This window comes from Pan troglodytes, chromosome 2 (assembly GCF_028858775.2).
Source record: "Pan troglodytes isolate AG18354 chromosome 2, NHGRI_mPanTro3-v2.0_pri, whole genome shotgun sequence".
NCBI classification, from domain to species: Eukaryota; Metazoa; Chordata; class Mammalia; order Primates; family Hominidae; genus Pan; species Pan troglodytes.
The window spans coordinates 16,871,410-17,444,571 of NC_086015.1; the positions used below are offsets into that span (position 1 = coordinate 16,871,410).

The 573,162-nt window shown below is 52.6% G+C and overlaps 4 protein-coding genes and 2 long non-coding RNA genes across 30 annotated transcripts; 2 read left to right on the plus strand and 4 right to left on the minus strand.

The window, feature by feature from the left end:
• Positions 1–4,324: 4,324 nt before the first annotated feature.
• LOC134809538 (uncharacterized) lies at positions 4,325–6,908 on the plus strand. Its single transcript, XR_010155499.1, has 2 exons — positions 4,325–6,284; positions 6,725–6,908. It is a non-coding gene; the product is annotated as an uncharacterized LOC134809538 (long non-coding RNA).
• A 262-nt stretch (positions 6,909–7,170) lies between these two features.
• LOC107970568 (uncharacterized) lies at positions 7,171–8,573 on the minus strand. Its single transcript, XM_016940500.3, is given in 4 exon segments — positions 7,171–7,315; positions 7,318–7,486; positions 7,518–7,582; positions 8,386–8,573. Coding segments are annotated over 4 exon segments (384 nt in total). The 5' UTR covers positions 8,489–8,573; the 3' UTR covers positions 7,171–7,268.
• Positions 8,574–11,339: 2,766 nt separating this feature from the next.
• On the plus strand, positions 11,340–32,186 carry LOC107970571 (uncharacterized). The gene is made up of 6 exons (XR_010155498.1): positions 11,340–12,185; positions 12,548–12,914; positions 14,132–14,370; positions 17,056–19,015; positions 29,405–31,537; positions 31,824–32,186. It is a non-coding gene; the product is annotated as an uncharacterized LOC107970571 (long non-coding RNA).
• Positions 32,187–32,366: 180 nt separating this feature from the next.
• On the minus strand, positions 32,367–415,101 carry IQSEC1 (IQ motif and Sec7 domain ArfGEF 1). 23 transcript variants are annotated; one of them, XM_054681511.1, is made up of 16 exons: positions 414,555–415,101; positions 295,598–295,627; positions 182,125–182,169; positions 76,562–76,856; positions 70,450–71,699; positions 59,632–59,793; positions 57,170–57,292; positions 55,481–55,647; positions 50,636–50,775; positions 50,140–50,169; positions 48,461–48,586; positions 46,830–46,929; positions 44,411–44,572; positions 43,487–43,663; positions 37,910–37,959; positions 32,367–36,668 (listed from the first exon to the last, which is right to left on the minus strand). In XM_054681511.1, the coding sequence occupies exons 1-16, from the start codon at positions 414,824–414,826 to the stop codon at positions 36,129–36,131; spliced, it is 3,669 nt and encodes a 1,222-aa protein (XP_054537486.1). In that variant the 5' UTR covers positions 414,827–415,101; the 3' UTR covers positions 32,367–36,128. The 23 variants fall into 23 exon arrangements, with proteins under 23 accessions (XP_054537486.1, XP_024211109.2, XP_054537490.1 ...); XM_024355341.2 differs by having other exon boundaries at positions 32,367–34,574; positions 414,555–414,841; XM_054681515.1 differs by lacking the exon at positions 37,910–37,959 and having other exon boundaries at positions 414,555–414,841.
• Positions 187,522–188,001, minus strand: LOC107970570 (large ribosomal subunit protein eL39-like). Its single transcript, XM_063806627.1, has one exon. The coding sequence runs from the start codon at positions 187,911–187,913 to the stop codon at positions 187,620–187,622; it is 294 nt and encodes a 97-aa protein (XP_063662697.1). The 5' UTR covers positions 187,914–188,001; the 3' UTR covers positions 187,522–187,619.
• Positions 415,102–448,093: 32,992 nt separating the features above from the next.
• On the minus strand, positions 448,094–551,937 carry NUP210 (nucleoporin 210). 3 transcript variants are annotated; one of them, XR_010155497.1, is made up of 40 exons: positions 551,699–551,937; positions 531,404–531,540; positions 529,026–529,157; positions 522,885–522,981; positions 519,978–520,128; positions 517,950–518,082; positions 511,241–511,399; positions 510,589–510,657; positions 509,344–509,450; positions 508,179–508,319; positions 507,393–507,530; positions 505,597–505,752; positions 503,713–503,911; positions 497,832–497,977; positions 492,137–492,358; positions 490,090–490,263; positions 485,786–485,978; positions 485,425–485,531; positions 483,957–484,061; positions 483,756–483,857; positions 475,057–475,185; positions 473,878–474,005; positions 473,630–473,765; positions 472,118–472,180; positions 471,736–471,915; positions 469,718–469,798; positions 468,669–468,800; positions 467,338–467,496; positions 464,177–464,268; positions 462,347–462,521; positions 460,658–460,833; positions 459,104–459,324; positions 457,680–457,816; positions 455,197–455,467; positions 454,081–454,227; positions 453,473–453,723; positions 451,628–451,844; positions 451,092–451,187; positions 450,934–451,017; positions 448,094–449,641 (listed from the first exon to the last, which is right to left on the minus strand). XR_010155497.1 is itself a non-coding variant. In XM_003309631.7 (40 exons), the coding sequence occupies exons 1-40, from the start codon at positions 551,863–551,865 to the stop codon at positions 449,541–449,543; spliced, it is 5,664 nt and encodes a 1,887-aa protein (XP_003309679.4). In that variant the 5' UTR covers positions 551,866–551,936; the 3' UTR covers positions 448,094–449,540. The 3 variants fall into 3 exon arrangements, 2 of the variants coding, with proteins under 2 accessions (XP_003309679.4, XP_016796005.3); XM_003309631.7 differs by having other exon boundaries at positions 455,197–455,320; positions 551,699–551,936; XM_016940516.4 differs by lacking the exon at positions 467,338–467,496 and having other exon boundaries at positions 455,197–455,320; positions 551,699–551,936.
• Between the last annotated feature and the right edge of the window lie 21,225 nt (positions 551,938–573,162).

Consider the following 573,162-nt stretch of genomic DNA (forward strand, 5'->3'; position numbering starts at 1 on the left):
GCCCATGGGGGAGTGGTACAGAGATAGGGATAGGGACTGCTTTAAGGATAAAACCCCCTGGTCTCCTTTGTTCTGTGTGCACTTGCGATCTTGATTGACAGGAGTGACACCCTTCTGCAGAAGTAAATTGCCTTGCTGAGAGGATTAAACTTTTGCTTGAGTGCTGTTTTTACTCGCGGCACCAAGCATTTATTCCTGGAGTATTTTATATCCAACATGTGGAATTGGTGAGATGGGATTCAAGCCCGAGTTGTGTCTGCAGAGCATTGGAAGTGCAGCTCTGGGTCCCTGAGGCTGCCCAGCAGAGCAGGCTTGGGGACCCACAGGGGGAGTGGACGCCTACTGTGACTCTCAGCAAGGCTGGTGGGACTGTCACTCACTAAGCTTATTTGCTCATCCAATCTTGGGGATCCTGAGCTCTCTACGGGACAAGGCTGGTGGGTTCACAGCTGCCCCTGAGGGTTTCCTCGGCAACCTCAAAGAAGACTCTGCTCCTTACTTGCCAGCACCTATTACTAAAGAACGGGGGGCAGAGAGAATGGGGTAGTTATGGTGACAGGGGTAAGGAGAAGGCAAAGAGTTTTCCATTTTCAGTGATGGTAGCGGTGGTGGCCACATGGCCCAGAGCACCATCTCTTCCTCCTGTCTGTCCCCTGCTTCCTCTGCCCTGCCACCTCTCCCTTCCTCGCCACCCAGCTCGCTGCAGTCCTCTCCTCCACCTTTCCAAGGTAGATGCAGCTTGCTGCTCTCCTGATGCCCCGACTAAGGCTGTGGCTTCTGGTCCCCGCTGACTTCTTGGACTGTATTTCCCTGGCCCCCTCCCCCACCTCCTTTCTGTTTGTCCCAGCCCCACCCCCAACTCCCTCTCCCCCAGTTCTTCCTTTGCCATTCCTAATCCCCCCATCCTGATTCCTCTTCTAGGTTTTCTCAAAGTTATCTTTTTATACACTTGCTAGTATCTGCTCCGTTTTCCCCCAGACCTCCTCCTGTGCAACACGGAATGATGAACATCTAGATACAGGAATCTCACTCCCAGCCTAGCCAGGACCCAGGTTTTGTGAAGGGGTGTTGGGCAGTAGAAAAAAGCAAACCCCCGGCTGGGCGCGGTGGCTCACGCCTGTAATCCCAGCACTTTGGGAGGCTGAGGCGGGTGGATCACGAGGTCAGGAGATCGAGACCATCTTGGCTAACACGGTGAAACCCCGTTTCTACTAAAAATACAAAAAATTAGCCGGCGTGTTGGTGGGCGCCTGTAGTCCCTGCTACTCGGGAGGCTGAGGCAGGAGAATGGCCTGAACCCGGGAGGCGGAGCTTGCAGTGAGCTGAGATTGCGCCACTGCCCTCCAACCTGGTGGACACAGCGAGACTCCGTCTCAAAAAAAAAAAGAAAAAGCAAAAGCAAACCCCACCAAACCAACACCCAGTCTAGAGCTTGATCTAAGTGCCACTCAAAACACGTTTCCTCCCTTTACTTTCCTATATCCCAAGAATTCTTCCTGAAAAAGGTGGCCCCTGAGAGCCATCTAGAAGCATCACGGGGTGGAGGGGCAAGGGTCCTGAGAGCGGGTCTTGATGTCCCTTATCCCCAGTTTTCTTGAAGAAGCAGAGCTCCAGAGAAGAGGTAGGGCCCGTGGGGCGTTTGAGTTACACTCCAAGCCTAATTCTCAGTCCAGCAGTCCTGCCCCCAGAGGCTCCCTTCATCTGTCCACTTGGCCAAGGAAGGGGCAGGTCGCCCCACACCCCCCGTCTGGCTGCAGAAGACAACCACCAGAAGGGTGTCCATGTAGCCGGGGCCCCAGAACCATGTCTGCATAGAAAGGGCCCAAGGAGCTAGAGCCCTTTAGCCTCAAGAAAAGTGTGAGGGACCCAGCATCCTTCTGAAACCTAAACTGAACTCTGGCCTGAGCCATTTTCACCGTCTGTGCCCTAGAAGGTTGTGAAGGCCTGGAAATGGGTCTTCCTGCTTTCTCATCTTCTGAGGCTCAAGCCTTTCTCAGACTCTGTGGGTCCCACCCCACTGGGCACTGCTGTTCCCTCCCTTAGAAGACTTTCACAGGCCCTGACCATCCCTTTTGCCAATCAAGTGAATGTCACCTCCTCAGGGAAGCCCTCCCTGAGCACCCCATCTGCAGTAGGGTCACCTCCATCTCCCACCCTCACTTTTCCTGGTGTTTCCTTCCTAGCCCCTATCTCTATGGAGAGTTTTCTGCACTGATAGACTAGTCTCTCTCACCCACCCGGGGGCCAGCGTGTCTGTCTTCTCTGTCCCTGCACATGGGAGATGGTCAATGTTCACTTGTTGGCATCAGTGTTCACTTGTTGGCATCAATGAAACAGGAAGGCCCCTGAGGTGCTGGGATTGGGAGCCCTTCACCCCAGTTGAGGAAGGAGCCTTGAGGAAGGGGAGAGGACCCGAGTTAGTGCCCTCTCCCTACCCCGAGGGTCAGCCCCGGGCAGGGCTGGTCACTACACCTTGGGACGTTGTGGGCAGCAAACCACCCAGGTGCCAAGGCAAGAGACCAAGGGCACAAGCTGTTCCAGTATAATAAAATATATAGAATAAGAATAGTTATACTAGAAATAGATTATAGATATGATTATATATGAATATCATTAATCATTAGTTTGTAACATTACTCTTTATCCCAATATTATAATCTTTGTTCTACAATTACAACCTAGGAAAACCCAGGCCACACAGAGATAGGAGCTGAAGGGACACAGTGAGAAGTGACCAGAAGACAAATGTGAGCCCTCTGTTACGCCCGGCCAGGACCACTAGAGGGCTCCCTGGTCTAGCGGTAACGCCAACGCTTGTGGAAGCGCTGACTTCCACAATTCTGCAGGAGGACTTCCACTCCTTGTGGAAGGCCTGACATCAGTCAGTCCCGCCCGCAGCCATCTGGAGGCCTAACCATCTCCCTGTGATGCTGTGCTTCAGCGGTCACGCTCCTGGTCCGCTTTCATGTTCCACTCTGTACACCTGGCTCCGCCTTTTAGATAGCAGTAGCAGAATTAGTGAAAGTACTAAAAGTCTTTGAAATGCATAGAAGAAATAATGGCATAAGCTGTCCCCCCTCTCTCTCTCCGCCTCCGCTGCCAAACAGGGAAGGGCCCCCTGTCCAGTGGACACGCGGCTTACATGACCTTATCAATCATTGGAGATGACTCACACTCCTTACCCTGCCCCTTTTGCCTTGTATCCAATAAGTAACAGTGCAGCCAGGCATTCGGGGCCACTACCGGTCTCCGCATCTAGGTGGTAGTTGTCCGCCGGGCCCAGCTGTTTTTTTCTGTCTCTTTTTCCTGTGTCTTTATTTCTACAATCTCTCGTCCCCGCAAACGAGGAGAAAAACCCACAGACCCAGTAGGGCTGGACCCTACACGACGCCTCTCCCCCTGTGCCCTTGATGGGTGGCCCGCAGGGGACGCGGCCGCACTCGGTCCGCTGTGGTCCTGGAGCAGCCGCGTCCTGGCTGGCGGCACTTAGGAAGGACAAACTCCAGAACCCAGGGCTCCAAAGGACCAATGCATGGGAAGGTCGGGAGGCTCAGGGGAGTGACCCCGCGTCTGGGCCAGCGCTTTGAGGCCCCTGTGGACCCAGTGGAGAGGGCCCGGGTGAGGCCTCTGGAGGCGCTGGACGGGGCCAGGAGCCGCGGGACGCACAGAGGGCGCCGGTCCCTGTGGGCGCAGCAGCCCCTGGAGGGAGGTGGCCCCGACCGCCCTCAGAAATCAGGCTCAGCCCGGGGGTCCCTGGCTCCGCCTCCCAGGCCGGGCTCTCTTTGCCCAGGCTGGGCGGGGCTGATGGCCGTTGGAAGCCCCGCCCCCCGCCGCTCACCGCCTCCTGGCCCCGCTTCCGTCTCCATGGAGACCCTACGCCGCCGGACCACCTGTTAGCTGCTGCTCTGGAGCCTGGGGGCTTGACCAGGCTGTCCCCCGACTCGAGACACCGGGTTGCCTGTCCACGCCTCCACTCCCGGGCCACTTCCCCGCGGAGCGGGCAGTAGGGCAGTGAGGGATGGGAATCTTGTAACCAGAGAAGGGAACTGCCCCCAGGCCGAGAGAGTTTGGAGCCTGGGGTACTGTCACCAACAGACCAGGACTCCCGCAGCTGGGCCCTCCCCTAGAGTGTTCCTGCAGCAGGGCTCTCCTCCCAAGGGGCTGTGAATGTTTCCCCGGGGTGGGGCTGAAGCCAGAACCCAGAGGTTTGCCCCTGGGGCACGGATTCCCCAGGTCATTCGCCTCCCACGGGCTGCAGTGAAGGAGGCTCTGAGGGGAGGATGGCCAGCTTTTCCCCTGCAAGGATATGAGCCCCAGAGAAGGCATTTCTGCTCTGGGGACTGCCTCCCTCCCCTACATCAGAGCCAGCCCTCAAAAGCTTGGCCAAGCTGACCACTCTGTCTGTGATCTCTGCCAGAGAGGCTGAAAGAACATCCAGCCCCACCTGTGGCCCCTTCCCACCTCAGGCTATATGACAGTATGACACCCCACCTATTTTTTTTCGTTTCCACTGGAAACACTAGTAAAACAATTTTTCACCCTCTACCCCAGGGAGCGACCCCCACTAAACCAGCTGACTTGTGACCCCTGGGTCAATTTTGGCCAGAAGATGCTGCTGACACCATACAGAGAGCCTGAGCACCTGGGCCCCCTACAAGCCTGGTCATGGTGCCCCTGGGATTTCAGGCCCCATGCATTTCCGAATCAGTATTTCCCCCACAAAAAAATATGCATGTGGCCGGGCGCGGTGGCTCACGCCTGTAATCCCAGCACTTTGGGAGGCCGAGGCGGGTGGATCACGAGGTCAGGAGATCGAGACCATCCTGGCTAACACGGTGAAACCCCGTCTCTATTAAAAATACAAAAAATTAGCCGGGCGTGGTAGCGGGCGCCTGTAGTCCCAGCTACTCGGGAGGCTGAGGCAGGAGAATGGCGTGAACCCGGGAGGCGGAGCTTGCAGTGAGCCGAGATCGCGCCACTGCACTCCAGCCTGGGCGACAGAGCGAGACTCCGTCTCAAAAAAAAAAAAAAAAAAAAAAAAAATATATATATATATATATATGCATGTAATTATCCAATGGCCACGTACCTAATCCTGGGGTACAGGAAAAGTGCAGAGGAAGAAGGGCTCCATCACTGGAGCACAGTCCCTTCCTCCTGGGGGTCCCACCTGTTCTTCCCCATCTGACAAAGTCCACCTTCCCCATGGAACCAAAGAGGGCTCAAAGGGAGCCAGCTGTTCACACTTTTTAATTTTCAGCTGCCTGAGGAGGGCCAGAAGTCAGGGCAGAAGACCACCATTCCTGCCCCAGAACTCTTCCTGGGCCTGGGGGTGCCAGTGCCCCACCATGGACATATGGAGCTTCCATGTCATTCTCTATTCCATGGTGGCTGGGCCCTGCCCTTCTACTCAGGGAGCCCTACAGACCTCAATAATAAAACTATCACAAGAAAATACCATGCCCCACCATTTTTTCCCTTCAACTTGAAAGACTGATTAAAAAGTTATTAACACTAGACCCCAGGGAGCAGCCCCCCACTGGAATAACTGATGAGGGACCCATGGGAGAACAGTGGTCGGGAGATGCCAGTGATACCATATGAAGTGCCACTCCTGGACCACCCGAGCCACAAACAACTCAGCTCATGATGGTCATGGGATTCCAGGCTGAGAACATCTCCGTGTCAATAGTAGAAAGAAAATTCAACTATCCCATGGCCCCATACCTCATTTTAGAGCATCCAAAACAAAAGAGGAAGCACTCTACCCTCAGAGAACTGTCCCTTCCTCCTGGGGTTCCCACCTGTCTTTCCCTATCCACCGAAGTTTCCACCTTCCTGCTCCCACTGAAATGGACTCACAGCAAGCCAGCTTGTCACACTTTTAAAATTCAGCTGCCCAAGGACAGCCAGAAGTCAGGGCAGAAGACCACCATTCCTGCCAGTGCACCTGCTGGCCTGCAGAGGAAGCCAGACAGTTTTAGTGAAGCCCCCAGCATGACCCTGTGGCCTCCCCCTCCACTCAGAGCACCAGAAGCAGTGACAGAGACCCAGAAACGTCCCTGGCCCAGCGAGAACCATCGCAGGAAGCCAGCTTCCTCCAAGCTGGGCAGCCAGAGGCTGTGACGTCAGCCTCACCAAGAAACCAGGGCTGCCGCAGGGCTGCCAGAAGATGACTTTCATTTCTGCTAAGATTCGGTCACTTGAGCCCAGCGCAGAACATTCCAACCAATAAAATCACCCCAAAGAAGTAGTTGGACGGCAGTAGTGAAGACAAAAACCAAGTAGGTGGGGTAGTGAAACCACACTTACTGCATTTTATGGTATTTATTATGTCTTTATTAGTATTATTTTAATTGGCAAATCATGCTTGTACACTTATGGGGTACAATGTGAGGATTCGATAGATGTGTGCACCATGGAATGAGGAAATCCCGCTACTCAGCATCTCCGCCATCTCAGAGAGACCAATTCCACATGAGGTCCCGGAAGTGTTGATCTGAAAAAGTTGACCCCATAGAAGTAGCAAGTAGATCGATGTTGAACTGGGGCTGGGGAGTGACAGAGGGAGGGAATGGGGGGTTGTCGGTTAAAGGACCAAAGTCTGGACCAGAGGAAGAGGTTTTGACATCTAGTGCACAGCAGGGTGACCAGATCAATGAGAATGTGTTGCGTTTTGCAAAACACCTGAGAGAGTCCGTGTCAAATGTCTCCCTGCATTTAGATTGGAGAGGACGAAGGCCCTGAGGTCCAAGAACATTGAAACCTGACAGTGGATGCCAACAGCTGCGGGGAGGAGCCTGGTGAGACGCCCACGCTGCCACGTGCCCAGCAACGTTGGAGCCTGCAGCGCTTTTCCTCTGCCCTGCTCTATTTTATCTTTTTTAATAAAGATGGTTCCTGATAAATGACCGTTTCCTGCAAATCTTGTAGTAGCATTGGAAAAGTGGCAGGTGGGTCACAGACACTCTGCTGCTTTGCGCCCTCCCTGCACAGAAAGGGGGCTGTGCAAACCCTAGTTTAGGCGGCAGGCAGTCATATGATCCTCTCAGTTACTCAGAAAAATTGAAAGGAAAAGAGACCTCAGGGAAGTATCAGGATGACCCCACCCACAGCAAATCATTATTAGTGGCTCTGAAGGGCTGAGGCTCTGAGTGGGTGCAGGGCAGAGTCCCACACATTGCCCATGGCCTCTCCACACTCACACTGCCTGGTGAACATTTTCAGAAGGACCAGCGGCCCCTTCAGGTCCCGTCTGCCTGTGTTAATCATGCTGAGAGGTTCCCAGGAGGATCCCGAAGGCCTGGGAACCAGTTGTGCTGGGGTCAGAGTGACGGGGGTGTGGTCCCCAAAGTGCCTTAGGGGGCCACTTGTGCTGCTGGGCTCCTGGCTGTCTAGTGTGGCATTGGCCTTTCTGCTGCGATGGTTTCCCCTTTTGCTAAAAGTGGCATGGAGCCATCCCCCTCAGAGGCCTGACGGAGGAGTGAGCCTTCATCCAGGCCCAGGTTGAAGGGGTGCTTCTGGGTGAGGCAGGTGTCCTGGGGGTCTGGGGAGGGTTGATGGCAAGACACAGCAGCAGCCCCGAGGGATGGAGGGGGTGATGGGAATGGGGGCTTTCATAAGGCAGGTTCCAGTTTCCCAGGAACCCAGTGTTTCCATTTCAGGCAGTGAATCTATGGGTGCAGATGCCCATCAGCACCTATCAGGGAGCTTCTTCATGGGTTCCTAAGGGGCCTGATGAAGGTCCAGAAGGCCCCGCCCATGTGCATGGCCAGTGGCTCGGTGTGCACAGCCTTGAACATACGGTGACCCTGCCCACTACTGATGGTGGTCAGGGACTATCCTGGAGTTCAACCAGTCATATAAGATTCTCCTTCCCCAACAAAGAGCAGGAACGGGAAGCAAGAAGCGGGCTGGGGCAAGCATGGGGTGTTGTGGAGCCCCTTGTCTCCCCAATGTGCCACTGTCCTTTAAATCCACTTTGGGGTTGAGGGTCCCCCAGGTGTCAATACTGAATCTCCCTCCACCCAATGCCAGTTCGCAACCCCAGAGAGAGGATCCCTGTGGGTCCTGTTTGAGCTCCCCACCAAGGGCCCCTCAGAGTCTGTGCCTCCAACTTGCTGCCGTGCCGTGCCCCCTCTGGGAGTGCCAGCCCTGTGAGAAGAGGAGCCTTCCCCAGGCCTGGCTTTCACTGGCATCGGACAAGTTGTTTCTGGCCTGTGCCCTGTGGTAGAGCTTGACATCTCTTCTCTAGAAGCCTGGACTCCAGGCTCAGCGAGCTGGGCTGAGTCAAGACACCATAGGGAAGGGGCTCCAGGCAACAGGGCAAAACCCACAGACAAAGCTCCTCCCAGTGTCCACCCAGGCCGGGCCTAAGGAGCCATGTGGCCCCAAGTGCAGGCCAGGCTACCTTGGCTTGTTCATCTCCCTTTGTGGCCAGCGGCCTCCTTTTAGAGGGACATTCTTCTTGGGAGGAATTGAGAGCCATAGAGGGTGGGGAGCAGGCCTGAGAAGGGCAGACTCCCTAGAGACAGCCCAGAGAGCAGGGTCAGGCAGTGGGGAAGCTCAAACTCCACCATCCAGCTGAGGACACTGAGGTGCAAGAGAGATCGGGTAGTATTTTCCATGATATCCGGACAGGAACAGATGGCAAAGATTTGCTGTTTACCCCATCCCAGGCTGCACCGCACCCGACCAGCCACTTCCCAGTTCTCTGCTTTGTCCCCCTTCTCAGGTTCTGAAATCATCCTGGTTTACACCTGTCACTCCCACTGAAGCAGGGACCTTGCCTCCCCCACAGCCACACAGGTCTCGCACCTAGTAGGCCCTCAGTCAATATTTGTGGAATCAGTGAGATGGGATTCAAGCCCGAGATGTGTCTGCAGAGCATTGGAAGTGCAGCCCTGGGTCCGAGAGGCCACCCAGTAGAGCAGGCCTGGGGACCCACAGGGGCAGTGGACGCCTACTGTGACTCTGGGGAAGGCTGGTGGAACTGTCACTCACTAAGCTTATTTCCTCATCCAATCTTGGGGATCCTGAGCTCCCTACTTGGCAAGCCTCATGGGTTCACAGCTACCTCCAAGGGTTTCCTTCGCAAACTCAAATCAGACTGCTCCTTACTTGCCAGCACCTATTACTAAAGAAGGGGGAGCAGAAAGAATTGGGGTGTCATAGTGACAGTGGTAAGGAGAAGGCAAAGAGTTTTCCACTTCTGGCGATGGTAGCGGTGGCAGCCACCTGGCCCAGGGCACCATCTCTTTTCTCCTGTCTGTCCCCTGCTTCCTCTGCCCTGCCACTTCCCCCTTCCTCCCCACTCCGCTCACTGCAGTCTTCTCTCCATCTTTCCAAGGTAGATGCAGCTTGCTGCTCTCCTGATGCCCCAACTAAGGCTATGGCTTCTGGTGCCTGCTGACCTCTTGGACTTTATTTCCCTGGCCCCTCCCCCACCTCCTTTCTGTTTGTCCCAGCCCCACCCCCAACTCCCTCTCCCCCAGCTCGTCCTTTGCCATTCATAATCCCCCCATCTTCATTCCTCTTCTAGGTTTTCTCTGGCTAAATTATCTTTTATACACTTGCTAATATCTGTCTCCTTTCCCCTGGACTTCCTGTGCAACACGGAATGATGAAAATCTAGACACAGGAATCTCACTCCCAGCCTAGCCAGGACCCAGGTTTTGTGAAGGGGTGTGGGGCGGGAGAAAAAGCAAACCCCACCAAACCAACACCCAGTCTAGAGCCTGATCTAAGTGCCACTCAAAACACGTTTCCTCCCTTTACTTTCCTATATCCTGATAATTCTTCCTGAAAAAGGTGGCCCCTGAGAACTGTCTAAAAGCATCATGGGGTGGAAGGGCAAGGGTCCTGAGAGTTGGTCTTGCCATCCCTTTGTCTCCAGTTTTCTTGAAGAAGTCGAGCTCCAGAGAAGAGGTGGGGCCTGTGGGGCATTTTGATTACACTCCAAGTCTAATTCCCAGTCCAGCAATCCTGCCCCCAGAGGCTCCCTTCATCTGTCCACTTGGCCAAGGAAGGGGCGGGTTGGCCCATGACCCCTGCCTGGCTGCAGACAACATCAGAAGGGTGTCCATGTAGTGGGGGCCCCAGAACAATGTCTGCATGGAAAGGGCCCAAGGAGCTGGAGCCCTTTAGCCTCAAGAAGAGCATGAGGCACCCAGCACCCTTCTGAAACCTAAACCAAATTCTGGCCTGAGCCATTTTCACCATCTGTGCCCTAGAAGGTTGTGAGGCCTCGAAGTGGGTCTTCCTGTTTCCCTGTCTTCTGAGGCCCAGGCCTTTCTCAGAGCCTCCATGGGTCCCACCCCTGTACCCATCACATGGTGTCTGGGCCCTGCCTGCCTGGCTCACACCCCTCACCCTGCTGCCCTATTTCCATCCCTGAAACAGTCCACTGGACACTGCCATTCCCTCTCTTAAAAGACTTTCACAGGCCCTGACCGTCCCTTGGTCAATCTAGTGAATGTCACCCCCTCACCAAAGAAACCCTCCCTGAGCACCCCATCTGCAGTAGGGTCACCCCCATCTTCCACCTTCACTTTTCCTGGTGTCTCCTTCCTAGCCCCTATCTCTATGGGAGTTTTCTTCAGATAGACTAGACTCCCTCGCCCACCCGGGAGGAACAGCGTGTCTGTCTTCTCTGTCCCTGCACACCAGAGATGATCAATGATCAGTTGCTGACATCAATGAAACAGGAAGGCCCCAGAGGTGCTGGGAGCCGTTCACTGCAGGTGAGAAGGAACCTTGAGGAAGTGGAGAGGACCCGAGTTAGTGTCCTCTCCCCACCCGAAGGGTCAGCTCCTGGCAGCTCTGAGACTCTGTGGCTTGGGGCGCCTCTCCCCTGTGCCCTTGACGGGTGGCCTGCAGGGGACGCGGCCGCACTCGGTCTGCTGTGGTCCTGCAGCAGCCGCGTCCGCGTCCGGGCGGGCGGCACTTAGGAAGGACAAACTCCAAAACCCAGGGCTCCAAAGGACCCATGGGAAGGTCGGGAGGCTCAGGAGAGTGACCCCGCGTCTGGGCCAGCGCTTTGAGGCCCCTGTGGACCCAGTGGAGAGGGCCCGGGTGAGGGCTCTGGAGGCACTGAGCAGGGCCGGGAGCCACGGGACTCGCAGAGGGCGCCCGTCCGCGTGGGGGCAGCAGCGTCTGGAGGGAGGTGGCCCCGGCCGCCCTCAGAAATCAGGCTCAGCCCGGGGGTCCCTGGCTCCACCTCCCAGGCCGGGCTCTCTTTGCCCAGGCTGGGCGGGGCTGATGGCCGTTGGAAGCCCCGCCCCCCGCCGCTCACCACCTTGTGGCCCCGCTTCCGTCTCCATGGAGACCCGACGCAGCTGGACAGCCTGTCAGCGGCTGCTCTGGAGCCTGGGGCCTGCTCCGTGCGCCCTGTCTGCCCTCCGCGGGCCGTGCTGTCCAGGCTGGCCCGACAGCCTGACTCGAGACACCGGGATGCCTGTCCACGCCTCCACTCCCGGGCCACTTCCCCGTGGGGCGGGCAGTGGGGCAGGGCGGGGTGGGAATCTGCTGCAACCAGGGAAGGGAATTGCCCCCAGGCACAGAGAGTTTGGAGCCTGGGGTACTGTCACCAACAGCCCAGGACCCCGCAGCTGGGCCCTCCCCTAGAGTCTTCCTGCAGCAGGGCTCTCCTCCCAAAGGGCTGTGAATGTTTCTCCGAGGTGGGGCTAAGCTAGAGCCCAGAGGTTTGCCCTGGGCACGGATCCCCCAGGTCACTCGCCTCCCACGGGCTGCAGTGAAGGAGGCTTTGAAGGGAGGATGGCCGCCCCCTCCCCTGCAAGGATATGAGCCCCAGGGAAGGCATTCCTGCTCTGGGGATTGCCTCCCTCCCAGACATCACAGCCAGCCCTTGCAGAAGCTTGGCCAAGCTGACCACTCTGTCAGTGATCTCTGCAAGGGAGGCTGAAAGAACATCCAGCCCCAATTGTGTTCCCTTTCTGCCTCAGGCTAGGCCATATCTAGGCCTATCAGGGAAGTTGGTCTCTTCATGAGCCCCCCTGCACAGACGTCTAAATGTCCAGAGTCCCAACAGAATAACAAAGGGTTAAAAACCATCTCTATACTGAAGCAGGCCGAGCTGAAGGCTGACTTCTAGGGTGCCCTAGAATGGTGGAAGCTGCACACACCTGACACCACCTAGCAGAGTTGGCTTCCAGAGGAACCTTTCGGTGGGTCCCCACTGACCACAGGATGCAGGCCTTCAAGATGTGCCTTCAAGACCTCTGTTCCTGATGTGCTGTCAGGACCTGCGCCATGGGCACCTGCTGGCCTCCCCATTGCTGGAATCCATTTGTGCAGCCCCTGTGGTGATGTGCACACTGGGACTGGTGTTCCCAACTTGCCTGATCATAAAACCACTGGGGACCCGTTCCGTGGAACCAATACTCTCCACACCTCAGGGGCCTTTCTTGTCCGTGTATCTGTACCTCTGTCTGGGATGCTTTTCCACTCAAATTTTGTCCCAAGAAAACCCCTTCTGCAACAAGAAAAGCAAATCAAAAGCCAACGGCATTTATTATATCTTTCCCAGGGGCCATAGGCTTGCAGGCCTACCTGGCCAGGCAGATGATCCAAATCTGCCTGAGAGGCATGAGGTGAGGAGCTGGTGCTGGAGGGTATGGTGGCCCTGCCAGGGAGCATCTGTGGTTCCAGCGGCTGCAGCAAGCAGAATGGAGGCCTGGGGCTGCAAGACATTTTGAAGAGACACAGGAATCAGCATTTTTGTACATGATCTTGGGTGTGTGTGTGTGTGTGTGTGTGTTAAACACTGGAGTCATAAAACTTCAGATTAAAAGAAAAACTGCAGAACATAAAACAAAACCCACCTGCAGCTCAGGGCTGGCCTGCAGGCCGCCTGTGACCGGTGCAATTTCCCACCTGTGCTGCCCGTGACCATGGTAAGTCTCCACTGCACACCCCATGGACACAGTCTCAGTCTGTGGCTGCAGCCCCGAGTGTCACAGAGGTCCCTCCCCATTGCCAGGGCTGTCTGACCCTGAGTCTGTGAGCTCCTGTGGGACAGGAGTCAGCTTCTTGACCTGGTTTTCCTTCATAACTGCTCTCTGAGGGTAGTGGCTGGCCAGAGATCCTTTGCCGAATGGATCCTGGAATCCAGCCCTGGTCCCTAGGCCTCCCCCCACTAGAGCTACTTGTCATTGGCAGGCTGGCCACCAGGTCATGCTCTTCCTCCCTTGACTTTCTGTCCCAGGCCTGGAAGGAAGCATCCAGAAGACTCCTCCTAGCACCACAGGACCCAGAGAGCAAGACAACAGAGCAGCAGGGTCACACCCTGGCTTGCAGGGCCAGCTTCTGGCAACTGCCACAGGCCTGCCACACTCAGCCATAGGTTCCCAAACGCAGCCCAGAACAGCTGCAACTCCTTCTTGGGCCTCCTCTGACTGGTCTATGTGCTAACTAGCAACCTGCCTCTGTCCACAACCCAGCACCCCATGTAGACACAGCAGCTCAGAGGTCTCACTGTTCCTGGGAGCCGCTGCCTCCTCCAGACCTCAGCCCTGCCTGCCTCCAGAGGGGACAGTAGAATTACAACTTCCTCCAGGAAACATATTCACAAACATACTAGAAGGGCCAGGTGGAAGAGCAGTTCTGCTGGCTTTGGGCCTTGATGTGTTGTGGGATTTTTAAGGAATCAGAGAGACCAATGGGGCTCAGGAGGATATTTATTAATTACTTAGGTGCACCGGCCCAGTCGGATTAACATCCAAAGGACTGAGCCCCAAATGAAGAGTCAAGTTAACTTTTAAGCATTTTGTGGGTTGGGGGAGATTTGTGCAGGGGAAATACTACAGAAGTGAGAAACAAAGACAGTTATTCAATTGAAGCATGCATTACATGATTTCTTACTTTTCTAGGAAAACGTGTTTTGCAACTTGAGTTTATCTGTCTAGTGACCTTGCAGCTGCACAGCTAGGGAAACTGGGTCTTCACAATGCCTGGGAAAGGAGGAGAGATAAGTCTCAACAGCCACAGAAAAACAGGCAGTTAATTTTAAAGGACTCCAGCTCCTTCTCTTTCTCAGAGGGAATTGGGTTTTCTTACATACAACTGAGTTTCTGCTTACACATTCTTTAATTTCTTTTAATTCCTGTTCCAGATGAAGAAAGAAGGGATTTCTTTTCCCACACAGAAACACCCCAAGCAGGAACAGAAACAGATCTTTTGTGCCCACCAATATGTGTCTGTCTTGCCCAGCCTGTCATTGTCCAGGGCTGTGGGTAGTGGAGGAGCCACTGGTTCTTGACTAGTTCTGCAGAAGCCCTGGGTCAAAGGCCTCCGCTGACAGCATCCAGAAGTGTGTGCTTCTCCATCCTGGCCACACACTCAAATCACTGGGTAAGCCTTCAACACACCAGTGGTTCTCTCAGTCCAAGGAAATCCATGGTGCTGAAGATGGGGCCTAGGCATGAAGTTTTCTTAAAGCTCCAGCTCTCTAGTGAGTTTCCTGCCTTGGCACTCCCGGAGGCATTGCCTGGGCAACTCAGGAGCCTGCAGCCCTACCCAAGGCAGAGCTCCAGGGACTTGCGGGGTCAAAGGTGCCTGGGCAAGCTTCCCAGCATCCCAGTTTCCACACTGGCCACAGGGGTGAGAGTGACTGAGGTTGTGAAGAAAGGAAGGCCACTGACTTTCCAGGCCCTGCTCCACTGGGGAGGGAGGGTGCCTGGGGGGCTTCTCTGCACTCTTTGTCTACAGCTTCCTTCAGCAGCAAAGCTGGCTGGAGTTGCCAGGGGATGCTTGCACAGCCTTATGGACCAAGAAATGAGTCCTAACTCACGTGTCCTCCCATACTGAGTAAAAATCTCTGGCCCCCACCATGATTCAGAGCCTGAAGTTCCAGAAACTCAGGAGGCTCAGCACCAGAACTCAGGAGCTCTCAGCCTGGGTGGACCCCTGGGTTTCTTTTCTTTTTTTTTTTTTTCTTTTGAGACAGAGTCTTGCTTTGTCACCCACCCAAGCTGGACTGCAGTGGCGTGATCTCAGCTCACTGCAACCTCTGTCTCCCGGGTTCAAGTGATTCTCCTGCCTCAGCCTCCTAAGTAGGTGGGATTGCAGGTGTGTGCCACCACACCTGGGTAATATTTGTATTTTTAGTAGAGACAGGGTTTTGTCATGCTGGCCAGGCTGGTCTCGAACTCCTGACCTCAGGTGATCCACCCGCCTCAGCCTCCCAAAGTGCTGAGATTAAAGGCGTGAGCCACCGCACCCGGCATGGAGCCCTGGGTTTCTATCCTTTTGCCCCCTATGCTGGGTGAGCCCCCAAGGCCAGTGCAGCCACTGGGAGGGCTGACAGCAAAAGGGCCACCAGTTTGGGGCTCAGAGACACATGGGAAGGGTGCAGATGCAGAGGCAGCTGGGGTTTTTGTGAGGCAAAGCCTCATTTTCAAGTTCATGGGCTTTAGGCACTCATTGATTTTTTACTTTTTTTCCCTCAGCAGTTTCCTATTTTTTATTAATTAAAAAAGTATCAAACATACATAAAATTTACCATTTTATGTGTCCATCTCAGCATCATTAAATATATTCATAATGTTGTGCAAACATCACCACTGTTTATTTCCAGAGCTTTTCCATCATCCCAAACAGAAATTGTGTGCCCCTTGAAGAGTAATTCTCCATTCCCCCTGACCCCACTCTGTTCTATTTTTGTCTCTATGAATTTTCCTATTCTAGGTACTTCCTAAGAGTGGAGTGATACAATATTTGTCCTGTGTTAGGCTTATTTCCCAAAGAATAACGTTTTCTTTTTTCTTTTGAGATAGATTCTCTCTTTGTTGCCCAGGCTGGAGTGTAGTGGCGTGATCACAGCTCACTGCAGCCTCTAACTCCTGGACTCACAGGATCCTCCCAAGTAGCTGGGACTATAGGCTCATGCCACCAAGCTCAGCTAATTTTTAACTTTGCATAGAGACAGGGCCTTTCTATGTTGCCCAAGCTGGTCTCGAACTCCTGGCTTCAAGTGATCCTCCTGCCTCAGCCTCCTAAAGTGCTGCAATTTTAGGCATCAGCCACTGCACCCAGCCTGGACATTTCATTGAAATGGAATCATAAAACATGCAGTCTTTTGCAACTGGCCTCCTTCACCTAGCACCTATGTTGCAGCATGTGTCACTAATTTATTCCTTCTTATAGCTGAATAATATCCTAATACATGGATAAATTACATTTTGTTTATTCACTTATCAGTGGATGGACATTTGAGTTGTTCCTGCTTTTTAGCTGATATAAATAGCAATGTTTTACATTCCCACCAGTACCTAGGAATATGTTTAATATGAAAGGCAAAGGATTCTATATAAATCAATTATAGCCTGGGTGTGCCTGTAGTCCCAGTTACTTAAGAGGCTATCGTGGTAAAATCGCTTGAGCCCGGAAGTTCGAGGCTGCAGTGAGTGATGACTGCACCACTGCATATCAGCCTCAATGACAGAGCAAGACCCTGTCTCTAAAAAATAAACCAATTAATCTTACTGAAGGAACTGTAACAAGACCTAAAATAGTATCATCGGCGGAATGTTTATGTTCCTCCAAAATTCCTGTGCTGAAGCCCTAACCTTTGGGTGGCTGTGTTTGGAATAAGGAAGGCAGGAAGGTTAAATGATGTTACAAGGTGGGGCCCTGATCTGAGATAATTTGTGTCCTTATAAGAAGAGGGCCTTATAAGAAGAGGTGACACCAGGGCGGGTGCGGTGGTTCACGCCTGTAATCCCAACACTTTGGGAGGCCAAGGCGGGTGGATCACCTGAGGTCAAGAATTCGAGACCAGCCTGGCCAACATGGCGAAACCCCGTCTCTCCTACAAATACAAAAATAGCCGGGCGTGGTGGTGGGTGCCTGTAATCCCAGCTACTCGGGAGGCTGAGGTAGGAGAATTGTTAGAACCCTGGGGGCGGAGGTTGCAGTGAGCCAAGATGGCGCCACTGCACTCCCGCCTGGGCGACAGAGTGAGACTCCATCTCAAAAAAAAAAGAAGAAGTGACACCAGAGACACCTTGTTCATGTGTCTTCTCTCTGTGCACACAGCGGAAAGGGCATGGGAGAACACAGTGAGAAGACAGCAGTCTGAGAGCCCGGAAGAGCGCCCTCACCAGAAACCAAATGTGTCAGCACCTTGCTCAGGGACTTCCAGCCTCCGGAACTGTGAGGAAACAAAATGTCTGTTTTGGAGCCGCCCAGGCTGTGGGGTTTTGGTAAGGCAGCCTGAGCAGACTAATGCAACAGCCTCAACAAAACTGCAATCAATGAGAAAATAACAGTGGGCTTGAAGAAAAAAATGAATTCCAGTCAAAATCTCAACAGTTTTATTTGGGAGGTGAGATGAGAGAGGAAACAGGTGGGAAAAGAGAGGTAAAAGGCTCGGTTAGTCTTGGGGCTGGAGAAGGTCAAGGTGGTGGACAGAGGCCCCCAGCTGCCGCCGCGGGTTCCGCGACGCTGACCGTGTATGTGACCCAAGAGACTTCTTCACCAAGGCCAGCACGGCCGGGGACCCGGATTTCACCTGGGAGAGACATTAGAGCTGGGGGTGCACATTCTGCAGAGTAGAGGGACCACTGAGTGGCCCATCTCTGGAAGCACCCCCGCTTCAGCCTTACATGCTGGGCTTTCCTCCTGGGGCCTAAGGAGTACGGGTGGGGACCCCTGCCCAGGTCACACTGAGAGGGTGACAGCATACTGGCAGCCCTTGCAGCCCTCGCTCACTCTCGGCGCCTCCTCGGCCTTGGCGCCCACTCTGGCCGCGCTTGAGGAGCCCTTCAGCCCACCGCTGCACTGTGGGAGCGCCTTTCTGGGCTGGCCAAGGCCGGAGCCGGCTCCTTCGGCTTGCGGGGAGGTGTGGAGGGAGAGGCACGGGGCGGGAACCCGGGCTGCCCGTGCGCTTGGGGGCCAGCTAGAGTTCCGGGTGGGCGTGGGCTTGGCGGGCCCCGCACTCGGAGCTGCTGGCCGGCCCGCAAGCCCCGGACAGTGAGGGGCTTAGCACCTGGGCCAGCAGGTGCTGTGCTCGATTTCTCGCGGAGCCTTAGCTGCCTCCCAGCGGGGCAGGGCTTGGGACCTGCAGCCCTCCATGCCTGAGCCTCCCCGCCCCCCGCTGTGGGCTGCTGCGCGGCCCGAGCCTCCCGGACGAGCGCCGCTCCCTGCTCCACCGCGCCCAGTCCCATCGACCACCCAAGGGCTGAGAAGTGCGGGCGCACAGGCGCCGGACTGGCAGGCAGCTCCACCTGTGGCCCCGGTGTGGGATCCACTGGGTGAAGCCAGCTGGGCTCCTGAGTCTGGTGGGGACTTGGAGAATCTTTATGTCTAGCTAAGGGATTGTAAATACCCCAATCCGCACTCTGTATCTAGCTCAAGGTTTGTAAACACACCAATCAGCACCCTGTGTCTAGCTCAGGGTTTGTGAATGCGCCAATAGGCACTCTGTAGCTAGTTAATCTGGTGGGGACTTGGAGAATCTTTATGTCCAGCTAAGGGATTGTGAATGCACCAATCGGCACTCTGTATCTAGCTCAAGGTTTGTAAATGCACCAATCAGCACCCTATCAAAATGGACCAATGAGCTCTCTGTAAAACAGACCAATCGGCTCTCTGTAAAATGGACCAATCAGCAGGATGTGGGTGGGGCCAGATAAGAGAATAAAAGCAGGCTTCCCGAGCCAGCAGCGGTAACTCGCTTAAGGTTTCTCTACTGGGTTGTGTAATGTTTGTTCTTTCACTTTTTGCACTTAAATCATGCTACTGCTTGATGTTGGGGTCCGCACTGCCTTTGCTGAGCTGTAAGACTCACCACGAAGGTCTGCAGCTTCGCTCCTCAGCCTGTGAGACCAGGAACCTACCAGAATAAAGAAACTCCAAACGCATCTGAAGGTCAGAAGGAGCAAACTCTGGACACGCTGCTTTTAAGAACTGTAACACCATGAGGGTCTGCGGCTTCATTCTTGAAACCAGTGAGATCAAGAACCCACCAATTACAAACACAACACCTCGTGAGCAGGTAAGGACACCTGGGCGCTGCTCAGGGACGGCATGTAGTCTGCAGAGTTGGGAAGCTCTGTCTATACTTAGGGTGTTTTTTGAGGGAAGGGCAAATTGATATGAATGTCGGAATCAAATTCAAGCTCCTTCAATTCTAATCGAGTGCTGCTTTAAAAACAGCTGGACCAACATGAAGTATCACCAAGCACTAGCTCTGTAAGGCAGCAGCCCGAGCTCTGCTCATGGCTGGTCTCCAGCAGCTGCCAGCGGGCTGGCCCTCCTCCCTCATCAGCCATGCTGAGCATTCCCTGCCTTTTCGGGAGAACACGCGGTCACGCTGGCTGCAGTAAGGCAGGAAGAAGGAGCAGGCGGAAATGCTGAGGAACTCCTTGGTTCTCTCACCCCAGAACTCTTCCCAGCCTGCCAGGCTCTGGGCCTGAGGGATCATTCACCCACCAATCCCACCCCGTGATTTAGTCATGGAGGAAGTGAGGCCTGGAGAAGAGGGGACTTGTCCTAGCAGGGATTACGGCTTTCCTCCTTGCTCTGTGGCAGATGCTCCTGCACTGAATTCTGCCATGCCACGCACCACATGCTCACTGGCACCTTTTCTGGGGTTCTCACTGCTGCCCCCACAAGCTTAACTTGTAGCTGCGGAAGACCAGCAGAGGTCGGAACAATTAATACAATCACGCAGCCTGAGAGAGAGCAGCAGTGCTACGGAAAAAGAAAAGAGTACTTCAATTTAAAAATTCTAATTGTAAAAATAAATTTTAAAGAGAACTGGCCCAGGACATCCACGCCACATTCCCTCTTCCTCCAGGCCCTTCCTGACGCCCTTGACTCCGGCCTGTCCTGAGGCATGCAGATGCCACTCACCTCCAAGTTCTCCAGAACCTCCGGGGCACCAAAGACCCTGACCTCGGAGGTGGTGTAGTGGTTGCTCAGAAAGATTTCAGACTGCTTGGCATAGAGATCTGGGCTGAAGGGCACTGGCCAGCTGGCAAATGACACGGAGTTCAGCCTTGTCCTCACACAGCGAGGGAAGGACGGGGAGGTTTGGAGCTGACAGGCAACAAATGGGTAATGGGCGGCCATTAGTGAAGTGGCAGGAAGTGGGGCAGCACACACAGCGCGAGTTGTTTTGTGTATGAACGGCCAGGCGACGATGTCTGAACATCTTCCCTTAATTTTGCGAACGGAAACGGCACGATGAACCTGGGAACTCACAAAAATGATGAGCATAGAGCTCTGCGGGGTGTGGTAAGAAGGGGGGAGGGGATGAAAATATCTTGGCATGGGGTTTTGACTTTTGAGCCATGCAAGTATTTCACATGTTCAAAAGCTACAATTAAGCCCCCAAGGAGGAACAAAAACCCAAACTGTAACTTGTCTTCCTATCCATCCACCATCACCAGACAGCAGCAGCTTAATGTAGAGGTGGAATGGGCACTGCAGCCACAGCACACAGCCACCTGGGGACATGGCCTTAGAAGGCCAGGGCTCTGCCTTACAGGGAGCGGTGCATACTGTGAGCCAGAGACCACCACGTGGTGCTGTCTCCTCCCCAGCAGGGGTCTGCAGCTGGGGGTGCAGGTGACAGGGGCTCCTCTCATGCTCTTACCTAGTAACCCTTGCACGGAATGTTTGCTTTCTGCCCCAGAAACTTTGAGTTCTGCTTGTTTGGAGGTCTTAGTTTCTACGAGGGAATGCTTCCCCAGAGGAAATCTGGCATGGTTCCAGTGCATTGGAAGATGAGACTTTCCCCTGGCCATGTGGGGCTCCCCAGGCCACTGAAGCAATGGGAGGCAAAAGGGTTTCTCTGCTAGCTGGAGAGAGTGATCCCAGTCACCAAGGCTTTGCTACACAATGGGGACAAGAACCTGGGGGCTTCTCTGGTATATCCATACCCAATGGTAATGGCTCGTGGGAAGTTCTAGCAGTCAAAAAAGGACAGTTGAAGAATCAGAGTCCTTAGGAATGATGGTTTGAGTCACACCCCAGATAGGAGAAACTTGAGGCCAGGTGCAGTGGATTCATGCCCGTAATCCCAGCACTTTAGGAGGCCAAGGTGGGCAGATCATTTGAGCCCAGGAGTTCAAGGTTACAGTGAGCCATGATTTTGCCACTGCGCTTCAGCCTGGGTGACAGTTCGTCTCTATAAAACCAATTTTAAAGAAACTTGACCAGCTTAGGTCTGTATGAGGGCAGGGGACAATGGAATGGGTTTGGGAAGAAGGAAGCCACAGACATTACCCACAGCTGTGCCTTCCATTAGCAAAGGGAGGGCTGCAGTGGCTTTACTCACTTTCACTTTCCCGGTTACACACGTGTTAGTTGGTTTGTGCTATTTCCTTCTTTCCATTTTTCACTTTCTATACAGGTGTCGATAGGTAACGTTACAATTTAGTCTTCAGGGAACAGAATATTCAGCAGCGCTGTGATGGAATCTGAGGAGTCACTCAGAACCCCGCCCCCCCACCACCCCATACACAGTGACTGAGGGACTGTGCCTCATTGTGGGCAAGGGGTGAGAAAACCCCTTCGTGATCTGAAGTGTGGCTGTATCTTGGGAGGTGGAAACACAAGGCTGCTTGCTTGTTCTGAATTTCACATGTGCGTGGAAGGTGCATGTGGAAGCTGAGTGTCATATGGAGCTGGGTTAGAGCCTTTTTGTCTCTGAGCTCCAAAGCCTCTGTTCACCGCCTTGCTCTGTGATCATGGCATTGGACTTTGTCAATGTTCTCCTCTGCCAGTTAGCAGAGGTGACACTGGGGGTGCTGCGGGAAGAAGGGGCATCCCTGCTGGTTGCACTGGGCAGCGCTCTCTTCCCATCTGCAGCTGCCGTGGGCAGGCAGGGTTCCATGGGGGTGACTTCCCACATGCAATGCCCTGTCTGCCAGCACCCGAGGGACGTCCTGCTTGCCAGTCCTGTTTCACATTCCCATGCCTGCCAGCCCCAGCCTGTTGGCTGCAGCAACTGCCATCTGGGGCATCTGACACGTTCTCCGCCGTTCCAAGGGCTGCTTCCACTCCTCCAGTGAGAGCGAGCCTCGGGACCAGAGGAACGGCCCAAACAACCCTGAGTGTGATGAGAAACAATTGTTACCGTGGCTCTAAGCTAGGAAGTTTTGCGGTGTTTGGCTTTGTAGCAAAAGGTAACTGACACCCCTTTTATTTAGGGGTCTGTCCTTTCTCCAGTGATTTGTCACGCCATCTTCACTGTATCCTAAGTTTCCATTTTATGGAGTCTGTTTCTGGACTTTCCATTCTGTTCAGCTCGTCTGATTCCGCACATACCAATACTGCAGGTTTAATGACAGAAGCTTTCTAGTGTGCTGCAGTGATGTCTGGATGTACCACTGACTCTAAAAACAAACACACAAAAAAGAATGATTAACCTGGAGAGTCTTACCTTGTCAAAACTGGAATTGAAAATAATCTTGACTAGCTCCATTTTTAAAAAAAACTGAGAAGTATTGACATTTGTATGTTAAATTGTGTTATCTTAAAACTCGGTATATTTCTCAGTGTTTTAATCTTTTCCTCACTTGTCATTATTTTTTGAAGTTATTCCTAGTTATATTTTTCCTTTTTTTGAGACATGGTCTCTCTGTCACCCAGGCTGGAGTGCAGTGGTGCAATCATGGTTCACTGCAGTCTTAACCTCCTGGCCTCGAGCTATTCTCTTGCCTCAGCCCCCCAGGTAGTTGGGACTACAGCCGTGAGCCACCATGTCCAGCTAATGTTTTTTATTTTTAGGAGAGATGAGGTCTCCCTATGTTGCCCAGGCTGGCCCCAAATTCCTAGACTCAAGTGATGCTCCTGCCTCAGCCTCCCAAAGTGCTAGGATTATGGTGTGTCGCCATGCCCAGCTCCTATATATCTTTTGTAAAAATTTTATCTTGTACATGCATTCTTTTTTCCTTTTATTATTCTTTTAAACTTATTAATGTCTATTGATTCATATACATTAATTTGCTTTTCAGTCGTCTTGCTGAGTTTCCTCGTTGTGCCTTAACTTTTTCATTGATTTCTTGGGATTTCCAGAAATGCTGTTGTATCATCTGCAAATAGAAATAATTTGCCTCTTTGGTGGGGCACAGTAGCTTATGCCTGTAATCCTAGCACTTTGGGAGGCTGAGGTGGGAGGATCGCTTGAGCTCAGGAGTTTGAGGACCAGCCTGGGCAACATAGCGAGACCTCATCTGTACTAAAAATAAAAAAAATTAGCCGGGGGTGGTGGTGCACACCTGTAGTCCCAGCTACTGGGCTGAATGAGGCGGGAGAAACACTTGAGCCCAGGAGGTTGAAGCTGCCGTGAGCTGTGACTGCACCACTGAACTCCAGCCTGGGTGAGAGGGCAAGACTCTTGTCTCAAAAAAAAAAAGAAAAAAAAATTCACCTCTTCCTTTCTGATTCAGATGCCTCTAACTGCATCTGATTGCATTGGCTGAACCCTTCAACACAGTGTCACAGAGAAGTGAAGATGCTTACTATGTCTTTTCCCTGATTTGCACAGAATGCATTCACTGTTTCTCCATTCAATTAAATTCTGGCTTTTGAACTCAGGTATACTCTATCATTCCTAAAAAAGTATCCACTTATTTAAGTGTTTTATATACCAGGAATTCATTCTGGATTTTGTTGAAGCCCTTTTGTCAGCCAGGGAAATGATCACGTGGTTTTTCTTATCTTAGTTAAGATGATGGATTTCCTAATATTGAACAGTTCTTGCATTACTGATGTAAAATGCTATTTGGTCATGAGGTATATTAGTTTATATGGAATATGCTACTAGATGTTTGATATTATTTGATTCACAATTTTCTATTGGTGACATGCAGCTTTGTATTTATGTAACTTTTATCAGGTCTAGAAAACAGTGCCAAAATCACTGCATAAAAAGCATTGGGAGGCAGGTGCAGTGGCTCACCTTTGTAATCCCAGCACTTTGGGAGGCGGAGGTGGGCAGATCACCTGAGGTCGCGAGTTTGAGATCAGCCCGACCAACATGGAGAAAACCTGTCTCTACTAAAAATACAAAATTAGCTGGGCATGGTGGCGCATGCCTGTAATCCCAGCTACTGGGGAGGCTGAGGCAGGAGGATCACTTGAACTGGGGAGGTGGAGGTTGCGGTGAGCTGAGATGGCACCATTGCACTCCAGCCTGGGTGACGAGTGAATCTCCGTCTCAGAAAAGACAAGAAAAAGCATTGGGAAGTTTTCCTTCCTTTGCTGTGATCAGAAACAGTTTATGTAACAGTGAGATTATCTGGTTGTGAAGGTCAGAAGAATTCCCTGTGAAACAAAATGGGCCAGTTAAGCCGTTAATTACATTTTCTATTTCTTTCATGGGAATTTAAGATTTCTTTTTCTCCTGAGTCACTTTTGGCTAATTATTCATTTCAAATTTATTTGCATAAAGTCATTCAAAGTATCATCAGTCTAAACATTTTTTCCACTTCAATATTCAGTCCTGTGTTGGTTTCTCATTTTTGGTGTTTCGTTTTCTTGTCACCTTGATTTGGTTAGCTAGAGGTTTGTCTACTTTCTTTTTTCTTTTCCAAGACCAGCTTTTTGTTCATAAGCTTTACTATTTCTTTGTTCTGATTTTTTTTTTCTTTTTTTGAGGAGGAGTCTCACTCTGTCTCCCAGGCTGAAGTGCAGTGGTGCTATCTCAGCTCACTGCAACCTCCACCTCCCAGGTTCAATCGATTCTCCTGCCTCAGCTTCCCAAGTAGCTGGGGTCACAGGTGTGAGCCACCACGCCCGGCTAATTTTTGTAGTTTAGCAGAGATGGGGTTTCACCATGTTGGCCAAGCTGGTCTCGAACTCCTGGTCTCAAAGCAGTGTGCCTGCCTCAGCCTCTCAAAGTGCTGAGATTACAGGCATTAGCTGCCACACCCAGCCTTGCTTGTTATTTTGCAACTGTTTCTCCTTTGTTTACTTTAATCTTTTCCTAATTTTGCATTTGATGTTTCTTTTTCATTTTGGATGTAATTTTCTTTGCCTCATTGCTTTAATTGCATCATGGATTCTGATACAAGGTGTTACCATTTTGAACAAATTCTATGGTTGTGGTTTGTATTTGTCCTCTGACCCAAGAGTAATTTAATAGAGTTAATAACATTTCCAGTAGGGAATTTTTGAGTCTTTAATTAATTTCTAGTTTTACTGTACTGTGATTAGAGAATATGTTTAGATTCTCTCTGCCTTGTGGAATTACTGAAGTTTCCTTTGTGCCTTAATATGTGGCAAGTTTCCATAAACGTTTCAAGGGAGCTTGGAAAGGTGTTTTCTCTGTTATTGAAGCACAATGCTTGGTATCATATCCGTAAGAAACTGAAGGCTTCTAGATAATTTCATTTTGGCCTCTTAACCTGTCTTGAATTCAGAGTGGCAATGTTAACCTTTACGAATGTGTTTTTTTTATTCCTACCTATCCTGCAGTTTCGGTTTTTTGAAGACTGCTGTTTTATGTGGTGCATAGATACTCCTGTCATGTCTACATTGGGAATTGCAGCTTCTAGCATTATCAAGTCACTTTGTCATGCACATTGTTTTTAAGGCTGATTTCTACCCTGTCACACATCAAGACTGTAACTTGCTTCCACATTGTTTTTAAGGCTGATTTCTACCCTGTCACACATCAAGACTGTAACTTGCTTCCTCGTCTAATTGGGCTTCATAGCTTGTACCCCTCTGTGCACGTCTTTATGGGTAGCCTTTAGCCTTTCTGAATTTTTGTCTTAGGTGTCCCTCTAGAGTATTGGCAGAGAGTTGGTGGGTTTTGCTTTGTGGTCTGGGGTAGATGGAATGTATTTGTAGTCTATACCCTAGCTATGACTCCCTTTATGGCAGGGAACACTTCTCCACCCTCTGACGCTGGGCTGGGCATGGAGCAAAGTGGTCAATGGGGTTGTGGTGCACCTGGCGTGAGCAAAGGTGTGCTATGTGCTTGGGGCCAGGCTCATGCTCCTGCACTCCAGCCTATTGCCATGACCAGGACAGGCCTCGACCGGTGGGGTCAGGAGAATGAGGGATATGTGGAGCAGTCCTAGACCCCCTATGGCTCAGACTGACCCAGTTCTAGACCAGGGGAACCCCGTGCATCTGCAGATGGGGGCTGAGAAATCAGTGGTTGTTTCCTGCACACTTTGGAGTTGCCAGAGAACTAGGGTGGCGGTAGCTTATGGATACAAGGTCTTCAAAGACCTTTCTCTTAGCAGGGGAGCTAGGCATACTTGCATTTTGATGTAGCTGGTGTCTTTGGTTTGTTCTGGAAGGTTTGCCGTTGTGAATTCACTATGTGGAGTATGGCGTCCTCGTGTGGCTTTCATTCTGAAGACTGTGGTCTGTTCCACTCTCCCTTTTTGGCTTGGTTATTTTTTTTTTCTGTATTTAGGAAGGCTTTATTTTTGTTCTGGAGCTGTATTAGTCAGTGTTCTCCAGAGAAAACTGAATAGGACAAACACACACACTCACACACTCATGAGGGGATTTATTGTGGGAATTGATTGGTTCATGCCCTTCAGGAGGCCAGGAAGCCCCAGGATATGCCAGTGGCAAGCTGGAAAACCGGAAAGCCCATGGTGCAATTCAGTTCGAGTCCAAAGGCCTAAGAACCAGAACAGCTGGTGGTGTCCCTCTCAGTCCCAGGCCACAGGCCTGAGAACCTGGGGGCTTCTGGTTTAAGACATGGGGTCCAGAGGCCCAAGAACCTGGAGTTCTCATACACGCAAGGGCAGGAGAAGGTGGATGTCCCAGGTCAAGCATAGAACAAATTTCCCCTCCTTCCTCCTGTTGGTTGTATCTGGGCCTCAGCAGATTGAAGCAGGCCTGCTCACACTGGCGCGGGTGGCCCTCAGTCAGTCCACTGGGTCAAGTGCTCATCTCTTCCAGAACCCCCCCACAGAAACACGAGAAATCACGTTCTCCCTGCTCCCTGGACATCCCTTAGCCTAGTCAAGCTGACTGCTAAAATGAGCCATCACAAGGGCTGCCTTGGTAATAGTGACTTCTGCTAATGCTCACGGTGCCCGCTTTTCCTAACTGGCCTTGTGCTATTATTGAGCACTGTCAGCTGCAATAAAATCACCCGACTCTCACCTGCTAACAGTGCAGCAGCGGATAGGCTGACTGCCTTTCCCTTTCTCTTCCTTCTCTTCCAGTTTTTTAAATGCGTGGGTGCTTTTCTGGGTTTGGTAGTGCAATCATGCCCTCTTGCGCTGCTAAGGTGAATTGCAGTTCCCGTAATAAAAGATACTTTTAGGTGGCCTTGGTGAATCTTTGGCAGCATCTCTGTGATGAGGCCCCCCTCTTAGCTGCTTCCTTCTTGCCCTTCATCACCAAAGCTCCCAGACACCCTTCCGAGGTGCTTCTGACCCGATGGCCTGTCCAGGTGCTTCCTGTAGCTCTTGCTTAGCAGGTTGCCTTTCTCCTCTCAGGACGGCTCCCTCCTGCTCTGTGCATTGCACCTCCACAGGGACCACCCCATTTCCTCTGGCTGTGCATCCCCCCCTGGCTGCCCCTGGCACCCACCCAGGACCTCCACGGGGACCCCCTCATTCCTTTCCGCTGTGTACCCCCCACCCCTGCACCCCCCCAGGACCTCCACAGGGACCTTCTATCCCCTCCAGCTGTGCACCCCCCCACCCCACTCAGGACCTCCAAGGGGACCCTCACCTCCTCCAGCTGCACATGCCCCCCTGCCCCTGCATCCCACCCAGGACCTCCATGGGGACTCCCCATCCCGTCCGTCTGTGCAGCCCCCTGCCCTTGCACCCTACCCAGAACGTCCATGAGGACTCCCTCAATCCCCTCCCATTGTGCATCCTCCCCTGCCCCTGCACCCCCCCACAACTTCCACAGGGACTCCCCACCCTCTCCCGCTGTGCAACCCCCACCCCTGTACCCCCCCAACAACCTCCACAGGGACCCTCCACCCTCTCCCATTGTGCACCCCCCCACCCCTTCACCCCACCCACAACCTCCACAGGGACCCCCCACCCTCTCCCACTGTGTACCCCTGTACCCCACCCACAACCTCCACAGGGACTCTCCACCCTCTCCCATTGTGCACCCCCCCCACAACCTCCACAGGGACTCCCCACCCTCTCCCACTGTGCCCCCTGCCCCACAACCTCCACAGGGACTCTCCACCCTCTCCCATTGTGCACCCCCCCACCCCTGCACCCCCCCCCCACAACCTCCACAGGGACTCCCCACCCTCTCCCGCTGTGCACCCCCCTGCCCCTCACTGGCAAGTGATTCTACATCAACTCTGCTGCTCTAAGATGTTTATTTTCCCACTGACCTTTAAGTGAATTTTGTGGTTCTTGCTCTTTCCCAAACACAGTGTAGGTCTGACAGCTATAGGTGACTGTTTCTTTGCTTTGGAGACTTGGTCTTGCTCTGTGGCCCAGGCTGGAGTGCAGTGGGGTGATCATGGCTCATGTAGCCTTGACCTCACTGGTTAAAGCAATCCTCCTACCTCAGCCTCCAGAGTAGCTGGGAACACAGGCAGGCACCACCGTGCCTGGTTAATGTTTTGATGTTGTAGAGATGGAGGTCTCACTATGTTGCTCAGGCTGGGATTACAGGGGTGAGTCACAGCATGTGGCCCCTCCTTGTTCTTTGAAAAGTTCTCAGAGGGTGTGAGAAGAGATTCCAATTCAGGTATTATCCTCTGGTATTTTCATTTTAGAATGTGTTCTTCCCTATTAACTACATAGAAAATGACAAAGTGCTTCAGGTCCTACGTATCAGATTTAATTGGAACACTTTACTGTGGAGGTGGGGGTGGGGTGTGGTTAGGAATAATAGACAAGAAAAGCTTTCCCTGAGGGCCTTGAAAGTCCTGAAGCTCCACGTTAGAAATGAGGGTGGGTGATCTTCACCCCATGCCTGCAAGCAGCAGCCGCCAGGTCTTTATCACAGGCCTGCCCTGGGCTGAGCGGTGAGATGGGGTCTCTTGAAAAGTGGGCACTGAACTGAATGCACTGAGCTAAGAGGCATCTCAGGGGATACCTGGCCTCCAGCAGCACCAAAATGGGGTCCATGGTCATCCCAGGGACTCAGCATTGTGGTAGAACCATGGTGTCCCCCTCTCCAGGCTCCAGTCCGCGCCAGAATCACCAACTCTGTCAGAAACTCGATTATTTCTTTCCGTTTGTTCCTTGTTCGCCAACACAACACTATCTGCATGGCAACACGTTATGGGACATCCGTAAGGTGGAATGTTATGCAGACATTATAAATTGCTGAGTCTTCCACTGCCTCATCACAGTGGATTAAGGGAAAAAGAATAGCATTTACACACACACTGTTACTAAACTGTATTCTGTAGAGTGCACAGGTTATTGTTCAGAGATTTATTCATATATGCACACCATCTTTTCCAAAGGCTCTAAAAGGTCCAGCAGAAAGAAACGCATTGAATTGCGTGCAATGCATCGTTCCCTAGAGGTGTGTGACTGATGACACTTTCCACGTGGGGCACCAAGCAACACTGACAGTACCGTTTGGGAAGCACTGCAGAGATGTAAACTAGGTGACTGAGAAATATGTATGGAGGGACGGTGGAAGAACAGTTGGCCACATACTCAATTATACGTGATTTGAGGTAGGGAGCTTATGGGGACTTTTTTTTCCTGTTTTTCATCAATCTGTTCTCACTAGATTTACTACATGTTAAAAGACACTTGACATAAGTTAAAACACAATGTCTAAAAGCCTCTGACCACTGCCCCAATTTTTACTTAGCAAGGCATGCCAGCGGGGCCCAGGGCCTTGCCAGCACGGTCCCCACCTCATGTTCTGGGCCCTGATCTCATGTTGCCGCCACATGGTGTCATGCGTTGTAGCACATTTCCTGCTGTGCTCCCAAAGCATTCACTTAGGAAATCCACTTTGTGCTCCATGTTGAGATTACAGTATGTACAAAGACAGACACTGTCTTGACTTTTTGACCTTTACTGTCAAAGGACATGCATGAACAGTAACAAAACAATCAAGGCTGGTATGGCTGGAATGTGAGGGGAATGTGACTGTTGAGGGGCAGGCAGGGGCCATGTGAAGGATGGGATTTCTTTCCTCCTAAGGGCAACAGGAAATCACCGACAGGGCTTTAAGCAGGAGCACCGTAAAAAAATGACTCCATGTCTAGGCAGCTGGGTGTAGTGGCTCACGGCTGTAAAGTCAGCACTCTGGGAGGCCAAGGTGGGAGGATCGCTTGAGCCCAGGAGTTCGAGATCAGCCTGGGCAACATAGACCCCGTCTCTACAACAAAAAACACTATAGTCAGGTATGGTGGTACGCCCCTGTAGTCACAGCTACTCAGGAGGCTGAGGTGGGAGGATCACAGGTGGTCAGGGCTGCAGTGAGCCGTGATTGCACCACCACACTCCAGCTTTGCCAACAGAGCAAGACCCGTGTGGGGAATAGACAGGGGTTCCCCCAGGAAGGCCAGTGCCAAGGCAGGGAGCTCTAGTCCAGGAGACAGACATGAGGGCCTGCAGTGGGGTGAGACGTGAAGAGACGCAGATGGATTCCAGAAGCAGCAGGAGGCACAAATCAAGAGAGTTCGGGGAAAGATGGACAGGACACCAGGGAGAAAGTCACGAGCAACCCCAGGTCCTGGTTTAAATAGGTCAATGGTGATGTCATTCACCAGGACAGGGAACAGAGGAGAGGACCAGGTTTCTGCTGCATGGGGCTATACGGTGAAGAACATGGTCATGGAGGGCCTGCAGGGCTGGGCTGTCAGAAACACCAAGGGGACATGGGTGCCCAGAGTAGAGGTCTGGGCTGGAGATGACATGTGGAAGCCAGGGGCATGGAGAAGGTGGACTGAAACCGTGGGCTTGTGTGAGGGTGCCTCAGGAGAGGGGAAAGGGAGGAAGAGGGCTTGGACTTGACCTAAGCCACACACGAGCTCCGTGGAGGAGGACTGGCCTGCACAGGAGACTGTGAAGGAGTCTCCAGAGAGCAGAAAGGGCACATGGCCCAGAGGTGCCCGGGAACCAGCATTTCAAGGAGGTAGGCACGAACAGAGTCACAGCTGCCGAGGGGTCAGGGAAGCTAAACATGTTCCTGGGATTCGGTGGCACAGAAGTCACGTGCAGCCAGGGAGGAGGAAGAACCATGATCTCAAGGTCTGAGTCAGGTGTCTCCCAGCCAGACTTCAGTGTTAAGGGAAGTGGGGGTGGGGGGATGAGCAAACCGGTTTCCATACCTTTAATTATGTCAGTGATCGGTATTCTCAAAGACCAGCTGCTGCTGGTGGTGTGACCTGAACCCCTGCCTCTTCCAGCCATCCATTCATTTTCAGATAGATGCATGCCGACAAGCCCAGTCCCAGGGCTGTCACTGGACACACACAGGCGGATCATGCAGCTCACAATCTCAGGGCGGGGGGAGACAAACACAATCCCCAGAAGATCAGCACCTCGGAGCCCTGGCCTAGCTCACCTACCTCCACAGCAGCTCCTGGGCTGTAGATCTGCGTAGTAAAAATCAAACCCTGAGGCAGAACCGGGTATTTCAGGGAATTTTTGTACCCAGCTTCTCTTGAAGGGCCCCTGAATAGTCTGTAAAAGGGTTGGATGCCCAGTTGCAGAAACAGGCATTGTGCAAGGCACTTGTGTGTGTGCACTGAAATGGCTGGTTTCCTGGTTTCAGTCTAGATGAGCCAGTAGTGGCTATGAATGAGACTGGAAGAGGGGGCCCCTGTGAGAACATCTTTCAATCAGAATGTGCTGTACGGAGGGAGGGCCAGAGTTCATTTTGGTCACCAAAATTAACTTTTTTTTTTTCCCCACTAGTTAGATATGCCAGTTCATTTTATCCCATGCACTGAAAGTTTAAAGTGGTGTTCTCAGGAAGTATGTTTGGCCAGGAAAGGAGAAATCGTAGAAGCCAATTACATCCTCACAGGCCCCTTCCTTCCAGGAGAATGACTTTACCATCTTGGCTTTTGTACATGATATGAGCCAACATGGAAACGCAGGCTGCTCTGAACTCCTGTCATCATCCATCTTTACTGGGGACTGGGCCACTGGGTATTTTTTTCCCTAAGTCATAATCAGTGTACCTCAATGCTTAATAGAATTCATCCCCTCTAACTCCATGAAAGGACCATCACTTGTTGAAAGTTGCTAGAAATTATAAATACCTTTGAAACCTTCTATTGGTTGTGATGTGTCCCTTTATTTTAAATTTTGTGTCAGTGTCCTCAGTCAGTCCAATGTCTTCAAGGAAAGTGAGTGCCCAGAGTCACAACAAGTAATGGGGAAACTCATCAGCTGGAGATCTGGGTCTGGCCAACAGGGCAACTTCTGGACTTTTCAGAAAAAGTGAGAATCCGAGAGTTTCAAAGGATTTATTTGATTTCCCCACATGATCACAACCATGGTTTTACATTGATAGAGTCTGTTGCCACTGACAAACAGAATGCAGATGAAAACAAACGCACTCCTTTCCTCTCAAAGGTACACAGTGGGGGTGCCAGGCTTCTTGTGAGGGAGGTGTCCCTTGAAGTCTCTGAACAGTCTGGGGAATTCAGGACCTGATTCTAATTGCTTAAAACAACTCGGAGGCAAAAGATATTTTCCAAGAGGAGATGCATGCTGTGTGCAGTCTCGATGTGACTGCACACAGAAGGGCGACACAGATGCATCTGAATGGAGGGCAGGCCTCCTCCCTCTTGTCCTGTGCTCAGCACCCCCACCTCACCCTGCTCAGTGTTGCAATGCTGCCTTGACTATTGTTGTTACATAAAATACAAATGTACTGGTTTCTCAGGCAGGAAGGGTGATATTTTACAAGGAGAACTGTAAGACTGCGTGCTTACCTGCGGGCACAGAGCTTCCCGTGGCGCTGAGTCAACACCCAGCATCAGCTGTGAACATCTGTCTTTTCAGCTCATTAAAAAAAACAAGAGGCTCCTGCCGCATGCAGTGTGTGAGGGAAAGATCACTGCACTGGGTGCTGAAGACATTTTTAAGCAAGATGTGCACAGCATATTAGGATGAACTTTATTTTTACATTGTTGTACAATTCATTGGTAAACTTAAAAAAATACAAATACATGATTTGATTGTTGTCCCAGAAAAGACTTTTGTCACATTGCCAGCTGTTTCCCTCAGTGTCTCCTGCTCCTGTCAGCAATTCTGTATGTAACTGCAATAATTTGTGACTTGAGAAAGGTGTGCCAAAGGCGTCCTCACAGTGAGAAGGGACCAGGCAGACATCCTGGGGCCCTCGGCCGCCTCCTGCCTCCCCTCCCAGGGGATGTGATGACAGGACCCCGAAGCTGTGGCTCTGACAGGTGGGGATCTCTAAAGGGGACAGTCCCATGAAAGACACATGGGGACACCAGCTCACTGGGAGCTTTTGCTTTCCCAAACAAGATGTGGGCAGCATGACTCCAGCCTCTGGAACCCAACAATGTATCTTCCACAAACTTTTGATAAGCTTGCAAATAAAACAGGATGAAACCTCACTAGCCTGAAGGAACACACTGAGTGCGGCGGGAAACCCCGGGAAGGGCTCAGTGGGTTCCAGCAGTTCCTTACGCAAGGCCCTGCTGCCCAGCACAGCTCCAGGACACACCGAGGACAGTGCCACAGGCTGGCAGCCCGAGGCTGTGGAGCTTGCAGGATGGCGATGGAGAGGGAGAGTTTCCTGAAAGCCCCTCCTGGGGTTTTCTGTCTGTTCCTATTCATTACTGCTACCCTTCAGAAAGAGCAATTCTGTGCCAAACGGCCTGAATCTTTTCTGGAACAACCTAAAGGTTACAGTTAGACTCTCCTCCCGGCACAGAAGAGGGTGAGAAAAGCTGACATACTCAATATGTAATCGCTTTACTTCAACGATGTGTTTACAGTCACACCAATACATTTTGCAAACGCACAATACGCAGAGCGCAGCCTCACAGCTGACGCCAGATGACATGCAGCAGTTTCACGCTTCCAGGTCGGAACCACCTTCTCAAAATTGCGAGACAGAGAGTGCTTTGGGGAGCCTGGCTTTTAAAAAAGACCCAAGAATTGATGAGTCGGGGACACCAGGGCGCTTCCCTGACAGTCCAGACTGGACCCAATCACACGGTCCCATGCTGTTTCTTTCTGAGCAGACACCAAAGAAATGCCACGCCAATGGGAGGACACAGGTGGGCGGGTTAAAGTCACATTTTTAAAAAGGCTAAACTCTAGATTGCTGTATTTGCTCTCTGTGGAGATTAACAAAGTGCTTGGTTTGCAGATTTGCTGGTACGGTGATCTCAATGATATGACCGAGGCGGGGAGGGATGTGAGGAGGGAAATCGGCAAAACCCTGGCCAGCCGGCCAGCCAAGGTGACACACGGCCAGAGGGGGCTCCCCTCTCCTCCTGCCGTCCGGCCACGGCTCACCACGCTGTCCACTGAGCACGCGGCCCCGCGGCCCGCAGAGTCAGGCGTGAGCTTCGCCCTTTCTGAAAGGGCCTCCGCCTGGGCAGGCGCCGGGGGGCAGTCCTCGGGTCCCATGGCTTAGGAGCACAGCACTGACGGCTGCAGTGGCTCGAAAGGCTGAAACTACAAAGTATGGCCCGTGGGTGACTCGGGCACAGACCCGCCGCGTGCAGGTCTGGCCCCGGGGAGCGCATGGTGTCACCACAACACAGAAGCGACAAGAGCACAGCTGAGAGTCATGTGATGCCCTGGCAGCTCACTGGACCATGGGAAGGCAGCGGGGGCTCCGCCGGGCACTCGTCGGCTGGGGTCACACGGGCCACGGTGATGACACAGGGGTTCTGCTAGCACATGGCTACATGGAATTACGATGATCACTGCTACCACTCAGAAAACAAAACAGGAAACACACACACCGCCCTGGGTTGCTAAACGCTAAAGTCAACCTTCAGGTTCGAGAGTGGTTCCTGATGAAAACACTCTCTGAGGGCTTCGGCCTGGTGTGGGTTGGAGGCGGGATGAGGACGTTATGGTGTTGGGGAGACGAGGATGAGAGCTGGTCACTTTCATGTTGGAGATGAACACTTCTGCCGTGTATGGGTGCCCCTCTCGGAGGACTCTGAATGAGTGTGCGTCAAATCATATGCGCATAAAAGAAACATGGATCATGGAGAGTCACAGTTATCGCAGCCATTAAAGTGTCTAAGAATCCGTGTAACCAATGTCCTAAGACAACCAGCTTGTAACCAGCTGTCCTGAGTTGCTACTGTAGAGTGTACTGCAATTTAGCTATTTGCTTACCTGAAATAACAGCATTATAATACTATTTATGATAGTATTCTGTTAATAAAATAAGGATTTATACAAAGCAATACTGGACTTTTTAAACAGTTAGATGCTATGTTACTTGGCACAGTTAGTAATGATTGTGTAAAGATTTTAGCCAGTCCTAGAGGGACTTCTTTGTATGAAAATATGAAGTATCTGAATTTGTTCCTAGCATTTAGGGTTTGGTCTATTGTCTCACACACCCAGCTAAGGTACTGTCTTCCTATTAGGTAAGTGGAGCTCCTTGTAAGGTGGGTATTGCTAATGTGGACTGAAACGCCTGCCTTTCACACACAAGTACTACCTATACAGTATATATATATATATATTTATATATTTATATATTTATATTATATAAAGTTTACTTACGTATTTTCATCAACCATATCAGGTCTACTTATTTTTTTGCCCATTGTCAATAAAAGAGCAATAATGCAGCAAGTTTTGGGGTTTGTTTTGTCTGTTTTTGTATCTCATTTCTTCGTTTTCTAGGTTGGGTTTTCATATGCATGTACATTAGGGCACAGGGAGCTGAGAGCTGGAGTGGGGGAGGCAGTTCAACACTACTTGGCTGGCGGCACCGTTTCAAGGCTGATGGTGTCTGAGGCCCACCCATCCCTTAGACTGAGGTGAGCAGAGCCCAGGGTGCCAACAAGAAATGAAATCTGGGCCTTTGTTCCACACAACACCAGCCCTGTGGGCTCCTGGGGCTCCGGTTGGGCCGTGAGGGGCAGAGGGGAGAGATGGCAACAGAAGTGCCCCGGGTTTGGTGTGCGGCTGGCGACCCCCGGGCGTGCCCTGTGTGGTGTGCAGCTGTTTCAGGGAGCCTGGGACCCCTGCCCAGGCTGTCTACACAATTGTGCTGATGCCGCTGGGTTTGGCCTTGCTGCTGGTGGGGGGCGGCGGGGCAGGGGGCTGCCCATGGTGGTGCGCTGTGTGCCCCACGTGGGCCGAGGGCAGCGGCGGGTGGCCGTGGGTGTGGGCCCCGTAGGCTGGGTGGCCCCCATGGGGGCCGTGGTGGTACTGGTGTGCGTGCTGGATGTGCTGGGGTGGGTGGTGGTGGTGGTGATGATGGTACGGGGGAGGGTTCTGCATGTGGCAGTACTGGGTGTGATGCCCGTGCACGGGGGCCTGCGGCAGCCCCTCTGGGGGCCCCAGGTGGTGGCCAGCCGCAGAGTGCTGCAAGTGAGGCAGGACCACCGGTGGGTGGGGGGGTGGCAGGGCTGCGGCTGAGGGCAGGTGGGCCTGGGGAGGGGGCTTCCCTCTCTTGCTCCCGAATAAGGAGCCCAGGAGGGAAGATGAGTTGGGCATAGTCTGGTGTGGGCGAGATGGACACTCTCGTGTTGATGTAGCTCTCCGGCGCATGTGAGGACTGCTAATGATGGACCCCTAAAAAGGAAATTCATAGAAATCAAAATTAAAAGATCTTCAAGCACTTAGGTCAGAATGATTTTTTTTTTTTCAAATGTAAAAATTCACCCACTGACTGCTAAGCTTTTAGTTCAACTCACTGTCCAGAGGGTGGGGCTCAGTGAGGCTGGACTGGGCCCCGCCTCCTCTCACTACAGTGCAGGGCAGCTGGGGGTTACTGGCCTTGACCAAAGTGGGGAGTGAGGGCAGGGGAGGGGCCCATCTCTCTGACCACCACGGCAGAAGTAGGACTTCTGGTCTCATTCTGACAAGCACTTTGGTCCTGGCAGCAGCCTGAGGTTTCAAATTGGAACCCCTAGGTTGGGGTGTCTCTGCGCTGTGTGTGGCGAGTGCAGAGGAGCTGATGTGCCTGGAGGAGGAGCCCTGCTCCTGCTGAAAACAGGGCCCTCAGCTCTCCTGGGACCGCTCAACTGGGCTGAGGGCATGTGATCCGCCCATGTGGGTCCTGAGGTCTCAGGGGAGGTGGTTACAGGGACAGGTGGGGCTCAGAAACCTTGTCCTCTGGGAGAGTGGGCTGCCTAGGCATTTCACTACAGCTGCCTACTGCAAACCAAACAAGGAAAAAGAAGGTAACAGAAAAAGATCTGCAAGCTGAGGTAGAGATGTGAACAGTAATACAGAGATGGCCGGAGGATGAGTGAAATATCATGAAATCCACACTGAATCTCTCTCTCTCAAGACACTCCTCCTCCCACAAGCTAAGCAATTCCATGGTGTCCTGCCGCAGACACACAGCAATCAAACTCCAAGAAGAAAGCGATGAGGATGGGCGGGCGTGGAAGTCAAGGGTTCAGCAAAAACATCCAACAGCAAGTGTGGAGGGTGAGTGGGAGCCGGGTGGCCCGGGCGGGGGTGCCGGAAGCTGGGGATGGTCAACCATGCTCAGGGACCACAGGTGATGGGGTTAAGCAGAAACCAAAACACAAAATCCAGAACCACCTCCACTGTTGAGTCCAAAACAAGCGGTGAGAGGCATGGATATTTCTAGGCACAGAGAAGCTGACATGCACAGGGTTCCAGGCAGGCAGGGGCGGGGAGTGGGTGTCTGCATCTCTGTGCAGTAAGGGAAGGAAAAGCAAAAAAAAAAAAAAAAAAAAAAAAAAAACCAAAAAAAAAAAACAAAAAAAACCAGGACAACAGATATGGACTGGGGAAGGCGACACAGGACAGCCAGCTGGACAGAGGCGCTTCCTACTTACTTCCACATTGCTCTCTAGCGATCCCGCACTGCTGCGACGCCCTCGCTTCCCTGCCCAGAACATGCAATACCAGAAGTTAGACGCGGACATGAGGCTGGGGGTGCTGCCTGCCTGGTGCCACGCTGCTGCCACAGAGCCTGCACCCCTGCTGGGAGCAGGCACAGGTGCCGGGCCCACCTGCCCGCAGGAGCCAGGTGTGAGGGGTGGGAGGAGGGGCTCAGTGGGGAAGCCAGCAGCAGTGCAAGAATGAATTTTAAAAATAAAGTTTTCGAAAAGCAAAATTTTTTTTTTAAACCAGCCCCAATTTTGTACTCCTCCTGGACCAGGAGTCTGTTGAGAGGGACCCTGGGGCTGAGGCATGTGTACAGGTGGGCCTGACGCCCCCAACTTGTGTGTTCACCCCTGACTCGGGTGAATGGGGAGGGGTGAGGGCAGCTTCCACATAGCTGCAAACAGCATGGCAGGTACTGCATGCCTACCTTCAGTGATTGCCATATATATGTGTATATCCGCACACACACATATATGCTCCCACCTCCTTGGCAGGACGAGCACTGAGGGTGAAGAGGAAACAACTTCACATCCCCGCTTCCTCCCGGCTGCCCGCAGGAGCTCAGTTTTGGTTTGTGCAGTGCCCTGGCCAGGGGCAGGAGACAGGGTTGGGGACTGCCGAAAACCGCCTTCCAGCTTGGGATTCCTCTGCTTGGCACCACCCCCCAAAGGAGCCACAAAGCCTTCCCTAAGCCAGGAGGTCTCTGCCAGCATCTTCGTCACGCCCTAGCGCAGAGCACACAGTAGGCACTCGGCATGCGGGGTCCGTCAGAGCAAGGCCAGGTCTTCCTCTTGGCTCTGGGTGCATAGGGCCCAGGCCCAGCCTGGCCCCGCCCAGCCTCCACAGTCCCTCCTGAGGACTTCTCCGTGGATTTTTTGAGGAACACCAAGCCTGGAGCATGACAGGGGCCCAGCTCTCTGGGAGTGGGGATGGGAAGAGGGAGGGAGAAACAGTCCTCCCCACTTGACACTCTAGAAGCTTCCATCTGGGCAGCATCACCATGTATTGAGCACTACGCTGGACATGGCAACCCTATAGGCGCCACTGTGTCCATATCAGAGAGAAGAACACTGAGGCCCAATTCTCACAGGCAGCAGGGTTCACACCCAGACCTGCTCACCCGACCGCCTCTAAGGCTGGATAACTTGGCCATGCTGCCTTCAGAGCTGGACCCTAGGCCGGGCTGGGCCCAGGAGCCTGGAAGAAGGAAGCAACTGCTGGGCCTCCCCACTGTGCCCCGTCCCCAGCCTCTGGGAAAGCTACTGCACCTCCCAGCTAGCCCAAGGCCACCAGCCAGTGACAGGTGGAGGAAGTGCTGTGGGCTTCGAGCCTCCCCGTGCCATCTGAGTGTGCTGGGCTGTGCCTTGGCATGGCTTCGGCCTGGGCATCACAGCACAGACTCAGGGGAGTCCAGTTCCTCTGCCTTGTCTGCTGACCCCAAACCAGAGGTCCAGGTGGGAGTTGGGGTCAGCAAAGGGCTTTGGGTGGCTCTGGCTTGTGTGACGTGGCCCTCAGAGACCACTACTGGGAAAGGGCCACACGGCACATCAGGGCAAGAGGGCTCAACACCAGTTGCTGAAGACTAGGACAGCCAAGTAGAACCTTGGCCCTAATTCTCAGCCAGAAGTAAGAGGAGGCTCACATTTCCTTATTTTTCAGCCAGTGTGGGAAGAAGGGCTGACCTTCCTTCCCTTCCTGCCCAACACAGTGGTCCAGGGACATGGAGCAAAGTAGAGTCCAGCCTCCCAGGACATGGCCTCTCTCCTCCACCCCGCTCTTGGGTGGCCACGGCCATCAGACACTCAGGACATTGTGGTGCCATGTGGAAATGTGGAGGGACAGAGTGCCAATGTCTCTAGGTTTTCAAATCAGCTCTCTAGCCTACCCCTAACGCCTGGGACTCCTCTGGCTGACTAAAAACCAGGGCCAGAGGGGAGATGGCCTCCCCGTCTGTAACCGGCAACTCCTTCTGGCTGGCCTATAGCTTCCGACAGGACCTGGGCCAGCCCTGAAGGCTGGGGTTGGGGGTCCACATAGTGTCCCCACCTGGAGTTGAACATGGCCCTCCTTACCCCTGCCCAACTTGGGTGAACACTTAGGAGTTCCTTACTTGGCTGTTTTGGAGTGACGCTGAGTGTCTTACAATCTACTTTCTCAATGTCTCAGGTCAGCAAGAGATGCAGGGTGACCCCAGGGCTCCCTCTGTGCTGAGTCCTAGAGCCCTGTGCTCACAGGTACACCCACAACCATAACCGCCCACAGCCAGCCGTGCAGATATCCCATGCGTACGCAGCCTCCCACACCTGCCCTGGTTCACCGGCTGATGAAGTCAGGCAGGCCAGAATAGTGGCTCACACCACACACGTGCTGATCAGGCCAAGCCAGCCCTGGGCAGAGCCTGGAGGGACTTGGAACCATTTTTCTTGAAGGGCTCCCAGGATGATTCTTCACAACCTTTTCAGCTTCCTCAGAGTCAGGGCAGGGCGTCACGTGGCAGTGCTCTCCTGCCCACCCAGGATCCTCGTCCTGTGACCCTCAATGATGCTGTGGTTGGGCTGGTGGCCTTGCTCGCTGTCAGTGACCATAACAGAAATGATAGCTATGCACACTCGGCCGGCACTGCCTGAGCCAGGCATGCCTGAAAGGCTTTCCATGCATCGACTCCTTCGCTGCAGCTGGGGAAACGGGCCCACAGGGTCTGACCGCTAGAGAGGGCAGGCGGAGGTGGGGGATGAGCTCAGGCTGTCTGATTTTGGCATCTGCGTGCTGCACCATGTTCTCTGCTGGGCCTGACATGGTGGGGAGGGATGTGGCCAGGGCAAGAGGAAGCACCACCTTCTCTGGGCCCTGGCCTGCTTCACACGTGGCAGGGGCGCTTCTCTGTCCACCCACCACTGGTGCCTGTCACTGCTCCCCTGTAACGGGACATGAAGACTGCTGCAGGCAGGTCCTCTCCATAAGGACTCAGAGCTGGGCAACTTGGCCAGGGAGGGGCAGGAGGGCCGCTGGAGGCCACTGGTCAGTGTCCATCACCACTTGGCTGAACCCTGTTTCCATAGTCCTTGCTGGGTCCTTGGTCTTGGGTCAGCAGGGCTCTTGTGCCACTGGAATGAGCACCGGGTGGGGAGTCTTAGCCCAAGGGAGACCAGGGCTGAGACACCAGGCAATGCACTGCAGTGGGGCCGGTGCCAGCCCCCTTCCCTCTAACTCTTGGCACAACAGAGGCTTCTGCAGTCTCCTGAGGATGGGTTCCTTCAGGCACCATCTACGGCCACTTCATCAGTCCCCTGGCTTCATGTCTGTGGTATGTCCTCCCTTGGATGGATGTCGAGTGCAGACCTGGGACAGCTGCTCTCAGGGTCTCCTGCTCCAGGAGCAGTGACGTGTCAAACATGGAGGGGACACTGTCCCGCAGGCTCACCTCTTCCACAAGCTCATCGTGGTGTTTCAGGCTCAGTGCTGTGAGGGCCGTGGTGAGTGAGGTGGGGCCATGCTGCCGCTGGGGAGCTTGCAGCCCCCATCTGGTCCAGAGCACATCTGACCTTTCCTGCTGCCAGCCCTGCCCCTCCCCAGGAAGGCTGCCAGCACCTGCCTGTCCCGATGGGAGATCACAGGTGGCCTCTCCCCAGCCTGGGGTCTCGGCAGCTGCCTGGACTCAAACCCCACCTCGCTTCACCCCCAAACCTTTCTGGGTACAGGGGGGTCCCTGAGATCTGTTCCTCCTTTTGTTTCAATGGCAGGCCCAGGGTGGGGTCTCAGTCCCTATTGTCCGTCTGAGCTCAGAATTCCCAAATGACAACAGCAATCGTCACCCTACATGAAAGCAGCTGGCCGTGGGCCCACCCCTCACACGAACGTGGGGCCGGCACGTGGCTGTCCAACCCCCAAGCTCTGGCAGAGGGTGGACAGCTGAGGTCCTGACTGCTGGGCCCTGGGGTGGATGGCGCTCAAGGGCCTCGGTTCTGGCAGAACTGCTGCTGCCTGAGAGGGGCTAAGGGAAGGGAGAGGGCAGGGCCTGTCACACTGCACAAACTCAAACGGAGGCTCTAGCCCACAGCCTGCAGAGGCCCAAAGCAGTCCAGTGACATTTAGCTGTGTTTCACAAGGCCACTGGGAAAACCAGTGGTTCTCAACCAGGGATGATTCTGTCCCCCAGGGGATACCTGGCAATTTCTGGAGACATCAGTGACTGTCATGACAGGGAAGATATTACTGGCAACCAGTAGTAGAGGCCAGGAATGCGAGTAAACATCTTGCCAAGCCCGGGACGGTCCCCCAGCAAGGAGTCACTTGGCCCAAAATGTCAATCAAGCCGAGGTTGAGAAGCCCTGGGTTCAACCCTCATGCTGGCAACTGGCAATGAATTTCTGATTTTTTTACCATGGCAAATAATAATAATAATGACAAAACGAAAACAAAGGAAAAAATCCAACTTAAAAAAAGGGCAGACTCCAAAGGGCCTGAGAGGGACTAAGCTGAGGGGAGGCAAGGCTGCTGACGGGCAGGTGCGGGAGGGAGTCCTAAGGTGGGGCAGGTGGGACAGGCAACCCCAGGAGGGGGGGTTTTCCCAAAACAGGCACACCAGGCTCCTGGGGCAGACCTGCGTGGGACAAGCTGGGCCACTGCAGCCCCAGGCAGTCCCCGGGGCCCCTCCCAGGAGAAGCTCGCTGACTGGTGGACAGACTGTTCGGCGGAGGGCGGCTATGATACCCTCCCGTACACTCCTTGAGCAGCAACACAGGCTGCAGCGGCACGAGCCGGCACCCACCGGTCGGCCAGTGCCTCTTTTCTCTTCTGCCCCACAAGGGAGAGCCTGGGCCACAGCTGCTGGCAAAAGCCCCTGAGCCTTGCTGCTCCCGGTGCCCCACTCCCAGGAATGTAGGCAGTTTCAGGGGTGCTGCTTGCTTGGAGGTTAAACAGCTGGCAGCAAATTAAACACACACAGAAACAAAGAAACAACCACAACATCACAGTTCCCACCAGGGCTTTCCCGGACCCCGGAGCCAGCCCTGGCTGCTGCTCAATGGCCTCTGGGCTGGACGAGGCCCGGGTTTCCCAGGAGAGGAGGCCCCGCAGGGAAAGCAAGACCGGGGACAGTGGGCAAGGGGGCGCCAGACAGATTAGCGGGTTCCGCGCAAGTTCATTCATCAGCATGAAGCACAGGGACGCGGCCGCACAGAGAGCACGGGACACAGCCGCCGGCTCACTCGGGCTAGAGCGACTTCCCAGATCAATAAACAAGTAAATAAAACCCCTGGAAGAAGAAAGGGAAAATGGGGGTGACTTCCCCAGCTAATTCATGTGCAATGCCTTTCTTTTTGACGTTTGGGTCCTGTTTCCCTGTGTCTTTTTGGGGCGCCCTTTCTGTATGTCACACGCTGCTCTGCTTTGCGGAAGGTCAGGGGAAATGCCGCACTGGCCTCGCCGCAGGCCCTGCCCCGCGTGATGCATGCCCTGAATGCAGACGCCCTGCCTCGGTCTTGCATGCGCTGGGCTAGCAAGGTGGTTCTAGGTCAAGCTCTTACCGGCTTCCGAGAGGTCCCGCAGGGAGCTGCTGAGGGCACTGCGCTTGAGGCCCTCACCGCTGGCATAGCTGTCGTCCAGGCAGGCCCGGCTCAGTGTTCCGTTGCCCGACTCCTTTTTGAGGCTGGAGCACTGGGACATGCTGGGCCGCACGACGCCTTTCTGCTTCTCGAGCTCCGCTGGAACAGAGAGGGTGAGGGTCCTGGTGAGAGGAGCACAGCCTAGAGTGGGCAGGAGACGGGGCCTTCTGCTTGGAGCTAGCACTGTCCTGAGCCACCATCTGCTTGGAATGGGGAAGGGTTGTTTCTGGGAAAGAGGGTGTGATGGCCACCCTGGACAAAAGAGCAGAAAGGAGATCCCAGGAGGGAGGCTAGAGAGACCAGAGGGCCTTGTGACCTGCAGGAAGGATAGTCACCTTCCAGGCTCGGGAGTGGACAGGGAGGCACAGACTTGCCTGGGTCTGAGAGATGAGCAAAGATTAGCCAGGGTCTTCCACAGAGAGGGCAGTGGTAGGGAGTCCCATGTGCCTCCAAGGAGTAGACCTGGAGCCAGGGAGTAGACCTGGAGCCAGTGATGGCCTTGGCTGTGTGACCCATCAGTCGGTTGAGCCTGATGCAGAAGATGACGAGGTGCAGAGAGGCCAGCTGGGAACTCTGCGGGCTCTTGCGCACGGGATGACCAGAGAGCCAGGGTATTTTGATGGACATACGACAGGCAACAGGTAGGGCGGGTCATGGATTGGACTCCCTCTGTGCCTCCTGCAGCCTGGGAACACAGACTGCCCCATCATGTGGCCATAGGGAAGGCCAGAAAAGACTGGGGGACATCTTGTCTCTGTGAGCTCAGAAGTCACTGCCCTGACATGGGGAGGCAAGTGCCAGAGTCTGGCAAGTCTCGGCCTTCTGTCCATGAGGCCTGGTACTCACACTCTATCCTGTGCTTCTCCATCTCTTGGACTTCCGCAATGGACTCCCGCAGGTCATCGGTGAATTTCTTCCGGTCTTGAGGGTTGGGGGCGTTGAAGTTTATTAACACTTTGATATCTGCTCCAGGGACAGACGAGGTGAGCCGGATGCCATTGGGGTAGTCTGCAAAAGGGAAGGAGAGGGGAGGAGGCCCACGGGTCTCAGTGTGTTCTCTGCAATCTCCTCTCTGGTCAGGAAACAATGGTAGGGCTGAGTTGTGCGTGAGCCTGGGATAAGTGCCGGGAGTCCAGCCTCCGCAGTGGCAGGCTGCAGGGGTGCAGAGCAACCTCATCTCCCGACTTGGGAAAGATGGTCTGTGTCGCTCCACATGTGACTCAGGGACAAAAGTGGTCGAGCTCAGGGGAGGCTGCTGGGGCCACCATTCTTCCCTAACTTTAAGGTTGTGGAGACCCAGCCCCTGACTTCCAGGTCCTTGGGCACTCTGCCAGGTGCCGAGTCCTGGAGGAGGACAGAGGTTGCGTCCTGAGAAAGGTGGGAGTCTTCTCTAGTCATCTCAGTTCTGGACAGCAGTGAGCGCCATATTCTCCCGAATGGCCTGTGGCCCACAGCTCCCATGGGGTGCACTATGGGCACTCCACAGCCAAGGAACCCTGTGCCCAGACCTGCCTGGTGCCACCTCCAGGCTCTCAGGGTCCCTGGGGCTTTGGTCTCCTGGCAGTGCTGCTCCGGCAGCGGGAGTCACTGGCAGAGCATCAGCCACTGGATGTTTGAAGGTTCTTGGACCAAGTACCAATCCCACCTTGGCTCAGACCAGGTGGGCCTGTGAGCAGCTGCAGAGTGCTCCTGTGTGCACATGTATGTATATGCAGCCCATTACTGCCACGTGGGAACATGTGCCTAGTGACACCAAACCTTCTGATTTTCAGAGAGGCCCAAAATATCTACATTGTGATGTAGAGACTGGCTCAGCAAACTTTTTAAAAATATGCAAACCATATAAAAGATAACTGAGCTGGGCCTGCCTCCCAGGCTGCCAGTTTGAGACCCCTGGAATGACGGCATGTCCTATAGAAGCTGCAGGCTTGGCTCTTGCCAGCACCCGGCACCCACGATCTAAGGCCAAGCCCTGGGACCATAGACATGATCCAGGTGCAGCCTCTGCCCTGATGGTCCACAGTGGTCCTGGCCCCCTGCTGGGAGCTTTGCTGCCAGGATCTCACTAAGTTCCCACCCTAGCCCTGGGCAGCAGGGGTCAATGCCACCATCTCAGAGAGCAGGCTACTGCTGGTCAGGACAATGTGGGGATGGCACTGGCCTCCCCTGGGACCAAGGCAAGGCATGACTTGCAGCCTGCGATGGGACAGGAATGGCAGGAGGTGGGGAGGCGGCCAGGGCAGGCATGCCGTGCCCCTTGTTGGGCACGTGGGGAGCAGGGCATACAGGGAGTGCAGGGTCTCCTACCGGGCTGTCCCTGGTCCCACTGAAGACTGAAGGGGACAGAGAGCCCCAGATCCAGGCGCAAGGCCTGTGGTTTTGGATGGTCCAGCTGCAGGTCCCTGACACTGTTCTAATCCGCAGATAGAAGGCTGATTAGACAGACAGTGACACCTAGTTCTGAGAGGATAAGGGACCCCTACTGCTCAAGCATGGACACTCAGCTTCTTTCCCTAGGACACTCCAGGTGGCCCCCTGCTCCCCAGCCCAGGAGGACTGGCTCAGCCTCCAACAGGGAAGGGACAAAGGAGGGGGAAGAGAAGCCGTGGAGAGTGAAAGGAGCAAGGTAAAATGGAAGCCAGTGGGGTGCTGCAGGTGTGAGCCTCCCAAACTCCCAGGCCTCACCCAGGGCCTTCCAGCAGGGCATCAAAATTAACCCTTGCAAAGCACTGTGTTCCGGCAGCTATGATGGGGGCCCTGTGGCAGGCACTACCTTACAACCCAGGCAACAGAGGCCAGAGGGGTTGCAGAGCCAGGCCACACAGCAGTTGAGCCAGAGCTGGGATCTGAACCAGGCTGAGGGGCTCAGTTCTTCACTTCCGCGGACACTCATGGGTTGCTGTCGCTTGTGTTCTGGGCCATGTTTGCATATCACCTATGACTTAATGTTTTTCTATCAACATTTTATTTAAATAAATGTATTTCTGCCATAAATTTAAAAATCTTATCACCTGCAAGAAACGAAGTACCAGTAAAAGCGAACTGAGTGTCTGTCCAGTGTTATTACATGAGGCTCAGCTGACTGATGGGCCTCTTGAGGGTCTGTGCCTACAGCTCACCGGAGCTCCTAGCTGCAATCTGCTCTCTGGGGATAAAACAGGGGTGAGCGTCGAAGCCCCCCGCGGTTCTGTCCTCAAAGCAGCCAGGAGAAAGAGCGTAAGCTGGGACATGTGCTCTTCCAGGCAGGCCCTGGGGGCAGACTTACACTGGTTCTCGAAGAGCAGGACCTGCATGCCGTACAAGGAGAAGGACTGTCGGAAGCTGTACGTCACCGAGTTCTTCTTCTTCTGGAAGATCTTGGTGACCTGGAGGCAGCCAGAGACAGAGCTGAGCTACAGTGTCTCGGGGGGCACTGACTATGTGGGACCTCTGGTCAGAGGACCCTCCTGGAGTTCAAAGTCAGGAGGACAGGGACAAGCCCACGTGAGTGGAGGGCATGGGCTTCCACTCCAAGACTCGGACAACGGTTCCTGTCCCCGCAACCCCGATGCCATCTTGGCTGGCAACAAAGCCCCACAACCTGGCACAGAGGCGGTAGGCACTTCACAGCATGGAGCCCCCTCAAGTGCCTTCTCACAGCCAGGTGAGGTGTACACACCTGGGGCTTGGCACCTTGAGGGGCAGGAATGGACAGGTGGTGCTCACTAGCGCTGATCTTGGTAAGAAGCCATGGCTTCCTTTCTCGGGAACAACCAGAGTGTGAAGCTATGCCTGGTGATGGCCTGCAGGGAGACTGGCCCCTGGGCTAGCGACGTGATCCCTGAATCCCAGCTGGCCTGCCACGGTCCTTGGCTGCTATTCTGGTCTACAGTAGGAAAGGAACTTTCCAGTGTGGCAGCCAAAGGCTGGGCTGGGAGGGGAGAGGGGAGCTCACATCTCCCCGGTCTCCAGGGCATGCCAGGCACCATGTAAGGTCTTACGTCCAGGACCTCACTGGACCCCTGCCACCTTCTGAGAGATTCATCTTACAGAGGAGGAAACTGAGGCTCAGAGATGTGAAGGGATTCGCTCAAGGTCAGGAGTTCTTCATAAAGGATTTGAACTTACACGTCTGATTTCAACATCAGTGGTCAGAGAGGGGTAGCCAGTCCTCATACCCAATCAAGAACATGGGCATCTTTGGCGAGAAAGCCCGTGGCATGCAGGGGTACAGAAATCCAAAGGACAAGCTCTCCCTTCTCTCTGCAGTGGGCACTTCTGCCCCCGTCTGGCTAGCATCCATGCCACCTTTTTTTCTGGCAAGAGCTCCCCAGTTTCCTTTTGGGGAAACCTCCAGCCCTTGTTTCCTTCAGTCCATAGGTCTTGCAGGGACCAGCTCAGGGCTCCAGGAGGTGGGGCTTGGGACCTAGGCCTAACCAATCAGAAAGCACTGCACCTGCCTGGCCTGGAGAGGCTTAGGGAGGGATGTGCAGCGACAAGCGCTAACTCTGCAACCTCTGCTCAGTCTAGGAAGAGGATTCTACAGTTGCTCAGCAGACAGGATCAGGTCTGGAGCTGCTGGGGCCACCTTCCCCTTCCTGGACAGAGCCTGTCTGAGGAAGGGGCCTGCCCGAGGAAGCATCACACAAGGTACAGGTGCAGACAGCACACAGGAGTGCTGCTGACGTTGGCAGAGGCTCTGGAAACAGCTGGTACTAAAGCCAAAGATCCCCCTCTGGACCTGTGCATGAGCCAATGAAGTCTGTCTTCATATGCATCAGTGTGAAAGACACCAGGAAAACCCTCCCTTTTGCACCCCCACATGCATGCACATCTTCCCCATGCAGACAGCCAGACGTGGACCCCTGGCTCAGGCTTGAGGTCCCTGCTACAATGCCTTGTGGGTGAGCCACATACCACCAGGAGGTCGTTGAACAGGAAGATTTCTCGCTGGTGTAGTCCGAGTTTCTGGGGCTTGTTTGGGTCTGGAACCTCAAAGAGCCGGCAGTAGCAGACCAACCGACGGTGGGGCAGAGAGAGCACCTGTGTGGGAAGAGGCTGTCCTGCCACGGCCGCCCAGCTCTCCTCTAGGAGCCCTGGGGGCCGCAGTGGAGAAGTCTAGCCCTTCAAGCTAGAAACCCGGCACGTGGGCCTTGAGTTAAAAAATGCCTTCCCTCACAGACATTGAAGAGCAGATATGTCTTTTGGCTCATGGCAGTTTCCCGTACTCTGTTCTCAGGAGCCACTATTTAAAATCCCGTTATCTCTGCTCTCCTGAAGGACTAGGGACGTGCCCCAGCTTCTGCTGAGACCTCCTTTCCATTCTTTTGGGCAGGTACCAGGCTTCTTAAACTATCACGTTCACCTGGGAGCCTCTGGCCAGACAGCGAGTCACATTTTGAGCCCCCACAAGTGCCGGTCATAAACATGAGGCCACTGAGCCCTGCAAAAGTCTTTACAGAGAGAATCTGCTCTAGATGAGGAAAAACTGAGGCACAGAAGTAATGACAAAACTAGGAAGTGGCAGAGCCAGGATCCAATTCCAGGCCCCAGGACTTTTCCCACCCAACCAAGCCTCCCCATAAAAGATTCCTATGGTCCTGATGCCTGAAAGACTCTCCAAAATCCTGAGCCAGCAGCCAACACTCTGTGGCACTTGCCCTGGACCCGTCCTCTCTCTGCTCCCCACATCTACCCTGAACATGCCCCTGACAGCTCACGCAAGCTCCCAACATGGTCATAGCTCCAGCTGCCCTTGAGGCCCAATGCCTCAGGGCGAGGGATGAGCCATCAGGGCCTGGCTCTGGGAGTGCCCAGGTTCATGCAGGATGGGGGAGACGGTCAAACGGGTGGGATCCCCGGGATCACCGTCCTGAGGCCAGGGGCTTGACTCTGCCAGGGGCGCTCTAGGCCAGGGCTGCCTGAGTTTGGCACATCTGGGGGTTAAGATGAGGGGGAAAATGTGGCCCAGCCTGGGGTGCTTAGGTTGCAAAGGTGTGAAGGAGAGAGGATGGGAGGGTTCGAGGAGCAATGGCTGGAGGTGGGAGGGGCCTGCTCTTGCAGGGGAAGCTGGGGAGGGTGAGGGCATGCAGAGCGGCTTTCAGGACTGAGGGACAAAGTCAGTCCACAAGGAGGGTCATGGTGAGCAGCCCAGTCACCCTGTGTGCATGTGTCCTGGGGCGTGTGGGCACACCACAAAGCTATGGCAGAGGACGGATCCTGGGGGTGAGGAGGCAGGCACTGGGAGAGCCTGGGGCATGGGATGTGGGGGACAGAGCACAGAGCAGGGCCAGGTAGCGGACAGGGCAGGGCCTCAGAGGACACACCCGGGTCTGTTTCAGGCGCAGGGTCTGGGGGCTGGGCTCAACAGGGCGTCAACAAGAGGGAGCAGGAGTCTCCCCTGACAGCACAGCCTCAGGGCCTGCAGAGATCTGAGGCTGGGGTAATTACGAACATCTGATTCTCAGCACCCCAGCAATGAACTCAAGCAGCCAGCACTTGGGCTCTGGGAGCCTGGGGAGCCGGCAGACTGGCTGATGCTGGGCCTCCCCAGGGCGGCGGGCTACCCACAAAGGTAAAACCAGAGAAATACTCACACAGCCGAGCCCGGGATGCAGGGATCCGATCTGCAGGAGAATGTGAAACCAACAAAAGGGTGTTCATGTTTCAAAGCCATGCCCAGGCCAATGCTGCAAGTGCCCCCTCCCTACACCTACCCTTGGGATCCACCCAGCCAGTATGTGGGGTACCCACTCTCTCTGGCAGAGCTCTCTGAGGGGTCCCAGGGGACTCCTGGACCACCCAGGAAAGCCTGCCAGTGTCAGGTGCCCAGAACTCAGCCACTGCACAACCCTGGCCTGCTAGATTATTAAGAGCCTCAGCTCTCTTCAGATTGTAACGCAGAGCCAATAGCTGTTATTCCCAAATATGACAGGAGACACTTGAAAAAACCCCCAAGCCCTGGCAGAATTCACCAGCCCTGCTGGAAGGGACCACACGGAGTGGGGTGGGTGGGTGGGAGTGAGAAGGCCTGGCAGGCAGCCCCGCCCGGGTGGTGCTGGGGCCCACCACGTACCAGGGCCCATCACATACCGGCTTTTTCCCCACAATGAGCTTCTCCACCTTCTGCACCTGGGACACATGGTCCTCATTGGTCTTTAGCTCTCGCTTACGGATCCGTTCATAGATCCCGATCAGCATCTCACGGGGAATGTCCTCACCATCGTCCACACCTGGGTAGGGGATGCAGCTGGATATCAGGGTGGGCCCCAGGCTCACTCGATTTACCAGTTTCTAAAGCAAATCAGAGGAGCGAACCTTCCACTAGACCCAACAGAACCAAAGAACTCCCAGGCAGGCCCACAGCAACAGGACATTTTCAGTCAACACAAATTTCCTCAGTCCTCCTACCAGAACGGGCCCAATACTTCCGACCCGGTCTAGTAGGCGATGGGTGTCAGGGGCTGAGCCACCTCTAAGCCATTTTCAGAGGGCTTTATAAATGCTACCCTGCTCCATGCTAACCACAGCCCTTCGAAGTGGGTATAATCATCTCCATTCCACAGATGGGAAGACTGAGGCTGAGGTGTGGGGAGGCTGGAGTATAGGGAGGCTGGGGTTTGTTTGGGCTCCGATGGACCTGGGGCCACGTCCTACTTTCACCCTTACTAGCTGTGTGACTACGGGCGAGTGACTGCCTCAACCATGCTTGGTGTCCTCCTCTAAAACACGCTGCCCACAGCACAGGCTTGTCGTGAGGAAACGAGGGGCGCCTGGGGCGTGCCCAGCTCTGCATCTGAGCGGTGAGAGTGCTGCAGTGGTTGCTGTTGCTGGCCCACATCACACGGGCAGAGGCTGGAGGCTGGGCTCTGACCCAGGGCTGCCCTAACCACAAGCACACACTGCTTCTTTCTTCCACCCCACTCTGAAAACCGCTGTGAGCAGAGAAACAGCCTTATACATATGGGAAATGCAAACTCATTTTGCAGTGAGCTCTACCCTCACCCATCCGCCAGGCTGCAGTCCAAAAGGCTGCAGGGCTTGGGGAACATGGACCTCCCACAGATGGCTGGCAGGACAGGAGATGCTCCAAGCCGGGGTAGGCAACCTGGCAATGCCTGTCCAAATGACAAGTTCTAGCACCCTCTGGTCCACTGACTGCATTTGGGGAACTTATCCCATGGGAAATGAGACACATACAACGTTATCGCAGCACTGTTTCCAAATGGCAAAAGGCTGGAAGTAACCTGTGTACCCATTAACAGGGGAGTGCTCACCAATCATCCCACATCAGCACGACAGACTACTTACTACGCACCTGCCAAGAACAGTGAAGAAGGCCACAGTAAAGCACATGGGCCGTTTCTCTTAGATTTAGTAAGTGGGAAAAGCAAGGTGCAAAGTAGCAGGGGATAAAACCATTCCTGCATATGTGCACTTGCATGAGCGGAGCACAACTAGGGGGCACAGCCAGGAGAAGCCAAAATCGAGGAACTTCAGGGGCAGAGGCTATGCCCTGAGCAGGCGGGGCAGGGTGGGAAGGAAACTGCTAGGCACCTTCCAGTATTTTTTATTTATTTTTTCCTAAATAGACATTATTTTTAGAGCAGTTGTAGGTTCTCAGCAAAATTGAGCAGAAGGCAGACTTCCCATGTATGCCCTGCCCCCCGACACTCACAGCCTTCCACGCTGTCGCCATCCTCACCAGAGTGCTCCATTGGCACAATGATGAGCCTACACGGACGCGTCAGCGTCACCCGAGGTCCATGTTTTAGATTGGGGTCCACTCCAGATGCTGTGATTCTGTGGGTTTGGGCAAACGTAGAACGACCCTCATCCACCATTATAGCACCACGCAGAACAGTGTCACCGCCCTAAAAATCCTCTGAGCTCCGCATACCCATCCTCCCCTTCCCCAGCTCCTGGCAGCCACTCATCCTTTTCCTGTCTCCATAGTTTTGCCTTTTCCAGAATGTCATAGAGTTGGAATCACATAGCACGCAGCCTGTTCAGACTGGCCTCTTTCACTCAGTGCTACACACTTAAGTTTCCTCCACATCTCTTCATGGTCGATAGCTCACTTCTCTTTCGTGCTGAGCACTATTCCACTGTCTGGAGGCACGCAGTTTATTTATCCCTTCACCTGCTCAAGGACGTCTGGTGGTTGCCACGTTTTGACAGTTTTGAATGGAGCTGCTATAAGTATCCGTGTGCAGGTTTTTCTGTGGGCCTAAGTTTTCAGTTCTTTTGGGTAAATATCAAGGAGCACAACTGCTGGATCATATTACTTTCTGGCTTTCAAACTATGTGAATATCCATTCAAAAAATAAATTAAAAAATTTAAAAACAAACTTTAATAACAAGGAAAGACTCCTGGACTGGCTTCCGTGGTGAGCTACTCCGCCTTCACAGTCCTCCAGCCCCCAGGGCTCTCCCTCTGCGGGACCCACTGGACAAACTGCGCTGACCCACTCCAGAGAGGATGTGTGTTGGGGAGGGGGTGAGGATTTCCCTACAAAAAGGACAAGCTGTCCATGCACTCGGCACAGAGCACCAGGCTGGCTCCAGGAGTCCAGGGACCTGCCTGGCTTCAGCCATTTCTTGGTTGATGTGACCCTGGGCAGGTCCCTTCCTTCTCTGAGCCCTGATCACCCATTCTGAAGCATGAGGAAGATGAGAAAGAATGTCCCTGAGCTCCGGGCTGAAAAGGGGTGACTTGGTGGGGACAGCCCAGGCTTGGGAGACAGAACCTGCAGCTCCCTTCTTGGGAATGGGGTGCACAGCCCCTTCCATGGGAAGTGGGGAGGCTCCTGCCACCCTGTCATCCAGAGAGCTGGCAGTACTGGGTACAACCATGGACAGGACCCACAGAGCCACTGCCACTAAGGTACAGACTGGCCGCCACCTGACTCAGCAGCCCTGCCCTGCCAAGCCTTCTCTACTCTAGGCCAGTCATTTCTGGTTCCTCCTGCTATGTCTCATCCAGCATATCCCAGATGACGTGCAGGAGGTTCTAAAGTAAGAAAAAAAAAACGTGGCCAGGCACGGTGGCTCAAGCCTTTAATCCCAGCACTTTGGGAGGCCAGGGTGGGAGGATCACTTGAGGCCAAGGAGTTCAAGACCAGCCTGGGCAACATAGTGAGACCCTACCTCTAGAAAAAATAAAAACTAAAAATTAGCCGGGCATGGCAGTTCGCGCCTGTGGTCTCAGCTACCTGGCAGGCTGAGGCAGGAGGATCTCTTGAGCCTGGGAGGTCAAGGCTGAAGTGAGATATGATTGCACCACTGCACTCCAGCCTGTGCGACAGAGGAAGACCGTGTCTAAATAAATAAATAAATAAATGTAAACAAATTATAGAGACCCTCAAACTGTCCCTGGGCTGCCAAAGGGACCTCTAAATATAAGTAAATACATAAAGTAATTAATTAAAACAAATCAGAGACCCTCAAACTCCCGCTGGGCTGCCAATAGCATGCAGCACACAGCTGGCTTTCCTGGAGGCGATGGCCAGCCTGCATCAGGGGTCATGCGGAGGTCTGTGAATCCTAGAAACAGGCTTGGCCCCATGAGAAGGGAGGCTCAGGATGAGAGGCCCCGGGTGGATGTAGAGGAGGCCCCGGCCTCCTGGCTGCTGCTTGGACACCTGGGCCTGGGAGTACATGTTGTACCATCAAAGTATCCACTGGTGGCTCTCGGGAGCTCTCAAGCTGCCTTGGTTCCCAGGAACTACAGACTTGATGGACTTGGGGCCTGCGATGCCCCTCAGACCTTGCAGGAGGCCACATACAGTAACTGCTGGGTGCAGGGAATGGCTGTCCATGAGCTCTAAGCCATGCCCCAGCCTGCTCAGCGCCCCTTCCTGCCTCCCAAGGGAGGTGGCAGAACCACTCAGGTCTTGGAGCCTAGCTCAGGTGCCATCTCCCTGAGGCCTCTGCTACCTGGGTTTCCTGCCGCAGCGGCACCCGCCACCAGGGGAAGGGGAGGGCACCTGAAGACCCCGGAGTAGAGCTGGAGCTGCTCCCTGGAGAGTGACACTGTTCAAGGAGAAGGGACGGCAGAACCACTGTTGAATAAACTAAGAATGAACAGCTTTGTCAGCTCCGCACGCTCTTAGAGCCAGGCTGTATTCACACTGGCTCTTCTTTGCTTTTACAAATAGTGACAACCTTTCCAAGGAACCCTCAGCCCCTGTTTTCAACCCACCCTCAGCTCTTGCAGCCAGGGTTCCCACAGGGACTGAGGGATGCAGTGCCTTCCTCCTTCCTTCCGGGGACCCTGGGGCACACAAGGGACACACTGGGCTGGCACAGAGCCACTTGGGAGAAGGTCACGGCCTTTTAGTTCCTTTCCTGTTTCTGATCACACAAGGATGCCTCGCTTCCTGTAGACTCCACACCAACACCTCCCAGCACATGCCCACCTCCCTGAGGGCAGGGAGCCGGGTCTGCACTCCAGTGCCAGCAGCCGGAAGCCGCACTGGGCTAGAACTCAGCAGCACTGCTTTCTTTTCGTTGCAAAGAAAAGAAAGAATGTATAATTACTTTCTACATGTGGCAAATGCTACTCATTCTCCATTTACAGTAGCGATATCAAGTCCCCTTTTAAAATATATACTTTTAGGTAAAGACACAAAGAAAAAGGCCAGTTTCATCCTTCAAGGACAAGCTAACAGTGTCACCTTCTCTGTGAAGAAGGTTTCCCAACACCTCGAGACCCCGGCCTGTGTCATGCAGCCTGTGTCCCACGGGGGCTCCTCTAAGGCAATGCTCTTTCCAGTCATCTGTGCTCCCCAAAGGCCCCTCCATGCCAGACCTTGGAGTGCCAGAGCACAGCTCCCCAACTGGAGGTTGCCTCACGCCCCTTACATCTGGGGAGGGCCTGGCTGGGGCAGGTGCTGGAGCAAATCTGTGGGTGGCCGACCGCCTGAGACAGCTCACCTCGGAGGTTCTTGATGAAGTCCTCTAGCTTCATTTTCCGCTCGGGCTTGACATTGGGGCTGTACATGTCAGTGTTCAGCAGGATGATGGCGAAGGCCAGGATGAAAATGGTGTCTGGGTTCCGGAACTGCCGCACCACCCCAGGGTTGCAGATGCAGTAGCGCTGGCTGCAGGCCGGGAGGGAGGGGGTCAGGGCCATGGCGCAGCAAGTGACACGGCCCCTCTCTCACCCGCTGAGGCTGTCATGTGCCGCTGAGCCTCAGCTCCTGCTTCTGGTGAGCGAGGATCACACCTGCCTGTCGGAGTTGGCCCTGACTACTCACTCGCCCTCCTCACTCTACTGTAGTCCCTCCTACCTGGATTTTAGCCGGGCACATGGCCGTCCTGGGGAGGACTACATTTCCCAGCTCCCGGGAGCTCAGAGTAGCCACACCACCACATTCAGCCCATGGGATGTGAACACATGTGATGTGAGTGCCTGTAAGGCTGGGCCCCTCTCCCCGCTGCCTGCAATGGGGACATCACAGTGGGTGTCAGGCCTGCCCTCCGGGACCTTGAGGTGAAAGCAGCCAGGGGCACCTCCACACCAGCTCAGAGAGAGAAGCACTCTGCCTTGTCTCAGCCATGGCTACTGAGGGGCCTCAGGTTCAACAGCTGTGGACCGACTGCTGCAAGAACACCCCCCTGCCTTGGAGTCAGCCCGCTTGCCACTCCCGCTGCCACCCCAGGGGCCCCTCCACTGGTGACCTCGTGGAGGGGCAGGTGACAAGAGGCAGGGACAGAGTAGAGGAGCCAGGCAAAGTACCGGGACTGAGGCTCAGGAGCCCAGCTTAGTGCCCTCCCCTCCAGGAAGCCGTCCTGGAAGGAGGTGGGTGCACCTTGCCTCCCGCCAGGGCCTGGGGTTGTCCTCCCTCTGTGTCCTCGATCCTCCTGGCCCCATCACCAGTGTGGAGCCCAGAGGGCTGGGTCAGCAGCTGACCTGTGCCACCCACACCCAGCACCAAACATGCAGGCTTCTACACAGCCAGTCTGCACATGATCCCAGAATAGATGACTGCGTAGTGACCGCGAGCTCACTGTTGTGTCAGGAACTGGGCTAAGTGTGCCCACATGTCCTGTGTCATTTCATCCTTGCACCTCTTTCTAGGGTATGTGCTACTGTTATTCAATTTCACAGGTGAAGAAATGAGGCACAGAGAAGTTAAGTAACCAGCACAGGGCCACACAGCTGGTAAGTGGTGGAGTCGGTGACTGAACCAGGCATCTGGCTGTCTGGCTTGTGCTCTGAGTCACTGTGAATGAGCAAATGAATGACTAGATAGATGGACTTGTGGATGAATGCAGAGCTTGGGGGGAATTAGAGGAAGAGCATTCAGAATCCTGATGTGAACAGCCAGAATCCTAGCAGTCGCAATCATAACTTCTTTCAACTTCAGTTTCCTCATCTTCACAATTAAAATAATCAGTACAGTCTTCTCCACCCCCACCACCTCACAATGGCTGAAAGGAGCCCGACACAGTGCCTGGAACGTAGGAGGAGCCAGTACGATCACCCCCAAAGCAACATTCAGGGACACCTGGCCCTGTCTAGGGATGGTGGGGATGCAGTCTTTGGTCCATCCTCGGGCCCTGAAGCTGGGGGACACCATTCTCCCCTGATGCAGCAGCCCCAGCCAGCCCGGGCCCCACCTGAACGCCTCTATGAGCCGCTCCACTTTCTGAGCCTCCCCTTGGACACGGATGTGCGCCTGGAATTTCCTGAGGGCCTCATCCAGCTCCATGGTAGAGAAGTCCATCTCGTCCACGACGCAGCTGGAATAGAGACAGACAGCCCCGCATAAGCACCCCTTGCAGGTGTGACACGCCCAGCCCACCCCCAGGTAGTGGTGCCTGAAGCCCCGGGAATGGACTGCCTCCTGGCAGGGAGAGCCCCTGCCTGACTCTGACCAATCAGCCAAGAGCCCTCAGAATGCAGCAAAAAGACCTCCAGGCTTCTGGGGAGCCCACGAAGCCCCTGGAACTGTAGGGAAGCGCGTGTGCCTATATTTATGCGGGCAGTTTTCCCAGTGGGGCAGAGCATATGGTTATCTGGATCAAAGCCCTTCCCAAGAGACAAGCATTTTTAAGCACAGCCCTCACCAGGCACACAGTGGACGCCACTGTGAGTCTCCTCTCCTTCTGCACGGGGTTGGGGAGTTTGCTGCCATTTTCACAGTGAAGAAAGGGGCACCCAGGGTGTTGACTTTCAGAATAAGCCTGTTCTCTTGTGGGGAGAGTATCGGGGTGGTGGGCTGGGTTTTGCAGATGCTTTTCCAGGGACTTGAAAGGGCCATGCACCCTCATCTGTGGGGCAGGGCCTGGAGGGGCGGCTGAAGAATGGTCTCCACATTCTTCCCATGGCCCTGCCCCTGGCACACCCTTCCAGTCCCTCCTATGGTGACCCCTGAACAGAGAAGATGGAGTCTGCACCAGGAGCCCTGAGGCAGGCTCCAGCTTCTGGCCAAGCTCCCTAATGATGCTGCGGTCACTCCCATGGGGCAGAGAGAGGCCTGGCCACACAGGGCCTGACCCCTCTCCCAGGGCCATCTCCACATGGGGGCGATGCAGCTGCTCCCACCCTCCTCTGAGCGCTCAAGGCCTCCTGGGGCAACAGCCTTAGAGGTGACTTCGGAGCAGTGGGGAGAGGGCAAGCAGGGAGCAGGCAGAGGATTTGCTGAGCAGCAGGAGCAGCGGCCCTGCAGATGCCTGGTGTGGTGGCCCGGGGGAGCCAGCCACTTCCTGAGGCCACTGCTATTTTCTGACCTGAGGAAAACAATGTGCGGATTTCCTAAGGACCAGGGACCGGCTTGGAGTGGGGAGTCGGGGCAGCATAGGAATGGCTGCAGAGGATGGGGGCGGGAGCTGGGCATTTACCAAGGAGCTCATGGGCTTTCCCCTGGACCTTTCCTCACGCCTGCTTCAAAGGGGGGAGGGGGCAGTAGCCACCCTAATGATACAGCAGGCTTCTCCAGGTGCTGAGCAGGGAGAAAGATGCCCAGCCTGTGCATGCTTGGCAGACCAAGGGCACAGATATTCTGCTGGTGCCTGCCATGTGCTGGCCACACTTAGCCTCCTGGGTGTGGGACGGGGACTACATGAGTGCCGTGTATGTGAGTCCGCGTGTGTGGGGATGTGTGCCCAGGCCAGCCCCTCCCACTCTGAGCCTTGGTTTCCCCACGCATGAGACAAAAAGGGCGACGGCACCCTCTGCCTCCTAGGGAGAAGCAGCAGAGATGGCAGGCACACTGGCCAGCCCCAGGGAACGTGAGGCCTCGTGCTCCAGGGGCTGCTGCTCCCGGGCACCTTCTCCCCAGCCCTCGTTGGTCCCCTCGGCTGCACATGGGCAGGGCTGGGCGGCTAGAAGGGACTGCCCCTGGATGGCCAGCACTTCACCCTGCTCTGAATGCTCTTCCTGGCCCACCCTTCTGGCTCAGGGAGTTGGGAACCCATTTTTCTGCAGGCTTTCAAGTAGCCGGGAGTGCTATGCTCACCAGCTCTCTGAGCTGAGAAGAGCTGTGGAATCAGGAGGTGGGGGCAGGACGCACAGCCCCAATATCCCAGCCGGGAGAATGAGGCAGGGGCAGAGCGTGGCACGGGCCGCCCACGGGGAGGCAGGTCACTTGATCTGACTCCCCACCACTCTCCCCAGGGGCGAGTCAGGAGCAAACAGGGCATGCAGTCCATGCAGGAGGACAACAGCCAGGCCAGGGGAAGAGGCCCTGACGTCCAGCTGCCTGCTCCTGCCAGCCCTGCCATGAGAAGCTGCAGGAACATGGGTCACTGAGGGCTGTGATGCTTGGTGCTGGGTTGGATCAACCGTGCTTAGGGATGGAGGGAAGGGAGGGGCCAAGGGTGCATGCCAGAGGGTGGGCGGACAGGCAGTGGGGTTCGCATGTGGGATGGTGCATTGGAGGGCAGGTGCCCACCTGCGTGCTGGGCAGATGTGGGGCATCTGCATGTGTGTGTCTAGGACTTAGGAAGAGAGAAAGGGGGGCCCACCACATGTCCCAGCAAGTAGGGTGGGCCTGGCCCTGTGTGTGCCCATGGGTAACACAGGGTGCGTGAGGGCGTGTGTGGAATCAGGTCCCCCACCACCCCCATGCAGAACTCACTCGAGCACGTCACGGTTGAACTGCTTCTGCCGGTTGCCCAGGAACTCGCCGATCATCTGCCGGCTGAGGCCCTTGCGCTGCAGCAGGAAGTGGGCCACCCCGACGGGTGTGTCGGGCACAAAGCCACGCTCGATGAGGTACTGGACTCCCTTCTCAGGCTTCCTGGGGTAGGACGAGAGGCACACTCAGTCCCAGCTGCCTGGCCACCAGCCAGGCACCTGGAGGGGATCTCCGCTCAGTGGACGGTCGACATTCTCCCTCCCTGCCCACCTGCACCGGCCTTCATCCCTGTAGGCATTCAGGGGTCTCTAGTTCCATCTCCAGCCTGGGTGGGAACTCAAGAACCCAGGCTGGCACTGGAAGACCCTGGGCTCCAGGCATCCTGCCCTGTCCCAAAACCCAAATGTGGGGGACCTGGTACAAACACCTTCACCTAGACTCACCCAGACCTTGTACAAAGAATGGGCTGGGCTGGCTGCAGGGGTGCTTCTGTGGGAGCTGGAGCTGGACCGTCACTCCCCTGCCCTGCCTGCAGCCCCTTCTCGGCTGCCCGGCACTGGCCCCAAACTCCCGCACACACATTCAGAACTGGGTTCCCTGTCCGGCCCAACTCCCTGCTCCCCTCAGTGTGAAAGCCACCATGCCAGGCTGCACTTCTGAGCAGACTGGAACCCTCCGCCTGCCAACGGGTAATAACAGCAACCACAGCACCGGCGGGGAGAAATCGCTCTGTGCCGCCGCTGTTGAGGCACCCTGTGCACACTAATTCACTCAATTCCCACTCCAGGAGGTCAGCACTCTGGTTACCTGCGGTGCTCAGGAGCCCAGACTCGGGAGCCCAAAAGCCATATAACCTTCCAGGGGTCCTGGCTTCCCCTGCTGTAAACACTGAGGAAGTAGTCAGATGCCTGCAACGACGCACTCAGTAAGCACCATAAGAGGTTTCTATGCCAAGTCCTAATTCATGGGAGGGTGATGAAGGTGCAGGAAGGCAGCATTTCTAGCTGGAGGTCACAGCACCAGTGGCAGGGCTGGCCGTGCAGAGCTGAGTGTGTCCACTGGAGACCAGACCCCCAGAGCATGGGTCATTCCACTGGCTCCAGCTTCTTGGTGCCCAAGGTGTGTGCAGAACCAGGCCTGGGCAGGGATGTGCATAGGGCACGGCACGTGTGTCGTGGGCTGATGGGGCCTAGCGCCAGGCCAGAGCACACCAGGTCTGCACCTGGCCAGGTGTCTGTAGGGTCAGGCAGGCTGCAGGGACATGGCACTGACCTTGCTGCTCACACCAGCCCTGGGAGCAGGCCCTGCCCCCCTGTGGCACTCCGGCCGTGTGAGCCCTGGCAGGCCCCTTCTCCCTTGGGGCCTCGGACGTCCTGCCCATCTTGTGGTAGGTCTCTTGCTTGGCTGACCTGGCAGGGTGGTCCTGGTGGTCAAAGGGAGAGATTGGGCCAGGAGTGGTGGCTCACACCTGTAATTCCAGTACTTCAGGAAGCTGAGGCAGGTGGATCACGTGAGGTCAGGAGTTCCAGACCAGCCTGGACAACATGGTGAAACCCCATCTCTACTAAAAATCCAAAATTGGCTGGGCGTGGTATCTCACACCTATAATCCCAGCTACTCAGGAGGCTGAGGCAGGAGAATCATTTGAACTCGGGAGGCGCAGGTTACGGTGAGCCGAGATTGTACCACTGCACTCCAGCCTGGGTGACAGAGCAAGACTCCATGTCAAAAAAAAAAAAAAAAAAAAAAAAAAGGAGACAGGCTGGTGTGAGAGGGCTTTGAAGATGGCCACATGTGACCCTGGAGGATGGGTGTCCTCTGTGGAGTTTGCCAGGCCACTCAGGGAGCTGTATGGAGCCATCAGGCCAGACTGGCTCCATGTCCCCTTGGACTGAGTCCTCAGAGTCACCGAGGGCTGTCAAGTGGTTGGGGACACCCTCCAGGGACACGTGCTTCCTCAAGAGTCCATGAGGAGCCCAGTGTGGCTTGGGCCCCCTTGCCTCATGGCACACCTAGAACCTGTGCTGGGGTGTAATCGGCCGGGTCATCCACTAATTAGGGGGCCGGGCCTGACCCCTTGCCCCAGCAGGTAGAAGTCAGCATTCTTCTGTCCCCGGGGTGGGGGGGATGGAGATGAAACCGGTGTCCACCTGCCCCATAACCTGCACAGTTCCCGGCTGACAGCAGTGCCCTGCAGACACCGCATTTCCATGTGCAAGTGAAAGGAAGCCTCCTGGCTGCAAGGTGACCCTGCTATTTTTATCCCAGGATGGCCACACCCGTAAGCTTGTCCCCAGGAGTGTGGCAGGGAGCAGACACCAGCCAGCTTGGTCCTGGCACAGAAGTGGTAATGGAGTGGCCCCGGTCCCTACCTGTCCCAGGGACCCAGGATGGAAGGACCAGGGTTTCACTGTTCACAAGATCACATGCCTCGCTATGATTCGGGGGTCTCCAAACAAGAACTGCTCCAATGCCCCAGGCCTCTACAGCCAAGGCCAGAGCAGATTCTGGGTCCTCACCATCCTGCTCCATGCCAGCACCAGCCCACACCCTTCTCTCCCTCCCTCAGCTTCCAGGTGAGGGGTCGCCATGGCTCACCTACAGTTGGGTTTTCTTTGGCCCACACACTGTTAACAAAAAGAATTCTAGTTCGTTGCCAGTATTTAAAAACTGGAAGAGTGCACAAAAAATCTGGATTTCTGGCTTCTGAAAAATCAGACCTTCTGGCATCCCTGGGCCTATGCTCCCTGGCCTCCACGGTAGTGCGTGGGGGAGCCAGGCTGGGCTCCCCCACCCCTGTTGCCTGGTCCCTTCCCCACACAGGTGCATGCTCTAACTCCACCCAGGCTGTCTGGTCCCTCCAGGCCACCGCTGCAGTGACCAGGTCCAGGCCCAGCCGGGTCCCGCCTTCTGTCGCTGCTCTTTTTTTGCCCCCATCCACCCTCTGATGTGGATGTGCCACATCCAGGGACTTCCAGGACAAGGCTCCTCGGCCCTGGAGGTGCTCAGAGCACAGAGGGAAGAGGGGAAGGCGCTGTGGGAAGCGGGCATGTGGGCTCTTCAGGATTAGGTGAGCACCATGTGTCTGCTGGGCCAGGCACCTCTTGGTGAACACTGGCTAGGAGTAGGCCGTGGGCCCTTGTGGGTGCAGCTGAGAGGCCTAGTCTGTGCAGGGGGCAAGGGACAGAGACTGAGGTATCAGGCAATTTTCTGGGAAGAGGTGACAGTGAGGACAAAGGTGCTGAGGTGGGTGGGGAGACCTGAGAGGCTATTCCAGGGTTGAGCACAGGGACCCTGGGGGAAGGCAAAGGGGGTAGTGGGGCGGTGGGCAGACTGCACTGTACAGCAGGCCATGGAGAGGGGTCTGGCTTTCTGCCGAGTGGGCTGAGAAGCCCCAGTGTGAGGTCAAGAGGGTGGTGATGGGGTCCAAGTCCACAAGAGCGATGCCATGCTGGGGAGATCGTGGGCCAGGGCCCAGCTGGCAGCTGAGTGAGGGGCTCCTGTGGGCACCTGGCCATGCTGCAGCAGAGGTGGGAGGGGGCCGGGTTGAGGACACAGTCTGAGGGCAGAGGTGTCAATATTTGCTGATGGATCTGGGTGGGGGTGGCCAAGGTGGGGGCAGTGGAGGTAGGAGCAAGAAGGACAAGGAGCAGTGAGTCCAGGATGGCGTCAGCTTTTAGCCTGAACCTAGTGCGGGCGATGGATTCCACCCGGCAGGCCTCAAGGGCCATACCGCAGAAGTGAGGATGCTCAGTGAGGGGGCCTAGGCTGGTGATGAGGAGCTCGCTGCTGACCTGAGGGGAACTAGGGAGGAGCTGCAGCTGTACAGCCAGGGCCGGCTCCAGGGTAGGGCTGGGAGTCTCCGCAAAGCTCCCTGCAGGAGTGACAGGCCCTCAACAGCCTCCCTGACAGCAGACGGCCAGGGCACTGGGCATTTACTGGTGGGAATCCCCTGCCATTGGGACCTTGCTACCCTCCCCTACTCCTAGCCCGTGTAATGAAGCCCTTCCTTCCCCAATCAGTCCTTGGTGGCCCTGCTGGGTGGTGAGCTCTCCATCCACCTGTGCCCTGCCTCACAGAGTTCCACAAGGTCTGCCAAGCATCACACAGGTCGAAGGTGGGCCTTTGGTGTGGCCTTGGACCCCCACCACCTCCTCTCCTGGCAGGGCTTTACTTTCCCGCCTGCCCTGGGGAGAGGGCTGCAGGACATGCTTCAGCCACTGAACTGTGAGCTGAGGGGTCTGTGTCACTTCAAGGGGGAAGCTGTGCGGTCCCCTATGGACACCCACCTCCTTCATTCATTCCACAAACATTTATTGGGCACCTACCCTGGCTAGGTGCTATGCTAGCACAGTTATGGTCCCCATCCTCAAAAAACACGCTTTCTAGTTAGAGAGGGATACAGACGGAGATAAAGTCCAAGAATACAGAAATATGCTACAGTACAAGCATCAGGGGCATGGCTGGGAGAGTCAGAAGCCCACACTTCTGTCTCAGCTCCACTTCTGGCTGGGCGACCCAGGGTGAGTAACTTAGCCTTTCTGTGTCTCTGTATAATGGGGATGACAGCAGTTCACACAATGGTTACTGTGAAGAATCCATGAGTTCGTACTCATAACGTACCATGCCTCAGGCCTCAGAAACCATTTGAGGCTTCACAGCTGGAAGGAGAGGCCTGGGCTAGAAGAACTCACCCGGGGTGATGCCATAGAAAGCTGGGACGGCATCGACTTCAGCTGGAAGGGGCAGGAGGACGGGCAGGAAAGCCCACCCTGACGAGATGGCATTGAGCCTGGGCAGAGAGCCAGGAAGAGGGTCCCTGGTGGAGGGAACGGCCAATGCAAAAGCCTTGATAGGTAACAAAATGGGGGCACAGAAGGGTCAAAAAACTGGCTCCAGGTTGCCCAGCAAGATGATGGGTGCCAGGACTTATAATCCACGCTTCTGCCCCAGAAATCCCTAAAAATTCCCTCTACCCTCCGGATGCCCTTCCTGCTGCTGAAAATCCACTCCGTCCAACTCTGCAGTCACCCCATCCCCACAGTCCCTCTGTGTATACCCGTTACTCTTTCTTTAGCTCTTCTTGGTTCCACCCTGTAAGGACCCAGCATTAACAGGTGCTGCCTGCAACATTCTCACCATCTATACCTGACCCACCTCTGTACCCCCGGCCCTGCTGCCCTCTAAAATGCCCCAGCAGGCAGTGTAGTCGGAGCCTCCTGGCTCCATCCCTGCTGTGTGCTCCCAGGTCTGGCCTTAGCTGCCTCCTGTAAAGCTGGCTGAGCCAGCTTTTCCTCACATCAGATGACGATTCAGATTCAAGTGTGACAGGTAAGCACAGACTGCACCAGTCACCGACTGCACCAGTCACCTCCTGCACACGCATCTCTCATCGTCTTTCAGCGGCAAGCTGAGCTGCTGGTGGGAAGAGTGAGCTGTGTGAGGCTCTGAGGAAGAGCCGCTGCAAGGCTGTGGATTGCACGTGGGGAACACCTACCTGCTGGAGCAAAGCACTGAGTGCTTACCCTGGTATTTTCCCAGCAGGGGTGTGCGGGATCCAGAAAAGGGTTCTCTCTCTCTAAGACCCAGGTCTCACTATGTTGTCTAGACTGGCCTCAAACTCCTAGTTTCAAGTGATCCTCCCGCCTCAGCCTCCCAAGCAGCTGGGACCACAGGCATGTGCCATTGTGCTTGGCTCCAGTCCTTTTTAACTGTTCAGGATGCCTAAGAGATGTGGAAGTGGATGGATGCCCAAGCACCTAGCTTCAGCCCCCAGGTTTCCCAGCCTACCCTCCAGCTCAGGCCCTAAGACCTAGTGGGCAGATTCTACTCTCTGCTCCAGGCCAGTCAGAGCCCTGCATCCTGCTTGCCCAAGTGGTTCAGGGAGAGGCACAAGAGCCAGAAGGAGCCGATGAGGGGAGGAGAATCTCTCTTCCTCCTACTGGGGTTGCCTTGAGGTCAGACTACAGGCCTGGGGTTCTCTGATGGCCCTCCTGCCCTGGGTCAGGGAGGATCTGGCAAGGGGCAGGGCCAACCCTAAGCCAGATGGAGCCAAGAAATACCCGGGACTTTTCAGGTCCATGAACCAGTAAAGCCTCTTTGCTTAACCCAGTTTGATAGAGTTCCTGTCACATGCAACAGAGAAGGCCATGATTAATGCAGAGACCAACACAGGGTTTGGAGTGCCCGAGGATCTCCGTGGTCAGAGGTCTGAGCCCTGGTAACTGTTAACTGCTTGTGGGGGTGAGGATAGACTCACTAACTTCAGCATTCGGAGAGTCCCTGCACACCTGAAAATGCCCTTCCAATGCAGCAACCTAGGGTCCTGCAGAGAGGTGCCAGTTCCAGCCTTTCCCACACTGCCAGGGCCAGCAAGCTCGCCACCTCCGGAGGCTGCCTGCTCCACCAGCTCTGACTTTTACACGCACTTTCTGGTAGCGTGAACCCAAGTGGCTTCCCTGGTATTGATCCCAGAGAGAAGGCAGGAGAATCACCCTCTGAAGTGTGGCAAGCACCACCTGCAGGGCTTCCCTTGGCACTGTCTTCTTCTCCAAGGCTCAGCACCAGCCACCTCAGACCCAGGCCAGGGCTCGGGATCCTGGGCTGCAGGTAGCATCAAGGGCCACAGGCCACAGGGGAGAGGGGTCCCAACCTCCAAAGACCCAGCTCAAAGTGCTCCTAAGAGAGCCCATCCTTTCCATCATCAGCACCACAGGCTACGGGAGCAGCACTGCACATCCTCTGGGCCCAGCACTTCTGGTGTGTGGCCTTGAGCTTGGGCCTGGGCTCTCAGCCTCGCTGCCTGCACCTATGCTTCCCAGGATGGCTGTGGCGAATCAGTGAGACAATAGGCGGAAGGTGTTCGGCATGGGGCCTGGCGCTTGGTCCAGGCTCTGCACAGGCCGGCTCTGCTCACTGCTATTTTTATCAATGACAGCAGACACGTTAAACACAAGGAGCACGGAGCTGGAGCATGCAGATCAGGGGTACTCTCTGAGCCCTGTTCCCACAGGTGGAGGGGAATGGCCCCCTGGGGGCGCTGGAAGGGTGAAACAGCCACGCTCCCTGCAGGATCCCAGTGACAGCATCCCCTGCCTCCCTTCTGCAGTAGCTCCAGCAGGTGGATGGGACCCGAGGCTGCTGGGCCCCAGGGGCTGGGCGCCGAGTGTAGGGGAGGCCAGGTCCACAGAAGGGGGCTGCCTCCAGGTACAGGGCCCTGTGCTGGAAGGGCCTCAGAGGCCCCTGTGAAAAGCTCTTAGCCAAGTAGTCCAACCACACTGTCACACCAGGTGGCCACCCAAGCCCTGCGTACATGTTTCTCAGAGACAAGCTTCTCACTCCTTTTTGAGGGTGCCCGTGTCATCATGAAGCAGCTCTGGGGCCAAGGATGCTCTTGCAGAGGTGGGAGAGGTCTGGTGTGGCTCACCTGTGACATGGTCACCTGGGCTCATTCCAGGGAGGAATGTGACAGACAGAAAGTGGACATAGCCAGGCACGTACCCCCGACGGCGTGTACCAGGTACAGGAGCAGGAGACGCTGGGGGTTCCGATGCGGAGGTGACAGACTCAGTGAGGTCCCTGCTGGGCATCTGCCCCAGCTCCACGTGCTGCAGGGCTGCATGGCGTCCCACAAATGGTGTGGCTCTGCCTCCTGGACTCAGTTTACAGATCTGTCACCCAGTGAGGAGGTAGGGAGCCCAGGGATACCTGTGGTAGCAGTTCCTACATCATGGATTTTAAGAGGATGTGTTCAGGAGCCAAGTGGCCAGGGTGTGACGTCCCTAGTCGTCTACCAACTATGTGAGACTCAGCTCACCCACTGCACAGGGTAACGTGCGTTAGCGCGTGACAGGCCCTGGGAACCATGCCTGGCGCACCGTCAGCACATGGAAGGATTAGCTATTCTCGTTATTTCTGACTGCTTGGCCCATCACAATGCCTGTTTGGGTCTTCCTAAAGCCCAGCCCTGGAAGCTCCCTTCCCTTGGCACTCACTCTGGACACAGAAGCCCTCGCTGACCACAACAGCTGCCATCCACTGCACAAACATGTTCCAGGTGCAGGCAGTGAGGCTCAGAGAGTTCAGGGAGTTGCCCCAGGTCCCACAGCTGATAGGTGGCAGAGCCAGGACTGAAACCCTCCTGCCTCTGGCTCCTGCACCCCTGCCCTCCCACAGCACCGCCAGCCAGATCAGCTGTGTGGCTGTCAGCTGGGCCAGCTGGGAGTAAGCGGCAGATGCCCAGAGGAACATCTGGAGGCCTGGTAGACCTCGGCAGCCCCTGGGATGCCCTCCCCACCAACCTACACCACTTTCTCAGGCTTCGTTTCTGTTCTTTCTCCCCGCTTGCTGCTGGCTCTCCCACTTTGGTACATGATTCCCTTAAAGGGGGCGTCCCCCCAGACAGAGGCCTGTGCCAGGAACGCTCACTGCTTCGTTGCTAGGAAGGGGTGGGAACTGAGAGCTGTGCTGGAGGCCGGGCAAAGGCCGGGACATACCACCCCGCAGGGAGAGAAGTGGAGGTGGTACACAGGCGCAGGGCCAAAGAAAGGGAAGGGAAAGGGCAGTTCCTCCTTCAACTAAAAACCTGCCTAGCTAAGACCCAGCAATTCCACTTCCAGCCATATGATCTAGAGGCCTGCCAGGTGTGTGTGTAAGGATCACAACCACTGTCACACTAGTGCTAGTTATGAAAAGCTAGAAGCAACTGGCCAAATAACCTATAGCCACGGCGGGGACTACCACTCAGCAGCACACAGGAGCAAGACAGCCTGTGTGTAGAGCCCAGCGATACCCTCATAAGACAATGTCACAGTCCCGCGCCCTGAGTGATGTCAGCAAGGATCCAACAGTAGCAGCTAATACATAGTAAGGCCCTATCCTGTGCCACGTCCTGCTCTCAGCACTTCACACAGACCAACGCTTTACCCTCACCGCCCTGGGAGGAGGGTGCCCCTGGCATCAGCCCATTTCACAGATGCGGCCACTGTGGGACGGGGGGTTATGCTGCCCAAGGACATAGAGATACGATGGGGGACAGCCAGGATTTAAAGCCAGGCAAGCAAGCCCCGAGCTGTGTTCTTAACCATGGCTGTCTAGAGTTCCTAGAAGTGCACACAAATGCACAGGAAAAAAATCTGGAAGGAGAGACTGCAACATGCTGAGTCCAAGAGGATGTTATCCTGAGCTGCAAGGCATGCATTTTCTGTGAAGAATGTATTCACGTGCTACACAGATAATTAAAAGTTAACTGAATAAGAAAGAATCTACACAGACCAAAGCTGGCTGGTTGAGGGAGGTGGTTTTTCCTGGTTTCCTGTCTCCCCACTGCTGGCCTCCACCTGTCCACTCTGCAGGGACCCCTGGTTATCCCAGCCTCCCCTCTAGGGCACATGGGCCTGGGTCGAGAGATGATCCTGGAGCTGGGCTGTGCCCAGGAGCAGTGGGGACAGACTTCAGGGACTGTGTCAGGTGGGCCAGCAGGATGCAACCCTCCCCTGTCCAGTGCATTGCTCCGGCCGTGGCCTGTGCAGCAGTGAGAGCAGCCGTACTCTGCAGCAAGCCACAGGCAGATCACAGGCTCAGGAGAGAGCATCCTGGTAGATGTGAGATGTCCAAGACTCTTTGTTCTTAGCTGAGCAAACCAGTAAGCCATTGCCCCTTACTGGCCCCAAGTGAATGCACCATTCCCCAGAGGCTCTTCCTGAGACAGGCCTCTCTGACATCCCAAGACAGTGCTTCCATGTGTCCCAGGAATGGCTCAAAAGCACCATCTCCCCCAGTCTAGAAGAAGAGAGAACAGGGGGCAGACGGAGCAGGGAGCCAGCTCAGGCACTGGCTTTGAGGTGGCCAGGTCCCACTGCGCCATTCATCACCCTAGTTTGACCTCCTGGGAAAACTGTCGTCTGCCCCTGGCTCCCCGGATGTGTGTCAGGAACCACCAGCCCAGGGGAGTTGGTGCCAGGCCAGCATCTGATGAGGCCAAATCCCAGTGGCCCAGGGAGTGGAAATAACGAGAAATCTCAGGTTGGACAGGAGCCTGCACGTTCCCCAGGCCAAGTGCTCAGCCCTCCTCCCCTTCCTCTTGCTATTTTTGGCTGTGCTAAGAATAGTCTGCTTTAAATACCCATCGCTCCTTGGATCTGCTCTCAGGATGGTCAATGGCACCTTTCCAGGACCCCCTTGGGGAGCAGCTACTCCATGAACCCAACTCATGCATCTCCCCAAGACCCCCAGACACAGCCCTGGGTCTGGCCTGCATCTGTCTGAGTTCCTTCCATCCAGGACACAGTTCTGGGTCTGGCCAGCAACTGCCCCTGAGCACTCCTACCCCCAGACATGGCCTCAGGTCTGGCCTGCATCCCCCACAAGACACAGCCCTGGGTCTCGCCTGTCTGCCCCTGCCCCCCACTGACACAACCGGTCATACCCCTGCTCAAAGGCCTTTGTGTCCCACATCACCCCTAGGCCTGACATCCAAAGTTGCGCAAGGCATGGCCCAACATACCCCACTTGCTATGGCGGACTTGCGGGGGATGGGACGGAAGGGCCCGGGACTCAAGTTGCTTCAGCACAGAAAGCTCCCATTCTGCCCCTGCTCAGCCTGTGTGTGTTGCCATCCCCACCAGCAGTCCCAGGAGGGGCTAGGCCTCAGCGCACAGGCTGGCACCGTCCTAGCCACTGACCTTGTGTGGCAGCTTCCTATGCTCATAGGCCACGTTGGACCTCAAGCTCCGTGCTTGGAAGGATGCAGCCACGCCCACCCGCCAAGGCCCAGCAAGCCACAGCTGCCCACACTGAGGGGTCACCCATGGTACTCACTTGTTGAAGAGGTTCAGGCCGATGCGGTAGTGCCTCTTGCGGATGACATCGTTGCTAAAGGCAGGCGAGTCCCAGCTGTTGCGGGCCTCCTTGTGGTAGGTCTGCTTGCTGAGCGTCTGCTCCCGCAGGCTGTCACGGGACGATGACTCGGAGCTGCAGTTGATGGTATCGTTGGAGTTGGACGTGCTGTTGATGCTGTCATTGTCACCGTCTGAGTAGTCCGACTCAGACTTGCTCTGCCGGTTGGCTGAGCCATTGATGGCCAAGTGGCTGTCCAGGGGCCTGGGGGGCCGGGGCCGCAACTCAGGCTCCTCCCGGGGGAGGCTCTTGGGGGCGCCGCTGTGGGGACCATGCTTGGGACTGCCCTGCTGCCCGCCAAGGCTGCGCTCGTAAGCACTCTGCCTCTTGAGTGACCCCCGCTCCGAGCGGTCACTAAGGTCCACAGAGCTGTCGCTGGGTGGCTCGATGGTGAGCAGCGGCAGATGCTCCACCCGCAGCCGCTGCTCCTGCCGCTCCAGCGACGGCGTGCTCCGGCAGCTCGTGTCCGTGTCAGCCTTGTCCTCTTTGTGGGCCAGGGCCCAGTAGTCTGGGGCTGCGCCCCCAGCCCGTAGCCGCAGGTCCGACTCGGTGCTGGACGGCCGGTCCCCTGCCTGCGAGAGGGGCAGAGGGGGCGACAGCTCCTCCTCATCGATGTACAGGGTGACATCACTGTACGAGGCCGTCATCTCGTCCAGTTTGCGGTGGTCCATGCCGTGCAGGGCTGTCTGGGGTTCGGTGTCCCGGGCCCGCGCCGCATCCAGGGCCGGTGCCTCCTCAGTGTGCAGGCTGCGGCAGTTGAGGGCATCGTCGATGGACTCGGCCAGTGATTTCACTTGCCTAGAGAAGGCGTCCTCCAGCTCGGTGATGGCGTCCGCAAAGTCACTGGAGGGGGCCGGAGACTTGAGGGTGGTCGGCTCGCTGAGGTCACCACACTCAGGGGGCACCAGGGCTCCCAGCTGGGAGCCGTCGTTAGTCACTGAGACCTGCTTCCCCTCGAAGTAGGAGCTGTGCACTTTCTCAGGCCCCTCAAAGGAGAACTGCATCCTCATGTTGGACAGCACAATCCGGCGTGACATGCGGTTCTCTGACATGGAGCTGCGCAAGCGCTCGAAGTTCTTGTTCATCTGGTACTGGCGAAACGCCGTCTGGATGGTGCGGGCCGCATGGCGGGTTACCAGGCGCCCCCCATACTTTCGTTCTAGCATCTCCACCTGCGGGTGGGAGAGGAGAATGAGAACAGCACTGCATGTAGGCACAGTGCGACATCTACCAAACTCCTTCCCACTTCCTAGCCACGTGGCTGTGCGACCTGGGAAGGTCCCAAAGTTGGTCAAAGCAACTGCTGAGGGATGCTGGTGGGCTTATGCAAAATATGAGTCCCGAGGTCAAACTGGACAGAGAAGCACCAAGTTAAAATGAGTGCAACCATGTTTTTCCTCTCTCAGATCTCTTTTTTTTTTTTTTTTTTTTTTGAGACAGAGTCTCGCTCTGTCACCTAGGCTGGAGTGCAATGGCACAATCTCGGTTCACTGCAACCTCCGCCTCCTGGGTTCAGACGATCCTCCTGCCTCAACCTCCCGAGTAGCTGGGATTACAGACACCCACCACCACGCCCAGCTAATTTTTGTATTTTTAGTAGAGATGGGGTTTCACCATGTTGGCCAGGCTGGTCTTGAACTCCTGACCTCAGGTGATCCACCCACCTCGGCCTCCCAAAGTGCTGGGATTACAGGCGTGAGCCACCATGCAGGGCCTCAGAAACTTTAAAAGGCAGTGAGATACACTATGTTGAGTGTCCCCAGTGTCTTGGGTCACAGAAGCCCCTGGCCCTGGTGCATCTTGAGGTATGCCATCTAACGAAACCCATTTGGAGACCCTGGAAGAAGTATGCACAGTTCAACAGATAGGCTAAAGATCCCAGCAAGGCCCACAGGCTTCTGGACTCATTTCCTTTCCACAGCATCAACCAGGCAGCTCTTGTGGCCAGAGGGGTCACTGAGCTTCAGGGAGACCTGTGGGGTTTGCCGCACTGAGAAGCAGGCTTTGAGGCCAGGTGCCTGAGTTCTAATCCAGGCTATGCCCCTTGGTAGCTGGGTGACCCAGAGTAAGCACTGAGCCCATGCAGTTCCTCGGTTTCCTCATCTATTAAATGCGGTAGTGCTGGGACTTGCCTCCTATGACTGTGGTGAGCCTGGGAGACAGAGGCCAAGGGCTGGCACATGCCAAGCACGGGGGCAGCTGGGCTGGAAAGACCCTCAGCTGCATTCTGGGAAGGGATTTACAGTTCGTAAAGCCCCCAAGCTCCCTTGCTCTACAGATGGGCAAATTGTGGCCCAGAGAAGAGACTCAACACATACTCAAGAGGCCTTCAGGCTCCGGAGCTGGCTTTCCCTCATGAGCACCGCCATTCCTGATGGCTCGTCTGGCCTACACAGCTCGTTCCTGTGAGGGGTGAGCTACATGCAGGGAGAGGGCGGGGTGAACCCTGGGTGCTTCAGTGGGACACACAGACCTCCTGAATTCCTGAGGCACCCATGACCAAGGACGGCCCTGAGGGCCGCTCCCTGCACCTTGCTCCTGAGTGGACAAAGAACACACTCCTGCGGCCAAGATAAGGAATTGGCTTCTCCGCCAAGCCAGGCCTCTTGGGGTGCTGGGGTGGCGTGGGCATGTGATGTGGGGCTAGGAGCCAGGCAAAGCGTTGCACCTGCCTGTATGGTCCCAGATGCCACTACATGCTGGGCATCACATCACACCTGGAGGTGGAATGGGAGGCATGGAGGTCCTTGCCCTCGAGGAGCGAGGGGTCTGTCAAGGAGAGCAGGCAGCTGCAGGCGCAGAACTGAAATAATGCCAAACAGACGTCCAGCAAATCGAAGGCTGTGGCCTGCACCAGGGAGGCTGGCTCAGGGCCACGCAGGGCCTTGCATGCCCATGCGTGCTGCCTGGCTCTGGGTGGTCCCAGCAGGCTGGGTGGAGGAGAAGAGCTGGGGGGGCTTGAGGGGAGCAGATCAAAATGACTTTTCCAATCCCAGGCCACAGTCTGTTTTCTCTCTCGCCCTGTTACTGAACGCCATCCAAGAAATGACCTCACTTCCACAACTGTAAGCAGAAAGTTTCTATTTTTTGGGTTGTGAGTGGAGCTTAGAAAGCCCCCGGGGCCGATAAGAGGCCCAAGGCTGGGATCTAGGAAGCCTTTCTTCCCTCACTGTACTTTGTGGGCGGCACAAGCACAAGGACCTCCAGCTCAGGCCTAGAGCTCCCCGCAGGGCCTTCTCACCTGCTGGCTCCGGACCTCGCAGACCACGCAGCCACCCTGTTTTCCTGAGACCTCCTGCCCAAACCTGTGTGTGTTGGGGGCGAAGGGACTTCAGGAAGGCAGCAATGGGCTCTGCATTTGTTCACCAGAGCCCCTGGCAGTTCCTCCCCCAGGGGGACACACATGGACCTGGGGCTACTCTTCCTCGTCCCCAAACTTACCGTGGGTCATTCTTCTTTCTGGGATGGAACTATTGCCAGGCCCGGTCGAAAAGTTTCCCGGGACTCAGTGGATGAGATTCTACTAACATGTGCTCATCTACTATGTGTGCTGGGGACCCCCATACCCTCATGCCACCTCACAGCAGCTTCTGCTCTCCCGAGGGGTTTCACTACCCCACTTCTCAGCAAGGACAAGACACTCAGCGGAGGGAAGCCGCTGCCCCAGGGCACATGGTTCCTGGATAGAGGAGTCAACCCCATGGCCAGGGCTCCCCCATCCGGCCCTCACTTGTCCCTTCAAGGGAAACTTCTGAGCAGTACAGAAGAGGAACCGGGAAGAATGCCCTTCAGCAAAGCAGAACTGTCACTTCTTGATGACACAGGGACAGTACCTGAAACCCACTCAAGTTTCCTGCTTCAGGGACAGAAAGCCACTGGAGGGCACAGTGGGTCAGGGGCCAGAAGAGCACAGGAGACTAGCCCTTGGGCTCCTTTCACTAAAATGGACTCTGTGTTATCCAGACTTAAAACTCCTCGTGGAATCGGGCACCCTACTTTTTCATCTGGTGATTCCCATGCAATCTGTCCCATTCCCACTTTTGCTGAGCTTTCCAGGAAGCTCAGTGGACCATCAAATGCTCAGTGGCCCTTGATGTCGCCTCCTCCCTCTTACCTCTTTGGTACCTCTTCCAGGCCTTCCTTTCCATTTCACACACTCGGCAGCCTTTACATCAGCTGTTGCCTCTTCCTGGGACAGCCAGCTCTAACGCCTCCTTAGAGAGGTCTTCCCAACTAGCCTTACCCAATGCTATTGCCTCCCGTAGCTGCCCTATTTCTTTCCCCAATGTTTAGAATCCCTAGAGTTTGCATTACTTTCTGGAAGTCAACTGCCTCTGCATTGCTAACTTGCTCCTGTCCAGCTCCTGTGCCGCAGTGGAGCTCAAGAGCAGGGGCCTCGCCTTGGTCATGGGCACCCAACACAGTGTCTGGTGCATAGTGGGCGTTCAGATAATATGCATGGAATGAAAATGAATAGCTGCAGTCCTATTAGGCCCACAGTAAGCATATAATTCTCTTCAAAGGCCTCTATTAAGTCCCAACCTTCCTCCTTTCTGTTTAAATGGCTCTGTTGCAGACATCTCTTACTATAAATCGTGGTCCACTTTGGATCTGGGCATCACGGATAAAGGAACCGAAGTTGCTCTGCCCTGTGTCGGTCCGACCTAAGTTGCAAGGCAGCACTGACAGCCAGGTGAGGAAGGGGCTGATGGGGGCTTCCCTGTCAAGACAGTGGACGACCCCCAACCCCAGGCAGTATCTGCACCACTCCCTTAGGAAGTTGGGGCACACCAGGCCCAGAACTCTACTCCTTAAAGGACAAAAAGGGGACCAACTTGAATCTATACTCCCAGCAAACACAAACAAACAAAAAAAACCCAAAAATTGTTTTTAAAGAAAAAGGATAACCAGGAAGATCTGGGAGCAAGCAGAGGGCGGGCGGGGACACAGGATGGGTGTGGGTGGGAGTGAAGGCCAGGGGCTTCTGCAGCATGGAGTCTGGGAAGACGGGAAAGGGCCCTGGGGCCAGCAGGGGCAGAGGCAGCTGCCTGGGCATCTGGAGGAGCTGTCTAGAGCTCAGTGCCCAGGAGCTGGGGAGAGTCTGACAGCCCTCCCCAGCCTGCCCCTGCAAGCTTGCAGAACTGCTGCCTGGGAGCCCGGGTTCTCTTGAAGCCTCAAACTGCTAAGCGGCTTGTCCATGCACTGGCCCACTCACCCCCTCACTCATCCATCTGTTCAGTCACTCAGATCCTCATTCAAACACCTACTGTGCACCTGCACTTGGAGGGACTTGGAAGCGAGAGCTCTTGGCCTCCCCAGGGACCGCTCAGGGCCTCGCTCTTTCCTCTGCACCCCAGGATTCTCCTCTCCTGGCTCAACCCTGAGAGGCTACCTCTTGTCCTCCCTCAAGCCCAGCCCTAGGCACACTGTGGGTCTGGGCCACCTCTAAGGGCCAAGGCCCCTGGGGGAGGAGTGCAGTCTTCAGTGGGGGGATTTCCCACAGGAGCAGGGAGGTGTGAGCCAGGAGGAATAGAGCAAGCAGCCTCCCCTGGCTGGCTGCCGATGGGGTTCTTTCCAGAGCTTGTGATATTTATGCTGTCAATGGACCTCCCTCCCTCAGCCCTCTCCTGGGTCTTTAGAACCTCAGTGGCCGGCCACGTACCCAGTGTGTCCCGATGACACTGGGCCTCATGCTCAGACACCTATCATGGCCCCCCAGATCTGGGCCATGCGGGTCATGGAACCCGGGCCATGGCAAAGGCCTCATGTGAAGACAACTCTCTGGAAGTCCCCAGAAGGAACGCCAGACAACCCAGGTCCTTCATACACGCCAGCCAGAGCCAGCTGGGGCAAGAGGCTCCTGAGAGCAGCTACAGGTGGAGCTGGAACTGGGGCAGAGCCCTCAGCCTTAGCCCACATGCACCCCAACTCAAGTCTATGGGAGAGATCTGCCACCATGCCTGGTGGGGGCACACATGGTGGGCAGAGCTGCCCTGCGCTTGCATGTGTGGCCTGAGGGGCTGTGCTCTCCTACCTGCTTGTCCTGCAGGTCCGAGGAGAGCTCATAGCTCTCGGAGAGTGAGCGTGAGCGCTTGATGGCCTCCTCCTCGGCCTGCTTGCGCAGGATGGAGGTCGAGTGCTGCAGCTTGGGCCTCCGCGTGCGCTGCTGTTGCCCCGGCGGCCCCGAGTACAGCCCATAGGCTCCCACTGACGTGTGCTCGTAGTGATCCGGGCTCAGGCTGGAACCGGGCACCAAGGGGCCCTGGGGGTAGGCTGAGGGGCTGTCCAGGGATGTGCCAGTCTCACTGCTGGGGGCCTCGCCCTCGACGCTGCAGAGGAGAGAGAGGTGAGAAGCTTCTGGTAAGCGGGAAATCTGAACACGACACCGGGCCGTGGGGCGTGACCCCATACTCCTGGAGGAGCCCCCATGCCCGTTCTTCTCACACCCCATGGTTGAGTCCACATGTGCAGCTGGCAGGACCCTGCAAAACCCCTCCACTCAGCACCCCACCCACTCGGGTTCAGTTTCTCTGTGAAGTGCACCATCCTCTGACATCCCATATACCTTCCTCATTGATTTTGCTCACTGTCCATCATCCACATGCAAATGCCAGCTCCCTGAGGACAGCAGTTTTGGCCACTGGGTCGCTGATCACCCCCAGAGCCCAGAGCAGTGCCTGGCACACAGCAGGTGCTCAGCAATTACTGACTCAGCGAGTTCTGTCGCCTTTTCTCCTACCACCTGCATTAAATACACCACTAATTTTAAACTTAAAAAAAAGGCCGGGCGCGGTGGCTCACACCTGTAATCCCAGCACTTTGGGAGGCCGAGGAGGGCAGATCACGAGGTCAGGAAATCGAGACCATCCTGGCTAACACGGCAAAACCCCGTCTCTACTAAAAAATACAAAAAATTAGCCAGGCGTGGTGGTGGTTGCCTGTAGTCCCAGCTACTCAGGAGGCTGAGGCAGGAGAATAGCATGAACCCGGGAAGCAGAGCTTGCAGTGAGCCAAGATTGCGCCACTGCACTCCAGCCTGGGCTACAGAGCAAGACTCCGTCTCTAAAAAAAAAAAAAAGAAAAGCCCCAATAATTAACAAAAGCGATTCTGTACTGTATGCCTACATGGGGCCAGCCCTTGTGCTGGTGTTTGCTGTGAGTGAACTATACCCTCCACATTTGTGTGTTGAAGCCCTGGCCCCCACCTCAGCACGGGACTGTGTTTTGGAAACAGGGTCTTTGTGGACACTGGGGTGTCCTGATCCAGCCTGACTGGTGTCTTTGTAGGCAGAGATGAGGCCACGGACACGCACAGAGGGAGCAGCATGCAAGGACCCGAGGAGGAGAAGACCACCTGCAGGCCAAGGAGAGGGGCCATGGGGGAACCCACCCTGCCTACGCCCTGATCCCCGACTTCCAGCCTCCAGAATTGTGTGACAATAAATGTCTGTTGTCGAAGGCCCCTGTGTGTGGTGTGTGTCACGGCAAATTTGGAAACTCATACATTGCTGTATATACATTTTCTCTAAATCTTAAAAGCAGTCTACAAAGAGGAATCATCAACTCCCCTTTTTCAGGTGAGGAGACTGAGGCCTACAGGGGGTGCCAGGATGACCCAGGTAGGAAGTAGGTGAGTCAGAGTTCAAGCCCAAGTGGTGGGATCCTGAGACCCGGTGGTCCCCTCCGCCTCACCACCTCCTGTCCCTGCAATGTGCACACATTTCTCTGATGTCTCCAAGCACCATGGGGGAGCAGTGCCCCTGGTGGGGCCATGCGGGGCGGGCTGACGAGCTCATCCCGACTCGGAACTCGCAAGCCTTTTCACTGTGTGCAGATGCTGGTTTCCGCTGCAGGTGGCTTCTCAGTGTAGGACGAGCAGGGAAGGGAGCGAGTTATGTCACAGTTTCCAACACAACATCCATTCACCCTGCCAGGTGCCCTGTCCCTGTCAGATCACTCAACCCTGGGCTAGAAGGACCCTGAAAGACCCTCTGCTCCCACGGGCCGGGGTGGAGGTCCCACTAGATGGGCACAGCAGAGAGATGGGCACACAGACCCCACTCAGCTGCAGTCCCCCCTCCTGGTGCCTCCTTCAGACCTCCTTCAGACCCAGGGCAGTGGGCCCACCCCTGTTCTGCTCTGCTTCTGTCTCTGCTGCTCCTCACGAGGCCTGCAGGACCCCAGTGCCCAGTGCAGAATGTGACTGTGTCTGGCTCCAGTGAAGCCTGGAGTGGGGGCCCCAGCAGGCGGCCTGGAGCAGAGGGCACAACCAGTGGCCCAGGTGATAGGGAGTGACGGCCGTTTGCTGCCAATTCTGCCCTGAGCCAGGGCTGGGCTGCAGATCTTGGCACCTGCTTTCCAGCCTGCAGATTAGGACATGACTTCTGGCTCTGGCCTCCGGGGTCAGGCAGGGGATGCCCACCCTACTCCCCAGGAGCTGGGCCATGACAGAGGCGTCTTCCTGAGGAAAAGCCTGAATGAGGAGGGGGTCCCAGGGCCCTCTGTGGCTCTGCCCTCGTCAGATTGAGAATCAGGGCAGGCTGCCCCTCCCTTCAAGGTCCCAGTTTCCCTATCAGTAACACGGTGGGCTGGACTCAATGCCTGCAAGCCGTCTGAGGAACACCACCCTTCGAGATTCTCCACATCATGAGAGTCTCCCAACCCCCTCCCCTACAGCCCCCACCCACAGCAGCCTCCTTTGGACCTGGTGTGTGTGCCTTGGTAGGGGGCGAGGGGGAGAACAGGCAGATCTGAAAATCCTCCCATTCTATTGCTAAAGCTTTGAGCAGGGACTCGCAATAAACACTCACCAACCTAATCAACTGTACAAAGGAGCAAATGAGTCCCCGTCTCAGACTTCAGGCCCCAGAGCCTCAGGTCGCAGGGGAGCGTTGGCCTCGCCGGGAAGCCCATCCCACACTGTCTGACCCCAGAGCTCACGCCTCTGCTCCAGGTCTGTGCACCTCCCTCCTGTCTGACCCCAGAGCCCACACCTCTGCTCCAGGCCTGTGCACCTCCCTCCTGTCTGACCCCAGAGCCCACACCTCTGCTCCAGGCCTGTGCACCTCCCTCCGGCTCGCCTCGTCTTTGCAGCCCGAGGGCACATCACACACGCCCCGGACTGGAAGCACTTCAGTCAGGCGCCAAATCTGTGCTTCCAGGCACAGATCACAGGGAACAACGGCTGGTCCTTAAAGAGATGCAGCCAGGCCTCCGCTCCTAAGAGGAGGATTCAAAACAATCTTATCACCCTAAGTTCACAGAAGCACAGAGACAGACAAGCAGTTTCCCTGCAGGTCCCTGGAGCTGAAGCAGGAAGCCCCTTGGTGGCCCACAGGCTGCTGCTGAGCTGCTGGGAGGCACCGTCAGGGAGGGGAGTGTGGGACCCTCACTGTGCTGCCCCCGACCCAGGATGGAGAAGCAATGTTCACCTCAAGTCTGAAGGAATTCCACCCTTCACCAAGCCCTTTCTAACCTGGCCTGAAACCACTGTGAGCAGGCAGAGCAGGGCATCCTTCCCTGATGGTTGGGGGTGAGTGAGGGCCCAGGCCTGCCTAAGAACTTGAGAGGGGCCTTTGTTCCCAGTTGGCTGCGGTGTGGGGCAGAGGGGGTTGGGGAAAGAGATCAGGCGGCAGCCACTGAACTCAGAATGGGCAGGAGATGGGAGTGCCTGGCGCTGGTGGTTCAGGGTGGCTTTGGGCCCCGGGGCAGGGTATCTTTGGGGATAGGATTGCAATGGTGGTGGCCTGGGGCAGACTTTCTGGGCCTGTGGCAGCCCAGGATTCCGCTCTGGGCACTCCTGGGTTCCTGGCTGCCCTGGGTCAGCAGGTCCAGAACATGCTTGGGAGTGGCCAGGCCTCCCTCTCCAGGAAGGGAAGGTCTGACAGTCACCCACAGTCTTCCCTTCCATCCTGGAGCCAGGGTCCTGGGGGTCATCAGTTTAGTCCCTCCCCCGACTCAAACGCCCCCATTCAATCTGTCACCGGGTCCTGTCCAGTCTATTGAATAGCATCAGCTTGTGCAATGTGGCAGCCCTTCCACACTCCAAAAAAAAAAAAAATCAAACCCAACTTCAAACCACCCCAAAAGAAAGAAATGGCTGGGCCATCCTACTGCAACCAGTGTGGCACCACAGGATTCTTCAGCAAACGTGGACAAAAGTGAGCACAGTGTGGAATTTTCCACATAGCTATGAACCCATTTGAGCCAGAGGACATCACCTCTTGATGGCCCCAATCAGCAACTACGCAGTGCAGTATTAGACCCTAAAAAAGTGGCTTTTCTGAGTTTATCTGAACCGATAAATAAAAATATAATTTAAGTGAAAATACCCAGTATTGACAAGTACATGCAGCCATGGGCACTCTAGGACTCTGCGGCTAGGAGTATAAATCAGGACAGGAAGTTATCGAACTTAAATGATGTGGACGCTTGACTATTTTCTGGCTGAACTCGTAAAGATGTTTTGCTCTACAGCAACACTCTGGGCTCTCAGCCCCACCTTCCTGATTAGGACTCAGCTCTACCCAGTTTCTTCCTGGGGCAGGAAGAACTATCCTATGTCAACCTTTCCCTTTCTAGGGCAGAAACACAGATACCCTAGTGACAGAGCTTGGCTATAAAGTGATGGTCACATTTTACCAGCATACATGAGTCTCTAGGTGGGACTTTTGGGTTAGAGAACAGCCAGACTGGCTCCTATATCCCTGCCCCGACCTCTTGAGCTCAGCTACTCGACATCTCACCACCCACTGTAGCTGCCTTGGGGATGCTTCTCCCAAAAACCCAGCCCATTGAACAGGACTGGTGAACACACCAGTGTGAGTCCTTAACTGCGCCTCTGAATTTATTATCTCTCTCAGACACCTGGGCTACATGCAGACCAAGGAATGGGCCGAGGCACCTGTTCCAAGTCCCTGAATATTCCTGGCAGTTCAGAGTCTCTGGAACATTCTATGAGCATTAGGTGGCTGCCGCCCAGCCCCTTTCCATAGATTTGTGCAAAGGAAATAAGACCAATGTGTGCAGCAGTACATACGAGGATATCCACAGCAGTGTTGTTTCTGATTATAAACATCTGGAAATAACCTAAATGAGCATCGACAAGGGGATGATTGAAATTAATTCTGTATCCACACACTGGAAATAACATCAAAATGGGGTAAAGATCTAGTTTGATGGCTGTTCTTATGAAAAAGCCTTGGGGATTTTTTGTGGACTATAAGATGAATGTGAGCTGATGTCATGATGTGGCTGAGAAGCCAGTCACTAACATGAATAAAAAGCCAGGAGCAAAAATAGCCCTGCTGCCCGCCACAGTTCTCAGACACAGCAGAAGACAGTGTCTGGGGGCTGCACAGACAGTCCAGAGCCTGAGGGCAGGGACAGCAGACCTGGGACACCTACATGCCCTACCCACTCCTCCCTGGCAGACATTGCTAATTGATCACAGACTCCCTCCTAAAGAGCTTGGATGAAGCCTCAGCCTCCTTCCAACACAGCACTCCATACAACTGATCCCAGCTAGCATGTGAGATGGACTCTATTTGCCAAGGCCAAATAACAGTATGCCAGGAAGCAGTATAACAGTATGCTCCTATCAAGAGCTGTGGCTGTGCAGCCGGGAGGAAAGCAGCCTCGGGGAGATGATGTGATCCCCATCATCAAGCCTCTGACAGGCTGACAAGCCGAGGCTAGAGATTTCTCCTGCAGGCAGAACTATGACTGCCAATACCCGACCTGATGAAGTACACTCTCATGTGGTTAGGGCTGCTTAGGAGGTGGTGAGTTCTCTGTCACTGGAGGTGTGCAAGCTGCGGCAGGTCAGACACCCGTCAGAGAGGTGGTACAAGGGACTCCAATCCTGGCTGGAAGCCTCTATCCCAGGGCCATATGACCTGTCTGAGTCTGCCATCTTTACACCGAGGTCTCAGCTTAACCCCACTTCCTCCACAAGGCCACCCTCACCCCACACACTCTTCCCCACCCCGGGGATCACCTGATCTCGTGTGCAGTCCATCTGCACCATGGGGGAGTCTTGCTCTGTGAGGGTGGGAGACAACTGCCCAAGCGTCCCCCAAAGCCCGGGCCTCCAGCAAAGATGGGAATGGCCATGAGCAGGAGGCCTGCTCCTTCCCATGAGATGAGTTCTGTATGTCCAGGATGGGCCCCTGGTGGTGGGACAGGCCAAGGACAGGGCCAGAGAGCACGTAAGGGCCTGGAGCTGCATGTGGATGCATCCACACTCTGCCCCAGAGCCCATCACGTGCTAAGGCACAGTGAGCCCTCCTTTCCCAGACTGGGGACTCCAAGCTTTGGTCACTGAAAGGTCGCCAAGCTCTTCCCCCTTCTCCAGTTTTCCAAACATGTTTTCCTGTGATGGAAGTGGTATGTGGTGTTTTATGTGGGGACATGGCTGGGTGAAGCGCTAGATCCCTATAGGACAGTGTTGCAATGGACACCTCGCAGGAATAGAGATCACAACTTGAAGAGTTTCCTCCTGCTGCCCCGCCCCACCCAGCCTTTCTGCCAAGCAAGGGGCCAAGCAGGCTCCTGGGTGGAATTCTAGCTCTACTGCTTACCAGCTGTGTGACCACAGGAGGAATTAATGCTGTGCCTCAGGTTCCTTCCTCTAAAATGGGGGTAATTAGTGTATCTACTTCACAGGACTGTGAAGACTTAGTGGAGCTAATTAGTACAGTGAGGTCCTTAAGAAAGTGCTTGGCTCTTAAAAAGCACTTTTCAATGGCTGTCTTGGGTTATTCTCTGATCTACAAGCCCCAGCAGCTGGAGGCAGGAAGGGCAGACAAGCCTAGTGCCCCAAGCCAGGGTCACCTGCCCTGCACCCTGCCTGCTGTTGGGACCCTCTCTGCGAGACACCCACCTCCAGGCTGGAGAGCCTGACCCCAGGGTGGAGGGAGACCTGGACCCAGACACCTTCCACTGGCCTGTTCCCTGGACTGGGGAGCTCATGGGGATGGGTGAGAAAGGCAGACAGTCCAACCCCAGCCCCTCAGCCCAGACCTGTTGGATGCCACGTCCCGACTCGCCAGGGAATGAGTCAGGGCTGGGGGGCTGTGGCCTCTCAGCCACGGATGTCTCTAATTATGGCCTATGAAGTAATGAATGACTTTTCTCAAGAAAAATGTTAGCCAGGGGAGGTTCTGGGCACCAGTGAGGGTACAAGATGAAAGCAGTGACCCACTGTTCACCCCCAATATCGACAACGACAATGGTAGTAACAGCGAATGTCTATATGGCTAGTGATGTTCTAAGCTGTATATGGAACGCATTCAGTGCTCTCAATACCCTGCAGGCACGGAAAGGTGGCACCCATCCCCAAGGGCATATGGGCAGCTTGGCCAGGGAGCCCGAACACTTGCCCATTGTGTTCATGCAACTTCTTACGGAGGGGGCAAACACACATGTATGTACACACATATACATACGCAAACACAAGTATACACGGGTCTGAATTATACAGCAGCAACTTCTCCACAAACCTGCCAGGTACAAGATGCCGTGGTGGGTGTGTTTAAAATACATGACCTGTAACTCAATCACCATCGCTGGGAGGTAGCTAGGACTGCTCCCTTCTGCAGATGACAAACTCAGGGATGGAAGAGTTGAGTCACCAAGTCAAGGTTGTGAGTATAAGACAGAGTTGTGTGGGACCTGACCCCACACCATGCCTCTCCTGCCCAGCTGCTCAGGGGAAAAGCATGCTGCTGGCAGCTTGGACAGGGCTGGGTCCAGAGCCTAGGGGTCCTGGGGTTGTGCACAGTTATGAGATAAATCAGAGAAATAAGCCTAGCCACTTGTGGCCAGAGGGTGGCCACATCACATGGCAAAGCCACCCTCTTCAGAGTGGGCCGGGCCCCATGCTAGAGGAAGCAGGCAATCTTGAAAGCCTGTCTGTGGTTAAATGTCCATGCCAGCAGCCTCAGGCCAGACTCCTGGCAGTCTGCACAGGCCAGAGCAAAACAGCCTCCTGAAGTACGTATGCCCATCACGCCTCCAGGCCTCATGGCTTCCCCTATACTCTGCTTTCAGGGTTTCTGATTTCCAGAAAGGGAGCCTAGACTGGGCAGGCACAATTCATTTCCAGCCCTCACAAGCTCCCTCTTGGGGCTTTCTGTGGCTCTTCTCTGCCTAGGCCACATTAACCAAGGTTAGTCACCCAGAGGAAGGAAGGGGATGGTCTTGTTCTGCACCGGGCTATCTTCACCTCTATGCCCCCGTCTCGGGGAGGGATGGGACACAGCCAGGCAGGGTCTGGGGGGCGGGTGGGGGCACATCCTCTGAGCAAGAGCAGGGACGGCACAGCTGGAGAGAGGTGGCCGCCACCCCTGCCAGGTCTCTGCAGGGTGGTCCTGGTGCAGAGAGAACAGGCAGGTTTGTGAGGCCAGGGGCAGGAGCTTCAGACAGCTAGCAGTTTTGAACAGTTCAGCAATTTAAGAAGGGGCTGCTTTAAGGGCTAGTGCAGGTGTTCAAGCAGGGTCTGGAAAAATCAGTCTTTCTGGGCTGATGTGGCTGGGGGTGGGTCACCCACACGTATGCTCACCCACTATGCCACTATGCGACGGGGGAGCCCAGCACAAGCTAAGTACACAGATTTCACCCCTGCAACAAGCCTGTCAAGAAAGCACTGCTCTTCCCATTCTCCAGATGAGAAAATGGAGGCTCAAGAAGGGCCCACTGTGATCCTTGCCCAGGACTGCAGACCACAGAGCAGAGTCAAGATTCAAATCCATGTCATTCTTCTAGTCCTTCCCATTCTGGAATGTTCTCGGGACTGCAGTCCCCAAGAGCTAGCCTGGCCCCAAGGAGCAGAATGCAAGGATACAAAGAAATGGACCTCAAAGGAAAACCGAGTGTGCAAAGAAGGGACATAAAGTTGGCCAGCTGTGGTGGCTCACGCCTGCAATCCTAGCACTTTGGGAGGCCGAGGTGGGACACTGCTTGAGGCCAGGAGTTTGCGATCAGTTTGAGAAACGTAGCAAGACCCTGTCTCCACAAAACATTTTTTTAAAATATTAGCTGGGCATGATGGCAAGTGTCTATAGTCCCGGTGCTTTGGGAGGCCAGGGCAGGAGGATCACTTGAGGCCAGGAGTTGAAGACCAGCCTGGATAACATAATGAGACTCCATCTCTACAAATTTTTTTTTTTTTTTTTGATACGGAGTCTCACTCTGTTGCCCAGGCTGGAGTGCAATGGCGTGATCTCGGCTCACCGCAAGCTTCACCCCTGCGGTTCATGCCATTCTCCTGCCTCAGCCTCCCAAGTAGCTGGGACTACAGGCACCCACCACCATGCCTGGCTAATTTTTTTTTTTTTGTATTTTTAGTAGAGACGGGGTTTCATAGTGTTCACCAGGATGGTCTCGATCTCCTGACCTCGTGATCCACCTGTCTTGGCCTCCCAAAATGCTGAGATTACAGGTGTGAGCCACTGCGCCCGGCCAAAAAAATTTTTTAAATAGCTGGGAGCAGTGTCTCGTGCCTGTAGTCCTGGCTACTCAGGAGGCTGGGACAGGAGGATCCCTTGACCACAAGGAGTTCAAGGCTGCAGTTAGCTATGATGACATGATTGTACTCCAGCCTGGGCCACAGAACAAGACCCTGCCTCTAAAAAACTTTCAAAAAAATTATAATAAAAGGGCTGGGCATGGCGGCTAACGCCTGTAATCCCAGTACTTTAGGAGGCCGAGGAGGATGGATCACTTGAGCCCAGGTGTTCGAGACTGGCCTGGCCAACATGGTTAAACTCTGTCTCTACTAAAAATACAAAAAATAGCTGGGTGTGGTGGCGCAAGCATGTAATCCCAGCTACTCGGGAGGCTAAGGCGTGAGAACTGCTTAAACCCGGGAGGCGGAGGTTGCAGTGAGTTGAGATTGCACCACTGGGCAACAGAGTGAAACTCGGAGTGTACTCCAGCTGGGCAACAAAGTGAACCTCTATCTCAAAAAAAAAAAAATTAGAATAAAAGAAGAGACATAGAGCTGGTATAGCCAGCAAGACAGGAACAGTGAGGGCTTTCCCAGGGGAGGCTGTTCTAGTGCCGGTCAGCCATACCCACTTCTCTGGTCTTGAGCGGAGGCAGCATCCCCACTGATGCCTAAAGCCTTACAGCCTGGCACGCAGTTCTAGGAGAATGATGCCTGGCTGTTGACCAAAAGGACTTATGGACTCCTGAGGTCCTTCCTAGGGAGCAGTAGGGTGAGGACCTCCTAGATGAGGCCCAGCAATGCTGGTCGCCTCCCCTGGCAGGCAGGGTTTGGATGAACATGACCGGGTGGTGAGGAGGAGGGGTGAGGTCGCAGCACCCCCAGTGGAAACCTAGGGAGGGTGGACAGAAAGGGAACGAGTGAGCCCTGGAGGAGCACACGTAATGGGCACAGATGTTGAGTCCCGTGCTCAGAGCCTCCAGACGCTGCCAAGGTCTGGGACGGAGGGGCTGGTGGAGATGGAGCCCTCACATGGAAAGATTTAGAGCGAGAGTCTGCAGGAAGCACTGGCACAAAGTGACGGCCACCTAAACATCCCATGTGACTTCCGCTGGCTAACCAGGAGCACCATATCTAAAACGGGACAATACAGAAGTCACCCCTACAGGGCGTGGCGGGAGAAGGTGGGGGTCAGGAGGGTTTCTGCGTTTACCCAGTTCCCAGGTTTGGAGAAATGAGGATATCCAGGAATTGCAGAGGAACCCAAGAAACCGGACATCCCGCTGTCCAGGCACTGCCCCTTTGAGGCCTAGTAGACAGCCCAACCTCAGGCTCCAAACTGAGCTTCCTACACCAGGCCAGCTCCCCACAGCCTTCCCATCTCAGCGGGGTGCAGTTGGGGTCCTTGGAGCTGCTCACTGAGCATCACTCTTGGCAACTCTTTCTCAGACCCTCCTCCCCATCAGTCAGCACATCGGGCTGCTCCGCCTTCAACACAGAGCCCGCATCTGCCAGCCTGTGTGGCCCTCATCTTTTCCCTGTGTGACTGCCATGGCCTCTCCAGGCTCTTCTAGCCTCACATGCCACCCCACCCCGCCCCTCTCCACCCAGCAACTGAGGTCCTGTGAAAACAGAACCCTGACCACATTCTCCTCTCACTTGGCGGGACCCAGGAGACTCTGCAGGACCCAGCCATTCCTCCTGCCACCCTCCTCTGAACCCCCTGGCCACTCCAGCCCAGCCCCCTGGCCTCCTGGCTGTTCCTCTCCACTCTGGCACGCTCTCACCCCAAGACCTGTGCAGGTGCTGTTCCCACTGCTCAGAGTGGACTTCCCCCAGGCTGCCTGGCTCCCTCCCTCACTCCATCCAGGTCTCTGAAGATAACTGGAGGGATGTGGCTGAGAAGGAAGAGGAGAAGATGGGGAGGTGGCAGAAGAGGGATGAGGGCTCCAAGAAGGCATGTGGTTTGAGCTGGAAGAGACCTGAGCATATCTGAATGGTGACAGGCAGCGACCCTGGCCGGAGGAAGAGGTCGGGCTCGTGGGTGGGCACACCACCGGAGGCAAAAATCCTCCTCTGAGGCCTCACTGTTCTCTGAGGGGCAGGAAGATAGGGCCTGATCCTTCATCCCCTCAGTAAGGTGGGGCTCAGCCAGGGACAGTTTCAGGAAGCTAGGTCTGAACTGAGCAAGCCAGGGGGAAACAGAGAATGTCTCCCACCCTGTGCCTGGCTGCAGGGAGCACACCCACAGCGCTGTCTCCATGCCTCTTGGTCTCCGTGCGCCGTAGACAGACCTGTCCAATGGCCCATGAGAGCCTGGAACTGCCGGGGCAGCCCGACCCGATCCGCGAGGGACACTGAGGCTGATTGTCCGGTTGCCTCCAGAGAAGAGGAGCCTGGGCGGAGACCGGCCTCACTGACATGCCCCCGCCCTGGCCTCAGGCCTGCCCTGCTGAGGCCCGATAAGGCCCGGCCCAGGTCCGCCTCAGGCTGCAGCATTATCTTTAACGACTGTCACCCAGACCTCCAGAAGTGGCTTTTATATATGTAGAAAAATATAGGACTCGAACAATGAACTTTTCAAAGCGGGAGGCTATTTTTAGAGCTTTGCTGACTGATCCAACATTGAGCATCTCCCTATGTGTCAGCAGCTGCTGGCGAGATGGGCAGACGGCACGAGGAGTCGGGCAGCAGTCAGCGTACAGGGGGCTTCTCAGGCCACCCAACCATATGAAGGAAGATGCAGTTTTTCGCACTGCCCCTGCCCTCTGGTCCCGAATGCTCTGTACAGCTCCGTCAGGCATCTACCACCCTAATGTTGTCATGACAGGAGTGACAGTAACATTACGGGATAGAGTCCAACACTTGAGTTGGAACCCCAACTTCTCTGAGCCTTGGTTTCCTACCTGCACAGTGGGGGCAAGGCCGCCCCTTCACAGCATCACAGTGGAGTCAGTGAGAGTGTTCCAGGAAGCCCCACCAACAGCTAATGCCATGCCTAATTAGAGGGTAATTATTTCAGGAGAGATCTCTGGTCCTCAGACATGGCTTGTTCTCATCAGCGCGTAGTCGGGTGGGGGACAGAAAGAAAGGTCTCCGTGTCCTGTGAACCCAGGGCCACACAGCCAAGGCAGCCCTTGTCCTGTCAAAGGCAGTCTTTCCGGCCCCAGGGAGGTGATGGCTCCAGCCTCCCCAGCCCAGGCCTTGCTCCCAAACATAAAGAGTACCGTCAGCCTGCAGGGGCCAGGCCACCCTCCATGGCTGCTGTGAGACCCTCTCACTCAAAGAGCCCAGGAACCTGAATGGGTTTTGGAGATGAGAATGCAGGTTCCAGGAGACAGGCTGGGGATGAGAGGGCAGCCCCTAGAACCTGGAATCAGATCTCCCTGCCCCCTCACAGCTTCAGGGGCTCGCATGGGAAAGAGCCCGAGGGCCTTGGTGGCTGTGGATCAATGGCAGTGTGGAGCCCAGGGCTGGGAGAGGCCCTGGGGCACGTGGATGGCAGCACAGGGCATCTGATGGGGGCTGCGTGGCAAACATGGGGGAGAGGGGTTCCCCTCAGCAGGAGGGAAGGAAAAGAGGGATTTGCAGGGACCATCTCCCCAGATCTCTGCTGTCTATCACACCAAGTTAGGTTTCCTCACAGCATGGCTCCATATCTGACTCCATCTTTTATCCTGCTTTTTTATTTCTGTCTCTCCCCTTGAGGAGGTCAGCTCGGGAAGGGCAGTGTCTGTCTGTTTTCCTCACTGAAGTTTCCACAGTGCCTAAATAGGGCTGGGCACATGGCAGGCGCTCAGTCTGAATCTGCTCAATGAATGAATGATGCTGCTAGTGACTTGGGGACCTGCACAACCCTGGGAGTAGATGCCAGCACTCCTAACACAAAGGGGTCAGGACAGGATGCCCCGCAGTCAGGATGGAAAGCCACAGAGCGGGGCAGAACGGGTCCCCAGTGCCAAAGCACAGCTGGCTGGCTGTCTTCTTCTCCCGCAACCCCACAGGCCAACGGCAGGGCTGCTGCTCTCTCATTTACAGGTGGGGGCACCGAAGCCTGGAGAGAACAGGGGCTCAACAGTCACATAGCTGATGCGCAGCCCAGCCTGGGAGAGCCCCGTGACTCTGGAGCTGTGTCCACAGCCCTCCTCTGCTCTGCAGCTGGGTTGTGGAGACACCAAACCACTATGGAAACTGTGAGTTTCTCCACCGTACAGACACATGCTCACTGCACTGAAAACACTGTCCTGCAGGCCTCAAGTCACCAAGGAACTTGAACTACCAAGATCAGCCCCACCCCTTGAGAATGCCCTGGGCTCAGCTCTCTGTGTGTTGCTTCTGCCCTGTGCCTACCCCACCCTCCCACAGTCCCAGGAGGCCCGCCGGGCTGGGCCGGGCATTGGCGGGGCCTCAGAAAGGAAGCAGGGGGCAGACTGGCTCCACAGGCTGGCAACCTGCACTTTCACTTGGGCCGAGAGCCAGCTGGCAAGGGGGGCTGTGAGGCTCTGGATGGGGGGCCGATGCCAACACCCTGCAATCAACCCCAGCCAGGGCCTCTGCCTGGTGAGGTGTCACTACAACAGGCATCACTATCAGTGCCACAGAGGGGCCCCAATCTGCCCGAGGATCTCACCCCACATGCTGGGGACCAGAGCACCAAACCAGGGTAACAGGCTTAAAACAGGAAAAGTCAACCCCTAACGCCAATCCTGCAGCCAACCCCAGGACAGGCAGCCTTTACAGAGAGGGGCTGGGCAAAGCCCTTTATTCTCCTGAGGCCACCGGGCCAGGGCCAAGGTGAGGATGAGGCCCATCCCTCAGGGACCCTCGGCCTTGCCCCTGGGAGAGTTGGTCAGGAGACCTGGCACCTGCCCAGCTGCTCCCCATAAGGAGACCTCGGACTGCACGGAGCTCTCTGGAAGACAGATTCTGTGTGGGGGGTTCACGAGGTCTCCAATAGACTGGCAGCCCCTGGCCCAACTTGGTCCACAAAACATGCTCTCTGTGGCCCAAACAGTGTTTCAAAAACTAGAACGAATCACTAACACTTCAGCAACTTAAGATTTTATATGAAAATCTAAGTTTCGGACTCATCTTGGGGACCTGACCACCCTGGGTCCATATTCCCACTTGATAACAGTCAGACAAAGCGAGGTGGCAGCCGCATCCATCAGACAGCACATGTTCTGTCACCACCAAAGTCCCCACCACTGCCACAGTCCCCACCACTCCTTATCGCCCACCCACACCTGGGCCACCCCTTCTCTTCCTGCCTATTGATGGCATCCATGTTGGCCTATGATGCTTACACAGGACCAAAATTCAAGGCCCAATGCAAAGAACAGAACTAGGATCTACAGTTTGGGACCAGTTGTTCCCAAGAAACCTAATTTAGAACACCAATTCCCGAGAGGCAGGGTTCAAGAACTCCCACAGCTCTGCATGGCTGGTGGGAACACCAAGGCCTTCTGCTCCACTGGGTCCTGTGAGTGTGTGGTTTTTACAAGGCTCTAGCAAATTAATACCGTCACAGTGACCACAATCCACAATCCCATGGTCGTCATAACCACCAAGCCTCAATTCACCAGACGCCCTCGTTCCTAAGTTTCCTAGGGTTAGAATATAATTTTCAAAGCCATCTGATACCTGGTGTTTATTCCAAAACTGGATTCTAAGAGGATGTTCTTGGGTTCAAATTCAAGCTGTTCCCACCCTCGGCAGCCCCCTCCGTCCACCTGTGAGAATGCCAACCTGAGTTTGGAGGAATGCCCAATGGCTCCAGAAGCGTCCCTGGGGAGTGTGGGGGGAGCTCTACGTGCAATCGGGAGACCAGGTCTCTCTACAGCATCCCTACTTCCAGGCTGAGTGGCCCCAGGCAAGTGCCCTCCACTCTCTGGGCTTCTGTTGTCTCATCTTCACAACGGGTGTCACTCCTGCTCCGCTTGCCCAACGGGAGCGTGGGAATCGAGGGAAGACACACTTTACCAACTGTAAATCCCACGTGGAGCTGTTTCTGCTCTGCGCCATCAGCCAGAGAGGAAAGGCTCAACCCCCTCAGCTCCTCAAGTCTTGGCTGGGCTTGTCCAGGTCAGAAAGAGGGACATCAGGAGAAGTGTTCCCCAGCCCAGCGCCAAATTAAGCCCTGAGGGATCAGGAAACGAGATACGTCCATCTCTGTGCCTGCATAGAGGGCTTTATGCTTCCAAAGGCCTCCTTCCTTCCACTCTGCCACAGCTTACCTGGTCTCAAGATGCAAAGTTTACAAGACTGCTTCCCTTGCCATGACCTCATCTGCATGGCCTCACCTTCTCCCCTTGTTCCTTTACTTTCTTCATTAACCACTCCTATAGCCTGCCCTCTGCCAGACGCTTGTCCCTGGCTAAGAAGGGTGGTTCTTGTTGGTTCTGAGTGTACGGAGATGACCAGAAGCTTCCAACCCCTGGGCTCACTCGGAAAGATTTTTCAGAATATACACACGCACAGAGCCAAAAATCTTCCCGGCTGAGCCAAATTAAATACAGAGGCCTCTAGTTATTTCCATACGCACCAAATGGACTTAAATAAAGCAGTTCTCTGTGGCAGGCTCCAGCAGAGAGAGCTAGGCTGGGCCCCAGGGACACCCCAGGAGAGCCAGGCTGGAGGCACAGGCTGGGGAGGCTGGCTCTGGACAGGGTGTGGACAGAGAGGAGGAGACAGATGCCCATCGTGCAGAAGGCCTTCCTCATGGCCCGCCCTGCCAGCCAGGGCCTGTGGTGGGGCCATCTTGGCCCAGACAATCTTGATCTTTTTTAGGTGCATAGCAAAACTGAAAGGAAAGTATGGCATTCCCATGTACCCACTGCCCCAACACAGGCACAGCCACTATCAACATCCACACTAGAGTGGCACGTTTTTACAGTCCATGAACTACGGTGACACATCATCATCACCAGGGTCCACAGTCTACATTCGGCTCCACACTTGTTGTTGTAAACAGCAACCTTTTGAAGCAGGTACTATATCATCTTCCCATTTTGTGGATGAAGAAACTAAGGCACAGAGAGTTGATGTAATTTACCCAAGGCTGCGTGACTCACAAAGAAAGTGAGGAGGGGTGAGGCTGGCTGAGGCCCCGGGACACCTCCCTGCCTGTCATGTTCTTCCCTCTGTGGGACCAGCCCACCACCCTATCTACCCATCGAGCTCCCCCTGCCCTTGCAGGACCTGGTGCAGGTGCTGTCCAGACCTGCAGCACAGCAGCTGCCAGGCCCCACAGCAAGTCAGCAATCTGCCCACAGCACCAGCACAGGGGCACAGAAAGGGTCTTGGGGACAAATGAAGGCTGAGGGTAGGAAACACTATCCCCCTCAACCTCCCCCACCTACAACATTGGCACACAGAGCTCTTCCCCGGCAACTGTCTGGTACCCAGCAGGCAGGAGCTGTGTGGCCCTGGGCAAATGACTTGGCCTCTCTGTGTCTGTTTCTCAGTCATAAAATGGGAGTATTGTCCACCCAGCAGGGTTGCTGTGAGGGCCATATAATAACACACACAAAATCCTCAGCCTGGGGCCTGTCACCCAGGAAAAGCAGAGAGTAGCTGCTGCCACTGTCACGATTTAAGACTGTTATCACGTCGCTGCACTGCATGGTGCCATGGGTGCTAGAGGGAGGTGAGCTGGCCAAAGAGGAAGAGGTCTGAAGGAACACAGACCATCTGATTCCACACTAGCACCCATACCTGGGGAGCACGAGGGGTGCCTGGCTGGGATGTGGCCATGCCTAGGGTGTGACTTTGGCTTGTTTTGGCTTCTTTTTAACTAAGCTGGGTTGGGGGCGCTCTATGTACCAAGCACTGTGCTAGGAGCTAGGGTGGCAAACACACTCATACTGAGGACAGTGGCTGAAATGTGTTAGCACTTGCTACATGCCAGGCTCTAAGCCCAGCACTGTGGGGTGGCACAGCACCGGGTGATGATGACAAAGGTGAGTAAAGGTGACGGGAGCTGTCTAGGATGACTTTGGTATTCTGAGTGAAGCCCAAGAGGATCATATGATGTCATGGAAGAGAAGCCAATTTGGGGAGAGGGAGATAATATGTGTCCTTTGGAACTTACAGATGTGCAGGTGCCCATGAGACCCCTAGAGAGGGTTGCTGGGTGGGCGGCAGGATGTCAGGGCCTGGGCAGGAGCCAGATCAGAAACCCCAGGAAGGAAAAGACTGTGTGAAGTAGAGAAGGAAAGAGGGCTGGGCAGAGGCCCAGGGACCCCCAGTGCTGAATGGCCACCCAGGGGCCCAGCAAGACGAGGGGCTGACAGGCCTGGGAGGGTGGCAGGGGCGCAGCCTGGCTACACCCCCTGGCAAGGGGAAAGCCAGGGCAACAGGGAGACCCTGCGGAGCTTGAAGCTGAGAGCCACAATACCATCCAGGGGACCCCCAATCCGATGAGAGAGGCTGACAGCCCATTCCACACCCCGCCCTCCAGAGGTCCTAGGGATATGGAAGAGAAGCGAGTTCTCCTACCCTGACCCAGGAAGGCCCTGTCTGATGGAGGAGTCACGGGCCTAGCCTCTCCCAGTCACTTCCAGACACAGGGCATCCCAAATGGGTCAGACACCACTTGGTCACCAGGCTGGGAAACTGGCTCAAGCTCAGAGTTCCCGAGTTGGGCCAACACAGCTAAGGGCTGTTCAAGGGACACTGTGGCCTGCCCCAAGCACCCGCCCCAGTGACATGACTTTTCCAAGGCTAGAAATGAGGCCAACCATGAGACAGGTCCTTGATATAAAATCAACAAAACGTCTGGGATTAAAACTAATCTCGAGCAATGAAATAAAACTGCACATAGGGATCATTATACCATTCTACTTTTGTACGTTGCATATTTTACATAACAAAAAGCTAAAAATAACGCTAAGACTCTGCTATCACATCAAGGCCCATTATCTTCTTGGGCCATTTTGCCATTTTTACAAAGCACAAACAAAAAATCTCAAACCCTGCTCATTTAAATGACGGCTCTGAGAACAGTCAATGGCCCAGAGGGAACAGAGAATTCACGTTCCTGCGACCGCACCTCCCCCTCCCCCAGCAGCAGAGGAAAGAGCTGCTTCCCCAAACACTTCCTCTCCACCCTACCCTCACCCCATGGGAATAGCGGCACTGCAATGGTATAACGATGACAGCTGGAGAGAATAGCAGTGCAGTGGGTAGGGGTCATCACAGCAGCTGCCATTTACTGAACACCTACTCGGTGCCGGGCACTACTCCAGCCTCTCTTTCCCATCATCTCGGGTGGACAGTCGTCCTGATCCTGTCAGGAATCTGAGGATCGTTCTTAGCCCAGATGACTTCCTGGGGATGGCGAACATGTTTTTGAGATTGTAGGCACTGGGTAGAGCTTCCAAGGATTCTCCTTCCACTCTGCTGATGGTAGTGCACCTCTGTAGCCATCCACGGTGGCTGTACAGGGAACCCAATGCTGCCACTGGAGTGCGCACAGCTGGGGCCTGCAGGTTTTGTCTCTCCGGCTCCTCCTTGGCCCCCTGCTCCTCCCTGCCTCTGCCTCAGGCTGCATTCTAACAAGCTGCTCCCCAGCAATGCCAGGGAGGGGAAAGAAGGCCCATGCATTTACCAGAGGACCAGGTCTATATTCTGCAGAGCTTGAATTCGTCATTTTCATTTTCTAGCCATTCTTTCCTCATCTGTCAAATGAGAATAATGCCAGTGATTTCACAAGGTTCTTGGTTCCAATCAGACAGGTATGTGTGAAGTTCAAAGGCCATCCAAATGCCAATATCATCATTTTCATTCTGTAGCCTGTTCGAGCCCCAGTCTCAATCTTGTGCCAACTTAAGACCCACCAAAAACAGTTGAGGCTTTGCCCAAACCCAGCTGACTCCCCTTCCCCTTCCTGTCGGCAGGCATAGTCACCTGTTTTGTGTCTACCCACACTGCCTCTCCCTCCATTGTTCCCATTTGACAGGCAAGGAGGCAGCAGCTTGCAGTGGGGACCACCTTGCCCTGGCCACACATCCAGGAAGGGGCAGAAACAGGATCCAAGTTTCTCCAGCTCCAGATGGCACCTCTGCCCACTGCAGCAAGCTGCCTCCCCTCCCAGGCAGACAGACCAGCTGAAGAGGACAGAGCAGCAGAACCAGGGACTGAAGGCCACTGCCCCTGAGGCCAGGCTCTGCAGCTTTGGGCCTTATTAGGCTCCAGAAGCAGCCCCAGGTACCACCAGGAAGCCAGACCTGCCCAAAGCCTCAGAAGCTTAGCACAGGCCACCAGCTGAGGGCTCCAGACGCACCACAGCTCTGCTCCATCTGACACAGGGCTGGGGGCCTCTACCTTGATGTCCTAACACCTCAGGGTGTCTCACACATGGTGCAGGCCATTTGCCCATTCCTATCTAAAGAAATCTTCATCCCAGCCCAACTGCAAGCTGCCTTACTTTGCAATTTCCCCAGTCCACAGGCAAAGCGATTTTCTTAACACCCTTAACCATCCACTTCTTTGTGGGCTGTTTGGACAGCACGCTACAAGCACAAGCTAAAGTCCATGGGCTTAGTCACTTCTTACTGTGTCTGCCATCTGTCATACCACCAACAGCCTGCAGCCCTTTAGCCCTTTAACTTCTTCCCCTCACCACTATCTCTCTGCACCCCTCTCTTTTAACCCTGGTCCTGTCTGTGTGCCAAAAAGATAAACAATCCACTCCCATCTAGGAACACATCTCCCCAAACAAGTAATACGGTCCAGTTCCACACAGTCAAACTTCTCGGGCCTAAAACATCAGCTAAAGGATGCCATGTTTCTGGTGCTGACTATGCACTGTTGAAGCACTCACATGGATTCATTCATTTAATCCTCACAACAACTCCATGGCCTCCTCCTGTCATGGGGAAACTGAGGCACAGAAAGGCTAAGGAAGGTGCCCAAGATCATAGGGACAATGAGGAGCAGAGCTGGCTTTAGAGTTGGGGTTAGAGTTACAGGTAGTCTGACTACAGAATCTGCCTCCCTAACCATTGGGCTAAACATCCTGCATCTGCAAATGACTACAAGGATCAAGAGGCTCATTCTTCTTCTCACAGATGTGGAAACTGAGGCCCAGGGAGGGATGGGATGAGATGGGTGACTGACGCCGGGGCTCTAGGGAGGCAGATGACCAACGGCCAATCAGGGCCAGTTCTGGACAGGCCTTTCTGAAAGGTTTCCTCTCTCAAAGGGAGACCTTTGAGCTTAAGGGCAGCCAGAATAAGGACAACAATGATCACAACTAACATCTACCGGGCCCTTGCTATGTTACTATGAGACACCGTTTAATTGCTTTACATGTATTCATGCATCTCATCATTATACCACCTACCCTCCCAGCCAGAAATAGAAAAGCAAACACCACTGGCTTCTGTAAATGGCATCAGGGAGAAAGTATTCATGTTGGCAGGCAGACTCTGATCCGGTCTGGGCAGCCGGGGATTTCGGGAGAACCCTTCCAGTTTGTGTGAATGAGGAGGACTCCTCCCAGCTGGGGACTCGTTCCAATTCTTCCAGTTTATTAATGATCCCTCTCCCCTCCCATGGGATCCAGTTCAGCACCCACACACTTGTGTGTCCTCTAGTGATTCAAAAGCCCTAGCCTTGGGTTTCCTCACCATGCAGAAGCCTGTCATGTTCGCATGGGTCCCTCAGTGAGTTAGGGGACAGTCAGTTTTAGTCCTCAGGACCCTGCTCCAAGCAGAGTCTTGGCCTGGGGCTGCGCACAGCACACAAGCATGCTACCCTGAAGAGCCTGCAAGTGCAAAGGACACTGTCCCAGAATCCTGCCGGAGAGTCTGGGGATGCAGCTCTTGGGTTCTGTGGGGAAAGAGACAAGATGCCAGGAAGGCCCGGTGAGTGGTCATCAACCAGCTTGTGGGCTGAGACTTCTGAGAACATGTTGGGAATCCTGATACCTGGGGATACCAGACATCTGTTGTGGCAGTATAGGGAAGAAGCAAAAGGTTCCATTCATGGTGGTGACATATTTTGCCAAAGATTATTTAATCCCAGAGGAAGCAGAGCCTGGCCATGAAGTACACAGACCCTGAAGCCAGGCAGGCGGAGTTCAAACGCTAACTCTAGCACTCTAGCAACTTTAGCACTAAATGGCAACTGTTGCTATTACTATTACTACTGAGCTTTGAACAAAGAGGAAAAAACAAATGCAGTCACAGTGTCTCATCTTTAGAAACAGGGAGAGGACGCTCGCTATGGTTCTCCATCGGGACCTTAAGTTCAAATCAAACTGTCACCATGTCAGGAAACTGCAAACCGAGGAGATAAAACGGAAAGAATGGGCATTTCCTCCAAGGAGCAGTGAAGCTGCAGGTACCTATGAACAAGGCAAAAAAGAAATTCAAGTCAGAGCAGCTGGGACCCCAAGAAGGAAGATTTCACAAAAAGCCACACAGGCTCTAGAAATCAGTCTTCAACCTCACAAACGAGCAAAAAAGGAAACTGTGAGGAATCATTTTAACTCAGCAACAATTTCACAAACGGGAAAAGGTGGTAATAATGATGATGGTGATAACAGCTACCATTTGTTGGGGATCTTTCTGTATGCTTTGGTCACCAGGCAAAGCTGCACATCCCCCGCCCCCTCCCCAGGGGTTTCTTTTGGCTCCATTTCATGGATGAGAAAATCAAGACTCAGAGATGGGAGGCAACATATCTGAGGCCACACAGCCAGGAAGAGGTGGAGTCAGGGTTTTGTGTGATCCCCAAGTCCTGTGCTCTGTGATGTACCATTTCTCACTACTAACCTCAGTGCTTCTACATCTAGCCCAGGGCCTGGTACAAAGTTGGTGCTCAGTAAATGTTTGTTGTGTGCATAAAGGAACACAGGAAAGTGAAAAGCTGCATGTCCCCTGGGTCATACACATCTCTCCAGAGAACAACGCACTCCTCCAAGCCCAAGACAGCATGTGTGCACTTGTTAACACCTGCATTTATGGATGCTTTCATTCACTGACAACTGGCTATGTCCGCCATGAGGCCAGGCGCTATGCTAGGCAGGCATCGGGGTACTAGCCACAGGGTCAGGACTTGGAGGGACACTTGCCCAATTCAGGGTACAGCCATGGCAGCCAGGATAGTGGCAGGTCCAGGTGGCACCATGCCATACTTCAACCATAAATGCCATCAATTTCCTCTCTGCAGCAGCTCATGCAGTGGGAGCAGCCAGATTCTCTAAGGCCATGCCAATTAATTCTTCAAGAGCCTTAATGGCCTCTAAACTCATTACAATTTGCTTTTGAGGACAAACAATAAATCACATTCAACAGCATTTGAGCATACTCCCCCTACACACACACACACACACACACACGCTTCCATGGGAGATCTCTCCCAAGGCCTCCGGTGGTGTTTGAGCCCATCTGGGCTGTGCATCATCTTGCCCCTGTGCTTACTGGGCGGATATTCCACATGTCATCATAATTCAAAGGAAATTTACAAAACAGGAAGCAAGAAAATCCAGCGGGTCATTGGTGCCTGGGAAGAGCAGAGTGCTGACCTGGACAAACATGGCATTTGACTGGAGTCCCGAGGATGGCCAGCTGTGCAGTGGCCTTCAGACATCCACATTCTCAGAGCACTCCACGAAGCAGTGTTATCATTCCCTTTCACAGAAGGGGAAACAGGCTTGGAGGGGTGTGGTAACTTGCATATACTCACGAAACTGAGCTGGGACTTGAAACAAAATCTGTTTGCCTCCCCAGGCCCTTCTTTCCTTAAGTCTCAAGCTGCCCTGGATTCCAGATTATCCTGGTAAACCAAGATTCCACAGTCTGCAGAGTCCAGACAGATAAAACCGTATGCACACACAGATGCACACACACGCACACACACATATACTGAGCTCCTGCAGCCCTGGGTACGCTGTCCAATACTGTCCAGAAACATCTATTTGCCCAGTTGTCACACTGTTTGACTATGCAGCTGTCAGTCCTGTCCATGTTTTTGAACTGAAGCTGTGTAAATATTAGCGCAACCAGTTCATAGTCCGACTTCCTTGAGTGAAAGCCTGAAAATCCTAGCAGGGCTAGCCAGGGCCTCCAGAGGCCTCCATCACAACATTGGGGTTCTCCTGTAGGCTCCCCATGTGATATTCTGGCCCAGTCTCTGGGTTCTCTTAGTGTGTGTACCCTTAAAAAAAACAAGGGTAAGAAGAGTCCTGTGTTTCACAAGGCTCAAATAGCAAAGCATCAAAGTGCCACACACGCTCTTGGAAAGAAGCCTGTTATTTGTAGAGTGGTGCATGATGGCATGGCTGGACTTGGGAGTGGTTATCTTGGGCCCGTTACAGACTAAGGGGGGGTCCCCTGAGGTTTCTGGACCGTGCTGCATCCCATCCGGGTTTAGAGAGGGGGAGACGGCCAGCTTAAAGGGCTCTGGCCCCTGGGAGCCAGCCCAAGGAGCATCTAGCTCTGCCTCCACAGGCCAGGGACTGGGTTGATTTCCTCTACCCCTCCCCCAAGCTTCCCATGGAACCACATACCAGGTGCTCCAGAGCAAATGGGATCCACCTGCTCTGAGGCTGATGCGTGAACTATGGGCTACACCTGAGCGAGGCTTCGCAACCTCCAAGACCTCTGCCTCATGTTCTGAGACTGGGGGAGCAGCTGTTCATCACCAACCCAGACCACAGAAGGATCCAAGCAGGCTTCCCTGAAGCTGGAAGATTGAGATGAGATGCCCGGAGGGACTTCTAATGAGAAGGGATGTGGGACTGAGAAGTATGCAAGAGAGGTGGCCTGGACATGCCAACTGGAATGGTCCTAATGGAGGGGCAGAAACCCCTCCCCAGTTACTTTCAGCTCAGAGGGAGGCGGGAGGTGCAGCCAGGAGAGCACGCTAATGGTTTCTTGTTCCCCACTAGACTGCTGGTTCCATGAGGACAAAGACTCCATGTTTTGTTCACTGCTGTGTCTCTGGTGCCTAGAGCAGGGACTGGTACATAGCAGGCACTCAATAAACCACAGAGCTTTAGTACTGACAAGACTGAATGCTCAGCCTCGATTTGCTCTCCTGCAATATGAGGATGCTGGTACCACAAGGGTAAGAAGCAATTGTAATACCAGGTGGGACAGCTGATGGACTATGAGGGCCGCGGGTGTGTGTGGGATATGAATAACATGACCCCCATGTCCAGACTGCTGCCACTGATTCCAGACAGATGGTCTTGCAGCTGCAGCATGCCTGGCCTCCACCCCAGATGCAAGGAGCAATGGGGTCCTTGAGAAGCCCCCCAACCCCACTTGGAGGCTCAGGCTCAGCGCTCCAGGCCTCTGGGGTGAGGAAGGGGCAGAGGGAGACATATGCATGTTCTTAGTGCAACTGCTGGACATGCGCTGCACAATTTTTGAACTGAAAGATCAAACAGCTCCAGGTGGGCTTCCTCCAGAGGGGGCCTGACATAAGCCAAGTCAGCTTGTCAACAAATCCCCTTAGCCCCACCCCCCTGCTCCTCAGAAGGGCCTGCAGATAGCTCAGGGGGCAGCTGTGCTGGCCATCGGAGAGAGGAAATCAATATTCCCAGCACATACACACACACTCTCTTTCTCCCTTTCTCTCCATAAACACGGGCCCTTGGAAGCTCAGACAGCCGCCCACAGGCCTCTAAGTAGAAAAGGGTTGGCCCCTCTGACACACCAGACTCCATCCCTGACCACACCAGGTGCACACGCATCACCACACAAACAAAGCCCCTCACATCCACACTCTGCCACAAACAGCAGCCACACACCCCAGTGCACCCCCAAGTGGCCCTGCCAGGGGCAGAGTACCCGACAGAAGCTGCTGGCACACCTGGGACGCCTGTTTGTTCAGGGTCATCCACCCTCACATACACTCGGGGTCTCGCAAACAGGACAGACACATCAATCCAGACATAGGCCCAATGTCTGGAATAGACAGGCCTGCAAGAGGCCTCCCTGGCAGCTCGGGCCCTGCCTGCAGTTGGAAACAGGCACAGACCCGCTGGGCACCCTCCCACCAACTCTCCGCTCTCCCTCCTGCCCCTCACCTCACACCCACACCGAGTCCCACTGTTTCCCTCTCAAGCCCCCAAACTCAAACTCACCCCCACACCAACTTGCACTCCAACAGGCCCTCGATCACACACACACTCCCATCCTGAGACCCTCCCAGGGCACACACAGCGCTCCTGTCCCAAGGGCGCGTCTCTCTCTCCCACGCACAAACTCGGGTCCTGTTTGCTCTTCTCCCACCCAAACCCACAGTCTGGCGGACGCACCCCGCCCCGCAGGCAGCTTTCTCTCGCACGCCGGGCGCCCGGTCCCGACGGTCACCCGCACTCCCGCACACGCATCCCCACAGCCTGCGCCAGCCCACCGCTCAGCACCCGGGAAGGCCGCTCGCCCCGCGTCGCGCCCTCACCCGCTGTCAAGCTCTAGCTCCAGAAGGGACTGGGTCCTCTCCGAGTTGCAGTGCAGGCACCACATGGCGGCCGCAGTGGGAGCGGGCCGGGCCGGGAGCCGGGACCCAGGCCCAGCAGAGGCCGCCGACTCCCGCCAGCGAGCCGCCGGATCCCGGGGCCGACACCCGGCCACCCGGAGACCCGACCACCCGCCACGCGATCACGTCGGGGCTCCTGGTCCAGCGTCCGCCGGCTCCCGCGGCTCCGGCCCCAAGTCCGAGCCCCAGGCCAGCCAAGCCCGCCCCTCCGCCGCCGCCCGCTTGGCGCAGCGCGAGGCCGGGCCGGAGGAATGTGGCCCTGAAGTGGGCGGGGCAGGGCGGGGGCGGGGCCGGAGGGCGAGCTGGGGGCGCGGCTGCGCGCGGGGGCGAGACTGCACAGAGCGTGTGGGGGACAGAGAGCACAGGAGGCGTGGCCACACGGCGCCGCGGAAGAAGCACAGGGGGCGGGGGGTCAGGGGCGGGGCGTCGGGGGCGGGGCTACGCGCAGGGGCGGGGCCGAGCCGAGGCGCGGGGTGCAGAGCGCAAGGGCGGAGTCCCAGACACTGCATCCAGGTCCCAGCGCGCGAAGCCTCTGTTCTGGAAGGAGGACTTTGCGCAGCCCCTCCAACACTGGCGCCTCCCGGGAGCCATGTCTCCCTCTCCAGCGTGTAACCACAACAAATGCAAAGCGCCAAACCCCCAACCAGAGCCTACTCCGCTGATGCCTACTCAACCTCTGCCTATCCCGATTTTGCCTTCAGTTTATAAAACCTGGCCTTCGCCTGCCTGGACCGAACCGTGTGGTTCTGGGGCTCTGATGCGCCCCAGAGAAGGGAATGGGCCCTATCCTGAGGTTGGTACCACCCTTTTGGCGGCTTTTTGGGGGAAGATCTAATGGAAAGTTGCTTCTTTCTCCCTAAGCCCACCCAGCCCCCTACCCTTTCTCCACCCAGAGACACCCTTCAAGCACCTATGACAAGCTTAAAGTAATACTAATTAGCACTTTAGAGTTCTTTAGTGATAGTTGGCCTTCAAGGCAACATTGTGAAGTAGGTGGAGTTACCCCTGGCCTCATTTTACCAATGAGTAAACTGAGGCTCAGCTTAACTGGGCCAACTAAGAGACGGCTTCCCTCACTCTTTCCTCCTCTCCCAGGCTCTTCCTACTATGAGCGCTCGTGGCTTGCAGTCCTCCATTTGTATGTTTACTTGTTTATTATCTGTCCCTGGGCTCCATGAAGGCAGATACAGTGCCCAGTGCCCATACCTGTGGAATGCCTAGACGTGGTTGGGAGACAGCAAGCAGATATGGAACAATCAAAACCCCACCTGTCCTGGGCCACCCACCTACAAGTCCATCTCCTGGAGGGCCAGGCAGCTGGCAGGCCTGCGGGAGTCAGGAAGCTGCAAGAAGCCATCAAGGCAGGGGCATTGTCTTGTGCCCTTCTGAATCTTTCATTTGGAGGGGGACAGTGAAGGAAGGGGGCTGAGGTGGCCCAGCTTGCAGCAGAGGAGGGCAGCCCCTAAAGCCAGTTTAGAGCACCTGGGTTCCCAGGCAAGAGGCTGAGCAGGAGCCCAGTGCCCCTTATGCCAGTTTAGAGCACCTGGGTTCCAAGGCAAGAGGCTGAGCAGGAACCCAGTGCCCCTTCACTGCCCATCTCCACATTCCTCTTCTCAGCTTCCCATGTTTTCTTTGCTCTGTTAAATGAAGACACAGAATGGGGGGAAATATTTGCAAATCATGTATCTAGTAAGGGTCTAGTGTCTATAGTACATAAAGAACGCTCACAATTCAAAAATAATAAGGCAAATAACCCAATTTAAAAACAGGCAAGGTATCTGAGTAGATTTTTCTCCAAAGACAATCTACAAGTGGCCAATAAGCCCATGAAAAGATGCTCTCAACCTCACTAATCTTTAGGGAACTGTAAATCAAGACCGCAATACCACCTCACACTCACAAGGAAGGCCATAATAAAAAAGATGGACAAAAGTAACTATACGTAGGGGGTTCTGGAAGGAGAAGAACACTAGGCTGCACTGCTCAAAGACCACAGCCACATCTGGCATCTGTCGTGGTTAGGGTAGGGGTAGGAAGCTGGGAGAGGATAGGGTACAAATGACCCAGTTGATGGCAGAGGCAGCAGAAAACTCCCACCCCTGTCTGAAGTGCTCTCTAAAAATAGACTGCAATAAATGGAGCCAAAAGAATTCCCCCAGCCCAGCTGCTGGAGCACTCTGGACACGGTCTTTGACAGCCTCACCATCCGGATTGTCCAAGAATTTCAGGCACTTCTCCAGGCCCAGGGCCCTGCCGCCCAGCAGGATGGTCTTGGCGACATTGTCTCGGCTGGGATTTAGAAGGGGATTGAATTTCGCTGTTAGCATTCGGAATACCAGATGATGGACACTCTGGAAACCAAATGCATCTTGATTCTCTTGTTTTATCTTTCTGCAAAGTGTGCCTCTTGCTCCTGCCCCGCTAACTGCCTTGCAGATTAATAATTTAGGGAACTGTGAGCAGAAGCAAGAAAAGTTCCAGCCTAGAGAGGCAGAGAAGGCCAATTTTTCTGCAGAAATGACCAGACTGGTCAGAATCCTTGCATGCACCATTCAGGCAAATTGCTTAGTTTTCTGAGTCTCAGTTTCTGCAACTGTAAAGAGTGGCTCAGCAGCCACCTCTACCCCAGCTAATTCACCTTGCTGTTTAATTTAATTTAGCAAGCATTAATTAGTACTTACTCTGAGGCCTCAGTGGGGAAACACTGCTGTGACAAGTATTCCCCAGTATGGTGTCGTGACAGTGGAGGAAAGAGCTTGTAATTCTGCCCCAGGAGAGGCTCTAATGGGGGGACATTTTGGGTTGGACCTTGAGGGATGAGGAGGGCCCCATGTATGGGGTCACAGGATGTAAAAAGTCATGGAGATGTTTAGTTCCACTGTATCACCCCATGTTTTAGTCCTGAGCTGCTTGCCTTGGCCCATTTCACATGCTACAACCCGACTTTATCTCTATCCTCCCCAGCTTCTGATAGCCTCCAGTCTTTCCACAGCCTCCCTGCTTTCCTCCAGCCAGATGTGTGGCACTCTCCCAAAGCCCAGCCTTTGCAGCCCCTCTCTCCAAGCTGTCAGGATCAAGCCCAGCCTCTCTGCACAGCCAGCCTCGTGGCCTGGTTCATCTCTCCATCCCTTACCTCTCCTCCTGCCCACTCTATGCCTGCCACACCTCCAGCAACACTAAGCTTCTTTCAGTTCCCCACGCTCCCCACTGTGCCTGGCTCACAGCTAGGACCTTGGTTTTCAGCTTCCTATGTCACTGCTCCCAGAAAGACACCCATGACCAGCGCCTAGTCCAAGTCAGAAACTCCTTTTACATGGCATCAGGTTACTCTGCACCTGCTTGCTTATACCAGTGAGCTGTATTCCAACTGCCGGGGCTGGTTCTATGTCCTTCCCTGCAGCAGCCCCTGTGCGGACAGTGGAGCCTGGTGCACAGAAGGTCTTCAACAGCTGAATACGCCAAAGGTTGGTAAACTATGGCCTGAGAGCCAAGTCCAGCCTGCTGCCTGTTTTTTTAAAATAAAGGTTTATTGGAACAGAGCCACGCTCATCCACTTATGTATTGTCAATGGCTTCTTCCATGCTATGATGATGAAGTTAAACAGTTACAACAGACACATGACCTGCAAAACATACAATATTAATGCGCACATGCAGCCCTTCTCTGAAATAAATGAAGCTCTCCTGAGGCAGTCTTACATTGGCTCCAACTACCCTGGCAAACCCCCTGCGTGTTCAGCCAGACACCCCATGCAAGAGCAGAATCCAAACATGGGGGAAGACAGTGACTGAAATGATAGGGCTGGGCCAGATGATCCTCAGATGAGATGGCCACAAGATGGGATGCACTGTTGGGAATGAATCCTACAGCGCCGCCTGCCCATGTGCACATAGAGGCATGCCCAAGGATATTAATTATTTGAAAAAGCAGAACTCAGGGGAGGAAACGTGCAATGCCTCTCAATGCGGACTGGTTAAGTAAATTGTATTACACCCATCAATGGAGTCCCATGTTAAAAAGATGGCAGCAGCATCCTGCATACTTATAGGAAAAGATCTGAGACACAACATTGTGATAGAAAGTCCAGAAAAATGTGAAGTGTATTTATAAAAGAATCTACAGAACACTAGTATGCTTATATAAGATTGTATAATCATAGATTACTTCTTAAAAGAGACCCAAGAGTGCCATTGCACTCCAGCCTGGGAGACAGAGCGAGACTCTGTACCCTCCTCCAACACCAAAAAAAAATTTTTAAACAAGTGTTTGTTACTTTTTAAAAAGCCAGTTATGGGCCAGGTGTGGTGGCTCACCCAAAGTCAGGAGTTCGAGACCAGACTGGCCAACATGGCGAAACCCCATCTCTACTAAAAATACAAAAATTAGCTGGGCATGGTGGTGGGTGCCTGTAATCCCAGCTACTCAGGAGGCTGAGGCAGGAGAATCACTTGAACGCAGGAGGCGGAGGTTGCAGTGAGCCGAGATCGTGCCACTGCACTCCAGCCCTGGCAACAGGGTGAGACTCCATCTCAAAACAAACAAACAAACAAACAAAAAACAAAAGGCCAGTTATGGATTGGACTGGAACCAATGCAATTTTTTTTTTTTTTTAAATGTGCCAGTGAAGCCTGGGCAACATGTCAAAATCCCATCTCTACAAAAAAACAGAAAAAGTAGCTAGGCATGGTGGCATGTGCCTGTAGTCGCAGCTACTCAGGAGGCTGAGGTGGGAGGATCACCCGAGTGTAGGAAGGTCAAGGCTGTGGTGAGCCGTGATTGTGCCACTGCACTCCTGCCTGGATGACAGACTGAGATCCTGTCACAAAAAAAAAAAGCCAGTGAAATGAAGAAATCAAGGGACTGAAGGTCTTCTGACATCTTCTAGGAGGCTCTGAAGCCCACCAGAACTAGTCCACAAAGACCCCAAATGCTTGATGGTACTTAAGCCACCTCTTGGGCCACTCCAGGTTCCTCGTCTTTCAAGCAGGTTGTGTCTTACTGACAACCATAAAAATCGATAAGACTGGTGGTGTAGCACATTTTGAGCTTCTGCTCAGTGTCTGTTAACCACCACTATGTTACCATTCATCTTACGAAATGAGCATTCCCCCATCACAGCCAGAATGCTGGGTCTGCAAGGGAGCTCTGCGGCTGCCACTTAGCCCCAAATCCTCATTTTACAGACAGGGAAACTGAGGCCCAGAGAGGTGGAGGAATGTGCCCCAGGAACTATAAACACTGACACTGACCCGGGGCTTCATGCCACACTGGCCACCACAATACAGCACCCAGCCTGGACAATACAGCATCCAGCCTGGGCGGGTGAGTTTTAAGACCATCATTCTCATCCAAATATGGAATAGAACCTATTCCTAAGACTGTTAGATGCAGTAAAAAGCCAGAGACAGCTGCATGGAACACAGCACTCTGTAGAGTGGCACCTCAGGGAAGCCAGTCCATCCCCCAGAACAGAAATGTTTCCAGATAAATAAAGCTGTTCTTACCAAGTGCCAAATTATCTTTAAAATTCCAACCATTTTCCACAGAAACCACTTGTGAATTTGGGACGTGCCATATCTTACTAAACGAAGTAAACGGAATGAACTAGGGATTGCTGGAGGTGGTATAGGGTTGTCCACCCTGACCTAGGCTTCTGGCCCGGGTTTCCTACGTGACACTGAACTGCTCAGGCACCACACCTGCATTGTAATCCAGCTCCTGCCTGTCTTTTCAGCCTCATTCCCCGCTATGATCCCTACAACGCAGCCACTCCCAGAATGCACCCTGCACTTCCTGGCCCCAGTGCCTTTGCTTATCCTGTTTCCACGTCCTGGGTTGTTGCTTCATTTGATTGGCAATCTCTTATTCAACCTTTAAAGCCCAGCTCAAATGTCCCCTTCTCTTTGAGGCCTCCCCTAATCCCTCTACCCCCAGGCAGAGCAAGAACCCCTTACTTAAGACTGTGGGCACCTCGACGGTAGGGACCATTGCACTCCATGCACCTTCCCGGTGGTGGGGCCCAGACGCTGCCATTGTCCTGTGTAACTGGCCTGGTTCCAGACAGCTACCACAGCCCTAGGGAAATTCATCCCAACCACAATGGTACTTGGGTTGGCCAAGACCCAACCATGACAGTAAGATTAAAGCAGCCTTACCCCATTTACCCTGATGTGATTATTAGGCATTGCATGCCTATATCAAAATATCTCATGTGACCCATAAATATATACACCTACTGTGTACCCACAAAAATTAAAAATTAAATAAACAAAGTGGCTTTAATGTTAAAGTCTGATGGAGCCACCAAGACCCAGTGCTGCCCACCCATTGTTCAGATGAGGCAGCTGAGGCTCACAGAAGCAGGGAGCACTTCCCCAGATCATGTGGGGACACATCCAAGAACTGGTTATCTGGCTTCCTTTCCCCAGCTCCTTCTGCACTGCTAAAACCTAAGACCCGTCGTGGTTTGAGGTGTCAGGAGGCTCTGTTTTCTTGTGGTCTTTAGATGAATAAAAATTAGACGCAGCTGTTATGGTGCCATTAGTTGACAAATGGACTCACATGCTGAGGATGCATGGGAAAGACCCTGAGGGAGGGGCTGCAATAAAGAACCACTGCAGCTAGGCCACAGTGTCCCCCGCAAGGAGAAATGAAACCCAGCACAGGTACAGGTGGCTCTGCCAGGGCTCTGAGGAGCCTGGCACATGATGGGTGCTCAGTGGTTGGTGAGGGTTTTCTTTAGCACACAAAACAGCCAGGAATGGTCACCTCCTCCAAGAAGCCCTCCAAGCCCGGATCCCCAGAGCACTCCATGATTCTAGGTCCTCAGTGACCAATGAAACCCCTGCCACACAGGGAATGCTGGTCTGTTGTAAACGTGAAAGAAGGTGGTGAGAATATGCTTGCCGCATCCCTCATCAGTCTGGCTGCTCCTGTGGACACACCCCATCCCTCCTGGTCCCCCTGCAGAGCCTAGTTGGGTGAGCTGGACTGCCTGTCCCAAATCCAGGGGCAGGGCCTGTGGAGAACAGTCCTGTGGTGTCTTAAGGGCAGCTACTTGAGTTATGGGTCTCTATTCAAGTGGAAGGGAAATGGCCATTTGCCAGCCTTCCTGCAGGATTCAAGGGGCAAGACAACTTCAGGAGGAAATTCCACTGAGCTGCTGCCTCTATCGGTAGAGGACTGTTCCCTAAACTCCCCCCAACACACTGCTATCACCCTTCCCATTTAGGTGCCTGCCAGCCCCAGCCGACGATCAAAAATGCCCCCACTTCAGCCCTTCATACTCATCCCTCCTTCCCTGGTAGGTGGCGCAGGGAGCCACAGCAGCACCCTCAGGGAGGGAGGACACTTATGCTGGGTGGGCTTGGCCCCCTGGGGCACAGCTCCTGGAACAGGGCTCCAGGCCCTTGCAGCTGTCGCCCCTGAGCTCTGTCCCCCGTGTCCACTCTCCGTGCCCCAGACAGAAGAGGCAGGCCTGTGGGCAGCAGGCCCAGCAGATATCCCAGCTCCGCTATGTGACCTCACACAGTTACTCTGCTTCCCAGGGCCTCAGCATCTTCAGCCTCAAAGTGGGGACAGTGCCACCTTCCTTGCAGGCTCAGTGTGAGGCTTGGCAATGACACCCATGACTGCCTAGCCAGGGCCAGGCACACGGCAGCCCTTCAGAGCCTGCAAGTTCCTCCCCTTGCTTCACTGTGGCTCTGGCACCTTGTACGGGGGCTAAAGTGCAAGAGGAGCCAAGGTGTGTTGAGTGAGTAAGCACCTTTTCCAGCCATTGGCTGCGTCCCATAGTGGGGATGCTCATGGCTTACGGAGGCTCCATGTTCTGGAGCATGATCTTGAATCTTGGGCAAGTGGTTTGGTCTTCCTAAGCCTCCTTTCCCAACTCTCTGCCTCTTCTTGCCTCTTCCTGCAGCCTCCTCTCACAGGGCACACAGTCTGGACCAGGCACTTTACAGAAGTGCCCACACTTAATCCTCAACAACCTTCCATTTTACAGATACACTGAGACTCAGAGAGGTTGAATAACTTATGTAAGGCCACACAGCTAGTGCCTGGCTGGATCAGGGATTTGAGCCCAGGTCCATTTGGTCCCCAAACCATGAACTTAACCATGAAGCTCCACAGTCCCTCTTTCCCCATATCCAAGGTGCTTATTGAATGCAGGTTCTGTGCTAAATGCATGACAGGTTGTCTCATTTAAGCTTCACAATGGAACTCTAAGGTAGGGACTATTCTATCTTCTCATCCAGAAAAAGAAACCAAGGCTCAGAAAGATTAAAGAATTTGTTTAAGGGCAAACAGCTAGTGAGGGATGAGAACCCAGGACTGAGTCCCAAGTTCATTCTTACAACACTATTCCATCTGACCTTCAAGGCCCAGGAGGAAGACCTCTGCGGGAAGAAAGTCTCTGCCTTGGCTGATGTGTGAGTAACCAAAGCAACCTTGGCATCTGCCCCCCAACGGCTGCAGAGGCAGACTCCTGGCTCGGCTCCCTTCTTGGCTGTATAGCCTTGGGCGTCACTTCTCTGAGCCTCAGTTTCCTCCTCTGTGAAATGGAACTGAATAATCTATGTCTCTTAGGTTGCCGAAAAGAATTCAGTGAGCCATCTGGTGCTGGGCCTCAGCGGTGCTCTGCTTACACCCAGCCTGGCTCCCTGAACCCCACTCCCAGAGTGTACACCACTCCCCGCTCCCTTTGCTGTACTCTCCTCCTGGGGTCTGCCCCTGGCCCTCTGGAAGGGAGTGACACTGGGGAAAAGCAGGAGGGGGGCAGCAGTGGCCACCCCAGGAGGGACTCTGCCAGCCCTGCTGAGCGCACCCCACAAGCCCAGGTGGGGTCACAGTGGGGGAGCAGTCCTTGCCTTTTCCCCACCTCTTCCCCAGCTGCCTGCGCCTCACCATTCCTCACTCAAGGAAGCACATCCTCCGGTGGAGCCAACACTCATAGGGCCCCTTACAGATCCCCCTGGGAGCCTGGGACCAGAGCAGAATTGGGTTCTGCAGCTTCCAAGCCCCGCCCTCAGGCCTAGAGTCTGGGAGACAGACCTCATACATGAAGGGCTCTACGACAATACATGTATGTTCTGTCACTTCTTCCTCGGGACCTTCCTGAACCCTCGTCCACATTCTCTCTGTCTCATCGATTCCCTTTAAAGCCCATCTCACAGTCCATCATTATCTGGCTTAATCACTTGTGTACTCACTGTCACTTCCACCAGAAAGTAGCTCTGCAACTTTGTTCATTTGCCACTGTATCCCCTGCCGTCTATAGTAGGTGCTCAATGAATGTCTGCTGGACAGGTGAATCATGTTGATCCGATTCACTCTAGTTCAGGGACCACCCACAGGGCTAAGGTAGGTCTCCTTCCCTCTCCCCATGCTTATCCTTGTCTCAATCTCAGCAATTCCCTGCACCCCACCCCTCTTTATACCATAGAGAGATTCTGGAAGGGCTGGAAAATGGTTTTTCAAAATCACTGATTCTCATCTCTAGTGTGCTAGGAGAGCTCAGTATTTAAAGGAACCCATCAGCTAAGGATTTTATTTAAAAAGGAGGCGTCAGGCTGGGCACAGCGGCTCATACCTGTAATCCCAGCTGAGGGATTACAGGTGGGAGGCTGAGGCAGGCAGATTGCTTGAGCTCAGGAGTTAGAGACTAGCCTGGGCAACATGGCGAAACCTCATCTCTACTAAAAATATAAAAAATTAGCCGGGTGTGGTGGCACATGCCTGTGGTTCCAGCTGCTAGGGAGGTTGAGGTGGGAGGATCACCTGAGCCCAAGAGTTCAAGGCTGCAGTGAGCCATGATTGCACCACTGCACTCCAGCCTGGGCAACAGTATAAAATCCTGTCTCAAGGGAAAAAAAAAAAGCGCTATCCCGTTGGCAAAACGAATGGCCATCCTTGATATACTTCGGTTTCTTTCCTGGTAGCTTTACCAAAACTGGGGCTTATCTGCATATGAAAATGGGTGGAGAAACTGAGGGAATCTAGAAAAAATACAGAGAAAGCTGCAAGTGCTTGCCCTCCTTCAGAACATCTCACCTGGATGTCACTAGCTTAGACACCGTGGCAGGGCCGGGGCTGCATTCCTGGTAGCTGTTGGGGAGACAGCCTGCTGCCTTTTATGTAGTGAGTTCACACCAAAGAACAGCTACCAAGGGAATGCAGGGCCTCTGCTGTAATGAATAGATACGTTCATTTATAATAAGTGCTGGGTTCACCTGTTTTGTAAATGGATGCCATTAAGTGCTCCTAAATCAACAGCGTCTCCTAAGTGAGTTAAACATCCCCTTTTGCAGTCGTCTTTATGTTATTGATTTAAACAACACCTTCTTTTGTCCCAGTGGAAGGAAGACCTGACCCAACTCCACTGATTGAGAATTAATGGAGGCAGGACATGTGTGACGTGTGATTCACTGTTTGAATAAATCTGTCATTGAGAATGTGTGCATTCCTGAATGTGCTCAACAACTTCCCAGCATACCTTCCCACCTACTATGTGTTAGGCACTAGGCATCTCAGAGGCTGCAGATGTGGGCCCTGCCCTCAGGAAACTCGGTTGGGTAAGGGGAGTGAAAGTAATTCACAATTGGCGTCAACTACATTCCTGCATGAGTTCACATAATCCTGACAGAAATTCTACAAGGTGCGGATTGTTTTCTGATTTATCACAGAGGCCTTGAAGCCTACAGAAGGTAAGTAATTTGCACTAAGACACACAGCCCATATGTGATGAAGCTAGGATTAGAGCCCAGTAGGCTGACACTCAGCCTGTGTTCCTTGCACTCCAACAGTTGTCCTCAAAGTGGGGTCCTAGAAACAGCAGCAGCAGCAGCCTCAGCTGGGAATCATTTGAAATGCAAATTCCCACCCCCCAGATGATTGTAATACCTGCAGCAGTTTAAGAATCTTTGCACAGGGCCGGGCACGGTGGCTCACGCCTGTAATCCCACCACTTTGGGAGACTGAGGCAGGCGGATCACATGGTCAGGAGTTCGACACCAGCCTGGCCAATACAGTGAAACCCCGTCTCTACTAAAATAAAAAAAACTACAAAAATTAGCCGGGCGTGGGGCAGGCACCTGTACTCCCAGCTACTTGGGAGGCTGAGGCAGGAGAATCACTTGAACCCTGGAGGTGGAGGTTGCAGTAAGCAGAGATTGCACCAGTGCACTCCAACCTGGGCAATAGAGCGAGGCTCAGTCTCAAAAATAAATAAATAAATAAAAAAGAATCTTTGCACGACAGTAAGCCACTAAAGCCACTAAATGCAGTAATAGGAGCAACCTGGTAGACAGGCAGGAATGATTGCTAGCTGGTGGCGTAGTCATTCAGGGAAGGCTTCCTGTAGGAGGTGATGCCTGTCTTGGGATTTGTGGCATGAATGGGAATTCACCGGGTGGCCCGGCAGGATAAAGGCATTGCAGGTACATGAAGTGGCAAGGGCAAAGGCTTGGTTAACTTGGAAAATATTCCTGTAGTTCTGCATCTACATGGGGCATGAAGTGTGGGGACGGGTGCGCTGTGAGGCATGAGGCCAGTGGACCGAGCAGGAGCTTCATCCTGTGAGGGTATAAGCAGGAGTGGGAGTGACCTGGGTTTAGTTTTCCCAACAACCACATCGCACCTGTATACATTCCAATTACTTAACACTCTTCATTCTATCAAGAAAACTTTATATCTGCTCCACAAGTGAAAAGTCAGCCTCACTAAGCATAAATTGAATTTTCCCATGAAAATAAATCAACAAAAACAAAATGCTGTTATAAACTCCTGCTTTGATCCTGTTATCAGCCCCATCCCTGAGGCCTGCTGTGTTTTGTTTAGAACAGAGATTAGCAAGCACAGAGAATCCACATGACAGGACGCCGCCAATAAAACAGAAGCATGCTTTTTATATCCTGATAGGGACTGAGATACAAGACATAGTGCTACATGAAAAAGGTAAGCTGAAGAATGCTGGATTTGGGTTACAAAAAAGGCGGACACATGCACGCATGCACGCGCACACACACACTCTAAGATGTCCCCGGACAGCGGTTGTCTCTGGGGAGGGGAATGGGACGTGGAAGGGCGTGGCGCATAGCTCACTGTGTACCCTTCTGTATGTTTAACTGTTGAACCATGACTGTATTACTCCCTATATAATCAATACATTGCATTAAGCCTTTGTGGGTGATAAAGAGACATTAAAGGTCTGTCAGCATGCCGACCCTCCTGTCTGATGTCATCAGAAGGGCGGAAAGAGCACTGGAAGGAGAACTCTCTCTTATGTTCCAGGTGGTATGCTCCGTGTCACCAAGAGCTGAGCCTGTGCCTCACCCAGAATCGTTTCGTGGCCTGGATCTCATACTTCCTGAAACCCTGCTTGGTGGGTAACAAGGATCTAAGAATCCATTTTGCGCAACAAGAAACAGCATACTCAAGCGAGAAATGATTTCCCGACTACCTGAGGTGGGGGAAGGCAGCCTGGTGCCAGGGGCATGCAGCTGGAGGCCTCCACGTCCTGTTCCACTCTTCCTGGGAACAAGACTTGGCTGCTGCCCCACTGTGTGCCTCCTGAGCTGCGCAGAGAGAAGGAGAGGCGCTTGGGCCCAGGAGCACCTTCTGCACAGGGCAGGTGTAAGGGGCTGCACCTCTGTTATCTCCTGTAATGCTCCCACCACCCCTTCAAGTGGGCCCTCTTAGTCCATAGGAAACAGAGGCACAGAGGGGTTAAATGACTCACCTCCAGGCCACTCAGCTGGTGGTGGCAGAGCTGGGAATCCAACCTGTTTGCCCATGCACTGGTGACAAACTCTAGGAGCCCCTGAGCCAAGTCAGCCTTTGGCTGGTACAAGAACCTGACCCCACGAACTAAAAGTCTTCAGCCTTGAGACCCAGACAGACCACTTCAGACTCCTGGAGTTGATCCACGATGAGCATCCCTCATGCAACACAATCCACAGACAATTGTTTCTCTAGCAATTTCCATAAATAACTGTAATTTATGTGTTAATAGCAAAGATATCAAGGTTTGGAACCCCCTGGAGTGTTAGGAACATGATTTGTAACTACAAACACACAACAATTTGTTCAACATGCCAGCTACATCTTCAGTAATTACTACCCTGGTTAAGGATAATTCCACATTCAATGCCCTGCCATGCACGGGGAGGGGAGATCAGGAGGGAGGGGCTGGGATGGGACCTCGCCTGTGTTCCTCACTTCCTCGAGGCCCTTTCCTCTTCCTAAGAGCCCTTCTGTTCTCTCCTGTTTTGGGCCTCGTCTGGTCCTCCAGGCATTTGGACCTGGTGAACCTCTCACTGTCCAGCCCTGCCTGCAGGGACCCAAGTAGGGCTGCGTGGATGCTCCTTCCTGGGAGGGGCACTGTGAGCAGCGTGACAACTATGGCTGTCTTAGCCGATCCTGCCTCTTGACCTCAGGAGGGACCCCGCTCCATTATACTCCTTCCCTCTGCACTTTGGTGAGAGGAGCCAATCAATTCTCCCTTCCTCTAAGCAGTGTTCAGGTGAGCTTCTGTCAACTGCAACCCAAGTGTCCTGAGAGATCAATGCAGGATGGAAGCTCGCCTCATCTGATGGATGAACGAGGCCCCACAGCAGCCACTCCAAGGGCAGCAGAGGGGTGAGGCTTGGCGGGGTCGTGCTTAGGGGGAGCGGGAGCCAGCCAGACCTGGGTTTGAATCCTGGCTCTGCCACTTCCTAGCTGTGTTGCTTTGGGCAAATCACAGAAACTCTGAACTTCAAATTCCTTCCCTATAGATGAGGATAGTAATATCTACCTTGTAGGGCTAAGTCATTGATAAAGTTAGCTATACAAGGTGTCAGACTGTGTGTATGGCATTGCCACATTTGTGTTTAAAAATGGGGGGATAACATTTGTTTCTAGGCATTTGCTTATGTATATGTGAAACTCTGGAATCGGACACAAGAAACTAATAACACGAGACATCTCTGCGGGGGAGAACCGGCTGCTGGGGGACTAGTGTTGTTTCGTCACAATTTCCCCGTTCCCTTTCACTCCCCAAGTAGAAACAACAGGGGGAACTTTTCACCATATACCCTTTTGTATCTTTTGAATTGTAAACCATGTAAATAAACATGTTAGAAACATAGACAAAGCTAGATAAAAAATTACCATTAAAATTATTCTTTATCATAAAGAATTGTGAAGTATGATTGTAGAATTAGCTGTGAAATCTCTCTCTCATATATACATGCTAATGCCAGGCTGACAAAGGACACCCGGAAGAGCTAGCTGTGGAGGACCCGCCTCCTGCTGCCTGTCCCCTCTGCAGCAGCTTGGTGAGCCTCGAGTCCGCCATGGGGTCAGGAGCCGGGTGAGACCAGCCCGCATCCTCTTCCCCATCTGCACCCTGAGCACTTGCCTCCTGGCATCCCACAAGGGGCCACTGCTGCCTGTTCCATAGATGGGGACACTAAGACCCCAGGTGACAGGCTGCAACTGGAGATCCCCAGACAGCTCTGGCCCCAGATGGTTTCTGTGTGACCCGAGCTGGATTTGGGGCTTCCTGTGAAAGCTGGATGCACTGCCACATGGGGCCCACATGAGTTCCTGCCTGCCCACCTGGGACTGGTGCTGAGTCACCGTGGTGCCCTGTTAGCAGGTTAAGCACTGTTCTGCCAAAATCCCCCCCATTCTCTTTTGCCCCCCATATTGGAACCCACCATCAGTTGTCCTTTAGCATTTTATCAAACACGCTTAAAAAAAGTATAGGCCAGTGGTTCTCAAGCTTTTTGGTGTCAGGCTCCCTGTACACTCTCAACTGAGGATCCCAAAATTGTTTATGGGTGTGATATCTATCGTCATTTACCATATTAAAAAATTAAAATTAAGACATCATCAACCTTGAGACATCTTTATAGCAAAAGCCTCAGTCTATCCACCAACATGTCAGGTGGCCTCTAGAATATTCTACAGCACACTTGTGCAAGAATGATGGTGATAAGGCAAACAACAGCTGCTTGTTGTTATTTAAATGGTTTGAACTCCCTGGACCACACTTTGAGAAACATTGCCATTAAAGAAAAAAATGTTCTTAGCCACAACCAACGCCAGCACCCATGCCATTTGCCTGGCCCCCGTGGGTGTTTAAGTCTAAGCCCTGTTCTAGAAAGAGAGGAACATGCTCTGGGTCCTATAGGCAGAACTGACTGGGGGGTCCCCTTTCTAGTCCTGGTGGCTGAGGCTGCATGACCCTGCTCAGCACCACAGCTTGCAGCCCCTAGTACTGACAGGAAAGAGCTGCCTGCCTGTGGTGGGGCCGTTGTTGGTCACTTCAGGAAACAAAACAGCATCGGCCCCCATCTGCTGTGTGCCTGCCATGCACCAGGCACTGGAGGAAACGGAGGCTGTTTGAGAAATCACTAGTCCAAACGTTCCCAGCTTGCAAGAGACAGTGGCAAGGTGCTGTGCCAGGTAACCCTGTCCTGAGGCTGCAGAGGGAGGCCCTGGCCGTGGTAATCAACCTTCAGCAAGGTACAGCTGTCTGCCCTCTCTGGGTGCTTGTGCGTGGGATGGAGGGTGAGGAGTGCTATTGCTCACTGGGGGCTCCTGAGGGCCTTCCCCACTGTAACTCACTTGCACCTGCCCCTCCTATGAGACAGGGACTTTATGGCCAGCATTCCGCTGGCCCCAGCTGCATAATCCAGATCTGAACTGGGTGCTCCAGCTCCAGCACCTAAGCCCCATCCTCTGCAAACGGGGGTTTCACCCAACCTTCCCCAGGTTGGGCATGGTGGCAAATTTAGATCAGATTAAAAAGACAGCTCAGGGCACAGCTGGTAGAGCAGTCCTCGGAGGGGATGAAAGGTGGCGTGGTGACAACTGCAGTCTGGGTGCTGGCTTGGGGGTGGGTGAGGAGCAGGAGGAAGCATGGCTCACTCCTGGCCTGACCAAAGCAATCCCCAGCCCCACCTCTCACTGGGTTGGTCTCGGCAGGTCCAGCCCACCCACCACCTGTCACCCTGCTGGAGAACTGCAGCCTGGCCTTCCCAGCCCCGAGACAGAGTGGCCAGGATGAAGTGATGCCCCAGCCTTGAGCAGGGTGCCCAGAGGGGGTGCTGAGCCAGCCCCTGGAGCCCACTCAGACCCGATTCCACCTTCTTGGCTCAGCTCCTTCAGGGACGCCTGGGCTGACCTCACAGGCCACACTGGGCAATTCCTCCCAGCACCTGGGCGATGCCCTTCAGGGGACAATTTCCCTTTCCCTCTCCCCTCTGGACAGCTCCGTGAGGATAAGAATAAGGTGCCCGACATACCCCACTTATGCCCAGCCCCAGCATGGCGCCTGGCACAACTAGCTGCTGGATAAATATTTGTGGATGAAATGAATATGGCCAGCTCATGTGTGTCCCTGTCCCCAAATCCACATGCCTTTAAAAATAAAGCACCTACCTTCAAGGGGGCAGGCAGAGAGGTAAGGGCGTTTCATACGTGGGTTCTGGGGGATAGTAACATGGTAAACAGATGGTCTGCACAGAGCTGTCCTGACCCAAGGTATAGAGTGCCAGAAACAGCTGGAACTGAGATAGGGACCCAGGCCTTCTCTAAGTCAGGCCATCCTCCAGCCCCCAAGGTCAGGTCCATGGTCCAGTTCTCTCTGAAATTCACCAGGCTGAGTCTAACTCAAGCCGCTCCCATGGATCGGGGAAGGTGTTTGGAGTTTCCTTTCCCCTGGGGTTACCAGCAGAGTCCCTGGAGGGAGATTCTAGACAACTGAGCACAGGAGGACCACGGGGAGATAGGGAGGAGACCCCATGCCTTTGCTAGCGAGCATACTCAAGTCTAGTTTCACCATCCACATGTAGGGCCCCTGTGTAAATTTGTAAAAGGCGCCCTCTTCTGGTGGATACAGCCCCACAGGCCCGGGGCTGAGCTAACAAGAATGCCATTAGAGTGCAGTCGTTCCTCTGCCAACTGCCCTCGTGCAGCGCACAACCTGAGTATCTGTACATTTGGGAGTGCCTGGAGTTCTGCCCCACAGGGTGACAGTGACTCTGGGTACCTGCCACCCTCCCAAGACCAACAGTGAATGCTGCTCCTCCTTTCAGGGGGCTGGGAGGCCTAAGGGCCATGCATGCACGACCTGTAGCCACATGGAACCACCTGCTGCCTTCCTGGGGAAAGATAAAGCCCCACCCCTCAGCCCCCTAGGAGATTTACATGGACAAAGATAAGTCGCTTACAGGTCCAGAAGTCACAAGATCAAGAGAAAACATGTTAGCCAGACTTAGCACTGCCTTCAGCTTCCTCCCAGTGCACTATTAACACTTTTAAAGCAATTACATTTTTAAGTAGTCAAATTTTTAAGGCAATCAAGACCGCATCCCTACATCACAGGCTTTAGCCCAAGTGGGCTGGGTGAGGTATGGCTTGCTTGGGTCTTGAAGGGGGCAACACCCTCAGCCCTCTCACTGAGGCTGCCATACACGCTGGGCTCCCACACTGAGTCAGGAGCCCAGAGAAGGCCAGGGCTGGCTCAAGGTCACCCAATGGCCAGCTGGCAGTCAGGCTGGGCCCGAGTCAGGTCCCCAGGCCCCGCCCTTGCTCTAGACCCAGATCTGCTGGAGCCTGGGGGTGGGAGAGCTGGTCTCCAACTTGGGCCTTCACTGGGCACAGAGACACCGTTCTTTACTGCTTAACAATCCCCCCCCCCCCCCGCCAACCGTTTGCCCTGTGCCAGGCTGCAGCCTTCCTTAAGTCCTGCTGACAAGGAAAATCTGGTGCCAGCACCCACAAATATGTGTGACTTCTGGAGGGAGGCAGCAGCCTGGGTTCCCCAGCCCAGAGTGGGTGGATTTAAAGGATGGGTGGCGGGGGGCGGTCACTGAATAGGGGAGGACCAAACTGCCCAAGTATGTCTGGGATGGAGGGTGATAAACGTTTATATGTTTTTGACCAGATACCTGAAAAATACTTTCTATGTTTCTAGGGGGGCACATACATAGTCTTCACTGCATATTCTTTTATAATGTTTAAGATTTTCATCATGGGCCTGTATTTCCTAAGCAAATATTAAATTCATAGATCTAAACCCATACATAAATGGCCCAAGCAGAAAAGAAAGAGACAGGAGCTCAGAATTTCAGAAGATGAAGGGACCCCAGATACTGACCTTCTCTGTAAAAATGAAAGCTAGGGTTGACTGAGTGCCCATGGGCCTTGCCTGTTGGGCCATGTTTTGAAAGCCCTTCTTTACCATCTCATTTCAGCCTGAGCGACCTGAGGAGGGAGATGCTATTACTGACATCTTCCATGCTACAAACGAGGAAATGGAGCAAGGTCACCGCAGGCTGGACCCCTGCGCCCAAGTCACACCCACTGGCCAAGGCTGACGGCATGCTACAGGGAAGGCTACGTCACAGGCTGGGCTGGGAGCTGGGCTGGGACCTGAGGCTCTGGCTCCTGCTCTTTGTCCCGACTTTTTCCCCAGAGGCCTAGAGTTCCCTGGAGCCCCAGGTAACAGCAGCCCTGCGCCAGAGGCAATGTGCCTTGTCAGACAACTGAGAGTTCCCCGGGGGCCAGGAGCAGAGCCTGCAGCTTCCTTGGGGTCACATAGGCAGACTACTGAGATGCAGGTGGCCATCCTCAGCCCCTCTGTGAGCCTCAGTTTCCTCATCTATGAAACAGGTGAATCTTTCCTACCTTGGAAGGCAGGAGTAACGATGGCCCAAGATGAGGTATCTGACACACAGAGGTGCTCAGCACGCACTCATTCCCTTCCCCTCTCCCCTGCCTGGTGAACCCGAGAGTGGGAGGTCGGTCCTCTACTGGCTGCGTCCTGCCAGGCCAGGCATGGGGCACCGCCTGGGGAAAGGCACCAGGGTCTAGGGGGCAGGCTAATGGCTGGCAGTGACCCTCCCGCCCAGAGGCACATACTAGGCACTGAAGAGGACGAGGAGCTAGGACGAGAACCGGGCTGGCAGGGTGCCTGTGCGCATATGTGAGCTCATGTGTGCTCCCCACAGGGGACCGAGACGCGGCAGGGGCTTGCTGTGGGCTGTGGCATCTCCCAGATCTCAGCTGCCCCAACAGACCAAGATAGAAGGAGCTTGGGAGGTGACATTTTATCTTCCAGCTAGAGATACTAATAGTGGGGCTGGCCCATCCCACCCTTCCCTTACCTTGGTCCAGTGCTGTGGGTGGGGGCCTCCTGCCACAAACAGCCGCAGCCTGGCTGGCTTCTCAGGCCTCCTCTGCTGCCCACACAGATGAGCTCCCTCAGCCGTCCCCCAGCTGGTGCTGCGGCCAGTGCGGGTCATAAACCCTGAGCCCCTGCTTAATCCGCCAGCTCCCGAGTCAGCGCCAGCCAGACACGTGACACTGCAGCCCCACAGACCTGTTTGGCAGGAGCAGCAGCTGGTCCTGCTGGGGGCAGGGAGGGCTGTCCGCCTTGCCCTCGCCCTGTCCCTACCACCTCCCAGCCCACAGCCTGCAGTTGGGCCACTGCCTGCCTTGTAGCGAGAGGTATGGTACGTGCTGGGGGCAGTGCAGGTAGGGAAAAGAACACGGTTCTCACCAAATGGTGCCGGGCCACCTGGGAATGGGTATATGTGTGCACATGGGGCCGTGCATGTGCACACATATGCGTGTGTCAGAAAGAGAGAGACCATAGATGAAAATCTATTCCAGGTGGATTAAAGACCTAATGTGAAAGGTGAATAATGAGAATCTTCATGACTACAGGGTAGGAATGAGTTTCTCAAAACACGAAAAATGTTAATAAAGTGAGAAAGTTGACTACTTGAATTAAGAACTCTGAAATTGAGAAGTTTATCCCAACACCCTGTAAAGAGTGAAAAAGGCAGGCAGGAGGGAGGGAGAAGAGGTCTACAACGTGGATAACTGATGAAGGATTAGAATCTGTAGCACCCAAAGAAGCCTCCAAATCGTAAAGAAATAAAAAGACAGCCCAAGATGGGTGAAAGGTGTGAACAGGCACTCCACCAATGATGAAATCCAAACAGCCAACGGACAAACAAAAGATCCCCAACCTCATCGGGGAGATGCAAATTCAAACCACAGCAAGAAACCATTACCCACCCACCAGGTGAGTGAAAACAACAAAGACCAACAATGCCCAGTGTGGGGTTGGGGCAAGGCTGTATACTTGCTTTACAGTCAGTATGTGCCCCAGAGACAGCTCATGCCATGTGTGCTGGGACACAGGTTCAAGAGCAACAGCCCCAAACTGAAAACAACCCATGTGGTCCATCACAGTAGACTGCATACATAAGCTGTGGCCTGTTGATACAATGAAATACTATTTATTTAAAAGGACAGCTGGGTGCGGTGGCTCACGCCTGTAATCCCAGCAGTTTGGGAGGCCGAGGCAGGTGGATCACTTGAGGTCAGGAGTTTGAGACTAGCTTGGCCAACATGGCAAAACCCCATCTCTACTAAAAATACAAAAAATTAGCCAGGCGTGGTGGTAGGAGCCTGTAATCCCAGCTACTGGGGAGGCTGCGGCAGGAGAATTGCTTGAACCCGGGAAGTGGAGGTTGCTGTGAGCTGAGATTGCGTCACTGCACTCCAGCCTGGACGACAGAGCGAGGCTCTATCTCAAAAAAATAAAAATAAAAATAAAAATAAATACAATAAAAATAAAAGAATGAACAGCAACTTATTGCATAGGTGAATCTCGCAGATGCAACTTTGAGCAAAAGGAGCCAGACCTGAACAAATATCCACAGCCTGTTTATATTCAGCTCAAAAATAATAAAAGCAAAATTATATTGTAAAAAGCTGTTCCATAGGTGGTACGACAGGAAGGGCAAGAGGGACATTATTAGCACAAAGTCAGGATGACGACAATCTCTGAGGAGCAGGCTGGGGAGGGGCACACGGGGGCTTTGGGCAATGCTCAGTCTCTTGACCCAAGCAGTGGTCACACGCATGTTCTTATTTTTCTTTAAGCTGTGCATGTTTGTCCTTGCACCCTTCTCTATGACAGGTGACCACATTTAAAACAGAAAGGTACATGTGATAAGGGTGGGGAAAGGCATGGACCCCAAGCTGTGACTGCAGAGCCACCAGGCAGCAGCATCCGAGCTAGAAGGGCTCATCTTGCTCTCTTATGTCACAGACAAGAACTGAGGATCAGAGACAGGAAGGAACTTGCCCAATGATGCAAAGCAAGTTAGAAGCCAGCAGGGCCAAGACTAGAATCTAGGTTAGGCAAAGCCCAAACCAAGGCTCTCCTCTCTGGTCTCTTTGGAAGAGTTCTTCCATTGCAAACCACATTTAACACCAACTGGAGCAGATAGGTTGATTTTAGCATTTAGCACTCCAAAATTATTTTGTTTGCTTATGTATTGTGGGTCTCTTGCCACTAGAATAAAAGCTCCTGGAGGGCATGGCTTTCGGTCTCTTTTGCTCCAGTGGTAACCCCAGCACCAAATTGAAAATCTGGCACATAGTAGGTGCTCCATAAATATTTGCTGAATGAGTAAGTGAATGGAGCTGATGCTTCTATTTGCACTTTCAGATCCTAGGAATCCCTGGTGGCTTCTGTGATATCCCAAAGGAGAAAACAAAAAAAACAACTGTATGATACTGACACACTTTCACAGAATTATCTTCATAACTGCCTTAGGAGGTGGGTACCATCATCACCCCATTTTAACGAGGAGAAAACAGGGAGGCCTAGTGACTTGTCCAAGGTCATGCACAAAGCTAGGAAGCTGACAGCTGGAATTCGAACCCAGCCCAGCTGCCTTCAAGCACCCCTAGGATCACTGAACTGGAAGCACAGAAAGGCTGAACCCCATCCATGACTCTGAAGCCCCCAAAAGGCTGGCTGGCCCTGGGCCACTCCACACACCTGAGCTTACCACGATCTGTGGGATTCAGTCCCTCTTGTCCTCACCTGCCCTCAACCCTCCTGAGCGCTGGTTCTGACTTCTAAAGTGTTTTTCCGGTCTCTTCCAAACTCGCAGCCCTCAGTAAGGAAGCCTGGGTAGGGATTAGGTCCCCCATGATAAAGATGGGGAAGCTTTGGTTCAGGGAGGGGAAGGGACTTGTCCAGAGCAACAAAGAGTCCGGCTCTCTGACCTAAAGGCCTCCTAAGTTAGAGTGACAGACAGAGACCCCAGCTGCTGCTCAAGGATTAGCCATAAGATGCTCAATTTTCTTCCTGGTTCCTTTTATACCAAACCCTCAGTCCACTTGGATAAGCCCCAAACCTGGTCCTAGTTCAGCATCTGGCTGAGCTAAATAATGAAATGTTCCCATAATACCCCTCAGCACTTGGCTTTATTAAAACACGTTGGCACTTTTAGCATTGTTACAAACCTGTGTTACTATCCTGATAGCTTTCCACCAAGTCCTTGGATCACTGAAAAAATAAAAAATAAATCATTGGCTCTGGAAGTCTTGGAGCTAAAATGGTCCTGCAGGGCATCTCAGCTAACTGAAATTTGTGAATCCTCCACCTGGCCTCACTCCACACACCTTCGATGAGGGCAACTCACTGCCTTCTAAGGCAGCCTGTTCCTTGTTTGGATTCAGCTCAGTCTCAGTCAGGCACAACAAGAACTTATATCCTCCCCTGGCACTAGGGATGAAGTAATGCCTCAGGCCCCACTCTGCCCTCAGGGAGTTCACAGTCTGGAAGAAGAAATTGTGTAAGCACAACCGGATAAGGAATGACGCAGGCCAGGGTTACCTTCTAAAAAGACAGCAGGTAAGGCCCAAGCTGTGTGTACAGAGGTCATTAGCTCCCACAGCTGGCTTTCTATGCTGTCACACACGGCACGCAGGGATTTATTTGGGTCAGTCTGGACTCTGCGCACTTGAGTCTGAAGCCCTTCCCAGAGGAATGCCACCCTGAGGGTGTCTGGGTACACAGACTGGTAAACTGCTGGGGCTCTGGGGCAACCAAGCAACGCTGAAAGGACAATCAATGGTGCAGCATCCTACATCATTCCAGCTGGCCTGTGGGATTGACACTGTTTTAATATTATGCTTCGAGAACCATCATACAAGGGAATGATAGGTTTGTGGTTTTGCAGACGAAATGGGAAATACATGTGAAAGCCCCTGTGATCAGGTCTGGCATGGAGTAGATGCTTAGAAAAAAATGCTCGCTGGGTTTGCACTGCAATCCTGCTGGATTAGAAAGCCACATACACAGTTCTCTGAGTCACAGTTCTCTAAGTCACTGAGAATTTAGCAGCCTGCTTCCTGCTTTTCCAAACTGACGCTTGCTATGATGGCCCCACTGAATAGCCCCGAGGCAGGGGGTGAGAGGGAGTCTGGAAGACTGGTATATTACCAGGGGTCTAAAGTCAGTCCCTACCTGTGCCCTGCTTTGCATCGCCCTTCTGTTCAGTGATAATGGTATCCCCGCGGGGAAGATTCAGGGACTCAGGGCAGGATTTGCCAAAGAGGTATCATGGATGAGGGTGATGAAGGATGAACGGAGTTTGCCAGGTGGCAGGGGTGGGGTGTTCCTTCCCGCAGGAGCCAAAGCAGGGCGAGGCGGGGGCCCAGTGGAAAGGCAGGGGGCTCCAGAAAATGCTGCTCCCACAAGCAGATTTGCATCTCACTGCATGGTGGTAACGAATGCTGATCTGAGCTGCGGCAGTGCGTGGGACCCCAGTCTACACGGACCTCACCAACAGAATGGGCTTTTGCCAGCCTCTTGCACGTGAGAAACACCTCATGATAGGAATGAGCAGCCCCCCACTCCCCACCTGCCTAATTATGAGGGGCAGGGGGAGTGATGAGGGCTCTGGTCAACTCTCCTACCAGAGGCCAGATTCAGACTCCCTGTCCAGCACAAAGGCAGCTCCAGCTTGCACAGCCCAGTGATGGGCAGCTTCCTACAAGAACAAAGGATGGCTGTATTCTTGGCTGGGGACACTTAGGTGCTTAGGTCCACCCCTTATACCAATGGCTGAAACTGTGTGCAGGAAAGCTGAGGACACAAATGGTCGCAGTTCTTCTGGTGTGGCCTCAGCACTCCCCTCTGGACAATGGGGGAAGGGAGCATGACTAAAACCAAGGGTGGTGGTGTGGGGACAGCAGGCATGGGACAGGCAGGGCAGGGCAGGTTGGTCAGAGCAGCGGCTGGAAGGGCGGGCTGCCATGGGCCCTTTAAGCAGCCTTGAAAGAGAGTGGCAACTCCAGTCATGAGACCCAAGATTACCTAATGTTTGCAAACCGTGCAGGAGACAGTCCCCTGCAGAGGTGAGCACAGGCCCCCTCCCTTGTCCCTCCACTGCAGAGACCTCTGAGGGGACACCGAGTCCTCCGAGCATTCCCCAGGAAGCAGCTCTCTCAGGATGACTGGGTTGCTGGAGAGCTGGGGACAGGGCCCCTCGGCTCTGAATACGCTGTGTGACCTTGGACATGTCCCTGCCTCTCTCTGGCCTCAGTTCTCCATCTCTAACACAGTGGGGTGGCTCCAGGATGCTCCCTCCGGCACTGATGCTTAATGGCTGGGCTGTGGGCATTGTGGCCACCCCAAGTCACCTCTCAGTTTATCTTTTCCTGTGGGGGGTGGGGGGTGGGAGGAGATGGCACCGCTAAGGCAATTTCTCTTCTTTCCCCTTAAATCTGGTTTCTGGGCTCTAATTGCACATGGCTTCAGCAGCCTGGCCATCTTGCCAACTGTAATGAGGAGCTGGGCATCATACTGGGGGCAGGGGAGGGTGACGAGAAAGGTATTCCTGTGTCACCTTAATTCAGAATTGTTCAGAGGGGGCTGCACAGGCCAATGTGTCCACTGCCTGGTGGAGCCTGACCACAAAATGAAACAGTGGCTCATCAAAGTGCAAAACCAGACCCCTGCTCCCAGTCTAGGACAGGTCCCTCACCACCACAGATCACTGGGCATGCTCAGAGCAACACTCACAAAGCTGACCAGGCAGAGCCGACTGCTGTCCTTGTGAGCCTCATCTCCTGGACAAGGCCAGGGGGAGGGGACACCCACTGTCACCTTTCTGCTCCCTTTGCTCCAGGAACAGATCAGCTGTGACAGTTGAGAGCTTGGCAATTTAAAGTGACAACTGCCTGGCAGAAACATGGGAGGGGAAGTTCCCCAGGACTATTAGGGGTGGGGAGAAGCTTGACTCACCTCTGCCAACCCACCCTGCCTGCTTAGAGCCCAAGGGCAGGTGGTTTTGTAGCGGGAGGTTGCGGTGGGGGCGGGGGTCCCACACTCTAAGACCCTGGCCCAGGAGTGTCTCATCCTCAGGCTGGCAGGTGGGACAGGTTTCCAACAACAGCCCCCATTACACCTCATCCCCCTGCTGCCACCTGCCCCCTATGGGTCAGGGTCCAGAGGTCGCCAAGGCTGTTCTGGTCCCCAAGACTGCTCCCTAAGCCAACTCTCCTGGGGGTCTACCGGGAGAGCTCCCTCCACCCCAAGACTGAGAACCAGTCTCTTCCCCACGTGGTAATGGCAGGAGGGGCTGCCCAAGGTCACACGGGGTTGGGAGGCAGGGACTGGGCCAGGTTGGACCCAGCCCTCCAGCCCTGCCAAAGCTTCTCCCTCCCTCCCAAGGCGCGTCCGTGTGGCTCCCAGCGAATTCCTGAGATGCCTCAACCTCCCGCTCGCAGGCTCGGGACCCTGGACGCGGTGGCGGGATTTCTCCGCCCGGAGGCAGCAGCGGTGGTGGAGGCGGGGTGGGGGTGGGGAAGAGAAGCAGGGTAGTGCGGAGTCGGGGGGTGGGGAATGTTTTGCATGGCGACCCTCGGGGTCTGGATTCACGTACCCCCGCTTCGGGGAGGCAACCAACTGCACTGATGAAGAGATGGAGCACCCCGCCCCTCCCCGACCCCCAATATCGCGCCTTTAGCATTCGCAAGGCTTCGGGATAAGCCGTCTGCATAGCCGCGGAGGTTGGGGCTTCTGCGTCCTCACCGCTCCAGTCCCAGAGAGCGACACCGCAGAGCCCAGCTCAGAAAGACTGGCGCTGGCGCGCCCCGCCCCCCATTCCCGTGAGCTTGGCGGCCGCTGATCCCCAACCCCACAACCCTGCGGCCGGTGCGGGCTTAGCAACTGCGGCCTCGCAACCTCCTTCCGAGACCCGCTCCGCGAAGCCCGCCGCGATCCCTGGGCGCCCCAGGTTCCCGAGAGCCAACTGCGCGTCGGTGCAACCGCGGCCCCGGGGGCGGAGCTGCCGCCCAGGCCGCCCCGCGGAGGGCATTCCCGGCTGCAGCCCCAGCGACCCCCGCCCGGGGCCCCGCACCGCACCGGTCGCCGCGCGCGTCCCCCGCCGGCCCGCCTCCTACCTCGCGGGTCCGCCCGCAGCCGCCGAGAGCGCGCCGTCCCCGCGGCCGGCGCGGCCCCAGAGCGTCCGGTGGCCGGGCGCGGGGGGGCGGGGGCGGGCGCTCGGGAGCCGGAGCCGGAGCCCGATACCAGCGCCACCGGCGGGGCGGCCTCCCCGCGCGCCGCCCTCCTGCCCGCCCCACCGCCCGTGCGCCGTGACCTTGGCGGGTGGCCTCGCCGCGCCTGGCCTCAGTTTCCCCCCTCGGAAGGTGTGTGTGCGTGCGCGGCTGTGCTGGGGGGCGGGGAGGACGGTGCCGCCCCGGCCGCCGACGTCACCCGAGCCTGGACGAGTGGAGGGCGCTCAGGTCGGTGCAGCCGCTGCAGCGGATGGGTCCGGAGAGCGGGGTACGCGGGGTCCAGGCGCGGAGCCGGGGGCACTGCGACCCCCGGCATTTCCCTCAGACTACCCCAGACCCCCAATAAACAGCGAGCAAACGCACCTCAGGCCAAGTCCCCCGGCTCCTCCCAGGGAAAGCTGCAGCCCCGGCCGAAACGCCCCACCCCCGCCGCCGTCCCCAGTTCGCAGATGGGAACACCGAGGCCCACAGCAGGAAAGCCACTGGCCCAGAGGCGCACAGCTGCACCACGCTCCTCCGCGTCCCCTCCAGGACACACCCTCCTGACTGTTTGGGGACGGGGTGGGGACCTGGGCCTGCCGGTGCCGCCCCCATCCCTCAGCCGACCTCGATTTAGATGCTGGGACGGGCCCTGGTGGCCTGGCGACTGTTACAGAGAATGGGGTGCGCACAATCGGAAGGGAGCCCAAAGACGGGGAAGAAGTGGCGCAGATAGCAGAGGCTGGGCCTGGAAGGGATATGGGCGGGAGCGCGCCCGCAGGGGTGCACCTAAGGAGAAAGCGAGGACGCGCGAGTGCCCTGCCTGGTGGGTCGCAGAGCAGACCTGCCCCGGAAGCCCTGAACGCCGGGCCGGGAGCGGCGGCCTCTCTCCCGCAGCCGGAACCCCGCGGGTCTGGAGCGAGGGCGTCAGGTGGCGGGCTGCGATTGGGACGAGGCGCCCCCTGGTGCCCGGAGGCGGCGAGACCGGAGACCGGAGGGACGGGGCCGCCAGGGCCCAGCCAGAGAAGCTGAGCGAGTGATGTCATGAGTCAGGAGACCCGGCTCTGTGGGGCCTGCCACGAGGGGCTGTGTGACCTTGGGCAAGACGTTTCCCCCTCTGGACTTCTGGGAGGAAAGGACAGAAGGAGGGACCCTGATTTTTACCTCTGACATCTCATGACCCTGGACATCTGGGTCAGGTGAGAATGGGCAAATGGATCCAGAAAGGCACAGACGGATCAGAAGTGAGATGTAGGCACTGTTCAGCACTGGAGGAGGATTATTCATTTACTTGAGGCAGAAACTAGTATCCCAATTTTACAGACAAGGACACCGAGGCAGAGAAGTAAAGTCATCTGCCCACATTCACACAGCAGCTAAGGGGTGAGCTGGGATTTGAACACCCACCTGCGAAGCTGTAGAGTCTAAGCAGTGTGCCTGACTGCCCCACTCGCCACTCTTGCAGAATTTGTTGAGCATCTAAGTTGTCCCTAGAATACCCAAGGCACTGGTGACAGAGACGAATAAGGAACGGCCCAGCTCCTGGTGGGTCTTCCTGCCTCGTGGCAAGAGTTAGCCCATGGCTTCTTATCAATGCTCACAGCCAACTGTACAGTGGATCCCCTGGGGATGGGCTTGTGGGCTGAAATGTGAGTCCCATCCCCACTGCATATTCTACCCTTCCATATTATTGGAGGTTTAAAAAATATTTTTAAGGGCTAGGTGTGGTGGCTCATGCCTGTAATCCCAGTGCTTTGGGAGGCTGAGGTGGAAGGATCACTTGAAGCCAAGAGTTTGAGGCCAGCCTGGGCAACACAGCGAGACTCCATCTCAAAAATAAATTAACCAGGCATGGTAGTGCTCCAGCTACTCGGGAGGCTGAGGCAAGAGGATTGCTTAAGCCCAGGAGTTCAAGGTTATTGCGAGCTATCATTGCACCACTGCACTCCAGCCTGGGCGACAGAGCAACTTTGTCTCTTAAAAACACTTTTTTTTTTAAAGAGCAGTTAAGGGAAGATAAGATGCTTGTAGTTTTAATATTTAAAAATGCAGTCCCTGAGAAGCCATATACTTTTGTTGTCAGTGCCAGGAGTAGGTCACCTGGCTGGTTGGAAGGCAGGTGAGGAAGTGAGAATGACAGAGGTTTTAGAATCTGTTGGACCTGGGCAAGTCCCACGACTTTTCTGAGACTCATTTGAACTCATCCTTAAAATGGAACTGAAGCTAAAAATTCCCACCCTGCCTCGCTTCAAAGGCTGCTGTGAGAATTAACTATGATAATGTGTGGAAAGCCTGCACAAAATGCACTGTGTAAATATTTTCATTCCCAGGAGCCGTGAAGGAAGATGTCGAACATTTAACTGCATAAAAATTAAAACTATGTAAATGGAATCAAAATACCATAAACAAAGTAAAAAAGACAAATGGTAAAATGAAAAAAAATGTCTGCTGCAGCACATATGACAGAATTTAATTGAGGAAAATGCAATGAAAGTTAATTTCCCTAATACATAAACAGGTCTTTCAAATCGATAGGAAAAAGATGACTAACCCATTAGAAAAAAGAGCAAAGGATATGAACAAGCAGCTCATGGAAAGATCTTCAATCTCACTTGTAATTAAATGTATATTAAAGAAATACAAATCAAAACACAACATGGTTGCCATTTTTTAATCTACCAAGTTGGCAAAAACGAATAAGTTTGCTAATACTTTTGCTGCTAAAGGTGGGAAGAAATGAGCACTCTCAAAAATGCTGTAGAGTGAGGTGCCAGATGGTGCAACCAATCGGGAAGGGTATGGCGAAGCTACTACAGCACGCTAATATAAAAATACAAGGACAGACAACACAGCACTGTGTGTACCAGTAAACAGCGAAAGAAAAGAGCCATCTTCAGGGTCCAGCAGTAGGAGAGGGAGTAACTTCATTAAGATACCCATTGCTGGGACTTTGTCCTAGGATGGACAGATCTCCAGGTCATATTTCTACTGAAAAATTCAAGGAACAGAAGACTGTATATCACGATCCTTTTGTGTACAACTTAAAAGGCTCTATGTAGATGTGTGTGGGAATTTCCTAATTTTCCCAAAGGACACAAATATGCCAAAACAAAAAAACTCTTATTGATGGATACCTTTTGGGAGGACTGAGGGGTGCATGGAATGGATATGTGAGGCGCTTTTACTTTTCATTTTATACTTTTTTGTAATAATTGATTTTTAAAAGGTCAACAGGGGTTATCTGGGCACAAGCTGATGGGCCAATTGAAGTCTCTTCTTGACATGTCTTTATATTTAAACAATCAGGTTTGCAGTGCTTAATGATGGGGATACATTCTGAGAAATGTGTCCTTAGGTGATTTCATCATTGTGAAACCTCATAGAGTGTTCTTACACAACCTAGATGGCACAGCCTACTACACAACCAGGCTATATGGTATGGCCTAGTCCTCCTAGGCTACAAACCTGTTCAGCATGTGACTGTAGTGAACACTGCAGGCACTTAATCACAATTATTCCCTTGGTTTCCTCCATATACAATTATTCCAAATCAATAAAAAAAAACATGAACAACTCAAAATAAAAATGTCCAATTAATTTGACCAGGTAGTAGATATTTGTGTATCTAAACATAACATAGAAAAGGTACGGTAAAAATATGGTATTATCATCTTATGGGACCACCATCATATATGTGGTGTATCATTGACCGAAATGTCATAATGCACATTACTATAAATGTTTTTAAAGTGAATAAAAATTATTGAAGTATTCTTGTTCCTTAAAGTCCACCAGTGAGGGATTTGTTAAACAGATTATAATTAAGACACATCCATATGATGGAAGCCTATGCAGCCATCAAAAAGAATGTGGCAGCTCTACGGCCAGGCACAGTAGCTCATACCTGTAATTCCAGCACTTTGGGAGGCCAAGGCAGGTGGATCACTTGAGGCTAGGAGTTCAAGATCAGCCTAGGCAACATGGCAAAATACCGTCTCTACTAAAAATACAAAAATTAGCTGGGTGTGGTGGCATGTGCCTGTAATCCTAGCTACTTAGGAGGCTGAAGTGGGAGGATCACCTGAACCAGGGGAGACTGAGGCTGCACTAAGCTGTGATCACTCCACTGCACTCCAGCCTGGGTGACAGAGTGAGACCCTGTCTCAAAAAAAACAAACAACAAAACAAGACAAAAACAACAACAAAAAAGTGGCATCTCTACATGGACTGATATGATAAGGAACAATCCCCAAGATATTTTGGTAGGTGCAATAAAGGATGTAGGGTATGTTACTTTTTATGTAAGAAAGAGGGAGTAAGCCAGGTGTGGCAACTCTTACCTGTAATCCCAGCTGCTCAGGACGATGAAGTGGGAGGATCACTTGAGGCCAAGAGTTCAAGAGCAGCCTGGGTTAATGTAGCAAGGGTCCCTCTTAAAAAAAATTTTTTTAAATAAAAATAAAAATCTGGAATTAAAAAAAAAGAGGGGGTATAGAATATCTGCTGGTACCTGCATATGTTGTCTCTGACAAAGATGCTCAAGAAACTGGTACATGGTTTTGCCATGTTGCCATGCCCTGGGGAAGGTTCTGGGTGATGACCGAGGGTGAACTGTGGAGACAGTGGGGATGGAGAGCTGCCTGCTACACTTCCTGCTTTGTGGGCAGCTATAAAGTGGGGGGTTGGGGGGCAGGATCAAGGCCAAGGCTGATCTCTGGGTAGGTTGAGTGGTTTTGTTTCCCAACACGAAGCTTTGCCCCCCTAGACGTCTTCGTGCCCTGGGGGATGGAGTGGAAAGGAGACTGGCTTTTCACTGAAATGTTTCATTTAAGTATTTTTTGCATGTATTACTACATGCATGTATTACTGTTTGTAAAATATTATGTTTAAAACTAATTTCTGAGTGGGGAGCTGAGAAGCCTGATTTCTAAGAGCCTGCTGTGGCACTCAGGATGACTCCCCGTGTGACTTCAGGAAGGCAGGTGTCCCTTCTGAGCCTCAAGGTCCCCTCTATCAAGAAGCATAAGACAAGTACTAAGACTCCTTACAACTCTGATGCCATACCAGCTCCAGAACCTTCTCCCTGGAAGAGCCACTTAGATATGGAATGGCTGCTGGGGAGGTAGGGACTCCCTGTCCTTGGGCTCATGGGAGCAGGGCTGAGGGTAAACTGCCTTGCATGACTTCTAAAATCCCTCCCAGCTCGGCAGTGTGCTGTTCCTTCTTCATTCTCCCATTCCCAGTGCCCTGCCTGGAAACTCTTAGTTCATATTTCCTCTCTAGGTTACCCCTGGCAATGGTCTCGTCTGTCTGGGTTGGAGGTCAGTCCTGTGGTGTGGGGACAGATGACACAGCACTGGGCGCCCACGTGGGGCGGGGACATCTAGGGGAACAAAGCGTCATGTTGGGAAACAAAACCGCTCACCCCACCCAGAGATTAGCCTTGGCCTCCATCCCGCCCCCTGCACTTTATAGCTGTCCACAAAGCAGGAAGTATAGCAGGCAACTCTCAGTTCCCATTGTCTCTGCAGTTCACCATCGGTCATTACCTAGAACCTTCTGTGACTCCCTACTGCCCACCAAACCAGGTAGACACTCTTCAGGGGACATTCAAGCTCCTGTACTTTCTGGCCTCAATTTGTCCCTTCTAGCTCTTCACTCTGTCCATTATTGTCCCTTATCAAAGCAATTTTCAACAATACACATTTGATCACATCCCTTCCCTGCTCTAAACGCTTCTGTAGCTCCTATGACCTGTGTAATAAAGTCCAAGCTCCTTAGGAACTAGCATTTGTCTCCCTGCTCAGCTCTATCTTCAACTATGTCTCTCAAAATTAGGCTAAACCTAATGCTTTTCAAGCACACTGTACTATTTCATATCATTGTGTATTAGCACATACTATTCCCTTGGTTTCCTCCATATATAAAGAGTTATTCCAAATCAATCAAAAACAAAAAAACACAAACAACTCAAAATAAAAATGTCCAATCAATTTGACCAGGTAGTTCAGTGAAAAAGAAATACAAATGGCCTGTAAACATTCAAAAAGATGTACAACCTTACACAGAAACACAAATCAAATGATAATCTCATTTTCATCCATCAAATGGGCAAAAATTCATAGAAAGCTCATGTCTCTTTGTATATTAGCTGAAGTCCAAACCCATCCTTTAAATCTAGCTCTAAAAATGTCACCTCCTCTAGACGTCATCTTCTTGGCTCCCACAGTGTCCTGTACATCTTGAGACAGTGGGGCCAGGTACAGAGCAGAAATTCTATAGATGTTAGCTATTATTAATAAAAATAACAGCTACCATGCTGTTCTGTGGTCATCAGCTAATGGTTCTGTCCACCTGCCCAGAAGGTCCCTGAAAGCAGGAATAGAGTCTGCTTCATCACTGCTTTACTAGGACGAGCACAGGGCCTGCTACAGAGCCATGCCCTGTAAGCAGACAGGTGAGGTATATGCAGCAGAGGGAAGGCTGAAGCCAGGAGCCAGCCCTCAAGGGCTGCCCTGCTGGGGAGAGTAGGCACTGTGGAGGGGAGGGCTGAAGGAGGGCCAGTTGGTGGGCACAGCCCCAGGCTTGCAATAAACACAACTTCCATGAACTGGTACCCACTTTGTGTCAGAGAGCACTGTGCCAGATACTTTATCCAAACTATCTCTATTCCTGCAGATTCTTTGAGATGGGTAGTGTGCCCTCCATTTTACAGGTGAGAAAACAGAGGCTCAGGAAGGGGGAGTGACTTACCCAAGTGAGTCTTTTTTTTTTTTTTGAGACAGAGGCGTGTGTTGTCGCCCAGGCTGGAGTACAGTGGCTCGACTTTGGCTCCCTGCAACCTCTACCTCCTGGGTTCAAGCAATTCTCCTGCCTCAGGCCTCCCAAGTAGCTGGGATTACAGGTGCTTGCCACAATGCCCAGCTTTTTTTTATTTTTTTTTATTTTTAGTAGAGATGGGGTTTCACCATGTTGGCCAGGCTGGTCTCGAACTGCTGGCCTCAAGTGATCCGCCCACCTCAGTCTCCCAAAGTGTTGGGATTACAGGCATGAGCCACCATGCCCGATCCTAAGTGAGTTCTTATCATTACCCCACACTGCCTGTGCTGGCTTGTGGGCACTTGATAGATGCATGAGGTTGGACATTTCACGTTCCCTATCTGGAACTCTGCTCTCCCGTCTGAGAAATGGCTCCATATTAGGGGTTTCTCAAACTTAAGAACTGATGGACCTCTAAGAATACAGTTCCCAAGCTCCATCAGGCCCCACCTTTTAGAAACACTGCATCCAATGGTAAATGCTGCTACACTGGAAGGTCCTGTGATGACCACATGTTCATAAAGAAAAGGCAGCCACGAACATCAGGGAGCAGAGCTCAGTTGGTAGAGGGTCGTCCAGATGACCTGCAGCATGCTTTTGTTAAAATGGGGGAGGAGTTTTCGTCTTCACGAAAATGATGTTTAAAAATGTATTGTCTTGGCCTTAGCTGGAGTGGTCAAAAATAATAATAAATATTGTCAAATGATTTTTGACAAGGTGCCAAGACAATTCATTGGAAACAATCATTTCTTTAACAAGTAGTGCTGGCTGAGCGCGATGGCTCACGCCTGTAATCCCAGCACTTTGGGAGGCTGAGGCGGGCGGATCATCTGAGGTCAGGAGTTCCAGACCAGTCTGGCCAACAAGGTGAAAACCCATCTCTACTAAAAATACAAAAATCAGCCAGGCATGGTGGTGTGCACCTGTAATCTCAGCTACTCGGGGGGCTGAGGCAGGAGAATCACTTGAACCCGGGGGCAGGGTGGGGGGTGGCAGAGGTTGCAGTGAGCTGAGATCTAGGCACTGTGCTCTAGCCTGGGTGACAGAACAAGACTCCATCTGGAAACAAACAAACAAACAACAACAAAACAAACAAGTAGTGCTGAGACAACTGGCTATTTATACACAAAAGGATACATTTGGGCCCATGCTTCCCACCATACACAAAAATTAACTCAAATTAATCAAAGACCTAAATGAAAGAGTTAAAACTATAAAAATCTTAGACAAAAACATAAGAAGAAATCTTTGTGACCTTGGGTTATACAATGATTTCTTAGATACAACACCAAAAGCATAAGCAAGAGAATTACGAATTCATAAATTGGACTTCATGAAAATTAAAAACTTTTGCACTTCAAAAGACACCATCAAGAAAGTAAAAAGATAAGGCCCTGCATAGGCTCATGCCTGTAATCCCAGCACTTTGGGAGGCAGAGGCAGAAGGATTGCCTGAGCCCAGGAGTTCGAGGCTGTAGGGAGCCATGATCATGCCATTGTATTCCAGCCTGGGTGAGTGAGTGAGACCTGATCTCCAAAAAAAAAAAAGGAACTGAGAAACTGAGAAAATTATATAACTGATACTGGAACCTGTATGTAGAGTATGCAAATAACTCATGACTCAATAACAAGGAGACAATACAATTTTTAAATGGGCAAAAGGTTTGAATACACATTTCATCAAAGGAGACATATGAATGGCCAATAAGCACATGAAAAGATGTTCCACATCAAAGAAATGCAAATCAAAACCACAATGAGATATGACTTCCCACCCACTAGGACAGCTAGAAGCAAAAAGCCAGACAATAACAAATGTGGGACAGGATGTGGAGAAATGGAAACCCTCACACACCACTGGTGGGAATACAAAAAGATGCAGCCACTTTGGAAAACAGTTTGGCCATTTCTAAAAAGTTAAACAGAGAGTTACTATGTGACCCAGCAATTCCACTTCTAGGTATCTACTAAAGAGAAATGAAAACATATGTCCACATCAAATCTTGTATGCAAATATCCATAGTAGTAGTATTTACAATAGCCAAAAAGTGGAAATGACCCACATGTCCATCAACCAGGGAATGGATAAACTAACTACAGTGTATCCATACAATGGAATGTTATTATTCAGCAGTAAAAAGGAATGAAAGACCAGGCGCAGTGGCTCATGCCCAACATTTTGGGAGGCTGAGGCGGGAGTGTCACATGAGGCCAGGAGTTCAAGAACAGCCTGGGCAACAAAGTGAGACCCCTGTCTCTACCAAAAAAAAAAAAAGGAATGAAGTACTGATACATTCTATTCTATAACATGGATGAACCTTGAAAAACTTCACGCTAAGTGAACAAAGCTAGACACAAAAGGACACGTGTTGTATGATTCCAAAAGGATATGAAATGCTCAGAAAGACATATCTACAGAGACAAAAAGTGGTTGTTGAGGACTTGGGATGGCACAAGGGACTGAGGGAAAATGGGTATGTGGTTTATTTTCAGGGCCATGGAAACGATTAAAAATAAAATTGTGATGGTTACAGGATTCTGTAAATATAGTAATAATAACCGAATTGTACACTTAAAATGAGTGAATTTCATAGAGTAAAGTATCCCTCAATAAAGCTTTAAGAAAACACGTGATGACTAAATGAAACATAAGATCCTAGGTTGGGAGGAAAGCTTGGTAAAAAGGACATTACTGGGATAACAGGCGAAATGTGACTTTTAAGTTAGTTGTATATTAGATCCTAGTATCATGTCCATGTTAAACTTCCTGAATTTGACTAATGGACCATGGTTATGTAAGAGAATGTCCTTGTTCTTAGTAATTATGTGCTGGAGCAGTATTTAGGTGTGAAAGTTACATATGGCATGTTTGCAGTGACATCTCAAATGCTTCTAAGGGAAAAAAATGGTTTTTAAGAGAAAGCAAAATTTGGTGGAATGTTATTAGTGATGAGTTTGGGTGAATGGTACATGGGAGAATTTTGTTTTGTATTATTGTTGTAACTCTTCTTTAAGATTGAAATCACTTCAAAATAACTTACAACTCTTAAAGGATCCACACATTTAAAAAATTATTGTTTGGACCTTGAATAAATCTATAGACCCTGAATGGAGAAAAAGCCCTGAGCTAGTTGTGAACAGAGTTCCTAGAGAGGGTGCCCCTGCTCATCATGTCTGTTGCACCCCAAAGAGAAGACAAAGACACAGCCAGAGGGCAGGGTGAGAACATGTGTCTGTATATGCCATAGCTTGCATTCATTCAGTCATTTACCCAACAAATATTTCCTGGGTGCCATCATGTGCAAGGGTAATCGGCTGTGAAGCAGAGATAATCAAATCCCTGCCCTCAGGTGTTGAGATGCAGCTGGGGGCCGGGGGAGCGCTCTGCAGGAGGGGGAAGCCGATGTGGAAACCCCTCAGCTACACCCAGGCCCCAGCCTCCCACCAGATCTGGAGCCTTGGAGGGCAGGGATTTGTGTCTGAATCACCTCTGTGCACTCTCCCCGCCTCTCTCCTCCCTCTCCTTGGATTATAAGGAAGTCAAACTGTCTCCACACAGCAAAGAGCTTTTGACCGCTGGGGCCCACAGGCTTCGAAAGGCCAAGAGCAGGGACAGGGCATCTATGCAGGGTCACTTTCCACCAGCAAAGCTCAGAACGGAATCAGCAAGTGTGGGTGGGAGGGAGGGTGGCTGGGGGCTGTCCAGGTGAGGGGCTGCAGGGATGGAGGGAAGCATTATCAAGGGGGGAGGCTAATTCACCTCCCACCAAAAACCCAGCATCGGGCCAGCCACAGTGCTGGCCACACAAATATCCACGAGGTAGCCTCCACCTCCACCAGTAAGCCCTTGACTCCTGGGAGCTGCTCAGGGGCTCCAGCTCCTGGAGGTTACATGGATTCCCAAGCTGGGAACCCCTGAATTATTTTAGGGGATCTCTCATCCCGTATGTGCAGCCAACACTGTTGGTAGACCAAACAAATACTATGTTTCACACATGAACATCTTTCAAACCAAAATAGAAGCTGCTTTGATAAATAAAATTCACAGACTCCAAAGTCATCTAAAAATTGGTTCTTAACAGCTTCCTGTCATCCTGTAGTTTTTCAATCTTGGATATTAACCCTATTGTGTGGGGTTAATATGGCATGGGGGCAGGGGGTGTCTCATAATTTCTGATGATAAACAGGTCTCTTCCCTTTACTTGAAAAGCCCGGGAGTGCAAATGGAGTTCCCATACTTCACGGTGTGGGGGAAGGATCAGAGGATGAGGCCTGTACTGCTGGACCTCGGGTGGAGACCGAAGCCCAGGGCTCCCTGCTCTGCAGGGCTCTGGAAGATGAGGGGATCTGGGGGCCCAGAGCCAGGCACCCAGTGTTACTGGCCTGCCTGCCCCCAGCAGACCAGCAGTCCTCCAGGGCAGCAGCTGGGCCAAGGCTGAGTCTCTCAGGAGTCCTGGGCAGTCAGCACCTAGCTGGGTGACCACGGAGGCAGGCAGGCAGGAGGCGCCTGGACAAGGGGGCTGACATTCACAGCAGGCTGGGCTGGCCGAGGGCTTTGAGCCCAGCTCTCCACCTGCTAGCTGTGTGGCCACTGAGCACTCAGGATGTGGCTGGGGTGATGGAGACTGAGTTTTTCATTTTGTGAATTTTAATCAGTGAACATTTAAATAGCCACCTATAGCTGGTGGCTACTGCTGTGGGCAGCCTGGCTCTGGAGGCTTCGTAGGGACGGGGAATGGAAATGGCCCTGAAGGTGAGCCAGCCAGCTTAGCTCCCCCTCCCTTCTCAGCAAGGATTTGAGGGTCCCCCTTGCAGAGCAAAGGCTGCAGTGTCTGGACAAGCCTCAGCTCCCTCCCTGGTCCGGTCCAGGCATTTGCACACATCACAGCACACAGAGAGCCACTGCCCAGAGCAGTGCACACAAAACCAGGTACTCTGTCCGATATGAGCAACTTAAGGGCTCTTCAAGGGGAATTTTATGACAGTAATTTTTTGACTTTGTATATAATGACTTTAGAGCTTACTCCCCTCACCCCAACCTGTGTGAAATAACAGCCCAGCAAAATCCTAATGATACATATCTTGTGATTGCCAAATATGACCACAAATTCCTCCCATCCTGGTACCCAGGCCTCTCCTGGGTAGCCCCCTCCTCCCACCTGAGCTGGGGGCTACTTCCCCTCCCCTTGGGCATACGACTTTCCTTTCAGGAGAAGGTGGCAGAGGTGATGGCTGTGCCTCAAGAGGCCTCGCGGCTTCTGGTTCATTCTAGGAGTGCAGCCTCAGATGCCATGTGGAAGGTGTGATTGGGGCACGTGGAGGGAACTGAAGGGACCCTGGTGTGAGAGGCTTGTCTGCCATTGTGGGGGCCATGTGGAGGGAACTAAGGGGACCCCCATGTGAGGAGGCTGGTCTACCATTGTGGTGGGGGCACATGGAGGGGCCTGAGCTGCCTGGCCACCAGCCAGCATCCACTGGCAGACATGGGAGTGGGGCCTTCTTGGAACTTCCAGCCCAGCTGAGCATAGCCAAGGGCAACCAGCACAACCGCCCAGATCTTCCAAACACACAATCACGTGTTTTAAGACACTATGTTCTGTGTAGTTTGTTACAAAGCAAAATCTAACTGAAACACACATGCACACAGCCCCCACTCTAGAGACTGCCAGCTGGTGTTGCAGTTCAGGGCCCACCCACGGCCCCAGGAGGCAGCAGCACACCCCGAAGCCTGCCTGGGCCCAGGGGCAGGGGCATGAGCAGTGTCCATGGGCCGCTGGGGAACTCTACCTTTTAAACAGAGCAGAAACCCACCTGGAGCCCAGAGACAGGCCGTCTTTGGGAGATGCCTGGGGTCTGTGCTCTGGGCGGGGCTCTGACTGGCGGAGCCCCTGCAGCCTGGCCTCTCCTGACACGTTTGCAGTCAAAATCATAAAGCTCTGCTACCGGCGGGTATCTCTCTCCCCATTTTATAGATGAGGAAACAGATTCAGGAGCAGGAGACACTTGTCCAAAGTCAGTTTTGCTAGGCTTTGTCCTCCTCCAGGTCTTTTTGGCCCCCATCCTTTGCAGTGGTAGGGGTGCCCCTAATTCACAAGGGTGGAGTGCAGGAGAGGAAGCTGGCAGGGGCTGCATGAGACTGTGGGGAGGGAATCACGTGTCTTCATGCAAACAGAGCCCAAGGCAGTTAGGGTGGGGGGACAGAACCCCTAGGAGGAGGGTCAGGGGAGCTGCAGCAAGGACTCTGTCTCCAGCTGGTATGCGGGATCCAGACAGAGCAGGTGGGGCCGGCTCTGTAACTGGCCTGTCGGCTGTTCTAAACATCCAGAGAACTGAGTAGTGGGGACGCCAGCTGTGGGCCCAGCTGCCCCTGGGAGGAGGGCAGAGGCCAGCCTGGCTCTCTACCTGCCCCACCCACTGCACCGGTCCACCCTCCGTGTCTCTAAGGAAAGCTAGGTTCTAGGTCTCAATTCTGATGCTGCCACTTTCTGGCTGGCAAGGAACTTGCGCGAGTCACTTGGCTTGCCTCAGTTTCCCCCCCTGCAAGATAGGGCAGATATTCCTGTTGGACAGGATTTATTGTGAGAATGGAATGAGATCATAGTTGGGACCATACTCATACACACATTAGAGCTTATCACCCATTTTGTACTTGAAAAACATCCCGTTTTCTTTGCTGCTGCTTGAAAGCCTCCGCAGGCCACCCACTCCTCACTTCTGGGTCTGCCTATCTCTGCGGTTTCTGTGCTTGCAGATGAAATGTAATTCTTGTCTGTTGGAAGTTTGGGGCTGAGCCCAGCCATCCCTCCCTGTCTCTGGGGCCCCACCCGTACCCCGCCCCAGAGTCCAGAGCCCCCAGCATGTCCAGCTTGCCAATGGAGCCCACCCTTCCCCGGAGCAAGGTCACAGAATCCCCTGTCCTGTGGGAGGAGAGCTTGGTGATTTCTCAAAGTCCTTGCAGCTCTGACCTTCTAAACCTGCATTCCTCTAGGAAGCCAGGTGAGAGAGCAGAGGAACTACCCTTCCATAAGCCCACCCCAGGAACCCCAGGGAGGGGCCAGGTGCCTGGTCTTCTGAGTGTCTGTACCTGAAGATGAAACGGGGTTACTTAGGTACTTCTTGGCGGTTCTGAAGTTCAGGACTGAACCTAGCTGCCTCTCCTGGCTATGTCCGTCCATTACCATCACCACCTTGTCACCCTCCGTCTGGGGTCTGAGGCCAAGCTGGACACCTCTCCTTCCCGCGTCAAAGCTCAGAGGTGAGCTTCAGCTGACCCTCCCTCCAGCAAATATTTAGAGAATGAGGTAAGCATCCTCCACCAGTGACCGTCAGGCTGTCCACTGTCCAACCCAGACGTCCTCTCTGAGAGTGCTGCCATTAGTCCTTTGTCCTGACCCTCTGTCCTTTGAGCCTAAATCCCCAGGGGGCTGTTCATACTCCTCTTCCCTCTGCCACCTGGCTGGCCGCCATCTTTGCTAGCCACCTCCTTCTTGCTCTCAGTTCCCCTCCTCAGGGAGGCCCTCACTGACCACCGCCAAGTCGTTCCCCACTGCAGCCTCCTGCTTCATTTTCCTGACTGTGATGTTGGAAATGCTTGTTTGTGTGTTTGTTTACTTGTCACCTGTCTGCCTCCCCCAACCCCCAAATGCCAGCTCTGTGAGGGAGGGGGTCTCACGCTGGTGTCCTCACTGCTTTGAGCGGTGCTGGGCACACAGTCGATATTAGTTGGTTGAATTATTGATAGAACAATGCTCTTGATCCGGCTCCAGGGCAGGAAGGGGAGCTCACAGAGGAGGGGATATCCAGCTAACCCAGTGGGAACCAGACACGCTGGCAAACCCCATCCCACGGGCTAGGCTTTCAGTTAACCCTCTCATTCATGCATGAGGGGGTGCTTATTAAGCCATTTTCCAGATAAGGAAATGGAGGCCCAGAGAAGTGAAGTGACTTGCACAAGGCCACATGGCTTGTATGCTGCAGAGCTGGGTCTTGGCCTGGCTTTCTGAGATCGACAGCCCTTTTCCTCTCCAGGGTTCCAAGGCTGTGATTCCGAGAGATCACCACACAGGGAAGGAATCCTGACAGCCCGTGAAGTGCCTGGCACTGGGTCAGGTTATTTGCCAAGGTTTGTTCATGTGCCTGCTCTGTCTTCATAGGTCTATTTTACAGAGGTCAAACTGAGGCCCAGAGAGGCCTGGTGACTCGCCCTGGGTCACACAGTGCGGTGACAGCCAATCCAGGACGGGTGCCCGGACTGCCACACCTCTCCATGTGGTGGCGGTGAAGCTAAATGGCCTGCTGCCTTGATTTCCCCTTTGTGCCATGAGGGTGTGGGCAGGCTGATTTCTGACATGGTGTAATGTCATCAGGGAGGCGGGACCTTGCCTGAGAAGCCTTAGGGCTGAAAAGGGAAGCGCAGAGTGGCTGTTTCCCCATCCTGCCCGCTCTCCGCCCTGGCCCTGAGCCAGGTGGGCGGCCAACTCCCTTTGACCACTTCCTGGGGAAACTCCCCCGGAAATGCCCCAGATGCCCGCAGCCCAAGTATAACTCCAACTTCCAGGCTCAGGACCCTCATCCCTCACCTCCTCCTGCCAAGATCACCCCAAGCAGAAACTAGTAGGCATAATAATTAGTATGTGTGTATATATATATATGTGTGTGTGTATGTACTTTGCTGATTAGATATTTTATCAGATATCTTATCTATATAAGGAAACAACAACAAAAGTGAAGCTGACAGTGCATTGAGAACCGGGCTTTAGCACACCACAGCTCTATGTCTTAGGATCCCTCCTCTCTGCCAGTGTGGCGCCCGCCTCCTACTCCCATCCTCTGCCTCCAGTCTCCTCTGCCAGCCTGTCCTCCATCCAAGCTCCCTAGGCATCCTCTTCAAACTCTTTGCTGATTGCTGTAAGGCAGTGGAGCATGTGGTTAAGATTCTGGGCTTCAGGTCAAGCTGATTTGGGATTTGAGGACATTTGCTAACAGTGTGACCTTCGGCAAGTGACTGTGTCTCCCTAAGCCTCAGTTTTCTCATCTGCAAAATAGGGATCATAACAAACTCTACCTCATGGGGCTGACCCGAAGGGATGATGCATAGCAGAACACATGGCTCAGCTGGCCAGCTGGCAGGTCTTAGCAGGTCACAGTGGTGGAATGGCCAGCTGTCAGGTCTTAGCAGGTCATAGTGGCGGAATGACCAGCCCGCAAGTCGCAGTGGCGGATTGACCAGCCCACAAGTCTTAGCAGGTCGCAATGGTGGATGCAGGATGTTTCTGCCTGACCAGCCTCCATTCTCACTTCCGGTAAGACACCCCAATTTTCTTTGGGGAATCCAATCCTCCATTCTCAGTCCATCTAATTTGGGTCAGCTACCTCCAGGGGTGAATGCAGTACCGAGCTTGGTCTATCAGAGAGAGTAGTTCATCCCCCCTGCTCAAGTGACTGGTCCAGGGATGGGTATGTGGTCTAAGCTAACCAGGGAGAGTCGATTCTGTCAGAACAGTTTCTGCCTGGATATGACAAATGTCGACCTGGAGCTGTTGGGGCCATTTGGGCAGAAAGGCTGTCTGGGAATGAAGTCAAAGAGATGGAAGAAGAGAAAAAGAGGCCGGCGTCTGGGGTCATGGTTTGAGCCCCCGAATCCAACTGTACCTGAAGCCCTGCCTGTTTCAGAAACAGAAGGCAATAAATTCAGCCTTTGCCTTAAGCCCGTCAAGCCAGTCTGGGGTGCCTCTTTTTTTTTAATCAACCAAACAAATACTGGTTAATAAAACTCCCTGCTCAAAAGCTCCTGGCGGCTCCTCCGTGCCTGCAGGGAGAGGCCAGCACCCTGGGCTCTGGGCCCCACTTGCCTTCCTTTTTGTCCTGAACTCTGGCCCTCATCCCTCCCAGACAGGTATCACCCAAGACTGCTGTTTGCCAAACACACCATGAAGACTCGACCTACAGTTTCTACCCAAACTCTCCTCCACTCCCCACTTGACCAGTGCCTGCTCACTAGAGCTTGCCTCCTCCTGGAAGCCTCCCCCACACTTCCTCCACCACTCTGAGTGTCAGTGGCATCTACCTCCAGCTTCCCATCACTCTGCTTATTTCCCCAGAGTGAAATTCACTTTTTTTTTCTTTTTCTTCTTCAAAAAAACTTTGTCTCACTGTATCATTTAAGAAATGAACATCCTGGATTGACTTGGGATTTGACAAATTCAAACTTGGTTTTAACACACCATGTGCATTTCCTGAGTCCCAGGCGTACCAGCAGACACAGGGCTGAAAGACCCAGGGCCTACCCACAGGGGCTTAGAGGCTGAACCAAACCATTTCCCATTTGGCTCAAGACCATGGATGCAAAAATGACCATTTTTAAAATTTTAAATTCAAATTTATTTTACTTGGGGATAATCATCACTGACACTCATTGAGCCATTGCTAGGTCATTGTCTATGGGCAGGTCCATGCATAATGTTATTTAATCCTCACTCTGGGAAATGTTATCCTCAGTTACAGAGGAGATCACTGAAGCTCAGAGAAGTAAAGGGAGCTGCCCAGGGGGTTACAGCAACTGTAGGGAGCTGACCCTATATTCTAGCCCTTGTTATCCTCCCTGGCCTTTCTCAACTGTGTGCGAATACACTGGGGCCAGCTTCGAAGTCTTTTTAACATTCACTGTGTAAACTCGGCACCAAGCTGGCTTCCCCTGGTTGCTCACAGGCAGGTGGCTGTCCACACCCACTTCTGTGTGGGGGCCTCTGGCGTCACATTTCACACCCCTGTTCTGTAGGCATCGGGTTTCAGATTTGCTGTATTTGCTTCCGCTGCCACTACCGGCAGATCAGAAGCTGGGGAGGTGTTTCAACACATGATTGTTTTGAATACGGTGACTTCCCCATCTATCCCTGCCATGGGTAACATCCCAGCAGCCTCTTGATAGCAGAACAGAGGCCATTGAGCCTGGCCAATGAGTGAGTCTCAAATTCTAAGTTCGTGGGGGACTCACTTAGAAGGGTGGTTTGTTCCAGCACCTGATCAGAACCTGTGGCTCATCCTCTGCAAAGTGGGCATGAGGCACCACCAGAGGCTGCGGAGTGGCCAGAATGAGGCAACATATGGAGGGTGTGTGGCACACGGTAGGTGTACACTAAGTGCTCATTCCCTCTTTTCCTTACAGCCTTGCTGCTGGGGCTACCTTTCACCCGCATGCAGGCTTACTCGCCTGCACCCCCGGCATGGCCCAAGAACCAGTTCTCTGAGTTCAGCCAGGACTTCCAAGAACCTAGCACAGCCAGGTCAGCTCCACTGTGTATGAGTCCTGAACCCGACCCTAGGCCCCTGCTCCCTCAGTTGCCATTTGCCAGGCTACCTCCTCCATTGCTCCTAAAATCTAGCTCATCTGCCACTTCCTCCAGGAAGCCTTTGGGGAACTCCTCCAGATAAAAACTCCAGTGTCCCTCCTCTGGGCTCCCACAGGCCTCAGAGCTCACCCCCTTCTCAGCCCTGAGTGCCCTGTGTAGTCATTTCCTCTTTTCTAGTCCCTTCTCCCACAGAGCACTGTGAACATCCCCAAGACAGAAACGATGTGTTGCTCACCACAGCCTGGGCCCTACAGCTGGCCTGTCACAGGGCTGGTGACGACCGAATGAAAGGAAATGCCTAATGTTTTCTGAGCACTTGCTACATGCCGGGCACAGAGCCAGGGATGCCCACATGGAGAGGGCCTGCCTCACAGTGAAGACAGTAGGAAGGAAAGCAGAGGTAAGAGTTGAAAAGTCCAAATCCATATATGAACACTGCGATTCCGCCATTCCCGAAGCTAGTTACCCTCCAGACTTTTCAGTTCCAGGAGGCAATGAAACCCCTTTTCTGCTTATGCCCGTTAGGTTTGGATTTTCTGTCACTTGCTACTAAGACAGCCCTCACTGACCAAGTGAAGCTCAGAGACGGGACCCAACACACCCAAGGTCACATAGCTACGAAAGCAGTGGAACAGAAACTCCCATGAAAGTCTGGGCTTTTTTTTTTTTTTTTTTTTTTTTTTGAGACAGTCTTGCTCTGTGTCCAAGGCTGGAGTGCAGTGGCACGACCTAGGCTCACTGCAACCTCTGCCTCCCAGGTTCAAGCGATTCTCCTGCCTCAGCCTCCCAAGTAGCTGGGATTACCGGCATGCGCCACCACGCCCGGCTAATTTTTGTATTTTTAGTAGAGATGGGGTTTCACCATATTGGTCAGGCTGGTCTCGATCTCCTGACCTCAAGTGATCCGCCCGCCTTGGCCTCCCAAGGTCTGGGCTCTTAACCACAGCCTGACCACACCCCAGGCCCGGCTGATAGCCACTTCAATGCTCCCACACGCTGAGTACGGTCCAGATACCCACTCTGCCGGCGGAGTCCCCTCACCTCTTTCCCAGAAGCCACTGGAGTTACACTGGTTGGGATTTTTGGGCATTGGTTTGCAAGTCCATCAGATGGGGCTAATGAGCTCACCCTTGCATGCAGGTCAGAGGACAGCTCACACTGGCCTAGCCCACAAGGGACTCAGGGAATGAAGGCCACAGTGTGGACCCTCCAACCCACCCTCAGCTGCCTGATGGCCTACAGGTGTTTTCTAATAGGTGACATGTGTCCATTAAAATAAAATACAACCAACCGCTTACCCCTCCTTGCGCCCATCTCCTTCCTCTGCCCTACTCTCCTTCACAGAACATGTCACCCCCATGACCTATCATGCATGCACTGCGTTAGTCATATATTGCTTGACTCCCCAACACCAAGAAGGGCAGGGATGGTTTATCTGGTTTATCACCTTTGTACTCTCAGAGACAAGACAGTGCTTGGCACACAGTAGGTGCCCAATAAATGTTTGTTGAATGACTGAATTAACAAATGAATGATGTGCATGAAACTCTGCACAGAGTCATGGAGTGCTTAAAGGCTCCTGGTTACACCTGGCCATTTCACAGGTGAGGACATGAGGCCTCAGGATGGGCTCCCCTGAGGTCCCCAGGCAGGCAGCAGGGGCTCTGATCTGCCCTGTGCCTCTGCTGGGCTGGACCGAAATGGGCCTTGAACACAGGTGTGGGCAGCCACCTGGCCAGGCTCCCCAGCTTGAGCCCTGGCGCCCAACAAAGGCAGGTCGCTGCTGGAGGTAGCTGAGCTGGAGGCCAGAGCCCTGGGCTCTGAGCTGTAACCCCTGAACCTGACCTCTCGGGGTCCTTGGGCCAACAGCCCCTGGCTCACTGGGGTCATCAAGCATCCCCTAACCAGCCTGAGGGGCACTGTGCCCTGGTAAATCTCTCAGTGAGATGGGAACCCAGAGTCACCTACGCCCACAGGGAGATTCCCCACAGAGGCCTGCTTCCCCATCTAAGCCTCACAACAACCCCGGAAGGGAGGACTTTCGCTATGGGTTATATGGAAACCCAGGCCCAGCGATGTTGGGACATCTGTCCCATGTCACATGGCTGGGGCACACTGGGGAGCTGGGATTTGAGACAGAGTGACTGACCCCTCAGGGCACTGAGCAGCCTTCTGTCTGCAGCGTGGGGGCAGGGGTGAAGGTGCCCATTGCTTCCTTATCACTGGGCCTCACTTTTTCCATCTGCCACTGGTTGGGCTCCAGTCCTAAGGAAAGGGCTATCTGTCTTGCCTGCCCCCAAGAGCCAGGGCTGGGGTGGGAGAGGCTTGGCTGGGAGTGAGAGCTCCCAGGCTGCTCCCTGAGGCTGGGTCGGTAAAAGCTTCCTCTGACCCATCTGTTGAACTCCCTGATGACCCCAGTGAGCCAGGGGCTGTTGGCCCAGGGACCCCAAGAGGTCAGGCTCAGGGGTTACAGCTCAGAACCCAGGGAACATCCCCCAACACACTCCCAGCCCTAGGGATCTGCAGATCCTCAAGGTTCCACTCTGGATCATTTCAGAAAGATACTGAACTTGTCAGTGGGTCAAGGGGCTCCTGGGGGGACACACACTGGGCTACTGCCAGATGGGAAATGGCCCCAGGGAGCCTGGGGCAGGGAAGACTTGTGTAAGGCAGTGTCTCCTCAGCACAGCCTGGGGAAGCCTTGTGTTCCCTCAGCCATAAACCTCCATTTGCTCAAAGTTTATGCACCATAGGGTTGAGGGGGGCAGCAGTGTGGGAAGGATACACACCAAATATGCCCCAGGAGCCCTGGGCCACTGTGTGACTTCTGAGGGCCTCTGAGGACTTCTGACTTCTGTGTGACTTCTGAGGGCCTCAGTTTACTCGGCTGTAAACTGGGCATTGTCAAGAGTCCATCTTTCTCAGGGTGGTTGTGAGGGCCGTAGGCAGCGACCCAACACTCCCAGCCATCCAGGTGGGCTGCGGGGCCCTGGTTCTCAACCCTAATGGGGCCTGGGGCTGGTCTAACGCGCAGGGGAGCTAAAGAACTTCCCCTTGCGGCTGTGGGGAAACACCTGGTGTTCCTGGGCCCAGGGCGGGCCTGTGTGCATTCCAGGCAGTGAGAAACGGGTCACAGAATACAGCTCTGAGAAACAGTGAAAACTCTGACGACAGCCCCCAAGACCCTCACCACGGCAGGCTGCCCTGACAGTCGCCAGCCCCTCACAGGTTTCTCAGGGCTGCTGAGGTCCCCTCCCCGGGCCAGGTGGGTGGTACTCACAGTCTCAAAGTGGAGGGGGCGGAGGTGTCCCTGGAACTCCAGTGCCTGGCCTGCCTCTGCGGCCCCGGGGGATGAGCTGTGGGTCCATCCCCACAGCAGGTCCTGACGTCTGACTTCCTCCCTGCTCAGTCGGCATCCAGGAAACCACACCCAGGGGAGAGGGTGCCAGGCACCCTGGGGCCCCCGCCCACCTGCCCTCCAAAAGGCCCCCAGGCACTGCTGAGGGGGCTCCTTCCAGGTCCGGCAAACCCAAATGGTTTCACTGGGCAGGCCCCAGTCAATAAATAATACAACCACCTCCCTGGACAGTCTCTGGTGGCTGATCGTGTTTCAGGGCCACTTAAGTTCCAGGCAGACTGCTTTGTTCAGAGTGCCGGCCCCTGCTGGGTCTCTGGTCACATGGGCACTGCACTCTCACGGAGGGCCAGCTGGAGCCAGCAGCATAAAGTAGTGTGACAGGGGTCCCTGGAGAGAGGGTGCCCTACTTACTTAGCAGCTTGGGCCCAAAGGGGACCCAGGGGTGGTGCCAGGGTAAGGTGGCCAGTCTTGTCTCCCCATGGCCAGGCAGGGCCCCCCACATCCCCCACAGGGGTGCCATCTGGAGAGCCGCCACCAGCCCATCCTGACATTGCCAGTGTCCGGGCCCAGGCCCCTCCTCCAGGAAGCCTCCTCTCCGCCAGGAGTGCTCTGTCCCTGTCTGAATTCCCACTGCGACCGCCAGCCAGTCTGTCTGTCTCCTTCTTTGGGTCTCAATTGTCATCTCTCATCTAAACAGTGGCCAGCCGCCACATCTCAACCGGCCTTCCCTGCCCCCAACGCCCCACCACTCCCTCTCCACAGTCTCATTTCCTCACAGCAGCCCGGGTGACGGTTTTAAAACAGAAAGCACAGCGATGTTACCCAGCCGTGGCTCTCCCGCCCCAGTCAACTTTCAAGCCCTCTCCAGGATCTGGCCCTGCCACCATGGGGACTGCTCCTCCCGCCCTCTCGACTCCTGCCGGCCTCCTCCTCTGTGCTCCTCCTGCAGGTGAACACAGACCTCAGGGTCCTTACACCAGCTGCTCTCTCTGCCTGCTCTTCCCCAAGGTCCTCACAAACTCACTCCACCCTGTCACTCTCAACGCAAGGCCACCACCGCAGACGAGTCTTTGTTTTCTTTTCAAACAGTCTTATTAAGATATAATTCACACACCATACAACTCACCCATTTAAAATGTATAGTTCAATGATTTTATTAATAGTGTATTCCCAGAGGGGTGCAACTGTCACCACTATCTATGTTTAGCATATTTTCATCACTCAAAAAGAACCCCTCCCCAGCCCTGGATCACGGCAAACCTACCTCCCGTCTCTATATATTTGCCTGTTCTGGACATTTCCTAGAAACAGGACCATACGCTCTGTGGTCTTCTGTCTGGCTTCTTTCACTTAGCATGATGTCCTCAAGGTTCACCTGTGCTGTAACACGTGCCAGAACTTCATTTCTTTTTGTGGCTGAATAATATTCCACACTATGGACAGACCACATTGTGTTTATCTATTCATCCACTGACGGCCACTGGGAGAGGCCCTTCTTGACCTCCCCAGGCCATGTGGCTCCCTCTCCCCTGATCACTCTGTCATCCCTCCCTGTTTTATTTTCTTGGCACTGATATTTGCCTGAAGGCATCTTCATTTGTTTATTTTCTCTTTATCATTTCTCTCTCACCTGAACATCTATTTGCTCCAGGAGGCCTGAGTGTCTACCTCACTCACTGCTGTATCCCCAGGGTCTAGCCCGGGCCAGCAAACAATAGGTGCTCAGCAAACTACTTGCTGATCAGCGGAAGAAAGCCTCTTCCCATGTGTCAGAGTGGCTCATGCCCATGCCGCCTTGCTGCTGGGCTCTGAGCGACAAGTGCTGCCCTGTGGTGCTTGCCAAGAAGAGCCTCACCCACAACTCCGGTGAGGAAACCAATAACGCAAAGCCTTGGACTAGGTCCTCCTCTGTGCTGTGGGACAGTGCTCCTCACAGGGTGGGCGCTAGCTGGCTGGATGTGGGAATGGATAGTTAGCACCTGGCACAGTGTCAGGCACAGAGCAGGTCTTCATCCCCTGAACGAAGACTCGATGCAGGGAGAGGGGGCGGCAGTCACTAGCAGAGATGGAAACCGAGGAGAGGGAGGTGAGGCTGGCAGGGCTGAGGCAATGGTGAGGCCCACAGGTGAAAGGGGAAAGCAGCCATAAGGGAATTTATGTGTGCTCCAGGCAGTGCCCAGAGCCAGAGAAGTGGCGGCTCTGCTCTGCTCTGCCCAGGACCTCCTGCCCATCCCAAACTCAGCTCTGGGCTCTTCCCGGAGATAGACAGCATAAGCCAGGGTGTGTCCAGAAGGCGTGGGTGGGGAGGAGGCTGGTGACCCCTTCCTCAGCCTCAGGGAGTCCTGGTCTCTGCAGGCTGTCCAGAGCTGGGGAGCAGATGGGTTGTGAGGCTCAGAGCACAGGGCCAGGCCACTTCAGTGTGTGGGTGGGTGGCAGTGAGCACCGTAGGAAGGATGGTGCCAGTTCCAAGTGGGAACAAATGTCCTTGCATCAGAGCTGCCTAGGCATGGCCCAGGCTGGGAGGTGGTGAGCACTCTGTCCCAAGAGGAACGCCCACTGGCCCTCCTGCAGAGGGGCATCAGATGGCTAATTGTCCAGGAAGCTCCCTGGAAGCTCTCAAAGGCTGGCTGCCAGCTGAGCTGTTCACGGCCCTCCTGCCCAGATGCAACCACGGTGGGAAGGCAGAGGGGGGCAGGGCCAGGGCAGCCAAGGCCACCCCACTCCTTACCAACCAGCACCCTGGGCCCCATGTGTTCCAAGCGAGCTGCCCTGGCCCATGAAGAGGCTCAAACGCCCCATTGGCTCTCAAGGCACAAAACGATTTTTCTTTTTCGATATAATGCCAGATGCAAAAGTGATCTTCCTGCCTGACCTGAGAGGGGCTGTGGATTTATCAGGGCGCTGCCCTGTACCCAGAGCAAGGCCTTTGTCTGCCAGGGGCCCAGAGGTGAGTGCCCAGAGAAAGGCCAGCCAGGGAAGACGCAGGGAGGGGAGGGGTGGGGAGCTGGTTAAAGGGTCTCATCCGCCCTCCAGAACTACTGTATCCCCACACGCATCTCACAGGTGGGGAAACAGAGGCTCAGGGAGGCTGCCTGTTATACAAACAGCCAATGCCTCAGCAGCACCTACTGCAGCTGGGGGAGGCTTCCAGGCATCGTCTCATGGAAGCTTCAGAACGTCTCTAAAAGTCACGTCCACGGTAGGAAGGGGCTGAGCCCAGTTTTGAACTCAGGTCGGCCTGATTTCTGAGCCTGTGTGCTTCCCACTTCATCACGTTATCCCCCTAAGCCCCCACGCTGAGACTCAGAGGACAAGGAGGGGGTGCCACAACCATGCACCCTGCTGGATGCCAAGCCAACAGAACCCAGTGATGACCTGCCAAGAAGCCCGCCCAGCTGGCATGGCTCCCCCCAACTCTACAGGCGAGGAAACAAGCCCAGAGAGGTTTAGCAACTTGCCCGAGGGCTGCACATCTCACAACCTACCGTTGTGGGCTCTAAACCCTGGGGTGCCCAGCTCCCAAGCTGTTCTGTCCAGGATACAGCCTGCAGCCAGGATCGTCCCTCTCAGAGTCCTCGGGCCAAAGTTCCAGAGACCCTTCTCCCGGCTCCTTGACTGCGGTCGCCAAACCCCGGGGCAGAGGGCCAGGGCTGGCAGGCGCACAGCTGCTCCACACACACCTCTCGCTTTTCCAGATGTGAATGGGACCCAGCCAGGGGCAACAGGCTCACTCGGAGGGGAATCTGAAGACGCAAGTGGAAAACTATGCGCTGTCCGATCGCAACCCTCCAATCTGTCCCTGTGGCCGCCGGCAGCTCCGCCTTGGGCCGCAGACCTGCTGACTCAGGGCTTCCCTGGCAGCCGAGGGGGCTGGGATCCGCAGAGGGCCTGCTCCTGGCTGGCTGGCTGGTTGGGGCGTGGCCTTAGTCCTTTCAGGGGCTCTCAACAGAATGGGGTAGGGGTCGGGAGGGCAGAGTGCTTCTCTTGAAGCCCAAGGCCCATCCTCCCCAGTTAACCACAGGGGCGCCTTGCAGTTATGGGTGCTAAGAGTGGGTTTGGGACAAACCCAGTGCCAGTTACGGTGCCCACACCCACCCCACCACTCTCCTCTCATTGGTGGTGAGGAGGCCACCCGCCAGTGCTCGTGACACCCCTGTGAAGCTACCTGTCTATCACCACTTGACAGCCACAAAGCCTCCCGTAAGGCCCCGCCCCACAGCCCTGTCAGGTGGCCGTGCCATTCAATGAGGAGACTGAGGCACAGAGAGGCCAGTCTGCCAGGCTCTGTGAGGCAGTGCTGCTTCTCCTACAGACCATGTGGGCAAACGGCAGCCAAGAGGGAGCGAGCGAATCACCCTTGGACAGGGCACAGCAGGCCTCCCAGTGCCGAGCCCTCTGCATTCTGTCAACAAGCCCTGAGGTTTCCAAAGTGCCAATCCCTGGAAACCTTGGGACAGAACGGGACTCAGGAAAATCCAGCTGTGGTCACAAGGAAAAGCACACAGAGAGCTCACCAAAGTCCAGGACTCACCCACTGCCTGGCCCAGCTCCCAAGTCACCCACCCAGGAGGTCTATCCCGGGGGTCTGGGGCAGGGGCAGGGGCAGGGGCAGGCAGCCGCTGACTCACTCCAGGGCTGAGCTCTGCCTCTCTCCTTTCCCACAGCCAGCCGGCATCCTCATCCCAAGAGAACACTTTAGCCCTCACTGTCTGCCCTGCTCCCTCAAACCTGCCCAGGCCCAAGGCCCGCCATTGAGGCTGAGGCCCAGGGCCCCAGGCACTCTCACCCAGCAGCAGAGACAACTATGGCCACTGTAATTATGGTTTCTTATTACAGTGAGAGTAAACTGTGTGGCTGGGTTTCCCCTTTCCCTTTGGCTGCCAGGAAACTTGGCAATTTTTACCCCAACAGAAGAACCTCAGGACCCTGTATATCTCTGTTCTGTTCTATTTTTCTACCCTAGCTCATGACATCCTATTCTAAATTGTGCTTTTTCCACTCCTGATTCTTTTTTTTAGAGATGAGTTCTTACTGTGTTGCTCAGGCTGGAGTGCAGTGGCTATTCACAGGCATGATCATCGCACACTACCCTTGAACTGGGCTCAAGCATTCCTCCTGCCTCAGCCTTCCGAGTAGCTGGGACTAGAGACATGCACCACCATGCCTGGCTTCTGATGTTTTTTATTAACTATTTTATTGCAGGTATTTTCTGTAAGCTGTCACAAGTATTTTGGGAAGGAAGGAAGAAAGGAAAGAAACAAGGAAAGAAGGAGAAATAGAAGGAAGGCAAAAAGGAAGGAAGGAAGGAATGTTTATAAAGTTTATACACCAGAGAGTGAGGGCAGAAAGAAAGAGAGACAATCTTTCAATCCCTTACCTGTTGCAAATCCACCCCTTTAAATAAAATAATATGCCCTTAGGCGGCATCCAAGTACAAACACATCTTCCAAATAGGTGGCTGCCCCTAAGCCCTTCCATATACAAATTCGGGCCCCGTGTAGTTCCCCTTTACAGATGAGGAGACCCCAGCCTTGCCTGAGATCACAGGGGACCTGGCTTCCTGCGCCCTGGTCTCCCTCCTTCTGGCAGCTGCAGAGGCCGCAGCGATCACAGGTGGTGTCCCCTCCCCAGGGGGCCAAGGAGCTCTGCTCCACCCTTTCATTCTCACCATGCAGGCGCCATTCCAGATACCCCTACCACCCCCCACAGCTGTCCAGCTGGGGAGAAAGCTCAACGGCAAGGGTCATCGTATCCAACACTGACTGAATGCTGGCACCGCGCCGGGCCCTGATCTTAGAGTGTATTACCTCACTAAATCCTCAAAACAATCCTAAAAGGATCTGCAGATGGGAAACTTTGGCTAGAGGTGAAGCCGCCTCACACCACTAACAATGCCAAAGCCAGCATTAAACCTGGGCAGCCTGGTGTCTGAGTCCGGGCTGAGCCCTCAGCCACTTAGTGACTGACGTTTACAGTCATACGAAGGAATCACTACACCAAGCGCTGAAGGGACGCGTGTGAGCCCCATTTCGCTGGTGGGTAACAGGCTCAGAGAGGCTGTGGGGCAGGGCCAGGGTCACACAGCTGTGCCCTGTGCCTGCATGTTATGTAACACATGCTGCACCTGCCCCTGGCGTTCCTTTCCTGAATGTGTGCTCTGGATCCCAGCCAAACGCAGCACACCCCCTGGTCATTGTTCCACTCTCCTCCTCCTGCTCCACCAGAGACTGAAAGTTGCTCCAGCTCCCTCCATCCCAGCTCCTTCCTGGACCCTGTACAGCCATGCAAACCATCCTGCCCAACAGTCGACAGTCAGGCAGAGCAGCCACGCACGCGTCCCGGTACCTGAGTGTCCTCACAGAGATGCAGTACTTCCACATAAGGCTCCACACGGCACTGCCATCCCCCTTCATGCCTGGCTCGGTGGAGGAGTGAGTGGCCAAGGGGCCCACCACCACTGCCCCACCACCCAGCGTCTCCTCCTGGCCAGGGAACGGCTCTCTTCACGGATTTTCAGGTCCCTTCCTTCTTCATGGTAGGAAGAAGAAAGAAAAGCCCCCAAAGTTAGGGAAAAGAGGAGGCACCGGCTGCCACAGGCCACTGCAGGGCTGAGCCACAGGCCCCACTATCCACCGGCCAGCCTCTGTGCCCTGGTCCTGTCTAGCTGCTCCAGACCCTCCTGGCCAAGCGGCCCTCACACACTAGACCCTGTGGCTTCTGCACAACCTTGCGCCTGCCTCCTGCCAGGAGACAGCAGTGGCTGCAGGCCAGGGGAGCAGTGAGTCACTCAGGGCGGGATGGGTGAGGGGCGTCCGCCGGTGAGGAAAAGCTCAGCTGCCGGAGCCCAGGGGCTGGCCCTGCGTCCAGAGGCTGGCCTGGGATGGGAGAGGCGAGCTCAGAGAGAGGGAGGCGGGCGGGGAGGCGAGGGCGGGCCCACATCCTCCCCATTTCCCCAGAGGCTTAAACCCAACTCCCGCCCCGCAGCCCAAAGCCTGCAGCCCGGCCCACCGACCAGCTGGCCAAGATGAGGGTGGAGGAAGGGGCTGCTCTGCCACCTCACTCCTAGAGAAAGCCTGGGGTTGACACAAAGCAAAATAAAGACAAAATCAGGGCTGCTTCTCTGGACAGTGGTTGGCCCCGAGGGTCTCCAGCTGGTGAGTGAGACGGTTTCCAGCTCTGGCTGGGCCACTTCTTTGCTGTTTGATGCTGGGCGTGGTCAGCCCCCTCCGGCCTTAGTTTTACCTCAGGCTACTGTGGGCTTGTGGAGCTCTGGGAATTGGCCTAAGCCCTCCTCAGGCCAAGAACTAACTCATCCAGTTCTCCCAATGCCCTTACAAAGTGGATTTTATGATTAGTGTTGGTTTACATGTGAGGAAACTGAGATACAGATAGAGGAAGTCACTTACCCTAGGTCACAGACCTAGGAATTGGTGGAGGTGGGATTTGAACCTTGGCAGTCTGGCTCTAAGAGCCCACGCTGGAGTCAGGGTGTAAGCTGGCTCCTCTCTGTAGGGATGGAGTGGGGTGGGATGAAGGGCTGGAGCCTCTGAGCAGCTGAAGGCCTTGGGGTCTGGGCCCAGGCTGGGTCTGGGGCATTTCCAGACTGAGGCCCCAGCTTGAGCCCCCACCCTGGTCTCCACCAGCTGCTCCCAGGCCCAGCCCAGGCCAGGCAGCTGGGGCTTCCCAGGCAGGCCCCCAGGGATAATGACTCACGGATCAAGGTCAACACTCACAGATCTACTTTTCCCCACCTACAGCCCCCAGGAAGTCCCCCAGAAGGGCAGGTGCACCCAGCACCTGGCACCCAGCAGGGCCCTGGGCATCATGTATAGTGGGCAGCAGAGCTTCCATTTCACCGGGGGAAACTGAGGCTCAGAGAGGGCCATCACCTGTCTGCAGAAACAGGGAGGGTGGGGCCAGGGCTCCAAAGCCTTGCTCTGTCCCCAGGCACCCCCACCCGGCCTGTGCAGAATGGGAAATCTGTCTCAGATTCCAGCCTGATTCCCACACCAAGGATTAGCAGCTGCAGGCTTCCCCATCCCCTGAGCCAGGAAAGAACTTTTAATCCAAAAGCAAGATAGGTTTCTACAAAGGCTGTGGCCTCCCTGGGGGACTCGGAAACCCAAATTCTTCTCCCTGTCATCAGAGGAGGCTTCACAAGCCACCACAGCAGACCTCCACCTGCCACAGGGGCTCCTCCACAGCATGCAGCGGGAGTGGCTGCCCAGCCTCTTCTTGAACACCCCCAATGATGTGAAGCTCACTACCTTTCAAGGCTCCCCATTCCTTGTTTTTTCTTTAAGCTTCCCCATTCCATCATGGAACCCCACTGACCTAAGGAAACTCTCCCTTGGACATTACTTCCCTGTCACTTTTCATACTGGCCTCGGTTCCTTGTGCCACACAGACTAAGGCCTCCATTCAAATGTTTATCTGGCCTGTCCTCCTAGTAGGGGAAGTTTTCACAACGTCTTTTGTGGGTGGAAGTAGCCTCTGCTTACCCGCTTTATCTCTACCCACTGATTCATATATTAAACATCCACACACCTTCCTCTCCAATGAATCATCCATGGATTCATTAATCCATTCACATATCCATCTATCATCTTCCTTCCTATCATACATTCATTTATCCCCTCATCCACCCATCCATCCATCTGTTCCCTCACCCGCACATCCACCCATCCATTACTCCATTCATCCATCCATCCATCCATCCATCCATCCACCCATCTATCCACCCACCCATCCACTCATCCACCCATCTGTCCATCCATCCACCCATCCATCCATCTGTCCATCCATTCACCCATCCACATATCATACGTTGTCTGCATATCATTGTAAATTTGAATTCATTGCAAATGAGCCTTAATTCATCCATCCATCCACCCATCCACCCACCCATCCATCCATCCACCCATCTGTCCATCATCCATCCACCCATCTGTCCATCATCCATCCACCCATCCGTCCATCCATCCACCCATCTATCCATCCATCTACCCCATCTGTCCATCCACCCACCCATCCACCCATCTGTCCATCCATTTGTCCATCCACCCATCCATCCACTCATCGGGGACATGTCACACTCTATCTGTCTTTGCCATCCTCAGGGGCTCATCCTTGAGAACAGGGCACTCCTTACTCATCTTTGACTCCTTTGTCCCTACACAAGCTACTTCCTCTTGCAGAGCCTCAGTTTGTCCCTTTGCAAAACAGGAATAAAAAATCTCTGCCCTCCAGGCTGTGATGAGGAATGAGTGATACCACAACTGTGTGGCCCTGGGTATAAGACTGAACCTCTCAACATCACTGTCTGCAGGACAGCATGGCCAGTCCTTGAAGTGAGAGTTCATAATGGTTTCTGAAACAGAGAGTGCACTCATTAAATACCAGCTGTCACCTAAAAAGCCCCTGGCACTGCCGGGCACGTGTTAGGTGCTCAGTGCTAGTTGCCCTGTAGGACACAGGGAGCCCCAGAAAGAGCGGGGGAAGCGAGGGCAGGTCTGTGTGGAAGCCTTCACCCCCTCAGCCATTCCATCTCCCCAGCCACAAGGCCAAAGCCGGGCTCTGCAGAGAACTGGCTCGCCCTCCAACCTCAGTCCAGTGACTCACACAGCCTGCTGGGGATGAAGTCACTGCTGCCCAGGCAAAGGGAAGGACACATTTGTTCCCTGGGAGATGCTGATGCCATTGTGAACTTGGCCTTTGAGGGCAGGGCACAGCTCAGGGACTGTGTGCACTTGAGGAAGGCAGCAGGCACAGTGGAGGGACAGTGTTGAAGGGGACCCTGCTTGGGGAAATGAGGACTGGAAGGGGTGCCCCCTACTCTGGAAGCTGAGTGAGGGTCAATGAGCCTCTGTCTGGCCTCTAGGCCTTGCTGAATGTGTGCCCTCTCCTCGCCTGTTGAGATGTGTCTGCCTGTGGTCTTAGGGCCTTGAGACCCTCTAATTTCTGCCTCTGGCTTAAGGGGCAAGCCACTGTTCCACATCTCTCATCCACAAAATGGGCACACTATACTCGACTCCCGCCTGGAGAACTGCAGGTGACAGTATGAGACCCCTCCTTACTCACTGGGGGTCCGTGCAGCCTCTCCTATTCCACCCACTCTCCCATGCTGACCGTCACCCACAGGAGACCAGGGTGGGGTGGGCAAGGCCCTTTGCCATCTTCTCTCTGCATTGAGCTTCCTGACACCCCCAAGTGGCCCCCACTCCACCACAACACCCCTGAGCCTTCCCAGATCTCCAGGCCTGTCCACCCTGGGCCAGGAATTCTGCACATATTGCCCAGTTATTCTCCACATGCCCCAGTCTGCTCTGGGCCCGGGACTGCAGCTCCCAGGCTCCCACTGCCTCCTGGTTCCTGACGGGGTGGCCAGCAGCGGCCCTGGCAGGAGGTCAGGAGGTGGAGGAGAGAATGGTAGGTCAGGGTACTCGTTGCCTCAGCTCTGTCCTCGCTTCCTGTGCCCCTGGGCAGCCACAGTCCTGATGGGTGGCTGTTTGCACCCAGGTCTCTCTCTTTCTGGTTCATGAAACTGTTCTCCCCCCCAACCCTCTGGCCCAGGGCTGGTTAGGGTTCCCCCCTTCTGCCAGCCCAGGTGCCCAGTTCCCTTAACCCCATCGCACCCTGCACACAGCCCCATCACGGGCCACACTGCAAGGGAGCTTGTGTAGTGACCCATGTTTCCTACCAGGACCCAATGCTCAAGGCTCATACTCAGAGGACACCTCCTCTAGGAAGCCAATTTTCCATTGGCTTGTTCCTTCACCCAGTCAACATTCATTAATTGGCTTACTCTGTGCCAGATATCACTTGAGGATTTGGTGAACAAAACTGTGGAGCCTGGTGGGGCTGGCCTTCCTTCCGTACCAAGGGAGCAAATGAAAACGATTTCCCACAGTGGGCTGTGCCATGAAGAAGGCGTATAAACTAGATCATTTCTCTGGATGATACACTTCCCTTCTCTGGGAGTCCATCCTTTTTTGCCCTGCATCCTCTCCGTTCCCTGAGCCTGGACTGCAGCCATTTCTTCCCTGCACTTGGATGACCTGTCTCTGCATCCCTCCCTCACTGCTCTGAGAGCTCACATGAGCAGGTGAGGAGATCTATGTAGCTTAGTTCTTTGCACAATCACCCTATGAAGTAGCAGTTATTATCTCCCCAGCTTTTTTTTTTTTTTACCAATTAATAAACTGAGGTTCAGATGCTGAGGTTAGTTACTCAGGATGATATATAAACCCAGCTCTGCCTATCTGACTCTAAAGCTAAAGCTCTGGAGGCTGAAAACAAAATAAATCACTTGTCATTTATATCTGCAGTCTTCCAATGGTGCCCAGAGCCATGCAAGGCGCAGGAAGGCACATACACCGAGTTGGCTGAACTTCAAAACCCTGGATCCCCCTTCTCAAGAAGCATTGGCCTTTTGAGGATGGGTGCTGGAATGCCCATTTTCCAAATGGAAAAATTAAAGTCCAGGGTGCTGAGAGCGTTGGGTCTTGGAGGACAGTAGTGGGCTCCCAGCCTCCCAGGCAGCTGGCATCCTGAGTTCCACCATCTTGTCTCGGGCCTAGGATGGCCACTAATATCCAGTGTGCAGGCAGGGGCTGGGCACTCACTTCAGGGCAGGAGCTGGGAAAGAAGGCAGAGAAGAGCTTCCGCAAGTCCATCTTATGGAGCACAAAGGGCCAGCGTCCAAGTTGCCAGACTTGGCCTGCAGGGCCTCACTTTACCTGCTGTGCAGAAAAGAGACCACAAGGGGGCAATGGCCAGGCAGGGGCCAGGGAGGAACTGTTGCTTGGACTGGGGTGGTGGACAGGAAGGTGAGGACAAGAGGTTGGATTCTAGAGACATTCTCAAAGTGGAACTGGTAGAAATGTCTGATCAATAAGATGAGGAGGTGAGAGAGAAAAGAGGAGTGGAAGATGATGCCTGGGTTGCTGGCCTGAACAACTGGAAAAATGGAGGTTCCATCCACGGTGACAGGGACACAGGGATGGCCAGTGGGAGCAGGTTTGGAGGGATGATGAGGCAAGGCAGAACGGGGGGACTCCGACTGGTCAAACAGAACAACTGTGGCTTGGCTCTGACTGATGGCTGCTCTGTAGGAATAAGGGCTCTGATTTTTCAGATATCAGAAATCCAGGTTTTTACGTAAAAGCTCTTGATTTTTATACGTTTGCAATAAATTCAAATTTACAATGATATGTAGGTTAATCCTATGCAAGCCAAATAAAATACATTTGTGAGTGTCTAGCCCACAGGATACCTCTTGTATCCTCCGCTCCTTCTTGTCTTTCAAGGTCCACTTAGCTGCCTCCTCCCCCAGGAAGCTGCCCATGATTGCTTTAGCTCCAGAGATGCCTGTGGCCCCTCAAAGCCCCGCAGGGCTGATAATCCCAGACTGGAAGTGACAGGAGGACAAATAGGGGGTTTGCTTACCCATTTCTCACGCCTCAAGCATAGGGTTTGGCCCAGAGGGGGAGTTAATGAATGAATACCTGCCGAATGAATGAATGAACAAGTAGCTCACTTGATCCCTCTGCCCTTATTTTGCAAATAAAACTAGTCCCAGATAAGGGACATGACCTGCCAGGGTGGGATCTGGGGCCAGGGACTGCTCACCGTCTGGCCTCTGTTTGTCAGCTGTCCCCCGAGGCTGGGCCAGGCTAGGCCGGCAGGAAGTATAAAGACAATTGCACAGTCTTATCGAGTTATGCCATGGGAGGGTAGAAACAGGATCCTGAGCAGCTCTTGAGCATCTGGGTAGAGGCTGTTTGGGGGATGTTTTTCCAAGAACTTGCTAAGGTGACCCCAACCGGGGTCAGGGCAGAGCCAGACCCTAGAACTGGGTGCCTCTGCAGGTGGCATGGTCATGGGACAGATGACACCCCAGATGGCAGGACTCACATTAGCAATCAGTCAAAGTGACAGCCAGTCCCCATGGGTTGTCCCTTCTGAGGGTTCTGACACGTTTCCTTTCAGCCATGGGGAGGGCAGATGGTACTGGGTTTGACCATCAGGGTTTGTGCTCAGATCTTCTATGCAAGGAAATCAGACAACATAGGCACCGGAGGCTCTGGCCTCATTCTTCAGTGTTGGAGATGGAGAATGGAGTCTCAGAGGTGGAGGCGACTTGCCCTGAGGTCACACAGTAAGGAAGCCGCAGATCTGGGACTCCGGATCAGAAGTCCTGATTCTGAGACCTGCACTGGCCAAGGGATCCTCACAAGCTGTTCCTCACACCTGGCCTACCTCAGTTTCTTCATCCACAACATGGGGAGAAAAATAGGATCTATCTCCAGGGGTTGTGAAGATGAAACAAATGGAAGGAGCTAACGCTGTGTGACTGTACTGTGTAAAGCTATATAGAAGATCACGAATATATAGCAACTGCCCTTCTAAGCCTCTAGCCTTGAAAGTTTCTGGCTATGGCCGTCTTTAAAACTTCCAGGGTGACACAGCTCTCCATCAACACAACAAGAACGGTGATACCTAAGGGCTACTGAATAGTTCCTGTAGCCACTGCTCTATGTGTGACTAATTCATTTAATGCTTAGGCTCATCCCATGAGGTAGGTGCTATTACTATCTGATCTATAGGATAAAGAAAGGAAGGCAGAGAGAGGTCCACAGACACGCCCAGGGTTAATACAGATAGAACATGGCAGGGTGGGGAATTGAACTGAAGCAGCTTTGCTCTGAGACATGCTTCATAACCGCTGCATAACACAGCTCTCCTCGGCTGGCTTGGAAGTCTTTCTCAATGTCTAACCTAAATCCCTTTTGTTGCAGGCTATGCCTATTCACTACCCCCTTCCTTAGACAAAGAAGAAAGCTGCTCCCTTCAATCCCCATTTTGTTGTGCTGAGGCCTCAATTCTTTAGCCCCTGTATCCTGACTCCCTGGGTCTTGCCGTGCAGGTCAAGGGGGGCCAAACGGGAACCCTCCCCTTGTGCGTGAGCGTGAGTGTGTGTGCGCACATGCGGTGTGAGATGTGTGTGTGCGTGCATGCGTGCACGTGTCCACACAAATCCCCTTCAAAGAGGACTGGTGAGGACTGGTAAGGACTGCAGCACTCTGGGCTGGGTCCTCACCTCCTCACTGGCCTCCCTGCCTCCTTTCCTTGTCATCTGCTGCCTCTGGGCTGTTTCCCAATACCCAGACCTGTAGAGGTAAGTCTGCTGCCTGAACCTGCTCCATGGCTTTCCTCCATTCCCAGACCATTCCCAGCTCCACCCTCGTCCCACCTTTATTTATTTATTTATTTTGAGATGAGGTCTCGCTACATTAACCAGACTGGTCTTGAACTCCTGGCCTCAAGTAATCTTCCCATCTCAGCTTCCGGAAGTGTTAGGATTACAGGCGTGAGCCATCATGCTCTGTCTAAAATCTTTTTTTTTATACAGTCTAACTCTGTCACCCAAGTTGGAGTGCAGTGGTGCAATCTCTGCTCACTGCAACCTCCACCTGCCGGGTTCAAGCGATTCTCATGCCTCAGCCTCCTGAGTAGCTGGGATTACGGGCATGCACCACCACACGTAGCTATTTTTGTATTTTTAATAGAGATGGAGTTTTGCCATATCCGCCAGGCTGGTCTCGAACTCCTCCTGGTCTCAAGTGATCCTCCTGCCTTGGCCTCCCAAAGTACCTGGATTACAGGCATGAGCCACCACGCTCAGCTTCGCCCCACCTTTATGGTGCACTCTCTTTATGGGCCATTCTAGTTATTTATTAAATATTTTCTTTTAAAATCAACTGGCTTAAAAAATTGGACAACCTGAGTCTAATCAAGCTTCCTGATCGAACTCCCAGTTAACAGTAACTACAGGTGACAGAGGAATAGCTTAAATGACATCATGAGGCAATCAGCCTAATCCTGAACGTGGGACATGCCACAGGCAAATGGCCCTGTTCCTTCAATAAGCACTGCAAGGATGAAAAAGGAAGGGGAGCCTCTAGGTAAAAGGATGCTTACGAGACACGTGCACTGTGTGGGTCTTGTTAGGGCCCTGATTTGAACAAACCAGCTGTAAAAAGACATTTTTGGAGACCCTTTGGGAGAGCTGAACATGAAAAACAGCATGGAGTGGGTGGAAGAAACTCAAGCATGAGGCGCAAAGCTGTGCCACGCAGGCGTGGGATTCGCCTTACAACTCCGAGGTTCACCTTCACCAAGCAGCTATCTCCACTTCCACGCATGTTTCACACTTTCAACAATAAGAAGCTAAAAGCAAGGCACAAAATGATACATTGGTTGGATTTCACCCCTGAATACATTTATTTTAAAAGGAAACTTTATATCACTCCTTTAAATGGAAAACTAGGATCATCTGCTGTAAGTAGAAGGTTACCATGAAAACAAGACAACGTTACCGAGTTTCACACAGATACTGTTTCCTGCCAAAGATGCTGGGCTTAAAAACTGCCCCGTTTTTGTTACAAAGAAGCCCAGGGACAGAAGTGAACTCACTCTTACCTGGACCCACCTTTCTGGGAGCACTGGCCTACAGGTAAGGGCCACACAGCACATTCTCTCTGCCACATACTTCTCCTCTATCAGGGAATGGTGGTGACAAGCCTGGGGGCAGGGACAGGTCCACCCCAGCTGGTAGACAAGGGCCCCTGCCTGCCCCTGCCTACAGCAGGGAGGGGCTCAGCTGGGGGACTCGGCCTCTGCAGAACCTTGGGGCTTTCTGCAACATGGAATCCAAAAGCTATAGGGCTGGGTACAGATGAGGAAACCGAGGTCCACAGGGGGGCAAGACAGTGTCCCAGGTCTCCCGGCAAGCCCATGGGGGATAATCAGAAAGGACAAGACTCCAGGTTTTCTGACCTTTAGAACGGTGATCATCTAACCTTTCCCTCGTTCACAGATATTGCTTGAGAACCTACTGTGTGCCAGGCACAGGGGGCAGAGGGGCAGGAGTGATCAAGACAGAGTCTCATGGAGCCGACATTTGCAGACAGGGGATGCAGGACAAAAACGCTAAGCAAACTAATGAGATAATTTCCCAGGATGGTGAGGGCGACAAAGAAAACAAAACTGAGTGACTGTGAAAGGTGAGGAGAGGGCGGTGCTACACTAGACAAGGTGACAGGGAGGGCCTCTTTAAGGAGGAGACAATGGGGCTGACACCTGAAGGACTAAGAAGGCGGTGGAGGAGGTCTAGGGTAGAGAACTTCATGAGCACCTGCAGCCAGCCCTCAGCAACCTCTGGCTCTGTTTTTAAAACTTTAGATACTGAATTAATTGCGGACCCACAGAAAAGTTGTGGGAAGAGTACAAAGAACTCCTGTATAGCCTTCACCCAGGTTCCCCACTTGTTACCATTGTATCCCATTTGCTTCCTCATATTCTCCTTTCTCTACGCACACACACCTGTGCTCGCATACACATTTTCCCCCTGTAATTGTTTGAGAGTAAGGTGCCCACCTCAAGCCCCCTACTCCTTCAAAGTGTCTTTCCTAAAGACAAGAACGTTTTCTGGCATAATCACGGTTCCGTTTTCAAAATGAGGGCACTGACACTGACTCGGTACTACTCTCCAATCCTCACAGCTCATCCAGAGCTGCCAACTGACCTCATGCGGTCCTCTATGGAGAAACAACCCCTGATTCCTGAGCCTTTCACACACACCCCGGCTGGCCCTGTGAAAGTGGACAGCGCAGGGCGGCACGGGGAAGGCTGTGCTGCCGTGACTTCCGCAGGCTGAACCTGCAGGATGCGGATGGGCCAGCCCAGGGCCAGCAACTGCACTGCACGGAGCCAGGTTGGATCCTGACACGGAAGGACAAATGTGCACCCCTAAAACACCAAAATAGCCCCCCATATTTTGAACCAAGTAGAAAAAACTAATAAAGCTTTAAACATTTTTTTTTTTTTGAGATGGAGTCTCGCTCTGTCGCCCAGGCTGGAGTGCAGTGGCGCAATCTTGGCTCACTGCAAGCTCCACCTCGCAGGTTCACGCCATTCTCCTGCCTCAGCCTCCCAAGTAGCTGGGACTACAGGCGCCTGCCACCACACCCAGCTAATTTTTTTGTATTTTTAATAGAGACGGGGTTTCACCGTGTTAGCCAGGATGGTCTCAATCTCCTGACCTCGTGATCCGCCTGCCTCGGCCTCCCAAAGTGCTGGGATTACAGGCGTTAAAAATATTTTTTAAAACATTATATATAAAGCCCCACATTGGTCGATCTGTTCACATGTCCCTGTCAACCCTCATAAACCAGCTCTGCAGGGCACACGAGGGCCTCGGGGCCTGGAAACTGCAGTGCCTTTGGAAATGACCTCTCGCTTTACAATACTCACGTGGTGTTGCAAGACAGACAACAGCCTGTGTTTATTTTAAAATTCAATATTTTGTTTACTTGATTATTGAGTTTTTTGGCACCCCTTAAATTCTGTGCTCGAGGTGAACACCTCACTTGTCTCACCCTAATCCCAGCCCTGACCACCAAACACCAGGCACATAAGCTCTTCTGAGGGCACAGAATACACGCCCAGACAGCGTCTCCTGACGAGCCCGAGGACAGGTCCTCGTACCCACTTCACAGATCAAGACAGAGAGGCCCTGTATTGATTTGCAGAGGCTTCCGTAACAAAACACCACAGACCAAGAGGCTTAAACAACAGAAATGAGTTTCCTCACAGTTCTGGAGGCTGGAAGTCACAGCGAGGCGCATTTCTCCTGAGGCCTCTCTTCTTGGCTTGTATGTGGCTGTGTTCTCCCTGTGTCTTCACACGGCATATTAGTCAGGGGTCTCCAGAGAAACAGAGCCAATAGGAGATGCATATATATGTATATGTATATATATACATATATTTTTTTAAATAAGGAATTGGCTCATATGATTACAAAGACTGACACGTCTCAAGATCTATAGTCAGCAAGAGACCCAGGAGAGCTGATGACTTAGTTTCAGTCTAAATGCCAGCAGGCTTGAGACCCAAGAAGAGTCCGTGTTTCAATCTGAGTCTGAAGGCAGGAAAATACCGACGTCCCAGCCTGTGGGCACCAGGCAGGAGACCCTCTTACTGATTGCTGAGCTTCTGTTCAATTCAGGCCTTTAACTGATTGGAAGAGGACCACGCAGGCTGGGGAGGGCAGTCGGCTTCACTCAGCCCAGTGCAAATGTTCATTTCATCCAGAAACACCCCACAGACACACCCAGAGTAATGTGTGACCAGATATCCGGTCACCTTATGGCCTAGGCAAGGTGACACATGAGATGAACACGGTGTTCCCGCTGTTGGTGGCCCAATTTCCCTTTCTTATAAAGGCACCAGTCAGACTGCATTAGGGCCCACCCTAATCCCCACATTTCACCTTCATTCCTCTTTAAAGACCTTATTTCCAAATACAGTCCCATTTGGAGGTACTGGGGTTACGACGTCAGCATGTGAATTCAGGGAGACACTTTTCAGCCTGTGACAGGCCCTGCCAGGCGAAGGGCTCAGCTTGCAACCACTCAGGCCCAGGCGTCTCCCCCCAGAGTCAACTGGGCAAGTGGAGCTGCTCAGGTTGGCATGATCTTCCCCCTCCGGAAGGAAGGACCTGTCCAAGCCGGTGGCTGCCAAGAAACCGCTGAGGTGCAAACAGTCACTTGGGATGGACTCATCTCACGTGCTAAATCCAGCAGTTACCAAGAGCAAGAAGTGTTTGTGGTGAGAAGCTCGTAAGGTCTTGACCCAGCGAGAACGTTTCCCTGAATCAAATCTCCATGAACCTAACACCCGTTTCCCGCCTCTTGCCACCAGTGGGATCTTGCTAACACAGAAGGCAGCCGGGGAGGAGGAGAGGGCGTAGTGAAAGACTGAGCCAGTGTGGAGCCTGTTGGCACCTGCAACGCTTACTTTAAATGCTCTCTGGACGGGCTCAGTGAGGATCTGCTGACTGAGGCCAGGCAGCCCGTGACTCGCACTAGGAGATCAGCTGCTCTCTCTAAACCAGCCGGATTCAGCTCTGGATGCTTGATTCTCATTCCTTCACTGCAACTATTCTGCTGAGGACAAGTTTCTCAAGGCCCTGCCAGTTTGGTCAACCTGACCCTCTGGGGTATTTCTCACCTGCACCGGCTCCTGAATCTCACCAGCCCAGCAGAAGTGTCTGAGCTAATGCTCGCCATCGCAGGGAATACAGGCCCACATGCAGGTCCTGTCCAGCACACAGGCTCCCCTAACAGTATTCCCATGCTCCCAGGGATCGGCCTCGCCCCGACAGGGCACAGTGCTGGTGGGGTGGGAATTCAGAAGCCTGTGCCCCATGGAAGCCCAGTGGTCCCTGGAGGCTCTGTCCTGCTTTCTCCTCCTTCACTGACATCCCAGCACTGCCAAGGGGCAGGACAGGACCTGAACTTGGCCAGTGAAACTCTCCTGAGACTTGACAGCTTGAGTGGTGGCACAGGGCCATGGGATCCCAGGGAGCCTTTTTCATAGCTGTGAGCCTGCCCTTGGGGGTACAGAGTAGGCGCCCCGGCTCCTAATCCACATCCAGCTTCCTGCTGGTCCCCTGAACTCCTAAGAGTGGCTCAGTAAACTCCCTTTTTGCTGTAGTTGGCCTGTGGCGATTTCTGTTGCCCTCCACCAAAGACTCCATCAGACACTAGGCACCATCTGCACATCCTTCTCAGGACTCTTCTGCCAAGGACACTGTCTTCCCTACGTGGACTTGAGAAGTCCTCTTCAGCCCTCAAGACCCATCTCAGCTCTAACACTCTAAGAATCCTCTCCTGCTCCCCCAGCTGAAATGATTGCCCCCTCTCTTGAATAATCACCACACTTCATTTCAACTTACTCCATTAAGAAAAAGAAAACCTGTCACTGATTGAATGCCACTGGGTCCCAAGTGTCCCTACACCTGTTAGGTCCTCTTCCCAACTCCAGGATGCTGAGGGTTAGAGTGGAGAAGTGATTTGCTATTGTGGTAGATTTTATTTCCAAACAGGGCCACAACCTCATCTCCTGTCCCAAACGCTCTGCCAGAACCCTGCCACTCCTGAGCAGGGGTAGAGTTTAAGTCCCTCACCATGGGCTTGGGCAGCACTTTTTTGACTGTCCTGGTGAAGATCATGCCATAGAAGTGATGCTGTGTGTCTTCTGAGGCCTGGTCATAAAAGGTGGCCGTTTCTACTTGGCTCTCTTTCCCTTGGATTGCTTGCCCTTGGGACCCAGCCGCCATGCTTTGAGGACGCCCAGGCCACATGGAGAGTCCCGTGCAGGTGTTTTGGCTGCCAGCCCTGGCTAAGGTCTCAGCTGTCAGCCAGTAGCATTTGCAAGGTGAGGAAGGGAGTGAGTGGCTGGGTGGGTGCGTGGGCAGGTGAGGCTTCCTAGGAATCCAGCTCCTAGTCTTCAAAGCACAGCTGACATTGAGGAGAGCAGGCTCTGCCCAAGTTGCAGTTCTATGGGATTTTAAACCACTAAGTTTTGGGGTGATGTGTTACACCGTCATAACAACCGCGACAGTTACATGCAGTCAGAAAGTATTCATTAGTGTGGAGGAGACACGAGATAGTGTAGCTCAGTGGAGTTGGTCACCTGGATTGATAAACTACACTCCATTTCTGTGACTTTAGGCTGGTCATTTAACCTCTCTGCCTTCAGTTTTTCCTTGTCTGAAACATGGAAAAAATAATAGTATCCCTTTCACAAGGCTGTTGTGAGGATTAACAGAGATACCACATGCAAAGCCACTTAGCATATATAAACACTCAAAGAAAGTAATAATAATAAATAAAAATAATTTTTTTAAAAAAGTAAATTATGAAAGGAGCCAGTCAGATTGCATTCCCACTTCGCCTGACTTCAGAACTGCACTGTCCCCTCAAGCCACAAAGCCACCCAGGGTGCCCCCTGTAGAGCCACTCCTCCCTGGACTGAACTTCCCTGGCCAACAGATGAGGCCCAGGGCATCAGCGGTGTAGGGGGTGCCTGACAGCCTTGGATGAGCCCAGGAAGCTCGGCCAGCTTCCCAGGCTGTGTGCTTGGAATCCCGTCCACTGAGCTCCCTTACTGAGCTGGTAGTTTGGGGAGCTTGTCCCAAAGTGAGTTCCTTGATGCTGTGTTTTAGAGATCCCCGGCCTCTGTTCTTTCTAACAGAAGCAATCTGTGAAACCTGCGCATCAGGAGATCAGTTGGCACCTTGTGTGATCAGAACTAGTCTCACATCCCGAACCAGACAACGGCATCCACGGCATGCTGAAGGTGAGGTTGCAAAGTCAGCGTGTGGGCAGAGTTCCTACCACCCTTGGAAGCCTCTTACTGTGGAGGGCCTGGAACTACACAGACCAAGGGAACAGCACATGTGTGCCTCACCCTCCACCCCAGGATGCCTGGGGCTGCGTCAAGCTACAGTTGTGCCCCCACACCATTTACATGCTCTCCTCTCTGAATCTCTCTTTCTCTCCTCTTTATGTTAAAAAAACCACCTGGCTTTCAATATTGAGTGTAGAAAGAATGTGGGGACATGGGACTCTCACCCACTGCTGGTAAGGCTACATACTGCCAGGGCCACTTTGGAAAGCAAGTTCACTAAGCCCAGGAAAGTTGAAGACACTCATGTGCCATCCTGGTACAAACCCTCCATAAATGCCCGCAGCCAAGCACAAGGAGGCAGGGGCAAGGGTGCTCACTGCATCCCTGTCTGTAATGTCAAAAAATGGGACATCACCAAAATACACAAGAACAGGAGAGCAGATACTTAGACCGGGGCATGGCTATACCATGAAATACTATACACCAGTGAAAATGAATCAATGAGATCTATACATTGCAACATGGATGAATCTTACCAATAAAATGTTGAGTGAAAAAACAAGGTGCACCTTGAAGAGATATCTGCACACCCATGTTCATAGCAGCACTACACACAATAGTGAACAGGTGGGAACAACACAAGCGTCCATTCGTGGATGAAAGGATAAGCAAAACATGGTCCATACTTGTAGTGGAGTATGATTCAGCCTTAAAAGGAAGGACGTTCTGACTCATGCTACAACATGGATGAACCTTGAGGCCACTCTGCTAAGTGAAATAATAAAATAACAAAAAAACAAATACTGTATTGATTCCATTCATATGAGGTCCCCAGAGCAGTGAAATTCATGGAGAAAGAAAGTAGAATGGTGGCTGCTGGGGGTGAAGGGAGGGGGGAGTTAGTGTTTAATGGGTACAGAGTTTGGGAGGATAAAAAAGTTCTGGAGATGGACGGTGGGAATGATTGCACAATAACGTGAATGTACTTAATGCCACTGAATTGTACAATGGTTAAGATGGTGGATTTTAATTCTATGTGTATTTTACCACAAGTAAAACTTTTAAAAAAGCAACTTGCAATTTATAATACTATGATCTAAAGTTTAAAAACATGTAAAACCATCTTTTGTTTTAGCAACGCTGTAAAAATATGCATGGCAACAGATGAATGGATAAAGAAAACTTGGTATATATATGAATATATATATAAGTTTATATAAGTATGTATAAAAATATATAGAAATATATAAGGATATATAAATATACAAGTATATGTGTGTGTGTGTGTATATATATATATATATATATATATATATATATATATATATATAAAATGAAGTACTATTCAGCCATAAATGATACCCAGCCATTTGCAACCACATGGATGGAACTGGAGGTCATGATGTTAAGTGAAATAAGCCAGGTACAGAAAAACAAAATATCACATGTTCTCACTTATTTGTGGGATCTAAAAATCAAAACAATTAAACTCATGGACATAGAGACTAGGACAGTTATCAGAATTGGGAAGGGTAGTCGGGGGACAGAGGGGGAGGTAGGTATGGTTAATGAATACAAAAAATAGAAGGAATGAGTAAGTGAATAAGACTTACTATTTGATAGCACAATAGGGTGACTATAGCCAATAATAACTGATTTGTATATCTTAAAAATAATTGAAAGAGTATAATTGGATTATTTGTAACTCGAAGGATAAATGCTTGAGGGGATGGATACCCTCAATGTGGGGGGAAAGAATGTAGGGACATAGGACTCTCACCCACTGCTGGTAAGGCTACATACTGCCAGGGCCACTTTGGAAAGCAAGCTCACTAAGCCATGAATTCTCCATGAAGTGTGTATTTCACATTGCGTGCCTGTGTCAAAACATCTCACGTACCCCATAAATATATACACTTACTATGTACCTATAGCAATTTAAAAAAATGTGCATGGGAAATCTACACACCAAACAAGAGGGACTGTTTAGGCTTAGCTCTGGGGAAGCAGGAAAGGGATAAGATTTGTGGGGTGGCCCACAGGGGCAGTCCACCACATCATTAACAGCTTATTTTGGAAGCTGGGCGATGGGTATATTACTCTCCTCCATATTTTCTTCCCACCTGAACTATTTCATTAACCAAAGTACCCTGAGGTCGGCTGGGCTCTGGGAACTTGGGAGAGGGCTTGCCGCCTCCCACAATGGCCTTTGGGCCAGAGCTAAAGAGTCTATAGAGGCACCTCCCCACAACCAAGGCAGAACGCAGAGGTGCCCCGTGAAGATTTCTTTCCGTTTGCTAGTTGAAATAAGCGGCTCTGCTCCTTCCCCTGCCCGAGCCTCTGGCAGAGCTCCAGGATTATTTTACATTAACTTAAGATCACTAATAAAGAATAATTAACAGCTTTGAGGGAGCCTGGCACACCCTGTGTTTAGAAGTGGTTAATTATGCATTGTCTGCAAAACACCTCTTTCATACTCTTAAGTTTGGGATCGCCGTTTTAAACAACGGAATATGGCATCAGGCAAAAAGCCAAGTGGCTCCATTTGCAGAGCTTTCCTGGGGAAGGATCTGTTTGGGTGAGGACAGCCGCTTGCAAAGCCTCTACTAAGTGCTGTATATTCAGTGCTTTTCCAGCATTTACCCTTGAAATCCCCACACAAGGGCCACGAGAGGTGAGCTGAGCATCCCCCTTCCCCCATGTTACACAGCTGTGGAGGAAAAGTGACTTTTCTAAGCTCCCTGCCACAGCGAGGTCTGACCACAAAGTCTGAGTTCTTGCCCACCTGGCTGATGCATTATCATTATTTCTGGTCGACAACTGCTGGAAAGATGACTGCCCCCAGCCCTCAGCATGTCATTTGCCAGGGTGGACAGACCGAGCTGCTCAGCTGGCAGCATGCAGCCTCCACAGCTGGATCCCCTGGTTAAATCCCATTGGCACCACCGACTGGCCATGAGCCCTTGGACAAGCTACTTCTCCCCATGCCTTCGTTTCCTCACCTGGAAAATGGAAGAATCATGACTCCACTTCGTGGCATTAGCGCGCAGAGTTGGTGCTTAGAATGAAGCCTCACGTGTAGCAGACACTCATTGAGCTTCCCTGCCCCACCTTCCTTTCTAGCTCTTCCCCTGACACACACCTAGGCTTCAGCCTCACCTCTGATCATTTATGCACCATGCGAGGCTTGGTCCCACACCATACGTTTGTTCATGCTTTGTTTTCCACCCACAGTGTCTGGAAAATTCCAACTCCCATGTCTAGGCCCGGATCAGATGCCACCTCCTGCAGGAAGCCTTCCAATAAGACCTCCCTCAGGCTGCTGGTAATTTGTGCACCCTCTGTTTATACCCCATTCTTAACATTCATGAGTTGTTAATAGGTCTTTTCCCTTTGTAGGTTGGGAGCTCCTCAAGGATTAGTCTCATTTGTCTTTCAGGCATAGTCAGGGCTTAAGAACAAGAGCACAGGCTCTGAGTAAGAACCTCCATAGGTCAGGGGAGGGGACAAAGCGCTCTCACGGGTTCCTCCTAGAGCCTGAGCCAGGCCTCTCACACTTGGACCACGTGGCCCCCAGAGTGTGACTCTCAGTTTGCCACTTGCCCACTAAGATCCTTCATGGGCTCCCCACTGAATGCAGGACAAGGCCCAGGCTCCGGTCCTGAGCCCCAGCCCCTGGTGCCCCTTCCCAGCTCCATGGCCTTTTGCCATGACCCAAAGACACCCTTCCCTTTTAAAGCCTCTGGGTTTTTCCCACGTGGTTTCCCCTCTGTCTGGAACACCTGTGCTCCCCATCTCAACCCAGCAAACTCCTCCAGACACTTTACCACCTGGCTCAGCTGTCACCTCCTCCATGAAGCCCCCGCACCCAGCCCTGCTCCTCTTTCAAGACTCTGACCGCGACTCATGCCTGGCTAGCTGAGCCCTGTGGAGCAGGGTCTGTCCCTCATTTGTCCCTGCCTGGCCCAGGACTCCGGCGTCTGCATGGACTGAGACTGTAGACATTCAAGAGAGATTGCATCTCGAGACAGGAAAGACAGGGGTCAGATCTCCTGGCCACTCTTCTGCAGTTGCCTGCCCTCTGGTTTTATTCTGCTCACCTGTGCACAGGGGCTTTAATGCTTCTTTTGCAGGAGGGATGAGGATGAACAATTAAGTATATAAAGTGCTCCACCGCGGTAGACACCGAATCACTGACAGCCGGACATGCCGTCCTGAGGCCGCATGAACAAGCCTGGGGGCGGGGGTGGGGTGAAAGGCTGCACCACAGCGCTCAGGGCCCACTGGGTGTCGGGCTCCTCTCTGATGTGGCTTGCACTAATCAGACGCAGGACAGGCCTCTCTGGCTGGCACCCTCCCAAGAGCAGGGACTTCCTTTCTACAGCTGCCGTGAGATCCTCCGTGCCCGCCCCCTTTGGAGAAAGCCCACTGGAAGGAAGAAGAAAAGCTCCCACACTTTCCCAGAATTGCTCGTATGCTAATGGCCGCAGACTTCACAGAGTGTGAAATCAGGAAAAACTAATTCCCTCAGAATAGACGGGACAATTCCCTCCTCCAGGTCTTTAATAACACGCCGTTCAAGGTGACCATGGCGACGGCTCCATGATGATCTCCTGCTGGCCCGGATGCGGTTCTTTCTTGACCAAGGTGTGCACTGGACAGAACACACACGCTCGGAAGAACCTGCCGGAGGTATGAACATTCGGGCTTGTGGTGCCTGCAGCCCCTGTCACCTCAGGGAGCAGTCCCCAAATCCATGTCATCAAATCCGAATCCCTACAGTTGGGAAACAGGCTTAAAGAGGGAAAGTGACTCGCCCAAGATCGCGCAGCCAGGAAAGGGACTGAACTTCGGGCTCCTGATCTCCTGACCAGGGGACCCCCAACTCTGCCTCCCCAAACTTGTGCTTAGGGAGGAGGCAGGCCAACCCTTGAGTCATCCAGCCCACGAGGTCGGAGCAAGTGTACCGGGAAAGAGCTGGCCGGGGACCCCGGGCCGGTGCAGCTTCCCTGCCTAGGGCTCACCCCGGCAGCAAGGAACAATGAAACACAGTGCCTGGCCACAGAGCAGTCCAGGGTGACTCTTTCTCTGCAGAAACTCTACCAGTTTCAGGCCAGAGGGAGAGGAAAGAATAGTTAAGCCCAGTTGCAAAGTGAACCATGACAAACGCTGCCGCTGGTCTTGGCCAGTGACAGGGACCCTCCGCCAAGAGGAGGAAGCCCTGCAATCGGGCAGGATCAGAGCGAACTTTCTCTCCAGGCCCCGTTGCCCTAGTGGCCAAGGCTCTCCCCAGAGGGTCGACTTACCTTTTGTAGGCTCCATGCAGGGGCTGTAGGCACAGGAACTGCCAGTAATCCAGGCAAAAGGCCTTGAACTTGAGCATTTTCACCTTTTGGTCTCCAGCTGGACCACGGTAACGTCTCCGCGGAGACACGGAGAGGGGCTAGTGGGAGGTGGAGAACCGGCCGCTTCGGCCCGCCCTGGTCCCTGCCACAGCGGCCCCCACTCACATGGCCCAGCCCGCCCGGCGCAGCTTGTACAGTACACGCCTCCAATACAAAGAGCAGCCAGCACAAAAGCCTAGCAACTCATTCACGCAGCTCGCCTGGCCCGGCTCATGCTGCTGCTGTCTCTGTTAGCTGGTGCATCTGAGGGCTTCCCTGGGGGTCCCTGGGACACACCAAGGCAGCTCTGGCTGTATCAAGTTGTGGGGGGCCCCAGCCCATCATCCTGGGGGGTCTGGATGCTAGGGCTCCTGACGGTGGCTCTGCAAGTCTGTTCTTCCAACCAGGCCCTGGGGCTCCGGGTGGTGGGGCCGGCACTGGCTGGACAGTCCTACACCCGCCTGGCTGGCCCAGAGTGGCTGAGGCCAGGAAGACCCAGGGAGAGCAGGTAGGGAGGGGGCCAGATGACAGGCAAACACTGGCCTCTTTTGCCAGATAAATTACGTTTGGCGGAATCCCTGTTCGGCCTGTGCGAGGGAAAACTCACCATGTAGCCACATGGTGCTTGGGGTGGGGGCAGCTGGGCTCTGAAAGGCAGGCGAAGGAAGACTGACAGGGTCGCCCAGCGCCTGCCGTTGCCTGGGCGACGGGGACACATTGATAAAATCTAAAATGGAACCGCTATGACAGCCGCTCATTGGCTGCCGGCAGGGGAATCCTGTCGCTAACCAGGGAGGGGAGCGGCTGAGCTGCAGGGCCACAGACAACCAGGCGCATTGTTGGGCAGAGGGACCCCAGGCAGAATGGGTGGCTCCACAGGCCAGGGGACCTGGCAGTCACAGACAATAGGAGAGGAGTCCCTGGCCCACCCTCACCTCTCCCCTTGTATCTCCTGGGATCTGGCTGGTCCCGGCGTCTGCTCCAACCCTCCCATGGCCCATTCCCCACACACCAGCCACCTGAAAGTCTGAGGCTCTGGGTCCCAGATACAGTAGCCACCCTCACCCCCATGAATCCGGCACACCCTTTGGTTCCATGCAGTCTGTTCTCGGGTGCGCTTCCTGCAGCTCCGCTCCTCCTCGTCAGTCAGGTCCCACTCCAGCACCCCTCGTGTCTAAGCTATAGCAGCTCAGCCCCCTTCAGCCACTACCCTGTCTGATTCTTTCCATGGGACATCCCATCCTCTGAAAGGATCCTGCTTTTGCATGTTTACTTGTTAACTGTCTTTCTCCTGACTACAAGCAACGACTCCAGGGCAGGGGCCACATCTCTTTTAAGGGCCGGCCCACTGGAGGAGCCTCGATAATCATTTGTGGAAGGAAGGAAGGATCTTGTATAGTGTGTGAAAGGCTCTCAGAGGCACCACACTCACCCCCTCTGGCCGCTTTGGGGCCCAGGTTTGCACAACCCGACATCGTTTGCAAAGCAGTGGTCACACTCCATTCAGACGAGGAGGTCTTGCTACCTCCCCACTTCCCCTCAGATGAGGGAACAGAGGCACAGAGAGGACCCCATCCCCAGAGGTGTGCACACAGAGCCCAGGAGCTGCTGCTCAGGAGGGATGACATCCAGGCGGTCGGATGGGAGCGGGTGCCACAAAAAAGACAAGGCTCTGTGTGCCTCTAGCAAGGCTGCTCAGCTTCCAAGGGCCAGGCTGGGAACCAGAGGCCTGATCTCACCCCATGCAAAGCCAAAGAACAAAGTCTCCCACCTCAGGTGGCATTTTCTCAGTGTCATTAGCAAAAATGCTGCTTCTAGAGCAATGGTTCTCAACCAGAGGCGTCTGGGTCATCCCCCCACCCCCAGGGACATCTGGTAATATCTCGAGAAATTTTGGTTGTCACAAATGGGGAGAGAGTGCCAGCATCTAGTGGCATTTAGACGTCACTAAACACCTTACCATGCACAGGACAGCCCCCACACCAGAGAATGGTCCTGCCCAAAATGTCAGTAGTGCCAAGGTTGGGAGACCCTGTCTGTAGTCACTTTCCCTTGGAGGTACCCGTCCTGGATGGCTGGAAAGGGAAAGCTTTCCAAATGGCTGGGTCCAAGCCTCTTATAATACAGTCGGGGAGTGCGAGGCCAGAGGTAAAGGGGGACGCCCAGTGTCATCGGAATGGACCCAGGCTGGACGCAAGACACCCCAACTTGGGCTGATAACTGGGGGCAGGCAGGGGAGAGGCGATCTGCTGAGTGTGATGAGCCTGTTTGGCAAGGTAGCACAGGCGGGGCCAGCAGCCCTGAAGTGCTGCCCACTCCTCCCCCGCCCCCCCACACTCCTGGAGAAGGACATTAGCTTCCCTCTCACGCCTGTGGCAGAGGAAGCCGGCTGTGCCTTTGAAAGGCAGCAATTACTGGCTGGGACCTTTGTTTCTGAATTCCTAGGCTGTGCACAGGCCTCCAGAACATCCGAAGGCTGGGATTCTCAGAAGCTTGCCCCCAGCAGCAGAGCTGGTGCCTCCACTGCACAAAAAGGGCACAGAGTTCTGGTAGCAGCGGGGGCCCTGGGCCCTAGTCCTGGACCTGGCACCAATGCTCTTCTGGTCTCTAGGTCTCAGGTACCCTCATCTGTGAAAGGGGAACATTGATTCTGGCCCTGTCTGTGTCTGAGGCTGCTGTGAGGGTTGGGAGTCAGGACGCATGCCAAGGCAAGATGGCAGGATGGGGCAGGCCCCACTTAGCATCTGCCTCCTGGCCACTCCTCCAGGCATGCTCCACCCCAGGGCCTCTGCACCGCTGTTCCCACCAGACTGTTGGGATGCTCCTCACCCCTCCTGTGCTTCCAGGCCCAGAGGCCTTCCCTGGCCACCCTCCCATCTCTGTCTATTCCCTTCACCTGGATTTATTTTCTCCATAGCTCTTGTCACCACTTGACACGTTATGTTAAAAACCAGTTTCTTTTTCTGCTTGCTGCCTGTGCTCCTGCCTGCCACAGATGCTCTGTGAAGGCAGCAGGACTGCTCAACGAGGGATCCTGAGTGCCCGACACCCGCAGGTGCTCAGGAAATGTGGCTGAATGCAGGCGGGGAAACAGCAGAGCTGAGGGGCTCCTACGGCCTCCGCTCTGACCCCTGCTCTGTCCTCCAGGGAGTGAGGCACTGGGGCATTGGCTCTGAGGTCAAGTGTGGCTCCATCCGATGGAGGGCTGTGCAGTGAGACCCAAGTGGGCAGGAGCACGGAACCTGCTAGGCCCCCACACATCCTAGAACAAAGAGCCCCATCCACACTCCCTGCATACCAGAACTTTCCTGGGCTGGCCTCGAGCAGGGTACCTGACTGACTGGCCGGCGGAGTGGACAATTCAGATGGAGCTGCAGTGGCGCCCGTGGCATGGGTGGGTGGTGCAGAGGCCAGGCTCAGCCCCTACAGGAGCCTCCTCAGCCTCCTTCCCTGGGGCCACCCTGACACAGGAACCCACACGCCTGCTGGCACCCTGAGCCATCCCATCAGGGGTGAGAGTGTGTGTACCAGTGTGAGCCCGCAAGCACATATGTGTCAAAATGGGGGCTGTGTGTTCACCCATGTGCAAAAGTGACAATGCTAGCATTTGACTACAGGAAGAACTGGGTGTGGGAATGTTCTGGAGTCTGTGTGTATACGTGTGTGCGTGTGAGATTGTGCAATGGGCATATGAGGAACTACGAGTATGAGGGCAGGGAGTGTGCTACGGTGTTGGGCAGTATTCACACCAGGATACCCAAATGTTCAAATCCCGGCTCTGCCCCCGCAGTCTCGAATCCTGAGCAGGTGACGTCTGTGGAGTGGGCTAACAATAGCCCTGACTCGCTGGGCCATAAGGGCTGTCAGCTTTCACTAAGCAAAGTACTGTTATGATGATATGTGGGTGTGACTGTGGAGTGTCCGTGCAGAGGATCAGGTGACTGCGTGAGCGTGTCGCTCATGTGTGTACACGTGTGTACCACTTGGCTGTGTCCTCCAGGAGCGCACGCGGCGGGGCTGCCAGTCCCTAGCTGGCTCAGGGAAGCAGGGCCCAGATGGCCACCCCCTCGCTCCCTGCAGCCCAGAGTTTCAGAGTCGGTCGCTCTGACATCTCCTTCCTGTATAGCATCTGCTGCAACCCTGACACGTGGGGCCCAGCCCTTGGTTGCTGTCTCCAGGGACAGGGCCTACGACCTTGTGAGTCTCTTTTTGGGCTTGTCCAAAAACCCCCTCTCACAGAAGCCAAGCTCTTTAGCAGGACGAAGCTCCCTCCCAAACCTCCCCCAACTCCCCTCCTCCCTCTCCATGGCCCGGCCACATCCACCCTGCACAGGTCCTTACACAGGGTGCTCCCTTCCGGGACCACTTGTCTCCCACCCTCCAAACAGGGAACCAGTCAACCTCTAGTCACCTCTACAACGCAGCACAGATGTCCCCTCCTCCCCAATTCACATCGATGCACCGAACACAGCCCTCTAAGCCACCTCCACTGCCAGGACAGTCTGCCTGTCACTTGTCTTTCTTGCCCACGAGACTGGAACAAGGATCTGCTGGCTTCCAATCAAGGGAGCTTTCCTCTAAGCGCAGTCTCCAGTATTTGTGTGTGTGTGTGAAAACAGAAAATGCTCTTTTTGGAAGACATCAAGATACAAAGCACACGGAAGCAGAGACCCTCAGACACCCCAGCTCCCACCAAGCGCAGCTGCACACCAATAGAAACCAACAGGCTTCTCCCCTGGGCTGCAGCCTTGGTCGTCATGGGAACTGCCGGCTGCAGGCTGGTCCTTGGGAGACCCACCAGCCTTGGATCTCGGAAGAACTATCAGCTGCAGCCTGATCCTCCGAGGGGCCTTCAGCTGAGCTCTGGTCTTTGGGGACGGAACTTCGACTGCAGCCCTGGTCTTTGGGGGGACCTTGATTTGAGGGGAAACCACTCCAAGCTGTAGAAGCTCTCAGGGGACATATCAGTAGTACCTCTGGCCCTTGGGGGAATTTCAGGGCCAAATGGTGGAGCTAATTTCCCCCAACGGGCTCTTGGAGGCCTGCCTCTGGGTGCAGATGGGCAGTGAGGACCTAAGGAGATCCTGGGGCAGGCTGGGGTGGACGGCAAGACAGTACCTGTAGCGGTCAGTGGAGAGGCTGCTTCCGGTGTCCAGGGAGCTCCTGAGGTGGCAAAAGCGAGACAGGGTTACTTATGGTCCCACACACACAGCAAACCCCTTGGGGGCCATGTCCACTCAGGCCCCAGCAGGTGGTCCCAGGACAGGTCCTGGGGCAACTGAGCAGCCCTGGGAAGAACATCTGCCCCACATGCAAGAAACCATGTGCTTTCTTTCCCCCTGCTGGCTCAACTGAGAAGCTGCCTTGTCTCTACCCCATGGCAATGTCAAGTCCCACTGCCCCCTGTTCAGATGGGGAAACTGAGGCTCAAGGAGAGGAAGCGCAGTGGGCAGGGTTAAAGGTCCTCTCTGGCTGGACCCAGACTTAACCTCGGGTATGTTTGACCTGAGCCACCATGCTCCTTCCCCAAAGAGCCCTGCACCAGGAATCTCAGCAGACCCATGGGTTTGGGCCCACCCAGCCTCCATGCCGGGAGCCCAGGGGCCCTGGAGCCCTGATTTCCTGCCCAGAGACTCGGCGTCCAGCTCTGGATCTGGGCCCAGGAGCCTGGGTCCTGCCTCCTGCCTTTGACCAAGTTCGGTCTGTGCTATGGGGTGTGGGCCTGGAGCCAGCCCAACTAGGATCACATCCCACCTCCACCCATGACTAGCCATAGACTTGGTGCCTGTCCCCTCACCTCTCTGTGCCTCAGTTTCCTCATGTGTAAAATGGGAGTAGGAAAAGCAGATCTCTCACAGGGGCAACTAATGCATCTGAAAGGACTGTCTCTTGTCTGCTCTGCCTGGCAGCACACCCCACGTTCTATGTCTTCAGGGCATGGAGTGATGCTTTCCTGGAGGCTGGGGGGCCCCATCCCCACAACACTGCCTGTACCTGCCCACCTAGGGAGCATCAGCTATGACACAGAACTCATCCCTAGAGAACATGCCCTTGGAATACCCTCTTCTCCAATGCCACCTGCCTTCCAGCATGGGGCACCCACACCCCCCATCGCTGCCTCACACACTTCTCCCCACCTGAGGCCTTAGAAGTCCAGGGCACAGGCCAAGCCTGGGCCTATGTTTGGCCACAGTGGGGTTTGACATTCTGGGCCCATGCTGGGTGCCTGCCATGGGTCGTCCCAGCTTTAGCCTCCGTTTCCCTACTTGCTCTCATACAAGAGCCCTGCTGGACACACCCCTGGAAGGAGGCTGACCTTCCTTCCCGTGTCCCATGCTGGCCTGTGATTCCGCTACTTCCTGTCTAGCTGCCATCGTGGCCGCTGGTAGATCCTATGTTCAGCAGATTCGAATCCCCAATGCCAGGCCCTGCTCCACACGCCATCCCTTAGGGACTCCCGTCCACAGCACAATGCCTCCTTCTTCTCCAGCCCCAGCAGAAGAGGCCCCAGGTGGCACCCCTCTCCCCTTGAGCCAGAACCCACCCAGGGCCACACTCTGTGGGCTCAGCAGCTCTACCTGTGTGGCAGCCATGCCTTGCCAAAGCTCATGAAGAAAAGAAGACATGAGGGGTGGTGCCAAGACGCTGTGAGCTCACTTCCTGGACTGGTCACAGTCCTGTGCCCAATCTGGGATGGGCAACAGGTTTTATAGGAGGGAGAGCTAGCGGGGTGGCAAGCAGGCCTTCCCTGCCTTCCAGTGCCAGAACCCACACTGGGTATGGTGAGGAATTTTGGCCTTCAGGGAGTCCTGGATCTGGACGAGAGGACCCAGCCCTCCATCCCCCAGCCTGGCCGCTCAGCTGCACACGAGCCACATGAGATGATACCAATACGACGCGACGAAGATACTGCAAAATGGTGCCAGGTTCCTGGGCCCCACAGGCAGAGCCCACTGTTCCCAGGCCCAGGGCTGCCCTGCCACAGCCGTAGAGATTCAACTCCCCAGCTCTGATCTCACTCTGGCCACATCATGACAAACATAGCAATATCTTCACCTACTGCAGGGAGCCCACCTCAGGCTGTGTTCTTCCCACACACTTCTTCATCCGACCCTTGCATTAACCTTATGAGGTTCATGGAATCATGCTCCCACTTCACAGAGGCTGAAGGTATGGCTCACGGAGACCCCACACACGGAACACCATTCCATTCCCTGCCTCCTTATCCAGACGCAAACTCCTAATTGCCCTTCAAAACCCTGCTCAAATGTCAACCCCTTTCTCTGTCTACCTTGCACCCTCCCTCAGCGGACTCCTTTCTTCCTTCTTCCTTTCCTGTTTCCCTCCTTCCCTTTCTTTCTTCTCCTCTCTCTCACTTCCCTAATAATAGCAAATATTTTTTGAGCAGTTTCTAAGTGGCAGGAGTGTTAACACTTCACAGGTATTAACTCATTGAGCTATGCAACAGAGGTACGGTCACACCCTACATGCTGTGGTACATGGGTCCAAGGAATTGAGCTGTGTGCAATACTCTCTCTCCAACCAGACAGTACGGTCGCTGAAGTCTGCATGTGAAGACGGGAAACTGTCAGGTGGATGCAATGTGCCCTTGCAGGCCTGCTGTGGCCCAGTGCTGAACCCCACAGCAGGCAGTGGCCCCTGCCTGCCCTCTCCACTTCTCCCCACCTGTGTACCTGCACCCCCACCCCCCGCCCCAGAAATCCTCTGTGGCCTGGAACACTCAGCAGTTCCTCCCACCAGCTGCCTCGGTGCCCCATCCCTCCAAGACAGTATAGCTAGGACTGGCTCTGAATGGAGACCCTCCCTCTGTCAACTGCCTTGTTGGGTCCAAGTTGTCTGTAGCCTTGTCCAGCCAAGACTGAGGCCTTGTTCTCCCTGCCGTCCTTTTTCATCACTCAGCACAGCAGTGCACAGGCCAGGAACAGGCCCCAGCAAAAAAGGCCCAGAGTGAGGGTGCACAGGGTCCCCAGAGAGAACCCTCAGCCCAGCAGTCACGAATTTGGAACCAACCCCAACTGGTGTGTGCCCCGGCGATAGCAATAACAGCGCCCACCTCCCAGAGCTGTTGAGAAATGAGACAGTGCCCATAAAGTAAAAGGGCTTTGCAAACCAGAAAACGCCATTGCATGCATATTTGAGATACATTATTATTATCATTACATAGACTAGTGTATGTTGAGACGTAAGAGCTTAAAGGTTAACACATGAGTTCTAGAGCCAAGAGGGCCAGGGTTCAAATCCCAGCTGTGCCACCTACTAGCTGAGTGCCCTTGGGCAAGTTAACTAACCTCTCTGTGACCCATTTTAGCTTTTTCATCTGTAATGTTTTGGGAAGATTAAACAGGTTAATACATTTAAAAGGCTTAAAACAGTGCCAAGAACAGAGTCGGCATTCCATAAAAGCTAGCTCTGACTAAGACAGGACTCAAAAGATTTGTATGATATTCAATATACCTTATATTGTATTATATTACATATATTAATGTGTGATACCAACAACATACAAATGAAATATGTTATGTTAACATGCACACATATTTTTTAACACATTAACTCTATATTAATAGATATTTGTTATATATATGAATATATGAGTCTCATTTTATGTATGAGGGCACTGGGGCTCAGGGAGGTGCAGCAACGAGCTCAGTGGCACCCAGTTTCCCTGAAGGTTTGCCAGCCCCAAGTCCAGAGTTCTGTCCACCTGCTAGAGCTGCATCGCTTCCCCTGCTTCACCTCCAGGATCTTTGGAGGACCCTGGTCCAGGCTCATGGACACAGAGCTGCCAGTCAGCTAGGCAGGGCTCCAGCCCCTCCTCCATCCTTCACCTCTGGCTCAGAGACAAGCAGCCCATTCCAGCCATGCTGAGTGAGGCCCCTCCTCCTCTGTCCCCAGTCCCACTTCACAGCCTCCTGGGGAGGCTGCTTCCTTTTCCTTTTCAGAACCAACTGGCTGCCCCAGGCCTACACCCTGGCACTGCTTCTAAACAGCACCCGACCATTGAAGCAAAGTTCAAGAGCAGGAAAAAGTGCTGGCTCTGTGCTGCACAAAGTCAGGAGAGCAGCCCCGGGGAATGGGCTGTGACTGTGACTGGCAGGGGCAGGGGCAGGGATCTTGGGGTGGGGTCTGTTCTGAGGTCAGGTGCTGGTTACATGAGTGTGTTCAGTTTGTGGCAATTCTACAAGCCATACGCTGATGAATTGTGCACTTTTCTGTACATATATAATAATTCAGTATCAATTTACACGAAGACAAAAACCAAACCGTCTGCCTCACATTCAGTCTCCAGCACCAGCCTGGAGCAACAGAAGCCCAGGCCTCAGGCTCAGCTGGAACTGGTGGTAATCCCCTTTCTTGCACAGCACTTGCGTGGTCTTGGAAACCTCCCTCCCTGCCTCAGTTTCCCTCTGCTAAATGAGGAAGTGGTCAGTGTTTCTATCCTGGCTGTAGGATAAACACCCTGGGGTGCTTTTAAGAAATATGGACGCTTGGGCCCTAATGCAGACCAAGTTCCTGCGCCTAGGGCTTAAAAAAAAAAACCGTTTATTTTGAAATAACCATAGATGTACAGAAAGTTCCAAACAAAAGGTACAAGATCCTGTGTGCCCTTCCCCTAGCCTTTCCCAGAGATAATATCTTGCACACCTGCAGTACACCATCAATGCTAGGAAAGCCACAGCCCACTGGGCCTATGGGGACTTCACCAGTTACACACGCCTGTGTGTCCACATGATTCCCTCTCACCCAGCTGTGTGTGGCCAGCATGATGATACAGCACAGGACCGTCTCCTCACCAGGCTCTCCGGGCACCCTCTGTAGCCCCCTCACCTCTTCCCACCAGCCCTTATCCCTGGCAACTGCCTATCTCTTCTCCATCCCCATCATATTTTCATCTCTCAAGTGCCACACAAATGGAATCATCCAGGGTGCCACTTTTTAAGACCGGCTTTCTGCACTCAGCCCCATGCCCTCTGCATTCAGCCACTCTTGGGTGTGGAGGGTCCGCTCTGCCTCTCTGCTGAGCAGTGCTCCCCGGCGTGGCCGGGACAGTGTATTTAACCATTCATCCGCTGAGGGCATCTGGGCAGTTTCCAGTTTGGGGGCTGTTATGACTAGGACTGCCGCAAGTGTTCTTGGACCGGTGTTTGTGTAGACGCCAGTCTTCATTCTCTGGAAGAAATGCCCAAGAGCCCAGCTGGTAGGTCGTATGGTGTGTGTATGATGAGTTTTAAAAGAAACTGCCAAACTGTTTTTCAGCGTGGCTGTACCATCTCACACTCCCACCGGCAACGGGTGAGTGATCCAGTTTCCCCACAGCCCTCCTGGCATTTCACGTTGTCCCTTTCTATGTTAGCCATTCAGACAGACGTACGTGGTGCCATGTCTGTTTTTTTTTTTTAAATGAAAGGTCTCACATATTTATTACTGAACCCAGCCAACCAACGCGCTCATAACATATTCAGAGAGAAAAATGTATTCCCAATAAAACATGTCCAACTCTCCAGATAGTGGTGACATTTTCAGCTTGATATGGCAACATGATTGTGACCTTGAGACAGCATCAATATGTGTGCCATCTCATGTGCAATTCTTTATAGACCCAGCTTGGTTCTTCTCCAATGTCTCCTTTTGGAGTTGTGCCTGATTTTATTACCAGTTTTCATCCGAATCCACGGGGGAATGGGACGATTTTGCTTTATTTTCTTGGCCAGGAATCGCTTACTCCTGAAAGTCTTGTGAGAAGACATGGCGAGAAGCAGACTCAAGCACACACCACGATGATGGAGAAAGGAAGAGAGGGGACTGGCTGTGGTTTTAACCTTGTTTCCCTGTTGGGGATGCTGCGACCCATCCTTCCATGAGCTTCTCTGCCACCTGCACGTCATCCTTGCTGGAGCATCTATGTGTACCTTCTGCTTCAGAAGCTCCCAGACCTAATGCAGAACCAGTGAATCCCCTCGAGCCTCCCAAGCTTAGACAGTTCTGTCCGTTTTAAAAGAACCCATTCGCTGCTGTAAGAATTATTCCAGAACACCCTGTGCTTTCTGGAAGGAACACCTGGATCCAGGCCTCAGGGCGGGGTCCAGGTGGCCAAAGGCAGCTCTGAGCTGTCTCAGCCAGACGATGACCTTGTGTGTTCCTGAGACGGAATGGGAGGAAAAGGGAAGGAAGGCAGGGGCCACGGGGAGAAGGGAGACTCTGGGAGTCGGCTCACAGCCCCAGCAGCTGCCATGACTAGGCTCACCAGCGGCAACACACTCCTACCAGCGAGTGGGCTGGGTCTGTGGTTTGGGGTGAGGGCATGACCCAGGAGGGGCCTGAGGCAGGGACGCCTCAGACTGCTACAGACCCTGGAAGGGGTTGTGTGAGTAATTTGCCTCAGTTTCCAAAGGGGTGGGGAGGCCACAGACCTCTCTGTTCCACTGTCCCCGTCCCTCTTATTAAATAAGTCACATATATTCACTGTACTAACTTTAGAAAATAACAGTGAAACACAACAAGGAAAATAAAATTATCCACCATTCCAACTCCCTGGGGATACCCCAGTGTTAATATTTGAGGAGATTTTCTGGCTGTGCCTGTGCCTGGGTGTAGATGTGTTTTAGTTATACAAAAATACGCTCCACTCTGCGAAACACTTTCCCCCACTTTGCACCGTCTCTCGAGTGTGTTTCTGGGTCTGGAAGCATTCCTCCCCTCGCCCCATGGAAAGCTGGTGGAGCCTGGCAGGCGTTCCCCTGCCCACGGTGGGTGTTGAGCTTGGCTGTCTCTCTCGTTGGCCCTGGTAAACAAGGCAGTGGCTTCAATAGGGTTTCTGTGCACAGCCACAGTCTCTCCTTTAGGACCAATTCCTGGCATGGCTGGGGCACAGGAGGGATGTTTTTTGGGCTATGGGTACACCCAGATGTCCACCCAGAGATGGGACCAACAACACACTCCTACCAGCAGTTGACTGTGAGTGAGTGTTGGACCATTCTTAGGGCTCCAGAAGTTTCTCTGTTTGGGGCAGAAGCGAGGGCAAGGGAGGAAGCAGTGGGCACCCTTCTACCCTGTCCCCCACACGCCAGGCCCTGGCCCTGCAGTTTACGTGTCAGCCATTGGTGTCCACAGCCGAGCTATGAGCTGTGTCACAGATGAAGTGAACGAGAGCACGCTGGGTCTGCATTCCTGGCCTCCCTCCACCCCGTCACGTTGCCAGCAAGAAGGGAGCCTAACAGCGATGCCAGGTCCCCCAGGCTTACTGTGCCCCTTGAGCTCAGGGACGGGATGCAGTCAGCCCTCCTCCCTGGGCCTCCTGAGGCTGAGGCGCAGAGAAATGAAGAGGTGGCCTCTGGACTTGAGCCCAGGAAAGCCACCGTGTCACCTTGCGGTCTCATTCCATGATCCCCGAGGGGGGAGGCTGTTTGCCAGTGTCACACGGTGGGACCCCAGGAGCCACGGCAGGGCACTCGGGTCAGACGGACCCTGTTGGGCCTCAGAAGCCACATGACCCCGCCTGAGCCTCAGTTTCCTCATTTGTAAAACAGGGCTGATCAGAGGTTACAGCGAGGCTCCCAGAAGCTGATGGCTGGAGGCGCCTCATAAACTGGCCTGAGGGGCTGCTACACTGGCTGACGCCCGCCTGTCCTGCCCAGGCCTCCCAAGCCCTGAGAAGGCCACAGAAGGCTCCTGTCCACCCACCGCCGGCCTTCCTGTCCTGGCTCTGGGCCACAGACCGCCCTGCCTGCGGGCTTGGGGCCCCACCACTGGGCACAGTGCGGCGATTGTCCCGGGGTTGGCCTGCACACCCCTCCATCCTGCCAAACTGCCCTGCCCAGGAGCTCAGCCCGCCTGTATCTGGAACACTCCCTCCTCTGGGGGCAGATGGGGGTCTCAGTGAGGTCTTCCTGGACAGAGAGCCCAGGGTAGCGAGGCGGAAGCCCTGGGGTGAGACTTGTCTGGGCCTCAGTTTCCCCATCAGTGTCATGAGGAGTTGGTCTAGAGAAGCTGTTATTAACTCTGGTAGGGGGAGTCTCAGGCCACTTTGAAATGATGCTTCATCCAATCTAGTCTCCATGCAGCCCCCAATTCCAGGTCTAAGAGCTTAGCACTAATTCATTTCATGCTCAACCACCCTGTGACAGGAGATATTCTCCTCCCCACTTTACAGATGTGAAAACGGAGGCACCTAGCCATGATCAGAGGCATAACTCAAAGAGTGAATCAGACAGATGCCTTCACCACCCGTGTAGAGCAGGGGCACAGGCAAAATACACAAACAAGGTAACCTCAAGGGATCCAGAAAGTAATACCAGGAGATAGTGGATGGATAGAGTGGCGAAGCAGGGGGCTGCCCCCACTAACCCAGTCCAGAGCTGCCTCAAGGAAGAGGCGATGACTGGGCCAAGGTCACAGAGGGAGTACATGCTGTGCAAGGGGCCAGCAAGGACAAAACTTGCAGAGTGACCTCGGAACATCCTGGCGGAGGGGCCCTGGGGTGCAGGGTCCAGGCCCGGGGTGGGGCAGGCCAGGCATCTACTGCAGGAGCGAAGGCCTGGCTTGCATAGAGAGGCCCACCTGGCCCACCACACCTGCCAAGTAGCACCACCGAGATGTCCCCCCACCACCATTCCAGCTTCTTCTGTGACCCCCAAAGGCTCCACCAAGGACTCTCTTCTTAAGACAGCAGCATGAGTCATGAGTGTCTCGGGTCAGGCCATGTCCAACTTCTCCTGGGCTTGCCTGGGTGGGACCAAGGCCTCACCATGTGGCCCGGAGCCTGACCAAGCCTGTGTGTCAGTGTCCTGTGGTCCTGAGTCCAGGACTGCTGCCAAGTCCTGTTCATTCTAGGCCCAATTCACTGATAGGCAAGAAGTAGAGAGAAGCCTTAGTCCAGTACAGGCTTGGGGGAGGGGTGTACCTGTGATCCTTGGAGTTCAGCCCTCCCAACCTCATGTCCTGGCCCTGAAAGAACCATCTGGCACCACCCCATCTACAGGGCAAATACAGCTTCCAGCAAACCCTCTAGAGTCCACCTGGCCTTTCTGGGGGGTCCTTCCTGGGTTTTCAGCCTCCCCTCCTTCAGATGTCAGACCCTTCAGGTGCTGACAGGATCTCATTTAATCCTCAAGCCGGCCTGGGAAGCTTAGGTTTCTTATTCCCATTTTACATATGAGGAAACTGAGGCTCAGAAAGGTGGAGACCTCCCCAGGCCTCCTCAGCAGATACACGTATCCACTCAGCTCCTGACCTGAGCCTGTGGGCTCTGTCCCCTGCTCCCTGCTGTAACGTCCCGCACCACCCATAGTCAGCTCAGGCGGCTGATCTCCAACCAGGAAGAACATTCTGGGCCCTCCCAACCTTAGGGTGGAGGATTTGCTGAGGCGAGTTTTCCCTGAGGGTATCCTTCCACTGGCGGTCCTTAGGATATTCAGAAAGCAACCCAATTCACCTAGCAACTTACATATTTTTAAAATTTCATTTTAAAATCGCTAATGTATACTCATGGTTCAAAACTAAAATACAGAAGTTGTCAAGCAGAAGGTCTCCCTCCTAAATGTTCCATATCCACCAGGCTCCCAGGCACACAATGCATACCTGTAACGCATACATGTTCCCCTGGTCTCTTATTCCTTACACAGGGCCCCATCTTTTGGGCCCCCTTATAGAATTTCTTTATGTGAACATAAGCGGACACATATGCACACAGAGACGGGCGGTATCTATGTGCCTGCAATGCATACACGTTCCCCTGGTCTCTAGTTCCTTACACAGAGGCCTTATCCTGACTGCAATGTGCTCCTGCCTTCCCCAAGCACCACACTCTTGAACTCACTCTCTGGCCATTCGGTCTCAGGCACAGCTCCCCGTGTGGACTGAAGACACAGCCAGGGGATGGAGGTGGCCTCTGCTTCACAGCTGCCCTCCCAGACCTGAGCCCCTGACCTAAAACAGTGGTGGGGGACACAGCGTATACCTGCTGGGTGCAGTGGAGGCCCCAGGCCAATCTTGGCCCTGTAGACTTTTCCATGCCCAATGGAGGGTCTACAGGACAGCCCCTCAACCCACAACACACCCTCAGAACCATGCTGCCCTCACACGGCCAGACAAGCACACACACAAGACACACCCTTAGCACCATACACATGCAGACACTACATGCACAACACGTGCAAGCAGGCACATGCACACGGGCTCTTCCAGTGAGTGGCGGGGAACACCCCACTGTCCCCAGCCCTGGTCTTAGGTGGCCGAGCACAGACAGGAGAAGCACCTGGCACAGGGTCACACAATGAGCAAGGATTAGGCTAGGATGGGGCCCCAGACACCCCGCCTGCCAGCCTGGGGGCCCTACCACTGGGCACAGTGAGATGATTGTCCCAGAGCTGGCCTCCAATGCTCCTCCATCCTGCCAAACTGCCCTGCCCAGGAGCTCAGCCCGCCTGAGTCTGGAAAACTCCCTGCTGTTTTAGGGCTCTCCTTACCCACTCCCCCACCCCATGCCTGCACTCAGCAACCACATGAAAGGAAAATCTGCCCCCAGGCTCCCTGCAGCTGAGGGCCAGGAACCCAGACAGCAGGTGACAAAACAGCTCAGGCTTAACTCACATATCCTTCTCATTAAGAAAAAACATTTTCGGGCCTGGCACAGTGGCTCACGCCTATAATCCCCATACTTTGGGAGGCCAAGGCAGGCAGATCAATTGAGGTCAGGAGTTCAAGACCAGCCTGGCCAACATGGTGAAACCCTGTCTCAACTAAAAATACAAAAAACAGCCGGGCGTGGTGGCAGGTGCCTGTAATCCCAGCGACTCAGGAGGCTGAGGTATGAGAATCGCTTGAACCTGGTGGGCGGAGGTTGCAGTGAGCCGAGATGGCGCCACTGCACTCCAGCCTGGGCGACAGAGGGAGACTCTGTCTCAAAAAAAAGAAAAAAGAAAAAATAATTTTCAAACCCCTGTGGGCCAGACACTGGGCTAGGCACTTCCACACAAACCCCACAGGGGCATGAAGGTTAGGAGAGGCCAATAAAGGCTAGGGCCACGATGTGCTGAGTGCCACTGTGTGCCTGGTATATGACCTCTGTCCTTCCAAACATCCTTGGGGGCAGGGGTTGTTATCTTTCCCACCTCGCACAGGAGCAAGCTGGGGTTCAGAGAGGTAAAGGGGTTGTCTGAAGTCACACAGCAGGTGAGGGCTGTCTTTGTGGCCAGTCAGCACCATCCAGGGGAGGACCTGGAGGGCAGCTGCAGGGGACCTGAAGCCTTAGTGGGGCCCTGGAAGGAGAACCCACCCCCAGCCTGTGGGTACAAGGGTGTGTTGGTTTCTGGATAAACAGAGAGCCCAACCTGCCTCCCATCCCTCGCCATGCATGAGAGGAAGGAGCTGGAAAGCTCGGTCTGAGTGTGGGGGCTTCTATTTTAGGGGCGCAAGATGCTGTCACGACACACAGTGTTCCCCATGCATCTGTCTCCACTTGGGACACAGAGCATTTTCCTGGCAGAGAGCTGCAGCAGGGCGGCAGGCCTTGGGTGCCCTTGGCCCACGGGGTGCCTGGTAGCTTTGGCCAGCGGCGGACAGCGCTGCCCTCAGCCAGGTGGGTGGGCTGAGCTCTGGGTGCAGGAGGTGGATGGGGGGGTAGTGCCCTCACCAGGGCATGAGAGTGGGGATGGTGCCAGCCTGTGACACAGCCTCTCCTGCGGTAGCCATCTCTTCCTGGGCTCCCTCCACCCTTTGGTGACACCAAGGTCACTGTCCTGAGTCTGACCTCCTTCCACCCCCGACCTCCAGACACAAGGAGCTCAATGCTCCCAGGCTCCTCCCTGGGTGTCCCATAGGGCTCTCCTTACACCAGCAGGCCCCACCCCAGGGGCCCATCTCGGCAATGGCACTGCCACCCATCAGACCCCCAGGCCAGACCCCTGGGCACCATGGTCTACTATGCCCTTGATGCCCTGTTCTCCCCTGTTCCCTCCCAGTCTTGGGCTGAGTCTCTGTGGGCACCCTGGGCACCTCTGCTCCAGCAGCTGCCTCGGCCTCCCCATCAGACCACCTCCGGCTTTTCCTATCACCCCCTGACCACACAGCACAGGCCTGGCACGGGGTGCCCTCTGGGTGATGTGAGAGAGGCAGCATGGGGGCTCATGCCTGGAATCCCAGCACTTCAGGAGGCTGAGGTAGGAGGAACCCTAGGAGTTCAAGACCAGCCCGGACAACATGGCAAAATCCAGTCTCTACAAAAAAATAAAAAAAATTAGCCAGTGTGGTGGTGGGTGCCTGTAGTCCAACTACTTGGGAGGCTGAGGTGGGAGGATCACCCGAGCCCAGGAGTTCAAGGCTCCGGTGAGCTGAGATTGGGCCACTACACTCCAGCCTGGGTGACAGAGCAAGACCCTGTCTCTAAAAAATGAAAGAAGGAAGGAAGGAGGGAAGGAAAAGAGAAACAACAGACTTCAGGCTAAAGGAGACAGTGTGGGTCTCTGGTCACTCTGTTGGTCCAGGGATGACTTTGGAGCAGCGGTGAACTCGACAGGTATGGCCTGCCCTCAGAGGCCACAGTCTGATGAGAGGATTGGGTACGCTCAGGGTTGCTGTGGGGTGCTACATGCTGGATTGGTGACGTGCTCAGCACTGGCCTCAAAAGGGATGAGGCGCCGGCTTGGGGATGGCATCCAGGCAGCGGGAACGACTGTGCTGAGTGCCACCACGATGTGCTGAGTGCCACTGTGTGCCCGGTATATGACCTCTGTCCTTCCAAACATCCTTGGGGGCAGGGGTTGTTGTCTCTCCCACCTCGCAGAGGAACAAGCTGGGGCTCAGAGAGGTAAAGGGGTTGTCTGCAGTCACATAGCAGGTAAGGGTCATCTTTGTGGCCAGTCAGCACCATGGGAGAGTAAGGCGGGGAGGTGGAAATGGTCTGTGCATGTTGGGATGCAAAGAGGAGGCAGATGTGGCTGAAAGGAAGGGAGTGAGGGTGGGAGTAGGAAGGCTGAAGAGGGCAGGAAATGGCTGAGTCCTACAGTGAACAGGCTCCTGCGGTGGGGCCCGGGACCTTACGGCTGGATCCGGGTTTGAAGTCAGTGGAGGCAGATGCAGTTGTAGGAAGAGGGGTGACCAGCTCCTGCAGTCTCAGGGCCTGACTCCATGCCCTGGCTTTCCACTGATGGGCGGGGTAGCCCTGGAAAAAGTCCCCTCCCTCTCTGGACTCATGCTGTCTGGACCTGGGCTTCCTGCAAGGGGGCCACCTGCCCAAGGCTGGATGACGGGCCAAGGGCACATCTAAGGAACAAGGACAGGACAGAGGCAAAGCCACAGCTGCTGGGGCAGGGTGGGGGCCGGTGTGTCTGGCCAGCAGCATCAGCCCTGCCCCCGGCAGGGCTCCAGGACCGGGAGACTCATCAGCCGGAAGTTCTTGGAGGAGGCGGCTGCCGTGAAGACAGGCACCCTTGCTCCTGAGAGGGGCACCCAGAGAACCAAGACTCGGCAGAGGGAACACAGGGCTACGCCCAGGCCCCAGGCCTGATATCCAGAGTCTAAATCCCATCTCAGCCCAGGGGGGAGCCTTGAGAGGAGCTATGTCCCTCATGGACCCCAGTTTCCTCTGCATACGGGCTCCGAGCCCTGCACTGCCTCCAGGGTAGTTCCCAGGGTCTTTTCCCATTACCTCCTACGTGAGCACTCTGTAAACCAACAAACATATACAAGGGTGACATTAATTCCAGCCACAGAATCCCAGGCCACGCGTGGCCTGGCCCTCCCTGAGAAGTTGCTCTTGCTCAGGAACCCCCTGTGCAGTTCCTACCCCGCGGTTCTGGCCCACGAGCCCGGGAATGACCCATATTATAGATGGGGACATGGGGACAGAGCTGGCAGCATGGGCGTGACTGCCTCTCTTCATCGTTCCTCCCCAGGGAGGCTCAGAGCAGCCAGGAAGGGTTTCCCCTCCTTGAGGTGCTGGTAAAAAGGATTTCAGGTTGATCTGGAATAAATGATGAGTTTTCTCATGTAACATACAATGCCCTAGGCAGTTTTAAAAAATATCTATCACTAGGAAAAGAGAAAAGATAAAATGGTAAGAAAAAGTGCTCGTTTATAGGTCCCAGTTGGCAAAGCAAGAGGGGGATGTGCCAGCCCAGTGGTGCAGCTGGATCCTGAACATCAGGGGTCCCAGGACTTACCTAGCACATGCAGTCCCCAGCCCCCACCAAGGTCCACAGAGCCCCTAATATACCGAGCCCATGACTCCAGGCCCTGTGCTGATGCCAGGGGCCAGCCGTCCGGTGGGGGTGCTGGGCTGGCCTCCCTGGTGCCTAAGCCAGGGCTCTGGCTGCCCTGGGCCTCTGCACACTACTGAGGCTGCCAGCTCCGTCCAGACTTGCCCCAAACTGCCAGGCTCTCCTCTAACTCCAAGCAAAGCCTGTGGCCTGTTTCTAGACTTGGTTTACCCCCGTCCCAACAAACACACACATTTGAATTCCCCTAATTCCCAGCCCAGCGGTTCAGGGGGGCTGACCTCATGCTCCAGCTACAGGTGTGGCCAAGTGACAAAGAGGCTGGCCAGTCAGCACATGGCTCCTCTTGGGGATGGAGATGGTTTCAGGAATGGCCATGAGTCCCAGGGCTGACCAGGGGGACTGAGGCTGCTGAGGGGGCTGGAGCCTCCACACAGGAACGTGTCCTGGGGAAAGGTGAACAGGACACGGCCACAGGAGTGTTGGAGCCCCTGGAGCCAGACACACTGAAGCCAGATCGTGGGCTATTCACTGACAGTAATCACGGAAATCCCTTTGACTTGAGTTTCTGCCGTTTGCCACCCAAAGGCTCCTGATGGATACACCATTACAGCCCAGCTTCCCTTCCCTTCCCTTCCCAGATGTTCACATTTCTTAAGTCCTAGCACGTCCTGAAGCCCAGCCCTGTGCCGTGAGAATCCAGGGGAGGAAGGGGACAGGAATAATCCCTATAGGTCACAGAGATACCACAGGCCTTATTACCTCAGTCTGTCCTGATGGCCACCGTGCAAAGCTGGAATTATTAGCCTCATTTTACAGAAAAGGAAATAGGTTCAGAGAGGTTGTCGTCTGCCCCAAGTCACACAGACACTGGGCAGCAGATAAGGAGTTCCATCTGAGCAGCTCCTTGGAGAGTGGTGGGGTCCTGGCAGGGGAGGCACAGAGAAAGGTCTTGATTACCCCCAGATCTTGGACCCCACATCTGCTGGGCTCACCTGGTCTTGGAGAGCTCCTCTGAGGTGGCCCGACCTCTCTGCAGCCCAGAGATGGCCAGGGGACAGACACCCGAACAAGGAAGGGGGTTGGAGAGACTTGAGGGCATTTCTCTCTCATCTGATGGTGGAGAGCAAATGGGAGGAAAACGCTCGGTTTTATCGTGGGGCCAATGAGAGCCTTAAGACACAGGCAGTGAATTTCAGCCAGGGCCCTGGTGATTTAAGATGCATCACTTCCCTTAGTAACCACACCAAGCAGATGTCAGGGACATCTTGATGAGGGATGAAGCCATCGGTGCCAATAAAACATTTTTCTATTAGCCACGCTCAGGTCAGCCGCCTGCTGAGCCACAGGGGTTGCTCCGACAGGACCTTCATCCTTCGGAGGTCAGGCCAGTGTGGCAAGGTCACGCCATGGGATATAAAGGGGGACGGGCATCTCTGGTGCAGCCCCAGCTCCTTGGAGCCCTGATATCCCAAGCTCATGCTCAGGAAATGGGATGCACAGGGGAGGGACAGCCGGGACTCCTGGGCTGGGCAGTCTAGTGGGCAAAGCCTGGCCCCTCAGAGAGCCGACACCACGCCCAGCCTGGCTTCCCCACTGCCCTGTTCACTGCCCCAGTCCTGCCCACAACCTCACCAGCCATGTCCCAGCTTTGCTTCAACCAGTGACAAGTCAATTCACTGAAAGCTAATTCATAGAACAGTCAATTTGTAGAATGACAAAGTCATAAAAAGTACTTGCTTCCTTCCCTTAACCTTTTAGCTTTAGTTGACTGGTCCATTTTTGTCTTCAAAATGGCATTTGATGGAATGTTATTTGTCTCTGTCCCAGCTGCCCACTGTGGTGGCAGGAGGCAGAGACAAGCATGGTGACTGTGTCATCAGGAATGCTGCGGGCACAGGGCAGAGGAGGGCAGGAGTGGCCGTCAGCAGGGCTGTCCTGCAAGCCCAGGGGAGCAGGAAGGCCCACCTGAGAAGAGGCCTGGGCTGGGGCTGGGGCCTCGGTTCTGGGAGGCATCGGGGGACAATGGATAAGACCTCTGCTCCATCAGCCAGCTGAAACCACTGCCTGCTGGCAGAGCAGGGTCTCAAACTCAGAACCCCTGGGGGCCAGCCAGGCCCCAGCTGGCAGCAAAAGGGACTTGTGTTTCCTTTCTGGGGTGAGGGGCCGGCCCCAGTGCCCCTGGTGGGACGCAGCCTTGGAGAGAAGGGCCCAAGGTGTCTCAGGTGTCAGGGAGGGGAGGGCAGTAGAGGTTGGTGACCATGGCGCACCACCAAGGAACTGAGACTGGGAGGTCACTGGCTGTCTGCTGTCCTCAATCACCAGGGATCTCAGCCTGTCAGACCTGATACCTACCCTCACCTTTTAAAAATTAAACTTTTTATTTTGAGATAATCATAGATTCATTTGCAGTTGTAAAAAAAAACCCAAAAAAACAAAAAACAATACAGAGAGATCTTATATACATCGTTTCTCCCAATGGTAACATCTTACAAAACTATAGGATCCATCACTACCAGGATTCTGACACTGCACTGTCCTCCCATCTTAGGCAGCTTTCCTATTTTGCTTGTACCGTGGAGCCTGCATACATGATACACCTGCATAGAACTAAACACACGCATGCACACACATACAGGCACATACAAGTGCCACCACAGTCAAAATACACAATAGCTCCATTACCACAAAGATCCCTTGTCCAGCACCCCGCTCCTTAAATCCAGAGCTTTGCACTATCCTCTTCTCTCTTCTCAAATGAAGCTGATGACTCATGTGATCCATCCACACACATATTTAAAACAGAACCAAGAGAATGGCTGAATGGTAAAATTACAGAGAAAAAAAAGAGGAAAATAATTTAGAATAAAATAAAGGGTAATTTGTCATGTTAATGGTGGGTGGGCCTATCCTATAGCCACCTGCCTGGTCATGTGACAGCGACCATAAACGCAGATGGATGCTGGAGTTCGCTGGGCACTCTGGCACCATGAGAGATGCTGTCCTTGGTGATGTGGTGCTCTGAATGGTGGCAGCTCTTGGCTGAGCTCCGAACATATCAGAGTCTGATCTTCCCTCGACTGCGAGAGCAGTTGCATTCCTGGAAAACTCAATGCATATTCAAATCATACAAAATGCATTTTGTGGTTTAGATGTCAAGGAGTGAGGACCAGACTCGGACAGTTGCTCGCAGATTTTCACGCCCATAAATATCTGTGCGGATTCTTGGTGTGGGGGCCTGTCCTGCGCAACCTAGGCTGGCCCTGCTCCCACATGCCCTCTGGCAGCTCTGCCTGAATCTGGGGCCCACTGTCAAAGAGATGCTGATAACTGTGCCCAGGACTGACCTGGATGGGGAGCCAGCTAAGGTGACAATGATGAAGGCTCAACGCATAGGCTTCCTGGAGATGTGTGAGGGTGTTCATCTTGGAACGTTCAGGCCCAGTCCCGCCAGCCTCCCTTCTCCTGCCTGGGGAAGACACACAGGGCTTGGCTTCCTTCATGGAGGCCCCACTGCAAGCAGCTGGCCAGGGCTTCCCATGGAAGGAGACCACCACCTCCTGCAGGGGCCGGCTGGTCACACGTCCCCCAAGTTGAGCGTTTCATTGGCTCAAATCCAGAAACCACAAAACAGTGGTGGGAAAACTAAACTGCTCTGTGTCACCAGCTTGCTGAGGGAGCACTTCAATGATGAAGCACTCATATAAATGCACAGAAATTCACCAAGGACCCAAAGGAACTGGACACAGCCGTGGCCTCTGGGCAGAAGAACAAGAAGCAAGGGAACCAAATAGACAATATGTGCAGCCTTTTTTTGTACCATGTGGATGAATAATCTCTCAGTTATATGACTATATTTGAAAAACAACAAAGACGTAACCATCCCTTTTGTAAGCTAAACTTCATCACTCACACTTTTATTCAAGAGGGGGAAATTTAAAAACACAAGATACCACTTCACACCATTAGGATGGCTATTATTAAAGAAAAACAGAAAGTAATGAGTGATGGCGAAGATGTGGAGAAACCAGGACCCTTGTGCAGTGGTGGAGGGAAGGTAAAGCAGTGCAGCTGCTGTGGAAAACAGTATGGCGGCTCTTCAAAACAGTCAGCATCCAATCACCATCTGACCCAGCAATCCCACTTCTGAGTATACACCCAACAGAAATGGAAGCAGGGACTCGGAGAGGTATTTGCACACCCATGTTCACAGCAGCACGATTCACAATAGCCAAAAGGCAGAAACAACCCAGTGTCCATCAATGGGTGAATGGACAAACAAAATGTGGTCGATCCGCACAATGGAACAGTGTTCAGCTTTAAAAAGGAAGGAAGTTCTGCCCATTGCCGCAGCACGGATGAACCTTGAGGACATGATGCTAAGTGAAGTAAGCCAGTCAGGAAAGGACAAATGCTGTCTGATTCCACTCACATGACATCCCCAGGGCAGTCATAATCACAGGGACAGAGAGCAGAATGGTGGGTGCCAGGGGCTGGGGATGCAAGATGGGAGTCTGCGCTTACAGAGCACAGAGCCCTCTTTGGGAAAGTGAAGTTCTGGAGATGGATGCTGTGTTGGCTGCACGGCACTGTGAATGCACTTACTGCCGCTGAAATGTGTGTAATTAAAAAAGGCAAACATGTGGTCGATCTGCACAACGGAACAGTGTTCAGCTTTAAAAAAGGAAGTTTTCTGTCTATCTTACCACAGTTTTAAAAATGGTGATTTGTACCTTGTCAGGCCAGGCCCCTCAGGGATGCTAGAAAGCAAAGGCGGGACTTCCGGGCAGCTGGTGACAACAGAGGGGCCGGCACTGTGTCTGTCACAGCAAGGACTCGCCATGCGCCATGCGGGAGCTCTATGAGGGGGCCCATTTGCCTGGGGGAGTCAGGAAAGAGGCACAGGCTGGGCTGTGAGGTCTGAGGTGAAGGGGAGGAAGGGCACTCCCGGCAGAGGAGCCAGCATGGGCAAGAGTGTGGCAGGGTGAGCCTTCCAGGCAGGGCTGGGCAGGAGATGGAACGTTGTGGGATCGTGGGAGGCCAGGAGGAGCAGGAGAGAGGGCCTCAGGCCCCAGAGCGGCTGAGGAGAGAGGGGTGTGTGCAGGAAGGGGGGCCCACTGCCCCACCCCATTCTCTTCCCAGCTGTATCCAGGAGCTGCTCTGGCAGGTGCCACCAGGTCTTATTTACTGTGTCCCTTCTCTGGGTGGTAGCTCCATGCAGGCAGGGCAGGCCTGGTCCATTTACAGGCGTAGCCCACAGGCCTGGCGTGTGTCAGGACGTGGACTAGATGTCCAGTGACCATGGTGGGCTGAGCGAATGAATGGGTGAGTGATCGGCAGGATGGGGCCATGTGAATGAGCCAGCATGCCTGGAGCTGCTGTGCCTGGCAGACACCACTCCTCCCACTCCCAGTCCCCTGTGTGTCGCAGCATAACCAGGAACTTTCCAGATGAGGTCAGAGGCCCAGAGAGGGCAAGCAGCCTGCCCAGGGTCACACAGTGAGGCAGGGACAGAGCTGGAGTGGAGCCTCCTTGTCCTGCTCTGTAAGGCCCCAGGTGGGCCAGGGCCTCAGAGACCAAGGGGCAGGATATTTTCATCCACTCTGCCTGCAGGGAGCCTCCTGGGGGTAAGAGTGAGATTTGAGAGAACAGGAGCCATCCAACAGGCTGGAAAGAGCGGGAAGGGCAGACAGGGGCTGTGTCATCAGTAGGCTTTTGGGGGAAAGCAGCAGGCTCTAAGGTGAGCCTGGGAGCAGCTTAGCCAGCACCCAGGAGCAACGCCTCCTAAGCCCCCACTGGTGGTGACAAAACTGGTCTGGTCCACAGGCATTGGGTGGGGGGCTCCCAGCCACTGTGGGACAAGTACCCTCAGCACCCAGGACAAGCAGGCTGGGGGCAGCCATGCCACAGTGGCAGTGACCAACACATTCCAGGTAGTGCATGCAGTGGGGAAGGGGTGGGGAGGGACAGAGCCTTGCGACCAGGAGATCTGGAACCTGCTCAGGGTAAGGCGTCAGGTCCCCCAACACCTGGGCCCCCTGACCACCCTCCTTCCCTTCCTCATCCCATCTCTGTGCACTGGGTGCCCACTGGCCCCACCCACAAGGGCACACAGACCTGGCTGGGGAGGAGCAGGGTCTGGAGTCAGGCAGACTCACTGGCTGTGACCCTGAGCAAGGCACTTCCCTGGAAAACAGGATGGCACACAACCACCCTGCCAGAGTTGTGGGATTCAACAAGATAAGGCACTTTTGTTGTTATTCTTAAAGACCAAGTGAGTCAGTGCAAGGAGGCAGGCCAGGGCCCTGAGGAGACGGTGCCAAGTCCTTTAGGGGCACAGGGGGCCTTGGGGGTCTTCAACAAAGGGCCTCCAGGGAGGGACAAGGATGGCGTGACACTTGTTGAGCTTGGGGCCCAGCCTGCTCGCTGGCCCGCAGGCAAACCCTGGAAGGGGAGTATCAGCCCCGCCACATAGAGCAGGAGGCTTAGGCCCAGTGCCTGTGCTTGGGGCACTTGGGAAAAGATGCTGACCATGGGCTGACCAAGGCCCAGCAGGGTCCTGCCCCGGGGCTGGGGCCAATCCAGGCCTTACGCTTCCTCTGAGGCCCAGGGAGTATGTGGATGTCGGACCTGTCCTTCACGGATCCTTTGGTGGAAGATGGTGGCAGGTGGGTCAGAGGTAGGTGCTTGCCTAAGCAGACGCTCCTTGTTGCCCTGCCTGTCCAGCAACTACCAGAAAAGTCTGTTCCTCTCAGTCTCTAAAATTCACCCCAGACAGGGTCTCTAAGTCCCAACATCATGCCAGGCCGTGCCAGCTTTGGGTATACAATGGGGAGCAGGCCTGGGCCCTGGCCTTGCAAAGGGGCAGAGGCAGTGGCCAGGCCTCTGAATTTTCAGGCCCCAGGCTCATGACACCCCCTCATGGTTGGGAGGCCCCAATGCAGTTCCCCAACCTCTTTAACCCCCAGTCTTTTCTTCATATCTTTAGCTTCCAGCATGACAATGCGACTCTTTACTCCAGGGCCTCCATGAACAGCCCCAGCCCCTTTACCTCTCTTCCTGGTCCACTCTGCTCCAGCAACACCATCCTCCCTCTGTGGCCCAATCCTGTCAAGCATGCCCTCACCAGGGCCTCTGCACTTGCTGTCCCCTGCACCCGGGGCCCCCACTCTTCTCCTGGATAGTTCCTCCTAATCATTTAGGTTTCTGTTCAAAGGTCACCTCCTCCAGGAAGCCCTCCTCACTTCCTGAGTGGCCACACAGTTCACTCAATCCATTCCCATTGGGCTCTCTATCTTCTTCATGTCTCTGTGTCCTTCTCCCCTGCAGTATCCCCTGAGAGCAGCACCCTCTCGGTGGTTCCCAGCACTGAGCTGGACATACAGCAGGTGCACCATGAACACTAGCTGAAGGCAGGGAAGTGAAGGCCCAGGCCTGGTTATGCGGCCTTGGCTGCATATCCCAGTCTTTCTGAGTTATAACCAGGACCTGCCCAATGGCCTCCTGGGGCTGTAAAGGGTGGATAGATGCTACAGCATTCTTGGAAAATAGCCCAGTGCTGCGTGGGTCATTCATAATAACCATTTTTAATAGTGATCACTGCATGGCAAGAAAGGCTACCGGTCATCACACGTGCTTGAGTGAAGACTGGGCCTCCGGTTCCCTCCCTGCATCTCTCTCGGTGGGCTGGGGCTGCTCTTCCCTGGCATCCAGCCCAGGCCCACTGTCCAGCAGATGCTGATAACTGTGCCTGCAGAACTGACCCAGCCAAGGTGATAATGGTGAAGGCTCAATGCACAAGTTTCTTGGAGCGGTGTGTGTGTGTGTGGAATGTTCCAGGCACAGTCCCACCAGTGTCCCTTCTTCTGTCTAGGGGAGACCCACCAGGGCTTGGCTTCCTTCATGAAGGCCCCACTGCAAGCAGCAGGTCAGGGCATCCCACCAGAGGGAGACCACTGCCTCCTGCAGGGGCCGGCTGGTCATCATGTCACCCAAACAGAAGGAAGAGAGGGGTCGGGACAGTTCCAGGCAGTGAATGAATGATTGAACAGGCATGGGTAGGCGAGTGCTCCACTGGCCTGGCCAAGCAGCCCACATCTCACACACCACAAACTCCTCACAGCCTCACTTCCTGTGTTCAAGTGACAGGATGTGACATGCCCATGAGGACAGAGGGGCCCCTTGCAGAGATGATGAAAAGGATGCTGTAGTTACAGAATTGAGGGCCATCCTTCATTCAGACACCATTCATGAAGCTGCCAGTACAGCAATGACCTCAGGTGTTAGCAAGTTTGATTCAGGGTCTGATTCTTGGAAGCCTCCTGATGTTCCCCCATTGGGTTAAGAAATCTTCTCCTGCTTTTGTTGTCATCCTTTATCCCATCCAGTGTGCCACCTTCACGATGGACTGAGCCCTGACCAGGACAGAGTCTCGATTCCATAAAGCTCCCTTGGGTACACACCAGGGGCCCAGAGAGTGGAAGTGGCGAAAATGGAGGCTAGGGAGTGAGGACGGTGGGGTGGGGGTGGGGGCCCGCCGGCAGGGCTCCACTAGGCTGAGGATAGCCTGGCTGTGCCATGCACAGGGCCGCTGGAGCAAGTGTGTCCCAATTTGACATGTGGCATGTTGGGGAAGGGACACCACTGCCAAATGTACGGCAGGCAACAGCTGTGTGACCCCAGTCACGTTCCTTCCCCTCTCTGAGCCTCAGTTTCCTCTTCTGTAAAACGGGATCGACAGTATCACATTTTACAGCAGTTGGTGAGACCCCATGAGGCAACTAAGCATGAGAACGCTTTGCAATCAAGTTGGGCAGCTCTGATAGTGGCTACAGTGCAACTGTTGGGAAAGTTAAACATCTAGAGATGCTCAACACCCCATCTCCTTTCCACACTGAAAGGCAGGGTAACAATAAGGTCTGAGCAGCAGGTGCTGGGAGAGCCTGGGCCTAGAAGTGGGCCTGCCGCGGGTTCTAGGTGGGGAGTAATGGTGGGCAAACACAGGCTTATCAAGTGCAGCAGGGTAACCTCAGGAAAGGCCTGCTCTTGGTTACAAAATCCTTGCGTACAAACAGAGCCACCCCCTCCAAGTATCTTTGGTATTTCTGGTGCCAATAGGTTTGGTGGCAGAGTGGGGATGGCCTGGAAGTCACAATGCTCAGACTGGGAGCCTGAGAGCTGGAGAAGAGTGAAAAGACCCACAGAAAAGGAAGACAGTGAGCGCTGAGCCCCCTCGGGCCAGCCCCTCTCTTAGGCAGGAAGGCTAGACGAGCTTATTCCAGGAATCAGCAAATCCACCAGAGCCACGTGTTCAAATGCAGGTGGCTGGGCCCCCAACAGATTGAAGCAGACTCTCCAGGGAAGAGTATTGGAATCCATATAGAACATTGTCCCTGCAAAACTGCAATTGGATAGGCTTGGGCAACGCAGCCACAGTGAATAGCTGCATCACGGGAACATCAACCACACCTGGACATTAAAATCATCCGGAAAATGAAAAAGATCCTGAGGCTTGAGCCCTCCCCCAGACCTAGAAACCAGAATGTCTGGGGGTGGGACCCACACAGTTTTTTTTTTGTTTTTTTTTTGTTTCTTTAACTGCTCAAGTGATTCCAGTATAGCTCCTGGGCTACAACCCCCACCCCAGGCTAGTATACTCCAGGGTTCCAGTAGAACTGTGCTGAGCCTCAGTTTCCCCATCTCTAAAATGGGGGTCTTAGTGCCTGCCCAGACAAGGCCTTTGTGAGGATGACATTTCTGAGCACTGGAGGCAAGCAGGCACTGGGCCAAGTAATCCGAATATGAATTGTCACATTTCATCCTCATGACATCTCCCCTCCCCGATATAACAGCCCTGAGAGTTTAGAATTTCTCTGGCATCAGGCTCCTGGGCCCAGGCAAAGGTGTGGCAGGGAGGAGACAGCTGTCTCAGGAGGACCTATTCCCAGCCACTGGGGTGGAAGTTCCACGCTGGGAAAGGATTTACTATTTGTTTCAGAAAATGCAGCGAGGGCCTTGCCACAGGGAGTGAGAACTTTGGCGTGCTCTGCTCGCATCAACAAACCAACCTGTGAGCTTCTCCACTAAAAAAGCAAGTGAGCATCACAGCGAACCAGAGGCCACCGTCATCCCTCGAACCAGAGGCCACCGCCATCCCCCAAACCAGAGGCCGCCATCCCCCGAACCAGAGGCCACTGCCATCCCCTGAACCAGAGGCCACTGCCATCCCCCAAACCAGAGGCCACTGCCATCCCCCAAACCAGAGGCCACCGCCATCCCCCGAACCAGAGGCCACCGCCATCCCCCGTGGGTTGCCGCCTGGCACTGCTGACGCAGCAGAGGCAGAGGTGTGTTTACTTTCCCTCAGTGGAGGTGACGGGGAGCTGCCACTCTATCAGGGGTTCCACAGGCCCCTGCCATGGTAAGGGGCCTCCGTCGAGTAGGGAGGCCTTGGGGTAGCCCCCAGAAGGCTCCCCACATACTGCTCCAGGCCTCCTTTTCCTAGCCTTGCGACTGAGCCCAGCTCAAGAGGACTCAGCCATGCTCTCTAACCTCCTAAGGTCTGAGGTCACTGCACAGCCCCAAATGAGTGGGTCCTGGGCAAATAGTTTAGGCAGGTGGAGACCTGACGCTGGGCCTCAACCCCCGCAGCCGAGGGTCCCAGAGGAGGGCAAAGGTTGCTCCTCCTAGAACAGCACAGTGCAGCGCCCAGAGAGCTGTGAGGGAAGCTGGCATTCGAACCCCACTGCCCCCTGGGAAGCCTGGCTAACCGAAGCGCAGGCTTTGGTTTCCATAAATACCCGGGCCCGTGATGTCACCACCCCGTGCAGACTTTCACAGCCTCTGCTGCTGGCGTGAGGCCCAGCACACAGCCGCTCTGCTGCCAGCCCACAGAACACCTGGGCACACAGCTGGACACTGATGCCACCGTGCTAGGGACGGTGGGCTGGACCTTCACCTGCCCTTGGAGGACGCAGCAACCTGCCCACTGCCTCAGCCTGCCTGCGACCTTCTATCAGGCATGGCTGAAGGGCTGGCCATGGGCGTGCTGGGCAGAGAGTCTCTTCCTAAACAGGCTATGGGCTAAACCAAAGCCAAAACAGTAGGAGCCGGTCTGGGCACCCTGAATGTGGATCTGGGAGGGGGGATACCTGCTCTCAGAGTTGGGAATTTCACAGCCTGCTGAAGACCTGCTGACTAATAGCCTTTTTCTCATCGTCATCACCAACAAACACCTCCGCTGCAGGGGCCGAGCGCCGGCATCCCTGCTGGGTGGCCAGCTCCCTCTGCAAGTCACCTGCACATCCACCTGCCCCTCCCCCCACGATGCCCCTCACTCCAGCTCCCAGCTCAGCCGGGCCCCTCTGGCCTCTGGCTTCAGGCAGAAACCTGCCACATATACTCACAAATAGCGTCTTCTGCAAGCCATCCTGTGTGAATCCGTTCTTCCCTCTTCTGGCTCCCTCTCCAGCGGGGAGGCTCAACGTGTTTGCAAGAGGAGCAGGCGGCTCAGGCAAGAAGTGGAGGGGAATAAAATTAAATCGCGGGGCGAGTCACATTCCCGGGGGTGGCGGGCTCCTCCAGGGAGGCTGGGGCGGGAGCGGGGGGCGGCGCCAGCAGCGGGCTGTGGAGGGCCCTGGCACGTAGCGCGCGCTCACACCGTGCCCAGGAGCGAGCGAGGACGTCGAGTAACCGTGGTCGCCAGGCTGGGCAGGGGCGTCCACCTCACTGCTACCTGGGCCCACCTTGGGGTTTTTCCCTCCCGTACATCCGGGGTGCGGGGCGCGGGGATGAGGAGGGGAGGCTCGAGAGAAGGCTGCCCCGGGTTTGCTCTCGCAGCATCCGGAGGAGGGGCGGGCGCGCCGGAGCCTCCCCCACCCCCCGCGCCCAAGGAGCAACGTAGTGCGGCCGCGCCGGACCAATCGCCGAGGCGCTGGTCGCCACGGCAACAGCAGCATCAGGCGCGGCCGCTCCGCTGCGCCCTCCCGGCAAAGTCACACACCCGGCGGGGCGGGGGGCGCCGGCCCCTAACTGGCCCGCGCTGGAAACCTGGAAGTCTGTTGCTAAAATGCACGCGCCGCGCGGAGCCTACGATGACACTACTTTCCAAGGCGGCTTTTCTGCCTTCGGCACTGGGACACGCGAGCCGCGGAGCTCTCGGGGCTCTGGCCCTGGAGTGAGGCCGGCCGACTCCAAGGCTGGCTCTGCCACTGAAGGGCGATGAGACCTTGGCAAGCCGCGTCTCTCCTGGGAGTCTTGATTATGCTACTGTGAAAGGGATCATAACAGCTATACCACGGGGTTCCAGGAGGGCGCACCACGCCAGTAGCTGCACGGTGGATGGCAGAGCAGTCCTCGTTTGTGCCAGTCCTGTCCCAAAGGGGGCTGCACGTGGCTAGGGAGAATTTCTGGTCTAGCTATGGTGCCTCTTCCTCTCCCGAGGACCTTCCATGTGCCGGGCAAGTATCTGCCCTCATGATGTTTACAGTCTAAGGGGAAGCCAGGAAGTAAGTGTGCAGATATAGGATTGCACGTGGTGATAAGGATCAGGATGAAAAAAGAGCAGGAAGAGGGGAGGCAGGGACCCCAAGAGAGGCGGGAAGGAGGCTTCTGCCATCAGACGGGGTGGTCGGGAAGGCCTTCTGTGAGGCACGTGTGGCTGAGACTCGGATGACGCAAGAAGCAGGGGAGGAGCTGGCGTCAAGGCTCTGAGGTGGAAGGCAGCCTGGTGTATTTGACTGGCCCAGAGGAGGCCAGCGTGGTGCAGTGGTGCGACAGGGAGGTGGAGGGGAGAAGCGCACATCCATCCTCGGCTCCCACACCTGCCTTTCCCACACAGATTTCTCTCTTCCTATCTGATGTTCATCTGATCCTCTCTGCTTCCTCATCTGTAAACCAGGAATCCCAGACCTATCTCAGAGGCATGTAGATAATATTCTTCCGTGCACGGTAATCCTCAAGACAACCCCAATGAGGCCTAATATTATCATCCTACTTCACGGGGGAGCGCACTAAAGCCAGAGGTTCAGCAACTGGCCCAAGCCACATAGCTGGCGGGCAGTCTGGCTCCAGAGTCTTGGTTCTTGACTGCTTGAAAGCTGCCTCACTGGGAGGAATAAATGAGAGAGGGAGTAGTTGAGACTGGGAATCGGCTGGATGTGGATGGCAGCCCACAGGGCCATTTCCCTTCCTCTTTCCATTCTCTCCAGATTCACACTCACCGAATTTAGAAGGAGTGATGCTGCATCCTTGAGTTCCATTCCATCCTTTACAGGGGAGGAAATGAACCTCAGGGGGTGAGCGATTTGCCTAAAGTTGCACAGCAAAGAGTGGCAGAGGTGGGACTAGGACCCCATTCTTCCAGCTCAGCGTCCTGGTAGGGAGCAGAGGTTGGAGCTGCGGCCTCAGGTGGCTGAGGTGAGGCATCGATCAGAACTGCATGACGCTTCCCGATCTGCCCTATCCATGTGAATCCATATGCATGACCAATCTTCCTGTAGCACGGACCTCCCTCCCTGAGTCATGTGAGGAATTCATATTTCTGTGGGTTAACATGTTGCAGAGCCCACCCCACCCCTCTCCTCACTGGAGTTTCAAAAGATTTTAATAACATCAAAATTCAGCCACTGCATCAGGAGGGCTCACTTTGTGTCAGGTCCAGTTGTTTCATGGTCTCAGTGAATTCTCAGAAGCGCCCTACAAAGTGAACATAATTACCACTCCTGCTTAGATGGGTTGCACCACATACGGGGGTCTCCCATCAAGGCAGCAGCAGAGCCCAGACTCTAACTCACAGCCTGGCTCGGGCTAGAGCAATGCCCCTCTCAGCCGCCTTGCTCAACTAGCGATTCTCTTCTCACTTCCATCTTCCAGAGGAGGAAACAGGCTCAGAGTGGTGAATTGGATGCCTTGAGTGTGGAGCACCCAGCGTCCCTTTCCTGGGCTTCCTCTTTTGCTCCCTGGGAGGCCCATGACATGCATCTGCACATCCGTTGCTTCTTCAGCACTTCTTCTTATAAACGTACTCTCCTTTTCCTTCCATGTTATGCTGTTATTTCAAAGCAGAGGAAATGGCAAGGACCCTGGCATTCAGATACAAATGCCAAGATTTTAGGCTTTTACAAAACATCATTTACAGGGCACTTGGGTAGTGCCTACAACCCAGCTGCACTGGCACGGTTTTGATTTCTGACATTCAATATCCGGTGCCGGACCAGGCACAGAGGAGGCTCCAAAAAGCGTGGAGCTGGGATTCCAACTCTGATCTCTGACTACGGAACCCACAAGTTCATCCCTTCAGGCAGTGAGAAGTCAGAGAGTCTCAGAAAAGGGGCGTGCCCACCTGTGCAGGCTGAGCTTCACCTACCTCATGACCCCAAGCCCTCGACATCCAATCTCAGGGCAGATTTGTCAGCCGCACCTCCCAGATGCAAAGCCTGTGGTCGTGAGAGGGTGCTGATCACATAAGAAGTGGAGCTACAGAACTCTGGATGGAATTGTCCACTTTCCTCACTTTCTCAGTTGTAACCAGATGTCTGGAGTGGGAAGCAGGGGCAGCCAGCCTTGGGGTTGCTGCCCTGTGACCCTGGTTGTATCACAGAATCATCCACCCACTCACCCACCTCTGCAGGCTGGAGACTAAGGCACAGTGGGAACCTAGCATTCAGACAGCGTTTTCATCCCCTGGAGTTTCTGTAAGTGCCCAAGTTCACCCCTGCCCTTGCCTCATCATTGTGGACTGTGGGAAGCCACTTGGATCAGAAGGTGAGAGCAGCTGCCAAGGGGTAGGTCCAGAAACATCTCACATCCATCTCCCCTCCCTCAACCGGAAAATTTCCACCCTGCAGGCTGGCAGGAACATTCCTGCAGATCGGCTCACTCCTGCAACCTGCGGCCATCTGTCCCCAAGGTGGGAGGAGCATGACAGCATTTGGGAAGAGGGAGGACGGAGAAGGTTGGAGCATGCAGTCCACAGATCTGACAGTCACAGAGCTCTTTAAGGCAGGGAGCCCCGAATCCCAGGGATTCAGGATCTTCATCCAGGGCTGGGCGGAAGTGAACCCCCCACCCCCGCTGCTCCGTTCCAACTGTGGAACTGCAAAGCTGTCAACACTCTGACTCTAAATCTCAGGACCACACAGTCTTCAAGTCTGGGGACTTTATTTTCTTTTAGCTGAAGCTTCACATTTTAAAGAAATGAAATCCTAACTGCACAAATGATAAGAAAATGTATTCTCTTTAAACAAAATAAAGCCCCCTTTACCTCCCACCCTCCTAAATCTTATTCCCCTTTCCAATCTCTGTAGAGGTGACCGCTGTCATCTGTTAGGAGTGGATCCTTCCAGAACTTTTTCTATGCATTTATCTACATATATATGCTTATAGAAAATAGGAAGTATTACATAGACCCTAAAAAATGGCATCATTTTACAAATTTCTTTCTTTCTTTCTTTCTTTTTTAAAGACGAGGTCTCACTATGCTGCCCAGGCTGGAGTGCAGTGGCTTTCACGGGAGCAACCATAGCACACTACAGCCTCAAACTCCTGGGCTCAGCGATCTTCCTGCCTTAGCCTGGGACTATGGGCATGCACCACCAAACCCAGAATATTAAGAATTTTTTTTATAAAAGATTTAAAATGTGCCAAAAGGCATAAAGATGAATACCGTGAACTCTGATATACCCCTGACCCACTACAAGAAACAGAACATGACGAATATGATGGAAGCCCAGGGTCACCACCTCTGTTAAATCCCCTCGCCAGCCCTGCCCTCCTCCCATCCCCATGGTGAATTCACTCCGTAGTGAATCTCCTGCATAGAGAGGTATCCACAAACCATATAAACACTTGTGCACGTTTTTAAACTTTACATAAGTAGGATCACATTGCATATCTTTTTCTGCAACTCTTTCCCCACTCGGCATTATGTCTGGAAGACTGAAGCATGGAATCTCTAAACCACAGACTCTTCCATGCTGAGTTCCCAAATCACAGGCTTTTCTAATCATAGACATGGGCTCGGGCTCTGGTGCTGGGGGGACCTCGCTGGCAGGCTCGTGCAGGGCCCTCCTAACATCTCTGCCCAGCCCCACCCCTCACGTGCAGGTGGCTGACGGAGGGAGGAAGCAGCCGGAAGCAATTATCTCTGGAAATGTGTGTGGGCTTCTGGAAGCCTGGCAAACACCTCCCTCTGCAGCAAACCAAGTATCACTGAGGTGCCCTGTCTCCTGTCTTGGGGGAGAAGATCGGACCCTGGCCCTATAACAGTGGAGCAGCAGTCCCTGATATGCTCCTGAAATGGAGCACATCCACTGCTTCTCGATGCTATTTTGGAGTCCTGGCTGATGGAGATCTGAAAGCCATGAGGGCTGGCATCGGTCCCCACTTGCCGCCTTGCCAGGTTTGCTGCTGACTGTGCCAAGGACGGCCGTGGCCAATGGAGCCTGCTGGGGCCGCGGATGAGTGAGGGAGCTGTGGCCCTGCAGACACTCCCTGCAGGAGCTCACGCTGCACGGGGCCACGCTGGCTGGAGGAAGCGGGGGTGGGAGACAGACGCTGCTTGAGATGCTTCGGCTGCTGCAGGACTCAAGAGTCCTGCTCCCCTGGGGAGAGAACCAGTGAACACATGAGCAGAGGGCACCTAGAGCAGCCCCTGTGCTTCTGAGCCTCTACTCAGGAGCCTGTGAGAGGCCCCTGAAGGATGCAGGGGGGTGTAATGTGAGCGAGAGAAGGCATCATTAAAAAGTGGTGGTCAATGGCAGGACAGGATGGAGCAGCCACAGACACTAAATCAGAGATGCTGGGCCCTTGTGTGCAGAGACAGAGCCCTAGGATGTGGGCTCCCTCCCGCACCCAAGGGCTGCCATATCCCTCCTTTCTCCCCTCAAACCCTGCACCTCTCAGCAGGCAGTGTAGCCTTGGGGGGAAGGCCAGGAGCCTCCTCTGCCACCAGCTATGGGATTTTGGAAGGGGACCCCACTGCAGCCCCTCATCTAGATGCCGGGATTAACAGGGCATCTACGTCCACCTGCAGGTGAGAGCTGCGTGAGTGCACACAAGTGGAGCAGTCAGACCAGGGCCCATCCAGCTGCGTGCTCTGCCGATGTTTGCTTTGTTGTTGCAGTTGTTTTAGAGCCAGGGCAGCTGGAGAGTTCACAGGAGGGACATTGATGGGGCGCTGGAGCCGGGGGTCTGGGCTGGGCAGGGCTGGTGCCTCCCTCTCCCAGCTGCCCCAGGGGGTTCTTCCAAGCCTGGCGTACCTTGTGCCAACCGCCCTTCTGCCCCTACTTCTCACCCTTCCTGTGTTCATATTGGCCTAATATGTTTATCTCAATTTAAAATAATTTTCACTAAAGCAGAACTTTTCTATCAGTATTGTAAATTGTGCATTCCACGTGCTACTCACTTTCCTCCACCAATAAACATTCAAAGAAGTACGATTTAGAGAGAAGCATCTCTCCTGAGGCCCTCGCAAGGCCCTGGGTGTCCCAACCTGGGAACTCCTGCACTGATGTTGGGGTGCCAGACAGGATAGGTGCAGAGCAGGGCCGAGCCTGTGGAGGCTGAGTCAGCACAGATGTGCACGTGGAGTTGGGCTGTGTGTAGGGCGGAGGGACTGGCAAGCATAGGCCACTGGCTGCCTAGCCCCATCTCTGTGGCCCTGAGCCTTCCTAAACCTCACGCTCCATCTGCCCAGTCCTGCATCCGTAAGTGCTGACCAATGCTTGCTTTGGGTCAGGCCCAGGCCAGGCATGGGAAACAAGGTGAGCCAAGGCCCCATTTCCTGCCTGGAGGAAGGGAGCAGCATGCCTTGGGCCGTGGTGGACACCCAGCAAATTTCCTGCCCAGCCACTTGCCTCCTTCTGGTTGGCGCTTTTTTAATCTCTGGGACTCTGGGGGAGCCAGGACCAGGGCGTGACTCAAGCAGGGCTGTGAGAGGCAGGCCCAGACGTTTGCCAGTGTCGTGGAGACAGAGAACATCCCACCTTGGACCTGAGCTTACCCCTGAGAGATAGAGGCCCCTTCTTTACTGGGGCCCCCATGGGGAGGAGCCTGCGTGAGAGGCTGCAGGTTCTCATCACCGGAGCCCTGGGCCAGCCACACCTGAAACCTGGAGGTTATGCCGCCCATATGCCCATTTTACATGAGCCAGTTTGAAGCGGGCTCACTGTCACACAGAACCAAACGTTCTAATGCAAGTACCTTGTAATAGTCACAATACTGAGTGAACATGATCACAATTATAATATGGTAGAACTGACTGTTTCGATGGAAATGTAGATCAAATAATACTATGTAAGATGAGGGAAGGAGGGGCAAGGTTTTTGAGAAAAAGAGATATAGCAAGGAAAAACAGAAGCTTCCTGGAGGACAAGATGTTGAAACGGAGTCCTGAAGGGTGGCCAGAAGCTTGTTAGGCAGACAGTGCATGGAAAGGTATTGCTTGCAGATGGAATAACATGTGCAGAGGCTTGGAGGTGAAAAGCAGCAGAAAGTCATGAGACTTAACCTGCCAGGGGTTTGGGCTTCATTATGCGGGTAATGGCGTCCCAGGAGGTTTCTGAGTAGAGGAGGGACATGGTGAGGTTTGTGATTAAATAGATCCCCTCATGGGGGAAGGATTAGTGGGGAGAGATTAGAGGCTGGGATACCAGAGGAGAGGTTGGGATGGTGAGTCTGGAGGGAAGAGGTGGAGGCCTGCACTGAGGCATGAGAGTGGGGATGCAGAGAACAGGTGTTTTGGGAGAAGTGTGGGTGGGAGAGGAGAGATGGGGTGGGGACAAGGCATCCACTTGCTCGTCGACTGGGTGGATGGTGGCACCCTTTGTCCACACAGGGACACAGGCAGAGGTGCAGGGTGGAGGGAGACATAACCCCTGCCCCCTTTGGATGTGAGGTGCCAGGGAGACCCCTGGGGAAGAGTCCAGGAGGCTGTGAGGGTCTGGCTGGAGGCTCAGCCCTGCAGGAGAAGAGAGGAGAGAGTGTGAGGGGTGAAGGGAGGTCAGACAGAGCCCTGGGGACATGGACATTTAAGGGAACAGCAAAAGCCGCTGCAGGGGTGGGAAGAAACCCAGCAGGCATCCTTACCCACAGCTGCCCACCTACCCTCCAACGGCCACTTCCCTGGGCAAGTGCGCTCCCTCCCTGCCTCAGCCTCAGCCTGGGAACTGGGCTGTGCTCCCCGGCCCCCGCCCTGCCGCTGTTCCAGGGGATCTGCCATCTGTCCTGTCTTGCCACAGTGACTCAGGCCCTGCCCTCCTCCCCGGGGATCAGAGCTAATACAAGAACAACATTCTTAGTAAAAAAGAATCCAAAATAAGGGCTAAGCTTTATGCTCAAAGAAGTTCTTCACAGCATTATTTATAACAACAATAAACAAGCTAAAACCTCAAACAAATGTTAAGGTAAATGTCCAATATTGGGAGCTGGCTAAAAATGCAAGGTTTCTGCATACAGTGGGATATTATACAGCCTTTAAAAGAGATGTTTACAATGTTTGGGAATAACCTTGAGGATTGTGTAAAAAAAAGCAGCTTATAGAAGTGCATAGTCAGTATGAATATAACAGCGTGTCCATAACACACAACTAGAAAAACGTCTGGAAGGACACACAGACATGCCACCAATAAGAGCTGGCATCTCTGGGTGGCAGAATAACTGGTCAGCTTTATTTATTCCTTCAACTTTATTGATTTACTTTTATTTTAGAGACAGGATCTTGCTCTGTTGCCCAGTCTGGAGTACAGTGGCACAATCATAGCTCACAGAAGCCTCAAACTCCTAGGCTCAAGCAATCCTCCCACCTCGGCCTTCCAAAGTTCTGGGACTTCAGGAACATGCCACTACATCTGGCTAATTTTTAAATTTTTTATAGAGATAGGGTCTCCCTTTGGCGCCTGGGCTGGTCTCAAGCTCCTGGCACCAACGGATCCTCCCACCTCAGCCTCCCAAAGTGTTAGGATTATAGCATGAGCCACCATGCCTGGCCTCAATTTTCTTTATTTTTCAAAGTTTCTATGACAGGCTTAACAATATATAAAAAAGTAAAATATATTACTACAAAAATTTTTCAGTCATCTAAAAATCACTGAAAACACCAATGAACTAATTCTAAAAGGGAGAGGAGGCTGGGATTCTGCAGGGACCAGTGCACGGGTTGGAGTCGGATGTGGGTTTGAAGCTGGCTCCAGAACCGCCTGGCCCAGTGACCTTGGGCGGGTCTTCGCTCCTCTCTGAGCCTGCTTTCCCTCTCTAAGAATCTATTCTGGTCCTCCCGTTCACAGAGGGTTGACGTGAATACCAAATGACTGAATGCACTCGATGTGCTAAAGGAGTGGGTACTGCATGACAGGTGCTCAACAAAGGCGACCAAAGACTGCAGGGGTCGGTAGAGTGGGGTGAATGAGAGCAGGGCCACCGGGCAGCACGAGGGGTGCAGGCTGTGCACTACCCAACTCCATGGGTGCAGCTCCTTTATCCTTGAGTGGAAGCAGTGGCCCCCGAGTCGCGCAGGCAGCAGCGTGTGGTCATGTGGACTCTGGAGTGCTGCATCCCAGCTCTGTCACCTACTAGCTGTGTGACCTTGGGCAGATCTCCAAAACTGAGGATAATAAGGGAATCAACGTGTCGGTCGGCTGTGACAGTCTGATGATCTAATGTGTGCAGGTGCTAATCGCAGCAAATGGCTGCCGAGTGCTTATCATCACCCTGCACACCGCTGGGCACACACAGTCTCACCACCCCCGACTCTCTTTTTATCCCCGACAAAGGGCAGTTAAGCTTCTTCTGCAGTTCCCTCAGGTCAGGGCTGGGGAGGAAGGTGCAGGCCTGGACGGCTACAATGGCTGGGGTGCTGAAGTCAGAGTGAGACCAGCCTCTCAGCTGGCCTGGTGCCCAGCGGGCATTCTCTATGGGCTTTCACACTGAGCACTGCATGGCCATAGGGCCCAGGTGCCCACCTGGCCAGCCTGGAGGTCAGAGGCAGGAGCTCTCTGCCTTGTCAGTCACTGGGCTCTCAGCATCTCCTTGCAAGGTTGGCTGCCATGCTGGGCCCCTTCCTGCCTCCCCTCTTACTGTTCTAAACCACCCCTAGCCCCGCACTCAGAAGGATCTATTTAACCTGAAACCTGACCATGTCGTAGCTCTGGTTCCAACCCAGTGCTAGTCACCCTTGGCTCTCGGAGACATGTGCGGACGCCTCCCCCTGCCCCTCCTGACCTTCATCTTCCTTTCCAGCCATGCCCCGACTCATGCCACTCCAGCCAAGGGGCCCACTGTCAGCCCCCCACTCCCAAGCTCTTCCTGGCCCCAGGGCCTTTGCATGACTGCCACCCTCATTGGGAATGCTCTTCCTCCCACACTCACTGCTGGCTCCTTCTTGTGGCTCCAGGCACGGCAGAGTGTCTATTCCTGCCCCGCCAGCTCCCTCACAGTCGTCGACCTGAGAAGGGACTCTATAATAATTACACACTGGTTTACTATCATGTGGCCATCTCCCCCACTGGAATGTGAGCCTGGTGGGGGCAAGGACAATGTCTGTCAGTCACTGCTTTATCCCCTGTGCCTGATAACTTGCAGATGCTCAATTAATGCCTGTGGACTGAACAAGTTGGCAGCTGAGTGACACTAGTGTTCAAGGACAGAGAGGACCTACGTGCCTACCCTGTCTCCCATTAATGCAGATGGGGGCTGAGAGAAGGTGGCAGTTCTCACATTCTCCCAGGATCTGAGTCCCTGCCTCAGTCACTCACTGGTCCTTCACCCACTGAGAGGCAGTGTGGCAGCAGATAACAACCATGGAGTCAAGAAGACGGGGCTTCAAATTCCAGCTCTGCCACTCACCTGCTGTGTGACCCTGGGCAAACGACTCAGCCTCTCTGGGCCTCTTCCTCTTCCTACTCTGAACAATGGGGTGGCACATTCGGCTTGCTGGATAAGTGTACCTGGGAGGGTACTCTGACTGGGTGTGCATTTCCCACTGCACAAATGCCCATCCCAGACTGGCTGAAAGCAGAGGCCTCGGGGCCTGCGCTGCAGTCAGAAGCCTGGCCTGTGGCCGCAGGGTCTCTAGGCAGCCTTGCTAGATGCTTCATCTGGAGAACAGGCATGAAATGGTGCCTCCTCCAAGAGCTGTGGCAAATAAATGAGGGGACACATGTCCCGTGCGTAGCTGGGATGGCACCTGGCATATAGAGTGTCAGCGACCTGAGGATGAGACCTCGCTCCACTTTCTCCTTGTCTCCCCAGCACCTTGTGCGGAGCCTGGCATGGAGCCGAGCTCAGCGACTATTTGTTGAGTGAATATCTCTCGGTCCCCACTTCATGCCAGAGTCCTGCCCTGGAGGAGTACGCGGTTTTCCAGTGAGAGAGCCTTCCCCCCACCCCCTAGCCTTCCCCAGGGAGGTGGGGGGAAGGGGTGGACTGAGGGGAGGGCGGAAGGCCATATGTACCAGGGGCTCCAAGCGCATGGCTGAGTTCATGCCTCCTGCAGGGTCTCTGTTCCTCTTCTGGTGGTTTCTAGGGTGGGGTGGAAGGTAGAAAAAGAAGAGAACTCAGCTGGTCCCAGCTGTGGTGGGGGTTGTGGGTTTTTCCAGCTCAGGTGGGGTTTTCAGAGGGCAGCTGCACCTGACGACCTGGGGCCTGGCTAAGTAAGGCGTGGGGCACACAGCAGGTCACCCAACCCAGGGAACGGGCATCACTACATAGGTGGTGTGGAGCCTGGGGCCCCCAAAGCTCCTTCCACACCCCACATCCCCCCTGACATACTCAGCTCAAAGCCTGTGTCCGGATGCTCTTTCTGGCCTGGCAACATCCCAGGGGGTAGCCTGTTCATTCATTCATCCAAACTTTACTGAGCACCTACTGTGTGCCAGACAGTTTGAGGCACCAGGACTTAGCAGTGAATAAGACAGATATAAAAATCTGCCTCGTGGGGCTGACCGTCCAGTGGAGGAGACGGACATCAGATGATGACGGGTGCCATGATGGCCCTGGGCACTCTGATGGCAGAAACAGTGTCAACAGCATCTGCCAGTCCCATTCTCCTGCCTGCCATTCCAGATGCCTAAGCCTAGAACTCTGGGATGGGCAGAACTGAGGACAGGGGAGATAGGCCCAGCTTCAGGCTCTGAACCGACTCAGCTCACCAGAAGTCACTGGTACAAAGCAGTTTCCCAGGATCATTGGCCGTAGTAACCAAGATCTATGCCCAGAACTGGGGAGGCGATAGTCTTCCCAGTCCTGCTCAGACCCTGTCTGGGTCTCAAGCTCAGCTCTGGTTCCTGCCCTGAGAAAGTGATAAGGGCAGCCTGGGCTATGATTAGAGGGAGTGTATGGGATGCAAAAGGGCCTGAAGATGTCACCAACAAGAAGAAACAGCCTCGGGGTAGGGTGGGGGGGCAATTCTAGCCCCCAAGTCCTTGGGTAGGGTTGTCCTGGGACAGAAAAACAGGTTGTTGGGCTCAGAGGCCATAGATAGGACCCTCGAACAAAGAGGAACAGGGAAGAGTGCTAGCATTTATCGAACTCCCGCTTATTACGACATCTCCTCGGATGCCCCAAACAGCCATATGAAGAAAGCTATTACTGAGTCCATTTTACAGATGAGGAAACTGATGCTCAGAGACGCAAAGAGACCTGCTCTGTGTCACTCAGCCAGCACAGAACTGAGCCGACCAGAGCAGCCCCAGTAGCAGCAAAGGTGATGTTAGGAGGATGCTGACTTCAGCTCTGGTCGGGGCAAGCACCCTCATCAGAGCTGCCTGGTGAGAGAGTGAGATCCTTGTCATGGGAACCGTGCAAGCAGAGGGGTCACGTGGAGGGCGGGGCTTCATGGCAGACAGGAACCCATCAATGCGTAGGGTCACCTTCAATACTCGTTCAATCCTGGGATTCTGACGTAAGAAGGATAGTGTGTTTAAGGACCAGAAAACTAGGCCTCCGTGACGGCAGCCCTGCCAGCAGAGCCTGCAGGAGACGGGGTGTCCAGCTGCAGCCAGGTGGGTCCTTGCTGGAGTGAGCACCCACGGTTGACAACAGCGCCCCCTTCATAGCCTCTTTCCAGTTTTACAGGCTAGTGGTTGTGACAGAATAGCCGTTACCAAAGTGAACCCCTTGAAGCCTTCAGGCCCACGTGCTGTTACCCCATTTCACAGACGGACAGGAGGCCCGAGGCCACGTCTTGGACTTCCGTCTGAGACTCGTCGCTGGCCTGAGGGGCATGTGGTTATCGGCCAATGCGAGGCTCTCGAGGCTGCCCAGGCCCTTCCTGCGGGGAACACAGACATAGTGTCTTCACCTCTCTCTTCAGACAGTCCTCACCTGCAGGTGGCTGTCACCCGCTATCCTTACCCAGGGAGGGAATTTGGAAGGTGGCTCCACGCGGCCCCTCTGCTTGCACACTTCTCCTCTACCCCCAGTCTGGCTGGTAACTTGGGCCGCCGCAGGGCTGGCACTGGAGGACTGAGGTTGCTGGTCACCCAGACTAGAGAGACTGTTTTGGGGCAGAGTGAGGTAGGCAGCTGAGGACACAGCAGGCATGGACGCTGCCCTCAGACCTCAGCTCAGATCCTGATCACCACTTGCCTGCTGTATGACCCTGGTCAAGGGGCTGCTGACTCTGAGTCTTAGTTCCTATATGGAAAATGGGAAAGGCAGATTCCTTACCCAGAATGGACAGACTGAGGAGGGTGACAGGAGATGATGCCGGTTTGTGCCCACCGTGGCGGGGATGACACAGCACATGCTCAGTGAGGGCTGCTTGTCACCATCATGATGACAGCACTGTTGGCCTTGGAAAGCCTACCTCAGTCTCCATGCTGGTTCAGCGCTGGGAGATAGGTGTGGAAGAAACTGGCACACAGAGCCACCTGCAGGGCTGGGAACCAGCGGGCGTCTTTTTCCTGGGAGGGTCAGGGCCTTTCTTCACCCTGGTTGGAGCCACTGCCTATTTCTGTATTGCGGTGTATCGTGGTAAATGCAAATCAGACCCATCCCGCCAGCTTCCCACTGCACTCAGAACCGAAAGCCTGGTTCTGCCCCACAGTTCTGCCACCCCGCACCTGCCTGCTCCCTTCCATGAGAGCCTCGTTCCTGCCTCAGGGCCTTTGCATCTGCTGTTCCCTCCCTCAGCTCTCTGCACAGCTCTCTCTTCAGGTCTCAGCTTAGCAATCACCTGTAAGGGAGGCCTTCCTGAGCACCCTTGAAGAAGTGGCCCCCAGGCACTGTCTCCTCACCCAGTTTACTTCCTCTAGGCCATTTACAGGCATCCTGTTTAATTGTTCTTTCTCAACATCTGTCTTCTCTCAAGAAAATATCCTGTTCACAAGGCAGGGTCACCCCCTGTCTTGGTTATCGTGGCATCCCCCAGTGCACTGAATGGGGCCTGGCACACAGCAGGTGCTAATAAATGTTTGCCAACCAAACGAATGAATTACCTCAAGCCACACTCCCTCATTCACCCCCAGCTGGTTCAGGGGATCGTGGGTGCCACACTGTAGCTCTACTTATTTCACATGCCTCACCCTTTGAAGGTTTGGTGAAAATCCCACCCCAGACAACATTCTTCCTACAGTCTAAATCTACACTGGGTAATTACTTTCGAATCCACACTAATAATAGGTCTTGTGATTACAGTTTATTTGCTGCGACTTTAGTTAATGGGCTGGATGGAATATTTGCATCTAGAAAGTTCCCCTGATGTTTTAAAGAGCTCCCAAATTCATCCACCAAAAGGAAGAGAAATAGCAAGAAAGAATAACTCAGAGAACTGCATTGTTGCCTCTTGGTGCAGGAGAGGCTCTTGGTGCAGAAAGAGCCCCAGAGTGTGTGCAGGAGGTCTGCAGACAAGCCCCTTCGCTTCTCTCAGCCTCAGTCTCCTCATCTGCAAAATGGGTTGGTAAACCTGGCTGGCAGGGGAGGAGACCGTGAATCAATCCCAAACCTTGACAGCCGTGATGACTTTGCAATTTGCTAAGAGCCTCTGCACCACTATCCCAGTCATGTTTTTCTTTTAACTATTTTTAGTTAAATGCATTTGAAAGGGAGTTTTTCTTTCACTACCACAAACGGAAAACCAGGATCACTTGCTGTCTTCGTCTATTTTGTGCTGCTGTAACAGAATATCTGAGACTGGGTAGTTATAAATGTATTACTCACAGAGATTTATTGCTCAGTTCTGGAGGCTGGGAAGTCTAAGGTCAAGGGGCTTGCACCTGGCAAGGGCCACCCTGCTGCATCCTCCCGTGGCAGAAGGTGGAAGGGCCAAAGAGCACTACGGAGGGATGGGGGCCGAACTTATCCTGTTTATCAGGGCCTGCTCCCAGGACAACTACCCCACTTCTGAGTTAACATGAACCCCTCCTGGCCCAACCCCTTCTTCAAGGCCCCAACCTTCACCGCTGCTGCCCTGGGGACTAACTTCCCAATGCATGAACTTTGGGGGACAAATTGAAACCATAGCACTAGAGCACAGTCCCCCCACCCTGTCTAACACAGCCCCTCCCTGTTTCTCTTCTCTGGTGCCTGGTGTTCTGTGACCCACTGATCACTTTGTGTGTTTACCATCTGTTTCTCACACTGGATTAGTTTCATGTCTGTCCCGTAACTGCTGAGTCCCCAGGGCTTAAAGCAGGGCAGCGTGCTAACGCAGTGGGTGGTGAAGGAACAGATGAAAGTGGAGGGGGAAGAGGAACTGCTGGCCATTCGTGCATGTGCTCACCCAGCACCTGCATGCTGACGACGCCCTCGCTCGACCTCTGCTCACTGCAGGGCTGAGGTCCAGATACCTCCACCACATCTATGAGAGCACAAGCTTAGTATGCCGAGGCCCACCAGCTTCCCGAAGCCTGCTCCTCTCCACTCCTGCTCTCTCCAGGCCCCCATCTACTCACTCTCACTCCTCCCAGCCTCCACACCCCTCCCTGGTTCCTGTCGCCCTCCCCGCTCCTCTGAATGGCCTTAGTACCCTCCCTACCCTCCTTGATTCAGCTCTCAGCCAGTCCAATCCTTTGGCTGAACCTACATGAGACCATGGCCCTCTTCTGCTCAGTACCCTCCCGGGGACCCCACCCCACTCAGAATAAAAACCCCAATCCTTGCCATGATCCACGGGCCCTGCTTTACCCCCTGGGCCTTATTTATCCTCCTCCTAACTCTGCCTCAGGCACACTGGCCTGTTGCAGTTTCTCCAGCTCCAGCTCCAGGCTCTCCTGCCCCAGGGCCTTTGCATGTGTCATGCTTTTTGCCCAGGGGGATATTCAAAATATTTAACACAGGCACTGGCCCCGACCACTCCAAAACACCTCCTGCTAGGCTAAGTATTAACTCCTTTATTGCAGACCCTAGGGACATCTGAAGAGGGCCAGGAGAAGGGCTGGACAGAGACAGCAGCAGTGGGAGCCCCTCTGGGGGTCCAGACGTGGGCTTTAACCCAGGGGCATGAAAGGATTTCAGTATTGTAACGACAGGTGTGTAACCGCTGGACATATGCCCTGACTTGGCCTGGCCCACTCCTCTCCTATTGGCCAGGAGGCCCCCTTGGGCCCCTCCCCAAAATACACTGCCACACCCCATCCTGGCCTTTTACTTTAGCACTTGTCACTATAAAACCACACAGCCCTAAAATATAAACAACCCAAGTGTGCATCAACAGATGATGGATAAACAATGCGATCTGTCCATACTATGAAACATTATTTAGCCATAAAAAGAAATAAAATTCGGGGAGCACTAGCTCATGCCTGTAATATCAACACTTTGGGAGGCTGAGGCCGGAGAATTACTTGAGCCCAGCAGTTTGATACCATACTGGGCAACACAGTGAGACTCAGTCTGTACGGAAAAAAATTTTTTTTAATTAGCCAGGTGTGGTGGTGCACGCCTGTAGTCCCAGCTACTTAGGAGGCTGAGGTGGGAGGATCCCTTGAGCCCAGGAGATCAAGGCTTCAGTGAGCTGTGTTTGTGCCACTGCACTCCAGCCTGGGTGACAGAATGAGACCCTGTCTCAAAAAAATTGTTTTTAAAGAAATGAAGTACCGATATATGTGGCAACATGGATAAACCTTGGAAACATGACGCTAAGTTAAAGAAGCCAGACACAAAAGGACACATCTTCTGTGATTCGAATGGTATGAAATGTCCAGAACAGGCAAATCCATAGAGGCAGAAAGCAGATGAGTGGCTGCCAGGGAATGGGAGGAGGCCTGGGGAGTATGTGGACGGCTGCGAATGGGTATGGAGTTTCTGCCTGGAGTGATGAAAATGTTTTAAAACCTATTGTGGGGATGGTTGTGCAACTCAGTGAATTTACTAGAAAGCATTGAATTGTACACTTTTAAAAACACTGTATATTTTAGGCCGGGCACGGTGGCTCACGCCTGTAATCCCAGCACTTTGGGAGGCCAAGGCGGGTGGATCACGAGGTCAGGAGATCGAGACCATCCTGGCTAACACGGTGAAACCCCGTCTCCACTAAAAAATACAAAAAAAATTAGCGGGGTGTGGTGGCAGGCACCTGTAGTCCCAGCTACTCGGGAGGCTGAGGCAGGAGAATGGCGTGAACCTGGGAGGCGGAGCTTGCAGTGAGCCAAGATCGCGCCACTGCGCTCCAGCCTGGGTGACAGAGCAAGACTCTGTCTCAAAAAAAAAACAACAACAAAAACAAACTACTGTATATTTTAAATTTCTATATTCTATATTTTGGTTTGTTTCCCTACTGTTAGCATGCTAGCTTCATGAAGGTAAGGATTTTTGTCTGTTTTATTCACTATACTCTAGTGCCTGGAATACCACTGGTATTTAATAAAATGTGAAATGAGTGACTGAATGAGTGAGTGGATGTATGAATGAATGATTGCAATCTGAGCTCAAGGTGCTGCTCCCCAGTGAGTCCCAGCACTCAGGCACACCCCCATCCCGTGTTGCACCTCTCTGTGTCCATGTGTGCCACCCACTGGCTGCAAGTCCCCCACAGGACATGCTCATGGAGTCTGTGGGGTGATTGGTGACAGGCCTGGTGCAGGGGCAGGTCCTGGTAGAGGTAGGCCCCACGCTGGGCTGAGAGACTGTACAGCCCACCACTTCCCGAGAGCCCCTTCTCCCTCCCCACAGCCTGGTGTTGATTTAAAGGGACTTTGCTGGGCTTCTGCCATGTGCCAGGTGCTCTGCTGGGCCTGAGGAGGCACACTAAGGGGACCTGGCACCCTGTGACTTGTATGAGCTCCGTAGAGATTTTAGACTTCGATCCTTGAGCTCAGAAGGACCTCAGCCGGGGACACTCAGGCACAGAAAGGCTGAGAGACTCTACAGCCCACCACATCCCGAGAGCCCCTTCTCCCTCCCCACAGCCTGGTGTTGATTTAAAGGGACTTTGCTGGGCTTCTGCCATGTGCCAGGTGCTCTGCTGGGCCTGAGGAGGCACACTAAGGGGACCTGGCACCCTGTGACTTGTATGAGCTCCGTAGAGATTTTAGACTTCGATCCTTGAGCTCAGAAGGACCTCAGCCGGGGACACTCAGGCACAGACAGGCTGAGAATGGAACCCGGGTATCCACAGTTCCCTTGACCAAAAGCCCTGTGCGGAATTTGAACCCCAGCCGCGGGGACAGCACTGGAAGACTGCACGGAGCTGCCTGACCAGCCAGGAGGAAGATTAATTTGGATTTGGCTGGCCTGGCCTCCTCCTCACCGCCCACACTCCTCTGCCCTGATGACCCATTCTGTGCTCGGTTTCTACGGCCTTCTCCCAGAGAGGTTTGTAAAGACTTCTCATCACTCAGGTCTTGACTCAGTGGACACTCTCTCAGGGAGGGCTCCTGCCCACCTCTGTCCTGCACTCCCTACGCCATCGCTCACTCAGGTGCATGCCTTGACCCCGTCACCACTCTCCGAGGGCAGCAGCATCGGTCTCTCTGCCAGGCTGCTGGTTGCTGTCCTCCTTCCTCATTGGCATACAGACTCCAGGAGGCCAGGGGAGTCTGTTTTATTCACTGAAGCAGGCTCAAGCCATAGACCATGCCTGGCACATAGCAGGTGCTCAAAAAATATTTGCCGAATGAATGAGGGAGTTTGTTTACAGGACAGATGCTGGAATGAGACCCAGGACAGTGTTGCTGGGCCTTTGACTTGGGCTTGGGCCTACTGAAACCCACGCATCTTTTCTCCCATCTCTTCCCCTGGCCTCCTGGCCTCCCTGCCCTCCCTGAGCACAGCCCTCCTTTGTGACTACTGCAGGAGCAGGGGCTGGGGTGTGAAAGGACCCAGAAGCCCAGGTGGGACGGGCCCACAGTGCTCCCAGGAAGCCCGACTTGGCTGTGCCTCAGCCTTGCCCCCGCTGACCTGTCTGTTCACCCCAGCTGTTCCTATGACCAGGCCCTTGTCAGCCCTCCCTCTGTATTCAGGGAAACTGAGAAGTGCCTGAAGCTCCAACATAAAAAACAAAGACACAGGCAGGCAGACGACACGTGTGGCACATTTGGGGAGTCTTCAGGGGTTTTCCTAGGAAAGCCACATCCTCTGTGGAAGTCTAGACTGTTCAGGCTTCCTCCCAGGTCTTCTCTTTGGTCTGGGAGGGCAGCTTGGGTGGGGTCGGGGTGGGCAGGACCTGGAGGCACTGGAGCAGCGCAGTCGTGGGGGAGGTGGTCAGTGTCCCCAGGCCCCCCAGGCAGTCCTGAGGGCCTGTGCATGGCCGAGGCCAGGAGGAAGCTAAGCACAGCTCTTTCTGGGGTCAAGCTACCCTGCACTGCGCGGGGTCAATTGCCCTGCACTGCGCAGGGTCAGAACTGACTGCATCAAAAGGGGCTAGTGAGATGCCTGTGCCTAGGGTTAAGCAAGCCAGCAGGGACATACCAGGCAGGCGAAGAAGACCTTGTGAGCTTCTGCCAGCTCTGAGGACACCGTATCACGGGGGTGTTTCCATAAAGTGCTCAGGGAAGTAAGTTCTGGGGTTAGTACAGCTCAAAGGCGCTAGGTGTAATGCTCAGAAGTTCCAGCAGAGGGCAGCGCGCGGCTGCTGCAAAGTCCTGCAAAGAGATACCTGCAAAACACGCCCCGGCTGACCACGGACGTCCCAGAACGCTGTTGACCCGGCTCCTTCCCAGGCCTGCCCAGGCCTCATTCCCTGGCCACATGTCCTCTCCCCATCTGGGTTAGGCTAAAATAATCCCAGGAACTGAGATGCTGCCAAGAAGACACAACACAGAGACAGGACCCTAAGGACCAGGAGCAGCGCGTGCCTGGGTGCTGGGGGCCTCTCTGAGACGGCGACATTTAAGTCAAGAGCTAAATAATGGGAGGAGTCAATTTTAGCCCCTAACCCGAATTATTTCTGTTCCCTCACCAGAACAATCTCAATGGTGTCTCCTCTATCAACCCCTCTGATGGTGGCCTCTTCGCGTAAAACAGTCCACCAACACTCAGGCCCTGCGCTCTCTGGCCCCACCCACCTTGCAGGGTTCCTGTCCAGTGCCAACCCCTCCTCACTCTGCTCCAGGCACGCTGGCCAACTTTCCATCTCCAAGGCCGAACTTCTTCAAGTCCCGGGGCCTTTGCCCTTGCTGTTCCCTCTGCCGCGAGCACTCTTTCCCCTCCCGTAGCCGGCTCCTCCCATTATTTAGCTCTTGGCTCAGAGAGGCCCCCAGCACCCAGGCACAAGCTGCTCCTAGTCCTCAGGGTCCTATCTCTGTGTTGTGTCTTCTTGGCAACATCTCAGTACTTGGGATTATTTTAGCCTAACCCAGGTAACAAAAGTGACTAAATCACATCTCGGTGGCTCCACACAGGTCCTGCCCCTGCCCAGGGCACAGTCTGTGGTTTCACCAACTCCAGCTGGGGAGGCGAGAGGACACAGAGAGGCATTAAGAGCAAATAAACAAACTCACTTATAAAGGAGACATCGTCTCTCAGCCAGAGCCTCAGCCCCATACCTGACAAGACTAGTCGGGCTCAAGGACGGAAGGAGACCTGGGGCCTCCATCCCAGCCCTGCCCGCTGCAGGATGCATGCCCCTCCAGCATCCCAGGCGGTGCCATCTGAGCCCCAGCACCTTCAGTGATGCAGAGTTTATGTCCTCACCGGGCCCCAGGGGAGACCATTAGGAAGCTTCCTCCACAGGAGGAGCTGGGCTCCACCTCCTGCCGTGCGCAGACGAGGGGCTTCATCCAAGTAACTGGTCCCTGTGGCTCAGGGCAGGAATTGGGGAGGCAGGGCTGCCTCCTTCCCAGGCTCAGAGGATGCCACGAGGTAGGAGGTTATTCAGTGTGATTCCTACGTGTGTCCCTTTCATCCAGCACATGGGGTGTGTGGCAAACCCTGGACAAGGGGACAAAAGACGCATGCAGCTACAGCCTGGCGGCAGGATCAGGCCCGAGCACTGATGACGACTGAGGCATACACAGTTGGATCCACCGTCTGGCATCCAGCCCCCCTTATCCCTGAACCTCCTCCCCACTGTTGGTCCATGTGACTCCGCTAGGTCTCCTCCTGTCCGTTCTCAGCACCCTCTGGGTCCAGGGATGTGCACGTGATCCAGCCTGGCCAATCAGAGCATAAATCCCTCTGTTCCTCATAGTGATTGGCTTAGAGATGGGCTTGTAACCTGAGTCAGGCCAATGAGAGTCAGCCCTGGCGCTTTTGCAGATCTGAAAAAGAGACCTCTTCCTGCTGGGGCCACTGAACTAACTGGCTGTGAGCCTGGGGTTCCTGGTGCCTATCGTGTTACACTGTAAGAGCAAACCTTCCCAAGAATGAAGAAACAGGGCTGAGGGATGAAGAGAGAGAGAGAACCGTGACATCCGATCAGGGTCCTCACTGATACACCGATGGTAGCAGGTGGCACAATGCAGAAGCCGGTGCTGTGGGAGTTCTAGGATGGAAGGCACTTGTGGCAGGGAGATCATGGAAGAGGCAGGGACTGCACCAGGCCTTGAAGGATGAGAAAGTTAACACAGGAAGATGAGTGATCAGGCATTCCAGATGGAAGGCGAAGGCAAGGCTTGCAGGGGCTGACCTTGAAAAGAAGGATTTCACTTCCACCCCTCTCCCGGAGCCACCTGGAAGTCCCATCCCTGCTCTAGACTCCCTCCCCCAATCATATACAAAACACAAACTACAGAGGCTGGCGAGATGCAGAGTGATGTCTGAGCCCCTTTAATTTTGTTCCTTTCTGACAGGAAGATCTGTGTCCACTCAACTTCTCTCTCCTCCTGACACCCACCACCTGGTGCCAGACCCTGCACTAAGTACTGTTCGTGGATCAGCCTGTGAGACTGCTTCCACCATTCCCCTCATAATACAGTTGTGGAAACTGAGGACAGATAAATCAGGAGTATGGCCTGTTCCTGGCCATACTGCTGGACAGAGGGCTGCAGGGCTCAAACTCAGGCTGACAGGCTCCAGCAGCCACGAGCTCCGGGGTCTTCTCCCACTGAGCACTGTGTGACCTGCCGAGAGCACCTGACCCTTCTGGGCCTCCACTGGGAATTCAGGAAGATCAATAGTTGAGTTCAATTGTTACCTCCCCAGGCAAGGGATACATTTCGATGGACCATGGACACAGACTGAACCAGCTGCAGGCCACACGCTGAGAGAGGAGCCCAGCAAGTGCTCCTAAGCTTGTGGCTGTGGCTGTGGTTTTGTTCGGTGGTGATCATGACCATTTGTTGGAGCCACACCTGGGCAAACGCTATTGCACCGAGAGCCCCCCTCCTCTCCACCTTGCTTCTGGTTTACTGCAGTTTAATAACAATGCTCCACAAGTCAACCAGCCCAAGAATCTACCTCCATCTCTGCCTGTGGGTGGACCCCAGGCTGCGATGTGTAGTCTGGTCCACAGTATACACTGTCTTTCCCAGAGGTGAGCCTGGCATGGTCCCCGTCATTCCTGAAGGCCCCAGGGAGTTGGAAAGGTGTGGTCGATCCCCTACCCCCACCTCCCAGGGCATCTCTGAGGAACCTGTGAAAAATGCACATTCTCAGGTCTACCCAGACCTCCCAATCAGAAACCCTGAGGTGGGGCCCAGTCATCTGGGATTTAACCAGCCCTGGCGACGCTGGTGTGCGCTCCTTTAGGGAAGTGCTGGCTTGGTGGAAACAGCAGCACGGGGGGCTGATGGACAGAGCTAAGGACATTTTAGACATGTGTTTCCTACTTAATGCATACCCAGCGCCTCCTCAGAGGCCGAGTCGCTTCCTGCTCAGTGATAATCATTGCCACTCCCCCCTCCTTTCCCAGCCATCTGGGGCCTTTTCCGCCACTCCATGACACTGGGTGGCTCAGTGGGGACGCTGAGGACGCAATCACCAGCCTTTTAGGAACTGGCGCTTGTAAAAGAGGTGGGGACGTCCTTCCTCAGAGGATGCTGAGCACGCCTGTCGGGACGGGCAATTTGCAGAGGGCTCCAGATGCAGCAGGACAATGGAGGCTGATTGGCAGGGAGCGGGCGGGGCAGCTTTTATTCCACAGCCCCACGCAAAAGCGCTGAGCCAGCTGCAGAGGAGAGAGGCCTGGGAAGGATGAGGCTGAGGGAGGGGCGGCGAGATTCACGTGAGACCTCATGCATTCGCTGATTTATTCACACATGCCTGCATTCCCTCATTTGGAAGACATCATGATGGGGTGGGAAGAACCCTCTGAGTCGTCCAAGCTCCATGGCTTCAATCCTGGCTCCTGCACATCCTTGGTTCCTCCTGCCTCAGTATCCGCATCTGTGATCTGGGCTGCTATGAGGCAGAGAAAGGACCCCATGGGTGAAAATGCCCAGCACCCTCCCTGGCTCTTCAAAGGTCCCAAGTGTAGACTCAGCTTTCCTATCCCCTCTTTTTCTTCTCATTCATTCAGACACGTATTGAGCACCTAGTGTGTACCAGGATCTGACCTGGGCAGTGGGAGGCACAGGTAAGACCTCCAGGCTACGCCCTAGCTCTTGGGGAGCTCACAGTCTTGGAGGTGGGGCATGTGGGGGACAGGCCTCTAAGTGATCTCAGGGCAGGGTCAGTGTTGTGAGAACCATCCATTCATTTATTCACTCATTCCTTTACTTATTCACTCAACAAAATTTACTCTGTCACCATACACTGGGCCGCGTAGGGCACATGCCCTTCCCAGGAGGGATTCGCAGTCTAGCAAGAATCAAGTATTTGGGGGGCATAGAGGGCAAGACGCTGACTTAGCATTGGGAAGACACCACAGAGGAGGTGCCATATGAGGTGAGTTTTGAAGGATGTATATGAGTTCGCTGTGGCCTGGGGTTTATGTGAAGAAAACACACCCCAGAGAGGAAGGAACATGAGCAAAGGCATGGCAGCCTCCTGGTGCTTCCGAAGACCATGCTGGCAAAGGGCAGCACAGTCCCAGCCACTTGGCTACATACCCAGAATAGCACTGTCACGCTTGAAGGAGGCACAGAAGCTGCCCCAGCTACCCTCCCACCAGTGCTGGGCCTTCGACAGACAACCATCATTTAATGAGCACCTGCTGTGCACCTACGGCCCTCTCCTAGGCCTTTCTTTCTTTCTTTTTTCTTTTTTTTGAGACTGAGTCTCGCTCTGTTGCCCAGGCTGGAGTGCAGCGGCGCGATCTCGGCTCACTGCAATCTCCACCTCCAGGGTTCACGCCATTCTCCTACCTCAGCCTCCCAAGTAGCTGGGACTACAGGCACCTGCCACCACGCCTGGCTAATTTTTTGTATTTTTAGTAGAGACGGGGTTTCACCGTGTTAGCCAGGATGGTCTCAATCTCCTGACCTCGTGATCCGCCCACCTCGGCCTCCCAAAGTGCTGGGATTACAGGCATGAGCCACCGCGCCCGGCCTAGGCCTTTCTTTACATGGCATCCCTTCACCTCTGCAAACCTTCCAGAGGGAAGCGATCGCCCCTGGTTCACAGAAGAGGAAAGCAAGGCTCAGAGAGGGAAGGTACCTTGCCTCCCACACGATTGGAAGAGCTGGGATTCGAATCCAGCTCAGAATTCGAATCCAGCCAGGATTCGAATCCTGACTCCAGAACAATGCCTTTTTCCCTCCCTGCTTCCAGACGTGGCTCTGGTCCCCTCCAGTCACTGAGTCTCCAGCTTGGCAGCCATACTCCACCTGGCTGTCCACCATAAGCCCTGCAGGTCCTGTGCCCAAGGCTCCCAGACCCTGGCCATGCTCCTGTGTTGGCGTCAACTTTCTGGATTTCACACGGCCTGCCAGCTCGAGCCTCAGTCTTTCCATCCGTGAACCGGGGCTGGGCCCCTCAGCTCTGCAGCCGCCAGCCCCCACCTCCCAACTCCCGCACTCATGCTGTGAACGCCTGATAAACCTTCTCTGGGCCTTTAAGGGCCTTTTATTTCTCCAGCCATGCTTTTCTCTACATTTTAATAAGCTGCTTACAAAATTGGTGATTGATGAGTAAGAATGAGGAGGATGCAGGGCTGAACACTTTTTTTTCCTGGAATCGCTTCTGGCTGCACATTCAACTTTAAATTGATTAATAACGTGCAGACCCAACATTAATTATCAACCATTTGTCACTGGGGAAGGCTGGAGTCTGCGCCTGTGTGCAGCCCCTTTCTTCATGACCAGCTCGGTGGTATAGGAGGTGCCCATCTGTCCCACAGGGGTGCATGGAAAGTCCTGGACACTTAAAGCCCTGGCAGCCTCAGCCTACTGTGCCCTGGGCATGTGAGGGCTTCTGAAGGCCAAGCCTGAGCATCTCAGGGCCGACCCCAGATGTCTGGGGCAGTGGTGCCCTCAATGTCTGTCCTGCCCTGTGCTGGCTCATGGCCTTACCTGACCCTAGGTCAGGTCTTCAGGTCCCCAGCAGACCCCAGCATTTCTTCATTAATTCAACAAACATTTATTGAGCAACTATGATGTGCAGCCTTCTTTCTGGAGGCTGACGGCACAGCAGAGATCAAAACAAGGTCCTTGACTTTTTGCAGGGGCAGCCTGGCAATCAATGGAACCAACGAGGAAGCAAACAAATTACAGTCTAGCAAGAATCAGGAATTTTTGGAGCATAGACGGCGAAATCTAACTTAGCATTGGGAAGGTACCACAGAGGAGGCGCCATCTTAAGTGGGTTTTGAAGGATGCAGAGGAGTTCTCTGGGGGTTGGGGGGATAAGTAAAGAAAGCACAACCCCAGAAAGGGAACGGTCTACAAAGAAAAGAAAAGCCAGTAAGAATCAGGAGGGTCAAGAGGAGGGTGAGGGTTTCCACTAAAATAGGAGGATGGAGAGGGCCTCACTGAGAAGGGGGTGAGGGAGGGAGCCAAGGAGATACCTGAAGAAGAGTGTCTGAGGCAGAGGAAACAGCAGTGGAAAGGCTCTGAGCTAGGGGAAAATGGATGGCTAAAAATAACATTATACAATGTGAAAGAAGCCAGTCACACAAGGCCAGTGTATATGGTTCCATTTGTATGGAGAGTCCAGAATGGGCAATTCACTAGAAAAAAGAAAGTAAATTCAAGGTTACCAGGGACTTAGGGGAAGAGGAAGTGGGAAATGACTGCTAATGGGTATACGGTTTCTTTCTGGATGATGAAAATGTCCTAAAACCAACTGTGAAATGGATTCACAACTCTGTGAATATACTAACATCCACGGAATGATACACTTTAAATGAATGAACTTTACAGTATGTAAATTCCAGTAAAGCTGTTACAAAATAACTTTGTCATATGTCAGGTAGCGATCAGTTCCAGAAAAGACATTGGGATAAGAGGACTTTCGGGGGATGGGGGGAACAGGCAGGGTGTCCCCAAAGAGGTGATATTTAAGCAGAGACCTGGGCTGAGCTACAGGTCCAGGAATAGGGTGGTGGCTAGACTAGCCTGTCCCGCACCTGCCACCTGGGGCACCACTGAGTGTAGCCCTGGGGGCCATGGCCCCTGGAGAGGGGTGAGGAGAGGCAACTGAGACCTTCGGGGAAGTTGAGGCCACAGTGAGGCACATCGGCTGTATCAGGGTCCACTAGGGGCACCAGAATATAGCTGGTGGGGCATGGGCAAATGAGGTTTCGGGTGTGCAGGATTGCATTTTATGAGAATTTGACAAATTTAAATCAGCAAGAGTTGCAACATCTCAAAGCTGGTAGGAAAAACGGTTTTTAGGCTCAGGCTACTTTCGAAAGAGTGAAGGTGGTGCTGCTCAGGGCTTACAGGCAATGGTGGACTCCTCCCCCGAGCTGGGTGTCCCCGGGTGCATCTGTGGCCCTCAGAAGCGCCCACCTCACTCAGGCTGGCAGAGCACGGTGGCCATGGAAACGCAAGCCAGAGTGCGCAAGAATCAAACAGACAGAAGTAAAAGGACCGTACCCATTGCCCGGGGCTGGGGCTCCCTCCTTCACTCTGGGTTTTAGGAAAACAGCCATCATTATTTCCTAAAAGGTGCCCCCTACTCCCCGCCAACCCAGGACAACTTCACATGCCAGGAAAGCCCTCTCTACCTCAAAGCAGTCCCTGTTCAAGCCCCTACCCCCAGCTCCTCTCTCTGTGAAACCACAGCCATCAGTGAAGGGGGCAGTTGCACCTCAGCACCCCTGGCAGAGGGCACAGCATGTGCAAAGGCCCCAAGGGAGCAGTGTGCCTGGTGTGATCCAGGAACAAGGAATCAGGGTGGCTGGAACAGAGGGAGGGATGGAGAGAGCTGGAGGAAAGGAGAGGAGGTCGGAGGTGACGGGCACAGTGGGACAGGCCTTGGAAGGACTCGGCCTTCACTCTGGCGCAGGAGCCTTGGGAGAGTTCCGAGTAGGAGGATGGGAGGAGCCCGCTGGATTTGTGCTGAGAACAGTGGCGTGGCGAGGGCTGCAGGAGCCATGAGAGCAGGGAGGAGGTGGGGCCACTAGGCTCGGGAGAGACTCCGTGGTCCTAACCCCTCAGCTGTGCACAGGGAGTTGGGGGGTGTGGGGAGGTAAATAAGGCAGGTGCAGACCATGGTCCTCCCTCCAAAACAGAAGAATTGGCTGGCTCCTTCCTCTCTTGTTACCACACTCTTCCTACATCTAGGCCTTTGCACACGCTGTTCCTTCTGCTCAGAACACCCTTCCCTCTCTCCTTATCTTCCTGGTGAATGTTCATCCTCAAGTGCCTAACCCCTTGTATGAAGAAGTTACTCTCTCTGCTGGGGTTAGCACCCCAGGGTGGGGTTTCTCTTCCACTCACCTGGAGGGTCTAGGCTTTCAGCATGGACCAACTTCCTGAACACCTCCTTGAGCTCCACCTCTTGCAGCTAGAGTTGGGACAGCGGCGGGCGCCCAGGTAACTACAAGGTCTCTGATTTTCAGGTCAGCGGTTGGGAGTGGGTGAGTGGGAGAAACAGGCACAACGCCACCAAAGCACTGGTAAATCCAGCAAAACCCAGAATTCTGGGCCACGTCAGGTGGCGTCTCCAGCTGAATTCCTGCCGAGCCTCACATTTTGTTCATCGATTAATTCTACAAATGTTTATTGAACACTGGTCTGGGCCATGGGGATTGAGCAGTAAGTAGGAAAGACAGTTTCTGCGCCACAGCGTTGGGGGGACAGACAGGAAACTCATAAACAAGTGCATACAAAGGATGCTTTGAAAGGTCACTCAGTCAGTGCTGTGAAGATGAAGAGGGGCGGCCAGGGAGGGCCTCCCCGAGAGGCAATCTTTGAATTGAGACCTGAACGAGGCCTGCCATGGGAGGACCTCGAGCAAGAGTGCTCCAGACAGAGAAAACAGCCCATGTGTTCGAAGAGCTGCAAGGGGGCCGAGAGGCTGGGAGGGACTGAGCTGGGAAGAGGAGGTGGAAGAGGGAGGCTGCTGAGGGGAGTGTGGATTTTCTGCTAAGCGCAGCGAGGAGCCACGGGAGGGCTTCAAGCCTGACAGTGACACGATGCGACTTCTGTTTTTAAAAGCACCCTTCTAGGCCGGGCGCGGTGGCTCACGCCTGTAATCCCAGCACTTTGGGAGGCCGAGGTGGGTGGATCACAAGGTCAGAAGATCGAGACCATCCTGGCTAACATGGTGAAACCCCATCTCTACTAAAAATACAAAAAATTAGCCGGGCGTGGTGGCGGGCGTCTCCAGTGAGCCGAGATCGAGCCACTGCACTCTAGCCTGGGAGACAGGGTGAGATTCCATCTCCAAAAAAAAAATGCACCCTTCTACTGTTGAGAGGGCAGAAAGGAACAGAAAGGAAACAAGGAGGTCTGGGAAGGCCCCGGGAAGATGAGCGATGGTGGTGCCTGGCTAGATGGTGGGCTGGCAGGGAGAGGTGCTCAGGCCCAAGTCTGTCTGGAGGGAGCTCCTGGTTTCCATGACGGATTGCAGTGGGTGGGAGAGGAAGGGGAGTCAGGCTGGGCTGCAGGTGGAAGGGCTGGGAAGAGACTCAGAGTCCTGTTTTGGCTGTGTCCAGTATGATGTCTGTGGGGCCTCCAGGTAGAAACATGGAGGAGGCAGCTGGATGGGTAGCAGTGGAGTGGTGAGTGGTACAGGCTGGAGATATAAATTTAGGGCCATCTTTCAATTTTATTGTTTCAGAGATAAACCCTGATGAAGTCCAGGAATCAATAAACAGAGACTAACACTGGCCTCCTTCCCCATCCAGATCCTGGGAGAGGATTTCACGAGTTAAGTGCTTTGAAAATGACTCTGGCCTTGCAGGGGTGGGAGGGAGGGTGTGCAGTGAGCCAGGGGCCCACTCATGAGCCATCGATTAATAAACTCTGCCCGCTCATGCCTGTAATCTCAGCACTTTGGGAGGCTGAGGCAAGTGGATCGCTTGAGCCCAAGAGTTTGAGACCAGCCTGGGCAATGTGGCGAGACCCTGTCTCTACAAAAATGCAAAAATTAGTCAGGCATGGTGGTGTGCATCTGTAGTCCTGGCTACTCAGGAGGCTGAGGTGGAAGGATTGCTTGAGCCCAGGAGATCAATGATGGAGCCCAGGAGTCAGTGATGGAGCCACTGACTCCAGCCTGGGTGATGGAGCAAGAACTTGTCTCAAAATAATAATAATAATAATAAATAACCTCTGCCTTCCATGCGAACAAACACCCATCCTGGAGCCTGAGACTGGGATGGCCTGGGGAGCGGAGGCCTGGGCCCAGCCCCGTGTTGGGGCTGCCGGGGTTGGTGTTGGTGGGGGGCTGGATTCGAGGCTGGATTTCCTCACCCGTGTGGTTTGGGCCCATGGTTTCCTTCTCTGAGCTTCTGTTTGCTCATCTGAGTAATAGGCGTGAAAACCTGTGCTTCACGGGGGTCTGGCAGGAGGAAAGGAGCAGGTGTGAGCCCATGGTTCTCCACAGCACTGTCCTTCCCCGGTCGGGTGGGGATTGGGGATTTGAAGATATTTATTGGTAACCACGGAGCTCCCCTCACGTCACATGCTCCCACTGTCAACTGCAGGCCACAGGTCCCACCCTCCAGGCCTTTGCATGTGCAGCCTTCCCTGCTTGGATGCCCTCCCTGGCACTCCACTGTCAGCAGACTTGCTTGCTTGCCACTAAAATGTAAGCTCCAGGAGGCGGGTACTGAGCACAGCTCGTTCACGGCTGCACCCCTGGTGCTGAGGGCTGTGCCTGCCACGGCCCACATATTACTGCATTTAGTCCTTACAACCACTCTGGGAGGTCGGAAGTTTCCAGATGAGAAAACTGAGAGCTGAAGACAATTGGCACCTTGTCCAGCTCAGCCCCGTCAGAGGTGGCAGAGAGGGGCTCAGATCAGGTGCTTGGTGCCCCCCACCTCAACCTGTGGGCTGGATGTCGGAAGGGACTCTGACTCCTGCGCAGGGATGCAGCTTGCTCCCATGCTCTGAAGTAGAGCCAGGGCCCCAGGGCTCTGCCCCAGCCCCTCCCTGGCCCATGTCCCCGGCTGGCCCCAGGCAGGTCAGTTCAGGGAAGGGGCCTGCATCGAACTCTCGCCACCTCCCTAAGCCAGAGCTGTCTGCTTGCTCAGATATCATCAGCTTCCCATTAAGCAGATCAATAGCTTCCACTGGTTTCCAATTTGTGTTTCCAGAAATTCATCTCCCAGCCACCTTTTTAATTAACTCCCCCCCCAACACACCCGAGGCACCAATAGATCACCCTCTCCCCTCCACCTCTGTGGACCACAGACCGCTAGCTCCACCAGCCTCGGGGGAGTGGCAGGTGTGTTTAAAGCTGTATGATCACCATCCTCAGTCACTGGAAGAGCTGGCCGTGCTGCCTGGATGCCATCCACACCTGTCCCCGAGGAAGGGGCTGGGCCCTTCACCATGAGGAAAACCAAGAATCAGGGAGGCCAAGCAGCAGCTGGCAAGAGCCAGAGCCGAGTGTGCCATTGGGGTGGGCAATTTGCAGGATGAGCTTCACATGCAGCACGCACTGGGGGTCTGGCTGGCAGGGGAGCGGGGCTGGCAGCTGTGATTTCAGACCAGGGGAAGGTTGGAGGCCTGACCCCCAGAGGGTGCGCCTCCTACCCCTGGGAGCTCCCTGGTATTCCATGTTGCCTACCACCCTACGAGGGCAGGGGCTGTGTCTGCCTCCATCACTGCTCTCTCCCCAGCGTGCGGCACATAGTAGGTGCTCAGTAAGTCACTAAATGAGCAGCAATACTTGCCAAAACTTAGGACATTACCTTTGTGCCAGGTATTGTTCTATTTAATCTTCACAGCACTCCCTGAGGTGGGTGCTACTAGTATCTTCATTTTATAGATGGGAAAACTCAGGCACAGAGAGTTTCAATGACTTGCCCAAGTTCACACAACTAGTTAGTCATGGAGCTGAGATTCGAACCCAGGCCATCTGTCTCTAGAGCTGTTGCTACTAATCGCCCCACTCTTCCGTACCTGCTCCCCATGGCCTGTCAGCTCCGATGGGCAAGGACTGGGTCCTGTGCCTGGTGTAACTTCTGTCACACACAAACATAGCATGTTTGCTGAGTGAATAAATAGTGACTTCTGCATTCCCTGCTTCCCAAAACAACCTAGTTGACCAGTCTGTTCGGGCAAATCTGGAGTATTTCATCTGGAAATGAAGGGAAGAGATGGGGTGAGTCCCCTGGGTGACCCTGGGGTGACAAGCCTCCCAGTGAGTACACTGCTGGGGCCAACATTAGGGACTCTCTAATTCCACTTCCATCTCCCTTTTCGCCCATCCCTTACATTTCTGGGCTCTCTGTAGTCTATACAAAAATACATTCACAGCCATGATGTTGTTGTTATTCTGTGGACTCTTGCAGCTTTCCAGCCAGGCAAGTAGATTTCCACCGCTGACCCAGCACTCGGAACAGGGACCACCTGGGTGCCATCCTCTTTCCCCTGTGCACGCTGGGGCCACATCTTAGCAGTTTCATTTCCAAGTCTCCCTCCCCCACCTCTCCCCCTCAGGTGGCCCTGGCTCCAGACTCAGCTGCTCTCACGGGACCCCAGGTGCAGGGCCCATCATGGCCCCTTCCTCTTCACCCCTCACTCCGGCCACTAGCGGACGCTAACCCAACAACCAACTAGGTCCTGCCTGGCCCCTGACCCATGTCAGGGGCTGTAGGAGCCAGGTCTGCAGGGGTTGGTTGGGGGGTGAAACAAGCAGGGTGTGCTGCGGCAGGACCAGGATGAAGATCATGGCTCTCTTCTAACCAGGAAGGAACCAGCCCAGGGCTGCTAGATTTTCTCAGCTGTGGAGAGAAGACGAAGCCCAGTGTTTAACCTGAAATCTTCCGGTTTGCCAATGCTAGTAGTTGATTACATGATCACATTTAAAAAGTCATTTTACTTTTAAAACACATGCTGCAGGCCAGGGGCAGTCTGTCAGCTGCTAGTTTGTGACTTCTGCCCTGTGCAGTGTGAACTCTCTGGCTCGGCATTCAAGGTCTTTCATGGTCTGGCCCCTTTGAGCCCACAAGGAACCTCTACACGGGACAACACTTCTGTGTCTCCAACACCCTCTACTCAGAACAGCACTGTTCCTCTAGGAAGTGGGCCCTGATCCCCTCCCCTCCAGGGGACTCTACCACTCTCTACTTCACACCCATCTGGTCTCCTGACCAGGCCTCCACAGCCAGGGGCAGAGCGAGGCCTGGAGTCCAGGGTCCTGGCCACACAACCCAGGGTTCTCCCGCTGTCCTCTGGGATGGCCAGCAGACAGATGCCGCTCAGGGACAGCCACCCGCTCCCACCAGTCCCACCCCTGCCGGCAGGGACAGAACCTCTGGCTTTGAGAAAACCAAGAAAAATCAGGGGCATGGTGAATCCTGAAAAACACGTGGAAGCTGGCAGTTGCATTTTAAAATATTACCCAGTTAACAAAATCAACAGCCTCCATGCACACACACACTCTCTCCTTCCCTCCGCTGCCCCTCCATCCCCTCCTCTCTGTATCACGGGCATCTAAGAGTCCCCCTAGAGCCATTCTCCCTCCTCTAGCCTCAGCAGGGCCCATGACTGACCAGTGAAAGATTGCATTTCCCAGCCTCCCTCCTCGTGAAGAATAGCCATGAGACTGAATTCTGGCCATGGGGATGTGTGCAGCATCTGAGTCACACCCTCTGTCCCCTCTCCATGGGGGGAAGTGGCAAATCGGCCTCCACCCCTAAGGGATGGCTGGCCTGTAGCATGTGGCTTAAAATTAAAATGATTTTTAAATGTGATCACATTATCACCTACCAGCACTGGCAAATAGAAGATTTCAGGCGAAACGCTGGGCTTTGTCTTCTCTCCATAGCTGAGAAAATCCGGCAGCCCTGGGCTGGTTCCTTCCTAGTTAGAGGAGCGCTGTGATGGAGGTGGAGCCACCAATAGAGGGAGCCTGGGTTCCTGGGTGACTCTGTGGAGCAGAGCCCCCCAGCTTCCCAGGCTGCCTGCTTCCTCTGCATTCTGAACAGAGAGAGGAATCCATATCCAGCTACTGCCCAGAAGCCTTCCATAATCTCAGCCTGGGAAAGCTCAACCCATGAAACTAGACTTCTCCAGGAAGCCTCCCCGTTTCCCCTCCCCTCCCCAGCACCTTCCTGGGCTCCCACTGCCCACACTCCATTGTGACTCTCTACCTCCCCCAGGCCTCAGCCACTGCCTGCTTGGCAGCTCCTTGGGACCCAGGACCCTGGAGTCCCCTTCTTATTTGGGAACTCAGCTTGAGACCTGGGGTAATCAGAGTCTCTGTTCCGAGCACTTGCTATATGTCAGGTGTGGTTCTAAGCTCTTTATCGCATGTAATCCTGAGGCCAAGCCCATGAAATTGTACAGATGAGGGAACCTGAGGCCAAGTGACATGCCCCGAATCACATAGGAGTAGGAGACAGAGAAGACTTAAACTTAGGCCATCTGGTGTCAGAGCTCCCTGCCCTTAACCCTTAGGCAGCACTGTCTCTCCACAGAACAAGGCCGATCCACATTGAGTGGATGAATAATAAATAGTGCATGAATCAATGAATGGGCACTGCCCTCCTCCTGCGGCTCCATGGGTTAGTGCAGGGCTGAACCCTGAGTACACACTCAAAACATGCTTATAAAGTGAGCAACTGAGCAAATATCCTGGGTGGACGATTGTTTTTGGAAGGTATCATCTCTTTGGAGTTTATGACCTTAAAATCGTTAACATACATTTTTCTATCCAAAATACATCATTTTAAGACTGTTTGAGAAGAGACACCACATGCCAGCTCCACGGCCCATTAAAGTTAACCAACCGTGCAGATTTTGTGGGAATGATGAAAATAGTAAAAGACTTGGGTGGTTTTCTAGAATGGCTTAAATCATCATGAAATGCCAAGGAAAAGTAACAGTGAACTTGTGAGACACCACAAAGCTGGCAGAACCCCGGCCGTATCTCATGGCCCGTGTCCTTTTTGATGTGGAGAAGGTACAGAGTGGCTCTGGTGACCACCAGGGACAGAGACCTGGGGGCCTCCGTCCACTCCCGAGAGATGTCTATAGACTGTAGGATCTGCACAAGAGGTTATCCTGAAACCAGAAGACCCATGCACAGATAGTCAGGGCAGAGGCTAGAGAAAAACAAAGCCCTTTCCTACTTACAAGCTTTGAGGTCTAGATCCTCTATAAATTATTCAGGCAAGTTAAGGCAGCGGCCATTGCCAACAGGACCATGCCCCCTGCGGTTGCTATAGTTAATTAAGTGCCTACTATACAGCACGCAGTGTTAGATGCTTCCGAAATGTTTAATCTTTCCAGTACCAGTTCTGGCAAGTGTCATCTCCATATTACACATGGAGAAACAGGCTCAGAGCGGTTAAGTCACTTGCCCAAGGCCACAGAGCTGGTAAGTGGCAGATTTCGGATTTCAACCAAGGCTGGTTTCATCACACACATTCCAAGAAGAGGCTTTGCTCAGCACCAAGTTGGAACCCAAAATACAACAACAGGTATAATTTCTACTGGCATCATGGTGGTCTATAACCTCTTCCCAGTGGGCCCCATTTCCCCAGGCCCGAGACCCTGGTGGGGACCACTCGATTGACCAGCAGAATCCCGCCCCTGGGCCGCTGGGTCTCATGATCCAGTTAAGCCCCAGTGGGCACAGACACGGTGATGCAGTCCTTGCTTCAAAATCAGGCCAGCCATACATGTCCGGAACGCCCAGCGGCCTGCTCCCTCCCCAGGGCACTTGCTGAGCTCATGCCTGCTGCACACCAGCCTGGCCAGCCATGGCCTGAGTGAGCTCCGGACTCCAGCCCAGAGGGCACTGGGGAGCAGCCCCGCATGCTGCCAGTCATATCTTATGGCTATTTACACCTAGCAAACAAAAAAATTATTAAAAAGCATAAAGGAAAAAAAGAATCACTCATAACCCCACCGCCTGGAACCCACCAGTCTACCTTTCTGCGAATTTCCCCAGGGGATTGTTTTTCCGTAATTGATGTCCACGCTATAGAGTTTTTAGCTTTGCCTTCTACTTTGTTCACCGACCATTATTTCACAAACATTCTTTCACCTCATTTTTTAAAACCCTAATTTCTAACAACTCCCTTATACCCACACATGTGGCTGTAATATAAATCATGACATGAAATCCCTAAGTTTTGTTATTGCTAATATTTTGTGATCATAAAGCAGTGTGGTGACGCATTTTCTTATTTTTATCTAGTGGATTTCCTTCAGGAACATTTCAAGAAGCAGAATTATGGGTGGAAACATGTGGCCATTTTTGGGGCTCTCAGTGCAAGTGCCCGCACTGCCTTCCAGACACCTCGTCCCATTTGTATCTCCACCAGCGGCAATGGGCATGCACATTCTTTTTTTTTTTTTTTTTTTTTTTAGCCACATAGCACTCACGTTCCCTCTTGCCAAAATTCTCCTTTTGACGAAACACCCCCCTACATTGTGAGCCAGACTTGGTGGGCAAGTCAGCCAAGGCCCTGGGTGGACAAACTCATCCCTCTGAGTTTGGAATCCTGAGCTGAGTGGCTCCAGGGTAGAAAACCCAGCAGCAACCTCATTGCTCCTGTGTGTTTACCATTTGGGTCTGCTTAGCATGGACAAAACTTAAAAACACATCAGTGAATCAAAAAGGGTAAGTCGCAAACAGATAAGCATCATCTGAGAGAATGTGTGTAAATCTCACAAATAAAACAGAAGCCTGTGGATCACACAGCCCCTCTGCTGGAGATGGGGTAGGGGGACCTGCAGGTCATGGCCCCCGAGTGAAACGTCTTGAAGGCAAATGCGGTAAACAGTGGACAGGACATCAGTCAGGGACAGTGTGGCCTCTACAAGTTCAGGCATCACATGGTCAATGCGTCCTGGGGCCTGGCCATGGATGCATGGGTCCAAACAGCTCCCAGAGGCAGCTCCAGTGGCCTCCAACCACCAACATGGAAGGGGATGGCCAGAGCGTGGGCAGAATGACACTCACTGGGTGAGTCATCGCGGGGTGGTGTACAGGCATTACTGAGGGACTGGCACGCGCAACGCTGCGTGGTGAAGGTGGAGGCTGTGACATAAGGACGGTCCACCTGGGGGAGGGTGGGGAAGCTATGAGCAGCCGAGGCCCCCCTCCTCCCTCCCATTCTCCCACCACTCTTTTTTCTTCTTTTTCTTTCTTAAAAGAAGAGAGATGAAGGAAATAAGGTGAAATACAAATACCAGCCAATCTGGGTGGTGAGTGTGTGGATAGACAGAGCCCTCGATCAGGTAACCTGAGCTCATATCCAAGCTCTGCCACTCCCCGGGTCCAAAACTGCTTAAAGAAACTGTACCTGCCCCCAGAGGCTGTGATATTTGTCCCCACCCAAATCTCATGTTGAAATGTCATCCCCAATGCTGGAGGTGGGGCCTGCTGCGTGGTGTTTGGGTCATACGGGTGGATCCCTCATGCTTGATGCTGTCTTCCTGATAGTGAGTTCTGGCAAGATCCGGTCATTTAGAGGTGTGTGACCCTCCTCTCTCTCTCCTGCTCCCCTCTCCTCCCCTGCCCTTTCTCTTCCTTCACCTTCCACCATGAGTGGAAGCTCCCTGAGGCCTCCCTAGAAGCTGAGCAGATGCCACCATGCTTCCCGTATAGCCTGCAGAACCATGAGCTGATTAAACCTTTTTTTTTTTTAAATAAATTACCCAGTCTCAGGAATTTCTTTATAGCAGTGCAAGAATGGCCTAATACAGGCTGTTACAAGGGTTAAATTCTCTTTTTTTTTTTTTTTTTTTTGAGATGGAGTCTAGCTGTCGCTCAGGCTTGAGTGCAGTGGTGTGATCTCGGCTCACTGTAACCTCCACCTCCCAGGTTCAAGCGATTCTCCTGCCTCAGCCTCCCCAGTAGCTGAGATTACAGATGGGCACCACCACACCCGGCTAGTTTTTGTATTTTTAGTAGAGACAAGGTTTCCCATGTTGGCCAGGCTGGTCTCGAACTCCTGACCTCAGGCAATCTGCCTGCCTTGGCCCCCCAAAGTGCTGGGATTACAGGCGTGAGCCACGGTACCCGGCTGGATTAAATTCATTTTTGTTTATGAAGTGCTTAGAATGGTGCTGGGCATATAGGAGGTGTTATAGCAGTATTAGGCTATCATTTTTATTTTCCGTAGGCCTGAAACATTTTGTAGTTAAAGAAACCCAGCTGGGCGTGGTGGCTCACGCCTGAAATCCCAGCACTTTGGGAGGCCAAGGTGGGAGGATCACGAGGTCAGGAGATCGAGACCACCTTAGCCAACATGGTGAAATCCCGTCTCTACTAAAAATACAAAGATTAGCTGGGCGTGGTGGTGCATGCCTGTAATCCCAACTACTTGGGAGGCTGAGGCAGGAGAATCGTTTGAACCCGGGAGGCCGAGGTTGCAGCGAGCCGAGATCGCGCCATTGCACTCCAGCCTGGCAACAGAGCGAGACTTCGTTTCAAACAAACTGTCCTGACTCTGTCTTCCACAGGCCTGATTCTGCACACCCACCACACCCCTTACCACCTGAGCCTGACATCTCACTCTGACCTTCTTGAACACAAAAGCCCTGCCTGCTACCTTGGGGACACAGGGGCTTTCCAGGCTGCTGAGCATCTGCAAGAGCCAGCTTCCCCAGCCTCAGCCGCCTGTGAGATTTATGCTCTGCACTTCCTGTCACGGGTGTCGAGATTTACACTGGGTGAGTCGGGACACCAATTAAAGGGCCGAAGTAAATGAACCCTGTCTTAAAGAGCTTACCCAGGAAACAGACAGCCAGCTCAGCAGTAAACAATGACGATGCCTGGGGGGAATTACCGCACCAGCTGTCACCCCCATAAGAAAAAACAGGGTGGTTGGAGGAGCATGAAGATGAGAGTTCAGAAAGTGGGTGAGAAACTAAGAGGAACGGCCAGGGCCCCTGCCACCCAGCAAAGTGCGCCAGAGAGTGCTCATGCCCACTGCCCCAGCACGGCTCCTGCCCTGCCGAGGCTGGAGAGCAAAACACTGCATTTCCCAGGTACCATACAGCTGAGTCTGGGAGGAGAGTTCTGTCCTGACCTACGTTTTCTGATCCTCAGCCCACCTCCCCAGTGTGCCCAGGGCTCACCACACCCCACTAGCTTGGCTCCTTCCTGCTTCTCATTAGAGAGAGCTGTAATGCCTAAGTGAGGTGAGGCTACTGCTCTGCTACCTGGGCAGCCTCGTGGGTGGTGAGGGGCTGCTGGTGGCTTTCTCATCCTTAGACTGACAGCCTCCTGACCCCACCTTCCTGATGGGGCCGAGGCTGCAGCTCCCTGGCCAGGCCAGTTCTGCAGGGCTATTCTGGGATTGTTCCTGGAGGCCCTCCAAGAGTCTGTACCTGCAAACTTCCCACTGCGGGTAAGCACCTGACCCCTGGGCTAAACCCCTTCTAATTGAGAGCTGAGTGTTAGGGACTGAATGTTTGTGTTCCTTTAGAATTCATATGCTGAAGCCCTAACCCCCAATGTGACAGTATTTGGGGGTGGGGCCTTTGGGAGGTGATTACGCTGAGATGAGGTCATGGGAGTAGAGTCCCCATGATGATACCAGTGTCCTCATAAGAAGAAAAAGAGGCATCAAACTTCCCTCTCTCTGCCATGTGAGGACACAGCGAGAAGGCAGCCGTCTGTGAACCAGGAAAAAGGCACTCACCAGGAACCCAATCCACCAGCAACCTGACCTTGATCTTGGACTTTCAGCCTCCAGAACTGAGAAATATATTCCCATAGTTTAAGCCCCCACAAGTCTCCAGTAGATTATTATAGGACTCCCAGCAGACTAATACACTGGGTGATTTTGTTTTCTACAGCATCCCCTGCCATTGCCCTGGGCAGCCCTCCCATCTCCTCTCCTTGCCCCAGCCCCTGCACCCTCATTGCTGTTCCCTGCACTTGCCCGCTTTGCACACGCTGTTCCCCTGGTGGGCTGCCCTGCCTTCCATCTCCCAGCTGGACTCCTACTCAGCCTCCAAGGCACCTGAACTGTCACCTCCCCTGGAGCCATTCCTGACATCTGTAACCCTAATGCAAACACACAGAGGGAGTTAGCGGCTTCCTCCTGGCCCCTGCTCTAAGTTCAACATTCACCACGGCAGGTGCCTGGAAGGACTCCCATGCTGGAGATCTGCAGTGGACAGGGCAGCAAGCGCGGAGGTCACTAGCCAGCCCAGCCAAACCAGCTGGGTGACCTTGGGCAATTCCCCGACCTCTCCCTCTGAAAAGGGAGGCAAGACTGGTAACACATGCCAACAGCCCGGAAGAGTCCCCGGCACATGTGCAGTGCTGCATGGGAGGTGGCGCTCACTCTCAGTGAGAGGGACTGACAACCAATCAACAAAGAGACGTCCGGAAAAAGCTCTGCCCAGCCCTGAGAGCCAGGAAGAGGACAGTCTGTCTAGGGTGGTCAGGGAGGGCTTCCCAGGGAGGGCACTGCGTGCTGGCCCCCAGGCACCTCTGAGCACCTGCCATGGTGGATGCGGCAGGAGCCTCGCACAGACAGTGGGCCAGGTGGTCCCGCAGCAGAGTGTGGGCTGCAGGGCCAGGGAGCTGCCTGCTGGCCTGCAGCTTTGGGTACGGGGGCGAGCAGGCCCACCTGCCCCTATGCCCCTCCCCTGACCTGGCCACACAGGCCTGACCACAGGGCCCAGGTGACACACGGAGGAGGAAGCCTGAATGACTCTGGAGGCTCCCACGAGTGGAAGCCACCACTGAGGTTCACATTGTCACCGAGGCCAGGCCAGGGAGAGCCTGGTGAGACATGAGACAATGCTGTCACATGAATCAGTTCTGAATGTGCCAAATTTCATTCTGCTGTGATTAAAAAGCGGCTGGCGCATCATAAACTCACTGTGAGCATCAGTCACCGGGTCGCAAGCAGACGCGCCTAGAGCTGCTCTGGGAGCTGCTGCTCTTTCCAGGCTCCTGCTGCATGCCTGGTGTGGCACGTGTGGGCTGCCACTAGCTGCCTTACAGTGAGGAGACAGAAGCCCAGAGAGGGCAAGTAATCAGCTGAGGTCACACAGCTTGGGGGAAGCAGAGAGAGGGATGTGAATCTTGGTCTGCTGCCCCTTTGCCTTGGTCTGGGGGAGGCAAAAAAAAGTGCTAGTCAGGAAGGGCTGATTGATGCTGAAGCTGGGGACCAGGGTGGGTTCAATATGGAAGAGGCAGCAGGTAAACACATAGGCCCTGAGGCCAATCTGCTCACCCCTTACTGCGGTGTGATATTGGCCAGCTCCTTGACCTCTCTGGGCCTCAGCCTGTGCATCTGTGAAGTGGGGATGACGCTTGCCCACCCAGGGTGCTGTGTGAAGATGAGGGAAGTTGCAGCAGTGCAGCACCTAGAGGAGAGCTTGGCACACAGCAAGAAGCCTGCACCTGCCGCCCCTCAGGACTGTTTCCTGGGGTGGGCACTGCCCTGGGCATAGGGAGGTGGGGCGGAGAGAAGACGAGGCCTCCACCCTCTGGGAGGGGAGGAGAAGTGCACGCGGCGGTGGGAATGTGAGGCAGTGGTGATGGTGTGAGGGGCCAAGAGCCTCCTACACTGTCGAGAACGGTCACCAGGGCAGCCCCCAGCGTGGGCAGCATGGCAGGGGCTACTCAAACGACAGGAGTGTGCCCGCACTCTGGCCAGGCCATCCCGTCTTGGTGGCTACAACATGGAACTGTTCACACGTGTGCCTAGCTGTTGGTGAAAGCGAAACAGTGGAAGCACCCCGATGGCCATCCATGGGGGACTGGCTAAAATGTGCTACAGTGCCTTTGCTAAGTTGCAGGTCACCAAATGACTCATGTCAAAACGTGCTGGGAGCACAGAGCCAACTGCAGAAGTCTCCACATACGATGAGACTCTGTTCACGAGAAAAGAAAGCTTACATGGGATACAGTAGGCTTAGCGTGTGCACACACTGTTGATGCAAATGCACAGAAGATTCTGGAAGGAAATGCTCCAGACATGACAGCAGACACCTGTGCTGAGGGGCCAGGCTGGGCCAGAAGTGACTTCAGCCTCATTTTGGCTTGAATGAGTCTTAAGGAGAACCCACGCATGTGCTGCTGATTACACCTGCAGGATGCGGGTGGGGATACAGAATTGGTGGTGTTTTTCTCGGGTGTGGCTCTCTAGGACAGTGTCCCTGTTCTCAGGGGATATATGCCCAAGAATTACAGGTGGGGTGTCACGGCACTCATGGCCTGCAGGTGGGCAAAAGGGGGACACAGGTGAATGTTCCCACAGGGAGAGAAGGACTGGCCACAGAAGATGTTAACAGGTGGGGGACCCAGGAAAAGTCTGTATAGGTATTTATTGTGTTGTTATTTCAAATTTTCCCTGGGTCTGACATTTTTTAAAATAAAAAATATAGGCCAGGTGCAGTGGCTCATGCCTGTAATCCCAACAATTTGGGAGGCAGAGGCAGGTGGATCACCTGAGGCCAGGAGTTCAATATCGGCCTGGGCAACATGGTGAAACCCTGTCTCTACTAAAAATACAAAAAATTAGCCTGGCATGGTGGTGGGTGCCCGTAATCCCAGCTACTCAGGAGGCTGAGGCAGGAGAATCACTTGAACACAGAAAGTGGAGGTCGCAGTGGACCAAGATCACGTCACTGCACTCCAGCCTGGGTGACAGAGTGAGACATCGTCTCAAAAAAAAAAAAAAAAAAAAGAATTACAAATATGTGACCTTGGAAGGATGATGGGTGACGGGTGCCAAAGAGAAGAGCCAAGCACTGTGAAGATTTGGAGAGGAGGTGGCATTTCAGCCAGTGCGGGAGCCGGTAGGGCCCATGCACGGTTCAGGAGAGGCTGAGCAGCCTGCGTGGGTGAGTGAGGCAGGACAAGCAGGAAGCCCCATGCTGGGCAGTGTGGGGAGGCCCTGGAGGTGCCGGGCAGGGGGGCTGTGGGGGCTGGAAGCTCAGGTGCGGCCTTGAATGTAGAGCCATGGAATGTGGATTTCCTTCTAGCGGCCACAGGGAGCCACAGATGGGTTGTGAGCTGAGGAGCGCCATGGCTGAGTGAGCAATGTAACGCCCAGGGAGTCTGGCTCTTCCCTACATGGTCCTGGCCTGATTTAATGCATCCCTTTCCCCCATCCGGAGCTCATTTCCCCCGCTTCCCTCCCCCGTTCCTCTAGCCAAGTCCTTCTCCCCTCTCACTCCGGGGAGTCCTGCCTGGCCAGGTGCTCTGAGGATCTCAGTTTCAGGATGAGGGCCTGGCCAGAAGTGGTACTGAGTTGCTGTGTCCCTCTGGGGTCTGGGCCCCCATGATGTCTCTTGACAGGTGTTCCTATCCCCATTCCCTCAGCCTGGCCCTCTTAGCAAAGTTCTGGTGCTGCTGGTCTGCATGAGCCCCCTGATTTAGCCTTGCACTTTACCATGGTGGCCATGGATGAGTCTTCCCACCTCTCGCCCTATTTCCTCACTAGTAGAGAAGGAACAAGAATACGTTGTCTCACTGCAGAGTCACTCGAGAGGGGCACACACTGGCACCTGGGCTCAGGCTGTCAGAACGTTCTGGCCCCTGTCACTTGTCTCTGGCCCTGGCAGGCCCAAGGCTGGGCGCCTGAAGTGGGCACTCACCAGACCCTCTCCGGGCGCTGAATGCACGCTAGCCCATTTCACAGGCGAGCTAGGCACTGTTACTGAGGGCAGATGCCTACTCCATATCTACCCTTGAACAGAAAAGCACTCTCTCCTTTGGCCCTGAGCCCCCAGTGGACCCCTCCCACTGCATGGCTACCTGCCTGGACCTGCTCCCCACCTTCCCATTCTCCAGCAACCAAAAGGTTAGCATCGGAAGCATCAGGGAGCCCCTAGAATGCTATGAAAGTTTAACCAATTCCCTGCAATTACGCCCCCTCAGTTTTTCCTTCAGCCAAATCAGCAGGAAAGAAGGGTCCCTTAGGATCCCTCAGGCAATGAAGAAGGGTCCCATAGGACTTTAACCTTGTTGCTACTTTATCCCTGGAGGGTGAGCCAGGCAGAGGTGGGTGGAAGTCCTCCCAGCTCCCTGAGGGCAGTCACTCCAGTGCTGACTAAGTGCCTGTGTGCCAGGCCAGGTGCTGGCTGCGGGAAACTCAGGGCCCAGGGGCAGCCGATGGGGCCGTGCAGGTGGGAGCTATATGTGGGGGCCAGATGGTGTTTCTGGCTTTGCCATCCTGATGTTCTCTGTCACAACTACTCTGACTCTGCCCATTTTCTCTAGAAAGCAGCCACAGACAATATATAAATGAATGGGTGTGGCTGTGTTTTAATAAAACCCTACTTACCAAAACAGACAGACTAGAATAGAGAGCCCAGAAATAAACCCTCGCATATACAGTCAAATGATTTTCAGCAGGGTGCCAAGAACATACAATGGGGAAAGGACAGTCTCTTCACCAAATGGTGCTGTGATAACTGCACATCCACATGCAAAAGAATGAAGCTGGATCCTTCCATGACACTATACACAAAAGCTGACTCCCGGCCGGGTGCAGTGCCTCACGCCTGTAATCTCAGCACTTCGGGAGGCCAAGGTGGGTGGATTGTTTGAGATCAGGAGTTCAAGACCAGCCTGGCCAACATGGTGAAACCGTCTCTACTAAAAATACAAAAATTAGCCAGGTGGTAGTGGCGACAGAGTGACGTCCTGTCTCAAAAAAACAAAAACAAAAACAAATAAACAAACAAAAAAACTGACTCCCAATGGGCCAAAGACCTAAGTGTAAGAGCTAGGACAATAAAACCCACAGAAGAAAACACAGTGGTAAATCCTCATGACATTGGATTTGGCAATGATTTCTTAGATGGCACCACAGGCATAGGTGACAAATGAAAAAATGGATAAATTGGGCTTCATCAAAACTAAAAACTTTTGTGATTTAAAGAACACTATGAAGAAAAGTGGAAAGACAATTCCAAGAATGGGAGATATTTGCAAATCACATATCTGATAAGGATCTAGTATCCAGAGGATATAAAGAAGTGTCACAACTCAACAACCAAAAGATAAGCAACTCGATTAAATCATGAATAGACCTTTCTACAAAAAAGATACACAAATGGCCCATAAGCACATGAGATGATGTTCAACATCACCAGTCATCAGAGAAAGCAAATCAAAACCACAATGAGATACCACCTAACAGGTCATTAGAAAAAAAAAAAAAAAAAACGGCCAGATGCAGTGGCTCACGACTGTAATCCCAGCACTTTGCGAGGCGGAGGCGGGCGGATCACAAGGTCGGGAGATCGAGATCATCCTGGCCAACATGGTGAAACCCCGTCTCTACTAAAAATACGAAAAATTAACCGGGCGTGGTGGCGTGCTACCAGGGAGCCTGAGGCAGGGGAATCGCATGAACCCGGGAGGCAGAGGTTGCAGTGAGCCGAGCCACTGCACTCCAGCCTGGTGACAGAGCAAGACTCCGTCTCAAAAAAAAAAAAAAAAAAAAAAAAAAAAGCCACGGCTGGGTGTAGTGGCTGATGCCTATAATCCCAGCACTCTGAGAGGCCAAGGCAGGTGGATCACAAGGACAGGAGTTCGAGACCAGCCTGGCCAATATGGTGAAACCCCATCTCTACTAAAAATACAAAAATTAGCCGGGCGTGGTAGAGTGCACCTGTAGTCCCAGGTACTCAGGAGGCTGAGGCAGGAGAATCACTTGAACCCGGGAGGCAGAGGTTGCAGTGAGCCAAGATCACACCACTGCACTCCAGCCTAGCTGACAGAGTGAGATGCTGTCTCAAAAACTAACAAACAACACGTAAGTATCGGTGAGGTATTTGCAAATCACATATCTGATAAGGATCTAGTATCCTTATCAGAGAAACTGGGCCCCCTGTGCACTGCTGGTGGGAGTGTAAAATGCTGCAGCCACTGTGGAATACAGTAAGTATGGTGGCTGTAGGTAGTGTTTGCTATAGTTAATCATAACGTATAGTTTCAAATAGCGAGAAGGAGGCTATTGAATGTCTCCAACACAAAGAAATGACCGATGAGATGATGGCTGTGCTAACCATCCTGGTCTGATCACCAGGAATTATATATATCCAAACATCATGAGGTAATCCATGAATATGTACAGTTATTATGTGTCCATTTAAAAACTTAAATATAATTTAAAAATCAAACACAGAATTATCATCCGATTTAGCAATTCTACTTCTGGGTATAGACCCCAAAGAACTGAAAGCAGGGTCTCGAACAGATATTTGCACACACATGTTCATAACAGCATTATTTACAGTTGCCAAATGGTGAAAACAGCCAAAGTGACCATTGATGGGTGAACGGATAGACAAATTTCGTCTATATATACAACAGAGTATTATTTAGCCTTAAAAGGAAGGGATTTCTGACCCAGGCTACTACACGGATGACCTTGAGGACATTGTGCTAAGTGGAATCAGCCAGTCACAAAAGAACAAATACTGAATGATTTCATTTATATGGGGTCCCTGGCGCTGTCAAATTCAGAGACCTGAAGGAGAATGGTGCTTGCCAAAGGCTGGGGAGGAGGGAATAGAAAGTTATTGTTTAATGGAGACAGTTTCAGCTGCAAAAAAAGAACGAGTTCTGGAGATGGATGGTGGTGTTGGCTGCAAAACATTGCGAACGTACTTAACGTCATGACACCTAAAAATGGTTAAAATGGGCTGGGGGCGGTGGCTCATGCCTGTAATCCCAGCACTTCGGGAGGCCAAGGTGGTGGGTCACCAGGTCAAGAGATCAAGATCATCCTGGACAACATGGTGAAACCCCATCACTACTAAAAATACAAAAATTAGCTGGGTATAGTGGCACTCGCCTGTAGTCCCAGCTACTCGGGAAGCTGAGGCAGAGGAGAATTGCTTGAACCTGGGAGGCAAAGGTTGCAGTGAGTCGAGATCGTGCCACTGCACTCCAGCCTGGCAACAGAGCAAGACTCTGTCTCAAAAAAAAAAAAAAAAATGGTGAAAATGGCAAATTTTATGTTAGATATGTTTTGCAACAATTTAAAAAACAAAGCAATAAGAGAATAAGGAGGCCGCCTTGGTCTCCCAAAGTGCTGGAATAATATTTAAGAATATTATTATTCTTAAATAATAAGAATTTAAAAAGCATATGCCCGTGTGAACACACTGTTAGGAAATTGTCTCTCCAACTCTGTCATTAAAAGGGCCTCAAGGATCTGAGGAGCCCAAAGCTGAAGCTTCTTCAGTTGTAAATCTGCTTCTGCCAACAACAATTTAAAAACTGAATTTGTTTAAAGAAAGTTTGATGATGAAGGAATGAGCAAGGGGAGCTGGCTGGAGGAAATGAATGCTGGATGGTGCTGAGCTGAGATGACCTGATACCGTCTGCATGCTGCAGCCATGCTTTGCAGTTTAATGGAGCAGTATCAATAAGCTACACAGTAAGGTTAGGTGGGTCCAACAACATTCTGGCTTCTTCCTGTGATCACTGATGCTGTTCAGGAAATAAAACTTGAAATCTTTCATGCACTCACAAAAAGCAGACGGTGGGCTGGATGTGGCCTGGGGGCCGTGGTTTCTGGACCCCCAGTGTCGTCTAAGGCAGCCTGGCTGCATGTGGGAGCTTCAGGAGGAGCAGGTATGCATGTAACGATTGTGATGGATGACACCGAAGCCAAGGATAGGCGGCAGGAGAGTGTGGATCTGGAAGCCCAGATAAGATGGAGCTTGTGTTACATGGCACTGTCTCTATTTTCTCCAGGGCAGAATGGCATTTCTGACAGCCCTCTCGGTGAGAATGGAAGGCCGTCCACACTCTGCCTCACTCAGCCCTGGGCAATCTCTGCAGTTCTCTGTAGCTCTACTTCGAAGGTGGCCAACGCCTGAGTTGGGCCACAGGGACCCAGAGAGAGCTCTCTGCTCGCCTGGGCAGGCTTAGAAAGCGGTTTTTGGCCTCCAAGACATGTTCCTTAGAAGGCACTCACCTGGCACAGGGACACCTGGGGAGCTGAATGCACATGGCTTGCTGCCAACGGCTCCCTCCCGGGGAGGAGGCTGCACAGAGCCAGAACGCAGTCTGCAGCAGCAATGACCTTCGGACCCCCAGGGACAGGACAAAGACTCTGTCCCTCTCACATCCTCACCCTCCTTACTTCTCTGGCTCCTCAGCACCACTCAGTAAGGTGGTGACTGTCATTGCCCCCAGTTTACAAAGGAGGAACTGAGGCTTGGTAGGAGGGGGCACACTCGGTCCAGGACTTCAAAGCCTGAGCTCTTCACCCCTGCTCTCTCCCAGAAGGGAGACACGGGCCAAGTAGGGCAAGGATGGAGGAAAGGTCCCATTCCTGCTCTGCTGCCCGCAAGCTGTGTGCCCTCAGTCAGGAAAGTAACCTCTCTGGGCTCCGTGTACTCCTCCCTAAGGCCTGCACGTGGTACACACTCGATTAGTGTTCATTCTTCCTCTTCCCCGAGGAGGAGCTGCTCACAGTCTAGAGGGAGGATCTAAATATTTAATTAAGGAAACTTACAATGCAATCTGAGATGGGACTGAATAGAGCAATGAGCAAAGTGATCTGGTGCACCAAGGGAGGAGGGCTGAGCAACGACGGGCTGGCCAGGTAGAGAGGCAGGACGCCAGGCCTGCTTGGCTCCCACCTGCACACCGGTACCCTCAGAGGCACAGCCTAGGCATCCTTCACCATGACAGAGAGGGGCAGGTGACAGAGGGCCAAACCAGTCACCTGTGCCAGGCTTCCTGGCAGAACTTAGTCATGAATTAAGTCCTCGCACTCCTCTCTCAGAGAACTCAGCCTGCTGCATTAGGGATTAAATATGGCCTCGGGGAATCCCAGATTCAATGGCGTTTACACATTTAAACAGGAGGCAGTTCCATTTAAATGTCACCTCCTGACTATTGCCCCAGCAGCACCCTGCAACCCCTTGACCACAAGTCTTCAGCAGCTCCCTATCCTGGAGGAGGCCAGCATGCTCGGCATCGTCCTCGGCCCTGACTATCACAGTCGCTGCCCTATGCTGTACCTGCCCACATGCTCCACGAAGCTGCCTGCTTTTGTGAGCAGGACTTTGCAGCCATGCCTGCACCTCTGCCTGAGTCATCGTCAGAGCTGAGTAGTTACGACAGGACCCCATGGCCCACAAAGCCTAAATAGTTACCATCTGGCCCTTTACAGAAAAAGTTTGTCAGGCCCTGTGTTACATCTGTCTCACCTCCTCCTCCCAGCTACCTGAAGAAGTCAATGTCATTCTCATTTCCCAAGTGAGGAACCCACGGCTGGGAGGGGTGAGGCCAGTCCCACCAGGGCAGGGCTGGGCACAGAACAGTGGCTCGGTGGTTATCTGCTGAGTGAGTGGATAAATGAATGAATGATGTGACCAAATGCCCCTGTGCTCGGCTTGGAGTTTGAGCATCACAGGGACCATCCCTGTGGCCTGTGGGGGAGAAGGTGCTCTCTGCACCTGGAATGGTGGCCCTGAGTAGTCATGCACCCGTAATTGATGTGTTCTGAGAAGGCATCTGCCAATGCCTCGGGCAGCCAGTGCCAAGGCCAGCGCTGGGGGGACAGAGTGGCAGCCTGGCCACTGACTGTGAGGTGCAAAAGAGAGCAGAGAGAATGGGGCAGGTCAGTTCCAGGACCACAGCAAGGAGGCGCTCCATGGCCGCTGGAGCAACAGGGCGGCCCCCAGGATGGGGCAGTGGGCTGGGGTCTGAGCACTGAGGGGACAGACTAGGCCGCCTTGGGAGCCAGAGGCACACCAGAGCACAGTCCTACGGAACTGCCCCCTGGGCTCGGGGACGGCCACGGCAGTGGGAGGCTGAATGGGGACCTTCATCCAGATTAAAAGTCAACTCAATGCTGGATCTGAAATAGTTCAGGTCGGCCAGGCGCAGGCAGGAGCTGACAGCACTGGCCCTGGCTCAGCCTGCCTGTAGGGAGCTCACCTTCCAGTGAAGGAGGCAATAATAAGCCAAACCCATCAGACACCACGCACCCTGTGAAGAGCAATGCCCACCCCGAAGGGGCCGGGGCCGAGTGTAAACCTGGAAACCAGCTGGGCAGGGAAAGCCTCCCTGAGATGAAAACACCCGTATAAAGACCTGCAAAAGGTAACGGAGCCACGTGAGTGTTCAGGGAAGAATGTGCCAGATGGGCGGAGAGCACAGCCCCTGCAAAGGCCCGGGACAGGGAGCGAGTCCAGGAAGAGTTGAGAAGTGGCAGGGCAGGTGGCCAGGGCCCCGAGTGCCCCTTGAGGACTTTGTCTTTGACTGAGTGAGGAGGGAGCCACGGGAAGGTGCTGAGCACAAGAGGGGCATGGACGCCGTTGGGTTTTATTAGGTCCCTCTGGCTGTTCAGGGAGGGAGAGGGAGGGAGGAAGTGAGGGGTGTGGGATGAAGAAGGCAGGGAGGGAGGGAGGAGGGAAGGGGAATGAGGAGCTTGCTAAACTCCACCCCAGGAGACACACGGAGTGAGGTAGGGGCAGTGTGTGGCTCACATGCCACCAAGTCCTGCAGACCTTGCCTGATGTCCTCAAAACTCAAAACGAGCTGGGCACAGGCCCCGGGAAGGGACACATCCCACCTGGTCTCTGTTATTGGCTTCACTTTGCTGCCAAGGACCCTGAACCTCAGAGAGTGATGAAGCTTGCCAGGGTCACACAGTGTGATTACTGGATATGCCAGGATTCAAATCCACATCTCCCCATCACACACCCAGGATTCCAGACCCTCGAGGGGGAGGCAGCGTCCCTGTACCCTGCCACTTCAGGGGCTACTTCCACAGCAATCTAATGGAGGAGGAGCCTTGGTCACGCTCCCAGGACACAGGCTGGTGACCCGGCCCTGCCCCCAGGAGTGTCTTTCTGCGCCCTCCCTGCATGAGGTGTGCTGAGTGCCACAGGCCCAGGGCAGAGCTGGAATTTATGGCTCTCTCTATTTTAATGAAGACTGTTCAAAGCCCTGAAAATTAATTTCCCCGAGGAAGACAATTACATGTCAAATAATACACCCGCTGAGCAAATGATTAAGATAAAATCCAGCCAAGAAGGCTTTGCACCGGTTGGTTTTGAGATACTTGGCTCAACACGGAAGGCCTTCGAAGGTTATTACCAGGCAGTAATGAACACAGGTGTCCAGTCCAGGGGAGGGAATTCATTTCTAATATTTGTGCCCCTTCACAATTTATTTCAAACCTATAAATGATGTCTGTGGGAAAGCCTGTCTCTGACATCTTCTAATAAAAAGACATTAACAGCCCCACTGAAGGCTGGTGCTGGCGGAGTCAGGTCTTTCCGGTTCCCATGGGGACGGTGGCCTGTGGCTACAGGGGAGGCTGGCCTGGGCCAGTGGGCATATGACTGGGAGGCTCTCAGATGTGGATGTGGAGGGCCTCCTTTGGTCTCCAAGTCCAAATGTGGCCTTGTGGCTTCGCCATTTTGGAAAATTTGGCCAGCATTGCCCCTGGAAATGATTGGCTGAAACTTTAGGTACCCAAGTGCCACCAGCCAGCCTTTGTCAGGTACAAGGCCAAGCGTCCTCTGCAGACCCCTGAGTTTGCACCCCTTGATTGAGCCTTCTTATGGAAAGTGAGGCCCAGAGAGGTGAAGCAGGTTGCTCAGGAACACACCGCAAGGTGGGAAAGGAAGGATGGAAGCCTGGCTGTGCTCCCGCCCAACCCAGAGCCCTGAGCTGACCTGCAGCCTCCTGTCACTGCTCAGCTGAGCCTGGCGAGACTGATTACAGGCTCTAGGTTATGACAGGATTTAGCATATGTGGATCAGGGGTCTGCAAACCACGGCTCTCGAGCCAAATCTAGCCTGCGGCTTGCTTTTGTAAATAAAGTTTTATTGGAACACAGCCACACCTGTTCATTTCTGCATTGGGTATGACAGCTTTGAGAACAACAGCGGCCAAGGGACGCTGCCAACTCAACCTGACCTTCTGCTGTCATAACTGGCAGGCATGGTGTGGGCCTGCACCCTGAGCTAGCAACTGCTTCGTTCCACAGAAAAGACTTCCATCAGGGTATACGGGTTCGTCTGCAACTGGCTGTGAGTGCAGACAGCTTGCAGGGGCTGGGGGAGTGGCAGTGACTGCAGAGCATCAGGGCCCAAGTCACCTTCACCTGCACCTTGGCTGCTTTAGGAAGTGGTAACGGCTGGGGGGACCCAGTTTCCTAGGGCTCACGAGGGCCCCCACTGAGCTCACCAACATTGCTTATGCCTCCAAAGTAGAGAATTCGAGGACTCTAGAATGTTAACCATGGGAAGTCACTCTCTACTCCCCAGCCTCAGTTTCTTCATCTCTAAGGAAGGTCACATCCAGTGATTGCTGAGGCTCTGCTCTGCAAGGCGGTCCATGGATCTCTATGAGTGACTGTAGAGCTTGGAGCCCTTCCTTTGATAACAGAAAACAGAGACCGAGAGTAGCTGTTCATCCGTGATGTGGGGATGTTAATGGCACTGCCCCCTTCCACACACACTGGATTGCAATGTGCAAATTGAAGAGACATCCATGCTGTGGTGGCTAGGCAAGGCTGCCACATGTTAAGAGCTCAAGAAAGGGCACTGGCGGGACTGTCATTATTCGTGGTGTACTTGGCTCGGGGGCCCCGCCCATCAGACCCAAGACCAGCGATGCTCTTGGGCAAACGTCCCATGGGAGCTCCTGGATCCCCCCAGACTGTCCTGGCTCAGTCATGGGCCATGCCCTCCTCCCAGTGGCTGCCTTCAGCCCCACACAGCACCTGCCAGCAGTCATTCAGCATTATCGTGAGGGCAGGTCCCCGATCCATATCCACCCACCCTCACCACCTCCGTGCCACCATCCTGGACTGGCCACCGTCATGTTTGGCCAGGGCATCAGGGAGGCCTCCTAAGGGATCTCCATCCTCCTTCTCCAGTCCACACAGCAGCCGGAGGGACCTTTTAACGCAAAATTCAGACGGCACCACCCTTCTGCCTGCAGCAGTGCGCAGCTCCCCACTGCCCCTGGGTAACTCTACAGCATGGTTTCTGCCGCCCCCTCACCCTTGCCTACTGAGTCCTTATAACATCATCTGTCTTCCACATCCTTAAACATGCCAAGCAAACCCCCAGCTAGGGGCCTTTGCTCCTGCTAGTCCCTTTGCCTGGAATGTGCCTTCTCAGCTCCTTTTGTGGCTGTCTACGTACCCTCAGGTGTCCTTTTAATCATCACCTTCACAGAGAAACCTTCCCTGACCTCCCACCCCCACCTCCACCAGGTGAGGCCCTCCAGCTGCTCTCTGTCATTGCTCCCAGGTCACTTTCTCTGCCTTGTTGCTTAAATCACAGGCATCTAATGAGTAGGCATTCCCTCCTTCACGGTCTGTCCCGGAGCAGGCGGTGGTGGCAGGACGGGGCTTGGGCAGTGCTGGAGGTGCGGGAACCAGCCCGCCAGAGCTGGCAGTGCAGTGTGGCGCTTGAGAACAAGGACTCTGGAGCTGCACAGCCCAGGGTGAATCCCGTACAAATCTCTTAGAAGCTGTGTCCTTGTCCCTGGACAGCCCTCTGGGTCTTAGTTTCATTTCCCCATCTGTACAATGAGATAACAGCATCATCCACCATACTGGGATTCCGCTTGTGGGGGATAAGGGCCCTACTCATGCTGGCACTTGTTACAGAAGGAATGTAGACTCCAGACACCTCTGCCACCCTATGCCCTGGCCAGGAAAAACAACAGGACAAGGAGGAGCCGAAGCCAGCTGAGGGCCATGGGCTGCCCGGTGTTCCCCTCCCAGTGCGGTCCTGCTAAAAGGGACCTGGCCACCTGGGAATGGTGATGATAATTTTCTCACTGGGACTACCAGAGGAAAAAGATGCCTCCTGTACTGCATGAGTCTTAATTAAAAATGAGATTTGGTGTTCTCAATATTAAAGGGAAACTTTCATTTGTGTCCTGAAGCTGGTTTTGTTGTTGTTGTTGTTGTTTTTAACAGCTTTATCAAGGTAAAATTGACACACAATACTCTGGACATGTTAAAAGTGTACAATTTAATAAGCTTTAGCATATATTTGCACATGTGAAACACACTCATGATGGAACATATCCATTGCCCTCAAACATTCTCTCATGCCTCTTTGTAATCCTTCCCTCTTGCCTCTAGAAGGATTAGTTTGCATTTCTAGACTTGTTTATAAACGGGATCATATGGTGTGCATTTGTAATCTGGCTTCTTTCACTTGGTTATGATTACTTTTGATCCATCAAAGTTGCTGCGCATATCAAAGTTCATTTCTTTCTATTGCCAAGTAGCATTCTACTGTATGGATGTCCTACCCCTCGTTTATCCTTTAGCCCATTGAGGGGTATCTGGTTACTTTCACCTGTTGGCTATCTTGAATTACACTGCTAAGTATGTTTGTGTGCAAGTTTTCTGTGTGGACATATGCTTTCATCTGTCTCAGGTAAACATCTAGGAGTGCAATGGCTCAATCATATAGTAGGTGTGTATTTAACCTTTTAAGAAACTGTTAAACTGTTTTCCAAGGTGTTTATACCATTTCACATTCCCACCAGCAGATGATGAAAGTTTCCATTTCTCCACATTTTCACAAGAACTTTATGGTCAGCCATTTTCATTTTAGCCATCCTAATCAGCATGTAGTAGTATGCCATTTTGGTTTTAATTTGCACTTCTTTAATATGCAATGATGCTGAGTATCATCCCCTTAACAGTATTTTGCAGGGCAAAAGTTTTCAATTTTTATGAAGTCTAACATTTTGCTTTTATAGATCATGCTCTTGGTATTAAGTTTAAGACCTTTTTGCCTAGCCCTAGGTCCTAAAGATTTTCTATTTTTTTCCTAAAAGTTTTATAGTTTTAAGTCCATGATCCATTTTGAGTTAAATTTTATATAAGGTATGAGGTTCACTTTTTTGGCCTATGGATATCTAAATTGCTTCAGAATCATTGTTTGAAAGGTTATTTTTCCTCCATTAAATTGCTTTTGCATCTTTGTTAAAAGTCACTTTGGCTTATACGTGTAAGTCTATTTCAGAGTTCTCGGCTGGGGGCGGTGGCTCACGCCTGTAATCCCAGCATTTTGGGAGGCCAAGGCAGGTGGATCACCTGAGGTCTAGAGTTCGAGACCAGCCTGGCCAACATGGTGAAACCCCGCCTCTACTAAAAATAAAAAAAATTAGCCAGGTGTGGTGGCAGGCGCCTGTAATCCCAGCTACTTGGGAGGCTGAGGCAGGAGAATTGCTTGAACCCTGGGGGCAGAGGTTGCAGTGAGCCGAGATGGCACCATTGCACTCCAGCCTAAGCAACAAGAGCAAAACTCTGTCTCAACAACAACAACAACAACAACAACAACAACAACAACAACAACAAACAGAGTTCTCTATTCCATTGATTCATGTATCTGTCCCTCTGCCAATATCATACTGTCTTGATTATTGTAGCTATATATTAAGTCTTAACATCAGGTAGAGTGAGTCCTCCTACTTTATTTTTCTTTTTTTTAAATTGTTTTAAGCTATTCTAGGTCGTTTGCCTTTCTGGATACATCTTGTAATAAGCTTATGTATGTCTAGAGAGACAAAAATCAAAGACAAAACTCCTTGCTTGGATTCTGATAGGAACTGCATTAAGCCTAAAGATCAATTCGGGGAGAAATGACATCTTTACCATATTGAGTTTTCCGATCCACGAACATGGTATGCCTTTCCATTTAGTTATATCATGTTTTCTTTCTTTCATCTGCATGTTTACATATACAAATCCCATATGTTTTCAGTATACAGATTCTGTACATGTTTTGTTAGATTTATGCATAAGAATCTAATTTTCTTTGAAACAATTATAAATGGTATGTGTTTTAAATTTTGATTTCTAAATTTTTGCTGTTCTTATACAGAAATGCGTTGATTCTGTGTGTGTGTGCTGATCACAAATCCTGCTATTTTGCTGAACTCATTCATTTTTTTCTGGTAATCACTATTTATAGATTCCTTGGGATTTTCATTGTAGATAATTGTGTTATTGAAAATAGAGACAGTTTTATTTCTTCCTTTCCAATCTGTATGACTTTTGTTGCCTTTCTTGACTTACCGCTCTGTCTAGAAGTTCCAATGATATGTTGAATCACAGTAGGGAGAGACATTCTTGCCTTGTTCCCAGTCTTTGGGAGAAAGTGTTCAGTCTGTCATCTTTAATATACTAATGATGCTATCAGTAGGTTTTTTGTAGATGTCCTTTATAAAGTTGAGGAAGTTCCCCTTTATTCCAATTTTTTTTCCTGAGAGTTTTCTTAATCATGCATGGGCATTAAATTTTCCTCTGTCATAGATATAATGAATCATATGATGTCTCCTTTAGCCTGCTGAGACAGTGGGTTACATTAATTTTAAATACTGAACTAGCCTTGCATGTCTGGAATAAATCCCACTTAGTTGCAGTGTAATTTTTTTATACATTGATGGATTAGATACGCAAATATTTTGCTTAGAAATGTTACATCTAGCCGGGCGCAGTGGCTCACGCCTGTAATCCCAGCGCTTTGGGAGGCCGAGGCGGGCGGATCACGAGGTCAGGAGATCGAGACCATCCTGGCTAACATGGTGAAATCTCATCTCTACTAAAAATACCAACAACAACAACAAAAAAGAGCCGGGCGTGGTGGCGGGCACCTGTAATCCCAGCTACTCAAGAGGCTGAGGCAGGAGAATCGCTTGAACCTGGGAGGTGGAGGTTGCAGTGAGCCGAGATTGCACCACTGCCCTCCAGCCTGGGCGACAGAGCAAGACTCTGTCTCAAAAAAAAAAAAAAAAAAGAAATGTTACATCTAGGTTAATGAGGAATTCAAGTCTGCAGTTTTATTTTCTTGTTCTAGCTTTGTCCAATTTTGGTATTCGGATAAAGCAGACATCATAGAATGAGTTGGGAAATATTCTCTCCTTTTCAATTTTCTGGAAGAGTTTGTGTAGAATTGGTATTATTTATTCTTTAAATGTTTGATGGAGTTCACCAGTAAAACCACTGAAGCCTGGAGTTTTCATTGTAAAAATTTTAGCTACAATTTCAATTTGTTTGATATAAAGCTATTTAGGCTATCTATTTACTATTGAGATTTGTTAGTTTGTATCTTTCAAGAAGTTTGTATATTTCCTCTAAGTTTTTGTTGTTGTTGTTTATTGGCATAAAGTTGTTCATAATACTCCATTATTATGCTTCAGTTACCTGCAGAATCTGTAGCAGTGTCACTGTTCTCATTCCTGGCATTGGTAATTTGTGTCTTTTCTCGTTTTCTTCTGGATCGGTCTGACCACAGAGTTATTACTTTTACTGGTCTTCTCAAAGAATCAGGTTTGGTTTCATTGATTGTCGGTATGGTTTTTCTGTTTTTCATTTCATTAATTTCCACACTGATATTTTTCTTCGTCCTTTGGGTTTAATTTGTTCTTAAAAACAAAACAAAACAATTTTTAAGGTGAAATCTAGGTTCATTGATCTGAGATCTTTTTTCTTTTCTAATATTAGCATTTAGTGCTCTGTTTTCTCCTATGTACTGCTTTAGTAACATCTTATGAATTTTTTTTTTTTTTTTTTTTTTTTTTTTTTTTGAGACAGAGTCTTGTTCTGTTGCCCAGGCTGGAGTGCAGTGACGCCATCTCAGCTCATTGCAAGCTCTGCCTCCCGGATTCATGCCATTCTCCTGCCTCAGCCTCCCGAGTAGCTGGGACTACAGGTGCCCAACACCACGCCCGGCTAGTTTTTTTGTGTTTTTAGTAGAGACAGGGTTTCACCGTGTTAGCCTGGATGGTCTCGATCTCCTGACCTCGTGATCCACCTGCCTTGGCCTCCCAAAGTGCTGGGATTACAGGCGTGAGCCACCGCGCCCGGCCACACCTTATGAATTTTTATATACTGTTTTTTTAATTATCATTCACTTCAGAAGACTTTCTTTTGATTTCTTCTTGGACCAAAGGGTTATTTAGAAATGTATTGTTTGGCTGGGTGCAGTGGCTCACGCCTATAATCACAGCACTTTGGGAGGCCGAGGCGGGAAGATTATGAGGTCAGGAGTTCGAGAACAGCCTGGCCATCATGGTGAAACCCCGCCTCTACTAAAAATACAAAAATTAGCCAGGTGTGGTGGCGCGCGCCTGTACTCCCAGCTACTCGGAAGGCTAAGATAGGAGAATCGCTTGAGCCCAGGAGGCAGAAGTTGCAGTGAACCGAGATTGTGCCACTGCACTGCAGCCTGGGCGACAGAACGAGACTCTGTCAAAAAAAAAAAAAAAAAAGAAAGAAAGAAATAAAGAAATGTATTGTTTATTTTCCAAATATTTCTATTTTAATTCCATTGTGGTCAGTGCACATACTTTGTGTGACTTGAATCCTTTTAAATATATTGAGATTTATCATATAGAATTTGGCATATCTTGGTAAACTTTCCAGGTGCACTGGAGAAGAATGTATGTTGCTCTTGTTAGGTAGAGTGTTAATCAGGTTAAGTTGGTTGACAGTGTTGCTAAAGTCTTCTATATCCTATCCATACATCAAGGCTACTTGTCCTGTCATGTAGTGAAAGAGGGGCACTGGCTGGGATTACTGGCTCACGCCTGTAATCCCAACACTTTGGGAGGCTGAGGCAGGTGGATCACTTGAGCCCAGGAGTTTGAAATCAGCCTGGGGAACATGGCGAAACCCTATCTCTACAAAAAATAATAATACTAATAATAATACAAAAATTAGGCAGGCATGGTGGCACATGCCTGTAGTCCCAGCTATGCTGGAGGCTGAGGTGGGAGGATTGCTTGAGACTGAGAATTGCTTCCAGCTTAGATGACAGAATGAGACCATGTGTCAAAAAAAAAAAAAGAAAAATAAGCAATAAAGGAAGGAAGGAGGGAAGGAAGGAACGGAAGGGAAGGAAGGAAGGAAGGAAAGGAAGGAAGGAAGGAAGGAAGAAAGGAAGGAGGGAAGGTGAAATCTCAAACCATAATTTTGTATTTGTCTATTTCTCTTTGCTGTCCTGTCAATTTTGCCTTCATGTATTTTGAGTGTGTTCTAACTTTAGGACTGCAATTTTTATTTTTATAAATTGACCCCTTGATTATGGAGTGAACTTCTTTATTCCTAGTAACATTCTAAATATTCCAAATATTTCTGAAACCTACTTTGATATTAATATAGCCATTCCAATTTTCTTTTCATTAGTGTTAGCATGGCATATTTTCCCATTTTTTTAAACCTACTTGTACTTTATATTTAAAAAGTGGTTCTTACTTAAAAAAAAAAAATCTAACCTAAAGGTCACTGCCTTTTAATAGGGGTAGACAATTTGTACTTAATGTGGTTATTGAAATGTTTAGGTTTAAATCTATGGGTTTTTTTTTTTTGATACTGAGCCTCACTTTGTCGCCCAGACTGGAGTGCAGTGGCATGATCTCAGCTCACCGCAACCTGTAGCTCCTAGGTTCAAGTGATTCTTGTGCCTCAGCCTCCCAAGTAGCTGGGATCACAGGTGTGTGTCACCACATGTGGCTAACTTTTGTATTTTTAGTAGAGACATGGTTCCATCATGTTGGCCAGGCTGGTCTTGAACTCCTGACCTCAGGTGATCCGCCTGCATCAGCCCCCCAAAGTGCAAGGATTATAGGTGTGCACTGCAGCCAGCCAAGGTTTAAATCTATTTCTATTCTTTCTGTCCCATTGGCTTTTTGGTTCCATTTTTGCTCTTTTTCTGCCTTCTTTTAGATTGTTTAAATATCTATAATGGTCCCATTGTAGTTTTAATCTCTATAATTTTGATTTGGGTATGGAATATAGTTATAATTGCTATATTAGTGGGCTTTTGCGCTAATTCTAACATCAGTGTCTGTTTTGAGTCAGTTTTGATTAATCAATTTTTCTCTTTATGTGGGTAATATTTTCTTGCTTCTTTTCATTTCTGAAAACTGTTCACTGGATGCCAGACACTGTACGTTCTACCTTGCTAGATATTTTTGTATTCCTCTAAATCTTTTTGAGCTTTGTCATGAGATGCAGTGAAATTGCATGGAAACTATCTGATCCTTAGGGGCTTGTTTTTAAGCTTGTTAGGTGGGTCCCAAGCAGTGCTCAGTTTAGAGCTAATTGTTTCCACTGCTAGGGCAAGACTTTGAGAATGCTTTAACCAACATTTTATGAATCGTGAGGTTTTCCATTCTGGCTGGTGACAATAAGCACTTTTCCCTCTACTTTTGAGGGCCAGGCACTGAGTTCTCTCTGATTTTTTTTGGATAGTCAGCCCAAAAGATCCCCAGCCTCTGGCAGTTTTCTCACGCTCACGAGCTGGGCAGTACTCGGCTGAATACTCAGAGGCAGTGTGCAGAGTCCCCGAGGTCTGTGCAGTGTATCCTCTCCCAGGCTTGTTTCAAGGCAACTCCAGCTGCCTTAGTGTTCCCAGACTTTGAGCAGCAGCTCCTCAACTCAGAGTTCTCTGGGCCTTGCCTGGCTTCCTCCTCTCTGAGCTGTGACCTGAACACTCCCCTAAGGCAGATGCTGGGCAAATTGTCCAGATCACCTTGTTCATTTCCTACCTCTCAGGGATTCATTGTCTGATGTCCAGGGTCTTGAAAACTTGTTCCATGCATCTTGTCCACGTGGATGTTTCAGGTACCCCATTCTGTTTGAAGTCTGATTTTGAATACTGAATGGATTTTGTTTCACCAGGAAACTTTAGGAAACACAGGGCATCCTGAGCTCGATCCCATGTTACAAGCGGAGACTTCCTTTGCACTTGTATCTCCCCCACCACAACCCCCGAATGCACAGATCACCTCTCTGCTGAGTACAAGAAGAAGGGAGGGGGTTGAAGCTGTGTTTAAAGATAAGAAAATGAGACATGTTTCTCTTGTGATTGTTTCATATTAAAATTTGACATCAACATCGACATGGCCTGAATGAACCTGAAGCACAGAGGTAACACCAGATGTCTAACCAGTTGGCCCCAGAGGGGCAGAAGCAGTGGAGAAAAGGCTAGAGGGGCCATTCCCATCACTGCCCCTCACTCTGTCCAGGCTGTCTCGATTCTTGGATTCAGACTGTGTCCCAGAAGACAGAAGTGGAAGCAGGAGGACCCTAACTCGTGTTGGTGTAGAATGTCTCCAGCAGTGATGAGCTCCCCATTCTTGGAAGGGTGCAAGCAGGTGCTGGATGATCTCTTAGTTCTCTTAGCAGGGATATTACAGAAGTGGCTGGACCAGATCACACTCTCTGCCCTTTTTAAATGGCACAGATTCCATCACCATGCTCTGGGAATAAGAATCCAGCCTGGATAATTCATAAACCCTTGCTGCTTGCTGGGGGTGAGTTTCCATGGAAATGTCAGTGAGGCAGACCAGAAACTGAACAAACCTGCAGCATCTCCCTGCATTGGTCCTGAGGTCCAGGGCAGCAGGCGCCCTTGCCAGGCCCGGCTCTGCCCTGACCTTGCTGAAGGGGCACTGCTGCACACAGCCAGTTATGTAATTGGCCGCCTTTGAAGAGCGGTTGCACCGAGTCACACGGGGGTTAGCAAACTAGTTCAAGGTAATTTATGACTCTGGGATGCTCGGGTTTCTAAATACAACAGACAACTATAAACTGCAAATGCTTTAAACTCTCTCCCCAAGGGGATGCTGCTTGGCCCAGCCCGACAGGCAGCACTGATGGCCCAGCTGGCAGGGAGGGTTGGGGCATGGAGCACGCTTAGCCTGCTGGCTTAGCTCCGAGACCTCCATAGGACAAGGTGCTATCTTCCCCACCACCGGGCCTGCACACAGTGGGGTTGGTAGGCATTTGCTGCAGGAAGGCACCTAGCCTTCACCACCGTGGGCCCATGATGACTCTCAATCTGAGGAGGCCAGCCTTTCTTACAGCAACCTCCAACAAATGTTTTGGGTATGATTAGAAGGCTGTGTTTTCAAATACGAACATGGGTCAGTGGAAAGAAAAAAGGTATCAAGACCACACCTCCATTTGCTGAGGGAGTTCATCTCCCTCCAGGGCACCAAATAGCATTAGAGAGACGTGGGATGGAGGGTGTGGATAGCACGGCCTCTAGGGTCCTGGCCAGTTGCCCCTCATCAGGGCTGGAGCTGGGGGCCAGATATGCAGGGGCTGCAGGGCGAGGCATCCCACAGGCCATGTTCTCAGCCACCTTTGACCTCCAGGAGAAGTGAATAACTCCTCCTACCCTAAGAGTCTCCGCTCACTGTTGATCCCATACAGTGGGAGCCAGAGAGGACTGTGAAAGGAGCATGGGGTGGTAAGGACAAGGGCCAGTCTTGGGTCCTCTGTGGCACTCAGCCAGCTCACCAGGAGCCTGGGCGTCCTGGAGCAGCCCATCATTGTCTCTGCCCAATAACTGCCAGCAACACCGTTGGCAATGACGTGCTTTAGCCACTTTCAGAAGCTGATGTCTTGGCATCCGCAGCGCGAGCCCAGATCTATGGCCTTTGGCGTAACTGCTTTCTAGCCTCATGCGGGTGATGATGTTTGTCAACAATACCTTGACTTGGGTGGCCCTAGAGGTGTGTTGCATGAAAGGCAGGAGTTTCCAGGAAGCAGGGTCTACCCAGGAGCCCTGTAGTCTGAAAACGTCTGAGGGCCCCAGCCCAGCAGCAGGGCGTTCTCAGGGCTGCTACAGCTTGCAAGAGAGAAAATTCTTTAACTGGGAGCTGAGACCTCCCTGAAGCAGTCAAGAGTCCCCACAGCTGGCCCAGTCCAGCCTCAGAACCTGGGAGGGTGTCCTCTGGGGGTCAGAGAGACTGAGGCAGGCCCGGGCCTGCCATGAATCCAGGGCTCGGGACAGAGCTGTCCTACACTCTGCAAGGGGGATCACCCCATGAGGACTGGGGAATCTGACCATTCCCCAGGAGGCAGAGCTCGGGCCTGGTCAGGGTCAGAAGGAACTGCGTCGTGTTGTGGTAAGCACCGTGCATGCAGGGGTCTGCTGAGGGAGGCTGAGCAGATGACTTCCCCACTCTGAGCCTCGGTTTCCTCATCTGCAGGATGGGCATGTGAATGCGGGCTGCCTTATAGGCCTGAGCAGACTCCTTGGGGTGCTCAAACCTGTGCCTGGGGCCTCATAAGTGCAGTTCAAGGAGGTTGTCCTTGTCACAGCCATTACTGTCACAGGGTAAGGGACTGAGCCACAGTCATGGTCTGAAGGGATTGTCCTGGGACCTCAGGCCACACTGGCCCTATGGGTGGGGCTCAGGAGTGGAGCCTGGGAGCTAGACGGGGCTGGACTAGGCAAGATGCCAGAAGGCTGGAGCCAGTGCCTGCTACTGCTACACGGGCCAGGGAGGGGCGGCCACCTCTCTTGTGGGCAAAGGCCTGGGGTCAGGGGTGAGGCCAGGGCCCAGGAGGTCACATGGGCTGGGCTGCCATCAAAGGCCCCAGCTCTGGTGCCCCTGGGACAGGGATGGACCTTTTCTGGTGAAGACAGGGCTCTCCTGGTTCCAGGCTTGAGGGAGTCGGGACACAGCCCCAGAGCTCTCCAGTGGGCTCCCAGGCAAGGAGCCGGAGTGGGTGGAGAGAAGGGGGTCTCTTCGACACAGACGCCTCATTGTGCACAGGACACTGGAGGGGACGAGCCAGGGAATGAGAGCAGCTGCAGCACATGCTCCTCAGGCCTTTAGGAGGAACGGGTTACAGGGCCTCTGAGTCGGCCAGCAGAGCCACTGGAGGGGGATGGGAAGGCTGTCGAGGGCCCGATTCCTCTGCTGCCAGCCCCAGGAGCCAGGTCTCCACTCATCCTCCTGTGCGCAGACCCCGTGCCTAGCATCGTGGACATGAGAGGAGAAGCGCAGGCCCTGCCCCAGGACTCCCAGTTAGACCCTCGTGCGGGACTCTGCTGCGTGGGACAGTGAGGCCACCCTGCTGGGCGGTGCAGACCCAGTCCTCCTCCAAGCTTGCATGTCCTGGCCATGGGACGCCCCACGGGGCCGCCTGCGGGACACGCACTCCAGTGAGTGCCATGGAAAAAGCAGGGGAGGGAGAAGACACAGAATAGAAGCTTGGCTGAGGGCGCTTTCAAGCCAACAACGTGAGGGCCTTGGGACTGAGGATTTCACAAAGGCTTCTCCGGCTGAGAGTGATGCAAGGACAACTGCGTGTCCACGTGGGAAATGAAGGTCACCCGACTCACACCACACCCCAGCCGGCTCAGACACTGAGGACCCACAAGTGAATGGGAAACCTTAAAACCTCTAGAAGAAAACACAGGGAACTATCTTTCCAAATTGGGGCTGGGAATGATCCCTTAAACGAGAAACAAAAAGCTTGCCAGGCATTAAACAACTGGTAGATCTGACTACAGTGAAACGAGCATTCCTATTTACCAGACACGAGGAAGAATGTGAAAGACAAACCACACCCAGCAAGGAGACACCCGGAATAAGCGAGACCTACAAAGGAGGCGGATCCAGGATACAGACAGAGCTCGCATGTGTCCACAGAAAAGGAGAAGCAGATTACAAAGGCTAATCGGGCATTTCTGAGAGGAGGAAACAGGGACAGCAAATGACCTAGGCAAGGATGTGCCACCTCCCGAGGCAGCAGAGAAATGCCAAGCAGGATCTTAAAGAGATGTGGGTGATCCCACCAGACGGACAAAAACGAGACATCTCACAGGATCCAGGGTTTGACTGCATGTAGATCGGGTGGAATACGGAAGTACTGGCAATGAGAGTGTAAGCTGGAAGGACCACTTTAAAAATCATTCTGGGGCCAGGTGCAGTGGCTCATGTCTGTAATCCCAGCACTCTGGGAGGCCAAAGTAGGAGGAACACTTGGCGCCAGGAGTTCAAGACCAGCCTGGGCAACATAGTGAGACCCCTGTCTCTAAATAAAATGAAAAATCAGCTGGACATAGTGGCACATGCCTGTGGTCCCTGTATTCGGGAGGCTGAGGCAGGAGGATCGCTTTAGCCCAGGAGTTTGAGGCTGCAGTGAGCCATGATCCTGCCACTGCACTCCAGCCTGGGCCACAGAGTGAGACCCTATCTCAAAAGAAAATCATTTTGTCATTTTCTTGTTAGGTTGACCACTCACATACCTGTAATCCGGCAGGTCTACTCTTAGCCAACACACAAAGCAGAGATGAGAAAATCTCACAGCAGCATTGTTAATAATAGAAAATAAATGGAATGACCCAAACACGCCCTGACAGGAGAATGCAAAAATAAACTGTAGAATATTGACACAATTTATTTTCACATCAGCGAAAATAAACTATGGCTGCACACAATAGCATGGATAAAGCTTAGAAACAATACAATGTTAGGTGGAAAATGCCAATCTTAGAAGGCTGCATATGGTACACCATTTCCATAAAACTCATCAACAAATGAAACACTATATCATCTCAACATCTGCAGTAACCTGTGAGCAACAGAATGACAAACACAAGACTCCAGGTTATGGTGATCTCTGGGGTAGAAGAAGTCGCAAACACACGGGTGCAAATCATTGGGAATGTTCCCCTTCTGGAGTTAAATGGTAGGCCCACAGATAATCATTATTTTATTATCCTTTGGAATGCACAAAGAAGGGGCACAGTGGCCTGTGCCTGTGGTCCCAGCTACTCAGGAGGCTGAGGTGGGAGGCTCGCTTGAGCGCAGGAGTTGAAGCCTGCAGTCAGCTATGATCATACCTGTGAACAGCCACTGCGCTCCAGCCTGGCAACATGGTGAGACCCATCTCTAAAAATAATAATAAAATGCACACATATAATATGCAGAACACATTAAATATCTGAAGATATCTGCAAAGAAAAAAAGAGGAGGATCACGGTATCTGACCACTAGACAGACCCAGTATGTGTGAATTCTGTCACTCGCAGCTGTTCTAACAATGTGTCACAGCTGGAAGCCAGAGGGCTGTGCAGTGGCCAGAGACACAGGCAGAGATCTGAACCCAGATGAGGGCACTCCTCCCTCTGAGCCTGTTTCTCCATATGCAAAATGAGAGGGGATCATACTGGGGATGACAAATGGCTGGCACTCCTCCCACAAGTCTTGTCTTCCTCACGCCCCGGCTGATGGGCACAGCACTCTCTCTCACAAGTACACAGGCAGCTTTGGAGTCCTCGGCTTGCCACTGGAGGCTGCCAGCTGATCGACGAGACAAGGCACTCTAAATGAACCTACTTACCGAGTGGAGAGTCCCTCCACTTCGGACCTGGGGGACTGGAAGCCTGGCAAGCAGGCCCTAGGTGTCTCGGTGCCTTCTGAGAGGAGCGGCTGGCCTTGGAACCCCACCTGGGCCAGAGACCCTGATGCCCCATGTGGAGCCTCAGCTTCTGCAACACCCACCCCTGCAGCCTCCAGTCACCTGAAGCCGGCCCAGCTCCTTGCTGCCCACCCACTGTCTGTCCAGGCTGTCCTGCTCCCACCAGGTGGGTGAGTAGGCTCCTGGTAGTCCCATGCTGCCAGGCTCCCGGCAGCTTCGCTGTACTTGGAAATAGCTTGACTAACACAGAGGCCAGGGAGGGGCCCATGATCACCCTGTAGTTCAGGGGCACCACAGGAAATGGCCCTATTGTGCCACCATGACCTTGTGCAGCTGGTCACCCCCAGGAAGGCCCCATTTCTGCTGGGCAGGCAGAACTGACTGTATTCCTTCCACTCCCTTTGCAGTCAGGCCTCCTTTCCTGCCTTTGCTGTGTGCCCCCTCTGCTTGTGAGCTTCCCCTCCTGGTCCCAGCTGGGAAGAACCTTCCTTGTTGCCCCTGCCCCAGCTACCTTCCTCTCTGGTAGGAAGCAACTGCCCCCTCCAGATGTTCATGGCACAGAGCTCAGCTTTCTGATGGAGACTGGTCTGCTGGGCTGGGGCCAGGCTCTGAGGCTCTGCCCCCACAGTTCCGGGAGCCCTCAGTGTCTGCCTCACAACCAGCATGGGAATGATAGTAGCATCAGGAGTGACAGCAAGGGTCCCATGGAATAAATGGCTTTCCCAAGCACCCTCAGCTGATTCCATTTGCCCCAGCCAGGGAAGTAGGCAGAGGACAGCACTTCGCTGGCCATTTTAACAACGAGAAACTCAAGGGCCTCGTGGGCCTCCAGCATCACTGCCTCCTTCCCATGGCAGAGTCTCCTGGGCCTGCCTCCCTGGCTTGCCTGTGGCCCAGCCTATTTTGACACTTGCATTGCTTTATTGATTATTTTGTAACAAAAAGTTCCCCTTTGGAGTCCGTAATTTCCTCTCTATAAGAGACAGAAAAAGACTCATTGTAGGGCACAGCCTGGTGAATCCAAAGGGCTAGGAAGATCCGGCATGTTCCATCAGGTCCTTGAAACCACACTCCTGGGTGGACACACTTCCCTCCCTAAGGCAGAAGACCCCTGAGGGGCCACAGTCCCTAATCACTAAACAGTAGTACCTGCAGGTCTCATCCTGCTACTGCCAATGATTTTGATAACAAGGTCATATTGAGAGACATTACATCCAGTGACAGGGTGTTTGCGGTGATTCATCTGTCTTCCCTTTTATTCGTTTTATGAAAATTTTAAATGACAGCTGGGGCTCTGTTCTCAGAAGTCTTGGTTACTAGAAAGAACTGTGAGTTTCTTAGAAAATAAGCACAGAACCTTAAGGCAAGTCTCAAATGAGCAGAGTGGAAACAAGGGCGTCTCCTGACGCTTCTCCTGGAAACAAAGCCCCAGCATCTGCCTACAATGCACCTGGGGCCATGTGGGCCAGATTAGAGTGTGCCATGAACACCCGCGGTATGGCAGGGCCTGGAGAACCCTGCCATTATCCTCACCATGCACAAATTCCCAGAGGCAAACACCACAGGCCACTTTGCACTTGCAAACACATAAAAACAAGATTGCTCAGATTCTCAGGAATAAAGGTGTTGGAGGCTCACTCTGCTCCCAGCTGCTCCTGAGCTCCAACTCTTTCAAGCCTGTCTTCTGGCTCTACAACCACCCACTCCAACCCACCTCACCCCAGCAAGCTCCCCACCTGGAAGATTCCAATTCCTCCTTCCAACCCGCTCAGACACTCCCTCCTCCAGGCAGTCTTCCTTGCCTTCCCTCTGCCTGGCATCCCTTATCCTCATGACCTGCTCAACACACAGTGGGTTCAGATTCTGCTGCTTGCATGTCTCAGTCCCCTACCAAGGGACAAGTTTGTGAGAACAGGGCTCATGGCAGATTCAGGCTGTCACCTCCTCCTTTTTGCAGGGCACCTGACACATAGTGGCAATGGAGCAGGGATTCAAAGAAGCCTGAGCTACATACCTGGTGTCTGTCTTCATGGAAATCATAGTTTAGTGAAAGACAAATGATGACAAAGAAAGTGAATTTGAGGCTCCCTGAACATAGGCCAGACCATCCTTTCCTGAGAACTTCACAGGTAAGCTGGGATCTCACTGGTGAGGAGTGTGAACTGGGCAAGAGGGTGTAAGGAACTTCTCAACAAGAGGGATTCCCATGGAGAAGTGATCAACGTGGGAGAGAGCAGCTTGTGTTGCTACCAAAGGCCAGGGGGTGCCCAGACAGAGATGGGGCAATAAGCAAGAGCTGAGAGACCACGCACGCCCCAGCACAGGGAGCAATGCTGAGTGACAGATGAGCCCCATGTTGCAGGGCTGACCTCAGGGGTGCAGGGCTGGCCTGGGGCTGCTGTCTCCCCTGCTTCATGCCACCGTGGCTCTGTTCCACATCCCACCCTCCCCTGGGTCTGGACTTAGGCTGACAGAGCAGGCTCTACTGGACCTCTGCCTTTGTCACAGCAGTAGGAAAGGAAGAGTGTCCTGCCAGCGCTGGTATCACAGTGTGTGCCTGTGCCCCTCTCACTTGTCACCAGCCAACCCTCTGCCTTGCCTGAAGGCAACAAGGGGCAGGGCTGCCGGACCCTCTGACAGGGAGGGCACCACGACGAAGGGCACTGAGGGCACGCAGTAATCCCGCTCACTCCATGGTCAAGCATTTGATATTTATTTCCTACGAGCACGGAAAATCCGCTGACTTTGTTTTCCATGCCTTACCAATCACTCTGATCCTAGTGAGGAGAACAACAGATTGAAACTGGGCAGGAGTGAGTGGACTTGGGGAGAAAAATGAGGAAGCCAATTTGGTTTTCCATGAAAAAATGAAGGACACAACTTTAAGACTAGGATCAGAGCAATGGAAATGGAAAAGCATGGATGGATTTAAAGACAAGAGGCAGCCTCGATGTGCACAGGGTAGCAGATGAGAGATGTGCGGCCCAGGATGGCAAGAGGAATGCAGCAGCCGCGTGCCAGCAGCTTGCCAGCCATGGGGCCATCTCCCGGGCAGTCCAGAGTGCCCAATCTGTGTCTGTTCTTGTGTTCCCTGGGTTATCCTAATAAACCTCCCTTCTTGCTTAAAATAGAAAGCAAAAAAGCATGAGCTAAGTAAGGAAGAGAGAAGACGGATTAATGAGTCAGAGAGCTGATGAGTGGACTGACAAATGACTGGCAGGTGACCAGGGGAATTCATTCATGTCCCCAAATGCTCAAGTGAGGAGAAACTGGACTCACCCAAAAGAAAAAGAAAGCCTCCCCACTGGGTATCCCTCAGAGGGACCCCTCCCCTCCTCGACCTACATATCAGGGGTCTGTGTTCTTCCTGGGAAATGCTGCCAATTTCAGGTGCGACAGAGAAAGAGGTTAGAGAAAGACGGAGAGGAAAGGGGAAGGACAGGGAGGTAGATGATGGATGGGCTCCATGGAACCGTCACTTCATCTTCTCCTCCTCTCCCTGTGGCTTGTTGTTCAGAGGCCCAAACTTGACTGTCAGAGCTGGGAGAGCCAGGATGCACAAACACCCCAAAGGAGATTTTCGGCAGCAGCAGCAGCATCAGGCAACCGCACAGGAACTTATAGCCTGGGGTTCATGTAGCCATAGAAGGGCCCAGATCCTCCCCTGTCTGAGTGACCTTGTCAGCCACGAAGAGGAAAGGTTTGAGATGCACAGTTGTGTGATCCTGGATTCAGCTCAGGTAATCCCCTCCATGGATGCCTTGTGGTTCTGTCCGTGGTGCTGAAGCGCAGCTCTATGGCTGAAGAAACGCATTCTAAGACCACGCTACAGTATGTCAGAGCGCAGCGGGCTGCGGGAGTGCATTTACCCCAGGGCCTCACTTTGCTGATGACACAGCAGAAGCCCAGAGAGGGGAAGGGCTTCCCTGCAGGCTGCACAGGAGAGGCAGGGTGGGTGTGGAAGTAGCAGCCCCAGATGCATGCTCAGACACAGCCCCTTTCCTTTGGAAGTCACCCCAGGCCATGCCCACTGCCCAGAATAATCACCAGCTCTGAAACTCCAGACAGGTGATTTCCCCAAGGATGTTGGATCCTGCACAGGTGGAGATGGCTTCCCAGCCCCACTGATCTCTCTGACCCACCTCTGGCTGCCTTCCTCCCTGCTGCCCAGCTCCCTCACCAGCCTGCTTTCCGATCCTCCAAGGACAGAGATCTGCAAACTACAGCCTGTAGGCCACATAGGGTTTGCTGCCCACTTTTGCAGGGCCCTTGAGCTAAGAAGGGTTTTTACATTTTTAAATGGTTGAAAACGTCAACAGAACACCATTTCATCACAAGTCAAAGTTCTGTGTAACTCCAGTGTCCATTGTTATTGCAGCACATCCAGGCCCATTCATTTACTTGCAGTCAAGGGCTGTTTTTAAACAATGACAGAGCTGAGTAGTTGTGGCAAAGGCTGCATGGCCCACAAAGCTGGCCTCAAGTAATCTTCCCACCTTGGCCGCCCAAAGTGCTGGGATTACAGGTGTGAGCCACCGCGTCTGGCCAGTCCCTGCTCTTTAGAGACATAAATACTATCCCTTCACGTGTCAACTTCACTGTAAGAGTTCACCCCAAGTCTCTGTCTCTTTCCTTTTCTGGTGCCTCCGCACCCTTCTGTCCTGATTTAGAAGCCAGGAATTTAGCACAGCCAGGCTAGGAGGGAACGGCAGCACACGACACGGTGGGCGGGCAGTGATGACCCCCATAAAACCTCAGCCACCAAGGACAGCTGCAGCCAAGGGCTGAGCCTGAGCTGGTCAGAATAACTCACTCAAGGGCAGGGCGCAGTGGCTCATGCCTGTCATCCCAGCACTTTGTGAGGCCGAGGCAGGCGGATCATTTAAGGCCAAGAGTTTGAGACCAGCCTGGCCAATATGGCGAAACTCCGTGTCTACTAAAAATACAAAAATTAGCCAGGCGTGATGGGGGACGCCTGTAATCTCAGCTACTCGAGAGGCTGAGGCACGAGAATCACTTGAACACAGGAGGTTGTAGCAAGCCAAGATCAGACCACAGCACTCCAGGCTGGGTGACAGAGTGAGACTCTGTCCCTGCTAAAAAAAAGAATAACCTTGTCAATGTGGCAATCCTGCTCCGGGCTGCATAAAAGAAACGTGGGTGTGGAAGTCAAGGGTCCCGAGGGCCAGCGCAGCCCTCTAGAGTGCAGGGTTCAGAGTATCACTGTGAAGTCACAGCTCTGGGCCTCAAAGCTCCAGCACTTGGCAAGTGACAAAAAGCAAAGAGGACCTCAATTTCCTCATCTGTAGCTGGGAGTATGGTACCTCCCTCTGCAGGTTGGAAGGTAATGGCAGGAGAGCCCCGGGGCCAGCCAGTGATGAGGCCTGCCCATGCCAAGCCACTGCTGCTGTCCTTTTAATGTTGTTATTATTAATATACTTTTATAGCTTTTGGTGTACAAGCGGTTTTTGGTTATGTGGATGAATTGTATAGTGGTGAATTCTGAGACTTCAGTGCAGGGGTCACCAGGGTAGTGTACATTGTACCTGATACATATTTTTTTCCCAGCCCCCCTCCCACCCTCCCTCTTCTGAGTCTGTGAGGTCCGTTATATCACACCGTATGCCTTTATGTACTCATAGTTTAGCTCCCACTTATAAGTGAGAACATGGCAGTTTTTGTTTTCCACTCCTGAGTTACTTCACTTAGAATTATGGCCTCCAGCTTCATCCAAGTTGCTGCAAAAAGACATTATGTCATTCCTTTTTATGGCTGAGTAGTATTCCATGGTGTAGACATACCACATTCTCTTTATCCACTCATTAGTGGATGGGCACTTAGGTTGGTTCCACATTTTTGCAATTGTGAATTGTGCTGCAATAAACATGTATGTGCCGGTGTCTTATTTTTGAGACAGGGTCTCACTCTATTGCCCAGGCTGGAGTGCAGTGGTGCACTCTCAGCTCACTGCAACCTCCGCCTTCCAGGTTCAAGTGATCCTCCTGCCTCAGCCTCCCAAGTAGCTGGTACCACGGGCACATGCCACCACATCTGGCTAATTTTTGTAGTTTTAGTAGAGATGAGGTTTCACCATGTTGGCCAGGCTGGTCTCAAACTCCTGACCTCAGGTGATCTGCCCGCCTAGGCCTGCCAAAGTGCTGGCATTACAGGCGTGAGCCACCATGCCCAGCCGACAGGTGTCTTTTTGATATAGTGACTTCTTTTCCTTCGGGTAGATACCCAGTAGTGGGACTGCTGAATCCAATGGTAGATCTACTTTTAGTTCTTTAAGGAATCTCCATACTATTTTCTACACAGGTTGTACTAACTTACACCACCAGCAGTGAATAAGTATTCCCTTTTCACCATGTCCACCCCAATATCTATTGTTTGTGACTTTTTAATAATGACCTTGGGTAGGCCACTTCCTCTGTTTGCCTCAATGTCCTCATCTGTACTGGGGTGCTGATAACAGGACCCTCCTCCCCACCCAGGAGAGCACCATAGAGACACTCATCATCGCCATCCTCACAGAGGGAGGGAGGAGGGAGGCCTGGTACGGGGGCAAGGTAAAATCCGGGGGCCCTCGGTCATATCCACGCCTCTCCCCAAGCCCGGCACAGCCCGCCTCTGAGCCACCATGCGTGCTGTTCCCCATGCATACCTATACTCTGCCACGAATCAAATCATGAATCTTAAACCAGGAGTCTTGAGGGAGGGTCCAGAGGCCACATCTAGAATTTCTGAATTCATTCTAACACTTAAGAAGTGAAAGACACCGGAAAAAAAAATTGCAGGTTTATGGGTTTTTGTTTTGTTTTGTTTTTGGTATGAAATGGGATTTGGCCTCCTGGGTGACATTCCCTCAAGCACCAGTCTCTGGAGCTGGGTTAGAGCCATCCTCTGGTTGGAGTCCTGGTTCCAGGTCACCACAGTCCCCGGGGCTCCCTGGCCCAGGCCCTGTCCCTGCCTCTCCATGCCTGGCCCCTGCAGGCTTCTGAGTTTGTTGTCCTCACTTCAAGCCTGTGGAGTGTCACATCTGTCACCTGGGAAATGAGGACACGTCAGGCTAGCCTGCTTTGGCTCCCAAGTGGATTAAAGGGGCTGAGAATGCAGCCCTGGAGCAGGGGCTGGCGAGACCCCCTGAAGGGTAACCTCTCCCGCATCCTTTCCAGGGGAGCCAAGGCTACAGGGAAGGGAGGGGTGGCCGAGGCTCGGACCCTGGCAAGAGCTGGGAAGAACCGCTGCTGGGCAGCGTCCTCTGGAAGGCAGCGTCCCCTGTCATCCTCCAATGCTGTCCCTCACCACCAGCCCCTCGCCTCCCCTTCTTGCTTACTCTGTCTGGGCAGCCCCCACACCCGCCATGTTGGGGGTTGGATTCCAGGGTTAGCCCTGACAGCTGCAGCCTCTCACAGTGATGAGTGCAGGCCCCCCACATCCCAAAGCGCAGCTCGTCCAGCACAGCAGGGCTGTGAGGTGGCTGCTGTTTGACCCATTCACAGTGGGAACCTCAGATTCCCGAGGGCCAGGCTTGCCCAAGGCCACACAGAGCACAGAGCCTGGGTCCGCTGGATTTGAAAGCCATCCTGAAGAGCAGACGTTGTCCCACAGCCAGGCTGCTCCCCAGGCCATTCCACTCAGGGGAGGGAAGCACAGACAGGGTGAGTGTGTCGTGGGGGCCGGGGTGGGGGGGCGGACAGAGGACAGGCAGGGACAGGACCAAATTCCCCCGAAGAGCAGAGTCTTGAAGTGCGAGGGGCACTGCAAGCTGGGGAGGAGGGGGGAGGGTGTCCCCGGGGGAGGACCCAGCCTGTCAAAGGCCCGGAGGGTGATGCACCCTGGGAAATCCGGCTCCTCTATTGAGGCGGGAGCTGTAGGACGTGATGGGAGGTGAGACTGGAAGGTGTCATCCCCGTGTGCAAGCCCCAGACTCCCCCTCCTGCCTGACCCAGGCCCTGGCAGCTCCGCCTCCCCCAACCCCTGTGTTCCCCTCTGTCCGCTGCCCCAAGGCCCAGCCGCAAAGCTGGCTCCTCCGCCTTCTGCACTGCCATGTTGCCCTGCCTTGGTGCAGATACCACAGAGGGACCCCTGCCCTCTACATGATACAGGTTCTCATCACTGAGGGGTACAGTCATGACCTGTCTTCAAAGTTTATAGAAAATGAAAACTGAAAGTAAAAATCATCCAGGCTATTGATGGTCTCAGTGAGGCAAGGGTGACAAACAGTCCCTAGGCTCCCGGGAACGGTCCTGCCAGACCCTGGTTCTAGAGGGAGAGTGGGAGGAGGGAGAAGAATCCGACCTGCAGTGCCCTATTACACCTCAAATTTTCTCTTAATACACAACATCTAGACCAGCCCTGAATGATGAGACACTTCAGAGACACGAGTGAAAAATGAGGAACAAATGGACTATGCACTTTTTCCCAACAGGGTCAAGAAGTTTAATATTTTAATACATATTAGAGTTCCTTTTCTCCAAAACTGCAGGCTGCATAGGCTGGAAGGCATCTAAGAAATTATACGGACAAGATCAGACACCTGGGAAGTCCTAAATCTGTCTCCTCACAGTGAGCGTTCAGGCTGAGGCTTGACCATGTCCTGATCTTTGCCTTCATTCTGCAAAGGGAATGTGGTTGGTTTTTCGAATTAAGCTTTTAAACTTGTCAGCTTAGCAGGGAACTTGTCAGTTCCAAACCCATCTTTCTAGCAATAAGCAGGTTGGACCATGCGTGAGGTGGCCTGTTCCCAAGTTATTTATTAGAATCTGCAGACACCAGCCAGGAAGGAGATAGCACACCACATTTCCAAACAAGCGCCTGCATGGGGAAGACTCGGGGCAGCAGGAGTTCAGGAGGAGGGACAAGGGGTGCCCTGGAAGATATTGGCTCCTGATGTTTTTAGTGGGAGTCTCCACCTTCATGCATTCGATCTCCTCACAAGCACCTGGAGAGGACAGTGGGTGGGAGCTGAGTGTGGCTCTCACCCACGGGGGGAGGGCTGAAAATCACACAGTTGTGGTCCCTGGCACAGCCTGACCCCAGGCAAGTACGTGGGAAAGTGCCCTCCAAGACTGCTGTACTGCGTAAGACAGGGCTCAGCTGCTGAGACAAAGAGCCCCACCTGAGAGTGGTAAATAGAAGTTTGTGTCTCTGGCATTTCAGTGTGAAAGCAGATGGTCCAGGGCTGGCCTGGTGGGGCAGGGCCAGGGAGCTCTTCTCCCTCACGGCCCTGTCATCCCAGGGGGGCTGCCCTCATCCTCCTGGGCCAGGATGGAGCTGCAGCCTCAGAGATGAAGTCCCCAGCAGCAGGACAGGCACAGGGTCAGAAAGAAGGGTCTCTGTGAGGAAATATCTCAGATGTCGACACAAATCACTTCCCTTCCCACGCTGGAAGGACAGCTTGGTTGTCCCAGCAACCTCGTTGCAAAGGAGGCTGGGAAATTCTATGTCTCAGCAGCCACATGCCCACCTAACGTCAGGTATTGGGCTTCTCTAAGAGAGAGGTGGACGATGCTATCGGGAGCCCCTGTCACAGCCCCTTCTGCCCCCAATCACTCCCAACCCTAGTGCATGTTGTAGCAGAGTGTCAGTCAGACAGATTGCATTGTGTGTGCTGGTCCCTGAGTGATTCATCATTCAGGGACCAGCTGAAAATCATGGCCCAACAGGGGCTGTTTATTAGATTTGCTGGAAAATGGTTGGTGGATGTCTATTCCTAGCCCTGAGTCTCTCTGGCATGCAAAGGTGACAGGTCAGGGAAGTAGGGGAACAGTAGCAAAGTTCAGAATGGGAGCACGATGGGGTCGGGGAGGCCCCACACCAAAGGACAAGGGTCGAAACAGGGGCAGGCTCGGTGGCCTGAACATCTGAATTCTACCCACAAGGTCATGTTGGAGGGAGGAAGTACCATCATGTCTACATCACTAGAAAGAGTTCTCTTCAGCCCGACACAGTGGCTCATGCCTGTAATCCCAGCACTTTGGGAGGCTGAGGCGGGAGGATCACCTGAGGTCAGGAGTTCAAGACCAGCCTGACCAACATGGTGAAACCCTGTCTCTACTAAAAATAGAAAAATTAGCTGGGTATGGTGGCGGGTGCCTGTAATCCCAGCTGCTTGGGAGCCTGAGGCAGGAGAATCACTTGAACCCAGAAAGCGGAGGTTGCAGCGACCCAAGATCGAGTCACTGTACTCCAGGCTGGGCGACAGAAGCGAAACTCCATCTCAAAAAAACAAAACAACAACAACAACAACAAAAACAAAAAAAGAGAGAGTTCTCTTCTATTCCTCATAAGTCAGACTCCCCACAGACACTGCATCAGATTTGAAAGTAAAATAATATTTCCCAAATATCTAATTAGCAAGGATCAGAACAATTGCAATAGTCAGAGTGGAGAGGATGCAGGGAGGCTGCATCTTAGATGCTTCTCTTGGAAAACGTATGCGGCAATATGGATTAAGAAACTGTGAAATCTTTTTAGCCTTTGACCTAGTAATTCTACTTCTGGGAACATAATGAAGAAAATAATCAGGGAGGCTGACAAGGATTTACATGCCAAATGTTCACTGCAGCATTACTGAAATTGAAAGCAACTTTAATGATCTATCAATGGGAAAACAGTAAAGAATAAATATCATATTGCTTTAAATGAATGTTTAGAAATATTAATACACTATTTTCAAATAATAGCTGTAGAAACCATGGAGCTCTCTGAGACATGAAACTTCATGAGTCTCAAAGGGCACTTGTTTTTTCCTCTCAAGTCTCTCTTCCTCATCTGCTCTATCTCAGTAAAAAGCACTGCTGTCCTCCCAGTTCTTCAAGTCAAAAATCCAAATTTGTTCTTGGTTCCAGCTGGGCGTGGTGGCTCACGCCTATAATCCCAGCACTTTGGGAGGCTGAGACGGGCGGATCACCTGAGGTCCGGAGTTTGAGACCAGCCTGGCCAACATCGTGAAACCCTGCCTCTACTAAAAATACAAAAATTAGCCGGGTGCAGTGGCTGGCGCCTGTAATCTCAGCTACTCGGGAGGCTGAGGCAGGAGAATCGCTTGAACCTGGGAGGCAGAGGTTGCAGTGAGCCAAGATCACGCCATTGCACTCCAGCCTGGGTGATAGAGCAAGACTCCGTCTCAAAACAAAACAAAACAACAAAACAAAACAAAAACAACCAAATGAAAAAAAAAGTGTTCTTGGTTCTTTTCTTTCTCTCTCAGGAGACAGCCACTCCCTAAGCAAGTCCTGTAGGGGCACCTTCCAGTGAATACCTCTGGGCTGTCCCCTCTCCTCCCTACCCGCATCCTCCCTCCCATGCCTCCCCGCCTTTTCTTTCCCCTCCCCTATCTACCCCTTTCACTCCCTCTCCCCTCCTTCTCCCCTCTCCCCTCCCTCTCCTCTCCCCTCCAGTGTCCAGGCCAGGCTAGGGCTCCTCTCTCAGGGCCGACCCCCGTGTCCTCCTCAGGGCTCCTGGCTTCCTCTCTCAGCCCAGAGCCCCTGTGCCCAGCAGCCAGAGGAGTCTGGTCCAGCAGAAGTTGAAGCAGGCACCCCCTGCAGGACTGCTCCAGCAAATCCTCTACCCTTTAGAACAAAACTCCAAGCCCGTCCTATGGAACTGGACTTGGACTGGTGAGGGGTGTAAGAGACAGCCCCTGGCCCAGCCGGCCAGGCCTGAAGGTCCTGGAAGAGGAGAGAAGGTCTCATTAGCAGAAGTTCAGTCATCGGGGCTGAACTAGGGATAGTTCAGTTTGGAGACCCAGAGCAAAGTGCACTCATAGAGGGCTGCCCTGCCACCAAGGGGGCTGCTCCCAGCCCCAGTCCCCAGCCTACCCCTGTCCTGTGTGTTCCTGCCACTCTGGCTTTCTTCAACCTAAGATGCCTCCTGGCCAATTCCTGTGGTCACACCCAGACAATGGAGCCCTGCCAGACCCACCCCCTTCAGAAGCTGTCCCCACCCCTCCTGCAGCAGGTGGGCATGCACGGTGCTGTGCGTGTCTTTCCTTTGTAGCTATGAACAGGTGGCTCTGGACTGTAGATGGTTTCTGTCCTTGTCTCACCTTCCCAGCTGGGCAGTGAGGTCTTTACAGTGGGATCTGTGTCTGAGCCATCTCCAGGAGCCCAGTGGAGCTTGGCTGGGTGGCTGGTATTCAGGCCCCCCAGAGAGGAAACCACACGTGCAAAGAGATGGAGGTATGAGTGTGCCTGTGGCAAACTGGACGCTTCAACATGTGTAGTGGGAGGGGAAGGCTGGAGTGGGTGGAAAGGTCATCATGAGGCAGGGCATGGAGGGCCCCAAAGCCAACGGGATGAAAATCGAGGACGGATTTTAAGGACAGCAGCACTGGGTGGCCACACATTGGCCTGTTATGCATATAGAAAATCCACATGGGGGAGCCAAGGGGCCCCACAACACTCCCACCTTGTCCCCAGCCCACTTCTTGCTTCCTGGTCCTGCTCTCTTGTTGCGGGGAAGAAGAATCTTATCTGACTGGTGGAACTCTAGGACCATCCCTGGACACCATCAGTAGTGGGCAGGGTCACTGCATGTTCAAGGCTGTGCACCCCGAGCTGCCAGACACGCACGAGGGCAGGGCCTTCTGGATCTTCCTCAGGCTCCTTAGGAACCCAGGAGGAAGCTCCCTGATGGGTGCTAATGGGCATCTGCACCCACAGATTCACTGCCTGACATGGAAACACACCAGGAAGCTGGAACTTATATATATATGCAAAAACTGACACAACTGAAGGGAGTCATCCGTTATTCGTTAGACAGTTACTCATTAATAGGTGGTGCTTCAATACCCTGTTCTCCATAACAATAGAACAACCAGACCGGAGATAAGTAAGGAAGCAGAATTGAGTACTTGAGCAACTCAAGACATCAACTAGATCTAACAGGACACTCCACTCAACAGAACACAGAGTCCTCTAGTGGATGTGGACTTTCTCCAGGATTGACCACAGGGTAAGCCACAATTTAAGTCTCAAGCGATTTTAGAAAATAGCCTACAAAGTAACTTGTGGGACCACAGTGGGTTGAAGTAAGAAATCAACAATAGAGGGAAAACCTAAAAATTCACAAAGTTATATAAGTTAAACAATACCCTCTTAAAGACCAATAGGTCAAAAGAGAAATCACAAGGACAATTAGAAAGTACTTAGAGGACAAGAAAAAAAACACAACATAGCAAAGCTTATGGAACACAGCGAAAGTAGTACTAAGGAGGAAATTTATAGCTTGATACATTAAAGAAAAAGGAAGATCTTAAATCAACAAAATAACTTTACAACTTAAGGAACTAGTAAGAAACAAACAAAGTAAACCCAATGCTGGCAGCAAAAGAAAATAATAAAGATTATAGCAGAGATAAACTGATAATATCAATAAATAATAACAGTAAACAAATAACAATAATAAACAAATAATAAACAAATCCAAACAAAAGTTGGTTCTCCCAGAAGATTGACAAAATTGACGATTCACCACTTAGATTGACCAAGAATAAAAAGACTCAACTAAAATCAGAAGTGAAAGTTAGAATTTTATTACTGATTTTTTAGAAATATAAGGATTATATGAGAGTCCTATAAGTAATTGTACAAGAAATCATATAACCTAGATGATTCAAATTCCTAGAAACACCAAACCTACTGAGACTGAATTACAAAGAAATAAAAAATCTGAATAGACTCATAACTAATAAGGAGACTGAATTAGTAATCAAACACCTCCTGACAATGAAAAGCCCTGGACCTGATGGCTTCAACTGATGAATTCTATCAAACATTTCCAGAAGAAATCACACCAAGCCTTCTCCAACTCTTCCAAAAACTTCAAGTAGGGAGTGCTTCCTACATCATTCTGTGAGGCCAGTATTGTCTTGTACCAGAGCTAAACAAAGACATTACAAGAAAACAACACACTAATACCTCTTATGAACATTGATGCAAAAATCCTCAGCAAATATCAGCAACAAAATTCAGTAGCCTGATAAAAGAATTCTGCAGCATGACTAAGTGGAATTTATTCCTGGAATGCAAGGATGGCTCAACATCCAAAAACTGTTCACTGTAATGCATACCAGAATTAAGAGGAAAAAAAACACATGGCCATCTAAATTGGTGCAGAAAACATACTTGACAAAATTCAACACCTTTTCATAATAAAAACACTAAACAAGGCCGTGTGGTGGCTCATGCCTGTAATCCCAGCACTTTGGGAGGCCAACGCGGGTGGATTACCTGAGGTCAGGAGTTCAAGACCAGCCTGCCCAACATGTAGAAACTCCGTCTCTACTAAAAGTACAAAAAAAAAAAAAAAAAAAAAAATAGCTGGGCATGGTGGTACACACCTGTAATCCCAGCTACTCAGGTGGCTGAGGCAGGAGAATTGCTTGAACCTGGGAGGCAGAGGTTGCAGTGAGCTGAGACTGCACTGCTGCACTCTAGCCTAGGCGACAGAGTGAGACTCCATCCCAAAAAAATAAAAATTAAAAATTAAATAAATAAAATAAAAACACTAAACAAAATAGGAATGGAAAGAAACTACCTCAACATAATAAAGACCATATACAAAAAATCCACAGCTAACATCATACTCAGCAGTGAAAGACTGAAAGCTTTTTAGCTAAGATCAGGAACAAGACAAGGATGTCATTTTTGTCATTTGGGCTCAACATAGTATTGGAAGTCCTAGATAGGCAATTAGGAAAGAGAAAGAAGTGCATGATGGAGGGACAGAAGCGGGAGCATTCAGGCATGTGGACAGACAAGCTTAGCACATTTAGCTCTGGCCTCCTTCCAGAGGTGCTCCCCTTGGATGTGGGAAGTGGCAAGTACAGAGACCAAAATAGCATGCTGTGCCAGGGCACATGGCAGAGCACTGAGGCACAGCACTGCATAAGACAAAGTTCCTGCTGACATTCCAGTGGGGACAGGCAGATAAGGGACAGAAGTAAACTGGCTGATGTGCAGAGATTGGCTAGGTTACTTCAGGTGGGATGATAAGAGAAGAGGAGCTGACATCTGAAGGGGGATTGGACTGAGGAGAACCCATCTTGGGTGAGACCTGGGGGAGCATGTTCTAGGCTGAGGGAACAGCACAGGCAAAGGCCCTGGGACACTAACGAGCTTGGAAGAATGGAGGTACCAGAAGGCCAGAGTGTGACGACCACAGTGATGGAGGAGAGAATGGAGAGTCAGATGTGGACAAGATCAAGAAAACTCTTGATGTTTTCATTTCCATTTGAGATAAGGACACTGAGGCTCAGGGAATTTGAGTCATTTGACCAAGGTCATTCAGCTTAGACCCTGGTTTCAAAGTCCTCACTGTCCCAAACACTGGACCTGGGTCAGATGCACACATACACATTGTGTCACCACCTTCTAAGTACCTTTAAGATTTGGTTGCAATAGAAGCAGATGTTTAGACAAGGCTTACCAAATGTATTTTGGGATTTAGTCTGATTCCCCATTAGTAGACTCCCTTGCCCCCACACTAATATCTCTGCCTCATCTTCTAAACAGTCAGCTATTAATTCTCTACACAAGTTCACAGAAAACAAATCAAAACGCAAAATACACCCAGTCAGATAGGTTTTTGCCCAGTGACTTCAATGTGGCTCCTATAAGATCTTTCTACTTCCCGTGTAAAGAAAGGACCAGTAGTGCCTCCGAAAGCAGGCTGAGGGTATCCAGAGGCCATTCAAGGGTCTCAGGGACCCACAATTCATAGGCCACACAGCAGAATGAACACAGCTGAAGAAAGCACTAGTGAACTAGAAGACCATCCTGAGGAAATTGCTCAGGATACAGCACAGAGTCAAGGAGATGGGAAAGTAAAGTCCACCACAGTCAAGAATGCCCAAGAAATCTCAATCATAAACCCAGGGAAGCAAAGGAAGGAAGGAGGACAGCCAAAAGGGCACACTCTCCAAGCAGCAGCTACCACCTCCTGCTCATGTAAACATGGGCTTGCCTCCGACCCTCCCTCAGGATTCTGAGCAGCCGCGTCTCCACAGACTGTGGCAGAGGGAGAAGAAAGGAAATGGATGTTAACTGAATGCTATGACGTGGCATGTGCTGTTCCATCTATGCCTCATTTAATTGGTCCATGGCCTTGAGGCTAAAGTCTTTGCTCCGATTTCATCATGGGGCAGAAATTAACTGTATCTCACTGGTCTTCACACCCTTAGTAGTTAGCACAAAGACACAGCAGGTGCTCAATGAAGACTGTTGAATGAGTGTGAAATCTGAGGCTTGGAGAGCTCAGGGGCTGTTGCATAGTGACACGAGGGTAAGGCAAAGAGAAAGGATTTGAATTCAAGATTATCTGCCCCCAGTGCCTGTACTCTTTTGATTCCACAGTGCTAAGAAATGTCCACTCGCCTCCAGAGGCCGCCGGCTCAGCCCTCAGGCCAGCACCTCCAAAACATGGCTGGATAGTGGCAGAGGGCCCCGGCCCAGGCCCAGCCCGTCTCTCACATTTGGAGCCTGCTCCCATTCCTTCCTGGAGAGAAAGAGTTCAGCTCTGTTTACCTGGCACAGCAAACACTCCCAGCTTTGTCTGCCACGTTCAGCAGCTTTCATACCTCCTTGTGAACAAAATAAACTGTGCGTTCCCATTTTGGGTTTGGGGAAAAAGGCCCAGTTACTTACAAAGGCTGTTTTGCCTTGGTATGGAGACAGAAAACTGGATTTGTTTGGACTAATTACGTTTACTCACACATCTTGGTTCCAGCTGAGTCAATGCTGGTAACCAGGCCCACCGTCTCCAGAATCTCCCCCACCATCCCCAAACAAAACAGCCCTCGGGCTCTCCTCATTGTCCCAGCCCTGAGCCTTGCTGTTGCCTTTGGAAAATGCCAGTCAACGTTCAGAGTCCTGACGGGGAGGCGACCTACATGGGACCACTTCGTGCAATATGCTTCTAAGGTCAGGGCTGGGCGCGGTAATCCCAGCACTTTAGGAGTCCGAGACAGGCAGATCACTTGAGCCCAGGAGTTCAAGTTCAGCCTGGGCAACATGACAAAACCCCGTCTCTACTAAAAATACAAAAATTAGCCAAGCGTGGTGGTGTGCGCCTGTAGTCCCAGCCACTCAGGAGGCTGAGGCACGAGAATCGCTGGGACCCAGGAGGCGGAGGTTGCAGTGAGCTGAGATCACACCACTGCATTCCAGCCTGGGTGACAGAGTAGGACTCGGTCTCAAAAAAAAAAAAAAAAAAATTCTTCTAAGTGTTAGAAGCAAAATTTCTGCACTTCAGTCAGCTCATGCTTATGAAGGGTACGTGTCTGCCACTGGACACTGGCATACTTGGAGAAATTCTGTTTCCTTGGAGAGACCATATGTTCAGGCAGCCTGTTAAGATCATGTGGGCGCTTATTTAAAATGCAGATTCAGGCTGGGCACAGTGACTCACCCTGTAATCCCAACACTTTGGGAGGTTGAGGCAAGCGGATTACTTGAGGTCAGGAGTTTGAGACCAGCCTGGCCAACATGGTGAAACCTGTTTCTACTAAAAATATAAAAATTAGCTGGGCCTGGTGGCAGGCACCTGCAGTCCCAGCTTCTCGGGACGCTGAAGCAGGAGAATCGCTTGAACCTGGGAGGTGAAGGTTACAGTGAACCGAGATCACGTCACTGCACTCCAGCCTGGACGACAAGAACAAGACCCCATCTCAAAAAAATGTAGATTCCCAGACCCTGCCCAGACCTACTGAGTGAGGCATGAAAGGGATAGGGCCTGGAAATCTGTATTTTCAACAAGCACCACGGGCGACACTGACTTGCGAAGGCTTTGGTGCACAGCATCCCACCTTTGCACTCGAAATCCACGTCATCCTAGGCAAGCTGTTTTGTACTTCTCAGCCTCAATTTCCCAGAGCTGAAAAAATAAGGGCCAATAATAAGTCTCTTAAAAGGGTGCGGGTGGTTGTGCAGATGAGGTGAGGCCCCCACTCACAGTGAGAACTCATTGAATGGAACTTATTCCTATGACTGAATGTAGCTGAGTTAATTTCAAGGATTTGACGGAGTGCTGAGGGAAAAAAGACAATGCTTGCACCCTGCAGAAAGCCCTGGCACTTTCAAACCAGTATCCACATTCTCTCTAGACCCTCCACCCGGTCATTCATTTTTGCAGACTCCAAACTCCACAAACCTCTTCTCTTCCTATGGTCCCTCTTCCATAAATAAATCATTAGAAGATTCACATTTGAGGGCCTCCAGAGCCTTCCTCTTAGTGGAGTCAAAAGCAGACACATCCTCCCGGGGAACAATGAGCAAAGTCCTACATTTGCAAAATGGTCAAAAAATGAGTCATTTCATTTGTGGAAAATGAATATATCTGATCTTGCAAATGTTTTGCCTCAGGGAAAAGTAGTGAGCGTGAATTCACCAACAGGCTTCTCCATGCAAAAGCACTTCCCTGCTGCTCCGGAGGCTAAGAAAAAGCAAACCAGAAAGGTGGCAACTCCGATCATTTGAGTCTAAAGAACAAGAATCTCACCAAGCAGGGACCTTGGGGCAGGGCAAGAGCGGTGGGGAGGAGGTGTCTCTCAGGGCTATCCTTAATTTTTTAAATTTATTTTTGGTAGAGACGGGGTCCGGCTATGTTGCCCAGGCTAGTCTTGGACTCCTGGCCTCAAATGATCTTCCTGCCTTGGCCTCCCAAAGTGCTGGGATTACAAGTGTGAGCCCCCAAGCCCTGCCCCTGTGTGTCCTTAATATTTAGCACAAGCCATGAGCTCTCAAGGTCAGTCATATCTTCCTTAGCCAAATAAAATCCATACACGGCTTCACTGATTTTTCAAGTGCAGAATCTCTGCCCATTAATTTTAGTGAGTGTTTGGTAAGGGGAGGGTGTTGGGGGCGCAGTCTCCACTGAGCATGGGAGTGGTCCATTTTTCCTCTTCCTTCTGGTTTCTGGCCTGAAAATATTTATGAGTCCTGAGTCCAATCAAACACACATGAACATGTGCCTGTTCTGTGCAAGGCATCCTGCCCAGGGCTCCCAGCAAGGCCAAGATGAATCCACTGCACAGACACCCCCTGGGTGCCTGTTCTGTGCCCCACAGGTGCTGGCACCATCGAGCCACAACTCAGGGGCCTCATCCCTGTCCTGGGGGCCTTCCTCTGCCTGAGAGGAAAGACAAATGCTTAAGTCATTTGGACACAAAGCAGAAGGGACTGGGATATCAAAAGTGAAGCATAAAAAGCCACAGAGACAACCAGGAGGCCACCCTGTCAGCCCCAGCTCCCCTGAAAGCTCCAGGAAGGCAGCTGCCATGGGGGCTCTGCGAAAGGAAGGGATCTTCGGGGGGTGGAGTGGAGCATTTTCTAAACAGAGGAAACATCCTGAGTCACAGACAGCAGGGGGCAGGCACGCAGGAATCATGGGCCGCATTTAGAAAGGCGAGTGGCATCATTTGGTGGGAGCTGGAGGTGCGCATGGGAAGGCTGTGGAAGCTCAGCTGCGCTGGTAGGGGTGTGGCGTCCAGGGACCACCAGGGCCACTGCCACAGGGTGTCAGCCCAGGGGGAGTGCTGGAGGAGAAGCGGGGGAGGGCCGTGGTCACACTTTAGTTTTCCAACCTCCCCTCTAGCGGGTCTGGAGAGGGTAGAAGCGCTCAGAGAGAACTGCAGTCAGGATCCCGGGTTTGGCGACGCAGACCCCGCACGGACACTGCTCTGGAAGCCCAGATCTGGTGACTCTCTGTCCAGAGGGTGGGGGCAGGGTAGATCTGAATGATCTGGGACCTCTGGTCCTGAGAAAAGGGAGGCCCAGCTCCTGGGGGAAGGGTGTGACCCATGACATAGGCCTGGCAGCCAGGTCGTCAGCTGCATGGGGAAGAAACACAATGCCTGTGCATGATGGGGACAACGGGCCAGGGCAGGTAAAGCCATGACGAGTCACATCTGACCCCAGCATCTTAGCCTCAGCAACACTGTCTACTGCGATGTCCACATGGCAGGGCATTTTGGGGCTGGATTCTTCAGCCCTGGAAGAACTAAACACAGCCTTCCCTGCTGGAACTTCCATCCGCGCTCTCCCTTGCCCGGCTTCTCCTGTCTGTGCACCCTGCTGGGAGCTGTGTGGCTCGGAGCTGGAACATATGCTCGGCTCTGTGTGCCAGTCCCCCTGCAACGCAGAGGCCATTCCTCATTCTCCCCAGGCAGCCAGTCATGCTCACTCCTGGGGTCCCTGCACATGCTGTTCCCTCACCGAAATGTCGTTCCCATCCTCCTCCCCCAGGGCTGGGTTCCACAGCACCTGCCTGGCAAATGCTTTCCTGACGATCCGCCGGAGTGAGCGCCGGGCCGGGTGGGGCTGGAGCAGACCAGATCCCCACCATGAGGGTCTATTCACTCTACATGTTCACTAGCTCCCCGGCTCAGGTCACCAGTGAGAGCAGGCTGCTCTCAGGGCGTCCCCGTAAGGGACCCGCTGCCCGCCATGAACTTTCACAGAATGAGGGTTTCAGGTAAGCAGCTACCTTCTTGGAAGACAGAGGGAGAAGGGCACCTTGGGGGGATTGGGGGAAGCTTAGATCCCAAAGGAGCCCAGAGAGGCAGGCCGGGGAGGGCCTGAGAGGCTGCGAGGCCATCTCCTTCCTGAGCCTGCAGCCCCTCCGAGTCCATGTGGGAATCCCCTTCCACCTCAGGGCCAGCCCCAGGGATTGGCAACCCACCCTCCCCCTAACCTGTTGTTTTGAATTAATTGTTTGAACAAGTATTACATTGACAGGGTTCAGAACCCTCAGGAATATTCCTAGGTCTGCCCTGAGGAAGCGTACAGGCACTGGAGGCCCTGCCCCTTGCCCTCCCTCTGATGGGACCATTTTAAGAGACAACTGTTTCCTTCCTGCTTCTTTTTGCTGACAAATTAAATAAGAATATACGTACTTATACCTGCCCTTTCTTACCCAAAGTAGTGTGAGATGTGTACTCTCGCACCCTGCTTTGCTCACTTAATGGTACATTCCAGAGCTTTCTCCATCGTGCACCAGGGCAGTCTCCCCTCCTCCTCCTCAGGGCCACGCTGTGTTCCAGGGTGGGGCCATGTGGCGGTGCACACCTCAGGCTGCAAGGGGCCTGCTGCCCCCTCCCTCGGGTCCCCAAACCCTAGCCTTTGTCCATCCATCCTCCCAGGCATCCCCCCCTTATCCCCTTTAGCTCCCACTCTTGCCAGCCCAAGTGCACCATCCCCAGCTAGTCCCCTCACCTGGGCTTCACCCCTGCACACAGTCCTTCTGGGACCCTCTCTCTCTCCAGTTCCCCTTCTGAGCATGCCTCTGCTTCCTGCGAGACCCTGCCTCTCACTCCCTGGACTCTGGTTCCCTGGAGCCCAACTCCCTGCCAGTGTCCCCTGCTCCAAGCACATAGCCGACTGCCCCAAGTATAAGATTCAGCACCCCCTGTGCTGCCTCCCAAGAGGCTCCCTGGGATGCAGCCTCCCCCAGATCTGTCTCTTGTTCTGCAGGCACCTGGAGGACCCCACTCCAGCTGGCATCCTCAGGGCCAAGCTCAGGACATCTCATCTCCCCAGCCTGCAACATCACAGTACAAACCAGCCACCTCAGGCCACCACCCTAAGACCTGGAAGTCCATCTGCTGCCAGAGGGGACTGGGGGTCCGTGGGCTCTTAACTGCCTCCTGGCCTCTCCTTCCCATCCCCAGCCTCACCATGCTGACCCCCATCTCCCATGACCATGGCCTTCTTGGTCCCCCAGCTCATGCCTTGAGAACTGCCGGGCCCCAGGCCCCTTGGCTGGGGCACTGACACCCCAGGTACTGTCTCAGACCAGACCCTCTTCTAGGTTCAGTCAGAGCCTCTGGCAGAAAGCCCACTCCATGTCCACCCCCACCTACCCTCGGTTGGTGGGGCGAGGATGGGCAGGGGCACTACACCTGCTGTGGAGACACCCCTGCATTGTTAGAGGCTGGTTAGAGCCGGGCCCACCACCAAGCATCTTAGACTTGCCCTGACCCCGCCCAGCCCAGCCCCAGGTGTGTCAGGTATAGAAGTTTCTGGTCCTAGACGGGTCACAGCCTTGGCACACTGGGCCATCACCAGCCCCAGAAAGGAAGGGACAACCACCAACCTAGGTGATCTCTGCAGAGGTCACTCTAAACACAGGGAAGCTGGGAAGGGCTTTTGCTCCAGGATGCAGAGCCAACAGACGTGCTCTGCAGATCATGCCCAGGCCCTTGGGGCACACGCCAGGGCTGAGGGGAGCAGCCAGGGGAGGAGAGGTCTGACCTGGGAGACCCGCAAGGAGAAATCAAAGCACATGGTTTCATCAACGCCGCTCACCGCCAGGATTCAGACACACGGACAGAGGTGGATGAAGCACATACCTGACGCTCCGCGAGCTTTCTCCTTCAGACCTGCAACGAGAAGAGCACATGCTTAGAGCCCAGAACCCTCTGCTCCGGGAGACCTGCACAACGACACTAGATGTGGGGACCCTGAGGCCCCTAGCTGCTCCCAGCATCCCCTCCCCAGCCTCAGCAGACATCCCCAGGCCCAATCCTCCGGGGTCTCTTGCTGCTGTTCCTTTGACCTGGAACTGTATTCAGAAATTCCACTCTTCTTAGAAGTCTTAGGGTTCCTTTCCCACCCTCTTCCTGTTTCCATCACCTTGACTGCAATTGTTTTCCCAGGATTTGAATACACCCCAGGAGTCGAGAGCAAAGCCAGAGGAGGGGTCTGTGGTTCCAGAACTCTGACCTGGGCAGCAACTAAATGAATGAATGAGTGAATGAATGAATGAATGAATGAATAAGTGAGAGCGGTGCGACTGGCCTCACTGCATCCCCTACTTGGTATTTCCAGTGTTATTTCCCCAGAACCAGCTCTATTTTCAAGTACTCAGAAATCAATTACAACCATATTACAAAGGAGACAACCTTGAATGTCAAGAAATTGGACAATCAGATTGTATTGCGCACTTGAACTTTCACGAAGACTGACTACGCGATATTGACAGTGATGCCTTCCTGCTCTGTACACCAAAGGAAAGGGACTTTGGGATTAAACTCCATGCAGCTGATGGCTAAAGCCTCGCTTGGGCTCCCTGGGTCTGAAGGAGCAAAGGGCTTTGAGCAAACACATTCAGGAATCTAATCCCTGGATGTCCCAAATTGGATTTTATTGCCAGAGAGCTAGAGAAATAAAAACATACTTAACCCAGAGTCAGAGATTTGTCTTTTTGTTCATTGCCTTTTCAGTAACGTCCCAGAACGGAAGTCAGAGCACATGCTGCACGACCCTTCAGCATAGAAAGCCCCAGGGGATGCCTTTCCCACTGAACCAAGCTTGCCCACAGATTCAGACCCGGCCTCCCTTGGTGCTGCCCAGCCTGGTCACGCTCACCAGTAGCAAATGAGACAGAAGGCAGGTAGTCCCCAGCAATGTGTGTTCCAGGTGCCTGAGTGCAAACCCCTTGTTCTAGAAGGACCTTGGTCTCCCTCTCCAGCAATTCTAATTCAGCATCAATGCACAGCAACATGGATCACGTGGTCCCCATGGCAGCAGGTGAGGTGGTGATGTGAGATGGGAATGGCGCACAGACACCTGTGGCATCTCCTTGACCCCGGGGGCCATGGGACAAGGTGCAGACCAGCCCCTGGTGGCTGAAGACCCTCCACCGAATTCCCAGGAAGCCTGATGATGGGGAGAGGAGATCCCAGGAGCAGCTTTTGAAAGTTCTTATTTTTTGTTTTTGTTTTCCATTTGATCATAGCCAGGACAGAAAAGAAAGCAAGCAGAGGCCAACTGTGTGTGTGTGTGTGTGTATGTGTGTGTGTGTGTGTGTGTTTGTCTCTCCACTTCATCGCCATCTTAGGTTGCTCACCCTGGGGAAGCCGGCTGCCCTGTTCTGTGAGCAGCCCCTCTGGAAGAGGCCCAGGTGGTGAGGACCTGAGCCCCCTGCCACCAACCATGAGTGTGAGCCCAGAAGCAGATTTTCCACCCCTCGCTGCTGCAGCCCCAGGCAACATCATGACTGCAATCACATGAGCGGCCCAGAGGCAGAGCCACCAGCCACACTGTTCCTGCATTTCTGACCTCAGAAAGGGAGAGGTAGGGTACCCCGGTCCACTGTGCGCTGACCAAGAAACACAGGGTGCAACCGGGCCCCGCTTACGGACATGCCTGAGTAGGCAGCTCCTTTCTCGCTGTCCATGGCAATGACACCACAGGCCTATGTGTGTAAGTTCCCTAATAAATGCTGTGGACTGGTCACCCAGGCATTCAGGGATCCTTTCTTCGGAATGACAACCGGCTCCAGCTCAGGAAGGTTTGGGGCACTCCTACAGGAAACTCCCCTGCCTCTGCTCTTAGGGTAACTCCAACTATGGATTCAGCAGGACAGAACACAAGACCATCAGCATTTGCTGTCTTCAGCTCCTACGTTTTTGGGGTCACTTGTTACGTGGTAATTGATAGCTAACACACAGTTCCTGCTCTGCGCCTCTATCCCAGATCTCTGTCTTGTGGCCTTCACTCAGGACCACGTGAAGCTCTCTATTTATGTCTCTTAGGATCTATCTGCCTCAGTAGGACGAAAATGCCACAAGGGTAAGGGTTTTGTCACATTCACTGCAGGGTCTCCAGTGCTTGTTATGTGGCTGAGGCATAACAATGCAGTCACGCCAGGAGCTCCACATTCTGGGATGCCAGGGGACAAGCACTGACCCTGAGCCATCAGAGTCTCCTGGGTCCCAGGCCCAGCTTCATCCCTTACTGGCTTCCAGGTGGCCTCAGAAGTCACTTAATCTCCATGAGCCCCAGTTTCCTCATTTGCGGATTAGGGATGATAGCAACAATTGGCCCCTAAAATGTGGTGAGGAGATAAGTACATTCCCAGCACAGAAGCTGATGAATAAAGCTGCTTCTCTCACCGCCTACCCGAGGTGTGGTTTGAGGATGTGCTGACCTGTGGGGGCCTGCAGGGAAGGAACATCTGGAGGAGATGGTGCCTCCCACACACTGGAGCCCAGCTTGGGGCCTGGCACTGAGCAGGCTGTAGGAAGTGTCTGCTGTGGGAAGCCAGGACTGCACTGGCCCAGAACCCACACTCCAACAGCAACACACAGTGGAGTCATCTTTTACACCAAGGATGGCACATGCAGAGGATGCCCTGGAGCCCCTGGCATAACATCGCCCGTCCTATGGCCGAAGGAGCAATAATGTGGGGAGAAAAGCGAGAGGGGCTGGGCAGCCCTGGGGTGGAGGATGCCTGTGCGTGTGTGCGTGTGCAAACATGTGTGCATGTGTGTACGTGTGTGGTACACTGCATGTGGGTGTGCCTGTATGTGCGTGTGTGTGTGCCTATGATTATGGCGGCACTCAGCATGGGCAAAGAAGCAGATGGTCAGGAGCATCCTGGAGCCTTCTGGTTCCTGCAGATGAAGCTGAGATCTAGGAACAGGATGATCCCCGATGCTTTTGCATGGGCTGTCCCTGAGGCAGACCTGGAAATAAAGATTCAGCTAGGAGTTTATTTGGGAAGTGAGAAGAGAGAAGGGCTAGGGAGGTGAGAAGAGAAAGAGAAGGGGGCTAACAGTGGCTGTTATCAAGCTGCCCAGCACCTCACTATATCCACCACTGTGGGAAGCTGAGGCTCAGTTTACCTGGGAGCCCCAGAAACCAGTTCAAGCTGCCTCCAGCAATCTTATACCAGGGCCGAAGCAGCTGGGAGTGGCTGAAGGCTGCTCCTGGGGAGGAGAAGTCTGCATGCATCAGCCTGCCTCACAGGTGGCCGAGGAGCTCCCCCAGGCAAGGAAGGGGAGGTGCTGACAGGTGGACGTCAGCCTGGTGGCACTTGGGGGGGCAAAAGCAAGAGGCTCAGACAGCCAGTGCTCCCCGGACAAGGAGAGTCTCTGGCTGTCCTCACAAGAGCATAGAGGATAACCAAGCCTTCCTCCAGGTGGCCTTCAGACGGCCAAGGCTCAAGTGATAGTGTTTGTCGCTCTGGTTCCTCTTCTGCAGTGGAACCTGCAGACTGCCCCCTTCGCCATGTGTGCAGCCCCTCCTTCCATGCTCACTGGACTTGAACCTCTGGAAAACTGAAATCTACCTTTCCCAGATGCCCTTGCAGCTCTGGTTCTGCAAATGTTCTCAGCTTCTCTGGGCAGAGGCCTGTCCAGACTGAGAAGGTGGGCATGAGCAGCAGGGTGGAGAAATGAGCTCCTGGCTGGAAGGGAACACAGGCTTCTGGTTCTCCCAAAGCAATTGGCTCCAGTTTCCAGGTTTAAGCCTCACAGGCAGTGGGGTTTCCATGGCAACAGTCAGGTGGATTTAGGTGATGGTCCAGGTTGTGTTGTTCCTGGCTATGGGACATCCAAGCTCGGTCCTGGACTCTGAGTCAAAATACACGGAAATAAATCCCCCTTAGCTCAAACTAGAAAGAGCAGATTCTGTTGTCTGCAACTAAGTGCTGTGACTGATCCAAATTCAAGTTCTCAAATCACCACGATTATTTTTCTTATATGGCATGATGTAGAAAAGCGTAAGAAAAACAAGTAAAAATCATCTCTAATCCTACCACCTGGAGGTAATCGCTATCACATTTTTGCATGTATGCTTATGGGCTTTGTTTCCTGTCCATTTTTTTATACAGTGGAAATGACAGTTTACATCAGTCTATGCCCGTCTTCCTCACTTAACACGGATCATAAGCACATCTCAGGGGCCTCATCCATGAGGCCTTCAGCAGCTCCCCAGTCCAAGTCAGGTTCCTCTACCTTCACTCTGCAGCAGTCTGCCCTTGGAACAAAATTCAAACTCCACACACAGCCCACAAAGACTGCAAGGTCTGGCCCTGCTCAGTCCTCCACCTTCTTAGGGTTCCAGTTTCCCCTCGGCTCCCCACTGCAGCCACACCCTTTCATTCTGTCCTCACACAGCCAAGCTCCCCAACACCAGCTCTAGGGCACTGCTGTTCCGTCTTCCTGGAAGATCTGTCCTGTCCTTGGCTTTTGATTTCAGTGGCTCCATCTTCTGATTCAGATTTTACTTTAAATACCACCTCTTAGGACAGGCCTTCCTGGTATCCCTCCTATCTAAATAGCCCTCCCCTGGCCCCCCAGATTCTCTGCCATATTACCCCATTCATCCTCCTGTGAACATGTCACAATCTGAAATTGTCTTATTTGTCTACTTGCTTATTGTCTGTCTTTCCTAATAGAACGTCAGCTCCATGAGAGGAGGTACTGTGTCTGTCTTATTTATCACCATATTCCTTATAGAGTTCCTGCAAAATTCTTTTAAAACAACATGTATCTCTCACCATATACAAAAATTAACTCAGGGTGGGTGATATGGTTTGGGTGTGTCCCCACCCAAGTCTCATCTTGAATTCCCACGTGTTGTGGGAGGGACCCAGTGGCAGGCAATTAAATCATGGGGGCAGGTCTTTCCCATGCTGTTCTTGTGATAGTGAATAAGTATCATGAGATCTGATGATTTTATAAGGGGGAGTTTCCCTGCACAAGCTCTGTCTTTGCCTGACGCCATCCACGTAAGATGTGACTTGATCCTCCTTGCCTTCTGCTATGATTGTGAGGCCTCCCTAGCCATGTGGAACTGTAAGTCCATTAAACCTATTTCTTCCCAGTCTCAGATATGTCTTTATCAGCAGTGTGAAAATGGACTAATACAGTAAATTGGTACCAGTAGAGTGGGGCACTGCTGTAGACACCAAAAATGTGGAAGCGACTTTGGAACCAGGTAACAGACACGGGTTGGAACAGTTTGGAGGGCTCAGAAGAAGACAGGAAAATGTGGGAAAGTTTGGAACTTCCTAGAGACTTATTGAATGGCTTTGCCCAAAATGCTGATAGCAATATGGACAACAAAGTCCAGGCTGAGGTGGTCTCAGATGGAGATGAGAAACTTGTTGGGAATTGGAGCAAAGGTGACTCTTGTAATGTTTTAGCAAAGAGACTGGCAGCATTTTGCCTCTGCTCTAGAGATTTGTGGAACTTTGAACTTGAGAGAGATGATTTAGGGTATCTGGTGGAAGAAATTTCTTAGCAGCAAAGCATTCAAGAGGTGACTTGGGTGCTGTTAAAGGCATTCAGTTTTCTAAGGGAAGCAGAGCATAAAAGTTTGGGAGATTTGCAGCCTGACAATGAGATAGAAAAGAAAAACCCATTTTCTGAGGAGAAATTCAAGCTGGCTGCAGAAATTTACATAAGTAATGAGAAGCCGAATGTTAATCCCCAAGACAATAGGGAAAATGTCTCCAGGGAATGTCAAGAGGTCTTCACAGCAGCCCCTCCCATCACAAGCCCAGAGGCCTAGGAGAAACAAATGGTTTTGTGGGCCAGGCCCAGGGTCCCCAAGCTGTGTGCAGCCTAGGGACTTGGTGCTCTGCCTCCCAGCCATTCCAGCCATGGCTGAAAGGAGCCAATGTAGAGCTCAGGTTGTGGCTTCAGAGGGTGCAAGCCCCAAGCTGTGGCAGCTTCCATGTGGCATTGAGCCTGAGGGTACACAGAAGTTAAGAATTAGGGTTTGGGGGCCTCTGCCTAGATTTCAGAGGATGTATGGAAACGCATGGATGCCCAGGCAGAAGTTTGCTGTAGGGGCAGGGCCCTCATGCAGAACCTCTGCTTAGGCAGTGTGGAAGGGAGTCCCACACAGAGTCCCTACTGGGGCACTGCCAAGTGGAGCTGTGAGAAGAAGGCCACTGTCCTCCAGACCCCAGAATGGTAGATCCACCAACAGCTTGCACCACGTGTCTGGAAAAGCTGCAGACACTCAATGCCAGCCAGTGAAAGCAGCCGGGAGGGAGGCTGTACCCTGCAAAGCCACAGGGACGGAGCTTCCAGAGCGCCAGGGTAATGCAGCCAACCAAGAGGGCTGCTCTAGTCCAGTAGGAGGTTTTCACCACAATATTGGGGTCTTTATATCATAAGCTATTAGCTTTGAAGCAAGAATAAAAATAAGAGACACGGCAGCCAGCTATTAGGCAATGCAATGGGTGCCAGAGTCAAACAGTATTTAAAGATGGTCCAGCAGCCTTTTGGAGTCTTTAGAAAGCCTTGTGCTAGGCGCGGTGGCTCACGCCTGTAATCCCAGCACTTTGGGAGGCCGAGGTGGGTGGATCACGAGGTCAAGAGTTCAAGACCAGCCTGGCCAACATGGTGAAACCCCATCTCTACTAAAAATACAAAAAAATTAGCCGGGCATGATGGCGTGTGCCTGTAATCCCAGCTACTTGGGAGGCTGAGGCAGGAGAATAGCTTGAACCAAGGAGGCGGAGGTTGCAGAGACTGGAGACTGCGCCAATGCACTCCAGCCTGGCAACACAGCAAGACTCCATCTCAAAAAAAAAAAAACACAACAAAAGAAAGCCTTGTGCCCTTCATTTCTCCCTGAGGAAATCCACAGTGTCACTGCTATCCTTTCATTATGCATGTACAGGGCCTCAAATGCACCATCTCACGTGATACAGGGAAACTGAGGCTCAGACAGATGAGGTGGTCCACTCAAGGGCACACAGACTGTCAAAGCAGGTGGACACAGGAGAAAAGGTTTTCTTCCTAAACGCTGTAATTGACTCACCTCCAGAGGCAGATTTCCTGGGAGGCTACAGAGGCTTAAACCATTTGTACCTGCTCTTTCTCAGAATGTGCATGTAATTCTGAGTTCTTTCTCTAAAGGATCCACCTAAAACTAAGTGATTGTTAACAGTTAGACCCCACAGACCTGATCAGCCCCAACCACTTCTACACCCCCAGGCCAATTCCCACTCCCTTCTCCCCTCCATTTGAGAACCTCAAACTCAGGGATGTTGTTATAAATTCAAAATAGGTACCCGAAGACCTCAGCTTCCAGAGTGTCTGCGCTAGTGCTCATTTGCAATTTCTTCCCTATTCCTGATGATTTAGACACTTGTTATGCAAACAACATCTATAGAGACCCATTCCCTATAAGGCTTAAATGCCTCTTTCAAGGCCTTCTTTACCTTAAAATAAAACCAAATCCTCCTCCCTCTCCCTGGGGCCAGAGCTCAGGGGTCCCAGCCTGGTCTGACTTCAGCAGAGAGCTGCCTGCCCAGGGCTTGGTGTGTGAGAGGCTCCCCGACTGGTTAGAGGTAAGGGGCAAGCGTCCCGGGCCAAAGGGTCAGGGGTGGCAATCCGAGAGGCTTCTGGGAGGAGAGCTGAGGGGCAACCGGCACCTGGACAAGAGCACAAAACACATCCACACTCCCCCAGGAGCCTGGGCTAAGCTCAGTGCAGAGCGGTGAGCCTAAGCAGGCCCCACCCCCACAGGAGCAGGTGGGAGAGGCCACACATCCACACAAGCCCATAGATAGAATGTACCCTGCAGAAGCTGTGTCTACGGGCAGTACTTAGCTTTCCTGTCCAAATAGCATTTGAGGGATAAACATTCGTGACACTTTCTTCTTCCCTCCTTCCCCAGCCAAGTCCTCCGGGCACAGCAAGGCTCTAAGGCCTCCATCCTGCCATGGTTGGGGGAGGTTTGCGGCTGGGGAGTAGATGGAACCATGGCCAGGGGTGTGGGAGCAGGGCCTGGCACAGAGGAGGTCTGTTTTTCACAAACAGGTGTTGAATGAAGCAAAGAGGTGAGAATAGCAAAGTCATGGATGACTAGGAGGCACGTCGGCCTTCCTTAAACAGGACAGGCCCAGAAAGACTGAAGCTGGTTCATCCAGACAATAGTGAGCCACAGCAGGATCTTGAGCAGAGGAGAGCTGTGATAAAAATAACGTTCCTGAAAGACTGCTTTTGCCATCTAGGAGTGGTGTGAAAAGTCAAACAGAACGGGAATGAGAATAACAGGGGTCATGACCAACACTTCCCGAGGGCAGATGGAGTGCCTGGCCTGTCCTGACTTCTTGGTATCAATCACTGCATTCCCTCCTCAAAGGGTTCCCTTCGAATTGGACATTGCCATTGTCCCCTGGGTGCAGATGAGGGCAGTGACCTGCCTGAGGTCCCAGTGCTGGTGAGGGATGGCACCAGGACTCCACACCCGGGGGTCTACCCAGGCTGGTACCATCGGCCAGTACGGTGTGCTCTGCCGCCTCCCAGCCACGTGCCTCTGGGGAGGCCCCTTCACATCTGGGCCTCAGTGCTCCCCCCTGTGCCCTGGGAGTGGTAACTGCCCATCTCGCAGGGTGGTTCTCTCTCACTCCAGGCTGTGTTCTATCCCCTGCACTGTGGGCAAAGATCACCCTGTGAGAAACCCTCTCATGCCTCATCATTTCAGGAGGAAGGAAAAAAACATCAAAAGATTTCCTTGAAAGGCCATTTTTCACCAAACCAGCTGACGTTTTGAGTTTTCAGGTTTTCTCCCCTGGGAAAAGTATGGAAGGAATCATTTTGTGTTGATAAAACCTGAGAAACCTCCAAGGACTTTAGGATTCACCTTGCGTTTCGCTTCTGGATCAAGCAGTCACCTTGACACAAAACCACATCCTGTCCTGGGATGGCCACATGGCTGGGAATGTTTAATGTGCCAGACCATGGGAATGTTAGGAGGGATGCTGCTCCCAGCTCTGAGTCTCGTGTCCCCTCCCACTGGCCTCGGACCCTCACCCACCTGTCCCCAGAGACCCAGCTGGACAGAGAACTAAATGGGACCTCAGCATCTGCAGCCCTGGCTCCCCCGGGGGCCTTGCTCCCTGCACCAGCCCTGTCTGGTCAGGCTTTGGGGACCGGCCCAGAGCAGACTTGGCTGGCCAGATCCCGAGGCCTCCTGCTCCTGGAGGAAGGCATGGACCCTGAAGCAGTGGGCTTCCAAGCCCTGCCTCCAGACTGTAGAGGCCCTTGGACAAACCCTGTGGGCTCTGTGGACAATCCCAGAAGGCTTGTCAACATGAAGGTTCCATTTGTCAGGCCCCTGCATGAGGACCCCAACCCCCTGAAGATCTTCATGTTAAGTGCTGCTGGCAACAAAAGTAGGTAGGTCTGGGCCTTGGACAGGCCATCTCTCTCCAAGCCTCAGTTTTCCCATTTGTCACACATGGGGTGGGTCCAGAGTAGTGGTTCTCTGAAAGTGTGGCCTGGGCACCCACAGCATCGGCATCACCTAGGAACCTGTTAGAAATGCAAATTCTCTGGCCCTACTCAGATCTCCTGAATCAGGAACTCCGAGTGAGCCTGGCCTCTGTGTGAACAGGGAGATTCTGGGGGCTTCTAAGGCAAGCTGGAGTGCAAACTCCTGCTGCAGATGGTGTCTCAGGATTCCTCGCTATGGAGTCCATGGGTCCTAGGAAAGGCGGCCAAGACACAAGGGCTCGAACCATCCTGCTGTACAGAGTCTAACCACACTCACTGAGCCAGAGGCCCAGGTTCCTACCCGCTTCCCCACAGCAGGCTCTGGGTGCTCCTGGGGCAGGTGGCACCCAGCCTCAGACCCTGGAATCTGAATCTTGTGCACACAGAAGTGAGAAGCAGGTGAGGGGACTGGGGGCTGTGCGGCAACCAGATAATACTGGGAGCGCAGCCACTGCGGTGCAGGTGCCCATGCCTGATAACCCCGGAAAGGCTTTGTCCTCTGGGTCAGCAAGAGGCTGCACTGCCCCAGGAGTCCACATTGGCTGCAGACTAAATGCACGTGGCCAGCTGGAAGCCTTCATCCCACTGGAGACTATACAGCCACCTGCCTCCTGAGCCCACCTTTAAGATACTGAGCAGGCATTTTGCACTCAGCCTGGCCCAGCTGACCCCCATGGCCTCCCCATCTCAGCTGGGGCTCCTCCACCCGTCCCAGCACTCAGGCAAAACACTGGGCTGTCGTGTCGCTCTGTATCTTCCACACCCTGCTGTCAGCCCCCAGAAGGCCTGAGGCACCCCCTCCAGAATCAGCTCTTTCCCAACCCTCTCCTGCCCTGCCTGGGCCAGACCACCAGCAGCACTCCCTCTAACAGTAGCAGGTGTCTCCTCGTGGGTCCCCAGCTCCATGTCACCCCCATGTCTGCCCTGTACACACAGCCAGATTTTCAGGAGATGGACAAGCTCACAGCCCCCTCAGAGCTGCCCTCGCTGGCACGTCAAGCCAGCATCACCTGGGCTGGAGCCCACTCGTGGTCTTTCTGCTCTCCCCCCCCCACCTCCTGCCACCACTGTCTCTCTCGCCCCCACTCCAGCCACCAGTCCTCCCGGTGTTTCTCACACACAAGGCCACTCCTGCCTCAGGGCCCTGGCTCCTGCTGGTCCCTCCTCCTAGCATGCGCTGCCCCAGGCACACAGCATCGTCCCTTCCCTCAGATCTTGGCTCATATGTCACCTTCTCAGCAAGGTCATCCCTGACCACCTGCCTCACACATGCCCAGACCCACCAGGGTGGACTACCCTTCCCTCTCTCACCAGATGGATCCCTGGAAGTCTCTGTCTGCACGTGACAGCTACTCCAACCACTGCTGAGCTTCCAGGAGCTTCCCGTGATGGCAAGGTACCAGCTGTGTGCCGAGTACCAGCTGTGTGCCGAGTACCAGCTGTGTGACTCTAGAGAGGTTACTTCACCTCTCTGGGCCCATGTTTCCTCATTTGTAAAATGCACCTCCACTCTAGGTGGTTATGGAGATTAAGGGACTATACCTGCCCGGAACAAAGCAAATGCCCAATTAGCTATGATGAGTGATATCATTCCCTGCTATAGGCCCAAGTTTCCTGGGCTGCAGTCAGGAGGCCGGGCTCTAGTTCACCTCCCCCTGCTCTGTGTGACTGAGGGCAAGAAAGGGCATCCTACAGTTGAAGAACACAGGATCGCCCGGAAGCACGCTGAGTCCCTCAATGGCTCTAAAGCACATCCCCAAAGCCTGCCACACTCCTCATTTCAACCAGTGGGACTGGATTCCCTTTGTGAATATGGGCTGGACTTAATGATTTGCTTCTTGTCTCAATCCATCTGAGTTGCTATAACAAAAATGCCATACGCTGGCTGGCTTATAAACAGGATAAATTTATTCCTCAACGTTTGAGAGGCTGGGTAGTACAAGATGAAGGCTCCCCCAGATTCGGGATCCGGCGAGGGCCACTCGTCCGGTTCACAGGTGGCACTTTGGTGCTATCCTCATATGGTGGAAGAAGCAGCTGGCTCTCCAAACAGGAGGCTGGCTCACCTCTCGGGTCCTTTATAAGGACACAAATCCCAGTCCCAAGGGCTCTGCCCCTGTGACCTAAGTACCTCCCCAAACTTCCTACCACCATCACCTGGGTAATTAGCTTGCAATTTATGAATGCTGGGGGCACACAAGCACCCAGACACTTCTGATGAGCAGAAGGGGGCAGACGTGACAATGGGCAATTTCTGTGGTTGGGTCATGATAGACATTGCCATTCTGTCTTGCTCTCTGTGATTGCTCGCTCTGGGGACACTCAAGCAACCTATGGAGAGCTCCACGTGGGCAGGAACTGAGGCCTCCTGCCAAAAGCCATGTGGCTGAGACAGGTCAGAAGCAGATCCCCCGACTTCAGTCAAGTCTTCAGATGACATAGCCCCCACCCTGAACTTGCCTCAACCCCAGGAGAGACTCAGCCAGAACAACATCAGAACTGGAGGATAACAAGTGTTCATTAAGATTTGAAGCCAGACGGTTTGGGGGTCATTAGTAATATAGCAGAAAACTGCTACTAGAGTCCTCCCCTCTTTGAATCTCCAGGCCCCCATGAGAGACACCTTCTTCCACCCTCACCCCTAGCCTGACCCTTGGGAGCCTCTGCTCCACCCCATTTTGTGACAGCACAGAAAACCATGGTCTCTCTCTCACCAACCAGTAAAGCAGCCGGGAACACATTCTAAACACAGATCATCGGTTCCCCCTCCTGAAGCAAGCTCAAAACAAGCCCCAGGTCCCAGGGTGCAGCCCTCTCAGCAGGGCACCATGACCCCAGGCTTTGAGAGACCAGCCGGCATCTTGAAGCACCCGGATGCATGCGGATACCACACCAAAGCACAGAGCTGGCAAGGGACGACCGGAAACCCAGGGCACCTGCCTGCCGGGAACAGGCAAGGTCCGTGCATTTAGGCCAGCTTTTAAATGCGTCAGTGAGCTGCCACAAAACTAAGAAAATAGCGAGGAAGAACCAAAAAACCATCAGCTCGGTACAGATAGGGAAATCTGTTGTATCTATACAATGGAATACTGTTTACCCATAAAAAGGAATGAAGTACTGATACGTACAAACATCACATCTGGATAAAGAAGCCAGGTACAACAGGTACATACTGCATTGATTCCATTGACATGAAATGTCCCAAACAGGTGAAACTATAGAGACAGGCAGTGGATTAGTGGATGTCAGGGGCTGGGGAGAGGGAACAGGAGTGACTGCTAATATGTGGAGAGTTGGTTTTTGGGCTGATGCGAATGTTCTGGAATTAGACAATGGCGAGGGGTGTACAAGTCTGCGGATACCCTAGCAACCACTGGATTACACACTTTAAAAGGGCCAAGTGACAGTTTGTGAATTACATCTCAACAAAGCTCTTAAAACAACAAAATGGACCAGTGGTCCCTGACAAGGAAGGAGCTCTAATAGGAGGCCGTGCTCAGAGCTGGGACCCCAGGAGCTGGGCCTACAGCAAGGATTCCTGCCCTGCCACCCCCACCCCATCCCCATGCTGGGTAGAGAGAAAAGCAATGGCTTCCCCTGAGAGTGCACAACTGCCCAGAAAAGGGACAGGCCAGGCGCAGCACAGAGCAGGGCAGGAATAATTCCCACAGTGGGCACTCCTGCGAACCTCATCTCCTTTGTGATGATTTACCCCGGGACACCAGCCTGAGCCAGCCGGCAGGGCCACAGCAGGCAGCCACATGGGGCTTCACCCCCCATGCCCCATCCCTGTGGACAGAGGTGTCTGGGTCTCAATCCTGGATTTTTTGTGTGGCCCCTGGGGGAGGTGAGAGGGGAACTCCACTGCTGTGCTGATGTGGGTCCCCTGCCGGGCCTCCTGCTAACAGAACAGTTGTTGCTGTTCACGGCCACCCACACTGCCTGTCCTGCTGTTGGTCCCTCTGCTGTCCACATGCACAACCTCACAAATGGCCATGCTGCAAGTCCCAGGGTCGACGCAGAGCCAGCCACTGGACCTCTCAGCCTGGGGAGGCAGGGGCCTGCAGGGGCTACACAGCCACTCTTGGAGGACACCAACAGCTGACACTAGAGGGTACAGATGGAACTCCCATAAGAAAAGAAGCCCCCTGCATCCCCTAGGCCTGGGGCTGGGTGGGGAGAAAGCCACAGCAACATCCCTGAACAGCTAGGCTCAGCCACACTGGCAACAGCCATGCTGCCAACACACCCTGAACACACTGAGATACCTGTTCTCTTGCATTTGTTCTCCATGGGTCACAAGTCGTGAGGAAACACACCAAATACCAGAGAATGATGAGACTCCCAGACTACCTGAGTCCCGGGCAGTCTCTGTCCTGCATTCATTCCTTCTTCCTTTCAACAAATATTTCAGCAACTACTGTGCCCAGTGCTGTGCCAAGTGCTGGAGATTCACTGGTGGCCAGATAGACACAAGAGCCTGCTGTGACGGAGCTGAACTTTTGGGGTCAAAGTCAATCAGCAAATGAGCAAATAAAGAGGCAATTTCAGACACTGGGAAGTGCTAGAAGCCAGGTCAGGGGTGTGGTCAAGAGTGAGGATGGGGCTCTCAGCCCAGTGCCTTAGTGCCTTCAGGCTGCTGTTACAAAGCACCATAGACTAGGTGGCTTATGAACCACAGAAAGTTATTTTGCTCCTAGTTGCAGGGGCTGGAAGTCTGAGATCAGGTGCCCTTACAAGGGCCCTCTTCCGGGTTGCACCCTTCTCAGCTTCCCCTTGTCCCCTCACATGGCAGAGAGCAGTAAGCCCCCTGGGGCTCTGTTCTCATCAGAGATCTCAGGTGGCAGGCAACCTATGCACTCAAAATCTAAAGAAGGCCTCTGAAAAGAAAGCAAACATGAGCACTAACCTACCCCAAATACTGGAAAAAGTAATGGCTGAGAATCTGCTAAAATTAATGACATTCCCAAACTACAAATCCAAGAAGGCATAAGACATCAAGCAGATTAAATATGAAACCAATCCAACAGTCCCATAGACTGTTCTTTTTTATAAACATAGAAACTGACCCTCTGGTCTTAAAGCTTGAACCTTACATTTGTTTTATCTGAATTCCTTCCTCAGGAAACACCTTCGGTCATCCCAAAAAAGTATCAAAGAACTGAAATTCACCAGATCACCACATCCAGACAGTGAGATGCAGGACCCCTTATTCATCATGATGGCTTCCTTGCCCCTCCCTAGTTCCTGTTTCTTATATATTGTTACATTTCCTCCCTGCTACATAAACCCCTAGTTTTAGTCAGTTAGGGAGATGGATTTGAAACTGAGCTCCCATCTCCTTGGCTGCAGAGCCTGATTAAAGCCTTCTTCCTTTGCAATACTCAATAGTCTCAGTTGTTGGCTCTCTGTGAGGTGAGTAGCAGGACCTAGACCAAACCCATGGTGTTTCAGTAACAAATACAAAACAAAAACAGCAGAAGCCCTGGCATACCACATTCAACCTGCTGGAAGACAAAACCAAACAAAACATTCAAGGCAGCCAGAATAAAAAGAGACATTAACTATAGAAAAACAAAAGATGAGAATTACAGCAGATTACTCATAAAAATTATGCAATCCAAAAGACAATGGAATGACCATGGAATGAAAACTGTCAACCCACAAGCCTATACCGCGTGGAAATATCATCACCCATAGACATCACACAGTGATAAAGGGGCCAATTCTCCAAGAAGACACAACAATCCTAAATGTGTGTGCACTTAACAGAGCTTCAAAATGAGAGGTGACAGCGTGCTGGCAGTCCTCACAGCCCTCGCTTGCTCTCGGCACCTCTCTGCCTGGGCTCCCACTTTGGTGGCACTTGAGGAGCCCTTCAGCCCGCCGCTGCACTGTGGGAGCCCCTTTCTGGGCTGGCCAAGGCCAGAGCCGGCTCCCTCAGCTTGCAGGGAGGTGTGGAGGGAGAGGCGCGGACGGGAACTGGGGCTACGCACGTTGCTTGCGGGCCAGTGCAAGTTCCGGGTGGGCATGGGCTCGGCGGGCCCTGCACTCGGAGTGGCTGGCTGGCCCCGCTGGCCCCGGGCAGTGAGGGGTTTAGCACCTGGGCCAGCAGCTGCTGTGCTCAATTTCTCGCTGGGCCTTAGCTGCCTTCCCGTGGGGCAGGGCTCAGGACCTGCAGCCCGCCATGCCTGAGCCTCCCCCCGCCCCCTCTCCGTGGGCTCCTGCGAGGCCCGAGCCTCCCCAACGAGCACCACACCCTGCTCCATGGCACCCAGTCCCATCCACCACCCAAGGGCTGTGGAGTGCAGGTGCATGGTGTGGGACTGGCAGGCAGCTCCACCTGCCGCCCCAGTGCGGGATCCACTGGGTGAAGCCTGCTGGGCTCCTGAGTCTGGTGGGGACTTGGAGAACCTTTATGTCTAGCTAAGGGATTGTAAATACACCAATTGGCACTCTGTATCTAGCTCAAGGTTTGTAAACACACCAATCAGCACCCTGTGTCTAGCTCAGGGTTTGTGAATGCACCAATTGACATTGTATCTAGCTACTCTGGTGTGGACTTGGAGAACCTTTATGTCTAGCTAAGGGATTGTAAATACACCAATCGGCACTCTGTATCTAGCTCAAGGTTTGTAAACACACCAATCAGCACCCTGTGTCTAGCTCAGGGTTTGTGAATGCACCAATGGACACTCTGTATCTAGCTACTCTGGTGGGGACTTGGAGAACCTTTGTGTCCACACTCTGTATCTAGCTAATCTAGTGGGGACGTGGAGAACCTTTGTGTCTAGCTCAGGGATTGTAAATACACCAATCAGCGCCCTGTCAAAACAGTCCGCTCGGCTCTCTGTAAAACAGACCAATCAGCAGGATGTGGGTGGAGCCAGATAAGAGAATAAAAGCAGGCTGCCCGAGCCAGCAGTGGCAACCCGCTGGGGTCCCCTTCCACGCTGTGGAAGCTTTGTTCTTTCGGTCTTTGCAATAAATCTTGCTGCTGCTCACTCTTTGGGTCCACACTGCCTTTATGAGCTGTAACACTCACCGCGAAGGTCTGCAGCTTCACTCCTGAAGCCAGCGAGACCACGAACCCACCAGAAAGAAGAAACTCCGAACACATCCGAACATCAGAAGGAACAAACTCTGGACATGCCGCCTTTAAGAACTGTAACACTCACCACGAGGGTCCGCGGCTTCATTCTTGAAGTCAGTGAGACCAAGAACCCACCAATTCCGGACACAAAAATATATGAAGCAGGCCGGGCGTGGTGGCTCACGCCTGTAATCCTAACACTTTGGGAGGCCGAGGCGGGCGGATCATGAGGTCAGGAGATTCAGACCATCGTGGCTAACGTGGTGAAACCCCGTCTCTACTAAAAATACAAAAAATTAGCTGGGCGAGGTGGCGGGTGCCTGTAGTCCCAGCGACTCAGGAGGCTGAGGCAGGAGAATGGCGCAAACTCGGGAGGTGGAGCTTGCAGAGAGCCGAGATCACGCCACTGCACTCTAGCCTGGGCGACAGAGCGAAACTCCCTCTCAAAAAAAAAAAACAAAAAAACAAAATATATGGAGCAAAAACTAGGACTGAAAGAAGAAATAAATCCACAAGTATGGAGACTTCAATAATTCCTTCTCAGTAATTGATGGAATAGAGAGAAAATCAGTAAAAATATAAAATACCCAAACAACACTGTCAACCAACATGACCTACAGACATATACAGAATACTCCACATGACACCAGAATATACACCCACCCACCCACTGATGCATGCATCCATACATCCTACAAACTACTGGGCATCTATTACAGGCCAGGCACTATACTAAGCAGAGATGTTTCAAGCCCATCAGTGAGTTTACAGTCTAGCCAGGTAGAGACAGATCATTTCTCCTACAGCATGGCTGGTGCCATGACACAGATGGAGGCAGAGAGAACAGCAGGGCCACGAAGGAGGAGGAAACCCAAATACCCAGCACCTAGCCCAGCAAAAGCCCTCAGCATATATCTGATGAATGAATTTGTTTTTTTTTTTTTTTTTTTTGATATGTTTTGAGTGACTTTAAAATGAAATCTATAATGGAATATTTTAAAATTATTTTTGAATATGTTTAAACATATTTTATTTAACTTGTTCATTGTCCATTTCCACCACCAGAATGTGACTTCCCCAAGAGCAGTGACTGCTCCTGTCTAGTTCACTGCTGTGCCCCAGGACCTACAGTGATGGCCAGTAAGCAGTAGGTGCTCAATAAACATTTATATGTTTAGTGAATGTATTTCTCTCTAAGTCCCATGACTTTGCCTATCATTTTCAGCCATTCTTGTTGCCTTGGAACTTATCAACCACTCATGGTCTGCAGAGCTACCTTTCAGAGATTTTGTAGGACTTACATTGGAATCCCCTCTAGTTCTCCCTCCTTCCATGCCATCATGGGCATGTATTGGCTTTGTGTGCCCAGCATCCATTCCCCATTTTCTGGCATCTCTATCTGACAATTTGCTTTTGGCAAACCATCAGTCTGTGATGCTCCCATTTGTGAGCATCATCTGGGATTGAGCCTACTTCTCTGTTCAATGGGTTGACATGTAATTAATCCATTCTGTGCAATCACAGCCCCATACTCATGAGCCACAATGACTTGTCTAAGGATAATAATAATATTTGTGGTAAAAATATTGTGTGCCAGGCACTGTTCTAATGGGTAAAAGGATTGCTACATCGATAGATGATGGCTGTATGGATTATACCAGTGGATAACCGGGTGGACAATGGATAGATGAGTGGATGCATATAAAGATAAGTGGTGGATAATGAGTGGAGAGATGGCTAGAGAGATGGGTGGGTGAATGGAAACCTAGGTGGAATATTCACCAACCAAGACCACATTCTGGGGCAAAAAACAAACCTTAATAAATTTAAGAGAACTAGAAATTAGATAATCACTTCTAAATCTCCCCAGGTCAAAGAGGAAATCGCAAGGGAAATTCAAAAATATTTTGAATTAAATGAAAATATAACATATCAAAATATGTGAGCTGCAGCTAAAGCAGTACCTGAAAGAAATATTTATAGCATTAAATGATTTTATGAGAAAATAAGATCTCAAATAAAGATTCCATCCAAAGAAATTAGAAAAAGTAGGCCAGTCGCAGTGGCCCACACCTGTAATCCCAGCAGTTTGGGAGGCCAAGGCAGGTGGATCACGAGGTCAGGAGATTGAGACCATCCTGGCTAACACAGTGAAACCCTGTCTCTACTAAAAATACAAAAAATTAGCCAGGCATGGTGGCACGTGCCTGTAGTCCCAGCTACTTGGGAGGCTGAGGCAGGAGAATCACTTGAACCTGGGAGGCAGAGGCTGCAGTGAGCTGAGATCACACCACCGCACTCCAGCCTGGGTGACAGAGCAAGACTCTGTCCCCACCAATAAATCAATAAATAAACAAACATAAATAAATAAAAAAGAAATTAGAAAAAGAAAAGCAAATTAAATCCAAAGCAAGTAGAAAGGAGTAAATCATAAAAATAAGAGAAGAAATCCATATAATGAGTTTCTCATGCCGGTAATCCCAGCACTTTGGGAGCCCTCAGGCCAAGAGTTTGAGACCAGCCTGGCAAAATGGTGAAACCCTATCTCCATTAAAAATACAAAAATTAGCTGGGCATGGTGGTGCAGGCCTGTGGTCCCAGCTACTTGGGAGGCTAAGGCAAGAGAATTGCTTGAACCCGGGAGGCAGAGGTTGCAGTGAGCCAAGATCATACCACTGCACTCCAGCCTGGGCAACAGAGCAAGATTCCATCTCAAAAAAAAAAAAAAAAAAAAAGAAAAAGAAAAATGAAAAACCATATGAAAAATCAATTAGGCTAAATTGGAAGAAGTCAGTAAAATTGAGAACCCTCTACACCAAGGAACAGCAAACTTTTTCTGTAAAGAGCTAGAAAGTAAATATTTTAATATTTAATGCAATTCTTGTGTTTTGTTTGTTTGGTTGGTTGGTTGTTAAACACTTGAAAACTAGACCCTTGCTTGGATTTACCTGCAGGCTATAGTTTGCTGACCCATGCTCTAGACAGACTGATCAATAAAAGAAGAGAAAAACATAGCCGACAAATAAGGAAAGAGCAAGGACAACTCTAGGTCCATCAGTTTGAACACTGAGATGACTTGAGCCAATTCCTCAAAAGATACAAACTGTCAAAGTTCACTCAAAAAGAAATAGATTAAAAGAATAGTCCTATATCTATTCAAGAAATAGAATTTGTAGTTGAATCAAACAAATATTCTGATAAAGACAACTCCATGCTTATGAAATGGCTTCACTAGTGAATTCAAACAAGTGAAGAAGAGATAACACCAATTCTACACAAACTTTTCCAGAATATGAAGGGAGGAGTCACTTCCCAACTAATGTTATGAGGTCAACATTACCCTGATACCCAAACTAGACAAAGACATAGCAAGAAAGAGAACTCCTGAGCAGTATCCCTCTGAACATGGATGCAAAAATCCTCAACAAAATGCTAGCAAATAAAATCCCACAATGAAGCTGGTCAGCACTGGAAAATTAACAAATGTAATTGACCATATCCACAAACTAAAGAAGAAAAATTACATGATCATGTCAACAGATGCAGAAAAAGCCTTGACAGTATTCAACACTGATTCATGATGAGAATTCTCTGCCCATCAGGAATAGAAGGAAATGTCCTCAGCCTGATAAAGGGATCTGCACAGACTTCCAGCTACCTTTATGGAGAAAGAATGGGTGTTTTCCCCTAAGATCGAGAACCGGGCCAGGACCTGCACTTTCCCACCCCTATCTAACGTCACCCCACAGGTCCTAACAAGTGCACTAGAGCAAGGCCAAGGAATAAAAGCCATACAGGTTGGAAAAGAAGAACCAGAACTGTCTCTATGCACAAGCGACAGGATTCTCTCAGTAAACATCCCCAAGGATCTTCAGAAAAGCTGCTGGAACTGTTAAGTGTGCTTAGCGAGGTCACAGGATGCAAGCTGAGCGAACACGATTCCATCGTTTTCTATCTGCCAGCCATGGCCAGTTGGGAATTGAAGTGAAAAAGCAAGGGAGCGATAAACACAGACGCTAGTTCGGGAGTGTCTGGGTGTGGGGCGTCAGGGGACAGGATGGGGAAAAGGAGTGAGGCAGATAGATGGACCTTCCTTGGTAAAGCTCCAGTTCCCGAGTAGGGCCATGGGTCTAAAGCAGTTCCTACCTCCACACAGACAAACAGACAAGCAGGGAAAACCAGAGAGCAAGAGTCAGAGACCACAGATGCCAGGGGTTTCAGATTCAGGGGATCTAAGGGTTTCCCACTCCCACCCACGCAGACTGGGGCAGTTGTAAAGGTTCTGTGAGTGGCTTTTGGGCAGGGAAACTAGGAACAAATCCTGGTCCTGCTGTGACCTGCGGCCTGACCTTACGCAAGTGGCTTGACCTAAGACACCTCATCTGTCAATGGGAGTTGTCACCTCGTTCTTCCCCGGGCTGTTTAGAAGGCCAGCACCCACTATTCCGTCAGGTCTCCACTCAGAGGCTGCCTCCTCTGAGAAGTCTTTGCAACCTCCCCTGCCCTCCCTGGTCACACCTGTCCTATTGCCCCTTCTGTACCTAATGCTCTCCGAAGCTGTCTTGTTCCTTTGTCTACTTGTTTATTCTGTGCCTTGCTCCCTTGGACGTCAGCTTGTTCTCCACAGGGTCCTGTGCCTGGGACTGCGCCTGCTATATGGGAGCACCTCAGCAGATATTTCAGTGTGAAGGCACAAAGCGTGACAATGGCCAAAACAGCAGCTTGATTACTTCCACAAACACGGGCATCATTAACTATGGCAGACAGCCCATTCCAGGAGAGACAAACCCAAAGATAAAGGCTGGAACGTTGCTGTAGCTAGAAGGACTATGGGGAACCTGAGGTTCACAGAGGAAGGGGGTTGTCTAAGGTCACAGGATAGCAGAGATGGCATTAGATCCAAATGCTTTTTACACTGCATCCTAATCGCTGGAAAGCACTTTTGACACACCAGGAGATCCATTCTCCGAGGAGCCAGTGTCTGCAGAACTTCGGTGTGATCCATCCTGGATGCCACTGGCTGGCCCACTTTTCTGGGCATATTTCTCTTCATTCCTGTCCAGGGCAGAACTGCTGCAGGGCACCTGCCCAAGGTGGGCGGGTCCCATAGCAAATGCCCTTCAGAGAAGACAATGAGCAGTGGGCTTTGACGCCATGACTCACTTGGCTTGTAACCATCCTTAGCTGAGTTGGACACACTCAGCAGGATTTAAGGGAGGTGGTCAGCAAGTCTGCTTAGCACCAGTGGGAGTGGGTTCACTGCTGTTCTCGTCCCACATGGAGCAGGGGCAATCATTAAAGCTGCTGTCTATATCTATTACCCAACATAGGTAATTGAGGATCCTCAGCCACCCCACTGGAACGTCTGCTCCCTGAGGGCAGGGATGGGCCTGTCTCATTTGCTATTGGGTCCAGCACTGGGCCTGCCTCTGGGTGGAAGCTCTGTAAATATTCTGAAGCTTGCACTGGGAAGAGATCTTCTCTTAGACCATGAATTGTGATCAAGGAAGAAACAGTGACAGAATTTGTATAAACATGATCATTACCAGAGATGAAAAGTCTGACAAAAAGGGTGTTTATGACTGCTTAAAATACCCCACACCTGGAAAGAAGTCGGCTGGGAGTGGGAAAAGCTGGGGAATTGGACTCTCTGGTATTTTAAAGATTTGCCTACCTTGCAGTTACTTTAAAAAAAGAATCCCTAGCTTGGGTTGGTGCTGCCTGCCAGTCTGTGAGGACTGCCTACAGCTGCCTGAAAGCCACAGGCATGTTCCTATGCAGAGGCCCATCTGGAGATCTGGATGCACAGACGGGGCAGAGCTAGTTCAGGGTGAGTCCTTGGGTGGTCCCAAGGAGGAGGGGATGGCCAGACACATGAACATGGTGGAATGCGGTTTCCTCCCTGAGGCACAGGGGCTGGGGCTCCCTGCACTGGACGGCGACCCTTTGGCAGACCCAGGCTCCGTCAGGGACTCAGGCTCAGCTGGAATGGTCTTACCTGGATCCTGCCCAGAAACCCCAGAGGAGGCATCCCACAGCCCAGGAGTAGAATCTAAGGGCCCTGAAGCCTTCGGATGAGGAAAGAGCACACTGTCTGTCTGCCCTTCCTCTCTTCCATGGCCCGCTCCTTACTTCCTTCCCTCCCTCCTTCCTTCCTGCCGCCTTTTCTTCCTTCTTCGTACTTTCAGTCCTTCCCCCTTCCTTCCTCTCCTTCCTTCCTCCTTTCTATCCCTCTTACTTTCTGTCCATCCATCCTTCTGCCCACTATGCATGTATCCACCCATCCACCCACACACCTGTCCAACCATTCATTGTCCTACCTCACAAACCCCTACTGAGTATCTACCATGGGTTAGGCACTATACTAAGTGGAGATGCACCAAGCCCCTCAAGGAGCTTGCAGTCTAGCTGGATAGACAGTCTTGTACACAGATCACCTTTCCCACAGCACAGATGGAAGCAGAGGAGGCAGCAGGGCCACAAAGGAGGGGTTGGCACTCCCAGGACCTAGCCCAGCAAAAGCCCTCAGCACAGCCCTAATTCTGATGAATGAGTTTGCTTAACTTGTTTTGAATGTGTTTTGAATATGACTTTAATATGAAGCCTATCATGGAATACAAATTTTTGAATTAATCTGAATATATTTACATATATTTTATTTAACTTGTTTATTGTCCCTCTCTCCCACTGGTATGGGGTTTCCATGAAAGCAGTGACTGCTCCTGTCTAGTTCACTGCTGTATCCCAGGACCTAGGGTGCTGGCCAGCACACAGTAGGTGCTCAATAAACATTTATACACTAAATAAACTTCTCTTCTGGGTCCTGACTATCTTAGTCCATTCATGCTGCTATAAAAATACCAGGGACTGGGTAGCTTATAAACAACAGAAACTGATTTTTCACAGTTCTTGGGGCTGGGAAGTCCAAGATCAAGGTGCCGCAGGCTCGGTGTCTGCTGAGGACCCACCTCCTTATGGAGAGCCACCTGCTCACTCTAACCTCCCATGGCAGAAAGGACAGGAGGCCTCTGTGTAACCTCTTTTATAAGGACACTAATCCTACTGAAGTGGTCTCCACCCAAGACCTGATCACCCCCCAGAGGCCCCATTTCCTGATATCATCACCTTGGGGGTGAGGATTTTGACACATGGATTCTGGGGGACACAGACATTCAGACCACTGACCTGCCTGGGCCTCCCATCTCCAGCCATTCTGTTTGCCTCAGAAGTTGTCAGCCACGCCTGGCCTGTGCATCTGCCTTTAGACCTCTGGTAGGACCTGAAACTGAGACTGCTTCTAGTTGTCCCTCCTTTCATGCCCTGTTGTGGGCATCTGTGGGCTTATCCTACCCCATTCCTATTCTCTGTCCCCTGAGAACTGTCTCCTGACCATTTTCCTCCAGGAACCACCTCCTGCTCATGCCCACCTCAAGGTTCACATGGAGCACAGCACCCTCCTCCACTCCAAGACAGCATGTGATCCCAGACCAGCTATCAGAGCCCTGCACTCCAAGCCACTGTGACCACTGCAGGGAGGATCACGGTAAGAGTCGTAGTCAACATCAGATATGTGCCAGGCACTGTTGTATGAACTTTTCACTCATTAACTCTTTTAACCCTTACAACAAAGCCCAACAATATAGATGTGCTACTATAATCCTCATTTTACAGATGGGGAAACCAAGGCCCAGAAAGGTTAGGTGACTTATCCAAAGTCACACAGCTCTTACGTGGCAAACCCAGCTTTGAACCATGCTCACTGGCTCCAAAGTTCATGCTCTAAAGTACCATGTGGGCAAAAGGCAAAGCCACACAAGTGAGAGTCAGTCTCCAGACTTGAGCTCAACCTACCGAGCTAGAAGTCCTCTTTCACCGCAGGCCTGGAGCCGTCAGACCACTGCAAGCCAAGAGGCTCCACGGGAAAAAGCCAACTAGAGGGAAGCAGAGCTGAGAGAGGGAAAGAGGCAGAGCCAGGGTTGCAGCCCTTGGATCCAGCTATGCCTGAAGGTTGACCTGGATTGTTTGGTTTCATGGGCCCCAAATTCCTTCACCAGGATTTGAGTGGGCCCTTAAGTCCATTTTTGTTGGGATTGTTTCCACTCACTTCAAGCCTGGGACCCACACCTGGCAGCACCCCCTCAGGAGGAGTTTAGACTTTGAATCTTGGCCTCTGCCCAGTCTCTCTCACCTGTGTCCCAAATCTTTCCACCTGTCAGGCCAGCCTTCTCAGGGCAGGGCCAGAAGAGATGAGCAGCCCCTCCTATCAACAGGTAGGTTGGGAGAGCTGTGCTCTGTGACCCCACACTGCCAGGAAGGAACTTTGCAGCCACAGGCTCCCCACACTGCCAGGAAGGAACTTTGCAGCCACAGGCTCCCCACACTGCCAGCATCCTTCCTGTGCCCATGACATTGGCTCCCTTTGGGCTAAGGACCTCTGACCCAGTTTCTTCTGCAGCCCTACAGCATAGCCCTGGTTTGGGAACTGGTTACCAGCCCAGGGAATGCTGACCCAGCCCTGGGGTGAACCCCATTCCCCATTCATCCCCAGCTGACGGTTGAGGTCCTGCTCCAAGCTAATAAGCCAACACTTGCCCTCCTCCCCAGATGCCCTGGGCAGCAGGGTTCTGAGGCCTTGACCCTCCACACCTGCCTGCCAGGACCCTCCTCCTGACTACATCTCTCATTCCATTCCTCTCCTTTGCCAGAACAAGTCCTCCAAAGACTTCCCCAGAGGCAACCCCACAAGCTTCTCCCCTGCACCCACTACAAGTGACAGCAGAACACAAGTCTCAGAGGAAAACTGAACTGCATTCCCTTCTTACTGGCATGTGCAGCTGGCCCAGTGCCCCCAGCCCTGATCACGAGGCTTGCCCAGCACCAGCTCCACCCCTGAGCTTCCTGCCTCGCCACTCTACCCTGCTGTTCCCTCTGCCTGCAAGGCTCTTCCCCCAGGTCCTCCTGTTCCCCCAGGTCCAGCTCAAAGGCCACCACCTCAGTGGGCCTTCCCTGAGACCCATGTGAGCTGTCCCCACACCCCAGCTGATCTCTGCTCATCTGTGACTCATCTAGGCTAGTTGCTGGGGCCCTCATCCTGTTGCTGACATGCAATCCTTTCATCTCAGTTCCTTCCGCCCTGACCCTCCCAGAGCCGTCATGCCTGGAGAGCCAGCTCTGAAGCTGCCCAAGCAGCTCATGGCCCCACCGCCCTGACCACCTGGGTCTGGTACCTGCCACAGCTGCCTAAATAGAGTTCCAGCAGTTTCCCAGACTCTCACCTCAGTGCAAACTGGACTCCAGTGTCCAAGGTTCTTATCTTCCTGCCTGAACAGCCTGTCTGGGTCCAAGAACCCTCCCCCCAACCCCAGACCACAGCCTGCAGGAAGGAACCCCAAGGCACTGAGGGGAAAAGCCATTTCCACTTCCAGTTCTGGTCCAGACCCTCTTAGGCGGAGGATGCTCCATGAGTGCGAGTGGGGCCCGGCTCCTGGCTCACGCCCGAAATCCCAACACTTTGGGAGGCCAAGGGGGGAGGATCTCCTGATCCCAGGGGTTCGAGACTGGGTTGAGAGCAAAACCTCATCTCTATACAAAATAAAATGAAAAAATTAGCCAGGCATGGTCCCAGCTACTCGGGAAGCTGAGATGGGAGAATCTCCTGAGCCCAGGAGGTCAAGGCTGCAGTGAGTTGTGATTGTGCCACTGTACTCCAGCCTGGGTGACAGAGCAAGACCCTGTCTCAAAAAAAAAAAAAAAAAAACAGATAAAGTGTGGCCTTGACCTCCCTGTAACACAAACTACTCTTCCTCCTACCAGCCATGGCAGTGTCTACGAAGGATGGAATGACACTGTCTGATCATTCATGCCATTGTTGTTTTAGTAGCCAGAGAATACAGGCTTTTCATGGACTACAGCAAAAATAAGCCATTCTTTTCTAAATTGTCTACATACATAAACACTGTAAGTTGCTTGAGAGTAAGCCATAAGTTAAAGGAGAGTACAGGTAAATACACTGAAAGGAGAAAAGTCCCAGAGCAGTCCCCAAATGGGAGGAGAGCTGTCTCCCTATCCCTCTGCCTCACTAAATCCCTGACCCCAGGCCCCTGACACAGACATTTCCAGCCCCTTCTCTACTGTAACCTAGTGCAGGCCCAGGAGGGCGACAGCAAACTGATGCCTCCAACAGCACCCCTCCTCCTGCCCCCAACACACCCCTTGCCATGGCCGTCCTGTGGGCAGGACATACCCTGGTTCAGCATAACCTAATTCTATCTTCAGGCCACAGAAGAATGCCTGTCACCCCATGTTTTACATTCAGCCGTGGATCCTCCCTCGATTTGACACTAAGACATGGGGCTTCAGGTTGGCCTGGAGACAGAAGTCTGACAGTCTGTGCCTGGTGCTCCCCGGCACCACTAAACTCATCTTTCTGCATCCTCGCTGGGCTGTCCACCCGATTCCTCACAGACTGCAACCCAGACCTCTCCAGAGCTGGGCACAGGCTGGGCATCTTCCTCATGCTGCCATAGCTATCTTCGTCATATTCACTTATTTTGTTTTCTGTGAACCCCAGGGAAAACCACAGCCGTGTTTCGGGCACTGCCTCCACCAGGACTCGTGAGCACATGTGTATTTCCAGCCTGCAGCTCCCAGTCCCCACACCCAGCTAATTTTTTTTTTTTTTTTTTTTGTATTTTTAGTAGAGACAGGGTTTTGCCATGTTGCCGAGGCTGGCCTCGAACTCCTGGCCTCAAGTGATCCATCTGCCTCTGCCTCTCAAAGTGCTGGGATTACAGGCCATTACAGTTTGCATGTGGCCTAAAACTGGTTTTTTATCTTTTTATTCTTATTTCTTAGATAAGAAAGAAACTTTTAAAGACATGTCCTGGGCTGTCTTTTGGGGTAAATTTCTCAGCACTAGCTTTAAAGCTACTATGTCCTCTTTGATAATTTCCTTCGTTTGACCATCTGTGGAGGTTTTGCAGTCCTTCTTTCCATGACAGTGTTCTTACTTTGTAGCCTGGCTCACTGGTCCTTCTTCATGCCTCCCTGTCCTTGTCCCATGACTGTTTTCATTTCATGACAAATAGATGAATATTTGATGAATATTGTGCCCTGTATCCTCTTAAGGAATTCAGTTATGGGTTCCATGGTGTCCCCCTCTTCATAATAAATATGTTGAAGTTCTAGCCTCCAGTACCTCATGCCATGTTCTGATTAGAAAGTAGGGCTATTGGCTGGGCACGCCAATTATTGGTGGCCCACGCCTGTAATCCCAGCACTTTGGGAGGCTGAGGCGGGCGGATCACAAGGTCAGGAGATCGAGACCATCCTGGCTAACACAGTGGAACCCCGTCTCTACTAAAAATACAAAAAGAAATTAGCCAGGCATGGTGGCGGGCGCCTGTAGTCCCAGCTACTCCGGAGGCTGAGGCAGGAAAATGGCGTGGCCCGGGGAGGTGGAGCTTGCAGTGAGTCGAGATCGCACCACTGCACTCCAGCCTGGGCAACAGAGCGAGACTCTGTCTCAAAAAAAAAAAAAAAGAAAAGAAAAGAAAGCAGGGCTATTGCAGATGTCTTAGGTAAGATGTGGCACACTGGAGTAGGGGTCCCCCAGTCCAATATGCCTGCTGTCTATAACGCGAGGGAAGTTTGGACAGAGATGCACGCAGGGACAGACGACGTGAAGATGCAGGAAGACAGCCCTGCGGAGGTGGAGGTGGAGACAGGAGGGAAGCAGGTACAGGCAGGAAGCGCCAGGACCACCTGCCGTCCCCAGAGGCTGGGAGAGAGGCCAGGTGAGTATTCTCCCTCGGGGCCCCAAGAGGACTCACCCTGCATTCAGACCACCAGCCTGCGGGGGCAGTGAGAGTTTTCACAGCTCTGTGGCTGGGAGCCACCCACTTTGTTATGGAGGCCCCCGACACAATCCCAAACTCCACTTCTTGTGTAGACATTTCCCACAGGCCCTGCGTGTCCAACTGGCTGGGCTCCTCTCCCACGTAGGGCTCGCTGGGGCCCTGCTCAGTGTCAGCTCTGGAGTTCTGCTTTGCAGATTCACCTTGAGGGGGAGCATTTGCCTCACCCCTGCTCCCAGCAGCAACACCTCCCCTGAGGCCTGAGTGCAGAACCAGAGTGAGGCCTCACGCTGGCATCCAGGACCTCTGTTCCCAGTGACAGCAACAGGGGCCATCTCTGGGCAGTGGGCGAAGGTCCAGTCCTGGCCATGTAGCTGCATGCAGTGCATCCTCCAGCCCCTGGTGGCCAGACAGGAACCCAGTTGCAGCAGGGATGGGCAGTGTCTTTTCTCAGCCTTGTCCTACGAGCACAGGATGCCCACCTGCCCAGGGCTCACACACAGAGCCTGCCCCATTCCCCAGACTCTCATGGGCATCTCTGCTCCCTGTCGCCCACCAGCTCCCTCTCTGCCTGTGAGTGTTGAGTTCAACAGATCCACAGCTTCAGCCCCACTGATGACTGCGCTTCTGAGCCATTTCCGGCCTGTGGCAATGTCTTTTACATTCTGAATACATATTTGGGGGTGGGAGGTCTGAAATCCACCAGTGAGTTTTAAACTAGGAAGGTAAAGATCAGAGGTGGCTTGGAAAGAGCTCTCTGGCTACAGAGTGGGGACCACAGGAAGGGGAGCATGCTGGGGAATGAAGGATGTGGACGGTCGGGTGGTGACTGAGAACAAGGCACAGAGGGGACGAAGAGGAGTGCCAGCCCAGGCCGCCAGGGTGACAGGAAGAAAGGGAGGGGAACAGAAGGTGCAGTTTAGGGGGTGAGGAGAGAAGTATCATGAGTTCAGTTTGGGGTGTGCCAAGCTTAGGGGTCTAGAACACTTAAGATGCGGGAAAGAGGCAGTTGGAGACCAAAGGCTGATGTCAGAGCTTAAGCCTCCCTCCTCCAACGGGCTCTCCCTGGACACATGCTGTGCTGGACGCTGTCCCACTTTCCCCGGCCCCACACCCTCCTGCCTGCACCTGCTCACACCCAGACCTGGCCTGTGTGACTCCACCAGCGGCCAGCAGCTTCCAGTGTCTATCAGTCAACCGGGCTCACAAGGACCATGCCCTGGGGCTTCAGCCACAGACCAAGCTTGGTTTCCTCACAGCTCTGGAGCCTGGAATTCGGAAAGCAAGGCTTTGGTTGGCAAGGGTGGTTTCTCTGGCAGCCTCTCTCCCTCCTTGGCTGGCCGACAGCCCCCTTTCCTGAGTCTCTGCATGCTCTTCCCTCTGTGTGTGTCTGTCACCTAATCCCCTCTCCTAAGAGGACACCAGTCAGATTGGATTAGGGCCACCGCCACGAGCTCATTTCCCCTTAATCACCTCTGTAAAGGCCCTGTCTCCTCATCCCGTTCTAAGGTTATGGGGGTTAGGGCTTCAGCCTGTGAATTTGGGGATATGTAACTCAGCCGGGAGCAGTTGGAATGAGTCAGTGGGGGCCGCCAGCAGAGGCAGGGGAGGTTGGGGTGCTCACTCCGCAGCTGCCTCCCTGCTGGGCTGCAGGTTTATTCCCGTGTTTCTTGACCTACAGCAGAAGCCAGTGTGAGGCAGCCTCTCCTATGCTCCGACTCTCACTGGGCTCTGGGGACACCGCCTGTCCCGTCCCTCAGGTGCCGGGAGTGCTTCCTCCCAGCGTGCCAGGCCAGGCACTGCCCACCGCTCTGTGATTCCTGAAACTTCCCTTGCAGGGCCAGCTGCTTCCTGTCAAGGCGCTCCAACTCGCTTTCCACCCCCCTTCTCAGAGCTGCTTTCTACAAGCATGTAGTTAACATGTAAGGCCCACCACAAACCTATGATCCGAGTTGGAGGGTGCCCACCCAGAAACCCCAGAGGAGACCCCTCGAGGTAGACTGTATTTTCCAAAGACTGAGAGGCGAGGTCCGTGTTTCCTCCTTCGAATCTGGCAGGCCTTCCTAACAGACCTGACCCGCAGAACAAACAGGGAATTACGGCACCGAGGGACCTCCAGGCTCAGACATCCGCAGGCAATACGAGCAAACTCCAGCCTCAACCTCAGACCCTAACCCAAAGTAGATCATCGGCTTAAATGGAAAATGTCAATCCACAAAACCTTTAGAAAAATACATAGGAAAAAAACCCAGACCTAGCCTGAGGCAAAGAGTTCGTAGACTTGACCCCAAACCCACAATCCACACAAAGAAAAAGCAGGAAGTTGGACCTCAGCAAAATTGTAAAATGTTTGCTCTGTGAGAGATACTGTCAAGAGGACGATAAGGCATGCTACTGACTGGGGAGAATGTTACAAATCCCACATCTGACAAACGAGTAGTATCTAGAATATAAAAAATGTTCAAAATTGAACAGTGAAACACCAAACAATCCAGTTAGAAAATGGGCAAAAGACACAAACAAACACTTTATAAGATACACAGATGGCAAATAAGCAGATGAAACGGTTCAATGATGTTAGCCTTGTAAGACACGCAGAAAATGCAAGATGAGATGCCACTGCATGCCTACCGTGATGACTGAAACAAGAAAGAGTGGTGACACCAGAGGCCGGAGAGGATACAAAGAAACTAGATCACTCAGGCACTGCTGGTGGGAAGATAAAATGGTACAGCCTCTGTGGCAAACAGTTTGGCAGTTTCTTATAAAACTAAACATGCAATTACCATATGACCCAGTAACTGTACTCAAATGCACTTAAAAAGCAAACTGTGGCAAATCCAATTCATGGAACACTATTCGGCAATCAAAAAGAATGAATTATGGATACACATGACAGCTTGGACAGAAGCCAAGGACATTTACACAGAGTGAAGAAAGCCAATCTCAAAAGGTTACACACTGTATGATTCCACGGAGACAACATTCTTGCAATGACAAAATTACAGAAATGGGGTTGTGCAGGGAAGTGGATGTGGCTGTCAAAGGGCAACATGAGGGGTTCCTGCGGTGCTGAAACCGTTCTGCATCTTGACGGTGGTGGTGGACACGACAAAACTGCATAATCCTAAATATACCCACAAATGAGTACAAATAAAACTGGGCAATGTGGATAAGATGGGGGGATGGTATCAGTATCAATAATACTCCTAGCTGGCATATTAGACTGTGGTTTTGTAAAATGTTACCATTGGAGGAAACTGGGTGGAGGGGACATGGGTCTGTCTGTATTATTTCTTATGACTACATGTGAATCTACAATGGTCTCTGAATAGAAGGTTACTTTTTAAAAAAATTACTAAGAGTTTGGGTTTTTTACAAAAGAGGCAATACAGCTCCCATCTGGTGCTTGTGTCCCCTCCCTCTTTCTCTTTCTGTCTTTCTCTGGGGACATTCACTCTTTGAACCCAGCCACCATGCTGTGAGGAAGCCCAGTTTACGTGGGGAAGCCTGGGAGGGGGTGCCAGCCCATAGTCTCAGCTAGGTCCCAAGAGGATGCCAACATCGACCGAGACACGTTAGTGACAGAGCCTTCAGGTGACCCCAGCCCAGCCATCCAGGCACCTCAAGCCTCTGAGTCTTCTTCCAGCTGGTGCCGCAGACGTTGTGGAGCAGAGGCAAGCCATCCTGACCTCAGAGACAAGGAAAGGTAACGCATGAAGCCTGCTGTTCTACACCACTAAGGTTTGGCAAGCTTTGTTCCCCAAGGTGCACATTTCCTTCCTCCTCAACTGAGGGCTCAATGTGGCTTCCTTCCTGAGCGCCTCTGAGACAGGCTCCTGTCACTGCAGCATTTTCCAGGCTGCTTGCCCTGCATGTCTGGCTGTCACTCAGCCCCATCTCCTGGAGAACAGGCCACAGGGAGGGCTGCGTGAGCAGCCTGCCAAGTCTCCCTGCTTCTTTCCCAATGAGAAGAACACACGTTTCTGATTCCCTTTGCAAATGAAAGGTAAATCTTTCAGCGAATGAATAATGAATATCCCTGGCATGTGCGTGCGTGTGTATGTACGTGAGTGTGTGTGTGTGTGTGTGTGTGTGTGTGTGGTGGGGAGCAGGCTGGAGAGCCCATCCCAGGAAGTCCAGAAAGAAGCAGCCGCAGGGGCTCTATTCCTTGTCTCTCAGGCCACACAGGCTTGTCCCAAGTCAGGGGGAGCAGGAGAGTCTGTGGGATCCGGGTGGGGGTGTCACCGGGCAGCAGACCCAGCTCAGAGGCAGGAAGAGTGTTCTCTCAGGCAGGATGCATAGGGAGAGTTGAGGAGGGCTGCAGTTAAGACCCTTGCCACGACACTGCCTCCACCTGGAGGCCCCTGTGCCCTGGGACACTGTGGACCGTAGACCAAGACAGCAAGGACATCAAAGGCTACCTCCTCTTGGGACTGTGTAGATTTGCCTGCCTCTCCAGGAGCCTGAAGACACCTGAACAGGTATACCCTACGGAAGGTCACGGATGCACATGAACCATGTCTTCCTTCACTTGAACGGGAAACGCTTGCTCCCTGCACACTTTTAAAAATCAACATTTGCAGCCCCCAAGCGCCCACAACAGCAGGAAAGAGGCATTTTCATAAATGGCAGATGCATGGCCAGGGGCGCTGGAGGGTGGGGTGCTCCCTGCCCCGCTGGGGCTGAGCTGGACAGGCACTGAGTTCCCAACCTGGCAGACAGGACATGCGGGTGCCCGGCCCCATCCTGAAGTGTCCCAGCAGCCAACACTCATCACCAGGCCAGCTGCAGGGCAGGCCACTCTCAACAAGGCTACAGGGACTGGGGGCCTCAAATGTCCCCCACAGGCTGCATAATGACCAGGGCCCCTACGACCAAGCTGCCCGCCCTATTCAGCAGCATCTTGACAGAGTCCAGACCCAGGCCCTGATAACTTCACGGCCACATGCGGTAGTCGCTAGTCAGCATCCCACCTTACGACCAGCAGAGTGGTTCAGGGAGGTGCACAGGCCAGGCATGGGTGGGGCATCAACATTGCAAGCTGGTAGGGAAGTGTGCCCCGTTCACAGGTGGGCACACTGAGGTCCAGAGAGGCCAAGGAAGGTAGTCAAGGCCGAATTAGGCTTTAGTACAGGCTGGACATGAGCTAGGTGGGAGCGAATCCCCCAGCCAGCGGGAAGAAAAACCCTGGTCTTGGAGGGCCTGAGTGGCCTGCCCAAGGCTGCCCAGCAGGAGCGGAGCGTGGTGCCCGCGGCTTGGATGTGTGTGCACAGCGTGCACCCGGCCTCCCGAGGCCTCTCTGTGGAGAGGACTATGCCCTGTGGCCCCGGGGCAGGGCTTAGACTCTGTGGGCACGCAGGGTCTGAAAGGACAGAGATGATGACCCTTGCCTGGAGGAGAATTGTGTGAAGAGGTGCTGAGCTCAGGCCACGTGGCCTGTTTTCTCTAATTCTAACAATTTCTGCTCATGCCCCCACAGAGGACCCCTATAATTTAGTCCTACGGTCAACAAGCTCATCCAGACATTAAAAGGTAATTTACTTTCTGCTTCTCCTGCTTGTTACGGCCCATTTGTGGGCTTTTTTCTCCCAAAAGCATAAGCCTTGCAACCATGTAAACATAAAATATTTAAAGAGTAATTCTGAAGCTTGGGATGGCCGTGGGCTGTCCCCCTGGAGGTTCTGGGTGGCTCATCTGAAGAGTGCATACCGCGCCTGGAGATCCAGTCTGAGAACTCACCAACCAGGGTAGGCGGGGGGCGGGAAGGGGCTCCACCCAGAGTGAGATGCAGATTTCACGCAGCTCAGCTCCTAGGCGGTGATGACCGCTGGAATGTCCTGCCACCACCAAGAGTCCTGTGCATGACACTCTGGGTGGCGCAGGGAAATGCACATGTTCTGAGTTTGGCTTGGTGGTGACCTACAGCCGGGATCATACCACAGCCAACTGCCTTTGAATTCCAGCTCTCATGCCGGCTGGCTGCATCCTCTTACACACCATGTGACCATGGGCAAGGCACTGCCATGTCTTAGCCTGTGTTTCTCCACCACAAGAAGAGGCTAAGCCTCCACCCAAAGCACCCAACACAGCAAGGCACGTGGGAGCTGAAGCCAGTGCCTGCTGGAGCTCATACCCTTGGAGTGAGGAGTTATTATTCTGCTGAAGAAAAGCAGAATCCCACACTTTCTGTTCCTGGGAAAGAAAAAGCCTGCTGAGGAGAAATGCCCAGGACGGAATACACCAGAGTGACCATGGCTGGGCTTGGGAGGCTGCCGGGCGAGTGTTTAGCCTGTATTTTCCAAGCTCTCTGTAATGTTTTAACTTGCTTCCATAATGAAAACCCATGCATATAAAGGGTGCGGTCAGTCACTCCTGCATTCAGCCACATGCATGGCACGGCAGGGGTGCGAGGGGACGGGGGAGCTGGTGGGGCAGGCAACACAACATGGCAGTGAAAAAGTGAGACCAGCCTCACATCAAAGAGAGCTCTCAGCCCGGAGGAGGCACTGGCCAGGCTTAGGGTGGAAGAGAGCTGGGGCAGTGAGAAGGCTTTCTGGAGGTGGCCGCACCTGGCCCCTTCTCTAGGAGCCAACACATTTGACGCAGTCCTGGTTGACAGCTTGGGCTGGGGACTCTGGCTCCAATTGTTGTGACTGAGAAAATGGGCGTGGGCCAAACCTCCACCCCAAAGCTCCTAGGGCACCCCCTGGGACAGGGGCCGTCCAGGGACATCTCTGCAGAGCAGCAGCCCCTTTCCAAGCTGGGCAGCTCGCACAGGACTGTGTGGACATTGCCTCAAATCCTCCCCGCAGCCCAGCTCTGAGCAACACCGGTGCCCCTGCCTGCCACTCCTCACTTGCTGTGCTGTGGTCGCCCCTCCGCTCCTTCCCACCGGCCAAGGCCAGCCCTGCGACCCTCCTTCGGTGTACTTTTCAGGTCCTGTGCAGCGACTGGCCCCATATAGGCTTCCTGCGCCACAGCCTGGAGTGGCCCCTGAGGCCCTTAGGAACCTGCTCGCCCACGAGGACACCCTGCCCCCATCTGAGTCCTCCGTGGCTGTCCCGGGACGCGAGGATGCCCTTCCCTCTGCTCCAGGCAAAGCTGCCAGGACCCCTGCAAGCAGCTGGGACAGGGCGGAGAAGCAGCCCCCGCAGGGAAACCAGCACACCACACACATATGCCACACACACACACCACACATACACACAACAAACAGATACACCACACACCACGCACATGTCACACACACATACCATACACACATACCCATACACCACACCACATACATATGCCACACATGCACACACCACACACACACGCCACATGTGCATCACACACACCACACACTACACACGCACACACACCACACACATACACACACCATGCATATACACAACATGCACGTGCACGCACACACACATACACCACAGACTACTCACATATGCCACATGCACACACACCACACAAACACACACACACACAACACACACATACACAAACACATCACACACTATATGCATACACCAGACGTGCACACAAACACACCCACATACAACACACACACACACACACACCCCACACACATACTCCCCCCCTTATCATTTATAAGCAGTTACTGAGTTGTTTGTGAGCAAACCATGACCGGGGAAGACTGGAAGGAAATTCTCCACCGTGTCCCCTCACTGACTTCGACTTGAGCGGCCTCTCCAGACTCATGTTTCTCTTTCTGCTTCCTCAGGCTTTCTAGATCAGAAACAACGATCACATCTGTAACCAACAACAACCTGAAAAGGGGACTTTCATAAAAATCCAGGGCTGGATCCCTTTCCAGATAACGAGGTTGAGAAGGTGAACTGAGCGCCCCAGGTCAGGGTGAACGCCTGGCAGGGAAGTGCACCTGACTCCTGACGGACAGGCAGCTGAAAGGCCAAGAGAGTGGGGAAGAACGGCTGCTAGCCCCTGCTCTCCAGGCTGGGCTGCTTTCCGGAAGATGGCGCAGCAGGGAGGGCAAGCAAGCTGGCCCAGCATGAACACCTTACATTTCACACACATGTTGCACTGTTTCATCAGCTCTTGATCAGTTACTGCCTTGCTGTTTTGACTCTGGGCGAGTCACTAAACCTCTCTGTGCTTCCTTGTTCTCATTTCTAAGTTAGAAATGATAATTTCTTGGGACGATCCAATGAGATCACAGGCATAGAAGGGTGAGTTAACAGTGGAAAGCCGTAACATGCACCTGGAAACAAAAGTATCAGCAAGATGGGGAAATCGAGCCAGGACCCCATTCCTAGTCCCTGAGTCCTGCCTCACTGCACAGCTTCAATGACAAGCAGCTGCATTCGACTCACTTTTGGGGGCACTGCCTGTGAGTTATGCCATTTACTCTGCACAACAAATGTGTGAGGTGAGTCTCACTCTTCCATCTGCAGCAGGGGGAACTGGTGGTCCTCAAAGAAACAGAAGTCGGCTCCCCCAAGGCCACATGGCCAGGAAGGATGGTGACCGGAGCTCAGACTCCAAGCTCCCAACCTTCCCTCTGTACCCACCAGTTCCCCTGTGCCCTTGTGTGCTGTTTCCAAGCTGGGCAGGAGTCTTGGGGAGGAGACATTGGGAAAGGCTGATTTAACATTTCTTTCTTCTTTTTTAGAGACAGGTCTCACTCTGTCACCCAGGCTGGAGTGCAGTAATGCGATCATAGCTCACTGCAGCCTCGAACTCCTGGGCTCCAGTGATCCTCCCACCTCAGCCACCTGACTAGCTGGAACTATAATTGCATACCACCAGGGCCAGCTAATTTTATTTATTTATTTATTTATTTTTGGTAGAGATGAGGTCTTGCTATGTTGCTCAGGCTGGTCTCGAACTCCCAGCCTCAAGCAATCCTCCTGCCTCGGCCACCCAAAGTGCTGGGATTATGGGCCTGAGCCACCGTGCCCAGACTGCTTTAAGATTTCATATGCAAAGAGTAGACCCACGGGGTCACAGGCATGGCCACAACAGCCAGTATCCTGGAGAGAAGCACTACATTTTTCCCCATGATTCAAGACCAAAGCTTTGTCCAGAGGGGAAGCAGCATTTTCATTTCCAGGATTCCAATACACAGAAATCACAGCCATTAATTTAGCCTCAATGCCATGCATCTGTGTTGCTGAGAGAGTTCATTTATAGTCATAAACCTTGTGGCTTTTTGGATAGCTTTGTTACATCAAAATCCTGCTAGTTAGGACAAATGGGAAAATAATGTGGGGAAAATTATTGTGGAGTACTTTAAAAGAAATACTACATTATTTTCCAATCCACAGTGACACTCCAGCCAACTGCAGCCGCTGCCAAGAGGAGTCTTGCTTCAGTGATCAGACGTTGTCTCTATCCACTCATTCTACCACGTGCAAAAGTCTGTGCTGGCACCTCAGACCCATTAGGATGGCTCCTATCAAAAAACAGATGCTAACAATTGTTGCAAGGATGTGAAGAAATTGGAATCCTTGTGTACTGGTGATGGTAATGAAAAATGGTGCCACTGTTATAAAACCAGTATGGTGGTTCCTCAAAAAATTAAGCACAGAATTAATGTATGATCCAGCAACCCCTCTTCTGGGTATATATAGGAAAGAAACGAAAGTTGGGTCTCAAAAAGATCTTTGTACATCCACATGAATAGCAGCATTACTCAAAACAGCTACAGTGTGGAAGCAACCCAAGTGACCGTTGATGGAGGAGTAAACAGAATGTGGTGCACCCATCCTTATGGTCAGCCTTAAAAAGGAAGGAAATTCAACATGGATGAACCTTGAGGACGTTACTCTAGGTGACATAAGCCAGTCACAAAAGAATAAATACTGTGTGACTGCCCCTAGATGAGGTCCCTGGAGTAGTCAAACTCATGGAGACAGAAAGTGGAATGGTGGGTGCCTGGGGCTGGGGGAGGAGGCATAGGGAGTCAGTGTTTCATGGGGACAGAGTTTCAGTGTGGGAAAATGAAAAGTTCTGGAGATAGATGGTAGTGACGGTTGTATGACAATGTGAATGTACTAATACCCCTGAACCGTACACTCAAAGATGGTTACGATGGTCAATTTTATGTTATCTGCATTGCACCGCAATAAAAAAGCCTGTGCTGGACCCCTACTGTGAGGGCTGGAAAGACTCAAAGATGGTTACAATGGTCAATTTTATGTTATCTGCATTGCACCGCGATAAAAAAGCCTGTGCTGGACCCCTACTGTGAGGGCTGGAAAGAGTCATATCACACTGTCAATGTCCTTTACGCGTGCTCAGTGTGCTGGGCGCCATTCTGAGCATGCTACATGCAGCACCTTGTGTGTTCCCCACAGTGCCCTGTAAGTTGTGTGCTCTGGTTGTGCCCATTCACAGATGGCCCTCTGCCTGGCTCTGTGTCCTAGGAGGCTGACCTCTACATAGTGCGTCACCCAGCTCCGCTGCTCTCTTGGCTGACTCTTTGAGCCAACACAAGGCACCAGCAGGAGGTGGGAAGAACGGAGGAGAGGCCGGGGTATTCATTCCTGCTGCTCATTCGGTTCCATTACCACCACCACACACACACACACACACTCTCATGCTCACACATGCACACACACACATACATGCACACACACACAACTCACCCACACAGGCACACAGACCACAGGTGCTGCCCCTGCAGCCGAGGCGTAGCAAGGGTTCCCACTGCCACTAGTCCCTGGAAGCTGCACGGCCCTTGTTGGTTTTCTTCACCTCGCACAACACTGGAAGTTGTCCCTTTGTTAAACTGCGCTCCTCAGTTCCCCAGAACCCCATAGCCCATCTCTCTGCCCACATGCACAGGACAAATTCCTGTAGTGGGCACCCCCAGATTCCAGAGACTCCCAAGCCTGTCCTGGTGATGCCCCTGCCCCAGGCCCGTGGCAGGAACAGGAGGTCTGCGGGGTGCCCGGGACACAGGAAACACACTGGAGAGGCAAGGAGTGGCTGCTCCACGAATCAGCAAACCCCACCAGCAGCCGAAACACTGCACTTGCGGTACCCTTAGTCACACGCGCACAGAGAGGATGTGGTGGGTCTCAAAGCAAGTCAGGGAGCCCTGTGCTGGCAAATGATGGGCAGATAACCACTGGTGGAAGAGACTGACAGCCCCTGCCCATCAGCCAGACTGAGTCACATGGCCCCATGTCCAAGAATTCATCCTTCCCTCCCTGCTTCCTCTCATGGTTCCTCACATTTACTGAGCACCTATCACGTGCGGGGCCCTGAGCGTGCCAGTGAACAGACGGAGGCTTGGGCAGGGGTATGTGGGGCCTGGCAGACCCCGTCCCAGGCTGGGACTTGGCTTTCCTGCCCTAGGCCCCTGGCCTGTCTCCAGGTGAGCCAAAGGTAGAACTGGGCTCAGAATGTCCCCAGCTCCCCCTCCCCCCGCCCATCTGTGAACCCCCTCCAGGGTGGGGCTGTCCGGCCTTCAGAAGGGAGGACGCAGGCACTCTACATCTTCATGGGCCGCAGGGGTAACTCTCCACCGGGCAGGGAAGACGCCAAGCCCAGGGAGAGCTGCGGAGAGCTGGGACCCCGCGTGCAGCCTCACATCCGCCCGCCGCCTCCGCATGCGACTGTCATCGAGGAAAACCTCAGTGAGCAGCGCGGGCGCCAGCGCCAGGACGGGGGTGGATTCAAATGAGCGCTGGTGCCCACTGACTCCCCCGATGATCCCAGCCAAGAGAGACGGAGAAACGGAGAAACGGCAGAGTCACACCTGTACGACAGAGCACCGCCCCACATCGGCCGAGGTTCGCCAAGCCTCTTCAGAGCACTGTCGCACTTCCGCCTCCCACGGTCCAGCAAGGCAGGAGCTGCTCGTAACCTTGGCTCCCAGCCTAGAAGATGGAGGCCGGGGCCGCCCACCGCTAGCGAGAGCGGCTCACGCTGCGCCTCAGCTGTCCCATCTCTGCAATGGGGACGGCGGCGCTCAGCCTTCCGGAGCTTCGGGGGGATCGCCCGGGATTCCTGGGCGGAAAAGGCCCAGCGCTGTTAAGGGCACGCAGTAGGCGCTCAGAAGGGGCGGCTCGGGTCCCTGTCCTGCGCGTTCGTGCTGTCCGTTTTCTCTTTCTATCTCTTTCTTTCTCTCTTACTTTCTTTCCTTCCTTCCTTCCTTCTTTTTCTTTCTGTGTTTCTTTCTATCTTTCTTTCTGTCTTTCTATCTTTCTTTCTGTCTTTCTTTTCTTTCTTTTTTTGACGGAGTTTCACTCTTGTTGCCCAAGCTGGAGTGCAATGGCGCGATCTCGGCCCACTGCAACCTCTGCCTCCTGGGTTCAAGCGATTCTCCTGCCTCAGCCTCCCGAGCGGCTGGGATTACAGGCGCGCACCACCACGCCGGGCTTTTTGTATTTTTAGTAGAAAAGGGGTTTCACCATGTTAGCCAGGCTGGTCTCGAACTCCCGATCTCAGGTGATCTGCCCTCCTCGACCTCCCAAAGTGCTGGGATTACAGGTGTGAGCCACCGCGCCTGGCCTGTGCTGTCCGTTTTCTACAGCTCTGAGCAGAAAATGCTTTCCTGCGCTGACTTGGTACTGCTACCACGAACTGCCCAGCGCACATCTCCCACCCCACCCCGAACAGGAAGGCCACAGCAGCAAGCCGATGTGTTCATGTTCTCAAAATTGGACCCCCTAAACCACAAGGAACCATTCTGTGCCATAAGCTCACCTCCACCTGGGATACAACAGACTAGTTCAGTCACTCAGCCCAGCTCAGAAGCACCAGACAGGACTGTAAACACCCACCTGTGCCCAGGCTCCAGTACCAGGAAACAGCTGCCACAAATCTGAAACGTTCCTGTTAGTCCCATCTGAGATGCTTCCGGACCACCTCATCCTTCCTTCTCTCCCTCCATCTACCTGCCCATCTACCTATTCCTCCTTCCTTCCCTCCCTCCCTCTATCCATCCACCCACCCATCCACCCATCCATCCTTCCCTCCCTCTACTGATCCACCCTTCATCTTTCTATCCCTTTCTCCCTCCTTCCTGCCCTCCACCCATACATCCCTCCATCCATCCATCTCTTCACCCCTCCATCCACTCATCCATCCATCCAAACATCCATCCACTCCTCCACCCATCCAGCCACCTATCCATCCAACTATCCCTTCATCCACCCATCCATCTCCCCTCCACCCCCCATCCATCCCTCAATCCACTCGTCCATCACTCTACCCACCCATCCATCCTTCCATCCAACCATCCATCCATGCCTCCACCCATCCATCCAACTATCCCTTCATCCACTCATTGATCCCCCCATTCATCCACCATCCCCCATCCATCCAGCCATCCATCCCTCAATCCACTTATCCATCACTCCACCCACCCATCCATCCCGCCATCCATTCATCTATTCCTCCTTTCATCTACTCATCCATCTCTCCATCCACCCATCCATCTCCCATCCCCCCATCTGCCCATCCATCACTCCTCCCACCCATCTATCTCTCCATCCGGTCAACCATTCCTCCATCCACCCATCTAGCTCTCCATCCATCCACTCATCAATCCCTCCATCCACCTATCCATCCCTCCGTCCACCCATCCACCCCTCCATCCACCCATCCACCCCTCCATCCACCCATCCACCCCTCCATCCACCCATCTTATGTATGTATAGGACAAAACATGGTGTATATAGGGTGTGGCACTAACAGAGATTTCAGGCATCTACTAGGGGTTGAAACACATCCCCCTTGGATAAGGTGGGGGGGCGGTGCTGTACAGATATTTCACAAAAGAGGAAAGTCTAATGGCTGGGAGACCCATGACAAGACGCTCTACATCCTTAATCATTAGGAAAATGCAAAAGAACACCACAATGAGACACCACGATATGCCCATCAGAGTGGCTAAAATTAACAAGACTAAAAACACCAAATGAATGTAGTTGATATGTTCATCTCCATAGGCACATATGACCGTAAAAACTCATGAGTTTGCAGCTAAGATGTGTGCCCTTTGTTACACATGAGCTATACCTTAATTAAAATTTTGCAAATCATTAGCAAAACTTTTTAAAAATCATATGCATTATATAACAAAGCAAACCAGAACAGAGCCAGGGCAGGATGAATGTAAGATGGACAGCGGTCACCTGTGGGAAAGGAGGCAGGTGGGATGGTGAGGGCACATGGGGAGACGCAGCTTACAGACATTAAGCTGGTGAGTGCACATCTTGGTATTTATTTGTGTATTGCTATCATAAATAAACGGGGCCAGGCATGGACCAATGATGGGAGGGAGGCATGAACCAAGAGTTATGATGGCTGCATTCCGTGTACCTGAGGTCCTGGGTGGGTGAGTAGGAGGGAGAAGGTGGGCCCCGAAGCAGCCTCAGGTCAGAGCCAGTCACAACCTGATCCCCAGCTCCCGGCACCTCCCGCCTCCTGGTTAGCCACACCTGCACTGGTCATTTCCCATCTCTAGCATATTAGCCAGGACAGCATCTGAGCTTCGTAGACCTGGGCAGGGCTGTTGGGAGTTGCTGGCCATGACAATTTCTACTACTGCATCGTGGGACCACCCAACTTGTGCCCTCACCAGCCACCTATCCTTGTCACCTGATGTCTAACAAGCATCTCTGGCTGAACACACCCAGACCAAGCTCTTGACCCTGACCTTCCCCACCTCCACTCAAACCTTCCCACCAGATTCCTCCTGGCTTGTTTCCCTCCCACAACATCCAGCCATGTCGGCAGGTCCTAACAGCTTCCGCTCCAACACCCATCGCCAATCTGCCTACTTCTCCCCCTCCACGGCCACCTCCCTGACCCAAGCCCCGTCTTCTCTGCCAGGTCCCTGGGACGGCTTCCCTCTGGCCACCCCCACACCCCCTGCTGCCATTCTAACTCTCCCCATGACACAACCCGCCAGAGCACTCTGGCAATGTCACCACCCACAGCCAACGTGCCAGTGGGTTCCCTTCGTACTCCACGCCAGTTCCCATTCGCAGCCCAGTCAAGAGGATTTGGCGTCATCTGGGTCTGTCTCCTGCCCCAGGCTCTGCCCTGGCCTCCCTGAGGCTCCTCACTTGTCCCCACCCCAGAGCCTCTGCACCCAGGGCTCCTTCGGCCCTCAGATTCCTGCAGGGGCTTATCCCTGCCATCAGCCGGCCACGCCATCGCCAGCTCTCCCGGGAGGCTCTCTCTCACCATCGCATCTAAACCAACCATCCCTGCCACCCGGCCACGTGGTCCGGCCAGCCTTGTGTGGTCCCCATACACTGACCAGCCTTCCCTCCTGCCTTTGTGCTGAATTGTTTACTCCATTTATCTCTCCTCACTACAACATCAGCTCCAAGAGAGAGCAGAGCTTTGTCACTACGGAACCCCCAGCATGGCACATAGCAGTTGCTCAACAAATGCACCTTGAATGAACGAATAAATCACTGTATGTTTCTATCACAGACATCTTTCTATGATTCATTAAACAATGAATTTCCCAAATAATTCAACTTAAAAATTTGTAAGTAGATAGTGACTCAGAACATGGTAAGACTTGGGTGGGTGGGTGGCCAGACAGATGGAGCAAAACAATGAGTGACAAGACACTGCATGGCCACTAGATCTGGAGCAGCCACTTGGGGCTTAACTGAGCAGGGCAGGCTGGAGAATGCCTTGGGAGACACATCCTCCCCAAATACCTTCCCTAGAACACAGCCTTTGGTGCCTCCCACTCTACAGAGAAAAGGAGCTACTCCAAAGGGCACACAGGGCCCTTCCGGATCAGGCCACCAGCATCTTCTCCAGCCCCAGATCCCAGAACTGCTCTAAGAGCCTTAGCTCATTGGCCACGTCTCCATGCCTCTGCAAAGCTGTGCCTCCTTCCATCCCTCGTCCACCTGGTGAACTCCTGTTCACCTGTAACAACCCAGGCTCGGGAACCCACCCAGGGACACCTCCTTTTATCTCCCCAGAGCCCAAGCCCCTCAAACCCACATCTGCCTTGGTCCCCGATCCCAGCATTCTTGATGGATTCATTTGCATGTCTGTTCCCCAGATGAGCTCTGGCCTGACCCATAGCCAGCTCTGGCTCAATGGTTTTGAGGGAGGGAACGAATGAGCAGTTTCAGGAGTGAAGTGGTGCCAGGCTCTGCCCACAGTCAGCCAGTCTGCTGATTCGAGAGGAGCCCCCAACTCCGACCCCCTTCATGTTCCAGCCATGTTCCCTCCCCAGGCTGCCCGCACTCACTCCACCCTGGAGTATGAGCTCGCAGCATGCACCCCTGCGCGCTCACTGCCCTGCCGTGGAGTGCCTGGGGGCTGCCCCGGGATGGGGAGGCCACATCTGAAGTCAGGGGTCAGCCCTGACCAGGGGCCAGTTCAAAGTCAGTGGGGTGGGCAAGAGTCACGCCAAGACCAACACCCCAAGGAAGCAGTGTGTGAACCAGCAGCACCTTCTGGGCTCAGAGCAAGTGACTCAGACCACCGACTGTCCTGGCTGCCTGGACTGCGGTGCCACTTGTCATCAGAGGGATGGCTGTTGTCCCTTTGGCTGAGCCCAGGCGAGGCAGCCAGTTTATATTCAGGGGCAGGGACACATGTGGGCAGACACTGGACTCACATTTGGCAGGCGAGAGGCACGCAGCCCACGAGGCCCCAAGAAACTAAACCCTCCCGTTCCCAATTCAGGTACAAAGAGAGATGGAGGCAAATGGTGTCCACTAGTCCAGTTGCACTTGCTTGCTCTATCTCCATCTCTCTCCCTCCCTCTCCAATACGGTAAATTAGCATAGATTAAATGTGCCTGGCCTGCAATTCCCTGTAATGTATTCCTTTCCAAGGGCCCAGCTAAACCGATAGCCAATATTTGCTGCACAGCTGCAGAATCATTCCCCAAGGCCTCCATGCATGCCGGCTTCCTCGCGCAGGCTGTGCTGGGGCCTCCTTCCAGACCAGTGCAGCTTGGGCAATTCAAGGGAAGCATCGGCTCTCACAGCCCAGCACCCCCATGCCCTCCCTGCCCTCCCATGTGCCTGGGGCTAGGCTCTCCCTGCAGCACACCCCTGCCTCCGTGCCCTCTCGGGCCACACTGAAGGTCTCTAGTTGGCCTGCACTTCGGATTTTTAATACCAGCTGCCTATGCTGGGGGGCTCTCCAACTCTAAGTCCACAGCTCCTTCCTCCCGAGAGCCTGAGCATGAATAATCCACTGCATCCCAGGGAGGATGGGCCAGTTCTGGATGCTGCTGTGCGTGCTCCCTTGGGAATTCTTTCGCACTTTCCAAGAGCACCGCAGCAGCCCGACACCCAGCACTGGGGCTGAGTCCCTCACATGCTCCCAGGGCTCCAGCCCCACCATCCTCCAACCTTCCCCATTGCTATGCAGTGGGGGCATTACCCACACATCACTTATTTTCCTGCAGTGGGAGGCTCAGGAGTCTCAGCCCAGCAATGTCATAGGCTCGCTGTGTGACCTTGAGCAGGTCACTTCACTCCTCTGAGCCTCTGAGTCCCAGTCCTCAGCCTCTGAGTCCTGGTTCTCAGCCCAGGGAGTTAGTGGGGAGGCAGCCCAGCCTGGTGAATGAACATCAACCTCGGACACAAACGCACCAGGTTTTTAATCCTGGCTTCATCAAATGCCACTTACATGGCTTGGGCTGTGTGGCCTGGCTGTGGTATCCCCCAGGCTGGGGGGACCCAGTGAGGTAGAATGAACGCCAAGTGCCCGGCACAGGGTAGGTCGTGCCCTTATCCTCGGGTGCCCTCGCAGGGCTCCAGTTCGGCCTCTCATGTAGCCCCACACACTCATTGCAGGAGGATGTTTCACACAGCTGGCAGGGGTTGCACCTCCCTGGGCTGCCCAGGGAAGGGAACCGCAATCTCCAAGCCCCCACTGCCACCTCCACTGCAGAGGCACCAGCTGCCAGGCCACCCGCCACTCCCCTGGGATAATTGCCTGCAGTGCTCAGAAGGAGGGGGTTGATGCGTGTCCACGCGGCTTAACCCCAGGAGCTCCAGCAACTACTCTAGATTATCCCAATCTCTGCAGATAAAGCCAGGCCCCTGGAAACTGCAGGCAGACACATGCCACAGCCACTGGAGTCCACTAACAGCCGGGGCTCCTCCGCTCTGAGTTTTCCTAAGAAGGAGAGTGTCTCGGGGGCCGATCTCCACGGAGCTGAGTGGGCTTCAGGCAGCCTCAGGAGTCACGTGTGTTTCTCCCTGTGCCCACCCCGATGCGGACATTCCTAGGGGAGAAGGGGAAGGAGGCAGGCCCTGAGGCCTTGTAAACAAACGCCATCCACATGGAGGGCACGGCCCACTGTGGACTGAAAGGAACATGGCCAGTCAATGACTCCGGGAGGCCGAGTGGGAGGCGAGGAGGCTGTGACTCTATAAACACAGCAGCACAGACCCCGGATGCGTCCCTCTGGAAAGATCATCATGTACTATCACTCGAGAGAGACAAGAGTCTGCTAGAAGGTAGAGACCTTGTATGCTGTTCCCTGATGCATCCTCTGGCTAGCAGTGCCTGACACACAGTAGGTGTGCAGTAAAGGTGTGTCGGATGACTGAGTGATCTCCACCCTCATGGAGCTCACAGTCTGTGTGGACAAGACACAGGGCAGGAGAACAGTGTAAGCACAGCCTGAAGAAATGAGGATCCAGCCTCTGCTTTCACACCTGTGATGACGGGGGTCTCACCACCTCCTCGACAGCAATGAACATGAAAGGCCTTCTTGGCAGCGAGCTCTTCATCCTGTCGCTCCTGAACCCAGGACTTCTAATAGCGTGCCCATGAAATTTACTGAATTAGGAAGGGAGGGAGGAAATATTCCTGCCTGAGGTCTCTGTTTTCTGGGCCCCCACGGGCCCCCTCTGCCCCCTGCCCCAGGTCACATTACAAACAAAGACCCCAACTCAGGGTCTGGGCTCTTCAGGCATCCACCCCCAAGTCCCCTTTTGGGAGCAGTGTCTTCAGCCACCTCCCTGGACGCCCCTCCCCTAGTAGGAGCCCACAGGGCCGGCAGGCGAGTCACCATCCTTGCCTCTCCATGGCCCCAAAAGAAAGTCTGATCCCCTCAGCCTATCCCTGAAGGCCAGGCCAGGACCCACGAACTGGCACCACCCCAGCCCTGCTCAGCCACCACGTTTCCCAAATCTAGGTGCCCAGCCTCCAGGCCTTTGCCCTGGAACTTCCCTCTTCCTGGAAGGCCCTCTCTCCCTGCCCCCATCCTGGCAGATGAAATCCCTAAAAGCCCACGGCAAATGCCGCACCCTCCATGCAGCCCTCGCCCACCCTCGCAGGCACAGTCCCTCCACGCTGGTTTCGTGTCCACAGAACCTTTCCGTGGCCAGAGGACCCGAGACCCCCACGGCCCTGTGTTTTTGAGCCCCTGTGGGCTCTGGCGCGTGTCGGTGCCCAGCCTCTGTGAGAGGCCGTAGCGGTGGCTCAGCAGCTCTGGAGTCAGGCAGTCCAGAGTCTGAATGCTGCCTCTGCCCCATTGTGTGCTGTGCCTCTGAGGGGCAGGTTTCTTAACCTCTCTGAGCCTCAGTTTTCTCAGCTGTAAAGTGTAGCTAATCGTACCCTCCCACCAAGGTTGTTGTGCTATCAGCTCTCTATTCTCTCTGCCTCCTCTGCCCCAGCCCCTGCAACCACTCACTAATCTGCTTTCTGTCTCTACAGTTTTCTCTATTCTGGACATTTCATATAAATGGAATCGTAAAATATGTGGACTTTTGTGAATGGCTTCTGGCATCTAGCATGTTTTTAGGGCTCACCCATGTTGTAGCATGTATCAGGACTTCATTCTTTACACGGCTGAATAATATTCCACTGTGTGGAGAGACCACAGTGTGTTCATCAACTGACGGACATTTGTGTTGTTTCCACTTTCTGGTTATTATGAATAATGCTGTTACAAACATTTAAGGATGAATTCTGTAGGTTTTCATCTCTCCTGGGTAGAGGCCCTGGAGTGGAATTGCCGGGTCACAGGGTAACACATGTCTAACTGCTCAAGGTGCTGCCGGACTGTCTTCCAAAGCAGTTATAGCATTTCACATTCTCACCCACAATGCATGAGGGCTCGTTTCTCCACGTCCTCATCTCCTCATCAACACTTGTCATTGTCTGACTTTTTGAGTAGAGCCATCCTGGTGGTGGTAGCGGCACCTCCTTGTGGTTTTGATTTGCCTTTCCTTGGTGGCTAATGACAGCAAGCATCTTCTCACATGTGTGCTGGTCACTGGTGTATCTTGTCTGGACACATGTCTATTCCAGTCCTTGGCCCATTTTAAAATCAGGTGATTTTTGTCATTGCTTTGACTGCTTTTTAGTTGAGTTGTCTTTTTGTTATTGAGTTATAAGAGCTCTTTATACATTCTAGGTTCAAGTCTCTTATCAAATATATGATTTGCAAATATTTTCTTCCTTTCTGCAGTTGTCTTTTCACTTTCTGGATAATATTCTTTGAAGCATAAACGTTTTTAACTTTGATGGGGTCCAATTTATCTACTTCTTTTGTTGCTCATGCTTTTCATGTCATGTCTAAGAATCCTTTGCCAAACCCAAGGCCATGAAGATTTACTCCTAAGTTTTCTTGTATTTTATCAATTTTAGTTCTGACATTTAGTTACATTTTGAGTTAATTTTTTGTTTATGGCCTGAAGCAAGAGTCCAGATTCATTCTTTTAAAAGTGGATATCTAATTGTGCCAGCAGCATTTGTTGAGGAGGTTATTCTTTCCCCACTGAGCCATCTTGGCCCCCTGTGTATGGGTTGATTTCTGGATTCCCAATTTTATTCCATCCATCTAGATGTCCTTCCTGTTTCGGTACCATATAGTATTGATGATGACTGTTGGTTTATAGTAACTTGGACATCGGGAGTTGTGGGATCCCCTACTTTGTTCTTCTTTTTCAGGACCATTTTGGCTACCCTGGGCTCCTTGAGCTTCTCTGTGAATTATGGAATCAGCTCATCACCCATGTTCTTGGAACCTGAAGGCAGGATTTTATCCATGGCTCCTTCAACTTTATGTCCTTCACTTTCAGCCATGTTTTTAGCCATGAAAGATCATATTAAACCTGCTGAAATCCAAACAATCCGCACATTTAGTAATTACCAGACTGCAAGCTAAGCAATTACCACCACATGACCGGGCCAGTGTGAGTGGCTCCCAGGGATGTGAGTGGGTCGCAGGGATGGGATTGGGAACATCAAGGTAGAAAAGATGCTGCACATGGCTGCAAGGAAAGGAAATAAGTGCCTAGGCCATCTCAGGAATGGCCATCACCTGCCCACCTGCCTGGCACCAAAACCAGGGGCCAGGCACCATCCTGGGCTCGTATCCACAGCCAGTTAGCCACTGAGCCTCACTGATTCTGCCGCCCAGAAGTCCTATCTAGGGCCCTCTCCCAACCCCAACCTGGACCCATCGCTCTCCCCCGGGCTCTTCCTGGTCCCTCCCCACCACCCGGCTCCTTCCTCTGATAGGCCTGTCCCCTGTGTCCCTGTCCACTGTGCTCTGTCCACACGGCCCAGCCCCTCCTGGCCTTTGCTATACTGGTCTCTCTGCTCCAGTGTCATTCTCCCCTCCCGCCAAAGGGTCCCAACCCTTAACATGACGAACCCCTCTCTTACCCTTCTAGTCGCACTGCAGGGGCTTCTAAGCCTTTGAGAGCCAACCTGCCCTGGCCGGGTGAGACTAACCCTGTCTGAGTCATTAACATCAGCCTTCTGCAGAGGACCCAGAACACCACATCTGCTGCTCCCGACACCCTTGTCCAGGAGCTGCCCAGGCCGACTCCTCACCCCGTCCCACAGCCAGCACAGGCAGGCACACGGCAGGGCTGCAGCGAGCTCGAGCCAGAACTCTGGCCGTGGCCCCCTGCCTTGAATCTGGGACATGTCCCTCCTCGTAGCCCTCCTTCCTCCAAGAAACAAATGGGAAACTCCCTTTCACGGCTTCCATTGCACGTGGGTGCAGCCTGGGGCCTCTCACTGCCAGGTGGACGAACCAGGGCAGGAATCCTAGCAGAAGCCTGTGAGGTGAGGAGGGGGCACCTCCAGGAATCCACCCTGGCAAGAGCAGGGCCACGGTGCCATCAAGGGGCCACTATGGCACATGAGCTGGTGTCCGGTGGAGCACGGTCTCCAGGGAGCGGTGTTGAGGTCTCAGCTGGGCACCATGCCTGACCATGCAGCTGGTTTTCTGACCTTCCAGATGGTGTGCGGCACCTGGCATTCTGGAACTTCTCTTTCTGTGTAAAGAGCAAGAGCAGGTCCCAGTGTTTGCAGCTGAGTGCCAGGACCGACGTCGGGCTCTGCTGAGCACTAGCCGAATGAACAGGCACCCGAGTGAACGGATGAGTGGAATTTACTGCACCCATAAGTAGAATCTTGAGCCCTGTGCCTGGCCTAGACTAGGCCCTCAGACATGGTTCAGGGCTGGCAGGATGAGTAAGTGCCTACTGAATGCAAAGGCTGCAGAGGCGAGAGGCAGATGGTGGGGATGCAGCTCCTTGTGCACCGTCTGGCAAGGGAAGAGAAGGTGACTCTTTACCACCAAGCCCTCCCCTGTGCCAGGCTCCTGCGGTACACAAGACAGGAGCATGGAGGAAAATAAAACCAAGCCTCCGCCAGTGGGATGGAAAAGGTTTCCAAATAAACCAGCGGCCAATGGCTGACCAGAGGCCTTGCCCAGAGGACAGAGAAATCCACATGGCTGCCTGATGAAATCGAGAGGACACGCCAACTAGATTAGCACAGATCATCAGCCTATGACCAAGGTACCAGCTCCAGGAGCACATGGAGCTTTGGCGCCCACCTTCAGGCTCTGGCCATGCCAGACATCATGAAGGGCAGCCTCAGGCTCCCTCAGAAAAGCAAAGAACAAGAACTGCAAGAGTTTCGTTTAAAATCCATGTTAAGTCTGAACAGCTTCACAATTGTAATTAGCCAGACAGAGCTCCCTGCACATTTGAGGGGCTTGATAAATGCCTCTTTGGTCCTGGGGCCGAGGGAGGCAAAGTTGCACAGATAATAAAACACCAGGGCATTACCAAATCTTCTCAGCATGGATGACACATGGATGTGTTGATGGGGCCCAGAGGAGGCCGACATGGCCACTGCACTCCACCCCTGGCACAGGCTGGGCAGAGAGGCCGGTACGATCAGCAATTCCCACACAAGCTCAGAGCCCCTCCACAGTGGCTGATGCCATATAGCTGGGGAGCGGCTGGGCTGAGAGGAGAGCCCGTTTTTCAAACGTCTCCTGTTGAGAAGGGCCAGGGACCTTCAGGCAGGATCTGCTGTGGAGCTCACAAAACAAGTATCCTCCAAGCCCCAGAGCAGACCAGGCCCGGGGCTTCCAAACCAAATCTCTGTCTCAGCCCTCACAGCCAAAGTCTGCTTTCTTAGTGATTCCTAAACATCCAGACACCATGTGCAGGGGATGATGCCCTCAAAGACGGGTAGAGCCACTTCCTGGGGCTGGGCAGGCCCTCCAGAGCTCTGTCCAACACCTATTGGAAATGCCTTTAAGTGGGCGTGTCCTTTGGCCATTCTAGGAATCTATCCAAAGGACACAGTCATTGCACAAAGATGCAAAGATTGGCAGTGACCAATTGCTCAACGGTAGGAGGTTGCATATATAATAACAGCACCCATGCAGTGTGGGAAAACAGGCAGCCAACAGCGCAGCTGTAGAACAGCATTTCCCAACCAGCATCCCCTACACCAGCAGCCCCATGTGAGCTCCCAGAGGAACACATGGTCAAATATGTTTAGGACTCATTACCCAGCAGGGGACAGGGGGCCCTCGGAAGGGGCCACTTGAGCCAGCCACATGAAGGGACGGCTTACAGAGGGCAGGTGAGGGCAGGGAGCCACCCAGAGACACACCCAGGGCTAGCAGAGCGATGAGCTGTCCACTCCCTGGACCTAAGGGATGAGAGGGAGCAGTCACCTGAACCCAAAGGGATTGCAGAGGGGAGCTGTGGCTGGGGACAGAGGGACCGCAGGAGGGGCTAGAGAAATGAATATCCCAGCCTCTTTCCATCCTGCCCACTGATCTCCCATCAGTAAACCCACCAGAAAGCTGGAGGGTGCGGAAGCCAGTGAGAGAGGGCATCCCTCCAGGGCACAGAGTATGGTGAGCAGTGGACAGTGGGTCCAGACAGACAGATGGACAGAACACCCGGATGCACTCTCTTCCCCGTGGAGAAACAAAATGCTATTCTATTCATTAGCACATGGAATACACACATTTAACTTCACTTACCCCTGCCCACTCCCGAACATATGGACCCTTTCTCCCGATGAGTTTAGGTCACACTGACCTAGAAGAGTTAATGGCATAGGACACAGCATATCACGACGCAGGCAAGGTGAACACACTGCAAAACTTAGCTGATGACAGGAGCCCAATGGTGGTGACAAAGGATTTGCCATGGAGAAGAGCCCTGAAGGACATTCTCCCCCATTACAGATGACAAAAGATGGTTTTGATTTTATTCTTAGTGCTTTTAAAAAAAAAATCCAACTGAACAGAGTGAACCTGACTCAGGCTTTTTTGCTTGTTTTGTTTTACAATTCAATGACTTTTGTAACTTTCACTGAATGGTGCAATTACCACCATAATGTTAGATTTACAATGTTTTCTTCTCCCAATGAGATCCCTCATGCATTTACATCCACTGCATTCCCTTATCCATCTTCAGCCCCCAGCAATCACTAATCTACTTCTATCTCTATGGGGTTGCCTTTTCAGGACTTCCATATGCCACAGTCTGGTGGCGGGGCTTCCTCCACTTGGCATTGTGTTTTTGAGGTTTATCCATGACATAGTGTGCACCAGCAGATCGTTCCTTTTCAGGGCTGAGTAGTAGTCCACTGTGTGGAAGTACCAAGTTTTCTCTCCATTCACACCATTTTTTTCACAATGCTTCTGCCTTAAACCACTGGGAGGGACTTGCTCTCCAGAAAGAGGGCATAATGGAGGCACCTCCACAGCCGGTCCAGAAGCCTTGGGTCTGGCTGGCTCCAAATTTCCCCAACTTGATTCATTCTAGGCCCCATCTCCAGTTTTGTGCCATGTCCCTATAAACTACTTAGTATTTTCCTTTAAATTGCCTCACTCCTTTACTTAAATGTATTTTGAAAAGAAAATTCACTTTTATTTATATTCACACTTTAAATGTAAAATACTATCATTACTTGAAATAGAAAAGAATGCTCAAAATAATACCAGGAACACAAAACAATGACATCACATTCTTGCTCCAGACTCTTGCTGTTTCACCCCAAGCTGATCCCTGAAAGAGGCCCAGACACCAGACTGGCACCAAACTGAGCCACTGTCCCACACAGAACCAGAAGAGCTGGAACGACCTGGGATGTAATGACCTGACCTCTACACAGCACCCGAAGCATCTAGAAGCAGCACCATCATCACATGCTAGCCCCCACCTAAAGTCAGGTGCACCCCTGGCTTCCGAGGCCCCCTGGCAGCTCCGGCATTCTAGGATTCCAGGATTCCCACATGCAGAGGCTGGGAACCTTGACAAAGCTGTGTCGGGGGTGGGAGCAGGAGTGACCTAGCACCTCCTGTGTGCTGACTTCCCTCCACATGCACCTGTGGTGCTCCCAGGTGTGCAAGGCCTGGGGCAAGGCATGGGTGGGGAGCGGCTGGACCTGGCTGTGCTGAATCCTTGAAGTTGGGATCATTTTTTAATCCCATTAGTCCCCAGGGTCTGGCTCAGTGCTGGCTATACAGCAGGTGCTCATGGAGTGTAGAATGAATGACTCATAGGTGTGTGCATGAATGAGCTGGCTGGTGAGAGAAAAGACAGACAGAATAACTCATCTGAAAACTACTCGAACCATTCAAAAGGTGCTGCTCTCCAAGGCAACAGAGTCTTTGGCGGGAGGTGTGGGAAGCCTGTGGCCGAGACAGCATAGTGGCTGCACTAACACACAAGATGCTTTTCACAACTTATGACTGGGGAAAAGGGAAAAGGTTTTTAAAATTTTTTCATGGAAACTGGAAAATGAAGTTCATGTGCTCTATTTGCTCCTGTTCATGCACAGGTGGAGGTGAGGGGTGGCCCCAGGCCCAGAGGTGTCTGTCGGGGAGACCCCTGACTGCCACCCTCAAGGGTGTGCACTGGGTCCTGCAGGCAATGGGGGAGCCATTGAACATTCTTGAGTGAGGGTGGCCTGAACAGATCCAGCTTCAGCATGACTTCTCTGGCAGCAGGTGTGCAATGGAAGGAACCTGGAAGAAGGAGGGCAGCCCCGGCCGCCACCTCTACCCCCAGAGGCTTCTACACGTCCTCAAACTCTCCCAAATCACCCATAATGCCTCCTTTTCCCTCACCTACTCAATGCCACCCACCAAGCCAGCTGCAAGTGCACCCAAAATGATCTTGTCGCCACAGCCACCCTGGTCCAGGCCAGCAGCAGCTTTCCCCTGGGCCATGATATCAGTCTCCCAGCGGATCTGGCAGCTGCCTTGGGCCCTTCTACAATTTGTGCCACAGCAGGAAAGGCCTTTAAAATAACGTCACACCATGTCACCCCCAAGCTCCTGCAAAAACCCTCCAAAAGCTCAGTCCATCCACCTCACCAGCAGGCCCTGGCTGAGCCATGCTTCCCCAGAGACAGGCTGCATGGTGCTCCTGACACCTGCTCCCAAGTTCACTGGTAAGAGGAAGCCGAAGGTCAACGGACTCCAGAACTGGCCCTTCACCGGCCGCAGCTGCCCACACTGTCCAGGTGCTGGAAATCCCCTCCCTGGAGTTTCTCCTGGCAGTGTAACCACCCCACAGCCCCCCAGGGAGCTCCCCACATTGGAAAAATATTTCTGGGGCCCTGGTGGCCCCAAATTGGGATGGCCACCATCAAGGATGTGCCCCCACCCCCGGCGGGAAGGCACATGAAGCAGACGCACCTCGCAGAGCGCTGCCTCATTAATACTCATCGCCACTTCACCAACGCCCACCTGGCGGTCTTCGGGGATCAGCGGAGGTGTGAAAGTGGATGCATTAGGATGTTAAATAGTTCAACGGCAAGCAGCTCCTGCCAAGTGCTTAGTGGCTTTCTGCTTGCTGGGGCAGTGGCGCCAGTGCTGGCCCAAGGCCCGGCCACCTCAGCAGGACAGCATGAGGACAGTCCGGGCCTACCACGTGGCCACCAGAGATGGGGTGGTGCCTCTAACAAGCTGGGGGATGGCACATCTTCATCCATGGACCATCACTTCCCAGCAAGGCCCTGAGAGGCTGGTGGCTTATTTCCTTAATGCCACTGCTGCCCACAATATCCAGAGAGTTTGACTTTGGGACTTGAATGCATTTATTTGTCTTCTCTCTCCCAGTCACTCCAGGCGTGGCAACTCCTCACCGGAAACCTGAAACGTGGCAAAAGTCACCTGCAGCCCCAGTCCTGGGAACCGGGGTCTGTGCAGCCACCGGTGCTCAGGCTGCCGCCACCCCCGTCACAGGCTCCTGCTGGGACACTATTTCTAAACCCCAGCTTTAGGCACTTCAGTGCTTTTGAAGATTTTAAATTGGCACGGGTTAGCATTGCAAACTCAACTGCCTCCTGGGGCCGGGAGTGGCCGGGCCAGGTGGGCCTGGAGCAAACTGGAGAGCCAGCCTGGCCCCTCCAAGGGGACTGTGCCACTCAGTTCCAGCCCCAGACCTTGATCGCCTCAAATTTCAAACTTGGAAATGGTCACATAGGGCCTGTGACCAACATTGCCAATTTGAGACTTGGGGCCCAGGAGAAGAATGGGGGCGAAGAAGGGGGGTCCTTGCCCCCTACTCCTTTTCCACCCCATTATCTGCCAGTTGCCCCTCACACCCCACTGGCCCCCCCAAGGGGCTTCTCCCGCTCTGTGGCCATCATCTAGACTGAGACATGGGTCTAGACTGAGAGTCCCTCAAAGGCAAGGCTTCTGAGTCCCAGGGAAGAGGACTCCCTGCTAAATTTTCATTGAATTAAATGACTAATTAATGATCTAGCCTATTTCCTGGTCGGGACAAGGTCAGCCTCACGGCCATCGCTGACTTGCTCCTCTGGTTTATGCATGGTCTCAGGAGCCAGTCCCTACAGAGCACGGCCTGAGACATTCCGAGGTGCACATCGACCCTTGCAGAGGACAGCCAGCACCCCAAGTGTGAAGGGCGATGCCGCCTGGACACTCATGTCCCGGGATATTTGGCTAAACTGGCCTCATTAACAGGCCAGCCAAACACTCCTCACATATCCGCTGGCATCTAGATCTGCGTGGATGGGTTTTGCTGCCAAACTCCTGTTTCTATTAACAGCTACCAGCCACCGGGCCACTTCACAGGCATTAATGCCACTTATTTCTCAAACCGGCTTCAAGAGCTGCTGGCCTCATCCATGGTTGGGGAAACGACAGAGGGGAACAACATTGTAGAGAAAGGCAGCGACTGAGGCTTAAGGAGGCAGGGAGGCCAGTGAGCAGGGGAGGCCAGGGCTCATAAGCAGGGCTGTCGCTGGAAGGACCCTATAGTGTGACACCATAGCAAGGCCTGGAGCCAGGAGGCCTTGGTGAGGGGAGGGAGGTGGTTTCTGCCCCTGAGGCCACTATTCCAGGCCCCGCCCTGGTCACGGTGGGGTGCTTGGGTGGTGCCCAGAGGGATTTTCCTGAGGGTGGACACAGGCTTCAGCCCGCCTGCTCTGGGGGCAGCTGCCTGACCCACGCCCCTCTGCAGGCCCCTCTGTCTCAGCCAGAAGGGTGACACTGTTCCTCCAATAGGACATGTCCCTGCGGTAGGAGCCAGGGAGAGGTGGAGTTAGGACAGAGCCTCTGTCACACAGAGGCCTCCTTCAACCTCAAGCATCCTCAGGGGGCACAGGAAGGGCCTTCCAGGCAAGGCCAAGTAGAGGGCCCCCACCTGTGGACTCCCACCCCAACTGCCTGCGGCCAAGCCCCTGCCCACCCACCCCAGGCCGCCTGGTCAAGGAGGCCCTCCCAAGGTAAACCCAGGGGCCTAACAAGCTCAGACACTGCAGGGCTCCCAGGGCCCCAGGAACAGACGCCTGGAGCCCACGGCGGCTCTCCGTCTCCTGCCCAAGTGGGGCTTCCATCCCTCCAATGGGGCAGCGTGTGGCTCCATGACGGCATCACAGAGGCCGGGCCTCCTCGGCAGGGAGCTGCCTCCGGCATTGGCATCTGCCACAAAACCAGGAACTCCCCTGCAGTCAGCGATCTGGAAAGCCAGCCTCCCGAACTAGATTCATAAAGGACTCCAGGGCCTGATCTGGAAATTTAGTATGCTCCGGAAATGAGCCAGTTTCCTCAACCATGACCAGGCCCGCCTGGAGATGGGAGCCGCGGAGCAGAGGGGCAGGAGGGAGGAGAAACACCCCAGCCTACAGCCCTGCAACCCCCAGAGGAGTCTCCCCTTTCCTTTTCATTGTGGTAAAGGATACATAACACACATTTACCACCTTATCCATTTTAAGCACACACTTCAGTGGCATTAAGACTTTCTCATCTTCCCCAGCTGAAACTCTGCCCCATGAAACACGAACCCCCAGCCCCCCTCCCCCAGCCCCTGGCACCTCCATTCCACTTTCTGTCTCCATGAATGTGACTACTCCAGGGACCTCGCAGAAGTGGAATTATGCAGTATTTGTCCTTTTGTGGCCGGCTCATTCACTAGCATCCTGTCGTCCAGGTTCATCCCTGTTGCAGCGCAGCACAGAACGCCCTTCCTTTTTAGGGTGAATCATATTCCATTGTAGGGACAGACCACGTTCATCTGTCATGGACGCTTTCTTTGCTGCCACCTTTGGCTATTGTGAGTAATGCTGTTGTGAACATGGGTGTGCACACATCTGTTTGAGGCCTTGCTTTCAATTCTTTTGGGTCTACACTGAGAAGTGGGATTGCCGGATCATATGGGAATTGTATTGTATGTTTAACTCCTTCGGGAACCACCACACCATTTCCCACGGCGGCTGCACCACGTTACCTCCCCCCAGGAATGGAGCCACAGAGGTTCTTATTTCTCTACATCCTCACCAACCAGAGAATGGCCTCTCGCAGCAGACGCTGGGGGCCAAGCTCGGTGGTAGAGGCCGTTGAAAGCACTCCAAGGTCAAACAGGCTTGGGAAACTGATCACGTTTCTTCCCCACCGGACTCCTCAGAGTGCTCGATGTGCCAATGAGCTCAGGACCCACAAAGGGCGACGTGCGTGGGGCCCCAGACCCTCTGCTTCCTTTAGGGCTGCTGAGGAACTGCTCTCTGAGGGGCAGCCTGGGGACTGGCTGGTCCCCCATGGCACAGGCCCACAGCAGGGTAAACTCAGAAAGCAAGAGGCAGTGCCCAGACTCAGCTCCAGCCCCTCAGCGCCCTGGCATCCACTTACCAAGGTGTCGATCGTGATGGATGGGAAATAACAAAAAGGGGTCTTTTGTCAGACAGGTTGAGAACTGTGGTTCTAGAAGGCTCTGCCATCGAGGTTTGGGCAGGGTTGGGGGAGGTGTGACCCATCCAGACCCCCGGCTTGCCCGGCCAGTGGGCACATGGCAGCTGCTGTGCCTGACTCTCCACACTCCCTCAGTAATACCCCAGAATGTCAGGTCTTCATGGAAAAGTCAACGCTTCCTGCATAATTGGCTTCTTCCCAGTTAGAGGCATGAGCTCTGGGAGGAAATAATGGAAACATACAAACTCAGGTTTAGACTGGATCCAAAAGGCCCAAACCCTCCCACACGGATGGAGATCTTCCAGATTGCAGGGAGGTCCCCGGGTCTCTGCTTCCCCACCTCCAGAGATAGGAGCGCGCCACCTCCTGGCACAGCCTCCACCCCTGGGGAGTGGAAAAGCTTCTCCGCACACCCAGCAGAGTCCTCCCTGCTGCAGAGGGAGTCCTTGAGGCAGAACTCCTTGGGGATGGCAGCCCTTCTCATCAGAGGGAAGCTGGGAATGGGGGACAGGTGGGTAGGTCCCACCCTCCCAGCAGAAGGGCAGGAAAAACTGGCCTCCCAGGTCCTCGCGCGCCCACCTTCCCCATGCACCCATCAGCCAGATCTGAGAACGCAAGTTCCTGCCCACAAGAGACACACTGGGGACATGCAGGGACCGCGGCGTCTGCAGAGGAAGTCAAAGCAAAGGCATTAGCAGGAAGAGGAAAAGCTGATTCATTTTTGAGCTGCATTCCAGACTTTACACCTGGCCCATCTCAGTATTTTCTAAATGGACAGACTCAGACAGAGGAGGGAAGAAAGGGGACATCTTGTGCCCTAGAAATTCACTGCCCAGAGCTCCCTCCTAAGGCGCTGTTGGTTTGGAGTCACAGGACATTAATGAGCTTTGGAAGGGAATGTTGGTCAGCACAAAGCAGTGCCTCGGAGCCAGGCTCTGAGCCAGGGGGTTGGGGCCGAGTCCTCCCTCAGCCTCAGAGCTGCTGGGTGACCTTGAGCAAGTTGCTCAATCTCCAGTTCCTTATCTGAGAAATGGAAGCAATGAGGAGGCCAACCTTGGGAGGCTGCTGGGAGGCTTCAGTGGCAAAGGCAGGAAGAGTACACAATCCAGGGCCAGTGCAGAGCGAGAGCCTACCACAGGGGCCATTAGAGCTGACATCGACCTCACTACCAGGAATGAGTCCCCTCTGTGGTCCAGCCCAATCAGAAGGAGGGAGAAGACAGAGGTCCTGCCCGAGCCCAGGAGGTCAGCAGGAAGAAAGAAGCCCCCACACCCAATTATCAGGCCCCGAGAGGAAGGGTGGAAGGGCCTGGGAGGAGAATGACTGCTGCCTTGGGGATCAATGTGGGCATCACTGGTCTCCTAGTTCTGGGCCCTGGGCCCAGCCCAGGCAGGGACCGCCTGCTGTCCAGGGTGCAATGGGAGAAGGGGCGCTGGGCAGACTGTTGAGGGGCTTCAGCCTTGTGACATCCTCTCAGCCAATCCACTTTTCCTTTAGCTTTCTGAGTGCTGAAGCAGCCCCCTGAGAGCATCTGATCTCCGCAGTGCTCACCAGGGCATGTCTTGGGGTTCGACTTGACGTTCAGTGCCACAGGCCTGACCTAGGCCACCGCCCACCAAGATGGACCCAGGACGGGAGCATAGCCTGCCAGGAGGGTAGCTTCAACTGTTCCTCTTCTGTAGTTGCCCACATGGCCACATGGGAGCCATCTCCATTGTCAATCCCCCCGCCAACTCCCGTGACCACACAGGTGCAAGGAGACCAGAGGCACATCAAGCAGGTATGGGAGCTGCCCTGGCTTAAAAGCCTCATGCCCCCCAGAAGCCAGCACCTCTACTAACAATTCCATCAGCAAAGCGTACCGGATGCCCCACGGGGACGTGTCCAGCACAGAGTCACTATGCTCTGTGAAGCCCAAGCCTGGTGGCCCAGCAGGTACTCATAGCTCCCCTGCCCAGATACCATTGTGCCATTAGCAATACTGCCCAGCAGTAGTGAGACATTCTGCCTTTACCTGGTTCCCAGGGAAACACAGCTAGAAAGTTAACCCGAGATCAAATTCTCATGCAGGGCAAGGGTTTTGCTACCATAGTCTGCCCCATGACCTTTGGTCAACACCTTCACATGGACACCAATGCATTTTACAACCACCAGGAGTTGTATAACCCAATGGGGCATGAACGTCCCTTTTGTCCCCTAACCAAGTGGACTTCCCCCGTGGTCAGTTAGTTTTATAGCCCCATGGTGCCTTTTGATCCTGGGATGAAAGGCAATGGTACATCGGATAACACTAAATGTGTGTTTAATGCACCAAAGATAGAACAGTGTTTTACCAGAAGCCACTGAATACATGACATGAAGTCACCTCAAGATGTGATTGTATGCAATTCTGTTATGATTTGGGCCTGTTTTTCTCTCTCTGGAACATATGGGCTGTGTTAAAATGAAAGTTCATCATAAATAGGACTCAACAAGCATACATTCACTTGGCAGGTGGTAAGTACCAGAAAGCCTTCTAGTCACCCATTCAACAAATATGTATCAGGCCCCTAACATGTGCTAGACACAGGCTGGGAGAGATGAAGAAAATAAAGAATAGATCCCTGCCATGAAGAAACTCAAGGATAAGTGAAGATTCAGAAACACACATAAATAGATCACTTCTAAGGACTCTGAGAAAGGTATATCCACAGGACAATGGAAGCAAGGAAGGAGATAAGTTAACCCTACCTGGTAGAGGGGCAATTTAGGTTGGGTAAGGAAGAAAAGGTTTGATGATCTTGCACCTTGCATAGGGTGCAAGAAGCAGCTAGAAAGGCTATTTGATTTGTTAATTCATCAATTTTTTTTTTTTTTTTTTTTTTGAGAAGGAGTCCCACTCTGTCTCCCAGGCTGGAGTGCAATGATGCCATCTCTGCTCACTGCAACCTCCGCCTCCTGGGTTCAAGTCAATTCTCCTGCCTTAGCCTCCCGAGTAGTTCGGATTACAGGCACCCACCACCACGCCTGGCTAATTTTTGTTTTTAGTAGAGACAGGGTTTCACCATGTTGGCCAAGCTGGTCTCGAACTCCCGACCTCAGGTGATCCACCCGCCTCGGCCTCCCAAAGTGCTGGGATTACAGGCGTGAGCAACCGCGCCCAGCCAATTCATCAAATTTTAATTAAAGTGACAATATAGCTTAGGGACTAAGAACACAGATTCTGAAACCAGTGTCTGCCTGGATTTGAATCCCAAGTTTGCCATTTAGTACTTGCCTGGCCCTGTGTTAGTTACCTAATCTCTCTGTACCTCAGTTTACTCATTTTTAAATGATAATAATACTATCCACCTCAGATCATTGTTCATTCACTCAACAAATAATTACTGAGCACATACTGTATGCCAGGAATTGTTCTAAGCACTGAGGACACATCCGGGAACAAAATAAAAATTCTTGACCCCCTAGGCTGGGCAAGGTGTAATCCCAATGATTTTGGGAGGCCAAGGCAGGAGGATTGCTTGAGGTCAGGAGTTCAAGACCAGCCTAGGCAGCATAGTGAGACCCCATCTCTACCAAAAAAAAAAAAAAAAAAGGTTAAAAATTTGCCTCATCAACCCAGTAAGTGGGCACGTGGCAGCTGCTGTGCCTGATTCTCCACACTCCCTCAATAATGCCCCAGCATGTCAGATCTTCATGGAAAAGTCAACGCTTCCTGCATAATTGGCTTTTTCCCAGTTAGAGGCCTGAGCTCTGGGAGGAAATCATGGAAATATACAAACTCAGGTTTAGAAGGGATCCCAAAGGCCCAAACCCTCCCACGAGGATGGAGACCCTCCAGATCTCAGGGAGACCCCCAGGTCTCTGCTTCCTCACCTCCAGGCACAGCCTCCACCCCCAAGGACTGGAAAAGCTTCTCCGCACATCCAGCAGAGTCCTCCCTGCTGCAGAGGGAGTCCTTGAGGCAGAACTCCTCGTTTGGGATGGTTTGAGCCCAGGAGTTCAAGGCTGCAGTGAGCGATGATCATGCCACTGTAGTCCAGCCTGGGGGACAGAGATACTGTCACTAAAAAAAAAAATTCCGGCCCGGCGTGGTGGCTCACGCCTGTAATCCCAGCACTTTGGAAGGCTGAGGCAGGTGGATCACCTGAGTTCAGGAGTTCAAGACCAACCTGGCCAACCTGGTGAAACCCCGTCTCTACCAAAAATACAAAAATTAGCTGGGCATGGTGGCGGACGCCTATAATCCCAGCTACTCGGGAGGCTGAGGCAGGAGAATTACTCGAACCCGGGAGGCAGAGGATGCCGTGAGCCGAGATCGTGCCATTGCATTCCAGCCTGGGCGACAAAGCGGGACTCTGTCTCAAAAAAAAAAAGAAAGAAAGAAAGAAAAGAAAACGAAAAAAGAAAAAAAAATCCTGCCCTCTCGTAGCTCATGTTCTAGTGGGGACACTGGAGGGGCAAGAGGAAGTGCAGTAACATATGAGGTCAGAGGGGTGATAGTGATACATCGTGCAGGGGCTGTGCCCACTGTGAGGACTCTGGTTGTCACCTGGGTGAGGTGGGTGCTGTGGGAGGGTGCTGAGCAGAGGAGGGACCAGGGCTGATGGGCAGAGCAGGGGGACCGTTCTTAAGGCTACAACCAGGGGAGAGCTGGCAGTGCCGGGGCCAGGTGGGGCGATAGAGGGCTGGAGGGGCAGATTCCGAAGGGGTCCAGCGTCATTCACTGGTGGCTGACAGGGGGTTGTGGAGACAGGCAGCAAAGTGGGGACTTTCCGGGAGGCATCTCACAGGAAGACGTCCACACTTGAGGAACAGAGACCACTGCCTTGGCTTGGAGCTGCAGGAGGCAGGCTAGGCCCACACAGATGCCGAGGCCTGAGGCTGGATCCTCAGCCTGGGTGCTGCCTCCACCCCAGCTTGCCGAGGACCCCCCACCATCCCCAGCAGCCTGGCCTCAGTTTCTAAACAGGGTGAAGGGCCAGTGATGGTTCCTCTGAGGCCCTCGGCTGTCCCTGCTGTCTATGCGCCTCCTGCTCTCAGGCCTGGGAGGTGTGATTTACTCTCCTGACCTCCAGGCAGCCCGGCTCCTGCTGGTAAATGCACTGAAAAGTCCATCTTTTCCACCTCCAGCCCTGCTGGGAGTGCCCAGGTGCCGTCACCTGGGAACAGCTGATGACACGAGCTAAGAAGTTCAGAGTTGCTTTTGCTTTACAAGGCGCATAGGAACACACTGTACTAAGAACGTGCCAGAAGCCTCAAGATCACTAAAGATCCCCGTTTACCAGACCGGAAACAAAGGAGCAGGGGAAGGAAGCGCACACGTGGGGCTTCGTGGGCTGGAACTGCGTGACCTCGGCAAGTCACTTCCCTCCCAGAGCCACTCTTTCCCAGGTTAGCTGGAGACAGCCACAACCTACAGGCAGGCGTGGTCGGAATTAAAGACAGCAGGCACCAAATGCGTGGTGAATGGGAGACATTATAGTAACTGTTTTATTAATCTTAGATTAAACTATTTCTTGCAACTTTGAAAAGAAACCAAAATCTTATTTTAGCTTGCAAAGGTCCTAATACCTTAAAATTTTTTGAAATCTTTAAAGCCTTACCAAAACCTTTGCAGGGCCTGCAAGGAGTGGCAGGATCTGGCCCTGCTCACTTCCTCCATCTCAGCTCCTTCCTCTCACCCTTGCCCTCTGTGCTCCAACCTTGCTGACCTCTTAGCTCTCTAAACAAGAAAACTTGTGCTGACCTCAGGGCCTTTGCACATGCTGTTCCTGCTGCTGGAAACACTGTTCCCAGGCTCTCGGTACCGACAGGCTCCCTTCAGGACTTGGAGTAAATGCTACTTCCTCAGCAAGGCCTTCCACACTGCTTCACCTCAGTTTAGTCTGTCTCCTCTGTTTTCTCCTCCTGGCACCTAGGACAATCTCTCATTGGTCTGAGAACTCCACAACTCCATCTGTCCGTCTCTCTTTTCACCACTAGAGCCTGGCCTGGTGCCTGGCACACAGTATAGATTATGGAATAAACAAGCCTGTGACATGGGCTGGCACCACTGGCATACACACACACTCTCTCATATACACCCTCACACAGTTGGCACAGCACAGAACAGAGTAACATCAAATCCTGACTGCCTGGGTTCAAATCTCACCTTTCCCCTAAACAGCATTTGGTAAGTTACCTGCAAATTTTAAAGCTGTGATATTGTTTGGTTTGTCAAGTTCTTAGTATGGTGAGGTTCTCTCACAACCATGTGCTGTTTTGATGTACACATACTATGATGACAGGGCCTGGCCTATAACGGCTACTGCATAAATGTACTCAGCCTTCAAATGCTTGCTGAGTGTACAGGGGTCCAGGCACTGCCATCACAGGGGAAGCCCTCATCTTAGCTGTCGAAGTGTTTATGGCCTTCTGTGTGACAATTTAAACAGCTGTGCAAGAGATGAATGCCCAATCGAGGCAGTAATGGCTGAGCTGTCACAGGCTGCCCGGGACTGACTGTCACACGAGTGCATTACAGACAAATGCAGGGGAAATGTGGTGGGAGGAGGGGGGACCTTGAGGGGTCAGCAGGGACTTCGTCAGGGAAAAGAGATCTGAGCTGGCAGGCGGACTCACACCCATCTATTCATTCTTCGTTCTTCCCCCTAAACTCGCCAAACTTGTTCCTACACTGGAGCCTCTGCACACACTGTTCCCCCTGCTGGGATGCTTATCCCCAGGTCCATCCAGGAGCTAAGCTCCTCTTCTGCACAGCTCAGCCAGCACCTCTAGAGGGCTCTGCCTAGACACACCACTTCCTAGCTGTGTGACCTTGGGCAAGTGACCCAACCTGTCTGTGCTTGCTTCGGTTTCTTCATATGTCAAGTAAGAATAAAAATAGCACTTATTTCATGGGGCTGCTTTGAAGTTTGAGTTAATATGCATAAAATATACAGAAGAGTGCCTGGCATATGGTATACAGGAAATATGAGGGGACTTCAAGATGTTCATGGAAAAATGGAATTAAAAGATAAAAATAGAAAGTATAAACTTTATTTCTCAACATGAGCTCTATCAAGGTCAAAACACTTTTGTAAGTGATGATTCCAGCCATTTAGTCCATCTTTAAAGAATAAAGAACAGAGGGTCCCAGGAATTCAACTATATCCATGCAGTCTTGTTTACATTATTACCCGAAGAAAGATGGGTGCCCTTTAGAGTTGTTTTTAAGATTAAGAAACATAAATAAGTCAGAAGGAGCCAAATCAGGACTGTAAGGTGGATGCCTATGATTTCCCCTCAAAACGCTCACAAAATTGACCTTGTTCGATGACAGGAATGAGCAGTGGCATTGTCGTGGTGGACTCTGGTGAAGCTTCCCCAGGTGTTTTTCTGCTAAAGCTTTGGCTAACTTTTTCAAAACACTCATCATAAGCAGATGTGATTGTTTTTTGGCCCTCTAGAAAGTCAACAAACAAAATGCTTTGAGCATCCCCAAAACTGTTGCCATGAGCTTTGCTCTTGACTGGTCAGTTTTTGCTTTAACTGGACCCCTTCTACCTCTTGGTAGCCATTGCTTTGATTGTGTTTTGTCTTCAGGGTTGTACTGAAGCTGTGTTTCATCTCCTGTTATAGTTCTTCAAAGTCATGCTCAGGATCTTGATCCCACTTGCTAAAAATTTCCATGGAAAGCTCTGCCCTTGTCTGCAGTTGATCTGGAAGCAACAGTTTTGGCACCCTTAACTATAAGAAAGATTTCCTTAACTATAATTTTTCATTCAGAATAGAATAAGCTGAACTAAGCAAGAAGACCATGGTGTTGGCTATTGTTCTGCTGTTACCCATTGGTCCTCTTCAACTGGGGCATGGACAAAATGAATATTTTCCTTGCAGACTGATGTGGATTGTGTGCCACAGAGGGCTTCATCCTCAACATCATCTTGTTCCTTCTTAAAAGGAGGTATCCATTTGTAAACTGCTGATTTCTTTGGGGCACTGTCCCCTTAAACTTTTCATAAAGTATTGATGATTTTACCATAAATTTGATGTTTGCTTTTGTTTCAATTTTAGCAGAATTATTATTACTCTGATAGGAGCTCTTTTCAAACTGATGTCTTATTCTTCTTAGGACCTCAAAGTAGATCCTGTTTGGACATGTTACAAGTTAGTACAAGTTTATTTTGATGCAAAAAATTTGGAAATCCATGCAGAGTTTTTAAAAATAATACTCATTTTCCATGAACTTTTTGAAGTCCCGTGCGTGTGTCTGTGTGTGTGCCCACATGCGCACACATGTGTGCATCTGTCTCTCTTAGTTTGAGCTACTATAACGAGATGCTATAGACTAGGTGGCTTAAAAACTGAAATTTATTTCTCACAGGTTGGGAAGTCCAGATCAGGGTGCCACATAGCGGGGATCTGGTCTTCTTGCTGCAGCCTCACATGGTGGGGAGAGAGAGAGGAAGCTAGCTTTCTCATCTCTTTTTATAAGGACACAAATTCCATCATGAGGGCTCCACCTGCATGACCTCATCACCTCCCAACGGCCCCACCTTCAAATATCAACATGATGGGGATTAGGGTTTCAACATGTGAACCTGGGGGACACAAACAATAGACACTATTATTCTCTATAAAATGGGGATGATGAGCCCTACTTTGCTGTCTCTACCAAATGCAATAATGAATGTGAATGTTTCTTCTAAACTATAAATTACTATGCCAAGACCCTAACTCTGATTTCCACCTAAGCACTGACCTTCCCAAGAGCACAGCGGGTCTCTAAATCTCAGGAAGTTGGACTATTTTTATTTTGAACTTGACCAAAGCTGTTCATGGTTTCAGAAACTCACACCCCTTTTGGCGATGCCGTGCATGACTTCTGAGCTGCTGACATCTGCTCTTCCAATGCACTTGCAGCAGTCACATTCTGGTGCTCCCACGCGGAGAGGCGGATGTCACTGCCTCCCCTGCCTCGGAGGAGAAACATGCCGGGCCCCAACCTAGTGCACTGACGTGTTGAAACCTGGATTACTTGGATCATAAATCACTTTCCTTTGCCTTCTACTTTATAATAGGGCACTGTACTGGTTTTTTTATAAAATACGTGCTGGGTGTGCTTTCTCAGCTGAGTCTCACTTCAGGATGACAAAGGGAGTTGCAAAGTGTTTGCTATCCTAGATGGGTTGTTCTGAGACCCTGCACTAGCCACTCAGCCCCTATGATAGGACCACTGTCCTATCATAGACAGGAGGAAACAAGAACACAGGCCAAGGTGCCCAGCTAGCAGGATCTGGGGGGCACCAACGCCAAGTGGCTTCTGCTGCCCTCTTCTCTGGAGGAAGGGGGTCCGCTGCCCCCAACCCAGGCTAGGTCTCTGTCCACCTCCCTGATGACCTCCCTCTCTGGCAGGAGGCTGTAGCAGTAATTCACAGGGAGGCGTCATCTGCATTCCCAGCAAGGCAGGGAGGTGGCAGGGAGAAGAAAGGCGGGGAGGCCTCTCACGGGGTGGTGACAAGCAGAGAGAGGACCCAGCCTGGCCCGGCTGCAGGTCTGGGGAGAGAGGGCAGGGGGCAGGCCAGATGTGACAGTCCACGGAAGTGAGCTGGAGTCAGGGGCGCAGGAGACAGAGCCACAGCCTCATGGGCTACACAGACTTGGAGAATAATGATAAAATTATGTATTAAATATTATTAGGTAATAAATAAAGAGTAGTGTACCCCAGTGTCCACAGCTGAGTGGATAAACACAGTGTGGTCTATACACACCTTGGAATCGAATCCAACCATGAAGTGGAAGGGAATTCTGACCCACACAACAATATGGATGAAGCCTGAGGACACTATATGAAGCGAAATAAGCCCGTCACGAAACGTGAAAAACAGTCTCATTCTACTTGTGTGAGGTCCCTAGCAGGACAGAAAGTAGAATGGTGGGTGCCTGGGGCTGGGGGAGGGAGGATGGAGAGTTGATGTTTAATGGAGGCAGAGTTTGTATTTGGGAGGAGGAAAAGGTCCTGGAGATGGGTGGCAGTGGTGGCTGCACAGCAAAGTGAAGGTACTAATGCCACCGCAATGTGCACTTAAAAATGGTGACAATGGTAAATGTTACGTTGTGTATTTTATCACAGAAAACAAAGTGTCACCTGAGGTGCTCATTAGAAATGCAGATTCCAGGGCAGAGTCTCTTAGAGACCCAGACTTCAGGTCTGGGACAGAGCCTGGGCATCTGCATGCCAACAACCACCCCAGGGACCAGATGCAAGTGTTCTGGGAACACACTTTGAGACATGCCACCCTCCATCCAGCACTGTCCCTTCCTCCATCCTGAGGGGTCTGCAGGCCTCACCACTTTGCCTGCTCACTGGCGGCTGCAGACCGTCCTGGCTTCAGGCCCCTGTTCTGGCTGTGCTGTGGACTTGGCCGAGCCACCCGCTACCATTTCCCAACCTCCACTCACCTGGGAGCCTCCTGTGGCAGGTTCCACAGTCTGTCTATTCCACCGTGTGGACAGACCACATTATGTTTATCCAAGCCTCAAGGGGTTGGTCCCGGACTGTGCCCCAGCCTCCCCACCCAGCTCGACATAACCCCACTCTCTTCCCTTCCTCCCCTCCGCCTGACTGTCCTCACAGCCAGGTGGGGATTCTCCCTGCCACGTAGCCTGCTGTCTTTTCTCCTTGCTCTTGTTTCACAGATTCCTGGTTGGCTCCTTGAGAAACAGGTCCAGAGGGGCTGAACTCCCCAGGGAAGAGTGAGGGCTCCCGGCAGGCTCCTGGGGAGCAAAGCCCGGCTCCCTGCTCACATGTGGTATGGCCTTGGGCGGGGCACTTCCCCTCTCTGTGCCCTGTAACATGGGGATAATTCTAGTACCCAGAACCCCCCAAAAGTGGGGAGGGTGAATCAAGATAAAATGTGCGAACTGTTCAGACAAGAGGCCAGGCAGGTGAGTGCTGTTGAAGTGGGGGCTGCTGCAATGACTGACAAGGCGAAACTGACGCGCTCTGCATGCCACTTCCGGGATCCCAGTGGAATTTAAAATACAAGCTTCCTCTAGCTCTCCAATGCTGGGTTTGTCTAATTTCATGCTTCAAAACTTTGGCACAGATTGTGCCTGTGTTTGTCTGTGTGTACCCCAGTGTCTGTGTAGGTCTGTGGGTGTGAGCCCCCATGTCTGTGTGTGCCTGCGGGTGTGAGCCCCCGTGTCTGTGCCTGTGGGTGTGAGTCCTGTGTCTGTGTGTGCCTGTGAGCCCTGTGTCTGTGTGTGCTTGTGGGTGTGAGCCCTGTGTCTCTGTGTGCCTATGGGTGTGAGCACCATGTCCATGTGAGCCTGGGCAGCTGCTCCACAGGAAGGGACCAAGACAATGGTTTAAGCTACACCACAGATGACACCTCTCCAGCAGGAAGCCTGGGGTCGAACCTGCCCCTGGGAGACCCCCTCCCTTCCCTGAAGCACCTGAATTTCTTCTAAGTACCCCCCTACCTACCCCATGTCATCTTGCGCTATTACTGCTGCTGCTGACACTAATACCTACTTACGTAGGCTGGTAAGAGAAAAAGAGAAAAGAAACCCACACAGGTTACGCCTGCAGCAGCAGCGAGAATCAAGTGAAATTGCCCAGTGCATGCCCAGTCCCCAAATCCCACACACAAGATCGGATTTTCTTCCCTTTCCCTCCCCTGCCTCTCACAACTCTCAGGTGTGACTAAATATGGAAAATATTAGTGTTCCTTAATTCTTTTCTGGAGTTTACAACAAATGAGAAATGTATGCTACTATTGTGGTCCCTGCGTTTCTCCCCGCATGAAAGCTAATAAATCTCTCTCTCTCCCTGACTGTACACACAGTGTTGGTTGTCAAATGTGATTTGAGTTTGCCGGCAGTCAGCCACGAGGTGTGGGTGATTGCTGAGGCCCTGGGAAGAGATGGGTGCAGGAGAGGTGGATTTGTGGAGCCGGGGCACGGGGCCCATGGGTCTGGGGACGGGCTCTGGGGGTCTAGCGAGGTGGGCTGGCTTCGTGTGTCTGTGCATTTTATTTTCTCTGATGGAAGAGATCCATCGGTTTCCTCTGTGGGATCTGCGACCCAGAAAAGGATTAAAAGGGAGAGTCCCCATCCAAAGTGGGGTGGGGCTGCCCCGTCTCACAGAGAGGGGGCCTGGTGGGCCCCTCAGTCAGGGCTTCTCCCCCAGCTCTCCAGGGAGCCACTGTGGCCTGGCTCCCACATCCTGCCACACCCTCCCCGGCGCTGGGGTCTGACAGGTGTGGCCACACCCTTCCCCTGGCTGGTGGCAGTTACCAATCCATCCCAACCACTGCTGCTGGCCCCGGGGGACCTGCAGGCACCTGCATCCTTGGGCTCAAAGGTGGGGAGAGCCCAGATCTCTCCAGAAACCTCCCTGCTCACAGGTTGGGGCTGTGAACCCCAACAACAAAATCCCTGGTGCTGAGCTGGTTGGGGGAGTGGGAGCACCTCAGCAGGAGGGGGAAATTGCCCAGAGGTGCCCCTCTGAGACTGCTGGAGGTGGGTGCTGTCTGCAGACACGCAGGCACCATGAGGCCAGCACATCACTCCCGCTGCCTGTGGACATTGCTCTGGGACCCCAGGTGGCCCGGGCGGAGGAAGAACAAGATCCTTGTGGCAGCAAAGGTGGCAGCAAATGCCCTATCACATTCTTCTTCCCTTTGGGAAATGTCTGAAGTCATTGCCACTGCAGGCTTAACATCCAGTGCCTGCAGAGAGGGCAGGGAGGGCAACACGGAACCAACGCACGTCCTGGCTACTCTGGTGAACCTGGTCTTTAAATCCTGTTCTTATGCTGCCCCGTTCCCTGTAGCCACCAGCCCCGCTGAGACAACCCGCTGCAGCAGACAGTTTTGGGGTTCTGGTCCCGTTCCTGGTCCTGTCGCCTTGTAGTGTGGGACCCTCAGCAAGGAACGCAGCTTCCTTAAGAGTTTGTCTCCTGAAAATGAAGTGAATGGATCTCGCCCCATGGGGCCTTACGAGATAGATGTATGAATGCCGGGCCCTGGCGCCATGCCAGGCTCACCAACCTTTACTCATCTCTGTTCCCTTTGTTCCCGCTGCACAGAAGTTCAAGGGCAAGAGACTAAGGCTGCAAGCTCCCCACTGAGAAGCCAGGCAGGATGAATTCTCAGATCAGAGCCTGCACTCAGGTGGGCGTGTGCCCTCCAACCCTCCAAGGCCAATGTCAGCCCCCTCACAGGTCCCCCAAGGCTGCATCCTTCACATACTTAAGGCCAACTGGGGTGAAGCACACAGCCAGGCTGTGCAGGACTGGAAACTGTTCTGACAACCCCAGATCTTCCAGTTTTCGACTTGAAACTGGCCATCTTTTCTGCGCATGTGATGTTTCCATGGGCCAGGTCCTCTGCCCTGCTTTCATTAGTGGGGACACGGTGGTTCCAGATGGTCCTAAGGGTGCTCCAAACTTGTCCTGCTAACACACGGTGCAGTGACGAGAGGCTCACTACCTGTCAAGGGCCTTCACCCCATCCTCAGGTGCTTTGGAGTCACAGACCCCCTCTCACTGAGCCAACCATCCCCTCCACCTTCTCTGCCTGTGACACCCCCTGCAGAGGTGGAGATAGCAGCCAGCTGGGTCCACAGATGTGAGAAGGCGCCAGCTCCACCCGGGCCCCTGTGCTAGGGCTGGGACACAGAGGGAAGGGTGGGCTCGCTGCCATCAGTCTATGCATCATCTACGCTGCCATCAGCCTCCGGCTGGCTGTCTGCACTTGAGGCCTCTGGTCACCCCATGCAGCTGATGATGCCCCACCCCCACCCACGGTACTTTGGGAAGGGGTGTTTTTGGGGAAGCAACAAAATGCCCCCCAGCCAGGTTTTGAAGGCTGCTTTGCTTGTCTGAGGCCGAGGGCCCGGCCCGGGCGCACTGGGTGGCCCCACACCTGGCTCACAACATCTGCCCGAGGAGGGGCTTCCTGGTGTGGAGGGGATGTGACTGTGCTCTGCTGGACATGGATCCCAAGGCAGGGCTGCACTGGAAGGTCTCCCTCCGCCTCCCAGAACCTCTCCACTTTCCTCTGATTTCCACAGCTGCTTCCATAGAGGTTTCTTTCAGAAATAGGATTCTGCTGCCAACAATTTACAAATGTAAAGGGTCCGAAAACCATGGCCATGGAACAGCTCTTTCTGTGTGGATGGGATGACCCTTGAGCAAGAGTCCCCCAGAACGGAGTCACTGAGCTGACAGCAGGGACACCCTGTGGAAGGTGGGGACAGCGCCCCCATCATCCTCCGAGGCTCTGGACAGGGCCTCCCGTTTGCACAAAACCAAGCAACACTGGCCTCCACCATGGTCTCAGGACACAGGAATCCTCCCATTCTGAAGGTTTCTTCCAGTGATCTTTATTTATTCCCTCGGTTCCTGCCAGTAAGCGCACCTGGATGATGGAGCCATCGCATGAGGGAAGTGATCAGGACAGGGCACTCTGGACTGGTGCAGGCCCCGGTTACCCCACAGGCACAGCTGAGCTGCTGGGCTGCGCACTTCCCCGCCATGTTTTCTGCCAGTAAAGCTGCTCCAAGGCTGCAAGGCAGGACTCCACAGGAAAGCACAGGACTTCCCACAAGCAGCCCTGCCCTTGGAGATGGTGCATTTGCAAATCCTCAGCTCCGGGGTCAGTTTCCTCCTCTGTAAAATGGGTTGATGCCTGCCCTGAGGCCACTCTGTGGAAATGACATCGAAGGTGACAGCTCCTGTGAGCTCTGGCATGAAGCAGATGCTTCCCAAGCCCAGCTCAGCTCGGAGGAGACCAGGAGCTCAACCGGGGGCCCAGAGTCAGAGCAGCCAAGCCCAGGCAGGGGGCAGGCCGAGGTCACTCCCTGTGGAGGCTTGGCCAGTCCCCAAATGCTTCCTCTGAGACACTCCTTAGGCCTGCATGGGGGACTGCAGAGCTGTGGCCTTACTCTCCCCACCAGGGTACACCTGGAGGCACTGACCGCTGAGCATCCACGTGCAGACGGGACAACCACAACGCATGGTCAGGCAGGCCTGGGGCAGATCCTGGCACCCACCGCGTGCCCCAACCAACTAGCTGGACTATTCGCACCTCCACGTGCCCATCTGGAAAATGGGGTGCAGACACATCAGCCCACGGCGGTCACCGCCCTCCACCTGCTTTCCTCTCCTGGTCCTGGCAAGACACATGCAGGACCCTGTCACTCCTCCACACAACCCTCAACAGCTCCCTGAGTCCAGACCACTCACGGCAACCCTTGTCCAGCCCTGGCCTCCTCCCCTTGCACTTCTCTTGCACCCCAAGCTCCAGCCCCAGGGCCAGCACACTTGCCATTCCCTCTGCCAGGAATGCTCTCCCCAGAACCCCAGGGCTCATCCCCTTCCTCCAGGCCTCTACTCAGCTGTGGCCTCCTCAGAGATCGCACCACCTCTATCCCCTGCAGAACCTTCATGGCACTTGTCACTCTCATGTCAGGTTTTGTCATCCATCCTTCCCAGTAGGAGCTCGACACAGGCAGGACCACGTCTTGTCCCCACCACATTCCAGAGCCTAGAGCAGGGCTCAGCACATGGCTGGCATCACCACAATCCCGGCTCAGCGAGGAGGGGTCAGCATCCTGGGCGCTGGGCCATCCTCTGCTCCCTGCCGTGCCGTGCTCTCCTAGAAACAGTGAGCTCCTGCCTCAGTTTCCCCATGTCCTTGAGGATGGCCTCCACTCTGAGTCCAGTCCAAGCCACACACCACCTCCTGGGTGTGCAGCAGCCCCCAGGCCCTCCCACAGTCCCCGGGAGGGCTCTGGCCATTAAGGACAGGCCTTCCTCTGAGTGGCCCCACATGCTTCTCCTAAGGAGCTGGGCATAAAGAGACCAACACCGTCATCTCCAGTTCTCTGGGAGGAGGGGGATTGTGCTTCAAGGAGCCCATGCTGGGGACTCGACACGCCCACCAGCCTTTCCTCATTCCTGTCTCCGCTTGAGGACATGGGGTTCCCCGAGGATGCCCCCTGCTCCCTGTGAATCTCCCCTGCTGGGGTGGAGGACAACACAATGAGTCTCTCAAAGGAGCAGAGTTAGAGCAAGTTATGGATTTCCTTTGGTTGCACTAGATTAAAACTGGAAGCCGGCTGCCCAGGATGTGAGGGCTCCGGTTTATGCAGGCGGACAGCGGCTCAGTCCCAGTCCAGTGGGCCCACTCCACAGGCAACAGCCACCCACAGCACAGGCACATAGTGCCGAATGAACTGAGGGCTTTGGGGGCTGCCCCTTTGAGCCCCTGCCTCCTGGCCTGGCTGAGATCTGGAAGAGGCAGGCGGGACAGGAACCCATGGATTTGGCACACCGCCGGGCGTGGTCCTCACCATCTCGGGCCTGCTTCACACCCTTTTCCATCCAGGCGTCAGAGCCACGGACACAGGAGACAGAAAGATCCTCGTGTTCTGGGTCCTCCTGGCTGTGAGGCCCTGGGAAAGCCAAGGTCTCTGCTCTTACTCTCAGCAACTTGGGGCAGCGTTCACCAAAGCTGCCCACCCCTTGGGACGCAGCAAGGAACCTAGATGGTCCATGGGGGAGGCCCCCCAAGCAGCACCCCACTTACTGAGGACAAACCCTCGGAGCCCACCCACAGGGGTTCCCAGCCGTGTGCCCACAGGCAAAACTGAGTCACTGGACACGTGGTACCACACAGGTGAACCCTGAGCACTTGATGCTGAGGGAAATAAGCCGGACACAGAAGGACGAAGCCTGCAGGACCACATTGCGAAGGGGCCCCAGCGCAGCCAGATGCTTAGAGACCAGAGTGGGATGGGGGCCCCGAGGGGCTGCGGGTGGGGAGTGAGGAGTTAGTGTTGAGTGGGGACAGGGTTCAGTTTGGGAGGAGGAAGGAGTTCTGAAACAGACGGTGGTGACGGCTGCAGAACAGGGTAAGTGTGCTAATGCCACTTTGCGTGCACTGGAAAACTGGTTAAAAGGGTGAGTTTTATGTTATGCATATTTTGTAACAATTCAACATCTACAACTTTTAATTAAAAAAAACAAACCTTGGCCGGCCAGGTGTGGTGGCTCATGCCTATAATCCTAGCACTTTGGGAAGCTGAGGCGGGAGGATCACTTGAGGCCAGGAGTTTAAGACCAGCCTGGGCAACATAGCAGGACCCCATCTCTACAAAAAATTAAAAAAATTAAAAATTAGCCAGGTGAGGTGGTATGTGCCTACAGTCCCAGGTACTCAGGAGGCTGAGGAGAGAGGATCTCGAGGCTGCAGTGAGCTATAATGACACCACTGCACTCCAGCCTGGGTGACAGAGTGAGACCCTATCGCTAATAAATAAATGAATAAATAAAAATTAAAACCCTGAGCCATTGTTTGAGGCTCCCCAGGGCTAGGTGGAGGGCAGGGGAACAGACCAAGCCAACACTCAGAGGCTTGGAGGAACCCAACAGCAAGGGAGACACCAGCGGTGTGGCAGAGGCTGTGATGAATGGCAGGGGAGCCTGGCAAGGGGTGGGCGCCAGTCGGTAGAGGGTCTCACAGGCTGCAGTAAACTCAAGTTAAAATGCATGCCCCTCAGCGCCACCCTCACAATCCCCCTCCCACAGAACATCCTGAGAGCAGGTCCGTCACTCTGTAAGCTCTAACTCCCTGTCAGGACACCAGTACCCAGTGCTCAAGAAATGCTCACAGCTGAATTGAACGAAATCTGGGCTCCCTGAAAGACCCGGGAGGATGCAGGTGCCAACAGGCAGAGTTGAGGCAGGCAGAGGAGATGATAAATCCGACACACTTTGGATACGGGTGGACTTCACGTTCACTGATTTGGAGTACCAGATCCAAGGGGCGCCCTCCACACTGGACTAGAGTCATTTGCTAACGTAGTTCTTGGAAAAAAACAGAAGTCTTCTTCCTTCTCCTAAGTGATCAGCTTCAGCAGCATGTCCCAGTTTCTGTTTGGCAGTGCACAGGTGGGCCCACCGTGTGATCACGTCTCCAAACCAGGCACTTGATGGTCTGAAGACACCAGAATGTGCCGCACAGTCCAATTTCACCTTGTCAGTGCCTCATGTCCACGGGCCCACTGCAGGCTCTGAGAAGTCCCGTGGTAAAGAAACCCAGAATTCCCACGATTGAACTGATGATGAAATATTTTAGTTCATGACCCTAAAAACATCTGAGTTTGGAAAATGCTGAATTCCAGGACCTTGTTATGCAAACAGGCCAGACACAAGCAGGCAAAAACAGCTTTTAACAAAATATGTCAAGTTGGAAGCTTTCGAAGGACGACCTGGAAATCCCCTGCTGTTCTGCCTGAGCTGGGCTCTGTCCACCAGACCACAGGCTGCCCTGGAGCAATTTTCCTTCTCCATTTTCTACGCCGAGGAGCAGGTGTGTCCGCTGTGACGTCCTTTAACCAGGATGCTGGCAGCTTCAGCTTAGACGCTTCACCCAAAGCCACCTTGCCCAGCCCTTGAAGTCACAGCCTCTCCCTCGGGGACTGGTTTCCAGGCCAATGAGTGCTTGGTGGTTTGTCTTCCTCTTCCGAATAGGAGAGGTGTCAGGATGAGTCCCGAATGTCCCCACCGTTCATGACAAATGAGGATGCATCTGCTGGGTTCAGGACAGACCGACCCCAGCACATTCTAGCCCAGTTCCCGGGCTTCCGTGTTTCAGAAACAGGGCTGGCGGGTCCTTGCCAGCTGGGCTCATCCCAGAGGGGGATAGCCCCAGGAGGGTGACCCACTGGCCCCTGGACCCCTCTCTCTCACACGCTAACCTCCCAGAGCCTCTGAGGCCGTAGGAAGCAGCTGTGAAACACACTTTCACAGACGGAACGGGAAGATGAAGATCAGGAGGCAGATGGTGGAGAAGGTGGCGCCACTGAGTGAATGTGATTGACGCCAAGGAGCTGGACACTTAGAAATGGCTAAGATGAGCAGTTTATATCACATGTGCTTTACCGCAATGTATATACATACACACATGTGTGTATGTGTGCATATATGTCTTTTGATAAAACCACCCACACAGGGCAAAGGGACAGCTCCTAGGTGACAGCAGAGACTGTGCCACCTTCACTGTGAGAGCCCCAGGCCTGGTGGGGGGCTGGGCACATGGGCAACCAAGAAATACTGGAGGAAGTAAAGAAGTCAGGAGGTACTGGGCTCGAGCTGGTCTCCAGGTCTCCGCGGCTGTGATGAGGGTGAGCTGCTCAGACTTTCTGAAGTCCTGGCCTACAGAATATAAGTGACAGCTGTCACTGCGAAAGTGACCCACATGAGGTGCGGTGACCCTTTTGACATAGAATTTTCCCAAGTGCTTCTGGCTCTGTGCTACACTTGACCTCACAGTACCCCCAAGAGCAAGGTGGGCATACGGGGATTACCCCCAGGTTCAGAGAGCTAAAGTCACTTGTGCAGAGTGACATGGCCAGCAGGGCCACAGCTGGCTCCATTAGCGGCACCCATGCAGGCCTTCCACTAGCTGCACATCCCGGCCATGGCTGAAGCCTCTGTGTCCGTCCACTACACAGTGTCTTCCTTAGTGGGAGGCGGGGTTGGTCCTGCTCTGCTCCTTGCCCTGGGTGGGCGACATGGGCCTGGTGACTCTGGCATCTGGGGCTGCACTCCTAGGATTGGTGCTCGTGCTTCTGGAGGATGTTCTGCTTCAATAAAGTGGCTCACCTGAAAACGAAGCCTTTTCCTTTGTGAAGCCCCTTCAGGCTTCACGTCACCGGGACTGGTTGGAGTTTCATCTGACGCAGACACCAGGTGTTAACATCCCAGTGCTGGAGCAAAGGGAGAGAGGGAGGGAAGAGGAGAGGAGGGGGAGGGCGAGGAAAAAAGAGAAAAGGGAGGGATGCAGAGGAAGGGCTTGTCTTTCCACACATGTGGGGGGCCCTACGGGAAACTCTTTAAATCCCAGTAGTGAGGGGGGTGATTGGAGAACTTGAGAGGGTTCCGCCAACCTGCAGGGTTGACTCCTTCTGGGCAAGTTAGGCTTCAAAATTGTCCTGAACACAAGTTAGGGGCCAGTCTCATGGCTGTGAGAACAAGAGTAAATCCAGGTGAAGTCCCTTCGCACACAGAGATGCTCACAAATGTGTTCTAACCTGAATTTACACCGTGCTTGGCCAGGCCCACAGCCCTGCCATCCTCAGGAGCCTTCCCCGAGGTAACTTCCTGCACACCCTTGGGCAGGGGCTTCTGACCCTCTGTGGTGTCCAAGCTTTGAGGGAGGGGAGAGGATCGTCTGTCTGTGAACAAGACCCTGTGTGTCCACTGAGAGCTACCATGCCAGCTGACCCCCGGATGAAGGGCTGCCTGGAAGTCAGGAGCCCTGCGGAGGCCCCAGGGCCACAAGCTGCCTTTGCCAGAGCCAGCTAAGAGCCTCTTTGAGAATACACTGCAGACAGACCCTTCTGGAACAACAGCTTCTTCCAGGGGTGCTCTCTGCTCCAGATGCTACAAGGAGGTGCTGCTGGCCTGGCGCCCACCCCATCTCTGTCTCTCGCAGAAGCCTCTACACCCCAGTAGAAGCTGAGGTCAAGTGGATGCGCTGGGCCAGGAGACAGCCTCATTCCCCTCCAGACCGAGGAGAAGTTCTAGTAACAGATCTGACCAGCAGGAGCCAATGCGCTTCCTCTTCACTGTCTGGAGGGGGACGTGGGCCCGCACATGCCTCTCTGGTCTCACATGCAGAAGCATCTGCATGTGCAGTTGTTCTCTGGGGGCTGCCTGTATTTCTAGGGGGGCGTATGGCAGAGTGGGAAGCAGTGGAGAGCACTGGATTCCTGCTGTTCTGTTTCTGTATCTTCGCTGTGCGACTCCTGGCAGCCCCATCAGCCCTCAGGGCCAGAGTCCCTCCTCTGCAAAGTGGAGACAATGGTGTCTGCCCACAGATGGCCACAAAAGCAGTTAGGAAGCTCGAATAGGATATGATGCCCTTTCATTTGCTTGACACACATTTGTGGAGCGCCTGCTCTGTGCCAGGCCACCATTTCAGGCAGAGGGGTGGCCTCACTTTGTGAGCAGAGCTGAAGATCAACCTCCAGCCCGTCTGACTCCTGCAATGTCTGACTCCAGCGCATGCTGTTGCTTTCTTTAAAAAGCAGCTGATTTAAAAAAGTTGATAACAAAAAGCGACTGATAATTTTTTTTTTTTTTTTGAGACACAGTCTTGCTCTGTCCCCCAGGCTGAAGTGCAGCAGTGCGATCTCAGCTCACTGCAACCTCTGCCTCCCGGATTCAAGCGATTCTCCTGCTTCAGCCTCCTTAGCAACTGATAATTTAATACTACCATGTCTATTTTTTAATACTTAGAAATCGCTCCTCTACAAAAGTGCAGAAACAGCTGAAATTACAACAATTACACACCAATATCCCAGTGATTGTCGGTATATGTAATTCACCTGCCATTCAAACGTAGGATCCTGGGCTTGCAAATAGTGGTGCTAAATAAATGTCTGGTGAGTGGATTAATGGGGAGGTCCACTGAGCTCCAAATAACGTAACCCCAGAGAGTGGACTAGTCTATTGATTTCAAAAAATGTCTGGTTCAGGCCTCTGACTGCAGTTGTGACCAACCAGCCCAGGCACTCCATACTGATCCCCACTCCCAGCCTCAGCAGCTGGGGCATGCGATAAATCAGTGGCGAAGGAATCCTTTCAGCAGGGAGAGGACTGTCAAGGAGTGGGCAGAAGACTTTGGAGAAGACTTCCACCTTCTCTAGACCTGCCAGCCATTGACCATGAAGCACACACCAAAAAAAGCCTGTAACTCTCAAACAACACAGCACAATGACAGGCACCGTGGCACCAGCCAACTGCTCAGGAAGGGGGGTCATGTGACACTCTGCCACCCCACAGTCGCAGCTTCCCATGCCTCTGAGGACTACTAAGAACCTCAGTGGAGGCACGCAAATGGAGCCCACAGTCTCGAGAAGCACTGTGTATCTGCTAGCTAGGGCCACTATGATGCTACAAACAAACTGCCCCAAAACTTGATGGCTTAAAACAGCCAACATTTATTATCTTTCATGAGTCTACAGGTGAGCCAGAGATGTTCTGATTGAGCTGGGCTTGGCTGATCGAGTCTGGGCTCGCTCATGTGTCTGTGGGCTGCCGGCAGCTCAGCAAGGGGCTGGCTGGACTAGCAAAGCCATGAAGCCACGAAGCCACGGTGAGAAGACTTGGCTCTCCTCCACGTGGTGTCTCATCCTCCAGCAACCACACCCAGGCTCACCGATGCAGTGTTAGGGCTCTAAGGAAGAGAGCAGAACTTCCAGCAGCCGCAGCTCAGAACACGCAGAGCATTACTTCTGCCACATTCTCCTGGCCAAAGCAAGCCACTCAGCCAGTCTGGATTCAAGGGGTGGAAAAAAGGGCTCCACCTCTGGATGGGAGACGCTGAACAGTCACATGCCAAGAATGTGGACGCAAAGCCAGGCACAGTGGCTCACGCCTGTAATCCCAGCCCTTTGGAAGGCCAAGGTGGGTGGATCACTTGAGGTCAGGAGTTCAAGACCAGCCTGGCCAACATGGTGAAACCCCATCTCTACTAAAATACAAAAAAATTCCTGGGTGTGATGGCACACACCTGTAGTCCCAGTTACTGGGGAGGCTGAGGCACGAGAATCGCTTGAACCCAGGAGGTGGAGGTTGCAGTGAGCAGAGGTCGCGCCACTGCACTCCAGCCTCAGCAACAGAGCCAGACCCTGTTTCAAAAAAAAAAAAAAAAAGAATGTGGTGGCAGGCAGGGTGGGGAAGTGAAACCGTTTCACAATCACCCCACCACACTCCATGCCTTTCCTGCTAGATGAAAGACACTGGGATTTGTTTTTCACTCAACACACCCTTTGTGGCACACTGCCGGGGAACCCAAACCGAGACACCTCTATTATCATGGACCTGAACTTCCAGCTGAAGTTGAAGCCTAGGCCTGTCCCAACATGGCAAGGGACACAGGATTTCCACTTGAAACGGTGATGTGATGATTACTTTAAAATAGGTGTTTTCTCTTTCAGAAACTATTTGTGGGGAAATATTAACTAAATAGTAGTGCATCCGAGCATCCATCAATGGATGAATATACAAACAAAATGCGGCCTATCCATGCAAGGGACTATTAGCCCTACAAAGGAAGAAGGTTCTGGGCCATACTGCCACATGGGTGAACCTTCAGGGTGTGCTGCAGAGTAAAACAAGCCGATCACCAAAGGCCAAGAACAGCAGGACTCCACTGATCTGATGCACTTGGAGTAGCCAAAGCCATAGGGACAGAAGTGGAGTCAGGGGTGCCAGGGGCTGGGGCAGGGGAATAAGGGGTTGGTGTTTCATGGGAACAGAGGCTCAGTCTGGGAAGAGGAAAACATTCTGGAGATAGACGGTGGGGACGGTGGCACATCAGTGTGAGTGGAGCTAATCCCACTGGAGTGACAACGAAAAGTGGCGAAAATGGTAAATTTTATGTGATGCGTATTTTGCCACAATGAAAAACAAAAAAGCAAAAAACCCCACAGTAGTGCAAAGGAAATATAGCTACGAAATATAAACATGGAAAGACTGTGGCGGCAGGCGGCAGACCCCTGTGCTCCAGCGTCTGAGCTACCTGTGCCCCGCTCTGTGGACCTCCCGTCAAGTTCAGAGGCTTTGCTAACTGGTAAACAGCTTGTTCATCAGTGTGGCTGATGCAGGAATGGGTTCTCTGGTCAGGGGCGATGTCCTATCCTCGCAGAATACTGCAGACACCTCCCTCCCTGCACGGACCGGGCGGGAACAGTGAGCTATGAGCCCTGCCACCCTTCCTGGATCGGGGACACAGCTGGGGCCCCACCCAGACCTGACTCCCACCACGAGTGAATGGGGAGGCTTCTTGTTCTCCCAATTCCCAGAGCTGACCAGCAAATCCTGCCCCTGGAACGCTGGCCTGTTTGCCTCGGGTAGGCCTTTCTTGAAAGGAGGTTGCAAATACCCAAAATGATGCCTTTCAGCTTGTGGGACCACTGTCCAGCTGTCCCGCTGTGGGTGCCACTTGCCAGCAACTGTCTCTACATGAGGTGGAAGCTGGTCTGATACTGGACTTGCCTAAAACCTGCTGGTGAGGTCTGCAGGGGACGGTTGCTAACTCATCCATAACCACCTTTACCTCCATCATCTCCTAGAAGTTACCTAATAGATGTGCCTGCCCAGACTGGCTTTGGACAGGTCCCCACCCCTCCCAGACACCCCCAGGACGTGCTGGGATTTCTCTGCTGCCATTCTGTTCCCATCTCATAACATGACAATCTGAAAGTCTGTCCGGCTGTCATTTCCTCCATTGCCCCCAGGCTCTGCTCTGTCGGGGACAGCCAGAGGTGTGCACTGCAGCACCTGGATGAATGTTGCGGCTGCTGTGGCCTCACCTCCCTCATCGCCCGCCTTGGGACAAGGCCTGACCCTGCCTCGGCTGATAAAGAGCTCACTATGGTCAGGCTCCACGCCATAAGCTGGGACTTGGCTCTCTCCTTCTTTTCTTCAGCCTGGAGCTGAAGCAGAAATTTATCTCTCATAATTTTCACTCCATGAGCCTTCGCCCTACAGTTAGGGGCATCAGAATCACTTACAGTCTCGATGCCATCACATCAGCCGCCTTCTCACTTCCAAGTCAAGTGCAAATTTGATAAGTGAGTTTCATGGTCTCCATCTGGATCTGGATCTGGAGGGAGGGCCGGGGACTTCCTCTGGGCTGTTGACACCCCCCAGCCACCTCCCAGGGCACACAGGCATTGCAGGCACTGTTCCCCACTGCACGTTCCCCATCTTCCCACAGACACGCTGTGGGAACCCTGCCTCCCCGGCCTAAGGAGATGCACTTACTGGGCCTGTCTTCCTGGGGTTCCAGTGGGCTCTTTGTCCAGGACCGTGGGCCACTGTTCACAGTCCTCTCCTGCCTTGTGCCTGTGGTCAAGTCCAAGCTCGTGGGAGTGTAGGTTTGGATGTCAAAATGCCCCCTACAGGTTCTTAAGGTTCCCCTGGAGTCACCAGGTTTGGGGGCATCCCCCATCCATTCACCCTCAGAGGGCTGCAAAACTGGGTTCTGAGACCTCCCAGACTGCAGGAAGGGCAAGCTCTGGGCTTGGAAACCTGGGCTCTTTTCAAGTGGTCAGACCCCCATTGTGTCCCCAAGGCCACTGGAAATCCAGCATCTACGTGGGTTCAGGAGGAAGCCGGGGTTTTCCCCTTTATCTTCCTCATAGACAGTTCTGGCTACACCACTGCCTCTCAACAAAGAAGGAATCTCTCAGCTGGTGCTTGAGGATCCCCGAGCTCTGGACTTCCTGGCCTCATCCCCACCTCCCACCTGACTCCCACCTGTGCCCAGGTCCTGGGAAAACTAGAGTCCCTCTGGTTTCCAGTCGGGCTCACCCTCAAAACCTACTCCCAGTCTCCCCTGGGAGAACGTGGAATGCCAACCCCTTCCTTGGCTCTGGTCCTCTCCCCACTCCAAGGCCTGTCCACACCATCCCCTTCTCCAGGAGGCCATTCCTGGCAGCTCCAAACCACTCATGCAGTCCTGCTCCCTCAGTACCCTTTGTGACTCTCAGAATAAAAGTAGCCCCCTTACAGGTCATGTGAAGGTTAAATAAAGTGCTGTAAGTATAAATCTTGGGATAGCACCTGGTGTGGCTGACAGTTACTAATCACGTCGTACAGACCAGGCTATTTTTATTATATCCATGTTATAGATGAGGAAACTGGAGTGCAGACAGGTTGAGTAACTTGCCTGAGGTCACAGAGCTGCACAGAGAGGCTAAGTCACCTGCCAGAGGTCACACAGCTGCATAGACAGGTTAAGTCACCTGCCAGAGGTCACACAGCTGCACAGAGAGATTGAGTAACTTGCCCGAGGTCACGTAGCTGCACAGACAGGTTAAGTCACTTGCCTAATGTCACAGAATTAATCAGTGCAGAGCTGGATTGGACCCAGACACTCTCGCCCCAGTCCGTGCTCCTGACTCCAATTCCCCTCTTATGAGAGGCTCTACCTCCTGACTCAGACTGTGGGCAGAGTCTGTCTCTCATCACTGGAATTCCTTGTTGGGTCTCAGCTCTACCTCTCAGAGGGTGGGACTTTGATGCGCAATTATAGAAAAGAAGGAAACTTCCTTTGGGGGAATTTCTTTTTTTTTTTTTTTTTTTTTGAGACGGAGTCTTGCTCTGTCACCCAGGCTGGAGTGCAGTGGCGCGATCTCGGCTCACTGCAAGCTCTGCCTCCTAGGTTCTTGCCATTCTCCTGCCTTAGCCTCCTGAGTAGCTGGGACTACAGGCGCCCGCCACCACGCCCGGCTAATTTTTTTGTATTTTTAGTAGAGATGGGGTTTCACCGTGTTAGCCAGGATGGTCTCGATCTCCTGACCTCATGATCTGCCTGCCTCGGCCTCCCAAAGTGCTGAGATTACAAGCGTGAGCCACCTTGCCTGGCCCTTTGGGGGAATTTCTTATGGCTTCAAATGCTTTCACTGAAGAGAGTTTATTCTATTTCTATCCCTCAGTCATGCTCATCGGCTTATGTTCCCTTACTTCAGTCGCATTAGGAACCAGTACGGAGCTGTTATGGAGTTCGAATACCAGCTTGGGTTCGAATACCAGCTCTTGCTGTGTGACCCTAGGCAAACCACTCCATCTCTCTGGGTCTCGGTCTCCTCTTCTGAAAAACGAGGTGGGGGAGCCGGGGTCAAGGGGAGCGTAAGGTGAGACGGATGGGCACAAGCACAGGAGCGGACTCCAAGGAAGCACAGAGGAGGACGCCAACAGAGCAGACGCTGCAGCCGTCATCCTCTTGGGGCAGGACTGATTCCAGGCACTCAGCCATGTGAAGACCCCCACAGGTTTCCATGGCAACTTTGCCACTAACCACGCAGATGCGCAAGGGCTGGTGATTAGCCTCCCTGGGCTCAGTTTCCCCACCTGTGAGGTGAGGGCCCGTCAGCTCCATTGCTGCCTGTGCAGCTGAGGTTCTAAGATTTTGCCTTTGATGTGGAGCGGTCTCATTTTTGTGGCTGCCATGGTGACCATCTCACAGCACGGCTCCACGTTTCCATGAGCAGGACACAGTTATGACATAACCTTCTTAGCCTTTCTAGGGCTTGTCACAGGCTTTCAGGGGACACAGCAAACAGTAAAAGCTCTGCAGATTCAACGAAGGCCAGCTGGGTTTGAACCAGCCATGCAGGGGAACCTCCAGGGGCGGTGGGAGCCAAGACAGCGAGATAGCTGAGGCTCAGCGGCACACACAGGAAGCATCGACCCTGTGTGGGATGACAGAGGCTAGGACAAACGCGGGGACCTGGTGCAATAGCCGCGGGACCAGCAGAGCCACGGTGATGTCTAATGGACAACTGTCAGCGAGTGCTATCAGCCCCACTTTCTTTTTTTTTTTTTTTTTTTTTGAGACGGAGTCTTGCTCTGTCGCCCAGGCTGGAGTGCAGTGGCTTGATCTTGGCTCACTTCAACCTCCCCCCACCACCACCCTCCGCCCCCGGGTTCAAATGATTCTCCTGCCTCAGCCTCCAAGTAGCTGGGATTACAGGCGCCCGCCTCCACCTCACCCGGATAATTTATTTTATTTTATTTTATTTTAGTAGAGACACGGTTTTGCCATGTTGGCCAGGCTGATCTCAAACTCCTGACCTCAGGTGATCTGCCCGCCTCGGCCTCCCAAAGTGCTGGGATTGCAGGCATGAGCCACCGCACCTGGCCAGCCCCACTTTCAAGGGATGTCCAGAACCCAGCTTTCCCCCACCCCTGCTGCCACCCCTCTGGTCCCGCCACTGTCATCACTTGCCTGGATCATTGCAGTGGCCTCTCTGGGCTCCCTCCCTGCACCCACATGCCTGAGTCCCTGCCACATGCAGCATCCAGGGCTCCAGGTCCCCATCGCTCCTCCTCTGTCCAGAAGAGGCTCCCTGCCGGGGGTAAAGGCAGAGTCCTCCAGGGCCCTGTGTGAACTGCTGCTCCTTGACTTCTGAGTCCTCCCCTCCTCTTACCCTCCCCCGGCTCCCCGTCAGTCACACCAGCCTCCTTGCCATTCCCCCAACAAGCCAGGCACCTGCAGGCCTCTGGGCCTTTGCACTGGCTGAGCCCTGGGCCAGGCTGGCTCTTCCCAGATGTGTACACAGCTCACTTGCCCACTTCCTTTAGGCCATTGCTTCCACTCCATCTAACACGCCAACACCACCTACCCACCCCAGCTCGATCTTTCTCCTAAGCACATTTCCAATCGAACACACTACATATAACCTCTATTTACCACCATTATTGTCTGGCTTTCCTCACTGAAATGGGAACCCTGAAGACAGGAATTTCCTTGTAATGTGCACTGTGGTAACTGCTCAGCAACTGGAACAGTTCTGGCTCATAGAGTAGAAGCTCAATAAGTATTTATTGAATAAATAAATGAATAGTGTTTGCTGAAAGAACCTTCACACTCAGGAATATTTTAAGTGTTTCTGCAATTCCCGACCAGCAAGATGCAGAGGAAAACCTTGAGAAGAGGACCCAGAAGGAAACCACAGTATTTACACAGTGGCATCCAAAAGACTGAAATATGCCAGCTCAGAGCTGGAGCCTGGCCAAGGGGTACAAAGGTTCTGACAAGGACTGCACCATGCAGAGGTCACTGCCCGCTACCTGGGGTATGAGACTCTGTTCCATTCAACAATATTCTGATGAGACAGTCAATGTCCAAAAGAAGACTCCTGACAGGAGGGACCGAGCCAAGGCAGCCGAGCCAGCTAGGAGGATTGAGTGACAAGCACATACCCATGCCAGAATCAGAGGCCAGGCAGGAGGTTCCACAAAGGTACCTCCTGGGTGCTGAGTGCTGAGACTACAAAGCCAAAGAAATGAGTTTCTGACCTCATGTAGCTCAAAGCTTAATAAGTACAACAGTAGCAGCAGCAAAGCAAACCCAGAGCCCAGTGCTCACTATGCCCCACATACTGTTCTTCCCCGATTTTTTATTGTGGTAAACTACACACAACACAAAACGTATCATCTTACTCATTTTCAAGTGCACAGTTCAGTGGACTAAGTACATTCATAGTGCTGTGCAGCCATCACTACCATCCATCTCCAGGACTTTTTTCATCCTCCCAAATTGAAACTCTGCCCCCATTAAACACGAACTTGCCAATCCCCCTCCCCTCAGCCCCTGGTGTCCATCCTTCCACTTTCTGTCTCTACAAATGTGACTACTCCAGGACCCTCCTTATAAGGGGATCGTATGGATCTGCCCTTTTGTGAGCAGCTCATGTCACCTGGCACCTGCCCTCCAGATTCATCCACACTGTAGCATGTGTCAGAATGTCCTTTGTTTTTAAGGCTGAACCATATTCTGCTGTGTGCATAGACCACAGTTTGTGAATCTGTTTATTTGTGGTTGGACACTGGGGTTGCTTCCATCTTTTGGCTGCTGTGAATAATGCTGCTATGAATGTGGGTGTGCGAGTATCTCTTCCACGCCCCGCGTTCAATTCTTTTGGGCATATGCCCACAAGTGGGATTGCGGGATGCAATGGTGAGTCTATGTTTAATTTTCTGAGGAACCACCACACCGTTTCCACAGTGGCGGCACCATTTACGTTCCCACCAGCAAGGCACAAGGGTTCCCAACTTCACCAACAGACTTCTTATTATCTTTTTTTTTTTTTTTTTTTTTGAGACGGAGTCTTGCTCTGTCACCCAGACTGGAGTAGAGTGGCACAATCTCAGCTCACTGCCAGCTCCGCTTCCCGGGTTCACGCCATTCTCCTGCCTCAGCCTCCTGAGTAGCTGGGACCACAGGCACCCGCCACCACTCCCGGCCAATTTTTTATATTTTTAGTAGTGACGGGGTTTCACCCTGTTAGCCAGGATGGTCTCGATGTCCTGACCTCGTGATCCGCCCGCCTCGGCCTCCCAAAGTGCTGGGACTACAGGCGTAAGCCACTGCACCCGGTCCCTTATTATCTACGTTTTTGATAGTAGCCACCCTGGTGGGTGTGAGGTTGCTTCTCATTGTGGCTTTGACTGGATTTCTCCTGATGATGTTCAGCAGGACAAGAAAGTCTTTAAAGTGCTTTGAAAATATTGACTCACTTAAACCCCCAATAGCCCTATAGGATAGATACCATTATTATCCCTGTTTTATAGATTTAACATTTCACTGAGGCAGAGAGAGGCTTAGTAACTTGCCATAGGGTACAGAGGCTAATACCGTGAGTAGCAGAGCCGGGATTTGAACTCAGAGTGTCAGACTCCAGAATGCAAGAGTGCCCAGAGAAGGGGTGTGGCACCCCCTGGTCAGCAGATTCCTCCCCGGAAGTAATCATCCCCACCCGAGGCAGCTTAGCCAAGATGGCGGGTATTGAGTGGTGCGGTGACACTGGACAGGGGGTCGGAAGAGCTCACACCAAGGCTGAATGAAGCTTCGGTAATACTCTGCTTTCAACTCATTTCCCCGCTGCCATAGAGAAAACTACACTCAACTCCATTTTCCTAAAAACCCCATGCATCAAAATATTAGATAAGGGGTAGTCAGCATTTGATTTCTAAAAGGCAAAATGTGAGTGCACACAAGGGCACTAAGCAGAATGATTCTCTTAAGCAACTCTATTTTTGAAGTATCAACAGCCTCATTTTCTGGGAAGATTACTGCACGTAGGAGGAGCTCCGCTGTGCGACAAAAGCTAAATTAGGGAGGACGAAAGGCCACGGTTTTATCTGACGAAGAGGTAACCCAGCACCCATGCTTTTCCAAGTGCCTCGGTGGTTATGTCAAATGGCTCTGATACCCGGGGCCCCCAGAAGCAGAACCCCATTAAGACGGGGTGAAGAACACAGGCCACCGATGGAAGCTGTGTTTCCACCGCTGGGAATAGCTGCACATGCCTGACTGGGGCCCCAGCTTCTGACCAACAGGTGATGCGCCACTCAGGCAGCAGCCCCTCCACATAACTACAAGCCCTGCCTCCACTGTCGCATCTGAGGACAGAGGGCACTTCGGGCCAGCAGTCAGCCGTCACGTTGACCTGGAGGTCCTGGCTGGCATCACAACGCTGCCCTCTGACCTCACCTTGGCTTTATCCCTTTGTTTTCTGATCCAGATGAGATGCTCCACCCACATCGGCGTGCAGCCTGGCCTTGGTATGACTGCAGACTCAGCAAACATGAACCGAGCCCGCTCCCCATGGCTAGGCCACACCCTGGGGACGCACTGGGGTCCTGAGGCCTCGCTGGCCAGGAGGTGCCCAGGCTGGACACGGAGGACTGACGGCAGTGCCACAAGGGCGCTGTGAACACACCCGGCCCATCAGTCCCCATGTCCAGCCCTCTTCCCTGCTCCACACCTCCAACTGGTGACCAGGAAGGCTAAGATGTGCCTGAAACCGTTCTGAGCAGAGGTTGGTCCAAACCCCCCTGCACAAAGGTGTTAGTGAGGGATGAGCTGCAAAGAGCAAAAGGGCAGTAGGCGAGGTTTCATCACAGCCAGCACCGGCTGCAGGAAAACCAGCTCAAGCCCCCTTCAGTGACAGGCTTTGGCATTTGAGTAAAGCCCAAACCGCAGGCAAACACTTTCAACGACACAGCTCCCTGGCGCTTCCTACTCGTTTTCCTCCCTCCTCCTCCATGGACTCAAGTCCAGGTTCTACCACTCTACTGCCCAGCGAGCAGCAGGTGGCAGAGCCCTGCACCAGAGGGCTCTCCACAGCTCAGCTTAGAATCCTGGACGGCCCTGCCTGTCCCCACATTAGAGATGAGGAAACCGAGGCCCAGGGCTGCCCAGCTTTCCCAGGCCGCAGAGTTAGCCACCTGCGACCCAGGGCCTCCATGGGGTCTCTGTGCATCCACACAGCCTTCCTGTTTCCCCAGCATCCTGACAAAGCTCCACATCCAACAAGGCACATCCACACAGCCCTCACCCAACCTCCCTCGACAATCAGAGCAGACGCACTGGCAGGAACGTCTGGAAGACCAACCTCCACGTCAGGCAGCTCTAGAAGCTGCTTTTGCGTTAATTCAAAACTAATTTTCTGGTACCCAAGAAGGAACCAGGAACAGGTTCTTTCCAAACCAGCTGGGCTTTAACAGAGAACACACGTGGCTGACCGCCCCCCAGCACCCCAGCCCAAGGGAGGGGAGCCACTGCCTCTCTCCCCTAAAAGAGGCAGACCGGACACTGGGCTTCCGTGCTGCAGCCAGGGGTTCCTGAGGACGGCTCTGCCTTGTGAGACGGAGGTCTGTCCCCTGACCCTGAGGACACCTGAAGGGCCCTCTCCAACCTGGGGCAACAGGTGTATTGCTGTGGATGGGGCTGGGGCTCCCACACGCAGGGCCTATGCTTGTATTGGAAGAGTAGAATATGTGCCCAGATTTAAATGGCTGCATCAACCCAGTCTCAGTCTGTGGTTAACTCAAGGCCAAACGCTTCAACTAACACAGGAAAAAGTCTTGTATAATACAAAGGGGCAGACAGCAAGAGGATCCAGCAGTGAGAAGGGGACCCTGCTTGGTGATGGAAAAGGGCTTACAGTGTTTTGGGTTTTTTTTTTGTTTTTAGAGACAGGGTCTTGCTCTGTCATCCAGGCTGGAGAGCAGTGGAGGGATCATGGCTCACTGCAGCCTTGATTTCCTGGGCTCAAGCGATCCTCCCACCTCAGCCTCCTGAGTAGCTGGAAATACAGGCACGAGCCACTGTAATCTGCACTCAGCCGGCCTTACAGTGTTTCAATGACTGATTTGCTCCCCAAAATGGGGTGCCTGGTTTTCCAACTAGCTTCAACCTCTTAAACCAGGGGTTCCAACTCACAGGCAATTCAAACGCAGGCAGCAATGGGTGATGTCCAGAGATATTTTTGTTGTCACAACTGGGGAACTGGGGAGGGGGCGTTACTGGACCTGATGGCCTTTGGATCCTACAATGCACAGGGCAGCCCCCACCACAAAGAGTGAAGTGGTCCAAGCTGCCAGTGGTGCCAAGGCTGAGAAACTCTCAAACAGATGGACCCTTGGCAAGAGTTGCCTTAGGAAAAAAAATTAATACGGGACTATTGAAGATAATAAATAATGTATGTGATATCACAGGTACAGAGTTTCTGTCTGGGATGCTGAGTCTAGAGACGGATAGTGGTGACGGTGACAGCTGCACACTGAGTGTCAGGTGCACGGTCCACGACATGTTCCCACATTCTTCTGTACACGGTGATCTGCAGTACTGAATGCACACTTCAAATGGCTAAAATGGTAAATAAACACTTTGTGTTATTTATCTTTTAACCATAAAAAAATCTATGACACATCAGATATAATGATATCATATATAATTATATGTAACTACATAATTTTAATTATTTCACAAAGTTGCCTGTTCAGCAAGTACCAACTGTGGTTATAACCCACGGCATCAGCGCCATCCTTATCCCCCACCTGACAGATGAGCAAACTGAATGGAGGGCAGCCCAGTGATTTGCCCAGGGGAACTGGGGTTCCTAAGAGCCACACCCTCCTGAGCTGACCTCACCAACCCCAAAGCAGCCTTCGGGTATCTCACTCAACGAAAGTCACTGAGCAAGCGCTGGGGATGCAGAAGGGACAAGGCAGACAGAAACCCTTCCCTCCGGGACCCCAGGCCATGGTGGGAAGATAGAAAGTGGACCACAGACAGAAACCAAAAGGACAAACTGGAGGACCCGTCAGGTGGCAAACACCATGGAGAGACGCAAAGCACGAGAATGGGAGAGGGACCCTGGAGGAGAGCAGAGGGAGAGCCTCACCTACCCTGGGGAGAGGGTGCAGCACCAGCAGCCAGCAGCCCCTATCTTCCCCTGCTCCCCAACCCAAAAACAGGCCTGGAGCTCTGCCCCATATCCCAGCCAACCCGCTGTGTGTTCACAGACAAGCTCCTTAACCGCTCTGTGCCCAGTTTTCCCTTTTGTAAAAAAGAAAAAATAAAACCTACCTCTGGTGCTGCCATGAGGATTAAGGGAGGCAGCGAGTATAAACTGCTCACCACCCTGCCAGGCACGCAGTGAGGGTCAGGGAGGGCAGCACTTCAGTCCAATCAAGACAACAAGGGAGTCAGGATGGTACAGAGACACACCTCACAGCTCAGGGGCCTCAGGACGAACGTTTCCAAGTGGCCATTCTCACGGGCATGATTTCACATGTAAGCTGCCCCTGAGAAGCTTCCCCAGTGCATGCATATGAGACAGACAGACAGACAGACAGACAGACATTCTCCAGAAGACATAACATTCTGGCTAGGCAGGACGTTCCCAAGGACACCCAGTTTCTCAGCCCACACTGAGCCCCACGCTGTGGGTCCCACAGTTGGTGACCTCGCTAGGCTCCCTCACATGGCCCTCCTAGCTGAGTTGAACACATCAGCATCACCCCCCAACCAGACTAACCCTGGCTGGTGCTCATTGCACTGCCCCAGCCCTTCCCGCCCCTGCCTGGTGCAGTCCACGAAGCCTCAGGGAGACTCGGGACATCTTCCTCGTTTGAGCTCACTTGAGACCACCCGGTTTGGGTAGGGCTCTGCACCCTGCAGCTGGTCTGAGAAATGGGGTGGGGCACTACAGCCTGTGAAATCCTCTGAACCCGGAGCCCCTTAAAGGGGTCCAAAATCTAGAAGCCCAGGAATTAAAAACGGCACAGCCACTTTGGAAGACAGTTTGGCAGCTTCTTACAAAACTACATACGCCCCTGCCACACGGCCCAGCAATCACGCTCCTTGCTGTTTACTTAAGGGAGCTGAAAATGTATGTCCACACAAAAACCTACACATGGGTGTTTATAGCAGCTTCATTCATGACTGTCAAAACTTAGACACAACCAAGATGTCCCTCAGCAGGTGAATGGATAAACTGTGCTACATCCAGACAATGGAATATTATTCAGTGCTAAAAAGAAATGTGCTATCAACCATAAAAAGCCATGGAGGAAGCTTCAATGCATATGACTAAGTGAAAGAAGGTGACCTGGAGGGAGAGAGGGATGAACAGGCAGAGCACAGAGGATTTTTGTGGGGGGGCAGTAACACTGCTCTGTGTGATGCCACAATGGCAGAACAAGCCGTGGTGAACCATGAACTATGGGTAATAATGATGTGTCAAAGTGGGTTCATCCATTGCAGCAGATGTGCCACACTAATGCAAGATAATAATGGAGGGAACAGGGACAGCAGGAGCATGGGAACTCACTGTACTTACTGCTCAATTTTTCTGTAAACCTAAAGTGCTCTAAAAAATAAACACTATTAACAAACAGCAACAACAACAACAAAACACCTTTTAAAAAATCTAGAACTCAGGGCCAGGTGTGATGGCTCACACTTGTAATCCTCCCACTTTGGAAAGCCGAGATGGGAGGATCACTGGAGCCTGGGAGGATCACTTGAGCCTAGGAGTTCCAGACCAGCCTGGGCAACATAGTGAGATCCCATCTCTAGAAAATTATTTTAAAAAAATTAGCCGGACATGGTGGTATGTGCCTGTAGTCCCAGCCACTCAGGAGGCTGAGGTGGGAGGATCACTTGAGCGCAGGAAATCGAGGCTGCAGTGAGCTATGATTGTGCCACTGCAATCCAGCCTGGGCAACAGCGTGAGATCCTGAAAATAAAGATTAAATAAATAAATAAGTAAAAATAAAAATAAATCTAGAACCCAGAGAAGATAATGGAATGCAGCCAGTGAGGAGCACAACCAGCTGGGAAAAAGCAGCCTCTCACACTGCGAATCGCACCCTCGCCCCCCTCCCCACCCCACAGGGGCTGGCACCAGTAACCTCCAGGAACCTAGGGAACCCCAGGAGTCCACAGCATCACCCACTCCATCTGGGATTCTGGCAGGTGTTGCCTCACAACGGCCCCCAAGTCTGGGCTCTGCCACCTCCATCCCCTTCCCTGGCCCAAGACCTATCATCTTTCCACTGGGCCTCAGCACAGCCCCTACCTTCTTTCCCTATAGTCTATCTCACACCATGGCCAGAGAGGTCTCTCAACATGATAAACTGAACCCTGTCATCCAAGCTTAAATCTTCCCAATGCTTCCCCACAGCAGCCAGAAAAAAATCCCAACTGCCCCCACTGGGCCACACCGCTCCACCTCCACCACCCTCTGCCATGCAGGCCCTGGGACGGGAGTTTCCACTGGAGCAGGACCTGGACAAGAGGAAGGGCTCTGTAAAGAGTTGATGGGTGTTCTAATGAATGAAGAAGCCCACAATGCACTGCACAGATGTTATCACCTGTATTCTCTAAGTGCGGAAACCAAGGCACAGCCCGAGGTCACCAAGCCTGCGAGCAGCGTCAGGGGAACTGACTGCTGGCCTGCACTAAGCCCAGTGCCATATTCTCCCCTGCACCCCGTCAAAACAGTGGCGGGTGAGATAGCACTGTCATCGCAGGCCACGTCCTCATTTCCAGAAGCCCAACCTCCGAATCAGGGAAATACAGCCGACTCCCCAAGGCCTTCGAGGCGGGCTGATGGATGCAGTGTTTAAGCCATAACTGTTTTCACTAAGTGTTCATTAACTTGGTGATTGCAGAAGACCCACTAGGCTGTTCGTTGCCATTCAAAACCAGCAGCTTCACAACCATCTCCTTGGGTCCATGGGGTCTCCCACAAACCTCCTTTCTTCCTGCCCTCCCGTGGGAGCCTCCAATGCTTACCTCCACCTGCTTCCACCTCTGGTCATCCACAGATGCCACAAGGGGATGCAAGCCATGCAGCCAATGCCACCCAAGAAAAGGTCAACGGGGCTTGCTTGTTGTGGCGCTCAGCGGGAGAAGTTTCTACCATATACAGTTATTAATGACCTTATTTATATACCAATATTTAGTTCTGCTTGCAATTAAGCAGATCTGCTTTCAAAATATGACTAATTAGAACAGTCGTGCTGGCAGGGAGACTTCTGCAAGGAATCACATCGTTCTAGCAAAAGTTGTGCCTGCCAGAGGCAAAACCAGGAGCTGGATCTCAGGAAGCAGCCTTGGCTCACCACGCCTGGAGGACGGTGCCTTGCAGGGCTGGAGGAAGAGGAGGAAGGAGGGCGAGAAAAGAGAGTGAGGGAGACAGAAAAGAGAGGTGAAAGCGTGGAGGAGGAAGGGAAGAGGGTGGAGGGAAGGAAAGTTGCAACCCTCAAGCCCAGAGGCTTAATTTGTATGATGCTAGTTAACGATGTTCTCTGGCCTGACATTTGCTGCTGCTTGGAAGCCAACCAGAAAGGTATGGGGCTGCCTAATTCCCAGGTTGACACTTTGAAGGGAGCCAGAGAAGGGGCACCTATGCAGTGATGCAGAAACGCAGATCAATACACGACGGGCTGATGTGCAACACCCCCATTAATCCCTGAATGGCTTCTGTCCTCACGATACTCTCACTCATTTCTGTCCAGTAGGGGCATGATTTTCTCATCTTTCACTGAGTGACAATTTTTGGTCAAAACAGGTGCATCTGGCAAAGACAGCCAAAGCCCACATTCCTAAGGGAATCTGCAAAAGTCCTGGCGTCCCAGGCTGCCTGAGAAGCAGCACCCCTCACCGATGCCTGAGTCTACCATCAAGGCCTGACCCGCCGCTGCCTCTTCCAACTCCAGCTCTGTGCCAGACACTATGCAGGGACTGAGGACACAGAGACCACGATGGCCAAGAAGCTGACCTTGGTGCCGGCTCCACGGTCCTCCTGGCAGGGTGCACGGGGCGTGGAAGGAGAAAGCCATATTGTCCTGGGGCCCAGGAGACAGGCCCTGCCAAGGAGGCTGAAAGCTTTGAAGGAAGAGGAGAGTGGAGGGGGTGCTCTGTGCTGAGCAGGGCACATGGTGCATATGAGGAGTCCCCAGTGCTGGGCAGTGCAGAGGCCACCCAGCCCCCACAGCAGAGACTGGTGGAAATGAAGGGTTGAGAGGTGTGGGGACTGGGGATGGCCAAGGTCTTCCCTGACCGACGGCCTCAAGCTGCCATCACTCTCTCCCTACCTCCCAAGAGTGAGGGACAGATTTTTCAGAGGCGAGGACATGGCACTTGATTTGTATATAGAAAGATCAGCCTGACCAGCTATAGCGGACACTGGGGAGGCCGCCCAGGCGCCCTCCAGGACCCGTTCCCTGTCCCCGCCTGCCAGGAGTGCTGGCTGCTGAGGGCTCCCAGCCGAGTACCACTTGGGGACTGTCCTTGGCCAAGGTCACGCCTCCCTCCCCCAGGGGCCACACACAATGTCCGGTCGATGTGGAGGGACAAAGGGCAGTGCCCTGGCCTTGATTAGGGACATCCCCTCAGAGCCTTCCCAGCTCCAGAGCTCTGGTGGCATTGGCTATGGGAGGCCTCTGCAGAGACCACGCCATGCCCCCCGATGCCCCCTCTACCCATCCAGCCCCTCGAATGAGTGCTGTGCCCGAGAGCTCCCAGTGAATCCCCTTTCACACAAATCCCATCTTAGAGCCTGTTCCCGGAGAACTCAACCCCAGACAGCGAGCAAAGCCCCAAGTCTCCAGAATCATGTCCTCTGCAGTCTGTTCCCATCTCCCCCATCCCCCACCCCCGTCATCACATGTGCTGCAAGGAGCTGGTGACCATGCATCTGTCCCCTGAGCTCCCGGGGCAGAGCCAGGGATGCATTGTCCCTGAGAGCTTACAGAGTTGAAGCCTCACCCCAAAATCCCCAATAAATCTCCCCTTGACAACATACCCGTGAAATTCACCCATGAAATTCACACAGCTCAGTTCCTTCCATAATTTATGGCACTCAATGTTACAAGCCTTGTTAGGCATGACCCTGGGTGGCTGCGTCCCTAGCAGGTGAGCCAGAAGTCAACGTAAAAATGCCGTGCTCTGGGATTTTATGGATTTGTAAAATATCTGCCCAGTTTTTCCTTGGGCAACTTTCATAAATCAGTACACTTGACATCTTGGGAAAATCGGCAGCTCCTGTAAGAGCGTGAAGCCATTTTTGCACTCACTGCTGTGAACTCAGACAACAGGAACAAGCACCTTTTCCTGTGACCATAAAGCCAGGCCTGGAGCAGGCCAGCTCCCTGGTGTGCTGGATGCTCAAGAGTCATGAGCCGCTGGACCTCAGCCACACTTCCCCAGGTGACCGGGGTCAGTCCTGAGAGGACAATATGAGCCACGATAACAACTGACCACATAGTATGCACTGGGGTCTGTGCGCTCAACACTTTCCTGTCTTCTTCCTCAGCAGGATGAAGACCTGGCCTCAAAAATAAATAAATAAATACATAATGAAAATTGTTTTCAAAAAAAGGAGGTGAGGGAGCAAGCCTGTCCCCGTCCCTCTTAGGGTAGGAGCCAGCACACTGGAGGGGCCTGTGGCTATCCTGAAACCATTCCTGTCTTTACCCACCATTCCACTGCCACAGTTTCCTGGTCTATAAAATGCAAATAGTAACACCTGCCTTGGGGGTTACGTGAGGACGGAGTTCATAGAGCTAGAAGGACCTGCCACATCACCCCAGCACCCAGCAACCCCATTTCCTGGTATGTTCCCCCAAAAGAACTGAAAGCAGGGTCTTGAAGAAGTGTTGGCACACCCAATGCACATGGCTTCATTCACAATGGCCAAAAGGCGGAAACACCCAACTGTGCAGCAACAGATGACCGGATAAACAAATGTGGTCTGTCCACACAATGGAAAGTTACTCAGCCTTAAAAAGGAAGGAAATTCTGATCCAGGTTGGAACAGGGGTGAACTTTGAGGACACTGTGCTGAGTGAATAAGCCACTCACAAAAGAACAAATATTGCAGGATTCTCCTTGTGTGCAGTCCCTAGAGCAATCCAGTTCACAGACACAGGAAGTGGCTGGGGGAGGGGAGGGGGAGTGAATGTTTAACAGGGGCAGAGTTTCAGTGTGGGAGGATGAAGAGTTCTGGAGCTCGGTGGTGAACACGGTTGCACAACAATGTGAATGTTCCCAGCACTTTGGGAGGCCAAGGTGGACAGATCACTTGAGGCCAGGAGTTCGAGACCAGCCTGGTAAACATGGCGAAACCTTGTCTCTACTAAAAATATACAGAAATTAACTGGGTGCAGTGGTACATGCATGTATTCCCAGCTACTCAGGAGGCTGAGGCGTGAGAATCTCTTGAGCCTCGGAGGCAGAGGTTGCAGTGAGCCATATCACACCACCGCACTTCAGCCTCGGTGATGGATCGAGACCCTGTCTCAAACAAAACAAAACAAAACAAAAAACCAATGTGAATATACTTAATGCCATTAAACTACACACTTAAAAATGGTGAAAAGGTGAATTTTATATTTTGTGCATTTATCACTATTTTAAAAGATAAAATACACAACCCTCCTTTGGGGGGAAAAAAGTACCTGACACTTTTTTTTGGGGGGGGGGGGAAAGTACCTGACACTTTTTTTTTTTGAGAGTCTTGCTCTATCACCCAGGCTGAAGTGCAATGGCGTGATCTCCACTCACTGCAACCTCCGCCTCCTGGGTTCAAGCGATTCTCTTGCCTCATCCTCCCAAGTAGCTGGGATTGCAGGCGCGCGCCAACACGCTCGACGAATCTTTTGTATTTTTAGTAGAGATGGGATTTCACCATGTTGGCCAGGCTGGTCTTGAACTCCTGACCTCGTGATTGGACCGCCTTGGCCCCTCAAAGTGCTGGGATTACAGGCGTTAGCCAATGTGCCCAGCCCCACTTTTTTTTTAAAAGTAGGTACTCACCCAGTGCCTCGTCCCTGCCAGCCTCCCCCTTGCCCTAAGGCTGGAGTGGCGCCTGGAGCGCAGGGCTGGGCGCATGCTTGCTGGTGACCTCAGCCAAGCTCTCAGCCCCTCTGAGCCACAGTTCTCTGAGCTGAAGTCGTGGACAAGAAAGTCTCCTGGCCCAGCCGGTCTCCCTGCGCCTGTCCGCCTGGGAGTCCAACGTGCACAAGCCAGCACCACACAGGCTTTGTACAGAATCATCAAGATCAAAAGATTTGCTGGAGTGGATGTAAATAGCCTTAAAGCTCCTGGCCTGGGCCTTTGAGCCGGACGGCGCCGGCCAGGCCACTGACCCCAGCCAGCCTGGCTGGAAAGTCCCCTTCCCTGGAGTGGCTGCTCCACCAAGCACAGGCTCCTGTGTTCTCCCAGACTCCAGTTCAGGTTTTGTGTCTCCCGCCTGCCACACTGTCTGTCACAACTTCCCTCCAAACTTAAACTGGTTTTCCAGTCCAGGCCGACTCACCAGGCCCTGACCTGCCCATGGAAACCATCTGGCTGCCGTGATACCCACCAGAGGCCGAGGGCTCTAAGGAGACCAGGGGCAGAAGGGCACACACGGTAAAAACATGCCCCGCTGCCTGCTCTCCTGGGTCTCAGTCTTGTGTTCGCCTGGGTTCCTGTTCTAATTCTCATCTGTCTCAAAGTCAACCTGCATGGGACATCATCTACAAAATGTAGCATTTTCTGACAGGTGCCCGGCACCCCCTCCTCCCCTCACCAAACCTCCTTCCCTCCCTCCCTCCAGCTCCCTCTCACCACATGGCACCCCTGGGGGACTGGCTTGGCATCTCCAGGCTCTAGCATCACTCTGCAGGAAGGCTGGCACTGAGGGTAGGCCTGGCAGGCTCGCGAAGCAAGTGAATGGGTGAATGAATCAATCACTAATTCAACAAGCGGGAGGAGGACGGAGGAGACGGCAGGAGGGTCAAAAGGGGCCAAACACATTGCCTCTCTCGGGGGACTGTCACCCAGTCTACTCCTTCCCTCTCACTCTGTCTCTCTGGTTCTGTCCCCCTCGTCTCTCTCTCTTTTTGTCTATCCCTATCTCTGTCCCTGTCTCTGTCTCTCTCTATCACTGTGTCTCTCCCTCTCTCTTTCTGTTTCTGTCTCTCTGTGTCTCTCTCTGTCTCTCTGTCTGTCTGTCTGTCTCTCTTTCTCTCAGCAGCATGGCTGAGGGCAGAAGGATAAGAAGGTGGGAGCTGCAGCCCTGATATCCCTTCTCCCCCTGGAAAGCAGAGGAGCACCATTTCCAGCCCCTGAGAAGTGACCCCAATCCAGAAGGTCTGGTCATGTGTCCCCTCAACCTGTCCAAGTGTATCAAGTCTTGCCTCCTTCTCGGCCCATGCAGGGCAACCTCACTGGCCCAAAGGCTCTTTCCCTGCGAGATCCCTGCCAGCCCCACCACAGCTAGATGCTGCCCTAACTGTGACAAGACACCCAGCATCCCCTAGGATCAGGGCCCAGCCCTCGGCAGAGCCTCTGCCTGTGCACTGGCACTGCGTGAAGCACCCAGCCCTCATCTGCTAAGTGGCTCAATTCACCATCCCAACACTTGGGCCCCAGGGGGACCCACCTCCACCCCAACTCCCTCAAACTCTGAGGTCTCAGGCTCCCAGAGATGAAGCACAGCTGCAAAATCACTCTCGAGATAACCTTAGGGTCAGGATCAACAAAGAGAGACCAAAACCAAATACATGAACACAGACTGAAACCCATGGTTTCTTCTCTCATGCAGGAGTCTGGCAGTGGGCAGTCCAGGCTGGGTGGGACAGTTCCTCCAGGTTACCAGGTTACAGGCTTCTGCAAGCTCACAGCCCCCTCATCCCTCTGGTGCAGCCACTGTCCTCACAATCCAAAGTGGCTGCCTAAGCCCCAGCCATCACATCCTCATTCCAGCCAACAGAACGCAGAGCAAGGGTCAAAGAATACAACACTCCTTTTTCAAGGTACTTTCTGGAAGTTGCACAGCACACTATTGCTTACCTCCTACTGGCTACCACAGAGTCACACAGCCACATGTAACCACCAGAGAGGCTGAGAAGCGCAGTCTTTATTCTGCAATATGGGCATTTAAAAAAAAAAAAAAGATGCTTTATTGCAAAAAAAAAAAAAAAAAAAAAAGGAAACCAGATAACGGGAAGCAGCTATCTCAGCCACACACCCCATGCCCATCTAGTGCTAGTGCAGGGCTCCCTCTCACCTCCGAGACTCCTGTTATTACTTTCCCTACACCTGAAATGATCATGACAGAGGTCCACTATGGATCGAGTGCTCCCACACCCCCCGCACTGGCTAGGCCTTGTCTGAGGGAGGCACTGTTCTTGCACCCATTTTCCGTATGAGGAAACACTCCCCCGGAGCTCAGAATGGAGCCAGTATCCAAACCCAGACTGCATGCACCCACCACCTCCACAATTTTGTCTTAGTCAAACTGCACTTGGCACATTGTGGCAGGAGAGATGACAGTGTTCCATCTCAATGCCATAGCCCTTGGACTCCATGTGGCATCAAGCAGCCTGAGACACAGCTTTCCCTGGAGGTCTCAAAAGTATGGAAGATGCCCAAGGAGCACAGGTCTAACTAGCCCAAACGCCAGCCTCTTACAGGCTAAAAGTCAAGCTCAGCCTGCAGTGCAGCTGGGTGACGGGGAGCCCACAGGCCCCTGAGGCCCAGACCCTGCGCAGGGACTTTCTCATTAAACCAGGAGGCTCAGGGAAACCCACACAGCGTGCACAGAGCAGCAGTCAGCAGCTCCCATGATGGGGAGGAAGCAGCTTTTTTTTTTTCAATAAAATCAAGCAAAGGAGAACTATTCAGGGAGAAATACGGAAAACTGCTGAAGCCGTCACCTTAAGAAGAAACCAAAAGCCAACCCTCTCCAAGGTAGGCACAGGGAGACCCCACATGCTGAATCCCCAGGGTCCCTGAAGGATAGCACAAAAGTGGAGGCCAGGACAATTAGGGGCTCACAGTCCTCCCTAACAACCCTCGCTGCCTCCTCCAGCCCAGGCGGTCCTTCCAGCAAGCTCTTATCTCAGCCCCCAAAACAGGGGGTGCTCCAGGGGCACATCTGCTCCCCCACCAGGCTGTGAAGTGGACGGCAGGAACGCCCTGGGCCCCCGCTGCACCCCTGACCCCTGGCTGCACCCCTAACCCCCACACACAAGAGGCTCCATAACCGCTTACTCGATTGGACCTTTCTGTGGTCTGAATGTCTGTGTTCTCCCCACCAGGTTCATGTGTTGAACTCCTCATCCCCAGGGTGATGGTGTTGGGAGGTGGGGCCTCTGGGAGGTGGTGAGGTCATGAGGGCAGAGCCCTCCTGATTGGGATAAGTGCTTTATAAAAGAGGCCCAGAAAGCTCCTCGCCTCTCCAACCATGTGAGGACAGCAAGAAGACACCATCTATAAACTGGAAAGTAGGGCCCTTGAAAGACACTGAACCTGCTGGCACCTTGACCTTGGACTTCCCAGCCTCCAGAACCGTGAGAAATAAATGTCTATTGTTTATAAGCCACATAGTTTATGGCATTTGTTATGGCAGCCTGAACAGCCGAGGACAGACCTGGTACCAGTTCAGTGGAGATAAAAGAAACTACATTTTACAATAAAAACAATCCACACAAAGAAGAGAGGCTGACATTCTGATGAAATAAAAGCCGCGTTTTCCATCCCTCTGGTTGCCTCCAGCCAAAGAGGACTGGATTTTTGGCAACTGATGAATGAAAATCTGGAAAAATGGAGATTAAACAGGTCCCCCCAGCCCTGTGCCCTTCTGGGGCCAGAGTCAGCAAATTTCTTTTTTTTTTCTTGTTTTTTAGACAGAGTCTCGCTCTGTCACCCAGGCTGGAGTGCAGGGGCACTATCTCCGCTCACTGCAAGCTCCGCCTCCCGGGTTCACGCCATTCTCCTGCCTCAGCCTCCGATTAGCTGGGACTACAGGTGCCCGCCACCATGCCCAGCTAATTTTTGTATTTTTCGTAGAGATGGGTTTCACCATGTTAGCCAGGATGGTCTCGATCTCCTGACCTAGTGATCCACCCGCCTCAGCCTCCCAAAGTGCTGGGATTACATGCGTGAGCCACCGCACCCAGCCTTAGAGTCAGCAAATTTCTTTTTTTTTTTTTTTGAGATGGAGTCTCGCTCTGTCACCCAGGCTGGAGTGCAGTGGCGCGATCTCGGCTCACTGCAGGCTCCGTCCCCCAGGTTCACGCCATTCTCCTGCCTCAGCCTCCCAAGTAACTGGGACTACAGGTGCCCGCCACCTCACCCGGCTAATTTTTTTGTATTTTTAGTAGAGACGGGGTTTCACCGTGTTAGCCAGGATGGTCTCGATCTCCTGACCTCGTGATCCACCCGCCTCGGCCTCCCAAAGTGCTGGGATTACAGGTGTGAACCACCGCGCCTGGCCAGAGTCAGCAAATTTCTTAAACAAGAAGGCTGTGCCCCCCCCTTAACTAGCTCTCCTCCAGATCCACCCACATCCTCAGTCTGGAGCTTTCACATTTCGGGGAATGGAAAAGAAGCAGCTTGGTGAGTCCTGTCCGTGAGGGACAAGCATCACACCACTGCTAGCAGGACCACCCTTTGCAGAAACCACAGAAACACAGAGGCCAGGTTCTGTCACGGCCAATGCACACCCCTGAGCAGAGCCCAAGAGCTCAGCCAGAGGAGGGCCTCAGGGCCACCAGACACGAAGCAGGATGCCAAGAGCACTGGTTTGGGAGTCCCACAGACCAGGTCCATGTCTGGTCCTTGCCACTTACTAGCTGTACAACCCTAGACAAGAGCTTCACCTCTTTGAGCCTCAGTTTTCTCATCTTCATAATGGGGCTGCACAGATAAAAAAGGATCAGCTAGCACACAACAGGTGCTTAATACATACTTACTTCAGCCCGTCTCATAGAAGAGACCCTTATTGCCAGGAAAGCTGCTGTCTCCAGGAGAGAGCAGTGAAAACTCAGCTGTGGTCCAGGCCACTGCCACTAGACTTTCTGATGAGGCTCCCCTATCAGAAGGGTTGAGCAAGACCCCCACCATGAACCTGTGTCTTTATAAGTCATGTGCAGATGAGACTGCACTGATGTCACGAATATCCGTAAAAGGGCCCACCAAAAAGATGTTTCAGGAGGAAATTAAATAATAAGTGCAAATACAATCTTAATTGTACATGTTTTCCCTGCACCTCAAAGAATCAAGTCCTTCGCCCCTAGGGGTGTGTGCATTCCACTCTGGAGACCCTTGTCCATGTAACAATCGTTGATTCATTCAAAATATGTCATTTTAAATTTGGGCAGTTTGGTAGGAGGGCTTCCAAAGATGAGCAAGGTATGGCTGCTGCCTGCCCCAGAGAGGGAAGATGCAAGCCCCCAGGCCCCCAGTGGTAACAAGACAGGAAGCCTGCAGAGGGACCAGGGCTACAGGAATAAATATAATCAACATAGAGAGAAGACATTTATTCTAACACGTGTCAGCACCATGAAACGTTCTGAGATCAGAGTCAGTCCTCAGAGGACGTGCGGGGTTTCAAAAGGCAAGAACAGAGGTGTGGGCTGGGTATTCCAGGCAGCGGGAACAGCATGAAGTGTGAAAATGGCAGGCATCCGGAGTGAGCTGCAGTGCAGGGGGTTGGGGTAGGCAACCAGCAGGCACTTGGCCACCAGCTCAGGGCACTCTTGTGAGCAAGAGAGGAACTCTGGCCAACACTCCTGCCCTCAGGGCAGGACGACAGCCAGGCAGGAGCAAGGCTGCTTGGGTGTCCTTAGTGCTCAGGGAGAAAGTGGGACTGAGAAGGCAGCGCTCTCAGTGACTGCAGCCATCCACATCGCACTGCAGGGATGATTTTCTCCAGACCCCCTTTCCCTCTCTGGATGTTTTGGCTGCTTTGCCATATGGCAGGAGTTAAAAATACAGCTTGGAGTGAGGGGGATGCAGATGAGAACAGGCAAGCATTCCCTGAGTGACTGGGCTGGGAAGCCCAGCCCACTCCCATCCCCTACCCAGGGAACAGGTCAGGTCCCTGCCCAAGAAGCATCCTCAGTGCCCAAGCCAGGTTGTGGGGGGTGGGGTGCTGTCCTCCTGATGAGCTGCTCTGGAAGATGAGAATGCCACAGACACAGCCACCCCTAAAAGTGATCCTCCACAGACAGGCCAGCTTAGCAGGGGCAGGACAGCAGCCACATTCCAGGCAGAGAGAGGGGAGCGAGGCCCACCTGTGGTCAGGCCACTCTGAAACTTCCGCAGCCTTGACAGGGAGAAGTGACAGAGCCCAGTCTGAGCAAACCAAATGTGGGAGATTAAGGACCTCTGCAAATTGTCCCTCTTTCTCCCAGGGAGGGTGGAGGCCAATTCCTCTGCCCTTGAATTTGGGCTGGCCTTGTGATCTGCGTGACCAATAAGATGTGGCAGAAGTATGTCTGGGACTCCAGAGGTCCAATCACAAGAAGCCTCACATTTCCCACACAGGCCTTTTAGAACACTGGCTCTGGGGGCCCCTAGGCCACCAGATTGGAGAAGCCACATGTGGATATTCTGGTGGCAGTCTCAGCTGAGCCCGCCTCCCAGACACCTCCACAAGGTGCCGGATGTGTGAGTGAAGTCGTTTTGGACCCTCCAGATCAGCCAATCATGCAGCTGAATACCACTGAGTATTCCATTAAAAACATAGGGAACAGAAGAACCACCCAGCCAAGCACTGCCCAACCTCTGATCTGCAAAATGAGATATAATAAAATGGTGGTTGTTTTAAAACTAAATGTTTAATTAATTTGTTACAGACCAACAAATAAACCTTAAGGTGACTGAATGATGGATTAATCGACTTGCTGATTCATTCATTCAATACATATTCATTAAAACCTATCCTGAGGCAGGACCCCTTAAAGAAATAGCAGAGACAAATAATTCACTCCCCTTGTCTTCAGGAAGCTTCTGGGCTGGTTCCTTGGTGCCTACCCAGTTTGTGATGGGTCTGCACCTGTGTTTGCCAGCTTTCTTCTCTGGGGCCTGCCACTTTCGGGGCTTCACTGTCAACATTCCCTGTCCAGATCCTGCCCCTGTCTTTATTCTCTCTGGGTGAGGATAAATTCATGTGGGAGGTTCTGCCTATAGAACAAGTTTTATCATGCTCTGAAAGGTCCTCTAAATACTAAAATAAACAAGGGGATTAAAATAATACACTAGAAAAATAGTTAACACAAAAGAAGGTAGTAATGGAGGAATATAGGAAGAAAAAAGATATAAGATGCAGAAAATAAATGACAAAATTGTATATATAAATCTCACCTTATCAATAATTATATTAAATGTAGATTAAACACTCCAATCAAAAGGCAAAGACTGGTAGAATGGATAATAGAAAACATAATACAACTACATTCTGTCTACAAGAGATTCACTTTAGATTCAAAGACACAAATAGGCTGAAAATGAAAGGATGGAAAAAGATATACAAATGGTAACCAAAATGAGTTAAAGTAGCTATAACTAAAATCAGACAAAATAAACTTTAAGATATACATTGTTACTAGGGACTGAGAAGGACATTTCATAATGATAAAAGGGACAATCCATTAAGAAGACACAATAATAGGGCTGGGCGTGGTGGCTCATGCCTGTAATCCCAGCACTTTGGGAGGCTGAGGCGGGCTGATCACGAGGTCAGGGGATCGAAACCATCCTGGCTAACACGGTGAAACCCCATCTCTACTAAAAATACAAAAAATTAGCCAGACGTGGTGGCAGGAGCCTGTAGTCCCAGCTATTCGGGAGGCTGAGGCAGGAGAATGGCGTGAACCCAGGAGGCGGAGCTTGCAGTGAGCTGAGATGGCACCACTGTACTCCAGCCTGGGTGACACAGCAAGACTCCGTCTCAAAAAAAATAAAAAAGAAAAAGAAGACACAACAATAATAACCTTTTGTGCACTCAACAGCAGAACCCCAAAATACATGAAGTGTTTAAACTGACAGAAATTAAGGAAGAAAGAGACAATTAAAGAATAATAATTGGAGGCTGGGTGCAGTAGCTCATGCCTGTAATTCCAGAACTTTGGGAGGCCAAGGTGGAAGTATAACTTTAAGTCAGGAGTTCAAGACCAGCCTGGGCAACAAAGCAAGACACCATCTCTACAAAAATTTTAAAAATCAGCTGGGCATGGTGGTGCACACCTGTAGTCCCAGCTACTCATGAGGCTGATAGGGAGGATTGCTTGAGCCCAGGAGTTTGAGGTTATAGTGAGCTCTGATTGCACCATTGCACTCCAACCTGGATGACAGAGCAAGACCCTTTCTCAAAAAAACTATAATTAAATCAAAATAAAAATTAACAAATAAGAATAACAATTGGAGACATCAATACCTCACTTTCAATAATAAACAGAGCAGATAGGCAGACCAACAAGGAAATGTAAGACACAAACAAGACTACAAACCAACTAGGCCTATCAAACATGTACAGAACAGTCCACCCAACAGCAGAAAACATTCTTCTTAAGTGTACATGGAACATTCTCCAGGATAGACTGCATCTCAAACCCTAAAATGGGTCTCAACAAATTTAAAAGGACTGAAATCACACAAAGTATGATCTCTGAACAAAACGGACTGAAACTGAGTCCCCTAAAAATGTCTATATGACAGCTCTGATAGGGATATGCTTGGCTGATCCTTGCTCACACCACAACCTTCCCAACCACCCTTGCTTTGTTTTGCCTCAGTTCCCCCATATATACCATGGAGATAATAATGCTCCCCACTTCCCAGAATCATGGCAAGTGCTTACAATAAATAGCCAGTCATCAAGGTTGCTATTATAGCTCATCAACAATGGAGGGGTGGCGGCAACCCCTCACATTCCATCCCTAGGTGAGAGACATTCATTCGTACAATATTACACTTTCAAGACACCTTTGTTCCCATTATTTGATGTGGTCCATCACAGCCCTGCAGGATCGTCTGGTGAAAGGGAAAGTTGGTGGTGGTGAAGCCCCAGTAAGGGGGCATCTGTTGACTCCTTAGCCCAGAGACTGGCTCACAGTAGGTGCCAGGGAGGGCAAGCAGGCCAACCTAGGGGTGAGGGTCAAAGGGGATGGTCAGAGTCGCCTCGCACACCCCTTTTAGGTGGCGGATTTTTACACATCTCGATGTCCGGCAACTGCTGAGCTGGGTGAGAGTAAAGCCTCACAGAAAGTAAAGACAGAGATGTGAGCATGTCATGGGCTGTGGGAGGGGGATGGAAATTTCCAGGCTCCTCCTTTTTTGTGGGGGAGGCCCTAATTCAACTTAATAAAATTAAGACTCCACAACTTTAAAACATGTGAAGAGGCTGCAGCGTTAAAGGGATTGAGATAACACATCGTACAAAGGGTTGGATTCAAAATCAGCAGCATTAACTATGCAGAGAAGTGGGCAGATAAGAGACATGTGCTGAAACCCAAGTCACCTGATTCTAAATTCCATGACTTTCTAAAATCACTTTCCTTCTCAACAGAGAAAGAAGAAACAATAATGATACAAGTGGCTCTGTGCACAGTTACATACATCAAGGATGTAATCCTTGCCACTCCTCTAGCAGGGAGGTTTTATAACCCCATTTTACAGGTGAGGAAGCTGAAGCACAGAGAGGCTCAGCCACAGGCCAGAGAAGACAAAGACAGGTGGTGCATGGTGGAGGGAGCTGGGATTCAGGCTGCTGGCCTGGCCCCAGAGTCTGTGTCCTGGCTCCTGGCCACCGTGCTGCCCAAATACTCCACCGGGAGCCTCACCCGAGCCATCTAGAAGTCCCGGCCAGCCCAAGGGAAGTGAACGTCCCTGCTTGGGCTGCTCCTCCCTCAAGGTGAAAGAGGGGAGTGGCCTGGGTGTGGGAAGCCAGAGGCAGAGTCCAGGGGTGTCGCCAGCCACCGCACTCCCTGTTTCAAGAACTCCCCGTTTCAAGAACTCCCCATTCCAAGAACTGCTGCAGGCAGCCAAGATGGGCACGGCCCCTCCCATCTGGAGCCACTCCTTTGGTTCCACTCCTCTCTCTCTTTCCCATCTGAACTGTCGATTGTTGGGGGAAAAGAGAGGGTGGGGCCATGTGCCTTCAGCCCCAGCCCACGTGCTCCTGCCCATCCCAGCAGCCTCTGCCCAGGATCCCAGCACCCAGCTCTGCAGCATCTCCTGAAGCCTCCCTCACCCTGGTACCCATGCCTGCCCCAGGGGCCAGAGATCCTGCCCAGACCTAAGTCCCATCACTTCCTCCTCTGCTCAACACCCTCCAGGGACTTCTGTCTCCCTTAGATCAAAGCCAAAGTCCCCAGTGGGCCCACATGGCCCTGCTGGCTCTGCCTCACCCCTCGCCCCTGCCCTGTTTGCCTCCACCCTCCTCTCTCATGCCGTCCCCCTCACTCTGCCCCATGCACACTGGTCCGCTCCCTGCACCTCAACCACGCCGCCAGGCACACTCCCCACTCAGGGCAACCCTAAGAGGGAGATCCAGTTGTCACTGTCCCCATAGCACAGATAAAAAATCTGAGGCTCAGAGAGGTGCATTTCACATGCCAAGGGGTAGAAAGTACAAGCAAACCCCAAAGCCGGGACCCTCCCTCCAGTCCTGTCTTTGGGTTTTTCCAGGCTACCCCACCAGGTCCCGTTCAGCCTCGGACTGTTCATGGGCCCTGCAGCCCATCCGTGAATCTCATCCACAAACGTGCCTGCCCCCGGAAGTGTCCCCAGAGGCTGTCCCCCAACACTACCAGACACATGCTAAGTACTTCTCACCTGAGCGCTGAGGCCATCCAGGAAGCAGAGGATCCCACCCCGCACCTTGTCCTCGCAGGGCCGGCACTCCACAGGCAGCTACAAGTGACTTGCAAGGACCCTCCTGCTCTACCGGTCCCAGGACACCCTCTGAGCAGGCCCTGTCTTCTGCCCTTAGCAAGCCATGCTCCTGCGGTTCCCACAGAGGGGGCGGGCTCAGGCCCCTTGGTTCTCCACAGGTGTGATGCTCTTCATGCAAGTGGTATGCAGAGCAAAGGACATCTAAACCACCACAGGTGCTTCCAGCAAAAGCTGGGGCAAAGCCAGAAGAGGGGCCCCCATCCCAACCCTCCCCTGCGACCACATGTCCCAAGTGTGTCCTGCATGAATGAAGACGTGAACAGCAACTTTCTGGGAGCTCGGCAAGTGTTCATCTCAGCAGAGTGGGGAAGTCAGACCAACTCAGAGAGGAGCACCCGGCACTGGCTGCTGGGTGTGCTGCACGGCTTAGAGGGCCCTCCCCAAGCACACTGGCACCCACTGCCCATAGCAGCCCTGCCAGCTGGGTGCAACCACTGTCAGCTGCTTTGCAGAGAAGGAACTTGGGCTGTCTCCAGGTGGGTGACAAAGCTACATTCATTCTGGCTCCTGAAGCCAAAAATCTGGGGAAGGGACCATGCCACATTTGGAAATGGCCCCCAATGTTTCCAAAACATCTACACAATGCAATGAACAGTTCTGAAGCAGCCCGGCGTGGTGGTGAACTGCACCGGCCCTGGAGGCAGACAGACCTGGGTGTGAATCCTGCTGCTGCCACTGGGTGACTGTGGGCAAACCACTTAACTTCTTTGAGCCTCAGGTTTCATATATGCAAAATGGGATGAGGACAGTTCACACTTGTCACAGGGTTAGAGCATCAACAGAGACATGGAGAAGAATGTGCCCAGCAGGCAGCACCTAGAACGGGCTCGGGTATTGCTGTGGCCTCATTACAATCAACACATTCTAAGTTCAGGTGCAGAACGACAGTCTCTAACCTGTTCCTTTGTGGGTCTCGCCTCATCCAAGAGGGAAAGCTGAACACTTCAAAATCAGGATTCAAGCTAGGCCCAGCTTGGAGGGCAGGGGCCAGTCTTGTCCACCAGCCCTCTAAAACTGATACCTAGGTTCTAAGAAAGGCAAGTGCCCTAGGCTGGTCTGTGCCTGTCTGGGCCTCACCTGGCCCAGTTGCACCGACCTGTTACAACCAATGACAGCACCGCCCAGCCCCTCACACACCCCGGGCACAGACACACCACACATGCTGCTTCCCCTGCCTTGATACCATCTTCCTCCTCTCTCCTGCTCTTCAAGTCCCAGCTCAAAGGTACCTCCTCCAGGAAGCCTCTGCTGACACCCATGGGTGGTCACTTGCTCTGTGCTCTGGGGCTGCACACCACTTGGCCCCCTTCCTCCGTGGCCTGATCCCTCTGTAATCTTCCAGGTACAGGTCTCCATCTCCTATTTGCATGATGTTTCCAAGTGGAGGCAGTGGGGGAGCTGCCCTAACCGAGGACAAGCAGCCCAGGAAGGGGCGTGAGTAGAAGAGGTGGCAGTCGGGTGCAGGCAGTGCAGGGCCCGGCTCCTGGGCCACAGCAGGCGCCCTACCGATGTGAGCTCCCCATCCACAGAGTTCCAGAACTCCAAGGACGGAGGGGCATGGAACATAGTAAATATTCCAAAACCTTCATTGCAGAATCCAGGGGGACAGTGTTCTGCCCCATACGGCTCTTGCAACTTTTCTATATGTTTGAACATTTTTGTAATAAAACATTGAGGGAAAACAATCCTCAAAAGCATTCTTTTTTTTTTTGAGACAGAGTCTCGCTCTGTCGCTCAGGCTGGAGTGCAGTGGCGTGATCTCGGCTCACTGCAAGCTCTGCCTCCCAGGTTCACACCATTCTCCTGCCTCAGCCTCCCAAGTAGCTGGGACTACAGGCGCCTGCCACCGCGCCAGGCTAATTTTTTGTATTTTTAGTAGAGACGGGGTTTCACCGTGTCAGCCAGGATGGTCTCGATCTCCTGACCTCATGATCCGCCCGCCTCGGCCTCCCAAAGTGCTGGGATTATAGGTGTGAGCCACTGCACCTGGCCTCCTTTAAAGCATTCTTGATGCCCTGGCTATTCCTCCCCTGGAGCCACCACCTAATGCGGGGCCACAGGCAACTCCCGTATCTGCTCTCCCTGCACAGAAGTGGCCTTCTCCATTTTCATGGGGAGAGACAGCAACTCAGAGAGGCTGGGGCTGTTACTTGGAAAGTCCAAGCAGCAGGGAAGTGGCTGAGGCAGGGCTGGGATCCTGCCAGCCTGCTACGGGGACAGGGCTAACTGCCCAGGAGCCACAGATGGGGGCCTGCAGGGTCCCCAGAGCAAGGCCAAGGCTGATGGGCTGGAGAGAGGCATTGGCAACCTCAAGGCAGCAGCCGTTTCCAGATGAAAACAGAAGCACCCAACGTTTGCCATAACTGGCCCGGTGCATCCTGCTGGAATATCCACCCCTCGGAGGGCAGGATTCAAACTCCCAAGGCCTTGCTGCCTCAGAGCTTCAAGTCATTTGGTTGCAGCCTGGCCCGGGTCTGCCCTGGGTGGGGGCAGCACACTGGAGGCTGCTGAACTCGGACTGCCTCCCGGCCCCACCGCAGCCTCTGCTCCATTTCAATTAGGTCAATTCCCTCTCCCCTATTCCAGTTCTTGCCAAACGCCTGGCTGGCCTGTGTTGTTTTTTCTGCTGCTCTGTGGCAATTATACGGCTGACACCCTGACAAGCCCAGAATGGTGCACTTCCCAAGTTAGGCAAAGCATTGCTCCTCCTTAAAAAAAAAAAAAAAACAGAAAACAAGACACAAAAGACCGAATCAGCTGTCAAAACAATGTCATAGACAAAACAGCTGAGAAATAGCCACCCAGCTGGCAAAAAATGCTGATGTCCCCAAATGCCTGACTCCAGGCCCCTCCAACGTGACCGACCCCTCTCACTCCCACCGGCACAGCAAAGCCTCCTGATCTCTGCCAGGTGCAGCAAGCCTGAATCCAGAAAGGGGAGGCGAAAACCAAACGTCGGAAACAAGTAGGTCCCGACTTTATTTCGCACACAGTGCCACTCGCTGTCTTCCTCAGCTCGAGCTGGATAAAGAAACATCTCATGGTTTATTTTCCAGGTTGTAAAATAATAATTTGCCCAGTCTGTCAGACAGCTGGGAGAGCTTCGGAGACACACTCCCTCGTCTTTCTGTGGACTCTACCATCTGCTGGAAAATGAGAATCACTCTCCCCACTCCCTTGGAGTTGAACACATTTTGTCCCATCAGACAAGTCTCCCAGAGCATGCTGCAGCTCGTTCCTGACTTGGGGACATCCTCCCCAGCACTGGACACAGGCTTTATCTTGGCTGGGAGAACAAGAACATTATTGAACCAAAACATGACACAGTATCTCCCTCCGCCCTGCCACCCTTTCTGCCAACTCAGAGATCAGAAAAGAGCCCTCTCGGCCTCACTCAGTCTCTCTACAGCCCCCTCCTCTTTGCTAAGAGGGGACAGGAAATCCAACCTAAGTGCCCTCAGCCCCCCAGCCCCTGGCCCAGCATTGGTGCTTCCCGGCCACTTTGAAGAACAACACACTTATCAGGGGATCCCGGCAGGACCCTCCTGAGGGTGGCTTCCTCCTGCCCATTAGGACAATCCAGCCTCCGCTGCTGCCCCCTCATCAGTGGCCACCCCTGAGCTTGCCTCTGAACTGACGTGCCGCCGTACGGTTAATGTCACCATGAACCCGGCAAGAATACTGGTTTGGTAAATCAACAGAGTCTGAATGCCACTGAAAACCTCCCCCGGAGTGAGTCACCAACTCAGAGCTTCAGAAAAACGTCCTCTCCCAGTGATATGACAGCACTTAAGGGCTGGAGGGGACCAGAAAGCGAGGCAGGCCACTCCACTGGGCTTCCCCACCCCCACCCCCAGCCTCCTTAGGCGATGTTTCCTTCTGCCAAGGAACTTTGGAAGATCAAAGGCTGGAAGGAATCATCTCATTAAATCCTTGCCCCCTCTACACTGCCACCCCACGTGACACCATGAGCCCTGCCTTGGTGACAAGATTGCACACGGCAGGGTGGAAACCTCCCATCTGGGCTTTCTCCAGCTTGAGAGGCCAGGAGTCACTGGGATCCTGGGAGACGGTCTGGCCATTCGACAGCATGAAGGGCAGGTGGTGGGTGGATAAGAGCTGGGGGGAGGCTGGGTGCGGTGGCTCACGCCTGTAATCCCAGCACTTTGGGAGGCCAAGGCGGGTGGATCACCTGAGGTCAGGAGTTTCAGAGCAGCCTGACCAACATGGTGAAACCCCGTCTCTACCAAAAATACAAAAATTAGCCAGGCGTGGTGGTGCACGCCTGTAATCCCAGCTACTCAGGAGGCTGAGGCAGGAGAATTGCTTGAACCTGGGAGGCGGAACTTTCAGTGAGCCGAGATCACATCATTGCACTCCAGCTCTGGATGACAGAGCAAGACTCCGTCTTGGTGAGGGGCGGGGTGGGGGGGGGACAGGGAAGAGCGGGGAGGCCGAGCCAGACCATCTGAGTACAAATCCTGGCTCCACCCCGTAGCCAGATGGGAGAGCTTGGGCAAGGCCATGATTTCTGAGCCTCAGGTTCCATATCTATAAAATGGGAGCAGCAGCTGCACCTGCCTCATAGGAGTGATGAGACAAGGAGATGACCTGACCAAGGCATAGACCGTAAGCAGGGCAGGCACACAGGAAGCCCCCGGTGGATGCAGCCATCGGCCCCACCCCTGCTCCCTGGGATTTGGGTCTGGGTGATTTTCAATCCCAGCTGGGCCTGCTGAAGTTCAACTGACTTTCTAAAGGAAAATGCAATGGCCTGAATCAATCCCTCTGGCTTCATCCACTCAACAAATCTTTACTGAGTGCCTATTATGCGTCTGAACCTCTAGTGAGCAGAGAGCAATTCTAGAAACAGATCACTAGCATGTAGCCAACCAGACATTGGATATGAATTCTGATGTCAGGGAAAAAGCATAGCCAAATAATCAAAGTAACCACAGGCATCCCATCACTGTATTTTTTCCTGTTATCATCCTGTTTTTCCCAGAGCTGAGAAACTCATGATGGTATTTTTCAGGGGGCGTCAAGGCATGAAAGAGCACTCTCTGAGAAAGGTTTAAAGGTTTCTGGACTTGTACACTTCCGGCACACAAAGTCATCCTGCCCATGGACTGCATGGATGGGGCAGTGCCAGGCTAACTGTTGTCCCAGGACGAGGCTGCTCAGTGATCTCTCAATTGCATGCATCCACCCCCCCGCGAGTCACTGCACCTTCTGTCTGTGTGGCGGGCTGGGGGCTCCTGACTCAAGCCAGAGAATCTGGAGGCTGAGTAGGAGGTCCACCAGGCCTGGCTTAGCCTGGCATGCTCGCCAGACCCTCCCTCACAGGGCCTCTGTGTGCAGGTAGGGGGAAAGGGGAGCAGAGTCCTCAGCAGGAAGTCAATCCTGATGCTGTGGCCTTGCATGGCCCTGTCACCTTGGGAAACCCATGCTCAAGCCCCACCTAGCCTCTGGGCAGCCCTTCTCACGGTACCCCATTTCCCTCTCCACGCCTCCTGCCCCCGGCTCCAAAGGTCTCACCCCCTGCCTGTGCTCAGTTGGCCCAAAAGAAATGACAAACAGGTGGACAATGGAAGAATCTGACCTGCATTAAGCACTTACTGTATACCAGTTTCCTCCATGCCCATCTTTGCTTAATTCTCAGAAAAGTATGGGAGGCAGCTATGATCATTCCTGCTTTGCGTGCATTTCAGAAAACCTGAGGCTACGAGGGGTAGTATGACTTGTCCCATGGTCACCGGCTGGGAAGTGCAGGGCTGGGCCTAGGACCCTAGTTTGTCCACTCATGTTGCTCTCTCTACACAGAGTCGCTTATTCTCTTCCTCTCCATTCTTCCTCTTATGTTTCCAAGCACATTGATAATGAGTCTGCACACAGCAGGTGCTTAATAAAAGTCCTCAAGGGGATTGGTTATCCCATGTTCCTTAGGCATAAATCACCTTGCTCTGCAGATGGGCAGTGGGACACGTCCAATCCATGGTTTGCTGAGCAGCCCCGGGGGGCCCAGAACCCCACGCATGTGAGCAGGCCATGTGATGCCCCCGTCCCTGTGAGTCTCCTGTGAGGGGAGGAGACTCCAGCATTCTCCTTCCCAAAAGACTAGGGAGTGAATCAGATGCACAAAAATGGGTCCGGCTGCTCCATCTTGAAGGGAACCCACCCACAGCTCCTGCTCACACCAAGACTCCCCACAGCCTCACTGCTCACCCTGGGGTCCGGGCCCAGCAGCAGCGGGTGTCCTAGGAGCTGGCTAGAGATGCAGACTCCAGCCCGCCCCAGACCCACTGGCTCAGCATCTGCACTGTAGCAAGATTCCCAGACTCCTGGTGTACACATTCAAGTTTGGAAGCTGTGCTTGACCTAGACCGTGGGCTGAGGACTGTGCTGCCACTCTGCTTTCCCTAAAGGCAATGCTCTCCCTCACAGGCCATGGCTGTGTCTCCACTAAGGGGAAGCCAGGTGGACACAGAACCAGGGACTTCTGAAACAAAATCCCAGCCTTCCCATCCCGGCTTCCCGGCCAAGGCGGCTGCCTGGATGCAACCCAGGGGATGCCCCACGGAAGGACGACGTGCTGCCTCTCAGCATCCTCCTGTCCCCTGCGTGGTCACCAGGGGTGACGCTGAAGGGAAAAAGGAAGCCATTCCCCAGGGTGGTGTTGTGAGGCATGTGCTGACCAACGTGTCACTGCTTCCCATGAAAGCAGGGACTTGGGACCTGCCCTGGTGCCGCCTCCCCAAGCTGCTGAGGACTTTCCTTGGGCAGCCCCAGCTTCTTTTGGTCCTGGTGTGGGAGAAAGGGCCCGGGCCCCTGTAAGACCAGCTCCGGGAGACCCGCAGCTGCTGTGGCAGGACTGAAGAGTGAAGGGAGTCTCAGAGACTCCGGAGGGCCAGGAGTGGGGCCCAGACAGGCAGTGGGCGGGGTCTCTGCTTCCTCCCAGTGACACCAGTTAGGAGCTATACACACCTCCCGCTCCTCCTTCCCCATTCAGAGAGCAAGAGCCTGACACCCACGCCTGCCACGCACAGAGCCATGCGCTCACCCACAGCCCGACCCCATCCTCACAATGCTCCTCCTCCAAAGAGCCCCCCAGCCCCACCCGCACCGCCCAGAGCCAGCACACCCTCCAGGCAGGGCAGCAGACAGGGCCTGTCCCATGGCCACAGTCGCTGCAGCCCCCCTGGGGTGGGAAACTCGGGTTTCCATGACAGTACTGGGACTCCTGGGAATCAGGAACCACCCCACCTTCTGGGGCCACAGCTAACTCCTCCCCCATTTCCACCCTGGAAGGGCCGCCCAGCAGGAAGACTGTCCTGAAGCCCTGACCACGGCCACTCCCCCAACCACACAGTGATTTCTAGTCTTCCCCAGGCCAAGCCATAGTGGGCCCCGGGTGATCCCGAAGACAGAGAGGCAGAGGGGCAGGCAGAGGGCACAGAGCAGCAGAAACCCCGCCCCAGAGGCACCGAAGCCTCCCAGCCCCCTTGTCCTGCCCCAGATGGGCGCCCGCAGGTCCACAGGGTGAGGCTGCTCCGGGTTTCGACACCGACACTCATGGGAGGCAAACGGGAACCCGGCTGGCGGGCTGCGAGCCGGTAGGGACGCTGGGGTCCAGGGCTGCTGGACAGCCCCGCCCTGTACCTCTCCCCATCCCTCACTTAATCCTGGGTCCGAAATAGCCCCGGGTAATCCCAGGGCGAGGCAGTCGGGAATTAACCCCAGCCTTGAAGTAAGAGACGGAGGCGTCCAGAGAAGAGGGCTCTGCGCGTCCCGGACTGGACACAGCGCAGAGTCCATTCCAGGGACACCGCAACCCGCAAGCGACCCAGGCCCGCTCCAGGGCGGGATCCGCGCGGCCCGCGACCCCTCCCTACCGGTCTCGGGATCTCTGGGTCGGAAGTTCTGGCCCTGCTGCTCCGAGACCTAGGTCCGCTCCCCGGACAGACCTCCGCCCGGCTCGTCCGAGCCCCGGGGGTCGCCAACCCTGAGTCCGCGCCGCAGCGCAGAGCCAGGCCGGCGGGAGCGCTGAGCAGCTCCCTGGAGCCCTTTTCCAGGGAACCCAGTCCCCACCCGAGATCGAGCTCCGGATCTGGGCGGCGACCCCGCCAGAGAATCCCAGGGAGCCCCTGGAGGTCTGGCGGCGGGTGTGGGCGCTCCCGGGCCGGCCACGCGCCCTCCCGCACCCGCCCACCTCCCCGCCAAGCCCCGAGGGAAGCCGCGGACCCCAAGAAGTTCCCACGTCCCCGACACGCCCGCCGCCCCGGGCCCCGCTTACTTGTCGCGGCGGCCGCCGAGCTCCGGGATGGCGCCGAGCGGCTGCGGGCCGGGGCCGGGGCCCGGGTCGGGGCGGCGGGCGCACGCGGCCAGGTGTCGCCGGTGTCGCTCCAGCAGGCCGGCGTTCTCCCGGCTCAGCCGCGCCACTTGGCGCTCCAGCTCCTCGATGCGCCGTCGCCGGCGCGCCAGCAGCTCCTGCTGCGCGGCGACGATCCGGGTCAGCTCCTGCAGGTACTCGGCCGCCTGGCCGGGGGGCTCGGCGGCGCTGGCCATGGCCCCCCGCCCGGAGGCCGGCCGCGCCTCAGGCGAGCGGGCGGCGGGGCGGCGGCGGCGCGGCCATGGCTGCGCGGCGGGGACGGCGGCTCGGCGCGGCGCGGGGCTGCCGCGGCCCCGCCTCGGCTCCCGCCTCCGCCGGCGCCGCCCCCGGGGCCCCCGCGCCTCCTGCTCCCCGCGCCGCCGCGCTCCGCCGCCCGCTGCCCCGCGGACGCGCCGGGGCGGCAGGGCGCGGAGCTGCGGCCGCCGCGGGCAGGCGAGGAGTTTTGCAAAGTGCCGGCCGCGGCGCGGGAAGAGGGCGGGGAGGGCGCCGCCTGCTGGGACCGCCCCTGGGTCCCGCGCCCCCTCACCAGGCGTCGGGGGACAGCTCCATCCTTCTCCGGCCGCCTCGGGCGCCTTAAATCGGAAGCGATTCCGTGAAATACATCTCGAATCCATCAGCGGACTGTTTTAGGGAAAGTGTAAATAAAAAATCAACACACTCACGAGAACATTGGCATTTCTTATTGATCTGAGTCTACCAAAACACTGGGTATGGGCAGGGTGCGGTGGCTCACGCCTCTAATCCCAGCACTTTGGGAGGCCGAGGCAGGAGGATCGCTTGAGCCCAGGAGTTTGAAACCAGCCTGGGCAAAAGAGCGAGACCCTGGCTCTACAAAAATACCAATAAAATAATAAAATAAAACACTGGGAATGTTTTGTACTTGCAGAAGCAAGACGTTTCCCCGGCCGTCCCTTCCCAGTTGCAACCAGAAGGTGGCCCTGAAGCCTCCATGGTTCTATTTGCTGAGCTGCCAAGGCTCAGGGGCCCAACCCACCACTCACACTTGCGGTGGGGAACTGACAATCTGTGGAGGGAAGCCCCGCCTCTGCTCGGCGTTGAGATCTGCAGCCATTTGTTTTACCCCTTGGAGCCTACCTTTCCTCAGCCAAAATATTTTCCATTTGTTGATTATTTTCTTAATCTTTGTAATTTTCATACCCCAAGTTTCTTTGGGGCTAAACTCACTTTTCTATCTCCTTGACTTGAGCTGGCTTATTTCTACAGTTCCATTTTCTAGCAAATGCATTTAAGACTATAAATTTACCTCTGGGTAAAGCTTTAGCTACATCTCATATGTTTTTAAAGCTGTTATTTACATGCGAGTGGCATTGCCTTTGTTACACCAGCTTCACTGACACTTGGTGTTCCATATTTATGTTTGTTGCTATCCCTCCATCCCCAGGAGAGGAGGAGACTGCATAGAGAGACCTCAGACCCTCCAGGGTCCTCAGGCCTCCTTCGGTGTCCCACCTTGAGTGTCCCACGGGCAGGGCCCAAAATGGTAGTGGGGCCATGTAGTAGAAGCCTCAAGTTCCCCAAGGACTGTTATACAAGGATGAGATCATACACACACCACCCTAAATGAAAGCTCAACACAACTTTAAAATTGTCCCTCGTTTCTTAAGACACGTCCTGTTCTCAAGATTAATGTTATCTTTATAAATCTTATCATCACCTTTTGAAGAACACCATCAGATACCATCCTATTTGTACATGTACAAATCATTGATCATTTTGGTTTATAAATTGAAAATATACCAACATCTTTGCCACTCTAATCTAATATCTCCTCATTTTATAATACCTGAGGAGCTTCCCAAAAAGGGATCCATGTAGCCCAGGCCTCTCATGACCTTATGGGAGGCCTGACCCTGCAGTTGCACACGGGTCTCCGCCAGTGTTTGGGGCTGGAGGGAAGGTAACTCTAAACCCCGGTGCCTGTCAGTGAGGATCATGGCTGATGGACAGAGCTGCAGGGGTTGGGGAAGGAGCAGCCAGGCTCCCTTTCTATGCTCAATGCCCATGTGGAGCCCCCAGACACCCCTTCCAGCTGTTCCCGATTGAAGATGACCCCACATCTCCATCTCTGCACTACCTCCTTGCTCCCTGAGGCAGGTCACCTTGCCACTCAGCAGACAGAGCACCCAATCTGTACCAGGTCCGGGTGACACCAGACACCATAAGGGGAGGAGGCCTCAGCCCTGCCTTTCAGGAGCTTCCAGGCTTGGCCAGGGCAGAAGATGACAACAGGCCGACAAGGTGCTGTTCGAGCCTCCAGGCAGGAGCACTGCACCCGAGGCCTAGGCAGGGCCCTGTCCTCCTGGAATTGCCATTCCCCAGGCTCTGAGGCAAGCAGAGAGATCCTCAGGGCATAGGTGGTGAACAACAACAGTGGCCTGCCTGGCCCACTCCCTGCTCCTTCCGGCCAGGATCCCTGGACTCCTCTTTAGGCAGTAGGAGTGGGAGCAGGGAGCCCCTCGGGCCTGTCGTCTCCCTCTGCCTCACTCATCTGCCTTGCTTTCCATTCCTGGGACTCGGGGGTGTTCCAGCGACAGCCAGCTCCCCGGAGCTGGAGGTTATAGGGGAGTCTGCCACCAGCAATGGGGCCAAGTCCACCCTCCTTCCTGGCTCCCAAACGAGGGAGGAACAATGCCTGTCCCCACCAGAGAAGGGAGGCCTCTTCCTCAAAGAGCCTCAGCCAGCCACTCCTTTAGTAAATGTGGCCGAGCATCGACTGTGGCCAGGCTCTGGGCCCATGCTCTTTAAGAGTTATCACATGGAGACAGAGAATGAGCAAGGGGGATGAGCAGGCACAGGCCAGGGCCATCCCACAGGGCCCCACATACAAGCCCTGTGGCCTGGTCCTCCAGCCTCCCTGCTCTGACCCCCGCATGCAGTGAGTTAATTGGCTTCCCACCTGCTTCTGGACTGGACTCGGGGCTCTTGGGCACCCAGGGGTCTCTCCCAGTCTCACCACATGGCCCCGGACATAGGAACACTGATGAGCAGAGGGCAGATGAGACACAGAGGGACAGGGTGGATTGCTTTCACTCGGCTGGCAGCACCAAGACGTCAGAGCAGTTAAAGGCCGTCCAGTTCAGCTGCAGTCTCTCATCTAAATTCCCACGATGTGCAATAAAAGAATCAGAGCCTCTAGAGTCCTTGAAGCACCGTGTCATGGATGCTGTGGTTGCTGCCCAGATTCCCCCTTCAAGGTGAGGCCCTCGCCTCGCACCAGCTCAGCAAAGACCGTCTCAGGAAATTGCCCTGTGCTGACGGAATCTTCAAGGTTACATTCCCCTTCCCAGGGCAGCCCCCAACTAGTGACTGGTCCATGCAGGAGGACAACAGCCTGGCCCCCTTGCCTCAATTTGGGCAACTCTGCAGGGTCATCCTAGCTCCAGAGCTCCCGTGGGATTAGCCAAGCCTCTATAGGATTCACACTGTGGCCCAGCCTCTCCCTCTGCCAATCCTGCCTCTTCTCTCCCTCGCTGGTGCTGGCCCCTGAGCTCTCCCCAGGAAACCTCCTGTGCACAAACCTCCCTCTCAGAATGTTTCCCTGGGAGGTGACCCAGGACATTCTCCTTCCCTTCCCTTCCTCTCCCATCTTGACACCAGTCCTTTGACCTCGTTAGGATTTATAGGATGGGCATGCTAGTCTGTAACTCTGGTTAAGGTCTCCCGGCTTTGTATACAGATACGTTCTGCCACCTGAAAAAACTGATAACCGGCATTTCCAATGTGATAAATTCGAGGCCAAGTAATTTAAATTCAATTGCAGAAAGGAAGATGTGAGTGTGCACTCCAAAAAAATAAAGGTTACAAAAATATGGAGGAGGAAACAGAGAAAAGGGAAGTATACTATGTAAAATCATTTGTGAATTTTCCTATTATTATTCACACCCAGCTTCTTGGTAAGATCATCAATCTTTTTAATATTGTCCTTTTTATAAGAAATTCATTTTTTTCCTTAAAAACCTTCCCCTGAGCACTCTCTGACTCACTGTTATAATTTGGGCTGGCTACTTCCTGGGCCTGCTACACAGCTATTATCAGGGATTTCTTGGCATTACACTTCTGGATTGAGTCCACTCTTTCTTGGATCCTGTGTATTGTCTTTCTTGGATCCTGTGTATTGTCTTTCTTGGGTTCATTTTCTACTTTGCAGAGTATATCCTCAGGCAATTCTGCCAGACACAGCCTATGGGTAGGTGTCTGAGTCCTTGTGTGTCTGAAAGTATTTACTTTGCCCTCAGATTTGATTGGTAGTTTGGCTGGGTATAGAATTCCGGGTTACAAATCAGTTTCCTCAGACCATGGAAGGGTTTGCTCCATTTTCCTCCATTACCTAGTGCCACTGATGTCATTCTGATTCTTGTTCCTTTAGAGAAGAAATTCTCTTAAGAGGGTATTGTCCCTGGTCAGAACATTTGAAAATCTGGTGGGGGATGTTTTTGGTCATGAGAATGACTGACAATGCTCTGACATTCAATGGGCAGGGCCCTGAGATACAGCACACAGGGAGTGTCATCCAATACAAACTATCCCACTCACATCACCAAAAAGCAAAGCAAAGCGGAAGGACTTACTCTATTAGATTTCAACACTTATTATAAAGCAAGAGTAATCAAAACAATGGGTACCAGTGTCAAAAGAGACACATAAATTGACAAACTAGAAGAGAGTCTCAAAGTAGACCCACACATATGTGGGCAATCAATTTTTGACAAAGATGCCAAAGCCACTCAATGAGTGAAAGGATAGTCTTTCAACAAGTGTTGCCTGAGAAAACTGCTGGGATAATATGCAAAAGAATGAACCTCTGCCTCCATTTCAGAGTATCTACAAAATTAACTGGGACTAGATCACAGAACCCATGTAAGAGCTAAATAGGTACAACTTCTAGAAAAGCTCTTAATGGCCTTGAATTTGGCAAATATTTCTTAAATGTGACGCCAAAAGCATGAACTCTAAGTGAAGAAAAAAATCAGCAAATTGGACTTCATTGCAATTAAAAAAAAAGCTTGGTCTTCAAAAGAAACTGTTAAGAAAATGAAAAGGTAAGTCACAGTCTGGGAGGAAATATTTGCAAACTCGATATCCAGCAGAGGACTTGTGTGTAGAATATATAAAGAACTTTTACAACTCAATAAAAACAAGAAAAAACACCCAATTAAAAATGGGCATACGTTTTAAACAGACATTTCACCAAAGATATATAAATGCCAAATAAGCAAATTAAAAGAAGCTCAATATCATCAGTCATTAGGGAAATGCAAATTAAAACCCCAGGGATTTAGAGATGACACCAACAGCAAAGCAACAAAGGAAAAGGAGATAAACTGGGAAACAGCAACGTTGAAAGCTTCTACGCTTTGAAGGACTTCAGTAAAGAAAGTGACAGAAGAGAAAAAACCCACAGAAGAGAAAATGTTTGCTGTTCACATGTCTGATCAAAGACATGTATCTAGCATACATAAATAAATTTTACAACTCAATAATAAAAAAGGCAAATAACTCAATTTAAAAATGGGAAAGGATCTGAATAGACATTACAACAAAGAGGATATCATAAGCACAAGGAAAGATACTCAACATTATTAGCCATCAGAAAAAAATGCAAATCAAAAGTTTGACACACCAGTTAACCACTTATACCCACCAGGGGCAACCCACTAGGTTGGCTGGACTAAAAACTACTAGCACAAGGCCGGGCGCGGTGGCTCACGCCTATAATCCCACCACTTTGGGAGGCCAAGGCGGGTGGATCACGAGGTCAGGGGTTCAAGACCAGCCTGACCAACATGGTGAAACCCCGTCTCTACTAAAAATACAAAAAAATTAGCTGGGCCTGGTGGCGGGTGCCTGTAATCTCAGCTACTCAGGAGGCTGAGGCAGGAGAATTGCTTGAACCCCAGAGGCAGAGGTTGCAGTGAGCCGAAATTGCACCACTGCACTCTAGCCTGGGCGACAGAGCAAGACTCTGTCTCAAATAACAAAACAAAACAAAAACTACTAGCACTAACAGGTGTTGCTGAGGAGGGAGAAAGATTGGAGTCCTCATACACCACTGTTGGGAATGTAAAACGGTGCAGCTGCTTTGGAAAATTGCCTGGCAGTTCCTCAAACATGTAAACATTTAAACCACACGACCCAGCAATTCCACTCCTAGGTATATGCCCAAGAGAATAGAAAACATTATGACTCTTGGAAACATCATGCTGAGTACAAGAAGCCAGTCACAAAGGACCACACATTGTATGATTCCTTTCCAGTGAAATGTCCAGAACAGGCCAATATATAGAGGCAGAAAGTAGATTAGTGGTTGCCCACAACTTAGGGGCAGGAGTGGAGGGTGAAGATTTCCTTATGGGGTAATGAAAATGGTCTGAAATTGACTGTGGTCATGGTTGTACACATCTACGAATACTCTAAAGGTCATAGAGTGGCACACTTTAAAATGGTGAGTTATTTGACATATTTACTATATCTCAGTAGAACTGTTAGGAAAAAACCACACTGAGATACCACCGCATACCAACTAGAGTGGCTGAAAGTAAGAATACTGGTCATTCTTCTAGTGTTCCCGTGAGGGCTCAACCTGGAGTAGGGCGATGGGGTGCAGTGAGGGTAGGTAATTGGCTTCCCCACACTCAGCATGAAGCCCCCCACCACAGGAGCCCTGTACTGGGTCAGAGCCCTAGATGCACCTGTCCAGGGAAGCCTCGCCAGCCTCTCACCTAGGCTGTAACCTCCAGCCAAGGGCCTAGCCCAGAGAAGCCACAGATCACTGGGTCCTTGTTGAAGGAATAAATGTGTGAATCAGTGCCACAGTCATGGTAGAGACATGGCTCTCAGTCCCATAACGGAACTTGACCCCAGGACAAATGTTGCAAATGGTGCAGCTGGCATCCCAGCCCAAAACAGGCAGCGTTTAACATAATGAGTATCTGCTGCCACCATTTTAAGGGCAGGAGATTTCATACAAAGAATCTAGCCTTGGGGTTCTCTGGGACAGGCCCTGCCTGGCTGCAGTTGTCTCCAGGTGAATGGTGGCCACCTTCTCTGAGTCCTTCCCTTCACCGGTCTCACAGGAGCATCAGTTTTCCCACCCCTAGTTCCCAGAGGCCTGCCAGCCCTGATGCTGGGGGCTCGGGAGCCATCCTAGGACTCACGCAGCTCACCCTTCCTTGCCGTTGCGAGAGTGGGGGCTGGAGGCTTTCTGAGGCACAGACCAAGCTCAGTGACTCTTCTGCCCTGCTCTGTTGGCCAAAGCAAGTCGAGAGTCTAGCCAGGCATACGACAGGGGCTCCGTAGGTGACACTGTCACCTCCTGCAGCTGTCCCCCACCCCCTAGCCTGGCTTGAAGCCAGGAGGATGGAGGGAGGGGGGAAGGGGTGCACCCTCAGGATACCCAGCCTGCTTAGCTCCTTGGAGGCGGCAGCAGGAACCCACCTCCCTGCTGTGGCTGTCCCACCTGGCCACCATCAGATGCCCTCTGCTATTGATCAAGTTGGGTGCTTATGTGGTCATGTTTACCAACCCCTGGAGGGCACTGGGCCATGGAACCCTTACCCTATGTTGACTGAAGAAAAGATCAAGCTTTTAGAAAATCAAAGTCGATTTTTTTTTCTTTTTGAGACGAAGTCTCACTCTTCTTGCCCAGGCTGGAGTGCAATGTCGTGATCTCGGCTCAATGCAACCTCTGCCTCCCGGGTTCAAGCGATTCTCCTGCCTCAGCCTCCTGAGTAGCTGGGACTACAGGCATGCGCCACCACACCTGGCTAATTTTGTATTTTTAGTAGAGACAGAGTTTCTCCATGTTGGTCAGGCTGGTCTGGAACTCCTGACCTGCGGTGATCAGCCGGCCTAGGCCTCCCAAAGTGCTAGGATTACAGGCGTGAGCCACCGTGGCCGGCCGAAAGTCAGTTTTATGTAGAAGCTTGACTGAGGACTATAGACTGAGGCCTGTAGCCAGGAGCAGCCCTTTAGAGAGGCTCTATCAGGCCGTTCCTGCACAGCATTTCAGCCATGGCTTATATACAGGTCGTGGAGGATTAATGTGTGCAAATCCACATTAAACTTGTTCAGAAGTTACATTACAGCAGAGTCACACCTAGGTTTGGGTGTGGAAGTGCATGTGCTTAGCATAAGCACTAAACCCAGCAGACATTATCTTAATGTGTGGGAAAAGGCAAGGACTGGGGTTATTTGTGACTCCGGTCAGAGATGTGGGAGCCTTGTGATCTAGCCTGCTTTGCCTTCAAAACATCTTTCTGGAGAGCTACACTTTATGTTGACAAGCCAAAATGAGCAAACATGGCTTCTTAGGTTTGTTACTTTGTCTCACAAGTTCCCTCTTTTGCTCATAATCAACTGTTAGTTGCATTTACAAGACAAACACTCATTGTCTTATGTAGCCAGGAAGACTCTTGCCTAGGAAGGCAGGGAAGCTTCAGTGGTCGTTGTATCCGGCTCAGCATGCATACTTGGCTATTTTGCAAAAAACACACTTCAGATTGCATCTACTTTTAACTAGCATGATCTGGGGTTTTTTTGTTGTTGTTGTTCTTTGTGACATTGCCTTTTCCTGTACCTAACACAATACCTCAGCAGGAGGACTATTACAAGGATATTACAGATTATAGGTAGCAATACATATTTAATAGCATTAAAGTGAGTTACAGATTGTAAAACCCACGATAACCATTTAACAAAACTGGAACATACATTTGAATCGTTTTTTTTTTTAACCGATTGTAATATTTTTCCCCTTTTGGTACCCATATTTAGTATAGTCTTTTTATGAAAAACAATTTTGGACTAGAGCTGATTGCAAGTGTTTTTGTTTTTGTTTTTGAGACAGGATCTCACTCTGCCACCCAGGCTGGAGTACAGTGGCATCATCATCACGGCTCACTGCAGGCTCAACCTCCGGGGCTCAAGCCATCCTCCCACCTGAGCCCCCTGAGTACCTAAGACTACAGGCTCACATCATCACACCTGGATAATTTTTTAATTTTTTTTAGACACCAGGTCTCACTATGTTGTCCAGGCTGGTCTTGAATTCCTGAATTCAAGCAATCCTCCCACCTCAGCCTCCCAAAGTGTTGGGATTATAGGCGTGAGACACTGCACTCACCCTGCAAATGTTTTTACAGAATAATTTATAACAATAACTGTGGATAAGAAAACTTAGAATAGCCTTGGTTAAAATCTGATGAAAGTTTTTAATTGACAAGGAAATTTAGTTATTTCTATTTCACACAGCATTTTATGATAACAACCAGAATTATGACTGATGGTGTCACATCAGGGCCATTAGATGTTTATAAATTTTATATAATCTTTGGAACATTTATATTAACAACATATCCATACAAATATAACTTACAAACAATTTAATATAACAATCAAAATTATTACTGATAACATTAGATTTTTATGAATTTATATTATTTTTGGAACATTTATGTCAATAACATACCCATAAATGTAACTGAAAAAAGATCTAGTATCATTTATCATTTGACAATGCCTCCCATACAATTTACCAAACAATTTAAATCATTTAATTTCTGCACAGGATGAGAGATATATTTTGCGGGAGTTTCCAGGGACACACTGGAAAATCCCATTTTTGGCCATTTTAATTTGAAATCTCCTTTGGTAAAGTCCTCCCATCCAAGGAGACACTTGCCAGTGTAAGCTCCGTGTGTGTTATACACAAAGCCTGCTGGAGTGCTGACTGGAGGTTGGTTGTTCAATGACCCTGTTGTTTCAGTTTTGGATGATTTATTTTCCATTGTGAGAGCTCAGCAAAGCAGGACTGCTACTGAGAAACGTAGTGGGGAGATGAGCTGCTTTGGCTGGGCACAGTGGCTCACCGCTGTAATCCCAGCACTTTGGGAGGCTGAGGTAGGAAGATCACTTGAGCCCAGGAGTTCAGGACCAGCCTGGGTAATATAGTGAGACCCCATCTCTACAAAAAATAAATAAATAAATAATAGCTGAGCATGATGGTGTGCACCTATAGTCCCAGCTACTCAGGAGGCTGAGGAGAGAGGATTGCTTGAGCCCAGGAGGTGGAGGCCACAGTAAGCTGAGACTGTGCCTCTGCACTCCAGCCTGGGAGATAGTGTGAGACCCTTCTCAAAAGAAAATGTGCTGTCCTGGCTGAGTGTGGTGGCTCATGCCTGTAATCCCAGCACTTTGGGAGGCTGAGGTGGGCAGATCGCTTGAAGTTAGGAGTTCAAGACCAGCCTGGCCAACACGGTGAAACCCCGTCTCTACTAAAAATACAACAACAACAACAACAAAAATTAGCGTGGTGTGGTGGTGGGCACCTGTAATCCCAGCTACTCAGGAGGCTGAGGCAAGAGAATTACATGAACCACTGCACACCAGCATGGGCAACAGAGCGAGACTCTGTCTCAAAAAAAAAAAAAAGAAAAAGAAAAAAAGAAAAAGAAAAAGAAAAGAAAAGAAAAGAAAATGTGCTGTTCTGAGCACAGCCAATGGCTGTCTTACGTGTCTCAGTTTCTCCCTCGGGTTGCCTAAAGCAATCGTGGAGGCTCAGAGTACGGGGTGACTAACCCTCCTGTGTGCATCTCCAGATGAGCCACTTGTTAATTACTTGTGACAAAGAATTTCCTGTGGGACTGCTGCACATCATAAGGATCGTAACTCCAACACTTCCAGAGATCTCTGGTCACCTGGACACGCCAAGTCAGAATCTGTCTGAAGGAGCGGGTGTCCCTTGTCTTCAGAGCTGACGCAGGTCAAACCCTCAGAGATTTATAATAGTGTCTGTCATGCTGAAACCTTGTTTACAGAGGCAAACTGAAAAGGAAGCCCTGGCACAACCCAGCCAGTGAGACAGCCTCACCTATCTGTTTCTTCCTAATATCTTTTAACTAGGAGAATTCCCTCTCTGGAGAAATGAAAAGTCTCGAGGAAGAACTTACCCCACATCAATAAGCAAGGACAACAAGTTGGAAAAAAACATCAGGACCATCAGCTAAATGGAAGGTCTGAGACTCAGGAGAGACTCATCCAGTTGTCTGCAACCATGGCGGGAGCAGAGACGCTCACAGGGCCTGTGCTGGTACCAGGGTGCTGCATGCCCACAGTGTTCCAGATGACCATGGGCAGTCTAGTCTGAGTCCCTTTGTGGTCACCATGATTGTCAACTAAAGAAAGAAAAAATCAGGCTTTCAAAGAATTAAAGTCAGTTTTCTGTGGGAGCCTTAGTGAGGACTGTAGACCGAGGCCTGTAGCCAGGAAGAGCCCTTTAGAGAGGCTCCGCCGTCAGGCCGTTCCTGCACGGCATTTCAGCCCATGGCTCATATACAGAAGGTGGAGGGTTAATGTGCGCAAATCCACATTAAACTTGTTCAGAAGTTACAGCAGAATCACACCTAGGTTTGAGTGTGGGAGTGCACTTAGGGATCACAGAGGCATAAGCACCAACCCCATCAGACGTTATCTTATGTGTGGGAAAAGGCAAGGACTGGGGTCATTTCACTTATAAGGAATATAGCGGCTCAGGCGAGCGATATGGACAGCTGCATGCTCTGTCCTACTTTGTCTTCAAGGCATCTTTCTGGAGAGCTGCACACAGTCACAGGGTGAGGGATTCACGCAGAAATGAGCAAACGTGGTCTCTTAGGTTTGCTGCTTTGCCTGACACCCACCAGTGGCAAGTAGCAGGCTGCCTGGCTAAGACAGATGCTGTGTGCTCGGTAAATCGAGTCTCGCTGTAGAACACAGAGCCACGATGCTGTGACGGGCATGGGCTGAAGGGAAAAGCCCCAAAGGTGAGAGCCGGGGACCTCTCATCCCGGAACAATGACTGCCTGCCAAATTCCTGGTAGGTGCCAGCCATCTCCCCCTAACCCAGTACAGGGGCTCCTCCCAACAAACAGGGGTGCGGGATGGTAGGGCGCACTCTGCAAATGAGGAAGTGGAGCCTGTGAGGGGAGTCATTTGCCCAAGATCACTCAGTGCATTAGGGGCAGGACGCGGTTGTGACCTTGAGTTCTAGGCCCTGAGTGTGTGGCTTCCCTGGCCCTGCACCCCTTCCAATGGCTTATGGATTATTCCACTGTAATGGGCCGGCTGCTCTCATGCCCATCATAGAGGACAGCCGCAAGAAAGGGGCATGGCCCAGCCAGCAGCGCCCTTCATCACGGGGCATCCACGTTCTGTCCTCCACGCTTCCTGAATTTTTTTGCCTTGCTCACATCATGTGCCCCCACACCTTTGCATTTTTATACATGCTGTTCCCTCTTTCAGATACCCCTTCCCCACACTCCCCAGATTGGCAAACTCCTAATCATCCTACAAGACCCAGTTCAACTGGCACCTCCCTCCAGCAGCCCCAAGTCCTCCAGCCACTGGGGTTGGGAGGCTCCTTTCAGCTCTCAAAGCTCTTCACCCTGCAGGGCTTTTTTGGGTTTTTGTTTGTTTGTTTGTTTTTGTTTTTGAGACGGAGTTTCACTCTTGTTGCCCAGGCTGGAGTGCAATGGTGTGATCTTGGCTCACTGCAAGCTCCGCCTCCTGGGTTCAAGCGATTCTCCTGCCTCAGCCTCCTGAGTAGCTGGGATTACAGGCATGTGCCACCACACCTGGCTAATTTTGTATTTTTAGTAGAGATGGGGTTTCTCCACGTTGGTCAAGCTGGTCTCAAACACCCAGCCTCAGGTGATCTGCCCACCTTCCAAAGTGCTAGGATTGCAGATGTGAGCCACCGCACCTGGCCCACCCTGCTGTTTTTAAAAGATGGTCTTCACCAGTTTGATGGGGATGTGGGAAAATAAAAACTAACTCTCAGACATTGCTGGGTGATAAATGGCACAACCTCCTCACAGAGCATGTGGAGCATCTTGAGGTGGATTTCAAATGCACACACCCTTTGACCCGACAGTTCCAATTTTAAGAACGTATTCCACAGATATGCTCACTCACATGCTCAGTGGAATCCAGGAAAGCCCCTTCTGCAGAGCCTCTGCAGCCTCACGTGAGGTTGGGGAGGCTCTCTGTGGACTGATGAGGGCGACCCTCAGGATAAAGTGACAAAAGCCCGGCACAGGACAGTGGCTGTGGGATGTCCCCAGGAGTTCAGAAGTCTGAAGCAATGTGCAGCATCATGAGCCTGAATATGTACAGGCTATTTCCAAGATACACCCCAGGTAATGTTAAATGGGTGCCTCTGGGCTTTTTATACCTCCTCATATATATTTCACCTTTTCACAAAATAATGGTAGCCTGAGGTAGGAAGGAGACTGAGTCTATAACCTTTCATAAAGTTCAGGTACTGTTTTCCATGCACAGGTATCACCTTTTCTTTTTCTTTTCCTTTTTCTTTTTTTTTTTCTTTGAGACGGAGTCTCGCTCTGTCACCCCAGCTGGAGTGCAGTGGCATGATCTTGGCTCACTGCAACCTCCACCTCCTGGGTTCAAGCGATCCTCCTGCCTCAGCCTCCCAAGTAGCTGGGACTACAAGCGCGTGCCACCATGCCCAGCTAATTTTTCTATTTTTAGTAGAGATGGGGTTTCACCGCGTTGGCCAGGATTGTCTCCATCTCTTGACCTCGTGATCCGCCTGCCTCGGCCTCCCAAAATGCTGGGATTACAGGCGTGAGCCACCGCGCCCGGCCCCACATACCAGCTTTTCAAAATGTAACCATAATGATAAACTGAAAGGGAACGATGATCCTGGGGTGTGATACTCTCTATGCTTATCTCCCTCTCATTTCAACCTGGATTCTGAGAGCAGGTACCCTGTCTGATTAATCCCTGCACCCTCAGCTCGCATACCCTGTCACCAAGAAGAGCCCAGGAAACATCTGACAAATGAATGAATGGGGAATGCATGATTGAGAAGCCTGTAATATTACCAGGCTGGGGTGGTCCCTGCCTTCCTCATTCGGAACTGAATCAGTAAAGGTGTTCTTCCCACAAGCCTGAGGCAGGAAGGAAGCCCATGCAGGGCTCCCCGAGGCTCCTAAGCACCCAGAACACACACTGGCAGGAAACAGAGGCCAGATGGCAATGGAGGACTCTCCCCTTCCCCCGCACGCTCTCATCTCCAACTTCCTTTCTTGTCTCCACTCTTTCTGCTTATCTGCCTCTTCATTGAGGAAGTGTCGGGCACAGGAGGGATGGGCTGCTGGAAAGAGTCAGAACTAGGAAAACTGCATGGCCACCACTGTGCTGATGAGCCCTGGGCAGCTCTCCTCATCCATTCGGGCTTCCCAGTCCTCATCTGTGGACAGGCAGTTTAACCCCCCCTTGCCAGGTGGCTCTGAGGATGAAATAAGATCACCTGTGGAAACACATGGAAAGTGACTGGCACATGGCAGGTGCATGTATTGTCACTCCTGCCTGATCCCTGGCTCTGAGATTTATCAGAATCCACAAAGATCAAGTTGGAATGTAGACACGTTAAACAATAAATATGATTAGAAAACTGTACATCTGCATGTTAAAAATGTAAAAGTAACCACTAGAAAAATATAGATAGAAGGTATAATTTCCAAACCACTAGAGGAAAAACAAAATAGAACCAAGACAGTTTGATCAATTTAAGAGTGAAAGAAAACAAAATCATAATTAACTGAAAATATAAAGGAAGATCGCTGAATAAGTCCCAACAGATCAACAACTACAATAAATGTCAATGTTTTCAACTCACCTATTAAGAGGCAGAGAGTCTCAGACAGGCTTTTGATGAAGTCCAGCTTCTATGTGTTGATGAGTAAGGTAAAAGCATCACAAGAGCTCCCTGGGGTTGAAGTTCCTGCCTGCCAACTTCTCTGCACTCCTCCTTACCTCTCCCATCCTGATGCTCCTAGCCTTAAATCCTCAGAGCTAAAGAGCTGGGCCCTTGCTCTCTGGGTAGCTGAGGAGCACCCTGTGGTCACTCCAGATAGAGTGGGCTGGTTGTCGCAGTCACTTGTCCTTCACCTCCTTTCTGCAAATCAGGAAGGATGCTCATTCCTGAATTGAATCACATTGCAGGACGAGGTAACTGGCTACAAGTTGCTGGAGACCCTAGGGCAGCTGCACACAGCCCTCTTGGAGGATTACAGATCCTTCAGTGTCTTTTGTCCCCAGGGCCAAGCCCCTGGAGCACATGTACACAGAGCACAATATCAGGACTCAGCCCTATGTAAATATCTTTAGCCTACTCCCAGCTGGGCCTTTATGGGAGACTCTGAGCCCTCCTTAAAAGAAAGGGAAGAGGCCGGGTGTGGCGGCTCACGCCTGGAATCCCAGCACTTTGGGAGGCCGAGGCAGGTGAATCACGAGGTCAGGAGATCGTGACCACCCTGACTAACACAGTGAAACCCCATCTCTACTAAAAATACAAAAAAATTAGCTAAGCGTGGTGGCGGGTGCCTGTAGTCCCAGCTGCTCGGAAGGCTGAGTGGGGAGAATGGCATGAACCCGGGAGGCGGAGCTTGCAGTGAGCCAAGATTGCACCACTGCACTCTAGCCTGGGCGACAGAGCGAGACTCTGTCTCAAAAAAAAAAAAAAAAAAAAAAGAAAGGGAAGAGGACCAGAAAAAGGAGTCAACAGAGTTAGATCATTAGCTGAAGCTATCTGGGATATCCTTTATTACAAATGAGGAAACCGAGGTCCAAAGAGAAAGAATGGTTTGTCTAAAGACACGCGGTGTGTTAATGGCAGACCTCTCCAATATAATCCCAAATTTGGTTATTCAAATACTGATGTCATGAATTCTGCCACAGCCAGGGTACAATCTAAATACACGTTTGATTTTTTTCTTTATTTTCTTTCTCTTACAACTTTTTTTTTTTTTTTTTAGAGATAGAGTCTTGCTCTGTTAGCCAGGCTGGCAGGATGTGAACTCAAGGGCTCAAAGCTATCCTCTTCTCTCAGCCTCCTGAGTAGCTAGGACTGCAGGCCCAAAGCACTGTGCCCAGCTGACAACAATATTTTTCATTTTAAAAGTTTCCTTACCAAAATACACTTAGTCCATAAAGCAACTTTATGTCACTTGCCATAAACTGAAGGTAACTCATAAAATGAATGGAGTGAAGACATGTCTTTGGTTAGAAACTGTTGTCATTTCAAACCGTGAGTTCAAAGACTGCTCTTTTCCTGTTGAAAAGGGAGATGTGGCCCAGGTGCAGTGGCTTACGCCTGCAATCCCAGCACTTTGGGAGGCCGAGGTGGGCAGGTCACTTGAGGTCAGGAGTTCGAGATCAGCCTGGTCAACATGGTGAAACCCTGTCTCTACTAAAAATACAAAAATTAGCCAGGCATGGTGGCACACGCCTGTAATCCCAGCTACTCAGGAAGCTGAGGCAGGAGAATCGCTTGAACTAGGGAGGCAGAGGTTGCAGTGAGCCGAGATTGTGCCACTGAACTCCAGCCTGGGCGACAGAGTGAGACTCCATCTCCCCACCCCTCAAAAAAGGGAGATTTGCAAGCACTAGAGAGGTGTTAAACACTTATCAGCACCTACCTGAGACCTTCTCCTTTTTTTTTTTTAGATAGAGTCTCCCTCTACTTTCTATAATAAGAAGGATTGCAAGAGAAATGAAAAAGGATGGACCTTTCTCTCCGTCACGCCGTGTTACTTCATGTGCTTCTGTGCACATCTCCTAATCTCAAGGACTTTGTCTCAGGAGTCCTGGGGCCCCAAAGGCTGGCCCTAACCTCCCCACCCCATGTCCCTGCCTATCCATCTGTAAAATGGGGATCATAATCCCTACTGCTGAGGGATGTTGGAAGCCGAGAAACAGAGTAGGGTAACATGGAAATCCCCAGAGGGTGTCCTCCCATGTGGCGTTAGAGGTGTTATCATCATCAAATTTTTAAGGAGGGGGCACCTCTGCAGCTCCCCCAGCCCCCACTGGGAGCGTTGCTCCCTCGGCAGCCATCAGGCTCTGGAGTGAAGTCCTCTATGAGATCGCTCACATCCCGCCACGTGGGCAGGCTGGCAGATTGGCTTCCCTGGGTGGGACACCCCCTCCTCTGCCTGGCTCCCAGTTGAGGCCTCTGTCTCTGCAGGAAACCTGGGTGTCTTAGTCCATTCCTGCTGCTATTACAAAGCACCTCAGACTGGGTAATTTACAAAGAACAGAAATTTATTACTCACAGTCCTGGAGGCTGGCAGGTCTTAAGATGAAGGTGCTGGCAGGTTTGGGTGTCTGGTGAGGGTTGCTCCCTGCTTCCAAGATGATGTGTTGTTGCTCTGTCCTCACACGGAACAAGAGATGAAAGGGCCAGGCAGCTCTCTGTTTTTTGTTGTTAGGGTTTTGTTGTTGTTGTTGTTTTGTTTGTTTCTTTGAGACAGGGTCTCTGTTGCTCAGGCTGGAATGCAGTGGCGTACACACGACTCACTGCAACCTCCACCTCCTGGGCTCCAGTCATCCTCCCACCTCAGCTTCCCAAGCAGTTGGGACTACAGGCACACGTCACCATGTCCAGCTAAGTTTTCTATTTTTTTGAAGAGATGGAGTTTCACCACTTAGCCCAGGCTGGTCTCGAACTCCTGGGCTCAAGCAATCAGCCTGCATCCAAAAGTGCTGGGATTACAGGCGTGAGCCACCGCACCTGGCCCAGGCGGCTCTCTGAAGCCTCTTTTAGATAAAGAAATTAATCCCATTCATGAAGGCAGAGCCTGCATGTCCCAACCACCTCCCAAAGACCCAACCTCTTAATACCATTGCCTCAGGCTTTCAGGTCCAACATGTAAATTTTGGAGGGATACATACATTCAAACCATAGCACTGGGCTTGTCACGATCCCCACTTTCCCACCCACTCCCTAGCAGGGGCTGCGCTCCCTGGAGCAGGCACTGAAGGTGCCATTTATAAAGCCGGAGCTGGAAGAGCCCTGCAGGGTCACCTCGTGCAACCTGACCCTTTTACAGATGGGAAGACTGAGGACAAAGGCAAGGCCTCTTCCCTTAGATCCTTGGGCACAGTATCTCAGCCAGGAGCTGATCAGAGGTCCGTGAATATATTTGGGTTTGGGAGTGGGGAAGGGAGGGAAAAAAATCACACTGACACGTCAAAATGAATAAATGTTTAATTAAATGCCCACAGAACATAACATTAGTCAACTAGTCAATTGCATCTCAACTCCACTCTTGTGTAGTTATACATAAATTTTATTTAATGAGGCATGTGGGTGCCTTGTAATATGTTGATGTGATGGGGTATGGAAATGCCAAACTAGAACCTAGCAGAGGTCTTAAAATAGCTCTGCCCACAAAAGAGAAGGGGTTTGCCAAAGAGCCCTCATTCATTCAACAAGCACTAATGAGACTGTGAAGCCAGCAGAGCCCACATGAAGGGCCTCTGACCCTGCCTGGGGCAGCTCAGTCCTCCCTTGCCTCTGGCTCTCATCTCTGGGTATCCTGTCCTAGACATCTCTCTATCCATCTTCTCTAGAGCAGGGTCCCTGTTTGCACATATGGGGAAACTGAGGCCCAGAGAAGACAGGGCAGGCGTGAAGTCACATCGACATTCACTCAGTGGCAGAGCTGGGATCAGCATCCAGACTCCCCTGCCACGTCCCTCCTGGAAGCCGGCAGGCCAACATCCCCAGGGACCCTTCCCCACCCCTCATGAATATTCCCACGGCTGACCCAGCCCTCCCGCTTCCAGAAGTCTGCAAGAAAACCCATTACAGATTCATGAGGCACCTACTGCATTTCTAATTAAGAGAACACAGTTATTCTAATTTTAACATCCCTCTCTACTACCTCCGTCCCCTCCCCTTCCCCTGCATTTATATAAGGGATGTTTCTGCCTCCTGAGAGTGTGATGCAGCCCGGATCTCTCGCCTGTTGCTTGGGATGAGTCATCTTTTGGAGGGCTCTTTGTAATGCGGGTGACGCTTGTTCTGAGGTCCCTGACAGACACTTCCCCATTAAGCAAAGAACACCAACCCAGGGGCACTGGACCAGGCTGGAGGTTGGAGGGCTCAGCTCCTGTTGCCCAAGACCCTTAAAATAAAATCCAGCCACCACCCCAGGCCTTCAGGGCCCTGCCTGGGCTTGCCCTGTAACTGACTCGTCTACCCTAGTATAGGGTTGCCAGATAAAATACAGGGCGCTTAGTTACACTGGACTTTCAGATAAACAACAAATCATTTTTTTTAGTACAAGTATGTTCCATGCAACTTCAGGACACTGGCACTTAAAAAAAAATCAGTCATTGCTTATCTGAAATTTCAGTTTAACTGGCCATCTGGCAACCTACTCCGGCCACATTGGCCCTTTGCTGTCCCATAATCCCGATAACTTTCCCACCACAGGGCCTTTTCATGTGCTGTTCCTTCAGCCTGGGACCCCTAACCCCACCCCAACTCCCTGACACTGAGGTCTCACTTCAGATGTCACTGCTGCAGAGCAGTCTTCCCTGAGCACCAGACAGAAGTGGGGGCCGCCACCATCCTCCCTCCTATGGCCTTGTCTTATCTTTCTCGTGGCACTTGGCACCGCCTTGGAAACAATCTTATTTACTGACTTTTCTGTCTCCCCCACTAGAACATCAGGTCTGTGAGAGAAGCTGAGCCCATCCAGCAGAGGGCAGGGTGCAGTCAGTGCCCAACGCATGTGTGTCCAATGATGTTTAGTATTTCTTTCTTTTTGGCCGGGTGCGGTGGCTCACGCCTGTAATCCCAGCACTTTGGGAGGCCGAGGCGGGTGGATCACAAGGTCAGGAGATTGAGACCATCCTGGCTAACATGGTGAAACCCCGTCTCTACTAAAAATACAAAAAATTAGCCACACGTGGTGGCATGTGCCTGTAATCCCAGCTACTCGGGAGGCTGAGGCAGGAGAATGGCGTGAACCCGGGAAGCGGAGCTTGCAGTGAGCCAAGAACACACCACTGCACTCCAGCCTGGGCAACTGAGTGAGACTCCGTCTCAAAAAAAGAAAAAAAGAAATATATATAATATAAATATAAACATATATAATATATATAAAAATATATAAATATATATAAGTATATATAAATATATATAAATATAAATAAATATATATATATTTCTTTTTTTCTTTTTCTGAGATGGAGTCTCACTCTTGTCGCCGAGGCTGGAGTGCAGAGGCACGATGTCGGCTCACTGCAACCTCCGCCTCCCAGATTCAAGTGATTCTCCTGCCTCAGCCTCCCCAGTAGCTGGGATTACAGGCATGCGCCACCACGCCTGGCTAATTTTTGTATTTTTAGTACAGACCGGGTTTCTCAATGTTGGTCAGGCTGGTGTCGAACTCCCGACCTCAGGTAGTCTGCCCACCTCAGCCTCCCAAAGTGTTGGGATTACAGGCATGAGCCACCACACCCGGCCTTTCTTTTTTTTTTTTTTTGAGATGGAATCTCACTCTCATCCAGGCTGGAGTGCAGTGGCATGATCTCAGCTCACTGCAACCTCTGCCTCCAGGGTTCAAGTGATTCTCCTGCCTCAGCCTCCTGAGTAGCTGGGACTACAGGCATGCGCCACCATGCCCGGCTAATTTTTGTATTTTTAGTAGAGACGGGGGTTTCACCATGTTGGCCAGGCTGGTCTCGATCTCTTGACGTGATCTGCCTGCCTCGGCCTCCCAAGGTGCTGGGATTACAGGTGTAAGCCACCGCCTGGCCACTTTCTTTAATTAACTCATTTGATCCTCAAATCAACCCAAATGATGGAGGTGCTGTTAGTGCCTCCATTTCCCAGGTGTGGAAGCAGAGGCACAGAGAGAGCAGGCAGCTTGCTCATAGTCACACAGCTGATAAGAAGTGGAGCCCGGATTGGAATACAGGCCTTCTGGCTCCAGGCCCTGCAGATAAAGCCGTGGCCTGGTCCAGCCCGTCACTATACTAACTTCAGTGTTTACTCAGCTGACCTGCAGAAGGCCAGCCCTGGCCACACAGCCTTAGCCCTCTCTTGACCTCAGCCTTGCCCTTGATGCCACCACCACCACTGCCCAGCACAAAGCACAGCTCCTGACCCCGCTTGTCTTTGCAGATAAACAATGGGTGATTTTTTTAGTACAAGTACATCCCAAGCAGCTACTTCCCTCTTTTGGGAACCCTTCCCTGTTTTCCTCTTACCACTCCTTCAAGATGCCTGAGGAAGCCTCAGGATGCCACTTCCAGGGAGCCCATCCTGATCATCCCTATCCTCACCACTGGAATGAGGAGAGGAGCTTCCTCAGCACTGGCCCCGCTCTGGCCCTGGTCTGAGCCTGCGCTTCACCACACTATGAGCTCAGAAGCACAGGGATGGGCTGAAGGCCTCCCAGAGTCCCAGCACCACAGAGATGTATGCGGGATTGCAAGGTCCATCCTCCCATCAGCAGGAAACCTCAGCTTCTGTCATCTTTTCTGTTCTCAGAATAACTTTGGTCCCTGTCCCAGCCTGTCCCTGACCAACCAGAGTTGACTCCTCTGGCGTGGACCGGAGCAGAGACAGAGAATTGGGGTGGCTGGTTCCTGGAGGGGCTTGCAGGAACAAAATCCATGTAGGAATTTTGGCTCAACGCCTCTCAAGACCCACCCAGAAGAAAGCGCATGCCACGTCTAGGTAGTTGTCCAAGGGAAATAACCAGACAAGGGCAGAGCTGTCTGCACCAGGATGTTCATTTCAGCATTGTTGATGACACTGACACATTGGAAGCAAGTTGGGTGCCCCTTAACTGGGGATGGGTGAGGCCACCAATGCCACATCTATGCCTCTGCTGCAGCCTCCCTCGCTCTCTGCTGATCAGTCATGATAGCCACACGCCCTTAGCCTGGAACCTTTGAATGGTTGTGCCTGTGCCTGGAACACTCTCCCCCACCCACCTGTCCTCACTTGGCTACCACTTACTCTTCAAATGCCAGCCCAGTCATCACTTCCCTGTGAGGTCCCTCCCTGACCAGGTCAAATCCCCCAATAACATGTGTCTTCTTCCAGGAACTTGTCACATCGGCCATGGTCTGTGTACAGAGTGAAGCTTGGTGTATCTTTTCCCCCTAGTTGGACTGTAAACTCTGTTAAGGTAGAAATGGATCTGTTCTATTTCCCAGTGTAAACTCAGAACCTAGGAAAGTGCCTGGAACACAATAGGCGCTTAATATTTGTTGAATGAATGATGAATGACTGATGGATAGAGGCCCGTACTTATTGGCAGGGCACACACAGGAAGAGTCCTGGAGGAAAGAGCAGCATGCTGAAGTGGAATCACAATCAGCAAAGGGGCTGCAGGCGATGCCTCTGTTCTTGCTTATCTGTATTTTCTACTTCAATTAACTCCCATTACTCTGTGATTAGAAAAGTGCACACCCAGGGGCTTGTTGAAATGCAGGTTCTGATTCAGCAGGTCTGGGGCCGGAGAGTCAGCCTTTCTAGCGAGCTCCCCGGGTGCCGCTGCTGTGATCTGAGGACCCAGTGTGAGCAGTGAGGTTGAAGAGTGTCGCATGGAGAAAGAGGAGAGGGTGGTTAGAGAGCCGGAGAAACGGGGAAGAGAGGGAAGGGGAAGGGGCAGAAGAGCAGTCCCACAGGTGGTGAGGCCTCTGCTCATCTGTCAGCCCCCAGTGCAGGTGGCAGGCAAGGGAGAGAAGACTGCCCGGACACTGCCCTGAAGCTTCCCAGGGCACAGTGGATGAGAGGATGGGAGGAGGCCCTGTGTCGTGGAGGGTGGATGGAGAGATGGTCAGCTAGGGGCAGCACTGCTGGGCGGGGTGACAGATGTAGTTCGGGGATTAGGAGCCCCACATTTGACTTTTTCTCGGGCATCTCCTAGTGACTTGCTCTCTACAGGCCTGGCTCCATGTCCCTCTCTCACATGTCCCCAATCAGGCAGGGAGAAGTGACAAGTTCATAGTGTCTTTCAGACCCCAGTGGCAGTATTTGTTGGTTACACTGGGCTGGGCTTTGAGGAAAGGATGGCCCCTGTCCCACTGGTGCAGCGGTGGCTCTGAGGCCCCACCTCCCTCCTGCTGAGGGCAGAGCAGCCCCTGGAGTTCAGCACATCTGCTCCCTGAGAGCTCGGCTGATGGGACAGGCTGGGGCCTGGGCGTTGGGTCCTCTTCTTGCCGGGACTCTCAGTAGGCAAGGGATGGGAACCAAGTGGGCAGAGCCTGGCAGGACAGTCAGAACTAGAAGCAGAAGCCTGGGCCTGCTCCTACTGCTCCTTGGGGTGGCAGGGGGAGCCAGGTTACAGGACAAACAGGCAGTGGCAAGGCAAGGATGCACATTTTCCCCAAATACAGGCCCGTCCACAGCCCCGGGCTGCAGTCATCCCCTCAGCTGCCACAGAGGGGAATGCATCCCCCCCCAACACACTTACCCCTCGAATAAACTTCCTAGCCCAGCTCCAAACACGCCACACCCCTGCTCAGGCACCATCCGTGCCTCCCCACTGCCTACAGGAGAGGGCTGACTTCTTTTTTGTTCTCTTAAAGAATTTTAGCAAAACTATACCCCCCAACATTTTAAGTTGACATCTATAACTTCATCCTGTTTAATGTTATACTTTCATTAATAGGAACTAGAAAATATTAAACATTGTGGCTGGGCATGATGGCTCACGCCTGTAATCCCAGCACTTTGGGGGTCTGAGGTGGGCGGATCGCCCGAGGTCAGGAGTTCGAGACCAGCCTGGCTAACATGGTGAAATCCTGTCTCTACTAAAAATACAAAAATTAGCTGGCGTGGTGGCAGGCACCTGTAATCCCAGCTACTCAGGAGGCTGAGGCAGAGAATTGCTTGAACCTGGGAGGCGGAGGTTGCAGTGAGCCGAGATCTTGCCATTGCACGCTAGCTAGGGCGAAAACAGCGAGACTCCGTCTCAAAAAAAAAAAAAAAAAAAAAAAAATACAATGAGGGCTAACTGTAATTGGAAAATGTTATGATACAACTTGATGAAATAGCTCTCAATTATCAAATTAACTCACTCAGAATCTGAAGTTATGTGAACCTTTATTGAGTGAGTTGTATCCATTTTGTATTTCCAAATGTGGGAATCCTAACAGAGGCCAGTCACACTGAGTCGATATCGCTGGCTTCTGCTCCCCAGCTGTTGTGAATTCAGAGCATCTCAGCCCAGCTGAGCTGCCCCCAGGTGATGCTCTAAGATGAAGAATGACCCAGGTATCCCACAGCAGGACCTCTGGCCTCTCTGGGGGCCCAGGAGCTTTGAATGCCCAGGGCAACAGGGCAATATGCCGTAACTCCATTGTAAATGGGTGAGAAGGTGAACCCAGGCTGCTGCCCGGAAATCTTCACCGCTTGAGACTGTGCCTGCAGGAGCCTAGAAGTTTCTGACCTTGCCTCCAATTGCCCCTCCCCCACCCCATGAGATGCCCCTTGTTCCAGCCCCATTCCGACTTCACCCCCTCCCAGAGCCTCCTCCACCCCATCAACTGGGCGCAGTCTCTTCTCCAAGGCTCCAGCACCTTCCATTCTGTGAAGGTCCTTTGAGCCTGGGCTGTCTCCCTCGCTGCCCCGCACGGAGGAGCCCCACCTGACTCATAGCTCTGCCCCTTCCCAGCCCGCCCCCAGGATGCTGCCAGCACATAACGTGAGCTAATGAATGGCAGTGGAATAAATACATGGGCAGGCAGGCATCAGGAGCAGATGCCTACGTCCCTAGGAGGCGATAATGGCAACTCATCTCTCTGGGCTTGGAGACAAAATTATCCACCTGGCAGCCAACAGGAATCGGCCTCCAGCTCAGGTGCCTAAGAAACAGCTCTTAATAATTTTCCTTTAATTTAGAACTTGAGGCTTAATTCCCCTCCCACATTCTGGCTAGAACTGCCATTTCAGTTGTTCCTTAAAACTTAACAAAGGGATGGCCGGGTGTGGTGGCTCACGCCTGTAATCCCACCATATTGGGAGGCTGAGGCGGGCGGATCACGAGGTCAGGAGCTAAAACGGTGAAACCCCGTCTCTACTAAAAATACAAAAAATTAGCCGGGCGTGGTGGTGGGCACCTGTAGTCCCAGCTACTCAGGAGGCTAAGGCAGGAGAATGGCTTGAACCCGGGAGGCGGAGCTTGCAGTGAGCCAAGATCGCGCCACTGCACTCCAGCCTGGGTGACAGAGCGAGACTCCGTCTCAAAACAAACAAACAAACAAAAACTTAACAAAGGGATTACATTGTCGCATTTAACTGCCCTCCCCTCAACACTCACACACAATCCGCTTGCCCACTGCACCCAGGGACCCTGTGGGAAGTGGACGCAGGTGGCCGAAACTGCAACTGTCACCTGCTCATTTGCCATTTTAAGATGCTTCAGCTCCAAACCCATGATATTGATGGGAAAAACAGAAACCTAATATGCACAGGCCAGGTGCGGTGGCTCACGCCTGTAATCCCAGCACTTTGGGAGGCTGAGGCGGGTAGATCAAGAGGTCAGGAGTTTGAGACCAGCCTGACCAACATGGCGAAACCCCGTCTCTACTGAAAACACAAACATCAGCCGGGTGTGGTGGCACACGCCTGTGATCCCAGCTACTCAGGAGAATTGCTTGAATCCAGGAGGCAGAGGTTGCAGTGAGCCGAGATTGCGCCACGGTACTCCAGCCTGGGTGACACAGTGAGACTCTGTCAAAAAAAAGAGAAAGAAAGAAAAGAAACATGCATAGCCTCCTCTAGCCAGTCCCTTTTCTCTTCCTCTGTGTTCGTCCTGGGCAAGTTGCCAGGGAAAAGCTGAGACCATTTTTGAACATGGGTGAGCTAAAGCCAGTCCTTCCCCATCTCTGCAATGACGGTTTGGAGTAGACTGGGACAACGGTGGCCTCCTCTGCTCTAACTGCACACACTGACTGGTGGTGACCACCTGGATGCTAGGTCGTAAGGAGCACTGAGGGAGTTCTGCTTCTGCAGGAAAGTGATGGGAGCGACAAGCAATGTCTGCCAGGGCCAGAGGAGGCAGTGTGGAGACACATATGCCAGGCTTTTACCAAGTAGGAAGAAATTCAGACATTGAAAACTGGTGGCCAGGTGGGGCTTGGTGGCTCATGCCTGTAATCCCAGCAGTTTGGGAGGCTGATGCGTGAGGATCGCTTGAGCCCATGAGGTCGAGGCTGTAGCGGGCTGAGATTGTGATACGGCACTGGGTGACAGAGTGAGACTTTGTCTCAACAACAACACACACAACACAACAGCAGCAAAACACATACAAAAAAACTGGTGGCCCAAGGACAGTTGTTTTGGCTCACTGTAGGCTGCTTTTTACAGTTTTTAAAAGTTGAATTTTATTGCCATTATTTATCTATTAGGTTTTATCCCAAGAAAGGTGGATGAGGGGAGTCTGGAAAACCAGAGGAATTGGCCCCAGTGGGGCTTTGTTCCCATCTGGCCACAGCAGCTGGAGCCAAGCAGGCAAGGCCATGCAGTCCAGGTCACCAGCATCTGACCCCCTGGCTCGGGTGTGTCTACCTGGCCTGGCAGCATCCATGTTTGTGACCCCTGGACTTGATTATTGATTTGTTTCTGTTGGTCCAGTGAGTGGCAGAGGGGACTACTGCTAAGAAACAACTCCTGGAGAGGTGTGTCACGGTCCCCAAGAGACTGGGGATGGCTGCCCTGGACCACCCAGGAAGACAAAGGAAGAAAAGTTCACGTTTATTGAGCATCAAATGTTTGCTCACCACTGTTGTGGGTTGTTGTGGGGGAAGGGGTGGTTCAACTCAGTAATTAATTATGCCCACATGGCAATGCTGTGAAGGAGGTCATATAATTACCATTTTGCAAACAGGGAAACTGAGGCTCAAACATGAAGGTTCCAAGGCCATCCAGCAGGTGAGTGGCAGAGGCAGGATTTGCTTTGCACCTGGGCCCCATCCACCAGGTTCGCTGGCCGCTGCACTTGCCCCCCGACTCTCCCCCGTCCACTGAGAAAGACCCCGACAAAGAAGCTACTATGCTTGAAAGCAAGGAAGCAAGGGGTCTTTCAGATTCCACTTTCCTGGTTCTTGTCAGTGGTCTTTATGGGCTTTCAGTGAAGCCTCTCCAAATGGAAGTGGTCGCCTGATGAGCTATGAAATCTTCCACAGAGGTTCATTTGCTAATTACATACAACAGAAAACTTAACAACGTGATAGACGATCACCCAGCCTGTGACCTCAGGTTTTGCTTCTTTTTTTTTGAGACGGAGTCTCGCTCTGTCGCCCAGGCTGGAGTGCAGTGCCGCAATCTCGGCGCAATCTCGGCTCACTGCAAGCTCCGCCTCCCGGGTTCACACCATTCTCCTGCCTCAGCCTCCTGAGTAGCTGGGACTACAGGCACCCACCACCACGCCCGGCTAATTTTTTTGTATTTTTAGTAGAGACGGGGTTTCGCTGTGTTAGCCAGGATGGTCTTGATCTCCTGACCTCATGATCCGCCCGCCTCGGCCTCCCAAAGTGCTGGGATTACAGATGTGAGCCACTGCACCCAGACTTACTGATGCTTTTTAACAATAAGAGTTGCTTTGGAAAGATTGTCTCCAAATTTATAAAAGTAGTAGCCTATGAAAAGAAAAACAAGAGCCGGGTGCAGTGGCTCACTCCTGTAATCCCAGCACTTTGGGATTCCGAGGCAGGTGGATTACCTGAGGTCGGGAGTTCAAGATCAGCCCGACCAACATGGAGAACACCGTCTCTACTAAAAAAAATACAAAATTAGCCAGGCGTGGTCGCGGGCACCTGTAATACCAATTACTCGAGAGGCTGAGGCAGGAGAATTGCTTGAATCTGGGAGGCGGAGTTTGCAGCGAGCTGAGATCGTGCCATTGCACTCCAGCCTGGGCAACAAGAGCAAAACTCCATCTCAAGAAAAAAAAAAAAAAAAAGACGAAGGGCTAGAACGTAGAGGTTAAATGAGACAAGTTATAATAGTAGTTTTTTTTTCTATTTTTTGAAAAACAAAACAAAACAAAACACACCTTGGAAGCCTATGAGATCATGCTAACAAGAGCCTACATTGAGTAGTAGGCATGGGGGTTTGTTAAATTATTTGTTGTACTTTTCTGTTAAAAGTTTTTTCTTTTCCTTTTTTTTCTTTCTTTCTTTTTTTTTTAGATGGAGTCTCACTGGACTCACTGCAACCTCCACCTCCCAGGTTCAAGCGATTCTCCTGTCTCAGCCTCCCAAGTAGCTGGGATTACAGGCGCATGCCAGCACGCCCAGCTAATTTTTGTGTTTAGTAGAGACAGGGTCTCACCAAGTTGGCCAAGCTGGTCTGGAACACCTGACCACAAATGACCCGCCCACCTCAGCCTCCAAAAGTGCTGGGATTATGGCGTGAGCCACTGCGCCCGGCCAAAACTTTTTTTTTTTTTTTTTTTTGAGATGGAGTCTCGCTCTGTCGCCCAGGCTGGAACGTGGTGGCGCGATCTCGGCTCACTGCAAGCTCAGCCTCCTGGATTCATGCCATTCTCATGCCTCAGCCTCCCGCGTAGCTGGTACTACAGGCACCCACCACCATGCCTGGCTAAGTTTTTGTATTTTTAGTAAAGACAGGGTTTCACTGTGCTAGCCAGGATGGTCTTGATCTCCTGACCTCGTGACCCACCCACCTCGGCCTCCCAGAGTGCTGGGATTACAGGCGTGAGCCACCGCACTGGGCCCAAAACTTTTTTCTTATAAAAAAAATTATGAGACATTTTTTCTATGTTAAACATTGTTTATCATTAAATTTTTTATTAAAAATTATTTTTAATAAAAAATTATTAGTAGTGGTGGTAGCAGTAGTAGAGACTCTGTCACCCACCCTGGAGTACAGTGGCTCCATCACAGCTCACTGCAGCCTCAAACTCCTGGCCTCAAACAATCCTGTCTCAGCTTCCTGAGTACCTGGGACTACAGGCATGTGCCACCACACCTGCTAATTAAAAAAATTTTTTTTTGGCCAGGCACAGTGGCTCATGCCTGTAATCCCAGCACTTTGGGAGGTTGAGGTGGGTGGATCATTTGAGGTCAAGAGTTTGATACCAGCCTGGCCAACATGGTGAAACCCTGTTATCTACTAAAAATACAAAAATTTAGCTAGGCGTGGTGGCAGGTCCTGTAATCCCAGCTACTCGGGAGGCTGAGGCAGGAGAATCACTTGAGCCCAGGAGGGAGAGGATGCAGTGAGCCGAGATCGCACCACTGCACTCCAGCCTGGGTGACAAGAGACTCCGTCTCAAACACCACCACCACCACCACCACCACCAACAACAACAACAACAACAACAACGGCCAGGCGTGGTGGCTCACGCCTGTAATCCCACCACTTTGGGAGGCCAAGGCGGGCAGATCATGAGGTCAGGAGTTTGAGACCAGCGGGGCCAACATGGTGAAACCCCGTCACTACTAAAAGTACAAAAATTAGCCAGGTGTGGTGGTAGGCGCCTGTAATCCCAGTTACTCAGGAGGCTGAGGCAGGAGAATCACTTGAACCCAGGAGGTGGAAGTTGCAGTGAGCCAAGATTGCGCCACTGCACTCCAGCCTGGGAAACAGAGTGAGACTCCGTCTCAGAGGCTGAGGCAGGCGGATCACCTGAGGTCAGGAGTGAGACCAGCCTGGCTAACATGGTGAAAACCCATCTCTACTAAAAATACAACAATTAGCTGGGCGTGGTGGTGGGCGCCTATAATCCCAGCTACTCGGGAGGCTGAACCAGGAGAATTGCTTGAACCCGGGAGGCGGAGGTTGCAGTGAGCTGAGATTGCACCATTGCACTCCAGCTTGGGCAACGAGAGTGAAACTCCGTCTCAAAAAAAAAAAATTTTTTTTAGAGACAGGAGCTCCCTGTGTTGCCCAGGCTGGTCTTGAACCCCTGAGCTCAAGTGATTCTCCTGCCTCGGCCTCACAAAGTGCTGGGATTACGGACATGAACCACCACTCTCAGCCAAAAAATTATTATTATTATTATTAGTTTTTTGAGACAGAGTCTTGCTCTGTCGCCCAGGCTGGAGTGCAGTGGTGCAATCTTGGCTCACTGCGAGCTCCGCCTCCCGGGTTCACACCATTCTCCTGCCTCAGCCTCCCAAGCAGCTGGGACTACAGGCGCCCGCCACCACGCCTAGCTAATTTTTTTTTTGTATTTTTAGTAGAGACGGGGTTTCACTGTGTTAGCCAGGATGGTCTCGATCTCCTGACCTCATGATCTGCCTGCCTCGGCCTCCCAGAATGCTGGGATTACAGCCATGAGCCACCGTGCCTAGCTAAATTTTTTTTTTTATAAAAAGTTTTTGTTAATTTTTTTTTCTTTTTTTTTTTTTTTGAGATGGAGTCTCGCTCTGTTGCCCAGGCTGGAGTGCGGTGGTGCTATCTTGGCTCACCACAAGCTCCGCCACCCAGGTTTACACCATTCTCCTGCCTCAGCCTCCTGAGTAACTGGGACTACAGGTCCAGTTACTCGGTCCCACCACCACACTCAGCTATTTTTTTGTATTTTTAGTAGGGACGGGGTTTCACTGTTAGCCAGGATGGTCTCGATCTCGTGACCCTGTGATCCGCCGCCTTGGCCTCCCAAAGTGCTGGGATTAGAGACATGAGCCACCGCACCAGGCCTTTTAATTTTTTATGAAAAGCATTTTTCCTTGTAAAAAATATTTTTCTATGTTATAGTTTTTTTTTATGTTAAAAGTTCTTTTTTTTTTTTTTTGAGATGGAGTCTTGCTCTGGTGTGATCTTCACTCACTGCAACCTCCACCTCCCAGGTTCAAGTGATTCTCCTGCCTCAGCCTCCTGAGTAGCTGGGATTACAGGCACATGCCTGGCTGATTTTTTTTATTTTTAGTAGAGACCGGGTTTCACCATATTGGCTAGGCTGGTCTTGAACTCTTGACCTCAAGTGATCTGCCTGCCTCATCCTCCTAAAGTGCTGGGATTATAGGCGTGAGCCACCATGCCCAGCAAAAGTTCTTCTTTATGATTATAAAATAATTCGTGAGACAGTCCACAGCTGAGCTGGTCTGAGGGAAGTGGGTGCAAGGCTCCCACAGTGGATGCCCCTACCCAGGAGGGCAGAAGAAGGTACACACCGGGGGAGCAAACTCTGGTGCCAGTCAACCAGGATTTGAATCCTGGTTCTGCCACTTGCCAGTGTGTGACCAGGCGAGTGGCTTCACCTTGTGGGCCTCGGTTTCACCATCTGTAGGTGGATGGGCCTGCCTCCTAGGGCTGTGGCGGGGATGAAGTGAGCTGGTGACTGGAAACGCTCAGCATGTGCTAGCAGGTGGCGTGCAGGAAACAGCGGCGGCTTTGAGCATTCACCCTGCCTCTCGGCTTCTTCCAGCCATCTACACGGATCTACAGACTGCTGGGAACCATGCTGGTGGCCAGAGGTGGTTCTGTCAAGTTGGCTTCATTTGGCGCTGGCCCAGGTGGCTTGGAGTTGGCTGAAAGGAGTGGTTTGGAAGAGACTGAGTCAGCCCTCTCTGTTTTCTGTCCTGTGGTCCCTCCCTTCAGCCAATTCTCCCCTGAGCCGTGTCTGGTGGGCACTCTCAGCCTGTGCTGAGTTTCAGCCTCCACCTGCCCCCCTGAACCCTGCTCCTCTCCACACTGACCTGAGGCTCAGGATGTTCCAGAAAGTAGAACCCAGAGTTGGGGAAACCCAGAATCACATTCCTTCATGGGGGTTTACTCATGCATTCATTCCACAAACCATCCTGAGAACATCCCTCCCACTGTGGCCCTGCCATAAGGCTGCAATGGAGAGTGAGGCTGGGCAGGATGGTTTCATGTGGGCACAGGACTCACAATGATGGAGCGATGTGTCCTGTGGAGCCACATTCCCATCCACCCCCACAGCAGCCTCTAGTGTGTGGCTGACCACACCCTTGCCCAGAGAAGGAGATGGGAGCGCAGGAGGGGGCAGGCCCAGCATCGCACAGCCTTGCTGTGCCCCATCCTCAGAGGCTCCTGACTGGGTGCCTGGCTAGGCCTGAGGCCAGGGATGCCCAGGACACCCTGTCCCAGCAGGATGGGCTGAGAGGGCCCACCAGACAGCCCAGAGGGAATCCACAAAGGGAGGGAACATGAGAGACGGAAAACATCTGCCTTCACTGGATTCAGCCAGAAGGGAACCATAGCATGTTTCTTACCTGTCACAGGTTGCTGCAACACTGCTGCCTACCACGCTGTCCCCAGGAACCATCACTCTTTTCATAGCCGTGGGCTGCAGGCCAGGTGATCCGGGATGGGCAGGTCCCTTGCAGGTGTCCTTCCTCCTGCTTGGACCTGCAGCTACCTGGGCTTCCTGATTACTACATCAATGGCAGGGGCATGAGGAGGGTGAGGGATGCCCAGCACAGACCCATGGTCCTTCTCACCCATGCCAACCAAAGCAAGTCACATGACCACACCTAGCCTCAATGGGCAGAAGGAACTGCAAAGGCATGTGGGAGAGGGCGTGCGCAGAGGGAGGCTGAGGGTCTGGGGACAGACCCTCAGGAAGCACCTGCTTCCTGCTGGGAGCCACTCTGGGCAGGTGGTGGGTAGGACACATGTCACGAGGGCCCTTTTGCAGGTGAGGAAACTACTGTGGCCCAGAGAGATAAATAATTTCTCTCCAGCCCCAGAACAAAGTGGACCTAGACTCCTGGTCACCTGATTGCTAAGCTCTCACCAGCCTAGACCTGTGCTACCCACCCCTGACACCCCAGGTTCAGTGCTCCCTGCTACTGAGTGTTCGCAGACTTTGTGATGTAACATTTCCAGGATGTGGCCGGGCACCGTGGCTCACGCCTGTAATCCCAGCACTTTGGGAGGCCGAGGTGGGCAGATCACGAGCTCAGGAGATCGAGACCATCCTGGCTAACATGGTGAAACTCTGTTTCTACTAAAAATACAAAAAATTATCCGGGCGTGGTGGCGGGCGCCTGTAGTCCCAGCTACTCAGGAGGCTGAGGCAGGAGAATGGTGTGAACCTGGGAGGCGGAGCTTGCAGTGAGCTGAGATCACGCCACTGCACTCCAGCCTGGGTGACAGAGCAAGACTCCATCTCAAAAACAAACGAAAAACAAAAACAAAACAAAACAAAACAAAAAAACATTTCCAGGATGCAGGAATGCACATGTAAGCATGCACAAAGACATACAGAGAAACAGAGAACGAGAGTTCACTTTTGGCCAGACTTAAGAATTCTAGAGAAAAAACAATCTATATGATGTACTATATTTTTAGTGCTAAATGGTGCTAAAAGCCTTTTCTGGCAACCATTAGAGACAGAGAGTTGCTTGGTTAGCTTGGGAGCAGAAAGCTGAACTGTGTGGCATCACCTGGTTTTGTCAATGTGCCTTCTTGGGCACACTCACTTGCTGGCAAGATCTGGCTGCGTCCAGATGCACTTGCATTTGCCAACCTGAATGTGCTTGAAAATGATGCTCACCCTTTGGGGAGAATAAAGCTCAGACCTCCAGCTCTGCCAGGCCCCAGAGTATCATAGATGGGTAAAGGGAAGAAATCATCACCATCAGATAGACATCTCAGCAACGATCACACCCTCTTAAAAAATCACATAGAACTTTATTAAATAAACCAAGTAGAAAGGCTCCTATTTACATCCAGGTTGTCAGTTTAAGCTCAAGTAATATGCAAGGCACAATTCTTCCTTTCTCCAGCTTTAGAAAAATCAACCACATGGCCCAGCCCTGAAGGACTGAAGGGAGCTTGTGCGGGATCCCGTCATCCTGGACTCTCCACACAGCGTCCACGCATGGATGGCCATGGGCATGAGTCTCTGGATCTCCCTGAGGGTGGCCCAGCCTCGGCCTGGAGCACAGGGGCCTGTGATCTGAGAATCTCAGATCCAGAATCAGGAGCTGGGAAGAGAGGACTTTTCCAAGGGTCTCCTCCCCCAGGCCCTGGGGAGTCCCTTCTGGATGGGCAGGCCCTGGGCTGGTGGCCGCCCTCCATCATTGGCCCAGGCCGGGCTCTAGGGCCTGCTGGGAAGCTGTCTGGGGCCCTGCGCCTGATGAGCTGCCATGAAAGTGGCCGCCTCTCACACTGGCAGGCGGTGGCTCAGATCTGCTGAGGTTCTGGAGTGGCACAGGAACAGGAGGAGCAAATGACACTGGGTCTTTGTGCTGAGGCAGGACACAGCGGCTTTCCGAAACACACACACAGAAAATATGACTCCTGCTGCCATCTCAAGGACATTTTCCTAAGGACAGTCCTGGTGTCCTGATGGAGTGAAAGGGATCACACGTGGGATGTCCCAGCAGGGCCTAAGCCAAGTCCATCAGATGTCTCAATGGCTTATGAAACAAAAACAGAGGACTGAAGTCTGTTCACAGTGGCCCATGGTTGGGCAGCAGCCCTGGGTGAGCTCCTGTGTTCTCCAGCCTCTCGCTCACCCAGGGCTTGGCTATCCCTGGCCTCCAGGTGCTGGTTCCTGAGGCTTCCCTTGCAGCAGTGGGGCAGATACAGGGACACTCATGTCCCATTGCTCCTCAGAAGTCCTAGCAGCAGCCAGACTAGGAGAAAAGTAAGTTTTCACAGGGGAAAAACCCCACCAAAAACCCCCTAAAGTAACTGGACAGTCCTTTCCCTGAGACCACTACAGTAACATCACCCACAGACAACTTCTAAGGAGCACTTCTAACTGCTCAAAGTCTTGAGAAGGGAGAGATTTTAGCAAGGCTAGGAAAATAAAAATGCAACAGCACATTGTCCAGAAACCCTAGACAACCATGCAAAAAGGAATGAGCCAAAAAGTCTTAGCTTTGTAAGACTTGAAAGGAAAAAAACACACATTTAAAACTTCTACATAAAATGAGCTAATGGGCAGAGCCGAAACTACAGCTCTGTGTGAAGAGACGGCAGTGAAGCTGGCCTGGGGCCGGGGCACTCGTCTGGAGGGGCTTGTTCCAGTGTGAATGCAGCAGGGATGTTCCATCTTGGGGGCGCACGAGGCTCGGCTGAGACCCATCCTCCGGGAACCTTCACACAGCCTAGTGGGAGGCATAGGCTGGGCTCCACAGCCCTGAGGGAGGGCTGGCTTTGCGAGCAGGAGGCAGTGCATTGGGAGATGTGGGTGATGAGGCAGCGAAATCTAGGGTGGGAAGAGAGACGATGTGAGCAGCAGAGCCAGGGAGAGCGGCGCACTCCTCAGTTACAGCCAGCATTCAGCAGGCGCCTGCCTCGCCCAGGACAGTCTCACGGTGATGCCCCGAGGCCTCCCCGGCCAGCAGAGGGAAGTCCATGGGCACCTGCTGAGCTGGCCTCATTCACACAGAGAGGCCTGGGATGCCACCCTAACACCCAGGAGCGCAGAGCCTTCCGGGGAGAACGTGTCTCAAGTTTCAGGACCACAGCAGCATCTGTCCAGGGGGCATGAGGCAGGGAGGCCCCGTGCATCTGAATGCAATGCAGCCTCGGGCAAGAGCGCCACAGGAACAAAGACCCCGAGGGGAGCAGCGATTCTGCAGTGCTCCGGAGACCTTGCAGAGATCCAGGTGTGGCTCCCAAAACCCAGGGAGGAGCACGCTGAGAGAGGCAGCTAGAAAGGGCAGGCACCTGCTGCCAGAGCAGCTGCAGAAGGCAGCAGAGCCGCGAGGAGGCCGAGCACCCGTGGCCTCCCCTGGGTGCTGCTTTGCAGGTGGAGAAGTCGTCAGGCAGAAGACAAGGGCGTGTGGGCTCTCCTTACCCAGGAAAGTGCTTCTACCCACACAACTGGGTCTTCTTTCAAAAAAATTCAGGGACCCCCCTGAAGCCGGTCCATGGGCCCCCATGTCAGCAGACACGAGCTCAAGGACTCTTTGTGTAGGGGAGAGAACCCTCAAATGGGAATCAGGAGACATTAAAGGGCCTTCACGTACAGCAGTACAGGCTGGGCACTGCATTGTTTGAGAGAGAAACTGCATTCACACAGTGAGGTGCTCCCTGGAGCTGTGCAGGGTCACCAGGGCTTTGGGGTCACCAGAGAGACAGTTAGACCATTGAAATAAATGACTTTGCCCATTCTTCTGGGAAATTTCTCATCAGAACTACCCAGAATCCCCATCTGTGAGTCAGCTCGTCCAACCCCAGCTTAGAGCCTTCTGAGGCAGCCTCAGCAAGTGGGCATCTGGTCCTAGCATGCACTCCTGCCTAGACAGAGCTCCTTGCTGCCCATACCTCCACCCAGCATGGCTCTACCTGGGGAAAGCTCTTGCTGAACCAGGACTGGCAGCCCCTCTGCCCCGACCCTCCTGGCTCTCACATCTGTCCTCTGGGCCTCAGGCTCCTTTGGCCCAGGCAAGGGCCTGTTGAGACTTAGGGTTCAGGAGCCTCGACCCCTCCCCCCCAGGGCTCTTCTCTTTCTCAGCAGCTCTGCCTGGTTGTGCCTGCAGGGGGGCTACTCACAGTGGGGGCTGTGTCCAGGGCTGGCTCGAGGCGTGAGGGCTGCAGGCACAGCAAGATCCCGGGGCGTGCAGACAGTGTGGTAGGCTGCAAGAGCACATGGTTGGTTAGAGCAGGTCGGGGCAGGGGAACAGACCCAGAGATACAGGCAGCCTCCTCACCTATGATCATGACCGCCGTCCCAGCCAACAGGGCAAAGAGCGTGAAGAACATGACCTGGTAGGAATCCAGGAAGTGCTGAAAGAGGCTGGTTCCATCTGCCATCAATGGGAAGATGAGTTACCAAAACCACCAGGCCCACTGTGGTGTCCCATCATGTTCCTGCCCTACTGTAGGTCTACAGGCCAGTCCACAGGTCCCTCTTAGATGTAAGGATGGTGGTCTCAGAGGGCCAGGCCACCTGCTGGAGGCCTGGGCCCACAGCTGTTCCTGGTACCCTGGCACTTCTTCTCCTGGCGCAGGCTGCTGAGCAGAGGAGGGGCACAGCCCCTGTGGCTGCCATGTTGAGAACAGATGGGAAAGCTGGGCAGCTAAAGCCTGCATCATGGCCCCAATGAGCAGCGATCACTTTGAGGGACATTCTGCATTTCTGACTCCTCCATTTCTTACACCTCAGGTTTCTACTGATAGCCAGGACCACTCCTGCCTGTCCCTCCCCATCCTGGTCTGTCCCAGATGATGTCATTCCGCGACTCACAAGGACCGGGCCCACGGCGATCCATCACAAAAGCCACTGTCACTGGGATGGCAATGGCTTGGTTGGTCACGGGGCTGGAGAAGGTCAGGGTAGTGGACAGAGGCCCTTGGCTGCCGGCCGCGGGGTCTGAGACGCCGACCGTGTATGTGATGAAGCTGGGCCACCCAAGAGACTTCTCCTTTGCGAATGCCAGCACAGCCGGGGACCCGGATTTCACCTGGAAGAGACATCAGAGCTGGGGGTGCACATTCTGCAGAGTGGGGGGACCACTGAGCGGGGCCTCAGGACCCCGAGGCGGGAGGGCTGCTCTGCATGGCCATCTCTGGAAGCACCCCCCCTTCAGCCTGACACGCTGGGCTTCCCTCCTGGGGCCCAAGGGTACAGGTGGGGACCCCTGCCCAGGTCACACCTCATGGGCAGGTAATGACACCTGGGCACTGCTCATGGACAGCGTGTAGTCTGCAGAGTCGGGAAGCCCTGTCCATACTCAGGGTGTTTTTTGAGGGAAGGACAAATCAATATGAATGTCAGAATCAAATTCAAGCTCATTTAATTCTAATCAACTGCTGCTTACAAAAAGGCTAAACCAGGCTGGGCGTGGTTGCTCACGCCTGTAATCTCAACACTTTGGGAGGCTGAGGCGGGCAGATCATGAGGTCAGGAGATCGAGACCAGCCTGGCTAACACAGTGAGACCCCGTCTCTATTAAAAATACAAAAAATTAGCCAGATGTGGTGGCAGGCGCCTGTAGTCCCAGCTACTCAGGAGGCAAGGGTGGGAGAATGGCATGAACCCGGGAGGTGGAGATTGCAGTGAGCCAAGATAGTGCCACTGCACTCCAACCTGGGTGACAGAGCGAGACTCCATTTCAAAAAAAAAAAAAAAAAAAAAAAAAAACTTTGGGAGGCCAAAGTGGACGGATCACAAGGTCAGGAGATCGAGACCATCCTGGCTAACACGGTGAAACCCCCTCTCTACTAAAAAAAAATTAGCCGGGTGTGGTGGCGGGCACCTATAGTCCCAGCTACTTGGGAGGCTGAGGTAGGAGAATGGCATGAACCTGGGAGGTAGAACTTGCAGTGAGCCGAGACTGCGCCACTGCACTCCAGCCTGGGCGACAGAGCAAGACTCCGTCTCAAAAAAAAAAAAAAAAAAAAAAAAAAAGGCTAAACCAACATGAAGTATCACCAAGCACCAGCTCTCCAAGGTAGCAGCCCAAGCTCTGCTCACGCCGCCAGCGGGCTGGCCCTCCTCCCTCATCAGCGATGCTGAGCATTCCCTGCCTCTGCAGGAGAACATGAGATCACGCTGGCTGCAGCAAGGCAGGAGAAGCAGGCGGAAATGCCAAGGAACTCCTTGGTTCTCTCACCCCAGAACTCTTCCCAGCCTGCCAGGCTCTGGGCCTGAGGGATCATTCACCTACCAATCCCACCCCGTGACTTAGTCACGGAGAAAGTGAGGCCTGGAGAGAGGGGACTTGTCCCAGCAGGGATTAGGGCTTTCCTCCCTGCTCTGTGGCAGATGCTCCTGCACTGAATTCTGCGATGCCACGCACCACACGTTCACTGGCACCTTTTCTGGGGTTCTCACTGCTGCCCCCACAAGCTTAACTTGTAGCTGGGGAAGACCAGCAGAGGTCAGAACAATTAATACAATCACGCAGCCCGAGAGACAGCAATAGTGCTACGGAAAAAGAAAAGAGTACTTCAATTTAAAAATTCTAATTGTAAAAATAAATTTTAAAGAGAGCTGGCCCAGGACATCCACGCCACATTCCCTCTTCCTCCAGGGCCTTCCTGATGCCCCTGACTCCGGCCTGGCCTGAGGCATGCAGATGCCACTCACCTCCAAGTTCTCCAGAACCTCCGGGGCACCAAAGACCCTGACCTCGGAGCTGGTGTAGTGGTTGCTCAAAAGGATTTCAGCCTGGTCGGCGAAGAGACCTGGGCTGAAGGGCACCTCGGCCCCCACCTGCTCTGTGGAGAAGTGGCTGCTGGAGAGGGAGGCACTGACCACCAGAGCTGTCTTCTTCATGCTCAGGTGCTTCCGTTGCTTGTCCGTCAGCCTGTGCATTGTGATTGAACAGAAGTACTGGCCTGCGAAGACAAGGGTGTATTGTCTTGTCCCCTCTCCTGCCCGTGCACTGATGTCATTTCTTCTCCCTGCTTCTCTAACCAGGGGACTCCTATGCATCCTCCAAAGCCCAGGTGAGAAGTCACCTCCTCCAGGGGTCCTCCTGGGAATCCCCTATAAAGGCCTTGGCCAAGCTAGGATACCCTCTGTGACCAGCAGTCCTCTCAAGTCCCCCTGGCGTCAATCCCCAGGCTGGGCTCCTGACAATCTCTGCCCTCTGGACAGACAGCCATGGTGAGCTGGGCAAGTGGAAGCCGCAAGATGCCCAGAAGACAGAGACTGTCTCCAAGTCCCTTTCACTTTCAAATCCTCGCAATTACCAAGGGCAGTGTCAAACTGTGGCTCCACGGTGAACACATCTTGAGATGGGAAATCAAAGACGGCCGGCTTGAACTGGGACTGGCAGCTGATGAGGGTCTCTGGGTGCAAGGCCTGGATGACTTCCCTCTGGGTGGGGGTGCACTCGCCTAGAGAGGGGAGAGACGAGAGGGTGTGGGCCAGGCCCGATGGCCGCCACACCAAATTCCACCAGGCCTGCACAGGCTGGCTGGGCTGCAAATGCCACCTGCCCCAGCATGTCTTCCAGCAGGGCCCCAGGGCGGCTCAAAGCTTTGAGATGCAGCCAGGATTGGTAAAGCCAAGGACATATCATATGGAAGAGGATGCCATCGGCATCACAGGGAGCTTCAAGTCAGAATTTCAGCATTTGTTCCAGACCTTGCATCCAGGGGCACGGCAGACGGGCTAGGCCCACTAATGCCTGTCTTCTGTCCCTGTCAGCAGGGGAAATGGCAATTTACTTCTGCACATTCAGAGGGCACTAGTTCTCCACTAACATCTGAGCGGCACTTAGGCAACGGCACAGTGCTGTCCACTTGCGCTGAGGAAGGAGCAGAGGCTGCCATGATGGAACAGAGCTGCCTCGTTAATCAGGACGAGAAGGGCGGTGCTTCACTCTGCCAGTGAGGTGGTTTAAGAAAACAGCCCTGTTGACTTACTTATTTCTGGCAGCTGCTGTTCAGGGCTGTCATGGGCAGGGGATGGGGTTCAACATTCTATGCATGACCTGGGAGAGGTCATTACAAAAATTAAAACCAGCGACGAGTCCTGCTAATTCATTAGTTTCTGGGATTCACGGTGGGAAATTGTGGCTTTCTTTGCTAGGGTGCCCTCGGGCTGAAGTCACATTTCCAGTGCAGAACAGGCACCTTCTGGGAGCTGGGCTCCATTATGAAGATTCCTTTCACTGGCTCAGCTTTTGGAGGACTCCAATTTCAGAAACGCTGGAAGGAGTGGATGAGTGGGGGCTAAATGCCCTCTCTGGAGTTGGTGTGAGTGTGAATAGGAGAAGCAGATAAACTCCATCCAGAGGACACAGGAAGCCACCTCCCCGCTCCCAGGTACTCTGAAGACAGCCCAAGCCCCTCATTAAGTACCTCTCAGGTTAGAGCTTCTGTCTCCCACGGCAACAATCACTTTGGAGGCTGTAGCCTCCTGGAAGCTGGTCTGGATGGGGTGGAGGTGACGGGCCATGATCCTCTGAGGGACGCCGACCACCACCTAGAGAGGGAGCCAAGGAAGCTTCATGGAGCGCCGCCTGTGTCCCGGTCCATGCTGGGCGTTTCCACAACCTCACCGTGCAGTCTGTGACATAGTGTCACCCGTTTCACAGGTGGCAACACTGAGGCTCAAAGCCTAAACGCCTTGCTAGAATGTGGCAGAGAGGGGGTTTGAGCCCAGTCTGGTCAGACTTCACAGCCCAGTTCTCCCATTGAACAAGCTGGTTCCCCCAGCAGCTGACTGGACGCTGAGCAGCGGGCCTGAATTCATTAATCGATCTGGGTGGGCTGAGGATTTTGGCTGTTCAGACAGCCATGATCACTTCTCTGTAGTACAGCACCACCCCCCACCCAGAATCCAGTCTGCCCAGATTTTCCCAGCTGTTCCCCCTGTGCCCATCCTGTACCTGGCCACACCCAAACAGCCCCAGGCTGGAGACCTCCCTGCACTCCCTTGGCTAGGACACCCTCCCATCTTCTCTGCAGAGCCCAGCCTCATCCACCCTTCAGGCCCAAGGCCACTTCCTGCAGCTGAAGGCCCCCCTCCCTCTCTCAGCAGGCACCAGTACTCCCTGCCTCCAGGAGGTCTGATTTCTACCAGTAGGTGAACTTCAGAGCAGGGATGCGATTGAAGCCCCTGCAGCTCCCAGGGATGTGGCCCATGCAGAGCTGTAGGTGACCAGGCATCACTGTCAAACTCACGGTGCCTCCGCTCAGGGCTCACCACCATCCACCTCCAGGGACTGACAGAGGCTGTGTCCCACTCTCTAGCCTGGGAACCCCCAACACTGGCTCTCCTCTCCCCTTCCTCCCTGTCCACCCTCAGAGAGTGCCCAAGGCTTCCTGGCCCCTCTCCTGCCTGCACTCCTGGAGTGCCCGTGCACTCCCACCCACTCCCAGGGCTTCAGAGGCCACTTCTGGGCTGAGGCCCCCACCCTGTCCAGCCTTCCTCACAGTGCTCCTGCCGCACCCACCCAGCTGTGCCTCCTGCCTCACCTGGGAGAGCTGTGACATCTCTAGCTCCCTGGCCCAGGCTCCTCACCTCCCTGCAGGCCTACCTACCTCTGTGTGCCCCTCTCAGCAAAGGACCAGTAGCAGCCTGGTCATCCCAAGCCCTTCCTCCCCTCCAGCCTCACTTCTGGATGCTCATGGAGCTCTGATGTGCCTCCCTCCCTCCCGTCTCTCCCAAACCTGCCTTTAGATTCTGCCACACCCAGTGATCCCAGCTGAGGGCCTGGCCTCAGTCTCTGGCCAGTTACCCTGTAGGGACTGCTCTCTCGAGCTCCTCCAGGTGCCAGGTAACCTCTGCAAACACAGCCTTGGTCTATAGCACTGTTTAAAAAACTCCACTGAGTGTGGCATAAGCTTCTACCCCTTCACCCTGGAACAGCAGCAGCAGCAGCTAATTTCTGCTGAGCACTGGCTATGAGCTGAGCACCACCCTAGGGGCTTCTGACGTGCTAACTCACTAAATCCTCACAACGCTATCATCCCCATTATACAGGCAAGAAAATCGGGACATAGCGAGACTCAATGATTGCTCAGTCATAGCCTCACAGTGGCCAAGCTGGGATTTGACCTAGACCGTCTGGCTGTAGATGCCCCACCCTCAACCTGCACCAAACTGCCTGGAATCTGGTGCATTTTCTGATCTGATCACAAAGCCAGACCATGCTTCTCCCACACCCTCTGTTCCAGCCCCCCAGGCTCTGCTCTTGAACCCTACACACCTTTGTCCATGCCACCCCATCCCCTGACCAGAGGCTCTTTCCAGGAGAGCACAGCTGTATTGTCACAGGATGCCTCTGTCTGCAACTGGCTCGCCCAAACTGCAGAGCCGCAGCACTAAATATGCAAACTATTAGGTTAAACTGCTAGGTTCCATAAAGCACATGCTGCCTCTAAAAATGAGATGCATTTGGATCTCAGCCAGACTTGGCCCACTGATTCATTCTCAACTGGAGATGAATGGAAGAGAGAGCAGGTTTTGTCGCCTCCAGACTCAAAAGGTGACTTGCACAGGGAGTCTTAACCTTGCAGGTGACAGGGAAGCACCGGCTCCCAGGAAGTGCCCACTCCGGGGTTGCCAGACCCAAGCCCATGGGAGCTGGAATCCACCCTACAAGGCTGCCTGTCCTCATCACACCCTCTTGAACATGGGGAGACTGAAGCCTGGAAAAAAAAGGGAGCTTGTCCCCATGTCAGAGTCAGCAAGTGGCCAGTCCCAGACTCATGACTCCCAGACCCAACCCCTCAGATGGCTTTTCCCTAAAAGGAAAAGTCTTCATAATCCTCCCAGAAGGTCAGGCCCGCCTCACAGGCCACTGAGCCACATGTGCCTCCAGCTGCTTAGAGCCCACCTCCTTGTAGGTCCTCAGGTGCCCAGCGACCTCATAGTAAACCGTCACGGATCCCACGGCCCGGGCCACAGCCACACCCGTCTTGGGGTCGATGTGGAGGATGCTGTTGGCCGAGGAGCTCCAGGTTCCTGAGAGGCCTGGAGAGGAAGCACAGGTGTCAGCCCCCTTTCCATAGCTGGACACTCCAGTCAAAGCCCAGCTCACCTGGATGACAGGCCAGCTTCCTCGCTGGCTGCCACTACCCCCATGGGGGCTCACTCAGCAGCCTCAGGAGACAGCCACGCTGCCTGCCCCAGTGCCGGTCATGCTCCTGGCTCCAGCCACCTGGAGCCATCAGCTCTCCCACCCTGCTGCACCCACCCTCTACAGGGCTGTGGCCCCTAGCACCTGCTCTCCCTGACCCCCAACTCCCTGCCTGGAATCTCCTGACCATCCTGGCATGAAGCTTTAGCTGACTCCTGCCCAGGAATGGTCTGGTGCTGCTGCCAGGCCCTGCCCTCTGTAGCTCCTTCCCCAAAGCACAGCCCCTCCCCATCCCTTTGTTGCCTTATCAATTTCTTTTTAGCAAACAGACAGCAGGTGTGAGGCTCAGAGCTTTCACCACATACACATCTGAGTTAAAAGCCAATCACATTATATAATAAATACAATTAAAGGACTCAACCATAATCTATTTATGGCAAATTATATTTGTTTTTCCTTAAAGGTAGTATTTCATCTCCTTTTAAAATGAATTTAGTAAGGTTAAAAAAAAAAAGGTGGAGACAATTTGAAAATAAAAGCTAAGTAAATAATTGTACACGTGTTCCACAGATGTACTACAGGTCACCTGGGCATGGCTGAAATTTGGAAGCCCCTGATTTAGCCCAGTGTCCTTCTTTGCTTAAGTCTCCCAGCCTGTGCTGTCACTATGGCGGCCACTTCCCACAGAATTCACTAAAATGGTGAAATCAGTTCCTCAGCAGCAGCGGAGATCCGTGTGTCTCCTGGCTAGAGGAACTGAGTGAGACTATGCAGAGACAGGATGCCCCACAGGAGCAGGGGACCCCCCCACCGACTTGGCAGAGCTGTTCCAGAAAAGGGCTGGCAAATGCTTTCTGTGAAGGTTGGACATAAGCATTTGGGCTATGCAGCCCATACAATCTCTGCTATGACCACACAATCTGGCAGTGGTAGGGTGACAACAGCCACTGACCATACATAATGCACGGCACAGCTGAGTGCCAACAAAAATTTACTTGCAGAAAACAGGCACAGGCTGGATCTGGTCTCCGGGCAGCAGTTTTGGAGCACTGCTCCTGAGTATCCTGCAGGTCTGCCTGTAGGCCCCCGTGACTGGTGCCGAGCCCCTGCCCAGGTAGCCCCCACCCAGCTTTGCAAGCGTCCGTGACTCCACAGGTTCCCTTGCTCAGGATCTATCTTACCTTCCAGGCTGGTCAGAACAGTGGCCAGACAGAGCACGTCCCCCACCACCATGGCCCCGGACAGTTCTGGGGAGATGGCCTGTAGGACAGGCAGGGGCACGAAGTCCGAGAGGCCCGGGTGCTCTGCGTCCCACACACGGAGCAGTGTCAGGCCCACGCTGACTGTGCGGACAACGCAGGTGTTGTTGGTGGGGCCCTTCCCGATCTGCACAAAGTCGTCTCTAGGTACAGGAGAGAAAGGAGGGCTCTCAGTCTCGGGAAAGAAGCTTCCAACTCCCAGAGGGAGAAACGTAATCCATGTCCTCTGCTGAGCAAAGCATTCAACTGACTGAGGTCCCAGGTGTGGCCCCAACTCGAGGTTACCAAGCAGTGGCCCCAGATGAGGGACCACTGCAGGCAGGTGGCACAGGCTCGACCTCCTCACTTGTCATCCCAGAAAGCACATGCAGCTCGCAGCCAAACAGTGGCAGCAGCATCATTCCTGCATTTCAGAAAGGAAGCTGAGGCCCCAAGGGGAAAGAGATCCAGAGTGCTTCCTCACACTCTTCCCACCAGGGAACTGGACATGCCAGAAAGGGAAGGCTGCCCTTACTATGCAACCTGACTGCAGAAGCAGCCTCTGCCCCTTTCCTCCTCTGAAAAATGGGGATCATCACGTGACCGTGACGCAGGCCTGGCATAAGCATTACATGAGGTCAGCAGTGGGGAGGCACCTGCCACAGGGCAGGTGCTCAGTCAGTGTTGGCAATGGCAGCTTTGGTGCAGAAGTGTGGACTGCGTGGGGTGACAGTTTGGGTTAGGGATCATGGCTGCATCCTTGCCTCCACCACACCTTCTGACCCTGAGTGCTGACTAGGTCTCTATCAGGTGCTCCTGCTACAAGAAGGCCAGAATGACCTGCAGTGCAGCCAAAGGGCTGGGAGAACTGGGCTCCATTTCCTCCAGGACATGCCCTAAACTGATGGATGGCAATTATGTGCGCACACACGGAGTGCCATGGTTTGCCAGCGGTCCTCATGACCAGTCCCTCAGCTGAAGGAAAGCCCTGGAACCTAGGCCATATTGCCCAACGTGAGAGGTGTGGAAACAGATTTTTGGATGGTGACCTACTCACAGGGCCCACGAAGGGCAGAGCTGGGGCTAGAACCAGGCCTGACTCTAAACCCCAGTTCTTTCCATAAGGCAACACCCCTGACACCTGTCTTTGAATGCATTCAGCAACAGGGAAACACAACTGTGGCAGGACCTGTGGGCAGCCGAAGCTGAAGGGCCAATTTCCTGTGCCTCGGGGAGCACTCCCTGGAGCTGCCCCATGCCCTGTTTCCTCCTTTGGGGGCTGATGCCTGTCTGTCTTCCTCTGAGCTGGTCTGCATCCCCCGAGGGCAGTGGTGCTTCCTCGTGGCCCTGCATGGTGCAGCATGCCCACATCTCTTGGAAACTGAAGTAATACACATCTTCCTTCAATAGCAGCAGACTTTCTGTGTTATCCCCAGTTGTCTCTACCAGGTACCAGACAGGACTTCATAGGAGAAATGACCCTTGCCCACATCCTACCTGTTAGTGGCAAAGTTGAGGACCGAATTGTGAGCATGGAAGACATCTCCAGAGTTGTCGTGGAAGTGGACAGTGAAGGTCACGGTCATTCCCAAAGGCACGGCCACCAGGGCCTCCTTGTTCTGGGTGTGCAGGACAGGGCTCATGGAAACCCTCAGGTAGGAAACAGGGGATACCTAAGGGACAACATACAGGTATGATGAGGATTCAGTGCCAGGGACTGGCCTCCAGGAAAACCCACCTCCCAAGGAGGGGACACCTGCCCCCAGCAGGATCCACCTCAGGAACAATGGAGGGCTGGACTTAGGGGTCCTGAGAGGAGTAAAGGCCACACTCCCCAGAGTGTCCCAACCTAGTGACAAGGTTCTTACTTCCCAACACAGCAGACTGGCCTCTCTATGAGAAAACCCACCCAGGAGTGTCCCAATCCATGACCTGGATAAATGAGATCACTATTTACATTGCAAGAGGGCCCCCTGGGCTGCAAATGTCCAGTTTCTTCAGAGAACCTGGCTCTTGGGGCATTTAAAGAAACGAAATCCTCCTCGATCGCAGGGGCAGCACTAAGCAGGCCACAGCATGCCCTGCAGGCCACCAGGGGAAGGAGGGAAATGGGGATTTCTGGAGCCCAAGAACCCGAGCTCCATAAACAGCAGCCCTTGTTTCTCTGAGTCCAGGTGAAAATCTATCCTGGCTCAAAAGCTAGTGCTCCAAAGGTCTGAATTTCTTTAACAAAGTTCAGTGGTGCAGTGTCTGGTATACAGCTAGTGCTCAGTACATATTTGTTGAAATAGGATGAGCAGTCAGTCACTTTCACTCACCAAAAACTAGAGCGGGGGATTTGCTGCCAGGCACCCACTTTGAAACAAAAAGATGTGAATTAATGAAAGAGGTCTGTGACCCAGGCAGAGTCTAAAGATTTAAGTGAGTGTGTGTCTTCTGTCATCCAGGGTTCAGCAAGTGGTGATGATGAGACATGGAAAGAAAATTCCATTCAGCAAAACCCCAGGACCTGACCCAGGGATGCTGATGGAGAAGGTCCCATCCGTAAGGAACACAGAACGGCAGAGGGCAGTGCCATGATATGGCAGAAGGACACGGCCCAAACCAGACAGACCCCATCACTCAACTCCCATGCAAGCTTAAGCAAGTCACTCTCACTCTGAGCCTCAGTCTCCTTGTCTGGAAAATGGGCCACCTCATTCTCAAAACCACGGTGGATGTCATGTACTGGATGTCACGACTTGTATGGCAGGTACTGAGCACAACATTCAATGCTCTTAAGAACAGACCATGTTCCAGACACTGGGCTGGCCCAGAACAGGAGCTCCACCATGGGTGGTGATAACATCAGTGGCCAGGCACGGTGGGTGGAGCACCCGCACTCCAGTCAGGAAGCTGTGGTGCCAGTCCCAGCTCTGTAACCTTACGCCAATCATGGACCTTGCTGGGCCTCATCTATGAAATGAAGTTCTTGGAATCAATGATCTCCCAAGGATCTTCGGCTCTGATGACCAGAAGATGCTGTAGCTTTTTATCTACCTAGGACCTTTGCCCCTGAGTTACTCTAAATGCCTGTCTACAGTTTCTTAGCTGGAAGGTGAATGTATTCACTTTTACGCCTGAGAGGCATATTACCTCAGTGCTATTGCTTTCATTACTCCAAAAAGGAGGAGAATGCAACCCTACCTTTACAGCAACAATGATGGTTTGGTTGGCCCCAAAGGGCTCTTGTGCAATCACTTCGATGGTGGATGTCCCGATCATAGACCCTGATGCTAGAAAGCCTTTCTCATCAACATGCACAACTGGAACCTTTTCGGGTCCATCCAGGACGCGGTAGCTCAGAGAGGCTGCACCATCCCTTTGGAAAACAAAACAGAGCTGTTTTTGTAGATGGCAGCAGTGGGAGTGGGCCTGGATACAATGCCAGGAGATCTAAGAGTCTGTGGCTCCTCATGCTCCTGGGAGGAAAAAAGGCCCAATCTTGGCCCCACGGACCTCAGGACCACGTGCCGTCAGTTGTCTGAGGCTTCATCAGTCACCCACGGAAAAGTAATTCAGAAATCCAATGGTTCCGAGCAAAGTGTGGCTTCTCACTCTTCCCAGAGCAGTGCCTGCCGTGGGTCGGCCAGCAGGGAGGGAGAGACTGTGAGGGCAGTTTCTTTCATCAGCTCCATGGGACATCTACAGTAAAATATCATTTCTGCAGCAAATTGTTCTCAATTTACTGAAGCAAGGCATCCTGGCATAGTGGAGGATGGGGCTTTGAGTCGGACAGAATCCAAAGCCGGTCCCAACATGTCCTGCCACCAGCTGTGTGCACATTATGTCCCCTCTTCTCTCGGCGTTGACTTCTTACATGGTAAAAGGTGCGCAATGATCCTGTCTTGTCCTATTTCTAAGGACTGTCAACAGGATAAAAACAGGCTACCCGCTAAGAAAACTGTTAGCAAACTACTGATACTATGCACTGGGTAGGAAGCAAATTATGCCGTATCTTTTACCCTTTTACATATTTATTAATATAAAGAAACCCAGGAAGCAAAGGCCTTCAGCTCCCACGGCTAGTTTCCATCATCTCTGTCTCTTCCACAGCCCTATAGATGACTAGGAGCAAATGTTATTGCCTCTGCCTAAACATTCTTCCCCCACCAACCCCTTCCTCTTAACCTGGGGAACTCTTATTCATCCTTCAAGAACTCCAGCCCGAGCATCTCCATCTGGGACATGCCTCCCCTAAATCCCCATGGACAGCACCCTTCTTTGGGCTCTGGTTTGAATATTACACCTTGCTTTTTAATAGCCTTCTCCTGCTACCCTCCTCCGGGGCACCCTATGTCACCCATATCTGTGTTCCTGGAGCCCAGCATGGAGCCTGGCACTTCGTTACTTTTGGCTGAATGAAAACATGTATGTGTTTCATGCAACATGTAAGTGTCCTGTGGCCTGTGGAGTCTCCCGCTTGGCAACTGCCATTCAAATGCAAGCCACTGTTACGAAAGGCATCCCCTTGGAATGAAAGGTAGGAATTATGTTTGCAGAAGAGCTTTAAACAGCTTTTCCCAAGCGTTACTGTGCGGCCCCCTCGCCTGGGGATCTCCCTAGGGTGCAGCTTCTCCCTGGGCAGGTCTGGGGTGGGGCTTGAGAGCTACATCTTCTCTTCCCAGTGATGCTGATGCTTCTGGCTCATGGGCTACACTCTGAGTGGCAAGTCTTGAAACACAACATTTCTAAGCTGGTGTTTTTTTCCCTTTTAAAGACTGAATTTTAGTACCTCGCATAAAAATGTTTCTAGGCTACAAGGAGGAAAAAGAGACCCACAGTGAGAAGTGATTTCAAGAAGCAGAGGAGCACCACAGAGAAGAGAAGGAGCAGGCAGAGGCCTCACCCATTCCAAGCACAGCAGGAGAAAACCTCCCTGAAAGTACCCATGGCTCCTGACAGTGTCGACACATGAGGTGTCGGATGCAAGCACAGCCACACAACTTTGCTGGAAACAAGAGCTGAGTCACGTACCTGTTTGTCTGCAGCTTTATATATGAGTTGGGCGACATTAATATTTGTTCTGCTTCTATTTCAGGGTTGAGCAGCTGCAGCTTCTCAAACACCTGCAAGAGAGGGCAAGTTTCACTTCCGATGGGGCACTGGAGTCACATCCAGGCCAGATGTCTGCTTCTCTCCTAGCAGCAAGAGCCGAGGAGGGGCCAGAGAGGAGAAAAGCGGCTTTCTCGCCTGTCAGGTCACTGATGACATGATGTGAAGGGCTGACCTTTAAGAGGCCAAAGGTGTGGCCGGGTGGAGTAGCTCAGCCAAGGCGACACAGCAAACCCTCAGTCTCTACAAAATAATTTTAAAAATTAGCCAGGCATGGAGTGTGCAACTGTAGTCCCAGCTACTTGGGAGGCTGAGGCTTGCACTCCAGTCTGAGCAACAGAGCAAGACCCTATCTCACACACACACACACACGGCCAAAGATATGATGAGAAAAGACAGGCAGGCTCATGTTTGTGTAGTCTAATGGGAGCTCCTTCAAGGAGCCTGGAAACACAGGCCTCTCCCTCCGTGCCCAGTGAGGAAGAACTTTACCTGCCAGGATGTGAGCGCGGAGGGCAGCACACACAACTCCAGCACCAGGGTCTGCTCAGGATAACTGTGCCAGGACTGAGCCTGGGCAAGGTGCCACCGAACTGCTCCTTTCTCTCACAGAGACATCCTGCTCCTCACTGCCACCATCTCAGAACAACCCCCGTTCCACCTCCCAGGCCCCTCTGGCTGGCTCTGGCCATGTTCTTGCAGGATCCACATAGACACACACAGGGGCCTGGTGAGGAGCTCAGTCCAGCAAATGATCAGCCTCATGAGGTCGGCTCAGATCTGATCCTGGGACGCCCAAGTGCTCCAAGGCCCTGGTGGCTCCCCGAGCCCATGGCAACAGCACTTACCTGGGAACTCCAGGCCCCTTCTCTGCAAGACTTCAGATGTGTCCACCACCTGTGTAAGTCCCCTCTCTCAGACCCCTCAGGGCTGCTGTCTCCTCAGCCTCCCAGCCTGGCTCAGGGGCAACCACTAGCTGGCAGGTAAAGCTGTGCCCTGAGCTCCCCACTGGCCTCTGATCAGACCAGGTGGACACCCCTCGGGCCTGAGCCCTGGGCCATGGCCAATATCATCGGATCTGACGAGTGATTCTCTGAGAGGAAGATGGCCTGATTCCACCCCTCCCAGCAACTCTGTGCTCTGTCCACGTAAGCCTAGATTTCCTTGTGTGTAACATGGTCCACAACTAACATCTTCTCCATGCCTGTCTTGAGAGTTGTGGGCTCCATATGAGGTGACAGGAGGAGCAACACTTCCCAAACGGTGAGAAACAGCCTTTGGGAGCTGGGTGGGGTTTTGGCGTCAGGTGAGACGAGGCTGACTCGGATGCCCCCTTCCGGCATCCACACGGAAGCCACCTCACTGAGTCTGACTCGGACACACTTACTGCCCGGTAAATACATTCATAAATAGGATTCCTTCTATTTTTTTTTAAACCATGCATTCCTATTTTCTCTCTTTAGATGGAGGGGGAGTTGTAAGAGATTTCCCACTTTCCTGTTAACTATAAGAAAAGCAACAGCATGAGCACCATGGTAAATGGCAACTGATACTTGATCTCACTGTCAGGGAGACAACAGGGAGTGGCGGGGCCTGTGGCAAACTGGAGAGTGCAGCTCTAATGGAGTCAAGGTTGCTTCTCATTGCCTGCTGATTTTGCTGTGGCAGACACCATATCTTTAGGACATGCTGCATCTTAGATTTTTACCTGGAATCTTCCTATCTTTACATGACAACAAGCTGTCTCAAAGGCCTGAGTGAGCCAAATAAAACACGTTTGTAGGCTGGATCCAGATTCTCTAGTTTCTGATTTACTCAAACTCTACCTGCTGTCAGATAGGGAAACAGAGGCACAGAGCTGCCAAGTGACCCAACTGAGGTTACAGAATTTGGAAGCTGCAAAACCCTGCCTTTAATTCCATGATAGGCTCCAGGACTTACTTCCTTTTAACAAAGAACATGCATTTGGTGAGTGTGGGGATGTGCATGTGTACCTCTGTGTTGTATGTATGTGTCTCTATGTATGTGTGTCTGTGTGTGCATGTGTGTCGTGTGTGTGTGCGCATGTGCAGGCAGGGGTGAGGGGTTGGCAGATCGGTGGGGGTTTTTTTGTGGGTGTTTCTTTCTTGAAAAGTTTGCTTCTTTGCCCCTGATCAGGGAGGTGCTTGGGTTAGACATAGTTTATTTCTTCTTGAGGCAGGGACTAGAAACTGTTTCTTTTCTTGGGACATATAAGGAATACTTTTTGTTTTTCTTTACAGCTTAGGAGCACCCAGGGGTTACTGAGGCCCAGAGGAGCAGAACGAGGCCCTTGAAGACAAAAATGCTCTTCAGAGCCAACTTGCCAACTCTCCACCTTGCAGAGGGGCCCAGAGGGGCAGGAACTCGCCCACAGCCCATCCTATAAGTAGCAGGGACAGGCTGGATATAGACACAGGGCTGCACCCCAGGCAGGAGAACCACTAGACGCAGTCCTGACCCCTGGCTCTGAACAAGGCGCCTCCCTCTCTGAGGCTGTTTTCCAAATGCAGACAGGGCACAGTCCCCAGGCCTCTTGAGGCCACCCCCAACTTACCCTGTGACCTTGACCCTCCCCGCCTCAGGGGCATCAGCAGGTGGCAGCCCCTGCAGCCCCTGCCCCGCAGGCTTCACCTGAGGACTGGAGGCAGCAATACTGAAAAACGTGCAAGGGCGCCCCAGCCTCTGTTGGGTGCTCTATGTGTGTTAAATAAACACAAACGATTAAATTATCAGTCACTCAGACACAGTGAGCCCCAAGCTCAGAATTCTTTGCTCTTTTGGCCACACATCAAGTGAGTTCCCACCTCCAGGCCTTTGCCAGCCCCTCCCATCCTGAAACATTACTCCTCTGTGAAGCCTTTGCTTGGCCCCACCTCTGGGCTCCCATAGCACCAATCACACCCGGATGCTTACCCCACTGCGATGGACCACTGTCATCCCCACAGACTGAGAGCTTCTCAGGTCTCTCAGCCCCTGCCCATGCAACATGTGGCCCCGAAGGAAGATTGGGCAGCTGGCACTTCCTCTCCCCCTTCCCTGTGGCCTGTCCACCTGCCTCCTACCTGGACTTGGATCTCATCCGAGAGTTCTCTGGCCAGGCCATACAGCTGCCCCGATGTGGGGTCCACAGCCTTGACCACCACCCTCAGCCCGGTCCGGCCTTTTACCCGGCCGAGCACGTTCATGGCAAAGTTGTACTGTGACGGGAGTCGGATCGACGCCTGGGAAGACATCAAACACGTTTTCAGGGGTAAGGCCCAGGTCCCTGTGTCCTCAAAAAGGCAGAGCCGGACAGTAGCCCCAGACCCCCCAGCCCTCCAGTCCTGGTAGCTGTTGGCCTGTTCTCAAGGGCTCTGCCTTCCTGCCTGGGTTGGGTCTGCTAACCCCAGAGCTGTGCAGACCCGGCTTCCCCAGCATGGGTGCCCGGGTCCTGCCCTGCCTGCATCGCACAACATGCACAGATGCATTTGGAAAACACTGGGCCCACCCACATAAGCCAGGGGCCTTCATGACAGGATGTCCCTCAGACTTCAGTGCTTCCAGGTCACCCAGAGCGATGCTGGGTTTTGCAGTGTGTCCCTGCAGACTATTCTGTTTTGGGATATCTGCTAATAAGTCTCACTGTTTGTGTTCCATGGGAGCAATCTGGGGGAGCCCCCGGGCACCAGGGACAGGACTCTGTTCCCACTGGGTGGGGTCGGGGGGCATTCGTCCCACACTAGACAAGCTTCAGGCAGCCTTTAGGAAATCCCATCCCTGGGCTTCGGTCTCTTTCCAGGCCTCCATCCCCACTGTCCCTGAATCAGGCAGGGAGCGACCTTTCAAGCCACCCTCCACTTGGGTCCTGTGTGTCCAAGGCCCACCTGGGCTTGAGCCTAGAGTCACAGGGGCTGGTGCCCAGTACCATTTCCCCACTGGCTTGCTGGGCAACCCTGGGCAAGTCCCTTCCCATTTCTGGCCTCAGTTAACACAGACAGACTTAGTAGTCTCCCTGGCACCTTCCAGCTCTGACATCTTAGGAGAAGCCAGGGCCCCTCGCTGGGCTAAGGGAAGGGGAATTTGGCCTCTGGGATGAACCAGGAGAAACCGAGGGCTGCCAGGCATCATCTCAGAAAATGGTCAGAAGCTGCAGACTCTGACCTCCCAGGACTTTTGTGACTTCCTCACGGCTGCTTCTGTTAGGAGAGGCACCTACTCACCCCGTCTATGTGTTTAGCATTTGGGAGAAGGGAGTCCCGATGAACCTCGGGAGAGGGAAGAAAGTGGGAGGGCCTCTCTAGGTGTGAGGGTGGGGACTTCCTGTGGAACAATGTGGCAGGAGCCCTCCCTGCCCCTCGGGGTGCTGGCCTGGGACAGGGGTGGGAGGTGAGCTCTGGAGGGGGTGGTTACCTACCTCGTGGTGCCGCCCTCGGAGGTCTAGGACGTCCCGCTTGGTGACAGACCAGTGGAAGGTCAGGCCTGGCACGGCATTGCCAAAGGAGAAAGGGTTCTGGTGGTTGGTGATGCCGGTGACATAGATGGGCATCTGCAGGGGAGAAGTCAGGCCCAGTGAGCAGTAGCTCCCAGCACTGGGAATGCCCCCAGAAGCTTTGCTGCCTCCTTCAAGCAGTGGGAGATGAACCCAATTCCTCCCCAACTAGAGAAGAGCATGGCACAGGTTTGGGAATTTTGATGAAATATCAAACGAGCAAACCAGAGGTGGGACTGTTTTCCCCACACTGTCCCTCCCCTGCAGCAGGCTGCGCCTCTCCATGGCCAAGAGACTCATTTCCGGAAGGAGTCCCTGGAGCTCTAGGAGGCCATGGGTCCCCCAGCAGCACAGCTCGTGCTGCCCCACAGTGCTGGTTCCTCCGGGCCCCTCTCTCCTAATCTAGCTGGGGTCCCTGCTCACAGGGCATGTGTGGGTGGGGTCCCTGGCTCCTTTAGTCTCTATTTGCTGTGTCGGCTTGAGGGCACAGGTGGAGGCAAGACGGCAAAAGGCCACAGCAGGTGTTGTGCCAGGCTGCCCAGTCCACTCCCAGTGCTGCCACTTCCTAGCTGTGTGGCCCTGGGCACGGGTCTTAAGCTTTCTGTGTGTTCATTTGCTCATCTGCGACACGAAGATGGTTCTGACACCAGCCTCCCAGGGCTGCTATGAACACCAAATGGATTAATGTCCAAGACAGCACGGAGTCGAGTAAGTGCCACAGTCACTGTGCTCCTGTTAGGCACCTGGTGCTATTCCAGATGTGGGAAGGTGACAGGCCAGCAGGAAGCAGGCCTTCATCAGTGGCTACCAGAGAGCAATGGAGGGTGTCTCCCTGGGTGGGGACAGGTGGGAAGCAGGCCCTAGATACCCGGGCCAGGCAGATGGAGGAGGTGGAGAAGCACTCTAACTTGAGGACAGGGTTCCAGCAGTGGCTCTTCGGGAACCAGGATTCAGAGCCCAGGAGGTCCCCTCACCTGGGTGCCCGTCCTCATCCGCATGATGGGGGCACGGATCCTCACGGCCCGTAGCAGCAGCACCTCCACCTGCACGAGGTCCTGGGGAAACAGGGTGGCACTTAGGTGTGGGGATGCAGTGCTGGCCAGGGATGTTTCAGGAAGGGACCCCTCAAGGGAAGCAGGCTGCAGCTCAGAGTCTGTGGCGAGAAGGCCCCTCAGGATGACCAGCACCGTGCTCCTCTGCCGAGGGAGGCCTGGCTTTGTGAGTGGCTCATCCCTCATGGGCCAGCCACTGCCTCTCCCAAGGCCCCGCAGGTCCCAACCCAGTCCCCTGAGGCTGCTGCCCTATCTGATCCAGCTGTTCCAGGTCAGCACTGCAGACTTGGGGCCGGGGACTGGTACCTGCTGTTCCTTAGGCCTGGCTGCCCTCAAGCAAAAGGTCTCCAGGCCCTCCCAACCCCAAATCCAGCCTGCCTGTCTCTGACTGAGCAGGGTACAGGGACGAATGCAGGAGCCCTGTAGAGTCTGATCAGAACTTATAACCTCCTTCATTCTGAACTCCACACTCCTATTAATCTGGCCAAAGACTAACTCTCCTGGCTTCTTCCTAGTGCTGCTGAGTCATGCTGAACTGAGGCTATTAAAACCCTTAGACTCTCTGACGTGCTCATGCTGAGCCCATCTTGAGGCTCATGACTTGGGCTAATGCCTGGCACACAGTAAGTCCTTGATAAGCACCCATTCCCCTCCTTTCACTCATCTTTCTGCTCAGTCTCCTCTTGCTAGTCCTGGCCCACCCCACGGCCTTGGGGTGCTGGTTGTGTGATCTGGATTGGACAGATGGAACTGGAAGCATCTGACCAGAATCACATTCCAGGCATGGACAAGGGGCCGCAGGTGAAACCCCTGCCTGCCTGGGCTCAGAACATGCCTTTCAGATAGGGCTCGTGGTGCAGCCCCTCCACCTGCCAAGGACCACCAGGGCCTTTCCCCAGCAACTCCCCAACCTGCCAGATGGGGGACCTAGAAGGGAGGGTGCCCAGCAAGGTTAGACCACAAAGACAAGGAATACGCAGGGCCCTGTGCCCCTCTTGCTGAATTTCTAGCCAGCTGCCCTTTACCTACGCCCTCAGGAGAAAAATCAGCCAGCTCCTGAGGCTGCACTCCTTTTTAGAGAAAAAAAAAAAAACACAGAGTCTCCTGTGGTCCGGAATGTCACGCTCCAGGAAGCCCATCTGAACCCTACCCCATCCCCAGGACAGGTTTTTACATCCCCAAGGCTTCCTCTTTGTCTTCATAATTGACACACACTGGGAAAAGGAGTAAATCAATGAACTCAATGACGGATCAAAGTCAGCCTCCGAGAACAAGCACTTCCCTGCACCCTCTCTAGGGCGGTGCACTTGCCAGCTTCTGGGGTGCTGTGTTTATAGGTTCTGAACTCAGGACTGCACGGACTGCTTCCAGGGGACCTAGTTCTCATGAGGAATGGTATGACTGACTCTGAAACAGGTTTCTGTCCACAGTTGCATTACACATCACAGAAGGCTCTTCTTACAGACCAGGTTTCTGGCACAGCTGTGAGTGGAACCCCAAAGCAGCCTTCCGAGATGCTTCTGCAAGTCACTGCTGGCGAAGGAGGTCAGGGAGAATGCAAAGGCCCTGATTTTAGCCCTGAACCTTGAGAGGATTCAAGGAGATGAAGGCAAAGTGCTCAGAGCAGCGTCTGCCTTCACCATGATTGCCATCATCCTCCACTGGAAGGGCCCTTTGGGGCCGGGGGTTGCTGAACACCCTGTCCCGTAAGGAGCAGCTGGAAGGACTGGGAGACTCAGCCTGAAGAACAACCAATGGGGGTCTGGGTGCTCCCATATTGGCAGGGCTGTCCTGCACCAGGGCCCCTGCAGGGACTGCAGACCCAGGGGGCAGAAGCAGCACCCTTGGAGAGGGGTGGTCCTCAGAGGTAGAACTCAAACACAGTAAAGAGGCTTCTGTCCCAGGCACAGCTGCCCAGTCTCCAATAGCACGCCTGTTACCTGAGAGATGATGACCACCTTGCCGGTCTCTGCATCCACTGCCTGCACGAGCCCAGACACAGTGCCGTTCCCGACGGCGAGGCCCTGTACCAGCCCAGCAGCGCTCACCAGCGCAACGCTCTCATTGCTGATGGAGAAAAGGATGTTGGACTGAGGCTGGGGGCCGCCCTCGGAGGTGACCTGAGCGGGGAGGAAACAGCGGTGTGTCAGTGCCCGTCATGCCAGGCAGCCCGCACCTCCCACTCAGAGAGCCAGGGCCCCAGTGCAGGCAGCTTCTGCCTTCTTCTCCCAGTCACTGCAGGCAGGGCCAGAGGCGGCGTGCCTGGAACCGGGTGGTGGCCTGCACTGGGGCTGGAGCAGGACGTGGCCTCTTGGCTCTCACCTGCATCGTGGCCCCGATAAGCAGTGTCACCTTCCTGGGCATCAGCCTGAACGGGGGAAAGACCTGTTGGGAGACACAGGAGAGAAAGGACTACTGTGCCCCAAGCCCATGGCGCCAAGCATAACTCACACACTACATGTTTCGTGAGAGGAAAACCTGGGACATGGACATCACTCCTCTCTGAGCAGTGACCAGAGGGCCCAGGGTCCTGGGCCAATGCTGGGGGCTGTCTCCCAGCCACTGGCCGAGGCTCCCTGGTTCTCTGGGGTGTGTTCTTCTGTTTGTGACTGTGTTTCACTTTCCCTAGATGTTAAAACCCAAAAGCTGGGCCGTCCCCTTGGAGGGATGGCTTTTATGCAGTTGAGCCATCCCCTTAGAGCAGCGGTTCTCAGTGTGTGGTCACTAAGCAGCAATGTCAGCAGCGCCTGGGGACACATTAGCAATGTACAGCCCCAGCCACCTGGCCTGTGGAGCCAGAGGTGGCCCCACAGGACAGCCCTGCCGATATGGGAGCACCCAGACCCCCAGAGGTTGCTCTTCTAGCACACCCTCTGGATTAGCCTGGGAGGAGACCAGGGACGTTGGTGCCACTCTGTGCAGCAGGTGAAGCCCCCACCTGCTCCTGCTGAAACCCCTACAAGAGCCTGCCTGGCAAGAGTAGGTGAGTGAATGCAGGAGGTGGCCAGGGTGCTACTTGTGTGGGAGTATCGGTCTCTGCAGCTGTGCTATTGATGGGCAGAAACAAATTTCTCATCACCAGAAGAAAGGTGCACCTCCATCTAGAGACACAGATGGCACCCACCTGCTTCAGATCACAGATTAATGACGCTCACCAGCCGCCGAGTGGCCCAGATGCAGGGTGGATGCTGGCAGGGCTGGTTTAATGCTGCTGCTGTGAATAGACTTAAAACGATGCCTGGGCCACAACTGCCGTGGCCTGTGGCTGCAGTGGGGCTCCTGTCATAACCTAATGCCCCGAGACAGCCCCATACCACACACTGAGCTGGTGCGGGGACCTCAAAGCTCCCTTCATCCAGGAATCACCTACTTCAGGAGTTCCCTTTATGATACCTCTGCTCACGCAGCCCCTGTGACAGGTGCCCACTGCCCTCGAAGTGCCTGTTCTAAGGCTCAGGACCAATGGTTAAGGAGTTCTTCTACACATGAGTCAGCATCTGTCTAAGCTTCCACCCAGTCAGTGCTTTCTGGGAATGGTCCTGGTGTGTCCCCTTGCCATGTGACCAGGCACACCCCTTCTCTGAGCCACACAATCCCCCATGTCACAGAGGAAAAGTCAAGTCACTTGGCCCCCTCCCTCTGGTTCTGCCAGTCTAACTTTGCTGCCTCCCAGATCCCTAGAGCTAGTAACAGCTGCCTTTTGATGAGAGGACATTGTGGGACACAGATTTTTATATGGCTTCTCTACAGTAGCTTCCTGGACTGTACTATAAAGACACTCCCAACCCCCAGCACTGGGCTGATCCCACATGGTGTGGGAAGAACCCATCTTACTTCAATCTGTTGTGGGGCTGAGTTGATTCTCTGTCCGGCTTTATTGGTCACACTTGCAGTTAGACTGGTCTGGCCGATGGCCACACCGCGGATAAGGAATGTGATGGTGTAGTTGTCAAGGGCTTCATCAAGGGCCCTGAAACAGAGGGAAGGGCTGGGACTTCTCCAAGACCACCCCATGGGAAAGGCTGCAGCTGGGGTTAGCACTGTCTCTGAGGTGCCCTCCTCTGACCCCTAGGAGAACTCACACCAGTGTAATGATCGGGGAGGCTGCTCGGAGCTTCAGGTCCATGAAGGGGAAGTATTGGGCCAGGAAGGGCTTCTTGTGCAAGTCCAGCACGCGGACGTATGCCTTCACTGTCTTCCCAATCTCCACCTGCATCATGGGGACAGAGGTTCAGGGGCAGCCTCCAAAAGACCAATCCTACCATCTATGGTGCCCCATGACTTTCTGAGATAGCATCACCAACCTCAACCCACAGACCTGGGAATCAGGAGAGTCACCCAGGTTGACTTCTGGACTATCAGCCAGTCAGCAAATGAAAATCGATGAGGGGGAGCTTGGGGATACTTAGAGGCATAAATTCCACATTCTACTCTTAAGTAACTAATACACTAATTAGGGAGATGAGACATCACTTAGAACAGCAGCATCCAGTAGGAGCTCAATAAATGCTCACTGACTGAACAGCTCACACCTGGCAGTGTATAATACAGTAAGAACTTTAGGAAATGAGAATCAGAAATACACAGCGAAGAAACAGATGATTAGCAAACAGCAGTGGAAATGACATTATAGGAGGAGTATGTGAGGCTGGGTACAGCATATTAGCTTCTTAAGGAGCCTAAGCCGCATGAACACTCCCCTTTTAATTACCAGCCCTTCTATCCACTGAGGAACCTGACTGCAACCCTCTGGAAGCCCAGCTTCAGTCACCTCAGATATCTGGAGTAATAAAAATTCTGTATCAGTGTAAAAGATAAACCGAGATCTATTCCTTGTCTCTTTTTGCAATGGCGCTTGGCATGGGTGAGTTGTACTCATTTGCCACTGACACCCCAGAGAACCCAAAACCTATATTCTGGGAAGAAAATACATGCTCAGCAGGGCATGTGCCTCGTTGGTTAATAACCTACACCAGCCAGAAGACATGAATTCCCAGGTCATGGCTAATTTAGAGATAGCAGGATTTACTGCCAAGCCTCATGGGTATGTCATCTGGGATGAAGAAGTCCCTTACTGAAGGGACTCTGGATCCTCCACTTGGAGCAAAGGAGATGGGAGACAGCTCTGCAAGCTCACAGGGGAAGGGATGCAGACCACAGGAGCAAAAGCAAAGGCCATGCGGAACATTCCTCCCACAGTCCCCTCGCTCCCAGTTCCTGCAGGTCAGCCGAGGGTGCCCCGTCATGAAGCTTCCACTGACCTTGTCAACCACACGGATGTACAGCTCCTGAATGTCCGACACGTAAACGATAGCCTTGGCTGGGGCCGGGAAGACGAGGCACAAGTCATGGATCATGATGGTGGATGAGCCCGGGAGCAAAGGGTGCACCTGCAAGGTTGGGGCGGAGGTGGAGGGGTGGGTGGTGGGTTATGCAGCTGCAGGGCCCCCCTCTGCTCAGGTTCGTGAGCAGTGCCTCGCCCTCAGCACCAGCCTATCACCTCATGGGATGCCAGTGGCAGAGCCCGCCAGGCCAGCACTGGGAAGCAGTGGACAAGGGAAATCCTACCCCAAGTAGTGCCCTGCCCACCTCTCGTCATGAGCCCCACTGCTGGCCAGGAGATGGGCTTGGGATATAACACATTAGTGCCAGGCTGGATCTCACAGAGCATTGATCTCCACTTGCACATTTTACAAAGAGAAGAAAATGGAAGCTGCTCCAAGGGGGCCAGTCAGCAGCCTTGGGACGTGCACCAACTTGAGGGCAGAGTGAGGATGCAGTCCCAGGATGCCACATCCTGAGCTGGCCACCTGCTGCTGCAGCCCTGGTGCTAGAGAAGCACCCCATGGGGTCTTCTGTGAAACCGCAAGTCAGGGGCTGGCAGAAAACGAGGCAGATGCTTTCCCACGGCAGCTTGCACAGGAAGTCCCAATCTGACTGATGGAACCACAGAGCCTGGGAGTGACCCGCAAGGCCACCCCAGTGTGAGCTATGTGCATCTCACTCATCTTTGTGTCTCATCACATCCCTAGCTCTGTGTGAAGCAGTGACTGCCAAGGTGTTGTGAGTGAATGAACAAATCAGAGCTAGTTTTTTCCAGCCTTTTCACTGCCAGAGACCCTTTTAACATTTGTTTATTTTATTTATTATTTTTAGAGACAGGGTCTCACTCTTTCCCCAAGGCTGGAGTGCAGTGACGGGATCACAGCTCACTACAACCTCAAATTCCTGGGCTCAAGGCAAGAGCCCACCTTTTAACCCTTTTCTCTCTACCCACTTTTAGGGATTCTACCTTTAAGACTCTCTCCCCTAAGAAAGTGCATCACAATCACCCTTTCATGCTGCAGAAGATGGGCATTCACACAAGTAACATGTCTGTTTATGATGGAATTCACACAGCTTGTCTTACTGCTTAGGCGCATATTTCACTCAGGTGGTCTTGGAGCTGGGCAAGTAGGGACAGGTCATGAGGCGAGTCCAGCAGGCTGCCCCACTCCTCTATCTGGGCCTGGCTTTGTTGCTTGCTCTTTGTGGTCTCATATTCATGGGGTGGGGAGCAAGAGGTTTTAAAGTAAGCACTTCAGGGTTTGCAAAGCTAGAGTTTCAATATCAAGAAGCTATAAAAAAATAAAAAATAAAAATAAATAAAATAAAAATAAAGTTTCTGACCCAAAGGTGACAACCAAATAGGATCATATCACACCCAACATCAACCCCTCAACAGCTGCCCAGTGCTCTGAGAATGAGCTCAAAGCCTTAGCACGCCCTGTAAAGCCTGGTATGGCCTGACCCCTGCCTCCGCTCCAGATTCCATGCACATCACCCTCCCCCACTACACTTACGCTCCAGCCACGCAGGCCTTCTCTCCCACTCATACAGACAGCTTGCTGCTGCCTGCCTCCGGGCCTCGCAGCCCACCTTAAAGACCTGGACTCTTTCCCCAGTCTCCACCTGCTGGCTCCAAGTCATCCTTCAGGCCCAGGTCCAGCGTCCTTCCTCAGAACAGTCTTCCCTCATCCACGTCAGCTCCTCCAGCACCTCTTCTCCCCTCTTCCGGGGGCTGGGCCTACCGGGTGCCATCAGTGTTGATGGGACCCTCAGTGCACTTGGCCTTCCCCTCCAGGCTGTCCCTAGCACTCACATGCCCTCGGGACTCAGCCCAGCATCTGATACAGCCTAGCCTCCTACGAGCACATCTTGATTGGATGAAGATCCAGGGCCGCTGCTCTGAGTAATTCTGGATAAGGTCATGGAACCTGGTGCTCCAGCCTGCTCAGCTTTACAGAGTAAAACCAGCTTTGTTAAGACTTGGAAATTCTGAAAATCACCTGCAACCCCCATGGACCTTCACTTATTTGGAAAGTGCTGATTCTGGTCCAACCACTTCAAAGTGCAAATGAGTTAACTGAGGCCCAGATGATGGGACAGGGATATGGCTTTGAAAAGGCAGAGCTGGGGATAGAACCAAATACCCTAACTCCCAATTTAGGCTCCTCCCCCGACTCTCCACTTCCCAGGGGAATGGGGCTGGAAGCCTCCTGCAGCCAGAACGGAACTGCGGGGCTGGGGAGGAGGGAGAGTGGACAAAAGCAAAGGCCTAGCTGAGAAGAGCCCAAGCCCACAGCTGGCTGGGGGCACGGAGGATCAACGAGCTGGCCCGAGCTGCACACACCACCCGTGTAATGATGGGTACATCAATACAGACAAAGCATGCCTCGGTTATTCCACACAATGACTTACAGTAGATGAATAAAGATCCCGGAGTGGACGTCACACTTATACTACAAAACAATAGCTTTGTGACTGGAGCCATTGCCACATGAGCCTGGTGTCAAGTATGGGCTGAGGAGCAGGGTCCAGGAGCCACCAGGTTTCTGGTTTTGCTGGGGCTGATTGACCCCAGGTTATTACATTTCTCTCAAAGAAAACTCATTGAAAAATTACAGAGAGTAATGACAGGTTTCTTTGAGAACCCAATTTAAGGCTCCAACCTGAAACTCCTACTGTAGTTACTGCTGTCAGGAGGGGGCAGGTCCTTCACAATGTGAAGAAATTCCATAGTGCACCGACTGCGGAGCCCCACGCAGGGCAACACAGGGCAATGCAGGGAAGGGCTTTTTCTCTCTTTTTTTCTCCTTTAAAAGAACCATCTTGCACATTTTAAACAAAGACATAAAATGGCAGTGGGGAAATCAATTGCTCTTCCACTCGATTTCCCAGGGGATGGGCATCCAGCTACCACCTCTGGAGCCCTCGAAGCGTGGCCTGCCCCTCAGGCTGGTGCACAGCAGCTAAATGCACCCCACAGCGATGCTGTAAGGGGGTGCCCCCCAGGCCACTCTGGAGGCTTGGGTAATGGAGGGCACTTGGCCGCTAGCTGGTGGCAGAGTGAGACCCTGCACCCACTCCTAACTACACTGTGCATGCAGCTCACACCACACAGCTTCTCTGTGCGTTCTGGACACACCTGCTTCCTGATTGACACATGGGAGAATGTTTGCGAGGGGAAAGAGGTAGTGGTGACCCATGCCCAGGATGAATTTTAATTTCTGAGTGTGAAGGTGCCACCTGAGAACATTGGGAAACACTGAGCCAAGAGGAAAGTTCTGTCAAGTCAGAGATGACAAATGTGTCATTGCTCATTAAGACGCTGAGTGCAGCCAGAGGCAGCTCTGCGCATGTGGGGGCTGAAACTGTCAAATACCTTGGAGCTTGCCAGGCCCCAAGGCTCTGCCCACATCATCTCTATCCCCGCTTCCTGGAGCCCTGATCACATTTCAGATTTGTCCCAACAGGTGGCGACTGCAGGGGATAAGGGACCTTGCAGCTATTTTTGAACATCACTGGAGCCATCGGCTTCCATTTCCTGCAGGCTGCTTGTCAACGTCACGTGATGGGCCAGGAAGTGCCAAGCGAGTGTGCCCCTGATTACCCGCCCTCAAGGCAAGCAGGGAAGGACCTAAGCTCACATGAAAATCACAGGCATTGAGTGGGGCCCTGGCCTGGGTGCTGGATGAAACTTCACACAGGGACCCGGCCAGCCCTGTGACCTTCCCAAGGGCGAGGACTGGGGACATGCACCACTGTCCACAGATCAGTCTCAGGGAAAAGGTGGATGCACCTGACTTCAGGCCCTGCAATTGCCACCCACTCCCCACTCATCCTGGACACATGTCCTCACCTGAACAATGGCCCCATGACGGGCTGCACCTCACAGGACCCAGGAGATGGAGAGAAGCAGCCGCAGCTCATAGGACCCAGGAGATGGAGAGACACAGCTGCGGCTCACAGGAGCTGGGCCCCCCGGCTTCATTCCCTCCTGAATCCGCAGTGCTTAACACAGCACCTGGCACACGATAAGCACTCCAGCGTCTCTGAGTGCACAAGTTAATGGGAAATGTAAAGTGCCCAGCAGGCTCCTTCCCCTGCTCTGGTCATCTCATGGGTTCCGCCTGGAGGACTTGATTGAAATGTAAAGAATCGTTGAAAAGAAGGAAAACTTAGGCTTAAATCGGATAAACACTCCTATGTGCAAACCAGCCGAAAACAAAATAAAGGCCCTTACAGAGCGTTCTGGGGATGTGTGAGCAAAATTCATCACGGCCCTGCACAGTCCATGTCCACTGTGTGGGGATAAAAACCCCCACAGGACCCCTGCTGCATGAGCCCCAGAGAGCCCCCCAGAGACACTCCAAAGCCACACATGCCTGCAAGCCATCCTTGCGTGCTGAATATGTATCAACAGGAAGGAAAGAAACCCTTTCTGTGAGCTAACTGGGGAGCGCGGGGGCTTGTCTATCTCTGTGCTGCTGCTCAGCAGCTGGAAAAAGCCACAGCCACGAGTAGACATCCCTCAGAAACAGTCGCCTGCAACTGTTTCTGAAGCAACCAGGACTTGCTGCTGACGTCAATACTCCCTGGAAAATTCCTCCTGCAGGCTTCAGAAGAGACCAGAGGAACCAGGGCCTGATTGGAGTTGCGAGAGTCTTTGGCACAAGCCTGAATTGAAGGGAGGTGAAGACCCCAGTGGGCAGGGCGCCTCCATGGAAGGAAACTTCTGGACCAGAGCAGTTCGCAGGGCCTGTGGCACGGGCTGCTGCTTGCCATAGGGGAGACTCGTCCCGGGTCCTGCCTGCAATGGGCACTCTGTGTCACTCAACCAGGCCAGCGGCCATTCCACAATTCAGAAAGAGAGTGCCAGAGCTCCCCTGTGGCCACCTGTAAAACAGAACTGCAGAGGCACTCCTAGAATTGCAGCATTTTAGGATTCAAGAGGGGTTTAAAGGTCTCCTGGGGAAACTTGACTCCCATGCTGGAATCCCACCTTGAGTCTTTCAGACAAGTGTCCCAGCTTCTGCTCAAATGCCTCCAGAGACAGGGAGCTCACTACCTACAGCGGCAGCCTAGTCCATCACCGACCTCTAGGAACTCTTGTTCTTGGAGAAAAGGTCTCCCTCTGGTCACAAGTCCACCCTCAGAGCTTGCACAGAATGACAGGTGCAAGGTAAATGTGAATGAGAGGGTGCCTCGGTTTCACTAGCACTGTACACATTTTTCCCTAACTTGGAACTCCCCTCTTCTTGGTAATGGGGAAGTTTTTATTAATTTCCAAAAATAAACAAAACAAGGCATATGTCAAGCAGTCAGAATTAAGATGTGAGGTTCTCTTCACTCGTATGGCTGGAGGAAGAGCTGGGGAATTGTTCTTTCTTCTATAAGGGGATAAGAATGCTTAGGAGACACTGCTTGTGGTCTCAGGCTCCTCGCCTCCTCCAGTGTCCTCCAACCACAAGCATGTCCCCAGCTGCTGAGGGCGTCCTGCCATCCAAGGGTCTGCCTCTGAGAACAGGAACAGCGGGACTCCCTCCCCCTCCTCGAGGCACGGCGCTGAGAAAACATCCTCTTTGCAAGACAGCTGGAGACCAACATCAAACACTGAAGGAAGGTTTTCGAAAACACCCCAAACACCAAACAAAAAAACTGAATTAAAAAACTTATTAAACAGGGGGTGTTTCACACAAAAATAGAGATCTCTATTTTCTCTTGAAAATCAGAAGCTCTTGCCTCACAGGCCCACACCCCCACACATCAAAAAACAGCCGGAGGTGCCAGTTCTGCACGACAGTGTAAGGAGGCCACAGACTTCCCCATGAAACATACACACAGCCGTTTAAAATCTCTGGGATGATTCCAAGGGCAACAGCAAATGAAGAAGCGTTTATTGGAGAAAGCCTGCTGACATCTGGGAAGAACAAGGGCCTGTGGTGCGTGAAATAAGATGCCCGTCCTCCCTGACCTCCCACCCCAGTGAGCGGGGCTCCGCTCCAGACTGGTTCCTCCAAGATCCCAGGACTCCCTCACCCCCAGCTCTCGATCAGGGGATTCGTTTCCTAGGAGGGGCAGGATGTCAACTTTTCTTTTCTTACCATGCCCCCAGCTACAGCTTGCTGAGACTGAGTCCCCGGAAAGTGGGCTCGGAGGTGGGGGCTCTCATCTTCCACCCAGACCCCATTCGTGGGATGGAGGCTCTGCCTTGGGTGCGGCACCCGTGAGAATGCTGGGGCCCGGCTGCCCTTCCCTGGCTCATGGGGTGGGGTTCCCTGCTAAGAAAGACCAGCCAAGGAACACTGGAGCTGCTACCCCACTCACCAAGGGCCCAGCTCCTAACGTGCAGGTGTCACCAGAGAGAGATGCACCACTGTGCCCAGCACCATAGCTCTGGCTCAGAGAGTTTGCCTGGGAAAGCAGCTGGTGCACAGCAACTAAATGCACCCAGAAAACAGGTGTGAGTTGCTCCTGAAGGAACTGACTTCATGCTCAACAGAGCTCTGAGAAGTCCAAGCCTAAGCACACTCTCCAAAACACTGTAAGTTGTGCTGAAAGGCAACTGGGAGGCGACAGAGAGCCTGGGAGGTGTGGGCTACACTGGAGGCCGGCAAGTTTGCCAGAGACAAACGGAAAAAGAGAGAGGTAGGAAGAGCTCTCCTGGGGTCAGAACAAACCTTAAACATCTTCTAGGGAAAGGGTCCCTTCAAAGGATCCCGAATAGGATTGGACTGATTTGTGTAGGAATGTGTGCCCCAGGGAATTACTGAAGACAGTGGAGCAATCAGCCTCAATTAGTGGAGCTCAACAGTTGAGTGGTCAGTGAAAGACAGCCAAAAAAAGCCCTGCAAAGGCCACAGTCATCCCAGAGTGACAAAGGACATACCAAGGTGTTATCCCCTAAGAGCAATATCAGAGACTTCTTACTGGGGAAAAGTGTGTGTGTGTGGGTGCGTGTGTGTTCAGCAAAATAACACATCCTGTGTGTGTGTGTGTTCAGCAAAACGGCACAGCCTGTGTGTGTGTGTGTTCAGCAAAATAACACAGCCTGTGTGTTTGTGTGTGCGCGCGCGTGTGTTTTTGTGTCTTCAGCAAAATAACAAGGCCAGTCACTAAAGAAGTAAACAAGTAAATAATAACAAGCTCCAGCATGGGGATGGGGAATCAGTACCCAGAGTTTCTACAATACATTACCTGAAATGTCCAGTTTCCAACAATTATAGGACATGAAAAAACAAAACAAAACAGGAAAACATGACCCGTACTCCAGAAAAAAGGCAGATGACAGAAACTGTCTGTGAGGGCCACCAGAGATCAGATTCACCAGGCAAAGCCTTCCAACCAAACAACGATGAAGGGAGTAAAGGAAGATTTGATAACAATCTCATACCAAACAGCGAATATCAATAAAGAGGTAAAAGTTAGAAGAAAAAAAATAGAAATTCTTTTTTTTTTTTTTTTTTGAGATGGAGTCTCGCCCCATCGCCCAGGCTGGAGTGCAGTGGCGCGATCTGGGCTCACTGCAAGCTCCACCCGCTGGGTTCACGCCATCTCCTGCCTCAGCCTCCCGAGTAGCTGGGAATACAGGCGCCCGCCACTACGCCTGGCTATTTTTTTTTTGTATATTTAGTAGAGACGGGGTTTCACCGTGTTAGCCAGGATGGTCTCGATCTCCTGACCTCGTGATCAACCCGCCTCGGCCTCCCAAAGTGCTGGGATTACAGGCATGAGCCACTGCGCCCGGCCAGAAATTCTTAAGTTGAAAAGTATAATAGCTGAAATAAAAAATTCACTAGAAGCGCACAAGAGTAGATTTAAACTGGCAAAAGAAAGCATTAGCAAACTTGAAGACGGACTGCCAGCTTACATTAGCAACACGCAAAAACATAAAAACTTAAAATAACATAATAAAAGCAGAACATTAAATTATTCCATGCCATGAGCACAGCTAAAGTCAATGCTTGCAAGAGTAGGGAGAGGGTCAAGAGAGAAACACAGGAAAAATAGAGAAAGGTGAGACATCTTTTAAAAGCAATTTTCTTTATGGCTGTTACAGTGCTCCTTATGGAATAATATTTTAATCTTAAAGGATTGATTGAAAGGAAACCATTAGGTAACTAACAGTTTGTGGACAGGGAATACAAATCACAAAGGTTTCATGAGAATGACTAAAGTTGTAGAATGAATCAGAGAATCTAAAGACCTTGCTAATTATAGCTGATGTGATTAAGTGCCAGCTTTTTTTTTTTTTTTTTTTGGAGACAGGGTCTGGGTTTCTCACCCAGGTCTGTTGCCCAGGCTGGAGCATGACCACTGCTCAATGCACCCCTCCACCTCCTGGGCTCAAGCAATCCTCCTGCCTCAGGTTCTTGTGTAGCTGGGACCACAGGCCTGTGCTACCATGCCCAGCTAATTTTTGATTTTTCTTTTTTTTGTAGAGATGGGGGTCTCACTATATTGTCCAGGCTGGTCTTGAACTCCTGGGCTCAAGTGATCTTCCTGCCTCGACTTCCCAAAGTTCTGGGATTCCGAGTGTGAGTCAAGTGCTAGCTTTCAAAATGATCAATCAATTAACCACACAACAGCCCAGATAAGGAATGAAAACCAACAGTGGGGACCGATGGCCCAAGCTTACCATGGCGACACCCCTGGCCTCCTGGTAGGCCACCTTGACTACATCTGCGGTGCTGGTGTTGAGGAAGAAGTAACCTGAGCCTTCTCTGATGCGGAGCTCTGCCTGCAGGAGGCAGATGCAGGGAGGGTTGGGCCGCATGTGGGAGGGCGAGGAGTCCCCCCGTGGGTCTTGCCCAGGAAGGTGGCAGGGCAAGGACTGTACCTGGATGCCAGGGTGGTTGTAGATGGTCACCTCTTCTGGGCTCACCCTCACGTCCTCCACCAGGATGAGCTCTATGGAGGCCGACAGAGGCACCAGAGGGTCATGCTGAAGGACAAGGGCAAGGCCATTAGATCCAGGAGGACATGATTAGGCCGCCCCTCGGGAAGAACAGGCCCAAAGGCCCTAGGGCCTGGCCTTGCTCCTGGCCATAAGCCCCTGGTGCTCCTGAGCCCAGCAGAATGGCCACAGACCCTTTGAGGTCTCCCTTCAGCCTCCTGAGGTGGAATGAGTTGCTGGCTCCTCCACTCCAGACTGAGGAGAGGGTTGGCAGCAATCCAGCTTAGAAGACGCCACCCCAACCCACCAGGCCCCAGTGGTGGGCAACTCACACACACGCCCTGCCTTGCAGGACCTCACAGCAAAGGGTCAGCTTCAGAGCGTGTGGCCACTGGCCAGGCCAGGCATCGGGGGAGGGTCCCCTGGAAGTGTGGCCAAGGCTGGCTCAGGAGAGGACAATGACAGCCCTCATCCCCTAGGGTGGCACATGACCCACTGAGCTCTGCTTCCCACCATGTGTCACACAAAGGAGCCACCCAGATCTGAGGCCCCCAGGAGGTCACATGTTTGAGCACCTCCTCAGGGTCACAGGTGTGCCAGGCACTCAGGGTGCAGCAACTGCCTGCAGGGAGAGGTGACTCCAATGCACGGATGGAAGAGCAAGAGTGAGTCAATGACAGGAAGGTGTGCAGTGTGGGTGACAAGGACAAGGAAGGTGTCTGCAAGGGAGAGCAGCTCTCAGGGGAACACAGACTGCAAGGGGAGGAAGCATGAGTGACTCAGCTATGGGGGGTGGGGGGACATCAGGGCAGGGAGGAAGTGCAAAGTCATGGGGAGAACATGTCAGGGTGCTCAGGCATCAGGCAGGAGGCCGTGATGCCCCCCCACTCCCAATCAAGGGAATCCTGGTGCCAGTGAGGACTGAGCCATCAGGTACAGGCACAGGTGTGCCCCTTCAGTGACCCCCTCCCTCCAGGCCAGCCTCCCCAGTGCTGCCCCCATGGGGCCCCAGCCTCTTTCAAAGTTTGCTCCCAAGAGGACAATAGAAGTGCCTCATCCTGGCATTTAGGGACCATGGGAATACAGTCCCACCTTCTCCTTCCAGCCTGTACCTGCTGCCTCCACCTTATTCAAGACCTAAGTTTCCTTGTGGCTGTACCCCCCATGAGGTGGCTGTCATCCAGAAGGGCTATTCTTGAGAAGCCCTTCCCATTCCCACCTCCAATGTACCTATTGGTCCCCTACTATTAATAGCAGTGCCTCTCCTGGGGCCTCCAAGAGGCTGGGGTGGGGGAGTGGTGGTCAAGCAGACAGTGACTCAGGACACTGTGATACCCGGTGGAATTTAAGCAGAAGTAGGAGGCTTGCCCTGCTACCCATAGCCCACCCACCACTGGGCCCTGGGAGATACCGGCTGCTTTGTTCTGGCAGAGCTGAGGTGGGACTCCTGGTAGCCAGTGGCAGTGGCAGTGATGGCTGTGGTTCCTGATGCCTCGTGAACCAAAATGGCCTGCAAACCTGAGACCAGGAAGAGGGAAGCCACCGTTGGATGTCTGCCCATCACCACCCCTGAAGCAGCCCCTCCCTCCTTCTGATTTGCAGTTTCGAATCTGAAAACAGACAACTGTGTGTGTTGAAACTATGTGGACTGTAAGAGTTAACAGGATCTAAGCACAGATAACTAAGCTCCCACAGGCACTGGCCCACCTTGGCAGGCTTCCTGTCTGGTCTCTGTTCTCCTGCCTGGGCCATCAGGCTTGTGCCCAGCTCACCGTGCAGCTTCTTTTGGCCACTCTCATCGTCCTGGGACACCAGCTGCATGGGCAGCTCAGGCTCGATGCTGGCCAACACTGGCCTGGTGGACTCCCACTGGATGCTCAGAGAGCTGAAGTTGTCGAACCGGCGGCCCTCCTGGTCGTAAGCAGCCAGGTCCAGCAGGGGGTTGCGGTGGCTGGACACTGGGACCTGCAGGGAACACAGGTCAGATGCTGTGGTCACCCCCAGGACTGGACCTGGACACTGACCACGCAGTGCACTCTGAGGCCAGCAGCTGCCCTGTGGGCTCTTGGGGGTGCTGGTGAGGGAATGGGATATGCCAGAAAGCAATCCTCACTATTGCCACCCACCAGGTCCCCCCATGGCCCTGTCCAAGCTGGCCTCTGGCTCCAGACCACAGCTCTCAGTGGAATGAGAACCACTAGGGGGCCTTCAGCAACACTGGAGGCATTTCTGGCTGTCCCTACTCATGAGTCAGGGGGTTGCCACTGGCATCTACTCGGGAGAGGTCCATGATGCTGCTAAACACCCTATGATACACAGGACAGCCCCCCACAGGAACTATCTGGTCCCAAATGTCAACAGTGCCGAAGCTGGGAACCCCCATCCTGACCTACTACTGTGGGCAGGCTGCTCTCCTTCCCCTCTGCCCTCACCTTCCCAAATGATTGCCATCCCCCACCCAGGCACATGTCAGTGCCTCTAGGATGGCCCCACTAGTGGTTTCACAGAAATGCAGATTTCAACGCCTAAGATGTCCCAGAGCCACTGGGTTTGTACAGCTCCTTTCAAAGTGGAATACTCGCCTAATCCTTAAATGTCCCAGGAAGGTGGAAGGGGTCATCCCCACGTGAAGGAAGCACAAGCCCAGTCAGGGAAAGGAGCTCATCCAAGGAGGTTCGCGATGGGAGCGCCAGGCTGCAGGTCCAAATCCTGGATTCCCACCACTCTGGCGTGATCTCTCGCTCCCTGAGCGGACTCTCCCCTTAGAAACCAGCTGAATCAAGCCTCTTTCCTGTGGGCTATCCCTCCCTTCTCTGGCCACATAGCATGGGGGCAGTGTCGGCTGGGCCATAAAGCAGAGGCCAAGTGTCTCTGACCCCACAACTTGGACTGAGCCCCAGCTCCACCTCTCAGTGCCCAGGCAAGTTATGAACTCCCTGAGCCTCAGTTTCTCCAGCTATGACACACAAAGCACAACTGAGGGATTTAAATATGGGGACTGCAAGGTCATTTTAGAGCCTTCCTACATTCGGGTAGGAAAGTGGGCAGCCATGAGCATCATTCACAAACAGGGCTAGTTTTCCATTCGGGGAGAGGGGGATCCTGCAGGAAGAACTACCCTTCTCTCATCCTCTGGTTAGAAGTGACTGAGGCACTTGTTATGGCCAGTGAAATGGGACTAGGGGGAAGCTTCACTGCCAGATCCCGACCTGCCACATTCCCTTTCTCTCCACAGTGGCACCTGCCATGATCAACATGGTGGCTGCTCCACAGCCCATGTCTTGGAATGAAGATCACAATGACACAAAGCAGGTCTCCCAGCCAACTAGAGAGGCTCATGCAGCATGGGCAAGAGGTGAGCTTGTGCCATGTGAAGCTATGGGATGTGGGCCTGTTTGCCGTGGCAGCCTGGCCAGGCCCTGCCTGCCTGACCGATACAGTCACAAAACACCCCACCTGCACCATGAGGGCTCCTCCCAACTCCTTCTAGCTCTCTTGCCCCAAGAGAACACTTGATTCAAGCAGGCTACAAATTCTTAATCCACACCCTGCTCTGAGTAGGCCAGCACCATCAGCAGGCATGCAAAGGTCTCATCATTATTCATAATATAGAAGCTGGGAGTTTGGGCAGGGGCTGTAGGGACCTATCCTAGGTGCTCCATGGCTCCCCCAGATGCAATCCTGGCTGGAAAACCAATGCTCCTCCAGGGAAGGAAATTGACACTGGCCAAGCACATGTGCAAGCTAACTGGCCCATTTGAGGCAACAACATAAGCCCCATATTACAAACAGGGAGGCTGAGGTCCAGGGACGTTAAATGTTGAATGACTTGTCCAAGGTCACACAGGTTTAGGGGTGGATCTCAGCTGGCCTGATTGTAGAGCCCAAGGACCTCCCCTGACTCAGTGTGGCCAATCTCTGGTGTCTCATCTGGGGGCAGCCCCATTCAAGCCCCTAATCAGTCCCATGCAACTGGTGCCCACCCACAGTGAGCGAGCCACATGCTAGAGGACCTGCTCGGAGGGCCAGGGTCAGGCTGAGCCTGGCTCTACCTTGTCATTCTGATCAGTCAATTCCATTCTGGTGTCTCTCCTCACCAATAATTTAATCTGCAAACACATCTTGGGTAGCCTCTGAAGTTGGAGAGTATAAGATTACCTTGATCCTGCACCCAGGCTGCATTGCAGGGATATATCTTTCTCAAAGTTCCCTAATGACTGGCCAGGCATGGTGGCTCACGCCTGTAATCCCAGTACTTCGGGAGGCCGAGGTAGGCGGATCACGAGGTCAGGAGTTTGAGACCAGCCTAACCAATATGGTGAAACCCTGTCTCTACTAAAAATACAAAAATTAGCTGGGCGTGGTGGCGCATGCCTGTAATCCCAGCTACTCAGGAGGCTGAGGCAGGAGAATCACTTGAACCTGGGAGGTGGAGGTTGCAGTGAGCCGAGATTGCGCCACTGCACTCCAGCCTGGGCAACAGAGCGAGACTCTGTCTCAAAAAAAAGAAAAACAAAAGTTCCCTAATGAGGCTGTAAATTGCCAGAGTCACGCCTGAATGGCTGGCTGGTGGCTCAGGAACCTGAGCACTGATGGATCACACAGCTACTCCGTGTTTGAGGTCCATTATTTTCTGGCGACATCTATGATGTGCAAAGCCAAATCAGAGTCAAGCCCTGCAGCCATCATATTTAAGTCCAGAGAGACAACCCTGGGCTAAAGCAGAGGTCCTGGCCAACAGACAGACCAGGACCAATCCAGCCCCAAGGTGGCCTGCTCAGCTCACAGCCAACGCTAAGGACAGGGAAGATGCACATAGGTATGATTTGTTTTTCTTTGAAAATGAGAAAGCTGGGCCAGCCTGGGGTTGAATTGACTGTCCCTGAGCTGAGCAGGCTGCCTGTCCAGAGAAGACCTGCTCTCCAGTTCAGCTACTGCCTGGCCAGTTCTCCAGCAGTGTGGCTTCTCCACCCATGAGTCTGCAAGAGTCAAGGGTGAAGACAGGAGTGGCGCATGCACAGTGCATTCGCTGGTTCACTCATCCTTCGCTCCTAGTTACCGAGCTCCTCCTATGAGCCAGGGTCTGCTCTAGGACTCGCAAAGAATCAATGGAGTGAGTTCCACAGCGTTAGATAGCGGTGAGCTCGCACATGCCCTCCTCAGAGCCCCACTCCGCTCCTCCTGAGCAGCCTCCTCCTCACTCTGCTGCGTGCCCTATTTCACTTCCCTTGCAGCGCTTGCCACCTCTGATCCATCTTATTTGTGCATCTCCTGGTCTCCCTGTCATCTCTGGGAGGCAGGTTCCTTGCCTGTCCTGATTAGTGTGCAATCCAAAACTCAGACCTGTATCTGACACAGAGGACATGCTCCATAAGTACATGCTCAAGGAATGAGGAGCCGCCCACCCCCCTCCTCTGAAAAGGGGCTGGGGGCTGGTGCTGGCCAGAGGATGTCCCATGTCCCTTACCCTGGACACACTCAGCACCTTGGGCTCTGAATGCCCTAGGGACTAAGGCATGGATGTGTCTCAAGTCCAAGGGGAGCAGACCTGTGGCTTCCCCTACCATCCCTGCTGTTAGACAGACTCCCAAGGGACTTTCTTCCTCTCCCAACACTTACTTCTGAAACACAACCCCATGTCGCCCACATCATGGGGATGCTGTAGCTGGTCACCTCTCCTCAGCAGCCCCCACGCCTACTCTGACCCTACATACTCTGTCCATAGACAGCAAGCCCCATTTTAACACCCTCAAGGCACAGAAGACAAGAAGTTGTTTTTAAACTACCAAGTGCCAAACAAAGGCAGGCAGCAAATGTGGAAGAGGACTCTATCTTCACCTGGCACTGCCACTAGTAGCTGTGACTTTGGTATGTCCCTCACCTCTCCAAGCTGTGTGTCCCCTGCATATAAAACACAAATGAAACCAGCACCCTCACAGGGCCAGTTGTTGAGACGAAGGAAGTGCAGCGTGGAGCTAGTCCGTTGCAATGCTCGGGACCATGGGCGAGGCCACCAATGTCCTCCCGCCCAAGCGGGTGGCACCCTCACCTCCTCCCGAGCATAGCCCACACTCACCACCTGCTTGTTCTGCTGCAGCAGCGGACAGGACACGTCCAGCTGGGGGCTGGTGTAGACAGGCGCGAGGGTGAGCCTGGACGGTGAGGCGCAGACGAACTTCACCACGGCAGGCTCCACCGCAGGAAAGGGGTTGGTGAGGCTGGGCTTGTTCCCCACCGACAGGGCGATGACCTGGTAGGGCACAGTGAACAGTCAGACCCCCAAGCTTGAGTTCTCACTCCTCTCTGAGCTGTGCCACACCCCACCCCAGCTCCCTCTGACTCAGTTTTCTCCTCTATAGGATGGGAGTGATGATGATACCCATGCCACAGGGTCTTAACAAAGGCCCAGTGGCACACAGGTGGGAATGCACTTTCTCAACACCTAAGAGACTCTCAGATGGGAGCCCACGTGCCCTATGGGCTGCTCCTATCCCAGGGAAGAGGTAGACCCGGTGAGGCTTCATGGTTTCCCAGGACCCTAGGAAAACCCCACGGTTGCATTAGAAAATTCACAAGTTCAAGGATGCTTCAATGAGGAGTCCATATGGAGGTGAAAACACCCATGGAACGAGGAACAGACGTGGGAAGTGCATGCTGCAGAATGATAACAGGGCAAGCGAATCAGATAGGAGCTCTGCAGGACAACGCCCAGGAGGAGCTGCAGCCTGGAGGCAGGGCCTGCCCTCCGCCTGCTCATGCTCTGCAGCTCCAGGGGCTGCTGCAGAGAGGAAAATCCATGGTGCAAGAAAAGAGGGAAACCTGTCTGCCTGGAGAGCTGGGACCTCAGAAGTCATATCTGGCCTCCTCTTTTTTGGAGCACCATGGCTCAGGGCCCATCTTGAGGTAGCACCCTCAGCCTCCTCAGATGACATGCACTTGATGGAGGACACGAGCCCCTACCCCTCCTGACCATAAGGCAGGACCAAGGGCAGTGTCCTCCATGACTCCATGCAGGCTTTCTGTCTGCACCCGGTGCCGCATGTGAGGGAGCCACAGAGCAATGGATTGGGAGGGCCCTAGAGGTAACCCCAATTGGAGGTCAAATTCTTACAGCCCTGAGAGGGGACAGGGATGGTGGGGTCATGCCAGGGATAAGAAATATATCCAACTTAATTCATGAGGAATTTTATTCTTCTTATTGTATTATTTATTATGATGCTGTTATTGTTCTTGTTGTTTTATTGTTTTTCTAAAACCACCCCACTGGTGAGTGGAACCTATCACCAGGCATCTTTTCTGGCCATACCAGGGCAGCTGTGGCATGGCTGATACCATAAGGGCACTGTGGGAGGCATGCATGTGCATTTTATTGCCAATTGACATTCTTTGCCCTGCACACATGCAGGAAATACCCTTCACTTCCCAAAGAAACGGGCTCTCTCCCATCTTCCTGATTCCCACCGAATACCCCTTTTGCTTTGGGCTTCCTGCCTTGGAAACAGAGCAGTAGATGCCCACCAGAAGCCCCACAAGCTCTCAGCTCACCCTCCCCGGGGAAGGAGTGTCAGGCCCCAAGGCGCCTGAACAGCAAGATGCCCTCCAGCCAGCACGTGGGGATTCAGGTCACACATGTGTTTTGTCTGGTCTCCTCAGCCTCCTCAGCTTTTGGTTTTCAGCATTAAAAAACTTAAGAGATTACCTATACAAAAAAAAAATTGTGATTTCCAGGTTAACCACAAGAAACAACAAGATGTGTCAAACCTGGGTCTACAGCCTCATTCATTTACGACCCTGGAGACATTGGACTTGTGACCCCCGAACTCAAAGCCTCCAGCTCTGGTTTGGTTAGTGGGGGATGCTGAAGCCCATGGAGGTGGCAAGCCACCCAACTGGCCTACTCTATGAAAGCTGGCACAGCGGGAGGTCCCTATTGCCACACCTGCCTGGCGTTCATTGAGTCACATTCCACCTCACCACGCCTCAGTTTGCCTGTCTGTAAAATGGGTACAATAGGAGTGGCTGTCTCTCAGCGTTACTCCAAGGAGTAAATAAAACAATACTGAGAGAGTCATTTTCCACCCCTGCCTTAGGGCAAGGAGGGTCTGGAGCAGCTGCCCACTCACCTGCTCACCCAAGGCCTGACAGGTCACAAGGATCCAGTGTTGCTGATAATTCCGGGAGGAATGGGGGGCAAAGAGAGCCAGGCCGATGCTGTCAGTGTCCTCAGCAGTGACGTTCTGGAAGAATTTGGACGGCTCGAGGATCCAAGGTCTGGGACCTCCTTCAAACAGCATCTCCTTTGAGGAGCCCAGGGTTACCAAGGCAACAGAGGAGGGATCCACAGCCTGGGGACAGAAGAGGCAGAAGAGTTGGCATTCTTCTAAGGCAGCACGGGCAGGAGCCGGGCATCCCGGCCCCGCATCCTCACCCCGCTTGTGGGGGCTGGTGGTCAGGCAAGCCCCATCTCCTGTTTGAAACTCATTCTCCTCATCTGCAGCACTCATGGGGATCATTGCAAAGATCCAGAGGAATGGGGTGTAGATAGAACTAAGCCCTCACTCTGACAGACTGCTGGAGGGTGTACATGGATTTGCCTCTTTTGTCAAACAATCTGGTAAAAGCCTTGAAAATACCCACAGCCCTGGAACCCAGGAATTCCCCATCTGGAACCTAACCTAACAACACAATGGAGAGAAACATGTCAATGTACAGACAGATGTTCATCACACTATTATTTCCCACAGCAAATAACCAACAATAATCTACAATCCAGCACAAGGGGCTCAGTACACATGGTGTTTCCCAGTGACGGAACCTTATGTGGGCCCCCAAAGCAGTCTTCACAAAGATCTACAAGTGCAGGATACAAATCTGATGGTGTAGTTTGATCACAATCATGTTGCTGTAAAAAGCATAAAACCATCCTAAACAGATATCCACCAGGTGACCAAAGGAGATGCAGCCTGTGGTGTCCTTGCTGGCATCATTGCCAGTGGTCCATTCCCTTCCTTCTGAGCCGCTGGGCTTCCCACACTTTGCACCACGTATGCACGAGTTTCGAGGGTGGGTCTTGTGGCACCTAGAACCATGCCTGGCACATAGCGGGTGCTCAACAATTCTTTGTTGAATGAAAGTGAGTTGGCAAGTAAAACTATGGAGTCCTTAAAGTACCCAGTAAACAAAGGAAGAATTAAAGTAGTATTTCACACAAAGCTCTCATTTCCTCCATGGCCTAGGGCAACCAATGGTGCCCAGGGCCCCATGGCCTCCTGGTGTGGGCAATGGCAGCGCTTAGATTCTATGTAACAGGGTGTCATTCCCAGCCAACCTCCAGGAAGACGTGGAGACTCCACAGGAGGACTCCTCCCTCCAGTGACACAGCAGGGGTGCGGAGAGGAGGGATTCACTCTGAGGGGTCCCGCAGTCCTGCTCCTTGACTCCCTGCCCAGCTGGGCTAACCTCCCACTGCAGAGGGTCCCACTGCAGTGACTGCCAAGTCCTCACTTGTCAGTCTGCTCCCCGCTAGACCCATCTACTCTCCCTTCAAACAGCTGCCCATGTGTCCCTCACTAAGACACAGACCTGACCCTGTCCCTTGTGCATTAAACTATTCCACAGCACCCACGGCCCTTGGAATACAGGTTCAGCTTCTGACCTGGGACTTGGGCTCTCTCAACCTGGCTCCAGTCCCAGCTTCAGACTAGTGGCATCCTTCTAGAGAACCAGGCTCAGCTGTCCCCAGGCCTTCGAAGAGGCTACCTTCCTGCCCTTGTCTCACTTAGGCGACCCCTCCTCACACTGCAGGGCTCAGCACACTGGCCTCCAGAAAGCCCTGCTTCCTCCCCCACCCAGCCCCAACCGGCGGCCCAGGCGACTCTTCTCTGGCCCCCACTTCACCTGGTGCTCCTCACCCTGAAGGAGCTTCATGGCCTGGGGGGTCTCCCTGATCATGCTATAGGCTCGTGGAGGGTACGGTGTGTCTGTTTCCTTCTGTGTCTGTGGCATGATCTTAACCACATGAGGAAGGAAAAATCTTATAAGAAAAATATTCCCTCCCCACCCACAAAAAAACCTCTTTCACCCCTGCACGCAGTGGAAGGGTCATGCTAGCTCTCTGGGTTCTTTTATAAGGGCACTAATCCCAGCCGTGAAGCTTCTGCCCTCATGATCTAATCACCCCTCAAAGGCCTCAGCTCCATTGCTGTGGGGGTCAGCATTTCAACATATGTATTTTGTGGGGACACAAACATCCAAATTATGGCTATCTATGAGGAAGGAAGCCCTCACCAGTCACCAAAATCTGCTGGTGCCTTGACCTTGGACTTCCCAGCTCCTAAACTGCAAGAAAGAAATTTCTGTTGTTTATAAGCTACCCAGTCCAAGGTGTTTCGTTAAGGCGACCTGAACAGACTATGACTTCTCAAATGAGAATTCTGTCCTTTTGACTTTGTTTTTGAATATGAACATTTTTGGGATCTGATATAGGTTATCGACTGTCTCTGGGTATCCCTCCCTGCACATGTGTGCTCACACACAAACAATTCCAAGGAGCCCGCGGTACCCCTGCTGTGACCCATCCCCGGACTCGACCTTCAACAGAGCCAGGCGTGGCCCCTGTTTCCTGCAGGAGAAGCACTAAGTATGCTCAGGGCCTTCATCTCTGCTCCTCTCAGAACTCCCCGCTGGAAAGAGCAGCACAACCCAGTTCTGCATGCCACTCAGGCCTCTGCCTGAGCGTCACCTCCTCAGGCAGGCCTCTGCTGAGCCTGTCTGAAGCAGGGTCTCCCTTCCCCTGTCACCTCCTTTCCGGCTCAACTCTTCATCTCTGCCCCTCAGACATCACTGGATATACCATCATTTGCTTCTCTGTCCCCACTGGAGTGAAGTTAGTGTGGGACCTTAAACAAGTTAATGTCTACAAGGCTGTTTCCCCATCCTGTGAAATGGGTACAATGATAATGCCTACCTCGCGGCGCTACTGTTGTGATTCAGGGGCTGGAATGAAAGACCTGAATATGTGACTGGCACACGCTCAATCAATGGCCCCTGCTGTTAGAAACTGTTCTGATTATTAACTGTCATCCCCACTTTATAGACAGCAAGGATAAATCCCAGCAGATGAAGACACTAAACCAAGCTAACCCAGCTGGTGGGCCCAGGTCTGTTCTGACTCTTGATCCCATGCTCTTACCCACATCTCATGGCCACAACCAATAAAACCCCACTATGGGCAAAGCAGGCCATTGTGTATCTTGCCAAAGACATTTTCATGACCAGCCCAAAGTGAAAGAACTGTGCGAAGGAGCTGTGTGTTCTACAATTAACAACTGGAGGATGAGGAATTATCACCTTCCTGTTTAATTCTCTCCCTTAGGCATGAAAGTATCATGGAACCCTGTGCCAAGGAGACAGGTTAACAACGCAGCTGATGAAGGATGCTCATGAATTGTGCAGGCTCCTCAGCGGATGTCAAAGCCCAAATATTCCAAATATTCCTCACGTGCAACAGAGACATCAATTCCTCTATTGGTTAAGTCCCTGTCACTTGACTTTTGTTCCTTGTAAATAAACCTGATCTTACCTGCTAACTAGGAAGGAGACAGATGAAAGGAGAAGAGATCCATATCCACTTTTCTCTATAATCTGTCCAATCAGGAAGCCACCTCCCTGAGGGACATGTCTACCTTATCTTCATTGTTACATCCCAGCTCAGGACTGTGAGCTCAGCTTCTGGCTTCTGCTGCTCCAGCCAAACACCCTGATAATCCAGAGCCAGGAGGGGCCCTGAAGAACCCTCTCCAGGTGCCTGGTGAAATGCTCTAGCTCCCAGAATGTGCGCAGGGCAACCCCAGAATGCCTGCTGTGCTCGGGGATTTCAACTCTCTCCACTCTGCTCTCTGACACTCTCACCTGCTGCAGTGCTGTGCTTGAGTTGGGATGTGGGGGCAGGTCTTGATCTCCTCATTTTAAACTTCCACCCCCATCACCCATTCATGCTCTACTTTTTTCATGGCAAGCAGAGGCAAAACACATTCTTTGCTTTGTTTATGGTCATCTCTACCTCTCTTTGCCAGAATGTCACTTCATGGGGACAAAGGTTCTGTGTTCTCTGCCCTGGTGCAACTCTAGGGCCTGCAGAAGGGATTGCACAAGTAGGTATTCATGCCTGTGTGCTGAAGGAACAAATGGGTGGAGGATAAGGAGCAGGGCTAGGCCTCTGATCACTAATGGACATCTGAGAAGTGTCTGTTATGTTTGCTCTGGAGGTCAGGAGGCCTTGGCTTCTGCCCTGGCTGGGTGACCTTGGACACATTTCCTCACACGTTCATTCTAAACAAAACCACCCTTGGTTGATGTCTGCTCTGTGCCAGGCACTGAACCCAGGGCTAGGGGTTCAGAGATAAAAGATCCTAACATTGCCAGGCACGGTGGCTCACGCCTGTAATCCCAGCACTTTGGGAGGCTGAGGTGGGAGGATCATCTGAGGTCGGGAGTTCGGGACCAGCCTCACCAACATGGAGAAACCCTGTCTCTACTAAAAATACAAAATTAGCCGGGGATGGTGGTGCATGTCTGTAATCCCAGCTACTCAGGAGGCCGAGGCAGGAGAATCGCTTAACCCCGGAAGGCAGTGGTTGCGGTGAGCAGAGATGGCGCCATTGCACTCCAGCCTGGGCAACAAGAGTGAAACTCTGTCTCAACAAAAATAAACAAATAAAAGAAAAAGAAAAAGAAATCCTAACATCACCAGGCTTGCTTCCAATGAATGCCTGAGAGGAAGAAAAAAATGGGACAAACCATGAGGACCGGAGCTGTCTTCAAGGCTGACACTGGGAGCAGAAAAATGCAAGGACTGCCTGACCAAGCCAGGGAGTCTGGGGCTCCCCTAGGACTGCTCTCCAGCCCTCCCTGGAAGGAGGAGCAGGAACTCCCCATCAACGAACCCTCTCTGCGCCTCCTGCAAGCTAGGCAGAGTTCAAAGAAAGGAATGATTACAGTCAGCAGCCTCCTGCATGGCAGCCCTCGCACGGAGCCTTCACACCCACCCCGGAGGAAGGCCCAGTTCTTTTTTATCCGTGTATAATAACTAACCCTTCCTGAGCCTGCACTACCCACTAGACTGTGTTCTGAGCTCATTCCATTTGTGAGCTCAGCAAATCCTCATCACGACCCCATGCGGCAAGAGCTGTCTCAGTCCCATTTTACAGGCAGGGAATGTAAGGCCCAAGAGTGGGTGGGGGTCAGGCTGGACTCAGCTCAGGAGGGTGGTATGGACACTGAGGCTATGTGCTCTGCTCCGCACAGGCCGTGGCCACCACTGTCCTCAGATGGGGAGCAGGATGGATGCACACTAGGCCAGGGCAGATCCTCTCTGACCCCAGTCTTGGAGGCCTCAGCATCTGCCATACCACATGGCCACTGTCCTAATTCTAGGGCTCTGTGGGGACCCTGAAGGTTAGCTCTGGAGTGGAGCGGAAACACTCCCCTGTTCTGACCCTTGCTGAACACACTTCTGAAGCCCTTGCAGCCCACACTCCTACCTTCGTTGGGAGAGGCTGGCAGGTCGGTGTCCTGCCAAGCCTGCCAAGCGCTGTCTCGTGTAACCACAGAGATGCCCACAACCACTGCCCCATCAGGGAGGCTCTGCTCCTTCCACATGGATCCTGCTTTCAGCCAGAAATCATGGGAGAGGAAGCTGTGCCAAAAGCTATTTTGAAGGAATCGGGTTTATCATGCAAATTCGTCAGAGCAAATGGGTAATTTGCATCTGGGAAGGAGTGGGCAGGGGGGTGGTAAAGGGCAGGGCCCCTGGCTCACCTTGAGGGGCAGGTAGGCAGCAATGGTGATCTTGGCACTCAGGTGGACGTGGCCGTGTCTGTAGCTCACAAGAAGCGTGGTAGAGCCCTGGGCCTCGGCCTTTACCCGGACGCCGCTGCAGTGCTCAGAGCCTGGCGGCAGCCTCCCTACAGAAAGGAGAGAACTAGATGGTCACCCTGAAATCACTTTTTTCTTTTTTTTGAGATGGAGTCTCGCTGTGTTGCCCAGGCTGGAGTACAGTGGCATGATCTTGGCTCACTGCGACCTCAGCCTCCGGGGTTCAAGTGATTCTCCTGCCTCAGCCTCCCAGGTAGCTGGGACTACAGGCATGGACCACTACACCCGGCTAATTTTTGTATTTTTTTTAATAGAGATGGGGACTCACCATGTTGGCCAGGCTGGTCTTGAACTCCTGACCTCAAGTGATCAATCTGCCTCAGCCTCCCAAAGTGCTGGGATCACAGGTGTGAGCCACTGTGCCCAGTCCTGAAATCACCTTTGGTGGGGAAGGCACAACAGGCTGGGGGCCCCCCTCTTTCATCCCAGGCTTGATCCTTGATCTGATTTCTCTTTTTTTTTGAGATGGAGTCTCACTCTGTCTCCCAGGCTGGAGTGCAGTGGCGCGATCTCAGCTCACTGCAAGCTCCACCTCCCGGGTTCAAGCGATTCTCCTGCCTCAGCCTCCCGAGTAGCTGGGATTAGAGGCATGCGCCACCACGCCCGGCTAATTCTTTGTATTTTTAGTAGAGATGGGGTTTCACCATGTTAGCCAGGATGATCTCAATCTCCTGACTTCATTATCCACCCCGCTCAGCCTCCCAAAGTGCTGGAATTACAGGCATGAGCCACCGCACCCGGCCCTGATTTTTAAAAAAATATTTAATTCAGCCGGGCGCGGTGGCTCACGCCTGTAATCCCAGCACTTTGGGAGGCTGAGATGGGCGGATCACCTGAGGTCAGGAGTTTAAGACCAGCCTGACCAACATGGAGAAACCCTGTCTCTACTAAAAATACAAAAAATTAGCCAGGCGTGGTGGTGCATGCCTGTAATTCCAGCTACTCCGGAGGCTGAGACAGGCGAATCACTTGAACCCAGGAGGCAGAGGTTGCAGTGAGCCGAAATCGCACCATTGCACTCCAGCCTGGGCAATAAGAGTGAAACTCTGTCTCAAAAGAAAAATAAAAATGTTTAATTCATGGCCGGGCATGGTGGCTCACACCTGCAATCCCAGCACTTTGGGAGGCTGAGGTGGGAGGATCACCTGAGGTCAGGAGTTTGAGACTAGCCTGACCAACATGGAGAAATCCCATCTCTATTAAAATACAGAATTAGCTGCGTGTGGTGGCACCTGTCTGTAATCCCAGCTACTTGGGAGGCTGAGGCAGGAGAATTGCTGGAACCCGGGAGGCAGAGGTTGCAGTGAGCCGAGAACGCACCATTGCACTCCCGCGTAGGCAACGAGGGAGCAAAACTCAGTTAAAAAAAAATAAATAATATTTAATTCACATGAGTATGTAATTCACAATGATTTTTCCACATACTGGACCCACCCTATATGCAGCACCCACATCAACAAATAGAATATTATATGTACCCCCAGAATCTCCTGGAAACCCTTCTGGTATTTGGCCTTTCCCTAAAGGAAAACCGCCCCCCTGGCGCCTACCAGCACAACTGAATCATGCTTGGTATTGTTCCCATAAAGGGAACCATGGGCATAACTCTTTTGTGCCTGGCTTCCTCAACTCAGCAGTGTTCATGGGATTTCTCATTGGTCACACCTTGAAGATCCTTTGTCCACATTCTCCATATGATTCTGTTGCATGAATATAGAGCAACAGACTGACCCATGCTATGGTGCACATCTGGGTTTCTTCCAGTTTGGGGCTGTGCTATGCGGTATTGCTGTAAACATCTGGGTGCCTTCCTCTTGGGGGACACACCTGGGCATTTCTGTTGCGTGCGTCCCTAAGAGAGGAAGTGCTAGGCTGCAGGGCGTGCATGTGTTTAGCTGTAGAAATTGTTGGTTGCTGTTGTTAAATATCTTCCCAAAGTGGTTGTGTCAATTTATACTGCTGCCAACGGCTGCCCTACATCCCTGCCATTATTAAATTTTAAAATTTTTATTTTATTTTTTTGAGACACGGTCTTGCTCTGTCGCCCAGGCTGGAGTGCAGTGGCACAATCTTGGCTCACTGCAACCTCCACCTCCCAGGCTCAAGTGAGTCTCCTACCTCAGCCTCCCGATTAGCTGGGACTACAGGAGTGAGCCACCACACCAGGATAGTTTTTTCATTTTTTTGTAGAGGCAAGGTCCCATTATGCTGCTCAGGCTGGTCTCAAACTCCTGGGCTCAAGCAATCCTCCCATCTCGGACTCCCAAAATGCTGGGATTACGGGCATGGGCCACTGTGCCCAGCCTAAAATTTTATCTTAAAAAAATTGTTTAAAAAAAATTCTGATAAAATACAACTAAGATAAAATTTCCCACCATAACACCTTTTGTGTGTATAGTTCAGTGGCATTAAGTACATTTATGCAGCCTGTGAATGGATGTCGCCACCATCCATCCACACAACTCTTCAACTTACAAAACTGAAACTCTGCACCCAATATACAGTAACTTCCCAATTCCCCTCACTCCAGTCCCTGGCTACTACCATTATACTTCCTATCTTCATGAATTTGATTACTCTAGGTATCTCATATAAGTGGGATCATAGAGTATTTGTCCTTTCGTGACTGGCTAATTCACTGAGCATGATGTCTTCGAGGTTCTTCCATGTTGCAGCATGGGTCGGAATTTCCTTCCTTCTTAAAGCTGAATAATATTCCACTGTACGGATAGACCTCATTGTGTTCATCCATTTTTCCAACGGTGGACACCTGGGTTATTTCCACCTTTTGGTTATTGTGAATAACACTGCCATGAACATGGGTGCACAAATACCTCTTTCGGATCGTACTTTCAACACCTTTGGATGTGCACCCAGATGCAGGATTGCCTGCTGGATCATACGGTAACTCCATGTTTACTTTCTTGAGGAACCACCATACTGCTTTCCACAGCAGCAGCACCTTTCACGTACACACCAGCAGCGCAAAAGAGTTCCAGTGTCTTCACATCCTTGTCAACATTTGCTGTTTTCTGTTGTTTTGATCGCAGCCATCCTAAGGAGTGTAGTGCTTTTCATTGTGGGTTTGATTTGCACCACTCTGATGACGAGTGATGTTAAGCATCTTCCCGTGTGCTTATTGTCCGTGTATCAGCTTTGGACAAATATCTATTCAAGTCCTCTGCCTACTGTTTGATTGGGTTATTGGTGTTATTGCTGCTGACACGTAGGAGTTCTTTACATATCCTAGATATTAACCCCTTATACAATTTGCAGATGTTTTCTCCCATTCTGTAGGTTGCCTTTGTACTCTGTGGTGTCCTTTGATATATAGAACTTTTTTATTTTGTTGTAGTCCAGTTTGTCTATTTTTAATTTGTAGCCTGTGCATCTGGTGTTATACCTAAAAAAAATAATGCCAAATTCCAATGTCCTAAAGCTTTCCTCCAGTTTTCTTTTAGAAGTTTTATAGTTTTCAATTTTATATTAGGTCTTTGATCCACTGTGACTTAATTTTTGTGTTTGGAGTTATGGAAGGGTCTAACTTCATTCTTATGCATGTCGATACGTGGTTGTCCCAGCACCATTTGGTAAATAGACTGTCCTTTCCCCATTGGACAGTCTTGGCACCCTTGCCAAAATTCATTTCACCATGTACGAGCAGGTTTTTATCTGGGCTCAGTATTCTATTCTGTAAGTCTGTCTATGCCAGCACCGTGTTGAGAGAGTCACAGTAGTGCCCACAGCCCAGGGGCTTTCAAGAAGATGCCACCCAAGAAGGCAAGGCAGAAATGGGACTGCCAAGTCCAACTGCAGTAAGCAGAGGGAGCCACAGACGGGAGGCCAGCCTGGGCCAGGGCTACCAGGGCTCTTCCTCAGAGCCATGATCAGAGTCTGGCTACCTGTGCTCTGAGCCTGGAAGGTGGCAGAGGGAGTTTACCTAACATGGGACCAAATTTGTTTCTTTAGCTGAGTAAGCTCCAGGGTGGGTATTATAGGGACAGGTCAACCTGCTGATCCAACCTGCTCTTGAGCCCCATGGGTTTCTGTGGGGTGAGCATCTCTGTCCTGACAGAGCCCAGGTTTCTAAGATACATATTTTCATACAGCCTGGGCCCTACACACCTCCCTACACATTACCATGCACACTCCACACCAGGGGCGGTACAAGGCACTTCCTAAGAGAAATTTGACACCACAGGATTCCCATCTTGACTGCTGTTTTCAGAAGTCAAACTCCTGGAGAAACGCCCTGCATCGTGCTGAGGGATATTCACTTGTAACCATCACAATAAGCAAAAGCTGCCATCCCATTTTACAGTTAAAGAACCCAAGGCTCAGAGAGGCTAGGCAGCACACCGGCATCATACAGCCAGCAAGGGAGTGGAGTGGCTCAGACCCAGGCTTGTGGAACTCCAAGCCCTGATCTTTCCTCCCTGGGACCTGAGCCCATGCCTGAGCAGCACCCTGCAGACTCCCTCCAGGACGGTTGTGGCAGGCAGTGCAGGGGAGTGGTTCGTGTCCTGCTGTTAGCGGGCCTCTCCCACGTGCAAGACTTTTCCTCCATCCTAAGTGATTACCTGGCAATGACACTGTAGACTTCATGAGCTTAGTTTCTCCTGGATGCAGTATGCTCAGGGATTTTTCAGAGATACTGGCCTCCTTCTGTGCAGCTTCAAACTGCAAAAGCTCTGCACGTAATTACAGCTACAGTTGCATGCACAGCCACTTGGCACCACAGGCGATCCTACAAACACCTCTGCCAATAAAGCTTCCTAAACGCTGCCAGGATCACATCGCTCTTCTGTTCAAAAACCTTCAGTGGCTCCCCACTGCCTGGACACTAGGTCCAAGCCCTCCAAAACACGCTGTGATTCAACGGGTCCTCTGTTCCCAGTCCTCCACGTGCACAGGCACCACGGACTGCCCACCTCCGGGCCCTGGTACAGGCGCCCCTGCTCACCAAATGGTGTCCCTGTTAACCTCCAATGCTCTGCCCAAATCTTACTCCTATTCAATAGTTCGCCTGTCCTTTGGTCTTCTTCTTCAGCAAATCAGAGAGGAAGCCCTTCCTTTCCTTATCTTTAGGGCCCATTTCACAGGTGAGTAAAGCCCCAGGGTCAGTGTCAGCCACACCCAGATCTGCACCCCATCCCTGTCCCAGGCCATGTGTGACCTTAGGCAGCTACAGCTACACAGCCTCAGTTTCTTCATCTGTCACATGGGCCAATAACAGATCCTTCTCCTAGGGTGGTTGTAAAGTCCTAATGAGGTCAGGCATGCAAAGTGCCTGTCCTGTCCTGACAGGGCTGACACTCGATAAACTATCACAGTCAGACTCCACCCATGTCACCATCAAAATCCCACAGCAGATGTGGCAGAGAACAGATGGGTGGGCCTTGCCTGTCACAGGTGAGAGGACCCTAGAATTAACCAAACCCCTATTGACAACGCATTCTGAATACCAACTGCATTCCAGGGACTAAAATAGGCACTTTGATGTGATTCTATGTAGATGACACACAGCTTAGAGATGTGAAAACTGAGGCTGAGCGAGGCCACTGATTTCCCAAAGTCACACGGTGGGCAAGATCCAGGCCAGACAGGAACAGACTGTGGATCAGGAGACAACTGCCATTCCTTATGTTGCAGCCCCTCTGCTGCCTCAAGCCCTCTCTTTGGGAATCTGGCGGTCCATGCTGAGAACCCAGACAATCTGGCCCCAATCCCAGTATCTGGCACCTGCTCAGCAGCGCTGGTTTACCTGGGAGTGGCTGGAACACACCCTGGTTCTCCACCTCGACAGCCAAGTCAAAGTGGGAGCAGTCGCTCAAGGTGACCACCTCGCTGGCCCCGCCGGGCATGAGGCCACTGATCCTCAGGGGCAGCTCCAGGGCCTGGCCCACACGTGCCTCCACCTGGCACGGGGCAAACTCCATGCTGTGGGGCTCGATCACATACACCTGGAAGACAGGGGCATGGCCTGGGCTCAGCTGCCTCCACGGGAGAGGCAGGGCCTGTTGCTCGGATATCCTAAGTGCTGCTGTGTGCTGAGCACTGAGGATACATCTGTGAGAAGCCTGTCGCGGGCAGTGGGGTGATTCAGGGACAGAGAGCAGGGGAGGCCTCTCTGAGGAGTGGCCTAGGAGCTCAGACCTGAGAGCCACAGCCAAGGCAGCCAGGCAAAGCCTGGGGGAAGAACACTCTGGGTGAAGGGATGGTGCGTGCAAAGGCCCTGCAGCACCTACCAGGCCAGCACCTTGGAGGAACATGGAGTCCAGTGTACTGAAGTGCACTGTGCAGGGGCAGTGGAAAGAGACGGGGCTGGCAGCCATGGTGAGGAATCAGTGTTTACTGTGGCTGAGCTGGGGGACCTCAGAGGTCCCCATCACCCTGGCTTCTGTGTACCGATCAGCAGCCAGCTGAGCAGTGTGGTGAGGAGGCTGTTGGAAAGCCCCAGAGAGAGATGCGACAGCTTGAGCCAGGGCAGGCGTGTTAGGACCAGTGAGATGTGGGATGTGTTCTGAATGTCTGGCTCATCAGATGGACTGGTAGAGCGGCTGGAGCCAGGAGAGAGGTAAGCACAGCCATGATTGTATAAAACTAGAATCCCACCTCCTGGTTAAGGAGGGGCTCTCCTCAACCCCACTCACCTGGCGAAGCACTGGCCTGAAGGGAAAGGGCAGGCTCCCTTACAGCATGCTGGGTCTGAGTGCAAGCCCCGCTGGCTGGCCCCGGAAGCCAGGTTCTACCCAGAACGCACGCTGCCTCCTGAGGAACTGTCCTCAGGATCTGGCTGGGCTGCTGGGCGAACAGTGCCACAAGGGGAAACTGGGGTGAGAGGACAGGGGTCCCAGTTTATCCCAACGCTGGACCTCATGCTTCATCTCAAGGGCCTGTGTGAAGCCCCCTCTCCATGAGAATCAGGCCTCACTTTAGACAGAGGTGGCTCTGGGTCTCAAGCAGAAGACTGGCCAGCCTATCCATCCCTGTCCCCAATACTGTAAGAGCAGGCTGCAGCTGGACTCCATGGGACACCCCTTCCTGCCCCAAATGAAGGAATAAAGGGGCTCTGAGGTCAGAGCACCAGGCAAGTATGGCCTGGGGTCAGTGGCCACAGGTGGGGCTGGCAGAGGCTCAGCTGTGACCACCACCACCTGCCACCATTGTGAAGTGAGATGGCCCCATGTCACTTAGGGCCAAAAGCCAGGTGTGGGGACCTGTGCAGGGAACACCTGCCTTTGTACCCAAAGGTGAGTGAAGGGAGAGGAGTCTGGCCTGGTCTCTCGGAGCCTGGTGGTGCCCTTTCACTGAGTTTACAACCCAGTGCTTGGTGGACCTTCCAAATGGAGATTACTATCTTTCAGGTCTGGGGAATTTTCTAGAATGGCTCTTAGATTATCTCCCCTCCAGAAACCCAGCCCTGTGGACACTGGCCTTTCTGGGCCCATTGTTGGCTGGTGTGAGACATCCTGTCCATCTTCCTGACATGGCCGTGAGCTCCTAAGGGAAGGGCTGGGGCTTGAGCTCCTAAGTACAGGACCCAAGGTTGGGGGTGTTTCTGAGTGAAGTCGAGGCTTGCTCAGAGGGGGCGGCTGGAGACCACCATCCGAGCCTCCCAGGGGGTGTCTTGGCCCTGAGCTCTCACCTTCATCTCACCGAAATGGAGTGGGTTCTGCACATCATGTGCCTGGATCACACTGAACCCGATGTCACTGCCTGTGGTCATCACGCCCTTGACAGTAACTGTGGCAACCAGGTAGCTTGATGAAGACCAGCTGAAGTTCCCACTGCCACCGTGGGCCTGCGGAGGAAAAGCCATCACAGGACCGGCCACCCACCCTTAGCCTGCTGGGGAAGCCAGAGGGTCAGAGACACGTGCGTGTGCATGCACGTACTCACACTCATACACATTTATCCTCACACTCATGGGTTCACCCATGCACACACTCACCATTCACACTCACATGTACAGCTACTTGCCCATTCACTCACACACTCACCCTCACACTCATGCTCACTTACCACTCACATCCACAGTGCACACCACGTACACCTACTCACCTGCTCACACACTCATTTACTCTCATGCTCACATGCTCACCACTCACACCCACAGTGCACACTCATACACCTACTCATTCGTACACATGCTCACTTACATTTACCTTCACACTCACACTTTCACCCACTCACCATTCGCACCCACAGTACACTCACATACATTCACCTACTCCCACCAGCTTATCCTCACACGCACACAAACTTTCTCACACATACATACATTCACACATATATACTCGCACCAATACACTCAGACACATACACACTCTCACAGGCTCTAAAACACCTGTGGCCACTTCCTCACTGACACACAAGGTCGATGCCCACAGCAGGGAAAAATGTGGTATCAGCTAGGGTCTGGCTAGAGGCTCCCCCTGCCCTCACCCTCTTTGTCCTGTCTCGTTTCTGTCCTCATATTCTGGGGACCTCGAGACTGATGCACACAAACACACATGCCCATGACAGAGGCCCCAGAACCTGGTGGCACCTCCCAGAGCTCAGGCTGGAGTGGGACGAACCCTTGGTCACCGAGCCAGTTGCAGGATGCTACCTCCCTGACCAGACACAAGCTCCCAGCACACACCCCTGCCCACTCCTCATTGTCTGCTGGGAGGTCAGCGACTGCACCTCTGCTCCCAGACCAGAGGAAACAACCCCAAAACCCAAGGGGCCAGGATGGTGATGCACCTGAGCAGAGAGCCGGTGCCAGTGCACAGACAGGACACCTGTCACTACTCCATGGGACAGCAGGACTGATGTGCCCTGCACTGACCACGAGGACTCGAGCCCTGTCTAAGGCGAGTCCTGCTGGCTAATGCCAGGTGGAAGCATTAAGGTCAGAGCAGTGATACATCCCATGTGATGAGGTTGGAGATACTTATCCCTTAAATTTTAATGTTTTCTCTAAGGGTGTGTATATATATAATGCTTTCAAAAAAGATTTTTAGAAAAATAAACGTTAATGAAATTCAAAACTGTATTCCAGGTTTTCTTTATTCTATTTTTTCTCTTTTTTTTCCCCCCCTTTTTTTGAGTAGAGATGGAGGTCTCCCTATGTTGCTCAGCCTGGTATCAAACTCCTGGGTTTAAGCGATCCTCTCACTTCAGCCTCCGAAAGTGCTGGGACTGCAGGTGTTAGCCACCGCACCCTGCCTTATTCTCAATTTTTTCATTGTTGGTTTTTGTTGTTTTTTTTTTCCTAATTAACAGAATGCATTGCTATGATGGAAACCTCAGGAAACAGCAGAAATCATAAAGACTGTGATTTAAAATTCTCCACGACCACTAGAGAGTAATACTAAAAGTAATAGAATGGACAAAAAGCCACAATCCCATGAAAACACCAAAGGAATGCATGCAGAGGTGAGGGGTCTCACGTACCTTTATTGTGTACTGATAGGTGCCCGTCTTTGGTTGCCATGGAAATGTCAAGATGCTGGGATACAGGGTGATCGGGATGTGAATTTCCACCTCCTGCTGGTTCCACACAGGCACCTGTAGTATGTGGACCCCTCCATCCTACAAGGGGTGAAGGTGCCACACGTAACCATGACAACCATGTCATCATCAGTCTTTCCCAGTCACCGGACCCCCACCCCTCCCTGGGGATCGGGCCACAAAGGTGGATTTGGGGGAAGAGTGGAGAGGAAGGTGCCAGACACCCTGCTGCCCTCTCGTTCTCCATGGGGATGGCTTTGTGAAGTGCTTTCTGGAAATGCTGCCTGACTGAATCCTCAGGGCACCCTGGCAGGATGGATGTGGTGTCCCCACAACTTTACAGACGGGGAAACTGAGGCTTGAGAGCTAAAGCAGCCCGCCCAGCCCCCAGAGCTGAGGAGGCCGACTCTGGCAGGAGTCACTGTCGGTGCATGGGCATTTCTTCCTGTTACAGCCTGCTGCCCCTTCCAGGCCTGGAGGCCTTCTGTGCGGGGTAGGAAAATGGGAACACCCAGGCCGATTTTCCAATCAGCAAAGCTCTGCTCCCTAAGGCTGATGGGCTTCTTAAAGACTAAGGAAAAAAGAACCCAGGATGCAAGTAGCCCAAACAGGAAAAGGGATGCAGGTGGCCCAACTCCCTGGGACTCATGGCCCTCCTGGGCTGACATTTCTGCCTACAGAGGGTGGCTTCATAGGACAAGGCACAACGCAGGGGAGACACCAACTTGCCTGGTCCACCACAGAGGTGAGGGCCGCGTCAATGGCCGTCTGTCCCCTCTTTAGTGCCCTGATGCGATGGTATGACCCATTCTGGGAGGACGAGAGCACCTCGAAGAACTCAGCAGGAAGCACGGTTTCAATTCGGATGTTCTGGAAGGTGAGGCAGGACAGGAGAGAGGTGCTTCTGGGGTGACTCCAGAAAGTCAGAATTTGGGCACAAAGCTACAGGACTGAAACCAGCAGCCAGGCCAGGCCAAGGGGCCCCCTGGGGCTCAGCAGCCTCCACTAGCAGCAGACGGGTGGGCTGGGCCCTGGAACAGAGGTCTGATCACTATGGCCTTTGTCCCCACCGAGGCCACCCTCCCTGCATGGCCTGATGACCTGCGCTTCTATTTCATCCCCCTGTGTGGCACCTGGAGCAGCTTGGAGCCTACCGAGGTCTCAACAAGGAACCAGTAAATACAAAAAAAAGGGCATCACGTCCCCTACAGCTAACTGCAAATGGTGACCATCCCAGCCCTTGTTTGATAACATGAGCAAAGCAATGACTTCTTCAAGGACACCGAGAGGAACCTCGCCTTTTTCTTCTAAAACCTCCAACGCCACCTGAAGGGCCTTGGGGTGCTCACTGACGAGCCTGGAATTTCTCACAGGGGACAGAGAGGCAGCCAAGACTCCTGCACATTTCTTCATCTGTTTGACACCCACTTCCAGAACCAGAAAGTGTGCTGAGCTCGGCCTCTGTCATGCAGGGCTCCAGGTATTTCTGGGACCCAGTACGGAGAAAGCCAGGACGTGCTCCATGACTCTCTGCAGGGCAAGAGGAGAATGGATTCTCTGAGGTCCCCAGCTTGGGGAAAAGGGGGCGGGAGAGTGGCAGGCAGAGACCTCCTCCCTATCCTCCTATCCTGGAGCCCTGCCGCTGTGGCAACCTCTGCCCTCCAGCCCAACAGGGGCTCTGCAGCTGGGCCGGTGTGCAGGCTCACAGGCTCTGGAGATGCCCCGGGATGCCTCAGCACTGTTTCCCACAGACCCGGGAGCGCCACTAGAAACAGGACCCCTCCTCGGTCAGCCTGCATGGGGGCTCCTGTTGCTTTGGGGGCTGCTCTTCAGCAGCTGCGTCAGACAACGACCCCACCTCATCCCCCCAGCCAGGACCTGAACAGGCACTCACGTCAGATACATAGACCTTGTTGCTGAACTTGTCAAAAACTTCGATGGTGACTTCATACAGGCGGCCGGTCTCCAGCACCCACCTGTCACCAGGGTGAACGGTGAACCCTAAAACAGGCAGGGAGAGCCTGAGCACTCAGGCCTCAGGGGCAGCAGGGTGGAGGAGGATGGGACCACCACCCTCAGCACAGGGGCCCTCAGCATCCACACGGGAAGCCCCACTCCACCCACCTGCAGGCCCCACTCCACCCACCTGCAGGCCCTACACCACCCACCTGGAGGCCCCACAACTATGGCCCTGGCCTCCTCCACAGAGAGGGACCTGCTGCTGAGGAGCAGAAGTCTAATGCCACCTTCAGCCCTAAGTCCTGAGCTGACCTCGCCAGGACCAACCCTGGACTCATCCCACTCTGTCTGATCAAGGCTCTTTCAAACTCATTCCCGTCCTCAGTGGGTCTACACTCAGAATCCAGCAGCTCTGTCCTCAACACACAGCAGGCCTACGCTCTGAACCCTCGGCAGGTCTACGCTCTGAATCCACAACAGTTCTCTGCTTTGAACTCTCAGTCCTGAGCTGACCTCGCCAGGACCAACCCTGGACTCATCTCAGCAGGTCTACACTCTGAAGCCTGTCACTGAGCACTCTTGCCATATGAGTCATCCCTGCCCTCCCAGGTTCTCAGTCCCCTCCAACACAGGATACCACAGCACTCTTGCTGTCCCCTGGGATGCCCAGTGTACTTTTTCACTTCCACACCACTGCCTAAGCAATTCCCTCTGCCAGGACACCTTCCCGCAAAAGAAGCTCTGAGAAAATGCCTGCCTTCAATATCATCATCATGTTCCTCCCCTCCCTGCTAAGGTACCTGCCTACTGTCATGTCACCTTAGGGTCCCTCTATAATTGAGCTGACACTGGGCCCCAACCTCTAAATGTCCATAGCAATGGTCAGGTCTGGGAAAAGCCGTGGTATGAAAACCAGGAGGGTGCAAGCCCCTCACCACTCTCATCGGTTCTGTTTCTCTCCTTGCTGAGCCTGCCGCCTGCCTGGCTTGGCTCATTCTACCTATTTCTACACCAAACAGGGAAGGGCTGGTGAGTGCCCTGGGCAATGGTGGTCATAGCAAGTGGCAGAGCTGGCCAGAGGGAAGCATTTTCTGTGGAGCTATTGCTTCTTTTCTATTTTTTAAACTCATATAGTCACAACTGAGCAGCATCCATGAGGGCCCAGGAGGCCCACACTCACCTAGGTATCCAGGTTCGACCACGTAGATAGTGCTGTTGGGTAACCTAGACGCACCTTGCATGCGAATACCTGAATTTTTAATTAAGGGGCAAGACATATGACAGCAAATAAACCAGCTGGCTGGCCAGTTTCAGCTTGGCTCAGAATCCTGATCATTAAGACATCACATGGAGAGAAGAAGAGGGGATGAAAACTCCCCTGGCTTAGGCCACGTAGAGCAAAGGCACTTTTCAGAATCAAAGGCCACACTGCGCTTGCCACACTAGCAAAGGGGAATCTCTGTGAGGGACACTGGAGACCGCACAGGACACAACAACAAGTCTGGGGCATCAACACTCCATTATGCTAGTATGGAAACAGCCCCCGCCAGGCCCCCTCTGAGAAGGCTGCAGGTACTGGAGAAGTTTCCGGAGACAAGGAACGACACTCAGCTCCTGCCATCACCTCCCACCGCTGGGAGCCTCTGGGGTGAGTCACCCACAGCCGTGAGCAATTCCACTCAGCAGTGCTATTTCAGTTCTTTCTGATTTTCAGACCGTTGAGGGGAAACGGCTATTTTTAGCCCTGCCGAGCTTTCAGGGAAAAAAACAACTTGACTTCCAAACAGCAGCTCCGCTATGCCTAAGAACACACCAGCCCAAGAAAAGGATATTCCTGTGGCCAAGGACGAGGCTGCTCTGTCCCAGCTGCAGTGCAGTGACCATCGATGTGTCCTGGGCCAAGATAGCCACCGGCCGGGCTGGGTCTCCTTCGGGGCCCGGGATGCTGTTCTGAAGCTGCAACTCGTACTGATCGGAAGGCATGGAGAGTTCTGGCCACCAAGAAACAAAAAATAACAGGGAAAAAGAGAGCAAAGACAGGAAATGATAGAAGCCAATACACTCCCACTGCCACCCCGAATCTCTGCACCCTGCTCTCAGTACAGCTGACGCATTTTCTTAATTGTTTTCAGTGCTTTAAATTTTAATATTGTTCTGCATGCTGGTGGACAAAACTGACACTCCATGAATTTTCAGAGGCAATCAGTTTTTCTGTGTAAGCTCTTTAAAAAAAAAAAATTAACCACAATCTATTTGCCAACTGCTTGGAGAATATTAACATTATGCCATTTCTGAACATTGCAAAGTGAACTCTTTGCTTCTACGTAGAGGGGGCTGTTTGGGGGCACTGGGGTTCTTGCTGGTTCCGTCCAGCCTCTAGGGGTTTCCCAAGAAGCTCTGGTCACTGGTCTCCCATGGGGTCTATAATTGCCAACAATGAACCCTGCTGCCATCCTCACCAGCTTCAGTGTTCCCCTGCCCTTCACACCCACTTGGCAGAAAAATAACTTGCCCAACGTGGGCTAGGATGGAGAAGAGTTTCCCTGAGAAGTAAGAGTTCTATAAAGTGAGCAACATCGATGTACATCTTCCTTGCTCTGTGGGCAGAGATCACAAGCACTTTTGACAGCAATGGTGACTGCTGAGCAGGGATCAAGATGCCTCAGAACAATGAGGTGTCTCATGATCACATTCCCTCATATCCCTCAATAGCCCTGGGAACACACTACTGAGAGCCACATTTTGGGGATAGGGGACTGAGGACATCAAGATGAGCAGCCTGCTCACCATTGCGCAGCTAGTGGAAAACAGAGCTGGCGTTCTGATCCAGAGAGCCTGACCACTTTCACATTCACTCTCCTAAGTCCGCGGAGCTTCCTAACCAGTCACCCATTCACTGTCCCCACAGGTGGGACATTCTAGCCCTCCAGCAAGAGAAGAGAGAAGAGGACACAGGAAACAGCAGACAACATCTCTGCTTGGCCCTCCTCTCAGGCCAGCTCAGGGCTTCAACACCCCATAGAGGGTGCCAGGTCAGGACTCCCAGAGGAATTTCAGCTAAAGCATGTTTCAGAATCTCCAGGGATTCTGATGAGAATTCTAAAAGAGAGGAAACTTGCCTGGCCCTTGTCCTGGGTTATTTTTCACGTGATCTAATAAGTATCAAATAATTTTCACTAGAACATTGGGTCCCCAAAGTGTAGTCCCTGAACCATCAACATCACCTGGAACTGCAAATGATGGGCCCCATCCCAGACCTGCTGAATCAAACTCCAGGGCTGGGCTCCAGCAAGCTTTGTTTTCACAAGCCCTGTAGGTGATTCTGATGTAGGCTAGAATTGAGAATCCCAAAGGGAATGCACAGCCCACATCCTCATCTCTAATCAAGTGATTCTTGCAGATGATGTGTCTAGTGTTCAGAATATGGAGCAGTGCATCAAAGATAAACGTCAGAATAAAATAACACAGTTGCTCAATGAAGCAACATTACTTTATACTGATTAATGAAGCACTAGCTTCCTCCCTTGTTTACTTTAAAGTTTTCTAAATGAGTAAGGCCCTTTTGGGAAATGAAAATGCTTACACTGAAGGGGACTTACATAGCACAGATGTAACCCTCCTTGCAAATTCTAAGACTGAAAATAAGGACGATTTTGTGACAGACTCCTTAGATACCTCTTTTTCTTTCTTTTCTTTTCTTTTTTTTTTTTTTAGAGATAGGTTCTTACTATGCTGCCCCGGCTGGAGTGCAGTGGCTTTCTTAGGTGCAATCACAGCTCACTGCAGCCTGGAACTCCTGGGCTCAGCCTCCTAAGTAGTTGAGACTACCAATGCACGCCACCATACCTGGCCTTAGATACCCCCTGTATCCTGGAACTCACTCCTTATAAGAGACACTGAATGTGGAAGTCTTCGCAGATATTAAGGGCACTACCCAGTTCCTGTCTTTGAATTATTGGGCCAACAACAGAAAGGCGCTCCTGAGGCCCCAGATCATCCCTGCTATCATCTGCAGGGGGTGAACAGCTGCCCTTCTATAGGTCAGGAAGCCCACATTCTTCTAAAAGACATGATCTCTATCCCCTGCTGACCCTGGCTGATCCCCCCAGATTTGTTTCTGTCAGCGCTCCCACTCCCGGACCTTGCACTCCACATGAGCTCCAGGGATGACCATGGAGCTCCTGCGGAGCTGGGTCTGAGTCAAGGATGATGGAGAGCTCACTCCCTGCCTCTGACCTCAGCCCCTGCTCAAGCAGCCCCAGATACATTAGTTCTGAGCAGCCACAGTTAAGTGCCTGCCAGATTCAAAGTTCCTTCTACAACTGAGTCTCTGACACATGAACCTCAGCCCAACACATGTGCATGCTATTGGTTTTGCAAACCTAGTACATTTTATTTCAGTAATTCCAGCATTCTATCCACTCAAGTTCTCTTCAGATACTGATTCCATCAGCCAGCATGCCCTTCCCACATTTTTATTACATCTAACAACTTGATCACAGTGGCAGTCATGTCTGCAACCAATCCAAACACCAACAGGACTTAGGACTAAGGACTGGAGATGGAGACCACGGCTCCCACTGGAAGCCCATCCTATAAGCAATACAGATGCCCTGCTATAAGCCTCAGGAGCCTGTCTCCTCCACTCACAGGCCTCACTTGCAGACATGATGTGACTGACTGTGCTCCACCTCTGCTAGGCTGTGAGCTCCAGGAGGGCAGGAACCGGGCAGCCCTGCTGACCACTGTGCACCCAGCACTTAGCAAAGGGCTGGCACAGAGCAGATGCTCAGGAAATGTATTTGCAAGAAAGGGAGGAGCCAAAAAAAAGAAGAGAGGCAGACATAAAGGAAATAAAAATACCAAAGAAGAAAAAATTACCGTAAGGAAGGAAACCCAACAGAAAAGAAAATATAAAGAGTTAATCTGCAGTTATAATTATCGCATGTTAATGAGCCCATGTAACTGTCATCCAACGCAGAATGCTCTGAGGCTTCCACAGGATGCCGGGCAAGACAGAGATTTGCTGAAATTCAGGTCCCCTATGAAGACACCATTCCCTGACTTTTCTGTCTAGCAAACCTGCAAAAACCAATATAGTCATGTGAATTATACCTCAATGAAAAAACAATCCAGCTAGGCTGAGCATGGCAACTCATGCCTATTATCCCAGCACTTTGGGAAGCTGAGGTAGGAGGGATAACTTGAGCCCAGGAGTCTGAGACCAGCCTGGACAACATAGAGAGACCGCATCTCTATTAAAAAAAAAAAATTAGCCAGGCATGTGGTGTGTGCCTGTGGTCCCAGCTACTCAGGGGTCTGAGGTGAGAGGATCACTTGAGCCTGGGAGGTCAAAGCTGCTGTGAGCCATGATCATGATACTGCACTCCCAACATGGGTGACAAAGCAAGACTCTCTCTCAAAAAAACCCCAAAATAATTCATCTAAAAGACTCAGGAGTTTCCATTGGTGTGTCTTGTTCACAGTGAAGTTTTGCTGGCTCGGCCCCTCTCAGTTTTGCCAAAACATCCATCTGGAATCTACTGCAGTAGCATCCAGTGCCATCAATCGCACAGGAGTGTGTATTTTTGGAGTACTTTCACATCTCATGACATGATGAAAGGGAGGTGGGCCCTGCCTCTTTCCTTTCCTGTCCCAGGGCATCTTTCATGTGCTCCAATTCCTTGATGTCTGTGGCAGGAAGGTCAGTGACCAAGCTCGTAAGTTTTCTAGGTACCTTGGGAGGTGCAGTTCCTCTGGGCTGTGATATCTGAGCTAATTTAGAGTGAGCTCTTTTTTTTTTTTTTTTTTTTTGAGACAGAGTCTCACTCTGTCGCCCAGGCTGGAGTGCAGTGGTGCGATCTCAGCTACTGCAACCTCCTCTGCCTCCCAGGTTCAAGCAATTCTCCTGCCTCAGCCTCCTGAGTAGCTGGGACTACAGGTGTGTGCCACCATGCCCAGCTAATTTTTTTCTGTATTTTTAGTAGAGACAGGCTTTCACCATGTTAGCCAGGATGGTCTCGATCTCCTGACCTCATGATCCGCCCGCCTCGGCCTCCCAAAATGCTGGGATTACAGGTGTGAGCCACCGTGCCTGGCCGAGTGAGCTCTTTCTAAAGTCAGCCCATCCCCTCTTAACTACATGGGCTCTGCTTGCCCAGCTGGGGCAGTTTCATGCCCCATGAGTCCCATGCAAATGGACCACCTCACCACTGCCCTGGGAGACTGTAAGGCCCTGTTTTTGTTTGTTTGTTTGTTTTGAGACAGTCTCGCTCTGTCACCCAGGCTGGAGTGCAATGGCGCAATCTCGGCTCACTGCAACCTCCACCTCCCGGGTTCAAGTGATTCTCCTGTCTCAGCCTCTTGAGTAGCTGGGATTACAGGCGTGCGCCACCACACCTGGCCAATTTTTGTATTTTTAGTAGAGGCGGGGTTTCACCATGTTGGTCAGGCTGGTCTCGAACCCCTGACCTCGTGATCCGCCCGCCTCAGCCTCCCAAAGTGCTGGGATTATGGGCGTGAGCCACCACGCCCGGCCGGCCCTGTTGTTATAATTAGCTTTTTTCTGGGTTTCCTTTGGGGAGAAGCGGCAGAGGGAAATTCCAATTGATCCTACAGGGGTGATTAAGGCCAAGGAGTCCAACAGTTTTGTGAGCTTCAGGTCTTCTATGCCTCAGTTTTCCTCATGTATGAAACAGGGTATTAATGAAATCTGCCTCATAGAGCTGTTGGGTTATATCCAGGTACACAACTGTAGTCCCAGCTACTCAGAAGAACTGAGGCAGGAGGATGGCTTGAGGCCAGCAGTTTGAGATCAGACTGGGCAACATAGCAAGACCAAGTCTCTAAAAAATAAAATGAAGTAACTTTAAAAAGAAAAGCACTTACAACTGCCCAACACTGAGGAAATGTTCAGTCATGGTTAGGTGCTGTCAGCAGTGACTAGGCTCTCCAAGCGTCTTCCTTCAGGCCGCAGTGCCATTTCTTGATCAGTGTTCATGGATAATTTTATATTTCTGAGACCTCCTGTTTGTGCCCTCTGGCCTTTCAACACGCTTCCCCTTTGCATTCTTCCTTAGGCTGCTGTCCTCAGAACTCTACCTTGGAGCCTCCTCCCCTTTCAGAGTCTCAGAAAGCCACATCTTGGACTGTCCCTGTCCTAGAATCTGCCTCCCTGAAGTCAGGTAAACATCGGGCTCTGACCAGGACACCCACGCTTGGCTTCCTACAAATCCTACTGCAGGCCATCCTCCTGTTGACTTGACATCCTGCTGAAGGGCAGATGCTGCTTGCCCAGAATCAAGAAACATGAGTTTGCTTCTCTTCAACTAGGACCCCCTTGCCAGAAAGAACTGGGCCCAAAGGCAGGAGCGCCTGTCTTCAGTTTCTTTGTCCTCCTGAGAGAAAGCGTTCTGCCACACAGGAATGACCAACCAGATGACTGCTCTCAGTTGAGCAGGACTTTAAACAATGCAGCACCTCCCATCAACTGGAGACACCACTCAAGTTGCTCTTATGCTGAAGTGTGTATCTGCCTGCCTCTTAAGTGACACCCTGTATCACAGGTGGAACCGACCTACCAACCTGGCAAAGTCACCTGACTGAGGCCCTCGGATGGACTGGACCTGAGAGCTCTTATGCCCATGACCCTTCAGGTCCTATGCTCTGGATGTTAAACATACACAGCTTTGAACAAAATGATAATGATCCTTAGGAGGACTGGCACTCCATTGAGAACCGTCACTATCTAAACACAAGTACACAGTACAACTACACTCCTATTGATTCATTTTGTCCTCACAGCCCAGGCAGAAAGGCCTCAAAGCCTCCAATGAGAAACAGCCCTGGAGAAGGGCAGTCGCTTGCCCAAGTTTGTTCAGTTGTCAGTTGCAGACCGGGGCAAAGCCCAGCTAAACACAAAGCCCACAGCTCTGGACTTGCTGCCACTGAAGGGGCATATACCCCAAAGAATTTGAAAGCAGGGACTCAGATATTTGCTCACTATGTTCACAGCAGCATTACTCACAATGGCCAAAAAGTGGAAGCAACCCAAGTGTCTGCTGATGGATGAATGGGTAAACAGAATGTGGTCTATCCATCCACACAATGGAGCACTATTCAGCCTTAAAAGGGAAGGGAATTCCAACCCTTGCTACAACATGGATGAAACTTGAAGACATCAGGCTAGGAAAAAAAGTGATATAAGCCAGTTACAAAAAAATAAATACTATATGATTCCACGTACATGAGGTAACCAGAGTAGTCACATTCACAGAGACAGGAAATAGAGTGATGAGTGCCAAGGGCTGGGAGAGGGTGAAGGGGAGTTAGTGTTTAACAATGCAGAGCTTCAGTTTGGGAAGATGAACGAGTTCTGTGGATGGATGATGGTGATGGCTGCAGAAGAGTGTGAATGTACTTGATGCTACCTGATGGAGCACTTAAAAATGGTTAAGATGGTAAATTTTGTTACATGTATGTAACCACAATAAAAAAAGGAGGAAGGAAGCATCTGTCATGATGGCAGAGCCAATGACACACCTGTAATTTTCCCTTGCCTGATCTTCTGCACCTTGTAGTGAATGGAGGTTCCCACCATCAGGTAGACGTCATAGGCCGGGTTCAGAAGGATGTTTTCCAAAATCAGCAGCCTGACTTCTGCAGGGCGTACATTCTTGGCATAAAGAAAAGGCAGACAAAGTGAGGTGCGGACAGGGAATGGGGAAGTGGTGGTGTGAGCAAGAGAAAGAGATGTTTTAAACATGGGAATAGGGAAGTTAAGAGGAAAGAAACAAGATATCATTCCCAAATCCTCACTTTCAGAACCCAGAGGTCCCAGGGGAGCTCCATAAGTATAGCAGGCACCCAGAAAAAGGGCATTACCCAGACTGAGCCCTCACACTGACTGCCCATTGTGCATGGTTTATCTCTATGTGAAACCATGATTAAACTGGAGTAAAAGAGGAAAGCCAGGGTGAACTCTAGGGATGCTATGGCCACCGGGAGCTCAAGTTCTCTCCACACAAAAGCCCAAGGTCCAGGGAACTTGAGAAGCCCCAGGCCAACATAAAAAGCAGGAGAGGCATATGCTGTGATGAGCCTTGGCTGCTATTCCTTGACCCCTTCCCCTGCCCGCCTTTCATCCCCGACCTGTGACCTCCTGCCTCCTCAGGAAAACCTGTGGGCAACTTCGCAATGGGAGAAAGATCACTAGGTGCCCTGTCTAGTGCACCCTTAGGTACTGGATTCTCCAGAGGCCTGCACCTTTCATTGTCTTTGGCCTGTTTGATGGCAGTGTACATTGCAGAAAAGCGACAACAAAGCAAATGATTCTTGTCCACAGAAACGCAAAAACATTTCCTCAGGTGAAGGCGCAGCTGACTGCCCTCCTGTGGGTGTGGGCATTCTACATTTTTCTGAGTTCAGTTCAGCATGCCTGGTGTCCTGTGGCAACTCTTTGGATTCTCCTTTAAGCCTGCTGTCACAACTGACAGCTTTCCTCACTTAACCACTAGTTAATATCTTCAGTGTCTCCAAAACAGACAAGTGTATTGGGCACCACCATGGGCAGGGCTCTGTGGCGGCTGCTTTCCAGCACACAGGCAGGGAGGGCCACTGAATGTCTATGGGCAGGACAGCAAGTCTGCCTTTCCAGCTTAGCAGTGTGGCTGTACCCCATCCCAGCCTGGGCCCTACACAGGAGCAAACTGTCTCTAAGTACTACCTGCAGAGTCCTACGGGATTAGCCCCTATAACAGGGCATGTCCCCATGTTTCCATAACTTTCCAGGACTCCCAGATGCAGCAAACCCACTACAGAGAGTGAATCAGAAGAGGATTTCTCCGTCTGCCACTTTACAAAATTAAATGGCAGGCCAAGTACCACAGTGTTCCTGCCTGTGCTCCAGACACTAGGCAAACAAAAATATCTCAGGGTTGCAGCTCAAAACGAGGCACTGGTTGGGTGGACATTAGTCCACAGGGACAGAGAAGGAACCAGGACGTTGGATAGACCCACTCCTCACTCTCCTTTCCTCTGGCATACCCCCACTACCCTGAGAATGGGATGCTGGTGAGGCCAGGAAGACATGGGATCGGCTGGGGCAGGGGGTTGAGGTGATCTACACATAGGATCCCTGGGCCACCAGTCTCAGGGCTCCAATAGGGGCCCAAGGAGAGACAGCATAGAAGACACCCAGGAGCCCCAGGTTTTGTCAAAGCCCCAAGTGCTTGGGAGCGTCCCTATACCAGCACGGTGGGGGCCCCAGTTGGAAACAGGCGAGTTACTGGAAACCTCCTGCTCTTGGACCTCCCTAGAAACTAAGAATGAGCAAATGCTATGCACCCCTAGAGATGCTTTCTGGGGCCTCAACCACCTTTCTTTGTAAGCTGAGGCTCAAACAAACCAAACCAAACACATAAAAATATGAACCCACATCCTGAAATCATGGGACAGCATCTCACTTCCACTATTCAACGTGCCTATAGGTGTGATGGTACCTATAGGCAGGTACCGTCAGCCTGATTCCACCCCAGGAAGCCCACTGACACCCCAGCGCCCCAGGCCCACCTTGTAGACAGCCTCCTGGATGCGAGCCTTGAGCTTGGAGCTCCCGGTCTTCATCCCAGACACCAGGATGGTGTCCCCTTGCTTGGCAGCCTTCTCCATCTCTGAGATGTAAGAAGGAGGGATGTACGTAGACTCCAAGAAAGTGAGGATTCTGGAAAAGGAGCACGTTGTCAAAGTTTGTTGATCAAACCCCAACACAAGATTTGTCAGAATCTACCACAGCATTCCCTATCAGTACCTCCCACTGGGGCTGATGCTGAAATAAGGGGTGTCCCCCTAGTCAGGGCTGGGGCTGCCTAGAGACACGGCCCTGCAGCTTCCTACATCGGAACTGCCAAAGTCCTTGTGAAAAACGCAGATACTTGGCTCCTGTCCCAGGCTTTGTCTCCAAGATGCCTGGGAATCTGCATTTTATCCACATGCACACGTGACGTAAATACTAACATGCGAGACCAGCTGCTGAGTCCACATGGGAACAGTGAGGCCCGGGAGATGAGGCAGCAGGCCCAAGAGCACAGCCCAGTCACAGCAGGGCCAGCAGCACCCTCACCTCCCCGAGGCTGCCTGCTCCTGTCCAACCTCCCCAGCCTAGCGCCCAGCTCTGGGGAACGATTCTCCATGACTGGTCCCCTAGCCCTGGGCACCAGACGGCACCATGTCTCACTCTCCCTGGATCCCAGCTTGGGGAGATGTCGGGGACGTGGTGTAGCCTGGAGTGTGGGCTGCTGGGCAGGCGGACTTCAGGGATCCTTCCCACGCAGCCTCCCACTTCAGCCTGCATTTACAAACGAGCCCACTGTTCCCCTGCACAAGAGCAATCTGCCAATGCTGGGCCGCACTGTGATTTATTTCCTCGCCTGGTTACTCTAGGTGTCACACGCCAAATTACAAATCCAGGACAATCCAGCTCCAACCCGCCTTGGCATCTGGGATTTCTGTTAGCATTTGGCTCAGGTGCAGAGCTAGCTGCCTGGAAGCTCAAGGGGTGGGGAATGGGGTATTGTCAGAAGGGGACAGGGATTCAGCATCCCCTCAACATCCAGCGTGTGCCAGGCCCAGAGAGGGGCCCTGAGTGGATCAACCCACTGAGCTGTACAGTGGCCCTCAGAGGCAGGCACGGGATCCCCTCCAGCTCTGTTTCCCAGGGCAGGAGGCTGAGGCTCAGGTGGGTAACGTTCCCTGGCTAAGGACACAGGCAGGAAGCGACAAAGCCAGGACTGGAATCCAGGTCTCTGACTCTCTGGCCCATGGTCATTGTTTTACAAAACACCAGAACCCACAGAGCTGGTCCAGCAGGCTGTCTCCACAAGGGCAACTCGGCTCACAAAGGCGTCAGGACATGAGGACGTCGGCCTGGAGTTGCTGTGAGCTGAGCCCTGGAGAAGGTTGTGACAGAGGAACCACCACATCCCCAACATCCCCTACAGCCCAGAGCAGGACTTTAATGGCGTAATGAAAGACCAGACAGTAAACTCCCTGACAAAGGACTTATAATTATATAGGAGTGAGAAAGCGCAGAGGCAAGTGGAAGAGCGGAGCGTCACTTCTGTGATGTTTCTGCCAAAGACACAACGTTCGGACCCTGGCCGTGAGGGAACAGCAGACAAACCCAAAACAAGGGCCACTCTACAGATAACTAGACTGTCCTCTTCACAAGCGTTGTGGTGTCCAAAGTCAAAGCCCGGGAGACAGTCCCAGGCTGACAGAGACTAAGAGAAACAGGACACATGCGGCAGGTGACTTGGGGCTGGGATCCTTTTTACTGAAAAGGATAAAGCTGGGACAAATGACCAAACTCGAGTAAGGTCTGAAGACGGCCGGCAACAGTGTTCGTTTCCTAGTGCCATGACTGCATGGTGGCCGTGCAGGACAATGCCCCGATGGTCGTAAAGCACATGAAAATCATCAGGGTGACGGGACATGAGGCTGGCAGCCGGCTCTCAGGTGAATGAGGGAGACCACTTTTTGGACTAAACTGGCAGATTTTCTACAGGCCTAAAATTGCTGCAAAAGGAGACTCAAAAGATTCAAAAACAACTTTAAAAAAGGGACCATGCTTTTTAAAAACCACATGGCAAATCATGAGGAAGGCGGCACAGTCGGGAATACAAGCTCAGACCTGGGACCTGCACCAGCACCGGCAGAGGACCCGCGTGGCTCTGCTCCTGCCCTGTCCCACATGTGGCAGCGCAGTGAGCCATTGACAGGAGGCTTGTGCATCTTAGGAACTGAACTGCTCATTTTCTAACTACAAGTAAATAGCTCTGGGGCCCGTGGCTCCCATATGAGACAGTGCAGATCCACGGATCTGAGTTCAGACTCCAGCTCTGTCCTCCCGGAGCTCAGACAAGCGGCTCGGCCTCTCCAAGTCTCAGCCTCCACAACTACTCGATGGAGAGCACAGTGGTGTGCAAGCTCGTGTGGCTGCCAGGAGGATGACACAGGTCAAGATGCTTAAGGTGTCCGCCTCACAACTGGTCTTACTATACCGCCGTATGGGCGACTCAGCCTGTTCCACCTGAGACCCACCGGCACAGCTGGCCTGTGCCCCAGCCGAAACCTGGCTGCCCTTTAACTGGCCCCCCAGAAGTGTAGCCTGGGGCCACCCACACTTTCCCTGTGCCCTGAGACAGCCATGCATGTCTCATTTCTCCAGCTGGACATCCCAAGCCTCTAACAGCTTCTCACAGGACACTCTCTGGGGGCTGCAGAAGCAGCCAGGCTCCCGCACAATGGTGTGAGTGGATCCCATTCCTTAATCAGACACTCGGAATGTTGCGGGCATCCTAGGAGTCTCCCAGACTCCTCAATGACCCAGATGAAAGCCCCCCGCTGGTGAGGAGCTCACAGATGTCCCCCTTTCCCCTTCCCTTCAAAGGGGCCAGGCCTAGCAGAGGCACCCCTTACCGCAGCGCATTGTGGGAGTCTGAGAACCTGTCCGCCTCGGAGTCCTTCACAATCGTCCACTCGAAGACCAGTCCAGCCAGAGTGCTGAAGGTGTTCCCTATAAGAGCAGATGGGAGAGGCAGACAGATATGGAGTTAATTTCCCAGGGTGGAGGGAGGCGTGATGGGAGCTTCTGCCCCATGCAGGAACCACACTCCACATCACCACCCACCAGGCAGGTGTCATAACCTGTATGTCAGGAGAGGAAACTGAGGCTGAAAGGAATGAAGACACTTACTCATGGTCATGTGACCACCAGGGGGCGAGGCCAGAATTTGAACCTAGGGCTGTCCGATGAAAGCTTGTGCTCTTCCTGCTGTGACTCCCTGCCCTTGACTGCAAGACCAGCTCAGTGCAGTGCATAACACTGCTGCCCCGCACGTCTGTGAGCGGTTTACAATTTAGGAGGCTGCTTGGAAACCTGGGCCATTCATTCCTGCTCACCACTTCCTGGGAGTAAACTCCTCTCCCTCCCTGTGCAGGGGAGGGGACCCAGGGTGGAGGGGCATTACCCAAACTGTCTAGTGTCACATGACTCTTGTCTCTTCACCTTGACTGTGAGACTCCTGAGGTCGTGGGGTAGGTAGGGGGCAAGGAGAGCCAGGCCCAGCCAGCCTTGGCTCTTATGTCCTGGCTTGCTGCCTGGGAGCCTTCTGATCTGTCCTTTCCAATCAAGAAACAGATGCCACATGCAAGTCTAGTTCTCACCTCCTCTTGAAAGGATGAAGATTCACCCACCTGGGCCTCATTCCCTCTGAGGGCCAGAAGCTGCTCGCCCTCTCTAGAAGGGGCCATGCCACACTCCTCACCAGCCCCTGATGCTCCACGCCTGTTCCACATCCCTCATCCACACTCCCTTTCTGACCAGCTCCCAGTACAAGGGATCTGGGGGCCAAGAAAAGCTGTTTTCTACAGTGCAAAGGGCAAGGTATTTAGAGTCGGACGGGCCTGGGGTCCTGCTTCTCTTCACCCCGATCCCTGGCCCTGCAAGGTCTCAAAGACTGCATGAAATAGTGCTTAGCAGAAGCTCCAGAAAACTCTGCTCCTTCGCCTTACTTCTCAGGGCATCTTTTATGAAGAGAGGCATCTTCTTACAGTTCCCTGGGTGTCTTTCCGTCAATGTGAGCAACTGATCAGAGGAAGACAACCCCCATCTATGATGTACATACATGCGGGAAGATATTTTCTTAGAGGTCCAGAGCAGGATTTTGAGCAAATGAAAACTCTATGGTTTCCTGAAAATTAATCTGTCTTCCTAACATCCAGGGCATTAGGTGAGGATGGTGGATATGAAAATCCACACCAGCGAAGCACATCGGCTGCAAGACAGGAGTCCTCTAGTCCAACCCCTGGATGCTGCGTCCCCATCAGATGGGGGCTTGAGACCCTTCCCGCATACCCCAGGGACGAGGAGCTCATCGCCCAGCACAGCCCATTCCTCTGTTCAACAGCTCTGACTGTGAGAACCTTCTTCTGCACACTGAGCTGAAACAGGGTGCATATGGAGTACTGCTGGCCCCAGTTCCACTGTCCGGGGGCAGAGCCAGCAGGTTGGCTTAGCAGTGTGCTCAGTGAGGGGAGCCTGGGCTCCAATTCCACCTTCTCGGGGAAGAGCCCAGCAGGCCGGCTTTGCAGTATGCTCGGTGAGGGGAGCCTGGGCCCAAATTCCTGCCTTCCAGAGTCAGAGCCCAGCAGGCCAGCTTTACAGTGTGCTCAGTGAGGGGAGCATGGAGTCCCTATAATAGTGTGACCCAGTAACCAGAAACACAAGACTGCAGACCACTAGGCAGGCCACTCCCTTAACACAAATACATGCCAACACCACAAGAGTCCTGAATAGCTACCCTGGGGCTTCCACCCAGCTCAGCTCCAAGCACGGCTTTTCTCTTCTGTAAAATGGGGATGAAAATACCAACACATGGGGTTGGTGGGAAGATCAAATTGAGAAAGCACCCCCGTGACATGTCCGGTGTTCACAACGGTCCGCTTATGGACAAGGGGATGGAGGTGGGGGAGGCCCTGCTAAGGGGCTCTTAGCAAGGAAAACGGTGGGAGAGAATCATGCCTGCAGACACTTCAGGGGCTGCACGTGGAGCTCTGTTTTTCATCATCTTTGCTCCCCACAGTCTCTCCTGGAAGTCCACCATGTTCAAATGTGGAAGAAGAGTTGAATGTGTGGTAATTTCAAGGGCAGAAAGTGTCCTTAGGCTTCTGTAAGTTACCTGCTCGGGCAGGTGCACACACAGGACCGAGTGCAGGATTTGCAGGGCTCCGTGCAGATGAGAACACAGGGACCCTCGTTCATGCATGGGCCTGCCAGCTGCTGGCCACTGGCTTTCTCTCCCGCCAGCTGCTGGCAACATGGCCAGACCCAGCTGCGTGGGCCCTGGGGATGTCAAGGCAGGTGTCTGCCTTTCCAGGGCCTGCTGCAGGTGGGCATCCCTAAGGGTGGCAAGGGGGAAGAGAAAGCTGTCAATAAATCTGTGCCCAAAGTTTTGCTTTTTCCACTCTAAAAGAAGCTATCAGTACCTACTATGTGCAACGTAGCCCTTGACGTTGAAGCCTCACAGCCAAGTTTAGATATTAACCAGGAAAGCCAGGGGTCCAGTCTCCAGAGGATCTACCTCCCCTGTCCTGCAGGAGAGCTGAAGGAAAATGTTAGGCAATTCAACCTAGCAAACATTTACCCAATGCCGGCTGGCCCCAAAGTCCAGTGTCAGGCACAGAAAAGTCCAGAAGAATGAACTGATTTCAGTTATGTCTTCCTAGTGCTGACCTTGACAAGCCACAGTAGAAAATGCCTTGTATCCCAGGTCAGGGGGCACTGCAGAGCTGAGGGACATCGAAGGGAAGAACAAGTCCCACCTTGGGCAGCCAAGGAGGGCTCCCTGAAGGAGGGGACACCAGAGAGGCAATGCCAGAGGAAGCATAGCTTCTGAAAGCAGAGTTCAGGAGGGGAAGGTGCTCCAGGCAGAAGAGATGGGATAAGGAAAGGTGAGGAGGGGGCATCTTTGGATACCCTGAGCTAGTCCAGTTCTGCTGATGCAAGAGGCACGGGTGGGCCAGGAAATAGCTGTGAAAACCTCTGCTCAAAGTTTTGCTTTTTCCACTCAAAAAGAAGCTATTAGTACCTACTATGTGCAACAGACAGAGCCCTGTCTGGAGGCGGGCACTCTGCAGGTGGCTTCTGGCCAAAAGGGCAGATGCCAGCCATGTGGGGAGGGCCCCCAATGCCCAGGAAAATGCAGCAGTAGGAGACAGGCAGTGCATCCAGCAGGAAACAGCTCAGGCGACAGAGTCAGACATCCTGGATCCCAGGCCCTGCTCAGCCACCCATGAGCTGTGTGACCATGGGCAAGTTACTGAAGCTCTCTGAGCCTCAGCTTCCTCATCTATATAGTGGGCATGAGACCATTTATAAGCACAATAAGACATTGTACTTACTAAGGGGACAACATACTGCCTGGCATCCATGGGCAGCCAGGGTGCCACTGTTCGTTGAGCAATTCTCTTTCTTGACATTCATCAATACAGATAAGGCACATCATTTCTGGGACTGCCCTCAAAGGTTCTAAGGGTCAAGTTCATCTTCACAGAGGAGACTCTGATCAGAAAAGAGGTCACAGGCTCAGAAAAAAAGGCAAAAGAAATGATAAAGGTACTCATCAAAGTATTTCGGGGCGAGGAGGACCAAGTAGAAAGCATGATGCCCTCACAGTGGGCGAGGAGGGAAGTTATCCATTTCCTTGCTGCAAAGGTGGGGCCTTGACATGGGCTACTGGTGAATGACCCAGTCTGTGGAGACCAGGTGACGTCCTACTCTGGAACTGGCTGCAGGGGCCATCAACCCTCCAGGAGAGGGGGGAGTGTGAGAGGAAACCATCCAGGGCTGCTGGGCACCATCCTGGCATAACAGTGGCCTGGGAAGGCTGAGGCAGGCACCTCCCCAATCCCGACATCCCCACCACCTGCCTGGGGAGAATGGATACACATTCAAGAAAAAGTGACTTAAAGGGGGTTTAACTAGAACCACAAGGATGAGCAATAGCAAGTGCTGGCCAGGACGTGGAGATCATGGCACCTTCACACACTGCACCCAGGAATCTGAAACAGGCTGGAGTGCAATGGTGCCATCTCGGCTCACTGCAGCCTCCGCCTCCTGGGCTCAAGCGATTCTCTTGCCTCAGCCTCCTGAGTAACTGGGACTACAGGTGTGCGCCACCACGCCTGGCTTATTTTTATATTTTTAGTAGAGACAGGGTTTCACCATGTTGGCCAAGCTGGTCTCGAATTCCTGACCTCGAGTGATCTGCCCGCCTCGGCCTCCCAAAGTGCTGGAATTGCAGGCATGAGCCACTGCGCCCAGCCTGTATTTCCTTCTTTTTGTGGCTAAATAATATTCCATTGCAGGGGTCGACCGTGTTTTGTTTTTCCACTCATCCGTTGATGGACTCTTGGGTTGTCTTCACACTTGGCGGTTATGAATAATTCTGTTATGAGCATTCACATGTGAACATGTGTTTTCCGGTCTCTTGGGCAGGAGTGGAATTGCCGGGGCACAGGATAACTCTGTGTTTAACTGTTTGGGAGCTGCCAGGTACTTCTTTCCCTATAGCAACACTGGTGCCTGGACAATGCCCAGTTTGTACAAAGTGCTCAGAGAAACACCCCCTGGCTTACTGAGTACCCACGCAAGACCGAACACTGTACATATTTCTCACTAAGTCCTTATGGTCCCCAGGACAAGCATCACTATCTCAATCTCACAGGTCAGAAGGCAGTGTCAGAGGTTAAGGGCCTCATCTGATGAATGGGTAAGCGGGGAAGAAAGGGTCTGCTAGTGCTCTAAACAGTGGTTTGGCCCCCCAGGGACATTTGGCCATGTCTGGGACATTTTTGATTGTCATGGCTTGGGAGACACTACTAACATCTAGTACGTAGAGGCCTGGGACGCTGCTGAACATTCTATAATGCACTGACAGCCCGCATCACAAAGAATTATTCAACCCCAAATGTCAATCAATACTATCTAGGCTAAGAAATCCTGATCCAGAAATTTTTTTTCAAAAACAGGAGCTAGAGTTGTCAGAAAAGGTTTCAAAGACAAGGTGAGCCTTGGTTTGGACTTGGTTTTGGGGCAGATCATCTGAAAGGCATCTTTTGCCTGATTTTTATTTTCTCTGACAAGAATTTTAACCTACAAAGTTTCCCTTACTGGCCAGGTGCGGTGGCTCATGTGTGTAATCCCAGCACTTTGGGAGGCTAAGCCGGGTGGATCACCTGAGGTCAGGAGTCCAAGACCAGCCTGGCCAACTTGGTGAAAACCCGTTTCCACTAAAAATACAAAAAAAAAAAAAAAAATTAGCTGGCCTTGGTGGCAGGCACCTCTAATCCTAGCTACTTGGGAGGCTGAGGTAGGAGAATCGCTTGAACTCAGGAGGCAGAGGTTGCAGTAAGCCAAGATCGCACCACTGCACTCCAGCCCGAGCAACAAGAGCAAGACTCTGTCTCAAAAAAAAAAAAAAAAAGTTTCCCTTACTTCCTTTAAGAGATCACCTAGAAGAATTCCAGCCTGGAAACAAGCCCATATTTGACTCTGGCAAGGTGAAGATGTGAGGGCAGTGCCCTGGGCCGGCAGCATAAATGTGACCTGACCCACAAACATGCTCTGAGGTCTGGAACAGGAAGCCACCACTGGCCCTAAGAGCCAGAGCAGGGAGCCTCTCCCTGCCTCCCATCGCTGCCAAGAATGCTAGCTTCCCCAAGATGTGCTGCACCAAGGACCAGCACTATGCAGGCAGGGTCTGGCTCCAGGGTCACAGAGCCACAGCTCTGAGCACACAGGCCCCACTGCAGGGGTTCCTGAGGGCCAGGAGTGACCATGATTCGACACCACCGAGGGCCTGAGGCCCACCTCAGAGGTGGTTTCTGCCTCCTCAGCATCTCCCCCAGCACCAACTTCACCTGCCTGACCAGAGCTGCCCTCTAGGGACCTGCAGGGTTGGATGCCAGAGGAGTGGGGAACGCAGAGAGGCCAGAGTCATGGTGGGGGGATGATCTAGCATGGGCTGCAGAGGACAAACAGGCAAGGGACGTCCTCACCTTCGGAGTCCAGGGCCTGGATCTTCAGCTCCAGGGGGGAGTCCTCCAGGTAGAGCTCGCGGGTGGTGGAGACGATCTGGATGTCATGGATGAGGTCCACAATGGCATCACAGCGCAGGACCTGGCCTGTGGCTGGAGGAACCCCAGGGAGGGGTCAGCACAAAAGACAGTCCCCGCCCCTGGCTCCACTTCCAAGCCTTGCAGGCTTACACTCTGGCAAAGACCACGGCAACCACCAGCTTCACCCTCAGAAGCCAAGCAGCTGCCTCGCACATGGCCCCACTGACAGTTAACAGGGACTACCAGAAAGGAAGGGCTGTGGGGGCCTTGTCACCACCCATTCTGGCTTTTCCAGCAGGGCACCAGCATTTAAAGCTGTGGGCAAAAAAAAACTCCAGGAAAACTTAGTTTTGTTCAGGGTGTAAGCATTTTGTGAAGTGACAAGGGTTATAGTATGATGAGTTCCCATCCCAAAGACGAGAGCCCTGTCCCTTCACTGAGATTAGGGATTACGCTGGTGGTTTTTGGTTTTCACATATGCTGGTGTTTTTATAAAAGACTATCAACTATAGTACAGAAGGGGCTGGTGGGCACACCCAGAGATTTTTTTACTTGCTCCATAAATAAGGTATGTAAATGGCATTACCTGGGGAACCCTCAAGTGTAAGGATAGCAGCAAGAGATAGAAAATTGTTCTGACCATTCTCCAGGTACCATATAAAAATACTTGTGCACTTTAGTGTGGTTTTCTTGCACAGCAATACAGTCCCATGTATCAAAAGCCTTAAAAGTATTCAAGGTTGGCCAGGTGTGGTGGCTCACGTCTGTAATCCCAGCACTTTGGGAAGCCAAGGCAGGTGGATCACTTGAGGTCAGGAGTTCAAGACCAGCCTGGCCAACATGATGAAACCCCATCTTTATTAAAAATACAAGAAAAATTAGTCAGGCATGGTGGCACATGCCTGTAATCCCAGCTACTTGGGAGGCTGAGGCAGAAGAATTGCTTGAACCCGGGAGGCAGAGGTTGCAGTGAGCCAAGATCACACCACTGCACTCCAGCATGGGTAACAGAGCGAGACTCCATCTCAAAAAGTAAAAATAAAAATATTCAAGGCTGTGGCCCAGAAAAACTGGGAATTTATCTTAAGAAATAATGTAAAAGGACTCTAATTTGTTCTCTATATAAAAACATTTATTTTTATATGTAACACTGAAACAAACATCTGAAAACACTCTAAATGCCCAATACAAGGGAATGCTTATAGGACAACCTCCTGTTAAGAATATTATTTGGGCCGGGTGTGGTAGCTCACACATGTAATCCCGCCACTATGGGAGGCCAAGGCAGAAGGGTTGCCTGAGCCCAGGAGTTTGAAACCAGCCTGGACAACATTGGGAGACCCCCAACTTGCCACAAAAAATTTTACAAATTAGCTGGGCATGGTGGCATGCACCTGTTGTGGTCCCAGCTATTAAATACTTGAGAGGCTGAGGCAGGAGGATTGCTTGAGTCCAGGAGGTTGAGGCTGCAGTCAGCAGTGTTGGAGTCAATGCATTTCAGCCTGGGTGACAGAGTAAGACACTGTCTCAAAACAGCAACATAAAAAAGAGAATATTATTCAGCATTAAAAATCATTGTATGGGCCAGGTGCGGTGGCTCCCGCCTGTAATCCCAACACTTTGGGAGGCTGAGGTGGGTGGATCATGAGGTCAGGAGTTTGAGACCAGGCTGGCCAACTTGGTGAAACCCGTCTCTATTGAAAATACAAAAATTAGCCGGGTGTGGTGGCGCATGCCTGTAGTCCCAACTACTCGGGAGGCTGAGGCAGGAGAATCACTTGAACCCAGGAGGCGGAGGTTGCAGTGAGCCAAGATCGCGCCACTGCACTCCAGCCTGGGCGACAGAGCAAGACTCTGTCTCAAAAAAAAAAAAAAAAAAAAATCATTGTATGGTAAAATGGAACATGTCCTATAATCTAAGTAGGGAAAAGCGTGATAGAAAATTATATTGCTGTTGTCAAACTATTTTACAACTAATATAATAAATTAGATATGGGGAAGGAAAAGGAGTGATCTCACAGATTAGGACAACTGTCATAGTAATGAGTTGCTACCCATTAAGAGTTATTTAGGTAACAAATAATAATTTAGAAATTTAGCAAGCCAGCCTCCACAAAAGGGAACATGGTACGAAGTGCTGGCACAAGGCCTGGGATGGGTGTTGCCTGCTGGGTGCCTGTCTCCTGCCTGGGTGTCCTGCCACTCAACAAGAGAAAGCCCTGCCATGGGCTCAGGTAGCCTCTAGGACCCTGGGTCTCAGTGGGCGTTTCCCTGTCTCTGGCTCCCACCGGGGATCACACACAGCACTCAGCCCTTACTGATGTCCTCTGCGAAGATGATGCTGGTGAGGCGGGCAGGCTGGGTCAGGCGGGCCTGCACCACTGCCTTCTGGGAGCACTGCTGCTCGTCCAGGCCCAGCGGCTCGATGCTGGCCACCTCCGGCCGGGTGGACAACCTGCAGTGAAAGAAGACAGCATTTACTCTCTGGAGCTGCACTGCAAGGCACAGTGGGGTCCAGACACCAGGCTGTGGCTCCCGTCTAGGGCGCAGTCCTGGACCCAAAGACAGAAGTGAGGTGGGCCGCCTAACACCAGCTTCAAACCCAGAGGAGACGTGGAGCCCTGCCAAGGCCTCTCCAGTTAAGACCTCCACAAGCTGAGGGCTCCGGGGCTGTGCACACAGTCCCCATGGAGCAAATCAAACAGGAGACCTCACACCTGGAAATGATCTCAAGGCTCAACAGATGGCCACCGTCCAAGACTCCTGCAGATGTGGGAGTCGTTCAGTACCAGCAGGAAAGCTGCTCAAGGGATCCCACAAGGGACACGTTGCACAGGGAGGGGGCACAGGCATCTCGACCGACCTCTAGCCCAGGCCTGGCACACAGCAGGCTCCGGGCATCAGCTTCCAACCCCAACGGGTTCCACTAACCCTGGGGATCACTACCTGTAATGATAACCACAACCATGAGCTCCCAGTGCCTGCGGAGCGGATATTATAGCCACAGTGGGGAGACAGACAGATAAACACATCCACAAATGAGCCCAGACGTCTGTGAGCCAATTTCCCCCGGAAGGATAACAGGAGGAAGGATAACAGGAATGTGTGGGGAAAGCTATCTGCTGTCAGCGCCTCAGTTTCTCATCCATGGCCCAGGATAACTGCCCCAGGCCCAGGTGAGAAGGGGACGAGAGGCAGAGGACAGCAGACTCCACACTGAGCGTGCCCAGCTAGCATGTGCTGTCTACAGAGAGGCTCTCAGGCCTAGTGTACAGGGCCTCCAAAAGAATGCCACCAGGATCTGGGGTGAAGCAGGGCCATGGGAAGCGGCTGGCCATGCTGCCCTCAGAGAGTTTATAGTGTGACCAAGGCCCCAGGAGGGGCCACTAAGCCGTGCCTGGTGCTTGTCTCTTGGGGCCGCACCCGGCACAGCACCCAACACAGAGCAGACACTCCGGGGTCTCTGCATCCTCCCTAACTTTGCCTAAACTCACTGGAACATCCACAGCCACGAGTATTCTGAAGGAGACTTGTCAGAAACTGCCTGGTGTCAAAAAGCAATGGTGCATGGCCAGGCGCAGTGGCTCATGCCTGTAATCCCAGAACTTTGGGAGGTCGAGGTGGGCAGATCACCAGAGGTCAGGAGTTCGAGACCAGCCTGACCAAGTTGGTGAAACCCTGTATCTACTAAAAATACAAAAAATTAACCAGGCTTGGTGGCGGGTACCTGTAATCCCAGCTACTCGGGAGGCTGAGGCAGGAGAATCGCTTGAACCCAGGAGGCGGAGGCTGCAGTGAGCCAAGATCAAGCCATTGCATTCCAGCCTGGGCAACAGAGTGAGACTCTGGGTCAAAAAAAAAAAAAAAGGCAATGGTGCGGAACACACCTAGGCAGATGTCCCGCCTTCTGGCTGGATGCCAAGTGTCTTCCCTGGGCCAAGCCAGCACAAGGCCTCTTCCAACACACCTGAGCATGCCGACCACTCCGACACCACCTGGCCACAGTGGGCTGCAGCAGGAGGCCTCCAGATGGACCTTGGAAGTTTACGGAAAATGAGCTGCACCCATCAGTGAAGGAAAGCAATCTACACCCCGGAGGAAGTGTGTCTGTGGCCCCTTGTGGATTTCTTCCAGGAAAATAGCATGGCACAGAGTCGAGGAACACAGCAAAGCAGGCACAAGCCCACACAGGAGACAAGAAGCAGGTGCCTATGAACCCGGCCCATACTCACTGGAAACACTCCGTCCAACCATCCAAATGCTGACAGCACTAGTGCCCTACGGTGTTTTTCGAGGGGCTTTAAACTTCCCATACACAAGCACACAAAAGAGAGTGTGGAAACAAGGACAAATTAGAAAATTCACACAGGGCAGTAGAGGCTAAGGAAACTCAACAAATCCTGGGTCCTAGATTCGATCTGGGGGCAGAAAAAGGAGCCTGTACTTACTACTGAATTTTGCCATAAACCTAAAACTGCTTTAAAAAAAAAAAGTCTACTCTGCCAGGTGCGGTGGCTCATGCCTCTAATCCTAACACTTTGGGAGGCTGAGGTGGAAGGATCATTTGAGCCCAAAAGTTCGAGACCAGGCTGGGCAACAAAGTGAGACGCCATCTCTACAAAAAAAAATTTTTTTAATTAGCCAGTTATGGTGGTGTGCACCTGTGGTCCCAGCTACATGGGAGGCTGTGGGAGGGAGGATCCCTTGAGCCCAGGAGTTCAAGGCTGCAGTGAGTTGTGATTGTGTCAATGCACTCTGCCTAAGTGAGAGAATGAGGTCCCGTCTCAAGCAAACAAACAAGTAGAATAAATGAATAAATATAAAGAATAAAGAAAATAAAGTCTATGGGGGGAAAAGAGAATTCATCATTTCCCACTCCTGCCTTTAAAAACACTGTGGTATGTATCATTCGATGGCCCCTGGGAACTGGGATCTGGGGTCCTGGTCTGGCCTGTAAATCCCACACCCTCTCCTAGCCTCTGTCTCCTCAACAAAATAGAGATAACCACTCTTTTCTTGCTTCATAACAGCAGTGTATTAATCTCAGACACAGGCCCAATAAATGCAAACAGAGCTCTTCCTATCCAAGTAAAAGAAGCCTGAAATTCTCCTTGCAAAACTCCCCAAGCTCTTCCCTGGGCTGCCACACTGAGATGCCTGGACAGCCTGCAGAACCCGACTGCAGTGACCACACCTTTCATGTCCATGTAGCAGGGCTACATTAAGGACTCATACAAGCCTGAGATAGCCCTGCACAACAGACGTGTAACACAGGCCACGTTTTCATTTTCCGTCAAAAAAAAAAGTAACAGGTGAGATTAATTTTTAATAAACCTTGTTTTTTAAAGCAGTTTGAGGTGCACAGCAACACTGAATAGAAAGTATAGATTTCCCATACATGCCCTGCCCCATACATACACAACACTTCCCTCAACATCCCCACCAGAGTGGTGCATTGGTTACAATGGAGGAGACTGTGGTGACCTCACAATCACTCAGAACACTCGCAGCTGACATGAGGGTGCACAGTCGGCATCCCATGTCCTGTAAGTTTGGACAGATGGATAACAGCCCACGCCTGCCATGGCAGTATCCTTCGGAACAGCACCACTGCCCTAAAAGTCCCCTGCACTCTGCCTATTCCTCCGTTTTTAAATCCCTACTAAAAAGTCATATTTTTAAGAAAATACGTGATTTACCCCAACATATCCTAAATATCATGCTTCTGACATGTAGTACTGGCTGCATTTTCAGAGCTCACAGTCACACGTCTTAGTCTTTTGGGGCTGCCATGACAAAACATCACAAACAGGGTTTTTCCAACAACAGAAATGTATTGCTCACAGTTCTGGAGGCTGGCAGTCCAAGATCAGCTGGCATACTAGGTGTCTAGTGAGGGCCCACTTTCTGGGTCATGCCTGCTGTCTTCCCACTGTTGTCACATGGCAGAAGGGGCGAGGGAGCTCTCTGGGGCCTTTTGTATAAGGGCACTAATCCCAACCATGAGGGCCCCACCCTCATGACCCCATCACCTCCCAAAGGTGCTACCTCAAATGCCATCGCCTTGGGGATCCTCAAATGCCTTGGGGATGAGCTGTCAACACATGAGTCTGGGGGGACACAGACATTCGTTCACGTGGTGAGTGGTTCCAATGCTGGCCTGGCTCTGAGGCCTGGCCTCCTGGTGGAGGGCCGTGCAGGCGCAGGGCTCTCATGTCCTGGGGTCTCTGTGGACACCTCTGACCCCTGCCCAGGCTCTACTTGGGAGGCAGCGGGTGCTAAATGCTCTTGTGACCTTCTTAAGAAAGTCCCTCCTCTCAGCACTCAGGGCTGACGACAGAGCCTGGGGGAGAGAGAAAGCAGCCTGGCCTGGCCTGGGAAGGCTTGCCTCAGCCATCTAAGGTGGCTCCCACCCTTCAGGCCCCAGGGCCTGGGGCTTGATCCCTGCATCCCCTCTTCAGCTGGCTGAGCTCTGTGCAACAGGAGTAAGATTCCATCCACCCAGGGCTTCCTCACAAGCAGACCAGGCCACGTCTGGCCTCTGCAGATCCCCGCTCCCCTGGGGCCTGCTCTCTCTGGGTCAGGACCCGCATGGGAATCAGGGGCAGCCCATCCCAACACCTCCTGGAGGCTGCAGGCAGCTCACGCTGGTTTTCCTGTGACCAGTGTGAGTGTTCCTTTCAGTTATCTGACTTCCTTCCCGGGCATTCTGAGCCCACCCATAGCTTTGGGCATGTCTTTAAGGGACACAAAATAACTGCAACAGCCACCAATTCCGTCCTCATCTGTAAGGCAGGGCCCCCACCCACCCTGCCTTCCTCACAGGGGTGTGTAATGCTGGATGAAAAAGCACAACAGAAAGTGTCTGCCAGAGAATTACAGAGGGAAAGGTTTGCACCAAACTCAAAATAGAAAAGGTGGAAGTGGAAATGGTGGGGGCAGTAAGGAGGAATTCACTTTTATTCAGAAGGCTTTATTTCTTTAAAAAAAGAATGGAAACCAATATAGGTTGTTACACAATGGCTAATTCTGATGGTAGGAATATGGGTATTCATTACATTATCATTTCTTTTCTGTGTTATTCTGACTTCTAAATGAAAATATCTTCCCCCTAATGTTAGTTGTAACTTAGAGAACTACTGCTATGTCCTCATCTTACAGATCGGTAAACTGAGGCTTAGGAAAACAGGACTGGTTTAAGGCCACAGAGGCCAGGCTAGGACACAGGGGTTCTAAGCCCAAAAGCAGGATGCTTTCTGCTATCAGGGCCACGCAGAAGCGCCCTCCCTCCGAAGGGCTGTCTCTGCCCCTCACAGCTTTCCAGGATGGGCCTTAGAAAAACCCTATAGGTGTCCCTGGAGATTCAGGCTGGCTCTTTCCCAGGCTGGGAATGAAAGAGCTGGCCAGTCATGTGCAAGTCGGGAATGTTTCTGTTTCCAGGATCTGGGGAGAGAAGAATTACATCTACATGGAGGGAGGGTGGGTAATTCTTCACAGACATGGTAGTTGATCAAACCAACCCAGGCAAAGAGAGACAGGGAGTGCAGGAGGAGATAAGAGAGGTGAGGGCAGGCAGGAACAGTTCGTTTCTGGAGAGCACTGAGATATCCAAGGACTGTTTTTTATTAAAATAAAAGTGTGCTGGTGGAGTGTGAGGATTAACTTTACATGTTAACTTGACTGAGCCACAGTGACCAGATATTTGGTCAAACACTAATCTGGCCATTTCTCTGAGGGTGTTTTTGGATGAGATTAGCATTTGAATCTGTGGCCTGGGTAAAGTAGATGCCACCTAATGTGGGTGGGCCTCATCCAATCAAGTAACGGCCTGAACAGAACAAAAGCCTTAGCAAGGAGAATTCCCGCTCTGGGCCTCGCAGTCATTGAGTGGGGATGTCAGCATCCCTGTCTTCAGACTCGAGCTGAAACATAGGCTCTTCTGGGTCTTGAGCCTGCTGGCCTTCAGACTAAAACTAAACCATCAGCTCTCCTGAGATTCCAGCTGAATGCAGCTCTTAGGACTTGTCAGCCTCTATAATCATGTAAGCTAATCCCTTATACTAAACCTCTGATATACATATGAGGGGGTGTGTGTATAAGATATATATATATAGGCTATATATATAGCCTATTGAATATATGCATATGAGCTATATATATATGACATATATGTCCTATTGGTTCTGTTTCTTCAGAAAACCCTGACTAATCAGGGAGGGTATAAGAAATGAGAAGGGCAACTGAGGAAAGGAAAGGGCACCATGTATCAGGCCCAGAGCTAAACACTTCTATTTATCACTGAATCCTCCACCAGCCCTGTATGGGAAAACCAAACTGAGGCTCAGAGTGGTTAAGTAATTTGCCCAAAGCCACACAGCTGTCAGCAGCAGGGCCAACTATCGCAGCTAGGCCTGGGTGACTCCAGATCAGATACCTCTCCCATTCCAGGAGCATTTTCCTCAGGATATGACACACCCACCAGTTTAGATGATGCACAGATGAGCTATTTTTTAACAGACTCATTATGCATTTTAACTATTACATATTCATTTAAGTGTTTTAGGAAAAACAAATGTACCAAACTCATGAGCTCATAAATGTTAATACGAAAGATAATGTCAATGTTTTTTAAAAAGTGAGTCATTTTGAAGGAAATGTTCAGTAAATTCTAGTATAGGTAGTACATAAAAGCAGCAGCATTTTAATGGTGGCAATGAAGTGACTGCAGTCCCCACTACCCACTGAGGCACACCTCGGGAAAGTGTGGGTCCAGGGAAGAGGGGAACCGAGCCCTGCAACGCCAGCCATGCCTTCCCTCTGGTACAGAGTCTGATATAAGCTGCCATTCTCCAATTTCTGGGAGCACAGGGGCAGGGCAATGTCCTACACTGATATCAGGAACTCTAAACACCAGACGGGCCTCTCCCTGGTTGGCTGGGACCCACCGTGAGGAACAGAGGAACTACTGGAAGAGGCACGTGGCTACAACAGCTAACACAGTCCCTGACCAGTACAGGCTCTGGGCCATAGGTGGCCCATGTAGCCACTCAGCCCATACTCAAAACCGGGTCTGGAGACACAGCACTCAAGGACACACAGGGGCTCACTAAGCAGAAAAGGCAGGGTCTGCACATAGGGCTCACTGGCTGAGATGCCAACACTTTCATCTGCCACCCACCGAAGCCAGGTCAGCCAGCTCATAGCCCAGTTCACTTGGATTCCACATCAAGTTTGGCCAAAGAAACAGAGTCCGGCGACTTTTCTGAGGAAAAGCCCTCCCCTGCCCATCCAGTCTAAATGAATAGCCACTCCTCTAAAAGGACACTTGGTCCTCTTACCTGCACACCTGTCGTTCTTCTCTGCACCTCAGCAGGTGGGCGGCATGTCTGCCCTACCCTCCCACTCACCAACACCTCTGCCCCAACCCCCTCCACCCCCCACACGGCACACATGGCAGGTTTCATAGTCGGGAGTGGTGCGTGTGGCTTTCCCAGCGACCCCTCATGTAGTGCAGCAAGTAGCCCTCGGGGATGGGGACATGGCTCACTCGATTCTCTCATCTGTTGGTATCTGTGGAATGGGAGGTCGTAAGACAGACAGGTGCTGCCACTCACCAGCTGCGTGATCTTGACCAAATGAGCTAACCTCCCTGGGCTGCCACATCCTCATCTGCACAATAGGAATGAAAATAGCACCTATACAAAGCACTGGGCTGGGATAATATATTTCAAGCTCTTCTCACAGCTCTCAGATCTAGGAAAAAGGAGGGGGCTCCCAAATGAAGGAGTTGTGGTCCTGCAATGTTTGGGATGATTCTGATCACAAGAACTTTGCTTTTTAAAGAAAGGAGAAAAGCTGGGCGCAGTGGCTTGTGCCTATAGTTCCAATTATGCAGGAGGATGGCTTGAGCCCAGGAGTTCAAGGCATTGTGATTACTCCTGCTTGAACCTGTCCTTCCTCTTCCCTGAAGCCTGACCCTAAAGCCCTAGGGTCAGGGCCCTCCTCACGGGCCTCCCAATGATACCACCAAGGCATCCTTAAAGCCTGAATCAAAGATTCAGGCCCAAAACAGAGTTATTGGCCCAAGGTGGCACTGCTGGAAAGAGCCTGAACCACCTGCCATCAAATCTAACCTCTTTTCTGAAGCCCCTGCCTCCCACTCCTCCCTCCCTCCCAGCTTCTCCACCTCTATTCCTCTGCTGATGCTGGTCCCTCCACCTCACATAACCTCTTGACCCACAGGTATGCTGTCCAACCTTCTTAGCTCACCAAACACGGCAACTCTTCCATGGACTGTCCCTATCTGCAACACCCATGCCCCTCCTATCAGCTCCCATGGCACCGCTGGTCCTCCTTGAGGTCTTTAAGGCATTCATCCACTTATTGAAACCATAAATACTGGGCTATTAGTGATATTTAAGGTAGTGTTCTAGGTGCCAAGGACACAACTAAGTACAGACTACACATTAACCTCTATCTTCACGGAGCTTTCACTTTAGTGGAAGGAGAACAAAAACAGACAAAATGAGTGAATGAAGATGGGATCTTAGTAATGGCTAAGGACAGATAAAATGCTGGGAGGGCCAGAGCTGCCATCTTCCATGGACACTCAGAGGAGGCATCACTGAGGGGGCACTGTGCAAGCAGAGACTTTAAGGACAGGCAGGCATGGACTCTATCAGGTGTGGGTGGTGAATGTTCATCCATGGAGACAAATACATGGCTTTTCTTCTTTATTCTGTTAATATGGTCATTACACTGATTTTTTAAAAATATTGAACCAAGCTTGCATTCCTGGGATATGCCCTACCAGATCATGATATATTAGTCTTGTTTATTTTTCTGGATTTGATTAGCTAGTATTTTAAAAAATTGTGCTTTTGGTCTGTGGGATTTTTTTTTTTCTTATAATGCTTTTATCTGGTTTGCAATGGGTGTAATGTTGGCCTCATAAAAGTGAATTAGGAAACAATTGCTCCTTCTCTCTCTCCTGAGAGTCTGTAAAGAACCTGTATCATTTCTTCCTTAAATCTTTCACAGAATTTACAGACAAGGCCATCTGGGCTTACAGTTTTCTTTATGAAAAGGTTTTTAGGCCAGGTGCCGTGGCTCATGCCTATAATCCCAGCACTTTGGGATGCCAAGGCATGTGGATCATGAGATCAGGAGTTCAAGACTAGCCTGACCAACATGGTGAAGCTCTGTCTCTACTAACAATACAAAAATTAGCCAGGCATCATGGCGTGCACCTGTAATTCCAGCTACTAAGGAGGCTGAGGCAGGAGAATCGCTTGAACCCAGGAGGCAGAGGTTGCTGTGAGCTGAGGTCGCACCACTGCACTCCAGCCTGAGTGACAGGGAGAGACTCTGTCTCAAAAAAAAAGGTTTTTAATTACAAACTTAATTTTATCAAATGTACCAAGTGGAACAGAAGGCATCTAGGGCTGCATACTCTGCAAGTGTTTTCAGGGCATCCCAAAAGCTCCGTGCAGCAGCAGGTCTCATGTGACCACCTGACGGCTGCTGAGACTGAGCTCTGGTGCTGTCACATGGCCAGGTTGCCTCCTCAAAGGCACCTGACTCTGTTCTGCTCAATGTCCTCCCTCATCACACCAGCTCCCCTGTAAGTCCAGGGTCTGTAGGCCTCCCCTGCCCTTCCCACAAACAGCTGTCAACAGGCAAGCAGCTGACCTGTGAGTGCCATTTCTGTGGGGGACACGTGCTGGGTTTGGGCTGCCCAGCCTCCACATACCTTCCAGTAACAGCACTCAATTTTTCTGTAGGTGCCTGTCTGCTATGGTCTGAATGTCTGTGTCCCCCCAAAATCCAGATGTTGAAATCCTCACCTCTGAGGTGATGACATGTGTTAACAGGTGGGGCTTTTGGTGCGTGATTAGGTCATGACGTCTGAGCCCTCATGGATGGACTAAGCACCTTTATAAAAGAGGTCCCACAGAGCTGCTCATCCCTTCCCACCATGAGAGAATGTCACAAGGAGTGAGCAGTCTAAAACCTGGAAGACAGCCTTCACCAGAACCTGACCATGCTGGTACCATCTTGAAACTTTCATTTATTCTATGCTTTCTTATGTGTCAATCACAGAGTGAAACATATCATGAACATTTCATTTGCTTCCAAACAATCCTATTAAAACCCCCATTTGATACATGAGGAATCCTTTGCATGGATGTTAAGTGACCTTCATGAAGCCACGTCCCTAGACATGGGCCTTAGTGTAGTCTAGCTCAGAACCCCTGGTCTGGACACTCTCCTGCTCCCTTGTGCTAGGGTACACGGAGTTCAAAACAAGGCCACAGGCCTCCCACCTTTACCTGGTGCTGCCTCCAGACCAAGCAGAAGATGGCTTTAACATCCACCTGAATCAGCCCCCACCTCCAAATGTATCCTGAATACTAATTTTTTTTTTTTGGAGACGGAGTCTCGTTCTGTCACCCAGGCTGGAGTGCGGTGGTACGATCTAGGCTCGCTGCAACCTCTGCCTCTTGGATTCAAGCAATTCTCCTGCCTCAGCCTCCTGAGCAGCTGGGACTACAGGTGCACGCCACATGTAATTTTTAGCATGCCACCCAGCTAATTTTTTTTTTTTTTTTTTTTTTTGTATTTTAGTAGAAACAGTTTCACCGTGTTGCCCAGGCTGGTCTCTAAATCCTGAGCTCAGGCATTCTGCCTGCCTTGGCCTCCCAAAGTGCTAGGATTACAGGTGTGAGCCACTGTGCCCAGCTATTACTGATTTTTTTTTCCTTTTTCTTTTTCTTTTTGAGACAGAGTTTCACTCTTGTTGCCCAGGCTGGAGTGCAATGAGACAATCTCGGCTCACCGCAGCCTCCACCTCCCAGGTTCAAGTGATTCTCCTGCCTCAGCCTCCCGAGTAGCTAGGAAAAGGCATGTAGCACCATACCCAGCTAATTTTGTATTTTTAGTAGAAATGAGGTTTCTCCATATTGGTCAGGCTGGTCTCAAACTCCTGACCTCAGGTGATCCGCCCACCTTGGCCTCCCAAAGTGCTGGGATTACAGGCGTGAGCCACCGTGCCTGGCCAATACTGATTTTTAAAAGCACCACTGGGCCAGGCATGGTGGCATATGCCTGTAACCCTAACACTTTCGGAGGCCAAGGTAGGAGGATCACTTGAGACCAGGAGTTTGAGACCAGACTAAGCAACAGTGAGACCCCATTTCTAAAAAAAAAAACAAAAAGGCCGGGCATGGTGGCTCACACCTGTAATCCCAGCACTTTGGGAGGCCGAGGTGGGTGGATCACGAGGTCAGGAGATCGAGACCATCCTGGCTAACATGGTGAAACCCCATCTCTATTAAAAAATACAAAAAATTAGCCGGGCGTGGTGGCAGACGCCTGTAGTCCCAGCTACTTGGGAGGCTGAGGCAGGAGAATGGTGTGAACCCAGGAGGCGGAGCTGGCAGTGAGCCGAGATGGCGCCACTGCACTCCAGCCTGGGTGACAGAGCAAGACTCTGTCTCAAAAAAAAAAAAAAAAAAAAATTAGCCAGGTGTGGTGGCATGCACCTTTAGTCCCAGCACTTTGGGAGGCCAAGGTAGGAGGATTGCTTGAGGCCAGTAGTTTGAAACTAACCTGTGCAATAGTGAGTCTCTAAAAAATAATAATAATAAATAAACATTTTAAAAATTAGCTGGGCGTGGTGGCTCACACCTATAGTCCCAACTACTCTAAAGGCTGAGGTGGGAGGATCACTTGAGCCCAGGAGTTTGAGGTTATAGTGAGCTATAATTGTGCCACTGCACTGCAGCCTGGGTGATAGAGCAAGAACCTGTCTCAGAAAAATAAAAGTACTACTGAAGTTTTAAAATCCAGCTGAAGGAAACTGGGTAAACCAACAATCATCTGAGAAGGGTGGCGCATTTCCCCAGGCATCTGAGAGTGAGTGTGGTTCTGGATCTGAGGCTGGTTTTGGACACAGCTCTGCCACTAACCAGCTGTGAGGCTCTTGGACCCAGGCTCCTCATTTGTACAGTGCAGTCATTCTTACCAAAGGAGTTTTTTTTTATTGTTCATTTTTAGGATTAAGTGGGGGCATAGTATGCAAAGGGATTAACAGAAAAATTGGTTCTTTCATTTTGGCTCCCTCTGTCCATCCCCCCTGTCACCACCCCCACATCTCCTCTGCAACAATGGAAGCCCCTGCCTCTGGACCTGCAGGCTGTGGCCAGGAAGGGCAGTTGCCTAGACACCTGCACCTGCCGACGGCCCCTCCCCACCATCAGGCTCCTCTTGGTTGGACACCTGCCCTAGCCCAGTCACATACAGGTATGACTTGTATTCGTTTATTTACTTATTTATTTATTTGAGACAGTTTCACTCTTATCACCCAGGCTGGAGTGCAGTGATGCAATCTCAGCTCACTGCCACCTCTGCCTCCCGGGTTCAAGCAATTCTCCTGCCTCAGCCTCCCAGGTAGCTGGCATTATAAGCGCCCAGCACCACGCCCAGCTTTTTTTTTGTATTTTTAGTAGAGATGGGGTTTCACCATATTGGCCAGGCTGGGCTCGAACTCCTGACCTCAGGTGATCCGCCCTCCTCGGCCTCCCAAAGTGCTGGGATTACAGGCATGAGCCACTGCATCTGGCCAGCCACTGCACCCGGCCTAGTTTTTTTAATAGACAGGATCTCACTCTGTTGCCCAGGCTGGAGTAGAGTGGTACAATCATGGATCACTGCAGCCTTGACCTTCTGGGTTTAAGCAATCCTCCTGCCTCAGCCTCAGGAGTAGCTGGGACCACAGGTGCCTGTGCCACACCCAGCTTTATTTTCCTTTTCTTTTTTTTTTTTTTTTTAGTAGAGACAGGGTTTCGCTATGTTGCCCAGGCTGGTCTTAAACTCCTGAGCTTAAGCGATCCTCCTGCCTCAACCTCCCAAAGTGCTGGGATTATAGGCATGAGCCACCACGCTCGGCCCTTTTCTTATTATTGTATTAAATGGATTCTTCTTTACTAAAAAATTACTTTAAAAGGAAACCTTGGCCAGGTGTGGTGGCTCACACCTGTAATCCCAGCACTTTGGGAGGCAGAGGAGGGCTGATCACCTGAGGTCAGGAGTTCAAGACCAGCCTGGCCAACATGGCGAAATCCCGTTTCTACTAAAAACACAAAAATTAGCCGGGCATGGTGGTGGATGCCCGTAATCTCAGCTACTCAGGAGGCTGAGGCAGGAGAATCACTTGAACCTGGGCAGCAGAGGTTGCTGTGAGCCAAGATCTTGCCACTGTACTCCAGCCCAGGCAATACAGCAAGACTCCATCTCAATTAAAAAAAAAAAAGGGAGGCTGAGGCAGGTGGATCATGAGGTCAGGAGATCGAGACCATCCTGGCTAACACGGTGAAACCCCGTCTCTACTAAAAATACAAAAAATTAGCTGGGCATGGTGGCGGGCACCTGTAGTCCCAGCTACTTAGGAGGCTGAGGCAGGAGAATGGCGTGAACCCAGGAGGCGGAGCTTGCAGTGAGCCGAGATCGGGCCACTGCACTCCAACCTGAGCAACAGAGCAAGACTCTGTCTCAAAAAAAGAAAAAAAGCCAGGCACAGTAGCTCACGCCTGTAATCCCAGCACTTTGGGAGGCCGAGGCAGGCAGATCACGAGGTCAGGAGTTCGAGACTAGCCTGGCCAATATGGTGAAACCCCGTCTCTACTAAAAATACTAAAATTAGCCAGGCGTGTTGGCGCATGCCGGTAGTCCCAGCTACTCAGGATGAGGCAAAAGAATTGCTTGAGGCCGGGCGCGGTGGCTCACACCTGTAATCCCAGCACTTTGGGAGGCCGAGACGGGCGGATCACGAGGTCAGGAGATCGAGACCATCCTGGCTAACATGGTGAAACCCCATCTCTACTAAAAATACAAAAAAAGCTAGCCGGGCGTGGTGGCAGGCGCCTGTAGTCCCAGGTACATGGGAGGCTGAGGCAGGAGAATGGCATGAACCCGGGAGGCGGAGCTTGCAGTGAGCCAAGATCGCACCACTGCACTCCAGCCTGGGCAACAGTGCAAGACTCTGTCTCAAAAAAAAAAACCAAACAAAAAAGGAAACCTTACACACTAGTGTAAATAAGAATATCACAGCATTTGTCATCCATCCAGATGACTCAAAGCAGTGTCAGTAAGTCCTGGGGGGAAGCTGCTACCTGCAAAGACTCTAGGCGTCTGCCTGTCCTCTTGGGAGACAGGCAAACATCAAAGAGTACAATGAAAAGATGGTGTTGGCCAAGGCCCGCGCAGGAGAAAATAGGGAGTTGCTATTTAATGGGTACAGAGTGTCCATTTGGGAAGATGAAAGAGTTCTGAAGGTGGATGGTGGAGGTGGCTGCACAACAATTGTGAACGTACTTCATGCCACAGAACTCTACACCTAAAAATGGTTAAGGAGGTCGATTATATGTTATATATATTTTACAACAATTTAAAATAAAAAAATATGTAAACCACATACGGACACCAGAAGAAAACTTTTATTTTGAGGAAAATTAAAGGACTGACAGTGAGTTTTGAAAGAGTGAATTTTTCTCATTCCCACTGTCGCATGAGGCCCCACTGGCACACAGAATGTGCTGGCGTCTGGCAGGCACTGCTTTTGAGGGGGCGCTCCCCACTCTTCACAACACAGGAACAGGAGGCGGGCAGGCCATAGGGGAACTCAGGGACCTGGGTCAGGCCAGAAAGCAACAGTGAAAAGAAAAGAGAAGTGAGAGTTGCACAAAGAACAAGGATGGGTGAGGGTGGTGGATGACACACGCCACCTCCCATCCACCCGCGGGGTCCAGCCCCTAACGGTGCCCAAAGGCAGTGTCTACAGAGCGGAAGCCACCTCGTGGGGCTGACAGAGCTCAGGCAGAGTGGGGGACCCACAAAGGAAGCAGGAAGAAAATCACCCAAGGCCCAAGTCAACCCAGGTCCACAGACACTTCCTGGCACTTCCCTGCTGCGGGCCTGGTGAAGGGAGTTGAGCAAGGCCTGGTCCAGCCCTGCAGGGGCCACAGCTACAGACAGCCCTCAGGGGCCAGGGAGAACAAGGCCCAAAAACCAGGCCCAGTCTAACCCTGCCCAACATCTGACCTGGCATTCTCCTTCCTGTCTCCTAACCACAGCCCACAAGGTCCCACATGGCCCCGCCCTGCCAACCTCTCCACCCTCCCTCCCAGCCCTGCTGCCCTGGCCAAACGTGCTGCCTTTGCACACTTCTGACAAGCTCCATCTCTCCTCCGGCCCTTTGCACTTGCTGTCCCCTCCAATTCAACCCCACTCCACTCCTAGTTCGACTCCCAGGAGGCTTATGCTGAGCGCCCTCCCCAAAACACATTCCATGCCTTGCAGTTCTGTTTCCTTCAGGACTTACTCCTGCCTCACATGCATCCACAGATCTCATCTTAATTAACCGTTTAACTCCGGCAATCAACTGTGAGTCCCTGAGAGCAGGGCATCTCCTGCTGCTTCACTGTCACATCCCAGGACCTCAAGTAGTGCCTGGCTCATAGTAAGAGTCACAGACAGGTGGGTGTGGTGGCTCATGCCTGTAATCCCAGCACTCTGGGAGGCTGAGGCGGGTAGATCACAAGGTCAAGAGGTCTAGACCATCCTGGCCAACATGGTGAAACCCTGTCTCTACCAAAAATACAAAAATTAGCTGGGTATGTGCCTGTATTCCCAGCTACTCGAGAGGCTGAGGCAGGAGAATAGCTTGAACCTGGGAGATGGAGGTTGCAGTGTGCCGAGATCGTGCCACTGCACTCCAGCCTGGCAACACAGCGAGACTCCATCTCAAAAAATAAAAAGAGTCACAGACATTTGTCACCTCTTATTCAGTGACTCTCCAGCCCTCCTCGGTGAAACATGTGTTGTCCATCAGTGCTTGTCCCCTGGTGCTCGGGCAGGACGGGTCTTCACCGTGTGCCCTCTCCCAGGCCCTGCGGGAGCTCTGGTTTCTCCACCCCACTTTCTAACTGCCAGAAATGCCATCAAATAGGCCCAGATGATAACGCAATCGACCAAAGCCTGTGACTCTAAGGCCGGGCATAAGGAAGGAGACAGAGATTTGGCCTAGGTGTGTGGGGATGCAGCATGCACACAAATTGAGTGGTACAGGGGAAAACACTCTCAACGAAAAGAGCAGAAGTACAGGTGTGGGCTCAGGGAAGGCCAAGTGAAGGAGGTACAGAAGAGCAAACTGGGGGCCTCCCGTCGAATTCAACTCCCTCTTTTGGGTTGCTTCCACTTTGTGAATTTTTTATTTTGACTATGGGGCAACTTCTTACAGGCCCTGTTGCCTCACCTGTGCAGTTTCCAGCATGTGACCTGCTGACGTGCCCGTCCCAGAGGCTCAGGGTCCCTGAGCCCAGCAGAAGCCAGCTAGGCCAGATGACACTCTGACTTGGCTCAGCGTGCATCCCTCACCCTTAGTGCCCAACTTCACCCACGAAGGCCTGTGAGGGGATTTGCTGCAGCTTCCCCTGCTGGGGCAGGGAGAGGGACCCAGGACATCCATACGCAAGGGTAGTGCTGGCCTCTGGCCTCCCACAGTCACCCCTCAGCAAAGAGGGACTCCCCAGGGGTCATCTGAACTGCCTGGGGTACAGCATGCCCCAAGGCCAAGCTCCACGGCATAGGGACCAGTGCCCTCCCTGGCCCTGAAAGGACTCCCATCTGCGTGTTTGAGAATCCTTACACCTGTGACTGAGAAGTGCCCCAGACCACATAAGAGAGGGTGTACCCTGGTGCAGGACCAGGCCTGGCACACATGTTAGATGGCTCCAAGGTGCCCAGGAGAGACTGTCAGGGGCAGGAAAGGAGAAGTCTGTGAACAGCTTGGTATGGCAGTCACTGTGCATGCTGTGTCTGGATGTTGTTCACCAGGCAGGTCCACATCCCCTCCCCACCTCAGCCAGGGGAGCTGCAGGTCGTAATTCAAAACCGAGTGTCTCCGCCAGAGGCCCGGGAGGTCGCACAACATCCCCTTCCCCAGGGGAACCAATGGCTGCCTGACAGTGGGTACAAAAGCTCAAAGCTTGGTCTCTTCACCTGAAGGCAGGACAACCTGCAGGCAGCCTCCCTTCCCTATCCAGCTGCCCAACAGAGCACTTTCTCTGTAAACTAGGGCAGCAGAATCCTGCCTCAGGCTCCACCCCTGGGAAACCAATCTGAGCCACTCACTTTCTCCAAGACAGCGCCCCCCTGCTGGAGCACCCAGAATACCCTGGGACTCCATGGCAAGGAAAGAATCAATGAGGAGGCAACTTCAACCCAGCAGAAAGGTGCTCAGACACGGAGCCCTCAGGAAGAAGCAACAGAGCAGTGCTTGGGCTTCAGTGCTAGCCAGTGTTGGCAGGGGAGGAGGTTCCCGAGGTGCCCAAATAACCAGGTTCAAGGCAATGTAAGAAAGGAGCTAGGAGGGGAAACATAAGTGACCGAAAAGAAACCAAAATGCTGCCTGTGATTGTATTACAGCTGGAAGATTATGGCATGATTTCTTTTTCGTCTGTTCTCCCAGTTTTTGATATGAGGTCGTTTTGTATATATCTTTAAAAGGAGCAAATGTAATATACTTTATGGAACACTTTCAATAATGCAAAATATCTAGAAGGAATTAGGAACTTGTCACAAAACCAGTGCTGGCTGGGTGCAGTTGGAGAGAATTAGAGCCTGGCAAATTAGCCAGAGGCTGCCAGTCCCCAGGTCTAATGGTGTGGACAGGGAGGGGTCCCAGCAGCTCCTGCTCCAACTCAGTGTCCATCGCTACAAGACTTCCCAGAGATCACTTCCCCTTCTGGAGCTCAGGTTTTCCTATATGAAACACAAGCTGTTTAAACTAGGTGACCTCTAAGGTTCCCCTGGCCCGAAAACTGTCCAATTTTGATGTTATAAAATAAAAAAAAATAGGAAAAGTAAACATGAAGCTGTTGGCTCAGGCACACACAGTGATTTCTGTAAACTTAGAGCTCAGCTGCAAATTCAATGGATGTGCAAATGTTCCCACAGGGTCTGGCAGAATTCTCATTTTCTTTTTCGTCTGAGAGACTTAACAATGAACTTTCTGGATGAAGAGGTAATGTTCCTCCCAGGTTTAGAGGACTGTGGATATATGTCTATAGGCCAGCTCTTAAAATCTCCAGAGGAGATTCTTCAAAACTGCAGCAATAGATGACTACACTAGGAACAGCAATACTAAAAATAAAGAAAATATTCTCAATGCTTGATTGACAGAATGTCTTCCTGTCAAGTTAAGGGGGAATCACAATTTCCAAACACCTCTGAGAAGACACTTTGAATAGCAGTCACACATCTGCAGTCACACATCTGCAATACAAACTACAGATCAACGCCAAACACGTTATAAGGTATTTAGCACTTCTCTGATGCATCAGAGATTAAGAATGTTTTTTCCCTTTTTCCTACCAAGTAAATTAAAATCCACCAACACCCTTCAGCTCCTCTCAGAAAAGAAAATGATGTTGGTGGGGGGGGGGGGGGGAAGTGTTGTTAGTTTAGAAAAAGAAAAAAGTACAGCTATAGAATCTCAGAGAAAGTAACACACAAATATATCCAAAGGGATTCACTTGAAGCCAGCTGTTTTTAATAACCAGTTTCCTCTTTCTTGCCCACATACTGAGAGGACAGACAGCTTCAACAAGAGAATGAGCATGTATCCCCGCCACAGTATTGACTAACAGCTGATTTTCCCACACAAGACTAGGCCTTAGACTGGGATACAGAAAACCTAATGCCCAAGTTCAGCCTCTGACATCAGGCCAGAAATAGGAGCCTCCAGGTGCATAAAGCACTAAAACCAAAATGCAATGGGCTGACCTAGTACGTCTTGATTTCAGGAAGGAGACCTTCAAAAAAGAAATAGGGCAGGCCGGGTGCAGTGGCTCACGCCTGTAATCCCAGCACTTTGGGAGGCAGAGGCGGCGGGATCACTTGAGGTCAGGAGTTCGAGACCAGCCTGACCAACATAGTGAAACCCCATCTTTACTAAAAATACAAAAATTGGCCAGACAAGCCAGGCATGGTGGCTCACGCCTGTAATCTCAGCATTTTGGGAAGCTGAGGCAGGTGGATCGCCTGAGGTCAGGAGTTCAAGACCAGCCTGGCCAACACAGTGAATCCAGAGTTTGAGACCAGCCTGGCCAACATAGTGAAACCCCGTCTCTACTAAAATGCAAAAAACTAGCTGGGTGTTGTGGCGGGCGCCTGTAATCCCAGCTACTCGGGAGGCTGAGGCAGGAGAATCGCTTGAACCAGGGAGGCGGAAGTTGCAGTGAGCAGAGATCGCGCCATTGCACTCCAGCCTGGGCAACAAGGGCTGGAGTGCACTCTAAAAACAAACAAACAAACAAACAAAATTAGCCAGGTGGCCTGCACCTGTAATCCCAGCTACTCGGGAGGCTGAGGCGGGAGAATCGCTTGAACCCGGGAGGTGGAAGGTTGCAGTGAGCCGAAATCGCACCACTGCACGTCAGCATGGACGACAAAGCAAAACTCCGTCTCAAAAAAAAAAAAAAGAAAGAAAGAAATAGGGCAAATAGTGCAAGCAACAGAGAAAGCTGGCTGGTCTGAGCTTCGGGCATCACACATACATACACGCACAGACTAATACTCAAACAGGCTTGACACACACATGTCCAGGCTTACACACATGGCTGTCACGTGGTCACACCCCGTTCTGCCTCAACCTTGACCCAGTCTTGAAACAGAAATAAAGGGAGCAACTACTGAGCATCCTGGGGGTGGGAAGGGCGGAAGCCCATCTTTTCACTCCTAGGAGGGCTGGGCTGGGAAGCTGAGGGCGCTCAGTCGTGCCCACGCAGCCTTGCCAGGGGCAGGAGCTCCATTTCCCCTGGTCTGCAAAATGGAAGGGCTGGACTGCACCGCCCTGTCAGTGTCGGTCTCTGGTTTCATGGGTCCCTGTGGTTCCACAGGGTCACACTCCGCATCCGACCCCTTGGAGAACTCCCAACCCGAGAGGGAGGGTGATGGAAATGCCCTGAGCATCAGGACTCGCGCCGAGGCAGCCTGAGGGGAAGCGCCGGCCTGCCTCGTCTCACTTCGCCTCTGTCAAGCGGCCCCTGGGCTTCCCTCCAAAACTCCTTTCCTCCAGGGTCTCCGTTCCTCCCCGCGACGCTAGGCGCTGCGCTTCGTCTCACAGACTCACTTCCCACGCCAGGGCGAGGGCGGTCACAGACAAACCCGAGCTGGGGTCCCAGACGCAAGGGAAGTGCGGCCCAGCTGCCCCGGCGCCCCCTCCCGGGTCAGGCCGGCTCGGGCCCTGCGGTCCCAGACGCCGCTCCCCAGGCCACCCCTCCTCCCGCACAACCCAGAACACGCGGGTCACGGCCGCCAGGCTGCGCCCGCTCTGCTCGCGCCTCAGCGGCGCGGAGGCCCGGACGGCGCCATGACATGAGCAGTGGTGGCGACCCACGCGCACCCGCCGCTCCGAGTGCTGCAGCCCAGCGCCCAGCGAGAGCGCGCCGCGCACCTGCCGGCTCTGCCGGCCTCCCGGCGCCCGCCCAGCCTCTCAGCGCGAAGGCCCAGCCCGGCCCACGGCGCCCGCCCGGCCCGGCCGCGCGCCTCACCAGCGGTAGCAGCCCTCCGAGGCCTCCAGCGTGAAGTTAACGCGCGTGGCCCGCGTGAAGGGCAGCAGCACTTTGGGGATGTTGAGCTTGGCCGCAGCGGCGGAGGGGCCCGCCGCCAACAGCACCGACAGCGTCAGCAGCAGCAGCCCCCGGCCCCGCGCCGCCATCCTCGCCGCGCGTCACCTCCCGCGACCCTGCGCCCGGCCGCCCGCGCCGCCCCGTTGCCCTCCGCTCCCGCCCGCGCGCGCGCCAGGCCAGCAGGTGATGAGCGCGGGGGCGGGGCGAGGGCAGTCGGCGGCCGCCGCTTCCTGGGCCTGAGCGCGGGAACTCTGGGGGCCGAGCTCGCGGCGACCCCACCCCCAGCCCGGCCCTCGCGCAGGCACGCGGGGCTGGGGGATGGGCGCGCGCCCGGGCCCCCGGAGCTGAGGGAGAAGGCTTGGGGCGCGCCCGCGGGGACCCCTGGACCCTTGAAGTCCCAAGGGGGAGCCCCCGGGCGCCCCGCAGCACGCATCCCGCCCTGGTCTTTGCCCCTGGCGGTGGAGCCAAGCCGCCGGCTCTGGACCTTGCGCTCAGGCCCGGACCCACGGTCAGCAAGGCAGGGACACATGCCCCAGGACATTTGGGATGCAGAAAACCGGCGCCTGCCTTGTCCCAGCCCATGCTTCCCAGAAGAGGGACCCCGGGCTCGCAAAGGGAAGCCACCTGCTGAAGCGCTGAAGGCCCGGGGCCCGCTCCCCCTCGACCCCCTCACACCCTTTCCAGAGAGGCCTTAAGATTCCCATTTCTCCAGGAAAAAACCGGTTGAATGGCCCCCAGATCACTCAGCCAGAGAGCCCCAAGCTCTTGTCCTCCGCACTGCACCCCCTGCGGAAGCCATTAGAGGTTACCTATAGGTCATTTAGGGCGCCAACGCTGCCAGAGCACAACCCCCTCCACGGCCCCCACACCCACAAAAGAAAGTTTAGCACCGCGGAATCCACCTGCACACCAATGGAAGGCCTTAGATTCCGCGCTGTGCTCTGTGGCTTTTAGCTGTCTGTCGTGAATTGCATGAAGGCATGCGTCAGCAGGCACCTGACTGCTTGGTGCCGCTAAAATATGAATCTAGCCTTGCAGAGAAGGCCCAGCCTAGCGGGAGGTCAGGAAAGGGTGGGGTGAGGGTGCACTGGCCGGCTGTCTGAGGAGTGCAGGAAGTGGATGCTGACTGTAACCAGGAAGACACACAACGATGCCACTGGGTGGCCAGGAAGGAGAGGATAAATGTCAGTAAGGCTAGGAAGGCTTTTTGGAGGCGGCGGCCCCTGGGTTGGGCATAGACACAGCGCTGGGCTTCAGCGAGGCCCGCATAGGCTGAGCCTGCCCCTCAGGGATCATGGGGCTTTTGGATGGTGATGCGGGGTGTTTGGGGTCACCCTCGAAGCCTGAGGGCCCTAGACCAGGGAATGTGTGTGTTGGGGGAAATCTCTGGAGATACCAGAACTAAGGGGGTGAGGGTCGGCCCTGTGTGGAACCAGGTGCTCTGGGAGGGGAATTCCAACGGGCTCCCTTTGAAGAAACAAAAAACAGACTTGTGCGGAAAAGGCAGCCTCAGAGGGTATTTGTGAGGAAGTCTGTGGGTGTCTTCTGGGTTGCACAAGATTGATTTGTTTTCCAACAGGTAATCCAGACAGATGGTTGAAACTTAGGCTCAAGAAGGGTTCCAAGTGAAAGTGATTCCTCTCCCTCCCCATCACCCAATACCCTTCCCTACAGGCAATGAGTGTTTCCCACTTGAGTATACATCCAGAGAAATTTTATGCATAAACAAGCATATATATATATAAAATATGGCACACATGCACACACATACACATACATGCACACACATATGTATATATGAAATATGGCACATATACATACATATACATATGTCTTGCGAGGCAGGTAAATCTCACTCTTGGACATATATCCTAGAGAAATGAAAAGTGATGTTCCCACAATCACCTGTACATAAAACATTCATAGCAGCTTTATCAAATAGGCCCAAACTGGAAACAACACAGAGGTCCTTCATGGGTGATGATTAAATACTGTGGCACATCTATGCCATGGAATATTATTCAGCAAAAAAAGAAATGAACTGCTAATACATCCATCTTGGATGAAGCTCCAGGGAATTATACGGACTGGAAAACAAACACTACAAAAGCACAAAAGGTTACATACTGTAAACTTGCTTTTATACAAGATTCTTGAGATGGCAAAATTATAGAAGTATAGAGCAGGTGAGTGATTGTGGGGTCAGGGGCGGCATGGCATAGGAAGTGATGTGGCTATAAAAGGTCAACATGAGGAGTCCCTGGGATGGAAGTGCTTGGTGGCTTGACTGTATCAATGTCCATTTCCTGGTTGTGATATTATCCCATAGTTTTGCAAGATGTCTACTAGTGGAAACAGGGTAAAGGGCACATATTATAGCATCTCTCTTGTTATTTGTTACAACTGCATGTAATCTACAATTATCTCAAAAAAAAGTTTAATTACAGAGACAAAAAAAGAATCATACAAACAGGCCCAGCAAAACACATCTGAGTGGACACAGCTTGCTAAACAACTACGTTTCAGGTGATTTAAGGCAATCAGGAAATTTTCCCAGCAGAAAACAATCCATGGAAGACAACAAAATGGGCCAGGTGCGGTGGCTGTCGCCTGTAATCCCAGCACTTTGGGAGGCCAAGGTGGGCAGATCACCTGAGGTCAGGAGTTTGAGACCAGCCTGGCCAACATGGCAAAACCCTATCTCTACTAAAAATACAAAAAGTCGCCAGACATGGTGGCATGCATCTGTAATCCCAGCTACTGGGGAGGCTGAGGCAGGAGAATCACTTGAACCTGGGAGGTGGAGGTTGCAGTGAGCTGGGATCAAGCCACTGCACTACAGCATGTGCAACAAGAAACTCCATCTCAAAAAAAAAAAGGCAACAAAATGATGGGTAAAACATTTTCCATCTGAGATTTTATCCCTTTACGTTGTCCTCAAACTTGCCCCCAGACCCCATTTCACTTGCCTACAAACCTGGTATGAGATGGTATTTGGGGCCAAGCCAGGGGTCCATGTGTAGGGGCCACCCCCACCTTCTCTGTGGGCTGTTTCCACTCCCTGGCATTGGGCCCCTTCTTTGGGTGTCAGTGTTTATCTGAGATGCAGGGAGCCAGCCATGGACAATGGCCTGAGCACAGCCTTCTGTCCTGGCACAGAGACCCTCTGGGCTGGAAGAGACCACAGATTTGAGTGAGCCGGTTACCCACCTGATAACTAAAACCAGATAGGAAAATGTCTCCTGACCCACATCAGGGTCTCCCAAACTTCTGTTACTTTCTACCACCCTAAAACATTTTAAAAAATAATATCTATCTGAGTGCCACTTGTGCTGTTATTTCCTGTCTTTAAATCAAAGTGTTTACATATATTTACTTAAGAAGCAAACTTTGTCTCTTCTGTTAATAAAAAGCCATTATCAGTTTGCAAAATATAATAGAAGTAGCCATAAAATAAATACAGCGAAACAAAAGAATGCCTTCAAATTACCGCAGGATACTATTTCTTGCTAAAGGCTGAGAGCCCAAGGCCTGCTCTCAGGGCCTTCAGTGGGAAGATAACCAAACACAAGACAGTGTGAAGGACAAACCACACTAATCTTGACCTTTCTCCTTGAGCATACAAGTATGGAGAGATTTTTCAAGGCAATTAACTTTTTCCCAGGGGGACGTTGTCCTTTTAGAGCCTACCCACCATCTTTTTGTGACAACAGTAATTTTTATTTGTATTTCATTTATTTATTTATTTTTGAGACAGGGTCTCTCACTCTGTCACCCAGGCTGGAGTGCAGTGGTGCAATCTCAGCTCACTACAGCCTCTACCTCCTGGGCTCCAGCCATCCTCCCATCTCAACCTCCTGAGTAACTGGGATTATAGGTGTGTGCCACCACATCCAGCTAATTTTTGCTTTTTGTTTTGTTTTGTTTGTAGAGACAGGGTTTCGCCATGTTGCCCTGGCTGGTCTCGAACTCCTGGACTCAAAGGATCTGTGCCCCTTGGCCTCCCAAAGTGCTGAGATTACAGCCATGAGCCACTGTGCCCAGCCCAAACAGTAATTTTAAAGAATCATTCTGCAGTGGGGAAACTTAAAGAGTCATAGAGTAGACAGTGGTATAATGAAGCCCCATGACTGTCCAGTTCTGTGGCCACAATCCACAGCCAATTCTGCTGCTTCTGCAGTCACCACAGGCCCAACCCTATCTCATTTTGAAACAAATCCAAGATATCCTGTCATTTCATCTGTATTTCAGTTTGTATCGCTAAGAGATAAGGACCCTTTTATAGACATAACCACAATACTATTATCACACATAAAAAAGTTAACAGTAATCTTATGGTCATAAAATATTATTAGAGTTCAAATTTCCAACTGTCTCATACATTCATAATACCTTTTTACAGTTTATACTTTCAGAATCAGGATATAAGTAAAGTTCACACATTGCAATTGATTGAAATGTCTTTTAAGGCTCTTTCAATCTATAGGCTTCCTTCCCCATTTCTCCTTTTCTCCCTGAATTTAAATGTTGCCCTTTGACCTCTGGAGTAGACATTTGTGTTTTCAGACACCCCCAAGCTGAGTCCCCCCTAGCCTGGGCCCTACTGCAGCAGCAATGGGGGTTTCCGCCTCTCACAAGTCTGCCCCCAGGCTTTGGTCATGGACTCTGGAAATGGAGGAAAGGGACACCCACTGTGGACCTTCAGCACCACCTCTGAGCTGGAAACCTTGGCTTTGGGCAAAACAAAAAAGAAGTAAAACACCAGGAGCACTGGAATGGCTTCCACCTTTGCAAAGTGCTTTCCAAAACCCCATCATACTTAAGAGAATGGCAACACTTAATTACAGAAATTGCTGCTCAAGTCAATGCCCAGACATGCCTCCTGCTCATGGGGCCCATTTTCTGGATGCGTTTACTCTTCCTCAGAATGTGTTCCTCACACTTGCCACCTTCAGCCTCTGCCAGGATTGGCAATTGTTTGCTTCCTGTGGGCCCCTGGGTCCTTCCCCACAGGCATCACTAGAGGATGATGGCTGCAGAATAAGTGATGGCAGCCAGCTTATCACACCTTCAGCCTTCCTTGGAAGCCCAGGCACACGTGTGTTATCCCAGCCACCTCAATCTGATTCCAGCAAACCTAGCTGGATACACAAGGGAGTCCTCAGACATCACCAGGCCACCAACTCTGGAAGAGTACGGCTCTCTACTCCTTGCATTCTAGAACTACCAACAGCATGATCCCTTTTCATGATGGTTAATTTGTGTGTGAACTTGACGGGCTAAGGGATGCCCAGATAGCTGGCAACACATGGTTTCTGGGTGTGTCTGTGAGGGTGTTTCTGGATGAGATTAGCATTTGAATCAGACGGAGTAAAGATCTGCCCTCACCCATGTGAGTGGACACATCCAATCCCTCAAGGGCCCGACTAGAACACAAAGGTGTAGGAAAGGCAAATTCACTGTCCACTTGGGCTGGGACATCTGTCTTCTCCTGCCATTAGATATTGGAGCTCCTGATTCTCAGGGCTTTGGACTATGGAACTTACAACAGCACCCCCAACCCCGACCCCGGGCTCTCAGGTCTTTGGACTGACAGGCTCTAAAGCCTTCAGGCTTGGACCAAATTATATCACCAGCTTCCTTGGGCCTCCAACTTGTAGACAGAAGGCTCTGGGACTTCTTAGCCTTCATAATTATGTGAATCAATTCTCATAATCTCTCCATCTCTACAACCCCCCCTCCCCGCCGCACACATACACACACACCCATACCCACACACCACACTCTTATTCTGTTTCTGTGGTGAGCCTAAGACATTCTTCTTGCTTCTGAGCTCCCCTTGGTGCCAGAGTGGTCAACACAGATCATGGCATACCCCTCAGGGGGCCAGCCCTCCACAGCCTCCCAGGTGGCCTTGACAGAGAATTCAAACTCCTGCTTGTGGTCCCCAAGCCCTCGGAGGCATCCTCTCTGACCTTTGCCTCCCAGACTCACTCCTCTGGCCTGGCCCCACCTGGGTAGTTCAGACCTCCTTAGCATACCTAGCAAATTGGACCCCCCAGGGAGGATAGTTTTTTGAACCACTCCTCCTTTATAAGACAAAATTATTTTCAGTAATAAACATGAAATGAAATATAATAATTTCTAGGAAAAAATAACATTTTATTAAACTTTCTATATATAAGCAAGCCAGCAACATTTTTAAATAAAAATAAAATACTACAACCAAAAAAGGAAAAGCTAGTGGCTTAATATTTTAAAAATTATATTAATGTATTTTTAGTTACATTCAGCATGGAATAGCTGAATAGCAGTAACTCAAATTTGTCTTTATAATCACTATGCCATCACTGGTTATCTGAAATCTACAGTTTAAACACAACAATGTATAGTACCATAAGGGTTGGAGAAAACAACTCTCCCCGAAGCAAGCTCAAAGGATTCCAAAAAGTTATAAGCTTACTCTGTGAACAAACACATGAGCTGAATTGATGTATATGGGGGGCAGATGTTCTAGGAGTTCTGTAAATTAACATCCATGTGGAATGCATTGCTAATAAAGGATCAATTTCAAAAAAAAATGTTTTATTTTAGGCCAGGTGCAGTGACTCATGCTTGTAATCCCAGTGATTTTAGAGGCCAAGGCAGGAGGATTGCTTCAGGCCAGGAGGATGAGAATAGCCTGGACTACATAGTGAGACTCTCTCTCTACCAAAAAAACTTCAACATTTAGCTGGGCATGGTGGCACACACCTGTAGTCCTAGCTGCTCAGGAGGCTGAGGTGGGAGAATCACTTGACCTCAGGAGTTCTAGGCTGCGGAGAGCTATGATCTCCCCAGTGCACTCCAGCCTGGGCAACAGAGACCCTGTCTCAAAAAAAAAAAAAAAAAAAGAAAAAGAAAAAGAAAGAAAAGTTTTATTTTAAAGTTTTTATGTTATTAAAATTCAACAATGCAACAAAAGTTAAAAAAATAAATTGAACTACATAAAGACTAAAAACAGGCTGGGCGTGGTGGCTCATGCCTGTAATCCCAGCACTTTGGGAGGCTGAGGCGGGTGGCTCACCTGAGGTCGGGAGTTCGAGACCAGCCTGACCAACATGGAGAAACCCCCGTCTCTACTAAAAATACAAAATTAGCCGATTAGCCGGGTGTAGTGGTGCATGCCTGTAATCTCAGCTACTCAGGAGACTGAGGCAGGAGAATCGCTCAGCTGCTCAGAAGGGAGTGGAGGTTGCAGTGAGCCGAGATCGTGCCATTGCACTCCAGCCTGGGCAATAAGAGCGAAACTCCATCTCAAAAAAAAAAAAAAAAAAAAAAGGATGCAGCTACAATAAAAAACAGTATATTTCCTCAAAAAATTAAATGTAGAATTACCATATGATTCAGCAATCCCACTTCTGGGTATACGCAACACAACTGAAAGCCCTATAATCGTATACCCATGTTCATAGCAGCATTATTCACAATAGCCAAAAAGTGAAAGCCATGCAATTCATCCATTGATGGATAAATAAACAAAATGTGATCCATTCAATGGAATAATATTTAGTCTTAAAAAGGAAGACCGGGTGCGGTGGCTCACACCTGTAATCCCAGCATTTTGGGAGGCCGAAGCGGGCAGATCACCTGAGGTCAGAAGTTCAAGACCATCCTGACCAACATGGTGAAACCCTGTCTCTACTAAAAATACAAAAATTAGCCAGCTGTGGTGGCAGGCACCTGTAGTCCCAGCTACTCCGGAAGCTGAGGCAAGAGATCGCTTGAACCCAGGAGGTGGAGGTTGTAGTGAGCCGAGTTCGTACCACTGAACTCCAGGCTGTGCGACAGAGCAAGACTCCATCTTTAAATAAATAAATAAATAAATAAATAAATAAATAAATGATATAGTTAATATAAAAAAAGTTATTAACAGTAAAGGATTCTTCTAATAAAAATAATCACTTATTCTGATTGAGACCAGAATATTCTACTCATTTCATTCTTCTGAGTGTAGTCCTTTCATCCTGAATGAGTATGTATACAAGAGTGTATATGACACATAAATAAAAATTGATGCCCAGACAACAAAAGACATGTTAGGAAACTTCCATTTCACCCACAGCCTCGCCAACACAATGATCAAATAGGAATTTAGGTTTTCCATAATTTTCCATTATATTCACCCAGGAGAAAGCAACAATTTTTCTTTTGTTGATCTTGCAGCTTTCAGATTGTTTGCCCTGCACCTGAGACTTCTTAGTGGGCAGGTGTCTTCCTGTCTTGTCAGAGGGAGGGTGACTTCCTGTAAGATGCCCCAGTCTTCCTCTCAGCTCGAGGAGCAGGCTTACTTCAAGTAGGCTTACTTAAGTAGGCTTAAGTTAATCACTTGAGTGATTAGCCAGGGAAATTCAGCTAAATGGTTGACAATATCTCAATGCTTACACATTAGACTGTGTTAAACTGTAATGTGTTTTTTTTTTGTTTTTTCTTTTTTGAGACAGAGTCTCACTGTGTCACCCAGGCTGGAGTGCAGTGGTGCCATTTTGGCTCACTGCAACCTCTGCCTCCTGGGTTCAAGCGATTCTCCAGCCTCAGCCTCCTGAGTAGCTGGGACTACAGGCATCTGCCACATGCCCAGCTAATTTTTTGTATTTTAGTAGAGACAGGGTTTCACCATGTTGGTTAGGCTAGTCTCGAACTCTGATCCACCTGCTTCAGCCACCCAAAGTCCTGAGATTACAGGCGTGAGCCACTACACCTGGTCTGTAATATCTTTTAAGTCATAACCTGTCTTGGCTGAGTAATTTAGGTTTGGGGGTTTTGCATTCTTTAGAAATCGTATGAGCTTAACTTTTTTTTTTTTTTGAGACAGGATCTCACTCTGTCACCCAGACTGGAGTGTAGTGGTGAAATCTCAGCTCACTGCAACCTCCACCTCCCGGGTTGAAGCAATTCTCCTGCCTCAGCCTCCTGAGTAACTGGGATTACAGGCGTGCGCCACCACGTCTGGCTAATTTTTGTATTTTAGCAGAGACAGGGTTTCACCATGTTGGCCAGGCTGGTCTCAAACTCCTCACCTCAGGGATCCATCCACCTCGGCCTCCCAAAGTGCTGGGATTACAGGCATGAGCCACGGCACCCAGCCGTGAGCTTAAATTTTAATTAGTTGGGGAGAGGAGAGAAACCTTTTCTTGCCATTTTTACACTGTGGGCCCTGAGTACTTCTCTGTGTATTGAGAAAGGGAGAAATAAGAATGAAAAGATGGGTAGACATACATACAGACAATTCCCAGGAGAGGACATTCAGATGGTCAACACACATGTGAAAACCTGCTCATCCTTCTCAGTAACCAGGGAAATGCAAATTAAAACAGCAACAAGCTGTCTTTTCTCACTCATCAGATTGGCAAAACTTTTCTTTCAAGTCTTACAACATCAAGTCTGGGCAAAGATGGAGGAAAATGAACTCACTCATGTCGCTGGTAGAAGCATAAATTAGTCCAGCCAATTTGTTTGTGTGTGTGTGGTTTTTTGTTGTTGTTGTTGTTTTGTTTTGGAAACAGAGTTTCACTCTTGTCACCCAGGCTGGACTGCAATGGCAGGATCTCGGCTCCCTGCAACCTCTGCCTCCTGGGTTCAAGTGATTCTCCTGTCTCAGCCTCTGGAGTAGCTAGGATTACAGGCACCTGCCATTACGGCCGGCTAATTTTTGTATTTTTAGCAGAGATAGTGTTTTACCATGTTGGCCTGGCTGGTCTTGAACTCCTGACCTCAGGTGATCCACCCATCTCAGCCTCCCAAAATGCTGAGATTACAGGCAAGAGCCACCACACCCGGCTGAGTCCAGCCAATCTGGACAGCCTTTTGCTACATATGTCTGCAAGCCTTGACTGAAAATCTTTGAGAGCAGATGTTTGTTGGGACTCAGCAACCGATACCCCAAAATATGGAGATTTGAAGTACTCAACTGAAGAAGCAGCCTCAAGGTCTCGCTGAACTTTCTCCCACTCCTGTCTGTCCCAAAGCACAGCATGAAGTTGTTCTCTGAAGTTCCCTTATCTGTCTAAAGTCTGGACCTGCCAAAGAAGAAAACAATTATCTCCAGTCCCTTGCCATTTTTTCATTAACTGAACCCATATTGCAGGAAGAAGAACCAAAGTCTGTCAACATGTTACAGGAAAGGGGTCCCGATCCAGACCCCAAGATAGGGTTACTGGATCTCACACAAGAAAGAATTCAGGGCAAATCCATAAAGTGAAAGCAAGTTTATTAGGAAAGTAAAGAAATAAAAGAATGGCTACTCCATGGACAGAGCAGCCCTGAGGGCTGCTGGTTGCCCATTTTTATGATTATTTCTTGATGACAGGCTAAACAATGGGTGGATTACTCATGTCTCCCCTTCTTAGACCATATAGGGTAAATTCCTGACATTGCCATGGCATTTGTAAACTGTCATGGTGCTGATGGGAGTGTAGCAGTGAGGATGACCAGAGGTCACTCTCATCACCACCTTGGTTTGGGTGGATTTTAGCCGGTTTCTTTACTGCAAACTGTTTAATCAGCAAGGTCTTTATGACCTGTGTCTTGTGCCGACCTCCTATCTCATCCTGTGATTTAGAATGCCTTAACTATCTGGGAATGCAACCCAGTAAGTCTCAGCCTCATTTTACCCAGGTCATATTCAAGAAGGAGTTGCTCTGGTTCACATGCCTCTGACAAACACACCTGTTATGGAAAGGAGTCTGGATCCAGACCCCAAGAGAGGGTTCTTGGATTTCATGCAAGAAAAGAACTTGGGGCAAGTCCATAAAGTGAAAGCAAGTTTATTAAGAAAGTAAAGGAGGCCAGGAGTGGTGGCTCACGCCTGTAATCCCAGCATTTTGGAAGCCCGAGGTGGGTGGATCACGAGGTCAGGAGTTCAAGACCAGCCTGACCAACATGGTGAAACTCTGTCTCTGCTAAAAATACAAAAATTAGCCAGGCATGGTGGTGCATGCCTGTAATCCCAGTTACTCAGGAGGCTGAGGCTGGAGAATCACTTGAACCTGGGAGGTGGAGGTTGCAGTGAGCTAAGACGACACCACTACACTCCGGCCTGGGCAACAGAGTGAGATTTCGTCTCAAAAAAAAAAAAAAAAAAAGAAAGTAAGGGAATAAAGAACAGCTATTCCATAGGCAGAGCAGCCCAGAGGGCTATGGTTGCCCTTTTTTTTTTTTTTTCAAGACGGAGTCTTGCTGTGTCACCCAGGCTGGAGTGCAGTGGTGCGATCTTGGCTCACTTCAAACTCCGCCTCCCGGGTTCCAGCAATTCTTCTGCCTCAGGCTGCCGAGTAGCTAGGATTACAGGCACCTGCCACCGCATCTGGCTAATTTTTGTATTTTTAGTAGAGACGGGGTTTCACCATGTTGGCCAGGCTGGTCTCCAACTCCTGACCTCGTGATCCACCCACCTTGGCCTCCCAAAGTGCTGGGATTATAGTTTTCTGGGAAAGGGATGGGCAATTCCCAGAACTGAGGATTCCTCCCCTTTTTAGACCATATAGGGTAACTTCCTGATGTGCCATGGCATCTGTAAACTGTCATGGTGCTCGTGGGAGTGTAGCAGGGTGTGGTGGCACTGTAATCCCAGCTACTCAGGAGGCTGAAGCAGGAGAATCGCTTGAACCTGGGAGGCAGAGGTTGCAGTGAGCCGAGATTGCACCACTGCATTCCAGCCTGGGGGACACAGCAAGACTCTCTCTCAAAAAAAAAAAAAATATATATATATATATATATGTGTGTGTGTGTGTGTATGTATATATATATATGTGTGTGTGTATATGTATGTGTATATATATGTATGTGTGTATATATATACGTATGTGTATATATATATATACTCCTGTGAACAAAATTTGGAGCATATTTGTTCCTCTCTACTTGATTTCTTCAGAATTTGGGAACTATTTGTGAATATACTCAATTTATGGCAGTATAGTTAATTACACAAGTGCAATAAGAATTTGCTTTCTTTTGTAACAGGACACAATTGGAAAAATTGGTTATTTTACCAAGGCTTTGAATGGAATGGTATACTTCCTTTAAAGAATCAAAGTTGACTTACAGAGCCAGTTAAAGCCCATTAGGGAATGTGGCCTCATACCTTGTCCACACAGAGTCCCTGTACAAAGTTCCTGACCTGTGGTAAATAAACAATGTCACTTTCTAACAGACCCAGGAATCCCAAGTTATCTTGGGACCTCAAGAGGAGAGGAGTTTCCCCAACTCATAGGTATTTGAGGGTAAAAACCCATGGCTGGGCTCAGCTTTTAAAAGTCTTATTTGAGATTCTTCATGGAGCAGAGTTCTATCAAAGCCAATTAAAATATCCTAAGTGAAAAATAATTATTCTTGCTGTACTTTATGCAAATAATCAGGCCAAGTACAGTAAGACTAAAGTTTATTTTGTAAACAAATCAGTTCTATCATGATTTGTTTTTAATAAAAATGGGGACTGGAGAGAGAAAAATTATGCTTCGAAAGAAAACTAGGTCAGGCACAGTGGCTCACGCCTGTAATCCCAGCACCCTGGGAGGGTGAGGCAGGCAGATCATCTGAGGTCAGGAGTTTGAGACCAGCCCAGCCAACATGGCCAAACCCCATCTCTACTAAAAATACAAAAATTAGCCAGGCGTAGTGGCATGCACCTGTAATCCCAGCTACTTGGGAGGCTGAGGCAAGAAAATTGCTTGAATCTGGATGTGGAGTTTGCAGTGAGCCAAGATCGTGCCACTGCACTCCAACCTGGGCAACAGAGTGAGACTCTGTCTCAAAACAAACAAACAAACAAAAAAGAAAAACTGTAGTATACTGTTGTTAGCTGTTCTTGAGGTTTTTTTCCGCAGTTTAGACTAAATTCTAAATTCCTTGTGGGTTAGAAGTCCCCAAACTAATGCTTTCAAATCTTTGCTTTTAAAATTGGGAATTGTACTCCTTATCCTAGGACTCACTATTTTACCTTATAGTAGGCTGTTCACTTAAACACTGTAGTAAAACTATAGCTGAGAGTACTAATGTTTTTGCCACGCGAGCCTCAGAAGCCCAGCCAGGCCTGCATGAGTACACTCAAGACAGTTGCAAAACAGTTCCATTCTTCTCACCTTGGGGTTCCATTCTTCTCACCTTGGGGTTCACTCCCATTCCCACTACGTCCCGTCAGCAGGAAGAAGCCAGAGCCATCGACGGTCTTTTCCCATCTTCATAGCCTACACCTTAAGATTAAGGTGCTATAAAACCCAAAGGGAGGGATTGAAACTGCCTTTGCAAAATTATGACTGAGACAGTGAAAGAGATCCAACTTAATTGACTCCATCTTGCTTCTAATTTCCAAGCTGTCCTTGTTCATTCCTGGGCGTAGGCTGAAGTAACTTTGGGAGAAACTTAGTTTATAGTTTAAACAAAGGCAGTAACAGCCCTTTCCTGGGGACTAGATTGCCTTTGTAGGACTAACATTAGCCACAAGATTAGAAATTACGGTTTGGGAGTCATGCAGCTGGAGGCTACAAGATTCCGACCCTTCCTAAACTGCTCCTGAGTTTGATATGTTTTGCAGACCCTGCACTTAATGGATCAGCTGTCCCCACCCAGATCAATAAACTGGCTCATCTGATCTTCTAGCCCCCACCCAGGAACGGACTGAGCGCAAGAAGACAGCTCGGACTCCCTATGATTTGATTTCTGACCACTCAGCAGTCCTGGCTCACTGGCTTCTCCCCACCCACCAAGTTCTCCTTAAAAACTCTGCTCCCCAAATGCTCAGGGAGACTGATTTGAGTAATAATAGAACTCCGGTCCGCACAGCCAGCTTTGCGTGAATTACCCTTTCTCAATTGCAATTCCCCTGTCTTGATAAATCAGCTCTGTCTAGCCTAGGCAGCAGGCAAGATGAACCCCTTGGGCCATTACATTTATGATCTGTATCTTGTGCTGACCTCCTATCTCATCCTGTGATGGAGAATGCCTAACCGTCTGGGAATGCAGCCTAGTGGGTCTCAGCCTCATTTTAACCAGCCCCTATTCAAGATGGAGTTGCTCTGTTTCAAACACCTCTGACACAGCTAGACAGACTCTTGTCACAAACCATTGTCTGCTCTGCAGGCCCAACAGACTTTGTCCCAGGCCTCTGTATACTCTTGAAGCCCACTGAATTCCCCTTAAAAATCATATACTAACCCCCTAACCTTATCCACACTTTGCCATCTCCCTTTCCCCTAAGAAGAAGGGTATATAAGCATCTGTACCCCATGGTGCAGTGGAGCAATCAGTCTGTGATTTCCCCCCATGCATGTTAATAAACGTGCATGCCATTTCTCCTACGAGTCTGCCTTTTATCAGTTTATTTTTCAGCAAAACTTCAGAGGATGAAAGGGAAGTTTTCCCTTAGCTCCTACATGTGTTTCAGATTTTTTTTTTGAGCTTGATAGGTAAAAGGTGCCTGTGCTATTTTTACATTACCACTCCTAGTGGGTTCAGGAGCAGCATCTTATTGTCAATACATTGATTTTTCCGCAATGAGACATGAATATTCACACTAATGGGATAGAGACTTTAAATAGCCTCAGCTCATTTTAGGTCAGTTTTCACTGCCAGAGGACTTGGTTGCAACCTAATGGGAAAAGCGGGTTTAGAGTTTTTTTGGCTTTTTGAATTATGGAGAGAGATCTTGGATCTGTACATAGTAAACTTGAACATGAGCATATTGTATGACCTAGAAATACACCTAAATTCATTTCTTAGAATAATGGGATTTGAACTTTTCTATGCACAATCCAGAGTAAGAAACACAATTCATGTGTAATCCAATTCACACATGTATTTATGTAACTTGCAACAAAAGTTGCAAGAAACGCTACCCTTCCTACACGTGATCACTCTGTCTTTTATATTTCATGTTTTGAGTGTTTACCATACGTCAGGCACAGTTCTAAGCATTTTTTCTATATTTCATTTTTTTAAAGTTGTTGGGTTACAACTCGGCAATAAAAATACCAATAACCCAATTAAAAAATAGGCAAAGAGGCCGGGCGCAGTGGCTCACACCTGTAATCCCAGCACTTTGGGAGGCCAAGGTGGGCGGATCACCTGAGGTCGGGAGTTCGAGACCAGCCTGACCAACATGGAGAAACCCTGTCTCTACTAAAAATACAAAATTAGCCGGGCATGGTGGCGCATGCCTGTAATCCCAGCTACTTGGGAGGCTGAGGCAGGAGAATTGCTTCAACCTGGGAAGGAGAGGTTGCAGTGAGCCGAGATCATGCCATTGCACTCCAGACTGGGCAACAAGAGCAAAACTCCATCTCAAAAAAAAAAAAAAAAAAATAGGCAAATAAGGCTGGGCATGGTGGCTCACGCCTATAATCCCAGCACTTTGGGAGACCAAGGCAGGCAGATCACCTGAAGTCAGGAGTTCAAGGCCAACCTGGCCAACATGGCAAAACCCCGCCTCTACTAAAAATACAAAAATTAGCCAGCTATAAATACAAAATACAAATACAAAAATCCCAGCTACTCGGGAGGCTGAGGCGGAGAATCACTTAAAGCCAAGAGGCAGAGGTTGCAGTGAGCTGAGATCGCACCACTGCACTCCAGCCTAGGCGACAGAGTGAGATTCCATCTCAAAAAAAAAAAAAAAAAAAAAGCCAAAGGATCTGAATGGATGTTTTTCTGAAAAAGACATACTAATGGTCAATAAGCACATGGAAAGTGTCCAACATCATCAGCCATCAGGGAAATGCAAACCAAAACCACAATAAATACCACTTCACACCCATTACGGTGGCTATAATTTTTAGAAAGACAGACAATAACAAGTGTTCAAGTGTTCACAAGGATCCATATCCTATTTTTGAACTCTCATACACTCTTGGTGGACATGTAAAATGGTGCAGCTACTTTGAAAAGCAGTTTTGTAGTTCCTCAGAAAGTTAGACATTGAGTTACTATATAATCCAACAATTCTACTCCTAGGCATATACCAAAAAGAAATAAAAACATACGTCCACACAAAAACTTGTACATGAATGTTCATAGCAGCAGCATTCATAATAGCCAAAAAGCAGAAACAACCCAGTTGTCCATCAACTAATGAATGGATAAACAAAATGTGGTATAGTTATACAATGGACTATTATTTGACAACAAAAAGGAAGAGGCCAGGCGTGATAGCTCATGCTTGTAATCTCAATACTTTGAGAGGCTGAGGCAGGAGAATCGCTTGAGCCCAGGAGTTTGAGACCAGCCTGGGCAACACAGTGAGATCCCATATTTACAGGTGTGGTGGTGCACACCTGTAGTCCCAGCTACTAGAGAGGCTGAAGCAGGAGGATCGCTTGAGCCCAGGAGGTGGAGGCTACAGTGAGCTGAGATCGTGCCACTGCACTCCAGCCAAGGGGACAGATTTTATCAGAAAATCATAGTGTTGCATGAAAAAGCACATTGTAAGGAGATACTGGGATTTCTGGTGTCATTAATATTCTGGTTCTTAACCTGAGTTGTAATTTCATGAGTGTTCACTGAACCTTTTGTAAAACTGAACATTTTTCTGTATCTTTGTAATTTATAATTAACTTTATTTTAAAAAACAAAAGGAAATGTGCAATATGATATATAGCATCATGCTGTTTATATAAACTTTAGGAGCATGCCAATCAATGGTACTGCATCCATCTGTGTCTGGTCAGGAAAATAGAAGTCATTCTAGCTATTTCAAGCAGAAAAGTATGTAACGAAGGAAGCAAAGGCAAGAAGAACTATTACGCAGACATCAAGAGGCTTCTTCTACCCCTAGACTGAAGCCAGGAGCTCACACTCCCTACTGATCTGACCCCGACCATGAACGCAGGAGGCTACACTTCTGCTGTTGCTGCTGCTGCCGCAAAAAGGACCACCAATCTGCTGGAGATGATGCCATGATGAAAAGATAGTTTCTCTCTTTCTCCTGCCTTAAGATTTCCCACTAGTGCCTCCTGGAAACTAGCAGGAAAGGGAGTCAGTAGTTTGGAGACTTCCAGCCCCATAGATGCTGCGGTAAGCAGGGAAGGCTGGGAATAGAGCCGAGAGCTGACAGGCAGAACCTATATATTATCTATATAGGAAGGGTTCCCACCAAGGCATATTAGTAATTACAGCCAACTTTGTAATCAATTGATTTATTTAAAAAGTCAAAGCAAGCATAATAATAGTGGTCGCTGAATTTGAGTTTGGGGACTACAGATGTTTAATTTATTATTACGTGTATTTTTCCGTATCTTTTTTTTTTTGAGACGGAGTATTGCTCTGTCACCCAGGCTTGAGTGCAGTGGCCTCATCTCGGCTCACTGCAACCTCTGCCTTCCAGGTTTAAGCAATTCTCTGCCTCAGCCTCCTGAGTAGCTGGTATTACAGGTGCCCGTCACCATGCCCAGCTAATATTTTGTATTTTTAGTAGAGACAGGGTTTCACCATCTTGGCCAGGCTGGTCTTGATCTCCTGACCTCTTGATTCACCCACCTCGGCCTCCCAAAGTGATGGGATTACAGGCGTGAGCCACCGCACCTGGCCCATATCTTTTTAAGTTCCAAAAATTTAATAATTTAAAAAAATCTAAAGGTAAATTATAAAAATGTAATAAAAAAGGAACTTACTGAAAAGAGAATAAACCAACTTGCTAATGGTTGTTGTGTTAGGGTGGTAAACCTAGGGATTTTTTTTCCTTTTGTTTTTGTCAGAGAAATTTTCCAAATTTTCTTTGACACCCATATTAAATTCATAGTAAAACTTTGTAATAGGATGCTCTTGCTTTTCGCCTAACTTTACATGAATGCTATAGCTTTAGGAAAAATACCTTGTGGCTGGGCAGAGTGGCTCACACCTGTAATCCCAGCACTTTGGGAGGCCGAGGCAGGCAGATCACCTGAGGTCAGGAGTTCAAGACCAGCCTGACCAACATGGAGAAACCCCGTCTCTAGTAAAAATACAAAATTAGCCGGGCATGGTGGCACATGCCTATAATCCCGGATACTCGGGAGGCTGAGGCAGGAGAATCGCTTGAACCCGAGAGGTAGAGGTTGCAGTGAGCAGAGATTGCGCCATTGCATTCCAGCCAGGGCAACAAGAGCGAAAATCTGTCTCAAAAAAGTAAAATAAAATACAAATAAAAAGCTTGTCCCGGGAACTGCCGTGAAGGGTTTGATGTTCTCAAATTCCAATCTGATCTCTGAGGTGGGATGAGAAGTTTGCCTGTCACAGACTGAGTGTGTTTTTCAGCAAAAGTGGGCTACGTTTGGATGCAAAAGAGCTGATATCCTGAAAAGCTTTGAAATTAAAGATATGGCTCTTTTCCTCCCAGGCAGAAGAAAATTACACCCTCCATATGCGTTCAGCATTTGACTGTTCAGATGCTGTTTGCATCTGTGATCTTTTATCCTCACCAAGAACCAGAGCACAAGATACAGCATTTGGGAAAGTGCTTTGAAGAGACCTGGCAAGTGCAGGGTTTTTTGTTGTTGTTGTTGTTTGAGACGGAGTCTCACTCTCTGTTGCCCAGGCTGGAGTGCAGTGGCGCGATCTTGGCTCACTGCAACCTCTGCCTCCCGAGTTCAAGCGATTCTCCTACCTCAGCCTCCCGAGAAGCTGGGATTACAGGCGTACACCACCACACCCGGCTAATTTTTTGTATTTTTTTTGGTAGAGATGGGGTTTTACCATGTTGGCCAGGCTGGTCTCAAACTCCTGACCTCAGGTGATCCACCCGCCTTGGCCTCCCAAAGTGCTGGGGTTACAGGTGTGAGCCACTGTGCCCGGTTTAAGTGCACACTTTTATTAACACAATGCCCATCTTCCAGAGGAGGATACTGAGGCCTGGAAAGGTGGAGTAACACTGCCCATGATCCCATAGAGCCTGACCCAGAACTTGGGCACAATGTATTTTCCTGTATTGCGGGGCTGAGATTGGGTTAAAATCCCCTCTCCGGCCAGGTGCGGTGGCTCATGTCTGTGATCCCAGTACTTTGGGAGGCTGAGGCGGGTGGATCACCTGAGGTCAGGAGTTTGAGACCAGCCTGACCAACATGGTGAAACCCTGTCTACTAAAAAATGCAAAATTAGCCAGGCATGGTGGCACATCCCTGTAATCCCAGCTACTTGGTAGGCTGAGGCAGGAGAATCGCTTGAACCCGGGAGGCAGAGGTTGCATTGAGCCAAGATTGCACCATTGCACTCCAGCTTGGGCAATAACAGTGAAACTCCATCTCAAAAAAAAAAAAAAAAAAAAAGAATCCCTTCTCCTGACTCCTGAGGACAAGAAGGTTCTCTTTTTTTCATTTAATTTTTCCTTTGCAAATAGGGAAATGAATCATGTTCCTATTTAAAATATCTTCATCGTTTCATGACCAGAAAAGTATGGTTTATGAAAAAATGACCGTAAAAACAAAAACAAAAACAAAACCATGACCCATTAGGATGACCATGATAGCTTGATAGCTTTTTTTTTTTTTTTTTAAGACAGAGTTTTTGCTCTGTTGCCCAGGCTGGAGTGCAATGGCACCATCTCAGCTCACTGCAACCTCTGCCTCCCAGGTTCTAGTGATTCTCCTGCCTCAGCTTCTCAAGTAGCTGGGATTACAGGCACCCACCACCATGCCCAGCTAATTTTTGTATTTTTAGTAGAGACGAGGTTTCACTATGTTGGCCAGGCTGGTCTCGAACTCTAGACCTCAAGTGATCCACCCAACTCGGCCTCCCAAAGTGCTAGGGTTACAGGCAGGAGCCACCGTGCCCAGCCAAGATAGCTTCTTGAAGGGTGTTCATTAATTATCTGGTCTGAACATAAAATTAGTTATAGGTTTTGACTGGGAGTAGAGAAAAGTTATTGTCTGACTTCATTGTTGAACACCTCCAGGGACAAGATTCATTAGCAGCTCAGCAAGCCTGTCCACTCATTTCGCCCTACGTCAGTCCAAAATCTCCCTTCCTATAGCTCCTCTTCATCCATTGGTTTAAGTTCTACCCTCAAGAGCACCACACAGAGTCAGCCTGGTCACTGTCCTCCCGAGTGCTGGTCCTTTGCAAGCCTGAGGTAGCCATATGGTGGTGGCAGCACACAAGTCCTGGCACCTTCCCTCACTCACCATGAGACCTTGACCAAGCAATCCCAACTTCCTTCCTGTGCTTAGAGAGTTGATTATGTGCCTTGAATCTTTTCTGAGGTAAATGTTTAGGGCTGTATTAGTCACGGTTCTCCAGAGAAACAGAATCCATATGTATGTGTAGATGTGTGTAGTCATGCATTGCATAATGACATTTCAGTCAACAATGGACCGCATATACAATGGTGGTCCCGTTAAGATGATGCCATATTTTTACTGTACATTTTCTATGTTTAGACACATAAATACTTAGCATTGTGTTACAGCTGCCTCCAGTATTCAGCACAGCTACATGCACTACAGGTTTATAGCCTAGGAGCAAAAGGGCATAGCACATAGCCTCATGTGGTAGGCTCTGCCATCCAGGTTTGGGTAAGTACACTCTATGAGGTTCCCATAGCAACAAAATTGCTGAACAATGTGTGAAGCATTGCATTAAGTCACATGTGACTGTATAAAAAGAAAGAGAGACTGAGATTTAGTAAATTGGTTCACCTGATTATGGAGGCTGAAAAGTCTCAAAATCTGCAGTCAGCAAGCTGGAGACCCAGAAGAGCCAGTCTCAGTGCTCAGACTCCAATCTGAGTGTGAAGGTCTGAGAACCAGGAGAGCCAAGTTCCAGTCTGAAGACAGGAGAAGACCAAGGTCCCAGCTGAAACAGGCAGGAGGAGTCGCTCTTGCTCAGCCTTTCATTCTATCCAGGTCTTCAGGTGATTGGATGCGGCCCACTTACATTAGTGAGGGCAATCTCTTTTATGTATTCGATAGGCTGAAATACTAATCTCATCCAGAAACACCCTCACAGACACATCAAGAATGATGTTTGACCAAATGTCTGTGTACCCGTGGCCCAGTCAAGTTGACACATACAATCTACCATGAGCAGAGCCATCCATTTCCTCTAAGGACTGCTTTCTTGACTTCCCACACATTCTGAAACACTGTGTTTACACTACCATTCAGTTCAAAATATTTTCAAATTTCCCTTGTGACTTTGTTTGTTATTCATTTTTTATGTATAAGTGGGTTGCTTGATTTTCAAATGTTTTGGGGATTTTGTGAATAGCTTTTTAATTGTGGTAAAATACAGATAACACAAAATTTACCATATTAACCATTTATTTTTTTTAAGAGATAGAGTCTCACTGTGTTGCCCAGGCTGAAGTGCAATAGCTAGTCACAAGTGTGATCATAGTGTCCTACATCCCTGAATTCCTGGGCTCAAGAGATCCTCCAGCTTCT

Excerpts from the sequence above, each read along its gene's own strand:
- LOC107970570 (XM_063806627.1), bottom strand. The coding sequence starts at position 187,913 with ATGACGTGCAGGTGGCAGAGAAGCTCATGGAAGGATGGGTCGCAGCAT.
- IQSEC1 (XM_054681511.1), bottom strand. The coding sequence starts at position 414,826 with ATGGCCAGCGCCGCCGAGCCCCCCGGCCAGGCGGCCGAGTACCTGCAG. Across the intron at positions 37,960-43,486 it reads GCGGGACCTCTCGGAAGCCG|GGAAGCGAGGGCGTCGCAGC; the intron begins GTAAGAGCTTGA and ends TGTTCTGGGCAG. Across the intron at positions 36,669-37,909 it reads CGCTAGAGAGCAATGTGGAA|GGGTCCATCATTAGCAGTCC; the intron begins GTAAGTAGGAAG and ends TTTCCTTTTTAG.
- NUP210 (XM_003309631.7), bottom strand. The coding sequence starts at position 551,865 with ATGGCGGCGCGGGGCCGGGGGCTGCTGCTGCTGACGCTGTCGGTGCTG. Across the intron at positions 485,532-485,785 it reads TGGCCAAAAGAAGCTGCACG|GTTTGCAGGCCATTTTGGTT; the intron begins GTGAGCTGGGCA and ends TCCTGGTCTCAG. Across the intron at positions 474,006-475,056 it reads ACATCCGTGTGGTTGACAAG|GTGGAGATTGGGAAGACAGT; the intron begins GTCAGTGGAAGC and ends CCCATGATGCAG.